At 44.5% G+C, this 555227-nt stretch overlaps 30 protein-coding genes, 3 long non-coding RNA genes and 2 other non-coding genes across 66 annotated transcripts; 18 read left to right on the forward strand and 17 right to left on the reverse strand.

The window, feature by feature from the left end:
- Positions 1-10933: 10933 nt before the first annotated feature.
- Positions 10934-16376, forward strand: rpia (ribose 5-phosphate isomerase A (ribose 5-phosphate epimerase)). The gene is made up of 9 exons (XM_048996474.1): positions 10934-11273; positions 11890-11950; positions 12549-12604; positions 12717-12776; positions 13256-13320; positions 13658-13726; positions 13868-14009; positions 14559-14658; positions 15008-16376. The coding sequence occupies exons 1-9, from the start codon at positions 11076-11078 to the stop codon at positions 15103-15105; spliced, it is 849 nt and encodes a 282-aa protein (XP_048852431.1). The 5' UTR covers positions 10934-11075; the 3' UTR covers positions 15106-16376.
- Positions 16377-20166: 3790 nt separating this feature from the next.
- Positions 20167-23927, forward strand: exoc1l (exocyst complex component 1 like). 2 transcript variants are annotated; one of them, XR_007385572.1, is made up of 4 exons: positions 20167-21015; positions 21696-21826; positions 22020-22790; positions 23109-23927. XR_007385572.1 is itself a non-coding variant. In XM_048996652.1 (3 exons), exons 1-3 carry the CDS (start codon positions 20895-20897, stop codon positions 22278-22280), a joined length of 513 nt encoding a protein of 170 aa, XP_048852609.1. In that variant the 5' UTR covers positions 20167-20894; the 3' UTR covers positions 22281-23927. The 2 variants fall into 2 exon arrangements, 1 of the variants encoding a protein (XP_048852609.1); XM_048996652.1 differs by having other exon boundaries at positions 22020-23927.
- A 3046-nt stretch (positions 23928-26973) lies between these two features.
- Positions 26974-37581, reverse strand: stra6l (STRA6-like). Of its 3 annotated transcripts, none has more exons than XM_048996538.1 (18): positions 37443-37581; positions 36983-37055; positions 35784-35884; positions 35234-35364; positions 34475-34595; positions 34121-34166; positions 33373-33501; positions 32709-32779; positions 32454-32565; positions 32164-32320; positions 31862-31937; positions 31647-31728; positions 31423-31471; positions 30972-31089; positions 30752-30871; positions 29233-29396; positions 28815-28964; positions 26974-28381 (listed from the first exon to the last, which is right to left on the reverse strand). In XM_048996538.1, exons 1-18 carry the CDS (start codon positions 37463-37465, stop codon positions 28128-28130), a joined length of 1977 nt encoding a protein of 658 aa, XP_048852495.1. In that variant the 5' UTR covers positions 37466-37581; the 3' UTR covers positions 26974-28127. The 3 variants fall into 3 exon arrangements, with proteins under 3 accessions (XP_048852495.1, XP_048852496.1, XP_048852497.1); XM_048996539.1 differs by having other exon boundaries at positions 30752-30816; positions 30950-31089; XM_048996540.1 differs by lacking the exon at positions 34475-34595 and having other exon boundaries at positions 34105-34166.
- Positions 37582-38448: 867 nt separating this feature from the next.
- LOC125720525 (probable pancreatic secretory proteinase inhibitor) lies at positions 38449-41136 on the reverse strand. 2 transcript variants are annotated; one of them, XM_048996033.1, is made up of 6 exons: positions 41000-41136; positions 40756-40825; positions 39399-39465; positions 39268-39299; positions 38906-39018; positions 38449-38763 (listed from the first exon to the last, which is right to left on the reverse strand). In XM_048996033.1, exons 3-6 carry the CDS (start codon positions 39445-39447, stop codon positions 38718-38720), a joined length of 240 nt encoding a protein of 79 aa, XP_048851990.1. In that variant the 5' UTR covers positions 39448-39465; positions 40756-40825; positions 41000-41136; the 3' UTR covers positions 38449-38717. The 2 variants fall into 2 exon arrangements, with proteins under 2 accessions (XP_048851990.1, XP_048851991.1); XM_048996034.1 differs by lacking the exon at positions 41000-41136 and having other exon boundaries at positions 39399-39503; positions 40756-40988.
- A 3435-nt stretch (positions 41137-44571) lies between these two features.
- Positions 44572-46157, reverse strand: LOC125720528 (trypsin inhibitor ClTI-1-like). The gene is made up of 5 exons (XM_048996037.1): positions 46007-46157; positions 45252-45343; positions 45146-45162; positions 44856-44968; positions 44572-44715 (listed from the first exon to the last, which is right to left on the reverse strand). Exons 2-5 carry the CDS (start codon positions 45298-45300, stop codon positions 44670-44672), a joined length of 225 nt encoding a protein of 74 aa, XP_048851994.1. The 5' UTR covers positions 45301-45343; positions 46007-46157; the 3' UTR covers positions 44572-44669.
- A 2705-nt stretch (positions 46158-48862) lies between these two features.
- On the reverse strand, positions 48863-52409 carry LOC125720527 (probable pancreatic secretory proteinase inhibitor). 2 transcript variants are annotated; one of them, XM_048996036.1, is made up of 5 exons: positions 51796-52409; positions 49813-49879; positions 49682-49713; positions 49320-49432; positions 48863-49177 (listed from the first exon to the last, which is right to left on the reverse strand). In XM_048996036.1, exons 2-5 carry the CDS (start codon positions 49859-49861, stop codon positions 49132-49134), a joined length of 240 nt encoding a protein of 79 aa, XP_048851993.1. In that variant the 5' UTR covers positions 49862-49879; positions 51796-52409; the 3' UTR covers positions 48863-49131. The 2 variants fall into 2 exon arrangements, with proteins under 2 accessions (XP_048851993.1, XP_048851992.1); XM_048996035.1 differs by having other exon boundaries at positions 49813-49917; positions 51796-52404.
- A 183-nt stretch (positions 52410-52592) lies between these two features.
- LOC125720520 (phospholipid-transporting ATPase ABCA1-like) lies at positions 52593-95794 on the reverse strand. Of its 4 annotated transcripts, none has more exons than XM_048996021.1 (50): positions 95662-95794; positions 79855-79954; positions 78861-78954; positions 77238-77379; positions 76780-76898; positions 75955-76076; positions 75512-75703; positions 74281-74370; positions 71458-71698; positions 70717-70856; positions 70032-70148; positions 68552-68746; positions 67875-68080; positions 67617-67793; positions 66921-67143; positions 66557-66778; positions 65419-65623; positions 65224-65328; positions 64596-64770; positions 64379-64510; positions 64126-64265; positions 63893-64030; positions 63590-63804; positions 63348-63414; positions 63004-63206; positions 62825-62876; positions 62603-62713; positions 61851-61990; positions 61632-61756; positions 61364-61462; positions 60956-61145; positions 60199-60293; positions 60081-60113; positions 59835-59937; positions 59662-59736; positions 58907-59076; positions 58632-58809; positions 58408-58523; positions 58155-58299; positions 57930-58053; positions 57652-57781; positions 57135-57255; positions 56963-57025; positions 56773-56879; positions 56382-56523; positions 56126-56260; positions 55085-55188; positions 54693-54785; positions 54265-54508; positions 52593-53764 (listed from the first exon to the last, which is right to left on the reverse strand). In XM_048996021.1, the coding sequence occupies exons 2-50, from the start codon at positions 79918-79920 to the stop codon at positions 53711-53713; spliced, it is 6675 nt and encodes a 2224-aa protein (XP_048851978.1). In that variant the 5' UTR covers positions 79921-79954; positions 95662-95794; the 3' UTR covers positions 52593-53710. The 4 variants fall into 4 exon arrangements, with proteins under 4 accessions (XP_048851978.1, XP_048851976.1, XP_048851975.1 ...); XM_048996019.1 differs by lacking the exon at positions 95662-95794 and adding an exon at positions 92811-92833; XM_048996018.1 differs by lacking the exon at positions 95662-95794 and adding an exon at positions 92607-92676.
- On the forward strand, positions 95648-133114 carry LOC125720524 (choline transporter-like protein 1). 4 transcript variants are annotated; one of them, XM_048996031.1, is made up of 17 exons: positions 95648-95785; positions 95950-95991; positions 96952-97041; positions 99526-99668; positions 103688-103824; positions 103989-104082; positions 104411-104580; positions 106569-106658; positions 107194-107333; positions 108009-108195; positions 108916-109084; positions 109929-110085; positions 110543-110626; positions 111571-111708; positions 112277-112513; positions 113587-113667; positions 114401-115501. In XM_048996031.1, the coding sequence occupies exons 2-17, from the start codon at positions 95968-95970 to the stop codon at positions 114422-114424; spliced, it is 1965 nt and encodes a 654-aa protein (XP_048851988.1). In that variant the 5' UTR covers positions 95648-95785; positions 95950-95967; the 3' UTR covers positions 114425-115501. The 4 variants fall into 4 exon arrangements, with proteins under 4 accessions (XP_048851988.1, XP_048851987.1, XP_048851989.1 ...); XM_048996030.1 differs by having other exon boundaries at positions 95661-95785; positions 95947-95991; XM_048996032.1 differs by lacking the exons at positions 95648-95785; positions 114401-115501 and adding an exon at positions 130839-133114 and having other exon boundaries at positions 95853-95991.
- Positions 95958-133114, forward strand: LOC125720523 (choline transporter-like protein 1). 2 transcript variants are annotated; one of them, XM_048996027.1, is made up of 17 exons: positions 119559-119813; positions 119983-120024; positions 120579-120668; positions 121286-121428; positions 121905-122041; positions 122206-122299; positions 122640-122809; positions 124020-124109; positions 124589-124728; positions 125407-125593; positions 126346-126514; positions 127365-127521; positions 128071-128154; positions 128254-128391; positions 128735-128971; positions 129354-129434; positions 130839-133114. In XM_048996027.1, the coding sequence occupies exons 1-17, from the start codon at positions 119574-119576 to the stop codon at positions 130860-130862; spliced, it is 2223 nt and encodes a 740-aa protein (XP_048851984.1). In that variant the 5' UTR covers positions 119559-119573; the 3' UTR covers positions 130863-133114. The 2 variants fall into 2 exon arrangements, with proteins under 2 accessions (XP_048851985.1, XP_048851984.1); XM_048996028.1 differs by lacking the exons at positions 119559-119813; positions 119983-120024 and adding an exon at positions 95958-95991.
- LOC125720522 (TBC1 domain family member 2A-like) lies at positions 129495-150186 on the reverse strand. 5 transcript variants are annotated; one of them, XM_048996024.1, is made up of 16 exons: positions 150040-150184; positions 149689-149944; positions 148650-149079; positions 147786-147924; positions 144179-144305; positions 142222-142334; positions 141609-141754; positions 140222-140590; positions 139043-139153; positions 138297-138466; positions 137487-137999; positions 136110-136230; positions 135777-135962; positions 134614-134735; positions 133768-133971; positions 129495-130632 (listed from the first exon to the last, which is right to left on the reverse strand). In XM_048996024.1, the coding sequence occupies exons 3-15, from the start codon at positions 149073-149075 to the stop codon at positions 133770-133772; spliced, it is 2745 nt and encodes a 914-aa protein (XP_048851981.1). In that variant the 5' UTR covers positions 149076-149079; positions 149689-149944; positions 150040-150184; the 3' UTR covers positions 129495-130632; positions 133768-133769. The 5 variants fall into 5 exon arrangements, with proteins under 5 accessions (XP_048851981.1, XP_048851979.1, XP_048851980.1 ...); XM_048996022.1 differs by lacking the exon at positions 129495-130632 and having other exon boundaries at positions 133419-133971; positions 150040-150183; XM_048996023.1 differs by lacking the exons at positions 129495-130632; positions 150040-150184 and having other exon boundaries at positions 133419-133971; positions 149689-149985.
- Positions 150187-154403: 4217 nt separating this feature from the next.
- On the reverse strand, positions 154404-159273 carry aptx (aprataxin). 7 transcript variants are annotated; one of them, XR_007385434.1, is made up of 9 exons: positions 159019-159272; positions 158500-158635; positions 158268-158314; positions 156730-157053; positions 156158-156217; positions 155845-156071; positions 155296-155399; positions 154825-155071; positions 154404-154664 (listed from the first exon to the last, which is right to left on the reverse strand). XR_007385434.1 is itself a non-coding variant. In XM_048995708.1 (9 exons), the coding sequence occupies exons 1-8, from the start codon at positions 159058-159060 to the stop codon at positions 154917-154919; spliced, it is 1095 nt and encodes a 364-aa protein (XP_048851665.1). In that variant the 5' UTR covers positions 159061-159273; the 3' UTR covers positions 154404-154800; positions 154897-154916. The 7 variants fall into 7 exon arrangements, 3 of the variants coding, with proteins under 3 accessions (XP_048851665.1, XP_048851667.1, XP_048851666.1); XR_007385433.1 differs by having other exon boundaries at positions 154404-154696; XR_007385432.1 differs by having other exon boundaries at positions 154404-154728.
- Positions 159274-159297: 24 nt separating this feature from the next.
- On the forward strand, positions 159298-168279 carry dnaja1 (DnaJ heat shock protein family (Hsp40) member A1). The gene is made up of 9 exons (XM_048995707.1): positions 159298-159436; positions 160438-160589; positions 161398-161578; positions 162505-162609; positions 163013-163240; positions 164803-164917; positions 165406-165521; positions 165899-165999; positions 166481-168279. Exons 2-9 carry the CDS (start codon positions 160458-160460, stop codon positions 166700-166702), a joined length of 1200 nt encoding a protein of 399 aa, XP_048851664.1. The 5' UTR covers positions 159298-159436; positions 160438-160457; the 3' UTR covers positions 166703-168279.
- Positions 168280-168725: 446 nt separating this feature from the next.
- LOC125720377 (WD40 repeat-containing protein SMU1) lies at positions 168726-176054 on the reverse strand. The gene is made up of 12 exons (XM_048995706.1): positions 175895-176054; positions 174978-175188; positions 174104-174256; positions 173248-173358; positions 172667-172795; positions 172404-172523; positions 172114-172230; positions 170772-170899; positions 170139-170265; positions 169860-170027; positions 169542-169694; positions 168726-169087 (listed from the first exon to the last, which is right to left on the reverse strand). The coding sequence occupies exons 1-12, from the start codon at positions 175918-175920 to the stop codon at positions 168989-168991; spliced, it is 1542 nt and encodes a 513-aa protein (XP_048851663.1). The 5' UTR covers positions 175921-176054; the 3' UTR covers positions 168726-168988.
- Positions 176055-184561: 8507 nt separating this feature from the next.
- LOC125720302 (apoptosis-associated speck-like protein containing a CARD) lies at positions 184562-187125 on the forward strand. Its single transcript, XM_048995520.1, has 3 exons — positions 184562-184995; positions 185998-186078; positions 186188-187125. Exons 1-3 carry the CDS (start codon positions 184746-184748, stop codon positions 186448-186450), a joined length of 594 nt encoding a protein of 197 aa, XP_048851477.1. The 5' UTR covers positions 184562-184745; the 3' UTR covers positions 186451-187125.
- A 402-nt stretch (positions 187126-187527) lies between these two features.
- On the reverse strand, positions 187528-188175 carry LOC125720304 (uncharacterized). The gene is made up of 3 exons (XR_007385412.1): positions 188037-188175; positions 187883-187955; positions 187528-187789 (listed from the first exon to the last, which is right to left on the reverse strand). It is a non-coding gene; the product is annotated as an uncharacterized LOC125720304 (long non-coding RNA).
- A 1740-nt stretch (positions 188176-189915) lies between these two features.
- On the forward strand, positions 189916-219398 carry LOC125720299 (uncharacterized). The gene is made up of 24 exons (XM_048995517.1): positions 189916-190065; positions 193854-194233; positions 196062-196281; positions 199979-200014; positions 202049-202084; positions 202865-202897; positions 204439-204474; positions 205398-205823; positions 206990-207436; positions 207574-208014; positions 208152-208449; positions 210109-210251; positions 210389-210829; positions 211155-211424; positions 211591-211674; positions 211884-211959; positions 212526-212587; positions 212703-212914; positions 213422-213675; positions 214337-214456; positions 214766-214940; positions 216417-216503; positions 216671-216953; positions 217787-219398. The coding sequence occupies exons 2-23, from the start codon at positions 193888-193890 to the stop codon at positions 216931-216933; spliced, it is 4506 nt and encodes a 1501-aa protein (XP_048851474.1). The 5' UTR covers positions 189916-190065; positions 193854-193887; the 3' UTR covers positions 216934-216953; positions 217787-219398.
- Positions 219399-225437: 6039 nt separating this feature from the next.
- LOC125720305 (uncharacterized) lies at positions 225438-227466 on the forward strand. Its single transcript, XR_007385413.1, has 3 exons — positions 225438-225647; positions 226799-227224; positions 227427-227466. It is a non-coding gene; the product is annotated as an uncharacterized LOC125720305 (long non-coding RNA).
- A 1660-nt stretch (positions 227467-229126) lies between these two features.
- On the forward strand, positions 229127-240989 carry LOC125720271 (NACHT, LRR and PYD domains-containing protein 1a-like). Its single transcript, XM_048995479.1, has 12 exons — positions 229127-229131; positions 229272-229541; positions 229708-229791; positions 230001-230076; positions 231309-231370; positions 231486-231697; positions 232487-232740; positions 233402-233521; positions 233832-234006; positions 235462-235548; positions 235716-235998; positions 240590-240989. The coding sequence occupies exons 1-11, from the start codon at positions 229127-229129 to the stop codon at positions 235976-235978; spliced, it is 1608 nt and encodes a 535-aa protein (XP_048851436.1). The 3' UTR covers positions 235979-235998; positions 240590-240989.
- Positions 240990-241500: 511 nt separating this feature from the next.
- On the forward strand, positions 241501-244609 carry LOC125720301 (apoptosis-associated speck-like protein containing a CARD). Its single transcript, XM_048995519.1, has 3 exons — positions 241501-241981; positions 243777-243863; positions 244027-244609. The coding sequence occupies exons 1-3, from the start codon at positions 241666-241668 to the stop codon at positions 244287-244289; spliced, it is 666 nt and encodes a 221-aa protein (XP_048851476.1). The 5' UTR covers positions 241501-241665; the 3' UTR covers positions 244290-244609.
- A 706-nt stretch (positions 244610-245315) lies between these two features.
- On the reverse strand, positions 245316-248623 carry grhprb (glyoxylate reductase/hydroxypyruvate reductase b). The gene is made up of 9 exons (XM_048995518.1): positions 248400-248623; positions 247849-247979; positions 247695-247767; positions 247485-247601; positions 247229-247317; positions 246388-246492; positions 246134-246269; positions 245748-245878; positions 245316-245648 (listed from the first exon to the last, which is right to left on the reverse strand). The coding sequence occupies exons 1-9, from the start codon at positions 248558-248560 to the stop codon at positions 245527-245529; spliced, it is 1065 nt and encodes a 354-aa protein (XP_048851475.1). The 5' UTR covers positions 248561-248623; the 3' UTR covers positions 245316-245526.
- Positions 248624-249596: 973 nt separating this feature from the next.
- Positions 249597-273890, forward strand: uba6 (ubiquitin like modifier activating enzyme 6). Of its 3 annotated transcripts, none has more exons than XM_048995585.1 (33): positions 249597-249664; positions 250625-250691; positions 251866-251960; positions 252254-252282; positions 253031-253125; positions 253802-253913; positions 255277-255357; positions 255662-255784; positions 256733-256856; positions 257854-257957; positions 258622-258684; positions 259296-259372; positions 260341-260407; positions 260490-260633; positions 260719-260786; positions 261063-261141; positions 261281-261361; positions 261611-261688; positions 262577-262758; positions 263331-263436; positions 263890-263979; positions 264500-264580; positions 264721-264849; positions 266252-266303; positions 266615-266678; positions 266770-266839; positions 267624-267695; positions 268127-268250; positions 271349-271542; positions 271649-271776; positions 271934-272021; positions 272550-272644; positions 272747-273890. In XM_048995585.1, exons 1-33 carry the CDS (start codon positions 249655-249657, stop codon positions 272892-272894), a joined length of 3120 nt encoding a protein of 1039 aa, XP_048851542.1. In that variant the 5' UTR covers positions 249597-249654; the 3' UTR covers positions 272895-273890. The 3 variants fall into 3 exon arrangements, with proteins under 3 accessions (XP_048851542.1, XP_048851541.1, XP_048851544.1); XM_048995584.1 differs by having other exon boundaries at positions 249616-249664; positions 250607-250691; XM_048995587.1 differs by lacking the exon at positions 249597-249664 and adding an exon at positions 249686-249803.
- Positions 273891-274049: 159 nt separating this feature from the next.
- On the reverse strand, positions 274050-279454 carry LOC125720331 (signal-transducing adaptor protein 1-like). Its single transcript, XM_048995589.1, has 9 exons — positions 278660-279454; positions 278224-278295; positions 277865-277975; positions 277536-277589; positions 276669-276829; positions 276260-276391; positions 275924-275993; positions 275702-275798; positions 274050-275506 (listed from the first exon to the last, which is right to left on the reverse strand). Exons 1-9 carry the CDS (start codon positions 278768-278770, stop codon positions 275343-275345), a joined length of 972 nt encoding a protein of 323 aa, XP_048851546.1. The 5' UTR covers positions 278771-279454; the 3' UTR covers positions 274050-275342.
- On the forward strand, positions 277919-296955 carry LOC125720330 (tyrosine-protein phosphatase non-receptor type 9-like). The gene is given in 15 exon segments (XM_048995588.1): positions 277919-277993; positions 280526-280902; positions 284500-284640; positions 287014-287103; positions 287328-287452; positions 287809-287914; positions 288801-288911; positions 289693-290308; positions 290311-290548; positions 291580-291670; positions 292054-292123; positions 293084-293162; positions 293988-294138; positions 294797-295004; positions 295091-296955. Coding segments are annotated over 14 exon segments (2283 nt in total). The 5' UTR covers positions 277919-277993; positions 280526-280869; the 3' UTR covers positions 295315-296955.
- Positions 296956-297072: 117 nt separating this feature from the next.
- Positions 297073-312595, reverse strand: adamtsl7 (ADAMTS-like 7). Its single transcript, XM_048996632.1, is given in 13 exon segments — positions 297073-297485; positions 297600-297744; positions 297836-297892; positions 297894-298016; positions 298372-298545; positions 302560-302733; positions 304220-304427; positions 304782-304911; positions 306394-306597; positions 307600-307708; positions 307895-308070; positions 308339-308528; positions 312368-312595. Coding segments are annotated over 13 exon segments (1935 nt in total). The 5' UTR covers positions 312479-312595; the 3' UTR covers positions 297073-297351.
- On the forward strand, positions 302950-303957 carry LOC125720768 (uncharacterized). Its single transcript, XR_007385570.1, has 3 exons — positions 302950-302984; positions 303422-303490; positions 303852-303957. It is a non-coding gene; the product is annotated as an uncharacterized LOC125720768 (long non-coding RNA).
- Positions 312596-319938: 7343 nt separating the features above from the next.
- zcchc7 (zinc finger, CCHC domain containing 7) lies at positions 319939-353547 on the reverse strand. Of its 3 annotated transcripts, none has more exons than XM_048996010.1 (9): positions 353483-353547; positions 351307-351941; positions 333545-333597; positions 333297-333422; positions 333012-333179; positions 329582-329617; positions 322384-322479; positions 322136-322253; positions 319939-320958 (listed from the first exon to the last, which is right to left on the reverse strand). In XM_048996010.1, exons 2-9 carry the CDS (start codon positions 351917-351919, stop codon positions 320447-320449), a joined length of 1722 nt encoding a protein of 573 aa, XP_048851967.1. In that variant the 5' UTR covers positions 351920-351941; positions 353483-353547; the 3' UTR covers positions 319939-320446. The 3 variants fall into 3 exon arrangements, with proteins under 3 accessions (XP_048851967.1, XP_048851968.1, XP_048851966.1); XM_048996011.1 differs by lacking the exon at positions 353483-353547 and adding an exon at positions 353333-353462; XM_048996009.1 differs by lacking the exon at positions 353483-353547 and adding an exon at positions 353062-353311.
- pax5 (paired box 5) lies at positions 342966-404284 on the forward strand. 2 transcript variants are annotated; one of them, XM_048996012.1, is made up of 11 exons: positions 342966-343458; positions 361526-361573; positions 372651-372816; positions 373901-374098; positions 374521-374576; positions 376169-376288; positions 381903-382078; positions 387271-387400; positions 392557-392658; positions 396417-396503; positions 399007-404284. In XM_048996012.1, exons 1-11 carry the CDS (start codon positions 343257-343259, stop codon positions 399081-399083), a joined length of 1362 nt encoding a protein of 453 aa, XP_048851969.1. In that variant the 5' UTR covers positions 342966-343256; the 3' UTR covers positions 399084-404284. The 2 variants fall into 2 exon arrangements, with proteins under 2 accessions (XP_048851969.1, XP_048851970.1); XM_048996013.1 differs by lacking the exons at positions 342966-343458; positions 361526-361573 and adding exons at positions 366492-366659; positions 367388-367483.
- Positions 404285-409188: 4904 nt separating this feature from the next.
- On the reverse strand, positions 409189-420061 carry melk (maternal embryonic leucine zipper kinase). Of its 3 annotated transcripts, none has more exons than XM_048996548.1 (18): positions 419915-420061; positions 418707-418797; positions 418531-418616; positions 418063-418179; positions 417780-417923; positions 417631-417699; positions 417206-417298; positions 416320-416418; positions 416166-416234; positions 415678-415776; positions 415318-415404; positions 414938-415066; positions 414598-414738; positions 413534-413783; positions 411926-412016; positions 411289-411448; positions 410461-410564; positions 409189-409582 (listed from the first exon to the last, which is right to left on the reverse strand). In XM_048996548.1, exons 2-18 carry the CDS (start codon positions 418768-418770, stop codon positions 409405-409407), a joined length of 1980 nt encoding a protein of 659 aa, XP_048852505.1. In that variant the 5' UTR covers positions 418771-418797; positions 419915-420061; the 3' UTR covers positions 409189-409404. The 3 variants fall into 3 exon arrangements, with proteins under 3 accessions (XP_048852505.1, XP_048852503.1, XP_048852504.1); XM_048996546.1 differs by lacking the exon at positions 419915-420061 and adding an exon at positions 419123-419375; XM_048996547.1 differs by lacking the exon at positions 419915-420061 and adding an exon at positions 419060-419119.
- A 20058-nt stretch (positions 420062-440119) lies between these two features.
- On the forward strand, positions 440120-467200 carry LOC125720477 (E3 ubiquitin-protein ligase RNF38-like). Its single transcript, XM_048995945.1, has 13 exons — positions 440120-440305; positions 441125-441699; positions 457034-457092; positions 460666-460844; positions 460938-461211; positions 461284-461460; positions 462660-462827; positions 462941-463102; positions 463460-463563; positions 463826-463910; positions 464101-464222; positions 464338-464437; positions 464939-467200. The coding sequence occupies exons 2-13, from the start codon at positions 441159-441161 to the stop codon at positions 464999-465001; spliced, it is 2034 nt and encodes a 677-aa protein (XP_048851902.1). The 5' UTR covers positions 440120-440305; positions 441125-441158; the 3' UTR covers positions 465002-467200.
- A 2671-nt stretch (positions 467201-469871) lies between these two features.
- Positions 469872-488810, forward strand: chrnb5a (cholinergic receptor, nicotinic, beta 5a). The gene is made up of 7 exons (XM_048996653.1): positions 469872-470316; positions 482406-482551; positions 483189-483233; positions 483796-483905; positions 486831-487785; positions 488162-488304; positions 488581-488810. Exons 1-7 carry the CDS (start codon positions 470280-470282, stop codon positions 488594-488596), a joined length of 1452 nt encoding a protein of 483 aa, XP_048852610.1. The 5' UTR covers positions 469872-470279; the 3' UTR covers positions 488597-488810.
- A 2912-nt stretch (positions 488811-491722) lies between these two features.
- On the reverse strand, positions 491723-491794 carry trnaq-uug (transfer RNA glutamine (anticodon UUG)). Its single transcript has one exon. It is a non-coding gene; the product is annotated as a tRNA-Gln (tRNA).
- A 1289-nt stretch (positions 491795-493083) lies between these two features.
- On the reverse strand, positions 493084-493155 carry trnaq-cug (transfer RNA glutamine (anticodon CUG)). Its single transcript has one exon. It is a non-coding gene; the product is annotated as a tRNA-Gln (tRNA).
- Positions 493156-500824: 7669 nt separating this feature from the next.
- On the forward strand, positions 500825-518410 carry chrna6 (cholinergic receptor, nicotinic, alpha 6). 2 transcript variants are annotated; one of them, XM_048996651.1, is made up of 6 exons: positions 500825-500975; positions 509676-509815; positions 511422-511466; positions 514320-514429; positions 514898-515903; positions 517360-518410. In XM_048996651.1, the coding sequence occupies exons 1-6, from the start codon at positions 500918-500920 to the stop codon at positions 517483-517485; spliced, it is 1485 nt and encodes a 494-aa protein (XP_048852608.1). In that variant the 5' UTR covers positions 500825-500917; the 3' UTR covers positions 517486-518410. The 2 variants fall into 2 exon arrangements, with proteins under 2 accessions (XP_048852608.1, XP_048852607.1); XM_048996650.1 differs by lacking the exon at positions 500825-500975 and adding an exon at positions 501056-501169.
- A 14857-nt stretch (positions 518411-533267) lies between these two features.
- chrnb3a (cholinergic receptor nicotinic beta 3 subunit a) lies at positions 533268-545256 on the forward strand. 2 transcript variants are annotated; one of them, XM_048996565.1, is made up of 7 exons: positions 533268-533380; positions 533558-533916; positions 539199-539350; positions 541385-541429; positions 541996-542105; positions 542300-543185; positions 544183-545256. In XM_048996565.1, exons 2-7 carry the CDS (start codon positions 533856-533858, stop codon positions 544315-544317), a joined length of 1389 nt encoding a protein of 462 aa, XP_048852522.1. In that variant the 5' UTR covers positions 533268-533380; positions 533558-533855; the 3' UTR covers positions 544318-545256. The 2 variants fall into 2 exon arrangements, with proteins under 2 accessions (XP_048852522.1, XP_048852521.1); XM_048996564.1 differs by lacking the exon at positions 533268-533380 and having other exon boundaries at positions 533481-533916.
- Positions 545257-546990: 1734 nt separating this feature from the next.
- Positions 546991-553759, reverse strand: LOC125720747 (uncharacterized). The gene is made up of 2 exons (XM_048996553.1): positions 547207-553759; positions 546991-547061 (listed from the first exon to the last, which is right to left on the reverse strand). The coding sequence occupies exon 1, from the start codon at positions 553677-553679 to the stop codon at positions 547683-547685; it is 5997 nt and encodes a 1998-aa protein (XP_048852510.1). The 5' UTR covers positions 553680-553759; the 3' UTR covers positions 546991-547061; positions 547207-547682.
- Between the last annotated feature and the right edge of the window lie 1468 nt (positions 553760-555227).

The raw sequence follows: 555227 nt of genomic DNA on the forward strand, positions 1-555227 counted from the left end.
CTGCGATTGTGCCGCTGACATTCAACTGCACGGGCTGATACACTTTTACAAGAGCGCCGTGTGATCTCTTACATTTCTGCTGTGACCCCCGTAACAGTCACTGATGTGCTGATAACATCCCCGTAACCTGCGCTGTTTGAAAGTGCATTTGTAGCACAAAGACGCCGACCGGTGAAAACGTAAATGGGCTTTCTGAGCGGCCAGATGTCTGCAGGCGGCTCAGATCACAGCCTGACAGGAGATCGCTCTTCGTGTTCTGCCTGGAAGATGCTCGTCTTGTATCCGTGCACCACTTTTGTGAGGTCTGGAGGGGATCCAGTCACGGGTCGGAGAAGCCTGTTTTTGGCACTGCCTTCGGTGCCTTGCACCAGAAATGTGGTTTGTTTGGTCAGACATCTGTAACACGTCACTCCTGCTACATTCACCCCCACAGTTGGGACCTGTGTTAAACAATGCAGTGACAGATGGGTGCAGCACATGGGTATGCGAAGAGAGCCTGAATTTGAATATTACTGGATAAACTTCTTTTTCTCCGGATTCTTCACACCTGTGGGTGTCTGAGAAGCTGAAAGCCCTCGGTGGTCATTAGTCGTCTTGTTCCTCTAAAGGCCAATTAGGCCACAGCAGGGAGAGCGTCCATCCCCTGCTTTATCAGGATCCCTATTGATTAAAGCACTTCAGGTCCGACCTTGGAGTAGAGCCACTAAACTCCCCCACTTCCTTGTCTTTTCGAAGACATTTCCGGTATTGAATTTGCGAGAATGTGAAGGTGGGAGGTACAATCGGGCGGCTGTGGCTTTAGGGAGGAAGAAAGCTCTGGGTGGGGACATCCCATGCAACAGACACCCCCACTGGGACATAGCAGATGCAATAAAGATGTGTGCAAATGATGGATACCGTTTCAGGGGGGCGCCATTTACACCACAACTGGGGGGTGCGGGGTTGCACACCCAAAGACCGTCATCTTGGGCAAGACACGTGTCACACTTCGGTGCCCTGCAACTCGACCACTTGTGATGCGTCTCTGGACATTTTTACCTTCTGTGTTAATGATTTATAACTGACACAGCTATCCAGCGAGAGAAGCCCACGTTCAGAACCGACAGAAAGTATTTGCCCCCCCTCTAAATTCCCTCTATATTTCTTATCCATAACACTTAATTGTTTCTGATCTCCAAACAAATTTAGGATAATACAAAGGACAATAAACACAGCTAAACGATCATTTGATTGATTAAAGGGAGATAATTCACCGACACCCATGCGACAAAGTAATTGCTCCATTATTCATTAAATCAACTAATGAACTGAATCTAAATGATAAGGGGTTCAATTAATCTAGACACACTGATGCTTGATTGCTTCCAGGCTTGGTGAACCTACACAACACTTAAATAGAACCATTGCAGTAATATGTGTTGGATAAAGGATCTCAAGAAGAAGCAGATCATGCCTCAATCAAAAGAACTTAGACCTGAGAAAACGTTATTAAAATATGAGTCAAGAAAGGTGTACAAAGCACTCTCTAAATGCCTTGGTCTCCATTGATCCATTGTGAGGGCCATCGTCTCCAGGTGAGCAAATCTGCCCAGGAGTGGTTGGCCTAGCATGCGAGCATAAGAGCACAATCCAAGGGCACATAGAAAACTAATCAGGGAAGTCACAGCAGACCCCAGACAAACATCTAAAGAACTGCAGGGCTTTCTCAGGTCAGTTAATATCCGTGTTCCTGATTCAATGGTTAGAAAGACACTGGATAAAAATGGTGTCCAGGGGAGAATCGCAAGGCAGAAACCACTGCTAAAGTGGGCGTGAAGCCTGATCTGATATGCGGCAAAAGGCACTTTGATTATCGCCGATCCTTTTGGGAGAAGGTCAATCTCAACTTATGGAATATTTTCTGATGGGTCAGCTTGATAATGGTGCTATTTTCAATGAGTCAGGGAGCATGTCATACCTGCTGAGAGAATAGAAGAAAATTGCGAAAGGAAGATTTAAAAATTATATATTTAATTTAATTGAGAAGAATCAAGTCCACAAAGATATGCACACTTGACCGTACTCATCTGCCTGTTTCCACTGTCAAAGACCAGTTCCGATACCAAGAACAAAAGTACAGAGGATGGTAAAAATCCCTGATGTTGGTAGATTCACTCATGATCTGTTGGTTTTTGGGTGTAAAACGATGCCCTGGACAATGCAGCTGTCAACGCTGACAAGAGCCAGACCCTGCCAGATCAAGGATCCATTCACTCTTTGGCCAGTGCAATCATGACTAACAGTCATAAAGGCTCCCAGCAAACGTCTGGCCTAATGGTCAGAAGCTCGCATCCAGCACTGTAATCGACAATCAAAAGTGTAACGCCGTCCTGTCCAATCAGGGGGAGGCTGTGCCAGTCCCGGCGATGTGACTTCCAATCATTTGTCATTCAACATTAAATGTGCAGACTGTGGATGTGTGGGTTCTTTCTCTAGCTGCCAAGCTGAAGCTCGCTGGATGTGACGCATCCTTTCTGTGCCAACGGGCCACACAGATTCTCCAGCGGTGTATGTCAGACACTCAGACCGCCACCAGTGGTAGGCAATAAAACAGAGAATTCTGGGAAAATTGATCCAAACAGGTGATGCTTTTTTTTTTTTTGCATGTGAGAAATATTTGGTGGTAAGAGACACTGGAGGGGAAGCCTTCGGCCCCGTTTAAGCTGCAGCAATCCGACGATCACCACATGTTTCTCCTCCTGTAAGAGACCTTCTGTCCTTGTTGCCAGGCTCCCTCCTTGGGAATCCCTCAGCCCCTCCCTGTCGTTCATCTGCTGCGTCTCGCAAAAAGTGCCACACACCACTGCTATTGTTAGCCACTATATAAAATAAAACCTGATCAACCAAACTGCCCGTATGAGAAACGTGAGCCGCGAGGAACACGCTGCCCGCACTCAAGACGGGCAGTAAATATAAACCTTAGTGTGTCCGTACGAACAGCTGACTCTCTGAGCTCATCCCTTAGGCAGGAATGGTGCCAAGGCTTAGCGCTTTCGGATTGTGCCAGCTGTGGTTCCCATGGCCTCTGGCCGTCCAGTCGTCCCAGTGCTCAGTAGAGGGCTGTGCCCTGCCCATGCCAACCTACCCCACCCCACAGGGCAAGCTGTCAGTCAATGGGAGCGCGCCAACTCGGGGGATACGCATCAGGCCCTCCCAGGGTCCGACACAATGTCCCCATGAAAGGCGCATAAAGGCAGGAAATGGAGCGAAAGAGAATCCAGCAGGGACCCCCCCCCCCCCCTCTTGAAGCCAGTTAAACCAGTCCATCCAGCAGTCGGAACTGGCGCTACTTCCACATTTGTCGCTCGACAATTGTTTATTTGATTTCCATTTTTAATTTTCGGCCTCCAGCGCTTTCTATTCATCCTGTGCCGTGTCTTCTGCCATTGTAACTTACAAGAAAACAAAAGAACAGGAGTGGGGAGAAAAAAAATCACATTTTCTTTTTTGTGCAGAAATACGCTATAATGAGATTAAAACTAATTCTGCGGTGGTTGGCTTTCAGGTCTTAGTTGCAAAATATACTTTTATAAGTCTTCACATAAGTATCATATCTTCAGGTAGATTTTAATGTCTGTTAGGTCTCATTTGACGGCGTTTGGGTGTCAGGCTGATTGCTCCAGAAAACCAATTATAATAACAAAGTGGACAAATGTATTGATTATCAGCAGACAGACCAGTAAGAGATAAAACTAATTCTATGATCTTAGCTGGGAACTTTTACATCAAAGGCAGTCCTTGTAGTGCTTTTCTCCCACTAGAAATATTTGTCCTTCTGCTGCCCTAACACAAAGACCACGTTCAATCTGAAAAGATATTTAAATCTGCCAACCAATCTAATGAGTCGCATGTGGCCGATATGAATAGTATTTGATTGGTGAAAGCAAAATTTAACCAATATAAGCAACATTCAGATAATATGAATAACATGAAGTGCAAGTAACTGTCACGTTATGCAAGTGACAGTAACGTTTGGCCAATACGAGCAGGCTTGGAAAAGTAGCATTGAGCAGTTAGCGTTTAGCGAATAGCATTTAACAAATTTTGCAGCCCAGGGTTGGGCAGGACGGTGGGCTAATTTCAGTGCTAGTCACTCGTATTAAATTATAGGTATTCGAATTTTCACAACACTGTGAGCACTTTACTGCGTTATTTCTTGTGTCCACTGTTTAGCTCAACAATAACATGATATTGAATGCTAGGAGGATATGGTTTCCTTATGGACCATTGCATACTGTACAGTGTCTTCATCAGCTTCTAGCCATGAGAAACAGGAGTTTTCGTCTTGTTCAGTGCTCGTCTCTTTCATTGTTATTTTTCTAGCCGTTACACTATATATTTAGGCACAAAATGCAGTGTTATTGCTCTGACTGTATATCACCTTCTGTTTCAAAGCTGTTTGGCAGTCATAACCCAGAAGAGGAAGATGAAGGTAAGGGACAGATGCTTCCTCGCTTCCCCATCTGTGCCTGGATGTGACCATTCACGGTGTGTCAAACACATGCATGGACCCACAGATTAGCACATCAAAGATGAGAGTTTGACTGGGGCCAAACCCAGCCCCACAGAAGGCCACGATCAGGCGGCACAAACAGTGGGAGAGAGAGTATGCAGCTGTGCGTTCGATAATTCACCTGGACGGCATCCTGTATATTCTCCCTTCGGTTTTTTTTGGAAATTAGGATTCTGTGTTTTGTCTCCGGTTGGAGTAAGCAGTAAAGCGGACACATAGAGCTTAATGCTAAGAGGGAGTGAGAGTTCAGGCCGTCAGGCCAATGAAAACGCTTGGGAGTCGTGAGCGGCTGATAAGGAGCATCATCAATCAGCTTCATATCTGTGAGTGGAGGCCAGCCGGCCGGCGTTTGTGCTGCCTTAATGAGCTCCTGCAGGAAGCGGCTCCCACCACAGGGTCTCATCCAAAGTGGCTGTTCTCACTGCAGACATGTACGGCGCGTTGCTGAGTCACTAAAACATCGGGGTGCTGAGTATTACTAAAGAACTGCAATTTGTCAGCTTTGGTGCAGAATGTTGAATTATTTTGTCAGTAGGTGATTCCACTTTTGAGCCCAGGTTTGCGTTTTCCATTGATTTCTGAAGTGTGAAATCACACGTTTCGTGTCGTTCCTTTATTACCGACGTCGCGCCCCCTTGCTACGCTTAGGGTCAGGGTCAGGGGTAGGTGAGGCGCATATACACAATGGGTACATTGTTTTCTTCTCCTTAGAAAATAAAAGATAATGCTGATGTTGTGGAAACAGACTTTTGTGGAGCGTGCAGTACATGCAGCCTGCACAGCGGTGGTGGGTAACTGGCTCCAGGAGAGCTCTGTGCATCGATCCTTAGCGGCACCCGGAACAATGAGCTACAGTGACGGGCGGGGGGGGGGGAGGGCACACATTCTAAGCGAGAAGAGGGCGTTCTCTGTTGGTGGCGGATGTGTCGATCATAGCTATGGGCTTTAAAGGATTAGGCTGTCCCCAAAGAATGTTAAAAAGGAGCATAAACTGGGTTCCTCAGTGTGGTGGGAGCTGCTGGGGTTGTAAATCAGGGCCGTGGAGCTTTTTGAGGCCTTCCACTAAACAGCCGTCCACTGCGAGGGCCTCACTAACACAGCTCCGTCCCTGAGGAAATCAGCAGATCCCGCTTAAGCCCACAGCCACTGACATGTGCTCTGCAGTGATGGTTATTACAGCAGGTCTGCAGCATCCAGAGCGTCCCGTCTGATGTCGGCGGCGAGTGCATGCAGTGGGATGAGTGTGCGCACTGCGCTTATTATCGCTCGCAGTACAACTGCAGCAGAGATATTATTGTTCACGGCAGAACAACCTGCTGGGTCTTTGAAAAGCCCAGTAGCCAAAGAAGTGTGATTGCGAGGGACTGGCTTTAGGCAAATGTTGTAGAAGTTCTTCACTGGAAACTAAATACAGGTGCATGAACATCCTTAAGGATTTAACAAAGGTGTTTTGAAGCATGATAAAACAATTAGTGTAGTATTTGACTGGTACGGGGTTGTGTTCTAGAGTCACAGTAACATGATCCAGTGCGTGCAGTGGTGCAGGAATGCCTTCCAGTGTCTAGAGAAGTCAAGTGATATTCCAGTGTTTTGAGCAATACAACAATGCTTTCCAGAATTTGGACTATTGCAGTTACATGGCGCAGTGTCTGAAATGGTGCAGGGTTGTCTTCCAGTGACAGCTACAAACGTGAATTCTATCGATTTTGAGAAATTCTGTGAGGTATTCCACTGATTAGAGTGGTCGTCTGGTGTATTCCAAGGTTTGCAGCATTGCAGTGAAATTTAGCAGATTTGAATATTTACAGTGGTGTTTCCCACAGTTTGGCATGTTGAAGTGGTGCGTTCCACTTATTTGATTGGCAACAGTAAAGTCTTCCAGTGTTTTGAGTGATTCCATTTCCTTCCCTACGTAAGATTCAAAGCAATGCTCTAGTCAGTCTTGTGACATAACTTAATAAGCTGCCATACACCTGCACTGGTGCAAACCCTGCAAGGCAGAGGACTATGCTTATTTCTGTCCAAGGGGTTTAGACTTGTTTTAAAAATTATATGAATATTTCACAAATAGTGACCATTTCAAAAGAAAGCTCATTATCAAATCAGTATATGCAGTAGTTTAACGCGACGGCCGTCTATCAGTTAAGACATATAGCGCCATCTAGTGGTACACATTGACTCCAAAAAAATCCATAGAAATTAATAGCAGAAGAAAACTTATGACGTGATTAGACTGGTTATCTAATATATTTATACATGAATTTTTACCTTTAATGAAATTAATTAAATATTTATAATACTTTATCTAAATTGTATTATATAAACCCTAATACCGTCATACATCATAAACATGCAGAAACTCTGTTAGTTACACTTGCGTTCAATCTTTTGTAGTAAAACTAACAGCATTTGTTAGGGGAAAAATTTCCCCAGCAGATTTTAGATTGTAGACTGAAGGATGATCCCTGTTTTCTATTAATACAACAAGACGTAAGGGTACAACCCTTGATACAGATTTTATTCAACAAAGATCACACGCAGGAAGTGGCTACAAAAAGACAACACAGAAAGACTATAGAAAGTCATTAAAAGATTATCTTACATTTATAAGGCTAAGAACCCAATGCAGTGTGGGAACAGAGGACGAGAGGGAAAGTCAGATGGATGGATTCCCTAAGACAAAAAGTCACAGAAAGAGTTCACCTGGGAGGGCCATACTAATCTTGGGCAGCGCAGCCCCCACGCTGGCGTTCCGTAACACGACAGTGCTGCTGAAGAGCGAGGAGCAGCCTGTCTCTGTCGCCTCTCAGCGAGATGCCTTCCACAGGGCGTCGAGCTCTTCCCTCTCCCTCCCTGTCTCGCCTGGGTCATTTCCGGCATTCTTAAATCCATTATTTGGATGTTTTCTGTCTGAAATGCTGAGAGACAGAGGAGTGCAGCTAAAATCTCGTTCCCTGCAATGTGTTTAAGAGCCTGGCCTGGCAGGGAGCACGGGGAGGTGGGAGGGGGCCCTCACGGCTAGATGGCTGATTCCTGTCCCTGGCTTTGCACGTGAGGCGTCCCGCACGTTCTCACCATCATTGCGCAGGTTTGTTCCTGCACCTCTTGGGCTGAACTTCAGCGACCCTGCGTCCCTGGGCTGGGTAAGTGCTCACGGGTCACAGGAGATGGATGGATGCGATTCGCATATTTCGGATGAACGTGCCAGGAAGCTCGGCGTGTCTCTGGCTGCGGGGGGCTGTCTTGGTGGACGGTCTGCATCTGCCAACCGCGGCTGTGACACACCCAGGTGGTCAGGTGGAGGCGGAGATGGGGGGGCCGCTAATGATGTGCAGCACACAGCAGACATCTTTCACACCTCTGTTCCATAAATAATGCATCGGAATGGCAGCCGCCCTCATCCCACAGCGAAGGGGGGGGCACAAGAGGAACAATAGCCCCCTCAGCCTCTTGGCTATAATTTATGGCACTTTGTTTTTCATTGGTGATTAAAGCCTCCATTAATTATAATCAATGATATCATGATGACATGATAACATCACATGCACATACGTAACCAATGGTATCACATCATCAAACTTTAAGAAGAAAACAGGCTGGATTTGTGAATCTACAATTCAATTAAAGATCTCAAGTGGATCCAAGCAATTCAAACCTACAGAAAATAATACTGAAAGGTAAACAATTAGGCTCCACTATGTCCATAAAGGCAACAGGTGCAGCATTTTCACAAACACAAGCCACCGTTTCTCTGTCATCACAGCTTAGATTTGTTTACGTCCTACATTTCATTTTTAAGCGTATAAGTGCTTCACTAAACACATGAGGGGGCGCAGCTGGCTACAAATGAAGACGGGTAATTTTAACTCTCTCCAAATAAACTGAGGCTGAATTTGCATCTTGGGAGGGCCCTAGTGGCTGTAGGCACCCAATGCATCTGCATAGTCCACACGTAGCAAGAAATAGCTCTGAATCGGAGGAACATTAAGAACAGTGGGAGAGTGAGGGGACCGGGAGGGAGAGCAGGGATGGAGGAGGTCACAGACATAACTGGGAGCGAGATTATGAAGGGCTTTAAAAGTAAGTAAAGGTATGCTGAACTCGATCCTGTAGGGAGGAAAATGAAGCTGAATGAATATCGGGGTGATGATAGGGAGGCAGAGATTGGAATGACTTGTAGTCTGTTTAGATTATTTTTAGGATTAGCAGATAGATTAGAATTGCAGTCGTCAATCCGGGAGCTAATCAAAGAATTTACAAGGACTTCAGTGTGATGTTTTGAAAGGGCAGGACGAATCCTGGCAATCTTACGTAAATGGAAAAAAAAGCAGTTTGACAGATATTACTGATGCAAGAACGAAAGGAAAGTGAACTGTCCAAAATCACACCAGGACTTTTGACCTGAAGGGATATAAAGACCGATTTTAATGTGTCTTTTAAATGGGCTGTTCTCTTCGCATTCGCACTTCAATTTTCAAGCTTTGATAACTTCTCTAGTTGGAACACCCTTGAATTGAACTTGGATCAGTGCAAATTAGATAAACAGTCCCCTTAATTTTCATCAGTCTCAATTTCCATCAGCCTTAATGTTTCCAAAATGTGTGCGTGTGTGTCTCAGGTTACAGATGAACAGGTGGCCGAGTGGAGCATCAGAACCCCCCCCCCAAAATCATTTGTGGACCCAGCTGGGGAGGCTCTTTGGAGGGGCAGAAGAACAGAACTGCAAATGATCCACCGGCACATTGTGGAAAAGTCCAAGGTGATGTACTGCTGCTTGGTGGAACCCAAGCTGCTCTGTCCTGGCCGGGCTCAGCCCTATTCCCTCGATTCGGGGTGGAAGATTAAGCAGCGCCTGTAGGTGGCAGTATGATGCCCAAAAACTGACGGAATTGGCCGGACCGAAAAATATGACTGGAAAAGCGGAGACCTTTGCCACCACAGGGCTGAAGAGCTACACACCCTGATCGTGGTGGATGTCAGGGACAAGCCCCCAGCCAAAGAGCCTCCAATGAAGAGAGCGAGGCATTAGTAATAAATGCACGTGTACCTTTTAAAGTTTAAATTGGTGTTCTGCAATGTTCATAAGCCTATCTATAAGACCGGAGCCGGAAAATTGCTCATTTCACTCATTCCTGCACATATATCAATAAATGTTATCGCTGCTCATCGACTCGTTTGTAAAACGTCACATTTAACAGATGCAATCTTTCCAGGACCAGCACGAGGCACGCTTGGGTAGAGTTGGGGCAAAACAAGTTTCTTGGCTAAACCTAAAACTTTATCTTAAAGATTTGACGACAAATGCCATGGATGCGTTTGGTGCCGAGGAGCGCTCAGCCCATACTGGAAAAAAACAGTACAGACCAGCATGGAATCATCAATGATGCCTTTCCACCAGCAGTAAAACATAACATATGCTGCTTTAACCAGCATGCATTGCGTTGGTCATACTGGTAACCAGCTATGCTGGTTTTTGCTGGCTTTTTTCAGCGGGGGTTGGGACAATCCAGTACACCCGGTAAAATTTTATTTTAGCATTTGAAAACTTGACCAATATTGCCATCTGCTGGTTAAAAATAACACTTGGAACTGCTTCTATGGTTCCCATTGGAATAACCAGCATACCACTTATTAAAAATCGGACTTCTTGTATTTGGCATATGACTCGGCGATAAACGCCTTGCTGCTGCAGACTTAAGGTCCACCATCAGCCCCGACTGATTATTTACTCTCACTGTAAATAAGGTAGGCTACGATCAACCACATCATCACAGAAGCAACTAAGATCTATGGACCGGAGAGGACTTTAATATACATATTTATGACCCCGGCACTTCTTTACTACAGCGTTGCTTAAATCTCCTGACAGTACCTGCATCTATTCTACTGACCGATGGAGGGTCAGAGATATGTTGTGTATCTAGGGTGACCATCTGATCAATGTCAGAAAGGACACTTTGAGTTACGTCAGGTTTTACTAACTGCTTAAAACCTGAAAGGCTCTTGTATTTGGCTAAGTAGTTCAGTTCCTCTTGAGCTTTGACTGGTTTGTTTTCTTGATTGAAAGATTCATCCAACTGTTTCACATCAACATTAGTGACACATGCATGATTATAGGAGACTGACCAATCGGCTCGCAGCAAGAACTCGGTGCTAAAGTGAAATCCGGGTCTATTTGATTGATTTGCTAGTTTATAAATCCAGTCGTATCTGATAGTGTCCTTTCTGACATGGATTAGATGGTAATCCTGTGTGTATCGATCATAGACAATTATAATGTCAGATTTCCAAATTCAAATATACAATTATAAATATGTGATTGAACAATACATTTTTATAAAAAAAACAAAAAACAAACAACAAAAAAAAAACAGTTTAATATAGTTGCAATAAGATAACTGCATTTCGGGAAATATAGGCTGCGGTAGAAGAATTTAAAAACTACACTTCCCATGATCCAGTCTCGTAGTAGCGCGAGGCTACTTTATTTTTGAACGACTTCCTGAAGTGGAGGAGCTCGGTCATGAGGGGCAGGGTTATGCGGCTCCTTTGGGCTGTTCCGAGCGGGGTTTTGGCGGCGTCGGGCTTCAGGTTGCACACTCCGGTCATTTTGGGGAACTGCAGCTCGGCACACGTGTGTTTCAGACGGAGCTGCAGCGACGCCATGGCCGAGGAGGCGAAGAAACGTGCCGGTTACGCGGCTGTAGATAACCATGTTCAGGTAGCTAAACGGCCAACTGTCTAAGGCTGCGGCTTTATTTTACGGCGGGTTAGAACTGAAGTTCATTGACAGACGTTTGTGCAGAACATTAGCCTCTGTTGGCCGTTTAGATGGAGCACGTGACAGGGGCTCGATCGTTGTAAACACAGGAATACCACTGCTAGCTTAATTCTTAATGCTTTAATACTTTTTTTCTGGTTTACGAAGAGTTTAAACCCATGATTAGTTACCTAGGTACCTATGACTCGCTTTCATAACAGAGCTTAAATCTTCATCCGTTTGTTACTCTTGTAACTGTACGGCGATCCAGGTGATTTCTGCTGTTTGCACACAGAAATGTAGGTTTCTGTCTGCCCCAATGCGACATCACATATGTACGTGTGATACCGTTAAGGGTTCTGTGCACGTTGTCTTCGCGCGAATGGACTGATGCCTCATTTGCACGGTCGTCCGTAATGCAGGTCACAAGTCGTCGTGATAGATTTTTTCCATCCTAAAATGTTCAGTGCAAGATAGGTCCAGATTAGTAACTTGAGGTAATGGATTACTAATTCTAATAAGTCTTCAGATGCAGGCCTGATGAAGTGGCAAGTAATGGATTTCTTTCCCCCCGCAGGACAACCACGTCGTTGGAGTGGGTAGCGGCTCCACCATTGTTTATGCGGTCGACAGACTGGGTAGGAAGCGGCGACTTATACAAATAAATGCATTTCTTTCTGTGTTTTATCAGAAAGTCTGTGAGCGGTGATTTCAGTATATTCCCTCGAATAAGCTATTATGATCTTTTAATATCGAAGGTGCAAAGAAATGGCTTTTAAATTAACATTTATTAGGAAGTATCTGGCAATTAATAGCATATTATTAACAATGGCCTATAGAGCGAAATTTGACTGCTGTTTAACTCAAGGGTGAAAGTTTGGTTACGGCATTAGTATGACATAAATCGGTCCCAAACTGCAGGCCCCCCTAAACACACAGTATTCACACAATGTTGGTACAGATGTGTCCTTACCGTCCACACCCAAAATTATGCACTTTATTTAACTGAGGATTTAATAATAAATATCAATTTGCAAGATACTTCGCTATATTCTGTTCATGCTATGATAATAAATGTATAACTTCACCTTGCTTTATATTTTCTTGTGGTTCATAACAATGTTGAAGTTATAATTTTGATTTATTCTGAGAATTTGATATGGGAATTAAAAAGTGTCTTTGGGATGGAGGGTGTGATGCAACCGGCCTGTAATAATGGACCTGACTGTGTTTCAGCGGAGAGGGTCCGGCAGGAGAAGCTGAAGATCGTGTGTGTCCCCACGTCCTTTCAGGTCGGTCCCTGTCTTGGCTGCTTTGTCAGGCCATATCAGTCCCTGCATTCCGTGTGAGCCTTCTTAAAGCGACGCATATCACTTCAGTCATGCTGCTTTCCTCGCTCTTTAGGCACGTCAGCTGATTCTAAAGCATGGACTCCCCTTGTCTGACCTGGATCGACACCCAGAGGTAGGCTGATTGATCTGGGGTTAAGTTTTACTCGGGGTTGCTGCTCATAATTCCTGGTGTAAGGGCAAAATAACCCCCCCCCCTCCTCAGTGGTACCTACAGGCTATGTGGTGTCGCTCTGCAGTGTTGGGCATGTCATGGCGTTTTGGTGTGGTTTGACAAAAAGCCATTCAGCAAATGCATTGATTTTAGTCAGCGCTTTTGTCCAGGGTGTGGGGACCTGTGGACTGCTTCAGTGTTGTATGTTTTGATGTAGATGGCTTCCAGAGTTGGGTAATTCAGGTCCAGAGAGTAAAAGTCCAGACCAAGATTTTGTGCCAGCCAACCAGCTGAGTATAAAGAGTTAGTGACAGAGTTCTTACCCGGTTGGTTGAAACAAAATCCCAGTCTGGACTTTTACTCTCTGCACCTGAACTACCCAACTCTAATGGCTTTGAGTATGGTCAGGCCCACTCTGTCCTCACTTCCCGCCTCCACAGTTGGACGTGGCGATCGATGGCGCAGATGAAGTAGACTCTTCACTCACTCTCATCAAGGGAGGCGGGTAAGTCGGACTTTTTCATGCCCCCCTTCCTGCACCCAAGCTAAAAAAAAACCCTGTATCATAAGCTACTGCTGTGATCCCAGTGAATGTGATGTTTGCAAAGTTAGATTAGTGGCATTGCTGGGATAGGGTGACAGGCAGTAATAATTGGCCACATCCTAATATGGGGTTTCTACTTAAACTTGAGTTAAGGGAACAGTTCTTTAAGCTGTTCGTAGGAAGACATAAATTGAAACTCATCCTTATCAACAGGCTAGTAAGTAACAGAGGAACTTGTTGGGGGGGAAATGTGGAAATCTGTGGTACTGCTTTAATTTAAAGTACTCATCTATTTTAGTGGCTGTTTGGCTCAAGAGAAAATTGTGGCGGATTGTGCCAGACACTTCATTGTCATTGCTGACTACAGGTGAGTGTGGGAATCTTCTCTAAGTGAAACGAATAACTTTTTTCAAACCCAGTATTTGCTTTGCTTTGGCGGAAGTACAGTGGAAATCAGTGATTGGAACAGCGGGAATGACTTTGACTAGTTCCTCATGTTCCTGGGCAGGAAGGACTCAAAGTGTTTAGGACAGCAGTGGAAAAAGGGCGTGCCCATTGAGGTCATCCCCATGGCCTATGTCCCAGTTTCCAGGGCAATCACTCGCCGCTTTGGCGGGGAGGTCGTGCTGCGGATGGGTGTCAACAAAGCCGTGAGTATGAGGGTCGTTCATGAGGGCTGGAGCAGTCTACGTTCCATCCATTAGTGTGAGGGCCGTCCATGAGGGCTGGAACAGTCCCCGTCTACGTCCCATCCATGAGTATGAGGGTCGTTCATGAGAGCCCCAGCAGTCTACGTCCCATCCATGAGTGTGAGGGTCGTTCATGAGAGCCCCAGCAGTCTACGTCCCGTCCATGAGTATGAGGGTCGTTCATGAGGGCTGGAGCAGTCTACGTCCCATCCATTAGTGTGAGGGCCGTCCATGAGGGCTGGAACAGTCCCTGTCTACGTCCCATCCATTAGTGTGAGGGCCGTCCATGAGGGCTGGAACAGTCCCCGTCTACGTCCCATCCATTAGTGTGAGGGCTGTCCATGAGGGCTGGAACAGTCCCCGTCTACGTCCTGTCCATGAGTATGAGGGTCGTTCATGAGAGCCCCAGCAGTCTACGTCCTGTCCATGAGTATGAGGGTTGTTCATGAGGGCTGCTGCAGTCTACGTCCCATCCACTTAAAGCTGTCATGATCACCCCCCACCCCATAGGGTCCTGTGGTGACTGACAACAGCAACTTCATCTTGGACTGGAAGTTTGAGAGTGCGTGCGACTGGAAGGAGGTTAATATGGCCATCAAGATGATTCCAGGTAAGCTGGCTTGTCATTTTTTCTGTTACCTTTGAGCGAAGGTGGATAATTCAGATCTAGAAAGTAAAAATCCAGACCAGGATTTTGTTTCAACCATCCAGGGGACTGCTCTGTGATCGCGGCTCTTTATGCTCAACTGGTTGGTTGAAACAAAATCCTGGTCTGGATTTGTACTTTATGGACTTAAACTGTCTACCTCTGCCTTTGAGTTGTCTCTGGTGTCGTCCACCACAAAAGCTCCTGTGAAGGTTATTTAGATGCCCATTCTTAGCGTTCAAGGTATCAGAATAAGGAGAGATTGCGGCATGGTGACGGCGTAATGACCGGCAGCCTTTACACCTCCTTCCAGGTGTGGTGGAGACGGGGCTCTTCGTCGGCATGGCAGAGCGGGTCTACTTCGGGATGCAGGATGGCACCGTGACCTTTCGAGACCCTCCGCTTCATTGAGGAGCTGAATAGGCCACGCCCACACTTGGCATCGCAAGGCCGATTGGCTGATGCAGGCTACGACTGTATCTGACTCTTGGATAGACAGATGGTCTGTCTGGGGAAGGGGGTGGGGCAGACCCAGAGCCCATGAGCTTCCCGCAGGTGACTCCTGTGCTGCCGTCTGACTTTCTCATGATCCCTCCTGTTCTAGTGAGCCACACGCCGTCCTGACCTTTGTCCCCCTAGTGAATGGCGCCGTACTCTGGGCGGCTGTCTTTCCATAACGGAACCAGCATGCTTAGTACTTCTGAACATGGCCGACCATAACAAGAACAAACTTTTTATGTCCTCCGTTTGTTCAGACATCTTTGGCAAAATTAACAGTTTATTCCCCTCTGTAAGCAGACGGAGTCAAGTGACTGATATTTTTTTCTATTTGTAAAATGGCAAGCTGATTTTAATTCCAGCTTTCCATATGTATGTTTTATGATGCCAGCATATTACAGTCTCAGGCTGTTTATACTTTATCACCAAAGTCTCTGAAGCCAAACATCTTTTAAGTTGTTTTAATTTTGAATAATTTAAAGGCCAGTACCGAAATATATTCATCTGATCGCACTGCTTGGAAAAACTTACCTTTTAAGGCCCAATTGAAGTGTAATGCATCACTTCTATTCCCTTTACAGTAACTGTGATATTATCTACATTTGATTTTGTCACACGGGTCAATGGGCCACTTTAAAGTGTCAACCTGCTAAGTCACAGTGTTCTGTGAGGTTTATGGTTTTGTCATGCAGCTGAATGCTGTGTGTTTCGTATTGCCTTTGCTAAAAATACTGAAATTCCTGCTGGACTATCAGTATCTTAACATAGGAACTGTGAGTCAGTCATTCAGCTCATCATATAGCTGTAAGTTGGAGTGCAGCAGCGCCAAAACAGACCTTGATATGCTGAAGTTTTTCTTGCCTTAGTTTAATACCTTGTTCACCCGATAAGTTACTTCCCTCAACAGCGACGACCTCTAAATTACACACAGTGTAACTAAGCATTTCACTTTAACGTTTTTTTCCCCTTTTTCTTTCCTTACGTGGTCACCTTTCGTGCCTCTTTTTTTCCCACTTAATTTGTCCGGTTAAAATGTCATTGTTGGACCGAAATACCAAGCAGGCCTTAATGTGGGCATTTTTAAATTTAATTTTTTTAATCTGAAAATCTGGACGTACTTCTAACATGTCTGATTAATTTTGAAAGTTGTCTTTGGTTTTTCATTAAAGATTTAGTTTTTTGCACTTGAGCTTACTCAATTTTTTTCTAACCACATGAGTAAGTCCTTTTATTTACAGAGTACAACGAAAATGAGTCGCAGTCCTTGCGGTGCCTCAGCGCATAACGAATATCAATTAAAAATGGGAAAATATAAAGCTACTAAAGTACAAAAAATTATACAAAATCAGCAAGTATAGTATTGCGGTTATGTACATCAGCTGAGATATTGCAGTCCAGGATATTGCACAATGAGACCCAGGTTACTGTTAGTGCAACAGGTAATATATGCAAACAAGGCAAATAAAATGTAAACATAGATATAAATATGGGAGTGAAAGTCGGTGTGGTCTGTAGACATATCTAAGTGTTGTGGTGTTGATGGTGACATCGATCCCAAAAAAATACGTCAGAGCCATAAGAGAACTGAACAAACTTTATTTCTGTCTGTGATATGACAGACAGTGGGCTTGGTCAGGGTAACCTGCAGAGAGCCCAACTGAAATGCTTGGCGTTTACAGCAACAGCTGGTACTGAACTCAAGCATAGTGTAATAACTAAAAAAAACCTGTCAACTGGGGTGAACTGCCATTTAATGGTCACTAGAGGGCAATGTTACGTTTTATTTCATGATGGAATGAGTGGCTTCAGAAAATGGATGGATGTTTGTACTGATGACCAGTGATACATTGAAACATCACTCTATTCTGGAAAGCTGTTTAAATCTACATAATAGTACACACCTCTATAACTATATAACAATTTTTTTATTTTCTGACACTTACAAAATGAATATGCATACCAACCAATAAAAACGGAAAGAAAATGCTTGAACAACAAGTAAGCAGCATGCGCTGATGACAGCATGTTCCTGCACCCACCACATGATGGACCACCTCAGGGATGAGAGCCAAGTGTGGCTGTGTGATACCTCAGCACCACACTAGTCTGGATGGAACACTGATGTTTTTTGATGCACTCAGACAGTGTTATTGTTCATTCCTCAGACAATATTATGGTACCCTCATGGTGTTATTGTACACTCGTACGGTGTTATTGTACACTCCTCAGACAGTGTAATGGTACACTCAGAGAGTGTTATAAGTTTGCCAAAGGGTACCCAGTTAAACACAATTATTTGCAGCAAGTATTATAAATTCAGGCAAACTACTCTTGACCATAAATCTTCCATCACCACTTATCCAGTGCAGGGTCACAACAAACCTTGTATCTCAGGAAGCACGGGGTGATATTGAGTAAATTCCCTGTCCATTTAATTGTCTTTTCTGCCTTTTAAGTACATTTTCTTTTATTACGCATCTTCGTATCAGACTCTCTTCCAGCTGGGTTTGCTCCATACACCTGGGATTCTACCAACAGTGTGTTGTTGGGAGGGGCTCTCTCTTGAGTTAATGGAGTGGAAAATTTGTCTTCATAAACACAGAATGACAAGGGCGCAAAGCATGGAGGGACAACCCTGATCTTGGAGTGCCAGAATCCAGCAGGTTTTCCATCCTACCTGGTCTCTGATGAAGCACACCTGATCTTAGACAGATAGTAACTCATCAGGTAGGATGGAAAACATGCTGGATACCGGCACTGCAGGATCAGGGTTGTGTACCCTAGCTGTAAAGTAGCAGACCGATTTAATCCAATTTTATTTGTATAGCACATTTTCACAACATGTGAGCAAGCTAGAGGTGACAGTGGCAAGGAAATACTCCCTAGAAGGAAGAAACCTTGAGAGGAACCAGACTCAAAGGAAGAGCCCATCCTCCAGAGGGCAGCAGAGGAAGCCATACCCCTAACCAGACCCAAAGGGGGAGCCCGTCCTCCAGGGGGCAGCAGGGAGTCAAATGAGCAAGATGGCAAAGTCCCAATTCACAAGTAATACTAAATCTCATACAGATCAAATAGATCTGAAGCAGTGAGGGAAAGTATGGACTGTAATGTGATGTTCATGTGAGGCAGTTTGTGCCACTGCAAGGCATCCGAGGAGAACAGCAGGACTTACTGTCTTCTGGGACCAGCACATCAAAGCCTTTCAAAACTAGTGCAGCGGATGGATTGTTAACATTTGAACGCAGGATTCCACTAATGCACGCCTTAATTGTTGTGGTTTGGGGTTTTAGTGTGCAAGGTGTATCAGGGCTGATGTGAGAATGCAGTGGTGGGGAGAGGATGTCATGTGAGAGCTGTGTATGAGTGAACTGTATGAAAGAGGGAGACGGCAATCCAGAGAGTCTGCAAAGTGCATGGAGATGGCTTTACAGATGATGTCTTAAGAGAACTGTACAGTGACGTGGGGGGGTACAGTTTATCAAACAGAATATGGAGAGGTATGCGGCAGGACCATCAAACATTCGCAGAAACAGGGTGTAGCAGCCCCCCCCCCCCAAATATGTAATCTGGCTTCTCTCATCAATAAGTAGACCCCAATAAATAGACCTTTGTATTTAATTGATTAAGATTAATTAATTATCTGATTAGGTGCAATGAGAATCGACATTAAACTCCATGCTCTTGTGCTCTTATCACAATGTAGGGGTGTCAATAATTGTGGCAATAATTTTGTGTTTTTTTTACCCAAGAGTAACCACAGCATGCAAGATATTCAACATTAATGCATCATGACGCATCTTTTGTCTCAAGTAGCAACTGTGTTTGTTCATGATTTGTACCCCCTCAGGTAGAGTTGTCAGTAATTCTGTATAATCTTTGTTTATGTGAATGGTAAAAGTAAGCACTTGATATTATGGAATGTTTTTTATTGTACTCTGATAATGAATTATTCATTGGATTTGTGGGAAATTGTTCCATGAATGATAGATTAAAAAGGCATTGAGATGTTGAGATGCTGGCATCTTAGGGATATATATATATATATATATGTACATATATTACATGTAAATGTAATGTAAATAAGTAATTAACACAGATATATCAGTACTGAGTGTTTCGATAAGAGTAAGATCGCTATGGGAAATGTAGACGCAAGTTAGCCTCACTGCATGTCTTTGACCTGTGGGAGTAAAGTAAAAAAAAAACCTTCATTCCATGGTAATTACACAACTTCACATATGCAGAGAGCTGGAGTACCTCGTATATGTGCAACACCCCGAGCCGTCATGTCACCCTCAAAGGTGCACTGAAACATTAAAAGGAGAGTAAGCCATAATTCTGCGCTCTGACAGGCTGACAAATAGCTTACAACTAGCAAGGTGTCCACTTTCAGTATAAAGACTGAGGCTAAACTGACTAAGGCCCAGTGTTCTTACCTCAGACGACCGCTAGTTTCCATGGTTCCATCCCTGTCGCTTATATTTCGATAGAGTACATTTCTGGCTTTGAAGCACCACAATGAAACAATCATGCTACACTGAGCCATTAAGGGAGAGAGTGTAATCAGATCTAAGAGCTACAGAAATCACTATTGTAACATACGTCCATCCATTTTCCATGAAAGATAGGCCAGTGGTAATAAAAATTTATCAGAGCACATCAAAATAAATAACTTGGGTTTGTTCAGTATGAAAGAAATTTACTGTGAATAAAGAAACAGTTTGAGTTTTTTTTTTTTTTTTTTTAAAGAAAAAAACATGTTGACTATCATAGGCTCTCAAATTTCATCAAAACTTCGGACTGAGATTACACTGGGGGGGGGGGGGGGGGGGGGAAGTGTGTCTCACGGTCGATGGTCAACGCGTGAGTCTTCAGGTTCCTGCCTATACTGCCTTCATCGGATCTTGCTCTTCCACATCCACCTTCTCTGCACGCCAGCTATGGGCGCATCCATGTAATAACGTGCTCGCTGCGGGATCACATGCAACATATTTCGGAATTTACCCCGAAACAACAAATGCTATTTTCAGATTGGCTGGTAGGTGGGCTATTAACTCTTTAGTATAACTTTGCACAGTTGAACTTGGCGGAAAGCTGCGCTCCGTACGCCTGCGCCTCGTCCATTAATTGTGTATAAGGGGACACCTCGGTGGGCGTTTCTCAGCGTGAGAAACACGAAGTGTGGCGTGTGAGCTGGTGAAAACGCGTGTGTCTCACGGTCAATGCGTAAGGCTCGAGAGCCCTGCTATCATCAGGAAAGTGTAACATCATTGTGACTTTTGGTTTTACACAGATGATTTCTCATTAGATATGAAACCTTCAGGGATACCTACAATTTTAATGATAATCAATGTCAGTTTTTAAGTTACTTCTAATGGAGCTGTCCTTAATGGAAATAACCACAAATCAATACTAAGCTTTCAGTTATTATAACCGCATCTGACTGCTACTTTAATCAAATCAGTTTGGGAAAAATCCTGTTAAATTGCTCCAGCTGCCCCGTTCCCTTGGGACACGGGATACTTACCAGAATTTACGTCGGAAATAACAGAGCAGCCCCGCAGTTTAAAGTCCGCTCTACGTCACTCGCACTACGACCACCTGTAATCTCATTGACGGAGGAATGTTGCGGCATCGCTGAGAATCCGCACTCCGTACTGGTGTCGCTGCCCTGCTTGCGTTCGCGGAGTCATCGGTGGTCAATGTCGTCATTAATAAAAGAGGAGATGCAGAGACTGTTATTCCGACCAAAAGGACAACACCTGAAGGAACTGATAGAAATAGTGGAATCAGCAGAGAGGAGACATTTTCTTTGCGTGTCAGGTAAATTACCTTTCATTGTTCCATTGCATGCGTTGAAGAAGTGAACAGTGATTAAAAAGGTCCTTTATTTTAAAGTGTTGTCAATAAAAGAATATATATGCGGTATATAAGTGAAAACAACATTGTATGCTGTGTCTAGAACGTGAAGAATAACAAACATTATTTACTATTTTAGCAGTTTTACCAACTATATGAAGAATACTATAAATGAGGAAGGAAAATATACTATGAGAGCCAAGTAATAATTTTTAATGTCATGTATATATGGGTATATGTGTTTGAGTGTGTGTGGTTATTTATATATTACATTACCAAATGTCCCCTACATGGTGATAAAAACCTGTAATTTTGTCGTTGTGGGAACATTGTACCAATCCAAATAGTCATATATCCATCCATCCATCCATCCATCCATTTTCCAAACCGCTTATCCTACTGAGTCGCGGGGGGTCTGGAGCCTATCTCGGAAGCAATGGGCGCGAGGCAATAGTCATATATATATATATTCATTTATGGTTAAGGTTATGGCTGGGTAGGGGTTAAGGTCGTCATGTTGGGATTAGGGTTTTGCACATGGAAATTAATGGAGAGTCCCCACAAAGACATGAATAGGAACCTGTGTGTGTGCAGTATATTCAAAATGAATTTCTTCACCATTGCCTACATGTTGTTGATTTCAGTGGCTAAGCGCGATACGGTGAGGATAACTGTGATCAAATGCGTAAGATCAGGTACGGAGGAGAAATATGAGCGGCTGGAAGAATGGTTTCTTAAAGACCTTGTTTTACTGGATGGGAAAGATTCCGAAACGGTAAGCTTTGTGGCAACTGGATAGCTGCATTATTTGAAAAAAAAAAAAAATCTTTTATAAGTTAAAATTATAAGTCGATATTTTAGCTAGTTGCTAAATATCTGGTGTTTGGATTTCATAAGATGTATTTTATATATATATATATATATATATATATATATATATAAAAATATTTAATCTTTTTTCAACACAGGACGAACCCCGGTTTTTGATGCACTTCGAGGCGGTTCGCTCATTCACGGCCGTGAGCTGCGCGTCCAAGTACACGCTGGCTCGTGCGCTCGTGAGTCTCAGCTCCAAGCACCATAAGAGGAGCCTGCAGCTTGCCAACTTCGACAGGACGTACGTCCAGCCCACGTCCATGTACTCCAACCGCGGCGACTGCATGGTGCTCATGCAGATTTGCGTCTACGCCTTCAATCTGTTGTGCTTGTCGTTGTGCCCCGTGCCCTGATGCATGGAGCCGCCAATGTGTGACAGTCTGATATGATATGTCTTTAAGGACATGATGGTCACTGCGTAAAGCCTTATGTGGATAAAAAGCTGCAATTCACAGTGCACAATGAATGTAAACACTTTTGCATCAAACACCTTTATTTATGCTGTGCACAAGATGTGAAGTACTACAATATTCCGTTAATAATCTGGTACTTACAAACTGAAATTGGTCTTTCTAGAACATTCGCTCACTGCATTTCAGTTATAACTGATATTCCTACAGGTCCTACAATTGCTGAACATGTAAAATTTGTTGTAACAAACTAAATGAAATACAATTATGCCAGTCACTGTAACAGGACAGTATTGACATTTTCCTTCAGGTTGAGTCGCGGGTTGTGTACGTTTTCTCACAATGTCCAGCGTGGGACTCAAGCACCTTGACTAAGAGTTATTTAACCCACTAGCTCAGTGGAGTGAGGCAGAAGAATCACCATTGGCTGCTGTTAAGAAAAGCCCAGCTACTGTAAGTAACAGCCTGGTCCTCGAGTTTGACTTGTGGCATTTTGATCGGTACCATAAATACCACAGCGGCTGTCGGAGGGGCATGGATTTCCTGGAAGATTCTGGGGGCCTGGAATCCGGAATACATAAAATTATACATAAAATTGGCTGGGGGGGGGGGGGGGGGGGCAGGAATTTCCAGGTAGGCCCCTGGAATATATGTGGTAATGCCACATGCAGCTGTCAAGTTATGCTTAGCAGAAACGTAGAAGGAAAATGATTGAGAAGCACAGCAGCTTTCTCTGAATTAACATGACTATCCTTTGTGTCTCCCAAACAGGCCACTTATGTACTAAGGAACTGAATTAATGTACAATGGACATATCTATACTGACGACCCTCAGAATGTACGATTCACATGCTCACTACTGTATGTGCATCACTCAGGAGAAAAGTGTCTCTGCCAATCAGAGAGTTTCCTGAGTCAAGTGAAGACATTATCTATGAGATTGAAAGATTGTTATTCATTTTAATATTACTAATAATATTAATATTAAGTTGGATTTTTCTTTATTGTGACTTAAATCTGCACATGTTGAATTAAATAAAAATCTATTATTGAGGTCATATAATTTGCATGCTTATTAGTATTCATGCGGGAATATTTCAGCAAATCTATTTTATTAAATCACATGACAGATCGGGAATGTGCTGTAAGTGTGATGGAATGTAAAATGTCGAATGTGATGAAATGTTAATTGTTGTCCACAAAAGCACAATGACAGCTGTAAACCTTACAGTTAGCAAGCGAGGTGCTGTTCTGATGTCCCAGAGCATCACTAGGCTGTAACTGGATTCATGGACAGCAAGTTATTATTAAACGACACCAATGAAAGATGTTTTGCATATTTTTTTAAGGTCATGAACATGTCCGTATTTATTATTCAAAGCCATGTAATTAGCTTTGTGTTTAATAAGTGACCCGTCCATCTATTTTCCATAACCACCTAACCAGAGTGTCTGTAGGAAACTCAGATAAACACAGAATGTTTCACACGTAAACAAACCATTAAGAAGCAAGACGTTTCTTTGTGAACTGATCCCACTGTGATCTGTGTGAAACTCAGCATACCCAGGGATAAATAAAGTTTTAAATTACTTACTTGCACTAAGGTGGCCTTTGTATCTTCCTACAATAAATTTGGTACTTAAATGGCTCTTTTTGTAGTACTTCACATGTAACCACACAGCATTTCTAAGCTGGTGGAAAATCGGCATAACTTCACAGTGATGTGGGGGGGAGCTGATCCACCCAATAGAATTCTGTTCATTAACATTAAATAAAATAATTATTCACCTTTGCTCCATAACAGGAACACAATGCATTTGAAAGCAATGCAGAAGACTCCAGCTGTATAGAGGAAAAGGAGACAATGGATGTTGGCAGTTTTATAACCTGAAATATATGGAATCAGTTGATGCTTTTTTTTTTGTTTTTTGTTTTGTTCTGTTGATTTTTGGTCGTCCCACTACTGAGCACTGGGTAGAATGGGAGCCCAGTTTAATGCAGGATGTAAAATGACTGGCCACTTCAGAAAAATGTGAAATGTGAGGATAGCATCAAAAATAAGTTTTGCAAGAAGGTTGTTTAAATCAAATATAAATCAAATTTCAGACAATAGCAAACATCCTATGTAAGTATATGCACAATATACAGAGTGTGTCTGACAATACATTATTTATTGATGTGGATCCTTGGATTTTCGTGCGTTAAGAGCCATAGTGGTCTTTCCGGACATTACAGCCTGCAGCCGACCCACAGCCGCCTTGTGGTCTATCCCAGGCTGTGTAACATTCTGTGTAGCTTTTGTTCCTATTGTCATGTTCGCATTTAAGAGCTGAGAAAGACCTTCAGAAGCCTCGTTCATCTCGGAAATATCTATTTGATACAGTGTGACACTCTCTTTGACTTTGTAGAAATCACTTGTAGTTACTGACATTTTATAGTTTTATGGTTAATTGTTGTATCATTTTTGGGGGGGAGGAAGAAGTGGGGGCTGCAGAAAGTGTAGCCTAGGGGGCCCCTGATATGGTTTAATCACATGTTCAACTGCTAATCACAATGTCAGTGCAGTTCATTGCCCCGATTGCATTAGGAAAACTGAACAATCCTGCACATTCAATGTTTCTGTTTGCCTGCTCACCCACAGCGTAGAGAAACAGACCTCAATGAGAAACAGATAAAGTGCAAAGATGTTACACGTAGTGCAAATGATAAACAAATGATTAAAAATATTCTTTGTGTTCCATGATAACTCGTCCCTTCGTAACTTTTCCATTTATGTACGCTATCAGCAAAAAGGGTACAGCTCTGGTATAATTTTGCTCCAACTTTAGAAACAACATTAATGTTTCCCCAACGGCACAAAGACGTTCCTCAGAGTCCATTTCTATACCTTAAAAGGTATATTTACCTCCAGCTATGGTACGATTGGCAGACCCTTGAGGGTACAAAGTGGTACATTTTTTTCTGACAGTGTAGGCAGTACGAAAACTCCATATTGCCATATCAAATTCTTTTGACTGAATGCTCTTTCCATACATGGATCCATCTATCATCTATGCCCTGGAATGTACAGCAAGGCACTGAACGCAAGGGCCCAAGTAGCAACCAAGAGGAAGACTACAAAACTCAGGATCTGTGTGGCCTGGAATTTCTCCCAGAAATTTTTAACACTGGCATCTCAAACGACCCGTGTTGAATTCTCTCCTGCCCCTTCACTACCCTCGCTGCAGTGCGGTGAGTGCAGTGGTGCAGAATGGCTGCCGGCCATTCAGGTGGGGGGGCTACACAGTGGCTGGTGGTTCAAGTGGCTGTGAAGCGCTCTGGGTGGCTTGAAAAGTGCTATATAAATGCTACTTTCATTCATAATTCATTTCCAGCATTATCAGCATTTATATTACAGTTTACCAGCGACCTAACTATAATAAGTGATTTGAAGATAGATAGATAGATAGATAGATAGATAGATAGATAGATAGATAGATAGATAGATAGATATGCAGCAGAAATAGAAGCAATCAATTATTACTACGCCCAAAGTGTCTGAACGTTACTAACTTGTTAATACCTAATGTTCTGCAAAGCATTTAAATGTCTGCCAGTCGTTTGAAGATGTCAATATTGATTTAACTTATCGAGTACAATGTAATTATTGTACTGATGACTCGTCAGATGGATGCATTTTTCCATCGCTCTCTTCTTCCTTACACACATGGAAGTAAAATTGGACATTGGTAGCCAAGTGCCAGAGTGTGACAGGAACGCTTTGTTGAATTGCTAGAATAAAAGCGAAGTGACTCTCTGTGTTATCAGAGAGGTTGATTTATATTTTTTCTACCACACACACAGTACTTGAAATGAGCTAAAACTCTGCAGGCACTAAACAATGTTTTGCACTCTGTAGACAACATAAATGTGTGCTGAACAGCTTTTGACCCATGATGTTTATAGGTAAAGATGACGTCCTTCAGTTAGATGCCACCGACAGTAAGAAGTAGACTAATCATATGCGGTTTGGGTTGCGTGTGCTTTCCTGTTACCATGACCTTTGATCACCAGCCTTGCATTTATAGATCCCGCAGGTGGTGAGGTTCAGCTGATCCTGACGGACAGATGATCTTGTTAGTGTTAGAGAAAGAGAGTTTTACAGTTTTAGGATCACTAGTTTTTTAAAGGAATATCAGCCCTATTTTATGATATGTTAAGTGAATAAAATCTGCTTCCTGATACCTGTTTCCCACCCATGTGCAAAACCTGAAACTCATCCCTCCATATTGCGTACCGGTTTGTCCTATGCATGGTCATAGGAGTCTTTCCTGGAAGCTACAGGTGTAAGGCAGAGAATAACCCAGGATGGGGTGCCAACCGCCCACAGTGCAAACCTCAAATCAGCACGTTATTTGCATGTAACCATACCTCACCAATGAATATATATAAAGAGGTTCAGAATTTCACATTTCACATTAAGTAATGACGTACATTGAACAGATATAAAGGGCTTGGCTGTGGGAAAGACTGGTGTCGTGATATTTCTGCTGTTGATGCATCATCTGAACAAGCTCATGAAATGAAATTTAGAGGGAGTGAGAGTCTGTGGTCTTGTGGAGAAAGTTCTGGATTAGGGAGAAGCATTTTGACAATGTTTTGATGGGTAGAACCTTTTTAATTGACATAAAATAGCCTTGGATTTTTCCGATAGCCTGAGATCTGAGAATTATACAGTTGGTATGGTTTGGAAGAAGCCTGCCGGTGCGTCATGGGATGTGTCATGTTTTGTCATATATACAGACAACATGATTGTGATGTGGTGAATGTAATACTGATCTGCAACTATTATCTAATTTTTCAAGAGATGCCAGACAATAACAATCAATTAACAGGATTTCAGTGTGTCAGTACCGTATCGCACGTATTCATATACGTAGTACAGCATATACTCATACAGCAAAACCTCAAAGCAGAAGACCGCTAGATGCACAAAGCTTCTTAGCTAGAAGCATATTGATGAGGAATTTATATGATGCTGTTTTGTATCCATCCATTTTTAATAACCACTTACCTATTTACCATTGAAGTGGCTGCCTGAAATAATGTGACAATGCAGGATTTTATTTTACACACTCATAAGAATGTAGAATTACGTCTATTTGCGTCATACTATATCTGTCGAATGAAACACCCTTGTCTGTCTCTTTGGAAGAATTTTTTAAACAAAATATAATATATGAAATGTTGAAAGTATGCAGGAAAAATCCAATTGAGACAGAAATGGTTTTTGTCTTGGAGCAGGAAAGACAGAATGACATGGATTTTCTTTTTCAAAGCTCGACTTTCTTACTGTTAATTCCAGTCACTAATTCTGGGCTGAAAAGTTCTTGTTTTTGCAGTTCTTGACTTACAGATGATGCAAAAGAATTTAAAAAAAGCTGCTACTAAGCAAATGTAGGCTTCATCGCAGATAAACCTTCAGAGCTTTGGTCCAGCGTTGCCTCCGCACAGGCTTGTATGCGGATCTTCACAGCTGCTCCACTGGAGGGCATTCCCAGACCCATGACAAATCATGACAAATCAAATTTGTAAACAATAAACCAACCATTCTTTTCTACTCCAGGCCGCGTCCAATTATGTCTTCATATCCCAAAAGTCGAAAAACATAATCCAGAAGCAGGACTTTAAAAATAAAATAACGGTGGTTCATTTTTTGTGCTGATGTTCTGTAGAGGAAGTCGAAGCCACTTCCTCTATTTTGTCAGTGAATCGACAGGAAGTGACATCAAGTGAGCACATCTACGGAGCCTATGTCATCTCTTCGTCCACGTTGGCCCCTTCCACATCACAGTGACAGGGCTCCTCCACTGACCGTCGGTCCGGCGTGCTGCTGGCAGTCGTGGGATTCTCCTCTGATGCACGGATTCGGGAGGCCAGCATCCAGGCCCGTGCGACCGTGTCCTGACACGAGGACAGCTGGTGTTTGCGGTGCAGGATCAGTTTGGGGTTTTTCACGAGGGTGTAAAGCAGCAGCCAGCGCCTCCGGGCCCTGCTGCTCGACTCTGGGACGCAAAGCAAGGCAGCTATTAAGTGTAGGAACCAAATAAGTATTGTTGGGCATTCGTGAAAGGCTTCCCCCCTAGTGTTTTAAATAAAGCAGTTAAGTGTAATGGTGTTACGCATTGTAACAGGCCCTACACAAAGACTCCAGACAGAGAAGCCTTTATTTGCATAATGAAAAGCAACATCTATCAATTTCTGAGCTCTGTTTTTATATTCCAGAGCTTAACCTTAGAAATCAACACCAATTATAACTGTCAAAACCCATGCAGGGTAAAAAAACTGAAGTATAAAAAGTGTCAAATTCTCTATAACTTCAGATCTTCTATTATTTCAGCGAGTAACTACAATCCACACAAATATAAATGATTAAGATCCCTTAGGAATCCGTCCCAGGGTCTATTTTCATGCTACGCCAGTGAAGCCGGTACTGACCGAACACAGAGTTGTTGAATGGAGGGTACGGCGACAGCGCTCTCTTCTGCTTTTCCAGCCTCTCAGCCAATAGGAGATGGCAAAAGCAGATCATGACTGGGTTGCTATGGTAATGGTCAGCAAATATCATCCCAATCCAAGTATTATATCCTAAAAGCAAAGCAATGTACAGTTACTCCTGACTGTTTTTTTTTTCCAAATACTCCAAAAAATTTTCAAATATTGTTTAAAATGTTAACGTACATCTACATCCGGTGCTGAATAAATTTCACATATTGTGATAATTTCTCTGTGCATGCATGTAGTTGAGTATCTCAGGAGGCCCTGACACATTTTAAAATGTGCAACTCCAAAGTTTGCACCTGCTCCCTCGTGGAGGGGGAGGTCCAGTGTGCAGTATGTCCCTCCCCCATCTCACCTGGGTCTAAGGCCTCGTAGCCCCTCGGCATGACGGTGCGGTCGATGCGGGACACCAGCCAGGTGCCCACGATGGTGCTCATCAGCAAACGGGCCACGCAGTTACTCAGGCCCATAATCACGTTGTAGAAGAAGAAGAAGTAGCTAAAATTGTGGAAGCCCTTTCTGACAAGGAAATGAAACACATGGTGTGGTTAAGCACTGGACTGTTCTCCGCGTCTTCTGTACGGACAATCACTTACCGGGTTGTGTCTGTTTCATAGTACAATAAGTATGCACATCCATAAACATTTTGATTGCATTTTTAAGGGTACGATAGCTCAGAGTTTACAGTCTCAGTACATTCTGCAAAGCTAACTGTCCAACGATGAGAAATGAGTTAATAAAGCACAGCATTAATTGTTTGACTAAAGGACACTGGCCAAACTATTACCTAAACCAAGGCAAACACCAATGAAGTCATTAGTAAAAGCAGGTCAAATATCTTCCACCAATGATATGTGCTGCACTTGTGGAAACTCACGCCAACATTCAGTTTGAAGGACTGTGATAGAATCACATTGAAACACTCTCCTTTTCTGGAGAAAACGAGGCACATGTCAGTTTTCCGCAGCCGGCGCCAAGGGCCCCCCGAAACTCCACGTTTTCACTCCCTCCCTGGGAGTGTTTCTCTAACCAGTCCTCAGTGACTCCCAGACGGGGGGGAGGGAGCAAAAACGTGGACTGCGGGGGGCCCTGAGAAGGAGAAACGCTTAAATGTGCTTTTATAAAGAGCTGGGGAGACAGGGGGGTGTTGGCTAGTGGAGGGTGTCGTGATGAAATGCAGCGCCAGTCAAAAGTTTGGACATACCTACCTATACAAACGTTTGTTTTTACTATTCTCTTCATTTTAGAACATTTATGAAGACATCAAACCATATATGGTAACATATATTATAAAGTAACATATATGGAATTATGTATGTATTTGTTGGGGGGCAGCCATGTGGGTTGTGACTCATAAGGTTGCCAGTTCAAATCCCATGGTTGACAGAGTGACCCCACCTTTGGGCCCTTGAGCGAGGCCCTTAACCCCAATTGCCCCAGGGATTGGCTGACCCTACTATCCCCTCCACATCGGTTCCATGAGGTGGCCTCCTGGGATGATTTTCCAGCTGAAGGAAGTCCCACATATGCTGAGCTCTCATTGGCCGCTTTTCCGTTACTCCCATGTAAATGCTGAGCCCTCATTGGCTGCTTTTCCATCACTCCCACGCAAATGATGAGCCCTCATTGGCCGGTGTTCCATCACTCTCTGGTCAAACTCCTTCTAAACTCCTCCAAAACTATGTTTGCGTTAGCTGGCCGGGTCATGTGATACGACGCTACCATTTTCCTTTGTAGGAAGCTTGACGTGTCCAAACTAGTGACTTGTAATGTATTTAACATTAAAAATAACTCTGATAGTAAAAACTGTAGCTCATGGTGTATTAATTGCACAATAAAAGACCCATTGGATATTATAGCGGCTGAAAGCTTACCTGTTGTTTATTGCTAAGGGCTTCTGGCTGTCTGTGGGGGAAATCTTGTCTTGAAGGAAAAAGATCTGCACCAGTATAATCTGAATTATCACCAGGCCTATAATCAATACAATGGCTCCTCTGAAACAGTCAGGGGAAAAAAAGAGTCTGATAAGTTTATTATCGCATCATGCACCTTTAGCTGCATCCCAAACGTACGTGATCATTCCCCATCACCCACAGGACGATGCCGAAGTTTATGAGCACTTTCAGGCCGTGACCGTGTTGAATGGGCAGGACCACTCCATACACGAAGAGCAGCGCAAACAGGAACTGCACGAAGTGGACGATGATGTAGCCTGAACAACAGAAATACGCAATCATCAAAGACTGACCTTTTTTAAGGTGGGGCCTCACATCCTACATGTGTACAGCTGCAAATGCTTATAACCACAATAACAATAATGGGTTAATGCACGCTTCCTGGAGTACTGTTCCCGGTGTAAAACGCCTTTATAGTCTTTGTTGTGTCAGCAGATCCTGCTCTTTGATAGAGACAAATCTAATGGAAAGTTTCAATAGGACTCGTTGTCCAAGCAGAGTTGAAGTTGAAGCTGAATGACCTTTTTGTTAATTATTAACAATAATATGTCAACAAGGGAGGAGGAGATTTCAACCAGCGCTGTACTTACCCCATAAAGTGAAGGCGATCTGCCAGCCGGAATACCGGGTAATGGCTGCCTAGGATACATATTGCATTGTTTTATTACAGATGTAACCTACATCTGCTTTGTGTCACAGCTGATACCGTTTGGGTGCAATTATCTGCTATTGATTTCCTTTTTCTCCAAAGAGTTATGGTTAATTTTAATCAACACTAGCGCATTTTCCACATCATCAAAGAATCTCCGCTCACAACACTGATTGCAGAGCTAGGACTGTGGAACCTCTCAGGAAGGAAGCCTTTCTGTCCTGCCCAAAGCCTCTTGAGGTGCTTTCTGTAATGAAGGAGAAGGACAGGCAGCTTCAAATTACACAAGCCAGGCCTGGTAAACAGATCCCCTCTGAAGCCTAATTGGTCAACAGGGGGGAGATAATGGAAAAAGGCCTAAAATTTCAAATTGCACCAACCTGTAGCAGGACAATATGTGAAATATGTATGTCACAGAGGTCATGGCAGCGAAAAAGGTCGTAACAAACCAGGTCTCTAGATGAGGAAAATTGGAATAAATAGATGATTGTTCATTAGTCTAAAGAAGAAAAGCATAAATTTATCATTAAGATAAAAAAGATTTTATTTAGTACTGTATTTAATACTATACTATACTATAATAGTAATAATACTGTTACTGTTACTGTATATGTACTATGCTACTGCTGGTCTGTTCTATCAGGCTGGGCTGCAAATAATTGAGAATAATGGGCTGTGTTACTTCTGGCAACATGACTGAACTCCACCAGCTGAGGGCTCAGAGCGGCAAACTGGTTCTCCAACTGGCTGCAGGAGCTGACCAGTTCGGCCAGGGAGTCCCTCAGCTTGTCCAGCTCGTCAAACACGTAGCTGCTGAGGCTGTGGTCGGCTAGAGTGATCTAAAGAGAGTTCCGTCGCAACGGAAATCACACTTCGCGTCAGTGACACATCACAGCATGCGATGATATTGCCAACACTTAAAGGAAATGGTGCAAGACATGCTTGTCACTTTTTATATAGGTAGGTGCTCACCATGTACAGGCCAATCAGAGAGATGATAGAGGTGCCAATCATTCTGTTGGGAAACCTGAAATAAGGGTCCCAGTCGTAAATGTTCCTCTGAATCCAGTTCTTCTTTATTTCCCTATAAAAAAACAACAACAAAAATAAGCGCATCTGAGTTAAATACTCTGAACTGTAATGGCAGGTGTCTCATCGCATTAATGATCGCATCATTTGCTGCGGCAGGTATGGAGATTCATGGTCTGCTCTGAGTTTGAGCTTTACCTTTGTGGGGGTCTCTGCAGCAAAGTCTGCACGTATTTGGCCTGATACGTCTGAAACAGCTGCTCTGTTTCCTACAGAGAGTCAGATTAGAGCTCATGACAGCCTGATCTGCTTCATCAGTAACCCCATTTACTTCAGAACATCTACTTACAGTATCAGTGACTAAGCCAATGGGAGGGGTAGGGGTGGCGCTGCCTCCCTCCTCCAAAATCAGATTGGCTGCCCAGTGTACCTCAATTTCCATTGGGCCTCAGTGATGTCAATCACAGGACACAAAACATGGTGCTCAGAAACCCATGCAAGGGTGGCCCTATAATTTTAGTCCCAGAAATATACATGAACCATAAGCATAATTTTTGCATAATTTAAAGGGGCTCCACACACCAATCGTATCACTACGCAGAAGATGCGAGCACAGGCATCTTCTGTGCAGTGAAACAACTGGTGTGTGTAGTTTGCTAGAAGAAAATAGTTCCTACATTACACTGCTTACTACTAAGTCTGTGGATTATCACGAGGAACTGGGTCTTGAGGTGAACTGCCCCTTTAAGAAAAGGTGGTGTTTTTCATTTAGCTCACAGCATCCACTGCTACAACCACCATAAGATGAGTCGCACTATGGCCTTATGAATAGCGAAACCATTTAGGCGTGACACACAGTCACCTCACGGTCGTCCAGCCCCATGCGGATGCGAATGGCTTTGACCAGCATGTGTACGAAACGGCCCAGCAGGAACGTCAGGCAGAAAATGCTTGGCCACTGCAGGATGGGTTTCTGGAAGCTGCCCAGCACCTAGAGTCCAAAAGACAAAGGACAAAAACATCTATATATCAAGCTGCTACACATGAAAAATTATATACAAACGCTGCAAGCAATAATATATACAGCTCTGGAAGAAATTAAGAGGCCGATCAATATTTTTTTTAAATCTGCATTTTTAAATCCTGGTTTAATCCTGGTTCTGCTGGCAGAAGGCTATGCTGAGCAGCAGGCTGCTTCCAGGTTGAAAATTTCTAAGACAGCAGCACACAAGAATAAGGTGAAGCAGGAGACACTGGGAATGACTAGAAACCAGCCAGGCAGAGGGTAGATGTAACTTTCTAATCCCAGAGATGACTGCTAACTTATTTGACAGTTCCTCATGAATCGTAGGATGACATCAAGTGACTTTCAAAAGGACAGCGAAACATTAAGTGCAGGTGTGAAGTGCACTGCTAGGACAGTTTGTATCCTAGAAGCAGGACTGAAATCCCATAAAGCAGGGAAGAAGCCCTTCATCAATGAGGAACAGTGAAGAATCAGGTTGCTGTTTACAAAATATCTATATTTATATAATATCTCTTAATTCCAGAGCTGTATATACAAATTTAGGCACACAGTGGCGTGCAGTAATACCACAGCAAATACCCACGTGACCAGCTGGACAGCTGATTGCGTTCCATGCCGACACGATAAGCCTGCAAAGGAGGTTATATTGCACAGTTTCAATGGCCACAACATCATAAACCTAAATAAACACAACATGTAGCAATCAGTGAGAAGATCATCTATTAAACCAGAGAATCAGAAGAAAGGAATATGGCTGCAATTTTAAACTCTAACATCCCAAGATCTGTAACGTTACCTTTCAAAGCTACTCATTGCAAAATTGTTTATAGCACAGAATTAATTAATTAATTATAAAGTCAAATGTTGCAAAAGTAGATTTTAGGAAAGATTATACAATAGACACAGGAATGGTTTATATGCACAAATGTCTGCAGACCATGTCAGGCTGTAGATGAAGCCCAGCACAGCCCCAGCCTCTCGAACTGGGGAAGACAAGCAGGCGAAGAAAGGGTAGTAGGCAAGGCCAACCTCCAGGGCTCCGACAAGGTGCACGACAGCTGCACGGCAGAACAAATGCCTTATGCTTTCAGCACCTTTATTTTATAATACTCCACTGGAAATGACCAAGTAAATATACAGTCACTACACTAACAACATGTCATTTATCGGTGCCTTATAGTGTCTTGTACTGTTTGACATTTCCTGAAGATTGTACTGCACTTTGGTCAACAATTGTTGTTTTAAATGTGCTTTTTAAATAAGTGAAATGAAATGGACAAGAATGAGAGGACCAGTGGAGATGGTGCGAAATGAATGATGCATTTTCAGTGTTACAATAAGCTCGATACTGAAGAGCAGATTTCCAAAACTCACTCGGTCCACTGGGAACGTTTTCAAGAACTTAGTGAGTTTTGGAAATTTAACGAAAGTCCTTCATTGGATTACATGAGGACTGAGTGAGCTTTGGCTGTAACACGTGACGAGTCTGAATTTAGTCTCATCTCAAAAACAGCCACAAAAAAATAGAGGGAGTTTTGGAAAATTTGCTTTTCAGTTACAGTATGACCCTGGAGATTTGCTAGCTCTGGGATTAACAGATACATGAATAGAATAATTAGTGACAAAGTATTTCACAGTCTGTCACAGCGTGAAAGTATGTGCGGGTTATTCATGCGGTTACTGAGAAGAGGTCTACCTCTCGCCCACGTCGGGACGTTAAACGGTAAGTACTCTCTGGAGAAGAGCAGCATGATGCTGGTGGACACGGCACCAAAGGCGAAGCCGTATGACCATCGGTTACTAAGGCTCCCAATGAAGTCCAAGGGGCTGCCAAGGAGAAAGGAATAGAACACTGCCCCCTACAGTTTGTCTCAACGTTTGCGTGTGACTGTCTAACACAGTCAGGTGTTACTTTAAATGCTGCATTTTCTATAGTGTTGAAATATATATGCAGGGATGCACATAACTGATACGCAAGTACGCATTTGGCATGCAAAGGAATACATGCAGCAATTTCTTGCCGTAGCAACGCAAATACACACCATCCCTGGATATATATAACTGTTTGGTGACTTAATGATCTCAGATACATGAATTATTCTCTTTGGCAATTAAAAGCATGCATTTCTTCTTGTGAATAAGGTAGTCAGTTTGCCTGTGTTCTGTGGACCGCATTTGATTTCAACTGGCATCGTTTACTCTTCATAAACGGACATAAGAGGACGGGTGCGGGGGAAGCGTCTCACACTACGATGCCGAAACGGCCCTTCAGGATGGAGATCTTCTCATCGATAGCTAAGTGATTGACTCTTCTCTGTAGATACGACAGCACGGCAAAAATGAAGAACTGGAACGAATCAGACGCGTGGATTACTGTTCACATCACTGCAGACATCAATCGACATGCAAATAACGAACAACAAAAGGTTCCAGAATTTTCCCAGTCGGATGCCACCTTCCACACCATCCGTTCTCAAATGTCCCTCACAATGTAATAAAAACTTGTTATTTTGACATCATGGTCCCCACAAAGATCTGTGAATGCAATCATCCATCCATTTTCTAAACCGCTTATCCTACTGGGTCGTGGGGGGTCCAGAGCCTATCCCGGAAGCAATGGGCACGAGGCAGGGAACAATCCAGGATGGGGGGCCAGCCCATCGCAGGGCACACTCACACACCATTCACTCACACATGCACACCTACAGGCAATTTAGCAAGTCCAATTAGCCTCAGCATGTTTTTGGACTGTGGGGGGAAACCGGAGTACCCGGAGGAAAACCCACGACGACATGGGGAGAACATGCAAACCCCATACACATGTGACCCAGGTGGAGATTCGAACCTGGGTCCCCGAGGTGTGAGGCAACAGTGCTAACCACTGCACCACCATGCCGCCCCCATGAATGCAATCAAAAAACTAAAAGTGCCAAAAGCCTCATATGCTGTCTGGTTAGGGCTTGGTAGGGTTAAGGTCATCATGTTGGGATTAGAGTTTTCTACATAGAAATGAATGGAGAGTCCCCACAAAGATATAATTACAAACCTGAGTGTGTGTATGTGTGTGTCCTGTAATGAAATGACATCCTATGTAAGGTGTCCCCAGCCCTCTGTTTCCTGGAGGGTCCAGACTTACTGGAGCAGTGGACTTAGTAAGTGGTTCTCAAACTCTGATACCCCCAGAATCTTTGGGCTGCAGCACTTGAACGATATTTTTTGGAGGGAAAACTGCACCAAGTCAGTGGGAATGGAAAACGGATTGATGAAAATTGTTTAAATAAAACCACATTTGCTACGTATACGTGTTTAATAAATAGCTGTAAATTAAGGAGGATCTTTTGTAAAGGGACCAGACGCCCATCCTTCTATCCCTCTAACTGATCAAAGCTGCAGGGATACTGAATGATTTTATTTACCAACGACTAGACAACGGCTAGACACTTACAGCTGGAACAAGAGAGCAGTGCAGGAAGAGGTGCATGGAAATGCCATTGTCACACGTTTTGTTCCCCAAGGTTCTTCACGTAAAAAGAGGATGAAAAACATCTTAAGAACATTTCACATCTATACTTTACTAGCACAAAGATCTATAGATCAGGCACTATGATTTGTTCATTAAGATCATTAACGCACATTATATGACCGAGAAAGACGTTAAACGATTCCTTAATGTTATCTCCTGTTCCCTCTCCTTATCTGCTCCTCCCGTAACGTGAGTTGAAGCAGGTTCCTCTTTCCGAAACCGGATATATTTGTCTAACATTCATGCTGTTTGTAGGTATATTAGTTCTCAATGTACAAAACAGGTGTCTGAAAAGCATGGAATCCTGATTAAAGAATCTGACATCTGTACTGCTCTTAAACATAATTCTTCATTTAGCATGATTTACAAATGTTCTACTTACCCGTTGTCTCCCAGCCTGATCATCTTAGTAAAATGCGATATTCTGAAATTTTTGTACGATTTCGAAATGCTTTACAATCGAGCTGTAAATCCCTGAGCATGTGAAAAAGCATATGGCCGCATTCACGGTCATTTACTGATTGTTGTAGCAGAGAACTATGAACTGAACCAGCTAGTGGTTTCTCTTCCTTTATTAATCATTGACTGGCATTCCCTTCTCACTGCATCAAACTGCCATACTACTGTTCTTTGTGCTGAAAAAATTCCCTGATATGGGTTTATTTGCGATAACTTGATTTTTCTTATCTAGCTCACCTACTCTGTGAATGTGAGCTTAAAAGAAAATGTTTTGGCGACAGGAGCGTAACCCAGCTAAGGACAGTTTTCCCACCCCTGGGCCAGCACATGCATACCAAGCAGGCCCAGCTCCACAGGGGGGCCAGGGTAGGCTTGGTCCTCCCAATCATAACCTTAGCCCACCCAATCATAAGTTTAGCCCACCCAATCATAAGGCCCACGGTGAGACAAGAGTATGACTCTCCAGATCTCAGCAAACTGGTTTCCAGTGAGTTTTAACACCCCTTAATACCCAGCTGGTCTCCGGGACAGTTTTAAAAGTCTTATATTAAATAGCTCTAGTGCATGTTGCAACATGCAGATGATGAATGTAGGTGATGTATGCAAAGGAAAAATGACATTGCATTTTGGACACTATAGGCCAGTGTTTCCTCACCCGGACCTCAGGGCCTTCAGACGGTCCACGTCTTTGCTCCCTCCCAGCTCCCTGCCAGACAGTCCACATTTTTGCACCCTCCCATCTTCCTACCCATAGCTGGGGGGGAGCAAAAACGTGGACCGTCTGGGAGTCCCTGAGGACTGGATTGAGAAACACTCCCATGGCCTTATGTCTGAGATGGCAGGGAAAAGGCTGTGCTTCTTATTTGGTTTTAATATATTCCCTAATAACTTATTTTCTGATGTGGATTCATAACAGAAACGACACACAATTTTTATTGAATGCATTTATTAATTATGACAGCACAGTGTTTAATATGAGGTAATGGATTCAAGTTAATGGTGAGCAAGAATGAAAAGAATGATGTATAAAAGATCAAATTTACCACTGGTTAATAAAACTAAGGTACACAGATTTTCTACTAGTAATCCCAGTTATAATACGCCAAAGAAAAAAGTAATTAGCAGAAAGGATGAGGAGGGATAGAGGATCATGTCATTCAAATGTCAAGAGTCTGATCATGTGAGTCAGTGTCGTCCTTCAACAGCTGTTGTCTTTCACAATCAAGATGTTTTCTTTGGTTATCCTAGAGAAAGAAACCAACGTCTCTTTGAGCGAAATATCAGTTCAATTTCTGAAGGTAACAATGGATGAATTTATACTGGAACATGTGAAATATTGTGATGGAACTGGCACCCTGCCAGTAAGATATGGGTGGCAGTACTTACAGCCTCTGGACACAGAGGGCACACTCGTTGGGGTAGGTGATCCCATCAGTGCCACACACAGGGAGAAAGTTCATGGGACAAGCGCCGATTGGGTCCATTTTCCCACAAGCAGGCTGTGAATACAGGGGGGGACAGTGACTGGCATTGTGAGTCTGCTGCAGCTACTCTGTCATTAACTGCATGGTCATCACACTCCTTGGTAACTGTAGGTCTTTTGAGAGGTAAACCAGTGAACTGAGTAACAGCCAGTTCAATCGTATAAAGAAAACTCTCAATATAAGACAGAAATATTGGCTTGTTGTATTGTAGGTAGGATGTATAGGACATTCATTTAATCATGCAAATAAAAGTCACCATCTTACCTCCCTGGGTCTGCTGGTTTTCCCAATTGACTCTAAAACAAGAAGCACATACATGGAAAAGGTTGTTATCATAACAGCTTGTAGCTGGTAAGTTGAGTTTGCTGGTGTGTGGGAATGAAGGGAGATCTTACCTGCAGTGCAGATGGCAAAGAAGAACAGCAGGAACCATTTGTTGGCCATGCTGGATATTGGTGACTTCTGACGGGTGTGGGAACAGTAACAGCCGGCAGGAGAGACTTTAGCCACAAAACAGGTCACTCACACTACAACGCTGTGCTTAAGGTCAACTTTCTCACCATTGGTTTATAATTTACCCCCTGTGAATTACCAGCTGACACCAGATGTGCATGAATATCAAAAGTTAATGCTTGCAATAAGGAATAGTTTTACTTTTTTCCTGATGTCGGACTCTTGTGGCTTTTCAGGAGCGCATTGATTGCCTCTATCCTACCTGAATGCAGCTAATGACTGATTAGCATATGGAAGCTGCATCATCAACTATATCATCGAGGTCAAACCCTCAACACTTAACATTAGTATATGGACTTTAGGCATGTTAAATTAGGGTAAATCCTAAGTGCATTATGGTCTATGAACAATATCACTTAAGTCATAAATAAGTAGTATGATTTATTACCACTATACAAACATGAAATGTATCAACAGTGATGTTATAACAGGAAAACTAAGTATAGCTTATGTTTGTTATGCTTTCAATTCAAAAATGCCCAAGATATTTATTAATCAAAAAGATTGCTGTAACTACCGCTCTAATGACGATAGATTCCTGAACACAAAAACAGTACGTGTGTTTGGTGCTGACTCGCCATGTTGACAAACTAGTGACTTGATCTGTGGTTTTCTTTAACAGATAAATCAAAGACAATGCGATTTGTGCTTTCAGCCGTGACTTTCCTGCATGACTGATCCAAATTCTGCTGATCTGAATATATGCTGCATAATAGTGACCACATGTGTAACTGAAACGTTGTAATGAAAATTCCAGGGAACAGTTACATTTATTAAGCAGTTACGTTCTCTATTAGCTCAATGGAAAAATGTAACATATTGCTGTAAAATAACATTCCATCCTAAGATGAGTAATATAAATGTCAACTGAAGAGAGAAGTATTAATATTCTATTGTTCCGCGCAGATTGTTTTTAAGATTAAGATATACATGCAGTAATTAATTACAAAATAACAACTGAGATAATGAATAGATTAAAAGAAACCATATCTTTGTTGATTTTGCAATTTCGTTAAGTACGAAAACAGGCACCGTTTGCTTTTATCGTTGCGCCGTTTGCTATTATGGTTATTTTGTTTCGATTAAAGGTTAATTCGCTTTTAACTGCAATTTGCTCTGAACAAATAAAGTATCTTATTCCTTGAATCTTATGAAAATAAGATAAACTGATTTAAATATGCACAGCTTCACATAGATTAAGTTTTCTTTGGAGTTAGAAGTAAAGTCATCGTTACTCACGCAGTAAATCCACAGCTGAAGACCCCCGGTCTGCTTTTTCGGCACACAAGCACAGTTAATGTCGCTGGTTCTGTCACAGAAATCAGGTATCAGAGCTGTGTGTTTGTCCAGTGAATCACCTCCTTAGAGCAGAGCGTATATGAGCAGTCTGTTCCGTATCTCAGTTACGCAGAATCGACTACTTCCGTAGACTGTTTTTGAAACCACAACTCAGGTGTGTACATTAGCTTTAACATTCCATCACCTTTCTTCAAACACTCGAGTTATTGTGTTGACAAGGAATGACACGTAGCATTACTGTCACAAGAGGCCCAGGTGTTGAGGGGGCAGGATGCCAGTGCAAGTCCAGGAGGTTTATTGGGTAATGCATGGAGTAGACTATAACAACTGAGGTTACATGGGAGACATAACAACTGAGGTTACATGGGAGACATAACAACTGCCATTAGCAATGGCAACACAATCACCAAAGTAACAGTGACCACTACAACAGAACAAATGCTCGACTTGCCAGCCAGGGACTAAGCCCTAGATATACAGGGTGAAACAGATGCAACACACAATGGTAATCTAGGGAGGATATAATTGGTAATTATGAGGCAGGGGTTTATTATTATGATAATAGGGTAGGGGTGGCCAATCGTATCCGCAAAGGGCCGGTGTGTATGTGGGTTTTCACTGCAACTCCATAATTAGATTACTAATTAGAGAACTGATTGGCTGAAGAGTCCTCACACCTCAGTTTCAACAGCTGACCTACAGGTTATCCAAAAAACCTGCATGCACACCGGCCCTTTGCGGGTAAGAATGCCCACCCCTGTAACAGGGTAACACAAGAGGTAAGTCAGACAGTACTCCCCCTCCCGAGGTGTGACACATGCTGTAGAACAGCACCACCTGCTGGGCGACCCCTTCATGACTGATCAAGTCAAGTGTCTGCCTGGGTTCCCCCGGATCACCGGCTTCCAAAGGCCTCAGAATGGGGACAAACACAGACATTTGGGGTGGAGATGGGACTGGACTGGACTGGCGACTTGGGCCAGGGCTGAGACTGAACACAGGATGTGGGAGCAGAAGGATTTAGGATTCTGCTAGCTCGTAGGCACCCTTTTCGGGTCAGTGCCTGCTTAGCTCCTGCCTCAGGTCCCCGGATTACCACCTCAGAGAAGCTTCAATACTCCACAGTTTAACTGGGTGGGCAGAACTGGAGACAGGATGCAAATTGCAGGCAAGAAGACCGGAGAGGGGCCACGAGTGATGGCAAGATTAGGCACTGGACTGGAGATGGGATTTGGGGTGTAGGACTGTGGGGCTGGGAGGGGACTTAACGACCGGGCTTCCAGCCTGGGAGGGCACCCCTCTCCGAACGCCATGAGCCAGTCAGCACATGGAGGGCATCGGCCTGGGGTCCCTGGATTACCAACCCCCCAGAGGTCCGAGGATTCCAGAACAGAGAGGAACCAGGAACCCCAAACGAGAGAAAACCAGCAGAAAAAGTCACCCAGCAACCAGCCCTCCCCAGTCCTGGCACAGATGGACCGGCCTTGCAGGCTAACCTGATTGGGCAGATCTCAAACAGCATAACCTCCACAAGAAAGGAGCCCATCTCGGCTGCCCGGCAGACCACCCACTCTAACGTGGGACCTTGTAAACAGTGGACATTCAGCTCACATACGTTTTCTAAATGCAAGTTTAAACATTTTCTTGTGCATGAAGTTTTTTTAGACTAATGACTCATGAGGCCGGGGCGGCATGGTAGTGCAGTGGTTAGCACTGTATGGGGCGGCATGGTGGTGCAGTGGTTAGCACTATTGCCTCACACCGCTGGGACCCGGGTTAGAGTCTTCGCCTGGGTCACATGTGTGTGGAGTTCTCCCCATGTCATCGTAGGGTTTCCTCCAGGTACTCTGGTTTCCCCCCACAGTCCAAAAACACGCTGAGGCTAATTGGACTTGCTAAATTGCCTGTAGTAGTGCATGTGAGAGTGAATGGTGTGTGAGTGTGCCCTGCGATGAGCTGGCCCCCCATCCTGGGTTGTTCCCTGCCTCATGCCCATTGCTTCTGGGATAGGCTCCGGACCCCCCGCGACCCAGTAGGATAAGCGGTTTGGAAAATGGATGGATGGATGGATGGATGGATGGACTCGTGAGGCCAGCACTGGCACTCTTTGGGAGACCATTAAAGTTCATCTTATCTTGTTTCTCTCCCATTTAAAAAAGGCTGAATATACTAGATTAACTGTAATATCAGATGAACTGTTTAAACTAGATAGGCAGTACTCCACTGCTCCCTCTCCTGAGCGTTATAAGAAACTGCACTATGAATATGATTTGCTCTCAACGATTAAAGTATAGCAGCAGTCGTCACGTAGCAGGCAGCTCTTGGTTGATTTCGGTGATGAAGCAGACAAGCTCTTCGCAAAACCAGACACACACAACTGACACTTCAAGATTAACCCACAAAATTAAATCATCGACAGTTGACTCTGTCTCCGACCTTCATGAAGGTACTAGCGTCTTTTCACCGTACCACTCCAAACGTTTCTCCTTGGATTATTCACCTCACGCCTGTATAGACCCCAAACCTCTCATCCAGCTGTCTTATTCCAGAGTTGACAAAGAACTTGCCGCCAAACTAAGTGCATCATGCTTAAAAGTGCAGAAAGCGATTTAATCTTTATAAACTGACATGCCTTCAGTTCCCTTTCGTTTCACGGCTGGTTTCCTCTCTATCAGCCCCAGTCGTACACAGATGCTTTTCCCAAAGGTCTCCCGCCACCATCCCTCTCAGATGCAACAATTTCTCTGCTACTTAAAAGAGACAAAGATCCCCTCCTCTGCTACAGCTACAGGTCAGTGTCCCCTCAGTCTCCCCTTAAATGCAGACCTGAAGGTCTCAGCCATGGTCGTCTCTTTTTGCCTTCAGGAGACGGTGCTTGTTTGATCTCCACAGACCGATCAGGCTTCATATTGGGGAGACAGTCCTTCCATAACTCCGGCAGGCTACTTAATGAGCCCCCCCCCCCCCAATTCTGACTCTCTTGAAGTTGTTGTTTCTTTTCCGAAAAAAAATTGATGAATGGAAATTATTTGTTCTAGAAAAAGGTCACTTTAACTCCAACTCATTATCACGGATTTCATTACTTTACACCTCCGCAGTAGTGTCAGTTCACACCTATGGCGTCCATTGTCCCCCTTTCCAGCATCACCGTGGCACATGCCAAGCCAGTCCGCTTTGCCCCCTACTACCTCCCCATGCTTTTCAGCCCCTCGCTGTTTGGCTTCTCAGTAGGGAAGGTTTCAAAGGCATCAGCCGAACTCTTAAATCCTGACTTAATGCAGTCCACCTGTTTATATCCAATCCTACCACCTTCTCTCCTGGCCGTTCTGCAGGGTGCAAATAAAATTTTCATAAAAGTGAGCTTTTCCCTATTAATTTCAGTAATGATGCCTTTAATTGCTGCAAGGCTCCCATAAAACACAAAACTTGGAACCCCTTCTCAGAACACATCAATACACTGACTTATCTCCTGGAAACCTAAATAGGCCCAGTCACGCTATCCATACTACTTAACGCATTAATATTTGTTTATTTGTTGCAAATTGATTTGTATACGGCAATATTTTTGTTAATCAGTTTTCCTTGTGGTCATTACACATTCACTGTCCCATTTAATCTGTGAGGGTGTGGCAAGGGTGGGGGTGCGTGTAGGACTGAGTCGGTGTGGGTGTGGCTTGGACTGAGCTGCTACATTGTGTGTTTATTCTATTATATTAATGCGACAGCATAAGAATCAACAACAAATAATGACAGTAATCAAATGCAAAAGAAGTTTTTAATTAGTAGATAGAATGGGGAGGGTTAGAGGATCATGTTATGCAAACGAGAGTCTTGACATGAGTCATTTCTGTCGTTCAGCACTCCCCTCTTTTTGTAACGGAGATTTTTTGTTGGGTTCGCCTAGACAAAGAAACCAAAGTCTCAGTGAAATGTCAGTTCAACATCTGTACCTAACAATGAGTGAATTTCTGCTGGAACTGGAGTGAAGCATTGTGATGGAACTGCACCCTGCCTGTAAGAAAGGGATGGGAGTTACTCACGCCATGTAGCTACAGAGATCACATATGTTGTTATAGGTTTTCCCATCAGCGCCACAGACCGGCATCTCACGTGTAGGACAATTGTTGAGGTCTGTGAACTTTTCACAAGGAGGCTGTAAATGCAGGTAGACAGTGATTGGCTACATGTGTCTGCTAGAGGTACGCTGATGGAGTAACATGATCTTCAATTATAAAGATAAAATGCTCAATAAGAAATAATTGTTTGTTTTGTTGTGGATAGGATGTATAAAACATTCATGCAGGTTAGATCAAAGAAGTTACTGTCTTACCTTCCAGTTAAATGCATCTGAGGCAAGAAGCAAAAACATGGAAAAGGTTACCATACTACCTTGTGGAGAACGTTTAGTTTGTGGTGGGAATGAAGGGAGATCTTACCTGCAGTGCAGATGGCAAAGAAGAACAGCAGGAACCATTTGTTGGCCATGCTGGCTGTCGGTGGCTTCTGACGGGTGTGGGAACCGTAACAACTATTGGGAGAGAATTTAGCCACAAAACAGATCACACACATTCTTTATAACCCTGTACTCTAAGGTTAACTTTCTCACCATTGGTTTATAATTTACCCCCTGTGAGTTACCAGCTGACACCCGATGTGCATGAATATCAAAAGTTAATGCTTGCAATAAGGAATAGTTTTACTTTTTTCCCGATGTCGAACTCTTGTGGCTTTTCAGGAGCGCATTGATTGCCTCTATCCTACCTGAATGCAGCTAATGACTGATTAGCATATGGAAGTTGCATCATCAACTATATCATCGAGGTCAAACCCTCAACACTTAACATTAGTATGCAAAATTTAGGCATGTTAAATTAGGGTAAATAGTAAGTGGACCATGGTCTATGAAAGATATCACTTAAGTCATAAATAAGTAATATGATTTATTACTATACAAACATGAAATGTATCAACAGTGATAAGTTACAATAATAAAACTAAGCATAGTGGCTTTATGATGGTTCCTAAGACACTTCCAATGCGAAAATGGTCTGAGCAATTTAATAAGCAAAACGGTCAATAAGTGCTGTTTTGATGATGATGAATTCCTGAATGCTACTGGATGTTACAAATATGCACTGCTTCATATATGGAGAGTTGTCTCTGTAGTTACAGGTAAAGAATTTGTACTCATGCAGTAAATCCGCAGCGGAAGTTCCTTAGGCACAGTCGCGCAGTTAAGGTCACTGTTTTCTGCTCCCGCGTTCGATGCCGGTTTATAAATAGCGATAGTGCCAAGGATTTTTTATTTATTTTTTGAAAATCACGTATCAGAATTGTGTGTTTTTCTGAAGTCACCTCCTACAAAAAAGGGCAGGTGAGCAGAAAACTCCCCATTCCGGTTAATGTCGCCTATTGGCATGTTTGTGAAAACACCTCGGGCGTGTACAGCGGCCGTGTTTACCAACGCTGTTTTGGGGCCCCGAGAGAGTGGTGGGGGGAGCCTTAGGGCGGGCCCCAGAATCAACAAATATGGGTTTGTGCGTTAGTGTGCGTTAGTGTTTGTGTTCCATCTTGCTTGTTCATGACAAGCCACGACATGTAGTGCTACTTCATGAGCAACAATGTGAAAATCAGCCAGTGATACTCGTTCTTCAGTTTGGCTACAAAGGTCATTGACAGGGAGATTTTTGATTAAACTGCAGGCATGTTTTGGAACCTTTATTGATAGTTTTATTTTTATGCAGTGAAAGCCACACCTGCAGCTACAGCACGATGCACATACTTAGTGGAGACATTAATCAGGTCTGTTAAGGATGACATAACTTGTATATTTTTGTGTCCGATTCCATTACATTTAAAAAAAAATCTTTCAATAAATACATAACATGATTATTGTATGTAACCTCTTTGATGTGAATATATTTTCAATGCATTCAAGTAATATGCAGTTTCCGCATCTTTATATCTTTATATCAGGTGCACCTGTCCAATCCAAAGACAAGAGTAAGAAAATCAGTAAAGAATTTAAGAGATTAAAAGAATTTAATTAGTTAGGCATAACTCAATGCTGGAAACGTTTCAAATCGATACAGATCTAAACCAGGTAACCTTTATATTACACACAGTCATAAAAGTAACTAAAAGCATAACATCTCTGTTACAAGGCTGTTTCTAAAAATGTTTTAAATGGGGTGGTGCAGGGCAGACCAAACACCATTTGGGGGGGGGGGGGGGGAATGGGAAGTCAGAAAATAAATGCAGTGTTGAAAATTGACTTCCAATTCAATAATAATAATGATGATAAGTATAATAATAAATGACTGTGATTATTATTTGCTGTTGTTATTGTTGTTGTTGTTGGTGATGATGATGTTGACCGACGTGCCCATAGAGCATAAAGAGACCTTGTTACATGTTTCGATTTGCATAATTCAGTGTGTGTGTGTGAGTGTGTGTGTGTGTGGGGGGGTAATTCTTCAGTTCATCGTGTCTCTTCTCCTGTTTTAAAAATTCAGCATCTCAAATCTAGCGGCTAAAGGCAGCTCTCTCATCCAGCGGTGCCGAGCATTGTGAAATTTACAGGCAGTCAGTCAGGCAGTGATTGACAGCACTCTGATTCGATGCCATTGGACATTGCCAGTACCCTAGGCCAATGGTGTTACCTGGGGGGGGGGGGGGACCAATCATATTTCAGGGGGGCCCTGTGCCAACTTGCCCCTGCTCTGTTAATCCCACATGCTTCTACACTGAGGTCACAATTCAAAGTATTAACTATAAAAGTAAATAAATAACTAGCATATTACAGGCACACCTCAGATCATGAAACCAATAAGCATTTTAAGATGGGTGGGGGCAAAAACACGATTTAATTACACTTGTATTCTCTCTCTGCACATTAATCACTCAGAAGTTAAAGCCCTTCTAGTCGACATTTGCTTCTCCCTCTCTCTGTTTTCGGATAAGCTTCAGCTACGTCCTTCAACGCCTCTCGTCTTTCACGACCCAGATGAGTTCTTTGAATCTCCTGCAGAAAAGGGGCTACAGTCCCTTTCAGTGAAATAACAAATAACCCTTTAGGCTGCAGCGAATGACAAATTAAACAAAAAAAAATGTTGCTACAGTGACTGATGCCATTTTTTTTTTTGACTGAAAGTACTTGGTAATGCTTAATATCTGAATGTAACAAGGGATGAATTTATACTGGAACATGTGAAATATTGTGATAGAACTGGCACCCTGCCAGTAAGACATGGGTGGCAGTACTTACAGCCTTTGGACACAGAGGGCACACTCATTGGGGTAGGTGTTCCCATCAGTGCCACACACAGGGAGAAAGTTCATGGGACAAGCGCCGATTGGGTTCATTTTCCCACAAGCAGGCTATGAATACAGGGGGGGCAGTGACTGGCATTGTGGGTTTGCTGCAGCTACTCTGTCATTAACAGCTACGTCTGTTAATTAACGGAAATATTGATCTCATGTTCGCAGTTGTGACACATCGTTTATCCCAAGCTGTTACTGTATTTGTTACTATATCTGTGATCATCACACTCCTTTGTAACTGTAGGTCTTTTGGGAGTTAAACCCCTGAACTGAGTAACAATCACTTGAATTATATAACGATACTGTAATCTCCCGTGTTACATAGATGAATCCACCATCCCAGCTGAAGCACCATGTAAATGTTCCAACATGCAGATGATGAATGTAGGTGATGTATGCAAAGGAAAAATGACATTGCATTTTGGACACTATAGGCCAGTGTTTCCTCACCCGGTCCTCAGGGTCTCCAGACGGTCCACGTCTTTGCTCCCTCCCAGCTCCCTGCCAGACAGTCCACATTTTTGCACCCTCCCAACTTCCTACCCATAGCTGGGGGGGAGCAAAAACGTGGACCGTCTGGGAGTCCCTGAGGACTGGATTGAGAAACACTCACATGGCCTTATGTCTGAGATAGCAGGGAAAAGGCTGTGCTTCTTATTTGGTTTTAATATATTCCCTAATAACTTATTTTCTGATGTGGATTCATAACAGAAACGACACACAATTTTTATTGAATGCATTTATTAATTATGACAGCACAGTGTTTAATATGAGGTAAATGATTCAAGTTAATGGTGAGCAAGAATGAAAAGAATGATGTATAAAAGATCAACTTTACCACTGGTTAATAAAACTAAGATACACAGATTTTCTACTAGTAATCCCAGTTATAATATGCCAAAGAAAAAAGTAATTAGCAGAAAGAATGAGGAGGGATAGAGGATCATGTCAATCAAATGTCAAGAGTCTGATCATGTGAGTCAGTGTCGTCCTTCAACAGCTGTTGTCTTTCACAATCAAGATGTTTTCTTTGGTTATCCTAGAGAAAGAAACCAACGTCTCTTTGAGCGAAATATCAGTTCAATTTCTGAAGGTAACAATGGATGAATTTATACTGGAACATGTGAAATATTGTGATGGAACTGGCACCCTGCCAGTAAGATATGGGTGGCAGTACTTACAGCCTCTGGACACAGAGGGCACACTCGTTGGGGTAGGTGTTCCCATCAGTGCCACACACAGGGAGAAAGTTCATGGGACAAGCGCCGATTGGGTCCATTTTCCCACAAGCAGGCTGTGAATACAGGGGGGGACAGTGACTGGCATTGTGAGTCTGCTGCAGCTACTCTGTCATTAACTGCATGGTCATCACACTCCTTGGTAACTGTAGGTCTTTTGAGAGGTAAACCAGTGAACTGAGTAACAGCCAGTTCAATCGTATAAAGAAAACTCTCAATATAAGACAGAAATATTTGCTTGTTGTATTGTAGGTAGGATGTATAGGACATTCATTTAATCATGCAAATAAAAGTCACCATCTTACCTCCCTGGGTCTGCTGGTTTTCCCAATTGACTCTAAAACAAGAAGCACATACATGGAAAAGGTTGTTATCATAACAGTTTGTAGCTGGTAAGTTGAGTTTGCTGGTATGTGGGAATGAAGGGAGGTCTTACCTGCAGTGCAGATGGCAAAGAAGAACAGCAGGAACCATTTGTTGGCCATGCTGGATGTCGGTGACTTCTGACGGGTGTGGGAACCGTAACAGCCGGCAGGAGAGACTTTAGCCACAAAACAGGTCACTCACACTACACTCTCACTCCAGCCAGCTCACCATAGGAAACCATGGAACTAACCACAAAGCCTTAGCTGCATAATGATCTTATGTTCGTTCATCATTAATGAACCAGAATCTTTTATCTCAAGCAGTTACTATTTTTGTTACTATATCTGTTAATTAAACTCTTGTGAGCAACCGAAGGAACAATTAATGAATAACACGCTAACTGAAATACTGATCTCACGTTTGCAGTTGTGACACATCTTTTATCTCAAGGTGTTACTATATTTGTTACTATATCTGTTAATTCTGTAAACCTTTTTGAACAACTGAAGAAACTACTGAAGGAACAAGTAATGAACAACACAAATACTCATGTTTGTTCATCATTAATGAATCGTAACACATCTTTCATCTCAAGAAGCTACTATATTTGTTCATGATTTGTACTTCAGTAGTAACTGAGTAATTACTAAGTATTTGTGCCACAAATGGGTTTAACTCCCATTTTGCCAGTTCACAACAGTGACTAGCATAGGCTGCACATTGCGTAACTAATCACAAAATAATAATGGAGCGTTAAGGAATACATTAAAATAAACCATATCTTTATGTTAAATCTGTAATTTCATAAAGTGTGAAAACAGGCGCATTTTTTGTCGCATTGTTATTTTGATTAAAGGTTATGTGCTTTTGACAGCCATTTGTTCTAAATGATCGTCAAAGCTAACACTCGTTATGAAAAAAACAATTACATGTGTACAATTCCATATAACTTCTCTAGTCACAAGTTAAATATATTTGCTCATGCAGTGAATCCACAATGAGTGTTTTATTTGTGCACAATTGTGCAGTTAATACCACTATTTTCTTAGTCAACTGCTGCAGTCTGTCCAGGATAATAATATTGTACAATGGCCATTGTTGTTTTACTTAAATCACTTACTTTTCCAGTGACTCACTGAGAACATGAGCTGTCAGTTCAATATTTAGGTTAAAAAGTATGAACAATTGCATCGAGATGGTTCTGAAACCGCACCTCAAGTGCGTACATTAGCTTTTTTGTCTATCACCTTTCAATCACCTAAGTTTCAGTGCCGACATGTAATGACATGAAGCGTTACGTCATCAGCTTTAATGCAAAAAATAAGCCAGTTGAATATATAAAGGTCATTCGCACTGGGATTTTCGATGGCATTGTAAGTCTCAAAGGGAAGAGAGTTATTTTTGTTTGTCAAAAGATCTGTTTATAAAGCTGCATTTATAGGTTTATCGATAGCCATGCAATGAAATAATCCTTGCTTAGTGAATTCATTAGTCAGGTCCTCTAGATACCTAGAACTCATGAAGACATTTATAGCTTTAAACCTATATTTCAAAGACGTACCCTAACAGGAAGCGCATAGCGGGTGAGGTGTGCTAATGTACCTCCTCATAAACCCTATGAACTCCTTCCAAAAAAGCCAGTGACTTTGGGGACGTGGAGTAGACCTAACTGGCAAACTGCAGGTATCTGGGACTTCGGTAAAACCTCTTAAAAACCGTGTACAGCCAGTCCCTGGGTTAAGAACATCCAACTTACCCAAACTCGTACTTATACGCTGACTACCTTAAAGTATGCTGCATGAAAAATTCGCGTTAAATAAAAAGGTTCATAATAACGAACGGACGTACTAATACTGTGATGCTACTGAAAACATCATGCAGCTTCAGTGGTTTGTAAACTCAAGGTACAGTACAGCACCGTATGTAGTCACTTTTATTGGTGCTGTATAATGACAAAAACAATAAAATCAACAATAATAAGAAGAGCAATAACAATTAATAATATCAATAACATTATTATTATTTATGCACTGTATATATTGTCCCAACTTACCTACAAAGCACACTAAAAGACAGACTAAGACATCAGATCTGGTCCGTAACCTGGAGACTGCCTTGCTGTGCTAATTTCCAGATTGTTCAGCGCATTTCAAACATGATTTACACATTTCTCCCATTAGCTATGTGCCGTAGGTTTCCCAGGGCAGGGCTCGGGTTTCGCCCCCGCCCCGACTCCAGGATCCCGTCCACGCCGCTCCTCACTTCCCGGCCCCAGACTCGGAACGGACGCCGTCCGGCATCCCGACAGCTCTGTCACCGATTCCCTGATTGCGTGCTTTTCTAACCTGTGTATTGCTTGTATATGACGTTGGATTGTTTTCCGATTTTTGATTCTCGCCTCGCTCTTTTTTTTATACCTTTGCTGTGTTTCATTTGCTATTTTGTTCTCGGTTTTCTTTGGTTTACGGCTTGTGCGCCTTTCTGCCCGGGACGGAGTCCCTGACATTTCGGTTAGCGAGGCCGGTGGAGCGTTTGTCTTTTGGTTTACTTTTCTTTAGCATTTAGGTGAGATTAGCTGTGGGTCGCGTTGAAGTTGGGGATTTCTGATCACTACCAAAGTCTTTGGCAAAGGGTTACTTGTTCAGTGTCAGTATCGTGTGTGAATAAAATATAAAAATACAAAAAATATCCCTTTGCCTACTGGTGTTCCCTTCTTCCCCTTACCCTGTCCCTTTACCCCATTCTCCTTCCCGTCTAATACCGTTACACTTCAACCCTAGACTGGAGGTCGTAACACATTACACTGCGACATTCATGAGGGCTTCAAGACAGGTAGCTGTGAATCTATAATTATTCAAATTTTGAAATTTTATTGTATTCTGTAAATAAATGTAGTATAATACACATAACAGACTTTCATAGCCTCTCGTTACACTTCAAATGTAAACATGCCAATGCAGCCCAGTGATCACCTGGATCTTTTAGCCACCTCAAGAGGACCTGATCATAAATACACACGGGGAACGGAAAATTATCATACCAGGAGTACTTAATACTAATGCTCAGCTCTTCCATTGAGGTGCTTCATGAACTTCAAAATTACAGAAAAACAAAGCAGGGATAGAAGGTCCCACTGGATCTAACCAGGCGTCACGTCATTTTTGTGGAAATTTGCAGAAATTTATCAGAAAACCATACAGACCTGATGACAACATTGATCTGTTCACGCGTTCCACAAAATAAACATCCAACATATGTCTGAACTAACTTCCTGAGGTATTCAGAGAGACGAGGCATGAGCTCCTCAGCAAACAAAAAGATCTTAAAATTATACGTTATATTTTCTGGCCAAATTTGTCCTTTCTGTTCATCTTCTTCCGAACTGATTCAAATAAAAACAAAATGTACCACGATGCGGGGGAGAGTACCACATCACACAGTAAAAGGGAATGATACATAAATTCTGGTCTTAACTCAAAATAATAAACACCTTGCTAATATATTGTAATAAGTAACAAAACTTTCAATGGTTTTACTCTTCGGTAAGAAATATAAGGCTTAACGACTATTCTGTGCTCTGTGTTCCAAAGAGTCAACCCTGAACTGTGTTCACAGTTGTCTGCAGTGTCTTGCTGGAATCATCGTAATCACATTGTATAGAGTTCTACTGTACTGGCTAAACACCCTCAGTGGAGGACAAAAATGGAGTATATCCCAGGTTCAGCATCACTAGACGAGGGGCTTTCGGTGCATTGTTGATGACACGAAGGGGAGGTTTTGCATTGACGTTTTCTGTAGCGTGCTGGAGTTTTCGCGTTCTCCATTTTCACTCAGATCTACTGGAAAAGAAAGCGTACGTTCATCTTCAAGAGTCGGAAGAAGGACGACGCGGCTGAAGGAAGCTTCCGTTTGACTCGTCGGCCTTGAGGAGTCCAGCGCTGTAGTTCCAACGCCCGTGCTGCTCTGCTTTATCTGTTGCCATGGTTCTCATCACTTTGGTCTTTAGCGAAATTAACGAACACCTAGAAGAGAGGAAGGTGGTTTGGATATGAGAGGACGTGAGAGAGCATTAATTGAAGAGCTTTCAATTATAATTCCAGATTGTGATGAAGATGGAGCCATTAGCTAGTTTTGACCATTTCAGGGGATTTGAGCCTCATTGTCCTTTAACATAATTTAGTCCAAGGAAAACATATAAAGATCTAGGATGTTCCAATATATTGTGAACCACCATTAAAGCTGCACTTATTATGGGTTGTGTGCCAATATAGCCCTATTAAAAATAAGGGGGTACACATCCCCCACCCCCCCTGGTTCCTTGCTCTTAACCCCAATTGCTCCAGGGACCACCTGACCCTGGTCACTCAGATAAAAAATGTCTGCTAATGAAGTAAATGAAGCTTAGCTTGTGCAATGACCCCACTGAAGTTACCTTTCTTGGTCGTTACTGAAATTGGCAACGCAGGAATTTGGCTACTTTTCCTGACGGAGGTGTCGGTGTTGTGTGACAGGCCAGGCTTACTTGGTCGAGTGTGGTCTGCGACACTGAGTAGTCCTCTATCTGCAGACGCTGCTTGTTCCTGCACAGAACGTCGAAGATGCGTGCCAGCGAGGCGAGCGAGGAGGGCAGCTGGTACTGCAGCATGCTCCGGTGGGTCTCCTTCAGCACGCTGCCCGGGAGTTCCTTCTCGACAAATTCCATCACAGGCTGCAGGTCCGGCTCAGGTCCCGATACCCGCAGGACGATGGTGTACCCATCCCCGAATCTGTAGGGAGGACCAGGCACACGCACAAGTAAATGTTACAGCTACACTGGAGAAAATATGGACAGCTTCAGTTGTCACTGTGTTTAACCATTTATGCAAATATGTTCAGAAACAACCAGTGGATGGAAAAAATGTAAAGAAGTTCAGGCTGTAGCTCTGTGGTCACAGAGGCTCCGGCTCTCACCTGTTCTTCAGGTGCTGAACGCTTCCCAGACAGCGGAACCTGCCGTTGACCATGATGGCAATTCTGGTGCAGAGAGCCTCACACTCTTCCATGCTGCGGACCAAAGCAAAGCTGTTAATGTTACAGCCTTAAGCAATTTCCTCTGGCATTTAATAGTTTTCTGATTTTCAGATTTTTTCCAGGAATCCTTCAGGTGATTAAATCACAGACTCATAAGGACACACCTACTACGATGTTTGCCAGTGCTGGTCAAAACCCACGTGGTGCCCTGGGCAAGCTTGATCAGTACCCCCCACTCGGTACACTTCAACACCCAACTGCAAGCAGTCTGCTAAGTTGGTGGCCCCTTAGAAGATGGTCCACGGTGGTTACAGTATCCATCTTTTCCTTACCTGTGTGAGGTGAGGACCACAGAGCGGCCCTGTTTGAGGATGCTGAGGATGCAGTTCCAGAGCGCTCGGCGAGCCTTGGGGTCCATGCCGGTGGTGGGCTCGTCCTGTTACAAGCAGCACGTCAGGTACAGGTCAGGTACAGGTCATGTACAGCTCAGGTGCAGGTCATATACAAGTAATGTACAGGTCATGTACAGCTCATGTACAGCTCAGGTGCAGGTCATGTACAGGTAATGTACAGGTCAGGTACAGCTCAGGTACAGGTCAGGTACAGGTCAGATACAGCTCAGGTGCAGGTCATGTACAGCTCAGGTACAGGTCATATACAGCTCAGGTACAGGTCATGTACAGGTAATATACAGGTCAGGTACAGGTCATATACAGCTCAGGTACAGGTCATGTACAGGTCATATACAGCTCAGGTACAGGTCATATACAGCTCAGGTACAGGTCAGATACAGGTCAGATACAGCTCAGGTACAGGTCATGTACAGCTCAGGTACAGGTCATGTACAGCTCAGGTGCAGGTCATGTACAGGTCATGTACAGATCATGTACAGGTCAGGTACAGGTCGGCAACAAACAGCCAGAATATCAATGGTAGCAATAACATTTTTGCATCCTAGCATTTTATGCTACAGGTGTCCTACAAATTCTGGAGTTGTTTTTGAACATTAAGCAAAATTAACCCACTGTTAAAATGAAAAGTAATGCACATCAGACACAAAATACTGCCCACAAATATTTCCCTGTATAGGATGGAAACCTGCCAGGAATTTTACTCTCTGTATTGTTGCACAACATCAGTGAAATCCTACAGGGAAAGCTATGCTTCTGGATCGCGTGACTATGATCACTTTGACGTTGTAGCTAAAAAAAAAGCTAAGGTGTGTTATGAGGGAACGAAACACTCCAGCTACAACCTGGACACTGACCACTTTAGATTACTTAGATTAATTCAAATAAGATTAATGATTGGAGTGGAAGGTTAATTATTGTGCAGAGAATGACAGCTCATGCTTTGTCCCTCTCAGAACTTACCAAGAACACAACACGTGGTCCTCCAATCAGAGCAATGGCAGTGGACAGCTTCCTCATGTTCCCTCCGCTGTAACTTCCAGCCATCTTGTCTATGCACTTCTGCAGGCCCAGTTTGCAGACTCCCCACTCAGCGACCTGGAACAGAAATCTGATCTTCAGAAACCCTTTAACGATTCAGCCCAATATCTGGGATCACAACTCAGTTTGTACCTTAACTTCGTTTGCCACAAAAAAAAAGAAAGAAATGGTCACTCACTTTGCAAACTTCTTTCGCTGGCACCCCACGCAAGACGGCGTAGAACTCTAGATGCTCACGGCCAGTCAGGAGATCGTTGATCGCATCAAACTGAGGGCAGTATCCCATGTTCTGATGCACTTCATCAATCTCTGTCAGCACGCTGTCAAAAAGCCACCAATGACATCGACTTACTAGGTGAAAGTCCAAATTAAGTCTCTAGTTGGTTCAAGCCAAATCCCAGAATATAGTTAGTCCACTAAAAGTTACTAAAGACAGCACAAACAACAAGAGAAGGGTGAAAATCACAGATGGCATATGGCCTTATAAAAGATTAACATATTGCCGTAATGTTCTTCAGGCATAATCTGAGGCATGGTTAACCTCTTAAGGAAATACATGTGTCACTTACCTCTTTCCATCCAAGTAAGCTTCTCCACATGTAATTACTGCGTCTCCAGTCAACATTTTGAAGGTACTTGTTTTCCCGGCTCCATTCACACCAAGCAGGCCAAAGCACTACATAGGTGCAAGCAGGTTGTATATATTCAGTCCATGGAGCTTAAAACTTCAACAGAATGCTCTGTAAAGGAAGCACCTACCTCCCCAGGTGGGACACCCACGCACAAGCGATCAACGGCCGGCTTCTGATTCCTCTTGTATACCTACAAAAGCAGCGACATGCACAGTCCCTGGATATTTCCAAAGGTCTTTCATGCCATATCATGCAGTTATTAATTCAAGAAGTCAATAACCAAAGGAGTCCATCCTCACCTTAGTTAGCTGTCTGAGTTCCAGAATATCAGCCTGTCCTCCTCCATTCAGTATCCTCTGCCTTTCCCTTGCCACATCCTCATCTTCTTCAGCAACAGGATTTAGCTTGGTGTGGAATGATCTGTAGAGAGTCAGGTGACACAGTCAGTGGTTAAACGTGGCAGATGGGGAACAAGGGGACACACGGCAGGAACATACATGATTTTATGGATCTATTATAACAATACGTATAATAAATAAAATGCAGGAATTTGGTCGCACATGGAAGAATTAGGTTTCCGTGACCCATGCAAACACTGTTCTGGCATTGAACTCCGTGATGTTCACTTCAGGTAGAGTTACCAGCTCTATGACATTTACTTGAGACTGTTATGAGTTTCACCTCCAAACTGTAAGCTGCACTATAGACACTAAACCACAACGGGCACTATATCCACCATCAAAATCATGTGTATGAGACTCAAGTTAACATGCAACATAACAACAGACAAGCGGCCTTTCTTTAAGCTGCACTTACCGGGCCTTAAAGCAGAAACTGTACTGCATGAGTACAGTGATACAGAAGAAGATTACGCCCTCCACAGCCATGGCGAAGAGGTTCTTACCCACCATGTCCCAGGCCAGTGGGGAATAGAAATGGATTTCACCTACAAGCAGAGCGCCTTACTGTCAGACCCTCTAAACCACATAACTCTTACACGCTCCTACAATAACTGTGTCACTATGAGAAAAGCCTGACATGTGCCTTCGGGGGCAATTTGATCCTCAGGGTCACGTGAAAATCACATAACTCACCAAACCTCTCAAGAGCATCGGCCATGGCTTGATTCTTCACCATGTCAATTAGACCTCGGCCCAGGCAAAAGTGCGGGAAAACTAGTAGAACGTTCTTGAGGACGTCAATAATATTCCCAATTTCCTGCAAGAGGAAGAATAGTCGGGCAGTTTGAGGTCAACAGTACTTTAGCAAAGGCATTTCTTAAGCTTTTTTTATAGGGATTATTAATTTAAGTTACTCACTTTGTTGCCAAAGAGTTCTAGGATAAAGGTAGAGACACTACTGTTGATTCCAATTAGGATGTTGACGCTGGTGAGGACCACATATGCTGTACTGGGGATCTTGAAGAAGAACGATGCTGGATACATCAGCGGCGTGATGGACCACCTGTTACACAATGACTGAAAAATTTCCACCTGAACCCGAAAGTCCCAGTCGATTCGAGCTCGTCCATTTTGAAACTATTACAGCGTAACTTGGGCCAGATTCACTCACCCATAGAGCAGCAGCAGAAGTGTCAGCACTGGCAGATTAGTTGAGGAGACATAGGACTTTTGTTGGAAGCAGATAAAGATAACGATGACAAGGGTTGCAGGAACTATGTAGTTACACTGGAACACAGACAAACACAGAAGCCCTTCATAAGTTCTCAATAGTGCAATTGGGCCCTCAGCTCAAGATGCCTGAAGCACTGATTCCCGGGACTCCTAGAGACTCACCATATCCCAAACAAAGTTAGCAAGCCAGTAAAGGACGGGTGGCACACCACTGATGAACTGCATGTGCTTAGCTTTGCTGACACGCTCCTGGATTAGGAAAACCACAAAGCTGGCCGGCACGAAAGACATGGCAAAGATCACGCAGATGGACACCAGCACGTCCACTGACGTCGTCATCCTGAAGACCAAGAAAAAGAGCAGAGGGTTATGCTGCCTGACAGTAAATATCGGTGGTTTGTTAGACTTGGTTCTCGTATGGTTTGAGGTGCACTCACAGGGCCACCTGGGAGAGCTGCTCCTTGGTGAGGTTGAGTGGGTGGTTGAAGGCCGTGATGCCCAGCTTTCTTGGGTCTTCGCCTTTGGGCAAGTTGGCGCGCAGGATGCCGTTGTTCATCACGTTAATGAAAGCTCCGATGCTGTGCCAGCCTTTATTGTTGAACCAGATCTTTATAAGGAGAATCGTTAAATTTAACAGGGAACGACGGTTTGGCAGGAATATTGTCAGTGCAAACTATAGGAAACATCACTAGGTGCACAAAAGAGTTTTTTGACATAAACTGTAAGAAATTAAGTTTCTGTCTTCGTAGATTATTATATTCGGCAAAAAAGGAAGTACCGATGATTTTAACTAGGTAATTTACATTTAATTTACATTACATTCATTACATCTATCAAACCAAGGGTCTATTCATCTGTTTCATCCATCCATCCATCCGTCTAATTTCTGTTCCCGCTTGTTGAATGCAGGGTGTCATGGATCTGGAGTCTATACCGCAAGCTACAGCACAAGGTTTGGAATAATGCAGGACAGGGCACCAACCCTTCACAGCAAAGCAATTCACGTGTTTATTTTCATATGTTTATCTTGCTTGTAGTACTTTAATGGGATATCCATTTCTGTTTGTTTGTTTGATTGTCTATCTAGCGCACAAACCACCAGGAATAGGAATTTAATTTCCAGGAGGTATTGGGAAACAGGCTGAATTACAGAAAGCCCTACAGAGACAGTGATAAATCCTGATCGACTTACCTTGACATTATTTTTTGTATCCAGTCCCTCGATGAAGCTGGATAAGCTCCCGAGGAAGCGGTCGGTCGCAGTGCCCTGGTGACGACAGTGACAGTGAAGCACAGTGACGACAGTGAAGCACAAGGCAGAAGGAGGGGATGAAGGGATCTCACCCGGTCTTAGAGCAGACATACCTGCTCCAGGTGAAGGCGGCTCCTGATCTTTGAGATAGCCTCTTTGACTTTACTGCCCGGAAGCCCATGAGAGCCTTTGGCACCCAAAGAAAAGCCGCCATATCTGAGTCAAAACATTATAAGAAGAATTCAGAGGAACAGATATATCACTATAAAAACACCAAAGCTTTCAGGCAGCATTGTCATATTTAACTTTAGAATCCAAAATGCCTTTCATTTTATGAAACAAATGCTCTTCAGCCATACCTGAATTCATTGACCCAGATCTTGTTTTTCAGGCTGAAAAAAAAAGATCAATAAACTTTGTAATTTCATAACTTCTCCAATATTATAAAATGCTACGAAGACAGGTGAACCAACAAACCTTTTTCCGATGATTTGAGAATATGTTTTCACCAGGTAATCTGAGATGTTTCTGCCTGTCAGATTCTGCAGGATGTCTGATGTGGTGAGTTTCATCTACACAAAGACACAAATCCCCAAAAGGTGGGCGATGGTGTTTGTAATGTGGAATTCTCCAGAAGGCAATCGTCACAGATTAAATTCTAGGTCAGGGGTAAGCAATCTTATCCAGAAAGGGCCGGTGTGTATGCAGGTGCTTGGGATAACCTTTTGGTCATCTGTTCAAACCCAGGTGTCAGGACTCTTCAGCCAATCAGTCCTCTAATTAACAATCTAATTAGGGAGTTACAGCAAAAACCCACATACACACCGGCCCTTTGCGGATAAGACATGTAAGTAAGTAAGACATGACTTGATTTTTACTGAAAGAGCAATTTCATGGTAAAACTGAAAATAAAAACAATTTACTGAAAGTAATATGACTGTTGACGAAAACATAGATTTACGTATTATTTAGGTATAACTCATTTACATTGCATGTAACGCTAACTGAAAAGTCTAGATATGCTGGGAACATCTTAACATCCTGTACCCGTCGGCACCCTCCTCCCCCCAAGGCAAAACCCCCTGAAGTTGAGTTCCCCATGTTAAATTATCATTAGAAACCCACTGCATTTCGAAAGGAAAAAATTATTCCTACGTAGACCGGAGACAGCATGGAATCGGTTATGGCTCGAACCCAGGAGCCGTGCGAGAGAGCCTTGCGGGGGTCCTCATACCTGGGGGGGTGGCAGGCCTCCAGCTCCGGCAGGACACTCCGGCAGCATCTTCTTGCGTCCGCCGTAGCTGCACTCGCACGCGGGGGATGGGTTATCCATACTCCAGTTTCCCCTTAAGAAGAGGTCCAGCACATTGTCCGGCACACTGGGAATGATCCAGTCATCCTCCACCGTCGGGCAGGGAGCATCTCTGTTAGAGACAAACACATGGTCAGGACAATGGCTCATAGCTGACCTCAATTCACTAGAATTGAGAAGCTTCAATACACTAACCTTAATCAGCCACATGCTGTTCCTAAAACCACATACACTAATCTGGATCAACCAATCTACAGACTGTTGGGTACATGGATCAACCTATAAGAATTTCTATTGAAAGCCACCGTGGTTGGGGAGGGCCACACTTACAGAGCAGGGTCACCATCCATACACCGCGTTCCAAAGCCAGGACGGTCAGTCAAGGCATCTAATAATTTCTGAGTTACGGAATCTTCAGGGGCATCATTGCTGCAAGAAAAACCACCGATTAGCGTGGGAGCTAAGATATGCATGAGTGACTGACTTACAGAGGGTTAAGCATCTGTTGTAACATACTAGTTCCTAAGTTGTTGAAACTGCTCTGGGCTTAACGTTCATTCATTCATTCATGATGACATTAATGAAGCTCTGCTCAGACCTGATGAAGGTGAACTGCTCGTCATACATCCAGGGATGTAGAGCCAGGCTGGGATACTTTCCAAAAGGAGGGACGATGAGGCTGAAGATCAGGGCGATGCACACAAAAACCGCAGGCAGCACGATCTGCCAGCGACAGGTTCAGGTTGCATACAGGTACCTACTGAACACTCTTAAGGGCCAAACTTAGCGGTCATGCAGTGTGTTTTTTCTCTCTTACCTGAGCGAAAAAGCCTTTCCTGGAGCGGCGAGCGTATAGGAACCTTTTCCACAGCAGGGCAACAAACTGCTGCTTCTTCAGACTCCAGCCCTTGACCTGGTGTGACCCTTTGCCCTCTATTCCACTTAAGCAGTCTGACTCTGGACAGAGAAAATGACTTAAATCACGGACATGGCTTTAGAAACTCCTGTTCCAAGGACTCACACAGAACGGGGGGGGGGGGGGGGGGGGGCTCCCTTTGTACTCTCGATGGGTGACTTGAGTGCTACTTACTCAACCACCCCGAAAAGTCTGCATATTTGAAATATTTCATAAATAAATTTAGGGCTGGGCGATTAAATGAATTTTAATTTCAGTTACGAATTTGGCTTCCAATGATTATCAAAACAAAAATAATCACGAGAAAACGATTATCGCCCCTCATTTTGTTTTGCAGCGATGCTCCCGTTTTGTCGCGTTATAAGTACAAAACGCCTCTTTCAGGCACCTTTTTGTTTCTCAACTGAATTATATTTTGAATTCAAGGAAATTCACTGATGAAGAGACAAGTTTTTTTTTTTTAAGTTCAATAAATGCGTGAAATTTCCGAAATCAATGAGATGCTAAATAATCATGATCTCGATAATGACCAAAATAATCATGATTATGATTTTGGCCAGTCGAGCAGCCCTACCCAAACTTCTGGAGAAAGACTAATTCCAAAAATACTTTGTCTGAAATCACTGAAGTGATGCCGTATTAAACGTTTTTACCTGGGTATGTTTCAGACTCCTCAGAGTTGACGGTGGAGTCGCTGGTGAACAGTCTGAGACAGCTCGGGCGATCTCCAAACGCACGCCTCCTATGGGTCGGAATGGTGCCATCTGTGCAAGTGCGCGGCCCCAAATATCGCGTTCATTCAATGCATGAAAGGGCACAACACAGCCACAAGCCTGGGTTCTTCAATAAGTACTCAGTTACTGTAAGCATCGAACCTGAAATTATCTCCATGTCGGCTCCATTCTCCTTAGCAACCCTGAGAAAGATCTAAAGAAAAGACACAATGGAGATATTAAGGAATGGTTTACACGCCTGGTACACCAAAAACTATTATAATCGTTTGAACTGCTTACGGTCTAAAGTCTCTGGTGACCGCGGGACACTGTCCGTATACCTCTTCTAGAGTGGTGTCGGAGATACCATAACTGGAGAATCCCAGGTCAGACATGCAGTTGTCGATCTCATGGAAGAGCTCCCCAAAAGAACCGTCTTTGGCTGACTTGTAGGGAAGCACATAAGTGATCTCATGGGCTAGATCTTCTACCAAGCGTGCAGCAGGCACATGCTTGAAGATCACATCAGAGATGAGCGATACATCTGATTGGACAAGACGAAAAGGGACAAAATAAAAGTAAATGTCAGTCACGTGCTTTTTTGATTAGGCGCATCTAAAAATCCCGGAATAAACATAAATTTACTGTATACCTGAGCTGTGTAAATGTATTCTCACCAACTTACTAATGCTTGCAGATTCACACTTCTCATCAATCCCAGCATCTGAGCACCTTCCCGAATCACTGTTCTCCTGGACCAGGAACATTCAGAATTCCCTTCATCATTTCATAAAGCTCATGCAAAAAAACATTAACACCCTCAAAAAATGCTACGATTGACAAATGTTCAATGTTAATAACGAATACAGGTGCATCTTTACTTCTTTACTCAATAACCAAGAATAATCCCTGTCCAACCTCTCACACCTTTTTGATGTAGGGGACCGTGCCGTTGGAGCAGGAGCTGGTGCACAGATCCAGGTCCTTCTTGACTAGGGTCAGATAGTAACCTGTACCTAGATGAGTCTTCAGGTAAAGAGAGGAGCCCACACAGCAGAGCTTCCCGCAGGCGATGATTGCGATGCGGTCTCCCAGGATGTCAGCTTCGTCCATATGGTGAGTAGAGAGGATGATGGTGCGGCCTAGTAGGACCATAACAAGGGCGCCATCTTAATTTTTATAGTCCTCTAGCCCTGTAATATAGGCAACATGCACAAGCAATTGGGTTACCGTGACGATATTTCAAGAGGAGGTCCCAAATGCCTCGACGGGCACAGGGGTCCACACCGGCAGTCGGTTCGTCGAGGATGACGACTTTTGAACCTCCAACGAATGCTAACGCCACTGACAACTTCCGCTGCATTCCACCTGCGAAAGGATAAAACAGCCGCTGGATCTGCATCGATGGCAGGCGCTGAGACGTCCATCATCATTTTACTCTCAAGCAGAGACATGCATTTTACCAGACAACTGGCTGACTCTAGCCTGGCGTTTGTGTGGCAAACCAACGTTGGCGATGATCTGCTCTATCTCAGCCTTCACTTTGTCTTCAGGGAGACCTTTCAGACGGGCGAAAAACCAGATATGCTCCTCCACAGTGAGCCTGGACAAAAATAAGAACCATTTACAGTCAAAAATTACAGGACAGATGCTGTGTGTCGTTTGTAAAGTTCATGTGCACTTAAGTTTACGACGGTAACAACAGCGGCTATTTACATGCTGAAGAGGACATTGTGTTGTGGGCAGACTCCTAGGTTTTGTCGGATGGTGCTGAAATCTGAGCGGATATCCTTGCCCATGATGTATGCGGTGCCCGATGTGGGGGGAATCAGCCCCGTCAGGATGGACCTGACCACAGAAACACATCACGTCAAATCATTCACCTCCTACATTTTCGCTTTATTCCACAGCCAATTTGGTTTTCAACACCTACATGGTTGTGGTTTTGCCTGCACCATTGTGGCCCAGAAAAGAGGTGATCTGACCCTCGTAGAAGCTTAATGTCAACCCATCCACGGCCACCTTGTTTCCATGGCGATACACCTTTACCAGGTTCTTGATGTAAACTCCCAGTCCCAGGTGGGTTGGCTCTTCTTCCATGCATATAGCTAAGAGATGAAGATATTTTTTATTCGCCATGCACACAAGCACACCGACCAGTACAGCTGACCTTTCTGCATCGCAGTTTTCCCCGTCTCCAGTAATATATATATTGTGGGGTTGGAATAAGAAATTAAACTGGAATTTTTAGGATATTTTGCGAAAGCCACACAGGACATATAAAGGGCAGACGACACACAGAAAGTTAAGTGACTTATAAATGCATAAAATATATGTATAGTACTGGTTTGGAGGAGACCAAGCGTGTTCATGGCAGCCTAACACGGGACGTCTCGATCCTGCAGATCTTTGTATCTTGTTTTCGCTTCGCTTGTCTACCCACCCCAAGGGGACCGACAATATTCACACTCTTTGTCCAGGTCGGGCCTGCGCCTCTAACCCCCACCTTGTGAAAAGATTGACTATACAGGTACCCAGGAAGCCGGTAAAAATCACTGCACCTTCTGAATTCACTTTTTTATTCGGAGTCCATGTTTTTCCACTTTCTCCAAACCAGTAACTCATGGTGCACGGAAAGTACCAGGGCCTCGGGATCCCATACTGGCCTGAGAGAGACAGTCAGTGGGTTAATAATAAGCTGCATCTCTGCTAGACGGCAGCATCGTCATGCGGAAATACACCCCCTTCCTCATTACCTGGGAAAACCGCCTCAATGTACCAGGTCATGAGCCCATACAGGAAAGAGTCGAAGTACATAAGAATGATGGAGGTGATGAGGTTATAGTTGTCCCCCTCCAGGGGGCTAGACAGTAAATTGCTCCACTGAACGCCCAGTCCCTGCTCCTCGAAAAGAGCCAGGTACTCACAGCCGAATCCGAAAGCCACTGGAGACAACAGACTCTGTGAACAGGTATAAGCACAGCATGCAGTCTGCTTACTCTCTATGTCAACGTAACAACTTACCATGGTTAATACAGCACCGATGTGCCGTTAACTGAAACAAGCTGCCACACTGACATGCACGCAGTGACCTGGGACCTGCTGGTCTGTACAGCCAACAGGGCAGAGAGTATGATTGAGTGGATGGACAGAGGCGGCACTGTGCCCAGAGACTGGCAGGCCTGATTGGGTGGGGTTAGAGCTGGGCGGATGGACAGAGGAGGCTCTATGCCCACAGACTGCCAGGCCTGATTGGGTGGGGTTAGAGCTGGGCGGATGGACAGAGGCGGCACTGTGCCCACAGACTGGCAGGCCTGATTGGGTGGGGTTAGAGCTGGGCGGATGGACAGAGGAGGCTCTGTGCCCACAGACTGGCAGGCCTGATTGGGTGGGGTTACAGTTGAGTGGTACGACTGTGCTTCTGCCATCATTTGTGTTTCAGATTAAAGCTCTGATGATCGGGCGCCTCCCTGCATCATCGTGGGGTTCTCTGGTTTCCCACCCACAATCCAAAAACATACTGAGATTAATTTCAGTTGCTAAATTCCCCATATCTCTGAATGGTGTGTGTGCCCTGCGATAGGTTGGCACCCCACCCTGGGTTATTCCCATACAATTTTTATCAATCCATCAGGTCCTAAATCAGGACCCAAGGAGAATTAATGTGACTGTGATGTCCGTCTTGACTATGGTCAGTTTATCTGCATATAGCCATGGCAAATGGCTTCAATGAATTTGCACAATGGTGTATATATATTATCAGGGGTGTAGATGTCGGAGGACAGTGTGTATTTAGGGGGTGGGGGGTTTGGGGCTGATTTGGTCCCTCCTAGTGTTGAAACCAAACCTAAGCCTTGTAAATCATATTCGGGATTGTTCTCAGACTTTACTTACAGCCAGGACTTTGCCGCCAAAACCCACATAGTCCTGCCAAGCCACACAGAGCACATAGGGCAGGTAGAGAGTGAAGTAGATAATTCCTCCGCAGGCTGCTGCCAGGTTGGCCCGGGAAAAGATGGTGCTCAGCAGGAAGCACTGCATTATGGTCACCACAGCGAAAGAGCCAAGAAAAACCAGCAAAACCCCTGGGTCACTGTAAGGCAGTAGGTTCCCCATCTGTGAAGACAATAATAATGGAGTAGCCAAATGCTTCTTCACAAAAAGAGAAGTCAAATCAATCTAATGGCAAAAACCAATCTACTCAGAAACTATCATCTTGTACTTATCGTCTGATGAATACACAACGACGATAACTAACCTTTAGAGCGAGAACCAAGATGGCGGCGCTGAGGAGCAGAGGGATCAGACTGCTGATGAACCAGCTGACCCACAGGATGCTGCTGTTCAACCCCATTATCCTCATGGTCTCCTTCAGCCGAGCCTCCTTCTCGTACACCACGCCCTTGATGATGACGGCCACGGAATACATCCACGCCAGAGTCATGAAGAGAGGCATGCAGCGGCTCGTCACGCGCAAGAAGCTGAAGGTCGGCGGAGGAGCGAATACCGAACACGTTACCCAGGCAAGCAAATAGTCCCATCTGGCCAACTAGTCTGTGCATTTATTTTCTGAGAACCACACAGGCTGGTCTGACATTAAATAACCAAAATCTAGGTCAAACTGTCTTATCTTCACCAATTTACTTAGTCAGTTTATCAGTATGTTCTCCAAATTAGAGATGGTAAGATTCACCGATTCAGCTGACGATGTCACTGCCCCGGTTAAAAAAGGGTGCACCAGATAAAATTTGGAACGCTTGGGGCACGTTCTTTCTAACGCCATTTTATCGGTAAAATCGAATTTATTAAATCGGAATTAATAGTAGCTTAGTCGTTTAAACTGAAACAGATGCAAATTAAAAAATAAAAAAAACACAACTGCACTGCAATGTAACTTCATCAGACAACAGTGAAGAAGATCAACCTACTAACGGAACCCTATAGTGTCACTTACACATCATCCACGTAACAGGGGTACGGCATCTGTTGGATGTATATGCCAACCCTCTCCTTAGTGCCGGTGACTGCTCGGATGATGCCCTGTTCAACGACATCCTGGAGGTAGGAGAAGCCGCCCCAGATATAGCGTAAGTCTTCAAAGGGGTCGGCCCGTGGACCAGGATCCCAATAACTGCCAGGAGAGAAAAGTCAAACATCAGCCACAGTCTAGAAGGCCTCAAACAACAAAGGCTCTAAGAACAGGTCCGCATACCCGTCTTTGATCTTATTGGTCCGTTCAACATTGTCGATATCCATGCGAATCTTGTAATTCACATTGGGCGGGAGTTCGGAACTGTTGGACTCTACGTCCGGGAAGACGATTCCAGCCCAAAATTTCCTGTCGTCCAGTAGCCGCATGGATTTGTTCACCAGGATCTCTTCATTATCCACCGGCTCCAGCTTATCTAAATTGACACACTTTTGGAGAAGGAATCATCGGTAATGTGAGCGACCTTAAATGTCACTGATGGCCGCTGAAAGTGAAAGTTCACATGTGGAATCTTAATGGTAAACTGTGTTACAGCCATTTCATTGTGCAGCTGGGATCCAGTTACAAGGTTCAGATGCAGATTCTGGGGTTTCAAGCCAATATAATCTATCAAATAAATCCAAGCACTGTGGTGCTGCCATTAATAAATTACTCAAAATTAGAGTAATGAGGTTATTTTTTATATTTCATTTGCTACACCATGTTCGCATTAAAGATCATTTCATATTTAATATTATCTTCCTGTGTAGATCATATCTAGACCTTAACATCTTGATTTCCTTCTTGAGGAGACCCAGAAGGCACGAACCGAACCGCCATCTCAGACGAACGACGAAAAAGCACAAGAGACTCCACAACGAATTTGGGGACACAAGTGGAAAATGTTAAAAGAGACGCACATCCATAAAGTGGGAGATGGTCTGCAGGGCGCGGTCAGTCTCATTAAAGACGTCTCTCCATGTGAAGACTGTCCCCGTGGGCCGTGTGTCCTCTGAGAGCTTGGACAGGAAAGTGGACACGTCCTTCGCTCTCCACTCTGTCCCAGTGAGCTGAGTGTTCAGGAAGTGGGCACTGGCGTTGTTCTTCAGTAAGGTCTGCAGCACACAGGGGGGCAGCACAGCACAGATCATCCATCACGCATCATACATTAAGTAAGATTCTCCACATATTTCACAGTGGTACTCGACGATAATCAATAATCCCCCTCAACCTATAATCTATGGCGTGAACATGACAATCAGATAGTTTGTAGTGGATAATCAGTTCGTCGGTTGTGCACTCGTGGTATGAACGAGAAGTTAGAGTGAGATAGTGCCCTACGGTGTGTTTCCCACTAGGTGGCAGTATCGTGTCCTGGTACAGTGCAATATCGCAGACTATTAACTGGAAATTTTATGACCTGCTAGGATTTTATGTAAATCACTGCAGATGCTCTACTGTCACTGGAAGAAACAACTGACAAACTGTGCTACTTTGTTTCTCATAATAAATTATACTTTATTATGTATTGAAACTGTGGACATCTCTAATTATAGCAACACGCATCTGAATCTGTCTCCCTTTCCTAACTTGCATGAACACTCTTCTACACACAGTAGTGTTCCTCTCCTGGGCTTTGCTCCGTGAAATGAATGGAACGTCACAGTTACCTAAAGCTTCTGTCCATGTAGGTTACCTTCACTATTATTTGCAGCCTAGTTATCTAGCATCACTTCCAGTCTGGTTACCTGGATACACAACATCTTAGGAGACTGTTAGCTGGTTACCATATCGCAATACTGCAATGCTTCATTGCCACAGTAACATTGTATTATCTTGGTGTTAGTTTCAGCTATTTGAATATGTTTTTTTTTGCTATAACATATGAGACAGGAGAGTGGCATGGCGGCGCAGTGGTTAGCGCTGCTGCCTCACAGCAAGAACGTCCTGGATTCGGTCCTGGGTCCTTTCTGTGTGGAGTTGGCACGCCACGTTTCCACCGGGGGCTCTGGTTTCCTCCCATGGTCCAAAAAGAATGCAGGGCAGGTTGATTGGCGAGTGTGCGTGTGTGTGTGCGTGTGTGTGTGCGTGTGTGTGTGCGTGTGTGTGTGGGTGTGTGCGTGTGTGTGTGCGTGTGTGTGTGCGTGTGTGTGGGTGTGTGCGTGTGTGTGTGTGTGTGTGTGCGTGTGTGTGTGCGTGTTGGTGACTGCCCAGGGTTGGTTCCTGCCCAGGGTTGGTTCCTGCCCGTGCCCGTTGTTTCTGGGACAGACTCTGGTTCCGCCCTGTGACTCCAGCCGGGACTAAGTGCGGACGGATAGCAGACTGACAGAAATGACCGTCAAGGGACTCTTTCTGGGTACATCTGTTCAGTCACTTGTAGAGCAGAAGTACTATACCCACCCGGACTATATCCATCTCCTCACTGTTCTCCATGAAGTTCCAGATCTTGGGCTTCAGTTCCTCCCAGACATCGCCCAAATCCCGCAGGACGCCAAACTCCTGAAACGTCTTGTTCATCTGGCAGAGCGAGAGGGGGGGCATCTTACTTAACTGTTCTGGGGTTTTATAACGTTACTCCCCTTTACGACACCCCCCCCTCCCCCCCCCCCCCCAAACAACTAACTTCCTAGAAATGCTTCCACAGTGCAAGCCAGGTTGAGACATTCCGTTCTAGTACTTTGTATTACTCATTCAGGCGGTGTCTCGCTTATGCATAGTTATTCACTTCTGTACATTAACAAACGTCAAGGAACAGGTTAGGGCGGCCATGTCTTGCTGGTCAAAAAAAGAGGACACTGGGTGCGGGATACAAGGAGAGGCATCAAAGGGAAGCGAACATGCACACAGAAAGTATTTTGACTGTAGAAAGCAAACGTCAACATGACATAAAGCAAAATCCTGGATATTTCAGGCATTTTTTGGTCTCAAAAAAAGAGGACAAGTCTGGGAAATACAGGACGGACGATCACGCTAAAACAGATACATCAGTCACATTTATTATAAGCCTTTAAAAAAAAACGCGGAGAAGCACACAAGGACTTGAAGAGGACAGGACGCAAGACGCCGTTTCGGAGGCTCCGCCCACCTCCTTAATGACCCTCTGTGTGGCGGCAGTGTCCGGAGTGTAGAGGACCTTCCCCACCAGCAGGGGCTTCAGTGCCCTCCAGATCATGCGTGACATGGGGCTGGACTCCAGGTTCATCATCAGCTTGTTGCAGAAGGGGCCTGGGGAGATGAGTGGGGGGCCAAAATTGACCAGTGACCGGAATGTACCAGCTTCCTTCCCAGCCGTACTCACTGTCTAATGAGCTATCAGACCTTGTGCCATAACAGCCCCCATCTGAGGAAGGTGCAACACGCTCAGATGCATCTGAGATACCAGCAGATCATCTCCAGTCCTCGTTCCCACCAACGGTTGAAGCACGGGGCTCTGACTTTTCCCCACTGTCTTTACAACTCAATCTCAATTGTAACTGTAACTCAATTGTAACTCAAAACAATTGAGTTACATGTCCTGTTAAGGTTCTGATTTACTTATAGAATGAAACCTTCTACTAGGCATGGAGAGATGGATGGGTGTTTAATTTGGAAGATGGGCAATAAAATACTTAACTGTGGACATGTATTTCCATCCATTAACAATTATCCAGTACATTTCCAATACAATAAAAATCATGTAGGTAAAAATAATTGAGCAATGAATTATCTGTATGCAAACCTGCCTATAATTAGCCCACAGATGTGATTTCCTTGTAATTAATACCTTTTCAGCAGTTGTTTGTCAGTCACAGCACAAAATAAATGTACATTGATTTTGGCGACTTACTGGTGGAGTTATCGTAGACGAAAACTGGCTCGCTCTCACTGCCGTTCTGACTGCCAAAAAGCGCCTTGTAGTTATGGTCCTCGTACCAGTTGAGGGACTTGATTTTAAGGCCACCCCCCTCGGGGTGCCCACAGACGATGCGGGAGATGGCCTGGTACACCAGCATGGGGGAGCCGCTGGCGTTGTGCATCAAGTACAGGACCTCGTGGCGGAGGTCGCGCCAGCTCCTCATGCCGGCGAGCTAAGGGCGGGGGTTCGAGTGGGGGGGGGGGGGGGGTTCAGGAGCACAGGTGATAGCTGTTAATAGAGGTTCTTGGTAGGGTTATGCACAAATCCCAATCGTGTAATCGCACTGGGTCAGCTAAACGGTGCTAAATGCTTCACGACTGGTACAGGCAGTCAAGGAAAGTCTTTTGGCATGTTTTTTAATCTTTGAAACGGCATTAAAAAGCTATCGATTAAGCCCTCAAAAGGCTTTTTCTAATCTGTCTGCCATACTTTTAATATTTGATCTTGCAACACACACGCATAGCTGAGATGCTTAAATAATTTGTTCGAAACCATTTGCCTTTAGCCGGCTGTCAGATTAATCAGATTGGACAGCTTATCCCGCACACAGAGTTTTGTTCGGGGGGATTATCGTCCAGAGCAGGAGACAGAAATGGTTTCCCATAGCAGTGGGGGACATGCTCTTCTCAGGGCTTCCAGACAGCGTTAAGTTATTTTGCATACAGTGTTCGTTGGCTGTAAGGGGAGTGGGCACACTTGATGCAGTATTGTTTCATTTCAATAGCCATGTAAGTCCTGAAACCATGGTAACTAAATATTTTACTATAATCCCACATTCTGTACGCTTATAACCTTTGTCCTACTGTTCTTTATTAAAACTACTGTATAATATACAGTAATAGGGGACCAAAGTAATGAGTGTTGAATATTTAGCAATCCAGAAACGATTAAGGCTGAGAAATTTGTCCCGATAATTACAACCCCTCCTGTGACACAATGAGAATTAAAAAAAAGAAAAATAATATATAAACTGGGTTCAGACAGAAAGCACATTCAGAAGAGCTGCATGTTGGTGGCCAGATTCTCGTTTGCCCCCCCACCGCCTGCGACGTTTGGCTAGCGAAGCCTGGCACCAACAGCAGCACCAAACAAAGGCCAGGAACACAAATTTTAAAAGCAAAGTCGCCGCTAGTGATTAAAGACAAAACGGAAACTAAAATGCAGCTCATGTACAGCAAAAGACGTCCCAGAGTCACTGACCAAGGAAACTCAAACTCAAAGCCCTCTCTCTTGCGGGTTTTACCCTGTGGAATGCTGGGTAAACATGCCTTTTTTCACTCAAAGGTAAATTTTCATAGGTAGGGTAGTCTTTTTCATTCCTTATCCCGCCACATCAGCAGTAATATGCTGCCAACCTTGGCTGATGTTGCAGAAATGACGCAGCTGAGCAGAGTAAGAAGATTTTCTCTGAGACACTTCCAGTGAGGCTCCACATACTACAGACCAGTGGCTCATTGACCTATACATCTGATCACCTTCAGAGTGGGTGGCCCCAGGAGAATGGCAGCATTGTCCACATTAAAGGCTGGGCCATCTGAGTAAGAGGCAGTAGTCTCCGGTGCCAACACTCAAGCTGGGCTAAAGAGGTTTTCTTAGCCAACTGTAACCCACTAATGCCGTGTCTCCTAACCCAGTTCTAGGGGACTCACAGTCAGTCCACGTTTTTGCTCCCTCTGAGCTCCATGCCAGACAGTCCACATTTTTGCTCCCTCTGAGCTCCCTGACAGTCAGTCCACGTTTTTGCTCCCTCTGAGCTCCATGCCAGACAGTCCACATTTTTGCTCCCTCTGAGCTCCCTGACAGTCAGTCCACGTTTTTGCTCCCTCTGAGCTCCATGCCAGACAGTCCACATTTTTGCTCCTTCCCAGCTCCTGGAAAAACGTGGACTGTGGGTCTCGCAGGACTGGACTGGGTTTGCTCAACCCTACATTACTGGTGAGTCGTCGAATTCCATTGTGCTACTTGTTCTGTTATGCCATACAAAGGGTGTCTATCAATACCGAGAATGCAAAGAACATATCTGTGTTCTTGGGAAGAGCGCTTTTGCTAATTTGCCTCCCAAGAACAAACTTGGCACACGATGAATTCATGGGATTGATCTCATTGGTGAGGATACGACTGATGCATCCTTAATAATTGGATCGGGGGCAAAGGCACCGGGGAATTTTCCACTAGTACTGCCGTTCTTGAGTACTGGAACTGTCCTTTGGCAATGGAAGATGATGTCGAGCAGGTACACGAAAACAGAATGGTCAGCTACACATACTGACAAACAACCATAGACCATTATCCTCACCCAAAGAATAATACAGTTTACTGGCTTTATAACACTCTAGTCCTCCCTGGTGTCTCACTTAATTCTCCACCTGCTTCTCCTTCTGCTTTGCTTCCCCTCAAAGCCCAAGTTTCCAACGGATGTCCTTCTAAGCAGGTCCTAGTCTGAGGAACTGTCTCCCACATCCGGAGCTCGGCATTCCCAGCTGTTCCAGCCACCGTGGACACTCCCACGGAGCCCATAGAAGGTGCATGACGGACAACACGTAAGCTCCCCCAATATCAGCAGGAGATAATGAAAAGTGACTAAGTATGGATGATTATTGCAAAACAGGCAGGATACGAGAGATTGATCAAAGTAACCTTTGGAACAGCCATACTGTCTTGCAAGCATTTTACCTACGATTAAATCCCTGACGTTCTGCAGCTGTTTTCACAAACGCAAGAAGCCTCCTATGACTGATCTCCACAGCTCCCTACCTGAACCACCAGCGACCCCAAGCTCTTCAGAAAGCTTTCCGTTGCCTCTGACAGCTCCTGGATGACTTGAGTGTCAGACTTCACATCTCCCTGTGGACAAAATTGCTCGATTAAGTGGAAGTTAATGGTGTTTAGATTAAAGCATGATTATGAGAAACAAACAAGAGTTTAGAAAATAGATGGATTTATGTAAGAATACATTTACTTGTTTTTATTTTGGCATAAGAGATCTAATTTAATCGGCATTGAGCCACTATTCTTTAAGACCATTCAATTAACTTTCCTTCAGAATAGGGTGGTGAGTGTCTTGGTGGGTTAAGTCCGTGTTTTTGATCAGATGATGCCTGGTTTGAACTCCAACCTTGACAGAATAGTCACATGACTGTAGGCCCTTGAGTAAGACCCTTGACCCCAAGCTCCATGGGCAACACCACACTGGCTGACCCCAAGCTTTCTCTCATCTCTGTCCCATGGAAAGTAAGACGGATTAAGCAAAGAGAAGCATTCCAATGTACCTGAATTCATGCTTGTGTAAAGCAACTAAATACTGAATGTCGCTATAAGTGATTTGTTGGTTTTTTTCCAGAATCGTTTATCCAGTGTAAGGTCACAGTGAGCCTGGAGCTTATCACAGGACACACAAGTCATGAGGTCCATTGCATCCTCAATGGGTGGGTTAAATCAATAAAAGTTAAAGTGTCGTCGTATCATATTTTCAGGCTCGATCCCATTGACTTTTAACCACCTCTTGCTATCTTGGCGATACGCAAGAAAACACAAGCGACCAATAAAAAGGACAGTCTGAAAGAGACAGAGCTCCGTGACTTCATTTTCTGGACAATGGACTGTCATGCTGGGTAAACAGTCAAGAACCAGCTGAGGTTGGTCAAAGCCAGGATGAGTAAACAGTCAAGAACCAGCTGAGGTTGGTCAAAGCCAGGATGACCCAAACCTCTGTTATAAGTTGAGGACGCATGTTATACGGGTTGATTTTTTTTTTACTTCAAATAACAAGTCTTTTGAATTCCTATTAATCTGCAAAGTGCAATTGTAACAGAAACAGGAGTGTAGTTACAGTACTGCAACGGTGGCTAATCTAACGAGGTGATTTATGTTAGAGCGGAGGTTGATGTCTCTAGTATTAAAAGGCGATATGGGATAAAGTATTAGATTATGTGGACTCTGGGACTGGAGATGCTGAAACTTGATTTGTCGTGTAGCATATGCTCACCTGTATGGGCTTCAGAAAGTCAAGACTGGATAGGAAGTGGGTGTCAGGCCTGCTGGGCCACTGATCCGAGGACTTGCAGATGAGGCCTCGGGCCAGCAGAAGCACGTTGCTGTCCGACGCGTTCGCAAACTCTTCCAGGGAGGTGCCATTGCACAGATCGCTGAGGCGCAACCCGAACCCCCTCATCAGCACCTGGGCAGGAACATCGCAGGAGAGAGGAACATGAGCCCAGAAGAAGCCCCACAGACTGATTTTGCGTATAATATTCAAGTCAAATTAACTAAAATAAATATTTTATCGGATTTATCGACCCCTTGTGCAGCTGAACATGAAGTGTAACAACCGCAAACATAATAACCATGCATGTGTGAAACGGAAAAAAACTAAACTAATGCATATTCAGTGTTATTTCATTTGCATGCAAGTTCATCTTCCCCAATTACCCTTTCCAAACTGATGTCTGCCTCCACGATCTCCTTAACGGCGTGCGGTGGGAATGACGCGTTGTTCTCCAGGAACGCCGACGACAGCTCATTGTCACGGAGAAAGTCCTGCAGTTTGACGCCTGCACACAATGATCATGTCGCATGTCTAGGATGCGTCCACTTCACACATATACTCTGTTTCTTTTCTGTTAGCGTATCGGGCAGTATAGTTCAAGTGTACTTAAATACAGATGTCTGATAATAGTATATAATGATCAAAGTATATAATGCTCAAAATGCAGCATTTATCCAACTCTAGAGAAATCTGACATATTGCTTTCAGTTTTTAATTAATGCTGCGGCTGACATCCGGCAGCAGAATTTAATGATGCATGGTTTAGTCTGCAGTTAGGGTTCCATGACATAATCAGTATTTGATTTTCATTTCAAGCCATCTGCCTTGCTAGTAACCTGATCAGGCATATAAACAAACAAACAATTCAACAAACAAACAAACAGGCAAATAAATAAACAAACAAACAGGCAAATAAACAAACAAACGTTTTTTGCTTTCCTTAAGCCAGAGACCACCAAATTAAAATTGGAACCACTTACTATTTACAAATGAGTAACACACATACGTGCCTAAGTACTGAGGGGGGCCCTCAATATTTCTTGGACCCCCGGTTGATGGGCCCCTGCTATACTACATCAACAAATGGGTTTTGCCCATGGTACTGGAGGCGGCTCACTGATTGGACGACAGCTGCGATGGGCCCACCCTACCTGAGCACATCAGCCTTCTGATTGGCTGTCTCTACGTGAGTCGTGCGGCTGCCCTACCTAGAGCGTGGCTCTGCACGGTTCTCAAGGCCTGAGCCAGGGCCCTCAGACCCTCCATGCTCCTGTCGCTCTGGCTGTACAGCAGGATCCTTTTCAAGTCGATGAACAGGCGTGAAATGCTGCAGCGCGAAAGAAAGACCTTGTAAGAGACAATATGCTGCCTGAAGGCGGCCAAAATGCTTCTCCACTTAATCTACTTACAATCATTTCTTGGCCATTTTTTTGCCTACGATCTACTGAGCTAAGGTCAGAAAAATGCAAGGAATGCAATGCTTCGACATGTGAATGCTTTACATATCGCTACTATATAATCAAGAATTGCGTATAACACACCTCTTCAACAATAACATTTGCAGTATTAAATGTTTCCACAAGCAAACCCCAAGCCCGAAGATAAAATGCATGTTTAATAATAACAGATCATTACACTGACTGGCAAAGCATGTCCACAATCTTACATAGAATTGTTGAAGTTGCCCACAACTCCAGGTGACTCTCCAGGAGTAGGGTAGCGGAAGCAGGGGTTGTTTGCGTTGCAGAAGATCCCCTGGATCCAGGGCAGGGTGCCCGCAGATGGCATGGCTTTGTTTGGAAAGTGGCCTGGCAGGAACAGACCCTTTCCTCAGTATCATGTTGCAGCAGTAACATTTCACGTGGGCTGTTGGATGCAGACTACGTGACTAGCGAACGTATCTCGACAAGGAGCACCGTGCTAATAAGGCAAAGGTTGTGAGTCTGAATCCCTGGAAGCGAACGTGCCGACCTTTTCCTCTACTGCATCCTAAAGGTGTCCAGTAAACCAAAACTCTCCAAGACAAACAGTTCGACTTACACAAGTGCTACACGATTAGTGAACGTTCCGTGCATAACGCACCAGAGATCAGACACCGAGGTCCGTTTGTACACTTAACCTACAGGCCCGCGGCCAGAAATACATTTCATGATGGTCTGGCAACCCTCGGTAAATACCAGTCCTCTAACAGTACATTTTGCTGGCCAGGGTTCCATGCATTTCATTGACCAGGGAGTTGAAGCTAATTTTGGGAATCAAACCCATTATTTTACTGTGGTTATATGCAAAGCTACACCAATGGCTGTAGCCCTTTGTTAATTTGTTAATGTTGACTGCACATGACATTTCTGAATGAGTATATTTTCCAGTGCACTCATCTGAATGTTTATCGTACTCCATTTTCATTTTGGCGTTATAAATACTGTTAAAATTCCACATGGTGTATCGTATTGTATGACCGAAATTTCTTTCGTCCGTATATGTTTTGTGAGAGGTGAGGAGTTTAATGGGCAATAGCAGCAGGGCCAAGCAGAACTTTTCTCAGAAAAGATATTTTTTCAAGAACTGGTTTATTTAAAAATTCATGATTTTCATAACACAATTACTCTTATTTGAGTAGCTATTCGTCAATGCACCACAGAGCCAAGCTGTTCCGGCATCTTCCCGGAAAGTGAGCCAGTTTAATTTTCAGTGGAAGGCAAACATTTCCAGCTTGTTGTTTCAAGGTACATGACCTTGGGATCACAGGCTGACAGAAATATATACCTCTTTAAACTGATGTTTCACAAGTCTTCAGGGAGATATACGGGCTTCCCCGACCAAATCAGCTCCTACCCCGCCGTGCAATGATCAATCAGTGATGTTTTGACAGTTCAGCATATTGCTATTCAAATCTCATTTTGAAGATTCCCAAAATATCATGCTATGTATCACGTCATTATGATATGATGCTATGTAATTTTACTCATGCGAATTTCATGCAGAATTAAGCAAACATGAATTTTCAATGTCAAAAATCTACTTCTGTGGTCACTGTATACATTAATTTATTACCTAGCATTTCCAAGACATGCAAATCATATTAGCACACAGTGTTATAATGCATACTTTTGACTGTGTGCAAAAAAACACAAGGTAGTGTGCTGGATTCTTTGCTGAGACAGCTGGGGATGCGGAAACAAAATAACAGTCTGAAGGGTGTCCTATTCTGACAGTGATTCGACTATAAAAAGAGTCAGAAGACACCTCCATAGATTCACCCCCCCCACCTCTAGAGACAGACACTTACATTCATGTTGCTCATATGGGGGGTAGCTGAGCCTCACAGATATCAGGACGGAGAAAATGAAGAGCGGCCAAACGATCTCGATCAGGAGCTGGAGCTGCAAAATCAGCATGTCGGATCAGAGCAAAAGAGAACCTGCCTGATTCTCAAAAGCCCGATTCAGCATCAGGACGTCTGTACGGCTCGGCCCAACGTCACAGCGGTCTTCATGACGTACCTTCATGAGGATAATTCCCCTCAACAATACCAGTAAACATACTTCCGTCGAAATAACAAAATAAAACACTGTACCTATGATTACTGTCCTGCAGATGAGAGACAGACAGATTGCATTCCCTCAAGAGTCTTTGCAATGTAACAGGCTACTTCCCGTTTAATGTCATCAGCTCATTCATCTCCCAGATATTAATGGGGCAAATATATTCATTAACTACATAATGCTCTCCATCCATCCATCCATCCATCACCCAACTGCCGATCCAGTGCAGGATCATGGGGTATATACACTGCCAGAAAAATGGTTACAGCCCTTTTTGTTCCCCAAGGTACAAACAATATTGATGTCCCCCCCCCCATTTTGGTATCATAATTAGACAAAAATGTACATTTGCCTACAACTATGGTACAAGTGGCAGACCCTCGAGATTACAGCCCCAGTGACAAGTAATTGTACCCTCCTGATGGTGTATTATATACAAATAGCGATAGCATCAAATCCAAATACTTGAAGCAATTTTAACACTTAAATCTATCCTCTATACAGATGAGCCGTCATTGTTTGGAAGAATGTCTCACAGCAGCTCCTTTCCGACCAGAATGCACGTGTATATTTCTGCTGATCGTTTCATTTTACATGCTGCACTTTTTCCACCCTGTTATCTTTTCCTAGGGGCAGGAGAACATACCAGAAAATAACGGCATCTCTCATTCTTTCGCTGCCACGTTCCTGCTTTGCTCCCCTTCGGCCCAAAACCAAGAATGAAAAATGAGAACTCACCGTGTGCCGCCTTCTGCAGGTAAAGTTCTTCCACAGCAGCAGGCCCAGCTGGGTAGAGATGGGCATCTTGCCTCTAAAACTTTCCCCAGTGGGCTCTCAGCTGAAACAGCAGGTTATTTATGACAAAGGAACAAGGGTCAGTATCCCCAAACACGGCATGCTGGTCTAAGATTTCATTCAAAGTACGCTGGTGCTATCTCTGAACCAGAAAACGGCCACTGATAGTGTGGTTTTAAGCAATGTGCCCTGTCTAACCAAGGACACACATTTGCACAATGACACACAGCTTTCAAATCCGTAAACATTTAACAGACCACCTACGCTTTTGAATCAGTCAGTCTTTATCAGATCATTGATTTAAAACAGACAGGATATCATTTTAATACTAAACCTCTGCATGTAATGAAATTTAAAAGCAACATATTAACTAAAACAACCATTGTGTACAGTAAACATAAGAAGAGTTGCTATTTATAAGGCAGAGAAAACAATATCTTTCAGTTAATCCTTAGTCTTTAATATTTTTGTGATGATCCCACTTCCCTTTTACAATATCTGACAGACTGTAAGGAATAATGTTCTTTTCGTTATGGTGTGTGTTCACCTCAATGTACAAAACCTTACAGCCACTCTTCTGATTTGACCTAAGAAAAAAATATTGTTTAAACATTAAAGTGTGCAATCACGCTAAGCATCACGGCCTCGTTTATTATAAATGATGGTTTGTGTTTTAACCAAGCGCGCTAGTCTTTCTTTTGGTGTGAATAGCACATCAATACATCCATCCAACTTCCAAATTCATACTCCGTGAAAAAGTATTTGCGCCATGTCCTATTTTAGTAAAACTTCAACTAAATATTTGATTATCGCGAACAAATACCATTGATACCTTGTGTTATTTATTCATTAAAGAGAAAGTTATGCAACACCAAGTCATGTTTGTTGTATTTACTGATCACATCAGGTCTTCCTTGCAGAGCTGCTTGAACTCAACAGGCAGTCATGGATACAAAGGCATAAACTGTTTTAAGTCAATGCAGTTTAATCCTGGACTTTGTGGAGTCAGGCTCTACAACCCAGAAGCACTTCAGCCTCAACTCATGGACAATCCATTCATCCATCCATCCATCCATCAATCCATCCATCCATCCATCCATGTATCCATCCATGCATCCATCCATCCATCCATCAATCATTCATCCATCCATCCATACATCCATGCATGCATCCATCCATCAATCCATCATGGAGCCTTGCCCAAGAAATGTGGGTCACCAGACAGAACATCAATCCAGACAGCCTGATATTCTCCTGTCAGATTCTCTGTAACACGGCAGATTTCGTGGATCCTCCAACAATGGCATGCCGTCCAGATCCCGATTGGGAAAGCAGCCTTAATCCGTGACACTGCTGCCACTGTGCTTGACCAATGATGTCATATTCATAATGTGAAATGTAGAGATTGGTCTTCACCTCATATAACATATATTGCGCAGGACAAACATTCTACTTTTGACATTTATGCTCCATAAAAACCTATTCCAGGACGAAGAACAAATTAGAAATGAGTATTCATGTTCACCTCAGTGAGCTGAGCTTTGTGACATCCTACTCTAACATATAATCCATGAATGTTTCTGTCTAATGTCTTCCTGGTGCTAAAGTCTCATTACTGACCATGGCTGGGGCCCCTGGATGTCCCTGCGTGTTGTTCCTCCATGATTTCGCAACATGGCCCCTCCTGAGAACATTCATGACACTCCCAAACATTTTCCAAACACTCTGAATCTGACTGTGGTCCAGTAAAGGCCCAGAGCCTGAGATACTTTGTAATCCTCTCCGTGCTGATAAACAAAAACAGCTCCCCACCCGCACCCCCCCCTCCACCAAGGTCTTCAAGAATTTCTTTTGATTGTTGCAAAATGTATGTTCTCAGCTCGATTGCTGCAAATAGGGTCTAACCTTAATAGTTCCTTTATTTGTGCTGTGTTAGTGTAGTAAGCCACAAATCTCCACGAGATAACAAGGGCACTTTGCATATCTAAGAAACGTAAGCTTGGTGTCGTTTTATCGCTGTGTTTGTACAACTACAATACACAAAACAATGTGATAAAGTATAGCTTGGAGAATCAGACTGGAGAATGACGCTGCAAATGATTTTCCTTAACGTGTACACCATAAGAGTGACAGTACATCTTTATTGCGCTGCCAGAGATCAATCCTTTGTGAATAGCCACTGTCGGGTTTACCGCTTCAGTTTGCGATGCCTGGCAACGCAATTAGTCATTCGTTTACTAAAGCGAAAAAATATGCAAATATGATAAAATATGCGCGAATTTAAAAATGTAGTTAATAACAAAATGCAATAATAATGTGGTGCTAAAATATTATTAACCAATGTGTGATATCGTAACAATCAGGTGTCGCAATCAACACACAGTTCTGTTGATTTCAACAGACAACTTGCTTATTCGAGGCGCAACTTCAGACAACGTCTACCTCTTTAGATCTTGTTCTCAACTTATTACTACGACTGCCCACTAATTTACATCTTAATTTACAATAAGGAATCTTGTAGGGACCAACGTTATAAACATCCTTACACCATGGGTACAAAGCAGTAACAGTTATCCCAACGTGAAACAGTTAACTTTTTTGGGGGGTGCTGTCGGACATGCAGCGCAGTTTCTCAATATAATGAAGTACAGATGCTTGGCAGATGGATCCGACAGTGGTCGCTCAGAAACTGTCTTCGTTATAGTTTACACGGCACACTTATAAAAACATATATTTACACCCGTTTATAATATTCTTTGGAATAATCTTTGATGTTTAAAAAGGGAAGCAAGACGACGATGCGGTGGGACAACTTATTCCAATTACTGCAATTTACTTAAATATATTAAAACAGTAACGCAAATGCTCAGATAAGGCGAAGGACATTTTAACGCGTGCATATTAATGTTTTGCAGTCATTATATTGAGTCAGTGAAGTCAGAACTCGAAAACAACCAAACAAAAAGTGCATACCTTTACAAGAGTACGAAGAGTGATTTGACAAGAGCATGAATAATCATCCTTTTGGGTAGAAAGTTATATTAAAGCATTTCTTGGCTATGTTTTCTCCGGCATTGTCCACACCGAACCACGGCACTATAACAGCGCTTTTCCTCTCTTCGGATCTTTTATACGACCTCCCAAACTGGCGCTTTAAGACTGCGGGTTACTCCCGGTCAAACCATCCTGTGCCGTTAATTTGCTCCGGTCCCTCCGAGGGGCGCGCGCGTGGGGCCACACGGCCCCTTAAAGGGAGACGCTTATTCTTAAAACGTCACTTTTTTTCTAACCAATTTTTTTCTAGCCACATTCATACAGCTACTGACAAAAGACAGGATTTGCCATGACTTTAAAAAGTGTATTAACTCAGGATGGGGTGGGGGACGAGTCTATATCAATCAATGGCAAACAGTATAATCTTAGAGGTGTTTACATGTGCCTCCGATGTGCAGTTCAGGCAAGTTGTCAAAAAACAAGAGCAGACATCCAGCAGCAGTATGTGGGACTGCAAACACAGCCATTTTAGTCTGTTATTTGCTGAAATACAGGTACACTGGAGCGCTTCTTTGCTTGTATCCCATCATGCCCTCCATTGAGACACACATGCTTACAGGTGAGAGTGAAGCTTGCGGTCTGAGCCCTCCGGAGCACTTTAGAGACATAAGGACTTCACTCAAAGGCCCAACAGACTAGGGCTGCCAACCATCCAGGATATTCCCAGACCACCCCAGATTTTGGTCAGCTGTCCAGGGAAATGGCCAATGACTGTGTGTCCAGGAATTTACAGGACTGAGGTGGCAAGCCTACAACAGACATGTGACTATTGCACAGAGAACGGGACTCAAACCTGCAACCTTCTGGTCACAGACACAGAAGCCTAATCGGCTGAGGTCAGTATGTGTATAAGGCTGTAGCGCTAGAGGTTACCCATCAGGCAGAGTGGTGGCATGCCAGGCCAATGGCAAATGTAGATAGTATAGGTAGCATGTTTTGAGTTATACTTGTGTTGTATGTTAATGTCATGTGTACTGTTAAATTTTAATTGTTGTAAGAAATGGTGTGTGTGTGTGTGTGTGTGTGTGCGAGCGGGTATACACAATGCCCCCATAATGTGATAATTCCTGATCCCCATAAGGGAAAACTCTATTTTATAAATATCGGTGACTGCTATGAAAAAGCTAAAAATGTAAAAATTTTGCTTGGTTACCTATGGTTATGGTTAGGGCAGGGTGGGGGTTAAGGTTGTCTTAGTTAGCATTAGCATTTTTCCCATAGAAGTGAATAAGCAGGCCCCATAAGGATAGGTATCCCCTACACGTGCGTGTATGTGTGTGTTTATGTGTGTGTGTCCAAAAGTAGTGGGACACACTTCTCAGTCATTCACTTTAGGTGTTTCATTCAGACCCATTGCCACAGGTGTATAAAATTAAGCACTTTGTCATGCAGTCGGGTTTACAAACGTTTGAGGATGAATGGGTCATTCTGAAGAGATCAGTGCAGTCAGGAGTAGTGCTGTCACATGATGCCACCTTTGCAAAGTCAACTGTAATTCCAGTCAACTAAAATTTCGTCCCTGCTAGATATTCCACAGTCAACAGCAAGTGGTATTATTATAAAAGAGGACGTCTTTAGAGAACGACAGAAACTCGGCCATAAAGCGGCAGACCACATAGAGTAACAGAGCATAGTGTGTGAAAGGCACCAACGGTCTGTAGACACCAAACCTCTTCTGGCATTAACTCCAGCACAAAACCTGTGCACCGGAAGCTTCATGGAATGGGCTTCCATGGCTGAGCAGCTGTATACAAGCCTCACATCACCAAGCACAATGACAAGTGTCAGATGGAGTGGAGTAAAGCACCCTGTCACTGGACTCTGGAGTTTACCTCTATTCACTCCAGATGTCTGATGAATCGTAGGCTATTTACTGTGTGAACGTCGTACATATTCGATTTGAGTAAAATATGCAGTACAACTGGTCTGTTAAGGGGTCTAAATTAATTCATGGTTTATTTGTTAATTTCCGTAACCCTCTCTCTAGCTCGAATTCAGTAGCATATATATATGCTAATTGATAGGATTTGCCTGATAATATCTGTCCATGATAATGACGTATCACATTAAAATGAATTGTATATGGACACAGTGGGAATTTCGAATCATAGTCGTATCTATAAAGAATTTATTTAGGACGAGTTACAAAGTTGTTTAGTATTGCTATACGTGAATCATTCTTGAAAGGATAAAACATATTTTCGCTTATTTCATGCGAATGTTGAAAATCTTGCTAAAGAGTGAATAGACATAAGATCAAATTAATTTCTTAACAAGCAAACTATTGGATGTAAAACATTTATTTTAAAGAGTGAAAATATTTAATTGCATCCAGTTCCAAGTTTCCAGGTACTGGGAAAACTCCAAGCCAAGTTTAAAAAAAAAAAAGCGGATTTTCAATCGTAATGTTTGTGAAATGTGCCCACAATCACCGCAGATTGAGCGCCCCTCCCACCAGCGATAGTGACGTAGCTGCCTGTAAGTCACAGAAAGTGGGTGAAAGGCGACATGACGTCTTATGGGGTCTCCGGCTGTAAGGGTGCAGCGTCTCACGCCAGGGAAGCGTTCCACTGCACACTCTCCAAAAGCTGCCGTCAACATATTTGGTGGAAAATAGATACCAAATAGGATTCTAGTATGAGAACTGACACATATATTGCTAAAATCAAATCACATTGAACGTGAAATGAACATTTTTTATTATAAAGAATATGTGCGACTATAGAAGACCAACGAGATACCTTTGTTGATTTTAAAAATGTTTGTCCACTCTCTTCCTACTCTGCAGAGTCCGGAGACACACGGTTAAGGGGAACCAGTCACTCTAAATAGCCTTTAAAGCGTACAGTGTGTAATGAAACTTGGGTTTTTATAATAAACTTGGAAAATGGTCGTTCTTTGAAAGCCACCAGGCCACGTTCACACTGGTGACAGTCCACCTCAGTTGTTGCCCTGATTCGGCTCAGACTCTGCACCTTCATCTCTGCTTCTCTTATGTGGGAAATTTTGTTACATTAAATTTCTATGAAGGAAATCAGTGTTTCCTTTACGTGGGATTTTAGATGTAAATACTTTTCCTTAAATTACTGTATAGAGCTCAGGATCATGGTGCAATCGTCTTCTGTCCGTGACTCGCTGGCTTCTGGAACATGCTGGAACGCTGATCTTCTTATGACTGTGAGTTGAACGGCTCGGAACCAAATCTGGACATAACACTACATACCTCAATACAATTGGTTGCTTATTAAACAGTATTTATGTTGTTGTTTTGGGACAATGACCAATCCCACCAAGCCGCCCATATTTCTCAGGATAGCTGCTGCTCCTAGAGCAATGAGTTTCTCTTGACAGTGATTTGAGCTCTACATCCTGGAACAATGACTTAGTCACATCTGTCAATCGACTTCTTGGCTTTTTAACATTAACCTATTAGGACCCTCTTTATCCTGGGACAGTGATTTCTGAAGCTTCCGATTAGTTTTCGTCACTGTCATTGTAGCAGTCCAGCATTTCTGAAGCATTGTTCTCTTCCTCTCCATCACTTGTGCTTCTTTAGCTTCATTTAGGAGGACTAACACTCGAAAATGACCCATTTCTGCTACAACACAGATGAATCAGAGACCGATATGAAAGACAAGGCAGAGGTCATGTTATGGTTCGGAAAATACTTCATGAGTATTGCTTGAGTGATGTTAGCTACTTGTCCGGTATCTGTGGCAATCGACATTGAAGAAATACTCATCCATCCATCCAATCATCCATCCATCTTCCAACTGCCTATGGTGCTCAGGGCTGTGAGTGAACCTGGGCTTATGCCAGGCAGGAGCAACAGGGCACAAGGCAGAGGAACAACCCAGACTGGATCCCAATCTATCACAGGTGATGGAAAAAAAGCATTACATTTACAATAATTTAGGGCAAATCTCCAGCAGAAGGCTTGGCCTTTTCTCAAACCCAAAAAGCACACGCCACCCTCCTGTACTGACAAGGGCTGCTTAGGGCTGCCCCCAAACGCCCCCTTTCCAAAACTGCCATAGCCGGTCTACTGTCCATTCAGGAATAATAAAATGCTTTGCATAGAGCAACGTTTTCTCTCAAAATGCATCCCAACTCCCATCCTTGCGGTTAAAGTTTCCATTACAAAAAATAATGGCTGATCCCTTGCAGTATAATTGCATTCAGTAGTCAGCCCAAGGACCAAAATGAGATAGGACTTCCTGCGAGGAACTATACTGTCCAGGAGATAATGAGAAAACCCTGACAGACGTATGAGCCTCGGGCCAATTGTGGCTGGATACCGCAGGGGTAGCTGGGTACTGTCAGACCAATAACGGCCTAAACCCAGAAAAGCATTTCCAGGGTTGTTTTATTTAATGACCATGGATGTTAAATTCTTGGTCTTCAGCACACAGCTGTTAGTCTACAGCATTCCATAACATCAGCATACAATTTCCATGCTGCCTAAAGGCAACATTCAAATACATTCACAGATTTCCCTCACAAGATAGATACACTGTTAACAAATGCTATAAAAAAGTTAGCTAAATATGTATAATTACTTATAAACGTATTTTATCAATAATGTAAACGGGCAAGGCTACTTTCTACACATTACAGTCGAGCTAAATATTTTCTTTATTGCTTCAAGACCAGGTGCTTTATCCACATATATAAAATCACAAATTTTATTTTAGGTTGCTTCTACTCATTGGAACCAGATGGTGGTTTTTTTTTTAGAAAAAAATCAATTTTGTTTAAATATATCAATTTCAGTTCATATTAACCATATCATTCTAAGACTACAACCATGCTGACCGATCGATTGCTGGAACGGAACCAAAATTTAGGCCCAAAGTGTTAATGAAAACAAAGAACATCGTCTGTGCGACTTTGGCTCTCATGTGCGAATGGGATTCCTGGCCCAAGCAGGGTACATGCATGCAAACACATTCATTCATGGGGGGGGGGGGGGGGGGGGTTGGAGCTTATTCAATAAGGACAGGAGACAAGGTAGGGGTGCAGATGGGGGGTGTCAGTCAAACAGGGTCAACACAGGGTACATGTACAGAGACATGCGAGTGATCCACCATGCCAGCCAACAAATGCCTTTTTATAAATTGTTTGTCCACATAGTAATAAAACTTATAGTCATTGGTTATGTACATTATTTTACTTGTTAAATTACTGTTTGTAAAATATGGCATGGTGGAAATTCTGGTGATCGCGTTCCATCAAGAGAATTCAATAAATAAGTCCAACACTCTAATGTTTGTGAGCTGCAGTACTGTGTGCCAAACTACACAAAATGCTAGGAAGAGATAAGGAATGTATGTGAAATGGCAGGGGGGGTCAGACACCACGCTGTGTTTTATTCGACTTTGGACCAACAAAGAACAGGAGCGCGTGTTAGTCCTGCAGAACAGAATCCGGACCCTTTATTAATCCCATGGGGAAATTCTCTCTGCCCCCAGCTTGCTCTCCATACAGGTGAGAGCAGGCTGCTTTGAGGTTATGGGGAAGGGGCAGCCACCCTGCAGCAACCAGGGAGCTGGGGGTTAAATTAGGGGTCTTGCTCAAGAGCCCATGGACATCAGACTATTCTGTAATGGCCAGGCTCAGACCGGCACCTGCTCACAGGCAGAGAGGCTTCCCGGGCTGAGCCACACTGCCCCCTGTCACCTGGGATGACTCATTTTCTTCTGAAGTAGGTAATACCAGCAAAAAGTGTTGTATTCTTCTGTTAAATATAATTATGCATTTTGCCATGTTACATTTCTTTTTAGGACACAGTTGTTGATCAGCATCAAAATATAGGAAACACATAGAAGCTCATTCTGTAACACTTCAAATGTCTAGCAAAGAATGAATGAACTCAGAAATTGATAAATAAACTGCACAATTGCAAGATTTATTGTCCAGCCTCATGAAATGTAAAACAATGTAGGTTACTACATTTACATTTACAGCATTTGGCAGACGCCCTTAGCCAGAGTGACTTACATAAGTGCTTCAAGACGCTGCGATGAATTTTCCCGATACTAGCTCAGTAAGGACCCAGGCTATGAATACCATCCATCCATCCATCCATTTTCCAAACCGCTTATCCTATTGGGTCGCGGGGGGTCCGGAGCCTATCCCGGAATCAATGGGCACGAGGCAGGGAACAACCCAGGATGGGGGGCCAGCCCATCGCAGGGCACACTCACACACCATTCACCCACACATGCACACCCACGGGCAATTCAGCAACTCCAATTAGCCTCAGCATGTTTTTGGACTGTGGGGGGAAACCGGAGTACCCGGAGGAAACCCCACGACGACACGGGGAGAACATGCAAACTCCGCACACATGTGACCCAGGCGGAGACTCGAACCCGGGTCCCAGAGGTGTGAGGCGACAGTGCTAACCACTGCACCACCATGCCGCCCCGCTATGAATACCATCTATCTAAATACCATCTATCTGAATACTCTGTTGAGAAAGTGCAACAATTTTTTTTTTTGTACACACACACACACACGGAATAGAGCTGGGTAAGAATACAGAAGTACTACTTCAGGTATTTCTGAAAAAGGAATGTTTTGAGTTGTCGCTTGAAGACAGCCAAGGTTTCTGCTGTTCGGACAACAAGGGGGAGTTCATTCCACCAACTAGGCGCCAGGACAGAGAAGAGCCGAGATGTGTGTCGTCCTTTTGTCTTGAGGGGTGGAGGGACCAGTCAAGCAGTGCTGGAGGATCGGAGAGATCGGGGTGCAGTACGGGGTGTGATGAGGTCCTTTAGGTAGGATGGTGCCAGACAATTTTTGGCTTTGTATGCGAGCATCAGTGTTTTGAATTTGATGCGGGCAGCTACAGGAATCCAGTGGAGAGAGCGTAGCAAGGGAGTGGTGTGGGAGAACTTGGGAAGGTTGAAAACAAGTCGAGCAGCTGCATTCTGAATCAGTTGGAAGGGACAGATGGCGCGCAGTGGTAAACCCGCTAGAAGCGAGTTGCAGTAGTCCAGGCGTGAGATGACAAGGGACTGGACGAGTATCTGGGTAGCCCAAGTGGAAAGAAATGGACATATCCTCCTGATGTTAAAGAGGAGAAACCGACAAGAGCGGGAAAAACTGGTGATATGTGAGGAAAAGGACAACCGATCATCTATGGTAACTCCAAGGTTGCGAGCAGAACCCGAAGGACGGATCAGGGAGTTGTCAAAGGAGATCGCAAGGTCCTGGAGGGGGGATGAGTCAGCCGGGATGTAAAGCAGTTCGGTTTTACTAGTGTTGAGTTTTAGCTTGTGAGCGGTCATCCCAGATGAGATGTCTGCCAAGCATGTAGAGATCTTAGTGGAGACATGAGTGTCTGAGGGAGGGAAGGAGAGGATGAGTTGAGTGTCATCGGCATAGCAGTGGTAGGAGAAGCCATGTGAGGATATAACTTCGCCAAGAGATTTAGTGTAGAGGGAGAATAGGAGAGGGCCAAGAACCGAGCCCTGAGAGACACCGGTGAAAAGACAACGTGGGGTAGATGTGGATCCATTCCATGTCACTTGGTATGTTCAGCCTTCTAGGTAGGAAGCAAGCCAGCGCCATGCCAAGCCACCAATGCCAAGACTCCTAAGGATGGACAGGAGAGTCTTGTGGTTGACTGTGTCAAACGCAGCTGATAGGTCAAGAAGAATGAGGACAGATGACAGTTTGGCTGATCTGGTAGCATGTAGCTTCTCAGTGACTGCTAAGAGGGCAGTCTTGTAGAGTGAGCTGCTTTGAAGCCAGACTGATTAGGATCCTGGAGGTTGTTCTGAGAGAGACAGAGAGAAAGCTGGTTGTAGACTGTACGTTCGAGGATTTTTGAAAAGGAAGGAAAGAAGCGATACTGGTCGGTAGTTGCAAGTGTCCGAGGGATTTAGAGTGGGTTTTTTTAAGATGGGAATGACCCTGGCTATTTTGAATGCTGTTGGTACATGACCGGAAATTATGGAGCCATTAATGATAGTGGCGATGAAGGGGAGAAGGTCTAGAGAGATTTTCTGAAGCAATGTGGAAGGGATTGGATCAAGTGAGCAGGTGGTAGGATTGGAAGATGAGATGACTTTCATGATCTCATCTGCCGTAAGACCAGAAAACTGGGCCAGTGAGGGGGGAGGGAAATCCTTAGTGTGTAGTGTAGTGGATGAGGGAGAGAATGTCTGACAGATTCTGTCAATCTTCTCGGCCAAGAAATTGGCAAAATCTTCAGCAGTCAGGGAGGAGGGAGCAGAAGGTGGTGGAGGGTTGAGTAGTGATGAAAAGATGTTATGGAGTTTGCAAGGATCTTGTGAGGATAATTCTAGTTTTTCTTTGTAAAAGGTAGTTTTAGCTGCAGTCACGTCCATAGAGAATTTGGATAGCAGAGTACGGTAGGAAGACAGATCTGCATCAAGCTTAGATTTCTTCCACGTCCTCTCTGCTACCCGCAATTCTCTTCGGTTGGTGTGTAATGCAGCTGAAAGCCAAGGAGCAGGGCGAGTTTTCCTGGGTTTGGAAGATAGCCGGCAGAGTTCGTCCAAGGATGTGGAAAGTGAGGCGATGAGAGTATCAGTTGCAGACTCCAGTGCCAGGGAGGAAAAGGAGTCAAGGTCAGGAAGGTAAGACAGGGTGCAGGAAGCAACAGAAGAAGGGGAGACAGAGTGGAGGTTTGGTCGAGTGGGCAGGAAATGTTGAAAACCGGGATTGGCCAAGACGGGTAGGGCAATGGTAAAGGATACAAAGTGGTGATCAGAAATGTGTAGAGGAGTAGAAGTGATGTCAGTAGCTGGAGAGGGGCGGCTGAAAACCAGGTCGAGGACGTTACCTCCTTTGTGTGTGGGAGAGCAGTTGTTGGATGTTAGAGAGAAGGAGTCGAGAAATGGGAGGAGACCAGAAGAAAGGAACTTGTCATGGGGGAAGTTGAAGTCACCAAGGAGAATGAGAGAGGTGTCGTCAGTGGGGAAGAGACTGAGGAGAGTATCGAGTTCCTCTAGAAAGTAGCCTAGGGGGCCAGGAGGGCGGTAGACAACAATGATTAGAATATTGAACGGAGAGGAAACAGCAACTCCATGGAATTCAAAGGAAGAAATGTTGAGATAGGGCAGAGAGAGGGGTGACTAGCACCAGTTCCGAGATAGCAACAGACCTGTGCCACCGCCCCTGCCAGTCTGGCGAGGAGAGTGAGAGAAAGCATAAGCAGAGGAGAGAGCTGCCGGGGTAGCCGAGTTCTCAGGCAATATCCAGGTCTCCGTCAGAACCAGAAAGTCAAGAGAGTGGTGTGAAGCAAGGGCAGAAATGAAATCAGCCTTCTTTACAGCAGACTGGCAATTCCAGAGGCCACCCAGCACGCTTCGCTGGGACTGGGGTGTTATGGGAGGGTACACAAGATTACTGGGTGTGCGGCACCTGGATGTTGGGTGAGATATCCTAGATCTAAAAGATAAGTGGACTGGGATAGGTCTAAGGCACATGTCTACAGTGACGGTGTGAGAGAAATAGAGGATTGGATAGAGTACGAGAGAAAGGATTAGAAGTAGTAGCAACAACTACACTGTTTGCCTTTACAGACACACTACACTTGATTGCCAGAAACTACACACAACAACAGTTCCAACCGAGTCTGAGACAGAAAGTAAACAGAGTCCTACCTTACTAGCAGAGAAGAAATCCACAAACAGAGCTTGAAGCACACTGAGTATTGAGCTGGAGTCACCTTCAATTTAACTCAGTAAGGCCTGCCCCCTAATTAACACCTTCAGGGAGACCGAAACTGCACTTGATTGCCAGAAACTACACACCACAACAACAACAGTTCCAACCCAGTCTGAGACAGAAAGTAAACGGAGTCCTACCTTACTAGCAGAGAAGAAATCCAAAAACAGAGCTTGAAGCACACTGAGTATTGAGCTACTCACTTCTTCTCATTGAGCTACTTACTACTTCTGCTGCGGTACATCTTAAGGCAGAAATACCTTATTTTCAAACCTTTTTAATGCCAGCATCTAACAACAGTGATCTAACAGTGACGACAGCGGAAGTGACAGGGCTGGTTCCCTCCTTGTTATACTTGAGCAGAAAATAGCATCTTAAGTTTTACAGGAGAAAATGTGCCTCAGATGTACAGTATGCAACTAGGTGGTAATGAGCAGATACCTACCAGATCCTCAGTCTTAGTCATATGATCATCTGGAAATATTTCCTGATATTAGGTTCCACTTGGGACTAATTCGGAGATTCTTAGAATTAGGCTTCGCGTGAGTGACCATCGCTCTGGCCCTGGCAGACAATAACACAATCCCAGCATACGCCAAGGTTCAGTGATGGATGGTGACTCCCTCTTTGTTCATTACACTATTTGTAACCTTGTTTATGTGACAGAATTCTTAAAAAACCCCTTTCTCACATAAGTATTTCATTAGCATTTTCACTTTCCGCAATAAAAACATTTCACAGCTCACAAAGGACTGTGAAATGGATATTTCAACTTCCACCGGTTTCTTACCGGTAAGTGAGCTGATTGCAAAGGTCTGCAATTAGGCCTGTTGGTTTTGTGAAAATATTTGTACACACACGTGACCTAGAGGGAGACTTGATCCTGGGTTTCAGACGTGTGAGGCAACAGTGCTAACCACTGCAGCACCATGCCACCCAACTTAGGCTACGTGAAGGCACCAAATTAAAAACATTTTATTTTCAAAAAAATTATATTCTAGTACAAATAACGTGATTAAGAATAAATTGCACAATAATGTAATTATATTAAGAAATCTGCAGAATCATTTTACCATTTATTATTTTATTAAATATTTTAAACATCTTCCGTTCCTCAGAGACCTAGTAAAGCAGTTCAACATGTTCATGTTCTTGGTTGATCGCGTGTATCATCAGAAGTTTTGTAAAGTTTGCTGCGGCATTTTGAAACACATGCCCCGCCCACACCTACAAACAGCGTCCTCCGTCATCTTGGCAGAAACGGAATGAGCTGATTCGTGCGCCATCTAGGGGACAGTGAGTGGCTTGCCCGTAATTCATAATAACTCCACTCATTGTATTATATATAAATGTATTATATGTTTAACTGTATCATGTATTATATATTAACAAGAACCAAATGGTTATTTATATACCACCCTTATTTAATCATTTACCTTTAAAATTAGAATTTAAAATTCTACATTCTTATCAAAAACAGCTATAGGCAGTATACCTGTGGCCAACAGTTTTGATTTAGGAAAAACGTGTATGTTTCGTTTTTAAATACTATGTCCACCTAAAAAAAAATACATTCTAATCAAAATGTCCGTCAGATTTCGCCATGGCGTTGACCCCTATCACGAACAAATGCAGTTCGGATATGCTTCCGTTATTACGAATGGTATAAACCTATTGTCACGGGATCCCCCAAGGGAAACACGGACCCAGAATTGCGGGTTAGAACGATCTTTATTAGATCGACCAAGCTGGAAGGTTTAAAGGGGCGAGACGTAAATCGTGGTCGTGGGCGATAGCTGGGGTCGGTAGCCGGGGTGGTCAGTCCTACAAACAGGCACGGGACACGGAGACACAAGGAAGGGGAAACGCGAAGTCCAGGGGGGCAGGCAGGACGGGAAACTCAGGAGCGGGATTGGGTCTGGGGAAGGAAAGCAGAAAGGGTGAGGAGCACACAACAAGCAGACGGACCAGGCAAGGAATCAGGGGATTTCACAAGACAAGAAAACGCTCGGTATCGCTGTGTGTCATAAGCAAATACTTCGCGATTATGGATCGCGCACTCTCCGCTTATATAGCGCTCCCTTGCGGAGCCTAACTGGCTGTTCCTCCCTTAACCACGCCCGGGAGGTGTGACACCTATAGATGTAGTGTAATCGGGGCGATTAAACCGAGAGCTCATCCAAACTCAACTAGGCATATTAGATGAACTAAGGCCTAAATTACTAATATTTGGATGGGGACTCCGAAAACCACGAAAATCAGGAGTATCCATAGCAAAGCAAAACTAGTGACTGATTCTAGCTAATAAAGTGGAAAAAACGTGCATGTGATAGATACATATAACACAGGGCAAAAGGCCATATGAACCGAAGTGAAATTATCTTACTTCCTCGGCCCAAAGGCACCAGGCTACGCTTGAATATAAAATGTTAAATAAATTCGGCAATGAACTGAACAGTTAATTACAAGGAGTAGGATATTTGAAAGGTGGATTTGATAACATAGTTCTTTCAGTTTTTTCCCCAAACTTAACTTTGCATTTTGTAATTTCTGTTTTTAAGTGAATTAATTCTTTAAGTGATCTATTTGTTTTTTCGTTTGGGTAAGCTAATAATTAATATCAATTATTAATAGCTTGTTCAAATACACAACAAAAACGAGTATAGGCTACTCCACAATCTGGTTGCATTTTTATTATCATTTTACTTTTTTCTCCCTTACATTGTATATACAGTGATGCACATAACTGGTACGCAAGTACGTATTCACCTCTGAAAGTGATATTTGTGGCAATCAATTGTTATAACAGAGTTAAAGCACAAAAAATAGCATATAAAGGATAAATCATGTAGCAAAATTTCCTGTCATATCCGCGCAAAGTACGCATTTGCGCTGTTACAGCGCACAAACAGTTTATACTCCATGTAAGCGCATAGCATCCCGCCACTTTATGCGCGCACCGGTAAGCCGCTGATCTCATAAAAGTCTCACCAAGTGAGAAGCGTTTTTCCGGATACACCTGCCGAAACCGCGAAGAAGCTGCTAGGCACTGCGATCTGTTACTGGATCGAGTCGCCGCTCCAGTCTTCGCTACCCTGCTTTCCGCTTCGTACAGGTCCGTTAGGTTCGGCTCAGTTCAGTTCGGCTGGGACTTTTTTTGTTTGGTTTTGCGAGGCGTCGCCGTGACTTATATGTACATGCAGGGCGGTCGGTCGTTTTCAACTTCGCTCAAGTTTTTTTTTTTTTTGTCTTATGTTGAAAGTTTTTGTTTTTTAGCAGATTAAAAGACCAACTGCGATGGAATGCTGTGGCAGCGCCGAGGTAATAAATGGGGATCCCGAACCCACTACGGAAAACCTTGTATGCATTATTATACCTGATTTGGAAAATAAATATAGCGTTGCAATGTATTTCATCCAATGGACGTTGAATGACGGATGCGGTACAGAAGTTTAGTGTTGTTATTTCCGACTTGATGAAAGAATATGCAACGTCTGCATGTGTTACATGTTAAAGGTAATGACAGAATGTAATAATAATAGGTATATGTCAAATTCAAATTTATTTGTCACATACACAGTACGATATGCAGTGAAATGCTTAGACAACTGCTCGTGACCTAAAAATAAAAGACTATGAATAGGAAAAGGAAATAAATATGAAAATTAAAATAAAGGGTAAATTTAACTAGGGAAAAAAAGTTAAAATAAAATAAGTGTACAACAAAACACACAATATAGAAAATATATGAAGAATATATGAAGAAATATAGAACAATAAGAGTAGCTGTGCGAGTAGGTATATATTTATGTAATTTTTGTGTGGAATGGAGTTAGAATAAATGGTAATAAAAGAATGGTAATGTCCAGGGTTGTGCAATCCACATATTTAAAGTGTCTTGTGCAGTGCAAATATGCTTAAAAGTGATTTATTTAAAGTGACTTGTGATAGAGTGATTTACGTGTACGTTAAACGTATATATTAGTCTGTTTGCGAAGAACTTGGTTTCGCAAAAATAATGACCTGGTTTCTGTATGATGTTGTTCGGTTTGCCGCACATCCCGAAGAATATTCCGTGGTATGCTCCTAAATAATTTAATGATTTCGAAAAATAGATCCCCGAATACAGGCTGTTCACTTGAGTTGTTTTCTAGCAGATATCTTGCATTATATAGCCGATCAGTACCGTCAGCGCGTCGCCTGAGCGTGGTCAGGTGGTTGTGTTCCTTATTTTTTTGGGAAGGCGTCGAACCTCTCGCATGTATGTATTTATGTCCACAGAAGCCAGAACGAGAATGGAGACCTTTAGAGGAAAGGTGCTGCACGGATATCCTCTGGCTCATTATATTCCTGCTGTTCTGCTTCGGCATGGTGAGTCTCAGGCGTGGTATCTACTGTCGGACTCATAACTGCATGACATGGCCGGATCCTGCTGTGACACTCCTGCGCCGGACCTGATACTTACTTAGTGCTTCCATCGTGCTTGGATTATAAATAATAACTTTTACATTTACATTTAAATCCTGCAGTCACTGATACGTTTTCCATATGTATTATGCATTAAAGGTAATTTATATTCTACTTTCAACTCTTTCCACCTCTCTGCCGCTTCTTTGAATATAGGAGCGTGTTTGCCCGCCTTACTCCAATCTCATCCTGTACTGGGAGCCTCGTAGATGAGTATCGAGGTGCTGTTAACGTGGTAAAGCAAAAACAGGCCCGTGTTTTGTACAGTGAAAATCCTCCCAGATTTGCGTGGAGAGTAAGAGGAGAATCTGCTGGCATTAAAATAAGCATTTAAAGCTGCTTGACTGCGCACCTATTAGCCGCATCTGTTTTTTTTTATCCCTTTGATTTTGCAAGTCACCTCTTTTTAAAGATGAATGGTCGATATCTCCTGTCCTGTTAGTCCTACAATCGAAATTCTTTTTTCGGCAGATACAGACAGCCTTGCCCTACCAACTTGCCATTTGGACTATGAAGCTCCGCCTACTTAGATTTTTTGCTAATATGCATAATTTGCAAAACTGACTTCTGCCTGTAAATCCGACCCTGACCAAATCAGACAAATGAGGTGTCCAGACGATCAGTGCCCCGAGCTGATCACAATAAAAAAAACAATCTGACATTTCTGTACCATACGGTCATCAGCCACGCCCAAACTCCACCCAAATTTGGCCAGTATCGGTCTGACAGTTGTAACTTCGCCCTGACTTAGCCTACCTTCACCAAATTTGAAATTCTACCTCCCTACCCCATTCTGGGTACACGATAAAAGGCGGGCCGCATTTCGTCAATAGGGGGCGCTACAAATAAAAACTGCCAGTATCTCCTCACTGCCTTGACCAATCTGACTGAAATTTTGCAGATATGTAGCCTCAGACCAGACATGTATCATGGCAGTCATTAGTCATAAAATCCTGACCACCATCAGCCAATCAACACCAAGCAGCATTCTGACAGGCCTTTGACAGGCTTAACAATAGCCAGTCTCAACCAAAACAGGGTGGTACATTTGTCTCCCAACCCTTAGCATACCCTGCTAAGGACACCCCAATCGGCCACATGGGGGCGCTACAGCGACAGGTTTTGCATTTCTGCTTATTCCTCCTGAACTGTTAAGGATAAAATTAAGATTTGTTACAGATCCAATGTGCTGGCTCATGCAAACTCAATGCCGTATAGAACTTCATCCTACCTCTTTCGCCTTTGGCCTATTTTGTAGGAGTCTTAAAACAATACTTTTCGCTAACCTCCTTGGATTTTCGACCAACCTACATAAATCTGGTATCATTCAAATCAGGAGACAGTCATGGTAAATAATTATTCAAAAAAATCCTATTTTATATAGGATCCTATAGGTACGGCCACCAGCCACACCCAGACCATACAGGTGCCACGCCCACTTCAATCAGACAGGCTGTATCTCAGGCCTGCCTCAGCCAATCATCACCAAACTTGAATATGTCCTGTAGGGCGGTATTGGGAAAGGGCCCTCCAAATTTGGTGCCGATCGGTCAAACGGGGGCGCTACAGAAATGTAACATGTGTCTCTAAACCTGCAAAACCAGTGAAACTGACATTTATCTCATTTCTGTTCAAGTGACATAATACTGGTCAAAATCCTTTGTATTGCAAGTTCTGTGATTCATGCCAAGTCAAAATATATGTATTGCCTAATGACAGTCATTTGCATTCCCTTGTGATATTTAAAAACTGAATAAATGACATATTCCTATAACTCTATAATTACTGCTGACTTATGCGGTAGTCCCCCAAATAAGCAGTTGTTATGAATATTTAAGAATATTTATTTATACTCGCACAGGTATTATATACTAAGCTTAACCTACAAGATCTAGACTTACCACGTTAGGTAGGCAGGTGCCAATTTCTACATAGTACTACATCTGACAGAAACCACACATTCATTTGGGCTCATGCAGTCCATCAGAGGCTTCTGCATTCTGTCCGACATCTACTGACCTGTTAAGCCTACACTAAAACCATCTCCATCCTAATTTCTACCTACTACTCAGACTATCTCACCCAAACCAGTCCTGTTCTGTCCTACATCTACTGACCTGTCAGACCTACAATTAACAATCTCCATCCTGTTACGAGACTATGCAGTTCTGTCTGACTCTTTACTGTCCTTGCTGCTGGTGTCAGTCAGTCCTCCTGCTCTCTGCCGTTCTTCCTCTATTACTTGTCCTACCTGTCTGACCGTCCTACGCTTTGGACTCTTCAGTCACTGCCTGCAATTACTAGTTATTATTATAATAATTATTATTATTATTATGGGATGCCCCTGCTCTGCCTGAGTGACTGACTGGCAGCGTTGGACTCCCGCAGATGTTCATCTGCGGGTTTGCCATCGCCTCGGGGGCTGCTTCCAGGCTGGTGTCGGGCTATGACAGCTTCGGGAACACCTGCGGCCAGAGGAACTCGCCCATAGCCGGCATCCCACTCAGCGGCAGGGATCAAACCCAATACAAGTGAGTCCTCCGCACGTACTTACCTTTCAGTGATCTGTTCTCTTACTGCGTTGGCATGGCAGGTGGCCCGTTGCCTCCCACCTCCCGGGCCAACCCATCGCAGGGCACAAGGTGGGGAACAACCCAGGATGGGGCGCCAACCCATCACAGGGCACAAGGCAGGGAACAACCAAGGATGGGGCGCCAACTCATCACAGGGCACAAGGCAGGGAACAACCCAGGATGGGGCGCCAACCCATCACAGGGCACAAGGCAGGGAACAACCCAGGATGGGGCACCAACCCATTACAGGACACTATGGACACAAGGCAGGGAACGACCCAGGATGGGGCGCCAACCTATCGCAGGGCACAAGGCAGGGAATAACCAAGGATGGTGCGCCAACCCATCACAGGGCACAAGGCAGGGTACAACCCAGGATGGGGCGCCAACCCATAGCAGGGCACAAGGCAGGGAACAACCAAGGATGGTGCGCCAACCCGTCACAGGGCACAAGGCAGGGTACAACCCAGGATGGGGCGCCAACCCATAGCAGGGCGCAAGGCAGGGAACAACCAAGGATGGTGCGCCAACCTATCGCAGGGCACAAGGCAGGGAACAACCCAGGATGGGGCGCCAACCTATCGCAGGGCACAAGGCAGGGAATAACCCAGGATGGGGCGCCAACCCGTCACAGGGCACAAGGCAGGGTACAACCCAGGATGGGGCGCCAACCCATAGCAGGGCGCAAGGCAGGGAACAACCAAGGATGGTGCGCCAACCTATCGCAGGGCACAAGGCAGGGAACAACCCAGGATGGGGCGCCAACCTATCGCAGGGCACAAGGCAGGGAATAACCCAGGATGGGGCGCCAACCCGTCACAGGGCACAAGGCAGGGTACAACCCAGGATGGGGCGCCAACCCATAGCAGGGCACAAGGCAGGGAACAACCCAGGATGGGGCGCCAACCTATCGCAGGGCACAAGGCAGGGAATAACCCAGGATGGGGCGCCAACCCATCACAGGGCACAAGGCAGGGAACAACCCAGGATGGGGCACCAACCCATCGCAGGACACTACGGACACAAGGCAGGGAACAACCCAGGATGGGGCACCAACCCATCGCAGGACACTATGGACACAAGGCAGGGAACAACCCAGGATGGGGCACCAACCCATCGCAGGACACTATGGACACAAGGCAGGGAACAACCCAGGATGGGGCACCAACCCATCGCAGGACACTATGGACACAAGGCAGGGAACAACCCAGGATGGGGCACCAACCCATCGCAGGACACTATGGACACAAGGCAGGGAACAACCCAGGATGGGGCACCAACCCATCGCAGGACACTATGGACACAAGGCAGGGAACAACCCAGGATGGGGCACCAACCCATCGCAGGACACTATGGACACAAGGCAGGGAACAACCCAGGATGGGGCACCAACCCATCGCAGGACACTATGGACACAAGGCAGGGAACAACCCAGGATGGGGCACCAACCCATCGCAGGACACTATGGACACAAGGCAGGGAACAACCCAGGATGGGGCACCAACCCATCGCAGGACACTATGGACACAAGGCAGGGAACAACCCAGGATGGGGCACCAACCCATCGCAGGACACTATGGACACAAGGCAGGGAACAACCCAGGATGGGGCACCAACCCATCGCAGGACACTATGGACACAAGGCAGGGAACAACCCAGGATGGGGCACCAACCCATCGCAGGACACTATGGACACAAGGCAGGGAACAACCCAGGATGGGGCACCAACCCATCGCAGGACATACTCGCAGACTATCCTTTTTTTTTCCCCCACCACCCCCCCCCCTCTGCGGAGGACTGCTTTATTTCTATTCATTTATTTATTTTTATTTATTTCCTCAAGAGAAGGGGAGGAAGAGAGAGGGGGAAAGAAGGAAGAAAATGGAGAAGAGGGGAGATAGAGAGAGAGGGAGGGAAAAGAAAAACCTGCTGAAGAAAGAAAACAATAACCAGCATCTATGCGAATCACAATGAACATGTTTACAAGCAACAGCCGATGAAGACAGTGTGTGTTCATAAGGTTTCTCCATGTAAATGTCTAGTAGTGTGCGTGGGGAGCCCCAGCCCCATCCCTCAGGACATGAAGCAGACACGGAGGAGGCCCGGACCCCAGACATCCAGAGGCCCCCCAGGGCATAGGAGCCCCTGGAGGACCACCGAAGGGAGTATTGCAGCCCCCACCCAGAAAAGGGCAGAGGAGAGCTCCGGAGTGAGGTCATCCGGCAGCCACAGTTAATGAGCCCCAGGGGGCCGGGGTGGCGAGCCCGCAGGCTCCGGCGGCGGCCAGCCATACCAGGGCAGACCAGACCCCAGGCCCATAGATCCAAGGCCCCCCCACCCCCCAGCAGGGGTCCAACAGAGCCAGGAGGGCCAGACCCCGGCAAGCGACCACCGAGGGTGAGCCAGCACCCACCCGAGCATCCAGCCCCGGACATCGAGAACCACCAACGCACCAGCGGTCGGGGGCCCCATCCACTGGCAGGGAGTGTGGTGGGGGGGAATAGAGCCCGAGATGTTATTTCAGGTGGAGTCTAGGACCCAACCATGTACGGGGGCTGAGCCCCCGTACATCCACCGACCCACATCCCGGCGGCACACCCACCAGGACCCAAGCCCCCCCAGCCCAGCCGGAACCCCGGCCCAGAGGCAGAGCGCCCCTAGAACCCCAAGCCCGCCCCGGATCTACCCAGGAGCAGCACGGCCACCAGGCCGGGAACCTACGTCCGCCGGCACAGGCTCCCCCAGCAGCGCCGCCTGCAGCCGGCAGAAGGACCCCACCCAAGAGCCACCAAAGCCCCATCCAGGCCAGGACCGCAGTCCCAGCGCCGAACCCCCCCAGCAACCCACCCCCAGGGAACCCCCAGACGCCCCAAGCCAATATGCCCCCCCCATGCCAACGACAATGACCAAAGCGGGACAAAACCGTGACCCCCACCCCTACTAGGTGATGGAGCTGATCAAAGGAGCCCAGAGAGATTGATCTAGTGTGGCGGCAGAAGCTGTATCAAGACTAATATGGTTCAACAAACTGTCTCAATATTGGTTGATATTAAGATTATTCTTATTCTTCCAGTTCATAAGGACAGTCTTCTTAGCAATGCATAAGGCGGTGAAAGCCATGTGGGTTGTGTTAAAATCTGTAGTGACACCATATAGGTCGCCCAACAAGCAGACTGAAGGGGATGTTGGAATGGTACATTTCAGACACTTTGATAAGTCTTCACAGATCCTGAGCCAGAACATCTGAGTAGGTGGACAGAAAGCATGGATGTAACTGTCAGGTGTGTCTCCTTGACAGTGTGAGCAGATGTTAGAAGACGTAAAACCCATCCTGAACATCCGATGCCCTGTATAGTGCACTTTATGCAGGATTTTATATTGTATTAACTGTAAACTGGGATTTCTAATCAGTTCAAAGGTTTTTAAACATATCTTAGACCAGAAATTGTGGTCCCAGCTGACTGATAGATCTGCCTCCCATTTTGCAATGATTCATCCATTTTAGAAAGTGTCTAAATACTGTAAAGTATTTTACACAGTAATTTGGGGGTTTTGAGATTAAGGAATTCTGCCACACTTGGTGATATTTGTAATTTGATTTGATTAGACCTTAATTTCTTTTTTACTATAGATTTAACTTGTTGATATTCTAAAAATTTATTCTTAGACCATCCTAGTGACATGAATAATAATGATTTTTAGAAATCGTACATATTTAGTTTAATGTCGTAGTACAGGGGTAGGCAACCCTAATCCTGGGGTGTTGGTCTCCAGCAGGTTTTCCATCCTACCTGATCTCTGATGAACCACACCTGATCTCAGATAGTATCTCATCAGGTCGGATGGAAAACATGTTGGATACCGGCACTGCAGGATCAGGGCTGCCTGCTCCTGCCAAAGCACAATCCATTCACGTATTTTAGAACCTTTGTATTCTGTCTTCACAGCATTAAGTTTTGTGCCATCTCCTTGTTTAGGTACGTCTTCGTCCTCGAACCCTGCAACATCGACACTGAGTACAGGAAGATCAAATCCATGGTACTGTGCGTGTCCAAGTGTCCCGATGTTCCACTCGTGTCATACGGCAGCCTCCAGAATTTTGCTCTTCAGAACGGTGAGGTGTTCACACTGACCTAATACGCAGCCAAAGTGTTCTGGAACTGAAATGAATGTGTTTCTACTTTGGGGTAGCGTAGTTGAAAGGTTCATGAATGTTTAGTCTTTTAACAAGTTGTGGTTAAACTGCAGTGTCAGTGAATGTTTGTATAATTTTTGTAGGTTCCTTACTTTGCTCCTACGACTTGTTGCCTGACCAATACACCACAAGTCCAGAAAAAGCCACAAAATGTCCCAAGCTTCCTGTACCGAAAAGGTGAGGCCGGCTTTGTTGTGTCCTCTATAGCCAAAGCTGTCTTTTGGCTTCGCTCATGGGAGTTTTTACTTACACAAAATGTTCTGAGGGCAGAAGGAAAAATGGTTGGTTCAGGGAGAAAACCAATCAAAATGGGGAGGAGGTGCGTCCAAGCAACTAATCAGATGTCTTGGTCCTGCCTCCTCTAGTCGCTTTTTGATTGGTTATCTCCTTGAGCCAGTCATTTTCTTTTTGCCCTCAGAACATTTTGTGTAAGTAACATTCCGACAAGCTTTGTCTTTGTCTTTTATGACGTCATAATGATGCTGAGCGTCTCACCCGAACACAGCTCGTCTCTGCCCATCTTCCATCGCTGCGCCCCCATACACATCGCCTGCCACTTAAAATTCTCGGAGGCCCTCATCACCTTCATCGGCCATGACAGCACACAGCACGGACTCCTCGCCGGAGTGATGACCAGCAAGGAGATCATCGTGGGCCTCTGCTTGCTGGCTTTAGGTACAGTACCCTGGATACAACGTTTTCACCTTTTCAACGTACATATTTCTAATTCCCGTTCTTAGCCTATGTATTATTCCAATAGCAGTCATTATTTACAGCGTACACCCTTACAACGTATACTTCGATACAACATCCAAATTTCTAGAGAAAATACGAAAACTAACCATCATTACAACGTACCGCCTGTCTCCCCGCCCACCACAACTTGTGTCGCTACATCTACCTGTATCTACCTGATCTTCACCCGACAATGCACATTTGTCTATTGCGTTGTAACGTCCCGTGTTAAATGAGTTGCCTTGACCGATCGTTACTGGACTGCGTAGTAATGGCTTGTTAAGTGTTGTGTGCGTATTCTTTGTTTATTAAACCTTGTGAAATACCGGTCATGCCGGTAATTGTGAATTCAGAATAATAATGGAAGTAAAGGATTTTATGATTTAATTTGACCAATATTTCATTAATATTTTAAGGCCAAATGCCAATTTGGATGTGAATGTTTATTTTAAAAATCCATTTTGACCAGCCGTTGTGTATTTTCGTTGCCGTTTATCGCCGGCCGGCACTAAGTAACTGTGAGTAATTTAAGGAAAATTTCAAGTATCCAATTGAGCTTTGTCGAATTATTTAACAAGTAATAATGTGTTCGTTTGTTTTGTAGTCAATTTAAGGGTCTGTTCTATTAAAGTTTTATCATTTACATGGATATTTCGTGAGTTCTTTCATCCATCTTGCACTAAGTGGTTACAACGTTCTATGCATATAACGAACATGTTTTTGATATCCCGTCTTGTACGTAGTAACGAGGTTCGACTGTAGCTTCCTGCACGCTATCAGCCTGCTTGCGGTTTATTCGGTTTTCATGCTGAGTCTCTGTACACTGCAGTTCAGTGCTGGTCAACTCGTCAGGCGACGTGCACAGTACCAGCCAAAAGTTTGGATACGCCTACCCACAGAAAGGGTTATTTGTGTTACATTCTCTGCATTTTAGAATAAAGACATCAAGACTATAACATATATGCAATCATGCACTGACCAAAATAAGTATAAAACAATTATTTTTTTGCGGCGGGGGGGCAGGCAGCTCTCTGGGTTGGGACTCAGAAGGTTGCCAGTTCAGATCGCTGATTCAGCAGATTGATCCCACCTTTGGGCCCTTGAGCGAGGCCCTTAACCCCCGTTGTCCCAGGGACTGGCTGACCCTGCTTTCTCCTCCTTTCATGAGGTGGCCTCCTGGGATGCTTCTCCAGCTGTCCTGAAGGAGGTCCCACATGTATGCTGAGCCCTCATTGGCCGCTTTTCCGTTACGCCCATGTAAATGCTGAGCCCTCATTGGCTGCTTTTCTGTCACTCTCTGGTTAAGCTCTTCCAAAACCCTTTCTGCAGTGTTTAGTTCAGGTGACCAGGTCATGTGATGCGACACTGTCACTCTCCTGTGTTGGCGGCTTGGTGTGTCCAAAGTTTTGACTGATACTGTAGGCAGCCGCTTAGGGCACCATCCTGTGTGAGGGGCACCACCTTCGCCAGTCGGTTTCACTTTCTCTAAAACTTGCCTAGGGCGCCCCCCATGGGCTCGGACCGGCGCTGCTGCAGTCGCACGTATCTTTTCTTCCACTCTGAACTGAGTAGTTATCTGTCTGGAGTAAGTCAAGGTGTGACTGAACAGCACATTTCAACACCTGTTTGCCAGGATGACTGACCCAACGGGATTGTAAAATGGTCACAGAGTGAAGAAAAGACACATCATAAGTCAGGCCTGTCCAGACATAGCTGATCGATTTAGTGAAGCACTATCAAACTTAAGTGTGTTGTGTTAAATTATTACAGTTGATGGCCAGTGAAGAGAAAGATGTAGACATCCAAGCTGCGTTATAGCTGAGAGCTTTGCTAATGCTCTATTCCCTAGGGCATCTTTTGTGTTATCGGCGCTAGAGTGAGGGCTGATGGCCCATAATGAAATGCCTCGTCTCTCTCCTGTCATGCAGTGCTGTCGTTTATCCTGATGTTTGTCATCCGCTACATCTCTGCTGTGTTGGCCTGGATCTTCACCGGAGTTGTGATCCTCGGCTCGTTGGGTGAGCTAAGATAGCCCTCTGTACCCTTGATTAGACTGCCGAACATCCACCAATTCTGCATTTACACCAGAATGGATTTCAAGAACAGTGTTTCCTAATCCAGTCCTCGGGGACCCACAGACAGTCCACATTTTTGCTCCCACTAAGACAGTCCACGTTTTTGCTCCCTGCCAGACAGTCCACATTTTTGGGAGCAGAAACACGAAGCGTCTGTGGGTCCCACGAAGACCGTGTTGGGAAATGCTCTTCTAGAGTATTGCTCTGAATTACAGAGTAGTATGTTACCAATCACCACCAAAAAATGAAAGCTAGCTTGGTGCCCCATCGTTTAATTTTTTTTCACCAAAAAGCTGTGATTTTTGTCAATGAATATCAAATATTATAATTCAGATTTCTAGAAAATTATAATAGGCTTTTTCACTGCGCATTTTGTTTGTATTGATAATTGCTAAATAGCTCGAAGCCACAAACCCAGGTCTATATGTATTAAGCGTAGCTGATGTGGGACAAGATGATCCGCTTTGTTTGTCTCCAGGAGGAACCGGTGGGCTCTGGTGGCTCTATGCAGATCACCGGAAGGCTTTGAGTACAACCATGGCTTCAAATGAGCTGCAGGTGGCCCAAGACAATGTCCATGCCTTGCTAATATATGCCATCATCGCTACTGTTTTCACAGTAAGTACTTGAGTTTTGATTTATTTTCGTTTTGCTGTGTAAAACGTTAATATCACAGAGCTGTCGCAGAGTTTTACAGGTAGGGTTTTACAGAGTTTTACCATCAAGCCTCACATTGCTGGAAACTCAATCCTGTCTGGTTGATTTTTTTTTATGGGGGGTGTCTTTGTGTAAATGGTGACATAGACTGTCAGCAAAGTACCAATTTGTACCTTTGAGGGTAAAACTATCTGTCACTGATGTTGTGCCCTTGAGGGTCTGCTAATTGTATCTCAGCTGTAAGCAAATGTACCTTTGTGAGGTATAGAAATAGACACAGAGGAACGCTGTTGTGCTATTGGAGGGACGTCAATGTTGTTTGTATGAAACTGCAAGACGGTACCCCCTTTTTCTGACTCTGTATGTGCAAGAAGATGCTTTATAAATGTTTTCATATGAAGTAAATTACTGGAAAAGCAAGAGTTTGCTCGAAGATCCTTCCTCTTTGGCAGTTTTATGTTTTTCTATTTTTGATGGTTGACCACAACCATATAGACACTAATTAAACTGCCTTGTGATCTGTCTCTCTGACCTTGCATTTTCACTCACACTTAATATATTTATGACATGGCTGGTTACTGGGTGTTCCTGGGGAGTTTAATGTGTGGTTGTTGATGGTGGCCTTCTCCCGTGCAGGTGGTCCTACCCCTCCTGGTGTTCATCATGAGGAAGCGTGTGGCTCTCACCATCGCTCTCTTCCACGTGGCTGGGAAGGTTTTCATACGCTTGCCTCTGCTCGCCATCCAGCCAGTTTGGACCTTCCTGGCCCTCATGTGCTTCTGGGTCTACTGGGTCATGGTTCTGCTCTTCCTTGGCACTGCGGGTGAGGACGAAGTGGGTCCTTGCGCTCGCGGTCGGATTATTTGGGGGCCCTAGCATGTTGTCGGCACGAGCATTTGGGTGTTGCCGATTTTTTAACGAACTGTTGCATTTTCCCAGAGTCGGGGAGGAGCCCTGACTTGCGGGGGCCTCAGGCTAATGTCTACATAAATCCGCCCCTGCTCACACTCACTCTGCAGATATAGGACCTTAGACATGTGAAGCCAAAGTTGAAACTGTGGCACAATATGGTGATGTGTTGCTCTGCAGTTTTGAGATCTGTGCCTACGTCCAGACGGTTATGGATTCAAATCCCATGGCAAGCAGATTAATCATATCACAGTTGGGGCCTTGAGCAAGGCCCTTCAGTTGCTGTATTTTTGACCCCATTAGCTGGTGCTCTTGGTTAGATTTGGGGCATACTTTCAGCCCTTTTATGAACAGAGAGCACCATCTAGTGGGGGTCAGTAAATACAGCAAATGGTTCATGAAGCTTCGTTTTGCCATCACTACTTAACCCTAGTTGCTCCAGGAACTCTCACTGACCTTGATCTCTGATCCACACTTGTACATGTCATGTCAGTATCTGCTAAATAAATGTAAATGTGAAGGATCAACACAAAACCGCTGGTACTCTATTGGTGAGGGTACTTTAGTTCTGTTTTATTGTGTCCTGAATTGTGTGTGTGTGTGTGTGTGTGTGTGTGTGTGTCTCTGTCCTCAGGTAACCCAGTCAAAAACAACCAGACGGGTTTTGTGGAGTTTCACATGTCCGGCCCCCTGATGATTACAACATTCTACCACTTCGTGGGGGTGATCTGGATCAGTAGGTTCATCTTGGCCTGCCAGCAGATGACGGTGGCTGGGGCAGTGGTCACCTACTACTTCACAAGGTTGGCGTGCGTCATACTAAGCACCAGTGATGGCCGAATGAAGCTTGAGGAATTGCTTGCTGTATTTTCTGACCCCACTAGATGGTGTCCTCTGTTCAAAAATAGGGTTCAAAGCATGACCAAGTAAACCAAGAGCACCATCTAGTGGGGTAACAAAAAACAGCAAATGGTTCATGATGCATCATTTGGCCATCACTACTAAGCACCTACATTCTTTAATTAATCATAAGTAGCCCCCTCACCCAGTGGCCTAAAGTAGCATTGTGAACATAGAGAAAACAATTGTGGGTTTTTAATTGACTTATTTGTTTGTTTTACTCTATTTTGCACTTGGAGACCACTGCGCTTAGTTCCTCTTGCAACCCAGCAGAAAAAAGGTTTTCGTATTAATGGTGGCCATTTAAAAAATGTATTAAAATCAAAATGCCCAGGATGTCCCCTGCGTTGTACAACAGGTTTCAACATGATTGAATATATGGTTTGTAAGACCAGAGTCTCATGTCCCCTGCAGGACAGAAACGAACTGCTGAATCTTAGGAGAATGGTTTAGATAACTACTAAGGGTGAATCTTAATATTCATACTCAACCATGCTTGTGTTCTTGTGTACCCATTTTACGCCATCTTCCATTGACCAGGCCCAATACTTAGAACACAAGTACAGAAGACTGTAAAATTCCCTGGATGTTGGTCTTGCTCCGCCCTAAATATCAAGGATACACTGGTTTCAACCTCGCTATGCTATGTAAACATCCATCCCTAAAGGCTGGATGAGCAAGCTCTGTAGCACCCCCTAGTGGTCTTCTCCTTTACAGTGTGACAGTCCCTTTGTTTCGCCATCACAGGGACAAGTCCAAAATGCACGGGACCCCGATCCTCACGTCCGTCTTCCGCCTGGTACGGTACCACCTGGGCACGGTGGCCAAGGGCTCCTTCACTATCACGCAGGTCAAGATCCCTCACCTCATCGCCATGTACATCCACAACCGACTCAAAGGAAAGGTACGGTCACAGCTGGCCCCGTCTCGCACGGCTGGGCGGCCGGATCGATGAAGGCTGTAGGCATCTTAAGCTAGTGTGCAGACAGACGTTGTCCCTGAACATTCTGAGGAACGTGCTCCTGCTGATTGTTGCAGGTAATCATTGCTCCTGGTACGTTCTGGGATAAGTGGACTCGTCTGGACTTATCCGATGATCCTAGTGGCACTTCAGTACATTCGTTCTGTGTAAAAATGGTTTTAGTGATCGCAGTGGTGAAATGAGCTTAAAAGAAAATCATGCAGAATTATAACCTGCTTGCAAGGTGGCGTATTTCCAAAATATCGAATGGTATTTGTATAAAGTGAGGTGAAATACTGTAGGGAGTTCAGTATTAGTGTGGTAAAATTCCTCTGAGGAATATATATAGTTACATTGATTAAATATGTTAAATGCATAATCTGATTTTTGCTGGTTTCAGGAAAATGCCGTCGCTCGCTGTTTGCAAAAAATTTGCATTTTCTGCCTGTGGTGTTTGGAAAAGTGCCTCAGCTATGTGAATCAGGTAGGTCTTATTTCCATTTATACTACGGGACTGTTGAATGCTTGAATGTTATTGGCTGACGAACGTTCTGAGGTGTGCAATTATTTTCAGATAACCGCACGGCGAACGTAGTTCCAGGTAGCTCTCTTGACCGCATTAAAGTTCCGTATCACTTCGCATAGTTAACTGTAATAACGGAAATTAGCATACAGTACCTATACAGCACACAGGACTAACAAAAACAACAACATGACAGACGATTTTCCGAAAGTAAATTTTAATATTTACGGTGAATATGAAACTTTCAACAGCTGGGCTGCAGCAGTATTAGTTAGCCTAGTGTACCAACTTAAAGGCTACACATGACATTTCTCACTAGCGAGGTAATAACAGCGCTGCATCTTAAAGCAGACTTACAGTTTAGAGACGGTGCTTCAGAACACTGCTGAGGGACACACAGAGGTAGCCTAATTCATACAAGCTCTCTCTCTCTCTGTTTCTCTTTCTCTCTCGCTCTCTTTCTAATAACTTCATTATTAACTGTATTATTCTGCTATCAACGGCTCAAGCCTCCATTGCCAGCTTTAAAATGACGTTTTGGAACTAGCAAAAGAGTCGTTGGATGAGATGCGGAAGAAATAATCCTACTCACAATAGCGATTTAAGTAGGAAAACCGGACGAATCCCTTGAAATATATCATCTGATCGATGTCTTGAGGTGTGGCAACCGTAGTATAAGCGGAATAATTGACTCCGGACCGTTGAATTATTAGAAAATAATGCACACCCGAGGTGTAACGGCCACTCCGCTTCGCGTCGTGGCCGCATTACCACCTCGGGTGTGCATTATTTTCTAATAATTCAACGGCCCGTCGTCAATTATTCCTTACTTAAGCCATGTCTTGTGCATACACCACTAACTGTCTCCTGTGACTGAAACGTACTTGACCCCCCCCCCCTTGCAGAACGCGTACACCGCCACCGCCATCAACAGCACCAGCTACTCTACGTCGGCGCGCGACGCCTTACTGATCCTGGTGGACAACGCCCTGAGGGTGGCCGCCATCAGCACCGTGGGCGAGTTCATCCTGTTCATGGGGAAGGTGCGGCCTGGCGACGCGGCCGGTCGTTGCGGGAGGAGGCCGTCGACCTGGCTTCGCTCGTTTTCATTCGTTATGCTCAAGCATGCACATGTCGACAAAGAGCGCTGGCCAGGAGTGCTTACTGTCAGACACGTGACCGCCTAAATGCTGCAGGCGCACTACCTGGAAATGTACTCTCCTCTCCTAAATCGCAACACACCAGTAGTAGCCTGTCAGTACAATTGCATAATTGCCTCATTTCAATATAAAATGATTCATATTCCAGTATATATCAGTACACACACACATAGTGTGTGTGTGTGTGTGTGCGCGCCCCCCCCAAAACAGTCAGTACCAAACTCTCTCTCTCTCTCTCTCTCTCTCTCTATATATATATATATATATATATATATATGGAGAACATTTTTTCTCGATCTTTATGATCATCTAATATGCTGACTGTTTCGTGGCTGGAAAAACGCTGGTTAAATTTTGAGCATCCTGGATGACGTCATGAAGACAGTAGCTGCACAGTTGGTTTGTTGGTGTGCGTGTTAATCTTTGTGTCCCTGCTTCTGTCTGGCCTCAGATCTTGGTCGTGTCCTGCACGGCCTTTGTGGGGGTGCTGACGCTGAACTACCAGCGCGAGTACACCGTGTGGGTGGTACCGCTGATCATCGTCTGCGGCTTGGCCTTCCTCGTGGCCGACTGCATCCTCTCCATCTTCGAGAATGTGGTGGACGTCCTGTTCCTCTGCTTTGCCATCGACACCAAGCACAACGACGGCAGCCCGGGCAGGGAGTTCTACATGGACAAAGCTCTCATGGTGAGTTCAGTCCCCATATGGGTCAGTGAAAGGTGTTTAATATTCTTCGTGTGTGTGTGTAGTGTGTGTATTTATTTATTTATTCAAAATAAGAGATTGGGTCCGAACGCTGATGGTGCTTGCTATTATATTAGAGTCGCACAGTGGTTTCCACACATACTTCTGTATTATGTTTTCATCCGAGTGTATTTCCAAAAGTACTGTAAATGGGGATGCACATAACTGGTACACAAGTACCCATTTGCCGATTGAACAATACGCACGGTAATTTTTTTCGTGGAAATGCAGATGCATGCTTAATTTTTTGTGCCTTTGCGCTGCTATGACACAAAATTACCGTGCATCCAGTTAATACGTATTTCATTTGCGGTATACAGGTTAAAATGTAGGGTGATTTCTTGTCATAGCCGCTTTGTACTGGGAATGCGTACTTGCATACAAATTATGTGCATCCGAGTTTATAAAGACAAAGCAATCACACTCACATAATTAGCTAATAGGTCCAGGATGGATCGTCGAGGTAGTACCCAGTCAGGGAGGCGTCGTCGAGGTAGTACCCAATCAGCGTCATTTGTTGTTTGACGACAACACGACCACCACAACTGTCACCCATACCAGTCTGCATGATCTTCAGAAAATGATATACGGTCTTTTGCCTCACATCTCCAGGGTTGGGGTTTGTGGCTCTATGTGTGTATGACTTTGCATGTTTTCTTGTGGCACAAGCTTTTGTTTCCTCTAGGTACGTTGCCTTCCTACTGCAATCTGCAGCCTAATTGACATCCTCTATATTGCACATAGTCAATGATTTTGTGTGCATGTACCCTGCGACAGACTGGAATCTAGGATGTAACCCTACTTAGGGCTGTATGCTGCCTAGGGTAGGCTCCAGCCCCCCCCCCACCCCAACAACCCTGACCAGGATTGGTTAGAAGACAGATAGATGTGTTTTATTGGCATCCTCTGGTTACGGGATATCAGATACAAGGTCTAAGCTAGCAGTGGCACCCAGGTGCTGCATGAGCCCCTCGGACGTTGAGGTGGGCCTGACTCTCCTGCTTCCACTCCGGCAGGAGTTTGTGAAAAGCAGCCGGAAGGCGCAGGCTGTCCCCAGCCGGTCCGACGGCACCGACGGCAGGGAGATGAGGCCCATGGTAAGTGAGGAGACCGCCGGACCCCCTGCACCGGGTTTTTGGCCCACGGGTCTGTAAATCCGGCCAACTGGGAGGGCACTGAGCCGAGCAGCACGTGTCCATCGCCGCTAAAGGGCATCGTTTCTAACAAATCCAGATTCTGCCCTTCATGGCATGCTTTCAGAAAAGAATGTTCTCCCTTTTACCTGCTGCTTCTTATTTCCTTTAATTTTTTATTTTTAAGTGGCTTTGGTGGTTTACGAGGTATGTTATTTTTAGAGCCCAACTTTTACTGCCCAAGTAAAAAATGTAAAACACAAGTACTGTTGCATCCTGAGCTGTTGTGTGACTGAAGGTGTGACCATACAGCTGGGGTATTTATAAGTGTATATATCATAAATCTCCATTAATTGTGTGGCTGTTAGCATGGGCTCACTGTAAATGCCTTTCATCCTCAGTTTTAATACTTTAAGAGTAAACAGGCTCCCGTTTTCTATCAGTATTTGGTTTGATTATTTTTGCGACAATTATTGCAATATTTATAAGACAGAAAAGGAGTTGAAAATTCACCCAAAATAAACTACAGCCAAACAGAACTTGCAGTAGATAAGTTAGTGGTGGTGTCCTGAGTTGTAGTGACATCACTAGCTTCTCCTTTTACTTTGAACAGAAGGAGCTGTGATTTTGCCCTGTTTTTTGATAATTTGTAGAAATTTGATGTAAAATAATATTCGACTCCTCTTCCCTCTCCCAGGCCGGTGGACAAAGCTCAGCTTGACCAAAATCATCCACCAACTTTTTATGTTTTTGTTTGCAAATTTACTGTGTTACATTCCAGATGTTTTTATTTGTTTAACAATGTGTAATATGTTTACTAGGATTTCACCCCAGGGAACAGAAGATCTTAAGATGTACATTCGCTTGACGTAACGGAGAACTTCTTACTTGAGCTCCACGTATTTTAGCACCTGGTGCGATTTCCAAGCGTGACAATTGTGATCCACAGTAGCACGACTGTCAAACATACAGAATCACTTTTGGATCAGTCTTTCAATAAGTTCCATTGCGGGTTTTAGTTTTAATATCCACCCCTCCCTACAATTTTTGTTTTTAATATGTTTTACGTATCTGATTTATTATACATATTCTTTATGGTGGCAGTGTTTTGTTTTATTGTTTAATTTTTAATATTCATATATGTTTTATACTCCGAATCCAAGCAAATTTGCTTGACTGTCGATAGCGTAGCTATAGAGCTCTGTAACTGACCAATGAGAAGGAGGCATTCTGACACTGCACTCTGATTGGACATTTTCTCAGGGTAATTGTGGACAGCGGAATTGTAAATTGGCTGAGAACGTCATTGTTGGCCTTATAGCTGCAACGCTACTGACAGGAAGTCGGTTATAAATCACTGTGCTTGACCCTGTTTGTTCACCAACAAAAATAAATCTTTAGTTCATTTGAGCACTGACACAGAATTTCTGTTTGACACTAATATGGTTTTCAAATATACTACTTTTTAAACTATGTTATTATTTACATTAGATTACATGTTATTATTTTGGCTTTACGTTTACAGTTTGCTTTCACTACAAGAACTGGGTATATCTGGTTGTATTATTTTAGCTATTTAATTTGTGGGGATTCCGGGATGGAAATGGGGGGGCATTGATGCCGTAAGCCTGGATGTTTCCTTGTTCTTGCTATCTTGTCGTATACCTTTTATTTAGGTCACTGGGGGGTTTATCATATGCTTTAACAATTTGCACGTCTTAATGGCAATAAGTTTGTAAACTTGCTTCCTTTATGATTCTTTATGTCCATAATTTTAATAAAATAACGAAAAGGACAATTTGTATTGCTTTCTAAATTCTGTGTACCAAATGTTTTATTAACGGGGGGGAGGGGCTTCCCTGTGTCACCATGGCAATCAGCGATGGTGTCATTCTGAGGAGGTAGGATCCCTGCTTCCTGTGCATTTAGTACTATGCTGCCATCTTTCCTCCCCGATCCACCCCGAACTGTCTGAAACTGGTGACAATCTGGCAAAACCTAATGTCCTAAAATGGCTGAATACACAAACTTTTGGGGAAAAGAAATCAACAACAATGCTTCAATACTACAGAGTTGCCCTACTTGCGTGTGCCCGTATTTACAAATACACCGCTGCATTAACTTTCAAAACTTTTTTTTTTTTTTTGGGTACAGCTTGCAGTTTGACCAATACAGAGTGTGCAATAGAGTAATGTGAGACGCAGTATAAAATAACCAACCCAAGAAAATATGTTTAAATATTTTCATCCTCCTTCCATGTTTAGGAGAGTCTGAAGTAGTGCTTAGCTGAATAACTCTATGATTTCCCAGACACATTTGTGCTATATCAGTCCGCAGGGCTATTTCATTATTCCATTTACTGTTGACACCTACATGCGACAGTGTGGAGCAAAATCGACCCCATGAATCATTTTATCTCACTGAGGATACTACACCTGGGACACCCCACACCCTTTACCACATTCTCCAAAAACCACACACCCTTTATACTCCCGTGGGACCGAGAGTGGACCAAACCCTGAACAGTCCCTCAGCCTGGTGTCGGGGGTCTACGACAGCGCCTCTCTTAGGTTGTCCCTGTCCACACACAGGAATCTTACCCATCCTTGGCCTGTTACGCAGTGCTATGCTACTGCATGCAATGCATTCACTGTCCAGCCTCCACCATACAATGCCGTGCCACGCAGTGCGCACACCACCCTGCCCTCTGCCCCTGATGTACCAAGCCTTCACTGTCGTGTCTGGTCCCCGCGGGTGACAGCTTCCCTGCTGTCTGACGGCTTCCCTGCTGTCTGACGGCTTCCCTGCTGTCTGACGGCTTCCCTACCGTCTTGTGCCCTGTCGCACAATATACTGTGGCACCACTCAAAATCACGGACTTTCCCAAGGTCTCGTGCATCCACCTAACCCACGTAATAGGTCACTCAGGTCTCCACTCGGACCGCACCCTTTCCCTATCACAGGTGGATGAGCACTCTCCCTATGGCCTTCCTAACCGTGTTCAGCGATTCCCACAATCATTGTGGACTCTCAAACGCTACCAGTCACATAACCTTCAGCAACAAGCAAAGCAGCAGCAAAAATAAACAGAGAAGCCTTTACCTCACCAACACAGGTCCGGCCAAATCGGTCTCAGGAATGTTCATCTCTGGGACAGCGTGATCTCCGTTGTTCCTTGACGAGGGACTGGGCCAATCCTCAATCTCATCTGGATCTGGTCCCATCAGGCTCTACGCCTTACTTACTTCTATCGCAGGACCCCATCGTCAGGAACAAAGAACTCAGCTGCCCCACGTTGGGTGCCAACTGTGGTAGAAAAATTTTTAATCGACCTCTCTGATAACACAGAGAGTCACTTAGAATAAAAGTCTGGACCTCTCAGTTTGGTGAGTAAAGGAAATCTGTTTTATTCCAGCAATCCAGCAAAACACTCCCATCACACTCTGGCACTCGGTACCAAGTCACCTGGAGCACAGAGAGCAACCAGTTGATAAACCATAACTCCCAATTCCCAATAAGGACTTCTAAGTCCTGATTGGTCACGAAACATCAACAAACCGAGCTCAAATGTGTAACAAACACAATTCTCCTGCTCTATTGGTTCACCTTGGTAGCAAGGTAAAATCCACACATCTTGCTCAATTTACCGGAATCTGTCTCAGCTTCTAGACTCTACTTGAGATATGTATATAGATATTGATCATATGACGTCGAATCACTATTAATGTTTGGGTGTTCCATTGATTAATGATTAACACATTGACGTATTGTCATTGATTCACTGCAAATACATGGTTAACATATGATTAGTATGATTAACATCATTACTTATACATTTGCACTACCGCATAACATACTATATATTGTCTGTTGCAACTATTTTATAAAGCTATAACTCATTGTGCACCAGTTGGGGCAGCTTCCAATCTCTTCCTGCAGGTGGTTTCTCCCCCCCTTTTGTTCCTCTGTCTGCCTCTCCAAGGTCTGAGCTTTCGTCAGGGTCTGCGGAACTTACTGCAGGCAGCTATCACGAAGCGAGGTCACACAGTATTCAAAACAATCTCTTCTTGCCTAAGGCCTAAGACATGACAGACCCAATTCCCTCTTTGTTCATTACACTATTTGTAACCTTCTTTATGTAACAGAATCCTTGAAAACCCCTTTCTCACATAAGTATTTCATTAACATTTTCACTTTCTGTAATAAAAACATTTCAGAGCTCACAAAGGACTGTGAAATGGATATTTCAACTTCCACCGGTTTCTTACCATTAAGTGAGCTGATTGCAAAGGTCTGTAATTAGGCCTGTTGGTTTTGTGAAAATATTTGTGCACACATGTGACCTAGGCAGAGACTCGAACCCGGGTCTCAGAGGTGTGAGACAAGAGTGCTAACCAGTGCACCACCATACCAAATTAAAAACATTCTATTTTCAAAAAATAATATTCTAGTACAGATAATGTCATTAAGGATAAATTGCACAATAATGTAATTATATTAAGAAATCTGCAGAATCATTTTACCATTCAATATTTTATTATATATTTTAAACATCTTCCGTTCCTCAGAGACCTAGTAAAGCAGTTCAACATGTTCACGTTCTTGGTTGATCGCGTGTATCATCAGAAGTTTTGTAAAGTTTGCTGCGTCATTTTTAACCACATGCCCCGCCCACACCTACAAACAGCGTTCTCAGTCATCTTGGGGGGAACGGAATGAGCTGATTCGTGCACCATCTAGGGGACAGTGAGTGGCTTGCACGTAATTTATAATAACTCCACTCACTGTAATATATATAAATGTATTATATGTTTAACTGTATCATGTATTATATATTAACAAGAACCAAATGGTTATTTATATACCACCCATATTTAATCATTTACCCGGAAATAATGGAAATTCTACATTCTTGTCAAAAACAGCTTCAGTACGAACCAGTTATAGTCAGTATACCTGTGGCCAAGAGTTTTGATTAAGGAAAAAACGTGTATGTTTCGTTTTTTTACTATGTCCACGATTTTAAAAAAAATACATTCGAATTAAAATGTCCGTCAGATTTCGCCATGGCGTTGACCCCTAGCACGAACAAATATGCAGTTCGGATATGCTTCCGTTATTACGAATGGTATAAACCTATAGATGTAGTGTAATCGTGGTGATTAAACCGAGAGGTCATCCATACTCAACTAGGCATATTAGTTAAACTAAGGCCTAAGTTACTAATAATAGGATGTGGACTCCGAAAACCCAGAAAATCCATAGAGTATCCATAGTAAAGCAAAACTAGTGACTGATTCCAGCTAATAAAGTGGAAAAAAACGTGCATGTGACATATAAAACATGGCTGAACCGAAGTGAAATTATCTCGGCCCAAAAGGCACCAGGCTACGCTTGAATATAAAATGTAAAATAAATTCGGCAATGAACTGAACAGTTAATTACAAGGAGTAGGATATTTGAAAGGTGGATTTGATAACATAGTTCTTTCAGTTTTTTCCCCAAACTTAACTTTGCGTTTTGTGATTTCTATTTTTATGTGAATTAATTCTTTAAGTCGGCTATTTGTTTTTTCGTTTGAGTAAGCTAATAATTTCAATTATTAATAGCTTGTTCAAATACACAGCAAACACGAGTATAGGCACAATCTGGTTGCATTTTTATTATCATTTTACTTGTTTCTCTCTTACATTGTATATACAGTGATGCACATAACTGGTACGCAGTGATATTTTCGGCAATCGATTGTTATAACAGAGTTAAAGCACAAAAAATAGCATATAAAGGATAAATCATGTAGCTAAATTTCCTGTCATATCCGCGCAAAGTACGCATTTGCGCTGTTACAGCGCACAAACAGTTTATACGCCATGCAAGCGCCTAGCATACCCTCACTTTATGCGCGCAGCCCTGCGGGCGTCGCCGCTCTGAATGCGCGCGGTCCGCCGGTATCCCGGCAAGCCGCTGATCGCTTAAAGTCCCACCAAGTGAGAAGCGTTTTTCCGGATACACCTGCGGAAACCGCGAAGAAGCAGCTCGGCACTGCGATCTGTTACCGGATCGAGTCTCCGCTCCCGTCTTCGCTGGACCCTGCTTTCGGCTTCGTGCAGGTCCGCTCGGTTCGGCTCGGCTCAATTCGGCTGGGAGTGGACTTTTTTTTTGTTTGGTTTTGCGAGCCGTCGACGTGATTTATTGTACATGCAGGGCGATCGGGCGTTTTCAACTTCGCTCAAGTTTGTTTTTTTTCGTCTTGTGTTTAAAGTTTTTGTTTTTTAGCAGATTAAAAGACCAACTGCGATGGGATGCTGTGGCAGCGCCGAGGTAATAAATCGGGATCCCGAACCCACTATGGAAAACCTTGTATGCATTAATATACCTGATTTGGAAAATAAATATAGCATTGCAATGTATTTTATCCAATGGACGTTGAATGACGGGTGCGATGCAGGTTTTGCAGAAGTTTAGTGTTGTTATTTCCGACTTGATGAAAGAATATGCAACGTCTGCATGTGTTGCATGTTAAAGGTAATGACAGAATGTAATAATAATAGGTATCTGTACGTTACACGTATATATTAGTCTGTTTGCGAGGAGCTTGGTTTCGCAAAAATAATGACCTGGTTTCTGTATGATGTTGATCGGTTTGCCGCAAAGCCCGAAGAATATTGCGTGGTATGCTCCTAAATAATTTAATGATTTCGAAAAATAGATCCCCGAATACAGGCTGTTCACTTGAGTTGTTTTCTAGCAGATATCTTGCATTATATTGCCGATTAGTACCGTCAGCGCGTCGCCTGAGCGTGGTCAGGTGGTTGTGTTCCTTATTTTTTTGGGAAGGCGTCGGACCTCTCGCATGTATGTATTTATGTCCACAGAGGCCAAAACGAGAATGGAGACCTTTAGAGGAAAGGTGCTGCACGGATATCCCCTGGCTCATTGTATTCCTGCTGTTCTGCTTCGGCATGGTGAGTCTCAGACGTGGTATCTGCTGTCGGACTCTTCACTAGCCGGATTCTGTTGTGACACTCCTGCGCCGGACCTGATACTTACTTAGTGCTTCCATCATGCTTGGATTATAAATGAGAACTTTTACATTTTCATTTAAATCCTGTAGTATCTGATACGTTTTCCATGTGTATTGTGCATTATAGGACATTTATACTCTACTTTCCAACTCTTTCCACCTCTCTGCCGCTTCTTTGAATAGGAGCGTGTTTGCCCTCCTTACGCCAATCTCATCCTGTATTGGGAGCCTCGTAGATGAGTATCGAGGTGCCGTTAACGTGGTAAAGCAAAAATAGGCCCGTGTTTTGTACAGTGAAAATCCTCCTCGTGATGTTTCCGAACATCGCTGACCCAGATTTGCGAGGAGAGTAAGAGGAGAATCTGCTGGCATTAAAATAAGCATTTAAAGCTGCTTGACCGCGCACCTATTAGCCGTGTCTTTTTTTTTATGCCTTTGACTTTGCAAGTCACCTCTTTTAAAGATGAATGTGTATTATTATTATTATTATTATTATTATTATTATGGGATGCCCCTGCTCTACCTGAGTGACTGACTGGCAGCGTTGGACTCCCACAGATGTTCATCTGCGGGTTTGCCATCGCCACGGGGGCTGCTTCCAGGCTGGTGTCGGGCTATGACAGCTTCGGGAACACCTGCGGCCAGAGGAACTCGCCCATAGCCGGCATCCCACTCAGCGGCAAGGATCAAACCCAATACAAGTGAGTCCTCCGCACGTACTTACCTTTCAGTGATCTGTTCTCTTACTGGGTTGGCATGGCAGGTGGCCCGTTGCCTCCCACCTCCCGGGTTAGGGGTTCGAATGCAGCCTCTGTTCTGGCTGTGGGGAATTTGCTTGTTGTTTTTGGGGTACAGCCTATTTTCTGGGTTCTTCAGTCCAAAAATGTAACGTACGGTAACTCTTACTGCTGTGTCTAAATTGTCCATATAGTGTGAGTGTGTGTGGCATCCCATACAGGGTATAAGCCTGGTTGTACCCTCTGCTTGCCCTCTGTGATCTCATAGCTGATGCCTGAAATGGCGATGAACCAGGATGGAAAACATGTTGGATACCAGGATCCAGGATCAGGGCTGCCTGCTCCTGCCAAAGCACAATCCATTCACGTATTTTAGAACCTTTGTATTCTGTTAAGATCTTTCTTCACAGCATTAAGTTTTGTGCCATCTCCTTGTTTAGGTACGTCTTCTTCCTCGATCCCTGCAACATCGACATTGTGCACAGGAAGATCAAATCCATGGCACTGTGCGTGTCCAAGTGTCCCGATGTTCCACTCGTGTCATACGCCAGCCTCCAGAATTTTGCTCTTCAGAACGGTGAGGTGTTCACACTGACCTAATATGCAGCCAAAGTGTTCTGGAACTGAAATGAATGTGTTTCTGCTTTGGGGTAGCGTAGTAGAAAGGTTCATGAATGTTTAGTCTTTTAACAAGTTGTGGTTAAACTGCAGTGTCAGTGAATGTTTGTATAATTTTTGTAGGTTCCTTGCTCTGCTCCTACGACTTGAAACCTGACCAATACACCACAAGTCCGGATACAGCCACAAAATGTCCCAAGCTTCCTGTACCGAAAAGGTGAGGCCGGCTTTGTTGTGTCCTCTATAGCCAAAGCTGTCTTTTGGCTTCGCTTGTGGGAGTTTTACTTACACAAAGTGTTCTGAGGGCAGAAGATAAAATGGTTGGTTCAGGGAGAAAACCAATCAAAATGGGGAGGAGATGCGTCCAAGCAACTAGAGAAGGCAGGACCAACCAATCAGATGTCTTGGTCCCACCTCCTCTAGTCACTTTTTGATTGGTTATCTCCTTGAGCCAGTCATTTTCTTTCTGCCCTCCAGAACATTTTGTGTAAGTAACATTCCGACAAGCTTTGTCTTCATGACGTCATAATGATGCTGAGCGTCTCACCCGAACACAGCTCGTCTCTGCCCATCTTCCATCGCTGCGCCCCCATGGACGTCGCCTGCTACTCCAAATTTGCGGAGGCCCTCATCACCTTCGTCAGCGATGACAGCGCACTGCACAGGCTCATCGCCGGAGTGATGACCAGCAAGGAGATCATCGTGGGCCTCTGCTTGCTGGCTTTAGGTAGCTTCCTGCACGCTATCAGCCTGCTCTGTGCTTAATTCGGTTTTTATGCTGAGTCTCTGTACACTGCAGTTCAGTGCTGGTCAACTCGACGTGCACAGTACCAGCCAAAAGTTTAGATACGCCTACCCACAGAAAGGGTTATTTGTGTTACATTCTCTGCATTTTAGAATAAAGACATCAAGACTATAACATGTATGTAATCATGCACTGACCAAAAAAAAAGTATATAAAACAATTATTTGTTTGTGGCTGGGGGGGCAGGCAGCTCTCTGGGTTGGGATTCAGAAGGTTGCCAGTTCAGATCGCTGATTCAGCAGTGATCCCACCTTTGGGCCCTTGAGCGAGGCCCTTAACCCCCATTGTCCCAGGGACTGGCTGACCCTGCTTTCTCCTCCTTTCATGAGGTGGCCTCCTGGGATGCTTCTCCAGCTGTCCTGAAGGAGGTCCCACATGTATGCTGAGCCCTCATTGGCTGCTTTTCCATTATGCCCACGCAAATGCTGAGCCCTCATTGGCCGCTTTTCCGTTATGCCCACGCAAATGCTGAGCCCTCATTGGCCGCTTTTCTGTCACTCTCTGGTCAAACTCCTCCGAAACCTTTTCTGCAGTGTTTAGTTCAGGTGACCAGGTCATGTGATGCGACACTGTCACTCTCCTGTGTTGGCGGCTTGGTGTGTCCAAAGTTTTGACTGATACTGTAGGCAGCCGCTTAGGGCACCATCCTGTGTGAGGGGCACCACCTTCGCCAGTCGGTTTCACTTTCTCTAAAACTTGCCTAGGGCGCCCCCCATGGGCTCGGACCGGTGAAGCTGCAGTCGCACATATCTTTTCTTCCACTCTGAACTGAGTACTTATCTGTCTGGAGTAAGTCAAGGTGTGACTGAACAGCACATTTCAACACCTGTTTGCCAGGATGACTGACCCAACGGGATTGTTAAATGGTCACTGAGGGAAGAAAAGACACATCATAAGTCAGGCCTGTCCAGACATAGCTGATCGATTTAGTGAAGCACTATCAAACTTAAGTGTGTTGTGTTAAATTATTGCAGTTGATGCCCAGTGAAGAGAAAGATGTAGACATCCAAGCTGCGTTATGGCTGAGAGCTTTGCTAATGCTCTATTCCCTAGGGCATCTTTTGTGTTATCGGCGCTAGAGTGAGGGCTGATGGCCCATAATGAAATGCCTCGTCTCTCTCCTGTCATGCAGTGCTGTCGTTTATCCTGATGCTTGTCATCCGCTACATCTCTGCTGTGCTGGTCTGGATCCTCACCGGAGTTGTGATCCTCGGCTCGTTGGGTGAGCTAAGATAACCCTCTGTACCCTTGATTAGACTGCCGAACATCCACCAATTCTGCATTTACACCAGAATGGATTTCAAGAACAGTGTTTCCCAATCCAGTCCTCGGGGACCCACAGACAGTCCACATTTTTGGGACCAGAAACACGAAGCGTCTGTGGGTCCCACGAAGACCGGGTTGGGAAATGCTCTTCTAGAGTATTGCTCTGAATTACAGAGTAGTATGTCACCAATCACCACCAAAAACTGAATGCTAGCTTGGTGCCCCATCGTTTAATTTTTTTTCACCAAAAAGCTGTGATTTGTGGTCTAATGAATATCAAATTTTATCATTCAGATTTCTAGAAAAGTATAATAGGCTTTTTCTCTGCGCATTTTGTTTGTATTGATAATTGCTAAATAGCTCTAAGCCTCGAACCCAGGTCTATATGTGTTAAGCGTAGCTGATGTGGGAAAAGATGAACCTCTTTGTCTCCAGGAGGAACCGGTGGGCTCTGGTGGCTCTATGCAGATCACCGGAAGGCTTTGAATACAACCATGGCTTCAAATGACCTGCAGGTGGCCCAAGACAATGTCCATGCCTTGCTAATATATGCCATCATCGCAACTGTTTTCACAGTAAGTGCTTGAGTTTTGATTTATTTTCGTTTTGCTGTGTAAAACATTAATATCACAGAGCTGTCGCAGAGTTTTACAGGTAGTGTTTTACAGAGTTTTACCATCAAGTCTCACATTGCTGAAAACTCAATCCTGTCTGGTTGATTTTTTTTTTTTCTGGGCGGGTCTTTGTGTAAATGGTGACATAGACTGTCAGCAAAGTACCAATTTGTACCTTTGAGGGTACAACTATCTGTCACTGATGCTGTACCCTTGAGGGTCTGCTAATTGTGTCTCAGTTGTAGGCAAATTTACCTTTGTGAGGTATAGAAATGGACACAGAGGAACGTTGTTGTGCTATTGGAGGGACGTCAATGTTGTTTGTATGAAACTGCAAGACGGTACCCCCCTTTTTCTGACTCTGCATGTGCAAGAAGATGCTTTATAAATGTTTTCATATGAAGTAAATTACTGGAAAAGCAAGAGTTTGCTTGAAGATCCTTCCTCTTTGGCAGTTTTATGCTTTTCTATTTTTGATGGTTGACCACAACCGTATAGACACTAATTAAACTGCCTTGTGATCTGTCTCTCTGACCTTGCATTTTCACTCACACTTAATGTATTTATGATATGGCTGGTTACTGGATGTTCCTGGGGAGTTTAATGTGTGGTTGTTGATGGTGGCCGTCTCCCATCCAGGTGGTCCTGCTCCTCCTGGTGTTCATCATGAGGAAGCGTGTGGCTCTCACCATCGCTCTCTTCCATGTGGCTGGGAAGGTTTTCATACACCTGCCTCTGCTCGCCGTCCAGCCAGTTTGGACCTTCCTGGCCCTCATGTGCTTCTGGGTCTACTGGGTCATGGTTCTGCTCTTCCTTGGCACTGCAGGTGAGGACAAAGTGGGTCCTTGCGCTCGCGGTCGGATTATCTGGGGGCCCTAGCATGTTGTCGGCACGAGCATTTGGGTGTTGCCGATTTTTTTTAAACGAACTGTTGCATTTTCCCAGAGTCGGGGAGGAGCCCTGATTTGGGGGGGCCTCAGGCTAATGTCTACATAAATCCGCCCCTGCTCACACTCACTCTGGCTTCACATGTCTAAGGCCCTATATCTGCAAAGTTGAAACTGTTTCACAATATGGTGATGTGTTACTCTGCAGTTTCGAAATCTGTGCCCACGATCCGAAGGTTATGGGTTCAAATCCCACGTCAAGCAGAATAATCATATCACCGTTGGGGCCTTGAGCAAGGCCCTTCAGTTGCTGTAGTTTTGACCCCATTAGCTGGTGCTCTTCGTTAGATTTGGGGCTTTCAGCCCTTTTATGAACAGAGAGCACCATCTAGTGGGGGTCAGTAAATACAGCAAATGGTTCATGAAGCTTCGTTTTGCCATCATTACTTAACCCCAGTTGCTCCAGGAACTCTTGCTGACCCTGATCTCTAATCCACACTTGTACATGTCAATTTGTACAAATGCATCTGCTAAATAAATGTAAATGTGAAGGATCAACACAAAACCGCTGGTACTCTATTGGTTTGGGTACTTTAGTTCTGCTTTATTGTGTCCTGAATTGTGTGTGTGTGTGTGTGTGTGTGTGTGTGTGTGTGTGTGTGTGTGTGTGTGTGTGTGTCTCTGTCCTCAGGTAACCCAGTCAAAAACAACCAGACGGGTTTTGTGGAGTTTCACATGTCCGGCCCCCTGCAGTATACAACATTGTACCACATCGTGGGGCTGATCTGGATCAGTGAGTTCATCTTGGCCTGCCAGCAGATGACGGTGGCTGGGGCAGTGGTCACCTACTACTTCACAAGGTTGGCGTGCGTCATACTAAGCACCAGTGATGGCCGAATGAAGCTTGAGGAATTGCTTGCTGTATTTTCTGACCCCACTAGATGGTGTCCTCTGTTCAAAAATAGGGTTCAAAGCATGACCAAGTAAACCAAGAGCGCCATCTAGTGGGGTAACAAAAAACAGCAAATGGTTCATGAAGCATCATTTGGCCATCACTACTAAGCACCTACATTCTTTAATTAACCATAAGTAGCCCCCTCACCCAGTGGCCTAAAGTAGCATTGTAAACATAGAGAAAACAATTGTGGGTTTTTAATTGACTTATTTGTTTGTTTTACTCTATTTTGCACTTGGAGACCACTGCCCTTGGTTCCTCTTGCAACCCAGCAGAAAAAAGGTTTTCGTATTAATGGTGGCTATTTTAAAAATGTATTATAACCAAAATGCCCAGGATGTCCCCTGCGTTGTACAACAGGTTTCACCATGATTGAATATATGGTTTGTAAGACCAGTCTCATGTCCCCTGCAGGACAGAAACGAACTGCTGAATCTTAGGAGAACAGTTTAGATAAATGGTTAGGCGGTGGGGTGCAACTACTAAGGGTGAATCTTAATATTCATACTTGTGTTCTTGTGAACCCATTTTACGCCATCTTCCATTGACCAGGCCCAATACTTAGAACACAAGTACAGAAGACTGTAAAAATCCCTGGATGTTGGTCTTGCTTCGCCCTAAATATCAAGGATACGCTGGTTTCAACCTCGCTATGCTATGTAAACATCCATCCCTAAAAGCTGGATGAGCAAGCTCTGTAGCACTAGTGGTCTTCTCCTTGACAGTTTGACAGTTCCTTTGTTTCGCCATCTCAGGGACAAGTCCAAAATGCACGCGACGCCGATCCTCACGTCCGTCTTCCGCCTGGTACGGTACCACCTGGGCACGGTGGCCAAGGGCTCCTTCATTATCACGCTGGTCAAGATCCCTCGCCTCATCCTCATGTACATCCACAACCAGCTCAAAGGAAAGGTACGGCCACAGCTGGCCCCGTCTCGCACGGCTGGGCGGCCGGATCGATGAAGGCTGTAGGCATCTTAAGCTAGTGTGCAGACAGACGTTATCCCTGAACATTCTGAGGAACGTGCTCCTGCTGATTGTTGCAGGTAATCATTGCTCCTGGTACGTTCTGGGATAAGTGGACTCGTCTGGACTTATCCGATGATCCAAGTGGCACTTCAGTACATTCGTTCTGTGTGAAAATGGTTTTAGTGATCGCAGTGGTGAAATGAGCTTAAAAGAAAATCATGCAGAATTATAACCTGCATCTGGCAGTTTCCAAAATATCGAATGGTATTTGTATAAAGTGAGGTGAATTACTGTAGGGAGTTCAGTATGTGGTAAAATTCCTCTGAGATATATATATGTATATATGTGTGTATATATGTGTATGTGTGTATATATATATATATATGTGTGTGTGTATATATGTGTATGTATATATATGTGTATGTGTATATGTATGTTATATTGATGAAATATGTTAAATGCATGATCTGATTTTTGCTGGCTTCCTTTCAGGAAAATGCCATCGCTCGCTGTTTGCTAAAAGCTTGCATTTGCTGCCTGTGGTGTTTGGAAAAGTGCCTCAGCTATTTGAATCAGGTAGGTTTTATTTCCATTTCCATCACGTCTTGTGCATACCGCTGTCTCCTGTGACTGAAACGTACTTGACCCCCCCCCCCCCCCCCCCCCCCCTTGCAGAACGCGTACACCGCCACCGCCATCAACAGCACCAGTTTCTGCACATCGGCGCGCGACGCCTTCCTGATCCTGGTGGAGAACGCCCTGAGGGTGGCCGCCATCAACACCGTGGGCGACTTCATCCTGTTCATGGGGAAGGTGCGGCCTGGTGACGCAGCCGGTCGTTGCGGGAGGAGGCCGTCGACCTGGCTTCGCTCGTTTTTATTCGTTATGCTCAAGCATGCACATGTCGACAAAGAGCGCTGGCCAGGAGTGCTTACTGTCAGACACGTGACCGCCTAAATGCTGCAGGCATTTATATATAAAGAGAACATTTTGTCTCTCGATCTTCATGATCATCTAATATGCTGACTGTTTCGTGGCTGGAAAAATGCTGGTTAAATTTTGAGCATCCTGGATGACGTCATGAAGACAGTAGCTGCACAGTTGGTTTGTTGGTGTGCGTGTTAATCTTTGTGTTCCTGCTTCTGTCTGGCCTCAGATCTTGGTCGTGTCCTGCACGGCCTTTGTGGGGGTGCTGACGCTGAACTACCAGCGCGAGTACACCGTATGGGTGGTACCGCTGATCATCGTCTGCGTCTTCGCCTTCCTCGTGGCCCACTGCTTCCTCTCCATCTTCGAGAATGTGGTGGACGTCCTGTTCCTCTGCTTTGCCATCGACACCAAGCACAACGACGGCAGCCCGGGCAGGGAGTTCTACATGGACAAAGCTCTCATGGTGAGTTCAGTCCCCATATGGGTCAGTGAAAGGTGTTTAATATTCTTCATTTCTTTCGTCTAGGTACTATGGCTTCCTCCTGCAATCGGTAGCCTAATTGACACCCTCTACATTGCACATACTCTATGATTTTGTGTGCATGTACCCTGCGACAGACTGGAATCCAGGATGTAACCCTACTTAGGGCTGTATGCTGCCTAGGATGGGCTCCCACCCCCCAACAACCCTGACCAGGATTGGTTAGACAGATAGATGTGTTTTACTAGCATGCTCTGGTTACGGGATATCAGATACAAGGTCTAAGCTAGCAGTGGCACCCAGGTGCTGCATGAGCCCCTCGGACGTTGAGTTGGGCCTGACTCTCCTGCTCCCACTCCGGCAGGAGTTCGTGGAAAGCAGCCGGAAGGCGCAGGCTGTCCCCAGCCGGTCCGACGGCACCGACGGCAGGGAGATGAGGCCCATGGTAAGTGAGGAGACCGCCGGACCCCCTGCACCGGGTTTTTGGCCTATGGGTCTGTAAATCCGGCCGACTGGGAGAGCACTGGGCCGAGCAGCACGTGTCCATCGCCGCTAACAGGCATCGTTTATAACAAATCCAGATTCTGCCCTTCATGGCATGCTTTCAGAAAAGGATGTTCTCCCTTTTACCTGCTGCATCTTATTTCCTTTAATTATTTATTTTTAAGTGGCTTTGGTGGTTTACGAGGTATGTTATTTTTAGAGTCCAACTTTTACTGCCCAAGTAACAAATGTAAAACACGAGTACTGTTGCATCCTGAGCTGTTGTGTGACCATACAGCTGGGGTATTTATAAGTGTATATATCATAAATCTCCATTAATTGTGTAGCTGTTGGAAAGGGCTCACTGTAAATGCCTTTCATCCTCAGTTTTAATACTTTAAGAGTAAACAGGCTCCCGTTTTCTATCAGTATTTGGTTTTGATTATTTTTGCGACAATTATTGCAATATTTATAAGACGGAAAAGGAGTTGAAAATTCACCCAAAATAAACTACAGCCAAACAGAACTTGCAGTAGATAAGTTAGTGGTGGTGTCCTGAGTTGTGGTGACACATCACTAGCTTCTCCTTCGGTATTGTCTGGAATCCAAAACGTTTTCATGCAGTGGAAGACAAATGTCTTTCAGTGATCAGTTCTCACTAATTCTCACTAATGTGCAACACGGACAATTAGTGAGTCCTACAACGTAGATGGAAATGATCGTGATTGGTTCCAAGAGTGCATTTTATTCGTTTTTTTTTTTTTTCTTCTTCTTATTTATTTGTGTGTGTGTATAGATAATCTCAAAGGAACACTCACTGAAAAGCGAAGCTTGCTAAGTTTGATTCCTATGACAGAGTAAAATGTTTTAGCATAACTTCTGGATGGTCAACCCAGACTATCGCTGTCTTTGGCGATATTGATATTAATGCGCATCATGCAGGCCTCGTTTCCACCTATCCCTTCTGTACTGCTCATCCAGTCCAGGTTGTGGGGTCAGTAGTCTGAGCAGAGATGCCAGCTCCTCTAGAGCGATACCAATGTGTTCCCAGGCCAGCTGAGAGAGAGAATCTCTCCAGCATGTCCTCGGTCTGGCCCAGGGTCTCCTCCCAGTAGGACACGCCTGAAGCACCTCCCCAGGGAGGCGAAGCCTAGGTTCAGCTGGGGTGGAAAAAAGTGACACATCAGATTTCTAATGTCTCATAGATGGCTGCAGAGAACATCATACTTGTTTATTAAACAGGCTAAAGTGGATTTTAGGCTTTTACTTTGAACAGAAAGAGCTGTGATCTAGATTGCCCTGTTTCTTGTGATAATTTGTAGAAATTTGATGTAAAATAATACTCGACTCCTCTTCCCTCTCCCAGGCCAGTGGACAAAGCTCAGCTTGACCAAAATCATCCACCAACTTTTTATGTTTTTGTTTGCAAATTTACTGTGTTTACATTCCAGATGTTTTTTTTGTTTAACAATGTGTAATATGTTTACTAGGGTTTCACTCCAGGGAACAGAAGATCTTAAGATGTACATTCGCTTGACGTAACGGAGAACTTCGTACTTGAGCTCCACGTATTTTAGCACCTGGTGCGATTTCCAAGCGTGACAATTGTGATCCACAGTAGCACGACTGTCAAACATACAGAATCACTTTTGGATCAGTCTTTCAATAAGTTCCATTGCCAGTTTTAGTTTTTTAGATTTTAATATCCACCCCCCCTACAATTTTTGTTTTTAATATGTTTTACGTATCTGATTTATTATATTCTTTATGGTGGCAGTTTTTTGTTTTATTGTTTAATTTTTAATATTCATATATGTTTTATACTCGAATCCAAGCAAATTTGCTTGACTGTCGATAGCGTAGCTATAGAGCTCTGTAACTGACCAATGAGAAGGAGGCATTCTGAGACTGCACTCTGATTGGACACACTGGGGGGGTGGTAGCCAATGCAGCTGGGCAGTTCAGTAAACCCTAATGTCTGGGTCTGCACATGCTCAGTGTGGTATTTCAGGTCCAATAGCACCAACACCCCAGAACATTCTGTAAAGAAGACAAAGCAATAAGTGGCCAAAGTGGTCTTCCTTCTCGCCCGGGGCGTCATCCGGCCCGCACCGCGACTGGACCTTACCGTCATGTGACTTCTTACGAATTGCCTTAAGCGGTTCAGTAGGCTGTGTGCCCTGTCAGTTCTTCCCATAGCAGCCGTGTCCGTGGGATCCCTGCATGACACGCGTCACCAGGGGAACTGAGTTTGCCTTACAAAGTTCAATTTTTCTTAACCGGGTGGAAAGGTGGAGGACTTGTAATAAGTGATGTAATTTGCATGCATGATTCATTTCTTTTTCTTTTTTTTGGAGCAGGTCGGCCAAACACTCTTGTGGGTGATTTACGGAGGTAAATCATATTTCTGCAGTTCAGGGCTGGGTGGCTAGACTCTGATCAGATTTTGGATTGTTGAGAATCAGTGCTTGTCAATCGGTACTGGAACACCTGAAGTCATACTTACGGTGGCCTGATAGCCAAAAATCACGTTTACGTTCTGTGTTTCAGTTCCAGGATCATTTTGAACATTTCCTTAACGGTCCAAATAAGCAACTCTTATGCTATAATGTGATACGATGTAGTTCCAGCATCAAACAGTAGGGTTTTAAGGTTCTGAAATGTGTGTTTGTGTTGTTCTTTCAATTGCACTGCGTGATCTGTTCTTACAATAGGAATTCTTTTTATTATGTGACCAAAGAGAGTGTTTTTGTGGAATTACACTCTTTAGAGACAATCTAGCTTAGAAATTCGGTTATGTGATCATATGGATTGTATGAAGCAGACCAGGAATTGTATAAAGTCTGACTTTATATTTAAGGTTAATTTGCTCCATTTTCTCTGAATCATTTGCTGATAAAAGGCACAGACTAATTTAGACAAATGCTGAGATAATCATCTGACTTTAGTGTCATCTTAAACATTTTTAAGCTATTTGATTACTGATTTAGGAATAAAGTTAACAGGTGGAACACAGAACTATTTTGGTCATTAAGTTTCGGAGTGGCCGAATTTTCTCAGGGTAATTGTGGACAGTGGAATTGTAAACTGGCTGAGAACGTCATTGTTGGCCTTAAAGCTGCAGCGCTACTGACAGGAAGTCGGTTATAAATCATTGTGCTTGACCCTGTTTGTTCACCAACAAAAATAAATCTTTAGTTCGAGCACTGACACAGAATTCCTGTTTGACACTAATATGGTTTGACTATACTACTACTTTTTAAACTAATTGCATTTTTTTTCTTGTTTTGCTTGTACATGTTACTGTTTTGGCTTTATGTTTACAGTTTGCTTTCACTACAAGAACTGGGTATATCTGGTTGTATCTCCACGTGCCCTTTCACCTCTATGCATTATTTGAGCTATTTAATTTGTGGGGATTCCGGGATGGAAATGGGGGGGCATTGATGCCGTAAGCCTGGATGTTTCCTTGTTCTTGCTATCTTGTCGTATACCTTTTATTTAGGTCACTGGGGGGTTTATCATATGCTTTAACAATTGCACGTCTTAATGGCAATAAGTTTGTAAACTTGCTTCCTTTATGATTCTTTATGTCCATATTTTTAATAAAATGTCAAAGGACAATTTGTATTGCTTTCTAAATTCTGTGTACCAAATGTTTTATTAATGGAAGGGAGGGGCTTCCCTGTGTCACCATGGCAACCAGCGATGGTGTCATTCTGAGGAGGTAGGATCCCTGCTTCCTGTGCATTTAGTACTATGCTGCCATCTTTCCTCCCCGATCCACCCCGAACTGTCTGAAACTGGTGACAATCTGGCAAAATCTAATGTCCTAAAATGGCTGAATACACAAACTTTTGGGGAAAAAAAAAAATCTACAAAAATGCTTTAATACTACAGAGTTGCCCGACTGGCATCTGCCCATATTTACAAACACACCGATGCATTAACTTTCAAAACCTTTATTTTTTTGGGGGTACAGCTTGCAGTTTGACCAATATAGAGTGTGCAATAGAGTAATATGAGATGCAGTATAAAATAACCCCAAGAAAATAAGGCATATTTAAATATTTACACCCTCCTTCCATGGTTAGGAGAGTCTGTAGTGTTTAGCTGAACAGCATCTCAATCCCCCAACTGGGGGTGGAGTTTGGCTGCCCTCTGCTGTTTTTCTCCCTGGGGTTAATGCAGGGGGAGGGGGGTGGGGAGGGCCCACTCAGACGGACATGTGGCACCGATGCACTCCTGGTTGCCATCCCTGAGATCCTCTGTCCTTCCCAGGCTGGGTCACATACCCTCACAGGTCCTCCTCGTCCTCGCCGACAGCAGGGTCCAGGTCCCGGTCCTTGTGCTCCGTGCTCTCGGTGAGGAACTCTCTCTGAATGCGCTCCAGCTCCCCGAGCTCGGCCTTCAGCCGCTCCAAATGATAGGCGCGTCGATTCCGGAGCAGCTTCATGGGAAACGGGTTCATCTCCACGAACGCGATGTTGTTCAGCTTCCTGTGCGCGGGGGCAGAAACTCGTGTGGATGCTCGCAAGTCTGATACTTGGGGTTTGTTCAATCTGCTTTTCAAATTTTGCATCATCTAGCAGAACCGCCATATTTGAAACTCGGCCAATTATTTTGTACAAATCCAGTCTTGATATGAAAAAACAAGTGCAGGTACACAAAAGATCCCTGGGGCTTAAAGAGTACAACCCCAGTCCATTTTTGTTACAGCTAAATCCATCCGTGTTTTAAGGATACTCTTCCACCGCCTGCTGTGAATTATTAATCTTCGTGTCAAATCGCTTCTCCACCCAAGAAGCTTACTTGAAATAGGGCATCCCACAGTGGTAAGCTCAGGTGTGTGTGTGTTCAAACAATGCAAAATGTCTAGTTAAAACATTTATCCAAAGTGAGGGAGGCCTGGGGCCAGTATTTAGCACAACCCTAGAGAAATCTGGGGTAAGGCCATGTCAAGAGTCTATGTGTAACACGGTTACTCTGCCAGCCCTAGGATTTGTACCCATGACCTTCCAGACAAAGGCACAGCTTCCAAAGCCGCTGAGCTGCACACCACCCCACAGAAAGAAGAATGAATTGGTGTGGTTTGAAGGGGTCTATCAGGTAAAGTGATCCACGTCCTTCACCTCACTTACCTGCCATCAGAGATGGTTTTGGTGAAGAACTGGAGATACTGATAGATTTGTGCGGAGTTACAGATCTTTAGGATCTCCTCCTCTTTATACCTGAAGATGGCCAGCGCGTACCGAAATATCACCTAGAGAACAGCATGAAGGGGGAGAAGGGGAACGTCACTGTTATTAAACAAGGAGTTGACAGTGATGAACCGTAATTTCATAATTAACCAAAAATGTTGAGCGGTATTACATGTTGCCCTCGATTCCTTGATGCAGATGCATAAAGATTGCTTTCGGTCCAGCTAATCATCGGGGGTGCATTTAGCAAAAGCAAAGTTGCTAACTACATTAACAACTTGGTGGGAACCATCCAACTAGAGTACCAGTCAAAAGTTTGGACACGCATACTCATAGAAAGGTTCTCTCGCACTGTTCTCTACATTTTAGTATAATTATTATTCATCATAACTATAAAATATCATAAATATTATGTACCGACCAAAAACGTATTAAACAAAAATCTGGGGGGCAGCTCTGTGGGTTGGGAAGGTTGTCAAATCCCTGGTCGGCAGAGTGATCCCAGCATTGGGCGCTTGAGCAAGACCCTTAACCCCCGTTGTCCCAGGGACTGGCTGACCCTGCTCTCTCCTCCTTTCATGAGGCGGCCTCCTGGGATGATATTCCAGCTGTCTTGAAGGAGGTCCCACATATGATCTCATCGGCCATTTTTCCTTCACTCTCTGGACTCCTCCAAACCATTTCTACTGTGTCTATGTCAGGTGACCAGATCCTGTGATGTGACGATATCACTCTTCTTTGTAGGCGGCTTGGCATGTCCAAACTTTTGACTGGTGCTGTATTTAGTTGTTAACAGAAGCTTTTGGGAAATTGGTTGGCTTGAAAGATGGGATTGAGCGCACCGTGTTGTTCCCACAGGAGAGAATGTAGTGAGACAACATATTCAGCACTCAGTAATGCAATGTTTTGTAGTGATGGCCAAACGAAGCGCCATGAAGCTGTATTTTCTGAGCCCACTAGATGGTGCTCTCTGTTCGAACATGCCCCTAAGTGAAGCGAGAGCACCATCTAGTGGTGGCAAATAATACAGCAGATGGTTCATGAAGCTTCATGGCCATCACTAATGTTTTTTTTCCTGAGGGAAGAGCTTTATCTCACCCCACCTTGGTGCTCTCGTACAGGAAGGCATCCCAGATGCGCAACAATATTTTGCTGGTTAAACTCTCCACGAAGACCACCAGGAACCAGTTGAAGGTGATACATGTCAAGTCCACACTGTGCTCTTCCAGGTGGGCCATAAGCCGGGGCATCTTCTCCATCATGATATCCTTCAGAACCCGCTGGTCTGCCTTCGAGAGAAGAACCAGTAAGTGTACCATCAACAGAAGTAACAGGTTAATCCTGTGAATTGTGGCACTTTTGCTTGTAATCACAAGCTTTGACTTATAGACCTATACATTTATGCATCTGTAAGGAAGGTATTTTGGCTCACATACCTGGGAGGCAATGAGGGCTTTACTGTAGTAATCCTGCGGCATGATGTTCTCCACCACGGCCACCAGGCACCAGAAGGCATTTTCCTCATCCTTTAGCACCAGAAGAGCGATGGCTGCCAGTCTAGATGGAGGGGGAACCAGGTTAATTACATACAGGGCTTGGCAGATGAAAAACATCTTATCATGCAAATCAAAATGCAAAAATCATCACACATGTCTGACTATATTGGGAGGTTAAATGACTGAGCCAAACACAGCAGGACCCCTAATCCTACAGGTCTGGCTGGTTTGGATTCAATGCATCGGCTGGATGTTGACAAGTGTCCAGTTACAAAGCAACATAAAGGTCCCTGGTGGCCTCAGGGTAGGAAAACGCCAGCAAAGTACGAAATGAGATTGAATCGGCTCGATTGAATCGGACCGTGACAGGCGGCCCAGTGTAGCGAGCGCGCCGATCACGTGCATCTCAGAGGGAGGTAAAACAAACCTTATCAGATTCAACTTCCCCCCGCCAGCCTCTTCCTGATCCTCAGGTAGAGTGGCAGAGAAGCAGTGTATATATATTTTTTTTTTCTTTTTTTTTTTAAAAAGGCTTTTTATGTGGATAAACAGCTGCTGTGTTCTGGCTTGGAGTAATTCCTGGACGATTCTCTAGAATCGGAGATTAAATCTTAAATTTTCATTTAATTTATGACTGATACTGATCTTATTCCCTGAAATCTGCTACAGACTTGTTATATAACTGTTCTGAAAGACGCCAGTAGCACCTTTATGTCACTTCAAATACATCATAGTTGCATTATTGCTGGAAAATGATTAAGACATAACGGGATTATGACATTTCTATTAAAATATTATGAAGCCTCATCTAGCCAAAATTGCAGCTCTATAATTCTGAGCTTTATACTAAACTCAGCACCTACATTCATACTGAGCTGTGAATCAGGCAGAATCTCCTCTCTGCTACAAGCTTCTTAATTTAAGATGGGTTTCGCCCCCCCCCCACCCCACAAAAGGTACTGGGAGTGAGCAAAACCATGGCATCTGGGGGTCCCTGAGGACCAGACCGAGAAACACTGGTTTAAAGCAATGATACTAAAAGTGTTCTCTACTCTCCATCCATTTTCTACAACCAATATTTCATTGTTATATAACAGAGTATTACAACACAAACTTTGCTTGCTATTTTGTTGTTCTGCTACTGTACATTTACAACCTTGTCTCCGATTTCCTTGCCACAATGAAGAACTTCTGTACAGTAGTAAAGTAAAACAGTTCAAAACAATCTATCAAGTCCCATAAATTTTTACATCCAGCCTAAACACTCTTGCTGCAGCCCCGAGTGTCCCCCCCCCCCCCCCCCCCCCAACACTTTACCTGTTGAGTCCCTGGCAGTAGCCAATGCTGGGGTTATACCAGGAGAAAGCGAGCAGAATGCGGTGAAGCTGCTGCACGCAGGAGCTGGAGGGCGAGGAGAAGTGCTGGTTGCTGGTGAGCGTGCGGGGCAGGTCCAGCTGGATCTGCCGGGAGGCTGGGTGCTGCAACGTCTGGCTCTTGCTACACAGCTCCTGGTACTTCTGCGGGTGCCGTTCCCGGACCTGGCACGTGCGGGTCCACACTATCCAGCGCCACACGTTCGCTCGATGCTTGCTAGGAACGCCTCCTCTCAGAAGGGTCTTGAGTTCCATGGAGGCCACAAGTTCGTCAGAAGGACGTCCACCCAGGAACTGGGCCCATTGGCTCAGCCGGTGCTTATCCATGGCTTCCTGCTGAAGAGGGTTGAGCGAGCGAATGTCCTGGGACTGGATCTTGATCAGGAGATTCACATCTTCTGTGCCAAGATCTGGGGGGAGCTTGAAGCCGTATTCATCGTACTGGCTCGTACTCGTACTGGAGTAAAGATGAAGCACAAGTTATGTTGTTAACTTCCCATTACGCAATAAAAGCTGAAAAAGCACACTGGCTGGCCAGTTTCTCACTGCACGACATAACGTGTTGTTGCTGCCTGTTAAAACCCGCACAAAACTGAAACAGACTTCAAATCACGTGTTGGGTGATTGACCTCTCTGGTACGACACATTTTGGCTAAAATTCAGAAGCTCTCTTTTTACTTCTGGGTCTCTTAAAAACCGATGTAGCAACTGAGGAAGCAGGGTTTGAGTAGTTGCCGCGGCAATGTGACCTCACCGGACAGGGGTGAATTTGGGAGTGTCCTTCATGTCCTTCAGCGCCTCCTTGATCAGCCGGTTCATCACTTCCGTCTGTACGCTACCAAACCCCTTGTTCTCCTGTAGCTTGTGCAGCAAGTTCAGGTAGCGGCTTTCCGTCTGACAGCTCTTTCCCTCTAGATAGGCACACTATCGTACAAGGATGGCGTGAGTCTCACCTACGGGTCCTCAAGAGATGTTGGTGCTGCCATCATATCTGAAGTACATTCATCCACCCACCCATCGTCATAACGACTTATCCTGTACAGGCAACATAGGGCACAAAAACAGGGGACACCACAAGCGGGAAGCCAGTACATCACAGGGCACACGCTCGCACGCGTAAACGTGCCCTATGGACAACCGAGGTACACCAATATGGCTGACTGCAGGTCTCTGGACTACATGCGTAAATCCATGCAAACCTGAAGAGGGCAGGGGACACCGAAACCCAAAGACTACATCACTGCCCACATGCATCCATGACTATTTGTTACTGCAGCAACATGGCTGCATTGGATTACAATGCAATAACCGATTACAGAAGTGCATTTTTATTTACAGCAGTAACTATGCTGAGGTTCTCCTTGATTGTAGAAAGTTTAGACCCACTAGACACACCAAGGTCTCCGTTATGTCTGTCGGGTCACCGCTTCCCCCTGTCAAGGCCTACGGAGGCTTTCATACTCGTCGTACAGACTCAGCCCACAGCACAAGTCAGCTCACCCTCTTCATCAGGATCTTCTGTTGCTCCGAGCTGTTCTGCCACAATCTGGTCAGCTGGTGAATCTCAGAGTTCAGGAACTTGTTCTGCATTTTATAAGCCTCTACATCATCCTGGCAGGAGATACAAGCGAGACTTCAAATCTATTTCCATGTGTGACCTACAGGCTACGTTTTGCCATCAAGCAGCTGGGTACAGTATGACATTGCATACTAGAGGTGAGAGTGAGTCTTCTCTGCATTTTGGATTTGATGATGCTGAGGACACTGCCTGACATCCCATAATCTCAACATGTAGTACCATGATGTGGACTGTGCCTTTTAACAAATATTGTTATAACGTAAAATAAGTCTTATCCAAATCAATAAGGAAAGCTAATGTCACTTGGAGATTCCTCCACCACATGAGAAGTGTCACTCCCCGACGGTGGAATGAGCTGCTGAACCACATCCAGTCATCAGATTCCCTCTGCACCTTCAAGACACGCCCCCCCCGTTCCAGGAACTCCTCTACCAGCCCGGCGCCTCTTTACATTCCCTGAATGCGCTTATGGTTGCACTTCTGCTCCTTGAATAGTCTCATTCGGTTCTTCCTTTGTTAGAGGTTGTTGTGTAGGTCCTTCTCCAATCTTGCTTACACTTGTACCTGGACATGCACTGGAAACTCAGTCTAGCCTCATTGAAACCAGGTCCGTTTTGAGGGATCTCCCTAGTTAATTTGTAGTTATCTAATTTCCATTTAGCTGTTTTTCTTAATTTTAGATTTCTTTCTATCCTTGCTATTTGATCATCATGTTCTTTGCCTCTCATACAACTCACTCTCACCAAGGCGGTCTAACCCCCCTGGCTCCAGGAGTCTGTAGGAAGACCATAGATAAAGGGCCCGTTTCCCTCAGAGGGGGGCAGAGACAGACACAGACTGAACTGGCCGTGTGTGAACATCTTTCTGTAACATCTTCATTCTGTCTTAATAAACCGCTTAAGCTTAAGGAACCGGCCCCATCATTCAGCTCTGAAAGAACCTGAGGATTCACTGAAGAAATCTGTCAGTTTGTGATGGGCTTTCTGTCTCCCTTGTATGTCGCTTTGAACAAAAGCATCTACTAAATACGTAAACGTAAAAGAATATGCTGTGCCTTTGACCTGTCTTCTTGGAGAATTGCATTATGGTCCTGCTCTTACCCGGAGATGCTCCATCTCCGCCTGGAGCCGAAGGAAGCCCTGAGTGCAAAAGCTGTTAGTTATGGTGCGCTGGGGATCCGCCATGCACTCGGCCACCTGCTCGGACAGCTTGAGCACCACCTCCTGCTTGGCCTGGTTCTTCTCCACCATCAGCTTCAGGTGCTCCTGCAGCTCGGCCACGTGGGTGTCGCGCTGGGCTAGCCGCAGCTGGAGAAGGGTCAGCTCGTCACGCATGCCCAGCAGCTGGCTGCCCAACTCCGGGCCGTCACACTTCAGGGGACATGACACATCGGGCTGCTCCTCTGTGCCGCTTGGTGCTGAGCCCGCTGTGCGCTCACAATCTTCTGGTGGCTCCTTTGGATGTTTCTCCTGGGAGACAAAAGAAGCCTGATGACATTGAAGGTCAAAGAACCTATCAGATGACCTCCAACCTGATTGCAAAACCACAGTGACCGGACAAAGCTCAGTCAATCTTTTACCACCCCGGCTGCGGATTAGATTTTGTATTTTCAAATAGCTATTTCCACGTTGCGTTGTGAATCTGGCAACTTGACCCAAACATTCCGGCTTGTTTTTGTCACACATAAAATTTCCTATTGCCTCTCAGAACACATACATGCGAGGACAAGATAAACAGGTTCTCAACCCGCCTGGGAAGCACCCAATATCCTCAGATATTCATCTGACGGATACAACCAAACCTGGCCTCTCACAATTTCTTTCAATCAGTAAACAACTGCAGCCTTTGTAAAACAGGAAGTCCATCTTCTCAACATTGCAGCGTACGTCAAACACTGGCTACGTGACATTTAAAGGATTGGCTGGAAGCTGGAATTTCTGTTAGGCGAACATTTAAAAGGCAGCTGGAACGTCTGTGGTGGCCTCATGATCAACGGAAAGTGCGTGTCATCAAATCAGGGTAGTAGAGGCACCAAAGTAACAGATTAGATTGCTTGAATCAGTCAGACAGGAAGGTTAATAGCTTCTCTACTGTGACAGACAGATTAATTTGTGTCAGATCCTGCAGAACATGTTCCGGAACCTCTGTGTATCTGACTGTCTGCTTTTTGGCACCTATTTGCACAGGTCTGGTAGCTCTCTGGTTAAAAAACAAAAATGATATAAAAAAAAAAATTAAATAAGTATGCATTTTAATTTAGACCAATTTTCATGCAAGCCCAGGTCCCTATTAGTTTAGATTTATTCTTGAAAACACATAGGGTGTTTTCTGCACCGTGTTTTATACGCCTTCCGGGACCTGCACCCACCTTGTCACCCCTCTGCTCTCATATGCCCTTCGAATTCTGCCATTTTCCAATTTACAGATTAAGCACTGGTGACAAGGGAGCCGCCAATTTCATGCATCGCAGAGGGAGACGATTCAAACCTTATCTGAGTGGACCTCCTGGTTGTGGGCCTCCTTATCTTCGGGCAGAGCGCCAGAGATGCTTTTCTTTCTGCTGGGTGGGGTGGGGGCTGGGGAGGAGGACGGGGAGGAGTGGGAAGGAGATTCTCCTGGATGCTCGTCTTGGCCTGTGCAGTCAATCACAAGAGGTTGGCTGAACTTATGGAGAGGAGGCTGGTGGGTCCTGCAGGAGATAATTAGGTGGCCAAAGGCTGCCTGGCCTAAATTCCGCCCTGGTTGCCAATGTACCATCAGGGCTGTACCCAGGGGCATCAGAAATAGATAGAGGGACGAGTGTCCCCCCCCTGTACCAGCAGATATTGAAAACCTCACATCACAACCTTTCACGATATAACTATTGCATGTGACCATTGTGCCCATGTTTTTGTGGTCTTCAAAATTTTCACAATGGAGATTGAACTTCTTGACAGTTAAAGATCTGACTGCAGACCTCATAAATGACCGCAGATCTCTTACATGTATTAAGTATCCTTCTAGGTATTATACAGCCACGGAAATAATTAAGAGAGCACAGCACATTTTTTTTTTGTTTCACTCATTTCTCATATACAAATGAATTATGATGCTAATGTACCAGAAAGGTCCTGATTCTCCTGCACAGGAGACCTGGAATCGGAGGGACTGTAAAAGATGCTCTTGTTCGTTTCCGGGGAATGGCGTTTCTGCAGAATGCAGTGCATGGAATTCCTGCGAGAGATAGAGGTGGTGAGTAACCACAGAGCTGCCCCCACTATCTGCACAGGAACACGAAGGAGCTCAGTGCCGGGACAGACATCGTCAGACCGGCTTAAAACCGTTTAGGGGGGACATTGTGCTCTGGCAGGTTCGGCTTTAAGAGTCTTCTAGCTGCCATCATACAAAAGACAAAAGTGTCCATTGCATCCATATCAGCTTACATATATAAACTATTCTGAACATGAGTTTACATAAATATCACAAAAAAAAGTCTCTTGGTAAACCTATGACTCGCATACATGGCACAGGCATCAAATCTAGTGCTCAAGATACACAAGGAAACAATGACTGCGAAGAACTGATTTCAACAGATTATCTCTTCTCTCTAATTTCTTAAGCAATTCAAAGACAGGTAATTCACACCCGACAGCATACAGGACCCACTAAATACGCAAACTGGTCGCTTCACTTCCGTTCCGAAACACAATATTAAAGGGCTGAAATTACAGGACATGCAGACAGTAGAATCTTCCGCAATCTAATCATACATATTAATTAACTTTAATTAATACCAGTAATTTAATTTCTCTCCAGGGATTAATAATTAATAAAAAATAAATTACATTTCTATCATCCGTTTCAAACAATCAATAAATCTAATGGTGTTTTTCCACTGTTATACAGGAACCGAGTCACACCCGACCTGTACCACAAACTAAGCTCAGTTCCAGCACGGTTCCAGTTCGCGGCGGCTTTCCACTGCATAAGGTTCCGCTCAGTAAAGGCAATGCTGAGTTTGAGCGACAGTGATGTAAAACTAGAGAGACACTTATTTACTGTACACACAGTTCATGTCAGGATTTACCATGTGCTACGTTCCATTAGCACGTCTGTGAGACTCGCCGTGATAAGTTACTCTCAGAAGCTAGTGGAATTAGCATTCGCTTGTGTAAATTTGTGTTACAAATCCATTCCATTCAGCTGGTCTATGGTACTACAATTAGGTGATTGGAAATGTGCACGTTCCGAGTTTCGGGAATGCATCGGAATGTGCAATACTCCTAATAATGAATAATATATAGACTGTGTGTGAGTGAATGGTGTGTGAGTGTGCCCTGCAATGGGCTGGCCCCTCATCCTGGGTTGTTCCCTGCCTCGTGCCCATTGCTTCCAGGATAGGCTCCGGACCCCCCCGCGATCCAGTAGGATAAGCGGTTTGGAAAATGGATGGATGGATGGATGGATGGATATAGACAGTGTAGCAAACTTTGGTCAGCTAGCTCACATGAGATTTTCATCCCGAGACAAATCTGCACATTCACCAACAGGTATGTAACAGTTTTATTAATTGTTAAATCTGTACGATTTGCAAACTACCCCAACGCTTTTAATTTAGCTAATTTTAGGTTTATAATGAAATAATACAGATTTGCCGTAAGGTTTCTTGTGTGAGCGTGAGTCAGAAAGCACGAGTGTCACGCTTCGACGCGTGAGAGTTGGTGACCCTGTACAGAACGCTTCTTCCTTCAGATAATCCATGTGAAGAACATCAGCACCTCACGTGCATTTCAACCAATCAGATGGTGCTGATGCAGCCGGCTTGGCTGGGTCACGCTTTCTGCCCTGTTAATAAGCACGGTTGTGTCAGCACAGGTACGGGTCAGTTGCAGTTCGCATACTTTGCTATAGAAAAGCACCATTCCGCGGTACGGGTCGGGTCGGCTCGGTTCCTAGTGGCAATGGAAAAGCACTCAGTACTATTTTCATGTGACAATGCATGTAAATTTATTTGTTAGCATGGAGATACAGCATGGTGCTCATTAAGGACTGCTGGATGACACGTGAATCTGACTCACTGAATCTGAGTCAGCGGGTGCTTGAAGGAAATGACACTCAAGTTCGACTGTTGCCGTGGTGCAGGGAAACAGGCGGCTTCCTGTCCCACCAATCCGGGAGGGGTCTTCACGATGGGCAGGAAGTCATCTGCGTGAGCAGGGCAGAAGACAGTTAAGACGTCAGGCAGGAGGTGAACAGGAGAAAGTGGAAGTCAAGCAGAACAATCGAAGGCAATGAATGGCTCATACATGACCTTACCATGTTCATACCATCTAGCAGATGTTCTCACCCGAAATGACGCACAATTGACAAAGAAAGTTCAGGTAGCGACTGGAGTTGAGGGCTTCGCTTAAAGGCCCAGCGGTGAACACACTATGCTGACCACAGAACTGGAACCGACAACATTCCGATTATAGACGCCTGTGGGATGTGAGGTGATCGAGCGCAAGGCTGGTCCTACAGCACACCCAGCCATTCAGCCGTGCGCCTTCCTCACCTATAATGCAGGATAGCCTCAACACTCATCACTTTATTAAATTATAAAAATATTAAATATGAGGATTGTACAAATCGGTTCATGGACAGCACTGTCTATTACTTTGCCCTATGAAATCACAGCTCTTCAACATTTTCATCATTGTCTGAGTTCCGTAGCCTGTAATAACCTTTTAGTGAAAGTTTGTTCCAGCAATAAATAGCAAAATATGAAGAAATCTTGAATTATGAAGTAGCAGGATTATACGATAACCGGTAATAACTTCTGTAAGGCTGCTGTGATTTGAAGTAACATCAACACACCTAAGAAGCATCCCATTTATCTCGCACCACAACTCGCATTGTCTGAACCATATTTCTGCTCTGAGACCTTGAGTAACATTCGGCGTGTTATTCAGCTAAGCAGGGTGTGGCAAATCAAAGCAGAAAAGCACTCATTATATTCTCAGAAGCTGATGTCTTACTTTGTCTTTAGCAATATTTAGTATTGGGTTTCCTCTTGAACTGAAGACCCGAGGTTGACATCCACTTCAATTTCAGAGTCATATAATCACAGCTTATTAAATGGTTAATTGTATACAAATTGGTTTTATTGCGTATATCCCCAAGACACGTTATCACGTGACCCCCCCCCCCCCCCCCCACCGTAGGGCTTGGCTATGTTGACGCAGTCAAGAAATACTTCACAAATGAGTCACTCCCGCTAGGCAGGAGAAAGACAGTAAGAATATATGCCTTTAACAGAGTTTCTCAGGAGAAAAATCACACTTAAAACCCTGCAGTGTTGGTTACTTTACGCTGTACTTCTACATGCCTTCTTAAGTATATTTGCCAGATATTTTGCACCAATTCTTATATCAATCTTAATAAATGGATGGTTTGTCTTTCCCAACACTGAATCTTTCAATATACACTTAGTGTACATCTAGTTGGTGTTTCACCCAAAGCAAATTCATGTTTCCTCCATTTAAACAAGTGGATAATTAGCTGATTTTACTGGACATTGTGCCTCGACTCCGCCTCAGATCTTACATTCTGCATGTTTACTCAGCTGTTTCCTGTTTGATTGAAGATGCACATCATCACTTCCTGAAACCATCGCGGGAACTTTTACGGTAAATGCCCCAGTTGTTGAGTTAAGAAAGGTTGAGTCACAAGGACCATCAAACAGAGATCCAGGCTATAATCACTCACAAGAGTGTGCTGCCTCATTGCACATTGCTGCCTGATGGTACATGAACCCATCATTTATGCTCTACAGCCACCGATCCAAATCTCACCCCAGAAAAGGCTATGAGATTGAAAACCTCAGGGAGAACACTCAAACCCTGAACGTCGAAGGTGAGACACTGCAGTGCCCTCCACTGATCAATGAGCTATACTTAATCATCTCATTATATTGTTATCCAAATATTTAATAAAATATTTGCCGAGAATCGCCTGCTAATTCTCTACAGCTTGTTGTCCACTACTCACTGCACAAAATACTGTCATACACCATTTTGCGCAGATGTGAGTGAACCTCCAGTGCAGTAAGTTCTGGCACATTGCGACATGCGTTTCCTGGCAATTTTTCCCATTTTTGGTTAAGGATCATGTCAGTTGCTCCCCAATAGATTGAAATAATTTAAGGTTCCTTTTCCTCACAATTTTATTAGAAAATAATGACTGGTTTTACTTAAGCTACAATTTCATGGCAAAAATCTCCAAAACAACATTGTGCGTCCCCAAATGAAGCTATCCCCACATAACAGAAATGCGTAGAATGCTAATCTTATGATCATTTTAACTGAAATTCACTGAACGGAGTTTCAGTAGCGTTCAAAAGAAGCTGGTTATTAGAGCTGAAATTTCTACTGTCCTGATCAAAAACGGAGAAAAGCTTTCATCCTCCATAATTTTGGAGGATTAAAATGTGAAAAACCTCCATCTATTTCCTGTATCTGTTTGTCCTATGCGGGGTCATGGATCTTATCCTGGAATCTATAGGAGCAAGACAGGAAATAGCCCTGGATGAGGTAATTCAGACAACTATGCTAATCACAGCACTAACACGCCACTCCTATAGAAAAAAATCTAAGAGAATATAATTGTTAAACATTAGTGTGACATTTGAAACACTGTTCCTCTTATTATCCTGTACAGGGTTAGTGATTGTTGATGGATGAATCTAATAACTTAATTAATAGGTCAACATATCATTAGCTTCTATTCTCATCCTTTCTGAGAAAATAAGCAGATCTCCCCACTCATCAAGCACAGATATGTCAGGCCTGCAGCCCCCACTAGAAAAGAAAAGAAGATAAAGATAATGAACTGAAATATGGCAGGAACGCTGCTGGGAGAGCAGTGATGTGAGAGATTAGTCTGCTTTCGAGTCTCTCGGCTTTACTGCAGACCCAGTGGAGTTACCCGCTGGGAGGGAGCAGGACTCCCCAGGACTGAGCACAGGTTATGGTCATGTGACTGACCCGGACCTGCACGCTAACATTCACCACCGTGCATGACGAGGTGCTATGCGTTTCCCTGAGCATGTTCCGCTGAATGGGCATAACGGTTCCAGCACGCGGTGACAACCAGAGGTGCAGCTAGAGATTTCGGACCCCATGAAAAAGCATGTCCCCTTGGGCCCCTGATCCATCCATCCAATTTCTGTACCTGCTTGTCCTACTCAGCGTTGCCTGGGGTCTGGGGTCTATCCCAGAAACTATGGGCACAAGGCAGGGACCAATTCTGGACAGGGTGCCAACCCATTGTGTATCTGTGGGCAATTTGGTAACTCTGATCCATGCTTCCTTTTGGGCCGGGGGGGCAGAGTACCCCTAGGAAGACCCACAACAGCATGGGGAGAAGAGGCAAACTCCACACACAGGGAAACATAGCAGAGATTTTAACCTCAGTCCCTGAGGTGAGAAAAAAATTTTTTGGGCCACTGAGCCTCGAATCATCCTACCCCCCCCCTTTTTATGGCACCCCTGTGATTGTTATGTATTTCTGGGAGATCTTCCAGAAGTTTCTACTCATAGGTACACAACATGCCGCAGCATCATCAAAGTTCCAAGTCAATCACTCGTCACCTCCAGAACAGCATCCTCTGGTTACAGCATCTCGGGGCTGCTTGGCGTGTCTTACCATCGCCGCTCCAGTACTCCTGCCCGCCTCTCATGTTGGTGCCCCCGCCAGCCTGCGCAGACTCTGCCACATGCCCATGATGCCATCGCCTCAGCTGCAGCTGTTGCAGCCAGTAAATCATGGCATCCCTGTTGAAGGCCTACGAGACAAACACCAAAAGTTCCCAGGTGCACCAAAGGTTTCATGCAACGTTTCTGTATATGTGTGTGTAATTTTTGTATTTATTTATTTATATATATATATTTATATATTTGTGAGCACAGATTTATGCAACGCTGCATATTACTATTTAATGAACATTTCTCCGGTTCCCCCACAGCCAAGGACAAGCTCAAGATTCTTCAAAAACCAGACGTCTCTAACATCTGTCACACATCACTCCACCCAGATAACCAGAAACCTTCCCATAACTCTAAGATCGGTGCTTCTTTGCTCACTATTTCCTAATCGCTCAGTTCATCACAGGGGGCCTGCAGCTTATCCAAGGAAGAATGGGGCACAAAGCAAGGTGGGGGGGGGGGGGGGCACACGGGGTAGGACACCAGTTTATTTAAGACTGACACACTGCGGGCAATTTAGAGAAACCAATTAACCTTAAAGTACACGAGAGGAAACCTGATTACCTGCAGGAAGCCAGTACAAATGACAACGCTGCTGTCCACCACGTCCCAATATACAATACTTACTGACAACCACGTCACTCATAAACATAAAGAGTACGTATCTTATTAAAATGTAGAAGTGCATCACTTTGCTTACAAACAGCCCTTTCCTCATGTCATGTTTACATGTCGCAAGCGAAATACATTCGGACAAATGTTTGTACCCCCAGCCCAGTGGTAGAGCAGGAACCGTGGCTGGTACCTTGAGGACGACAGTGCGTTCCGGAGTCTGGACGTGGAAGGCAGCCTCCTCAGCATGGGCTGGGTATCCAAACACTGCATTTGCCAGCTCGATCTTTCCCAGAGGGGCGACATCCTGTGCAGTGGTGTAGTACAGCAGCTGGCACTGCTTCTCGTCGTAACAGAACCAGCGGCTCTTCCAGCTCTTCAGGGGGCCACCTTGCTTGTCCAAGTATCCGCACAGTTTGGTGGTAGACAGTTCTGGGACCTTTTGGGGGCCACACGTGGGGGAATGCCCCCCTGCGGGCTGACATTGGGGGGGCGGATTACAGCCGTTCACAGCCACCCTGGTCGGGGTCTGTGTTGCAGTGCAAGACTTCAGTGCAGAGAGGTCAGGATGAAGAGGCAGTGAGCTCGGATCTGCCGTACCGGGACCGTCAGTCTCCATCACACTGAACGAAGAATCAGGCAAACTTTGGGTAACGCAGTTCGCTGCGGGAGCCGAATATAATGCAGCATAACGCCGTTATCTGCCCACGTCCGAAACTTAAATCCAAACAAATGCTTCTACGAAATGTCAACTTAAACTAGCATTAAGCGTTTCCCTTTTGCGCGAAATTTGGTTGTCAGCACCACCCGTAATACTTCTGAGACACTGGTCTTCTCACTGCCTGCCAGGAGTCCTTTTTCACGTTTAACTTCACAATCCATCAATCACTATTGCACTGACAAATCTACTGTCACTAGGAACTAAATAAGATTAACTTGAGTCAACAAAATGCTGACCAGAACTCTATAAAACACAGACGTAATATACACTATTCGAGTTCAGTTAACAATACTGTTTGAAGCTGGAGGCTATTTTTAGTATCTGCTAAATGTTGCCCTTTTTGCTTCTGCTATAACCCGACCAATTTTAATTTTGTAACAGTGTTAAATCACGTTTAACTAGCCGGCATACTGTAATATTCTGAATCTGGTTAAAACTATATCTAAATGTTACATCTAGATGCAAAGCTTACTGACATGCCTTGGAACCATTTAATTCATATCGCGTTTACCTCTCAAAAAATGACCAGCTCCTAACTCAGATGGCTTTCCAGGATTTACACAGGACGCCTCTTGACCGTGGGCTTCATTTCTTGGCTGTATGTCAGTGTCAGTAACGAATCATTCCGTAGGTGCGTCTTGCTCGGACGCGTTTCGGCAGCCGGGGCTCAGCCCGAGCTCCCGCACACCGCTCGCTCTAAGCAGCAATGGACTCTCCAAGCCTGCGCCGCTTCTCGGCAGAAACTTCCTGCAATCCTTTCCGGCAGTCTTTTGGAGAGAGGACAACAGGGGTGTTATTGCATACGGGTGTGCGAGAACCTTATTACCACATTGTGTCGGGCGGTGCAGATCTCGACAAGTACCTGCAAGACTTGAAAAATCCCCAGACTCACGTAAAACCTGTTGCCAAGTAAAATAATATGACGCTTATTTCCCGAACGGTCCCAAGGGCTAGTGGAGTTTACCCTAGGCTCGTGTAATACTGCACTTCAGGGGGCGTTTAAGTTAAGGGGCGTACAGCAGGCTGTAATTGTGAGTTTACTGTGAGTCAGAGCTACTTAAAGAGTGGGACGGATTTTGAAAGTGAGATTCCATCAGCGATTTTTTACCTCGGCTGCTCTGTCAGTATGCAAACAATTCCTGTTTCTAGGTATGCTGAGGGGATGGAAGTCCCGTGCTGTTCTTTAGAACTAACCCAGTTTCATAGATGTTTACTTCAATGCTACCTCAAGATATACTTCACAAAACAACATTTTCCTACCGAGTTGTAACTGATGAGTGAAAACCGATTATAATGTCATTGCCAAGAATGTTCACCTAAATAGTAGCGGTATTAGGGTTACTGCATTTATTAATTATACTTAGTTGTAATGCAGCATTTTAATTTGTTATTTCATAACTACTGATTTAGCAACTTTATCAGAAAGGAATGATTTGATGATTTGTTATATCGTTAGATTTACTAGATACTATTGGTTTCATTGTTTTTGTTTTTTTATATAGTGTGGTGACAGGTTATACAAACCGGTTTCCTGCAGTTCTTTCCAGTTTGATTGGTATATCAACCCCTTCTCATTCTTTCTAGGATATTTAAGTCACTGTCACATCAGTGTGACCTCCATCCATCCATCCATCCATCCATTCTCCAAACCGCTTATCCTACTGGGTCGCGGGGGGTCCGGAGCCTATCCCGGAAGCAATGGGCACGAGGTAGGGAACAACCCAGGATGGGGTGCCAGCCTATTGCAGGGCACACTCACACACCATTCACCCACACATGCACACCTACGGGCAATTTAGCAACTCCAGTTAGCCTCAGCATGTTTTTGGACTGTGGGGGGAAACCGGAGTACCTGGAGGAAACCCCACGACGACATGGGGAGAACATGCAAAGTCCGCACACATGTGACCCAGGCGGAGACTCGAACCCGGGTCCCAGAGGTGTGAGGCAACAGTGCTAACCACTGCACCACCATTCCGCCCCTATCAGTGTGACCTATCTTGGAAAAAAAAATTCCCTACACATTACATGATTATATTGCATAGAATTATTCGGATTAAGGTTTCTCTGTGTGACTGGCTAAGTTTAGCCACAACGCAATGCTACTCATTCATATCTACTGACACAAGGTAAATTATCATACATGATGATTAACTTGAAAAACTGAAACCATCCCAACCCTCACTCTGCTGCAGACGTCTGAGTGAGGAAGAGTAGAATATCTGGTCACTAGGTCAAGAAAGCGGCTTATTGGAAAAAGAAATGGCACCATAATATTAATATAAAATTGAAAACATGTTTACTAGACTATATAATTTGTGATATTTATTGAATCTTGTGATTTTTTTACTGGTAAACGTACCTAAAAAATGTTTCATAGATTTGCCCAACGTCAATATTTTTTTTAATTTTAGGCCAGAAAATTAAATCTTTGCATAGTGGTTCCCTGTACAAAGAGAAATCTGAGCCAACTGGTGTCATTGTTTTTATCGGGAATTTCCAGGATCACCTTCAGCTTCCAGAGGATGTGTTTACAGAGCTTCTGGGCTGGTAAAACAATCCCCATGGCAGATTATCTAACCGTTTCAGCCTGTTCATTCTAACTGAAGACAATGCCTGTTGACGGTGTCCTTTTAGCTGAGGTCTGGGTGAGGATTTCCGGATTTCGTTGATGTCATCTGGGAGTTTTTCATGGATTTTCACAAAATGCAGAAGCACATTTCGGCAGCTTCGCCTGACAGCTTCTTTTTGTGGATGGTGATGTGAAGTGTCACATGTCTCTGCTGGGCCAGGGCAGGACTGGGATTCTCTGCTGGGCCAGGGCCGCACTGGGATTCTCTGCTGGCCCAGGGCAGGACTGGGATTCTCTGCTGGGCCAGGGCCGCACTGGGATTCTCTGCTGGCCCAGGGCCGCACTGGGATTCTCTGCTGGCCCAGGGCCGCACTGGGATTCTCTGCTGGCCCAGGGCCGCACTGGGATTCTCTGCTGGGCCAGGGCCGCACTGGGATTCTCTGCTGGGCCAGGGCCGCACTGGGATTCTCTGCTGGGCCAGGGCAGGACTGGGATTCTCTGCTGGGCCAGGGCAGGACTGGCATTCTCTGCTGGGCCAGGGCAGGACTGGGATTCTCTGCTGGGCCAGGGCCGCACTGGGATTCTCTGCTGGGCCAGGGCCGCACTGGGATTCTCTGCTGGGCCAGGGCAGGACTGGGATTCTCTGCTGGGCCTGGGCCGCACTGGCATTCTCTGCTGGGCCAGGGCAGGACTGGGATTCTCTGCTGGCCCAGGGCCGCACTGGGATTCTCTGCTGGGCCAGGGCTGCACTGGGATCCCTCATGGTAAATTTTTTTGAGCACATAACTGACGGGACAGGAGTTTCCCTTACCTTTTCCTGAGTGGCCTACTGAGGTTGGCTATACAGATCTTTCAAGGTTTTCTATTCCAGTGGCATTGCTAGGAATCAGTGTTACAGGGTCATGGACGTAAAAGCTTTCACCATAATAGTCTAAAAGCATTGCATAGCTTGTAAAATCACTTCCCTGTTTATGAACTACAATATCCTCTTCCTAAGCACTATCCCCCTCCCCATATCCTGATTTCTCTGCCTCATTTAATGACTCGCCTCTCTTCCCTCGCTGTAAGCAATCCACTGGCAGAGTCTTGTTTCAACAAAACGATGGCTTACGAAGCGGCAGAATAATGCAGTGCGCTGCAGGGTTCTCATACGCTGGGTATTGAAAGGCGACTCGAGTAGAAAATAAGGGACGTGGCCAGACGGGACAGAGTCTTCCCACAAGGCCATATGCTAATTTAATCACTTCTCTAGCCCCTGTTAATTCAATCCCTTCCCTGTCGCCATAGTGATGCCAAACGGAATGTCCATCGGCTTCCTGACTTTCCCATGATTTCCTGTCTGCATTCAGATCACCCACCATGAATGCTGGCGACTCCTTAGCATTTTTCCTTACACCTCATTATGCCGTGAGTTTATCTCCCCTCCCCAGGCTCGCCCATCCCATGTTCCCGCTTCCCGTGATTCATTTCAAGAAGAAAAGTTTAAAAACATCATGTTTTATTCATACATGTGTGAACTCCTGGGTCCCTCTACATTGACTTCAGTGTGTGAGTTTGTGCCCTGCGATGGACTGGCATCCTGTCTGGGGTACCCCACCCTTTCCCCATGTCCTGTGCTTCTTTATGGGCTAGGAGTTGAGGCTTCTTCCAACATAACCCACCTTGATGGTCTTGCCAGGCATGGGAACAGCAACATTTTCAGGAATGGTGTGGAAGAATCCATGGTCCTGGTAAGATGTAGGTACACCCAGACAGGACCGACTGACTGCTAACATGCATGGCAGGGATGCAGAAAGTGTCAATCATCAGTATGTCCCGAGATCAAGTGCTACGTTTTTACAGTATTCTTTGGTATTTTGGGGGACAATAATTCAAAAGCTGCTGCATCTACAACTTTACCCGCATTAATCCTCAATAATTTAGTCCTCCCTTTACTTGGAATAAGTAGAGTTGTCTAGATAGTGGACTGGACAGCGTTTGTCCATGTTCAATGGGATTACACCTCAAATAGCCTTATAGCAGGGCTCCGCAATCCGGTCCTCCAGGACCCACAAGACAGTCCATGTTTTTCATCCATCTCAGCTTGCAAACGTGTGGACAGTCTGAGAGGGAGCAAAAGCCTGGGAGATTGTGGGTCCCTGAGGACCGGACTGCGAAACACTGCCTTACAGAAATGCTTGTGCTCCTTCAGCATTGATGGTGTGTGTTCATGGTTATAAGTCTTAGATAAAAATCTTTAGGTATGATCTGTCCCGCAGTATTCTGACAAACCGCTGCTGTCGTAAGGCTCCTGGGTGTCCTTTAATGTTTTCCTAGTAGCTTTTGCGTGTAAATGAGAAGGCAGCTCTGGAATGTTCCAGTAAATGTCCGGAGACATGCCATAAAAGGGCTGAGGTTTAGCGGGGGTCACCATGATGCCATATCTAAAGGTAAACTCCCAGTCAGCAGATTGTGGCTATGGGAAGAGATGAAGAGGCAGATGTATTAACCTCCGAGAGAAATTACGTACAATTCGCACCACTGCCTTTGTGGTCTCTATCTTCGTTTTTAATGGTGTGGATGAAATGCATGCTAGTTTCTTTAATGCAAAGTAAATTATGATACCCGTGTTCATTATCCTTTTGTTGCATGCGATAACAGGTTTAATTATGAACCCAAGTAATAAGGCTGTTTATTTGGAAATACAGAAATTGACAAGACAAATTCAAAGCAGCATAAGTTAAATCTGGTTCTGGACAAAGTAAGCATGGACAACGTTTCTTGGGTTTCTAAACCAATTACATTAGTGGTATGACAATGAACTGTGTCTATACTTATCCCTGAAAGCCTCTGTCAGCTGGGGGGGACTGCAGGTAGGATAAGCGAAACGTGTCCCGGCCCGCTGTTTTCTCTTGTAAGAATCTACACTCTTTCACCTGGGCAGGTGAGATTTCAGGTGCTCTTTCAGCTGGGCAAGTGAGATTTCAGGTGCTCTTTCAGCTGGGCAGGTGAGATTTCAGGTGCTCTTTCACCTGGGCAGGTGAGATTTCAGGTGCTCTTTCACCTGGGCAAGTGAGATTTCAGGTGCTCTTTCACCTGGGCAGGTGAGATTTCAGGTGCTCTTTCACCTGGGCAGGTGAGATTTCAGGTGCTCTTTCACCTGGGCAGGTGAGATTTCAGGTGCTCTTTCACCTGGGCAGGTGAGATTTCAGGTGCTCTTTCAGCTGTGGGATGGTCGACATCTCCTTATCACACTGGTGACACCGCAGCGGTAGCTTCAGTAACTCACCAGCACCATCCTTCACCGATATATGTCCGTCTTTTTGCAGCATTTCTATGACAGCTGTTTCAGAAAATCGTTTGCAAATCATATACATACTTTGGCTGGCAAAAATCGTGTTGTTATAAGTATTACAGTAATCTGTACTCAAATGTATTCTCCATTAAATTCCAGTTTATATAATTACTACTAGCCATATCAGCACAGACAAATGGAAATACTGAAGTGATTCATTACCTTATTATACATTTGTCTGTCAGTAAATACCGGATGGAATCACACCCTACCTTGTGATTCAATGAAGTAGTCTGTTGTGAAGGAATTCCAGTGCTTCTTATTTTTCAGGCATGGGGAGTCAAAATCTTGACTAATGACATGAAGGTGAACATGACTGAGGAGAGGAAAACACGTCAAACACGTCAAACACGGGCTGTACGCTGAAATCCGGACTTCAGTTAGATTTGATCGGGGTGGGAAATCTTATCCGCAGAGGGTCAGTGTGCATGCAGGTTTTCGGGGTAACCTGTAGGTCAGCTCTTCAGACCCAGGTGTGAGGACTCTTCAGCCAATCAGTCCTCTAATTAGTAATCTAATTAGGGAGTTGCAGCAGAAACCTGCACACACAGCGGCCCTTTCTGGATAAAACTGCCCCCCCTGTATTAGATAAACCCAGAGTTGCCTGAAATACGCGTTGATAACTTTTCTTAAGCATGCAATGTTTTCAGATAAATCAGAACGAAATACAGCAATGAAGAGAGAGATAGTCTCTGAAAGCTGCCCCCCCCACCCTTGTGGCCCAGTTAACCCCACCTGTCACCGTCTCCAATCCCCCTCACCTCATACTGGGAATGGCATGGTATCCCATGCGGAAATGCAGCTTGCCAGCATCGGCGCATTGCTGCACTAGCCTCTCCGCCACTCGGTGCATGTGCTGCAGTAGCGTGCAGTGCTCTGCCCGCACGGCCTTCAGGCTGGTAATGGACTCCCACGGTAAAACCAGCCAATGGTACCGGGCCTTGGGGTACTTGTCCTTGATGACGACCACCTTCTCATCTTTGTACACCTAGAGTGGCAATGAAAGGTATGAATTTCATAATTTAACAAACGGGAAACCACCATGCAATGCTGGACGTATATAAATGCTTATACCTGCATTTTGGGATCTTGCATTGAAGTCTTCAGTCCTTGACTCCAATGACCTTTGGCCTCCTGATAAATAAAAAAAACATGAATCACTAAATATCCATTAGAAAAAGCAAACTTAACATCTCAAATGGTTCTGCCAAATCTTAGCCCAAAACCCAGTTGGGTTGGCGGTTAAATAAGCATCATTTCATTTCAGGGCAGGCCGCACGATACGGCTGCTCTAGGGACACTGCAGGTACCTGTTGGTTTCTGGTGACTTGCAATGAAAGATATAACCTATGGCAGCGTTTCCCAACCCAGCCCTCGGGGACCCCCAGAAAGTCCATATTTTTGCTCCCTCCCAGCTCCTTACCAGCAGCTGGGAGGGAGCAAAAACCTGAACTGTCTGGAGGTCCCTGACCTGCACACCTGCACAGTACCTAAAATGTTTATTATTATTATTATTATTATTATTATTATTATTATTATTATTATTGGTGTGGAAAAAGTAAAAATCCACTGTAAACAAATCATGGCCATTAGGTGCTACAGCTTCGGTTTAGGAAAGTCACCAAATTTTCCCTGCTCTCGCATACCGTCTTCGCAGTGTCGCCAGGCTGCTTTTTCAGGGGACTTCCAGTGGCGGCTCCTCCGCTTCTGCCCTTATCAGTTGCCTTCACTTCATTTTCAGGTCTAGACATCTTGTGGCTCAGGGTTTCCGCAGCCACGTCCTCCTCGGCAGGCCTTTTGGAGCCTCGCCGTCTCTCGGGGGTGCAGCTGGAGCTGGCCGTGCCCTCCGAGAACTCCACTGCGTAGGCGTACAGCTGATTGACGATGTGAAGCAGCTGTCCCGGCTTCAGCTTCGTTTCCTTGCCCTTGCCCACAACCACAGAGTCCACGCTGGTGGGGTTCACGCCCAGCTGTGCATAACCAGGACGGGGAGAAGGACGCCTACTGACTCTGAGGCTCATGCACAAGTTACAAATTATTTGTAATGTATTAGTAAATTTGTCAATGCCTTATATTAACTGTGGCTTCATAATGCCTTTATGATACTTTTGTAAAACATTCAGTGCACCTTCATAAAGCATTAATAGATCATAAACAACATGTAAGTATACCGTAACATCCCAACATACCTTAAGTTTTAAAATACATTAATAACAAAAATATGATTATTCGAGTATAATATTTTCAATTTATGTATATTAAAGCTATTAAGGTATACTTACATGCTGCTTATCAATGTTCTATGAATGCAAAACAAATGCATTATGAAGGCGCAATCAATGTAAAGCGTCACCATAAATTTACAACCATCTGTCCATCTTACAACCTCGTATTCCGAGCAGCGTCACAGGTAGAAGGCAAAACAGGAGACTGTTATTGACACTGTACAACGGTGCAGACTGGCCATCGGGAATTCTGGGAAATTTCCCAGTGGCCCGATCTAATGTGGGCCTATCCACATAAGAAAAGTACCGGGGGAGGAGGGAGGAGCGTTTGACAACAAATTTCAGTTCTGTTTTTTTTTGCCAGTCCGCCCTGCTGTTGAACGTCTGTCACCCCACCCCACACCCTATGAGTGTTTACCATGCATCCATCCATTAACCTCCCCCAGCCCAAGTCAACGGACTTTCCCTTATACCACAGAATTTCACTGTGCACCATCAATGGACATATTCTATACTAAGGCAGAGTTATGCTCTGGATGGTCTGCAAGCCTGTCAAAGAATGCCATGCTTAGTTTAAGCGCATGTACTGCAGAAGGAAACTAGAGTACCTGCAGGAAACACACACAATAAAAGCAGTGCATGTGGGATTTGACCTCCCAAGAATTATTAAGCTGCCAAATTATCCACACTAGTGGCAAAAATTGTGGAAACACCTAGCATTTTCGACATTAACATCTAAAATTGACTGCACATTGACAGTGATGTTTATAAATAAAGAATGTTACAAATATCATACACTGGACAATAAGTAACTGAAGTAACTGGAATAAAGTTCTGTGATCTCTAAAAATTGGATGTGTTTCCACGATTTTGGCCACTAGTGTATATCACTGGCACTCATTACAAACTCTTATAAATGGTGTAAAGAATCCCACCTGACCTTTTGTCAGTATTCATACCTGTTTCACATTTATGTAGCCCTTGTTGTAATCTGCTTTCAGCTCAACTGTTGGGACCCAAGTGAAGAGATTACTTTTGTTACTGCAAAGAAGGTTAAACAAATCACATGCAAACAGGCATCCATGTGTAATGCAATAATCTGCATGTCGGTACAGCAATCGTTTACATAATAATAATATTCTGGGATAAACTTAAGTGAAATTCACAGTTACGGAATATCATGCACTTTACCTTGTTCCCTAGAACATTTTTTGTCCGCTATTTTAGTTTCCGGACCTCGTCCTAAAACCACTGCTTGGAGATGGGGTAATCCAATTGGTTTGTGACTTCCATCTTTCCTAATGAGCCAACAAACTGGCATTTTCGTCTAGGAAAAAAAAAATACAGTTTGTGATAAGGGGCATCATGTGTAATAAAATACATCTTATGTCATTGTTCTTCTAGATCACACTAATCTCGAGGGAAGAAACCAGACGCAGACGCTTAATTCAAAAATAGTTTTGCTAGATGCGGGCAGAACTACCCCTCAGACTATGCTTTACAGTTTATAACAGTTTACACGTAACAAATTGTAACAAATTATGACAAATTAAGACGTTCAGTAAACATAAGCTCCCTGGTGTCTAACATCGTTGGAAATATATATTTAGTAAATCCCAATACACCAGACAAATTGATATATTTATATGCAAAATATAATCATAAGCATTTGCACGGCTAAACAATAAATGAAATCGGTTTACGACTCACTTTAGCAATTAAAAGAAAGCTACAGCGAGTTAGAGTGGACATACAGTACGAACCGTGCAACTGAAAAACGATACTTCTCAACGTGCTTTTCCACCTAAGGCTAAATAATAACAGATTACGTTACAAAATACAGTAGATATATATTAACAACTAGCGTACATTATACAGTATGAAGCATTATGTTTTAAAACAAAACTGTTACGCTATGGGTTATAATCTTAGTTGAGTAACAAGCTGTGGATGAGCGTGACCCTGACGTCATTATCGAGCGACGGTCTGAAAGCTCGTTACGTCACCACTTTGTGTTGGGTGGATAGAAAATCTGGATTCGACGAAAAGGATTGAAAGGAAGATTCTGGAAGCCGGGTTCGACGAAGAGGCGGCAAGTTATCGCGGGTATCACATTCTTCTTTGTCAGGTAAATTGCAGATCTCTCACTCTTGGGTTTCTTGTTTTCTTTAAAAATGTTAAACTTATACTGAACGTTGACTTAAGTAGCTGTCAGGAAGAACCTACCTCGTTACGCAGAATTGCTGCTGTTTATCGAGCTAGCTATATATTGAAGTCATTATATTTATGTCATCTTTATAAAAAAATATAAAAAGTAGCGTTAGAAATACCCGGATAAGGCAAACAAATGTTTTACATTTGCTGTAAAGTAAAATATTGCATATTGACTGAATATTTTAAACCAGGAAGCAATTTAACTGTGGTTAAAAGGCCTTGTTATATACATTTTTAGTGAATACTACAGGCTGATTTTTCGCTACTAGACTGGTCAATTTCCTTTTTTCACCTGTGGTTATATTTGTGGATTCTTAAGTCTGGTTCCTCTGTTACTCTCGGTAAACAGTCTCAGTCCACAGTCTGCCTTGTTTTCGGTGGATCATTTTATTATTTAGAGGAAGACCGCCCACGTTAACCTAATTTGTTAGTTATTCCTTTCCTAACAAACTTTTTCTCGAGTAAGTTTTCCCGGTTTCGTTTCGCTCTAAACAAACGTGTTCACTTCCCGGATTAGTACACCCTAACCGGATAGGTGATTTCGGCCTCTCTGCTTTGTTTTGGTTTTTCAGAGTGAACGCTGTGATCACTAAAATAATGCGTGTTAACATTGAATTGTTTCGAAACATTTGTGTGATATTTCCTTTTATATTCGCCAGGATGGATGAAAGAATCCAATTCAAGAATCCTTGAATTCCTTGAATGTTTAGGTGTTACTTTGTCCGCTATTCCGGATGTAGAGTTAATTGGGAGGGGTGAAAGGTAAAACGGTGATTATGGATCCGAAGGTTACCAGTGTAGCTCACAGGAGGGGTCAGGCTGTCTTGTCCTTCAACATGTAAATAACATGTGAGGCACGATATTATAGTCGAGGTTATGGACTGTGGTTGACAGAATTGCTCTCTGCTCATCCAGCTGTGGTTGCGGAGGGGACAATGGTGAAGGAAACAGGGTTTTATGATAGGCTTGGGGTGAAGCCCAGTGCGAGCGCAGAAGAGCTGAAGAAGGCCTACAGAAAACTGGCACTGAAGTACCATCCAGACAAAAATCCAGCAGAAGGGGAGAAGGTGAGTAGATGCTACAGGAAAACTGTGATCAGTGGAAGGAAGGGTGACCAATCACATTTGGTTGCTCTTTGTTCTGGATTCTGATTGGAGGAACATACATATGATTCCTTTATTGTAGTTACCAAGCTGGAGTCCACAGGTGAATCTCAGTATGCATACTTGACCGTACTTGTGTTCTCATGTACCGGTTTTACATCATCCATTGCTGAAGCCCAGTTCCAATACTAAGAACATAAGGAGAGAGGACTGTAAAAATCCCCCTATGTTGGTCTTGCGGCTCTCAAATATCAAGGATATATTGGTTGTATTCTCGCTGAACGAGACCAATCCCATGATGCATTGCGCCTCAAAATTGTTCTTGGAAGGCATGTTAGCAAGGCCAGTCTTGCCAAGACCACAAGTACGGTCAGTGCTTTCTTGGTATTGAGAGTTGCCCCACGTCACAACTCCAGAGCGGTTTGTCCCCAGCCACTGAGAATATAATAATCACTGTTGCTGTGTGTGCACTGTCTTTGTTACTTATTTGTGTGGTTTATTGCTTGACGCTAAATGATGGTCACAGTTGTACTAGTAATTTGAACTGTTACTTATGTTCCTTCTGTAACATTTAAAATGCGGATAGATCAATCGCGCGTTTACTCAAAATAACCGTTATTGTCCTTGCAGACTTTGCACATCGGTCACAGCTTCACTGTTGTATAGGGCAGCATCTTTTAGTCATTGTTAGAAGTGCACTGTGAAATGTCATGTGATTTTTTTAAAAAAAATATTTTTTTAGAAAACCTGAAATCAAATGTACTGTCTGCAGTTCAAACAGATCTCTCAAGCTTATGAGGTGCTGTCAGATAAACAGAAGAGAGAAGTGTATGACCGTGGGGGGGAGAAAGCCATCAAAGAGGGCGGCACGGGAGGATGTGGGGCTTTTGGCTCCCCAATGGACATTTTTGACATGTTCTTTGGCGGAGGTGGAAGAGTGCACCGGGAGAGAGGTGAGTAGTGCGTCACGGAACATTCAGGAACTGTCACTCTTACGCAATGTACTAATAAAGCATCCCAGTAAAGATTTAGATTTATCTTGGGTGAATGGCAAAATTGTTGCCAAAAATTGATACAGTTTAATATATATATATGTGTGTGTGTGTTGGAGGGGAGAACATTGTCCAAAATATGGACAATACTGGACTTTCCTTCACACCCACTCCACTATATGCTGAGCAGCTACAGGAGTTCGTTCGGCCACAGGCTAAAACTTCCACGCTGCACAACTGAGAAACGCAGGAAATCATTCCTGCCGGTCACAATAAAACGTTTAACTCGCATATCTGATCACTCAAACCACAAAACACAATCACCTTAAATAACCATGTATACGTTTGCTGTAATAACCCAGGGTTAGGCTTTTATTTATACCACTGTTAATATTATTGCTGCTACAGGTTTTATTTTTATTGGTTATTTTATTACTTTTATTATTTTTATTTGAATTACTTTATCGTTTTATAGTTCTATCGATATATATATATATATATATATATATATACATATATGCCATTCAGTCAGATAGTTACTTCAGTATTAGTTCAAATACTTATGGCTTTAGGTGGAAATTAGCGGGAGAACAATTTTAAACTGGATTTGAGAAAGCATTTCTTTACAAGTTAAAACCTTGGGTTCCTTTAAATCAGAGTTAGCACAGAGTTTTTTAAATCTTATCTATCAGTTAAGGTCTCCCCCGGCGCGCTTGATGGGCCGAATGGCCTTCTGCTGTTTTGTTTTGTAAATTTCTTATGTTCTTTAAAAGCTGCACTTGTGCTGCTGAGTGTGTGAATCCTGAGGTTTGCCATCGCGGGCTGTTTGTGATTAGCTTGGCGTTCTGGCGCTTTTCGTGTGTTGCTGACTCTATACTAACCTTTAGGGAAGAACATCGTCAATCAGCTGACGGTGTCTCTTGAGGACCTTTACAACGGAGCCACCAAGAAGCTGATCCTGCAGAGGAGCGTCATCTGTGACCGGTGTGAAGGTGGGGGCCCTGGGGCCGACGGGCGCGGCAGAAGGTCTCAATGCCTTCCTGCTTTAGGGTTTGAAAATGGGTACAATCTTTATACCTTCTAAAAATTAGCTACTCGATACATTATATCTAGGTTAGTTATCATCTTGCCTTGCCACTCACCCATAATATTAAAAATAAATGTTTGGCAAATATTTTAGAATTTAGAATTTGGTGATCAGTGGCCATTGACACAGCACAGCACACAGTGCACGACAATGAAATGCATCCTCTGCATTTAACCCATATGTGACACCGTGACATAGCAGGGGGCAGCTAATTCAGTGCCCGGGATTATTATTCAGGATATGTGTGTCGTTTTCTGGCAAATGAATATGAGAAGTAAAGAATGTGGTGGTGCTGCCCCTGTGGTCAGGGCGTGGGGGCCGGAAAGGCGCTCTGGAGACGTGTCCGTCCTGCTGCGGCTCGGGGCTGCAGGTGCGGCTCCACCAGCTCGGGCTGGGCATCGTGCAGCAGATCTCCACCATCTGCTCCAGCTGCCAGGGCCAGGGCCAGCGCATCAGCCACAAGGACAAGTGCAAGGCCTGCGGGGCCCGGAAGATCCTGCGGCAGAAGAAGATCCTGGAGGTGCACGTCGACAAAGGTTAGACGGCCGACGCGTCTTCGCTGCGAGCCATTACCCAGAATGCAGTGTGAGTTAGCGTGAGGTTAAAGCTGCAGACCAAGCTACCTTAAAGTCATACACTTTGTGTGTGTGTGTGTGTGTGTGTGTGTGTGTGTGTGTGTGTGTGTGTGTGTGTGGAGATGCAGGGGGCCTTGTGTTGCTTGCGTTTCTGTAAGGAAGGTTTGATTAACGTGTTGACAATGGACGCCCTGTGACCCTGTTGACGTCGCTGGTAGAGCAGCTGCCTGTGATTGGATATGCCAGCACCCACAAATGCCGGTTTCGAATGCCCAGGTAATGCTGAACTGTCGGGTTTCCTCCGTCACATAAGCAGGAAAGACGCCATATTCTCCATGTGACGAGTTTGTTTGCCCATCAACACTAAATCGTTTTCACCAAATCAGAGGCAGACGAAACTGTTGCTCATGTTGGCTGGCGTTTGTCTGTGAATCACCGTATCACAGTTGATAGCAGGAAAAGGAGCTTGTGTACAAACACAATGTCTGGCAAAAAAAACAGGTTGTAGGTTTTTTTTTTTTTTTTTTTTTTTTCATTTATTTTATTTTTTTTTGTGATCCTGTCGTCCGTGAGTTTTCTGTTTTCTGAAAGAGGTTTCGTCTTTCTGTCGGCTATAGTTGAGTATTTACTCTTGAATGAGGAATAAGACATTAAAACAGATGGTCACAAGCATTTATGCACACTTAAAAACACGGCAGTTTATTTGTGTATTTTAGGCTTGGATTCCTTTTTGTAATTCAGTGTTTCTGTGTTTTTTTGAAGTCTTTAGACTTTGCTACTTCTGTGCACAAGGTTTCCCTTACAATTCAGTTTTCTTTTCATATTTTCATAATTGTATATGAGGTTGTATACTGGCAGTACTGTCCACACATTCAACCTCCGATTGAACACTTTTGAGGGCGTGACTGATATTAATTAGTGATGTCTGTTCTAGTTGGCAAATAGGAAATGTTTTGTCAGGGAAACTGCTTGGAGGTGGCCCTTGGGCTTTAGGTGCACTTCACACAGTCGGCAGGTGGTGGAAACTAACAGAGCGCAGACTCGATCACTCCTGTTGTACAATCATACAGCATGGAGGGGAACACAGTCTGCTACAGTACGGGGGAGTGGGAACTCTCAGGACCAGCCAGATAAATCCGCAGGGCCTGAGCCAATCACCCATTCCTAACATGGGGGGGTCAGCACATAAAATAAGATTAGGGTTAGGATTAGAATTAGTGAAATGTATCGCCAAAAAGCAGCTTCTGTAGTTCAGGATCAATATACAGTCACGTTACTAACATTTTCAGAATAGAACCTAGTATGGATCTGGTGATGCGTTAATGCGAATTGACACTTAATCCTTTCAACTTGCTGCATCTGGGATAGAGGACTGGGATAGAGGAAATCGCTCTGTGAACTTCGTGACGATCTGTGTGTTTCCTCCGGATTCTCTGCTGGTGTGGGGCGTGTGTTTCGCGGCAGTCGGTAACAGTGAGTATTTCGGGCCCTTGCATGATTCTGCCTTCGCACTCGGGGTATAGGAATGAAGGACGGCCAGAAGATTGTCTTTCACGGGGAGGGGGATCAGGAGCCAGGCTTGGAACCAGGCGACATCATTATTGTGCTCGATCAGAAGGCGCATCCCGTCTACACAAGGTAAAGAGAGGCAGCGTTTTCCGATTGATCTGTATATCTATGTACAGTATACAACAAAACCGAGTACACTCCTGGCCAGCTTCACAAAGACTGTGAATGATTTTAAATTGTATCATCTTTTGATTAGTGTAAGATATTTCATTTCATGCATACTTAAAAACAAGCATCGTATCAGTCATCAAAAATAAAGGCGGACATACAACATATTTTATTTAAAAAAAGAGAGACTCCAATGTCACTGATTAAGGGTGTCCTGATTGTGTTGTGGTTGGTTTTTAAAAATACACCTTTATTGTTTAATTGGTCGAGTATTTCTGTTTGTCAAATTGATTGATTTCATTCTTGTTGAGGTTTAGCTACAAGTAAAATGTAATAAACCTGTGCATTTTTCTTAGTGATATCGGGCTGGGGTGTACTCACTTTGGTTGTATACTCTATGTCTTATGATAGCAGCTTACATTAATGGTTGATCTGTATGTTTTTGACAGAGAGGGAGAGAATCTGGTGATGGCTATGGAACTTCAGCTGGTAGAGGCGCTGTGTGGCTTTAAGAAGCCGGTTTGTACTTTGGATAATAGAACACTTCTTCTAACCTCCCATCCTGGTAAGCCTGCCTTCTCTCTGATGTGACTTGAGTCACATTATTACCAGAGTAACTTGTGATTTTGTATTTTGGAATATGGAATTAACGTCACTTGTTTACCTTTTAAGTTCAGTTTGACCTGTTACAATGTATATCCAGGACACACAGGGCCGTGTTCGTTTTGTGGAAATGAATGCTCTGTAACATGATTTGTAACATTAAACCAGAATTCCAATGACTGAAATAAATGAAAGTTCCCACTCTGTCATACAAAATAAACGAGCGGCGGACAATTTTGATCGACTGATATTTTAAAGCAAAGTAATTTGCATTTGTTTAAATGAAGGTAATCCAATTACTTTTGCCGCCTTGTTTATTGCTGTTAATTGTGCCCACAGGAGAACTGATCAGACCAGGTGACAGGAAGTGCGTCCTTAACGAGGGAATGCCGCTGTACCGACGGCCGTTTGAGAAGGGCCGCCTCGTCGTCCTCTTCTCGGTACGTGCGTCTCAGCCCGAGGGGGTGGAATGAGGTGTATTGGGGTTCCTGCTGCATTCGTGGCAGCCGAACCGCAGTGAGGACAGGGAGCCAAGTGACGGAAGATTGTGCTGAAAACTGAGCCATAGAGAGACTCCCTGTGCTCGTATCTTGTTGTTTTTGTTGTTAATAAATGTTGTAAATAATGCTTACAGCTAAACAGACACTGGAAAAGAAAAATCTGATCAGTAATGTCCAATCAAAAATCTAATGAATGCAGGGAGGCTACAGAGGCTAGCATAGAATTTTTTTTATGTGAATTCAGATAAGCATTCATAGGAGATTTCTTATGCTGAAATACTTTGTTTGGTTTAAGCGCATCGCAGTCCGTGAAATTTATACATCACGACCGTGAGATAGCAGCTAAGACAAATAAAAAACCACAAGGCTCGTGGGTAAAAGGTGAGACTCGTTTAACAGCCATGTGCGCCCGGTGTTCCAGGTTGTCTTTCCACCCGAAAACTTCCTGCCGGCCAACAAGCTCAAGGAACTGGAATGTAATCTCCGCGGCAAGGAGGAACCAGATGACGGCAAGAACATGGAGGATGACCTTTACATCTGCGCTAACCTGGAGGACTGTGAACCGCCGAGGACGCGGCATCGCTTCCGTGACCTTGACGAGGACCTCCATTATGGTGGAGGCGTCCAGTGTCAGACATCATAGAGGCCTTTTTTTCAGACGGCTAGATTCCTTTCGTAAAGACAGTATTACTAAACCCTTATATGATACTGACGAATTCAAGCAACTTTTGAAGGAGAGTCAGCCTAGCCTGTCGTGCTGGTATGTAGAGAATGACGGTATCATCGGCTTCTAAAGCCGATTGATTTTCAGCACTGAGATGTTAATCTTGTTTGCCAAACCAAGGAAACATCTGGTGTAGCTTTGTTGTATCCAGCAGGGAAGCTTCGATTGACTTGGATGCCGCTTGTCAAACTCAACAATGGCGGGCTTTTTATTTTTAAACTGACCAAACTGGCAACTATTCTAAAACACTTAAGTAGATTTAAATCCCTTTTGTTTCTTCAGTCCGATTATAGTCGATTATGTGAGAGGCAGTCAAGTTGCAAATGTACTTCATTTGCTAAAGGGTCATTCCCGTGATTTTTTTATTTTTTTTTGAAGGGGGGGGGGAACAAAGTTGGTTTTCCTCTGTAGAGCTTTTGACATCACCTTACCTTTAAATTATTAAAATTGTCATTGCTCAGACTGAATATTTAACCACTCCCCAAAATTCTCAATACCAGATGTTTTAAGATAATATAAAACCTGAAACTAAATCTTTAAACTTTATTGTACGTAACCCACAATAAACACTTTGTGTGGTGATGCATATACTTTATTTTTTTCTTATCTTTATAACTCTTGCCCTGAGTTTTATGACTTATTACAGAAATAAATGGTAATATAATAAAACTGATTAAGGGCCATGGAGCCAAAATCGACTGTTTAGACGATTAGGTTGTATAGTTTGCAAAGTAATTTAAAAAATTTGAGGAAATGGATATACTGCCGTAGTGAGTTCATGAGAATGGCCCTAAAGCGACGAAATGTCATTTAAAACCATTGAAAAGGTGGTGAAGTTGTAAACACTTGTGCCATGTACTGGGAAAGGTTACCAGCTGTGGTCTTGGTCTTCAGACTGGGCCGATCAGTGGCCTGTAGTACGAGGAGGGGTTACTGGCTTATCGGGGTAACTTGTCGGATTTAAGGTGCCACAGTTTAAATGGACTTCATATTCGTTCACTTTTCCCAGACTACCTTAAATCCGACAAGTTACCCCGATAAGCCTGTAACCCCACTTCGCAATACAGGCCACAGGAAGTGAGCATTAAATGAATGCAATGTTTTTAACTCCAACTGTGCGAAGCCATACTTTTATATTTAGTGAAGTCTGGCTTGGTCTTTTTTTTGTCGTCACCGGTCTAGAGACTTCTAGTAAGTCTGTGATATGAAGCAGACCTTGCAGTTCCAGTACGTTGTGTGTCAATGACAGATCTGTGTACTCTTGTACCGTTCACTCATTTTAATATTGGAATATTCTGGCTGTGCGATATTAGCACATTAGTAAGCACTGTGGGTCACATGGTGTGACGTCTGGCCGAGCCGCAGCGGGACCTACTCTTTTCCCTTGCTATTTCTACATTAAGCACAATGATTCGCTTTGGATTTGAGGTGTCTTGTAACACCAAATGCCTTTGGGGAAAAAAATAAATAAATCAGTCCCTCAAGAGTATATAACACATGTGACTAGCATGATTTTGTAACCAAAAATAAGGAATTTTCTCTTTTACCCTCGTAATAGTCTTACTTGGAATGCAGTCACTGTGAATTTAAGTAGTTCTGCTGCTGCCACACTGTGAACAAATCAGCATCCTGAAGGTTGGCTTTCAGTAATATTTCACATCGCTCACTAGTTGTGGTTTTTTGGGTTTTTTTTTTTTAAGTGCATTTGCAATTCAAAGGATTGTAAATCGGAATTCAGTGAACTGCACAGTCAAACGCTGATTCATACCCTCTGGGTTGCACAGGAGAAGGCACCCAGCATTTCATCGTTTCCTGTACAGTGTTGCATTTCCTGTTTGCTGGCTATTTGTTTAGCAGACAATTTGGTGGCCTGATATGTCAATCATTTTCAGTCAAGTGTTTCTGCTTAAGAAATACCAGATTAGAGGGTCGACACAACAAATCGCGATTAAAAAGGAAACGATTTAATCAAATCGATAAATGGAAATACATGTTTGAGAACAAAAAACCTTCTTCTGTGAGAAACAGAAAACCAACTGTAAGAAATTCAGTCCAATAAGAAACAAGTATGACTAACCCTGTACATTTTCCTTTTAAAAAACCCATGATGCTACAATTTAACTTGTCTTATCCCCCCCACTACAAATTTCGCCCTGTCCAAAAAAAATATATATGGAAAAAAAAAGACTCAAAATTAGCAGAAAGTTACGGCTTCCAGAGCTTGAGAAGTCCATCCTCACTGTAGGTGCCGATCAGATTCTGATGTGGGTGGTGGGCGATGCCGATCACATCCTTCTCGTGAATCTACGGGCGTGCAAACAACATTCACAACAGGACGTGCACTGTTGTCACGCAGCACGTTACCAAGCGTGTACGGTTACAAACAGCCTCAACCGGCACCACCGGCGTGGTACGGCAACAACCGGGGTATGCACAGTCCCCAACCCAGTGGTGGACACAAAAATCAAACAAACATGATACACACCAAAACGTGTATATCAATCTGTCGTATCAGAGCCAGCCACTTTGGTTTGTTTTGCTACTGGTGTTAAATCTCTACTAGCAAACATCTTCGAAAAACACATTACTACTAATAGGGAATAATATTTCACTTAGCTGATGATGTGAGATAGTCATTAACCAGCTGAAACATTAAGCAATCAATGCAATAAAGTGATGAGCTCAAAATGGAAATCGATTTTAAAAAGGCTTATTGCTAATCAGGACCCATTAAGGTAAAAACCAAAGGCTTACTTACGGTCAGGGTTCTCTCCAGTTTTCCAGTGACTGTACTGAAGCAGTAGAGCACAAAATCCTCTCCCACGCAGTAGATCCACTCCCCCCGGGGTGAGAGTGTGCAGCAGACAAAGTCTCCGCCCTCCCTCTTACCGGAGCTGAAGCTCCTTACGATCTGGAACGGTGAATCAGGATGCCACCAAGTCACCACTGCAGCACTGCACCGCCACTGCGTTCCGGTTTTTACGGCAGCAGGATCAAGGCAGCCTTATCTGCACACTGCGGTGCCCAAAAAACGTTTGCGATCCACCTCAGTGGATTCCGTTCCATTGGTGCTCACCTGCCCCTGCATGTTCATGATGACCACAGTGTTGGACCGGTTGCACACCACGAAGTGCTCAGGGTTCTTGGGCAGGAGGATCACGTTGTTGACCGTGATGTCAACGCCAGCCGCAGTTCCCAAGGACTTGAAGGTGTTGCTGCATTCCGTGGTCTTCATGTTCCAGATCTGGGGGGGGCAGAACAAGCCTTTAAGTCACACTATTCATGCTTCATCTCAACTGGACTTCCATTACAGCAGAGACGTCCTTTCAGCACGGAATCGGGACGAGGGTGACACCTTCACTGTGCCGTCAGAGGAAGCGCTGACGACGTAATGTCCGTCCTGCGTGAACGCGGCCTCGTTCACGAACGAAGAATGGCCGCGGAACTCCTTCAGAGTCTTTCCCGACTTCAGCCCGTGGATCCTGGACGTTCCGACAGAAGGACGTTACCACCCAAATCAACGTTACGCTTAAGAACATGTAAAGTACTCAGATCTCTGCAAGACTAGCAGATCCATAACTTTCGCATCAAAAGCATTTCAGGCATACCTACAGATAATATCTTTGTACTGTGGGAGGTTAAGATAAGTAGTTTGTGATCGTGTGTGTGGCCAGTAAAAGTATGTGCTTTGTGATTAACTGGCATTCTATCCATTACTCTACCCCCTGGCTAGTGCCTGATGTTCCTTGGAATAGGCTCCAGGCACCCCCTGATGGTTAGCTCAGTGAACAGCAGTTGACAAATGAAAAGATAAAAGCACTATGGGCAATATACGACACAAAATATACCGTCCCAAAAGCATTTTCCTGAAAACTAAGGCACTCAACCATGACGTAAACGTCAAGCGCACCCTCTCGATTTCGAGGTTCAGGCTCACATTCCACATCACGGGTGCCTGTGAAGGGTCTGAGATCCGCAAAGATCACACCTGATGGTTTGGTCGAAGGAGGCACTGAGGATCTGACCGCTGTCCTTGCAGAAGTTGATGCAGGTGACGCCCTTGCTGTGTGCGCGCTCGAACCTGCGCAGGCACTGGCCGCTCTGGATCTTCCACACCTGTCAGAGAGCACTGAGCGTAAGACGCCTTCATCGGGTCCCAGGGACCCATGTAACGGAGAGCATGTCAACAAAGTAGGTCAACACAAAACCATACAAGCATACGATCAATTACAGTCTTCCAACAGCAAAATAAAACTTCAGACTGGAGTCAGACTCAAGGGAACTGCTAACAAAAAAAATTATTAAAATTAAAAAAATGTATGCAGTCAGGGTGAGCTAACTAATCTGCTCCTCACGCAGGAACAAGATTTGGCCGATAAACAGAGTGTTAAACTCGCTTATCAGGAAGCAGTTTATCGTTAAAGACCACACCCACCTACAACCGTTTGTTTACTCTCTTGCCATCCAGCAGACAGTGCAGAGCTGTGCAGGCCCATCACTCAAGAATGACCGGCAGAATGACCGAATATCGGCCTTGTATTGTCCGGATCACACGGCCACGTCAAACTGGCCCCGTTTACACTCGGGATTATGATGCGTCTCGGGTGATCAGACCACAAGTCAACAGTGCAAAATGCAAGTGTGAAAGACCATCTGATCAGCCAAACCACTCGCCAAGCTTGGTCTGGGACGCATATGACCACATCTCACTTAGCGTAAACGTAAAGCGTCTCCAATAGGATAATACGCTCGAAAAAACGAGAAGAAGCATTGCAGGTTAACGTGGAAGTGAAGCCAGACGCTTGTCTTTGTTTTCTTAGCTAGCGCCGCTTCTCTGGTGAGCGACGCTGACTTAAAAAGATGTCTGAAGGCCATTTGACCTTCTAGTGAAAGTAACCAACAGTAATGAAATCTGAACATTAATGAAATCTGAAGTGGTCAGCTGGACATGCCAGAGAGACATGAGACAGGTATAAACGTGACACGTCTCAGCTGTCCACTTTTAAAAGAAAAAAAAATAAATCACATTTAAAAGTGTAAACCAGCCATTGTGCCGCTCGCGTTTGCAGTTTCATGTTCTCGCACCTGCTGTTACTGTTGACTGAACGGCATATTACCTCAAGGTCTCGTCTCCTTGCATTTTACTCCTCATTCAGTCTTTTAGCCTTGTAAAATTCTCAATGCATACGTATGTCTTTGTATGTCTCATCCTTCTGCATTGTCATTGGGGGAGCTCACCAAATTCCACTGTATACCCTACGATGATAGTATTCCATCCCATTTCATCCCACTCCATTGCACAAGACGCCCCGCGGAATGATGAGACAGACCTTTATCTTGCCATCCTGAGCCCCCGTGGCCAACATCTCCGTGTCGCGGCTGAACGCCATGCACAGCACTGCGTCATCCATCATCATGAAGTTGTCTTGCGCCTGGTACTTCAGATCCTGCCACACACATGAGGGAGCTCTTTTCACGGGGCCACTAACTACAGTGAGCATTAGAGAAAGAATTCTGACAAGACGCCAGAAAGCACCACCTAGTGCATATATCCGCAAAACGGTATCCGGCTGGCAGAGTCCCAAACAAGGTAGGCTTTCAATGGAGGGCGCTGACATACCTTTCGGATTTTGCCGGTGGTAAAGTTCCAGACCTCGATGAAGCCATCCACAGAGCCGGTGACTAGGTACTGACCGTCGGGGGAGAATCTTGCGCATTCCACATGCGACTTCTGTCCAAACTGTCCGAAGAGCAAGATCGAACTCAAACTACATCACGTGATCAGACATCACGCGACGGGCCAATCACGCGATTCACAAACCACGCACAGAGAAACGAATCGTGGGACTGATTGGTTGGGGACTGAGCAGGGGGGAGGCACACCTTTATGTGACGGCTGAGCTGGGTAGGGAAGCGCTCCTCCTCCACATCCTTCACAGCAGCCTTGCCCCTGAATAAGTCGATGGTCGTCCCCGGGGGGAGGAGGCCCTGGTGTTGCTGCCACTTCAGCGACTGTCATTGTAAAAATGATTCTACATTAGCTAATAGCAGTACATTCTGCCATCCTGTAGGGGGCAGCAGATACCTCACTGAAATTAGACATGTCAACACTTTAGCTGCAATTAGGGCAAGATTCTACAGAATACAGAACCAAAGTGATTTTATGTCTACTGTATTACCAGAGAAAAACAAACATTAACGCCAATCCCTTCAACTTTATTCTTAAAACTGTAAAAATTCATTTTAGCTTAAACTTTGGGGATTTTTTTTTTTTAATTCAACATGAAAATTCACAACACAAAAGTTATTTAAAAAAAATCCACTATAAAAACCAAGTTTTTAAATGAAAGGAAGACAAATTATACTTAGTTTGAAGTTACTTTACAGTTATAATTATTAATCATTTCAGGGATTAAACAAAAGAGCGTAATTAACCTAGAATGAAGAAATAAGAAGCTGCTCACCTGGCCAAGCAGCGCCATGAGACGGGAAGGCGGGACCACGCTGACCTCACCCGCCAAGGCCTGGGCAATGGCGGCCCGCCGCTTCTCTTTGCTGCTCCCATCTGGGTACGCCTGTGGGATTGCAAAGGGAGCGTGAGACCACGGCAGGGCCAAAGGGCCGCGGGGCTAACGAGATCACAAAACCCATGTTGTTCAGGACTCCATACACCAAATGATATACAGACGCTCCTCTACTTACGAATGAGAGACATTCTGAACAGCCGTTCGTAACTTTGAAATGTTCTTAAGTTGTTGCTCAACATCATTTTAAGGGTATACGCAAGTACAAAGAACTAGGATGCTGGGAGTACGCACGCTATGCTGCTGCGCGGCGGGAGTAGCGGGCAGAAGTCGTACTGGGCGAAATTGGCATGCAGAAAAAAAAATTATGTTGCAGACAGGAAACGGGAGCCCAAGGAACACAATTTGGACTTACGGTCCTCTTCGTTCATATGTCTGAAAGTTCACAAGTTGAAAGTTTGTACGTACAGCTTCTGCATTCAGCAAAACTCCCCCTCTATGTTTTATTATCTACTGTAATCCAGGTACCGATGACAAACCATCCCGCCCCAGCTCTCATCACAATACTAAATGGTATAGTTATGGTAGACAGACTGTGTGGGACACCAGCATTCAACTGCATAGTCAGCTTAGGGGCTCCTAATTTGGTTAATCAAATAAAGCAGCAATCCTAGATCAGCACACGCATGACATTACCGCACGCAAAGGTCAACACATGCACGACATTTCCGGACGCACACGTCAACACAAGCATGACTTTTACACACGCATGGATCAGCATCTGCAGGACACCCACCTCCCGTGGGTCGAAGTAGGACCGGGCCAGCAGGTTCTCAAGGTGGATGTAGCGCTCCGGCTGGGTCTGTTTCAGCATGATCATGGGGTCCGTCTGCCGTAGGAGGGAACGTGCAGCCCCCAGCTCACGCAGCTCAATCAACTCAAGTACCACCTGCAGGGGGCGATTGGACAGGCTTGACAGAGCAGGAGGGGGTACTACAGCAGGGACACCCCACAGGGATTCCCCAAGGGCACTGGGCACCCTCAATGCTCAGGGAAAAAAACACTCCTGTCCTGAGCAGGCAGCAAACTCAACACCACAAGAGGAAAAACATTCATTGTTAACACCCACAATGGACACGTGTGTGTGTGTGTGTATATGTATGTGTATATATATGTTAAGGGTCTTGAATTTTTAATTTAGTGGTCAATGGTAATTGTTGACATATCACAGCACACAACAACGAAATGCATCCTCTGCATTTAACCCATACGTGGCTTTCGTGACATAGCAGGGGGCAGCTAATTCAGCGCCCGGGGAGCAGCACCTTGCTCAGGGTACCTCATTGGTGCCTTGCTGGTCGGAGATTTGAACCTGCAATCTTTCAATTACAAGTGCACTTCTCTAACCATTGAACCACCACTGCCCTGTCTTGCTCAAGGGCTCATGGATATGTGACTATTCTGCCGAAGCCAGGCTCGAAACAGCAACCTTTTGATAACAGTACTTAAATATTTTTACATATACATTTCTTTAATTTAGCAGACACTTTTGTCCAAAGCGACAGAATAAGAATGTGCAGTATGCACAGAATGTACAGTATGAATTTCAATATAAGTTTAATTGAGTTCCAATCACTGAACGTTTGACACCAGAAATGCCTAGGGGTCACCTGCTCATAGAGGTCGATGAGGGTCTTGTCAGGAAGTTTCAGGGACTGGATGGCCTGCAGGACCGTGTCCCAATGGCCGCTGTTGATGTCAGCTACGAAGCTCTCAATGCTGTCCACCGTGTTCAGGGAGATGGTGGTCTCCTCTTGCAGCGTGGCCAGTGTACGCTGCAGATTGTTCTCCTTCAGGTATTGCATGATCAACCGGATCACGCTGCAACATCAATCATGTACGTTAAAATGCGTCTCGACAGCCACAAAGTGGTGCGGGGCTTTGGGTGCATACATCCCCGATCATCATAAACAGTTCAATAAGCCATTACAAAAAACACATACTAAACAGATGCAGTTTTTAAGGTTAAAGCCGGAAGCCTACATTTCAGTCTGAGCAAGATAGTCCCCGTTAAGCTTAACGGTAACAGGGGTGGTGGATCAAGTCAGAGCTGCTACAGTCTCTCCTACCACTAAAAGGTAACACGTTTTTACAATGTTGGGATCGTAACGCGACCGCGTAAAGGACATTTGAGGAAACGACTCAATCACATGCAAAGGTTTGTTTAACCTTGCCTTTTTAATGAGCCTTTTTTCGAATACGATCGTAACTAGTTTAGCTTACTTCACCTGTTTGTAAACATCGACCTAGCTGTTTGTAAATTCCCTGCAAATTATCATTCCAATAAAACAACCTCAATAACACAGAAAAGCTTAAATGAATCTCGTTCAGTGCAGATATGTTGCATAACCGTTGAAATTTGTAATTAGTAACATTCTGGGTAACCGGCTGGTGAATATAGTCAGGATGCCTAACAGGCCTCAGTTGTACTAACCAGCTAAACGTAATGCAGAGAGGCAAGTGTGCTGAAGACACCATTTAAATGCTCGTACTCGAAAAATAAATAAAAAGAGCCCGTTTAGCTTACTCTGCTGATTCCACTTCCAGAGACATGATCAATTCCTAAAAAAACAGGGCGACCCGGCGAAGCAAAACTGTTATTTCCACGTTTACAAGCTGGCAAACCGATGATCCTCCCGACAAACCAGTGTCACGTGACCCTAACTCCGGCCCCAGAAATTTGCGTCATTCTGTCATCATTTCCGTAGATATTGCGTGTGCGGCTGAACGTGCGTATGCATGGTCGCCATGTTGGGGAGGTCAAGAGTCACAAGCCATGGACCGTAGAAGATTTGGAACATGAAATATCGCTTCAGACTATCCTGAAAATGACTTGACACCGTCGTGATGATGACTACCTAACGAAAACATACCGTTACTGAATAATAAAGGCAGGTGTACGGGTACACGTCATATTTACTTAACAAGCACCTCATTCTTTGTATAATTTACATATTAGAAAATTATCAGCTGGAATGCGTTTATGCTCATGAGAGGCATTCTAGGCCCAATTATCTAGATATAGTAATCCGAAACTGCTGCTAGCTTGATGCACTGGCTTTACCATTCTGCTAGATGTCAGAAGTAATTTTGAGAAGACCTTGTTTTTGTCAAAAGTTCTCCAAAGATTCCGATTAACGAAAGCTTGGCCCTTAGCTATCAGACGGAAGGATTTTGAACCTAATGATACCACAGCTCTCTATAGCTCTCATTTCAAGGCATATGATTTTCACATAACTGGGCAAATTGTGCCTCTGAAGGAATGTGTGGTCTCCTGTTTATGCATCCTTTCCAGACCTTCTGAACAAAGTTAGTGTATTTTCAAAGCAAAAGATTGTAGTGTTCTTTGCAGTTAACAGTGTTTATGATAGATAGATAGATAGATAGATAGATGGATGGATGGATAGATAGATAGATAGATAGATAGATAGATAGATAGATAGATAGATAGATAGATGGATGGATGGATGGATGGATGGATGGATGGATGGATAGATAGATAGATAGATAGATAGATAGATAGATAGATAGATAGATAGATAGATAGATAGATAGATAGATATCAACAATGTTGATAGATAGACAGACAGACAGTGTTAGTAACCACAGGTTTGTCATGGGCAGGTGAGTTTGTTGTATCATTCCTTAATGCAGCAGGGCTGAATGAGTGTTGCTTGAAGCTACTCTTGATCTTCCCAAATGTTTTTTGAAGGGTGAGAGGCATTGTCTACAACCGTCAGCAGTTTCACTAGGGGTTCTGTCCCTGGCCACCTCCTCCAGAGTGACAAGCTTGGAGCCAACAACAGACTCGGCCTTCCTAATGACAGTCAAAACATTAAAATGAGAATATGAGGAAGCAGTGGGACTGATGATGCCAATTTCGCTGACGGCATCAGTAGTAGAGTGGATGCCAAAGATAAACGTGGAAGCTTCTAAGGGCTGATTTATATGACGTGTATGCATCATGGCCGCATCATGGCCGCATCATGACCGCATCATGACCGCATCATGGCCGCATCATGACCGCATCATGATCGCATCATGGCCGCATCATGGCCGCATCATGACCGCATCATGGCCGCATCATGGCCGCATCATGACCGCATCATGGCCGCATCATGACCGCATCATGGCCGCATCATGACCGCATCATGGCCGCATCATGGCCGCATCATGACCGCATCATGACCGCATCATGGCCGCATCATGACCGCATCATGGCCGCATCATGACCGCATCATGGCCGCATCATGGCCGCATCATGACCGCATCATGACCGCATCATGGCCGCATCATGGCCGCTGTGTGTTTTCTGCGTTCATTCAGGTCACTCAATCATTTATTATGAGTTGATGAAAATGAATGGCATACAGTAAATTAGTTAGGACTGAAGCAGTGTCAAACAGTCCCTCTCTACTTTGTGTACAAATTCTTTGTAAAAGAATAAAATCTTTAAATGTTATTTGTAATATTGACAAAGCATGTCTATCGTATCTTTGAAATGTCGCCATTAAATCACGTCCACTGTGATATATATTTTCAAGTCTGTAGTATATATAGTTAATCATATCAATAGATATGCATTTCTTAACATAATGCCAAATACTGTACATGACCTGCAGCGATCAAATGGACACCTGAAATGACTCCGAAAGGGGTGAGAGAAGCATTTGCCAGTTAAAATTAATAAATAATGCATAATGACTGATGGCTGTTTACACTTTGCGAGTTCTTGTCAACTAAGTTCAAAAGTAATGTGTTACGAACAACGGGCAAGAAAAAGTGGAAAAGAAAGGTGGATACTGACTGGGGTGACTGAGTAAAGACTCAGCCCTCCCATCCATTCATCTCTAACTACACCACTGGTATGAGTTACAACAGCGGATAAATGACAATAAGTAATGGGAATATGGATACTTCAACAGTCATGATTGTTGTCGTTGCATAGTTTGTCCACCAGAGAGCGCCGCACTATTACAGTAGTTTATAATGGATCTGGCGTATTTATGTATGTATGTATATATTCAGTGCCTAAAGAAAGTCATCATACCCTGTAAAAATCTGTACCTTTGGTCACATTACACCCTGGAAAATAAAATAAATTTGGCCCATTTTTTAGCTGTATGTACACATTATAGCGCTTATTGTCAATGTGAAAATAACGTTTTAAAACATTTTGTACTGTTATTAAAAATCAATTAGTGAATTGTCCGCTTTGGTAAAGCGATCAGCCCTTAGCGTGTACCATCCTAACTGGTTCAGATGCGTCCCTCTGCCAGACAGCTGAGGATGTCACCTTCCAAAATCACAACGATCCCAAGCCTACCGCCAAAAACAATGCAGTGGCTAAAGGACAGGAGGGTGAATGTCCTTGAGTGGCCAAGTCAGAGCCCTGACTTAAATCCAAAAGAAAATCTGTGGATGGATTTAAAGACAGCAGTCCATTGGTGTTCACCGCGGAATTTGACTCTATGTTTATTCCTCAATCTAGGTGTGCAAAGCTAGTAAATACATAAGTAATGAGATTGACGGCTGTAATTACAGCAAGGGTTGGTTTGATTTCAGGCTGTATGTATGACAAAGTAACTATTTCAAAAGGGAGTGATGACTTTCTATAGGCACTGTACATATATACATACGTGTGTGTGCGTGCGTATAAGATATGTAACAAAATATACTAAAGTGGGTCCAATGTGTATTATATAATAATTACAGGTCGATCTATTTACATGATACATTCAAAGTGAAATCGGGCAATCAGCCAGGTATTGGGCAAAAAGGGGGTTGTGTCACGTACTCGCGATCCCACCCACTAATTAACTTCTCCCGAGCCTCAGGCAATACAAACAGGACAAGCAGAACTTTTATTAACACACAAAACAACATCGTTTAATATACGGGGGAAGCAGAACGTTAACCGCCGCAACGGAGGGGGAGGACATGCCCTACAGGCACACCCCTCCCACTGGGTACACCCCTCACATATTTAACACCCCCAAATTACCATGGGAGTGATCGCGCTACACAGCAAGTGAATACAAAGAGCACATCACGGCAATCTGACATACACATGCAAATATACCACAACTCCCAAACCTTGCAGATTAGTATCAAACCACGCACTCAGTTACAGACGGGCGACATTAGCTACTGCAGCCTCACACGCCCCCTTTACGGAAGCTTCCCCCGCCTCTTTCCCCCACACAAAATAAATGAGTAAAATGTAGTACTGGTTGGCAGGCCCCTCCGACCAGTGCATAAAAACACAGAACTGGATCCGCCCCTAAGCCAACCTCAATCCATGTGACCGCATGTCCAGCTGCTGGCAAACCGGCGAAAGTTAGTACCCCGCCAGCTTAAGTCCCTCGATATCAATAAATCAACACGACACTTGTACAGGGAATATTTACAGCATGGGCAGTTTTCTTTATGATTTGATTTATTTCAGTTATTAAATGTACTTTCCCACGACAAGCGGTCGCAGACAAGCGGTCAATGGGGAAAGAGTAGAGGAAGAATGACTGTTGTGTTTGTTGCTGTGATAGTTATGGTGAGCTGCTATATAAGGAGGGTCGGAGGTACCAGAATCTTTAATTTTTGATACTGTCTAAACATTATACCGCGGTATCCTGTATACTCGAAAGTGACATTATGTCTATGGTTCCCCCAGAAACATTCTCTTTTCGGACCCCTGTCCGGGCGTCCTGGTGGTTTTTCAAAAATGGGTTTACAGCACAGGAAATGTCTGGGTTTAGCGCTAAAACCCATATGTCCAAGGCTGCAGATTACAGTGGAGGAAAAGGCACCGATTTTCAATAGCTGTCACCCTTACAAACACCTGACCTGCAACATCAACCCTCACCTGTTTCTCTGACTGCTACACCCTGCTCCGCTCATAACACACCACTGAATTGAATGTAAGACATCCACTTTATGTACATTGTTCTGTCTGTAAATAAGATATCTTTTGTATTGTATTTAATCTGTTCTGTTTTGTTCTATTGTATTGTAATGTACCGGAGAGACACTAACTGCCGGAAACAAATTCCTTGTGTGCGCCAGACACACACTTGGCCAATGGACCCGATTCTGATCCTGATATATGGCGGCGTATCATCACACACTGCAGCGTTTGCAAAGCTCACGCACACATTTACTTAAAAAATTAGATGACTTGCACATCCCGACGTGTCGCGCTGCTCACGAGTACCATCAGTTTTCGGAAACCATTGTCACATCGACACTTTATTTTTGTTTTAATTCTGTTACAAAAAATCATCCAGATGTTTATTTTTTTCTTTTTCCAAGTGATTTAATATTGCATCTTTAGCATTCTATAATTCTTGCACTTTTACTTTAATATTTTGTTGTTATTGTCCATTTTTATAATACATTTGGTTTGGGAACCAACTAAAAGTAACCAAAGTGTTGATGGCACTTTAACAAGGAAGAACAAATAAATACTGACCCAAATGATATGACCAGAGCCGCATATAACTGCTACGCAAGTACGCATGCACCTTTGAAAGCGATACGTGCAGCAATCGATTGCTGTAACAGGCAAATGCGTACGTATTTTGCGCTGATATGACAAGAAATTGTCGTGCATTTTAATCTGTACATATTAATTCGTACGTCATTTGCGGTATAGGGGTCAAAATGCACGATAATATCAGCAGCCCTGGATATGACTCACTCTTGCACACATGCTCTAAAAACAAAGTGTTATTCTACCATACAGCTGGATATTTAATGGTTATCATTGTAAAATTGTAAGATTTTGCAGTGTAGGATTTAATAAAGTCAGAATTTTAAATAAATCACGTGCACGACATTTATCGATCTATCCTTAATGTGACAATGCATCCAAAAATAGGAATAGCAATTTATCTAAATGAAACATTAATAATAAAATAAAAAAAGTGTCATGCACATTGAGGGGTTTACATTCGGAATCACTCTTTTTGAGTAAATAAAGAAACGGCGGAATTTCCCTTCAGGACCCAGGCCATTATAACTATGGAATTGTCTTAAAAGGGCTGCGTGTTATTCATGAAAATTTGAAGGAGCAGAGATTTGAACAAAGATGGTTAAACCTGCAAAGTTGACAGATCTGTGATGCTATATTGTTAACTGAGTATAGGTTTCCATGGAATGTTCTTTGGGCAGAGATTAACCAGTAACCTGCATGTTTATTTTCTTGAAATGTTTTTATATTTATGCATCTGTTTGTTTACTTAATGCTTGTTACCTGGAAGGTCACAATAGGGTTAAAAAAATCCATTTAAAAAGTGCACACACTCCTCACTGTCTATATATGTACGGAGCGAATCTTGCTTATTTTCCTTCATCCGTAATGAATTCTAACCTAATGTCTTAGACGACGCATTAAAATCTATAGCATTAAACCGCTTTATTCTTTGTGTAGGAAAAATGCCGCCCAGACAAAACAGGCAAAGAATAGGTGCTGTCAGAATAGAATTCAAGCTGTTGAGACTCATCTGATAACATCGATTTTATAATCCGGACAAGTACCCGGGAAAGAGCGCGATAAATGTCTGAAGAAAGAACCAGAAGCTCTTAAAGCCAGAGATTGGCTGAGTGTCAAATATTTTCTTCATAACCGAGTCGTTTCCAGTGGAAGAAAAATACAGACAAGCCATCAGCTGCACTTTTCGGTTTTTTACGTTGATTTGTTTTAAACAGACGATGCAGCTGACGCAGATGTACGTTTTTTGTTCCGCCACATTTTTAAGTTGACTTTAAGGTGTAATTTTTTTTCTAGCAGCTGCAAAAGAATATTGGGGGTGTATTTGTTTTTTTTTTATGGGAAAAACTGACTTATGTTTAGGGGGGAAATGTTTGCATTATTATTTTCGAAAAAAGTAAACATGAAAATTTTCAGAAACTTTAAATATACTCATACTGAATTTAAGTACCTGTTCTTCATGGTTACTTAAATGAACCCAGGGGAACTTTGTGTGCAGATACTTGTTGTGTACAGTGTTAATTCTGACAGCAAATTTTTATTTAGTTTTAGTCATAGTCTTTTGACTAAAATGTAATTTAATTTCAGTCATAATTTCGTCATCTAAATTATTTTAGTATTAGTCTCGTTTTATTCGACTAAATATCAAGATTACAGTCGATTAAAACTACAGTTGATTTAGTCGACTAAAATTAAAAGTGCAAAGTATAATGTTTAAAGATTTCCTTCGAATTCTGAAATTCATCATGTTCAACAAGATGAAATGAAACCAATGTTAAGGGATGGTGTTAAGGTCTGACTGTGCAGGACACAAATACACAGATTTCACTCTTATTTGAAACACAAACATGTGTTTATTTACCCGGAAACTGAGTACTGTAAACATAAAATCACTTCAGAGAAAAAGTGCATAGGCTATAATGCCATCAGGTCTGCTCTCTCTGAATATTAAAATAAAAATATAAAAACAAGTATTAGTAATATTTTTATTTGCTATTGTTCGCTGTTAAATGTTTCACCTGAAATTCTCAAATATGTTCAAAGAAAAAGACCAATATTGGTATGAGGGATTTATGCCCATTGTCAAGAAAAAAAAATCCAAACATTGAAAACATACTTCTCAACGATTATCAGTAGCAGGAAGTGGCGCCATTCTATTTTAGCATTTTCAACATCAAAATAATTACCTACCCTACAATTCTATGAGTGTATATAGCCAAACTTCCTCTCTTTCAGGTCAGTTCATGTTGGTTGAAGTTTCCGCTTTATACACAACTGTATGAAGTAATGTTATTTGTTATATAAATCAACTCGGGTAAAACAAAAAAAATACGTTTTCAGGATTGACAAACTCAAGCATCTGGCATGAAGCGCTTTCAGACTCACGCAGGAAATCTTACGGCAAATGTATATTATTCCATTATAAACCTAAAACTAGCTACGTGAAAATTGTATTTACAAGGTTAAATACAAAAGCAGACTATTTACAAGGTAAGAATTGTTACATTTGTGCGCAGATAACTCGAACTGAAAATCTCACTCCAGCCAGCTGGCCGAAGATTGGGAACCCCGCAGCTTATTTGAAATGAAAAGTAAAATGCGCAGTTTTCGCCTGAAACGGCCCGTCATTCCGTTTGCGTTGTTACTCCGACAAATATAAACCTAATATGAGAAAAACATGTCACGTTTTATAATATGTTTCGAAATAATATAACCGCCCATATCCGAGTCTAACAGTGATCGAAGTGATAAGTTCGTTTCTATTTATATTAAAACTATAGACTTTGGTTTTATTACTGGTGTGGAATTATCGAAACCAATATCTAAATCTATGAACACTAAAATATAAGGCATAAACACAATTGTATTAGGGTTTTATGGTTTAAGATAAGCACTTTATTCAAACATGCTCAATTTCCACATTTTATTTTATCCCATTTAGAAATGCAGCACTACTTTAAAAATGTCATTTTAAAACTAGTAAATGAGAAAACAGGAGGAGACAGATCCAAGTTGGGAACATTTTATTTTTCAATACAGCAAAACTGAATTTTTTATTTCAATATCCCCTAATATGCTTGTCAGGTGGCCAATCTTTTCCCGCTTCAGTTTTATACGCTCAGTACCGTTTTGGACCAGTCAGATTGAAAAACAAGCAAAGCCCAGTTCAAGACCCAGTGCATATGTTTTCAATTCCGAGACAAGTACAGTCATGCCTCTTCACTGCCATTGCACAGCGTGAAGCGAAACTGAAATTCCATGTAACATCAACATTATGCAACGATACAGAACAACAAGCTGACAAACCAGATTGGATCAAATGTTCCAGACAAGACTAAGATGTGGGAAAATGGTCTTGAAAATCAAGTAATACAACACTGATGTTGCCAGTGGACTTAAAAATATATTACTGTGACTGACGGTATAATGTAATTTTGCAGCAGCAGGGAACGGTGACATAGACTCAACAGTGTCAGTAGATCAACAATAAATAGCGTGTCCAGTACCAGTCCGGCAATTTTTCTGCATAGGTGGGTGATAATGGAGGCGCCATGAAAAAGCTAGTGATTAAAATAACATCAAGGGGAACATGCAGGATCTGTTGGGGGGGGGGGGGGCAGGACATGTAGCTCCAGTATATATTTTGGCAATTTATTCATCCCCAATAAATAGACCGTTGTATTTAAAAGATTAAGATGTGACACCCCCTCCCAATATAATACTTTCATACGCTGCAGACTAACCTGTATGTTTTGTTTCTATAGCTGATTAGCATATTTATGCGGTTGTGATGACTCTGATGATGTAGGGGCGTTTCCTTTCCTATCTTTCTTTGCGGGAAGCACTGAGTCTCCCACTTTCCATACATCTGCATCGGTCGTAGCCCACGATGGAGAGGACAGTTCTTGACTGCGTTGTCGAGGCTCTAGATAATCTCAGCGCAGACGATTTCACGCGATTTAAGCGGAAATTGTGCGAAACGAAAAAAATCAGGTATGGGCAAATTGAGAATGCGAATAAAATAGACGTCGCACAAAAAATAGTCAGTGTATTTACCAAAGCTGCAGCCGTGAGCCGGACTGCGGACGTGCTGAGAGCCATTGGCCTGAACGAAGATGCAGAGGCGCTGGAGGAGGAAGGTAATGACTGTAAATGGAAGAGAAGTGTGTGAAAAGATTAACCGAGTTTTAAAGTAAGACCACTTAAAGAAAAAAAATCAATCATTGTAAGACGTGGTTATTAATATGTTTAAGGAAAACGTCGTATTTGTCTAATATCGAACGCTGTTATAGTTTAGAGTGCAGGTTATATACGCAGGTATAAGCAGGCTGCGGATGACGTGCAGGTGTAAGTGCAGAGACAGTTCTAAGGCAAAAATACTCCGTGGGGGTCTCCAGCTCCTCTCCCCCGGCACGGCAACATTTATTACCATTATTTTAGCGCGAAGTCTATACATTATTTACATCAACTAAGTGTATTTAATAAACACAAGTGTCTTAATTTCACTTTCGTGAAAAACAGAATACAGCAATGAAGCAACACAATTAATTCAAGATTTGTGAGTAAAACTAGAAAAAGAATAATGGAGTAAAATTTAAAAATGCAAATAAAAAAATGCAAATATGTAAATAAGAAACTGAAAATGCATTATAAGTGTAAGGAGCGCGTGGTAATAAAACTCTGCCTAGAAAGTGGAATATTAAAATGACATCTCTAAGGCCACTTAAAAAAAAACTGGTTCTCGTCCTTTTTTTTGGAGAGGGTAGGTAGGGCGGGCGGGATTTATATATATATATATATATATATATATATATATATATATATATATATTACAAATTTTGATTGACTGTTTGGACTTTCCAACGACTAGGATCACACAATGTGGATCAATCGTCGATGTGGAATGCGCGGGAAATTCAAATTTCGTCATTCTTGGGCATTTTCCATGCGATTTTAACGAAATAAAAAATAAATCGGGTCGGAGGCATTTCGGCGGGTCGGGAGGGGACGAAAACCATTTTTTTTAAGTGGCCTAATACTGGACCTCAAGCTGCATCAAGTGTTGATGTCTCTGATTAGCTGTCTTGGTCTGTAAGGAAACCTATTTGGCATTGGATTAAAGCGACATTATTGTGTTTTAGGTACCGAAGTATCTAAAGTAGGGAAAGACAGTTCAGGAGATACGCGAGGGAAGGGCGGGACTTCAAGGAACATAGTAAATGGTAAGTTCTTAATTTTACTTAATTGTACTTTTAAAAACATATAATACTTGAATACTTTATAACACTGGTGACGTTATTAATTTCCAGGTTCTGTCTTTTTCCATACTAGAGCAACATTTTGTTGACAGGAAAATGAGCGACCTGATCAACAGGGTCAGCCCGGTGGCACCGATTTTAGACCAACTTTTTCAGAGCGGATTCATAAAGCATGAAATGTACTCCAGCATCTATAATGAGAGAAACTCCTGTGACCAAATGAGGAGCCTGATGCTCAAAGTCATCATGCCTGGTGGCAACCGAGCCAAAGACGAGCTCTGCAAGATATTAGAGAATCAACAGAAATATCTAATGGAGGATCTGAAAGGACAGTGAAGCGGGTGTATATGTGCAAGGTAACCTTGTCTTAAACCAGGCTTTCTTGTACTGCTTATAAGCATCTTATTTTTGACACACTGTGCCTTAATCTGTGTATTATAACAGTCACTGAGACTGTTAATTCCTTTAATTTGCCAAATTACTTAACCTAAATGCCAGCTTTCTGTACTGAAAAAGTTGGCCCATAAAATGTGGTAAAATCTCCTTCAGGTGAAATTCTGCTGGGAAAATACTGGCATCAACATTGAAACATTGTTTACAAAAGGAAAGTCTTAAGTGATTAATGCATCAATCTTAATTTGATACCGTCTATATGGGTTAATCTGTGTCGGCTCAACAAATAAAGTGTGACATTATAGATAGATATTGGTTATTATGGAGGTCTGTTACACATACAATGTACAGCAGAGATGCGTATGTAACTGCATTGAAACTTTCAGACCCCAAAATGAGATTTATCTGTAACTGAAGACCCAAACGGCATGTAAAAAAAATCAGAACAGAATTCCACCCTCTAATTTGGGATTTCATTGTGAAAGTGAGCTACACTCAGTATGCAAATTACTGTTAATAATACTACGCTAAATTTGTGTTTATAGAGTAAAACTGTTTGGACCACCTCTTTCTCAACTGATCCTTTCTGTTTCTGAATAAAGAAATTCACGTATTCGATGAATGCCTGGTGGATTTTACTGCCCTCTATCTGTCATCGCGGTTTCATCAAAGTGCTTTTCATGTGTCCTGATAGTGTTGTCAAATTGCCCATATCTTTGGCTACATCATGATCGAATTTTACCATATAATCACTTTACTTTAGCCTACTCTGCCCTGCCATAGTGTAAGGTGCCTTCAATTACTGTACTAAATAGTTTGGATACTTTCCGAATAGTGCTGTATTTTATTATGGATCATTAAAGCACAATAGGAAAACATTTATTACAGTATTATTTATTTTTTATTGTCATTTTTTAGGCAAATGTTGTTAATGCAAATGGCCAGGTAAGCAAGTTCAGGTTTATTCAGTGTCAAAATAACAGCTTTGCTACAATAAGCTGAGGTTCCAACTCATCTTGCCCAATGAATGACTTTGAGATCCAGCCTGGGATCATCAATACAACTAGAAACACGGGCCCAGTATGACAACACGCCGTCCTTACTGGGATTACCGGTTGTGTTACTTAAGAAAGGGCAGGGAAGGAGTACAGGCAGTGTCACCCACGTTTTGGCCTCATGGGTCGCCTCTATAAGACGCCGGGAGGTGGTCAGCAGCAGGGCTATGGTGAGTTCTGCCACCGCATCAGTCAGGACATCCGGCGTGTGACCCAGACGGATTCCCCTGCAGGGATATGAGCATTAAGTGAAACCTTCCGGCATCTAACCCGAAACTTCACTGACGCAGGCTGGGATACGAAGCAGCGGCTCCACAGACCTCCTCTTTATCTCGTCCAGAGAGATGTGATCGAATCCCACAGACATTGTGCTCAGGACTTTAAGGTTGGGCCCTGTAAAGAAACACATCAGGTTCGGACTGTCTGTCTCCCATCTGTGTGTCCTTAGGGGAGGCCAGAGCCCAGCTCTGATACCTGCAGTGTCCAGCAATTCAGCATCAATCTATCTCAGCAGATGGTAACAATCACATTAAAAGCATTTTAGGCATATCTACAGATAACATCTTTGTATTGTGGGAAGTTACGATTACCGGAGTCTATAAATTGTCCATAATTTGTGACTCTGTGTGTGGCCAGTACAAGTATGTGCCTTGTGATTAACTGGCATTCTATCCATTACTCTACCCATGGCTTGTGCCTGATGTTGCCTAGAATAGGCTCCAGGCGCCCCCTGGTGGTTTCGTCTAGTGAACGGCAGTTGAAAAATGAAACGGCACTGGAGAAATGGAAATGTGTTCTGTGGCTTAACAAATCACGCTTCTCTATCTGGCAGTCTGTTGGATGAGTCTGGGTTTGGTGGATGCGAGGAGAATATTACCTGCCTGACCTGCCCCTCTTGTTATGTCAGTTCCCCTATTAGCCAGCAGATGTCGCCGGTCATCTCAGTGTCTTTGGCTCCCAGTGTGTCCCCCTGCTCACCACGCTGCTGTGTGGCCTAATAATATGAGTGGGCAGCTGCCATTCACACTCCCCTTTATGGTCACGAGCTTGAGGCTGGCCAGTGTCACCCATATTAGAATTAATGTTTTATTTCTTGTATAACCTATGTTAGTTATTATTTGGTGTAGTTTTGTACCATTCATTGCTTTGTTCCCTGTTTGTCATGTGTTTGGTTTCTGAGTTTTAGTTTCCCTTGCTGTTTGAACCTCTCTGTATCTGTTACTTAACCTCTGTTGTGCTCCGCGGGTGAAGACAGGCAGGTAGGCAGGCTGGAGGTAGGGAAGGACGACGCAGGCAGGCAAAGGACAGGGAAAACTGGGGATTTATTGGGGAGACGACGAGGGAACATGGTAACAGGAGTACAACTTCAATGACTGACAGGGAACTGAGGTAAGACACGGACTGAAATAGACAAGACTGGGCGAAAATAATAGGACACAGCTGGGCAAGATCAGGAAAGCACACGTGGATAGTCAGGGGGCATGGCACACACGAGGATCGGACGAGCTGGGTGTGACAACCTCATCTGTTCCTCATTGTCTCTTACCTTTTGTCTGCCGTTTGCTAGCCCTTATTATCCGTCTATATGTGCGCCTGTCCTCGCCCTGTTTTCTCAGTGATTGCGGTTGTTACTGCGTGTTTACACAGACACACTCCAAAATCTTGTGGAAAGCCCTCCCAGAAGAGCATCTACTGCATTGCATTTGCCAGACACCCTCAGCCCGAGGGACTTACAGTAGCTGTTATAGCTGCAAAGGGGGGACCAACTCCATGCTGATGCCGTATCGACGTCCATATAGAGTATCTCCCATTTCTTTGTGTTTCAGGTCCTCCAGGTCAAAACGACTGTATTGCGTGAATCACAGCGTCATTTTGTAGCCTCATTTAGGGATTATAAAACTAGACTTGGAAGAATATGGCACAGCGGCCAGCATGATTGCCTCACACCTCTGCAAAGCAGAGCTTGAGTAGCTGCTCTGGCCCTATGTATGAGTTAGAATGTTTCACCCATATTTAATTGTGGTTATTGGAGTTGCAGGAAAAATATTCAGGACTTGACCTCGGTGTCCTCCGTCTTAGGTCCGGGCATGCAAGTGCTACAGCAGTTTGGTTTTCGCACAAATTTTAGTCATATGGTCAGAACTATGGGCATGAACAGTTGTAGCTGACGCTGAAATGCGGTTGTATGGGTTGCCATGACAACAAAGGATGCCAGCATGTGGGACTGTAACATTAATTTCTGTTTGTTTCCTTTTCCTTATTTTGTTTGGGTATTCTTATAGTAAGCACTACAAGATAAGTTGAAAGTATTTTTTTATATAAATTTATTGTTTGAGGAAAATGTTTACCTTAAAATAGTGGTGAGTAGCTACCTCCTCCATGAGTCATATGGACCGGAACTTGTTAATCGAAAAAAGTTGTGCAGTTCAGTGGGAGAGACGAGAGAACTGTACCACTGCCGGTCGTCATACCGATCTACTGCTGGTTTTCCAAGGCGTACACGGTAAATTTATGCAGGTTAACTTTGTTAACTCTTGTTAACCACTTGTGTAAATAGGTGTCTGAAATGGATGTCATATGTACTAGCGAAACTATTTTATTTGTTTATTCTTTTTTTCACGGTGCTCCATGATTGTGAGGGAGAGGAAAATAAACGAAACTGTGGACATCAGTGCGAAACCTGGAATTTTTGACCAGGGTAGAAACAACAGTAGTGTGGATTTTGCTGAGGGATTCATACTTAACCCTTAACTATATACTTATAGATGTCTTAAAAATTTGTAAATCATTAACTACATGCTACTAAATGTATTATTGAGATTTTGTGAATGATTAATGTTTAACTAAAGGCGTATATATGTGGTATAACTAAACATTGGTCACCGTTGTTTGCTATTCTCTTCTCTTGTCTATTTTCTCATGTTAAGCCCTCATGATTATAAAGGTAGATTTAGCCATTCTTGCGTACATCTTAATTTTTGCATACTTTTGAAAACAAAGTCTGGGCACACTAAACTTAATACGGGGCTCTTAAGTTTCATCAAAAGTTTGGATTGAGATCTGTAGGGACGCAGCGTGTGTCTCATGGTCAATACGTGACACTTGCCTGCCTTCCGCATTCATTTGATATTGCTTAGAATATTAATATCAATACAATATTGTTCACTTTCTCTACACTACGTGTGTGCACTTCCGTGTTATAACGTGCTCGCAGGGAGATTACACGTGATTTATTTTGGATTCTATCCGGAAACCTAAAATGCTCTTTTCTGATTGGCTGGTCGGTGGTTAATTACGTGCCCGCAGTGGGATGATGCATGACATATTGCGGATACTACCTAGAAACAGCAAATGCTATTTTATGATTGGCTGATAGGTGTCCATTAATTCTGTATAACTGGACATTTCGGTGGGCGTTACCTGTTATTTCCCGGCATGAGAAATACAAGGTGTGGCGTATGAGCTGGTGGAAATGCGTGTGTCTCAGAGTCTTAACAGCCTTAATTGTTAAGCTGGACGTTGCTTCTAAGGGCTAATATGGGCTCTGTTATCGAATAGGTGCATATTAACTACCATTTATTAATGTAATGTGATATGTAGCGTTTATTAATGTTAAAGGGGCAGTTCACCCCAAAACTGCTTTAGTGCTATTCATACGTCTAGGTCGTTCTGATGGGAGTTGCCTAGTTTTGGAGATATATGGATAACATTCCTGGACGCCCAGTCATTGAGCAAAATATTGTACATAGCAACACCATTCCAAAGTTTTGTTCAGATAGGGAACTTATAATCCTATATGGTAGCGTCATCTCTAGCATTTTAATACATTGGTATTAATTTACTCTGTAATGCAATTGTGCATAATTATCCCATACCTTTTACATCAAATACAGCTTTGTATTGTAACGATTAACCTGTACTGGTGTATTTAAACCACCCTACTAGGACAGCTGACCTTTGTTTGGGGTTAATGAGTCACATTAATTGATTGCGGGTGTGTACCCCAAAAGAGTGATGATGAAAACCCTTTATTGCTGTTGCGATATACCATGTCACTAGTCATGGTCATGAATGCTGTAATCAAACAAAAATGTGCTTTTTATATTTCCCCCCTAACGAATTTTTTTATTTTTCAATGAAATTGTACAGGATATGGGTCACATTAAAAGTGGGAAACGTTTTGAAATGATTTACTGTGGTCTCTCTCTTTTTTGCATAAAAGCCTGGAATTCTAGCAGGGGTTTGTACACTTTTATATCCACTATAAATAAGGTTTAGTTTGTCTATTGTTTTTTTCTTTTACGCAAACCTTTTTTCTACAAGAAGTGTTTGAGGGCCTTTTGTGGTCTTACTTCGTATTCTGGGTGCACGTTTACGACCAGGTCGGTCTTTTGAAATGGTTTGAAAATGGAAAATATTAAGGATACAAAAGTTTTTATCAGTATGATACACAGGCTCTCCTGTTACTCTAATAGAGCCGGTATTGTTTTACTTAAGACCTTTAAGTGAAGCGTGTGCAAAAATACAGTCACGTACCATTAATGGACGAGGGAATCCCGATCAAGAGGAAACAAATATTAATGTATTAGTGTATCAAACAAATATTAATGTATTTTAAGCATAAGCAGCCTGATATTGTTTTTATCTAGGAGATGCACATGAAACATGAAGATGCACAGAAATTTACAAGGGACTGTATGGGGCAAACTTATTAAACCTCTTTTTGGAATGTGTTGCGGGAATTGGGTGTATATTAACAAATGAAATGAAGCTGATCAGACGAAACATGAAGTATCTTGGGTTCATACTGTCTGAAGTATGAATGATGAAGTAAAAGTCAGTTTCAGAATTACTGCAAATTTATTTATTTATTGGTTTGTTTGTTTATTTGGCATTTCCCATACCGTCCCACCTTTTCTGATTTGGGGATGTATCTGTGCTGGTACAAATAGCTAATAAAAGGATTTATCTCTATACTATACCAGTTATCCTAAAATAAAAAAAATCGCAATATATCATCCTGTTTACAGTATCACAGTCTATCGTAATATACCCCTATATGTTTACAGTATCACAGTCTATCGTAATATACCCCTATATGTTTACAGTATCAGTCTATCGTAATATACCCCTATATGTTTACAGTATCACAGTCTATCGTAATATACCCCTATATGTTTACAGTATCAGTCTATCGTAATATACCCCTATATGTTTACAGTATCACAGTCTATCGTAATATTCCCCTATATGTTTACAGTATCACAGTTTATCGTAATATACCCCTATATGTTTACAGTATCACAGTCTATCGTAATATACCCCTATATGTTTACAGTATCACTGTTTATCGTAATATACCCCTATATGTTTACAGTATCACAGTCTATCGTAATATACCCCTATATGTTTACAGTATCACAGTCTATCGTAATATACCCCTATATGTTTACAGTATCAGTCTATCGTAATATACCCCTATATGTTTACAGTATCAGTCTATCGTAATATACCCCTATATGTTTACAGTATCACAGTCTATCGTAATATACCCCTGTAAGATGATATTTATCGTATTGTTAGATTGTTGCCAGTGCACAGCCCTGTGTAATGGGATGGTCTTGGTGTTGATGAAACCGGAATACAGTATGAAACTCTTAATGTTGCACGATGTGTTGAGCTGTAGTTTTGGCCACTGCAAAAGCTTTATTCCCAAGCTTGTATATGTATATTTGTATAATAACTGAGAATGTATATTCAGCAACCAGTAATTCAGATTACTTTTATGTAAATGCATGTCGCTGTTAATTGTTTTTAATTCCTTTCACAGCTTGGACTTTACGGTTGACATTTAATAATTAGCAGGGTGGTAAAACACAATTTACAAAATACATAAGTATTTTTAAAGGTGTTTTATTAAGACATTTTTTTTCCAGGTTTCAAGTCTTTTACTCTTGTCAGTATCTCTTCATCTGTATCAGTGTCTGGAGCTGATGTATGAAAACAGCTTATCTGAAATGTGTAATATTTTCAAAATATACAGTTTGCTCAAGTTTTAAATGGAATAATAGTTTGGAGATTAAGATGTTATAGTGTTAACAGTGAAAGTTTTGTAACATTAGTAATGTAATGTAAGTTCAACAGGCCACAAACTGCAGAAGTCTCTGTACTGTAGTTGTATAATATCTATGCACCTTATGTTCTCAATGCAGAGAATGCACTGCAAAAGAATTCCTGATCAGTTTTTACAATGTAAACGCTAATATTTTGTAATACTGTCTCGCCTTTCAGGTGTTCTGGTCTGCTTTCTAACTACACCAGTCAGATGGACGACACACCACTCTCCGCTCTTGAATATGTCAGAAATGGCCGGAAGGCTCTTGTTGAAGGACTCAGGTTCCCCTTGTCGACTGCCAAAGAGCTTAACAAGCGTGGTATTCTCAGTGAGGAGGAACTCTGTACTATTAGAGGGCTGTCTGGGGGGGCTGACACAACTAGCAAACTGCTGGACATGGTCATTGCTAAGGGGGAGCGGGCCTGCTGCGTGTTACTTGAAATAGAGGGGAAGGAGAAAGAGTCATTGCAATTCCAGAATTTCTCTGCCCCTCGGCACAGTCTGGAAGAGGATTTTTATCCGAGGATGACTCGCTTAACACTCAAGGGGAGCCAAGGTAGGAGACCTGTTTTTTAATCCCGATGGTGACCTTTTGGGTTGCTGACTAATGCCATTACATATCTGTCTTTGAATCGGTTATTAGAAAAGGTTTCATTGTAATCCCTGGACTTCAGGGAATGCGTAGGGTTTTACCAATGGTCAGCTGCTGCTGCAGATGCTTTGCTTGTTGTTGGTTTCATTTTAAGACAAACTGCCCCAAAAAGGAAGCAGCAGTGTTGTGTGGCAGCAAACGAAGGAAACGGCAGCTGTACAAGACAGTTGGCTTGTGAACACAGTAGCTCTAAATGACAATTCACACTTTTCTCTGTGCGCTGTCAGTTGTGCACAGAGGGTAGTGATGTAAACTTTGTCATCAGGGGTTTGTTGCAGGCGGCTGCTGTCGATACAAATGCGGCCCAGATGTTTTTTCATCCAGCAGGGAATGTTCGTGTTCGTACACGTCAACTGTGCGTGTGCAAGATAACTGACGTGGTATTTCCTGTAGGTGGCAGCACTGACTTTCACGGATTAGCAGTCAACGATGAAAGAGTAGAGGAAGAATGTTGAAAATGTAACACAATAAAATGTGTGTGTCATCCATCCATCCATCCATTTTCCAAACCACTTATCCTATTGGGTCGCGGGGGGTCCGGAGCCTATCCCGGAAGCAATGGGCACGAGGCAGGGAACAACCCAGGATGGGGGGCCAGCCCATCACAGGGCACACTCACACACCATTCACTCACACATGCACACCTATGGGCAATTTAGCGACTCCAATTAGCCTCAGCATGTTTTTGGATTGGGGGGGGAAACCGGAGTACCCGGAGGAAACCCCACGACAACATGGGGAGAACGTGCAAACTCCACCCACATGTGACCCAGGCGGAGACTCGAACCCGGGTCCCAGAGGTGTGAGGCAACAGTGCTTACCACTGCACCACCATGCCGCCCCCGTGTGTGTGTGTGTGTCATTGAAACAGATTTATGTATGTGCTACCCAGTGTGGGAGCGTGAAAGCTGGTAGAGCACATGGTAGAGTATCTTTACAGTGAATGTGTATCTTACATGGAGCAGGACATCATAATAGAGAGAAAAGGGAAGACTTTGAGGGACAGAGACATTTAGGAACTAATGACATATTGGCACATTCCTGCACATTCCACTCACTTGCACATGTGCTCACAGAGAGAGGTCTCTCTCTGTGCATCATTGTACACTGCCCACCACCCAGAGTGTTTCAGCTCAGTATCCCTCATAGTTTTGTGTCCCACAAAAACACAAAGTGAGGGTAGTGAGGGTAGAGAATTGTCTTTTTTCTTTTTGGGTTTTCTTTTCCGAGGGAAGCTAGGTGTTAACAAACCAGTGCTTTCTGGTCATTGTTTTGGCCTGAGTCCAGCCTGAAGCTAAGACCGGTTGACTTGTGTGTAGTATGTAGATTTTATGTGATATTGTGTATAGACAATGATATTAATAACCTTCATCATCATACCTTCTGCATGCACGCGTTTCCCTCATTGATCCACACTCCTCCACCACTTTACCCAGTTACAAGAGAGCTGTGCAGCCCAACCCTAGACTGGGTCGTAACACGGTTCTCTCATGACTGTCGCTGCCCCCCCCACTGTGCTCGGTGCTGTTCCAGAGTGGCAGGCTGTTTGATTCACCCCTGGCGATCACTCTGCTACAGTAATGTGTCTGTAATATAACACTTGTTTAACCTAAAATGTAAAGAATGAGCTTATTGTTCCATAGTATAATGCAATGGGAATCTGATAAAAAGCTTCTGAAATACATTTTGATCCTTATCCACTGCTATACTGTTTGTCTTTTTTGTGAATGAGGGACCACAGAGACATCGTCACCCAGACTCACTGGAAATGATCTGCACTTTAATGTGAAGGAGGACGAAGATGTGACTGTGATTGAAGAAGCTGAGGCGATCATAAAGCGGCATCCAAAGAACATACAGCTGTATTTGCATGTGGATCAGAACTTTCAACATCTCAGTGAAGCCCTCAAGGATATGATATTCAAATGTTTGCCACATATCAGCAGAATCAGGTCTGTTTTTGTGTAATTAAAATATGTTTTATGCATACAAGTTGGGTCATTCCATTTTAATTCAAGTGAGATTTTGATGAAATATGGCATGTGAATTACACCAGATCTCAGAAATGTTTTTTTTTTTTTTTTTTTTTTTGTATTATCCTTTGATATGAAACACCTTGCACCCAGTCCTGGTCCCAGCCAATGTGCCCCCCCCCCTACTGAGGCAAAGTGAAGCTGGCTGGCAAGTCGTTGCCTCTTCAGAAGTTGGTGCCCTAGGCAGCCGTCTGTGTTGCCCGTAGGACTGACCGGCTTTTATTTACTGTTACGGCCCCATGGCTCAGTTGAAGCTCGTTGTGAATTAAAATTGAATTGAAATGGAATGACCCAGTGTCATGGATCAGTCAGGGGAAGCCCCCCCCTTCACCAACAGAGGGTTAGTCCAAGCTGATCTGTGCCACTGTCCTTTCTTTTGTGTCCCTCACTCTTAGGGGTTGATTTTCCCAAGTATTTTTGTCAAAAAAGCCTGTAGCTGTGGGCTTTTTTCCCGTAAGCATATTCTCCCATTGACTTAAGTGTGGAGTTTAAGTGCACTTAGGGTAGGTACACGCTTTGGGCAGAGAAACGCCAAATTATGGGTGTGTATGTAAATGACCATTAAGCACATTCTCCCACTGAAATAAGTGCATTTTTCACTATATGTGCTCTGAAGGGCTGCATTAAGTCAGATTCCCCTACATGGCCTAACGCAATATTGCAGTTTTCAAAAAGTCAAACATGTAACAAAACCAAAGCTTTCTAACATGTATCATGCATTTACAAACAAATTTTCACAATCCAAAATGCATGTGAATAGCTCATATAATTACAGTGGTACCTTGAACACAAACTTAACTTGTTACACATGGCTGGTTCGTTGCGATTTGGTCGAGGTCCAAGTCAAATTTCCAAGTCAAATTTCACAATGCATCTCAGGTTTCCAGGTGGATCGTGACTTGCTCAACTTTGAATTCCGATTCGTTCCCTATTTTCGTACACATAAATACACGTAATACAGACACTAGGTCAGGGTTCCCCGATGAGACTACCTGACCGGAACACTCGCCTGATTGGTAACCGTTCTATGCTTCTATGGTTTGGATTAATACATCACAGACTATGAGGTGGCTTATTGACTTGTTTGGACTGTGGAAGAAAAATCACTTGTGGCAAAGAGACGTTCGAATCACTTATCCTATATTAAGGGCGTCCAGGAGCCTTTTAGAAGTGGTTTCAAAGAAGATTTCCAAGTGGAGACAATAAGTACAACTCAGATCAAAAGTACAAAGGATCAGGGGCCAGGAGATGTCATTTTGTCAGCTGTCTAGTCGCACCTCCCTTCCTGGGGGGCCAGATGGGGGTGAAACACATTGGATCCCATTTGGACCCTATGAGCTAGGTGGGCCGCTTACATAGCGAAGGGAAGGGGTACATGGTCAATGGGAGATGAGGCAGTTCTCATGGTTGAGAGAACCTAAAAAACATGCATCTTAGTTCTTCACAGGACTATGCAGTTGATCATTTTTTATCAGCAGTGCATTGTGAACGTTCAGTCCATGCTATTAATAATACTAACACTTACACCATATCGGTTTATTGGGATATTTTCTTGTTTCCAAAACTTTTCCGAATGAAGAGGGAAAAAGCCGAAGTAGCCTATATGGATTCCTTCTTAAACACAACCTGGGTCATTCTCACAAACTTCATTACCGTAACATATCAATGTTCGGTAACGCTTTACATTAACTGCACCTTCATGATGCTTTTATATTGCATTCATAAAACGTTCAGTACACCTTCATAACGTATCCATTAAGTATTCATAAATCATTCATAAACATCATGCATGTATACCTTTACATCCCAACATCCCTTAACAGCTGTAATATCCATCCATCCATTTTCCAAACCGCTTATCCTAATGGGTCGCGGGGGGGTCCGGAGCCTATCCCGGAAGCAATGGGCACAAGACAGGGAACAACCCAGGATGGGGGGCCAGCCCATCCTGGGTTGTTCCCTGCCTCGTGCCCATTGCTTCCTGGATAGGCTCTGTGATTTACATCACTTATATATTTAATATTAATATTGCTAATTAAATTTCACAAAAAAACCTGCAATAATATGTTTGTTATTAATGTATATTAAAGCTGTCAAGGGATGTTAGGATGTTAAGATGTACTTGCATGCTGCTTATGAATGTTCTTTGAATGCATTATGGAAGTGCATTGAATGTTCTATGAATGCATTATGGAAGTGCACTGAATGTTCTATAAATGCATTATGGACGTGCACTGAATGTTCTATGAATGCATTATGAAGGTGCACTGAATGTTCTATGAATGCATTATAGAAGTACACTGAATGTTCTATGAATGCATTATGGAAGTGCACTGAATGTTCTATGAATGCATTATTAAGGTGCACTGAATGTTCTATGAATGCATTATGGAAGTGCACTGAATGTTCTATGAATGCATTATGAATGTGCACTGAATGTTCTATGAATGCATTATGGAAGTGCACTAAATGTTCTATGAATGCATTATGGAAGTGCACTGAATGTTCTATGAATGCATTATGGAAGTGCACTGAATGTTCTATGAATGCATTATGGAAGTGCACTGAATGTTCTATGAATGCATTATGAAGGTGCACTGAATGTTCTATGAATGCATTATGGAAGTGCACTAAATGTTCTATGAATGCATTATGGAAGTGCACTGAATGTTCTATGAATGCATTATGGAAGTGCACTGAATGTTCTATGAATGCATTATGAAGGTGCACTGAATGTTCTATGAATGCATTATTAAGGTGCACTGAATGTTCTATGAATGCATTATTAAGGTGCACTGAATGTTCTATGAATGCATTATGAAGGTGCACTGAATGTTCTATGAATGCATTATGAAGGTGCCCTGAATGTTCTATGAATGCATTATGGAAGTGCACTGAATGTTCTATGAATGCATTATGAATGTGCACAGAATGTTCTATGAATGCATTATGAAGGTGCACTGAATGTTCTATGAATGCATTATGGAAGTGCACTGAATGTTCTATGAATGCGTTATGAAGGTGCACTGAATGTTCTATGAATGCGTTATGAAGGTGCACTGAATGTAAAGTGTTACGCAGTGTTCTCCAATAATTATACTTCCGCACGATGGCGCCTTTTTCGGTTTGATTGCAGTGTGCGGATCCGTGCTGATGAAGGAATAATATGCTGAACTCAAACGCGACTAACTTTTTAAAAACTTTTTTTTATCTTTTGTGCTTCATGGGATCAACTCAGTTTTTAAAGGGTTAAATAAATGATAAAAAATCTATATGGGAAAACCAACCAGAATTGAATGATTCTTTATAAACATGAAAATATATGAAAGCTTTGTTACTTAAAAATGTTCCAAAATGTAATGAGCAAATGTTTGCTCATTACATTTCAGTATGGGGAGTTGACAGATGTCTAGGGAAAAAAAATAAGATTTTGGCAGGAATTATTCCATGAAAATACATTACACAAGAGAATTGGTTTTACAATAATTCAGATTTAAAGTGCCACATTTGTAAGGCAGGTAAAATTGACTGATCTTTGGATATATTGAGACTACAATGATATTTATGAGCTAATTCTTTTAAGTATATTTTTCATTTTATTATTTCCTCTTTGCAGTGTACCTATGTCTACAGTCTTTATAATGCATTCAAGGTATGTGCACATCACTTCTTTGTTTTGATAATATAGTTAAAATTCATGAACCCTCTAGTACCTCTTTATATCCACACAAATGAAATTTGACTCCAATTTATATACACTACTCAAAAAAAATTAAAGGAACACTTTTTAATCAGAGTATAGCATCAAGTCAGTTAAACTTCTGGGATATTGATCTGGTCAGTTAAGTAGCAGAGGGGGTCATTAATTAGATTGATGTTAATGAAATTAACAGGCGCACCAGAGGGGCAACAATGAGACGACCCCCAAAACCGGAATGGTTTAACAAGGGGATTCCACTGACATTTTCCCCTCCTCATCTTTTCTGATGGATTTTTCACTAGTTCTGCATTTGGCTGCGGTCAGTGTCACTACTGTTAGCATGAGGCGATACCTGGACCCTACAGAGGTCGCACAGGTAGTCCAGCTCCTCCAGGATGGCGCATCAATACGTGCCAGAAGGTTTGCTGTGTCTCCCAGCACAGTCTCAAGGGCATGGAGGAGATTCCAGGAGACAGGCAGTTACACTAGGAGAGCTGGACAAGGCCGTAGAAGGTCCTTAACCCCTCAGCAGGACCGGCATCTGCAGGAACAGGATGACCCCCACGCTCTCCTGACCTAAAGCCAATAGAACAATAGATGTTTTGGTCCATCCGATGCCACCAGGTTGCACCTCAGACTCTCCAGGAGCTCAGTGATTCCCTGGTCCAGATCTGGGAGGAGATCCCCCAGGACACCATCCATCATCTCATTAGGACCACACCCTGACGTTGTCAAGCATGCATACGAGCATGTGGGGGCCATACAAGCTACTGAGTACGATTTCTGTTTCTGAAATAAAATTTCACCAAAATAGACTAGCTTGCCACATCATTTTTCACTTTGATTTTCAGGGTGTCTTTGAATTCAGCCCTCTGTTGGTCGATCATTTTCATTTCCATCAAACGATGTGGCATCTTTTATTCCCCAGTCCATATCAGTATAGATATTCAGCATGATTTTTTTCTCATTGAGATCTGTTTTCAAAGTGTTCCTTTAATTTTTTTGAGCAGTGTAGTTTGTTAATTGTTTTACAATATTTTGCTTATGATCTATTACTTATATGCTTTTCCTATGTTCAACTAAATTCATTATTTCCAGTTTGCAATCTCATACAGGATTCACTTTTGACTAATAAAGCCACACCCACAAACACAATGCATGTGTAACCAGTTTGGTCTCGATCAGACAGTACTGGGTGGATACAGATTAGCACAATGCCAGCTTGAGTGATCAATCTACACCACTCCCTTAGCGTTTACTACAGTTAGTGATTTCAGACAACCAGGAAGTAATCAAAACATTTTTATTTGCTAGCATGATTCAATCATAGGTCAAAATAAGAATTTTATAGTAATTAGTTGTTCCAAGGGGTGGCATGGTGGTGCAGTGGTTAGCACTGTTGCCTCACACCTCTGGGACCCGGGTTCGAGTGTCCGCCTGGGTCACATGTGTGTGGAGTTTGCATGTTCTCCCCATGTCGTCGTGAGGGTTACTCCGGGTACTCCGGTTTTCCCCCCACAGTCCAAAAACATGCTGAGGCTAATTGGAGTTACTAAATTGCCTGTAGGAGTGTATGTGTGAGTGACTGGTGTGTGAGTGTGCCCTGCGATGGGCTGGCCCCCCATCCTGGGTTGTGCCCTGCCTTGTGCCCATTGCTTCCGAGATAGGCTCCGGACCCCCCCCCCCCCCCCCCCGATCCAGTAGGATAAGCTGTTTGGAAAATGGATGGATAGTTGTTCCAAAAATGGTTCTTCATTACATGTCAATCTGGGGAATTGGAAGACTGTTATCTAGGTAATAATAAATGTAGTTTATGTCAGGAAGTTTTCAGCGAAAAATCAAAACTGACTGATATATAAAATAATACAAAAGAAATACAAGAAAGACATTTTACAAAGAAACCTAACTAATCAATGAAGTTATGTTATTGTCTTTGGCTAATTCCTTTAAATTAAGTATATTTTAAATCTTATTTTCTCCTTCTAGTAGTGAAAGATCTACAGATTCTGGAATCAGTTTAAGGTATGTGCACATCACTTCTTTGTATTGAAAATATGATTCATTGCAAGGCCTTTGTGTTTGTACTTAGTGTAAGAGCTGTTTTCAATGTCCAGTTACAGAAATGCCTCCCAAAATGTAACAAATTATGTAAATGCTGTGCACATTACAGCACACAAACAATAGCACAAGCATTACTGAGCCCTGCCTCGTGCCCATTGCTTCCGGGATAGGGTCCGGACCCCCCCGACCCAGTAGGATAAGCTGTTTGGAAAATGGATGGATGGATGGATGGATTCACTTTTGACTAATAAAGCCACATCCACAAACACAATGCATGTGTAACCAGTTTGGTCTCGATCAGACAGTACTGGGTGGATACAGATTAGCACAATGTCAGCTTGAGTGATCAATCTACACCACTCCCTTAGCGTTTACTACAGTTAGCGATTTCAGACAACCAGGAAGTAATCAAAGTATTTTTATTTGCTAGCATGATTCAATCATAGTTCATATGAGAAACTAATTAATATAAAAATGTTTCTTCATTACATGAACATTACATGAGTTGCCAGACAGTTATTTAGGTAAAAATAAATGTAGTTTTTGTCAGGAAGTTTTCACCGGAAAATCAAAACTGACTGATATATAAAATAATACAAAGAAATACAAGAAAGTTTACCTGACCAATACAAGAAAGACATTTTACAAAGAAACTTAACTAATCAATGAAGTTATGTTATTGTCTTTGGCTAATTCCTTTAAATTAAGTATATTTTAAATCTTATTTTCTCCTTTTCGTAGTGAAAGATCTACAGATTCTGGAATCGGATCAAGGTATGTGCACATCACTTCTTTATATTGATAATATGGTTAAAATTTCTGGCCACTTCATACTTGTTTGCAGACCGGCCCAGTGCATGCTGGAGGTCACAACCCGATGAAGGCAGGAGAACCACATCATCTGCAAAAAGCAAAGATTGTTTTACAGTATTTTTTGCACGTATCTCTGATTATTTGTATGCTTTTTCTATGTTCAACTAAATTCATTATTTCCAGTTTGCAATCTCATACAGGATTCACCTTTGATCAATAAAGCGATTTCCACAAACACAATGCATATGCAACCAGTTTGGTCTCAATCAGACGGTACTGGGTGGATACAGATTAGCACAATGTAAGCTTGAGTGATCAATCTACGCCACTCCCTTAGCGTTTACTACAATTGGTGATTTCAGACAACCAGGAAGTAATCGAAACATTTTTATTTGCTGGCTTGATTCAATCATAGTTCAAAATAAGAATTTTATAGTAATTAGTTGTTCCAAGGGGCAGCATGGTGGTGCAGTGGTTATCACTGTTGCCTCACACCTCTGGGACCCGGGTTCGAGTCCCCGCCTGGGTTACATGTGTGCAGAGTTTGCATGTTCTCCCCTTGTCATCGTGGGGTTTCCTCTGGGTACTCCGGTTTCCCCCCACAGTCCAAAAACATGCTGAGGCTAATTGGAGTTGCTAAATTGCCCGTAGGTGTGTGTGTGTGAGTGAATGGTGTGTCCATCTCATACAGGATTCACTTTTGACTGATAAAGCCACACCCAGGGACGGATTATGGGTTGTGTGGCCCCTGGGCAAAACGTTTGCGAGCCCCCCCCCCCCCCCCCCCCACCACCACCACAGCCACCACAATTCAAGGGCCCTTGGCAGCCAAACGCCCTCCCTATAGGGTCAGGGGCCCTTGTAGGCAGAGGATCAAAGAATGTAGGCCCTCTAAAATAGACAAACGAAAATACATTGTTGATAAGTGTTGCAAATTGTTTTGGGCTAGGGGCCCCATGGGCCCCCTGCACCCCAAGGGCCCCTGGGCAGCAGCCCTGCTGGCCCGGTCCGTAATCCGTCCCTGGCCACACCCACAAACACAATGCATGTGTAACCAGTTTGGTCTCGATCAGACAGTACTGGATGGATACAGATTAGCACAATGTCAGCTTGAGTGATCAATCTACACCACTCCCTTAGCGTTTACTACAGTTAGCGATTTCAGACAACCAGGAAGTAATCAAAGTATTTTTATTTGCTAGCATGATTCAATCATAGTTCATATGAGAAACTAATTAATACAAAATGTTTCTTCATTACATGAACATTACATGAGTTGCCAGACAGTTTAGGTAAAAATAAATGTAGTTTTTGCCAGGAAGTTTTCACCGGAAAATCAAAACTGACTGATATATAAAATAAGACAAAGAAATACAAGAAAGTTTACCTGACCAATACAAGAAATTTTACAAAGAAACTTAACTAATCAATGAAGTTATGTTATTGTCTTTGGCTAATTCCTTTAACTGAATTATATTTTTAATTTTATTTTCTCCTTCTAGTAGTGAAAGATCCACAGGTTCTGGAATCGGATCAAGGTATGTGCACATCACTTCTTTGTATTGAAAATATGATTCATTGCAAGGCCTTTGTGTTTGTACTTAGTGTAAGAGCTGTTTTCAATGTCCAGTTACAGAAATGCCTCCCAAAATGTAACAAATTATGTAAGATGGATGGATGGTCCCAGCAGTGATTGAAAACCTGTTAGCAGTAGTTAACTCCTCAATAGGAGAAAGAACATTTTTTGTTCTTGTTTTGTTGCGCAAAAGAACTGTCGTATTCTTGCAAGTTTTTTGGGAAATTTAATTAGCAATATTAATATTAAATATAGAAGTGACGTAAATCACCTACACAGCTACTGGGATTAAGCGACTGGGCTGTGAAGATGGATGCATTGCATTGCCATTTCTGTGTCTGTCTGTGTACATGCTAATTTGCAAGCCATTGTAGTTTGCTGTGTACTGCACTATTAGGTTAATCATATAAATCCATCCATCCATTTTCCAAACCGCCCCAATCATATACATTTATATTTAAATTTATATATGCATGTATTGGGCGGCATGGTGGTGCAGTGGTTATCACTGTTGCCTCACACCTCTGGGACCCGGGTTCGAGTCCCCGCCTGGGTTACATGTGTGCAGAGTTTGCATGTTCTCCCCATGTCATCGTGGGGTTTCCTCCGGGTACTCCGGTTTCCCCCCCACAGTCCAAAAACATGCTGAGGCTAATTGGAGTTACTAAATTGCCCATAGGAGTGCATGCGTGAGTGAATGGTGTGTGAGTGTGACCTGCGATGGACTGCCCCCCCATCCTGGGTTGTTCCCTGCCTCGTGCCCATTGCTTCCGGGATAGGCTCTGGACCCCCCGCGACCCAGTAGGATAAGCGGTTTGGAAAATGGATGGATAATATATAATGCTAATGTTTTGTTAATGCTAATGTTTTGTCCTTTTCTCTTAGACCCTCCAGTCCCACAAACACCTTTTTACTACAACTTTTTCTTCAAGCAGCACTAAACGAAGTGCGAACAGGACAGAAGACAGTGATGCTGCTGTCAAAAGTCATTAATTTTAATGCCATTTTTCATGAAAATGTTTTTCTTGGAAAAACCTCACAGAGTCGCACTGAATTTCTGCTGGATCTGTTTTCCCATATTAAAGTCTTTGAAGCAGAAACAGGCCAGAGTGTTCAGCCGTTATTAAGTCCAGTCTATCAGTCAGCTCCTGCAGGCTGGGATATAGACCTCTCTAAGCGGAAGGCATCCATCTTCCTTGAAGTGCTGAAATTCCAGACAGACAAAAAGCCAGTGAACATTATAAGCTGGTCAGACGAAGAGAATGAACGATGGAGTCTTCTTCAGTGTCTGCCCTATATTTCCCAGCTGGGGTAAGTTTTTTATTTTTTTTTTTGTTCAGATGGGACCAGGTTAAGTCCTTACCTGACCTAATCTGAGGAAGTACTATGTTACCAGTATGAATAACAATGTCAGCCAACTCATTACATTTCCTGGACACTATGAACTAAACACCACATCCATATAATGTTTTTCTGAAGTGGTAATAAGATCCATGAGATGCTTCTGACTTTCACATTCATGCACCCATCCACATTCCCTCTGCTGCCACTATTTGGTGCTGCTTCGATTTTGGGGCGAACTGTCTGATTTGTTTAGATAAAAGGGATCAACGAACCAAACACGACATCTACATCACGATCTTCATCAGTCAGTGCAGAATGTCTCCAAGCAGGAACCAGAGGCAGAATCTTCATGTGCACTCTGGAATTAGGTAGAAGATTAAAATAAAGTGTCCTTCACATTAATCCATCCATCCATCCATTTTCCAAACCGCTTATCCTATCGGGTCGCGGGGGGTCCGGAGCCTATCCCGGAAGCAATGGGCACGAGGCAGGGAACAACCCAGGATGGGGGGCCAGCCCATCGCAGGGCACACTCACACACCAGGCACTCACACATGCACACCTATGGGCAATTTAGCGACTCCAATTAGCCTCAGCATGTTTTTGGACTGTGGGGGGAAACCGGAGTACCCGGAGGAAACCCCACGACGACATGGGGAGAACATGCAAACTCCACACACATGTGACCCAGGCGGAGACTCGAACCTGGGTCCCAGAGGTGTGAGGCAACAGTGCTAACCACTGCACCACCATGCCGCCCCCCTTCACATTAATAAAAACTGAAAAAGTCAGGTGTCCGCTAAATATTTATTTTCTATGGGATAATGAATGTGGTCAGTCTGTTAGGAGATTAAGAAGGTGAGCTCTGTACAGTGAGTTTGTGGAGATTGTATAGGGTTTGTTTAATTGGAAGTTATATTAGTAAATTTATAAATTATAACCTGAGGTTTAAGAATGAGAACGATTTTATCTTCTGTTGCAATTATATTATCACTCTAATGTTCTGACCACTTCTTACATTGACATACAGAGTTTTGAAGTTTTGAAGAACAAACAGCATTTAAGGAGTTTTCAGTTTGTGTGTTAAGTACGTGGTATAATTTTCCTTACCCTTTCTCTTTACTGTGTTACAGATTGGCTAATTGGTGGTCATCCTCAGAAGAAGCCATCAGATTCATTGCCAATCTCTTCATTCAGGCAGCAGAGTGTGACAGACAGACAGGAGAGAAGAACCTGCAGCTCCTCTCATCAGTCTGCAGTTATTCCTCTTTCCCTACTTTGGATGATGGAACAATAGCAATATTTTTAACAGAACAGAGTGACTTTCTGTTGGATCTGTACTTATTTTTAAAGGACTGTGAGAATCCATCACGTAAGCATGTTCTGCAGGCATTACAGCCAGTTTATCAGTCAGCTCCTGCAAACTGGGTTATAGACCTCTCTAAGAGGAAGGCGTCCATCCTCCTTGGAGTTCTGGAACTCCAGACAGTGAAGAAAACAGTCGAGCTCTTTGGGTGGTCAGATAAAAAGACTGAGATAAAGAGTTTTCTCCAGTGTCTGCCCTATATTTCCCAGCTGGGGTAAGTTTCTACTTTTATAATGGGAGCAGTTTTAGTAGCTGTTTGCGTTTTGCAGTCATTTATATGTGTGTATGTTGGGGGGTGGGGGGGGGCGAGTGTTAAAATTTTCCTAACCCTTCCTCCTTGTTGTGTTACAGATTGGCTAATCGGTGTTCATCCTTAGAAGAAGCCATCAGATTCATTGCCAATCTCTTCATTCAGGCAGCAGAGTGTGACAGAGAGACAGGAGAGAAGAACCTGCAGCTCCTCTCATCAGTCTGCAGTTATTCCTCTTTCCCTGCTTTGGATGACGGAACAATATCTTTAATAGAACAGAGTGACTTTCTGCTGGATCTGTACTCACTTCTGACAGACTGTAAGAATCCATCACGTAAGCATGTTCTGCAGGCATTGCAGCAAGTCTATCAGTCAGCTCCTGCAGGCTGGGTTATAGACCTCTCTGAGTGGAAGGTGTCCATCCTCCTTGGAGTTCTGTTACTCCAGACAGTGAAGAAAACAGTAGAAGTTGTTGGTTGGTCAGATGAAGAGACTGAGATAAAGAGTTTTCTCCAGTGTCTGCCCTATATTTCCAAGCTGGGGTAAGTTTCTACTTTTGTAATGGGAGCAGTTTTAGTAGCTGTTTGCGTTTTGCAGTCATTTATTAGTCTGTATGTGGGGGGGGGGGGGGGGGTGAGTGTTAAAATTTTCCTAACCCTTCCTCCTTGTTGTGTTACAGATTGGCTAATCGGTGTTCATCCTTAGAAGAAGCCATCAGATTCATTGCCAATCTCTTCATTCAGGCAGCAGAGTGTGACAGAGAGACAGGAGAGAAGAACCTGCAGCTCCTCTCATCAGTCTGCAGTTATTCCTCTTTCCCTGTTTTGGATGACGGAACATTATCTTTAATAGAACAGAGTGACTTTCTCTTGGATCTGTACTCACTTTTGACAGACTGTGAGAATCCATCATGTAAGCATGTTCTGCAGGCATTGCAGGCAGTCTATCAGTCAGCTCCTGCAGGCTGGGTTATAGACCTCTCTAAGAGGAAGGTGTCCATCCTCCTTGGAGTTCTGGAACTCCAGACAGTGAAGAAACCAGTAGAAGTTGTTGGTTGGTCAGATGAAGAGACTGAGATAAAGAGTTTTCTCCAGTGTCTGCCCTATATTTCCCAGCTGGGGTAAGTTTCTACTTTTATAATGGGAGCAGTTTTAGTAGCTGTTTGCACTTTGCACTCGTGTGTGTGTCTGTATGTGTGTCTGCGTGTATGAGTGAGTGATTGTGTACCTCATCAGTCCCTTAGAGAGAAATTCTTGTTACAGTGGCATTAACAACAAAATGTATCACCTAGTGATAGTTAAAATGATGGTGCCCTCTGTTCAAAAAGGAGGACAAAGTATGTAATGTACAGGATGCAGTGGTAACTTGCCTGACCATGATGTGATCTTAGAATTTTCAGAAAATAATCTCACGTCCCACAGCTTGAGAACCGCTGTCCTATACACTGTTCCTGGGAAGTTTGACAAAGATGCGTACTTTGAGATTGGAGATAGGAAAAGACCGAATCTTCATATGCACTGTTGCATTAAATAAAAGATTACAACAAAGCGTAGTTATTTACGTTAATAAACCTGAAAAGTCACGTTTCCCCTAAATATTTAATTTCTGTGGGATAATTAATGTGGTCAGTCTGTTCAGACAGCTCAGTACTGTGAGTGTGTGGAGATTGTTTAGGGTTTGTTCATTTGGAAATTATATTACTAAATTCACAAATTGTAGCCTGACGTTTAAGAATGAGACCACAGTTTTATCTTCAGTCACGATTTCTCAGATCACTTCAATGTCCTGAATTTTCATATTTTGACATGCAGTTTTGAAGTATAAATGAAAATAAAACTGGATCACAGCTGAATGTATATTTTATCATGCTTTTGGATTTGTTTAAAGCCAGTTATTCTTACACCATTTTCATCACCTTATCAGATGAGAGGAGCAGGTAGAACAGAGAGCATTTATTGTGTTTTCATTGTCTATTTTAAAGAAACGAGTGATATGATTTGCCTAAATCTTTCCCCTTACTGTGTTACAGATTGTGCGATAGATCTTTTTTCTCAATGGAAGTCATCCATCAGTGCTTTAGCTCAACTGGGGTTGTGGGGGAGGCAGAGCCTATGTTGCCTATGTGGGGGGGCACAGGTGGGAACCAACCCTGGTCAGCCACGCACCTACAATTACAGGGCCCATTTAGTCCTGCTATTCAACCTACCTTGCACGCTTTTGGACCAGAGGAGGAAACCAGAGTCCCTGGTAGAGAGCCATACAAACATGAGAAGATCATGCAAATTCCATACATGGGATCGAATGCAGGACCTTTTTATCACAAGGCAGCAGCACTAACCACCACACCACCATGCTGCCCCTCAGAGGAAGCCATTAGATTCATTGCCAATCTCTTCATTCAGGCAGCAGAGTGTGACAGACCGACAGGAGAGAAGAACCTGCAGCTCCTCTCATCAGTCTGCAGTTATTCCTCTTTCCCTGTTTTGGATGACAGAACAATATTTTTCACAAAACAGAGTGACTTTCTGTTGGATCTGTACTCACTTTTGACAGACTGTGAGAATCCATCATGTAAGCATGTTCTGCAGGCATTGCAGCCAGTCTATCAGTCAGCTCCTGCAAACTGGGTTATAAACCTCTCTAAGAGGAAGGCGTCCATCTTCCTTGGAGTTCTGGAACTCCAGACAGTGAAGAAAACAGTCGAGCTCTTTGGGTGGTCAGATAAAAAGACTGAGATAAAGAGTTTTCTCCAGTGTCTGCCCTATATTTCCCAGCTGGGGTAAGTTTCTACTTTTATAATGGGAGCAGTTTTAGTAGCTGTTTGCGTTTTGCAGTCATTTATATGTGTGTATGTTGGGGGGTGGGGGGGGGCGAGTGTTAAAATTTTCCTAACCCTTCCTCCTTGTTGTGTTACAGATTGGCTAATCGGTGTTCATCCTTAGAAGAAGCCATCAGATTCATTGCCAATCTCTTCATTCAGGCAGCAGAGTGTGACAGAGAGACAGGAGAGAAGAACCTGCAGCTCCTCTCATCAGTCTGCAGTTATTCCTCTTTCCCTGCTTTGGATGACGGAACAATATCTTTAATAGAACAGAGTGACTTTCTGCTGGATCTGTACTCACTTCTGACAGACTGTAAGAATCCATCACGTAAGCATGTTCTGCAGGCATTGCAGTCAGTCTATCAGTCTGCTCCTGCAGGCTGGGTTATAGACCTCTCTGAGAGGAAGGCGTCCATCCTCCTTGGAGTTCTGTTACTCCAGACAGTGAAGAAAACAGTAAAGCTCGTTGGCTGGTCAGATGAAGAGAATGAGCAAAGGAGTTTGCTGCAGTGTCTGCCTTATGTTTCAGAACTGAAGTAAGTGTGTTTTTGTAAGGAATGCGTCTATCAAAAGGCAAAGGTCACCCAGTGTTCATATTACAAAGTTATTTTAAACATATATTTTGTGGAACGATGTACTAACAAAGTTAGTTGTTTCCCTGCTTTCCACTGTGAATTATTAATAGTTTATTTGGTGTGTGGAGGGCTGTAGAGCCAATGTTGTAGCTGTTCCTGGATTTTCTCCCCCCTCTCATGATATTCGCAGCCTGCTATTCCTTTCGGAACTGCACTGCATTCAGAAAGCACTTGACCATGTCCTGTGATGCCGGCTAAGGTCACCTGTCTGTTTGTCACCTCCTAGTATCAGCAAACAACTTCTGCAGCAGCTCCTCTGTCTGACCTCAGTGGGGGGTGAAGTCCAGGTCACCAGGCAGGCTGCCTCCCTCTCCAGGGTCTTGGGCAGGACAGTGGATCTCAGCCACATCCAGATTGACCCCCAAACTTGCATGTCACTGGCCGCGGTGCTGGAGCAGGCCGAGGGGCTGTCGGAGCTGGATCTCAGTCACTGTCAGCTGGACGACCACAGCGTGGATCTTCTGCTCCCACATCTGCACAAAGCGAGAGTCCTGGAGTGAGTGTCCACAGCAGATCCTACCATCAGCCGAGATGGAGAATGTGTGCAGTGAACAGCATGCGGCAAACCAGCTTCACATCAGTCAGATTTATATTTATAAATGTTTCACTGATGTGTCACGCAAATATTCTCAGCAATTCTCTGACTATTCCTTCTATCTTAGTCTAAGCAACAATGAGATCTCTGACCTCGGAGCTCTGAGAATCCACAGCATCGTGTCTGCAAGCAGCTATATCCAAACAGTGAGGTAGGTTTGAATTAGCAGAATGTGTTTTGTGTGCAGAGTTCTGTGGCTGAAAGTCCTCATGGCATCTAACATATAGAAACAGAAGAAACTTTCTCAGTCCATCAAAATGCCTTCAGAGGAAACTGTAACCTTAATACTTTATAACAAAGTTTATGGTTCATATCAATCTATGATGAAACAAAGTGTAAGAGAAGTGAGTTTGTTTCCAGGTTGTTTAACAACAGAATTACGGACATGATGACCTTCCTGACAGACCCACGCTATCATTTATGGGACCAGTCAAAGGTACTAATCAGACCATTGTGACATTGCTTACTCCGAATCAGATGTACGTTCATACATTTTATCAGTTGCTACTTAAAGGTGATGACTAGTACGCAGTCATATTTTAGTCATATTTTAGTCATATTTTTATTTAGTAAGATTTTCAATGGAATTACTACAGAAGCATTTAAGGAGCCTTTACATATTAAATTCAAAGTCTATGACACTACCTTTGAAGTGTCAACTATTACAGAGTTGTTATTGTTATCTTTTAAAAATGATATTAGTATGGAAGTAAATTAATGTCAAAAGATGCAAAAAATACACTAATTGAATAAAGATACATTGCATTTAATAAGCATTGCATCCCATTCAGTTATTTTACAATATAATATGCAATAAGTAATCAGCTGCCACCCATCACGTTAAATATTTTACATGACAGATGGCAGCTATATTTTAAAGAGTTTTCAAAGCACCGGCCCCGCGAGGCACTTTGATATGACTGGTGACACCGTTTGCTATCAGTGTACAAGGATAAATGCTTTTCTGACTTTATTCCAACCTCTTCTTTTTCTTCTTCGTAGGACCAAAACTCAGTGGAGTTCAAACCAGATTTAAATCTGCATAACGGTGAACTTTCCTACAGGTACCCTGAGCTTCATCTTTCCTGTCTCATGCCTCTGCTGATTTTTAATACGCTGGACAGCTTAATATAACTTTATCAGTATTGATTTGCTCTCTGCTCTCTTCCCATTGTGTAGCTTCAGCTGTGAATCGGGAGGCCGCTTTCAGTGCAGTGAGACGGGGCTGGTGTTTCTGATGAAGGCTGCAGGCAAGGTGGAGTACAGCCCAGCTTACTGGGATGAGGCTGCTTTGAGAACTACTGGTTATGAACCTGCGGGGCCCCTGTTCAACATCGAGAATCCTGACAGAGGGCTGTGTGCACTGCGGCTTCCACACTGCGAGGCGGATGGTGAGTTTGTAACGAGGCATTGTATAACAGGAGGGTTTTTTATTTTATAGAGGATGCTGAATCTCCAATGAAATATACAGCAGAGCAGACCCAGCCCCACAGGCCCCCTCAGTGAAGATTAAAGCCAGATTTTATTTATAGAAGTGAATGAGCGGACCCCATAAGTTCAGGTTTACCCGACATGTGCGTACGCCCATGTGTGTATGGTGTACTGACGCACTCGTTAAACAATGGCAAAGCTGTACACATCATGTGTAATTTTTTTGGGTTAAGTCACCAGGCCTTCTCTGCATTTCAATTGTCCCTCTTCAATTGGTCCCTCTGAGGAAATGTCAGGTTTTCATTTGTATTACAATTAGCTTTATTGTTTATACTTTTGCAGTCCTTCTTATTTACTTTTTATGAAGCCAAACCATACTGTCATGATCAAATTACAATACGAAATAATCACCATTAATATTGACTAGTAGCATTCCTTGTGACTGGTTTCCATCTGTCTTTTCCCAGTGGAAGGACGAGAGCACCTGTCTGTGGCCCATTTCTGTGGTGGAAATATGCAGGTGCTGAAGCCTTTGGCAGTAACAGACACTCATGTGACGATCCATGTCCAGAATCTCTCACTTTTTGGTCTTCTTAGGAATATACTTTCATTAATTACGTCTAGCGTCCGGGGGCAGGTGTTACTTTTCCAGCCACCTGGAAGCCCTCCTCAGAAACAGATATACGTGTTCCTGTTACCCTCCAATGTGCCAGTTTCCCAGGTAATCAGCCTTATTGTTAATCAGGTTCTTATACCTGTCAGTTTAAGCACATCACCTGATTTTACTGTTGTTATAGTGGCAAGATATTCACAGCAAATTTGAGATTATGAAACATTTACTATGTCAGGCTCATACTTTTCCATTTCTATACTGTCTCCTAATCCAGCTGCAATTTCACAGTTGTCAGAAAATAGTCCCTTTTTGAATCACCAATACTCTGCTGTGATCCTTCGAGTAAAGCTTGGCTTGATTTAAATTGTTACTGAAGGTGAGGGCTTACGAGGTGTCGCTGAATTTTACAAAAGCTTTAGCGTCAGATTTACTGTAGACAATGTTAGAGCCCTGATTTAAAGTTCACATGCGATTTTTTACACAGTGAATGGCATCCATTTCTCCCAGATCTTAAGAATACTTTTACTTGATTGAGTTTCTGGTTTTTGAGTTAGAGATATTGACATAATCAGCTGGTAAAGCAGTTTAACTAAAGGTACTGGTGACTGTTTAAGTTTTGACCAAGTAAAATAATATCAGCCAATATCATTGGGAATTGGATGTTTTATTTCTTTGAAATCTGTAACAGAACCACAGACAAAATCACTGTGTTGCCATAACTGGACTCTGCGTGGACCTGACTTTTGTATATTTCTGTGTTTCTCTATAGGTGAAACATCAGCACCTTCAATGCAGATACGTAACCACTACTGCAGACTGCACGTTTACTGCAAACCGAAAGTACAGTGTTACCTCTGACCTCAAAGGAGTTCATAAAATCCAGCCTGAGGTAATGATCATCATATGTGAACTGCTATTCTGTAAATAAATCCTGATAATGTAATAAAGAATCTACTTCATGTAGTTCAAGGAATACTGACTCCACACGTCTATAATAGTTAGTACCAAAGAGAAAAATGTCTTGCTTTTTACAAACCAAAATGTTTGAACCACATCGTATGTCCTCACTCAGGCCTGGTCAAGAGCCTTGGCTTCCAGCAGTGGTTATGTGCTCTTCAAACCTTCACAACCCTCGTACATCTGAAGGACATTCCTTTTCTGGTTTTTACTGTATTCAAAGTATTTTTTTCTCTTTCAGTCGTGGGTTTTTTTCTGTAACTATGGTCCAAACTTCCACCCGGCCTTTGAGGTTTTCTTCAACCATGACATCACAGAAATGAGATTGGCCGTTTTGGACGACAGACAGCATGAACTGTGGGTTCGCGGAATACCTTTGACAACAGAAGCAGCTCCAGATTCGAACCAGGCAGGAGGTATTTTTTTTATGTTTTTACTCACTGGTTTGCAAAAATACAGTTACTTCTGTAACTATACTCCGTCCTTTTTACATTCTTACCCCCCCACCCCCACCACCTCAAGGGATCACTTGTGACCTTAATCTACAACCTGCTTCCTCAGCTATCACAAGGTCGTCCCTAATAATACATTGACATTTATTTAGCAGACACGCTTGTGTAAACAATGTAGGAGACTAAGGGTTGACATGATCCAGGTATATAAGATTCTAACAGGTCTGGATGCTGTTCAGCCAAATGGCTATTTCAGTATAAGTTTAAATACTAGAACTTGTGGCCATAAGTGGAAATTAGCGGGAGAACATTAAAAAACGAATTTGAATAAGCACTTCTTTACACAGCGTGTAGTTAGAGTATGGAATAGTCTTCCTGTAAGTGTAGCACAAGCTAAAACCCTGGGTTCCTTTAAATCAGAGCTCGATAAGATTTTTTGAGCCATTAGTTAAGTTCTCCCCAAACGAGCTTGATGGGCCGAATGCAAGGGTGTAACTTTGGCTGGAACATTGCAGGGGTTGAGGTCTCTACCCATTACGGGAGAAACATGATTATTGTGGGGGGTTGTATTAGCTGCTTTTGATTTACTGGGGGGGCTACAAACCCCCCCCCCACCCCCCCTCCAATTTACGCCCATGGGAGATTGGCTTTCTCTCATTTGTAAATTTCTTGTGTTCTTAGTGAGTGTCACAGAGTGTCGCCCGAGTAAGTAGGCTTAAGGGCCCAGTGGTGACATCACTGTCCCAGCCTCAGGATTTAACACGGAAACTTCTGAGTCCTGAGTCCACGGAGACACACATCCTTGAGCCTGAGTTCTTTGGATTTGACGTGTTTCAGATGGGTGAACATCTTCTCAGCATGTGGTCTGTTTTGTTATTACCCAGAAGTTGCCTATGTTCCCCACCTTTTTGAGAGGTATAACTAGATTTGGTTCCGTCACAGTGACAATGTTGTATTGCCTGAGCAGCCCTGTCATTTGGCCTTTCCATCTAATCCGTACTCGTCCCACACTCACCACATTGAGTGAGTTTCCAGAAATACTGGATGGACCTGGAAATGTTAAAGTTAAGTACGAGGATAGATCATTTGGGAAAGTAAAAGTTAACAGATGTGTTCTTACCTGAATGCTATTAGTCCGTCTTGTGACATGTTGATCTTAAAATACACTTATTCATTTATTGCAGATTCCATTTATATGATGATTTGCAGAATCTTTCCCCACCAATTAAGTGGTTACTTGCATTCCTTTGCCCATGTTATAATGGCCATGTCTGAAAATGTCACTTATTACTTATATTACACTTAGATTCTGTTCTTATGCCTGGTTTCGGTGGGGGGGGGGGGGGGTGTTGGGAAATACATTGCTGTTGCTCTGACAGCGTCCAGTTACACAGATCCATATGGCATGTGGATTAACGAGACAATATTATTGTGTTTCAGATGCTGCAGTCGGCGGTGCTGTAGGAGGGGAAGTGAATCCTGGGGAGGCGGGAGAGATGGACGGGGCTTCAGGCTACATGAAAGATGGTGAGATTTTTACAATAAATACAGTCTTTAACTGTGATTAATTGTGCTTTTAAAAACATAATTAATACTTGAGTCATGTAAAACTTAGCTTTACAATGTAGTACATAGGAAATTTATTTTAACATTGGCAATGTTATTAATTGCATGTTATGTCTTTTCCATACTAGGGAAACATTTTGTTGACAGGCACTGGGGAGATCTGATCAACAGGGTCGGCTTGGTGGCTCCAGTTTTAGATTATCTCTTTGAGAGTGGATTCATGGAGCTTGAAATGTACTCCAGCATTTTAAATGAGAGAAACTCCTGTGACCAAATGAGGAGCCTGATGCTCAAAGTCATCATGCCTGGTGGCAAACGAGCCAAAGACGAGCTCTGCAAGATATTAGAGACTCAACAGAAATGTCTGATGGAGGATCTGAAAGGACAGTGAGACAGGTGTATGCATGTGAGGTAACCCTTTTTAAACACGGTCATCTTGTAGTGGTTATAAGCATTTTATTTTTGCCACACTGTGCCTTAATCTGTTTATTGTCACAGTTGCTGAAACTGTGTTCAGGCCTTTTATTTGCTGAATTACTTAATTCAAATGTCAGCTAATGTCTCTGTGCTGGGAAACAGTGGTCTATAAAATATATTAAAAGTCTTTTTGGGAAATGGCTGCTTGAAAACTCGCTCCACACTGAAAGCCACAGTAAAGTTGGTTATTCTCCCCAAAAACTTTTCTGATATATTGTGGTCTTATTATTGAGTTAAATATGTCTGAATCACAAACCGAGAAAGATTTTCCAGTTTATTTCTAAATCGTATGTCAGTCAGTATTCAGGAACAAAATGTCATGCTTTTTCAGGGAATGTACTGAACCCCCAGCCCCTTTACATAAGATCTGCCCAAACATGTCTGCACTGTGTGCTAAGTGTAACTGGCACTGCCCAAACATGTCTGCACTGTGTGCTAAGTGTAACTGGCACTGCCCAAACATGTCTGCACTGTGTGCTAAGTGTAACTGGCACTGCCCAAACATGTCTGCACTGTGTGCTAAGTGTAACTGGCACTGCCCAAACATGTCTGTACTGTGTGCTAAGTGTAACTGGCACTGCCCAAACTTTTTTCAGTGTTTCTGGAAGTGTCTGATTCTCACTTACGTAGAATAATGGATGGAAACCTCAAGCTGTCCCTCAGTTTTCTTCTATTTTCAGATGTGGGCTTTTAAATAGTAAATATGAAGACATGTTGGCCATATTGCTTTACTTGACCAAAAAATTGTGCTTTTTTTTTACTTTTAGGGACAATCCCAGAGGCTCCAGATGTGAAAACGTAGATGGTGAAAATTTCTGCTCTTCTCCAGCATGAAAAACTTACATTTGAAATTGAACCTGAGGTTGATACATTTTGAGAAATTCTCTATGGGCTTTATTAAATCTGGAGTAACTTTACTTTGGGAATAAGTTTTTACCATATTTAGTCAATGAAAAAGTATGTGCACATATATATGAGCTGATGTTTACAGTATGTATGTGCGTATATGTATGTGCTGATGATTACAGTATGTCTGTGCGTATATGTATGTGCTGATGATTACAGTATGTATGTACGTATATGTATGTGCTAATGTTTACAGTATGTATGTGCGCTATATGAGCTGATTACAGTATGTATGTGCGTATATGTATGTGCTGATGATTACAGTATGTCTGTGCGTATATGAGCTGATGATTACAGTATGTATGTGCGTATATGTATGTGCTGATGTTTACAGTATGTATCTGCGTATATGTATGTGCTGATGATTACAGTATGTCTGTGCATATATGTATGTGCTGATGTTTACAGTATATATGTACGTATATGTATGTGCTGATGATTACAGTATGTATGTGCGTATATGTATGTGCTGATGTTTACAGTATGTATGTGCGTATATGTATGTGCTGATTATTACAGTATGTATGTGCGTATATGTATGTGCTAATGATTACAGTATGTATGTGCGTATATGTATGTGCTGATGTTTACAGTATGTATGTGCGTATATGTATGTGCTGATGATTACAGTATGTCTGTGCGTATATGTATGTGCTGATTATTACAGTATGTCTGTGCGTATATGTATGAGCTGATGTTTATAGTATGTATGTGCGTATATGTATGTGCTGATGTTTACAGTATGTATGTGCGTATATGTATGTGCTGATGATTACAGTATGTATGTGCGTATATGTATGTGCTGATTATTACAGTATGTCTGTGCGTATATGTATGAGCTGATGTTTATAGTATGTATGTGCGTATATGTATGTGCTGATGTTTACAGTATGTATGTGCGTATATGTATGTGCTGATGATTACAGTATGTATGTGCGTATATGTATGTGCTGATGTTTACAGTATGTATGTGCGTATATGTATGTGCTGATGATTACAGTATGTCTGTGCGTATATGTATGTGCTGATTATTACAGTATGTCTGTGCGTATATGTATGAGCTGATATTTATAGTATGTGTCTTTTCCTTTTGTTGTATTTCCATTTTTTGCTCTATTTTTTATGGACATGTGACGATGTTATAATGTCTGTTTGACACAGAAAAATTCTATTTTTTTATTTTTTATTCTCAATGCCTGAATTTATATTTGTAACAAAGTCTATGAAAATAATCATTTTAGGTGACAATCTCCGGGGAATATTGTGGCATTACTACTGAAACATTGTGAATAAAAGGAAAGTTTGTCATATGTGAACAAATCATAGGTGATTAATGCCCACTAGTGCTATTAGTGCTATTTGCAGTTGCATTTACAACTCAAAATTTATCCTGAGAAGCGACATGTTGGTCAGTTTGCAGAGTGGGGAGGGGAGATAGAACGCACAGGTCTGGGAAATAAATACTTTCTCGTCCAGGTTGTCTGGGTCTCATTGCCCTGTAGTGCTTGCTGGATGGTAATTGTGCAAACAGATAATGGCCTGGGTGTGCAGTGTCCATACTGATGGCTCTAGCCTTCTTCCGCAGTCGGGCGGAGTAGACACTGTCTAAGTTCGGGAGGTCAGCCCCAGTGGTCTGTCAAGCAGCCTTTACCATGTACAGTCGCTTGTTACATTCTGCAGCTGTGCAGCTTGTATACCACTCAGTTGGGCTAAAGGTCAGAATGTTTTCTATGGTACTGCAGTAAACGTAAGTTAGAAGCTGTTGGAGAGGATGGGTCTGTCTCAGGTTCCTGAAGAAATGCTGACACTGTTGGACTTTCCCCATCAGCTGGATGGTGTTTAGAGACCATGTGAGAACATTCGTTATATAGACCCTCAAGAACTTCACTCTTTCCACACGCTGTACTTCCTTACCATGAATTCGGTCGAGCAGAGCTTGAGTAGCTGCCCCGGCCCTATGTATGAGTTAGAATGTTTCACCCATATTTAATTGTGGTTATTGGAGTTGCAGGAAAAATATTCAGGACTTGACCTCTGTGTCCTCCGTCTTAGGTCAGGGCATGCAAGTGCTACAGCAGTTTGGTTTTCGCACAAATTTTAGTCATATGGTCAAAACTATGGGCATGAACAGTTGTAGCTGACGCTGAAATGCGTTTGTATGGGTTGCCATGACAACAAAGGATGCCAGCATGTGGGACTGTCACATTCATTTCTGTTTGTTTCCTTTTCCTTATTTTGTTTGGGTATTCTTATAGTAAACACTACAAGATAAGTTGAAAGTATTTTTTATATACATTTATTGTTTGAGGAAAATGTTTACATTAAAATAGTAGTAAACCTCTTCCATGAGTCATATGGACCGCAACTTGTTAATCGAAAAAAGTTGTGCGGTTCAGTGGGAGAGACTAGAGAACTGTACCACTGCCGGTCGTCATACCGATCTACTGCTGGTTTTCCAAGGCGTACACGGTAAATTTATGCAGGTTAACTTTGTTAACTCGTGTTAACCACTTGTGTAAATAGGTGTCTGAAATGGATGTCATATATACTAGCGAAACTATTTTATTTGTTTATTCTTTTTTTCACGGTGCTCCATGATTGTGAGGGAGAGGAATATAAACGAAATTGTGGACATCAGTGCGAAACCTGGAATTTTTGACCAGGGTAGAAACAACAGTAGTGTAGATTTTGCTGAGGGATTCATACTTATCCCTTAACTATATACTTATAGATGTCTTAAAAATTTGTAAATCATTAACTACATGCTACTAAATGTATTATTGAGATTTTGTGAATGATTAATGTTTAACTAAAGGCGGATATATGTGGTATAACTAAACATTAGTCACCGTTGTTTGCTTATAGCGTGTCTATTTTCTCATGTTAAGCCCTCATGTTTATTTAAGGTAGATTTAGCCATTATTGCGTACATCTTAATTTTTGCATACTTTTGAAAACAAAGTCTGGGCACACTAAACTTAATACGGGGCTCTTAAGTTTCATCAAAAGTTTGGATTGAGATCTGTAGGGACGCAGCATGGTCAATACGTGACACTTGCCTGCCTACCGCATTCATTTGATATTGCTTAGAATATCAATATCAATACAATATTGTTCACTTTCTCTACACTACGTGTGTGCACTTCCGTGTTATAACGTGCTCGCAGGGAGATTACACGTGATTTATTTTGGATTCTATCCGCAAACCTAAAATGCTCTTTTCTGATTGGCTGGTCGGTGGTTAATTACGTGCTCGTGGCGGGATGATGCATGACATATTGCGGAAATCTACCCAGAAACAGTAAATGCTATTTTCTGATTGGCTGATAGGTGTCCATTAATTCTGTATAACGGAACATTTCGGTGGGCGTTACCTTTTATTTCCCGGCATGAGAAATACAAGGTGTGGCGTATGAGCTGGTGGAAATGCGTGTGTCTCAGAGTCTTGACAGCCTTAATTGTTAAGCTGGACGTTGCTTCTAAGGGCTAATATGGGCTCTATTATCGAATAGGTGCGTATTAACTACCATTTTTTAATGTAATGTGATATGTAACGTTTATTTAATGTTAAAGGGGCAGTTCACCCCAAAACTGCTTCAGTGCTATCCATCCGTCTAGGTCGTTCTGATAGCAGTTGCCAAGTTTTGGAGATATTGGGCGTAGAAAAGTCGGTCTTCTCTCGGATATAAAAGGAGCGAATTTCATTCTTTCGGTGGTGGCTAAGCCGCCAAAAATACATTTGAGAAGTTCAACAGCAATGTCTCTTTCCAGAAATTATAACATTTGTTCAAGATAATCCACAGACTTTGTAGTAAGCAGTTTAATGCAGGGACTGTTGAATTCGGAATGAGACTTCTGCTTTCTAACGGAAACGCGGCTTGTTTACTGGGCCACTGTGGGATTAGGGCCGCAGTCCTGTAACATTACTGGACGCCCAGTCATTGAGCAAAATATTGTACATAGCAACACCATTCCAAAGTTTTGTTCAGATAGGGAATTTATAATCCTACATGGCAGCGTTATCTCCGGCATTTTAATACATTAGTATTAATTTACTCTGTAATGCAATTGTGCATAATTATCCCATACCTTTTACATCAAATACAGCTTTGTATTGTAACGAGTAACCTGTACTGGTGTATTTAAACCACCCTACTAGGACAGCTGACCTTTGTTTGAGGTTAATGAGTCACATTAATTGACTGCTGGTGTGTACCCCAAAAGACTGAATTCTGTAATCAAACGAAAATGTGCTTTTTATATTTCCTCCCTTACAAATTTGTTTGTTTTTCAATTAAATTGTACAGAATATGGGTCAGATTGAAGGTGGGAACGTTTTGAAATGATTTACTGTGGTCTCTCTTTTTTTTTGCATGAAAACCTGGAATTTTAGCAGGGGTTTGTACACGTTTTATATTCACTATAAATGAGGTTTATTTTAGTTTTTTTTTTTCCTTTTACGCAAACCTTTTTTCTACAAGAAGTTCTGAGAACATGGGCCTTTTGTGTTCTTCGTATTCTGGGTGCACGTTTACGACCAGTTCGTAACCAGGCTGTCCTGTTACTCTAATAGAGCCGGTATTGTTTTACTTAAGACCTTTACTTACAAGTGAAGCGTGTGCAAAAATACAGTCATGTACCATTAAGGGACGAGGGAATCCCGATCAAGAGGAAACAAATATTAATGTATTAGTGTATCAAACAAATATTAATGTATTAGTGTATCAAACAAATATTAATGTATTAGTGTATCAAACAAATATTAATGTATTAGTGTATCAAACAAATATTAATGTATTTTAAGCATAAGCAGCCTGATATTGCTTTTATCTAGGAGATGCACATGAAACATGAAGATGCACAGAAATTTACAAGGAACTGGACGAGGCAAACTTATGAAACCTTTTTTTGGAATCTGTTGCGGGAATTGGGTGTATATTAACAAATGAAATGAAGCTGATCAGACGAAAATGTAAACGCTAATGTTTTGTAATACTGTTTCGCTTTACAGGTGTTCTGATCTGCTTTCTAACTACAACAGTCAGATGGACGACACTCCATTCTCTGCTCTTGAATATGTCAGAAATGGCCGGAAGGTTCTTGTTGAAGGACTCAGGTCCCCCTTGTCGACTGCCAAAGAGCTTAACAAGCATGGTATTCTCAGTGAGGAGGAACTCTGTACTATTAGAGGGCTGTCTGGGGGGGCTGACGCAGCTAGCAAACTGCTGGACATGGTCTTTGCTAAGGGGGAGCGGGCCTGCAGCGTGTTAGTTCACATAGAGAAGAAGGAGAAAGAGTTATTGCCATTCCTGAGTTTGTATGACTCTCGGCACAGTCTGGAAGAGGATATTTATCAGAAGATCAGTCGCTTAACAATCGAGTGGACCCAAGGTAGGAGATCTGTTTTTTAATCCCGATGGTGACCGTTTGGGTTGCTGACTAATGCCATTACATATCTGTCTTTGAATCGGTTATTAGAAAAGGTTTCATTGTAATCCCTGGACTTCAGGGAATGCGTAGGGTTTTACCAATGGTCAGCTGCTGCTGCAGATGCTTTGCTTGTTGTTGGTTTTATTTTAAGACAAACTGCCCCAAAAAGGAAGCTGCAGTGTTGTGTGGCAGCAAACGAAGGAAACGGCAGCTGTACAAGACAGTTGGCTTGTGAACACAGTAGCTCTAAATGACAATTCACACTTTTCTCTGTGCGCTGTCAGTTGTGCACAGAGGGTAGTGATGTAAACTTCGTCATCAGGGGTTTGTTGCAGGCGGCTGCTGTCGATACAAATGCAGCCCAGATGTTTTCTCATCCAGCAGCGAATGTTCGTGTTCGTACACGTCAACTGTGCGTGTGCAAGATAACTGACGTGGTATTTCCAGTAGGTGGCAGCACTGACTTTCACAGATTAGCGGTCAACGATGAAAGAGTAGAGGAAGAATGTTGAAAATGTAACACAATAAAATGTGTGTGTCATTGAAACAGATTTATGTATGTGCTACCCAGTGTGGGAGCGTGAAAGCTGGTAGAGCACATGGTAGAGTATCTTTACAGTGAATGTGTATCTTACACGGAGCAGGACATCATAATAGAGAGAAAAGGGAAGACTTTGAGGGACTGAGACATTAAGGAACTAATGACATATTGGCACATTCCTGCACATTCCACTCACTTGCACATGTGCTCACAGAGAGAGGTCTCTCTTTGTGCATCAAATGTTGTACATTGCCCACCACCCGGAGTGTTTCAGCTCAGTATCCCTCATAGTTTTGTGTCCCACCCAAGGCAATTTGGCCGATGATTGTTGATTTTCTTCAGTGGTGTGGTGTTCGCATTTCTTCCAGGGGTTTTCCTCCTGTAACGGTTGTTACAAACTGCTATCGGCAGTGTATGTGTGTGGTCCCAGATGTGCAGGTCGGTTGGTCCCTGACTCCAGTCCAGGCCTTCCTCCAGGCCTTCCTACTCTACTGCACCTCTTCCCCAGCCTGTGGACTGTCTCCATCCTGATGATGTCATCAGTGGGCGACGGCATATAGCCACTCAGGGAGCGAGTGTCGGGGGCTTCGAATTTTCAATGTTCCTGCTTTTGCCCTTGCTGTGTGTGTTGTTACTCCTGGTGGTTTCAGTATTGGTTTTGATCTGTCATTCGAATGATGAGTTTGGTCTATCCTCTTTGGCTTCAACCCTCTGTGTTGACGTGTTCACTGGCCTAGGTATTTAATCTCACCTGCTGTAGTGGTGTGGCTGCCATTTTCATGTTCTTGTTGGTTGTGGGTGCCCTGCGATGGGCTGGCCCCCCATCCTGGGTTGTTCCCTGCCTCGTGCCCATTGATTCCGGGATAGGCTCCGGACCCCCTGCGACCCAGTAGGATAAGTGGTTTGGAAAATGGATGGATGGATGTTGGTTGTGAGAGGGTTTTTCTTTGCTGTTTATGGGTAGTGAGTGAGGGTAGAGAATTGTCTTTTTTCTTTTTGGGTTTTCTTTTCCGAGGGAAGCTAGGTGTTAACAAACCAGTGCTTTCTGGTTATTGTTTTGGCCTGAGTCCAGCCTGAAGCTAAGACCTGTTGCCTTGTGTATAGTATGTAGATTTTATGTGATATTGTCTATAGACAATGATATTAATAACCTTCATCATCATACCTTCTGCGTGCACGCGTGTCCCTCATTGATCCACACTCCTCCACCACTTTACCCAGTTGCAAGAGAGCTCTGTAGCCCAACCCTAGACTGGGTCGTAACACGGTTCTCTCATGACTGTCGCGTCCCCCCCCCCTCCTGTGCTCGGTGCTGTTCCAGAGTGTCAGGCTGTTTGATTCACCCCTGGCGATCACTCTGCTACAGTAACGTGTCTGTAATATAACACTTGTTTAACCTAAAATGTAAAGAATGAGCTTATTGTTCCATAGTATAATGCAAAGGGAATCTGATAAATGCTTATGAATTTTTTCATAAAAAACATTTTGATCCTTAACCACAGCTAAACTGTTTGTCTTTTTTGTGAATGAGGAACCACAGAGACATCGTCACCCAGACTCATTGGAAATGATCTACACTTTAATGTGAAGGAGGACGAAGATGTGACTGTGATTGAAGAAGTTGGGGCGATCATAAAGCGACATCCAGAGAAGATACAGCTGTATTTGCATGTGGATCAGAACTTTCAACATCTCAGTGAAGCCCTCAAGGATATGATATGCAAATGTTTGCCACATATCAGCAGAATCAGGTCTGTTTTTGTGTAATAAAAATATGTTTTATGCATATAAGTTGGGTCAATCTATTGTTATTCATGTGACCTTTGAACCATCCTTTTTTTATTTTGATTAAATTTGGTATGTGAATTACCCCTGCCTTCCAAATCTCAGTCTTTTTTTGGTTAAAATTTACCCTTTAGTACCTTGCACCTAGTACCGGTCCCAGCCAATGTAGCGTCCCTTAGGCAAAGTGAAGTTGGCTGGCAAGTCGTCTCTTCAGAAGTTGTCGCCCTAAGCAGCTACCTGTGTTGCCTATAGAACTGACCAGACCCTGGACACACCTTTTTTACTGTTACAGCTACATGGCTCACTTGTAGCTCATTGTGAATTAAAATTAAAATTGAATTAAACTTGAATGACCCAGTGACATGGAGCAGCTTAGGGCAGCCCCATTCACTCGACAGAGCGGCCCTTGTGCTCTCTGGGGTCCAGATGATTTCCCTCAATGGGATGTCGCTCACCTCGGTCGGAGCATATACTGATATAACGGACAAGACCCCCGAAAAGTGCCATAGCCTGAGTCTCATCATACGCTCATTGTAAGGAGTGATATTGGGCACCATCGGGAGGAGCTGCTCTACACAGCTACTCCCTGAGTAAGGCAGCCATCAGAGTGACCAGACCAGAAGTAGGTGTACCTACCTACAGAGATCTGGCCACTCCCTGGTCTGCATACCTCAGACGATGCTGTCACCGAAACGCAGAGTTTACAAAGCTTCCCCGGCAGCAGAGGAAGATGGTCATCTTGCCGGAGAGAGAAGACGTTCCACACGCCTACCCAGATGGGCCGCCTCAAACTGGGACCCTAGTGCAGCCGTGCAGCATGCAACACCTCAACACCACACCAGCCCCAGTCCCCTAAGCGATTTTCCTTCAGTGTTACTGGTATTATGCAATTGGGCTGTTCAAGGTGGATGCATTGTCATTTCTGTGTCTGTCTGTGTGCAGGATAATTTGCCAGCCATTGTACAGTTTATTGTATAGTGCACTAGTAAGTTAAATAAAAGCTAAAAATAAAATGTCAGTCACTGCATTACATAAAACTACAGAATGTGGCACAAAACTTGCTTATTCTGCTTAAAACTTACTTACGTAATGCTAATGTTTTGTTCTTTTCTCTTAGGCTTCCCAGTCACAAGAACAACCTTTTGCTACAACTTTTTCTTCAAGCAGCACTAAACGAAGTGCGAACAGGACAGAAGACAGTGATGCTGCTGTCAAAAGTCATTGATTTTAATACCGTTTTTCATAAAAACCTTTACGATGGAAAAATGTCACAGAGTCACACTGAATTTCTGCTGGATCTGTTTTCCCATATTAAAGTCCTTGAAGCAGAAACAGGCCAGAGTGTTCAGCCGTTATTAAGTCCAGTCTATCAGTCAGCTCCTGCAGTCTGGAATATAGACCTCTCTAAGCGGAAGGCATCCATCTTCCTTGAAGTGCTGAAATTCCAGACAGACAAAAAGCCAGTGAACATTATAAGCTGGTCAGACGAAGAGAATGAACGATGGAGTCTTCTTCAGTGTCTGCCCTATATTTCCCAGCTGGGGTAAGTTTCTACTTTTATAATGGGAGCAGTTTTAGTAGCTGTTTGCATTTTGCACTCATTTAAATATATGTGTGTGTGTGTGTGGGGGGGGGCTGAGTGTTATAATTTTCCTAACCCTTCCTCCTTGTTGTGCTACAGATTGGGTAATCGGTGTTCATCCTTAGAAGAAGCCATCAGATTCATTGCCAATCTCTTCATTCAGGCAGCAGAGTGTGACAGAGAGACAGGAGAGAAGAACCTGCAGCTCCTCTCATCAGTCTGCAGTTATTCCTCTTTCCCTGCTTTGGATTACAGATTATTTTTCACAAAACAGAGTAACTTTCTGTTGGATCTGTACTTATTTTTGACAGACTGTGAGAATCCATCATATAAGGATGTTCTGCAGGAATTGCAGCCAGTCTATCAGTCAGCTCCTGCAGGCTGGGTTATAGACCTCTCTGAGAGGAAGGCGTCCATCCTCCTTGGAGTTCTGGAACTCCAGACAGTGAAGAAAACAGTAAAACTTGTTGGTTGGTCAGATGAAGAGACTGAGATAAAGAGTTTTCTCCAGTGTCTGCCCTATATTTCCCAGCTGGGGTAAGTTTCTACTTTTATAATGGGAGCAGTTTTAGTAGCTGTTTGCATTTTGCACTCATTTAAATATATGTGTGTGTGGGGGGGGGGGGGGCTGAGTGTTATAATTTTCCTGACCCTTCCTCCTTGTTGTGTTACAGATTGGATAAATGGGATTTAAACTCAGAGGAAGCCATCAGATTCATTGCCAATCTCTTCATTCAGGCAGCAGAGTGTGACAGACAGACAGGAGAGAAGAACCTGCAGCTCCTCTCATCAGTCTGCAGTTATTCCTCTTTCCCTGCTTTGGATTACAGATTATTTTTCACAAAACAGAGTAACTTTCTGTTGGATCTGTACTTATTTTTGACAGACTGTGAGAATCCATCATGTAAGCATGTTCTGCAGGCATTGCAGCCAGTCTATCAGTCAGCTCCTGCAGGCTGGGTTATAGACCTCTCTGAGAGGAAGGCGTCCATCCTCCTTGGAGTTCTGGAACTCCAGACAGTGAAGAAAACAGTAAAACTTGTTGGTTGGTCAGATGAAGAGACTGAGATAAAGAGTTTTCTCCAGTGTCTGCCCTATATTTCCCAGCTGGGGTAAGTTTCTACTTTTATAATGGGAGCAGTTTTAGTAGTTGTTTGCATTTTGCAGTCATTTATATGTCTGTATGTGGGGGGGGGGGTGAGTGTTATAATCTTCCTAACCCTTCCTCCTTGTTGTGTTACAGATTGACTAAATGGGATTTCAACTCAAAGGAAGCCATCAGATTCACTGCCAATCTCTTCATTCAGGCAGCAGAGTGTGACAGAGAGACAGGAGAGAAGAACCTGCAGCTCCTCTCATCAGTCTGCAGTTATTCCTCTTTCCCTGCTTTGGATGACAGAACATTATTTTTCACAAAACAGAGTGACTTTCTGTTGGATCTGTACTCACTTTTGACAGACTGTGAGAGTCCATCATGTAAGCATGTTCTGCAGGCATTGCAGCCAGTCTATCAGTCAGCTCCTGCAAACTGGGTTATAAACCTCTCTAAGAGGAAGGCGTCCATCCTCCTTGGAGTTCTGGAACTCCAGACAGTGAAGAAACCAGTAAAACTTGTTGGTTGGTCAGATGAAGAGAATGAACAAAGGAGTTTGCTGCAGTGTCTGCCTTATGTTTCAGAACTGGAGTAAGTGTGTTTTTGTAAGGAATGTGTCTATCAAAAGTCAAAGGTTACCCAGTGTTCATATTACAAAGATATTTTAAACATATATTTTGTGGAACGATGTACAACAAAGTTAGTTGTTTCCCTGCTTTCCACTGTGAATTATTAATAGTTTATTTGGTGTGTGGAGGGCTGTAGAGCCAATGTTGTAGCTGTTCCTGGATTTTCTCCCCCCTCTCATGATATTCGCAGCCTGCTATTCCTTTTGGAACCGCACTGCATTCAGAAAGCACATGACCATGTCCTGTGATGCCTGCTAAGGTCACCTGTCTGTTTGTCACCTCCTAGTATCAGCAAACAGCTTCTGCAGCAGCTCCTCTGTCTGACGTCAGTGGGGGATGAAGTCCAGGTCACCAGGCAGGCTGCCTTCCTCTCCAGGGTCTTGGGCAGGACAGTGGATCTCAGCCACATCCAGATTGACCCCCAAACTTGCATGTCACTGGCCGCGGTGCTGGAGCAGGCCGAGGGGCTGTCGGAGCTGGATCTCAGTCACTGTCAGCTGGACGACCACAGCGTGGATCTGCTGCTCCCACATCTGCACAAAGCGAGAGTCCTGGAGTGAGTGTCCACAGCAGATCCTACCGTCAGCCGAGATGGAGAATGTGTGCAGTGAACAGCATGCGGCATACCAACTTCACATCAGTCAGATTTATATTTATAAATGTTTCACTGACGTGTCAAGCAAATATTCTCAGCAATTCTCTGACTATTCCTTCTATCTTAGTCTGAGCAACAATGAGATCTCTGACCTCGGAGCTCTGAGAATCCACAGCATCGTGTCCGCAAGCAGCTATATCCAAACAGTGAGGTAGGTTTGAATGAACAGAATGTGTTTTGTGTGCAGAGTTCTGTGGCTGAAAGTCCTCATGGCATCTAACATATAGAAACAGAAGAAACTTTCTCAGTCCATCAAAATGCCTTCAGAGGAAACTGTAACCTTAATACTTTATAACAAAGTTTATGGTTCATATCAGTCTATGATGAAACAAAGTGTAAGAGAAGTGGGTTTGTTTCCAGGCTGTTTAACAACAGAATCACGGACACGATGACCTTCCTGACAGACCCACGCTATCATTTATGGGACCAGTCAAAGGTACTAATCAGACCATTGTAACATTGCTTACTCTGAATCAGATGTACGTTCATACATTTTATCAATGATAAATGGTGATGACTAGTAAGCAGTCATATTTTAGTCATAGTTTAATTTTGCAAGGTTTTCAATGGAATTATTAATAGAGAAACATTTAAGAAATGTTCATTTCCATCATCGTTATCGTTACACTCACTCCAGGACTCTCGCATTGTGCAGTTGTTAAAAAGCGAAAACTTCAACGAACATGAAATCACCTGAAAGAGGGGAGAGTTGATTTTTGGCTCTACACACTAATGGAATTGTAGCCTTGAGGTGATTATTTTGATGCTGAAAATGCTAAAAATAGAATGGTGGCAATTCCTGCTCCTGATAACCGTTGAGAAGTAAATGTTTGGATTTTTTTTTCTTGACAATGGGTATAAATCCGTGAAACCATTATTGGTCTTTTGCTTTGAACATATTTGAGAATTTCGGGTAAAACATTTAACAGCGAACAATAGCAAATACAAATAGTACTGATGGCATTATAACCTATGCACTTTTTCTCTGAAGTGATTTTATTTTTACAGTACTCAGTTTCCGGGTAAATAAACTCTTTCAAATAAGAGTGAAATCTGTGTATTTGTGTCCTGCACAGTCAGACCTTAACACCACCCCTTAACATTGGTTTCATTTCATGATGACTTTCAGAAATCGAAGGGAATCTTTAAACATTATACTTTGCACTTTTAATTTTAGTTGACTAAATCAACTGTAGTTTTAGTCGACTAAAACTAGACTAATACTAAAATAATTTAGATGACTAAATTATGACTGAAACTAAATTACATTTTAGTCAAAAGACTATGACTAAAACTAAATAAAAATTTGCTGTCAAAATTAACACTGCATTTAAGGAGCCTTTACTTATCAAATTCAAAGCATTTGAAGTGTAAATATTAGACTTGTTAGGTGTTATTACTATTAAATAGTCTTTTAAAAATTATATTTGTCCAGAAGTCATTGCTCAAATCAGCTTCTTCTTTAATCTCATCAGATTGGCAAGTAACATTAAGAGGCATTAAAACAGACTGAAGTACAGAAAACATTCCTGCTCGTTATACATCACGACTTACCCACGGAGTAAAGCCAGCGGCAGAGAATGATTTGGAAAGAAATGCAGTTTGCAAGTGTACAAGGATAAATGCTTTTCTGACTTTATTCCAAGCTCTTCTTTTTCTTCTTCGTAGGACCAAAACTCAGTGGAGTTCAAACCAGATTTAAATCTGCACAACGGTGAACTTTCCTACAGGTACCCTGAGCTTCATCTTTCCTGTCTCATGCCTCTGCTAATTTTTAGTACGCTGGACAGCTTAATATAACTTTATCAGTATTGATTTGGTCTCTGCTCTCTTCCCATTGTGTAGCTTCAGCTGTGAATCGGGAGGCCGCTTTCAGTGCAGTGAGACGGGGCTGGTGTTTCTGATGAAGGCAGCAGGCAAGGTGGAGTACAGCCCAGCTTACTGGGATGAGGCTGCTTTGAGAACTGCTGGTTATGAACCTGCGGGGCCCCTGTTCAACATCGAGAATCCTGACAGAGGGTTGTGTGCACTGCAGCTTCCACACTGCGAGGCGGATGGTGAGTTTGTAACGAGGCATTATATAACAGGAGGCTTTTATTTTATAGAGGATGCTGATTCTCCAATTAAATATACAGCATAGCAGAAGATTAAAGCCAGATATTATTTGTTTGCTTATTTGTTTATTAATGAAGTAAAATACATAATTCAGCCCACCATAATTTGCAAAAACCAAAGGCAATTTTCTCACATTATTTCAAGAAGATTGCCAGCTTAGTTTGTTATTTAGTTTTTAACAAGCAAAATGGAAATCTGAAAATGGACTTAAAAAAACACGACAGAAGACTGGTACGAGTGTATCAGTCAGCACTGACCAACTAGCACTGATCAACCAGCACTGACCAACCAGCCCCGACCAACCAGCCCCTCAGTACTCATAGGGTTGTTATCATTTGATTATGTGTTGATGGTACGTGTTTCCTGGGGTTTGTTGATCTGTATGAGTGTGTGTGTGTGCGTGTGTGATTGCACACGTGTGTGTATGGTGTACTGACACACTCGTTAAACAATGGCAAAGCTGTGCGCATCACGTGTAATTTTTTTGGGTTAAGTCACCAGGCCTTCTCTGCATTTCAATTGTCCCTCTTCAATTGGCACCAGTTCTGAGGAAATGTCAGGGCTTAATTTGTATTACAATTAGCTTTATTGTTTATACTTTTGCAGTCCTTCTTATTTACTTTTTATGAAGCCAAACCATACTGTCATGATCAAATTACAATACGAAATAATCACCATTAATATTAACTAGTAGCGTTCCTTGTGACTGGTTTCCATCTGTCTTTTCCCAGTGGAAGGAAGAGAGCACCTGTCTGTGGCCCATTTCTGTGGTGGAAATATGCAGGTGCTGAAGCCCTTGGGAGTAACAGACGCTCATGTGACGATCCATGTCCAGAATCTCTCGCTTTTTGGTCTTCTTAGGAATATACTTTCATTAATTATGTCTAGCGTTCGGGGGCAGGTGTTACTTTTCCAGCCCCCTGGACGCCCTCCTCAGAAACAGATATACGTGTTCCTGTTACCCTCCAATGTGCCAGTTTCCCAGGTAATCAGCCTTATTGTTAATCAGGTTCTTATACCTGTCAGTTTAAGCACATCACCTGATTTTACTGTTGTTATAGTGGCAAGATATTCACAGCAAATTTGAGATTATGAAACATTTCCTATGTCAGGCTTATACTTTTCCATTTCTATACTGTCTCCTAATCCAGCTGCAGTTTCACAGTTGTCAGAAAATAGTCCCTCTTTGAATCACCAATACTCTGCTGTGATCCTTTGAGTAAAGCTTGGCTTGATTTAAATTGTTACTGAAGGTGAGGGCTTACGAGGTGTCGCAGAATTTTACAAAAGCTTTAGCGTCAGATTTATTGTAGACAATGTTAGAGCCCTGATTTAAAGTTCACATGCGATTTTTTACACGGTGAATGGCATCCATTTCTCCCAGATCTTAAGAATACTTTTACTTGATTGAGTTTCTGGTTTTTGAGTTAGAGATATTGACATAATCAACTGGTAAAGCAGTTTAACTAAAGGTATTGGTGACTGTTTACGTTTTGACCATATATATTTATATCAGCCAATATTATCGGGAATTGGATGTTTTATTTCTTTGAAATCTGTAACAGAACCACAGACAAAATCACCGCGTTGCCATAACCGGACTCTGTGTGGACCTGACTTTTGTATATTTCTGTGTTTCTCTATAGGTGAAACATCAGCACCTTCAATGCAGATACGTAACCACTACTGCAGACTGCACGTTTATTGTAAACCAAAAATACAGTGTTACCGATTACCTCAAAGGAGTTCATGAAATCCAACCTGCGGTAATGACCGTCATATGTGAACTGCTATTCTGTAAATCAATCCTGATGATGTAATAAAGAATCTACTTCATGTAGTTCAAGGAATACTGACTCCACACGTCTATAATAGTTAGTACCAAAGAGAAAAATGTCTTGCTTTTTACAAACCAAAATGTTTGAACCGCATCGTATGTCCTCACTCAGGCCTGGTCAAGAGCCTTGGCTTCCAGCAGTGGTTATGTGCTCTTCAAACCTTCACAACCCTCGTACATCTGAAGGACATTCCTTTTCTGGTTTTTACCGCTATTCAAAGTATTTTTTTCTCTTTCAGTCATGGGAATTTTTCCGTAACTATGGTCCAAACTTCCACCCGGCCTTTGAGGTTTTCTTCGGCCATGACATCACAGAAATGAGATTGGCCGTTTTGGACGACAGACAGCATGAAGTGTGGGTTTGCAGAATACCTTTGACAGCAGAAGCAGCTCAACATTCGAACCAGGCAGGAGGTATTTTTTTTATGTTACTGGTTTGCCAAAATAAATGACTTCTGTAACTATACTCCGTCCTTTTTTCATTCTTACCCACCCACCACCACCTCAAGGGATCACTTGTGACCTTAATCTACAACCTGCTTCCTCAGCTGTCACAAGGTCGTCCCTAATAATACATTGACAATTATTTAGCAGACACGCTTGTGTAAACAATGTAGGAGACTAAGGGGGGACATGATCCAGGTATATTAGATTCTAACAGGTCTGGATGCTGTTCAGCCAAATGGCTATTTCAATATAAGTTTAAATACGAGAACTCGTGGCCATAAGTGGAAATTAGCGGGAGAACATTAAAAAACGAACATGAAGAAGCACTTCTTTACACAGCGTGTAGTTAGAGTATGGAATAATCTTCCTGTAAGTGTAGCACAAGCTAAAACCCTGGGTTCCTTTAAATCAGAGCCCGATAAGATTTCTTGAGCTATTAGTTAAGTTCTCCCCAAACGAGCTTGATAGGCTGAATGCAAGGGTGTAACTTTGGCTGGAACATTGCGGGGGTTGAGGTCTCTACCCATTACGGAAGAAACATGATTATTGTGGGGGTTGTATTAGCTGGTTTTGATTTACTGGGGGGGGGCTACAACCACCCCCATCGCCCCTCCAATTTACACCCATGGCCGAATGGCTTTCTCTCATTTGTAAATTTCTTGTGTTCTTAGTGAGTGTCACAGAGTGTCCCCCGAGTAAATAGGCTTAAGGGCCTAGTGGTGACATCACTCTCCCAGCCTCAGGATTTAACCCGGAAACTTCTGAGTCCTGATTCCATGGAGACATCAGATGGGTGAACATCTCAGCATGTGGTCTGTTTTGTTATTACCCAGAAGTTGCCTATGTTCCCCACCTTTTTGAGAGGTATAACTAGATTTGGTTCCGTCACAGTGACAATGTTGTATTGCCTGAGCAGCCCTGTCATTTGGCCTTTCCATCTAATCCGTACTCGTCCCACACTCACCACATTGAGTGAGTTTTCAGAAATACTGGATGGACCTGGAAATGTCAAAGTTAAGTACGAGGATAGATCATTTGGGAAAGTAAAAGTTAACAGATGTGTTCTTACCTGAATGCTATTAGTCCGTCTTGTGACATGTCGATCTTAAAATACACTTATTCATTTATTGCAGATTCCATTTATATGACGATTTGCAGAATCTTTCCCCACTAATTAGGTGGTTACTTGCATTCCTTTGCCCATGTTATAATGGCCATGTCTGAACATGTCACTCATTCTGTTTATATTTTTACATGTTTATATACTTAGATTCTGTTCTTATGCCTGGTTTCGGTGGGGGGGGGGGGGGGCGGGGGGGGGGGGGGGGGGGTTGGGAAATACATTGCCATTGCTCTGACAGCGTCCAGTTACAGCGATCCATATGGCATGTGGATTAAAGAGACAATATTATTGTGTTTCAGATTCTGCAGTCTGCGGTGCTGTAGGAGGGGAAGTGAATCCTGGGGAGGCGGGAGAGATGGGCGGGGCTTCAGGTTACATGAAAGATGGTGAGATTTTTACAATAAATACAGTCTTTAACTGTGATTAATTGTGCTTTTAAAAACATAATTAATACTTGAGTCATGTAAAACTTAGCTTTACAATGTAGTACATAGGAAATTTATTTTAACATTGGCAATGTTATTAATTGCATGTTATGTCTTTTCCATACTAGGGAAACATTTTGTTGACAGGCACTGGGGAGATCTGATCAACAGGGTCGGCTTGGTGGCTCCAGTTTTAGATTATCTTTTTGAGAGTGGATTCATGGAGCTTGAAATGTACTCCAGCATTTTAAATGAGAGAAACTCCTGTGACCAAATGAGGAGCCTGATGCTCAAAGTCATCATGCCTGGTGGCAAACGAGCCAAAGACGAGCTCTGCAAGATATTAGAGACTCAACAGAAATGTCTGATGGAGGATCTGAAAGGACAGTGAGACAGGTGTATGCATGTGAGGTAACCCTTTTTAAACACGGTCATCTTGTAGTGGTTATAAGCATTTTATTTTTGCCACACTGTGCCTTAATCTGTTTATTGTCACAGTTGCTGAAACTGTGTTCAGGCCTTTTATTTGCTGAATTACTTAATTGAAATGTCAGCTAATGTCTCTGTGCTGGGAAACAGTGGTCTATAAAATATATTAAAAGTCTTTTTGGGAAATGGCTGCTTGAAAACTCGCTCCACACTGAAAGCCACAGTAAAGTTGGTTATTCTCCCCAAAAACTTTTCTGATATATTGTGGTCTTATTCAGACATATTTAACTCAATAATCACAAACCGAGAAAGATTTTCCAGTTTATTTCTAAATTGTATGTTTACACCAGCCTGTTTACACAAGATCTGTCCGAACGTGTGCTAAGTGTAACTGGCACTTTAATGCCTGTGTTGGCACTGCCCAAACATGTCTACACTGTGTGCTAAGTGTAACTGGCACTTTAATGCCTGTGTTGCCACTGCCCAAACATGTCTACACTGTGTGCTAAGTGTAACTGGCACTTTAATGCCTGTGTTGCCACTGCCCAAACATGTCTGCACTGTGTGCTATGTGTAACAGGCACTTTAATGCCTGTTTTGGCACTGCCCAACCATGTCTGCACTGTGTGCTAAGTGTAACTGGCACTTTAATGCCTGTGTTGGCACTGCCCAAACATGTTTACACTGTGCTAAGTGTAACTGGCACTTTAATGCCTGTTTTGGCACTGCCCAACCATGTTTACACTGTGCTAAGTGTAACTGGCACTTTAATGCCTGTTTTGGCACTGCCCAACCATGTTTACACTGTGTGCTAAGTGTAACTGGCACTTTAATGCCTGTGTTGCCACTGCCCAAACATGTCTGCACTGTGTGCTATGTGTAACTGGCACTTTAATGCCTGTTTTGGCACTGCCCAACCATGTTTACACTGTGTGCTAAGTGTAACTGGCACTTTAATGCCTGTGTTGCCACTGCCCAACCATGTTTACACTGTGCTAAGTGTAACTGGCACTTTAATGCCTGTTTTGGCACTGCCCGAACATGTCTGCACTGTGTGCTATGTGTAACTGGCACTTTAATGCTTGTTTTGGCACTGCCCAACCATGTCTGCACTGTGTCCTAAGTGTAACTGGCACTTTAATGCCTGTGTTGCCACTGCCAAAACATGTCTGCACTGTGTGCTATGTGTAACTGGCACTTTAATGCCTGTTTTGGCACTGCCCAACCATGTCTGCACTGTGTGCTAAGTGTAACTGGCACTTTAATGCCTGTGTTGCCACTGCCCAAACATGTCTGCACTGTGTGCTATGTGTAACTGGCACTTTAATGCCTGTGTTGCCACTGCCCAAACATGTCTGCACTGTGTGCTATGTGTAACTGGCACTTTAATGCCTGTGTTGGCACTGCCCAACTATGTCTGCACTGTGTGCTATGTGTAACTGGCACTTTAATGCCTGTTTTGGCACTGCCTAACCATGTCTGCACTGTGTGCTAAGTGTAACTGGCACTTTAATGCCTGTGTTGCCACTGCCCAAACATGTCTGCACTGTGTGCTATGTGTAACTGGCACTTTAATGCCTGTGTTGGCACTGCCCAACCATGTCTGCACTGTGTGCTAAGTGTAACTGGCACTTTAATGCCTGTTTTGGCACTGCCCAACCATGTCTGCACTGTGTGCTAAGTGTAACTGGCACTTTAATGCCTGTGTTGCCACTGCCCAAACATGTCTGCACTGTGTGCTATGTGTAACTGGCACTTTAATGCCTGTGTTGGCACTGCCCAAACATGTCTGCGCCATGTGCTAAGTGTAACTGGCACTTTAATGCCTGTTTTGGCACTGCCCAACTATGTCTGCACTGTGTGCTAAGTGTAACTGGCACTTTAATGCCTGTGTTGGCACTGCCCAAACATGTCTGCGCCATGTGCTAAGTGTAACTGGCACTTTAATGCCTGTTTTGGCACTGCCCAACCATGTTTACACTGTGCTAAGTGTAACTGGCACTTTAATGCCTGTGTTGGCACTGCCCAAACATGTCTGCACTGTGTGCTAAGTGTAACTGGCACTTTAATGCCTGTGTTGGCACTGCCCAAACATGTCTGCACTGTGTGCTAAGTGTAACTGGCACTTTAATGCCTGTGTTGGCACTGACCAAACATGTCTGCACTGTGTGCTAAGTGTAACTGGCACTTTAATGCAAATGTTGGCACTGCCCAAACATGTCTGCACTGTGTGCTAAGTTTAACTGACACTTTAATGCCTGTATTGGCACTGTCCTAACATGTCTGCACTGTGTGCTAAGTGTAACTGGCACTTAAATGCCTGTGGTGGCACTGCCCAAACATGTCTGCACTGTGTGCTAAGTGTAACTGGTATTTTAATGCTTGTGTTGGCACTGCCCAAACATGTCTGCACTGTGTGCTAAGTGTAACTGGCACTTTAATACCTGTGTTGGCACTGCCCAAAAATGTCTGCACTGTGCTGTGTAACTGGCACTTTAATGCCTGTGTTGGCACTGCCCAAACATGTCTGCGCTGTGTGCTAAGTGTAACTGGCACTTTAATGCCTGTGTTGGCACTGACCAAACATGTCTGCACTGTGTGCTATGTGTAACTGGCACTTTAATGCCTGTGTTTGCACTGCCCAAAAATGTCTGCTCTGTGCTGTGTAACTGGCACTTTAATGCCTGTGTTGGCACTGCCCAAAAATGTCTGCTCTGTGCTGTGTAACTGGCACTTTAATGCCTGTGTTGGAACTGCCCAAACATGTCTGCACTGTGTGCTAAGTGTAACTGGCACTTTAATGCCTGTGTTGGAACTGCCCAAACATGTCTGCACTGTGTGCTAAGTGTAACTGGCACTTTAATTCCTGTGTTGGCACTGCCCGAACATGTCTGCACTGTGTGCTAAGTGTAACTGGCACTTTAATGCCTGTTTTGGCACTGCCCAACCATGTCTGCACTGTGTGCTAAGTGTAACTGGCACTTTAATGCCTGTGTTGGCACTGCCCAAACATGTCTGCACTGTGTGCTAAGTGTAACTGGCACTTTAATGCCTGTGTTGGCACTGCCCTAACATGTCTGCACTGTGTGCTAAGTGTAACTGGCACTTAAATGCCTGTGTTGGCACTGCCCAAACATGTCTGCACTGTGTGCTAAGTGTAACTGGTATTTTAATGCTTGTGTTGGCACTGCCCAAACATGTCTGCACTGTGTGCTAAGTGTCACTGGCACTTTAATACCTGTGTTGGCACTGCCCAAAAATGTCTGCACTGTGCTGTGTAACTGGCACTTTAATGCCTGTGTTGGCACTGCCCTAACATGTCTGCACTGTGTGCTAAGTGTAACTGGCACTTTAATGCCTGTGTTGGCACTGACCAAACATGTCTGCACTGTGTGCTAAGTGTAACTGGCACTTTAATGCAAGTGTTGGCACTGCCCAAACATGTCTGCACTGTGTGCTAAGTGTAACTGACACTTTAATGCCTGTATTGGCACTGCCCTAACATGTCTGCACTGTGTGCTAAGTGTAACTGGCACTTAAATGCCTGTGGTGGCACTGCCCAAACATGTCTGCACTGTGTGCTAAGTGTAACTGGTATTTTAATACTTGTGTTGGCACTGCCCAAACATGTCTGCACTATGTGCTAAGTGTAACTGGCACTTTAATGCCTGTTTTGGCACTGCCTAACCATGTCTGCACTGTGTGCTAAGTGTAACTGGCACTTTAATGCCTGTGTTGGCACTGACCAAACATGTCTGCACTGTGTGCTAAGTGTAACTGGCACTTTAATGCAAGTGTTGGCACTGCCCAAACATGTCTGCACTGTGTGCTAAGTGTAACTGACACTTTAATGCCTGTATTGGCACTGCCCTAACATGTCTGCACTGTGTGCTAAGTGTAACTGGCACTTAAATGCCTGTGGTGGCACTGCCCAAACATGTCTGCACTGTGTGCTAAGTGTAACTGGTATTTTAATACTTGTGTTGGCACTGCCCAAACATGTCTGCACTGTGTGCTAAGTGTAACTGGCACTTTAATACCTGTGTTGGCACTGCCCAAAAATGTCTGCACTGTGCTGTGTAACTGGCACTTTAATGCCTGTGTTGGCACTGCCCAAACATGTCTGCGCTGTGTGCTAAGTGTAACTGGCACTTTAATGCCTGTGTTGGCACTGCCCAAAAATGTCTGCTCTGTGCTGTGTAACTGGCACTTTAATGCCTGTGTTTGCACTGCCCAAAAAGGTCTGCTCTGTGCTGTGTAACTGGCACTTTAATGCCTGTGTTGGCACTGCCCAAAAATGTCTGCTCTGTGCTGTGTAACTGGCACTTTAATGCCTGTGTTTGCACTGCCCAACCATGTCTGCACTGTGTGCTAAGTGTAACTGGCACTGCCCAAATATTCAGTGTTTCTGGAAGTGTCTGATCCTCTCTTACGTAGAATAATGGATGGAAACCTCAAGCTGTCCTTCAGTTTTCTTCTATTTTCAGATATGGACTTTTAAATAGTAAATATGAAGACATGTTGGCCATATTGCTTTACTTGACCAAGAAATTGTGCTTCTTTTTACTTTTAGGGACAATCCCAGAGGCTCCAGATGTGAAAACGTAGATGGTGAACATTTCTGTTCTTCTCCAGCATGAAAAACTTACATTCGAAATTGAACCTGAGGTTGATGCATTTTGAGAAACTCTCTATGGGCTTTATTAAATCTGGAGTAACTTTACTTTGTGAATAAGTTTTTACCATATTTAGTCAATGAAAAAGTATGTGCACATATATATGAGCTGATGTTTACAGTATGTCTGTGCGTATATGTCTGAGCTGATGATTACAGTATGTCTGTGCGTATATGTATGTGCTGATGATTACAGTATGTCTGTGCCTATATGAGCTGATGATTACAGTATGTCTGTGCATATATGAGCTGATGATTACAGTATGTCTGTGCATATATGTATCAGCTGATGATTACATTATGTTTCTTTTCCTTTTTTGTTGTATTTCCATTTTTTTGCTCTCTATTTTTTATGGACATGTGACGATATTATAATGTCTCAGTCTGACACAGAAAAATTCTATTTTTTTTTTCTTTTTTATTCTCAATGCCTGAATTTATATTTGTAACAAAGTCTATGAAAATAATCATTTTAAGTGACAATCTCTGGGGAATATTGTGGCATTACTACTGAAACATTGTGAATAAAAGGAAAGTTTGTCATATGTGAACAAATCATAGGTGATTAATGCCCAGTAGTGCTATTAGTGCTATTTGCAGTTGCATTTACAACTCAAAATTTATCCTGAGAAGCGACATGTTGGTCAGTTTGCAGAGCGGGGAGGGGAGATAGAAAGCACAGGTCTGGGAAATAAAGACTTTCCTGTCCAGCGCATGCGCGTTTGAGTTACGGTATTCCGCTTCAAAATAAAAGTGACACCGGTGGCTGATCCGTTGTGGGTTGTTAAAAAACAGGCACAGATCATGTGTTCCTGAATGGAATGGGCACGGCCTTCCCAAATGTGCTTTATTGTCACTACAATTTTACAAGGGTATAATGTTCCCTCAGTCTAAAGGTGAAAGTGACAGTCATTGTTGACAGACCACAGCACACCAAACTGAAACCAAATTAAACACTGACGGGTACACGTCCCATGAGCAAATCCCCGTTTCTTCTCGTTTCGTTCTTGCCAGATGTTACACATCTGTTGCAGCCCGTCATGGAGAAGTCTGTTCTCGACCGCGTTATCGATGCTCTAGATGGCCTCAGCGCAGACAATTTCAAGCGATTTAAGGTGAAACTGTGCGAACCGAGAATAATCAGGTATGGGCAAATTGAGGAGGGGTCTACAGTGGATGTGGCACAAAGAATAGTCAGTGTATTTACCAAAGCTGCAGCCGTGAGTCGGACTGCGGACGTGCTGAGAGCCATTGGCCTGAACGAAGATGCAGAGGCGCTGGAGGAGGAAGGTAATGACTGTATATGGAGGAGAAGTGTGTGAAAAGATTAACCGAGTTTTAAAGTAAGTTCACTTGGATGAAAGGAGAAATATGTCTGTCAGTCATCTAAATCAGTACACTGTCGCTGTGCGGCGCTTAGAAGCGCCCCGTAAAGTTATATATCTGCATTACTAAAGCTGTGGACATACTGTGGCGCCCGGGTCTCGGGTAGGGGGGGCATTTTCTTATTGTGTCCCGGTTTTGTGGAGCTCTCCCCGGGGCGGCGGAATCCAAAGTAGGACTATGGGGGTTAGCGCCACCGAGGGATGCTGTTTAATGTAAGTTATTTGGGTAGTTCTTTAGTGGACGGGTTTGCATGACGTGGCCGACTACGGTCGGTAATGTGTTTAAATAAGGAAAACATCTCGTTCATTAAGTAGAGAACGAAGCATTGTATACATTATTTATGCAGGTATAAATGTATAACGTGCTGGTATAAACGTATAAGGTTACTGCGATATCCACAAGTATTTCCAGTTAAGTTTCTCTAATCCTGTAGTTCCGGGAAATCCGGTCCCCCCATGTTGCCGCTGATCGTACCGTTTCTCTATAATTTTAATGTCTTTCTGAGAGAGTGAGATGAACAACACAAGTATGCAAAACCATCGTTGTCTTTTCGATGTTACTGTATGTTTTAGCTGGTAATCGACGTAAGCTCGTCGCTTGCAGGACTTCATCTGTGGTATGAGTGACGATCAGTGTGATTTTCCTTATTCTAATTACAACTTACTCCTTTCGTTTATGGTTTACTGCTGACGACGATGTCTTCGTACAAATTCAGAGATAATTCAGTTTTTTAAAATTCAACATTTATTACTTTTCAGCCATCTCACATACTTCTTTGCCCAAATGTGAGGTGGAAATATTATTTCCTGAGATCTAGAATATTTGGTCCCCCCCCCTGCTAAAACAGACATGCGGCAACTCTGGACCCAATACTTAAAATATTCATGTTTGGCCAAAGGACCGTGTGACAGGGCTGAAAGTCATTCAAATACAGAATCACATGTGCATAAAGTAGTATTGGGGTACAGAGTTGCTGCTTGTCTGTTTCAGCAGGGGAACCTATATTCTGGCCTTTAGGTAATTATGTCCCCCCCTTCATATTTCATGCACAAACGCATGATTGATGCCTGAAAAGTGATTCAGCTACGGATTTCCATGTAAAGAGATTTGTATCACCTATTTGGCGTCCTGTAATTTCTGTATCTATGTTACCATAGCAAAATATGCTTCACGATATTTTAACAGAACTGAATTATGTTTGAATGGTTTCAAAGATGTTGTCAGCAGTAGTTGATAAATGTAAGGAGTAAGTTGCTTGCAATTAAGTTAGAATAAATGATATCAGATCGATCGTCACGCATAATATAAGTAAAGTCGTACAAGCAGTACTACTGTTTTCTGTATTTTCCTAGCAATCATCTTATAACCAGGGACTTAAATCATTTCATCAGAGGTGGAAAATTCAGGTTTAGAAAGTATAACTCCAGCCCAAGATTTTGTTTCAACCAACCAGTTGCATATAAAGTGTCACGGTCACAGAGTACAGCTGGTTAGTTGAAGCAAAATCTTGGTCTGGACTTTGCTATCTGGACCTGAACTTTCCACCTCTGCATTTCACTAATCTTTCAAAAAATACACAAGTATCATACAGACATCCAAAGCCCAAAATTCAGTTTCTTCATAATCCCAGGTAGTGAAATGTTTTTTATTAAAAGAAATCCATTGGCATGTGGACTAAAGGGACAATATTGTGTTTCAGATGCTGCAGTCTGCAGTGCTGTAGGAGGGGAAGTGAATCCTGGGGAGGCGGGAAAGATGGGCGGGGCTTCAGGCCACGTGGTAAATGGTGAGATTTTTACAATAAATACAGTTCTTAATTGTCATTAATTGTACTTTTAAAAAAAGTAATTAAAACTTGAGTCATGTAAAACTTTACAATGTAGTACATGGGAAATTTATTTTAACATTGGCAATGTTATTAATTGTATGTTGTGTTTTTTCCACACTAGGGAAACATTTTGTTGACAGGAACATGACTGCCCTGATCAACAGGGTCTCCTTGGTGCCTCCGATTTTAGACCAGCTTTATGAAAGTGGATTCATGCAGCATGAACTGTACATGGAAATTTGTGATGAGAAATCCTCCTTCAAGCAAATGAGGAGCCTGATGCTCAAAGTCATCATGCCTGGTGGCAGCCGAGCCAAAGACGAGCTCTGCAGGATATTAGAGAATCAACAGAAATATCTAATGGAGGAGCTGAAAGGACAGTGAAACTGTCTGGATCGACTCAAGAAATAAAAGGTGGCATTGTAGACAGATATAGGTTATTATGGGGGTCTGGTAGATGTATGACATGCAGCAGAGGAGAGCCTGTAACTGGCTGAAATACCAAACTTTCAGACCCCCAATAAAGGATGTGTTTCCTAAACTAAAGATCCAGGTGGTCTTTAAAAAACCCAACAAAACTCTATATTTTACTATTATGTTAATAAAGCCAAACCAAATTAGAGCATTTGGAGTAGAACATGGTATGGAACACTTCTTTCTCAATTGATCTTTTCTGTTGCTGAATAATGAAATTTTTGAATGGATGCCTGGTGGATTTTATTGCTCTATATGTGTAATCCGTTTCATCACAATGCTTTAATGCTTCATGATAGTCTTGCCAAATTGCCCATATGTTTGACTATGTGAGTGAATGATGAGTGAGTGTATGACTGATAGAGAGGGGTTGGTGCCCCATTTTGGGTTATTCCCTGCCTTGTGCCTGTAGCTGTGAGTTTGCCCTGTGAGGGGTTGGTGCCTCATCCTGGGTTATTCCCTGCCTGTAGCTGTGAGTTTGCCTTGTGAGGGGTTGGTGCCTCATCCTGGGTTATTCCCTGCCTTGTGCCTGTAGCTGTGAGTTTGCCCTGTGAGGGGTTGGTGCCCCATCCTGGGTTATTCCCTGCCTGTAGCTGTGAGTTTGCCTTGTGAGGGGTTGGTGCCTCATCCTGGGTTATTCCCTGCCTTGTGCCTGTAGCTGTGAGTTTTCCCTGTGAGGGGTTGGTGCCCCATCCTGGGTTATTCCCTGCTTGTAACTGTGAGTTTGCCCTGTGAGGGGTTGGTGCCCCTTCCTGGGTTATTCCCTGCCTTGTGCCTGTAGCTGTGAGTTTGCCCTATGAGGGGTTGGTGCCTCATTTTGGGTTATTCCCTGCCTTCACCTGTAGCTTCTGGGATAGACTCCAGAGCCCTGCAGCACTGTGTAGGAGCAGTGGGTACTGTATGAAACATGGATGGATGGATAAATCACACTGGGCATTTTATACAGTTCCCATTGTCTATTAATCCAAGTGAACTAAATATGTGTTGATGATAAAACACATTAAAATCACACGATATATTTCATAATAAAAACTTCATGCACATATATCAGCACAAGGCATTTCTCTTCCCTCAAAAAATGACATTATAAAGCCACACAAGTCACCAGGTTGGCAGCCAGGGGGCGCTGTGGCTCACGGCGGAGGCCCTACAGCTTCAGCTCCTTCGGCATAGGCTCTCCCCTCAGCCCGGCCAGCAGGTTGTTGGCTGCCAGAGCGGACATGGCGTTACGTGTGGCGTAGGACGCGCTGGCGACGTGGGGAAGGATCACTGCGAAGGCAAGGCAAGCGTGTAAGGGGTGCAAGGAGCACATGGAGAACACGTTAAACTACACAGACAGGAAAATGGGGGCAAAGATTCATCTCTCACCGCAGTTTTTCAGCTTGAAGAGGGGGTGGTCCGTGGGAAGTGGTTCTGGTGTGGTGACATCCAATCCGGCTGCTGCGATCTGACCGGTGGACAGAGCCTCCACCAGGTCCTCCTGATTCACCACCCCTCCTCTGGAAAAAGGGGTAAAGGGGAACAGGTGTTTCATAAATCAAGACAGGTTTTCTGGTTATTTGAACTGCCAATGAGGATGCCTTGATCTGGAGCCTCTGTGAAATCAAACTCGATACTTATCACTATTTACAGGAAAAAAAAACAATGGAATGAACGACCCTTTGCCTTTAAGGCACTTAAGACAGGTCTATGCTACTCTGTCTAAGAACATACTGTATGTGACTGTATTTTTATAATTTTATGCTCATGATTACCGGCTGGTGTTGATGAAGATGGCATTGCTCTTCATCTGAGAAAACAGCTTCCTGTTGCAGATACCCTGTGTCTCCGGGGTGAGCGCGCAGCAAATTGTCAAGAAGTCTGACTCTTTAGCTAGCTGCTCCAGCGATACTGCGGTCAAGAAATGCAGTCAGAGGAAGTATTAACATTGTGGGAAAAAAAAGACATCCAAGCATTAAACTCTCAAAATAAGACTGCATGGATGAATGAGTATGAATGATGGGCTCACCATACTCAGCGTTTATCTGACTGGCCAATTCCGGTCTTGGTGTAACATCCGTGTAAATGAACTTCTTCACTTTGAAGGGCTTCAGTCGCTCAGCGATAGCCAGCCCTAATATATGTCAGTAACAAAAGCAACTGTTTTATGCTTCTGTAGACCAACAGTTGTTTCTCCTGTGAGTCGAACACAAATATAAAGTGCTGTGTAGTAGTCTTAGGCAGTAAAGGAAAATTATGCTTAAATAATCTTAGTTTTGCCAACTTCTATTGCCACCTCATCCAGGGATTCAGCTCTGTAGCCACAGCACTGGTACAGTAAAACCCTAAGACTGCTGTGTGGACCCCATCTGTCAGAATGTGCTAAGTACTTTCCGTAGCCACTTGGAAACTCCCTCAGCCACCAAGTTACGAAAATGACACCATTTCAGCATGTTCTGCGGTATCAACTTCTGCTGTTTCCTGAGGGTTTGCAGCTGAGCAACGTCCCCATGATTGAGGACTGGTATTGTCAGAGCAAGGTAATATGGAAGCAATCCCATCACTGATGCCCAGCGTCCTTCTTCCAAATGGGCCAGTGAATGTGGTTAGGGTTAGGTTAGGGTTAGGATAGGGTTAGGTTAGGGTTAGGTTGTTCACTTGGAACCTCAAGCTCTCTAAGTTCTGCAAACTCGCTGCGCTTCATCTAACCGTTCCAAGTCATTCACTAGCTGGGGCCTGTTACCTATCAACTGTAAATACTGAGTGTTTATCGCATCTCACCTACCTTCCATGCACCCCTTCTTACGTTCAGTACAGTGTAGCATATAAATTTAATAAAAATTGCTTTCCAATGAGTAGGGGTTACTTACCGATCCTGCCCAGTCCCAGGATTCCCACAGTGCTGTTGGCCAGCTCATAACCACACAGCCACATGGTCCGCCAAGTACCCCAGCCACCACTGAGGAGAGGTGGACAAAAAGTTAACAAATGACTCTGACATCCAGCCTGGGATCATCAATACAACTAGAAACACGGGCCCAGTATGACAACACGCCATCCCTACCGGGATTACCGATTGTGTTACTTAAGAAAGGGCAGGGAAGGAGTACAGGCAGTGTCACCCACGTTTTGGCCTCATGGGTCGCCTCTATAAGACGCCGGGAGGTGGTCAGCAGCAGGGCTATGGTGAGTTCTGCCACCGCATCAGTCAGGACATCCGGCGTGTGACCCAGACGGATTCCCCTGCAGGGATATGAGCATTAAGTGAAACCTTCCGGCATCTAACCCGACACTTCACTGACGCAGGCTGGGATACGAAGCAGCGGCTCCACAGACCTCCTCTTTATCTCGTCCAGAGAGATGTGATCGAATCCCACAGACATTGTGCTCAGGACTTTAAGGTTGGGCCCTGTAAAGAAACACATCAGGTTCGGACTGTCTGTCTCCCATCTGTGTGTCCTTAGGGGAGGCCAGAGCCCAGCTCTGATACCTGCAGTGTCCAGCAATTCAGCATCAATCTGCTCTGTCAGCATGCAGAGCAGGCCGTTCACCCCCTTCACCTTTTCCAGCAGCTCGGAGCGAGGAACGGGGTCATCAGAATCCCAGAGTTCAAATTCCACTCTGAGACAGGTGCAAAAAACTTAGATATCTATCAGGCATAACAAGGACAAAGAACAACAAATAGCTATAGTTTATAGATATACAAGTGAGATCGACTGAGGAAACATTGGTTTACAGTATTAATTATATTCAATTAATATTTTTTAAATAAATAACATGCATACTTACTATTCAAAGCAAATTGCATATATTAGGCAGAATTAGGCCTATAATTTTAGGGGTCTACGATTAAAGACAATTAAAGAATTTGTCTGAATGCAAAACAACCTTATTTTTCAATTCAAAGGTAATTCCAATAATTACCTTTAAACAATTTCATTTCATGCCACCCAAAATACGCAAAATTACAAACATGACATTAACAGCACATGAAAAATCTAAAAATGTTTTAATTATGGCTGTGATCGCTATGATACGAACTGTCCAGACTGGCGAAGTATCTTCAGTCCCTCTGGTGGCACCTTGCGGGTAACATAAACCCGGGGTAAGGTGGACATCGCACGCTGCATAGCGTCCAGTCTGCCGTGGGCGCCGACTGCGATCTGCTGGAGTCTACGGAGCGATATGCGGCTACTCCACATCGCCGGGGTTGAGGCGCTACTGAGCGGGGGGACGGAGTGAAAATGCCGTTTAACAGGGACCTCAGAAAGTTAATGGATGTCATCCAAAGCGGGGGGCGGCACAGGTGCTTGACCAATATCAGGAAAGGAGGAAAGGGAGGGAGTGAGGCTTGTTGATTAACGTGAAATATAAACTTACGCCAAACGTTTACAAACTCAACGACACAGTTTTAAACTGCTCATGGCGTAACATTTTAGGGCTAATAGGATAATAGATAGATAGATAGATAGATAGATAGATAGATAGATAGATAGATAGATAGATAGATAGATAGATAGACATTTACAAATATATAAATCCGTTGATGTTCCTATTGACATAGCCTACTTTTATATAGCTTTATCTCAGTAGAAACCCCTGTATGTCTGAACTGTTTAGCATATAATTTGTGGGATATTTCATGAACTGAACCTTCCCTCAGTTCATACTCGATAGACAGTTTTTATATTGTTTACACAGGCCGGACAAATGTTAGGTTCTGCTGTCTATGATAAAGGGCTCATCTGCAGAAGGCTAGATATGAAATTTACTATATTTGTTTAAACTATATTATAGTTTCATAAAGCGTACACGTGTCGCAGGACGGGTCCCTAAATATAAGTAACATTGTTCTAAAGCTTTGCCGACAGGAAACGAAGAAGCAGTTTTAAGATGCAACCCATTTGAGCCTTAATAGTGTTGTTAATGTTTAAAAGCTTCGAAGACCTTTGCACGGAAACCTTGCCGAACTATTTGAAAAGCCCCAGTTAGACGCTCAACTTTGTAAAAGTTGTTGCTTCAGTCTTTTAACTGAATGATATTTAGGTTTCACTCGCGGGCTTTTTATAACCTATTATTAACAGCAGTTCACAATAAATACGGTCAACTGCAGTTGGGGGGGGGAGTATACAGCAGAAATAAGGCGATCGCAACAAAAAACGGGAGCGACAGGGGGCGGGACCAGGGGCGGGGCGAGGACGGGGCGGAACGGGTTTGGTCACGTGACCGCCGGATTTGTAACCCGGAAGCAGTCGCCTTCGCGAGCCATTCATTAGCCGTACATGGGACCTCGCGTATGCTGACAGGTAGCCGTATCTGTTTAACTTTTCTTTTCATATATATATATATATAAAACAAAATAGCACAGTATGTCACCGATATACACGAATGCTTCTGCGAGGCGCAGGTGGAATGGCGGAACGGCGTCTTTGAAATATGACTGAGGTGGCTGTAAATCTAGATATTCTATTTACTGTCTGAGTGGAGCTGCCTCACAGGCCCGCGGTGTGAGAGTGAGTAAGCACTATGACAGGCTGTAGCTGGGTGCGTCTCAGGCGACCTGAAATATAAAGATTCAGTGAGCAGATCAGAACACGTTCCTAAATAAGCAGTGTAACAGTCTAAAAAGGAACATGTAACTGCACCGCTGTTTTCCTATAGCTGTCAGTACTGGTATTGGAGAAAAATAAATGTAGCCAAACTACTTCGTGCCAAGTTAGTTTCATTAGAAGAGTTTAAAAGTTGTTTTTGGGTAAGCTGATGGAAAGACTGCCTTTCTGCCTCGGACCGATGACTAGCTTCAGTTGCCATTTAATAGTTAACTATATAGCTAGTTAGCTGAAACGTCAACTGGAGACAATCTGGTGTGTAGTCATTATGTACACGTGTTATTGCTAAATATCTAACCCTAAATTTTACGCAAACTAAAGAGAATTTTTTATGCCACAGATGCAATTCTGCGGTACGTTGATTTTATATTTTTCTGATTACAAAGCATCGTAGCACGCCTGCCAGGTTTGTGATGTCGTGATCTTTAGTTAAGTCGTGCTTGAGCTTTGATCAGCAGTACTTGAAACGCGTGTCTCATCTGTAAAACGGCTTAGAGTCACTGATATTGTTTAAGTGTCACACCTTCATCTAAAGCATTTGTTATAGGTCTCCCTTGCGGAGCTCTTTGCTAATGACGTTTGCTTATTGCAGTCACTGCTCCGACTTCATGTTAAGTTACCGCTGCTCTCTTGTTTAAGATATTTTTCCCAAAACAGTGACCCTTCCTCTTCCTGACTCCAACATGGCAGCAGACTCAATGGAGATTGACGATTCACTCTACAGGTCAGTGTTGTGATTTTTATTATAATAAGGTGTCACAGCAAGTACCTCCACACTGTAAGGCAGCTTATCTCAGGAACGTGGTGGTATTGTGTATATTAACGCATTGCCAAAAATTAGAGGAGTCTTTGTGTAAAATGCGATTAGTGGAAGACAAAAACTGTGTGCAGAAAATTATAAGCAGCTTAGCGACTTTAATTTCTTAGCTTTTCCCATAATTCTCTCCACTACGCCTCAGTATGAAGTGTTTCATATTAGAGAAGTTCCGTTAAAGTCACACAAATGCCTTTTCCATTATATTAATTACAATGAAGATCGATTAAAGAAAACTCATCAGGGTTAAATAAACAAATTGAGCAGTTCAAACTGAAACAGCCAAGAGTTCCATGCGTATAGAGCATAAAGCCTTGTGATGGCCATCGTCTTTGGCCTAATGTGGCCTGTGCTTCCTATGATGAGCTGCTGAGACCATACACTGGATTAGCGGTAATGGGGGATGCCTGGAATTCAGCATCCTGTACATGAAGGAGAAGGAAGAGCTGGGCTTATTAAGGGACACTGATCCGATATTTGTATCAGTATCGGCACCAATCCATACCTATTAGACAGATTGGGTATCAGCCATATGTGAGCCATCCACGCCTGATACTTATTTAGCTTTCGGCAGTCTGTAAAAAGGTAGCTCCAATTTCTTGTTAAATTTATATGTACAATGACTCACACGTCAGCTTTTTCCCATTTTAAATATGTTTTTGTAACACTTAAGGCCATATCGTTAGTACTTTATAAACACATTCATAACAAATAATAATGGATTCATAAAGCATTATAAACATGGCCGTAACTACTTATAAAAAGGCATAACACATTATAGTCATTCTCATCATGCGTTTTAAATGCTTTATGAAGCTCTCATCTATAATGCACTATAGATACCTTACAATGCATTATAATGGTGAGTAAAAGCATTAAAGATGCTTTGTATTGCTTTATGAAAGTGAAGCTTGACAAATTACAATCGCAATATTTGTCAGAAAAATCACAATTAGATATTATTCCCCAAATCATTTAGCCCTATTATTGGCCGTTGTTTATCGGAACTGAAAAAAATGTAGATCGGTCCATGTTCCATCCCTACCGCTTATAACAGAGAGCTGTCTCTCCTCGCCCCATGCAGCCGTCAGCGCTATGTGCTGGGTGACAGCGCCATGCACCAGATGGCCCAGTCCTATGTGTTTCTCAGCGGACTGGGAGGAGTGGGAGTGGAAATTGGTTTGTATAGACATCATTGTGCAAAACTCTTTGCTAGAATTCCAGCTAAACTTTAATATAACATATTATATAATATAAGCTGGGGAAATGTTTTCGTATGACTTGAATAAATAATAATAACAGTAATAAATAATTGATGGCTTTGTCCCAGTCGTTTTCCGTTCTTGAAATTCTCTGCTATACCTTTGTATCTGTGCACTTTATGTACCTTGATGCTTTATGCAAAAAGATTTCCTCCTGGCCTCAGTGAAACGTATCTTATTATTATTTGATTATTATTTTCTTTTTCACAGCAAAGAACATAGTACTTGCTGGAGTAAAGGTATGATTTTTGTTACATTTTCAGGTGTTTCTGGGTAATGTAATAGCTGGTATTAGTGGTGGGCGATATGCGATATCTTTCCGTGGCTGGGTCCGACTGTATCCACGATACACATTTCATACCTTTATATCGTGATACAGAACTATGTTTACTTTTCTTTAGCGATGTACAAGTAAGACAGACGGTGCATTACACACATTCGTGCTGTCAGGGTCTCGACTAGACATCAGTGTGCCTTGAACTTCCAATCAGTACCCAGTTACACTATTATTATAATGCTAGCAGAAATTGGCACCTATCATTCAATGCCTGTGTGTTTGGAGGCTGAAACAGTAGTACAACAGAAACAGACTGGTGTGAAACATATTAATATTAGTAATATCAAAAAAAATTTTAAAGCCCTTTTTGAGACAGTTTCTTTTATATGTAAAATATTGTATTTACCTTAATAATGAAATTAATTGTTATAATGCTTCAAGTAGTGATTATTGAATGATAGACTTGCTGGCTAAATGGTATTAATAGTATTAACGTTACTACTTAAAATAAAAAAAACATTATCTGTATTGTGGATTGTGATATATATTTGGATAATGACATTTCGGCCATATCGCCCACCTCAACCTGGTACTGGAAGTATCTAGATATGGTCTCGTATTGCATTATGGCAGCTTTAGTAGAAAGGCAGCGATAGGGGTGGTGTCCATGGCAACGCACCGGAAACAGTTGATTGGTGGACTTGTTGCAGGCCGTGACTGTCCACGACACGAAGCTGTGCGAGACGTGGGATCTGGGCACCAACTTCTTCATTCGGGAGGAGGATGTGTTGAGCCAGAAGAAGAGGTACTGAGTTTCTGGGCGGAGGTGCCGCCTCGCACCTCGCGGATCACGTCACGCGTGCGACCCGGTAACCGCGGCGTGTCCATGACGACGCTCATGGGTGGTATGACTGGGAGTCATACATCCTGAATAAGATCCCCCCCATAGTATTAGGACTTGGCAAAAAAGAGACCTCAAGCAGTGTTCCCGTTATGTCTTGGGGAGACCCATGTTGGGGGGGCTGACCAAGGGCGTACTCACACTTGGCCTGGTTGCCCTGTACCGTACCTGAGCACGATTGCCCCCCACTCTTCACTGCCCCTCTGGTCTGCGCTCACATTGCACTTAACGTTCCAAGCCTGAGCACGCTTTCATCATCACCGTGCAACTTATTTGTGCTGGAGAAAACATAGGAAGGAAGGTGCTATCGCACAGCAGAATGGAGTTTACGATTAACGTCTTTATTTTGTCATTTTGGGCACAGTGACAATCGGTATTGAACCTGTATTGCGTTTCCAACACAGTGATTTTCATTTAATGTTGTTGCACATATAAGATGATAGTCCTGTGTTTTACCAAATATCTCACAGTTCACACGCAGTTTCATTTCCTGTTTGCGGCCATCTAGCTGTTGAGTTAGATGGTGACGCTGTGCAGTAATTACCACAGTAAATGACTCCGTTGCGACGCTCTCCCGCAGAGTGGAGGCAGTGCACTCGCGCATTGCTGCACTGAACCCTTACGTTCAAGTCAGCAAGTCCAGCTGTGTCCTGGACGAGGGAACGGACCTCAGCTTCCTGAAGAAGTACCAGGTTGGTTCCGTTTCCTTCTGCTGCACGCTTTAAGCCGGCTCATTAGCATGCTGGACATCTGACATGTATGGTTTTATTAGTGGTCATATATAGCTGTGATTAAATTGCTCTCGCATAAATGCTTTGGCACTGTGGTAACTAATTTTGGCAGCTCATGGGTGGCACTGTTACCTCACACCTCCAGGGTTGGTGGCTCAAATCCCACCCTTGCTCTGCGTGTGGAAGTTGCATGTTCTCCCCAATGTATTACAGGTTTCCTGTTAGCACTCCAGCTTCCTCTTGCAGTGAAAGGGGGCGTGCAGTGAAAGGGGGCGTGCAGTGAAAGGGGGCGTGCAGTGAAAGGGGGCGTGCAGTGAAAGGGGGCGTGCAGTGAAAGGGGGCGTGCAGTGAGGCTAATTGGTGTCTGTGAACTATCCCGAGGTGCTTCCAGCATCTCACAAACAGCTGCCCACCCGGGATTTCCACACGCTACAGTGTGTAAAGTTTAGACGTGGCAAACAAAAACAGTCATTGTCATTTCTGTGGCCAAAGACACCGTGTTCCTGAGATCAGAGTAGGATGGCCAAACACATTAGAGCTAAAAAGAAGGGCAAAGGTGCAGAAATAACTGCTCAGTACGACAGTGCTCCTACCCGGCATTAGCAGGTCTACCTAATGCAGATGCCCGTTTGTGTGCAATGGGGCTATGTGTTCTGATGAATCCATTGTTGGTAGAAGATATCGTAAATTGAATGTGAACATGACATAAGTTTATAAATAACTGCTGTCACTGAATAAGTAAATATTTGCTGTATTTAAATTAAATTCAAGAAGTAAATGTATGAATACAAGTTTACTTATCAGTAAATTCCCAGAACTGTTTGAAAAAAAGAGACTGCTTGTCTCATTGTCAAACACTGTATGAGTTGTTCACACTGGAGGTCACTGCAGAAGCGGGAAGTGTGGCAGTGCCGTCACACGACAGTGAAAAGCAGCATATGGCATATCGGCAGCCTGGGGAACAGATTAAAATTCACAGTTTGATGACTGTTGTATTGAATATGCATCACTATTGAACCATATTAAAGTCAAACCATCGTAAACTAAGGAGCATCTGTAGAATGGTCATTGGGTGTATATCCTCGCATATATTTTTTTCTTTAACTGACATCAAAATAACATTAATCGCAATATATTTTTCAGTGATTACATTTTTATTTTATTTTTTGAGATGTGTACATTTGCAGATTGTGCATACTGGCACTGGTCAGTATAAATGACCTTTTCTAAAGTTTCCCCTCTCAGTAAAGTAAGCTTATTGCAGATGTCATTGAACCTGAACTGCTTGGTCTTGATTGTCCAGTAAATCGGATTTATTTTTTAGTGTGTGATTCTCACAGAGGCCAGCCTCGCTTTACAGAAGAAGGTCAATAACTTCTGCCACTCGCAGGAGCCTCCCGTTAAAGTAAGTCCCCAGGACACCTTAATTCACCATTATCTATTAATTTACAAACTTTTTTTGGCAGCGGAAAATATCTAGAACAGTGTTTCCCAACCTGGACTTCAGGGATCCCCATGTTTTTTTGCTCCCTCCCAGCTCCCTGTCAGATGGTCAACATTTTTGCTTCCTGCTGGGGGGTAGCTAAGACATGGACTGTCTCCAGGTCCCTCAGGACTCTCTTGGGAAACGCTGTTCTCGAACATCTCCAATGACGCACCTCAGCTAACAGTGGCCCGACCCTCTTCTCTCGCCGCCATTCCTTCCGCAGTTTATATCCTGTGACGTGTTCGGCATCTGCACGCGGGTTTTCTGTGATTTCGGCGAGGCCTTTGAAGTGTCTGACCCAACTGGAGAGGAACCCAAGCAGGTCTTCGTGCAGAACATCACACAGGTGTTGCGGGGCCTCTTTGTCTTAATAAACGCATTAAGCAGTTTCACTTCTCTGTTCTACCAGTAATTTTAGCTGTACTTGAAACGACATGGACTCTGAATTCTGTAAGAAATATTAAGGAAGGTTTTAGTGTAAATTTTTTTTTCCTATTTTTTTGGTAGGGTGAAGGGGGACAGTTGAACTGGCATGAATGAAATTGCCTCAATTATTATAAGGCATTTTTTAACATTTGGATAAAATACAAACCTCAAATTTTTGTGCTAGCATAATTAAATGTTATACATCTTATTTTCGCATGTTTGTTATATGTAACAAATGTTATATTTATAAAGCTACCCAAAACAAATCAATGGGGAGCCACTTCAACCAATACCACTGTGCAGCCCCCACCTGAATGATGCCATTCTGCGTCAGTATGGTCACCTCACAATAGCTATGGTGATGATGGGGCAGGAGAGGATTCACCAGTTAGACACAGGGAATGATTAGGGGGCCAGATTTGATAGGGCCACAGTGGCCAGTTTAGCCAGATCATCAGCGTACCTCCCCTACTTTGTCCCAATGTTCTGTTATGACGTCAAAGGCAGAATCTCGGTTTCGCGTCCCCCTCACTGCACTGGGGCATTGGGATCCACACAGACCACAGGATGGGCTAACCTGTTATGAGTTATGCAGAGTGGGGCTTTTAATAAAGATATTTCTTTGGAGATCTGGAGTGTGTGTGGTGGGGGTGGGAGGAGTCAGGTTTTAATGGGGGGGGGGGGGGGGGGGGTTACAGGGCCATATGCGGAATACACTGTTGTTCTGACAGCATTTAGATTTCAGTCGAAAGGTGATATTGGCTTCTGGTCCTTGCTTAAAGCTCTGGTAGAGCCCACTACTGTTCCCGCTTACCCTGCCCCTGGTGTATCGGGTGCGCTGTGGTGATGCCTAGTGTCCCCCACTCAGGATGCCCCGGGCGTGGTGACCTGCTTGGACAACCAAGCACATGGTCTGCAGACGGGGCAGAGCGTGGTCTTCCGGGAAGTTTACGGCATGACCGAGCTGAATGGGGCGTGCCGACAGATCACAGGTAGGGCTTCTGATCTTCCTCTTGTCCCTCGTTGGTCTTTTTAAAAGCTTTATTGGCTGTTATTTCTCCCGTATTTAACGTCCGCAGTACATTGATCCATCAGGGCAGCTTCGGGAAGTGGCTGACCCTGCTCTCTGATCAAAGTACGGATGAAGGCCTCTGCTAAATTAGTTGGGATGTAACGATACGAAAAACTCACGGTATGGTAGTATCGCAATAAGAAGTCCACAGTGCCTTATTAATCACGATATTAAAAATTAAGAAAAAATTATGACTGGGGGGGGATATCCGTTAAATACTTATTTTATTCATATAATTTTTCTTTACTTTCACCTTAGTGTTTCTGCAATCCTTCTTTAAAAAATAAAATCAGCACAGCCAATCATGACCTAAGCGTTAGCATAAATTGGTGTGAATTATCTTTGGCAATGAATGACTGAACTATGCATATGCAACTGCAAAACGAAAAACAATGTAGCAGTCAGTAGTAGCAGCCCTTTTATAAAATAAAATGGAAAAAAATTATGTATTATTGCAGCAGCTGGATCTTGTTAAAATAAGTCACACTCATAGTGGAACGTCAGTAGTTTTAGAATAATTGCGCCTACCTGGACAATAAATGTACTTACCTGGCTAATGTGCCTATGATCCATTCATCTACCCTTAATCCCTCACCCAGTACAGGGCAGAGGTAAGAAGTTCAGGTTCAGAAAGTACAAATCCAGACCATGATTTTGTTTCAACCAACCACTTGAGTAGCCTGTGAATGTGACTCTTTTTTGCTCAGCTGGTTGGTTCAAACAAAATCGTGGCCTGGATTTGTACTTCCTGAACCTGAACTTTCCACCTCTGGTACAGAGAGACCCAGTGCACAAGGCAGAGGTCCCCTGGTTGGGATGGTAGTCTGTCACAGGTCACACACTCTTATCTGTCTGTCTGTCTGTTGTAGTCAATCTGATCCGGCTAATGACTGTATGTGTTTCTCCCTCGTTGTCAGTGCTGACTCCCTACAGCTTCGCTATCGGGGACACGTCGAGGCTGCAGTCCTATGCCCATGGAGGATTCTTCGTGCAAGTGAAGACACCCCGGACGTACAGCTTCGTAAGCGAACACCTTTTAACGTCTCCGGAACGTGGGATCAGTTGCAACTAATTAGTCAGCTTGACATTCATGTGATTTTTGTGTTATACTTTTTTGATTTTTCAAATTTATTTTTATTTTATTTTACGTTTTCATTTGAAATCCAGTTTCATTTGAATTAGTTTTGGTTTTATTAGTTCTTATTTTGAAGATATAGCTCCCTTTTAGTTTTTATATAATTTAGTTTCACATTTAGTTTTAGTAATTTTATTTATAGGGATAGACTAAAATTTGTAGAGCTCTGTTATGTCTGCTCTGTAGCGAGTCCTATATGAATACACCGTTCACATTAAGTACTAATGTGCTAAAAATGGGCAAAATGTATTCCAAGGTATTATTAATGGTCATCTACGGCAGTGTTCTTGATTATGAATGATTTCCCTCAAGGAGGAGGGAGAAATAATTACTTTGGCTAAATAGTATCGCAAAACGGAAACATAAATTACGCTTGTCTTTATTTCATTTGTTAGTTTCGGAAGTGATGTTTATATTATGTTTATATATGATGTTTATATATTCATTTAGTTGTAATTTTTCAAATTCTATTTTCATATCGTAACATTTACATAATACCGAAATAATATTAGTATTTGTTATCATTAAAGATAGCCTTGGTCTGTTTTAGGAAAGGATGGAGAAGCAGATCTTGGACCCTACGGTGCTCATACCCGATTTCAGCAAATCAGAAGTAAGACCTCATCTTAAGTAGGCTCCACAGACTCACACATGCATTCGGTCGGAAGCTTGACGGACAAGCTAGCCGAGCAGTTGTCATGTTGCCATATCAAGCAAGCAGCAAACATGTCAACCATCTCCATCGTCTTCATCATTCAAGATTCAAGACTCTGTCATCTCGCCATGTTTGGGTACCAGGTACCACATGGTCACCATGAAAGGTCATTTCTCTGGGACCATCATGCAATTTGGGAAGAAGTAAAGAGAAATTAACTTGTAAAACTAGAAAAAAAATCTGTAGACCTCTACTTCTTGTGGCAGCATGCTAAGCGGGTCAGACTGGACCTTTATTTCCAAGGCCACAGGTTCTGGCTGGTCCCAGGGGATCTGCAGAGGTTCCCATGCCAGCTGGGAGTCGTACCCCTCCAGCACATCCCGTCCTCCACCCAGGGAAACGTTCCCAGAACAACTTGAAAAGCTTGGCTCTAATTTCTATATAGCAGTGGCTGATTGTGCTTAGATCATGTGATTCATTCCACACGAGCAGGTACCCTTGGAGGTATGAGTGACGACTCCTCTCAACATGAGGCACCGTGACAGAAATCTTCCCGTCTCGTTCCTCAGGCCCCGCTGCAAATTCACGCGGCCCTCCTGGCTCTCGACTCCTTCCAGCAGCAGCACGGCAGGCTTCCCGCCACCGGGTAACGTCTCCTTCCATACGTTCGTCTTTTGACTCTCAGTCGCGTCTGTCACTGAAACTAGTGAGATTGCATCAAATCATTTTGAAATATGTGCTCCCAGGTGATCTCTGCACTACATAGTTCTGGGCAGAGCTGCACAATATCACGTCGCGATATAATCCCGATTATGCTTGGCACTATTTTTCACTGTTTCTGTAATAGTGACAATAAAGATCTATCATGGTGCCCAAAACTTAGTAATCTGTATAAATTAAACGAATACTTATGTTTAATAAATGTGTCGGACTTTAAACTGAAAAGTACCACCGACATCTTTCATCTTATTTGCAATATCTCCTCTTCCAAAAGGTGTGGCTGCTGAGCTGTCCCTTTCTTCACCGCCATTTCAGTGCTCACTGCTTTGTTTTTTTTTTGTCCGCAGTTGCCTTTGTTTTGTCCGCAGTTCCCTTTGTTTTGTCCGCTAACCAAATTTAACAAACATAAGGATTTTCTGCAAATTACTAACTTTTGGGGATCAGGATACGCACCTCATTAATATTTTAGGCATGCAACTAATCTGCTTGCCAAATTCCGGCCATAAGTAAATACCCAAATGGTACCGAAAAGTTGGCGTCCGGACAAATGTTTACGGCCATCATCTAAAGCCGCGGTGACCACTGCACGTGCACCATATAATCATGGTTATAATACGATGTGATATTTATTGTGCCTCCCCAGTTTTGTGTAGAATCAATATTTTGAATCGTGCTCCAAACCCAACTTTGTCATTGTTTTTTGTTTGTTTTTATTTGGCGATCAATGTGCTGGAGAGATTCTGGAGTGACCAGCATTAAGAGAAATGTACCCTATTGGGACAGAAGTGATTGTACTCATCAGCTTCTGAGTCGTTGCCTCCCTTCTAGTTCTTATTATCTAGAAAGAACGGTTTGTGTGTTGATAGCAAAACTGTTGATCATCTGCTCGGCTAGGTGCCTGCAGGACGCTGAGGTCTTGGTGCGGTTGGCTGACGAGGTGAACCAGACTCTGAAGAACAAGGTGAGTGTGTTTTTAGGGTCTCCTGCCTTCTCTCCTGTAGAGCACCTGGTATCCACCACTCCATTCTCCTTTTGTTCTCCAGGCACCTGTGAACCGGGATCTGGTGCACTGGCTTTCTCGCACGGCCCGGGGTTGCCTGCCCCCCCTCTGCGCAGCCATTGGAGGCACCGCTAGCCAGGAGGCACTTAAAGCTCTCACCGGGAAGTTTGCCCCCCTCCAGCAGTGGGTGGGTCTCGTCACGGCCTCCTGGGGAGCGTTTCTGCAGCCGTGCCTCCCTTGACTGTTGATTCATCTCCTCTCTGTGCCCTCAGTTGTACCTGGATACCATTGAGGTGGTCAGACCTCTGCAGTCCCTCCCTGCAGATGAATTTGCCCCAAAGTAAGTCTGTTATAAACGAAAGCCTTGAAATGCTGAACGCAAACAAGGGACTATAGCATAGGAAAGAAAGACGACGGGAAGAACAATATTCCTTACCAGTAATATGTCAATGTCGGTATGCCAAGAAAGTCATGCATTCGCGTAAGAGATTGACCTGGTTCTTGAAATAATGCTCATTCAAGATGGTTAGGACCTGGAAGTTTTGATATTGTGGAGTGTGAATGCAAGATTGATGAGACCGACCATGATGGCGATGCTGATGTTTTCGACTTGCAGAGGGGATCGCTACGATCCATTGCGAGCATGTATTGGGGAGACCATGTGTCGAAAGCTGCATGGCCTCAGGGTGTTCATGGTAAGAGATTGGTATTGAGGTGTAATGAGGTGTCCGTCCTGCATGGGCTGCCAGTTTCTGATTGGCCAGCAAAAGTTTTATGATGACTTGTCGGCCAGTAGCATCTATTCTTAGCCGCACTTGCCTTCCACGCCCTCAGGTGGGATGTGGTGCCATTGGGTGTGAGATGCTGAAGAACTTCGCTCTGCTTGGAGTGGGACTGGCTGACAGCTCTGGAGAGGTAGGTCTGAGGATCTTCTGCAGATCTTACCTTTATGTGGACCGTTCTGTCGCTATTGTCAGCGCGCTTGACAGCAGTATGCAGATCAGTTGTGGTTGACGTATAAACAGTGGCTCGTACGTTGACCATTAATTTACGACATTTTGTGCTACCTACACCCAGTAATATGGGTTTCTGACCATGGCCAATTGCGTTACTGCTCTGGGTACCGACTTCCTTCCCCTATGCCTGCCCCTTTTCTATCTGTAGATCTGCGTCACTGATCCAGATTTGATTGAGAAGTCCAATCTGAACCGGCAGTTCCTCTTTAGACCTCGTCACATACAGGTGAGGAAGATCGTCCTGCATCTCCTTTCTCAACAAAGCGATCCATCTTAATCAAATAGAAATGTATGAAGTATGGCTGCTTGGCACTATTACCTCACACTTCTGGGATCAGGGTTCGAGTTTGCACTGTGGCTCCATGTGTGTGGAGTTTGTATGTTCTCCTCGTGTCCTTGTGGGGTTTCCTCCGGGTCCTCTGCTTTCCCCCTACAGTCCAGAGACATGCTGAGGCTGACTGGAGTTACCAAATTGCCTGTAGGGGTGTGTGTGTGTTTATGGTGAGTGTGCGTGGTTGTGGGTGTGCTTGTATATGGTGTGCAGTCCATAGATGGGTTTTTGGGGCTGATCACCAATTATTAATAACTGGAATCAGAATTGACCGACACTGATGGCTGATCACTAGGTAAAATGTAAGCATCTCTGAATTTTTTGGAGTCTGATCTTCTCATCCAGAATATGTGCAGCTGTACTGATGAGGTAATAGGAAAATAACCCACAACAAGACTAAAACGACAAACCACACACAAAGCACTGACTATAAAGGCAAAACAGTGCACTGCAACTTAAGTCAAAAATCTTGTCAACACTTCCACAAAGCCAACCGAAGAGAAACCCTCAAGATGTAAGGCGTAACGGTCAACATCGCAGCACCAATAACACGTGATATATCTTGAGGCTACGTTGTCTGATTTCTGCTGATAAGGACAGATTTGGACTTGGGTTTTCAACATCAGTGAAATTTTATTTGGTGAGGAGGGCTGTGTAACAGGATTTATTGCAGTGACTGACAAAGATGGTTAATGGTACGAATAGCTTAAGTCTGAGTTACTATGAATGCATTGGTCAGCTGTAGTTGTCAGCTGTACGGGTCTCTCCCCTGTTCTCCCGCAGAAACCTAAGAGCATCACGGCCGCTGAAGCTACGCTGGAGATCAATCCCCGGCTACAGATCGACGCCCACCTGAACAAGGTCTGCCCGGCCACCGAGAGCATCTACAGCGACGCCTTCTACTCCCGACTGCACGTGGTGGTCACGGCTCTGGACAACGTGGAGGCCAGGAGATACGTGGACAGGTTAGGAGGCACCAGCGTGGTGGACGGAAATAACCCACAAGCCCTGAGACTCGGTGCTCAGTTCTCCACCTGGGTTTTATGGAAAAACCTTCTTTTTTGTTATTGAGTAATTTGGCACATATTAAAAATATCTGTGTCAGGGGACGTTTTCGAACTGACATTTCTCATACATATTAGGGGCTGCAAGAAATTGTTCGAACAGTGTAAATGCAAAATACATGCTAGGATTTCTGTGAAACTCAAAATAACCCCTGTGCCAAGGAAATTGTCTCATTTTGATATATATTTAGCCATTGCTGTTTGATGCATTTCTATTTCAAATCTGCATGCATGTAGATCAGAGATCCTAATGCTGTACATCAGTGGTTTCCAGCCCCTTCCTTGGGGACACACAGATGGTCCACATTTTTGCTCCCTCCCAGTAAACGTGAACTTTCAGCAGGTCCCCAAGGACCGGATTGGGGAACACTGTTGTAGATGCTTTGGAGCGTAAGCCTGGATTCACAGCTAACCCACAGATTACCTGGGGGGGGGGGGTGCCATGGATAACCGGTCTCTTGTGTGTCGTCCAGCCGCGCTGTATCGAACCAGAAGCCACTCCTGGACTCGGGGACGATGGGGACGAAGGGTCACACTGAGATCATAGTGCCAAACTTGACAGAGTCCTACAACAGCCATGTGAGTGCTGAAGCAGTACGAATCAAAAGTTTGGACACTCCTACCCACGGAAGGGTTTATTTGTAGTATTCTCTAAAATGTAGAATACACATAAAGCGATAAAAACTATGAAACGAAATATATGGAATTGTGCAGCGACCAAAAAAAAAGTATTAAACAAAAAGAATAGTCCCACACATGCTGAGCTCTCATTGGCCGCTTTTCCTTCACTCTCTGCTCCATAACCATCCCTACTGTGTTTCGGTAAGGTGGCCGAGTCATGCGATGCGACGCTATCACTGTCCTTTGTAGGTGGTTTGGGGTGTGCAAACTTTTGTCTGGTACCGTATTAAATATGAACTTTAATTCTCCTGTGTTTGCTCTATTTGTGTTTATCGTTGAGGCGGAGGGTGACCGTATTCGTTGGCAGCTTATCGTTCGTCCGCGGATTTTCCACCGTGTTCTGTCTTGCAGAGAGACCCTCCTGAAGAGGAGATACCTTTCTGCACACTGAAGTCCTTCCCTGCCGTCATCGAGCACACGATACAGTGGGCCAGGGATAAGGTCTGTAGCCCGACTCGCGGTCTTCCACCTGCTCACGGTGTACCCCCCTCTTTCCGACACGGAAATGGAGGGTACCTGCCAGGGTCCTCACTGGAGCATGGATGCTTCCCTTGTGTTGATTTTGAGGTCTGAAACTTTGCCGAAGATGCCTCATTCGCATCACTTTGACTTGTTAAAAGCGAAATGAAAGCTATTTTTCGTTGAGAGATGTGCAAACTCTACAGCGGGTTCCCTTTCGCAGTCCGAAGACCTGCATTTAGGTGAATTGGCATCGTTAAATTACATATATGACATAATAAATAGTGTGAGTATGCCCCCTGTGATGGACTGACCACTGTCTTTTCCTGTTCTGTTGCCTGTGTGACCCTCTACTGAATGGGTGGGTGGAAGAAGAATGGGCATTAGTGCTCTAAGATATCGTGCAGTATGTTGATGTTGGTGGGGAAAATGGCAGTTAGTTGAGTTTTTACTGATTTAGCTTTGGGAGGCCTGGTAATTTATTGGTACTTTTCTTTCCCAGTTTGAGAGTGCGTTCTCCCACAAGCCTTCTGTCTACAACATGTTCTGGCAGACTCATTCCTCCGCGGAGCAGGTTTTACAGGTGAGCAGTTTTTCTTTTCTCCAAAGGCCATATTGAAACGTGGCCTCGACGCGTTTTTCTTGGTCACCCTTATCCTGCAGTTCCGCCTGCTTGCGTGTGTGCTGTTTTGCGGGAGATGTTGACTGCTCCCTACCTTGCAGAGAATGAGGGCTCAGGAAAGCTTGGAGGGGTCGTTTCAAGTCATCAAACTGCTGAGCCGGAGGCCAAACACCTGGGATCAGTGTGTCACCCTCGCTCGTCTCAAGTTCGACAAGTATTTTAAGAGGAAGGTAAGGGCCAAGCCAAGAGGATCAGCTCATTTTGCTAAATTGGGAATTCTAGTTCCTTGACCATGGGTAGTAGAGATCTGAAGTGTAGTGCTATATCTGCTAGGCAATTTTGATGTTTATTGAAGGCCGTTTACGTTTATGCCAAGAGGGATCTGTGGGGAGTACAATGAGGCGGTCTTAATGGCTTAGCTAGGTTTCTTGAGGTTTACTTCGGATTTTTGCGTAGTACTCAGTTAAAAGGAGTATATTGTCATGGTAATTTTTCTGCACGCAATGCCAGTATGACCACTTGTATGCAAATGCACGCAGCCAAACTCTGAATTAACTTACCTAGTTCATAACTACCATCATTGTACCGTTTAAAACTACTTGCAAAATTGTGTGCTTTCACACTGAAGTTCCTGGTTCCAAGTTCCTGAGCTGTCTTGGCTGACCTTTTGTAGCTCCTGGCCACTTGTGTGCTGGTTTCAAACCGCACAAGAGCACTTGGGACCTTTATGCTAAATATGTATGGGAGACACAAAAAGCTCGTAGGATAAGCTACACATGCAATTTCATACAAAAACTACACTGCCACCCCAAAACAATGGCGGATGAAGTCGTCTTGTTAGTTATTTGTTAGATATTGGTGGGATTATCATAATCAAAATAGGATTTATTATTTATTTATAAGAACCATGACGTTTATAATTACATTATTACATCTTTCATTGTCCACAGAATAAAAAATGATGTAATGTTATTCCGCCAATAGGCATTGGCAAGTTTCACTGCCACCACTGGTGATATTACAGAAAAGTATTTTGGTTATTGATCAAATTTTCTGATGCAGAAATCGATGCATTAAATGTAACTGAGGTACAAAAATAACTCCCTCTGCTCGATCTTTGCTGTGCTACCTCTGCCTCTCTTCCTCACATTTCCGTGTAGCTTCCAAATTAGCGCCAGCGCTTATGGTCACCCAATGAGCAACTCATTGCTGTGATTCCCTCCTCAGTAATTTGTGTTCGAACAAAAAGTACCTAGTCTGGAGTAGGGCCTAAAAACAGTAGTTCCAGCACTTCCTGCGGTGTGAACATGAAAATGTTCCTGGTTCCAGAAAAAAGTTCCTATAGTGTGAAAGTTCCCAGTCAGGGTTAGTTGACCCAGCACTATCAAAGTAACTCTGGGGCTGTAATACATAATTCTTAGAACAGATTAAACAGCAACTTTTTGTCATTCGCAGGCCAAGTAACATTGACTTGATGTTCAGAATGTACTTTGTCTAATGGACCAAGCTGAGAGGCAGTTCTTCATTTTGACTGAAATGAACTAGCACCTAGTGGAAATGTGTTTATTTTCTGGTGGAAAAGTCATTATGCTGTTAGTTTCTGTCTATGGTGTTACTGTCTCTCCTTTACAGGCTCTGCAATTGCTACACTCCTTTCCCTTGGACACCAGGCTGAAGGATGGCAGTAAGTCCACACCTTCACTGCCTGCATTTGTTTGCTTATTTGTTTGCTGGCTTGCTCATGTTTGTTTGCTTGCAGACTTGTTCATTTACCGTTTTGCTTTCTTGTTTGTTCGCTCGCTTGCTTGTTTGTTCACTTTCTTGTTTGTTCGTTCATTCACTTGTTTTTCACAAGCTGAATTGCTAGTTGGTGTCTTTCACTACTTCTAATAATTCTGTTTTAGAAAAGAATACCGATCATAAAGTGATAAGAACATGACTGATGTACACTATATTTTTGGTTGAATTTTTCGTTTAAATACCTCTTTGAAACAGGTTTGTTTTGGCAGTCTCCGAAACGGCCTCCTGCCCCAATAGAATTTGACTTGCAGGACCCTTTGTGAGTACAGCTTTGTTGTGAGGTTTAGTGGAATCTCATGAGCTCTGTTTTGGGTTCTTTGCCTCATGCTTATTGCCTTCAATCCCACAAGGCATTTCAGTTTCGTCGTAAGTGCTGCCAGGCTCTACGCAGGAATTTACAACATCTCTTACTCAGGAAAGGTAAGTCACCACACTTGATCTTCACCTTTCGTTACATTTGTGTCGCTAGGTGTTTTGCCTCCATGACAGTGACTCCAGCTATAAATTGCTAATGGTATAAAAATATTGTGCATTTGTTTTAAAAAGTCAAAATGAGTCACTAAATGAGGAAGATGGAGCCAGACAGGTTCGAATATGTAGGGTGACACCCTCAGATATGATTTACTTACTTAATTCCTTTTTCTTTGCCATCCATTAAAATTTATGTGCTAGTGTCCTTACCGCCCTGTCGACTCATCTTGCTAAATGATTGGTTGTGCGTTCTCAGTGTGAACGATGTACATCAGTGTTTCCCAGCCTGGTCCTCAGCACCCACAGATAGTCCACTGTCTGGCAGGGAGCATGGAAGGACCGGTTGTGGGTCCTCGGGGACCGGGCTGGGAAACGCTGATGTATACAGTCTCCACCAGATGATGCATGAGCTCTTGGGAACACCCAGATTTTTTGTTTATTCATTGATACATTCGGTAATCCAGTCCGTCATTAATCAAACTATTTGTAAATACGCTTCACATTTGGTATTAAGTCTGTCGCCATGTGTTTACTCTTCTGAAGGTGCATGTTGCCATTTTAATGAGAGTCGGAGATGAGGTCAATTTCAATTATTTCTGTCTGTGTGTGTGTCTGTGTGTGTGTGTGTGTGTCTGTCTGTCTGTGTGTGTGTGTGTGCACGGCTGTGTGTGTGTGCGTGTGTGTGTGCGTGTGTGCACGGCTGTGTCACTGCGTGTCTGACCTCTCCCTGTAGGATCTGTCACCGGAAGCCGTAGCTCAGATCCTCTCGGACATGAAGATCCCGGAGTACACGCCGATACAGAAGGCAAGCGCTTGGCTTTGTGCGATCTTCTCACTTAGCTGGGGTAGCCGTGAAGGGTATCTCCATAATTCTCTTGTCTTAACGCACACGCTGTATTACAAGAAGTTATACAAGAAGTGTGGTAAGGTATAGAGAGAGCTTTCCCGGTTGATCCTGGGGAAAATACACCCACAGCAACATGTGCGCAGATGCAAGGCAGGACAAAATTCAAGACAAGTAAACACAAAACAAATAACAATTCATAATGCACGAACAGAACAGAGTGTTGGTAGCTAGAAAGGCCTTTGCGAGAAATGGATGGCATATTAGCATTGAAATAAGGCCATACTAGTCTCTGTTTTCAGGTGTGGAAGACATTTCTTAGTTTTACAGTTGTGGGTGTGAATCCGTTTGACGACCCCGAGTGATTTTCCCCGAACCTGACTGTGCGACAGCGCATCGAGACGGACGAGACGGCCAAGAAGCCCGACCAGATGAAGCTGATGGTGAGCAGCGAGGAGGAACGAGAGGCCATCGGGCAGCTGGAGGAGGTGGTCGCGTCCCGGGCCGCCACCCCAGGTACCATGTCACCCAGGGGCATCGTGTCATGCTTCATGTGGAACACAGAGCTCCGGTGCTGTGTGATGGACCGCACTCTATATGTGTATTAGCTCTTCACCTTCTTAATCGCGTGTTTTATTTAGGGGTAGCACGGTGGCTAGCAGTATTACCTCACACCCCCCACGGTTCAGGGTTCGAATCCAGGCCCCACATGTTCAGAGTTGGCATGTTCTCTCCATGTCTGCTGTGTTTTCCACCCACAATCCAAGGTTATGCCGTTAGGAGAACTGGCATCTTTACATCGCTGATGGTGTATGATCATGTGTGTAGCCTCTGACGCACTGGCATCCTGCCCTGTGCCCTTTGGCCTGGCGCCTATCCCAAGCACATTCTGTGGCCCTGGCTAGGAAATGTGAGTAGAAGATGGATGGATTGTCCTTAAATATGCTATGAATCACTTGTGTCTTTGCTATTCAAGTTGAGACTGACTTCTCAGGTAATCCATTCATTATCACATGCTTGTTGAAGTTACAGAACTCCGTCAAGGCTGACTAAGAAATCTGCCGTAACAGACATCGGCACAGGCACTGTCGACCGCCAGGACCACTGGGCCGGGTCACGAGTTTCCACTCTGTGGTCCAGTTTAGGAGCTATTCATTATTAAGGTGCTATTTAGTTGTATATTTAGAAGTATGTTACATTATATGGTACCTATTCCAACAATTACATGAATGGGCAAATTGATCATAATTACTTCAAGCTTATGGTTTACCAGAGAAATGTAGTAAAGTTTTTTTTTTTTTTTTTTCATCTTTGGCTAAAAGTGCAGAATTCAGCTTAATCGTGACTAATTCATTTCAAGCGAACAGCATTACCCAGAAGTCTTCTGGGACGGGGGCTGAAAGCCAGGATACCAATGCTGTTCAAATTCAAGATGTAGGCGCGTGCGATGCACGGTCGCCGGCGGCGGCGAGCGGCTTGATGGCTCGCGGACGCAGAGTTAGTGTCATTTGGCAGAGTTTTCTGCAGTGTTACACGGGAATGAGACGCAGGCGTCCCGAATTCACCGACATGCCGCCCACTTTTACTTTCCTGCAGTGGTTGTTGAAACACCCAGTTTGTCTTGGTGAGATTTATTTTCGCTGGTTTCGGTCTTGGATGCCTGTAACGTCTTAATACAGAGCAGCAGCTTTTTTTTAACTGACGTTTTTTTGCGTTTTTGCTTTATTCATCGCATAACAAACTTATAATCATTTGTTGGGGGGGCGGGGGGGGGGGGGGGGGAAGAGACTTTGCATTAATAACATTTAATTAAATATCTGCTCATTTTATCGTTTTTGTGGGTCTGGATCCCGTTCAGGGACAGAATACAAGGCCTCCAGGATACAGAACACTGTGCAAGACTATAGGTAGAAACCAGGGTAACCTGTGTGATGCCATGTGAGCATGAGGAGAGCATTAAACACACACACACAGACACACACACACACACACACACACACACACACACACACACACACACACACACACACACACACACACACACACACACACACACACACACACACAGACACACACACAAGCACATGTTTGCATTCATATCTTTATGGGGACTCTCCATTCTTTATGCATAATCTCAGCAATGACAACCCTAACTATACCCAACCTTAACCATAAGTAACCAAGCAAAATACAAGACTTTTGACATTTTTAGTTTTTTTGTTTGCAGTCTCAGATTTTGACAAAATAGATTTCCCATTGTGTGTACCAAAACAGGTTTTTATCACATGGTCCCCACAATGTAATATATACATCTCTCTCTCTCTCTCTCTCACACACACTCACACACACACACACACACACACACACACACACAGAGCAGTGGGATTTGAACAAATAGCCCTGCGGATGTGAAGCAGCAGTACTACCTACTGAGACAAAGCACCGACCTTTTAATGGGCGTCTTGAATAAATTTGACCTAAATCTCCGACATCTTTAGGTCAGGCTGAAAGGGCGTAGGAGTTACACCAACCATCCAATAGTGGAAATTGCAAATAGAGGACAATGGACAAGAATCTCAGGGTCAGAGCTGGAGAAGAGTTCATATGATGAGTGCATTACCATGGTAATGGCGGTGGGTGTTACAGAAGACAGGCTGAATAAGTACAGAGCATCTGCGTTTGAGTGGACGTGCTCTGATTCAGCCCATCTGCTACTTTCTGGAACATTCTCAGTTCGACTTCTCAGGAAACCTTTCTTGCATGTTTTTTTTTTTTTTTCTCCTGACCTTCCCGTTTGAGAAGTACAAGTAGGAAATGTGTGCTCATGTTTGTGATTTAATCCTTTGTCCTTTTCCATGATTTTTGAGGCACTATGTATGTTCTCGATTCAGCTGTCATCACTGTGGTGTCCGTGGGAATTACCATGTGACACGTCTTGGTCATGTAACACGCATGTTTTTCAAGTAGACTGACCCGTGCATTAATTTTTTTTTTTAATTCATCCAACAGTGTATCTGGGAACAGAATGCATGTTTAAAGAAATTGATTACAATAACCCCTAATGTCACTTATAATTATGAAGACGGCTAAATTGTTTCCGAGAGCTTAGTCATACTCTGTTTTGAATCGCTTCGCTTTTCCACACCATCTCTGAACAGCTGGAACACTCACTGCAAGCTGTCAAGCCGCACGAATCGGCAGCCAGTCAGATTTGCCTCGACTAAACGATAGATTTTCGGGAAACTCAAACAGAAGTACGGCGCTGACCCGGCATGTTTAGGACGAATAGGCTTCACCAGAATCTCCTTCGCGGGAAAAGGGGAATGGATTTTTGACACATGTTGCTGCTGCTGTGGCAGCTTGGTCCGTTGCAACATATTGTTTCAGATCTTTTGATTCCGTCTTCTTGATGGTTCTGGTCCTGGCTGAACTCGTTCCACGTGGGTTTCGCTCCCTGTATCTACAGCTGCAGCGCTGAATAGAACCATCTCATCAGAAATGTTAAAGATGGGTTCTGCAGGAGTGGGAGGAATATTGGTTCCTGGCGCCCCCCCCTTCTTCATCATCCCTCGTCCTCCTCTTCACCCTCGCTGCTCTCTCTCCCTCTTCCGCAGACCGCCTGCAGATGAGCCCCGTCTTGTTTGAGAAGGACGATGACACCAATGGTCACATGGACTTCGTGGTGTCCGCTTCCACCCTGCGGGCGCGCATGTACTCCATCGAGGCGGCCGATAGGCTTCAGACCAAGCGCATCGCTGGCAAAATAATACCCGCCATCGCCACGGCAACCGCCGCAGTCGCAGGCCTGGTAAAGAGGGGGCGGGGGGTGGGAACTCGCTTGGAGTGTAACCCCGCGCTTATATTCTGCTTGTATATTAATATTCTGTGTGGTTGTTTCATGTTTTCACCACAAGGTGGCGGTAGAGCTGATCAAAGTTGTCGGAGGCTATGACTTCGAGTCCTTCAAGAACTGCTTCTTCAACTTGGCCATTCCTGTCATAGTGTTTACGGAGACTGCCCAAGTCAAGAAAACCCAAATCAGGTGAAATCCTTACGCTCCCCTTGTATTTTACTTTATTCTTTATTCCTTGTTTGTGTGAGAACAGGCTCAAAGTTGGGCTTGCTGCCATGGAATAAACACTGCATTAGAAATGAATTATTACTATAGACCAAGCCATAAGCATGTGGTCTCTCCACAGAGATAATATCTCCTTCTCCATCTGGGACCGCTGGAGCGTCTACGGTCACGAGGACTTCACCCTGTCTGACTTCATGAATGGAGTAAGGGTAAGAACCGGGCCTTCGGTTCTCTGGAAGGGTCTTCTGTTGGGGTGGTGTGTCTGGGGATAGACTGTGTCCTGTGGTGTCTGGGGATAGACTGTGTCCTGTGGTGTCTGGGGATAGACTGTGTCCTGTGGTGTCTGGGGATAGACTGTGTCCTGTGGTGTCTGGGGATAGACTGTGTCCTGTGGTGTCTGTGGATAGACTGTGTCCTGTGGTGTCTGGGGATAGACTGTGTCCTGTGGTGTCTGGGGATAGACTGTGTCCTGTGGTGTCTGGGGATAGACTGTGTCCTGTGGTGTCTGGGGATAGACTGTGTCCTGTGGTGTCTGGGGATAGACTCCACCCCCCCCATTACCCTTCGTAGAACAAGCAGTTGATTGGATGGATTATTTATTTCACAGACGCCGAGTCTAAAACTGGCCTGACTCAGTTTCATCCAATGCATTTTACACTGATTTCCAGGACAGGGATGGGAATTTGCACCTTGTTTACTTATTTGTCACCATCTCTGTTTCTCCCTCTCTGTCTCAGGAAAAATATGGCATCGAACCAACAATGGTGGTCCACGGGGTGAAGATGCTTTACGTGCCCGTGATGCCCGGACACAACAAGAGGCTGAAACTCACGTAAGCGCCGGGTCCCCTCGTCTCTGCCCGTGGCGTCCCTGAGCTCCGCTGCGGACTCGCGCCGCATGATGGGCTCACCTGAAGGTTCACTTCTGTTCCCAGCATGCAGAAGCTGGTGAAGCCGTCGCCCGACCGGAGGTACGTGGACCTGACCGTGTCCTTCGCCCCGGAGCAGGACGGAGATGAAGATCTTCCAGGTCCTCCGGTTAGATATTACTTCAGTCGGGACACACAGGATGGGAGGGACTGATGAGGGGGACTGTGGCCCCCCGCCCACCCCACCCCGCAGTCTGACCCCTCCCTCTCTAAGGACCAGTAGAAGAGTAGCACTTGACATACCTGTGTACATAATTTTTTTTTCTACTGGTTTTATTTTATTGCATAGCTTTGCCTGTGCTGATGCCTTAAACAATACTGTGTTTCGTGTCTTATTGAAGATATTAATAATAATAATAATACAAATAATAAAAAAAGTGTGCGTACTCTGGTGTTCCTGGCAGCGATGGACTGGGTGGTGGGGATGTGAAGAGGGTGGTTGGGCTGCCTTGGGTCTCTCTCTCCTTTTTTTTTGTCGTTCGTTTGCACATCGCTGGGGCATTAGCTAAGCAGGCGAGCCAGAGCACCAGCCAGAACCACCGACGCGAACTAAGCTGGGCCGCGAGTCGTGGGGGAAACGTCCCGCGGCAGTAAAACACAGGGTTGCCGTATAACGTGATTCCTAATCGTGAACAGACGGGGGGGGGGGGGGTTCATTGCTCAGATAGTTTTTGGCTGGCTCACAAAGCCTTCTTCGATAATGAACTTCACAGGTAGAAAGAATTTAGACTAAAAGTTACATTTTATTTATTACTTAAGCGAACCAAAAAAGACCCAGTTTTTTTTTTTTTTTTTTTTTTTTTTTTTTTTAACCAAAAACAGATTCTCTGAAAAACGCCTTCTGCCCCACACTGAACAGCGGAAAACCATGTGACATACGGAGGGGCACCTCTGTTCAAATTATTTAAATTGGATAATTACCCAGTAGGGGGCTTTACGGGAGCTGCTCGACACGAGCAGGCATTCGGTTAGACGACTAGCACTAATCCTTAGCCGTTAGGTTTGCCCGTCTTCGGAAAGAGTGCTTCCTTCTCGGAAGGGTGGCTGGCGATGCTGGGTGTTTGTAACTCGTGGTTGTGAGTTTATTCCGTATCACTGTATCGCCTCTTAACAGTGAACGCAACTACAAATAAAACAAGTCCTACTGAAATCCTGCGTTTTTACTCTGAAGTTTTTAATGTATGGTAAGTGTGATTGTTTCCAGAAAGGTATCCTGCTATTTTTGATAGAATTTCATCCTTCCAGTCATGTTGAGGTCAAGACCTTTGCATCTGTGATGCTGCAGAGAGACACGGTCTAGTCTGTAAAAGGCTGTTCAAATCTGGACCTTTATTTCATATCAGAGAGAGAGAGACACACACCGAGACCTGTCATGGACTGGTATCCTATCCCTTCCTAATGTCCTGTGCTTCCTATGACAGGCTTGCCACAACTGTTTGCAGAATGAGGTTCAGATGGACCATACCTGTGGCCTGTACTATGAAGTGGGGTTACTGGCTTATCGGGGTAACTTGTCAGATTTAAAGTAGTCTGGGCGAAATCTAAGTGAACGAGCATGAAGTCCATTTAAACTGTGGTACCTTAAATCCGACAAGCTACCCTGATAAGCCAGTAACCCCACTAAGTAGTACAGGCCACATGTTTTCTAAAAACATTAAGTCCAGCTAAATGTCGGTCATCAAGAACACCATGGACGACTTTCACCAAAGCGTTCAGCGCTCTCGTTAAAGTGAATCCCCGCCACACAGCGTAGTCCCACACGTTTTTAATGTCCTCTAGAATCTTCTATTTTAACTGTTAAAGTGTATCAGCCATTAAACGCTGGAAGGGAGAAAATAACCATCCATCCATCTACCACAAGGTTGCTATTATTATTTTACTATTATGTTCACTTGCATATCCTGCAGTTTTGGATTTTTTTTTAAATCACTTAAGGTTGCCAGCTCTCACGCATCTGGCATGACACTCATGCAAAAAATCTTATGGAAAATCTGTATTATTCCATTATAAATCTAAAATTAGCTACATTAAAAGTGTTGGGGTAGCTTGAAAGCCCTAAAGACTATTTACAAGGTAATAAAACTCTTAAATACATATAAATCTGTGTGCAGACTCAAATTGAAAATCTCATGCCAGTCAGCTGATGGTAGCTGGCAATCCTGACTTAAGTTGTTCAATGTTGGTAATTATTTTGTCATACAGTAGAAATACAATTTTAAGGCCAGTGTGTTCACTGTCTTCAGAAGAAAACTTAACAATAAATGGTAAAAAAAAAAAAATTCCCCGCCATGGAAGATCTGCGATTCCTTTTAAAATATCCTGTACCTTGCCACAGGAACTGCAGTAGTTTCGGATAGCTTGAACACCTTTACCACAATACGGGTGAAATATCGCAATATCAGATGTGTGTTTCGTAAACTACACAATTCGTTTTAGCTGTGCCTAATTATCATTAATTACAATTTCAGAGTGTTCGCTATGGTAGATAGGCCTAAACTGTGTGTACAGTCAATGGCAAGTCAATATGATTCAATAAGTGCCGGTTTAAATTAATGTTGTGGTGTTTTATGTTTTGCAGTTTTCCCTTAATTTGCTCCTTTTATCACGTGTTGGCTTCCGAATCTGTGACTCCATGCAGGTTCATACGCGGCGCTCGCCCAGACCTGGCCGGCGGGGTGTTCTGCCAAGACGCTGCCCCGGGAGGCACTGACCACTTCTGGAGTCGCACCGATTCCGCCGTGACGTCGGGTTTCGTCCCGCAAACCTCTGACATGGAGACAAAACACAAAGACCGGACTTAAACTTTATAAAGCCAGATGACCAAATTTCAGACATTAATGAGTCGATCGGTATATGTATTATAAACGATCTTCGGAGAAAATGTTAATGCGTGTTTACAGCCTGCCTTTTTGGGGATCGAATTGTGTTTCTTTTTTTTTTTTACAAGATGCTTAAACTTACTTATGCGGGTATCGTTGTGCTGGGGCTTGACAAAGGGCTGGAGTCCGGTTTGCTTAACGAAGTGAAGCACAACTTCATTGAGGCTGGGCGCCGTCACCTGGGCCGGCAGAAGATCGAGACCTAAGCAGGATTTTCCTAACAAGCCAAGGAAGGACTGAGCTATCAGGATGTGACAAGATTGTCTGCCAGGTGTAAGCGGAGGAACTGGCACTTAACACTCACACTGGCCTGCAGCTGGATGACAAACCCAGAGGAACTTGGCTGAATCTTGTAATGTTTTATTACAGCATCTCTTTTTTTTTTTTTTTTTTTTTGGGTGGGGGGGAGAAGAAGCGCATTACAACACAGGATGATGCGCAAAGAACGTGATTCAGCATCGCATAACAAATCATGAGTGAGCAACGATGTACGGTTTTGGTCTGTATGCAACAATACACGGAGCAGACTGTCTGTCTGTGGGATGCAGTGCGTGTCACTCTTTAATGTGCAAAGTTGTAAAAGAATGGAGACGTAAAACTACACATCTAAAGAAATCTGGAGGATGTGTCACATGCTCACCCGGAGATTATCCTTCTCGTGGAAACGGCATAACCGCCGCAGTCAGCAGATGGTCGCAAAATGAGGTTGCCCCACTCTGGGTCGGCCTCCAGCATCTGCACTGCTTCCTGACGGGTGACGTTGTAGAAACATCTGGGGAGAGGGATGCGAGCAGCATTAGCGTAGCCAGGGCTTAGCAATTAGTGCGGAAGTCTGTAAAAGTCTTTATGTGAACTAGTGTCTCTAAATCTCCCATCCAGCATTTCCCGTTATGTACCCTGTACTTCCTGGGTCAGTTTCCAAGGTCAATGTCAGCTTACACTGAACCACCATTATGGACTTATAGTTTAGTGCTACGATCATGTGCATTAGTAGTAGACGTTGCACCAAGCAGATCCCAGATTTGCTGAACAAGAGCTATTAAACTCACGAGGGAAGGTCAGCTGTGATGTGACTGTTGGTCCTGCATGGAGCCCCGAGAGAGTCGCCCTCCTTGAGAGGAAGGCTGGTCCTTCTACGCTCCTCCTTGCTGACTTCTTCCAGTCTCATCATTTGACCCGGGAGCAGACCCAGATCGTTTGGTATCTCCATCTGTAAAATCATTGCCATTGAGGAGACGGCAGCAAAGGCTAAATTACGTGGTTTCATGCTTTCGACTATTTCGACAAGATTTCTGAAGGCTCCTGTGCATCTCCAACGAAAATGAACATGAATATTAGAATTACTGAATACTTTGGTTGTTTTGGGAAATATTTCTTACTATGCCTATCATTACATTAACGGTCTCATTTCAATGGCTATATTTATGAATCCATCGTCAGGTACTAGCAAGGACAAGCTGGGCAATTGCCCAGAGTGGCGGCATCTAACAGGGAACTGACTCAGTAAACCAGAGGTGCACTTCATGCAAAACTGGGCAGTGAAGTTTGCCAGAAGGGGTTAGGAAACCACATGGGCATTGAGCATTAATGCCTAAATCTTAGCCTGAGATTTGTTTTAAGATTTAGCGTTTGATTTTTTTGGAATGCGCTGCAACCCAATAAGGAAATATTACATCCTCATATGCAAATATATATTATGCAGAATAACACGATCTCAGAATAACTTCTTTTAGCTTAAAAGCATTTCTGTTCTTTTGAGGGTGTTTTGGGAGTTAAAGTACTCTAATCCCTGGCGCTTTTTATGTAAGGCATGGGGCATAAACGCCATGACAGGAGACAAACGGTGCATTTGGTTAAAAGCCAAGTTATAAAATGTGTGGAGTAAGAAAGAGCAGAATTAAGTAGATCGAGCTCACCGAGGTCGCTGCCGCGATGTAACCTCTCCACTCCTCGGCATCTGGACTGCTGGCCTGCAGAGGAATTACTTTTTAGTTTGTTTTATATCTGGATGTTTGATTTGACGTACGGTTAAAGACTTTGAACTTGTCACATCAGATAATTCACATTGTCCCATTTCGGTTATGGAGGGATACAAGTATTGTAGTATTTTATATAGTTATGTAACTTATGTTAGAATGTTTGTCATTTCAGGGAAGTTTAGAAGAACGGAGGGTGATCACTCCACTACGGAGCTTTTTTCGGAATCCGGCTTGTTGCTTCTTTCCAGAAAAGCCCCACCCCTAACCTTCAGATGAACCTCCTCTTTGGGCAGGATTAGCGAGTAGACAGATGAGCCGAACTCGGATGCCACCTTCTGCATAGCCTTCAGGTCTCGCAGCTCCAGCCGCTCGGTGCACTGGGGAGCCAAAGCACAGTGAGTGTGCACTTTTGAGACGGTCTGTCATGTCTTTGCACAAACTGTCTATTAAGGCCAAATGAAATCCATGATTTCATTCCTGCATTTCTGTAGTAAATAAGCACAAATATGTATAAGACAGAACCTTATGGTAACGTGAAGAAAAAATTGTACATAAAGTAATTCATATTTACCTATTAACCATAGGAATAGTGCTATGAATACGGCGGCTGAACAGACACTATTACCGTGTCTTCTTTGTTATCCGTGTACAGGAAAATCGTACATCCTCTCAGCTCTGCGTAATACTTCTTAAAATCCTGAAATAAACGATTATTTCGAAAAGTCGTGGGAAAAGTTTTCGGTTTTGCCGGCACAGCCCTTCATCCATCAAACCCTAACAGAACTGCAATTAGCAAAACTAGTCAATTGAGTTTTGCATGGAGTGTAAGCAGTATGTTTGGGAATAAGCACAGGGATTTGCCACCTGATGGAGGGAGAGAGGCAACAATAAGTGTGAATCGCCAAAAGGCTCCCTGCGGTTTAAATACACTTAGTGGATAATTATGGTCATTGCATGCAAACTCCACCATCAGTGAAAGGAAATTCAGATAATTGGTGGGGAATTTTGATATTTACATGCCTAGGCCCGGTTTCTGACTCCCGAATACAGAATTATCCTACCTTTTCTGCGGGGTGTTTCATAAACAGGACACCCGAGTGGTACAGGGGCAGCTCGGTGATTTTCTCCCTTATCCTGCTGATCCCCCGCGGGGTGTAGGAGGCGAATGTCATGGTACTCTGCTCAAGTTTATTTCACTTGATGACACGCAAATGGAGAGAAACGATCTCATTTACTGTATATGCCTCTGTCCTCTGTGACTGGGATTTTGAAGAGACGGTACTTCTTTTCAGACTATTGTACTTCGGACCTTTGAACCACAAAACAAGCACTCTTTTGATTGCGGCACATATGCAGTAAAAACATCGACTTCTGCTAACTTGCATACCGAGCTACAATTTAGAACCCGTGCAATATAACTTTGAGGAAATCGGCTTGGTAAATAACAAAACACACGTCAACAAAATATTGCTGATGTTCTTGTTGGATTTAATTGATCTGCGCTGCATTTTGTTCGAATGGCATCGTGTTCCTCCAAAAATGTACAATTGTTTTGACTGGCCAAAAAGAAAGAGACTAAAACCGTATCGACTTGCACGTGTTTTGCGTAGAACCACAAACAAAATTTGTCTGATTAAAAAAAAAAAGTCTAAAGAGATTAACTGGATCAGTTCCCAGCCAATTCAATTAATAGAGATTGATCTCAGCCTTCTGTCTCCCCTGGGACGCGGCTTCTCCGGGTCTACTAGCACTTTATGTATTTTTTTAATGAATAAATCATGAAATGTCTGGTAAGAAAAAAAATGCTGACGACCAGTCGAGCATTTAGAAACTAATGTGGTGTATCTTCATCCATATCAGCAGCTGTTTGCCCTTACGAAAAAGAAGTATATTTAAGTGTACTATAAGTAAACTAAATATTTAGTAAGTATACTCTGTCTAACTTAAGTATACCTGGCTTAAACTGTATTGAGAAAAGTCTAGCTTATATGTAAAATGTATTTTATGTTTAATTTTTACATTCGAAACAATATTTGTTCATTTTGAGTGACTAAGAGAAAAAAGCATGTTTTGCAAATTTTTATTAGTGTAATCTACATGTAGCCATATCACTACTGTGCTGTTTGTAGAAATTTCAGGTATAAAAATACAAATAATTAATATTACTAAATAAATACACTTAAAGTATACATTTTAATAAACTAAAAGTGGGCCAATTTAGTCCCAAAAAGTATAGGCCTACTTAACAAAATGAACTTTAAGTATACTTTTTTTGGTAAGGGTAAACAACTGAAGTGGTACTATACACAGACCTTTTAAGAACAGTACACACATTTTTTTTTATGAATTTTGTTAGTATCAGAATACTTCTAACTGGCAGCTTAGTTGCGCCAACCCATAATACCCGCTCTGTCCAGCTTTCCGGAAAAGGAAGTGTCGCGTAAAGTTACGAAAGAATAATAGACCGCTATATACTGTGCTTCAGTCATATTTCTTTTAACCTCATGATAACAGGTCGATTTTCAGATTAACAAAAGTTTATAAAATAAGCATACAACCAAGAAATACAGAAAGCTAATAAAATTAGTAGTAGTAGTGGTAGTAGTAGTAGTAGTAATAATAATAATAATAATAATAATAATAATAATAGTAGCCTACACGTTCTTATGAGCCGTCTGGTTAAACAATAAACGAACTAAATCTATCCATCAATTCCCCCCGGCATAACTGTATTGTACTACTGTAATTGTATTACAATTGGCCTGTAATTACCTCACTGTAAACATTGCACTACAACCGTAACTTTGTACAACGTGAACCATTTCATGAACCGTTTGCACTATATGCATATGTACATTGCACTTATGTTTCTCATATTGTTTTTTATTTTTATTGTTTTTATCGTATTATTTTGCGTCATTTTACAGGAATAGCGCTGTATGGAGAAGTTGCATAATAAAGGACGATAAAGGAATCCAATTGAAGTCATAGCGAATTGAATCAACACGGTGGCATTAAGGTAATTAAGTGCCGCTGCCGGGAACAGCTGGACGCCCCTCAGCCGCGTGGGCGGGTCTTCCTGACGCTCGGCCACTCTTATGGGCGGGACCTGGTGACGCTCGCCCAACCATGTGGGCGGGATTTTCCGCACGCTCGTCCAGACGCGTGGGCGGGTCCAAGTGACGCTCGCCCAGCCATGTGGGCGGGACCTGGTGACGCGCGCCCAGCCAAGTGGGCGGACCCGCAGCAACGCTGTTGCTGAGGCTTCAAGATGGCGGAAGCCCTGACAACTCAAGAAGTGCTGGTAAGACGTAACGCTGGATATCGGTATTTCTTTTTCTGCGTATAACGTTCGATACTTGGCTTCGCGTCTTTGCTGCTTCCTTTTCCTTCTGTTACACTAATTGCTTTTCCCGTTGGGTCGTTTCTTGCTGGCTCGGCCCTGGCGCCGAGGAATGCTGCTTTTTGGGGACGGGGCCCGTGCTTTTGGCTTCCCCTCCGTATCTGCTGGATCTGACAGACCGTGTAACTGCCTGACGAGTCCGAGATTGCTGCATGTCGGGCGGCTGCTTATATTTACCCTGCAGTTTTGCAGGATGGGTCCCGGTTACTGCTGGGGCAGGAGGTTCGGTGGCCTAAAGTCGGTATTTTACTGTTGCTCTGCTGCGAGGTGGCGGTGGGTAGCGTTAATAGCGGACTTTGAGGCGCGTTTAACTGTCTGAACTGTCTGTAACGGATCGTGATTCCCGACAGCCAGATGTCTCAAAGCGATGGCTGTTTATCTACCATTTATTAAAAGCATTACAATTTCCGATGCCATAATAATAGACAAGGTAGTGCATCCCTGTACCTATAGACTAATCATCTATACTGTTCTTAATCGTAATTTTTATAATTATAGACATTTTACGGCTTGATTTTTTTTCTCCCCTTGAAATTTGTTCGCATGCGTACTTCTGAAGACCTGCATTTTTGAATTTGAGCAGCTTTTTAAACCCCGCTTTAGTTTTCTGAGGGATGGGGGTGCAAATCAGCCCTCCTGACATCTCGGCGAGATGCCTTGTCGGGGGCCATAAGGCTGCCGAACGCCGGCTGCTAATGATCGAGAACATGAACGCGCCTTGTTACTATTTCCTTCATCTATGCCGGCTTTTAAAATGACCGTCCATTGCCATCATTAACCCTGGGCCGGTATTTCGTTTCCGACACGTTGCATTCAAACGCAAGGTCTGCTTTCTCTCTCACTTGTCCCTTACCTTCTTTCATCATCTGCTTTTATCTGCGATCCATCCATTTGCTGTAGAGTGCAGCCCTCGCACAGGCCCATCGCACAGCAAGGTCGGTTAATTAACCAGGATGAAATAGACTTGCAGAAGCTGGATAGCTCTCGTCGGTTATAGGACCCATCTTGACAAAAGGACCTTAACCTCGGTGTGCATTCATTTATTCAATAATAACCCCCCTGATTCCAAATTTCTTTTGAAGTCTGTAACTCTACACCCCCGACCAGTCACCCCCCCCCCCCCCAAGTCTCGATTTACTTGTGGAGCATAAATGCTTTTCAGTGCTTGTCTTGTAAATGTCTGTGGACAAAAATGGAATACAGAAACCCAACCGGTCTAACACATCCAGCTCCTTCACAGGAACCACTCAGGAAGTCCACCTCCTCTTTGTGGTTGTGGTGTGAAATTTTGGTCTGCTTTAAAGGGATTTGGTTTCCTCTCTACAGAGTCCTCCCTGCATCCTAAAGAAGCAAGCTTTTGCAGGGGAAATAATTCATGAAACTGTAGCAAGTATACAATGTCCATCTGCAGTTTTTCCATTGACTGTGCTGGTGATGAGCAACATCAGTCCTGCTGCAGCCTCAGTGGGACTGCCAGGCTTTGAGGGATCATTCTAGCACATTCCTTGTCGTTAACTCTGTCTAGTGTTGCTTCCCCCCCCCCAAGTTCTTGTTTTGCTGTAAGGTGAATCGTAATTTCAGCTTTAATCTTCTGCTGCATGGAGTTTCTCAGCTTACTAGTATCTATCTCCATTGTTTACTCTCTCATGCTGAAAAGCTTTTCTGAAGATGCAAGGGCCGCTAATTTGTGTCCTGACAAGGTTTGCAGTATGGCTGGTGTTACCCAGTACTGTGGGGAGTGGGGGGGTTTCCTTCTGTTGTAGTCTCCCAGGATCATCACCAGCTAGTGTGGTTCCCTGCACTGCTGCCCTGTTTGGCGAGGATTTATATTCTAAGAATATTCTTGGTGGCGTTGCATTCTTGCCACGTTTTGACAAACGATTTAATGGGGGGGGGGGGGTGCGCGCCGCGCCGTACTCTACTGTAATTCCTCTGGTGCCTTTCTTGCAGTCATTTCTTACCCAGTACACTCAAGTGGCATCACCTAATCTGTTTTGGATTTTTGTTTTTGAGATCCCAGTGCTGATTTTTATGGCCTTTGTGATTTTTATGGACTTAAATCCTGCACCTGTGTAGATGGGGTAAAGTGATTGAATTCCTGAATCTGGAACGACCAGGTACTGCCCTGACAGCCTTCCCTTCTGCATGCAGCGGAGACCAGCAAGCCATGCTGCTACCCAGCCGACAAGACGTCACTGTAGGGTAGTAAGAGGATGAGAGTAACTGAAAAGTGTGCAAGCCTGTAAACGTGTTTGTGCAGCGTGACTTTCAGAGGACCCCTTGTTTGCATTTGTGCTTCTTCACTGGAGTCTCTCTGCTGATATCCTTTCCCCGTACTTCCAGAATATATTCCTGCTTCCTGGTAAAACAGCCTTTTATTAAATCGCAAATAACTGAGCTCCGCAGGGATGCTATATTCGGCACTGCGGGCAGCGTGTGTCTCACACTTGTGGCCACCAAAGTGGTGAATGCCTTGTGTAAGGCCCTTAACCCCAACTGTGAGAGCCAGCTTTGTTAAAGAAACAGTGCACGTTGTTCTGGTTAAAACGTCTTAAAACAATAAAATGAAAATGAAATGAATGCTGTTGGAATGGATCTTCCTTTTCTTTTCATTCTTAGGTTGGGTGTGTAAGCATTTCATCATTCATTCAGTGCATTTTTCTGCTATTTATTTCATTAAATTATTACTGTTTTATTACTTTTTACTACGTCATATCTGCCCTTCATGACCTGTAGTACATCTTAGGCTTTTTGAGAATTTGATGCTTTAATTTCATCCAGAAACACTTCAGTAGTTTATTAATACTTTCATGTAGGAATGAGTCATTTTTCACTCTTTAGAGTTAGAGTTTAGAATTTAATGATCAACTGACATTGTTGAAACACCACAGCACACAAAAATGAAAGATGTTCTTTGCATTTAACATGTGTGACAATGGGACATGCAGCTGGAGAGCAATTCAGGGCTTGGGGACGGTACCTTCTTCAGAGTACCTTAGTGGTGCCTTGCTGGTCAGGGATTCGAACCTGCAGTCTCTCGATTACGAGTGTGCTGCCCTAACCATTAAGCCACCACTGTTTCACATGAAATATGCTTCAATTTGAAGGTTTTGGATGCTTTGAACAGTATTTGAATTTGGGTTTATTCACATATCAACAAACGCAAAGTCATTGACTAAATATGCAGTTAAACCCCAAATGAGACCCCGGTCACAGACCTTTGAAAGACATCAGTGGCTTGTGCTACGAATCGGGGTTACTGGCTTATCAGGGTAACTTGTTGGATTTAAGGTACCACAGTTTAAATGGACTTCATATTCGTTCACTTGCATTTCGCCCAGGCTACCTTAAATCCGACAAGTTACCCCGATAACCCAGTAACCCCACTTCGTAGTACAGGCCACTGAGCTGAAGTAGTCTCAAGGACTACAGCTAGTTCGCTAACTGTCATCTTTGGTCTCATGTGGTGCGCTTCTGTGTATGGTGCTTGTCTGGCAGGTCGTGGAGGAGTTCCTGAGGGAACTTCGGAACCAGGAGCAACACACTCAGGTCCTGGTCTCCCAGAGTACTGCTGTTAAGTTCCTGATGGCCCGCAAATTTGACGTCTCCAGAGCCATCGAACTCTTCCAGGCTTACAAGGTAAGACGGCGGCTTCAGTGCTGCTCCTTTCAGAGGGCGGTTCTCCTTGATCATACCGGTCTAGGTCCCATTTGTTCGAGTCCTTTTAACGCTTTCTGTGGCTAACTGTTAACATTTAATTCCAAATGCTGAAGACTGGCTTCTTGTCATAGCCTGTTTTGAATTATTTGATTGATTGTACTTGAACTCGGAACTTGGAATTTGTTGCTGGAAATAGACTGTTGCCAGGCATTTTGGGATTTTCCAGAAATGCTTCATTCATATGGTTTTAAAACAGTAATAGTGTTGCACAACTTCCTGTAACTTTGAGATATTGGGTGCCAGTACATAGTCGTGTTATGTTGCACGAAAGAAGAGAAAATCATTTCTTCTTGACTTAATACAAACGTTCTCAATTTTTGCTTCAGAAGATTCCTGACAGCCGCACCTGCAGTTTAATCTGTGATGTTTTGACATACATACCTCTATAATCTGTAACTCTAGCTTTAGTCAGGGTGTTTTTCCCCCCAAGCATTTTCATATTTTTTGTGTCCGGAGAATCATGTCGACATTGTCCGTCCCGCTCGTGTCTTTGCCAAACTAATTATTAAAAATGGGGTTTAAGATTCACAGCACATACTGGCTTGTTCAACATCTTAGATGTAAATTGACCCGTTTTCCTTAATTGCACTGTTGCATCAATGAATTCCAAGTACTCAGCTCCTAGTAAATGTAATTAATCATCAGCACACATAGGCAAATTATAATAGAACGTAATTTGAATTAAATTCTTTAGCTTTCAGTTTAATTTCGATGAAAATTGGCTAACTATTTTGCTTGTTCGTGCAGGTGAAATCCTCCGACTCGGGTGAATAGCACCGCCCTGCATTGCAGGCGCGTCTGTAGACACGTCGCTAGTTATTGTTTCAGTTGAGCTTTTCCATTCTGAAATGTTAAGTGGGGTCCGCTTGACTGAAACCCAGTGAAGCCCAGGGTCTGGGAGACAACCGCCCCCCCCAGCACATGCCCCAGCCAATCCCGAGTTAGCAGCGCTGTCTGTGACAGGTTAAATGCCTGGAGTCGGTGAAAAGCAACGATCCTCTTTGGAAGGTTCTGTGACTTTTAATGACAGTGACAAAAAAAAAAACCACAATGATGACAGTTAGAATCGAAACACATGATTTCAGAATTGAATTTCAAGGACGAGTACGAACAGAAGGAATTCGCCATTTAAAATGGAGAAGCAGCAGAGAATACGAACAAGCTCACGTATGATGTTTAAAAAACAAACGTTTGGGACATACTGTATTCTCTTGCATGGTTGCTGTGCATCTGACTGAAACCAATTAAAAATTGCTGTTTTAAAAACAACAATAAATGTTGCATGAGATTAAAACTAGATTTAGTTGAAGCTTCACTAATCTTGAAAGTAACTATTAAAATATGGTAATAATGATGCATTTCAAAAATAAACTCTTAAGTTTAGTATCTTGAGTACAAGATATGGGGGTCGGGATATCCAGATCGTCCTTTGGGTTACTCTTAGCCAAAAGTGTTTGTTAATTGTTAATAATAGTGTCACTGTTTGAACAGGAGCACAGCAGACCACAAGCATACAACGTTCTTGATGTTAACCTGATAGCTGCAAGAATGTTTAGGCGTCGCACCCAACCCTTGGTTTTTGAGTCCCGTTGAACTTGAACTCTCCAAAACCGCATAACTTGGGGGGGGTGGGTATGCATTACTACTTCGCAAAACATTCTCCTGAAATTCTGTCATTGACAGCACCGCCGCTAACAGTCGACTGGGGGTCACAACAGTGGCAGCGTCGAAACCGGTCTCGCCAGTATAGATATTGAGTAAAGCCAATAGGTTAACAGGTCAGCTTGCATCCGACATGGAAGAACATGAGGTCCCTATCTTGTTCAGACTTAGCATGCCGGAAAAGCATAACAAAGCATTTCTGTCTATCGTCTCATCTGGGCTATGCTTCCCTGATTGCTTTCCATCTGTGGAGAAGCTTCCAGAGTTCCTTTTGTTCCCGTGGTAACCCCGCGCGACCACCCGTGGCTTCAGAATTTGAATGCGAGCCGAACCGACCGATAGGGCGATGCGGGGAACTTCCTGTCTGAGCGACGAGCCATTTGGTTGGAGCGTTATCGGGGTGACCTTTCACTTCTGATCTCATCTGGCCATATTTGCCGACTGTTAAGCACGATCTGATGAGAGAAATCCAGTTAAACGTTTCGCATGCTTATTTTGGTGAAATTCCTTGATGACTCGGATTAGAAGAACTGCCAAGACCTCGTTGGTGGAGTCATGAACCCAACCACAGACTTTGACGAACTGTGCCTTGTTGAGTTTCGCTTTCACGGTGGTCTCTCTCGCCATCAGAACACCCGGATAAAAGAGGGCATCTATAACATCAACCCCGATGAGGAACCTCTTCGGTCAGAGTTACTAAATGGGAAGTTCACAGTCTTGGTAAGCTCTTTCTATTGGGTATTGGTGCATGTTGTGTTCAACTGCAAATATGTGTCCCATGCACATTATACACTCTGGATGTGAGTAACTGAGGCAGTAATCTTGCCTCGTAGGGTTTGGACCATCTGCTGGTTCACAATCTGGGGTTCAGGCTCCACCCACTTGGTACCCTAGTCTTAACAATGACCCCTTTAGCCTAGTGTGTGTGTGTGGTTCTCACGCAGCCCGGCCGGGACGCTAAGGGTGCAGCGCTTGCCTTGTTCACGGCCCGTCTACACAGACCCGACAGCACGTCCCACAAGGTCGTGCTGCAAGCCATCATCTACCAGCTGGACAAGGCCATCGAGAGGTAACCATAAGACGCATGTTAAAATGGATAAATACCATACATGGGAAAACCATGTCTCTTAAAGGTACATGCACCTTGTAATCGGCTCATTGCACAGCATACGAGCGCGAACACGCTAACTGCTCTCATCACATGGGCATATTTTATCAAGTTCTCAGCGAAGTGGAACAGCCGTTCCCAGTTAACTGTGTTGTACAGGCAAGTCGTCACACAGCACTTTGTGAATAATTGCCTCCTGTAGCTGTCAGACACCCTAATTTCCTCGCGATTTATCATGCTGCTTATGCCGTGTTGGGCAGGTCGGTCTGCAGGCATCGCGCAGCTGTGCACACGGTTTTCTCCTCGATTGATTTCAGCATCCAGACGCAGCGGGACGGCCTTGTGTTCATCTACGACATGACCAACTCCACCTACGGCAACTTCGACTATGAGCTGTGCGTGAAAATACTCAACCTGCTCAAGGTATGAACCTCGCAGGCCCCTCGTAGCTTATCGCCAGTGTTTGTTAGCCTTTATCTCTTATTTCTGGTGGAAGTTCCTCACTTGTATAAATGTGTATTGATTATGAAATACTACCAGTTTTGCACATTTTTTGGGATGTTTGGGGACCCAGGATGCTCCTAGTTGGGATGATATTGATGTTTAGGATGGAATCCAGGTAGTGTTCCTTTGACGGCTCACTGTAACACCTTCTAGATGTCCTGAAAACTCAACCCGCCGTATCTTTACGCTATGATTTTGCCTTCAGAACCAAAGTTCTGCTGTGCTACTTTGTGTTAGTTCTGCTAGCTGTCAATTCGGTGTAATCTGGTCAATTGGAGTGTATCCCCTCCTTTCAACAACTTCTGCAGGCATCACATGTGAGAGGTTCCCGTCCTCTAGGGCGTAATTAATTGTGGAAGGGCCCTAAAAGGCCACAGGGAACTTCTTCAGGAAGTTCCTGTTCCAGGAAGGGCACAGAAGCCTTGCAGATAAATCTATCGTGCCTGTACATAAAAACGTTTAGAGCTAATGCTTTGAAAATTGTCAATGCAGCCTTTAGACATCTTGTGCTATGACTTTCTCGGGAGGTCAGTTCATATATAACAATACCTCACGTGATGTTCACAAATAAAATAGTGCCCTGAGTCACTTTTTGAGCCGTGAGCTTGTATTCTGATGAGTATTGTTTTACGCCAGGTCCTTACCTTTCTGATGAGCAGTGTACCAAAATGATCTTTGACAGCAGGCCTGCTCTTCCAGTCACAAGGTAGATCTGGCGGCTGTAGCCCCGCCGCAGTGCCGCTGCGTGACGGAACGTGACGATCTGACGTCTTGCTGTTTTGTCCTGTTTGTCCTCATTGGCCAGGGTGCATTTCCTGCACGCCTCAAGTATGTCTTCATCGTGTCGTCACCGCTGTGGTTCCGGGCGCCTTTCGCTGTGCTCCGCCTCTTTGTCCGGGAGAAGCTGAGGGAAAGGGTATCGTCTGACTGTTACTCATTATCTCTCTCTCACCCTGTCCGCCTTCATATCTCACCCTCCCTCTCTTCTGTGGCCGTCTGTGTTTTGGTGCAGTCTTTGTTGGATAGATGCATCGTCCAAGTGTTAAATCAACTCGTTGGGTGAATCTTTATGTTTCCTAGCCTTTTTCTGTAAATTTAGTGGATTTCTTTTGGATTTTGTTATTTTCATTTTTTTTTTTGTTTTTTTTTTGCATTATCACCGTAATTCTCCAACCAGATGATGCCATTGTTCTCTCCATATCATTCTCCCTCTGCTGTGTCTCTTTGCACCAAGACTGGGTAAGAATCGGCTGAAGAGACTTGCTTTACCGTTTCAACACTGTAGTGGTAGAGAAGCGTGTCTTTGCTCCTGCTGTGCACACGACTGTCACTTTCACCATAGAAACCACTGTATCTTAAGACTTGGGGGAGGGGGAGGGTTTATGGGACAAATGAGATCATACTTGTTCCCCAAGTTCCCCCCAGGAGGGACAGTCGGTTCTTAGCAGGATCAAGTTTTTGAGATATAAAACCTCCTGCATTTTTTAAATTTCTTTTTTTTTTTTGTCCTATGTCAGAATGATCTGTGGAAGTTAGTTCTCCTGTTGCCAGCTGGGTGTGAGATTTCTGTTTTGTGTGTGTTAGGTTTCTTGTGTTCTCGGAGCTTTCATGACTTCCAGGATTGTGTGCGTCTGCGTGTGCCTGTCGGCAGCTGGCCGCCGAGCTTCTGATGGTGTTTTTCTGCGGTGCCCAACCAGGTTTGCACGGTGAAAGCGACCGAGTTGGCTGGCTACATCCCCATGGAGTCTCTGCCGGAGCACCTGGGAGGTTCTTCTCAGTACAGCCACATCGCCTGGATCCAGGCCTGCGTCAATTCGGGCCAAGCCGGGCTGGAGAGCGGGGACGGGGACTGCGTGGGGAACCTGCTCCGCTCCTACTCCGTGAAGCAGCCCGCTTCTGTGGTCAACCCGACCACCGGGGACGCCCTCAATTCCAATCTGGGGGATGACAACAGCTGCAACGCCAACGTGCATAATCACTACCACAGGCCAAGCAGGACTAGCCGGTCGCCCGAGTCGCCACGGGGCCACTGTCAGCACTGGAACGGCTCTGCGCTCACTCAGGGGTCAGGGGTCATGGGGGCTGGCGTGGCAGTTTTGGGGCTGGCGGACGGTCTTAAGGAGAAGAGGGACTCCGTCCACGGCAGCCCCAACGCGAATGAGCGAGGCCGCCACCCACTGCCTCCGCCACAGTCGGAAACGCCGCCCGACACGCCCCTGTACCGCAAGTGCGGAGGGGGCCTGGCCGGGATGGATGAGATCGTGGCTTCGGGCCAGCGAGATGAGGACGGCGGGGGGCTCGGGGGAGGAGGAGCTTGGGCCAGGCGTGCCCCCCACTGCCGCAGAAGTCCTCACGGCCCGCGCCGGCCCAAAACCTGGGCCTGTTATCCGAACCCGGGCCGGACGCGGAGCAGTCAGTGCACATGCCCGAGAGCGGCGGCATGGACGTCACTCAGCTGGTGCAGTATGTCAAGAAAAAGAAGAAGAAGGGCATCTACCAGGAGTACGAGGAGATCCGCAAGGAGCAGCCGTTGGGCTCCTTCGACTACTCTAAGTGAGTCCCCAAGCTGAACCGTGGCAGGCCGGGGCTGGATCGCGGGGGGTGATTAGCAGGCCGGGCTGGATCGCGGGGGGTGATTAGCAGGCCAGGGGGAACCATTAGCTCTTTGCTTAGACTGAAGTCCGTGTCCGGTCCAGGAATCATTCCTCCATGGTAAGGAAGGTCCAGATCGGCTTTGGTGATCCAAACCGATCTACTGTCCCAACTTCTGCGAAATCAGAGCAACACGCTCCCTCTTGGGAGGAGATTGATGGGGTTAGGAACTGTGAGATGGAGCTGAAGATCGAGAACACTGGAACTTGCCACCTAAGGTAGACCGAGAGTGTTTAAGTATAAATGTCTGAAAGGTAGGTTTAGAATAGTGTTTTTCAGCCCTTTGGAGATGTTCTTCCATCCTTACAGGAATCCAGATAATTTAGTGATGTTGTCATGTTACGTAGCGCCCATGTGATCCTACTAGGGACAGTTGTTTCTATCCTGTGTAAGGACAGCGAGCCTCAGGGTGTTGGTGTGGTTTTTTCTGTGTGGTTTGCACTATAAAAAGAGTTCCAGTTGATCGTCGAGAAAGAGGAAGTAACACAGTTACTGTAAACGACGACTCCACTCTCTCTCTCCATCAGCCTGGGAACATCAGTGCTGTTTTATGATGGGAACCTCGTGTGTGTGTGTGTGTGTGTGTGTGTGTGTGTGTGTGTGTGTGTGTGTGTGTGTGTGTGTGTTGTGTGTGTGTGTGTGTGTGTGTGTGTGTGTGTGTGTGTGTGTGTGTGTGTTTGAAAAGTACCTCCTGTTGTTTGTTTGGATTGTGGAGGCTCCCTGATGGGAAAACACTGTGGGGTTTATCTGGAGAAATGGCAGATAACGAGTTCTGACATTGCAGATGCAGGTGCGTGAATGTCCCCCATCAAACCCCCCCCCCCCCCCCCCCCCCCCCCCCCCCCCCCCCCCGCTACGGACGACAGCATCGATACTCTTACTGCGATTTGAGATCGCTGGTTATATAGTGTTCCCTGTGCATCCGATCGCAGGAAACCATGCAATCAGGTGAAGAACAGGTACAGCGACGTCCTGTGTCTTGATCATTCGAGAGTCAAGCTCGCCCCGCTGGACGATGACGAGGTATTTCTCGCCTTATGGGAAGTAACCTGCTGATCTTTCGTTTGATTTATGTTTTTGTTTTTTTTTGGCTATCGATGTTGAATGTGTGAATCCAAAATTAACCTGTTTGTAGAATTTTCTGAATTGAACTTAATGTATATAATTCTCGAACACATGCACATGCGTGCGCAAACACATTTCTCATACTTCATGCCAGTGAAGTTTGGTTTGAGTTGCAAACAGCCTCAGTGTAGTACCACAGAATACCACTAGAGGGGCAGTATGGTCTGGGGTAAAAGTCAGATTTTAATGGGACTTTTGGTTCCCGTTAATTTTCTGTGAATTCATTGTCCTGAGGTTTCCTGACAAAACCGCTTTTGTTTTCTGTTCTCATTCTGTTGCAGACCTCAGATTACATCAACGCAAGTTTTATGGATGGGTACAAGAGGAGCAGTGCTTACATCGCCACTCAGGGTGAGCTGCCGGTGTCCAGTGTGCGAGCCATGTAAACCTCGGGCTGCTTCCGCCGGCCTCTCACGCATCCCCACACCCCACGGCTCCGTCACTGGACGGCTGCTCTCACGCATCCCCACGCGCCACTGCGCCGTCACTGGACGGCTGCTCTCACGCATCCCCCACGCGCCACGGCGCCGTCACTGGACGGCTGCTCTCACGCATCCCCACGCGCCACAGCTCCGTCACTGGACGGCTGCTCTCACGCATCCCCACGCCCACGGCTCCGTCACTGGACGGCTGCTCTCACGCATCCCCACGCGCCACAGCTCCGTCACTGGACGGCTGCTCTCACGCATCCCCACGCCCCCACGGCTCCGTCACTGGACGGCTGCTCTCACGCATCCCCACGCGCCACAGCTCTGTCACTGGACGGCTGCTCTCACGCATCCCCACGCGCCACAGCTCCGTCACTGGACGGCTGCTCTCACGCACCCCCACGCGCCACAGCTCTGTCACTGGACGGCTGCTCTCACGCATCCCCACGCGCCACAGCTCCGTCACCGGACGGCTGCTCTCACGCATCCCCACGCACCACGGCTCCGTCACTGGACGGCTGCTCTCACGCATCCCCACGCGCCACAGCTCCGTCACTGGACGGCTGCTCTCACGCATCCCCACGCACCACAGCTCCATCACTGGACGGCTGCTCTCACGCATCCCCACGGGCCACGGCGCCGTCACTGGACGGCTGCTCTCACGCACCCCCACGCCCCACGGCTCCGTCACTGGACGGCTGCTCCTTCCGTTTCCAGGAAGCACAGAATCGTGTGACGCGAGCTATTTTTGCATCGGCTCGTCCAACAGCGTCTTCCATTCCGCCTGTTTACCGTCCGACGGGAAGCGGGCGTTGCCGTGTCCTGAACAGGCTGTGCGCGTTCTATCACGTGACCCAGGGCCCCCCCCCCCTTCCCGTTACAGGGCCTCTGCCAAAGACGTACGCTGACTTCTGGAGAATGGTGTGGGAACAAATGGTCCTAATCATCGTAATGACAACAAGGTAAAATAACAAGGCTCATCCGAGGGACTCCCTGCTTCCTGGCCCACAGTTAGCCAGCGTGGGCAGCTTGCGGCACAGGTTACGCTGCTGTATGTCATGTCTGCCCGGTCATTCTCATTGGCTGGCTCTCTCACAGCCTGAAAGCAGCCTAATTCAAAGGATTCAGAACATTAGATCCTGTTTTAACACTTTTTACGCACTGTCTTCATGCTCTATTAGATACAACTTAGCGTGAAGGGATTTTAGTGGCAAATGTAACTGAATCTAGTATTTTTTTATTGCTGCCGTATTACTTCTGATTTTCTCTTATGTTCATGTTATAAATATTAATCTGATTTTCTGTAAATTAACTGACTAGCATTCAGTGTCAGTTTTCACATTTGCATCAAATACCGGGCAGAAAAAGGCTTATTTTACTAAAGAAATGAGGAACGTCCCCTAATGTTGCATTCATGCGAAATTCCACTTTAAATGGGCAATTCCTTCCATTTCCTGCACTCCTGGGGGTTGGTGTAGCCACTGTAAGTGTGTAAACAAGCTGCATAACACTGCCATCCTGCAGTTAATGCAGTGAGTTTTCAAATAGTGGTGAATAGTTACCAGTCGCATTATTAATCGTGAATTTGGTAAAAGACACACACATGTCATTCAGATCGCTAAATTTGCTCTGAAAATAATGTGTTGTCCTGGCCTACTAGATAAACATAGTAAGTTCAGTGTAAATGTAAGAATGGCCAGATGGGGGCGTTTCGCAGTGGGATGGAGGAACTGGCATGCTTTTGTTGTGGGATGTTGATTGGCGGGGGGCGGTGTTGCTGCCTTCAGAGTGGTGGAGCGAGGCCGCGTGAAGTGCGGTCAGTACTGGCCCCTGGACGTGGGCCGATCTGAGGAGCACGGGCACTTCGTGGTCAGGAACGTCCACATCGAGATGTTCCAGGACTTCAAGCTCTCGCACCTGGAGCTTTGTGACAGCCGGGTGAGCTCAAGGCGTGCGTTTGTGCCGAAATGTGATTGGACCTCACTGGTCAGCTGGGCATCTGTCTGTGTGAGGGGGCGGGGCCTGTCATGCTCATAGTAGTCATGAATCAAACTTGGTTATAAATACAGCTCATAGAAAACATTAATAACATTTTAACGATGTTTAACACGCTGTTTGATTGTAATCTGTTTCTGATGGAATATCTTGATGGCGGAGTATTTATCTTGGCACTCGCTGTCTGTGGTGAGATACCATTCAGGGCCTGTAGCCTGCCAGTTGCCCTCCAACTAACCCCCCCATCTCTCCCAGGTATATGTGGGGGGGATATGGCAGAGTTTTGGCTATATGTTGAAGCCCATTTAATACATATGGCACATTTTATATTGTTATACCAAAGTTTTAAACATGTTAAGCAAACGTTTGAGTGAACTGGAAGTGCTGTCCTCGGCAACTTCTATGGTGACATTTATTCCAAAATCTAATCTGAAAGGGGCGTGTAACTATTTCTTTGTGATTTTGATTTTTTTCCTCAAATTCCAGTAGAAGGATAATCCGGAATGCAGCTCCATAGCTGTATCATGGGTTTGTTTCGCTTGTTTATTGCCACTGGGGGGCGCTAACGTCAGCTCCGTGTGACTCTCTCCCGGCCCGTAAGACAGGGGAGAGCCGGGACGTCGCTCACTACCTGTACATGAGCTGGCCGGATTTCGGCGTCCCAAAGTCTGCCTCCGCCATGCTGGACTTCAGGGGCCAGGTCAAGCAGCACCAGGAGGCAGCATTCAGGGCCATGCGTACTGACTGGACGGGTGCTCCAGGGGGCCCCCCGGTGGTGGTGCACTGTAGTGCAGGCATTGGAAGGACAGGTAGTAAACTTCCCCGGTTTATCCATGTGGCTGTATTTGTGTGTGTGTAAGGTTTTTAAGCAAGCCACGCCCCCCCCCTCCCCCAGGCACTTTCTGCACGCTGGACATCTGCCTGTCCCGGCTGGAGGACATCGGCACAGTGGACATCAAGCAGACGGTGAGGAGGATGCGCTCACAGCGAGCGTTCAGCATTCAGACCTGGGACCAGTATTACTTCTGTTACATGGCCGTGCTGGAGTATGCTCAGCGGCGCCGCCTGCTGGCTCCCGTCGAGTGGTCCGACACCGACCCGGAGACGGACAGCGAGTGAGGGGAACAGGGGGCCTCAAACCGGCCCCTGCTTGCCAGAAGGTGGGTCCCAGTGGATTGGGCGGGGGGGCAAGTGTGTCTGGACTGTAAGAACAACCTGATAGGTTGGTCTGTGGTCCCCCCCCCCCCCCTTCCCAGACGTGGTATGTTTTTCAGTTGTAGCAATTTACATTTACTTGCACAAGTGTAACGGACAACTTGCCCTTTTTACATCCACTGTTTCTTGCTCCTCTTGTCCCGTGGGGGGGTTTTTCGTTTTTGTTTTTTTTTTTGAGAAAGATGAAACTTGAATTTCTTTTTTTGAGGAAAACCTGTTAGTGTGAACTACGTCTGGTTTTTGTATTTGTTCATATGTAAACTAATCTGAAAGCCAAAGCTGTTGCCTTGAATGCTTGGATGTAATATTGGTCATAATTGTGAAAAGCCCTTGTATATTCTTGTAACATACATTTATATATTGTGTATAACAACCTTTGACAAAGCCTTGTGTTAATATAAAGTACTTAACAGTAACAAAAATCTATAGTTAACATACTCATGAGAAGTTACTACGCTCTTGTAAACCTGTGTGAGTGGTCAGGTCGCTTCGTATCATTAGTGTATTTTTAGTTTTTTTGTTTTGTTTGTCGCTTCTCAACAAACGTGTGTAAACGGGCCTCAAACGACTGACTTCAGTGTCTTACACTGCCTCGCTGCGGCAGAGATGCTCGCCGGCCCTGCCGGACATCTCCAGCGCCCTCTTGTGGACGGCCGCGTCCCGAGGCTCGCCTCACCTCCCTGATCCGTGCCTTGTCCCCCCCGCAGCGTAGCACGTCCGGGGCCCGGGGCCCCTGCTCCTGGCGCTCGCGACGATCCGACTAACCTGCGATCTCAGGGCTCAGTGTTGCTGGTGTCAAAGTCATTGCTCTCGGTTAACCTCTGGCAATCATTTTACAAACTTTTGTTTTCTGTTTTATACGGTATTTTATCTTGTTTGTCTTTGTAAAACATTGACAGTATTGATAATGAATGTTGGTACGATTCATAAGAAAAAAATTTACTTGGATAAGCTAAACGAAACAGGCGAAAGAATGAGAAATATTTTTGGAGTTGCTTTGTTTCCCGGATAATGTCACTTGCCATTGCATTATGGGAAATGGAGGCCTATAAACCATGATTGTAGTTTCCCGACAATGTAAAATCAACCACGGTGGTGTTCTTACTATTATATATTTTTTTCCCTCTGAAAGTCCAACTGGTAGCATTGTGAAACGGGCAGTCAAGCCTGACACTTAAGTGGTCATGGGAGAGGGATGCCATTGGCCACGGTTTAGCCTCCCTATCGCCATGACAACATGGTGCCTCCCTGACCCACACAGGAGGACTGAATGTAAGCCATGGTACGGCCTGTGACGTACAGTGGGAGCACAGGAACCGGGAAGGAGGGAATACCTCTCTTCCCATCGGACCCCCTGTGCTTCCGGAATGTGACGAGTTGCTGTTTGGGAGCTGGGGGTGGTGGTGAATACTATCCCCCCCCCCTCCATGTTTAGCATGGTGGGATTTAGGGGTTTTCTGCTTGAGATCACATGTTTGTTTTTCGAGAATGGCCTTTTTACTATTCTGCGTGTAGTGTCATAGTAAAAACATGGATATTCTGAAATGTCTGAGTGTGTCTGTTTTTCAATTTTCAAAGTTCAAATTTCAAAGTTGATGTATTTTAAACCTCTTTTTAATATAAATCTTAATTTGCATAGAACCTTTCACTCAATGGTTATAATTTGGTTTGGCAATATTTTTAATGCTTAAAATTTTCATGGTTCCTTGTAAAATATACATAACCAAGTATGTGCATTAAACAGTCTCAAAAGCAATATTACTGACAGTTAAATGTCACTCTGGATTGAGAAAAAGGAAATTTAAAAATCTCTGGAGGAAAATAATGTTCAGGGTCTTACTTATCGCCGTGCTCGAACGTGATAGCTGTAGAAAAACAGCCTGCCTTAGGAAGTGATGCTCTCTGACTTCTGATTGGTTGGCAGCAGCAGTGTGGGTGGGATCACCTCCCCGTTCTCTGGGATTCGCGGAGGCGCCTGCAGGACGCGCAGCAGGCCGTGCGGTAGTAGGCGTAGACGCACAAGCGGGCCTGCACCACCACGTTGCAGTTGTAGTATAGATCCTGGCAGTTCATGTCTGTGATGGAGGGGAAAGGGAGGACCGTTAGCTGGGGTGTTGATAGCCCCGCCCATTTATCAGGTAACACTAAAAATGAACGTATAACTGCAGCTCGTTAACAGGGAGCCATACCGATCTCGGGGGTGCAGGGCTGCTCGTTGCATTGTTCCCGGTCCTCCGGCATGATGAAGGGGTCGCACCCCTCGCTTGGATTCATGTCGTCGCCAAGGCAACGGACCTCCCGCACGCGGTAGCCCCCCTCACAGGAGCGGGAGCACTGCAAATAGGGATTGGCCGGCATCGTTCCTGCTGTGACTTATGGGTGGTGGGGAGAGGTGGGATGGCGCGGAGGGGTCGAGGGTACGTACCGCGCTCCACTCGGTGACGTACCACGCCGGGCCGCACTGTTTGAGCCGGCAGGGCTGGCTGGCGGGGGGGGCGGGGAAGATGGCTGCAGTTGGAGGAGGCGGTGACCTCAAGGCCGCTGTCGCCGTGCAACAGGCAGATCACGTGACGGCTCTGCATCCCGTCGCCACATTCGGAAGAGCACTACTGACAAACAACACGTGGTCAGGAGCTGGGAACGCCGGCTACTGTGGGATCACATCAGCGGGTAAAAAGGTAGCAACAGTAAAGTTAGTAGCAAAGCGAGTTGCTGATAAAATTTTCGAGGATGGAGAAGCAATCATCCAGTCGGCAGTCATGCATCCATGCTATATTTCTTCCCAGAATGGCTTATCCAGTAGGGGCTTCCCTAACTGGGACACCTGACTGTTGCAGGACACTGACATACTAGGGGTGGCTAATTGGCCGAAACCACATGGAGGTGTGAGGTCATCTTACTGTCCAATGAGCCTCCGGGACACGCGATTCCCCTCCCGCCACTGGAGGGCGCCGCGCTCACCTGCCCCCAGGGTCCGGTGTACCACTCTGGCTTATTCTGACATGGCCCCATATGGCAGGAGGTGCGCTCCTCCGGCCTCTCGTCCCCGCAGCTGTCCAGGGGCAGGCTGCTGATGTGATTGGTCAGGCACACCACCGAGCGACTTCGGCTGCCCTCGCCACACTCCGTTGAGCACTGGTCCCGCCCAAAAACAAAGATGGCAGTCAGCAGGCAGCCCCCATCCGCCAAATGCATCTACATCCTCAAGACCAGGAGCTAACGACTCCCACCCTGCATTTCTTAGAATCTGTGTAAAATAGTCCCTGAAACACCAGGGGAAATTAATTAAGACCAAGACGATAATATAAAGCATAATTAAAAACAGAGTTGCCCACCCCGGTATGTAGAGAGAGAACATAACATCTCTCTCCATCGTATATGCTTTGCCTTGCAGCGAAAATATCTAGCATCAGGCAGAATGTCACTCAATCAATAACAAATGTAACAGCTAGGATGCGGCATCATTTGCACTTAGACCCATAAAAATGAGGATCAGCCATTCAGCCCATCTGGGTCATTCTTGTCAGGTAGTGATTTCAAAGAATGTCACAACTAGGTGACTAAAACTGCTAGAAAATTAGCAGATCTGATACAAACCAGTTTGCTTCCATCCGTGATGGCAGCAAACTAGGGCTGTATTCATGGCAATAAGAAAACAGAAAATCAAATAGGCAAAAACTTCATAAATTATTATAAAACGCTACAAACAAAACAATGTAAATATGATGCTTAAGATTAGCTTTTGATAAAAAGTCTAAAAACAAAAGCCTCCGGTTTCCGAGTAAAAACTCTGTTATAGAGTAAAATGTTAACTCCCATCTAAGGGAATTAAAAGAAGGAATTCCTAGTTCGGTCTTCAGGGACCTTCAGACTATCCATGTTTTTGGAGCAAAAATGTGGACTGTCTGGCAGGGAGCAAAAATGTGGACTGTCTGGCAGGGAGCTAGGTGGGAGCAAAAATGTGGACTATCTGACAGGGAGCTGGGAGGGAGCAAAAATGTGGACTATCTGACAGGGAGCTGGGAGGGAGCAAAAATGTGGACCGTCTGGCAGGGAGCTGTGAGGGAGCAAAAATGTGGACTGTCTGTCAGGGAGCGGGGAGGGAGCAAAAATGTGGACTGTCTGGCAGGGAGCAAAGAAATGCACTGTCTAGGGGTCCCCGAGGACCGGGTTGGGAAGCACTGCCCAGTAAGACACCTTGCATAGACGACCTGGTCCCAGCACTCTTTAAAACAGACTTTCCATCTGCTGCTTATCAGGACCAGCACTTTTGCCTTCCAGATACTTTTCCTCAAAACTGAAGGATAGTGGTTCCTTCCTTTCCCAGGAAGTCACTAAAGACTGTTGTCGCTCCTCCCAAACCCCCCATGGCGCCCCCACTTCTCTACCAAGCATCCCCCGCCCCAGCAATTCCTGTCATTTTCTTTACATTTTCTGCCCATTCTCTGTCTGTTCCAGCCCCTATTTCCCAATTTAGTATAATACTGAAGATCTAAAATACTAGAATCAAAGCAATTTTTATTCATAGATGTGAAAAACAGCCAATATATCTGCTGATTATCTGAGTTGCCTTTAGGTCCGACCATCGTAAATTACTAGAGAAATTAACATGAACTCTGTGCGTCCGTGGGTTTGGGACAAGGGAGGAGTTAACATCATCAGGGAACAGGAGGATGACAACACTGCCCCCTAGCGGGGCGTATGTTGAAGACACACAGCTGCTAGCCATATTAGAAGGAAACAAGCAGGGTGTGATTAATCACCGCTGGCACTCATGACATTTGGGGTTTAGCCTAATGTGGCCGACGGATCTCAAACTGAGATCATGGTTCTCAGAACAGCTAGGCTAAGCAAATCTTCCAGGGCTCATTCTGCCCCCGGCTCGCAACAAATTACCACGTTGGTCCACATCTGACTGTGGACCTGCCTGTTATGCTTAATTCTGTTTTACCGTCATTTCTGTGCTCAGGTCACAGGGAGGCCTGAAGCCCATCAAAAAACAGAGCAGGGCACAGGGCTGCACGGAAATATGCAACAGCCCAGGACACAAGACTTTCTTCCTGCATTAACTGCATAGCCCAGGACACAGGACCTTCTTCCTGTATTTACTGCATAGCCCAGGACACAGGACCTTCTTCCTGTATTTACTCCATAGCCCAGGACACAGGACCTTCTTCCTATACTTACTTTCTTGCTCTCGCCAGGGACACATCTGACCAATAAGCAGAACGAACGTTATCACGTGGTTAGTAGTGGTACATTGTTGCTTCGCTGGGATTTTTCTCTTTGTGAAAGCAAACCCAACCGAGAGGAAAATGCTCCAAGATTACAAACTCATCACCTGACTTAGACCAGAGATACCAAACTATAGGTGGGAAAATGCCCTTAGAAATGTTGATTATCCCAAATGACTGGAGGTGTGAGGTGACGGTCCACTGAGACACTCTGCTATCGATTCACAGAAATAACAAACCAAAGTCATGCAGATGGCCTCCGATTCAGTAGTTTTACAACAGCTAAGTTACAGGAAAACACAAATGTTCAGAAGATACAGGGATGTCTTTACTAAGTCTTATGATCCTGTTTTAAAAGTCATTCAGCTTTTCTGCCTGTATATCTACTGCACTAGTTACAAATTACAGGTCAGACTAGTAAAATCATTTCAGAGGGTTCACACTGGGCAGATACCAGCCAGCACACCTGTATCACCTAAGCTGATTTCCTCTGATGTCGCTACATAAAACACGGATAAATTTAATTCCTGGGATTTAGCCCTTAGGGAGTTTATCCTTCAACTACCCAGCCCAGTAGAATTTGTCCTTCATGAATAAATTCTCTAAGCTATGAAATTTTTATATGCAGCACAATCCCACCCCGGGTCTATCTGAGCTTTACGACATAAGTGCGTCCATCGACATTCAGCCCCATCTCAGCTTCCAGCCAGAATCCAGCTTCTGCTGCCTATATTAACACTTTGGCCACAATATCAAGCATTTTATTCGCTCCTAAAATGTAGACACTCGTCAAAACGACCACAGCCAACCACTTTCTTTGGCTTACAGCGCCCCCTTCAGTTCTTATATCTAAATACACTGGTGAACCTCTGGTTTTGGAATATCGTTCCAGTTCGCTTTCCCATCGGCCCATAAAACCTAGATTTTAGTTGTGTCTCCCCACAGTGATCCTGGTAAATCTATTCTGGCCATTGTGAGTTTAAGCTTCCAGGCTAAGATTCTCAGTGCTTATGGAAACCATGACGACAACTCCGGTGCCTATGGAAACCACGACGACAACTCCGGTGCCTATGGAAACCACGACGACAACTCCGGTGCCTATGGAAACCACGACGATAACTCCGGTGCCTATGGAAACCACGACGACAACTCCGGTGCCTATGGAAACCACGACGACAACTCTGCTGCTTATGGAAACCATGACGACAACTCTGCTGCTTATGGAAACCATGACGACAACTCCGCTGCCTATGGAAACCATGACGATTCCGTGTCCCTCCCCCTGTGCCTAACGGGCTGCCCCCTGCACTCAGGAAATTAAATTCTCTCTCTCTAATACTGTAATCCCATTGTACCATTACATTAGGGTGACCAGATACTCCATGTCAGGAAAGACACTTTGAGCTGGGACAGGATTTATAAACTAGCGACTCAATCAAATAGACCCGGATTTCACTTTAGCACCGAGTTCTTGCTGCGTGCCGATTGGTCAGTCTCCTATAATCATGCATGTGTCACTAATGTTGATGTGAAACAGCTGGATGAATCTTTCAATCAAGGAAACAAACCAGTCAAAGCTCAAGAGGAACTGAACTACTTAGCCAAACACAAGAGCCTTTCAATTTTAAAGCAGTTTGTAAAACCTGAAGTAGCTCAAAGTATCCGTCCTGACACGGATTACCTGCTCACCCTAATTACATACATTTAATTGGAGCGAGTAGCTGCCCATCAGAGGATCCAGGTTCTTGTTAAGGATCTGTGAAGCCTGGACAGGCTGTGCCTCTATAGTGTTCACAGCGTCACCGGCAGCTCCAGCCTACTGGCATTTCGGCGTCCAGCCTCGTCCCCAAGCAGGAAGCCATGTACCGTCTGACAGAGCTCATCACACTGGGCCGGCAGGCGCCTTCCGCCTCACCCTCTCACTCCAGGGACTGAAGAACCAGCTGCGGGTGCAGGGCCCCGTGTCGCAGTTCTGCACGTCATCGGGCCGCAGGTTCATGTTACACTCCTCGTCCACCACCACGTCCCCCAGGTTGTCCACGCAGCGGACGTCCCGGGTGCGCTGGCCGACCCCGCATGGCACGGAGCACTGGGAGGGGGAGGAGCCAGTGCAGTGAAACAAAATACAGCAAACAAATGTAATTCACGCATGGGGTGTACTAGGGGTTTGGATACACTGGCAGATTCAGGGGGTCCAGCAATTTCCAGGGGCTCTTGAATATGTAAATTTATATGTAAAAGTGGATGGGGGGGGGGGGGGGGCGCAGAAGGGGCCCAGAATCTGTAACTATCGCCCTGAATACAGGCTATAAAAAAACGATGGCAGCTTCGTTCAGACAGGTACAGCACGCACATACATACAGGTACAGCACGCACGTACATACAGGTACAGCACGCACGTACATACAGGTACAGCACGCACGTAAATACAGGTACAGCACGCACGTAAATACAGGTACAGCACGCACGTACATACAGGTACAGCACGCACGTACATACAGGTACAGCACGCACGTACATACAGGTACAGCACGCACGTAAATACAGGTACAGCACACACGTACATACAGGTACAGCACGCACGTACATACAGGTACAGCATGCACGTACATACAGGTACAGCACGCACGTACATACAGGTACAGCACGCACGTACATACAGGTACAGCACACACGTAAATACAGGTACAGCACACACGTAAATACAGGTACAGCACACACATACATACAGGTACAGCACACACGTACATACAGGTACAGCACACACGTACATACAGGTACAGCACACACATACATACAGGTACAGCACGCACGTACATACAGGTACAGCACGCACATACATACAGGTACAGCACACACGTAAATACAGGTACATCACACACGTACATACAGGTACAGCACGCACGTACATACAGGTACAGCACGCACGTACATACAGGTACAGCACACACATACATACAGGTACAGCACGCACGTACATACAGGTACAGCACGCACGTACATACAGGTACAGCACGCACGTACATACAGGTACAGCACGCACGTACATACAGGTACAGCACGCACGTACATACAGGTACAGCACGCACGTACGTAACTACAGGTACAGCACGCACGTACGTAACTACAGGTACAGCACGCACGTACGTAACTACAGGTACAGCACGCACGTACGTAACTACAGGTACAGCACGCACGTACATACAGGTACAGCACGCACGTACATACAGGTACAGCACGCACGTACATACAGGTACAGCACGCACGTACATACAGGTACAGCACGCACGTAAATACAGGTACAGCACGCACGTACATACAGGTACAGCACGCACGTACATACAGGTACAGCACGCACGTACATACAGGTACAGCACACACGTAAATACAGGTTCAGCACACACGTAAATACAGGTACAGCACACACGTAAACTGGGGACACATGATTTGTGAGGCTTCAGCTGGATCCAGCTTAACATAAGCCGGCCTGGGGAGGGACCAGCAGGGACAGACAGCAAGGATGATGTGGGGAGGGGCGTGCTTATAGTGTCTGAGGTTCCCTGGCGAATACAAACCGAAGTCCACTCAGAGCGGACTTGCCACTCACTGCAGATCTTCAGCTGGCAGGAGACGACGGTCTCGGGCTGGTCCAGGTGGCCGCAGTGGCGCAGTGCCACAGAGGCGGCACTGAGGTTCCCGAGCGGCTGCCGGCACAGGACCTGCCGGTGCTGCAGTCCGGGGCCGCACGTCTTGCTGCACTCGGACCACTCGCCCACGTCCCAGCTGCCCGGGGGTGGGGGGGCAGGGATGCGTCACAGATGCACATTACAGCTACAATAAAATGCTAACGGATTAAAGAAAACGTAGCCCTGAAGCAGTGAAACGACAAAAAATGTTTGTCTAGATCAGTGTTTCTTAACCCGGTCCTCGGGGACCCCCAGCAGTCCACATTTTTGCTCCCTCCCAGCTCCCAGTGTGCAATGATTAACAAACCAACCAATCAAGAACACCGAAAGCCTGATGCAGCTGTGTTGGGAGCTGGGAGGGAACAAAAATGTGGACTGTCTGGGGATCCCCAAGGACCGGGTTGAGAAACACTGTTCTAGATGGAGTGACTGAGCTATAACACCCACTTACAAGGCGGGGCAGGGCTGTGCGTTACACTCTTCCTCCTGGGGCATGGGATCCTGGGCGCTTTCGCAGAAGTCCGCCGGAACCGTCGTTTGGGTCGGATGCTCTACACAGCCGAATACAACCTGCCGGCGGCCTGGTGGGGGGAGGGAGACAGAGAGACCATGGTGCTTTCAAGGCCCATCTCGGCCCAGCTAGTCAGGAGCTTGGCCCACGCCAAGGCTGGGCAACCATGAACCAATCACAGTATTATATTATATACCTCCAGCTCCTCCCCCACCACCAGGAACATCTCAATATCTCGTAACATTTTATTTTTCCCGCTTAGTTTTAATGCCGCTACCAACATTTTTTCCCAATTTGACCAACATTTGACTTCCAGCGTAGCCATAGCACAGCTCGTCTTATCCCGCTTGCTTTGCTCTCGGAGGTTCTGCTTTCCTGAAATCGAACGGTCTTACATGTCCATCGGGGCAATAACTGGAGATTTACGGAGAGCCTGCAGTAACACAGCGTCCCGCATCGCTCCAGCGCAGCGCAACGTCTAAAAAAAAGCATGTCCATCCGTATGCAGCAACAGCGCCTCCTACTGGTCGGGAAGGAGCCATCCACGCGATGCGGTATCCCATCCAGCCTATCACTCTGGTGATTCAGTGGTTCCAAATTCATGTGTAAGAGATGAATCGTCTACTAACTCATCTTACTAATAACTATGTCAGAGTAAAAGTGGTTTTGGATTTTGGCCCTGGGATTCAGGCTGGATTTTTGGAGACTGAGTAGTTTCCAACTGTGAGTGTCACTGAGCTTTCGCAGCGCCTGGCAGACGTTTAAATGATACCCGTATAAACTGCTTACCCTGTTCATATGTTACTGACTGCATAGCGCCTTGCAGGGAAGCACATTGCAGATTATATAAACTAACTGCTGTTCGACGGTGACTGAAGTGTCAGGTGTCACTAAACTAACTAAATTGTGGTTTAACACCTCACAGATCCCAGATCAGGTAAACGCACGAGCAGATGCCTGACAAGTCAGAAAAGATAAGCTGTTGCTCCTTATTCACTAATACATGAATCATCCTCTGTGGCACAAAACACATGATGTGAGCTGACAGTTGGCTCCCTTGGTAATATAATACATAGACTTTACATATAATCTATAAACTTGAAGCATAAAATAGCTTTATGAGAAGGGGATTCGCTGGGCGAGTCGTGATGCCACTCTTTAAAATGAGGGGTTTCCCACTCTTTAAAATGAGGGGTTTTCCCACTTTTTAAAATGAGGGGTTTTAGTCTACAAGTTTCCGTGGGAACACCCCTGTCAGCACGAGAGGGTGGACATCTGGGTGAAGACTTTGCGCGGGTGGGGGGCACACTGTCATGCTGCTGGGGGCAGGCCTGTTTGCTCTGTTACCGCCCAAAGGGGAAGCATCATGGAAAGTATTACAAAACGATGACTGACACCAATGTAGCTGTAGCATTGATGCTAACGTAGCTGTAGTATTGATGCTAACGTAGCTGTAACTTTAAATTGGCAGTAGCTGGGGATATAGCGCACTATAGCATGCATCGGGAAACCGGACGCCTAGGGCTCCACGTCGTTCGGGACAAAGTCTTACCCGTCCCGCAGGTGGCGCTGCAAGTTGTGGTTCCGATGGGTCTCCATCCATATGGGGGGAGCGGGTCAGGGTGGAGCTGGCCGTTACTGCCATCGCTGGTAGGAGAGGCGGCTTCGGAGGGAACCTGATTGGGGTGGATTTCTTTCTCATTGGCGTCAGGAGGAACAAGGCTTTGCTCGTCTACTGGGTTCAGGCCTGGAGGCTCTGATGGGGGAGGAAGAGAGAGTCCAATGACAGACACGGCGATAATGACTTCATGGTTATTTTTATGTATAGTTTCACCAAGAGACATTTATATTCAAACTTCTTTTGACTGTCTAGTGAGTTCCGCCGTATAAAATGACGGTTGATCACAGATCTGTGACCACCCTACAGGACTGAAGGCCTTTTCTACAGGGACCATGCAAGAACATTCCAGAACATATGTATATCATCTGACATTCTGCCCCACGGCAAAATGTCTCCAATAGCACTCAGAATGACCTTGTCTATATGTGGTGAAATTTTCACACATGGCGGTTTACCCCTAGGAGTCTCAGGTCTGGTCTTTGCTCACTGCAGATTTCACGTACGCTCACATATCCGCCCTGATAAATACATGTGTTGCATACAGCAGAAGAAGCAGCAAGGTCGCGAAAGCGTGGCGTGTTTTAAACTGGGACGCTGGCCTGTCAGGGAACACAAGCTGCAGTAAAATGTGGGAGGTCTGGGATCTGAACCGAGCACCACCGTGGCCGCGTGCCAATCCGCCGAGATGGTCCCTTCCCGCACTAAATCCATCGGGTTTTTAAATGAAAGCGAATGAATGAAAGATGCCTACTAACAAGTTTATCTGGTAATTATGTGCACACTTTCAGAAAATAATGAAGCTGCAATTTACACGTAATAACATTTGAAAATACTTTTTCTTTATCACATTTTTTTTTAAAAAGATCCATCCATCCATCCACCCATAAGTGTTTGTCCAGTGGATCTATTCATCCACCCACCCACCCACCCATCCACCCACAGGTGCTTGTCCAGTGCAGGACTGTGCCAAACCAGGAGCGTACTCCCAGAATGCACAGGGTACACTGCAAGGCAAACTGAACTGGAATTAATTCAGTGTAACAGCTATAACACAAAGCTCCTGTTAGCCGAAACATTTGGCTGATTTCCTGGTTTGAATGAAAAAAAGAAAAAAAAATACATGAGACCTAAACACACCGACAGGCAGGTTGCCAGAGAGTGGGACCTCCTGCGTGCCGAGGACGCCATCTTCTCTTGGGAGGAGATACTCGTAATGAATGCTGGGGTTCGGCTGCTGGTAGATTATCTGGTGTGACAGAACAGAGGGTCAGTTTCTCCTTGGTGATACTCAGATCTTACACACTCCTACAATAATTATGTTACTATGAGAAATGCCACCTGACATGTACCTTTGGGGTCAATTTGACCCCAGGGTACGGGTGCGATACACACGCATAAACAGGCCAATGACCGAATGAATAAATGCACTCACAAATACATGCAGGTCTTCGGAAATGGGTCCCGGCGCCGTGATCAGCTCTCCCAGTTTGCTGCGTATCTCGTTGGGTCGCCGATATGCCAGCTGGGTCCCCGCAGCAAAGAACACGCCCGGTCTGTCGATGGCCCACTTCCCGTTAATCACGGAGTCACCCGTGCTGGTGCGTATTGCTGAAGTACACAGGAAAACGGCGGTACCTTTATTAAAGCTCATAAACCAGGTCCCAGCGAGGACGTCGTTTATATTTCACGGAGTTAGAGGTTTGGCTTTAAATTAGAAAAGACTGCACTGGCAAACATTTCATACTATATAAATAACAGGTTGTTTTTGTAGCGTTAGGCTGAATTCCTAATTAAGCTAAAAGGCTTTTCATTACTAAGAGGCAAAAGGTATATGGAAGTGAGGAGGACCTGGAGAGCAGGTGAGAAGATGACTTACCCAGGTAGTTCCTGCTCTTGGGGGTCTCTTCCACCTTAATGCGCTGGGCTCCGGCTGGAATCTCCAGGAACTTGTGATAGCCGATGGAGAGGAAGGAGTGGGAGAAGGTGCCGCTGATGACAGTGCAGGACGAGCCGTTACCCGCACACACCCCACAGACGTCCCTTTGGTACGCCTCACAGCCCGGGTCCTAACGGGAGACGAGCGGGTGAGGACAGCAGGCCACCGGAGGGACAACACAGCATCGCACAAACCTTTACGTTTACTATGATTTTAAAAACATGCATTTATTGCAGCTTTGGCAAAACACGTTTCATTGGTGTTTTTTTTTTTTTTTACCTTTCAAAAGATCTAGCAAATATACCTGGATGTGGGATCAGGGCGGAAACTGAGGAATCAGTTAGAGCAAATGACCGGAGGCGTACATGTGACCCCTCACCCCTACCCCCGAGCTGGGACATGGAGCCAGGGCAGCCCCACCCTACAGGGCACCAGCTGGGTAGGGGGCGCTAAAGAGCGAGTGGAAAAAATATCAGAAGAAATACCTCTAGTTGCATTCTGTGATATTAGTTATTTACATTAATTTTAATATTTTAATTCCTTTCTTGTTAAACAGAATCATCACTCATGCAGACCAGACATACCTCCGGGTACTCCGGTTTCCCCCCACAGTCCAAAAACATGCTGAGGCTAATTGGAGTTGCTAAATTGCACCTAGGTATGCATGTGTGAGTGAATGGTGTGTGAGTGTGCCCTGTGATGGGCTGGCCCCCCATCCTGGGTTGTTCCCTGCCTCGTGCCCGCGACCCAGTAGGAAAAGCGGTTTGGAAAATGGATGGATGGATGGAAATCGACAACATTTATTTCTAAGCTGGGAAATAAATTGTATTTTATGGTGACGACTTCCAGTGCATATAGAATTCTGGTCCCAGCAGACTTTTGGGTGTTCTTGTTTTTCCTTCCTGATAATTTACCCTCCAGTGTGGGAATCAGATGGACTGTGGACTTGCAGTAAATGTAGACTTATACGTCATATTTTTAAAATACACACTGCAACCTTTACAAATGGGTCTGCCTCTTGATTTGAATTTTATATATAAAATGTAGGTGCATAAAAAAAGAGAATTAGTAGTTAAATACATTTCTATGTATTGATCAAGTTCAGGGTCATGAGTGAGTCCGGAGTTTTTCCTGAAGCAGCCTACAACCAGGACTAGGGTACACCCCAGATGGGAAGCCAGTCTAGTCTTAGGGACAAAACCAATAATCACACACTATTGGAAATTTAGTGATACGATTTATCTAACTGCATGTCTTAGGACTGTGGGAAATAATGGAAGTGTGTGAAAAACATGCAAACTCATGTACACATATTATTTATCATGTGCTTTTATACAAAACAACAGACATCTGAGAAAGCAGAGTCATCTGGGGGATTTGGGCCTTGCTTAAGGGCACAACGGTGTACTTACTCTACAGACCACAGGATTTGAACCAGCAACCTTCTGGTCACAGACAGAGTCTAACCCACCAAGCCACACACTGCCCCTAAACGCCATTCATACAGGGCGAAGGTGGGATTTGAAACCTCAATTGCAAAACCAAAATAAGCGCCTCACGAAAAGGAATTTCATCTAGCATCAGCGGCTGCCGCAGTCCAGAGGCAGACTGTCTGCCCTCAGTAAACCAAGTCCGGCCACTTTCCTCTGTGGCTGCGAGACGCGCATCTCTGACGGTAAAGGAAGCGTCATACCAGTGCGGGGAAAAGAAACCGCGGTGACCAGAATATCCCTAACTGTTTATTGGCTAGATGCCCCACATTTTTTCCCAGTTTGTCGGTCATCCTGTTATTCACTGATGCTAACGCAAACACAACCCTGGCTTAGCAAAGCAACGGCAGCGAAATCCGAACTTATAACTCACAACCTGCACATGTACTCTGCCCCAAGTCACAGTATGTGCAGAAAAGCACATTTTAATAAAACAAGGAAACAGTTGGTTCACTGTTGTCTTTACTTTGGCTGAGAACCACTAGGGAAAGCTTAACAGCCCAATTCCATTTTTAAACCGAACTACAATTTTCTTTTATACATTTTTTTGCCATTTCAAACATTAGCCAATATAAAATTAGTGCGATTAAAGTACCTGTCGGACCTGAAGCTACAATGCGATACAAACTCATTTAATACGTTCTGATTATATGTCCCCAAGACACTTTAATCACAAGTTTCCACACAGTTCACCTCTTTGGTCCATGGTGGTTCCGGTCGTTATTTTTTTATTATTCATTTACCATCATTTGCTGTATTTGTCTTCTATTTGGCACAAAGCGGGATCCAAGGAAGAACCTGTTACACTTTGAACATACGACAAAAAAAGGCTTAAACTTTTTATATTTATGTTATAAATATTTATGTTGCCCTTCTGGTCGTTTTACGGTTAACCCACCACCCTCCTATCGCCATCACCCGCACGGCGGGGTGTCCCGGCGGATCGATCCTTCCATTTGCCTGGTCACTACTGTAAATATAGGCCGCTTAAAGTCTTTCCCTTTCTCATCCCTTATGGGCGGCACTCAGTTCATATTTCATGTCCTGCTCCCTATAGCAAGACAATCGTTCAAATAACCAAGTGGGAAAAAGAAATCATATTTTAACGTTAGGATCGATTCTACAAATTAAATCATTCAGATCGAAAGAATCGATACTTCAGTATCGATCCGCACATCCCTATTACACACCTGACTGGCAGCGTTTCAGTCTCCCGGCGCTCGAAGCATAGGGAGGCTTCGAAACAGCCCCTCGCTAATCCCTCACTTTGCTGCATGCTGCATTTTATTCCAGCCTGGGGCTTAATTAATTAGCTCTGATTATGGAAGAGATTGAATAAAATGCACAATTTAAATCGCGTTCAGAGTAACCCGGGAAATACTGCTTCATAATTTGTGAAACTGTGTCAAACTGAATGCGTTTCAGGCAAAGTAATAGTGGGAAAAGTGTCAAATAAATATATAGGGGGGAGAGTTGAACTTGATTCGAATAGCAGAGTTTGTTAAATCAGCAATTCGGTCACAGATAATTAAGCGTTTGGCTGGGAAAAAAGCCAATCGTATGGGACGCGGAAGATGCGGAATTAAGCGACGAAAAACACCCAATAAGAAACCCGCAGTACAAGCTTACATTCACAAAGGGTTTGCTACACATCACGCGTCACACACAATGAAAACGTTAAAATGTGCACATATAGTAAGCGAATCCCGTGCAGGGCGTGCGGCCCCATTTACACTCTGCAGTCATAAAAGCCTGATCCCTCAGAATGCCGGGGAGGTTAGATTCCCAGCGCAAAATTCACCTTATATTTCAGCTAAGCCCCCTTAAATCCCTGCAGCTCACCAAAGGATCGCCTGGCTCCTCTGCTGCCTCTACATCACTCTTCATTCTCCCCGGCGGTATTAACGGGCTTTAGAACGGTAACCGCAATTTCCCTTAATAAACAGAAACATGGTGGGATTTTCTTCACCTCTTCCTTACGTTCCTCCTGCTTGCTGTGCATTATTAGCCTTTAAAAACCTCACCATGAAAGTCAAAGCCTAAATCATATCCATTTGCTATGGGGAAAAGAAGAGCATAGTCATGGAACAGCCCGGAACAAACTTGCAAATGCCCAGGGCGTCAAAACTCTATAACCTCAAGTCTTGTTCATCTAACACCCGTCTCCAATTTACAGAGATACTAGATGCAGTGACCGCTGCCCCCACCCGCCTTTTGTTGAACCACCAAAAATAAACCCTTTACCAATCTAACCATGCAATTGAAACACACTAACATGAGCCTATAACAACAGAACTTCGATAAAATTACTTTCAAATCTAACCAATCCTGTAACCATTTCTTCTCCATTCCTGGCTGGAAGAACTTCAGAAGACGATGGCGTTGAGCGAGAAAGCCTTGTCCCGTTCCCCGAAGATAACTGTCACCTGTGGCCGCTTGCGTACGACAGCGGTGACCCCCGCTAACTCACCGAGCCTACCTCTCTGGGGGGGCTTGGTCCTTCGGGCTTGTGTGGCAGGGCTGAAGGGGTCAGGCTGGACACGCTGAGAAGCAGGACCAGCCAAAGGGGCCACAGCTGCTGGGAACCCATCTGGGAGACCAGGGAAGGGCGTTGTGCCGTCTGTCCTTCTGGAGAAGAACAGCCCTCCACTCAGGTCTGGAGATGTTTTCATCCAGCAATGTTGGAAGCGTGTCAGTAGTGCCCCGCCCCCCTGCTTATGAGTCTGATAACCACCTCCTTCTCCGCCCCCTCCCATGCACCCCCATTCCTACAGCCCTGACCTGGGTCTTGCATAGATCCTCTCTGCCCCGTCTCACACATCCATGTACACACACACACCCTTTCCCCCCTCCACACCAGGCAGTTATTTCTTTCTGTTTTAATCCCTTTTGTTTGGCTCCCCCTCTCGTCCCCTGCCTGTATAATTTTTCTTTTATTAGCGTTTAAATTCCTGTACCCCCCCCCCACCCCGACAGTTGGCAGAGAAAATTGTTACACTCTTCCCGAAAGTACTTATTTAAAAATGACTGCTCAATCTACTGCAAACGAAATGGAAAGCGGTACCACTTGGTTTCCCACTCCTGAGATCCGCGCTCGTTTCGTCTCGCTCTCCGTAGTCTCCTGCGTGCAGGAGGAGGAAGAGGGACGGACGAAGAGGAAGGGGCCAGACGCACAGGTGCCCCAACTGCCCCAGAGCTTCCGCACCCAAATCGTCATCCACCTAATAAGTGCCTGCCCAGGGCTGAGACCTGAGCCCACGAATAACCAAAGAGCTGCACACCAGCCTCAAACCGAACATTCCCAGTTTCATTAAAAAGAGTCAGCAGTGATTAACCTCTAAGGCCGGAAGGTGGATAGGGAGTAACTATGCAGTGGTGTTAAATTGTAGGTCTCTGTAAACTCCAAGGTGCCTGAGGATTCAATACGAACAGAGGAGAGGTTCCCAGCCCCGTCAACCACCCAGATACCCCCCCCCCACTCAAACACACCTGGAAACATCTGTAGAGGCAACACCCCTTAAATAGCTGGAGTTTTGGGGAGGTGTTGAAAACTACAGGCCCTAGTGAGTCCAGGTGGTACCGATTATTATTACAGGCCTGTTGTGTGTGACACGCACACTGCCACCTGCTCTACGGAGTTCTGTGGAACGGCGCGCTGACTTACCTGAGAGGGACATCTGTAGTCCTGCCTGATTTCTCCACATACCACAGCATTCCAAAGTCCTTTAATTAACGGCGGAAAGAAACAGGAGATTATCCTCCTATCATCACAATTAATATATCAGTACCGGGTTGGCAAGGGGAACAGAATCAAACCACAATGCATTAGCTGAAAACCACACATACGAGGCGAGTTATGAAAAACACTAACGGAATGAGAGATTTATTTTCTTTTTTAACTTTGTTTCATTTTGGATAATTGCCCATCCGTGAGGATAATGTGGAGTAGCTATTTTTGAGAATAGCGGGAAATAGGAGAAAAGGGTCTGCAGCATTTAGAACATGAGAGTAGACATTTACAGAAAGTTTTGTGTAGGTAATACGAACCAATTTGTGCTTGGAGAAGGAGATGCATTCTGGGAAAACAGCCAGGTAAGAAACAGAGGTCCCAGATATTCCAAACAATCAAGATAGTCAAATACGCAAATGTGCAGAGATAGATACAGGGAGGACACACCTTTTCTTCATAATGTTTATGGATAATTTTACACTGAAGAATAAAATTATGAATTTGGTGTTGATGTACTGAGACCCTATTGTGCTTTTTAATACATGGCAAACTACCAACATACTCAAACTTTCCTCTACAGTTATTTGCTCTATTCTTAGGACAGAACAAGAGCCAGATTGAAAACGCGTCGGACTGAAAAGCCAGATCAATCATTTTCCTCCAACGAAAAACCGTTTTATCGCTCTTGGTATTATTCTGGATGTTTATTGTTATACTGCTGCAAAGGAGGCTTCACCCAGCTGTTACAGCCGCGCTAAATCCCAGGAGGAGGGAACATTTGAAACGCTGGTGCCTAGACAGTTGTGCTGGGAAACATGACAGACCTTTCTTTAGCAGAATCAGGAGAAAGAAATAATTCCTGTAAACAGCATCAAAATACTCCCAGTGGCTGCAGTCACACTTTCTTGGCTACACTAGTGGCCAAAATTGTGGAAGCACTTTTAAATCTTAGAGACTTTATTTAACTGTTGCTCCAGTTACGTATTTAATCGTCCAATGTGTATTTGCAACATCGTAAATAATATATAAATAATCACGAATAAAGTTCTGCAGTCTCTGAAAATTGGAAGTGCTTCCACAATTTTGGCCACTAGTATAGACGCATCAACATTGGACCATCTTGGCAAAGCGACAAAACCACTACGCGAGAAAAACCATGAAAACAAAACACCAAGATTGATGGACTTCGGAAATAATCAGAGCCAAATTAAAGGCATTCAGCAGCAAGTAGTAAATATCTTAAGCGGATAAGCCACAGGAAAAACAACATAACAACCAGAAATCACAGCCAAGTTAAGAAATATATCATCAGACTGAAAATTCCTGTAGAATCTTCCCTAATGTGCCACTGTGCCAGAATGAGATATCAGTTTACAATCTGAGGACTCGTACTAACTGCAGATACCAAAGAGACTGTAGTACTCTATGGGGAAATGGGCATAGAGGCACAATGGCTGCCAATGGTGTCAATTGCAGGAAATTAACCACAGGGGGCAGTATGTGGCTCAATAGATCATAGATCTGTGCTTCTGTTTGGAAGGTTGTGGGTTCAAACCCCATGGCTAGTAGGGTAATCATAACACTGTTGGGCTAATGAGTCAGGCCCTTAACCCCAACTGATCCCAGGGTGCTGGATGCTGGCTGTCTGACCCAAAGCTTTTCTCGCTCATAAGTTGCTTTGGACTGAAGCATCTGAAAACACAACCTTCACTCATCTAGCCCCTGACAGGGACCAAAGCCACAAATAATTTTCTCACTTTCATAAGGACGTTTCGGCACTAATGACCAAGAGACTCGCTCACATACCAAAGTGTCTCATGACCGGTAGTGCAGCTTGGGGAGGGTTTGCTGTGTTTGGGGCTCCACTTAAAAGGTTAAAGGTCACTGCGCCCCCCCCCCCCCCAACACATGGCCCCCAAACCTAGGTGGGCCCAAGGAAATGTGTGATTCCAGTGGTGGCAGACACTGCTGCTGTCTATGGCATGATTTATACATTTTGAGAACATGGATTTTCAGTATATCATACGCTAATCGCCATACATATTATGGCCGCTATCAAATGAATTACAGCTCGCACTACCCCTGCAGGTGCTCAGGAAAAGATCCCCAGCCACCCAGGAGGCTTTCCAGATGTTAGACAGCACTTTGAGTGAGATATCTGTACTGAAAAGCCAACAGGACGTTCAAGTGACCAAAAAGGCTTCTCGGTGTTTCGCATACAATTATCCTGTTTCCCCTGCATCCAGAATCCATTTCCAAGGAGCAGAAAGACAGGAGGTGACATCAAGTCTGTTCATGTACCATGATGCATTGTCACTTCAAATACTTGGCATCACATTTTTATTAAAAAGAGCCAATTCGCTAAATCCAAATACATTTCTCACATCTTATCCAGAATGATTTTTAACCTACATAATGTGGAAAGTCTGAACTACAGTCTCACCAGACCGGAAACATTTTAAATGAATAATTCAACAAAATGATTAGTGCTAACCCAATTCAAGAGAGTAAGGGCAGTATGAAGGAACTCAAAACGACCATTTGCTTACATTTGACAGTTGGCTATTAGGCTGAAACAGTTCAGTTGTTTTCAATTAATTTCTAAGTGGAAATTAGAAACAGCTCCAAAGCCGTGCTTTGCACTAGTTTAGTACTGAATGAGAGTAAAGGCTCTTAAAAACACAAAATGCCGATTTAACCCTTGGAAGGTGAGGACAACAGATTAAATGTGTGGTTGTCGTAGTCAAAGGTATAATCAATGGAACTGATAGTCCTCCAGGTGGTCTTGTTAGATAACTCATTTAAATCTTTGCATGCAGAAATAGCAGCCAAACTTCCACAACTTTCCCACGAAGAGGCCAAGTCGATTTAGACGCCATTGGAACAAACAGCACATTTGGATGGTTATGGCTCAATCGAGGACAGTCAGCTACCCATGTGAGGTTATATACAGAGAAGAGAGGAGTGATGTGCAGTTTTCCAGTCCCACTGACGAGCTGGATAAGCAGAAAGCTTGGGAACTTTAGCCAAGGTTGGAGTAGAAAAGTGGGAGCTACACAAAGGCTCTTTCTTCATGTGGACCAATCCCCAACACCTGGATCCCACAACCTCTCTCTGGTAGGTCCTGCTGACACCCCGGAGCAAAGACAACTCTACTTCAAGGTCTAAGTGCAGCTGAATGTGTTGCTTCTCCAATGGGCTCCAAAGGGAGCGCTTAGTCCATGGTCTCTCAAACTTGTTATTGACCTCATCATGTTCATCATGTGTGATCTGCCAGATACATGAATATACAACTCAACTTGTACCAAAGCCCTCAATCTTGCCTTTCGCTAGATAGATACCACTTTGCAGGAAAGAGCAAAACCAGAGATTGCAAGCACAAGAGGTTCATGTACACATATATATAATATATATATATATATATAAAAGCCATATTCCATCACAAGTCAGATACATTAGCTCCATTGATTGCCAATGTTGCATGTCATCAACACCCCAACCAAAGTGATGGACGCAAAACGAAGCACCTCATCATGGTCATGAACTGCATTGGTTTTCACACTTTTGAACAAGGTAATCACATGGTATACTCAATTCGTCAATCGGCGAAGATATCATGCGCATATTATCTTTCAGCCGGCTGTCATTGGGATTTTGGAGACGGGCAGGTAGGTCTCTCCTCCTCCAGGTCTTTTTCGGGATGACTAACACCTAATAGCTCCACCTATGCCTCAGAACATCCCATTCCTTTAGTGTTGTTCTTCACAGGGTGTTAGTCCAAACATGCTTGTCATTTCTGGATTACTTGCGCTTCAGCCGCAGTTACCCCCACCAAGCCCTGCTCGAGCGGCGAGGAAGCCAAATGCAGTGTTTGTACACTGAAGTCATTGGTCTGTATTTTGACAGGATCTGGGCAACAGGAGATCAGCTCTGGTAATCCATCAGTCTATGGCATGATCTAAAATAGCAATAAATTCTGTTCAACGCCTGGGAGACTGACGTTTCCATCTATCTCCTACCCTTTCATCAGTCATTGCTCAAGATTGGGTCTGGCCACTGAGGTCATCAAGCCTTAACCGCTGTTAAGAGAAAAGGAGGATACTAACAGAGGAATACAGCAATACAGGAGATTTTCAGTGGAAATCGAAATGCAAAGATTGCAAATGCCGCCGCGGTGACAGTATACATGAAGTGACATATCAGTTGGTATGAAATGCTTTACCGTCAGGTTTATAGGGTTCAAAAGAATTAGGAAAAGACAGGTCACTGCTAGCATGGTGCGCAGCAACACACACAGGGAAAGCTACGAGGCGTTCGTGAGCGCAAACCATGCTGGACGCTCTGCTAGGACAATTTGTACAGCTGCCTTTTGGGAAGCCCGTGTCCAAACCAAATGAAAACTCTGAGCCGGCTCCGCAGTCACACATTACAGCATGCTGTCGCCCACAGGCAGTCTCAGGCACTGCTTTCTTTGACAGGTATTTAGTGTTCGCTCCCAAGGAATGCATTCGCAAAACACAGGACGCTCATTGACAAGTGTCCTCTCACGGCACGTTCAATGAGCACGTTTCCATAGTGTGAAAAGAAAACTGCAATCTTAAAAATGTAAAAAAAGTACTGCTAAATTTTATGGTGTTTGGTAAACGAGAAGTTTATGGTGGACAAAATTTCAATTTGAGATGTGATAGACTGGTATTGTACCATTACATAAAAGATGGGGGGGGGGGAATTTTGCTCTAATCAGAGAAATAGCATATGCTGGAGATGAGATTGATATCATCTGTACTATTATGAGATTGCTTGCCAGTGCTGTCATAAATGATAGCAAAAAAAAAAAACATAATGAAAAGCAGACCAATTCTTATCATGCTTCTGGAGCCGTTATAGACCTAGACTGCTGCTCTCGACTAGGGTTCTGCCATTGTGTGCAGGTCATTCTAGTTTTTCAGGGGTTTGTTACAACACAGCCTGTTTTCCTCACTGTTAATGAAGCCGTGACCCCCTTCGTGTAACGTGTTATTGTCAGACGAGAAGAGGGAAGGGGAAATAAATCCCAAACTGTGAACGAAGGCGCGCTAGCGAGCGACGACGGCATTGACAAATGACCGCTCAACTCCCACTGCTCGTAGATCGGTGCACCCCTTCAGAAAGTGCTCTTCAGGGACATTTCAGAGGAGCAGCCTCAGAGGCTGCATTTTACACACCTTATACGTGACAAGTTGTGTGTGAGGGACAGCAAATGATTGTGGGTCACACATGGTCCTGTCAGGAACCTTTACAACCTTGAGACGACGATGTAGTGGCAGTATACAATACTTTCATTCAAGAGGAACGAAAGCACTGCCAAAGAAGCCTGTCAGTCAAAACCCACAAAAGCAACATTTTGAGGTCTTCTTGCTACCTTCTCCCCTCCCCCCCAAAAACGAGCGTCGTAACTGCCTTCTCTCTCAGCCAGCTGTTCATGGCCTTTGATGTGATCGGTCGGTAGCAGACCATGGTTTGCCAGCTGTCAACTCTCGAAGTGAACACTCAGAAAAACACCTGGAATGGCCGCGACTATAACAAAAAATGGGATCCCAATTAAGCTTTGAACAAGTTACTGTGCCAAACGTATCATTTTGGCAACAACAAAGACAATTTAGTGGTTCCACCATCCATAACAGACACGTTCAAATGACAAATGTTGCTTAGGCAACACAGGAGTCAAACATACCGACAAAACGTTAATCGACATCGGACTCACCTTTTCCGGACAACTAAGACTTCTGCTCATTTTTAGGTTTTGTTTAGATGCGGATATTTGCATTACTACAGACACTATACTGTATATACTACCTTAAAGCAAACAGCATATGAATCCTTATAGTAGTGACTGTTTTCTATACATGTGCATCATATTTCTCGCTCGTCCCCTTCTTTTTTCCATGTGTAGCATGTATGGACTGGTGAAATGATATGTGAATACCATGACCCGGGTAAATAAGTGTGTTATAACCACACAATGTTATAATACAATGGACAACAATGGATCGATGACATGACTTCAGCTGAAAAACAATGACAATTACCCAACGTAAGTCAACCCTAAGCACCTTCGCTAGCTCATAACAGTGAACTAATGAGAACCAGTGAGAAATGATATTTTTTGGAACCGTTTTCCCGAGTGAGACTACAAGACAAATATTTAACGTTGTGGAGTTTAACCCTTCAGGTAGAACAAACAGCATGCTGTATTTTGACAGAAAAGAGATTGAAAAAAAAGTGTCAGTTTTTTCCTTGCTGAAAAATTATTAAAGTTTAATGACTCATGCACATACATGTTTTCAAAATGGTGTTTTAATTAAAGGAGTTAAATATGCCTTTTTTTTTTCTTTTCAAAATAGGTCGCGTCAAGCCTCAATTCCAACATGAACCTCAAAATTTTAGATCTCCTGGTTGATCCACAGGTGATCATTTGGCCATCAGGCAATTTTCTATATTACCAAGGGGTATGGGGTGTAAAAACCCAACTCCCTCCCACTTTTCGATCAAAATCAGGGTCTTTTCTTCCGCCTCAAACATCACCTTCTCCGCATTGTGGGAACACAGACACACAGCGCACGTCCTTTGACGACAGTGCCAAAACCGAGAAACAAACAGTTTGTACATAAATCTGACGATTTCAAGCCGAAGTCAGCAGTCAGCTATAGAGTGCTTACGGTCGATGTTAGCTCGGTGGTGAGCACTAGGGATGCTAGGGCGCTCAGAAACCACAGAATGCCCTGTAAAAACCAGAAGTGGCTGCATGGAACAAGACCAAGCTTCCTCATCGGCATTCCACTGATGATGCTACTTCTTGCGCCTCTGCTTGATAAGGAAGAGGTTCTCGTCGGTGGGATACAGGTTTTCCGGCTTCCTGTCCCTCCCTCTTGGCCTTCGCTGCCTGCCCTTCAGCCCTTTGTCGGCATGGTTAAATAAGCCCGGGGTGCCTTTGCCCTTGTGAGCTGACATGGGGGTCCCTGTCCTCTTCTTGGGGCCCCGTGGGAAGTCCTCGGGGTCACGCGGTGCAGCCGGCTGCTGGGCCGCCCACCCTCTCCGCTGCTTCTTCTGCTGCCGGCGCTCCTTGCGCTTCTGCTGCCACGGCTTAGACAGCAGGTGGTGCCGCTTCCCGGCCTTCTTCTCCTGACCTGCCTCCTTCTGCTCACTCTTACCCTGGGTAGATGCCTTCTTGTCCTTGTGTTGTTTCCTCACCAATCCTTTGGTGAGTTTCCTCTTCTTCCTCGGTTGGTCCTCTTCTTCCCCGCCCACAGTCAAAGTCTGGTCGGGTTGGCTTTGTACCAATAATCCAGTTTCCTGCAAGTCTGGAAACACACCGATGGTAAATTACTATACAGGGGCTGAGAGGAAGTAAGACCTCTAGATTTGTCTTATGCCAAATATTGAATAAAAATAATTTTTATATTTGCGAACACTTCAAATTTCCAGACTTGCTCCTATATCCCAGTGAGGGACTTGGTCTCTAACATTATCATCTTCACATTCTTGAAGAACACCACAGTCTTTGAAAGAATGTTAGATATCAATAAAACCTTATCAATGTTACATATAAAGCATATTATTTTGGTGATGTAATAATACTGAAGTTGTGCGCTCTACAATAACCTCATTTTCAGTTTGAAAAGCACAATGAAATGAATAAATACATTTCTCGATACAGGCGGAACCTAAGTTTACAAGTAAAAAGTTCAACATGGAAAACATTACGCTAATTGTGGCTGTGAGCTGGTCATGGTTAATGCTGGTCACAGTCAATCATAATAAGCAGTTATGGGAGCATTTTGGTTTCCCAAAAAGTCACACCAACACTGTGAGAAAGGAGTTGATAAGACCAAGACTCTTGACTCTGTTATACAGAACTCAGACATTCTGCTGGAAGCATATCCCACATGCTAACTCAACTGAGATGGCATCACCTGAGTGAACATAAGTGGAGAAAGGCAGAAGCAACCTTGGCAAGTTAGTTTCCCCGTGATATTTAAGGCGCTTTTGTCAGGAAATTCATGCCGGTGTAAAAAAAAAAAAAATTCAAAATAAACATAATTACAGCTCTAAGGTCTTTACCACTACAGAAATGTAACCATAATAATCAGAAGAGAACACAAGATTTAATTCATCATGACTTATGATGTGGTGAATTTTTTACTTTATAATATGCAAATAAGCGTCTCATGCTTTGTTATTCAGACATTTCGACAGACTGATTGCCTTTGGTTTACAACCGTTTGTAATTGTGTTTGTGGTATCAAAAACAAAGTCTGTTTTCCCTGTCGCACCGAAACTGCACAGAACCATGAACCCAAAATTGAGGTTGGTACCGAACCGTGAATTTTGTATACCGTTACACCCCTAATAAATATGAATGAGATCATTATTTCAGGGTATGATGGTTTGCCAATAGCAGTCTATCAACATACTACAAATCATACTCATCCCTGGCTTGGGACTGTTAGCACGTTCCAGGCGGTTACCATGACGCACCTTGCACCTTCTTTGCCATTCGCTTGTTACGACAACAGATATCTTTCTCCGTGTCGTAGTAGTAGATGCAGGGGGCCGTGGGGTAGGTTCCATTAAACATTCTCCGCTCCTTGCATTCCTGCCAGAAACAAAATGTTAACAGAAACACAGCCAAGAACTGACGTGTGGAAAAACGATGTCATCTGGAGGAGCTGCACAGGAAACCAGCAGGTAGGCCTGATAGGGCTTCGTACTGGAGTGACACTCACGAAGCCGAAATGGCCTTTGCGGGAGCAGTTGTAACAGTATGCTGGGCTCCGAGGGGGAGCTTCTCTGTCTGGCTTTACTGGAGGGCCTGTCTTCGTCTGGGGAAGGAAGCGGGTGGCCAATGTTAGTATACGGGGGGCTCAACCAATCTGACTGAGGTCATGTGATGTCTGATATGATAATCATTGTTGCATAAAATGTTTTGAGCATCTTAAAATGTTCTTCCTATCCACCAGAAATTGTAAGAACTTGCGTGATTTCCCCCTCATTTTAGAGCAACCGCCTATTCCTAAATGCATAGCCCCAAAACCCAACAAAAGAAACCCATGTTTGATAAGTAAACCGAAAAAGAAAGAGAGAAAAAAAAGAATTTCTCAAAATGTGTCCCTACAGTGAGGGCAAAACGCCACAGATGCACAAAGAGACGGAGCGCGAGGAAACCCTGAGGCATCATCTTTAAATCCACTTCAGCTCACAGTGATGGACTGCAGCCAGGGTCTGGCAAACAGTCCTTGTGTACAAGGAGATTTGAGGGCTGGTTTGCACGTGTTACTGGGCCCAGGAGACACGCCTCCCAATCACACCGCTTAGACAAATTCCCAAAAATGATGCATGAGAAAACATAGCGGAAAGCTCATAAATCAGGCCTTGACCTCAGGAGTCTGAGTACAGAGAACGGGAATGAGCTGTAAACAAACACGTTCCAAAACTTAGAATTTTATACAAACATGTCAGCCTTCTAATACATATAATCAACCACAACCGAAACTGATGTGCGTATAACCAGACTGGCAAGAGTGTTAACAGGAGTTGGGAGACTCTGACCTCGCAGGTGTCAAACCTCATTGCCGCAGACACAATCTGACAGGTAGCTTTCATTGTGCCTCATGATTATATCTATCCCTTCTAGCACTTGCACTTTCGCTCAGTGGGAAAAAAAGACCATCTCGCTATGGCGTGGGATTACACGGCAGGTCACACGCATCTTAAAGAGGGACCCCGCGACAGCGTCCACAGGGCAGGGCAGTCCCCTGGAAGCAGCGGAAGCACCGTGCTGCGTAAGAGGAGGAAAGCGCTTGTCTGGGATGCTGCACCTTCAGGGAGGAGAGAAACTGGTGCTGTCGCCGCGGAGATGGAATACAGTCAGCTACCACACACAGACACACTGAACACCCCAAAACTCAGATCCCCACTCATACACATGAACACCCCCCCCCTCCCCCGACCACCAGCGGAGTCCACAATCCCCACAGCTGGCTGATTCCCCCTGAAAGAGGCCTGAGATTTCTGAAAAACTTCAATTAAAAGCACAAATGGAACCAAATGACGGTATTATAACAGATAAACACAGACACAAAAAAAATCTCCAATCTTCCAACCACCTTGTTCTATTTTTGGGATCCATCTTTTTTTAATCTTGATGTATTTGTAGGATGGCAGACGGGAAGCGGGGGGGGGGGGGGGGGGGGGGCTGCCTAAATAGGCCAAGAGGCTTGGGAGGGGGCTCTGACAAGCTGATAAAACCTTTCAGATTTCATGACCGTTTCCTCGTCTTTTGTCATTCAAATTCGGATGGAAAACCGTCGGCTCAGAGGAGTGAAAGCAGTGTGGCCACAAATACCTTGTAATGCGACCTCATCCGGCCGAGGGGGCCAGGAGAGCCTGCTCCCGCGCTGATAACACCATGCAGAGCGTGCAGGGAGGGGGGCCTGTGTCTGTGTGAGCATGTACAGGATCCCCGTCTCTCTCACACGCGCACACGCACAGACACACACCCCTTCCGGACGAGCGAATCATCACCACAGGCAAACGAGGCAGAGGTGAAGGGGAAAAAAAAAAGCTGAATTTCGGATTTCACGCATTTGTCCGACAACCGCAAACTGTGAAACACTGCAGTTTGCCATCAAAGGACAGATTTAAATACTGCTGAACGGACATAAGTCGACGGTGCTCCCGTTAAACGCCAGCGAACAGGACTGCCTGTGTCCAGATCCAGCACGGTATGCTGGAGCCATCTGGTCAAGCTGGTGGCTTTGTCACACAGGTGACCCCATATCTGCCCCCCCCCCCCAGTTACAGCACCTCCTACCCACCCTACGCCCTCCCTCCCCATACCACACAATCCCTTAAAAATGGCTTCAAAGTCAACGCTATGCAAAGAAAAAGACCATCACTAACCTACTTAATGGTTGACATTACTTACAATGTCATTTTCTTTGCAAAGGTCTGGAATGGTCTATTGACACAGTCTTGTAGCAGCAAGCATACAGATCGGGGAAGATGGAAAAGCAACAAGATTAATGAAGGATTAGAGCAAAGTGGGAAACAAATCTAGGAAATGTCGTCGCAACAGGAATGTTTATTCTCAGCACTAAGCGTAATCCAAGATAAACTAAATGAATTTCACATTAAAACGGCAATTTACATTGTCAAACTCCTAGTATTCTATAATAGATTTATAGCATAGTGATTTGACTGGATTTTAAACAAATCAATTCAGTGGCCTTGCATGTTTCTTGCCAAAGTAGAGATAAACACTTCATTTTTTCTTTTATCATACTGGCAAGAAAAAGCTTGATACATGCATTTGCTACATTTTTACGAGATGGAAGGAAAATACATTAGCGAGGCAAAAGAAAGTGCATTTAAACTGAATGAGGCCCCTCTTTTCAGGAAACAAGAGAGCAAATATTTAGCTTGTAGGTACCAGTTACAGGAAGCATGCTGGTACCTCACCAAACCCAGCAGCCCACAGGAGATGAAAAGCAATGTTCTGGGTGTAAGCAGGCAGGACGACTCCTGAGCTGAGCCTGGGCCGTCAGCTAAACGCACTCCAAAATGGAAATGCATTAGAATGCGAGGTGAGGAGGAGGGCAGCGGGTGCTGCGTGGCCATGTTCACAAGCATGCGATCTAAGGACACGTTAGCGCGCAGAGCCCTAAGTCAACGTATATGAAGAGTCCGAATGAAGTCCAGTTCTCCAAAATCTACTGCAAAAGTACAAGTGAGGGTTTTAGCTGAACACTCACGGCTGCCGAGTTCTGTAACCTCTGAGCTACAGAGCTTACAAAAAATCTCACCCATCAATCACAATAGGAAATTCATTTTTATAGTAATTCAGGGTTTGTTGAATACACAGCAGCTAAAATGAATTGACTGTAATTCAATGTATTAATAATATGCTTTTGTATGCCATGGCTGTCTTGCTATGAAATCATTAAAGCTGTCAGTTTGCTAATTCACAAATAACAATATGGGAATATCAGTGCCTCAGCTGCAGATTGCAGCAAACAACAAAAGGACAAAGAGGAATCGGCTCTGCGCTGGGAAGCGAACGTCTGCGGCGTGGGATGTTCACCACAAGGGGGAGTGCCAGCCCAACCCAGCGGGTGAGAGAACGTGACGGATGAGAGCCTGGCGGAGAGCAGAGCGGGCCCACACACAGGCAGAGGACCGTGCGACAGACACGCATTGTTCAGTTTTAACGCAACACACACTCGGGGGGGTAGGGGGGTGTATTCAGCCCTGCTCTGCTCAGAGATCAGCAGAGCGAGAGAGAGAAGCGAAGAGGTCAGCAGAGCCCCCTCTCAGAAAACAGCGTCTGCTCTTGGTGGAGTGCTGCTCTCCAGTCAGTGTCCATTGGGGGAGAGGTCTTACGGTCTTACCCAGCTTGGAGGCCTCCTCAGGGCCGGGATTTAGGGGTGCGTGCATCTTATGTCTTGTATATTAATAATACAAATAAATTATTTTTTATTTGTGTATTGCCTTGAGTTTGGGCGACTTTTCCTGAGTATTCCAGATTTACAAAAACATAATAAAATTAAATACAACAAGGCCAATGACTACGGTGATCATCCACTTTGGCCAGGAACTTGACCAACAAACCTACACTGGGAAAAAAAAAAAAATCACAAACTAATTAAAGCTTCAAGCACAGAACTCATGCAAATATTTTTTCCCCTACATAAAAATACAATAATGTAAATATAATCATTTAAATAATGGAAATTTGAAGAGCGTCTACTTCTGTTTTCCGAAATAATTACATTTTGTCTGAATATTTTTAGAAATATTTAATTCGGTTTTTTCATAGGATTAAAACTTACTTTATATGAATTTAAGGTCTAATTCGATTTAATAAATCACATACTAATTATATCTAAATTTAACTTCAAATTCAAAATTTAAATACTCAAAATAAATAATGGCAAAGAGTGCTTGTGAGGGGCTATTTTACTACCCATGCTGACATTTTAATCATTTCAATGTTTTATTTTATTTTGGTTTAGGTGCATTTTATTTCTAATTTAGTTCTGATCTATTATTAACCATTTGTTAATACTAAATACTGAAATAGGAAGCAATGGGTTTATGGATTATTTTTTTGAATTTTGAGACTAATTTAGTTTCAGTTTTTGTTATAGTATTTTTTATATATAACAGCACGTCTTTCATTGAAAACCATGGATGTTTCTCATATTTGGATTGATTCATTTAATCAAAATACCACACAAAAATCAAACTCAGTGAAACGTACATTTACAAAACTTGTTCATTCACGCAATTGAAATTAATATAAATCGTTACAAAGTCTGACATTACGTTGCACCAGTCAGAGATTCGGTGACAATGCCCAGGTACTGTGGTCAAAATGAACGTTTCATTAACCCTCTGGAGTCTGAAGCCTCTCAGCCACTGTCAGGGAATTCTGACATGCCGCGACATCTTAAAAATATTTCACCTATCTAAAAACCGTTTATTTAACAGCGAGGTGGTTTCCTGATCCAGCAAAAAAGATTAGGAAAGCGGCTGCACCTCACGGAAGAGGTACGAGACGACAGGGTAGTACACTGCTATCCTTCAGTACAAACCCAAATTCAACAAAACACACAACCTGATCGAACCAAGTGTTGAGTGGAGTGGAACAGCACAAAAAAAGAATGGAATTGGCTGGGGATGATCAAAGTACACAGTCAAACCACCAAAAATCAACCCACGTCCCTTCAAATGAATAGCTTACAACTGAGACAGGTCTATCCACACCAACCTCATGCTCAGAGAAGCCTGCAAACCACTAGGTGGCACTGTGACCCTTAAGCAGTCAAAATAAGGCAAGGAACAGTGCTGCATTCAGATGAAATCTTTAACCAAATGTGTTTCCAAAACTTTGAAAGTCAGGCCAACTGTATTTTACCAAAAGGACATAAGAGCAAACAACACAATCTTATGCAGCATAGTCTCGGTCGTCACTGTGTGATGACAGGAAAACTGCAGTGGTCTTCAGTGACTACAGAAAACCTACATTTGCTGTAGAAAATCTGGTAAGAAAAATGCTGACAGATATGGGATTGCCTGGGTTTTGTGTGTAGCTAGAAAGTTTAAATGTAACAATATAACCACTCCATCGGCGACTCCTTCATCGGATTAACCAGGACTTACTGGTAAACCACACTGATATTCACATAAATCATTCACAAGTAAGGAGTTTAAAAGAAAATCAAATGAAATATGGGATAGAAAAAAGTTCAGATAGAATCATCCCACAAAAAAAGGCTTTAAAATACAGGAGGACGCCAATTTGCAATTAATTATTGCCTGTTATAGGGTCCGGTTGTGTTTGAATTAAAGAGTCAGACTTCAGCGTATGTGTTACGAGAGAGAGAAGACAGGGCATTAGTAGAGGCCTGGATTCCTGAACAGAGCCCTGAACCTCAAGGCTTCAGTAAAATTACTAGCTTGACATAAATAACCCAAAGGGAAAACCGGAAAAAAGTCACTGCAAACGAAAGTGTTACACAGAACTGAACGAAAGTATGGTAACTAGCGCAGACAGACCGGGAGTGTCACAAATACACAGGGAGACTATTTGAGTTAAATATCGTTTGCATAAAAAGGATGTGAGTAATAAGGGTTTTCACTGAACTGAAACACCTTCTGCTCACAATTACGGTGTCTGACTGCCAAGACTGAACTCGAATCAGCTTCCAGAGCAACCTCACACCTGGGGGGGACCCGGTTAATGGGGACGGGTGACACTCCAGCCAGATGTTTCAGGCAGGTCTGTATAACCAATGCTGGCAAATGGCGAAACACACCAACACCAGAGTGATTTAAAAGGCAGAGATCGCAATCCACATCACTGGGGCATTGCTCAAACAAACATGCAGACTCACAAACACACCCATGTCTGGCAAGCTGAACCTTCTCTGAGACCTGACTGCCAATCACCACTCACATCTTAGTGCCCATAAAGAACAGTAAGCCTAAAGGGCACTGACAGGCTGGTGTTCACCACTGTTGCTGGGAGACTGAGTGGTTGGGCAGTGACATCTGCCAATGGACAGCCAGAATAAGTAGCCTCTGAAGACCCAAACCTGACCCAATTTAAACAGACCTCTTACATGTCCTGCACAACTAAATGGTCCAAGTGACCATGCACCGTCCATACATGGGGGGGGGGGGGATGTCCCTACATTGACTCAGGACTAGATGTTACACCTCAGCCCAGGTACTAAATAGCCTACTGGGCAGAAGAGAGGTGCTTTGGGAGGCAGGTTTTACCCATAAAGACTCCCATGTCAGTCCAGAACAAGAGGCCTCTGCACCCAGTGAGGTCACCAGCGCCCCCTATGCATGGTGACGACCCAGCTTTGTTTTCTGACGGGCTCCCTAATTAAACTGCAAACGGCGAAGCGTTGCACCGACGCTTCCGGCGCCGATCCGTTTCGTGCTCTATCACCTCTGTTAATTGACAAACAGCCTGCTGCTCCCCTCTTAGATGGCAGGTCTACATTTCACCCATAGGAAGGGGGGGGGGGAAATATGCCAGTTAGTCCTGCAGATGTTAACCCCCCACCCCTCACAGGAGCTTCCCCACGTAACCGTCACACGCTGCCACGCCTCCATTCCGGCGGGCCACCCCCGCGGGACGCAAACCGCTTGCTGCTGTTTATAATTACCCACAATGCAAACTGCGGGGCGCTAACGGCTCCTTGCGTGCTCTGAAGGACTCTGGGGGGTGGGGTATAGACAAGAAGAAGCAACAAACCAGCCCAGAACCCTCAAACAATGAAGCTGGAACAGCTAGTGACACGACCTGCCTTACTATACCCTCGGAAGTGCAAATGGTCATGGAATCATTTCTGCGCCACTGTATATGCGACCCACCGCGTCTCCCGAACGGCGAATCTTCCCACTTACCGTGAGGTGATACTGCCTCCAGATCTCTGGACACTCCTAAGAAAAGTTGAAGAATAGAAAGGAAACCAAAATCAACAATACTGTCCAAGGGGGTGGAAGGTTCAACGATTAGAGTTTTGAGCCTCTGTGATTAGAACTGGCTCTCTATTGACGGACCGGTCCAGCAGACGGGCAGACACTTCCTGAAGTGTGTGCCAACACAGGACGAGCCAAAATGAATGATCGCAATAAATAAAAGCGAAGGTGAATGTGATGTAAAGTAACAGAAAGAAAAGAGGAGGAGGAGAACATAAGGGTCCTTGTCGGAACCCACCCATCCTGCTTTAACGGGACCTTTTTAAATGTGATCAGATAGCAGGGGGCCTAAAGCACCAGAGAGTGAATCCTAATCTGAGCCAACACATCAAGTGTACTTAAAGTGGGTCCTGCCCGGTACTAGCTAGGTATGTCCTACCTGGTACTAGTTAGGTGTACCTACCACATTGGGTCCTACCTTTACTACCTAGGGGTTGTAATGGTACAAAAAATAAATTAAATTAAATTTTTTTTTAATTTAATTACGGTTCGGTACATACCTTTAAGTCATGGTTCGGTACATACCTTTAAGTCATGGTTCAGTTACAGTGGAAGTAAAAGAAAATAAATAAATAGCTTCTTTTTTTCTTTATTAACAAAGTGGGTCCTGCCCGGTACTAGCTAGGTGTACCTAACAAAGGCGGTCCTACCCGGTACTAGCTAGGCGTACCTAACAAAGGGGGTCCTACCCGGTACTAGCTAGGCGTACCTAACAAAGGGGGTCCTACCCAGTACTAGCTAGGCGTACCTAACAAAGTGGGTCCTACCCGGTACTAGCTAGGCGTACCTAACAAAGTGGGTCCTACCCGGTACTAGCTAGGCGTACCTAACAAAGTGGGTCCTACCCGGTACTAGCTAGGCGTACCTAACAAAGTGGGTCCTACCCGGTACTAGCTAGGCGTACTCAATAAAACGGTTACTGGGTGTCTTATCAGGGAGGGGTGTTTTACCACCTGCAGACAGACATTACTGCAATAAACATTCATGTGCAGAGGTACCTCACAGTCTTAATACACCCCCAGAATTACAGGTGGTGGGGTGGGGAAGCACAGGTGAGGGAGAAAAAGAAGAACTGTTGGGGGTTTAGGTGGGAGCTAACCAACTGCAGCTTTTCAAAATGTTAAGAATGAACATACTATATGATCGCCATAAAGAAAAGCACAGGTGAATGTGATAGAGTAAAGCCAACAGAAAGAAAGGAGAGGAAGAGAACAAATGGTCCTTGTCGGAACCCACCGGTCACATTATATGACACAAATTAGACTAAATAAAATAATTAGTGTGAGGTCAGTTTTTGTGCTTGTGCAGGGATTTTGACAAATATCTGCTCTGGGGGGGCTGTCAAAAAATTTGAATACCACTGATCTATATCATCTCTATTTTATCTAATCAAAATAAAGACCACTTTTAAATAAAGCATAAAGTAAATCAATCCCAATAAACAACAGCAAAGTCACAGCAGCCTTTACTCTCCCCCATAATTACCACTCCTAGCAAAGGTAGTGATAACGTCAAGCAGACATTTGCGCCGAAATCTGCGCCCGCATGTTATAAATCTACATGTCAGGCCTGTGTGAAGTCTGTTGTTTTGGCAGAATTAATGCAAATTCAGATACAACTCAAAAACGGATCTCACTGACTAGGTCCTAAGTTTTGCATGTGGCAAAAAAGGAAGAAAAAAAAGCTTAAATAAACAAGATAATCCATGCAGAAAATAATGCACAATCAACACATTAAACAAACAAAAAACTTGTAAGAAGAATGTGTGGGAAAACATTTTGTTTTAAAAGCTTACAAATATTCTCCATATTTCACAGATAATATCTGCATTCGAAGGGAGCAGATGAATATTGATGCTTGTTTTAATTTCAATAGCACAGGTCTCATCGTGTCCATTTTAAGCACCCCTTAACTAATCCCCTGCATATTTTGTTTTACCGTGTGCGTAACTTCACCGGTATTTAAATTGCCATCGTATGTTATTGCTAAGGCCAACATTAATATATTAAAATGATTCTACAGCTGCACCGCTACAAAAAAAATATACACACACACACACACACACACACACACTTTAAATGGCGGTTTAGAAATGTGTTTTATGGTGTTTGTTGCATCATATTAATACACAGATACTGTACTGGCAGTTTAGCATGGTGGAGAAGAATATAAAGCGTTTGTCTGGATTTCAGCTTTATGACTTTTTTGAGCTTCTATAATAACATAAATTTCGGCAAAGGTTGAAGTAAACCTGATGTGTTCGTTTACAGCCAAAAACACGAGCAGTAATGCAAATTTAGTTAGCCATTCTGCTAGCCAAACAAATGACATTAATGACAAGGGGCAGTGAGACTGTCACTGCGCATCCCTGCCAGGGCAGAGCAGAGGGAGCCAGATAGGAAAAAAGCAGAGGGCCCCTCCCACAGCACGGCAGTGTCAGGGCTAAACACACTTCTGGTCTGCGGCTGCCGGGAGTACAATGTGGCTGCAGGATTAAGCAGGCTAATTCTGCAGAGGGAGGGGGGAAGGGGGCTGAGACAGGCTGATGGGACAGGCACAAAATGCAGGGTAAGGGGACAAAAAGACAAAGGGCAGGACCGCTCCGGCCGGATGTGAAAGACGGAAGATTTGGAAAGTGGCCCATGGTGGAATGCGCCCTCAAACGGCTCACACCCCACCCCCAACACACCGACACCCATGGCATGAGAGGCACGGAAGACAGTCAGAGAGGCAGAGAGGAGAGCACATCACACACAGAGCTGGAGAAAATGGGAGAGGAGACTGCTGCAGAAAAGCCTCATGCGGGATGGAGACTGTACATGACTGCAGACGAGTGTGGAGAGAGACAGTACATACGTACATAGAAGTGATGAGAGAGAAAGAGACTGCAGCATGTACATAGAAGTGAGGAGAGAGAGACTGTACACATGTACATACATGTGAGGGAGAGACTCTACATATGCACACGTGAGGAGAGAGAGGGAGGGGGAGAGAGCAGCGCGAATCTTGATATTTGTGGCAGACAGCGTCCCGTGTACTGAGCTAGTTTTCACACAGGCCTTACACTGTTAAAACAAGAAGCTAGTTAGCGAGAGTTGGATTCTCAGCTTGAATAATATTTATGCACAAAGACATTATAGGGAGAGTGAGGCAAAAGCCAAACAAGCTCTATAATTGTCATTGACAGTCATTAAAACCACCCTCTGGCAAATCATGCGCTCATTTGTTTGGAAAATCTCAGGTGCAGCAGGGACATAACTAGGCAGTAGTCGATCTTTTAGATGAATTATGCTTTACAGTATTGTAAATTGACCAGGTGGGCTGCCGCAGCCAATCAGACGCTGAGGGTACTCACGTCGTGGAAATGCCCGGGCATTGCACAGCGGTAGCACTGCTTGGTCCAGGAGGCGCGCTCCACGCAGTCTTTGTAGCCGTGACCAGGCCGGCCGCAGTTGGCACAATGTCGGCGCGGACATTTTTGCTGGAAGTGGCCCTGATTGCCACACAGCAAGCAGGATGGGAGCTTAAACAGAGAAGAAAGGTGTGTTGGCTCGGGAAAGGGTGCAGGCCTGCCTGCGTGCCTGCGTGCCTGCCGGCCTGCAGCCCCGCCACCCTTTCCTCACCTCCCGGCTGGTCTCACCTTGGGCTGTCGACAGTTTTTTGACAGGTGTCCCAACTTGTTGCAGCTGCGGCAGGTAACAGTTTTGTCATTATAATAGCGGTTGGTCGTGTACCGTGCCCCCGGCCTCCGGTTACTGATCTGAGCCTTGGTGATGGAGGAGGGGGGGGACAGGAAGTGACCTCAGCACAGACATACACAGAGTTCAAGGAGCTTTTCATATGTAGGATTATAGCAGCAAATGCAGACCATTTACAAGTAAATATTACCATTATGTCTCTCTTTGAAATGGTCCAGATCTGGCTGGTATCATCACCATCCTCTGCAAAGGAAGGAAACACGGTGAACGCAGACTGCTTCAGAAGTGTAACAAAATATGCCCAGATACCACCACCACTTTCCCCGGAAAAGCAATCATGAAGAGCAACAATAAAAGAACCACAAAGAAAATCAGTCAGTCAGTCTGGACGGACGGATAGTTGGGGAAATTTGTTTGCGTACAGCAGCAAAGGACAAAGTTCACAGTTACAAAACTTTTTTGTACTTAAATTTGATTGATTAAATTTAATTTGTACTTAAATTTCCTTCACCAAAAACTTGCACTGTGTGATTAGGGTGAAATGATATATTAGCAGACCTTGACCCTGAGAAAAACATTGGGTGATGTGTCCCACAGGAAGACCGAGTCACTGTCTGGGGTTTATTTGTACTCTCCAGAGACGGCGCACTACTGGTGAGGAAGACACAGCTGCAGGAACGTAACTGATGACAACGTGGTCACCCGATACACTGAGACGAGCTCAGTAAGACGCTCAGCAACAGCAAAGCCCACTACTGCAGTCAGTACAGCCAATAGCAGCCTGCGGAGGAAATAAGCTTTAAGACAAACTCCTCCTTCCCGCAAGCGACACCGTGATTAACCTGAAGGTTAACAGCTCTGTTGACAGTCAAACAGATTAACCCAGCAGCAGTTTAACTTCCAGCGACCTTTGGTGCCTCAGCGTGTCGCTACCAAGGAAGGGGAGGCAACCTAACTGGGTGCTGATAGACGTGTGTGGCGAGATCGCGCAACACGCATTTATACGCTGCTTGAAGCGCACCGTAAACGCCGGACCACATCCCAGGCTTCATGCTGGGGGGAAGCGATGGTGCTCTGGGGATTAAGGCGAGATCCAAATTTGCTGAGGTGATGGAGGGCAAAAATCCTCCATCACAAACCCATTACTGACACGGGATCAAACCCCGTCACAGTGCTAAGGCCATGGTGGCAGCAGCGAGTACGGAGACAAGGCCCTGATTCGCATAGACCGCAGTAGAACCAGGTCACAGGAAAGACCCTGGCTTCGCAGAATTAGAGGCCAGACTCAACCGCTGTGTGAAGGAGCTGCCCAGGCTGGGCCCATGTGTGCCCCACAAAGACCATTCAGGGTCCGCCTCTGCGCACCCAATCCAGAGAGCCTCGCCACAAAGGATAGGAAACTTTCATTTAATCAGCTCTTCCCCACAAAAGAAAGGGGGGAGGAGAGAAGGGGGGAAGAATTGCAAGAGAGGATGGACTCTGTCACGGGCCAGGAGGCAAGAACATGGGAATTCCAGGGCAGAAAGGGGGGCAAAATATTACAGCAAGGCATAGATGAGGCCATTTCAAATGCAATAAAGAAAAAGTAGTGGAATCACATTTTTAGTAAACAACTTGGGATTTTTAAGTGAAAGCTGGTCTTTACGCTCCCTTTCACTTTTCCACCCCTGCTGCAGTCCCCTTTGCTGCAGACAGGAGGCACTGTAGACCCCTGTCCGCCAGCCGTTGGCAAGGGCACAGAATTCTGTGCACGACCTCTTGTCGAGGGGCCCAAAAATGCACGACGCCCAACGCGCCTGCTATCCTGGAGCGTGGAGAGCGAGGAAAGCGGAGGGATGGCGACAGATGCTACCTGTCTCCGAGGGACACTAATTAATAGGACGTGAAAAAGAGCAAAACAACGAGTCGTGGTGGAGTGTGGGGGGGGGGGGGCACCCGGTGGATCCCAGTTGACAGGCAACAAACGGGGGGTGATTTCCGGGAGGCTGCTGCCCCGATCCCGGGTGGGAACAGCCCGGCACTGCACGATTGACTAATTAACCATAAACACCAGCTCTCCTGAGAGAGATGGCGAGGCAGGGGGAAGAAGACCTCAAATGCAGCCGGAGCGAATCAAAAAGGTGGCAATGTTAGAAAAGTGTTAGCATCAGTCAGAGGGAAGCAGAGAAGAGGTAGGAAGAGGGAATGTTTCAGAGCACATAGCCAGGTTACATTCTTGGGGGCAGCCAACACACACGCGTGCGCGTGCACACACACTCACACAGAAAAAAATCCACAACACAAAATGTACAGAAACAGGCGCGCGCGCGCACACACACACACGCACGCACGCACACACACGCCCACCCAGCTTTCTGGAGCCCCCCCCAGCTGTCTCCCCTAACAACCCCCCTCAAGTGTAACCATGCAGCCGCATAATGCCCCAGCCAGATGACTTCACCGGGGTGGGGTAGGGTGGAGGGAGTCTGCATCTGTGCACGAAAATGCTTCAAAGGTCGCCCACCCCCAACCCCACATGCTCCTCCCCACTGACCCCGATTAAACGGCCACGCTCACTCCCCCTTTGTGCAGCCCTGTTGACTTCTCCCATTAAGGCGACGCCCCCTACAAAGAAAGCGGAAGGGGACCCGGCTGCCCTGAGGAGAGGCCATGTTTGATATAGCGCCGACATGGCGGGATTAGCCGGCCTGCGGATCACAATGGGATCCCGGGAGGTCAGGGCTGGGGGGGGGGGTTGGGTGCTGTACGCTCGTGTTTGCGTGTGTGTGTGGGGGGGCTTGTCACATAATCTGCCAGGATGCCGGAATAGGAAGGGCAGGTAGGGGAATGCTTAAGACTCGTAATCAGAATATCATTGGATCAAATAACATCCCTTTCAGGCAAGTGCCTAGCCTGGGCAGTCTCTGAATGTAAGAGGCTTTGGATGAAAGTGTCACCCAAGCAACCAAAGAGAGGTACCGATACCACACAGGAAATCAGGCAGCTTTGCTATTATGAGGAAACGATAAAAGTGGCAGAATAAAACACCACCACTAATGTTCGGGTCAGACCATTTTCAATACTGACCACTCGATTAGGCATTTGTTTTAGAGTACTGCCCCCTACTGGAGGGGGAGCGAGATGGAAAAAGGTACCCATCACGCACTCCCAAAATACAAATTGCATGTGCCAGTTTGCCCCAAAGAAAGAAAGGATGGTCCTGATAGGGGCCACTAAAAACAAAGATGGAGAGGGGAACAGGGTGGAGAGAGTGCTACAATGCCAAAGTAGGCTGAGACACAGGACTGCAGGCTGCTCCACCAAAAAGATGAGCCCACCTCCCTTCCAGAGGATTTTCAGCCAAAGCCCCCCTCACACCAACTGCAGCTCAGGATATACACCTCCCTACACCTTTCAAAAAGGACCTGAACTTGCCACACGGCCTAGAATCCGCAAAGCGGAGCTACGAGCTTGCTGGAGATGAAACCATCGCATTAAAACAAAGGCCTCCCCCCCCCCCCCCACAATCCCAGTGCACTAGTGCAGTTCTCCGCAGATGTTTTGCATGTTAATGTGGGAGGGAAAGTACTGATTAAACTGCAGACATGGGTCTGGGCTGGAGCAAGGAGGGGGCCAACATTTACCGGAGGGTTACAAGGTGCCAAACTGTGTTGCGATATGGTCCAATTATGTGCCCTGGGGGGGGGAGGGGGGGGACATAAAACCTCATATGAAGTATGGTCTGCATAGTGGAGGAACACAACGGGGACGGATTGAGGCCGTCCCACTTCCAGTCCTCTTGGCCTGCCCATGAAAGCATGTGGATGGCCGGGGAAAGTTCTGGATTCTTTCAAATGCGATTTATGGGCCATAGACCAATGGGATCCGGGATTTTTGGGCCAATGGCGTCTCCCATCCAGTTTCCAAGGAGGGGTTACAGTGATATCTCTGCTGAGGGAATGGATTCTCAGCACCCGGCTCCCCCGCCCTTCTTGGATGCGGGGCATTAGGCCAAAAATGCCCGTCAAGCCGCAGAGGGCAATTAACGCCCAGCGGGACGTGGCACGGTGGCCGCATGGCAACGGCATACTCCAATCGGCATGCGCGTGGCAGACACATGGGGGGGGATGCCTCTCACAGAACCGACTGGCTCTGCAGGGGAATAACACCCTATTGCTGCCTGTTTAATGGCCCTGGGCCCTCTGAATTACAGCCTGGTGGTAATGAAGTATCCAGATTCCGCCACACCCCATCCCACCCTCCTGTTGCCACCCTGCTCAGCCAACATGTGGCGCCCCAGGAGCTGGGGGTTTAGGGCCTTGCCCACAGATGCGTGACTGTTCTGCTGAGGCCGGGGCTCAAACCGGAGATCTTCTGATCACAGGCATAGAGACTTAGAGTCCAGGCGGCAAGTGACTCACAGGGATAACGGCACAAGGCAAGGGACACCCTGGATGGGGATGTCCAATGCAGGACACATACTGTCATGACCCACAAGAAAATGACTTGTAAAAAGTAAATCCATTCAGCAGACAAGACATTTTGAGCTCGTAACTGGGCCCCAAAACTGCCTAAATTATCTATTATGATCCCTCGCCATTTTCATGATGATCTACTCCATATCACACCTTTTTAACTGCACAGAAATATACACAAAAGAAAGAAAGAGGCAACAGAACAATCCACCCAAAAACAAGCCCGTATGAAATACTGCCTCACCTCTAGTGTCTCTTGCCAACGCTTCTCATTCTGTTTGCCACACAACCCGTGCTACTCCAGATGACATTTTCAATTTCCAACATTAAATGATTTCCTTTCTCGGGCTACTTCTGTTGTATACTTTTGGAAGGGGGTGGGGAGGGGGGAACCGGGGGGGCGTCAGCAGCATGTCCGTGTCGATTTCGCGAGCTGTTTGGCTGATTGGCTGGAATATAACAGTTGATTCAAATTCTTGTCAGGACCAGATTGCCCACAGATCCGAGCAGAAAACAATCAGAGCCCCAGAATCACACCATCAGTTCAGACTGCCTGCCTGGGATACACTGCTGACCCGTTAGACTGCCTTGTGGCAGGGACTGAAACAAGCCAGTGCAGTTCATGCACCTGTGGACAGTCTGGGGAATACCCACAGCCAGGCTTGGTCCACCTCCTTGGCCCTCTATCTTTAATACGCAAGTCTAATACATAGTATGAGTTAGCAAAACAAGACAAAACGTAAAAACCTTCCAGTCAAGCTTTGCGTAATGCATTTACATGCATCCGGTAGAAAAAGTAACAAATCTAGAAATTAACTAGAAATAAAAAATCACAACTACCAAAACAAAAGTGACTAACTACACACATCATAAGCCAGTGTAACAGTTCTACATCAATTGGCATTATCATAATATTAACATTTTAGCTTAAACCTCAGGGGTCTATTATTGTGACATATTCTAAATAATACCTAAATGATGATTATAATACTACTATCTTGCCCTGTGTTGTCTGTCACGTCAATCTGCACGTTCTTACAATGTCAAGTCCTGCCTGTGTTACCTGCCATGTCTTATTTGTCCATCTGTGTAACGTTATGTCATAATGGGGGACGGGCAGGGGTGAGCAAGGGTGGGTTGGTTCGGAGTGACTTCACTTAATGTACTGACCTGTTGTTCAGCCAATTAAAAACAAAACTTGTCCTCCGAGGAGGTGATGGTTGGGTATTTGAAAAAAAAAAAAAAATTATATTTGGTAACGTATTATTGAATACAAACAGTATTGTTTGCACATCTGTATCATTTCTATTTTTTTTTATTTTCATTACCAATTTATATTTTTATTTTCTAATTGGCTAAAATATACTACAGAGCCTGGCAAGAATATACTAATGACTGTCCCTTTGTATTCGCTGATGTGATGTCCAAAATTCCCTCTGGAGACTGCCTGACTTACTGATGGAGCGCGAGTATTTATGTATCTAAAGTTCATAAGTGCATTTAAATCTCATCCTTATATGACTCTCCGATAGAGTCTAGCCAGATGTGCCAGTCAGTGCTGAAATGTCCCGGGGTAAAGGACAGGTGACAAAATGGCGACAAAAAGACTCCTATAGACCTAAGCAGAAACTTTTCTGGATTCCCTATTTCTAAAATAACGGATGCAGACACTACCCATCACACAAATTTTAAATATTTTTTTTTTAATGGCAACGTCCCCCCACTCAGCACGCTGCAGGGCAGGTGGATGCTCCTGAAACGAAAAGTGTGTCATTAAGTGTGTCGTGTGCCACAATGGCGTTTATCAGCGAGAGGGGGAAAAGGCCTAGGGGGAGCCGCAGCGGGAAAGGAGCCGAGCAGGAAAATTGGAAACACAATAATCCCGCCATTCGGTGCCAGGCAAACGGCCCGCCAGCAGGGTAATTAAATAACACCACTTTTAAGTTTTAATTTTGATTTCCCACTGAATTCCCACGTCACCTATTCGTGACAGAGAGTTAATACACGCTAGAAATGAAACAGGTGGGAAAGCTGGACAGGGTTTCGATAAGGGATTCCTCACCCCCACCCCGAGCCACACGTCGGTCACTGAAGAGTGAGCACCTCACACGAGTTGGGGGGGCTGACTGATGAAAGCAGCTTCCTAGTTTAAAATATATGATGCTGCTTTTCATTTCTTGACTGAGGCACTACAACTGGATTTTAGGTGTGACTTTGGCTGATCTTAAAGCCTGATTTCACTAAATAAGAAAACGGGAAATGGAGAGAAACTGATTAAGCTCACTGACCAATGGCTTCCTGAAATCTTAAGGGGTTTTAAATCTAAGGGGGATTCAAATTTGTTAAGAAAAAAAAAATCAAGACCACAGAACAAGAATCTAATGGGTTTAAACACAATACCGCAAACCCCTGAAACAATGTAGCACACTTTCCTCTTGATGGTTGCCAATGTGTGCTCGAAATGATACAAAATCCTTAAAGAAAGAGCCAATTATTGGGCAGAAATTAAAAAAGGCATTAAAACTGAACATCTGGTTTACAATCTAGAGTTGTGCAAAATAAGATTCTAAACATATTAAAGGAAAGGAGGAGCATATCACAGAAAGCTTGGAATTTTTCAATGATTGTTTTATGGACTTCTTCCATATTCTATCCATCCCATCTTTTTCTGACAGGCAACAGAAAGCAGCTGTAAAACGGCTTCCTTCCAACGTAATTTGTGAATTTCATTTTTAAAAATATATCTGTGGATTAAAGAATAGCACCTGCCCCCTCCTTGGCTCCTGCCCCCAAAAGCCTTCAACTGCTTCCCTCCTCTTCATTTTTGAATGGATCTAGTCCTATTTTCGTCACACTATACCAGTACTTTCTGCACCAATACGAACAAAAGCACAATAGCATAACGGATACCAAGGGGAGCCTGCGATAACGCAGCCAGAAAACACTGCAGTGACCAAAAAGCCCACATTCCCGATCACCTACATGCCTGACCTCGCTTCAGTATGCTAATAAACAGTGTTGTTTTAGCTAATAACATTACAACATGAGGGGTTAAGCTAATTGGCTAACGTGCTATAACAAAAGGTCAGTTCCTTCTCAGACAGCACATCAGTTAAGTGGCAGGCCCTCCAAGTGGCCCTTACTACTCATAGTTTGATTTAAAATTTTGCCAATTTAACACCAATAGAAGCATTTACGTCCCCTTATAAAACTTTTAAAATTAAAAAAATACTAGTAGTAGTAATCCCACCACTCATTGCAGTAAACATTCTGGCATATTATTTTTCTTCATACCTAAAATTCTAATAATTACTAAATTTTGGAACTATTGAACAACTTAAAATATTCCAATATTTGTATATTGATACATGATCATATCTTTAAGAACAAGAGTACTATCCTGACCTCCATCTTTAAAAGAGAAGTTTAACAGCAAACCCCACAACTCCCTCCTTCCTGCATCAAAAAATCCCATCACAGGAGTCAGCCTGCAAATTGATTCCAGGCCAACACAGACAAGACATTTTAATATACCTTTGAGTCAGCTTAAGGCTGCTTAATGCTGATTATTATAAGACTTTTCTACGGTGACGCTTAATGAAAAAAATCTATTACGGATCTCATAATTCATCTTTGCCATTTCATTTCTTCATTTTTCCATCTCAAAAATGTATTCACATCACGGCCCACAGGTGTTTTGGAAAAGTGGAAAAAGAAAGACTACGGATTAGCTCTAATCTGAATAATACCAGGAGATCTGCCTCGGAGGTCTTGTCACGCTTATTGCTTTGGAAACAACATCCATTTCCTCTCGGCTGTAAATGGGCAGGCCAAGCAAAACTGCCTGGCATCACTTAAACCGGTTACTAACTGATTGGTACTAGACGCTGTTCTAACAGTAATCTCGAAACACTGAGGTCAGAGATGGGCACTTCTCACCATACCTGTGTCTGCACCTTTCACTGTGTCAGATTTACACCCTGCAAGCACCACTACGATCAATCAGACCCGAGTGACTGTGGGCCGCCATAAGGAAATCCTAGGCCCTCAGCAAATCTCAGGCGTCTTCTCATCAAGCAGGGACTTAATCAGAGAGAAAAAAAAACAGCTTTCCAATGAATAAGCAAAGGAAAAATAAAGGAAATCATTAAATTAAAAGAATTACACTTGTGATTTTAGTTGAGGGAGCCCAGTTTTTCCATTGTATTATCACTGATTGTGAAGTTGGCTCATTACTAACAGCTGCTGATTTGTGTGGCTAAAGTGAGGAACTGCAGAAGCATGGCACCCATGTAAGTAATATTTTCAATCAGCCAAACTGTTAAGTTCATTTCCCATTACCATATTAAACACATCAACCCATCCATCCAGGCCAGAGTTGTCAGTGGGGGGGGGGGGGGGGGGGGCAAGAGCCTGGCAAGACAGGGCCCGTTGTAGACCTACACCCACAACATCAATATAGGGAGACCACTTAGCCTATACGCATGTCTTTGGACAGAGGGAGGAAACGCAGGAAAAACCTGACTCGATTTACAGTACGTTTCTCACTTCTGAAGCATCTTACAGTAAATTTTAACTGTACATACTAATGGAAAAAATACCAAAATAGACCACAATAAAGCACTTTTACATTACATCATTTCAGCCAAAACTCAGCTCCAAACGAATCATCAGTCGTCACCATAAACATGTTTACACGCAATGTGTTGCCATGCAAATCTAACGAGGAAAGTTGGCACGCAGATCCGCGCTCCGCTCGTATCGTCATGCCCACAGTTTCACAGTCCGACGTGAAATATACATACAAAGCGTTTAACGAGTTAGCTTTTTACAAATAAAATACCGCACAACTCGTCTAAATAAACTAATCGAATGTCAATGGGCGTGAGACTAGTTAACGAGTTTGGGAGTCATTAGACGCTGAACTTATACAGCAGCAGCACAAACGCTACTCAGACGCCGCATCTGCATAACGCACCTGCTCGCCGACATCTGTGTTACCGAAATTAGCTGCGAGTGGGACGGGGAGAAGAATGACTCACTGTCGGTGTTTTAATAAGTTCTCATTTACATCCTAATAATTATTTGACGAGTGCTTCTGCCCTCCAGCTCCGATGAGGGCCTCAAGTTACCGGAGTTGGGGGGTCCGACAATTAAAAAAAAAAAAAAGAAGAAGAACTTTAGCCAATGGCGCGAGGGGAGCTCGTGCGCCGCGGATGTTCAAACGGCCGCCTGATAAACGGGCAGACTGGAAAGGGGACAAAAAAATGTACTGTATCAGTCACTGATATATAAATAAAACATATTCGCCAGTATTCCGAAGAAAAACGTGCACTATATCAGTGACTGATACATAAATAAAACACATTCGCCAGTATTCCGCAGAAAAAAGTGCACTATATCAGTGACTGATACATGAAACATATTCGTCAGTATTTCCCGTAATTAATGTCTCGCGTCAGCTTGAACAATTACGGGCGCACCTTGGTCCGTCCGGAGCCCCCCCATCGCGGAATTTCATCTCCAGTAATCCCGGACGGAGAGCGCGACGAAAACGGCGAGGCGCCCGCTCGGCAAGCTTCGTTTGTTCGGCGGGATGCGGGAACAAGGAGTCTGAGTGCGGAGGAAACAGGAGCGAAAGGGGCAAAAGGTGGGTAAATTAACGGCACATCGATTATAACCGGGACGGTAAGGTGACAGGATCTCACACCAAAGTGGGGAATATGGGTAAAGGCGTTCATATATATAAAAAGGTACATAAAATCACCTGTTACTACAAGTCGCTTAAACTGCTTTTAACTCAATGTGAGCAGGTCAATATTTATTCGAGCGTGGTATAAAGCTTAGGTCTGTGCCCCCCCCATTAGCGGGACCGAATTCGGGGGGGGGGGGCGTTGGAATTGCTCTCAAGCTGACAAAACCGGGAGGCTAAGCAAGAAAGACTGGGCATATTAACACGTGGTATGAAGCCGTTTCTTCAAAAAATAAAAATACATGGGCGAAAATAAAACAAACATTATAACGCAACACTGTTTTTTCAGAAAAATAAATCAGTAGGGGCTCCCATTACAGTAGGAGTCATTAAAAAAGACAAAGAGACCCCCTAACTTACTCACTTGCATTTATAATAGCGTTGTGCATTCAATAATAATTCACTGGAGTGGCTATTCTAGACTATTGTAGCTGCATGTATGAAATAATTCTGATTTGCTGATTTTCCACGTGACATATCGCAATTAAGAAAGCGCTTATTTTGATATCTAATTTGATGTCTAATTACATAAGAAAATGCCCGTGTCAGTATTTATTTGTTCGTACAAAACCGATGACCACCTTTGTTAAACTTAGGCATTGCAAAAATAAGAAACATGCTTTTTAAACTGTAGTGTCAAAGCACCAATGGAGATGGACTATATTACTTCTTCATTCAGTCGAAAAGCTAACATCTTGAGGGCCTTGTACACCGTACTGCTGAGCAGCCCCCCACGTAAAAATGAACCACTTCTGATGCAACACTGAGAACAAAGCAGGGTACAGAATAAATTCAGGTGTAGCAGGAAGTGGATGGCCAGCCATGGGTTCTGTTTGGTGCTGTGAGCTAAGTAGCCTTGTCTGTTTGTTTTATCACACTCACAGTTTATTGGTTAAACCTCAGGCTTCCAGCATTACTGACCCCGCATCCATAAACCTGACCACGCTATGTGCTGTGTGGAGATACGGGGAATTCCAGGTGTGACTGGAATAATCATTCCCCGACTCCCAAGCAGTCCTGGCCACAACACTCAGGAATCCTCCACCGGCATCATCTTGTGGATAGTCTGACTGGTGGAGAAGATTATGGGAGCCCTGCTGCCTTGATGGGAGCAGAATGGGTCTGACAGACACTCCTCGGCAAGCCCTCTGTGTCCCAAACACGTTGACTGATAATGCCGCTCATGCACACTGAAAATACCCCCAAGAATAGCCAGCTGCAGATGTATTTAAAAAAAATAATATAAAAAGATTTTTTGAGAACAGGGTCCCAGGAGACCTAGCCGGACCTCAGAGACCGCTGACAGTTCCTGCCACACGGAGCAACCCACAGACGCTACAGGACACCAATAACGACACAGGAAGTTACTGTGTTCAGAAGGCAGAGAAACTTCTCAGATACAAGGTCACAGGGATGACGGCTAAGTGTCTTTCCACTGGACTCCATTCACATGAATGCTATATATTTCACATTTTTAATTTCCACTACCTAAAACAGTTATATACCTACTGTAGCGTGTAGCTACATCAAAGTACAGTAAATAAAATCCCATCACTGTGGTTTTTTAAAAAAGAAACCCTGTCATTAACGAACCCCAGATGGCGACGGATTTTTTTTTCCTCTTTTTTTTTTTTAAACAATCAATCTACATTTTAAAGAGGTGGGGGCTGGTTCAGAAGTGAGCCTTGAGGAAGAGCATAAGTGTGCCTTCATCTTTAAACATCCCCAAATGATGCAGGATCGAGGGGCCGTCCAACAATCAGCACTCATCCAGCCCTGAAACCAGGCACCTGGAAGATCTAGGTCTCTACCCCACCTTAATATATAGCCTGAAATCAGCACCCTGAGAAAACAGCTAGAGCCCCAAGACCAAGAAACTGACTAATCTTATTTTCTTTTTTTTAAAAAAAAGAGAAAAAACCTAAATTAATAATGTCACACAAGGATGCTTCCTTCCCTCTGTCACAGCTACAATAATTTGATTCAATATTAACGCATTGCTTAATTAAAATGATTAATATAGCTAATTGTAATTGACGTCTCCTGCTCTCTTCACTGAACTTGAATTCGAAACACCGGGGCAGAGCAGGGAGGGGGGAACCGGGCCAGAAGTGGGGTGCCACAGCAATGTTTTGTTCCACTGTCAGAATCTATCAGCGGGGCATCTGAAGAAGAGCAGGGCCTGCAAGAAGAGCCGGGCCGGGCAGCTATCAGGACACGGCATGAACCGCCTTAGACAACACTAATTGTTTCTTTAGTTCCTTACTCAAACCTGCCATGTCCTTTGTGCTGGAAAACAATTGAAAACAGTTTACTGAATTTGATGTTGTGCCGTCCGAGAAGAAACTGGCCTTTGTTAGCTGATTAGCTTAACCCAGCGATGGACTAGCCTCCCATCCAGGGCGTCCCCAGCCTTGAGTCCTGTGCAGCCTGCGATAGGCTCCAGTCTCAGAGACCTTGTACTGGATGAGGTCATGGAGGATGGATGCATGGAAGTTCCGAACCACAGAATAAAGGGAGACAATATTTATACTCTGCATAAAACCTTTTTCCAGCAGGCAAAGCTTCCTCTTCTCACCGTTTAGTGTTTAATAAAAGGTATACTTGCTATAGGTAATTAGCTTATTAATTGAGTACTCTTCGTAATTAAATGCTGCCTGCCGTATATGCAATTTCATTTTTCCTAGTTTAATTTTTTTCCACAGACATCGTCTAAAATCAAAACGAGAAAGTGCAGTCTAGGTATTTTAACTTCACACATAAAGACCGTAATAACAAAACCTGCATTTCTTACATTTATATAAACAGAACATATCTGCTTTGCCCACAAAAGCACAGGTGGAAATTAAATATCTATTTCAAATTCACTGCTGTCTCTACTTTGTAGTTTCAAATATACAAGGGGAGGGGGGCTGTTATGATGATCAGAAACACGTTAAGGAACACCACATTGTCGAAAGTGACCTGGAAGTCCGTCGCTGCGTGGACCACGAATGAACGCTGAGATAAGCTAATAGATTAAAAAACGTTCTTCCTGCAGGCGGAGGAACAACCTTGACTGGTTTTAATTTCACGAACAGAAAATGATTAAAAAAAACATGAATAAGAATGAAGTGATTAATGAATAATACTCTTTTATTAACAAGCCATTTACAGAATGAACGGCTGGTATCAAACATCATAAAGGGATTAATGGCATCAAAAATCTGTTTGAAATTATGGCGACTGACATACTTAACCTATATACACAGAATGGATTTTAGCAAAATGTAAAAATTGCCATGTTTGGATTCAGCTATTTTAACCAAAACTGAATGCACTGAAAACACTAAATAAATACAGATCCCACCCCCTTCAAAAAACAAAGGCCTAATTTACAGAATGCATCAGGCATATCGACTAGCATCTCATTCAGAGTGTGCCCCCGCCTTTTGCCTGGCGCTGCCTGGGATAGGCTCCTGGCATTCCCTCCCGTGACCCTGTTCAAGTTAAGCAGTTTGAAGGAGGATATTTCCAGGCAGAGGGGTGCTTGGGGTGGTGGGAGGGGCCTAAATTAGGGTAGTGGAGCACACACCACGTTATGGGCCTCCACTAAGATCCCCCCAGCCTAAAGCACAAACATGGCCTTTTCCTTCTCTATCATCACATCATCAATGCAGCAGTAATCCCGGTTTTGGTTCTGCATCCCGGCCCACTTGCTAACGGGTGCTGATCACACTGCTCCCAGAAAGCTAGCATGGACCCAGTAATCCATGGCTCACTGACAATCACTGACCCAGTTCTCCTTCTCAAATGTCAAGACCATAGCAAAGAGGCTTAATCACGTTGTTTGGTGTCAACTCTACTGGCCTTAATTTTCATATTATTGCATTTATTTAGTGGACACCTCTTTCCAAAACAACTTGGTCTGTCAGTCCCTAGAGCATTTTGTTTTTCAAAGAAACTGCCCCCCCCAGTAACCATCCAAACTTTTATATCTATTCACAAAAAAGACCTTCATTTAAAAGTCATAGGGTATCGTTTAGAAACACATCATAACATGTTTTACAAACCCCTGAGGAATAGCAAGCAGCTTTCAGAGCAACGCCAGGGGTGTCAGACACAGGTCACGATGCACCGCGGCTTTCAAGAGCGTGATGTAGACAGCCCCGGGAAATTCCAGCGCTGGCACACCCAGAGAAATTCGTGGTGCAGGAAATGGCTGTCAGTGACATCCCCACTATTGCATTTAATGTGGGTGCATTTCAAACATACGTAAATTTTGAGAAATCATAGTTTTTTTATTTATATCATAAGATGAACATAATCGACATACTTCCCGATAGCTGCAAATAATTCACAGAGAAATCTTGTTACTCTTTGACAAACACAATTGAAAGAGAGATCATAATTTCCTTCAAACACACTTTTTAACTTTAGCAGTTAAAAATGTGGCACACAAGAACAGCCGTTCAGTGCTAATTAATGAGGCTAATTAGGAAGCTGTGTAAACAGCAAGCCCATCTGTACTGTATAACTGAATGAAATCACTGGCAGCGTAGCATGAGAATGGTACAGTCACCACATCCAGAAACACAATATCAACATTGAGTTAATTCAGGTGAAAAGCTGGATCAGCTAAAAGAATTTTATTAAAAAGCAGGAGACCAATGCAAGGAAAACATACCGCGTTAATACCTCAACGACCCAAAAACCTCCTCAAACACACACATTGCATGTAGTGATGCACAGAAACGTTAACTTTTCAGAATAGCTGATGGAAGATGCATGAGGCTAAAGTGTAAGAAAAGAACACAGAAAATGGGAGATGTTTCAGTGACAGAAATGGGAGCTAATTCAGGATCATCAGCCCCCCTGAATCAGGATGGAACAGAAGCTGGAGGATGTGGAGGCAGATGGAAGACCCCCAGCACCTCCTACGCCCGGGAACGGGCTACCGACTGACCGACCGGCCAAGATTTTCCTGCAAGAGTTTGACAAAAAGGGTGGAGTGTGGACTTACCTGGCCACCGTAGATCCCTGGCCTACAGGTCTCACATGTAGAGACACACCATCAGATCCCCTTTCTGCTGCTGCCCTAAGACTGGAGGGCCTAATTCCAAGACTCTCCACAAAGTCAGTTGTACACCCACCAAGACATAGAAAAGAAGGGAACCAAAAAAAAGGAGAGGAGTGGCAGGTTGAGGCCAGAGCTTGGGTTAAGCCCGGAATTCCAACAGCTGCCTCCCCCCCCCCCCCCCAAAAAAAAAAAAAAAAACACATTAAAAAGCCAGTGAGGCTTACACTGGAAGCCCATTTTTCTCCCTGGTTCCAGCTGACTGGGAACCGGGCAGGGGGGACCACAACTACCACCCACAACCCATGAAGAGTGTCCAGACCTGGGGGCCTCGGCTGGGGTGGGGGTGATATGGCAGATGCAAGAAGGATTGCAATTTCTTTTGGCCCCGCCCCAACTTTGCCCCTGTCCTACCAGGCCACCTGCATCTACCGTTGCTTTGGGAAGACCAGCACGACCGACTACAAAATCAAGGGGGTGAAAACTTCCAGAAACACACCATTCCATAGGAAGTTAAGCTGGGGAATTTTGTAAATAACATTCCAAGTTGGAAACTTTCCATAGGAATTAAGCTTAATGTATGGGAATTAACAGGAAAATTCCTAGGATTTTGCAACCCTAAGGTCAACAATCTGTAGCTTCCCTGCTCACTGCCTCCATGGGGCAGACAAGGAGGAGAAGGAACAAAACACAGGTATTACCACACAGGAAGCTTTCACAGAACAACAACAAAGCTCTCCACGTACAGAACCGCTGACACAAAAATAACTCCTGAATGAACCCCAGCAGGCAATCTGTGAAAACTCATTGGAACATCAAAATAACGAAGTCACCACGGGTGTAACACGGGATACCATGCCGATCACTGTCTTCAGCATTGTACAACAGCCTGTCCACAGAGCAGACCCCACAAAGCAATTTCTGTAAGCGTTTTCTTATTTATCTTACATCACCACACACTTTCTCCTATTTAATCGAAATTCTGTCCTCTGTAAAATTCCACTGCAGAACCCTTGGTAAATTTAATCCACGTAATCTCACGTCGTTTCATCTGTTAACGTCCATCATACACAGCAGAAACCTTAAGATACTGATCCTGGGAGTTATAAAAAAAAACACAATGCATGTATGTCTTCTAAACAAGCGAAAATGAGACGAGAAGCCACAGTGGATGTGTATAGATTGGAAGACGAATCTCAATTTCCTATTGTAAAAAAAGTTAGGGGTTGGTCATAAAAGATTTGGGTGGTAGAAGGGGGTCAGCAAAGTAGTCGTCAGATTTTTGTCTACTGCCTTCTGATTAGCTTCAAGCTTCAATTAATCTTATTTAGTTCAAGGGTATCAGCTGAATACTGTAGTTAAGTGCTATACTGTAGAATGAACAGAATAAAAGTATGTGTGATGAATGCCGAGTTAGACATGTGAGCAGTCACTGAGCAGCTTATCTTGTTTCAGCCAATCCTGTAAAAGCTAAAGGATAAAGTGTCCACTAAGGTCTGGTTCTGGGATGGCATAGTAGCAATCTCTGCTATTGTGGATGAGTGCCTTAGTTCCTTTAACGACCACAAGCAGGACATGAACCAAAAAGTCTATACATCAGTAGAAACAAGCCCCAATATTGTACTGAATGGCTCACTCGAAGCTGTCAGCAAAGGCTATTGGCTGTTTTCCTTGGTAGCATCCTGTCTTAGCTCTAGCTAGGCTGAGCAATACCAGGCTTTGGAGATCCACCCTGCATGATCCATGCCTAACCCTCCTCCTCTAATTAAACCACTTCTCACTCCCTCTAGCCCAGTTAAACTGCCTTTTTCCACTCACCCGGTCTCTCCCAGTTTGGCCTGATTAGCTTGCTTAGCCTAAACCCCCCCCCCCCCTCCACCACTCTACCCCAACTGCCGGCAGCAGGGCGTGAAGGCAGGCTCCAGAGATCACACGGGGGCCAGACAAGGGAGCAACTGCAGCCAGCACACCCCCCCCTCCACCTCCCCCACGACACAAAGGCAGGTCGAGAGAATCCCCGAAACACAGCCGGCCGACCATAGATGACCATGTAAGCATGGCCACTCTTGCAGAAATCCCAGCCTGGAGACCCAAAATTTAAATCAGAACACAAAGTGAATGCACAAAGGAAAAGTGAGGAGGGTTTGGGGGGGGGTGGTGGGGTGGTCTGGAGAAAAAGCTGAATGGATGAAGCATTCTCCATGACTGAAAGTTACCCTAATGTCTAGATCTACTGAGATTGGGCTGGTGTAGGGGGGGGACATTTTATATTCATTCCTGTGATATGTCTGCTGCCTCATTAACATTTCAAGGGAGGTGCAGATTATCCATCATCCCACTGTTGACGTGTTTACGCCACACATGTCTGTGGACGAAATTCCAAACGAATTGGACGAGGGGGAGGGGACACGTATATCCAGAGATCAAAAAGCAGGGAGAGGTGGCCCCAAGACACCCAGAGCTGCAGCACAGCCTGTCCAGCCCCACACCAAAGTTAACCAAACTACCCCAACAAGTCTTTTAAAAAGGAGTCTCCCTCAGTTCAGCGAACTCTCGTATCATATTCATCATCCATTTGACTGACTCGTAGTGCTTCTTCCTTTAAGTGAAACATTCTTTGCTAGCATTCTAATGAGTGAAATATAATACCATGTGATGTTGCAGTGTTGGGATGAGTGTTAGGGCCATACCTGTGGGGCTACTGTTCCCCATGCCTTCCAGGTTGAGCTGTATCCTACAGTCTCCTTCCCGTTTATTCTGGCCCAGGATCATCCAGTTCTCCAGGTCGTCAGAATCCGAGTCCAGGGTCAAATCAGAATCTGACCCCAATGTGATGATGGAGTTCACCCAGGAAGTCCCACCCGGGGCTTTGTCTACTGAAAGGTCCCGGGGGGTGGACTGCGGGGGCAGACGCCTGGCATAAGCAAAGCCTGGAGGCTGTGACTTCAAGCCCTTAGACATACAAACCCCCTCTTCATCTTCAGTGCTGTCTGAGAGAGTGACAACCTCTGGGCCTGAATCAATGACAATGACCGCCTGCTGCTGCCGATTCTCCTGCTGTCCCTTCCGGTTCCCCTCTAGTCCCTTCCGGTTCTCCTGCTGTTCCTTCCGGTTCTCCTGCTGTTCCTTCCGGTTCTCCTGCTGTCCCTTCCGGTTCTCCTGCTGTCCCGAGCTGCTGCAATAGTGCAGCTGGCTGTAAAGTCTGAATTCCAGCTCACTATCCACTTCTGAGCTGCTGGAGCCATCTTCGTCCTTGTACAGCTCGTCCTCGTACTCCTCTCTCTCCTGGTACTCCGAGTACATGCTGAAGGACTAAATCGATCTTCTGTGGACAGAGTTTGACACGGCCATAAATTCAGACTGAGACAAGCAGTAATTAAAGCAATGTTTAGAACAGTAGAATAATATCAGAATCGGTTTTGCTGGCCAACTACGTTTGCGCACAGGAAATGTGACTATGGTGTCGCATATGTATGACACAGCACAGAAATGCTAATGCTTGCTTTCTGAATCCATTATAATGTAGTGGTGTTTTACATAGTTAAATATTTATTTGTTATATTCTGATACTCGAGAATTCAGCATGAAGAGGGGCTGCTGCTTATCTACCTGCTCAGAGGCCACAATCAGACCACAAGGCCAGGTTACAGTGCAAAACAAACCGTACTAATCCACCAGGCACCATATCCTGCCTCTCAGGTACAGCTCCCCCCACCCCTCCCAAAAACATTAGATCTTGAGGGAACAGACCATTGCCCCGGTCAGTCCGGCGTGTCTCCGCCATGATGGTAGGTGACGAATGACACCCAGACCGGCCGGGGGAATCAGTAACAGGGCTGTCACAAGCCAGCGACCGGGGAATGGGAAGAAGCAGCAGGGGAAACATGGATAATGAGCAGAACGCCTAGGTTTTCATTGCCGTTCGTGGCTGTAAAGGGATTATGTTTAGATGAAACTCGGTATGACATTACCATGTTCATAAACTTAAAGTCGGAGCCTGGGATTCTACATCAAAACGTTATGCAACTGGCGCCCAAAGGGACAGAGTGTTCAGGTTCACAAGGTCCAAATATATAGCCCAACCCGGAACACCTTAAACACACCGCACAAGTGCACTTAAAATGTAATACATAAGGAATGCCTATCCGATATATTTAAGGTGTACTCAGCCCTCAACCATACCCTCTGTATAAATACATAACTCTAAGTTAAGTTACAGAGGCGACCTTCACATTTATCAACAAATCTTATTTAAATACTAAATGTAGGCCAGTTATTAAAAACGTATTTTTGTCTGAAAACCAGCTGGATCCGGGGTTTTGCTCCGGTGAAAATGACCGTCTAAGTTTGTGTGATATGTATACTCAAAAACAATTTCGCAAATTAATAAATGCCATCACATGAATCTGAAACTTCGTCGGGAAAAAAACAACCTTTCTACTTACCGCACTGAAAAAACCCAACTGTATTACATTTTTAGATACAAACTTTTTAAATGCAAACTGTGCACAGCACTCGACATTCAAAACAACTTTATCGCATTACGACATCCGTTTAAGTTCACACAAGATGTCAACTATCCAGATTTCATTATAGCCTGTGTAGTAAACAGACGTGTAAAACACATCCAAACGAACTAGGACATTTGGTAATATTACTATGATAGCAACGTTAGCCAGTAGCATGCGTGGTGCCGGATGGAAACAGACTACACACGTGTTACTGCGAATACATAGCGGTCGGCAGGATGTAAATTAAATATCTAAAACAGCTCATAACACGCCACAAAATGACGTATATCGGTTGTTCAAACATCTGTAGTGATATGATACAACGTGTCCCTTCTACACTGATAAATCTACTCACCTAAATTTCCCACTTTTCCGAGCTACAAGACGGACTTTGTTGAAACGCTTGGCTGACCGACTAAATATTCCCGGAGTTTCACGATCCGGGCTGTGTTCTAATTGAATGAACGACCATAACATCGATATTTCTTTCCCTGCGTTTCGAGAGCGAGGCGATTATCTTATCGCATCTGGCGAGAGGTTTCTTAGCATAGAATGGTATTATATGAAAAATTCTTAGATATATTTCACAGAATTATATATTATGTTTTGTAATACAAGTAATTAGAAATAGATTTGTCATAAACGTATTGGGTTATTTTATAAACAGGCATAGAGTGCTGCAAAATATTTCATGCAGTCAGATTTCCTTTATGCCTATTTTTTAAAACTCACAATGGGCATTACGAATTTAATTATTAATACAAGTATTGATTTTCTAGCACAACACAGGCGAGCACCCTAGATGGGTTGCCAGTCTATCACGGAACATTTGTACACACGATTATATGGGCAATTTAGAGACATCAAATAGACTACGTGCATTTCTTTGGGGGAATCTGTAATACCTAGAGGAAACCCATGTAAGCTCCACACAAAGAGAAGAGAGAAGTAGGGAGCACGGGCTGATAGCATGTTGCTGCACCCACCAAACCACGAATCACCTCAGAGATGAGAACCGGAGTGAAGGCCATGAAGCGGGTGATACCTCAGCACCACACTAGTCTCGATGTTGGCACCAATCCTGCAGCCAACCCCCAAATTTCCCTGTAAGTCAGAGGACCTGCGTGCAGGGCTGGATATAGATTAACGTCATACCCAGGACACAAAGAGAGCAGAGACGGAATTTGGGAACCCCACCACTACAGTTGAAAGGCTACTGTGTTACCCACTGAGCCACCAAGCTCTGAATGTCTTGTTCTTCAAGCATGGATGTAAATTACAGGGGGGGAGGGGGGTTGTTACCCCCCCCCCACCCAAAAAAATAAATAAAATCAAAACCAGCTAATATATCACCCCCAATGATCATGTCTCCCCCCTAATTGGGTGTTGAGTTCAACCCCCCCCCCCCCCCAATGTTCAATCCAAAGCAAAGTTGTGCCTTGCCCTTTAAGTGTCCTGCTGTGGACTTCTTCGTATTTTCGTCATCTTGCACGCCTCAGCCGTCCATTAGCTTCAGCTCCTATATATACGTGCTGCCATTGTCTTCTGGAATCCTCTGGATCTCTGTCAGAATTCTTCAGTATTGCTGAGCCCTTGAAGCGTCAAACGGTCAGCGTGGCCACTACTGTTCTTCCCCAGTGCTATGCAGTTTTTACCATGACAGAGGTAATCTTGATTTAAATATTGATAGGAACATTTCCTAGGTTTTTAAAATTATTTTTTGTTAGTTAGTCAAAGTTAGTCGGAACAAGCTTGGCCCGAATCATGATTCGTTAAGATGACCGAACTCTAGTCGCGACAGTTTTTTTAACATGACAGACCAATATCTTTCCTTTTCACATCACATTTAATGCAAAATAATGAAATAATAATCAAACAAGCATAATCATTCTTTCCAAATGTAGGGCCTACCACAATTTGCAGAGGGAGACAAATTTAATGTGGAAAATCTAATTAGCCAAAAATCTTGTTTTTTTTAAAATGTTATTTGTTCTGTATGTGGGAATCCTTGAATGACTTGAACAATGCAAGGTTGTAAATTTGGTCAGCTGAGTGGCGTGAGATTTTCAATTCAAGACATGCCTGCGCACGCATTTACATGTAACAGTTTTATGACCATGTAAGTGGTGTAGGGTTTTGCAAACTATCCCAACGCTTTCGATGTAGGTACTTTTAGGTTTGGAGTAATATAAATTTGCCATAAGATTTCTTGCGTGAGCGTGAAAGTCAGACAACGTGTGTGTCACGCCAAATGCGTGTGAGTTGGCCACCCTGACGATGTGTTTGACCCTGGCAGTGTGTCTTGGTAGCAAAGAGCTGTTTAAGGGATGTTACTTCACCGATATCACGATGTTTAGAGACCGTACCGCTTAGAAAATAACAGAAAAATCGAAACGTGAACGTGGGCTTCTGAAGACGATCCCATGCGTGTCATTGCTTACAAAGTCCATTAAAAGTGATGAATAGTTTTATTCTATAGATGACATTCTCATCAGCGCAACCGAGGCTGCATTTGAGTTTTGTTTGCGAAATTGGATGCACCTGGGAGTGTTTTGTTTCTTCACAGAAACTGAGACCTGAGCTTTGATTCCTTTCCATTTTATTTGTTATTGTAAAAGGTGATCAAATCTATTGCTGTTCGTGATGAAAGAAGCAAGTCCCCTTTTCGATAATCTCCTCGAAAGCAACCGCACGAGTTTTGACGGGTCATGCGGTTTTTTCAAGCTACATCCTGACCTGTATATGATAAGTACACAAAGATCCTTCTAACATTGTAAAAAATAATATTTAATAATATTTTTCAGATTGTAACGCTTTTCTATCTGAAAATATACAGAAATCAGCATACATAAATGTTTAAACTTTAGTCCTGTAGATGATCAAGGTTACTCTGAAGTACCTAATTATTTTGTTTGACATTTAATTCGATTTAATTAAATTGGAAAGCCTTGTCTTTCACTGAGGATCTAACTTGGTTTCGTTTGTAAAATACCTGTGCCTTGCAGCTAGACTACAGTCTACAGTAGCTGCAGTGTACAGTATGGTGAGCGCAAGTATGGAAACGTCATATGCATGCGAATGAGCCGTCGGTTCAGGCTTATGGTACCATATACTGCCGACCGCACAAGTAGTGACCTATCACAGCTTAGGTGGATCTCGTTATCATTTGAAGGATCAGGAATAAAAATTTATTTAATTGTAATAGTTAATAGGTAAAATATCTTACAAAACGAACGTTACATTTTAGGACTTAGGTACATTTCATTTGCTAAGTTAATTGATAAGATTCAGCTGGAATATTTGAGATTCTTCAGTAATTTACAAGCTATATCATAGTATTTTTTTATATCGGATCACAAGAGCCGAATGTAAATGACAGAACAAGTATAGCAACACAGTGGAGCTTGTGACACAGTGTAGCACAATATATTAGGTATTTTAGCTGGACTGGGTATCATGTCATTATCCAGAAAAATGGCTCTTACTGTTAACTCATTAATTTACTGTAACACTTTATATCATTATATTTTCCTTCATATGTTGATCAGTGGAGCAGGGGCGGCAGAAGCATTTTGAATGTGTGTGTGGGGGGGGAGGGACACACTGGCATAAAACTATTATTTTATGTTAAATGTGGGGGGGTCCAAACGAATAATTATGAAATGTGAGGGGGACACGTACCCCTCAGATTTAATGGCGGCGACGCCCACGCAGTGGAGGCTAATGGAATTCGTATAGCTTAAAAGAACCTGTCCAAAGCACAACTTAGGCCTAAGTGTATTAGTCCACTTAGTGGATTTATATTAAATTTTAATGTGTTATATTAAATTGAGCAAACATGCATAGGTTACTTGAATAATTTCCAGTGTTGTTAATAAAAATACCTACATGTAAATAGGGGCGAATGCTTTACACTGAGTACCATGGGAATGCCGGAATTTAGACGTAAATCAACCGAAAATGATCAAGACCACGAGATGTTACTGCGCTGAGAAAAATCACGTGGTCACAATATTAATCAGCTTTTATCATTAAAATATACAGTACTGTGCAAAAGCCTTGAAAAAAAGAAAGTGATGTTTAGATTATCCTCGTGTTGGTGTAAAACTATGATATTATGCCTGTCAAAGTGTGTCAGCTTGACCATTTCAGAACTTCTGCTAAAATCATCCTAGTATTTGCAGCGACCGTCCAGTGCAGCCATGTATTTTTTGACTTGGCCACTAGCACACCTCATACAGCTAGTCAGTCTGTTACTGACTTTTTAAACCAATATATTTCATTATTTAATTGACCTGTTAGTGAAATTGAACAAAATCGTGGAACGGCTGAGGTGCCCCTGGGGAGAAGTTTGGGAACTGAAGCGGTGTTCATCTAGCCATCCAACTAGATATCAGTAACTTTTTAGAAAACAGAAGAAATTATTACTAGTTTTTATTGTGTTACTCTTAATTTGCAATTTGCACATGTTCTAATGTTAAATTGTGTGTTTTGTTCTAAGCCAAAGTACACTTGCTAACCAGATGCACAGCTTTAAACATTTCTTTGGACTGCCTTAGACTTTTGCACAGTACTGTATCTCGTTGCAGTTCTCAGTTAATAGTCTATAATTATGATTCAATATATAATTATGTATATTTCCATTGATATAACTGAGTCACACGTTTTTTTTTTGTTTTTTTTTTTATAAGGTGCGTTTATTTTACTCCGCGACTTCGAGATATGCAGTTAGCAAAGATGGACAAAAGGGAGTTTTTATTTTGACTGTGGCATACACAAATATTTATTTTTCGACATTATCGATGAAGGGAAAGCCACTTGCATTAAAACATTTATTGCAGTCAAGAGATATTTGTCTTAAAAGGTGGAGGAATGTGTGGTATTAGAATTTAATATCTGGGAAAAAAAGGTGTACCTTTTACAATCAAAAGGTATCTTGGTCGTCTCATTTAGTTGGTTGAAAGTGGGAGAGGTACTTTAAGGAAATGACGGCGATTTCCGTTTGTTTGTTTGATTGTGGGCGTAATTGCTAGCTTTCATTGTGGAGTCTCGGTCTCTTATGCCATTATTTCCAGTTCCACTTGGCCAGCGAGGGCCACAGAACTAATTTAGCAGGACCTCGTCAACTTTCCAAAAATTAATTGCTGGACTGTTATTTGCCTCATCGTGAAGAGAACAACATGCGGTGGTATTGTAATATGCTTAGAGGAGACAAAAAGATGAACTACAAAACCACTGTAAAAATATTTGGGATAAAACGCCATAAATGATTTGATCTTGCTATGAAAGTATCGTGTCATGACATTGGCCAATTCGTTAGGCTATATTGTTCTGATTTACATATTTGGTTGTTATATCGAAACAAAACTAAATGAACAATGATCCACATTTCACATTGTTTGTAATAATACTACGCCTAATTTATTCACGTGTCTTGCTGAAAAGCTCATTAAACTATAAATAAATGAACTTCAATTAGTATTCTGGGTTTAATTAAAATGGATATTTCAGATAGTTGTACTGTGCCTAATAAATCTGAATATTTTGGCTTAGCAATGTGGACTTTTTAAAATATAAAGCATATAACTGAGAAATAGTTTAATGGTCAGACGAGAGAATTAATTGTTAAAGCAAAATACAGGGATGGATCAGTCATTACAACTAAATTGCTTACCATGTTAAATTAAAGATCTGTAGGGATCATAGACGCGTCTAAACGCATTACTACAAAATCTGTTCTGAATCTTAGGTAAACTCAAATCGTATATCCCCAGAATTGTGAGGATTTTTTCACTAACAATTAAGCTGAGTATTAAAATATTGGGGGGAAAAGCCGAGACAAACGTTATGGTGTATATACAACTGGTCTATTAGTACAGAATGTTAATATATACCCTAAACATAAAGTACGGCTCAGTAAAGTGAGATTATGCCTAATTTAAAGTAAAACTAAAAATAGGTCTTTCTGGGAGTACTATGTAGCATAAACGGGTGCACAGCCATATGTGTAAATGTATATAGAAAATATTTCAGAATGATATATGTCATAAAAGTTGTTAGTCGCACTATTGTCTAAGGTTGCGTTCTACGCTTGAAATAAGTAACCTTCGTGAATTTGAAAGTTAACAAAGCGCACGTGTCAGAATTCGCTAACAATTGAATAAAATAGTGAAGCATAATTGACAGGGATGGTCTGTACCTATACAGACATACGCGCCCTGGGTTAGTGCTACCCTGCACTGGATGAGAAGTTCAAAAAGACAAAGGCTCCAATGACAGGAATGAAATCAAATAATCAGTAGAAAAATAATAAGGATCCAGCACCGCCGGTGCTTGGACTCAGGATAACAAGTGGCACAGATTCCCTACAGGTAAAATAACGTGGGCGCGCATCTGTAATAGAGACCTCCCAGGAAGTAGGCCTAATAGAACGGTTTACATACCTTGATTTCAGCAACAGCTTTTCAACACAGAGCGAAATTCATAAAAGTAAACCGAAAACATTCTTCTTCTGAGGTTTTTTCTTACTTGGATGAGAATAGTAGTTATCAATACGCCCAAACATTCTTAATATTATACCAAAACATAAAATTCTGATAATCTTAAATTCACGTTAAATCTATTAAATTTAGGTTAATTGCTAATGCAGAAATGTTTTGTAGAACCCATTGAAAAAACGGGTTGTTGACCTACAGGTAGGTCTATAGTATTTTGCAAGGCTTAACGCCTAAGCGTGACCATTAGCCAATATTGCATGTTTGTGTTATAATGAGCTGTTACTGAATTACAGGAATATAGTCTTACTGGATATGAGAAACAATGAAAGAGGCTTCGCATTAAACTTTGCCGTACACGAGGAAACGGCCCACGATCTTAATGTAACCTAAAAACTGTTAAGTCAAGGTAACATTTAACTTGGGATTAAAACGAGACAAGAGCTCTGGAGCTCATCGGAACATAATGCAACATGGCCAGCTTTGTCACTGCAACACGCCTGAAACAGCAGAACATCCTTATGCTTCCTGCTCGTCTCAGGGTCAGGTCGGGTGCAGGACACAACAGCAAAATGAAGAGAATCATTTGTCTCGGTCTATTGTTCCCAGCACCATTGTGAGCACGTACTCTATAAAGTCTGCATCTCAAATTGTCTGTTATGTTTGTTTCCATTGACGATTTTCCACTTTTTTTTGTCAAAGTGTAGATTGCTATTGTGGCCAGATCAATAAGTAGATCATCTAATGATACGATTTCAGTTCCACTTTTAGCCATTTTCAACTAAGGAACAACGGAGGTAACCATTAAACGTGAATGCCGTCTTACTCCTTTTGGTGATATGTATTATACAATGCGGAAGAACCTTATACAGAACCTAATCTTATAATTTAATATACGCAAAGCCGACTATGATATGGCAAAAGAATTTTTCCATTGAATATTATACTCACTTGATTGACTAATAACACTTTTTGTTACTTTTCTAGATATTAAAAGGAAAAAAATGTCTAGTAGTACTTACTTAAGCACTTAATTCATACATCCTTTGCCGTCCTGAATACTTATACCTTAAAGCGACAAAATTAAAACCGAAAGAACTGTCAGTCCTCAGCAGCCGTGGGTGTATAGTTGTAATAGTCGGTTTCTCTGTAATTAGAGTTTAAATTTTGTGATAAATGTAATCTTTCAATGCATTTGTCCCATTTACAGTGGAGAGGCTCTTTTTGTGCCATGAAACAAGTTTAGAAAAAAACTATAATTAAAACTCCCCCGTTCGTTTATTTGGGAGTATGCTCAGTTTGTCAATAAGTCATTGAATTACACACTTTTCATTTAAACGTTACCACGTGCTACATAAATAATCTAATAAAGTCAGATCACAAAAAAAGTTAGTTCAGTATAATTTTTTATTCAGTAAACTGAACGAGCAAGTTGTGTATCGTGTTATTTTTACCGCACTTATTTGTTTCTTACCACGCATACGAGAAAACCTCAACACATGTGGACCATTAGCGCATGTGAGTATGGGAAATAGGCCTAAAGAAAAAAAACAAAAAACAGAAAGTAAGTTTAGTAAATGAAGTTTAGTTCGGTGACAGATGTCAGACCGCGGGTACAGCTTCCGTGTCTGATGTGAAGCTCGTAGCTTCTGATACAGAAGCGGGGCACGGGCGCACGTCGGTAGCGGTCCTTCACTTTCCTAATCATTTCACGCTTCTTTCAGAGCTTTTTTTCCACCTAAAACGTTTAGTTTCAGCTCACTGAACACTTGCAACGGCGCGACAGGGAGCGGAAGATTCGAATTATTTCAATCCATAACTTGCCAAAAGCCACTGTTAAAAAAAGAGAGGAAAAATTGTTCTTTTTTATTTTTTTTACTTATCCATACTAAGTCCTCTCACAGGCATGGAAACAGAGCAAAGGGGCACGTCGGACAGACAAGGCAGATCAGGTAGGAAAATCCTTATACTTTATAAGTACAAAAGGCTCAAGGTGGCGTGAAAAATAACAGTAGTTCCTGCATAAACAATGCGCTAAAAACACTGTCGATATTATTCATGCTAGATTTAAATATCAGAAATGGCGAATATGCAAATAAAATATTTTAAAACAAAACTCAAAGACTTTATTACCGTTAGGTAATATTTCCAGAAATATTTAATATTAGTACATTGTCCATAGCTTTCATTGAAATTGCATTAGGCTAGCCTATGTATTTTGCTAATGCGTTAAGTATACGCTAATCTTAGTCCGATGCGCAGATATTGCGATATCATTGCAAAGAAACGATGTAGTAAAAGGGGCTTCACCTATAATTTGTATTTTTCCGTTGCCTTTTCATTTTCCGCTGTCAACAGTACCGATGGTTTTCGACATATAAACTCCAGTTTGAGGTCCTGATAAATGTTCAGATTTTTTTATTTTTTTCCGAGTTCTGTTCTTTAGTTTTCAAACGCTTGTCAAAGTTTTGCTGTGTTTTGTTAAATCATTATCGAACTCTATATAATTTTCCTGCGATCGGACAGTAAGCAATGATGGATCGGTAGGTTTTAGCAACTAAAGTGACGAAAGGAATAATACCACTGCAATGCACCTTAAAATGGGAAATTGTGACGAATGTCGTAGTGCGCTATAATGTTATAAGGCAAGATAGACTGTGGTCTATTTTATGTCCAAAACGTCCGTGATCAGGCCTGCTCAAAAACCGGCGGGAAATTTCGAAACCTTTCCTTTCCGGTATACATTAGCTACACCTAAATACTTGTTACTCATTCAGTATACAGTAATAATAATAACAATAATAATAATAATAATGTTTATTTATTTATTTTCCTGCACAAATATTGATTCGTCTTCACGTTACTCTTAGCAGGCCTAACTTCCATGTTAGGCCAATCAATATATGCATGTATTCTCTCTCTTAATTCATCATTGTCAAAGTTGTAAAGTGGGTGTCTGGTCCTCGGGGTGTAGTTCCATGCAACAGGTTTCTCAGCATGACTGCATGCGGCCAGGGATCCCTTCGCTTTAACGGCAGGGCTTATAATTAGGGGACATTAAAACGCGCCATTGAGTCACACAATGGGGTAACATACAGTTTCCTTTTTTTCATCTCTCTCAAGGTCGGCATTGATAAAATGTCGGGCCCTGGAAGAAAATTACACCTATGTGACTTAGGTTTCGGTGTGAGGCACGGTGATGTTTTTGTCCAGAACTCACACCTTAAATTACAGTAAACCATCAGTAGACTTTAAAGTATGTAAACCATACATTGCTTTGCTTAATAACTAAATTGTTTATTACTATATGGGGAAAGTATGCGTTACGTTTTGGACACCAAATAACCCGCTTTATCTTCAATCATACCTAAAATTTTACAATAGGTAGGCCTACATATTTTGTCAAATTTCCTTGACCTCTTATACTCTTTGACCTGCTGAATTTAAGGAAGTGCCCTATCTCCATTTTCTTCTCATCCTTTGGACACTTTCTCACAAGACAGAAAATCGTATGTGAGCTTTATTTACAGTGAGACTGCATCTAAATGCAAGTAATGCTTAACATTCATTAACCTGCATGTTATGCTTACACAGAAACAAAATAGGGATGATATAAATAATTCTGCAATATCATTAAAAACAAACCAATAAAACACAAATCGATTAAAAGTAACAATCGTGGCTTCCGACTGCGAATTCCTTAGTACCGCGGTTCCCGAGGTGCTGGTCCAGCACGTGCGCGGATCGGCCTTACCAAGACTCATCAGTAATGGACAGGAACCCTTTGCTACCGGTGCGAGATTTCGAGTCATCGCCCTTATAGCATTCTCTGACCCGTGAAATAATTCATAGAATTGTATACTTACAGACCTTGTTCTGAATGTCGGACCCACTCCATTTTACAACGAACGATTATACCTATACTCTCCAGCGACTGTCGGTGTGGTTTATAAGCTTCAGGCGCCGCGGTGAAAGCACAGAAGGAAAATTAACTGTGGACGCCAGGGATTTGGCCAAATAACAAATATTACACCTTCTGCAAACAAATTACTTATTTTGTAGCCGTCTTAATTAAAACGGGCCTCATGCATACGAAGTAAACATGATTTCTGAACGTTTTGCAAATTAATAGGGAAATCGATATGTTTATAGATTTCATTTTTTTTTTTTAATTATGCGGCTGTGTTAATTTTAATAATAATAATTTTATTGTTTTAAAATTGTAACTTTGGCCTTCATTAACCTGAAATGTAGTATATTTAAAAAAAAAACTGAGGAAATAAGGAATTTCCGAATAATAAACATGTGTATTTCAATTTCTATGTGTATAATAAAAGCTGGATACATGGTTTATTGATATGTTTCTTGCTTTCAGTAAGGATTTTACAACAACCAGGCGTTGCAAGTTAATTTATATTTCGTTTTGTCGTTCAAATTCTGAAAATCGAAAAACTGCAACTTGCAGATAATAACATAAACGGGCGAGTTTAATGTACACGTTAACGCAGAGCCCCATCTTACAGGATGTATTTAAGTGGGCCTAGTCTCTCAGTTTTATGACCGTGTTTACTAGCGATTTACCAGCGATTTCTCAATCTAATCTGAATATAAAATTATAATACTAAAGATTTTTTTTTCAATTAAAATTTAGAAATATCGGCATTGTTAATACTTTACAGGCTAAAGTTACGATTTAATTAGCCTTTATTTCGGTTTATGTGTGCATTATGTACAAATGTATTTTACTTGTTTTAATATTCATCAATTTGATTTTATGATCTCAATGCAAAGAACACTAATGGTAGATTAGGCCTACCTTGCAAGGTGTATTTTCATGAAAAATGTTCACTTTGGTTATAATGAATCCATCTGCGAATTAAAATGATTAGGCCTATGTGTATTATCCAGCCATACGTTTACTTATTTTAAGTTAATATCAAAGCAAATTGACTTATCTATACAGTTCAAATCCATCAATGTATCTTTCTTGTTATACAGTCTTTCGTTGCCCAGGACTATATAGTTACCATTTTCTTGACATCGCATGCCTCATACGTGTACAGAAAATGATTATTGTTATTATATGGATTATAATAATGATGATATCATTGCGTTTTATGAAGTCGTCTTCGTGCATTTTGGAAAAGATGTAACGATTTGGAGTTGTTGTGTCACGGTGGCGTGAGGCTACACCAACTGTTTTTTTTGACAGATGACGGGCGCGATACGGTGGTTGTAGTGTGGGATTTGATCTGGAAGATCTGGAAACGCTTGCAAAAATGTTTTCGTTTATTTTACTGGAAAAAATAAACCAAATATGTGTTTTTTTCCACGTCCGTTCGTTCAGTCCTGGCAATGACAGCACTTTTAAATCGTACGCGTGTTCAGTAACTGTAGAGCAGCCGTGTTCGCCCCCTAGTGGTGTCCGCAGTTGCTCTTCGTATGGCCTGTATATATTTCTGAACAGGCGAACCCAAGAAGATGGAAAGAAACAAATGTTAATTCAATCCCTTGTTTACATATGTATTTACATGTGGCCACAATGAAATGCCATCTCTGCTGCTGTAAAAAAGCAAATGTTAAATTGTATCACCCGAAAACAGCAGAGAAAAACTAACCTGTTCCTCGTGTTACTACCTTAGAACTTAGAAATAGAACATGTATGAAGTGTTTTCTGCATTTGTGTCGGTTGTTTCAATGTTCAATTAAGTTGTCAATGTGGGAAAAACGCAAATTGCAAGAATTTTATTCTGAAATCGGCAGTAGATCGAAGTGTTTCTATTAGGCCTATATATATATATATATATATATCGAAGGATAACATTTGCATGGGTGATAGAAATAGTGTTCGTGATATTTTAAATTATAGCGCAGCAGGAAATATCTTGCTCGTTTAAAGTTACGTAAAAATGTGGTAAAATTTCTTTTTTAAGGGCTAAATATTATGGGCGTTTGGGCACGAAAGACACAATATTAAGCAATGTACGGTAAGAGCATGATTATTCTTTGTCCCCGGTATTCTTATCTTGTAAGTTATTACTACTACTACTACGACCAATAATAATAATAATAATAATAATAATAATAATAATAATAATAATAATAATAATAATAATAATAATAATAATAATGATGATGATGATGATGATGATGATACTGAATTATGTTACTATCTTATCACTATTATAATATTGATGTTTTATATAGTATTTTTATTGTTACCTTTTTACATATTTAGGCTTATATATTTTTAGCAGTTTACACAGAGAGAAAATATAATACAAACAAAATATAAGTAATTATATTTTTGAAAATAGAAATTTAACGTGCTTAATCAAAATTTCTTTCGGTAGGCTAAGTAGCTCGTAACACATGCTTATTTTCACGTTATTTATATGCGTATTTACTAAAATGTTCATTCTATCTCTTGCTTTCTGATTGAGTTTTATTTATAAATTTTCAGTTGTATTTAATATGTGGTTGTTTGTGTGTGCAAATCCGCAAATATGTATTCCAAAAACTGGATATTCGGTACTTCATAACTTTTTTGTTTCTCGCGAAGCCATTGATACTTTCATCACCCAGCAATATTGCAAGATGTTTTTGAGGTTTACTAGATTTAGAAATATGATGTTAGCTTAAAAATACATAAAGCAGACCGGTGTGGGTTTTTCTCTTTCGACTGAAAGCAGATAATTTGCCCCAAACCCGCCACCATACCAGACCCTCGTTTATCAATGAATAATTTATACTACACGCAACTCACTCACGAGACTTGCGCTGACCAATCAGCTTTGGCCCCGCCTTTATCTATTAGTGCTTATTTCGCGTTGGCTCTCACGATCGCGCTTCTTCCTGATTGGCAGCAGCGGGATATTACAGGCTCAGGACGGCGCTGGAAGGCTGAGCCAGTGGCGCTGTCCACATCAGGTCCTGAAATATGCAGTGTTCGCTATGGCTCCGGCTCTACCTTGAGGCGCAGCCACGCAAACTGCATTGCTATTGTACTTCACCGCGGGAATACCTTCATGAGGAATGGTAAACCCTGAATTTTACGGGTGTTCACGACAGCTGAGCATTCCTCCGCAGAGCATGAGCCACGCAATTTGGGGGGTCTGATGTTAGAAAACTGGAAACAATTTTCAAGTTTGATCTGCACAGTTCCTCCGGACTGAATGCCGGTTTTACAGTTTACCTGAGAAAAAGTGCTTCGAATTGATTTTTAAATTATTATTAAATATTGATTTTATTTCACTATTTCTTGACAGTTTAAATTTTTTCTTTTTTTCCGATCAAAGTGTATCTATTTATTTTCTTTGTCTTCCACTCTAAAATGCTTAAAACCATGTAAAAGTGCCAGAATGAGAGAGGAAGAGCAGCCATTTGGCCCGGCGTACTGATGTTTTTTTGTTGTTGTTTTGTTTTTGGGCAGTCGGTCACCTTTGGCTGCCTGCCTCTACCCGTTCGGGGTGGGCATAGACAACACCAGAGGAGAAAAGAGCCACCACATTACAAATATTACCTTTATTTTTAAAATTGAAATCACAGGAAAAATCTTTACATTTTTTTTCTTTTGATGCCTTCAGCAAACAGGCGAAATTTTCAAAGGAGTTTACACTTCCCAGAGTGAAATGTCGATACGTTTTGCATTATTTTTGGAAAATATTTAACATTTTTTTTTTTTTGCAAATTTCACTTTAAGTATATAAGTATAAATATATTTATAAATTCTCACTTGTTTGGCTATTTGTTGCATTTTGAAACAGCCTCGCTTAGCTGAACTGGGCTTGTGCTTTCTGCACACGAATCGGGAGCACCAATGGAAATACACTGTAAACACGACCCGTTCGCAGCCATGCACAGTAAGTGACGTCTTTGATTCATATAGCGGTTCTGCTTTCGGTTTGCAGTTTTGGGGTGTTAGGTCTGTGTGATACAACTATGTCTCGCTTTAAAATTATATCTGCAGCTGCCCTCGACGGTTTCCACGTAACACTAAGGGCGCTTTGAAACTTTCTACTTAAGGACAGTATATTTCCGATGCCTTTGCGTCGCGTGTGAAAAGCGACCGATGTATGAGTTTGAATCCCGATCGGAAACAGGTCTTCTCGTTTTTTGTTTTTCATGAAGGTGGGGGCCAGCTGACTAAAAAAGAGAGCAGGTGCAACAAAGCATAAAATAAAATGAACCTGGCGTACTGTTGACGTGACACAAACATTAGCTACTATCCTAAATCGCATTACTCTTACTAACAATACTGATCGATAGATTACTGTTATTAGCAGCACCTCGCTTATTGCGGCGAAGGACGGCGGCGGTACGCTCTCATTAAACCCGTAACGCTTTTGCGGCTGAGAGCCGGATCGGTTCGGCGCCGGGCCCCTTGCGTCTGGCGGTTAACCTCAGCTTTAAGTCGCAAAGGCCTCTCCGGTTTCGTGATGCTGTCATCGGCAGTCACACTTGTCTCGCAGCCGCTTACTGTGTGGTGTTCAGTGTATTTCTCACCACTTGTGCTAGTTACGTTGCAATGGATCGTTAGTTTAACCAGTATTTTTCCACACAAATCCAGGACCCCGATTTAGAGATAGAATGAAAAATTGTCAAGTGTTTTTTGTAATGTATTGTGATGATACTGGTGAGATTAAGCATTATTATTATTATTATTATTATTATTATTATTATTATTATTATTAGTAGTAGTAGTAGTAGTAGTAGTAGTAATAGTTGTTGTAGTATAGTAGCAGCAATAAACCTAACCCTGATCATTATTAATGGTTTAAAGTAAACAAGATATATTACACAATACAGATTGCGGATCCATATTTTTTTTACTTGTCAATATGCATTTGTGAGCTTTTTATAACTGTTTTATTATTATTATTTTACCCGAATATGAGGGACGATTCGCGGTTACACTTTTAAGGACAGAAGTATCCCCGGCAAAGTAACCGCTGCGCGAGTTAAACGCTGAATTGGACATGGAGTTTTTTTTAAATGCTGTCAATAATCCCATTCCTTCCTGCGCTCTCAGGTCGGCTGTGGTAAAGCTGGAAAGAGCAAAACAACGAATAGTGATAACAGGCCTTTTGAAACAGTAAATTTATCAACAGATTGGAAAGACCTGTCACTCTTATCCAATGTGACGCAAAACTACACGCTTGATTTGTGCTGGAAACCGAGCGACGTGCCTGGGTCTCTTATATGTGGTGAATGTTTTACTTTCACGTAAGGAACATTAAATGTCTATAATTTAAAATAAATCAATATTATAACGGATAATTCCTGTGTAATTTATAACCTGGATCGAAGAAGGTTTATATTCTTACTGGATCTACGGCAGATTAATTTATCGTTTAGAGGTTAATCTTAGTGGCTAATTTAAAATTAGTTCCGGAACCGGACAGTAGATTTTTTACGTCTTACTATGTTAATAGACTATTGAAACATAAATAAAAAATAAAAAATTATAAATTGCATGGGTGAAAAATAATTTCTTCCGGAAAAATTCCATATAAAACACTTAAAATTTATTTCCACTTTATTAATGAAAGTTCTGGAATATCAAGTTTTGTTACTGATTATAAAATTGTTTATATAGCGAGCATCCAATAACGTAGGCCTAATTCAGACAATTTCCCCCGCTTTTTCAAAGCAAGAGTGAATGACTCCCGCTTGCTTAGTGCGACGTATTTTTAACCAGTACGTCGATACTGGTATTTGGAAAATGATGTTAATTTTCCCATGTTTTTCCAGACAGCAAACGCAAGCCCTACTTTACAGTCACGCGGGATCTGGTTATACGGCGAGGCTGATCGACCCCCGTCTGAATGAAACTCCAACTTTTTTCGTGTGTTCAAGCATTATTTTGTGCCAATATTTGTTATTTGGTTATTTGCTTGCAGAGGAAGGAAAAAACGACTGATTTTTATATGACGGGATATGTTATTATCTGTCCTTTCATCCATCCAACCATCCATCTTCTAAATGCTTATCACGCTCCCGATTGTATTACGGCCGTATCTCTGGCATCCCTAAGTTACATTATTCTTATTCTTTATGTTGTTGTTGTGGCTGTAATATTTATACTTAGGATGTAAAAATGAAAATGTAAAGTTTTTGTACATTTTGTTTTTTATTTCAGTTTTACGTCAAAACATGGCTTATTCGTCGCGCGTGTTCTTTAGATAAAAGGTGCAACCTCGCCTGGCACGAACATGGGCCTTTTTATGTCGACATGGTTATGAAGTGGAAGAAAGTTGTAGAAAAAGTTTTCATTGGTTGCTTGGCGCTGGTTATTCATGTTGAGTTTTGACAGCACTGGCGCAAACCCGTCGTCCTTCCCTTTACTTTGCGGTACTTAATTCCCTTAATTATCCTGCTCTTGCTGTTATTTTCGCCACCCGGCGTAACGTTAACGATTTGCTATACGATGCACTGACTCTGCAGACATTGAGCATCGTAATATCGTGTCAGGCGTACTTAAGTAAAATATGAAACACTGAAATCAATTTAATCTGATTTCCTCCCTCTGACCCGCATTTTCCACACTCGATCGGAATTAAAAACCAAAAAGGGGAAACGATATATGGAAATGGAATATAGATGGAAATGTTGATCTGGCGTGAATCTTCCGAGGACACCACCAAACGTAGGGTTTTGTTAATTCAAAATAAAACGGCTAATAAAACGCTTTATAACCGCGCGAAGGGTCATTTTAGCCAAGTAAGTGACTGCCGTGGGTTATAATTCCGGATACCATATTTTTAATTATACGTAGTAGTCTCTGAGTATTAAAGAAAACGTATAACAGATACCTAACAGATGAGATGAAGCATAGACTAGCATCTGAGAGGGAAAATTCACAAATGTTTTTTCTTTTAAGCTTTGCATTTATGAATAACCGTGTTTTATTGTATAATAAGGAAATGTCATGGACCGCAGATCAGCTTTACAACCAATGGGGCAAAACTTGTGCGTCCATCCAGATGTTCTGGCACTTTCTGTCTTCCACTCACGACATAAGACTATAGCCTCCAACATCATTCTTCAAGTGAAGCGTCTGTACAAAATGCTTCTCTTTCTTAAAACATTTAACACACCAAATGACAGCCAATTTATTTACTTAACCGTAATTCTCCGTGATGACCTAAGTAGGTCTAAGTAGCTTTATTTATACAAATTTATATTAAACGTCTGCTTTATTAACCTAGTAGCTGAATAACTGTAATGGTCAGACTCGCGCAAAATGTTTTAAAACTTTGAAACGAGCTCTGCCGGAAACGCAATGAAACCGTTTAAAAATCCAGTTTGTACTCTGATTTGCTCACAAGTACGTAATAGACAGTTATTGGGGGGGGGGGGGGGATATACTGAATGAATTAGAGTTTTCTAAGCGCTTTAGCAAGTTCATCAAAGATGCCCGCTCACCTCTGCAGAACATCAAACAAAAGATGCTTTTGCCGTTCTCTAAATAGCCACGTTTTGCAAACTTGTTTCTATAAGGAATCGGATTAAATACTGCATGTAAATGCATGTAAATGCAATAAAGGTTAATTCTGGGGTTTATCCTTTTGGGGTCTTGAATATCACTGTGCTGAAGGTCTGTGGTCCAGGGGGGCCAGGCGTATTCCTCTTCCATTGCCCCCCCCCCCGAGCATGCCTATGTCATCAGGCCTGAAGGCCTTAACAGCTGCACCCTCCTAAGTCTCTTAAGTGGTTGTTTCTGCTGGAGAAATTGATGTCTGCCTGTGCCCTCCCCACGGCGTGCGCGCGAGCCCAGAATGTGTGACCTCCTCACTTCTCCTTACGGAGAAGTAGCTCTCGAGCTAAGAGGAGCTCAGCTTTCTTCCAGTCCCACATCACCATATAAAACCACGGTAAAAGCACTATAAGGCTTAAGTATTTACATGATAAGAGAACGACTGAGTATTATTTTATTTTTTATTTGTGCATTTTAGTGTCTATTATTCTTTATTCTATGCAGGATTACTATTATCCTCATTGGTGTACAAATGTGTAAAGTGTAAAATTGGTGTAGATATGGTACAATCATATTTCACAGTTGCATTTTGTGTTTACGGGAATACTTGGCACGTTATGTTGATTTTGCATTGCACTGTATCATAACCGTTTGCATATTTATTGTCTTTGAGGCTCCTTAATTTGTATTTGTGTTTTGGGTTTAATTTGTGTTTGCTGGAGGCAAGAATGACCTGCAGAGTAAGAATTCCATTGCATAGTAAAGCTGATTGTTTACTGTGTCTATGACTAAACTCTGGAATCTACTGTTTGACTCAGTGCTATGAATGCACCTTTTCTTCAATGAATTCTGCTAGGATGTCAGTGTTGTAGGTAATCTGGGTGCCGACAAACATTTGCATAGGCCTAAATTAATGGAGGACGAACAATGTGAACCTTTTTATCGAGTCTCATAATCTACATGCGAGTCATTTTAGCACATCTGAATTTTAAAGTATTTGAATTTAGCTATTAAAAAGTGCTTTTTAAGTGTGTTTGTTGATATCACTGTAATCATCCTGTGTTAGGTCATAATCTACAATTGCCAGGCGAGACAATGGCTATGTCAGATATGACCACTAGGGGCAGTACTTATCCACATGAAACTCAATCAATAGCACCGGAGACTGAGGTGGAAGTGGAGTGAAATGGTTTGATCTCCAGGGACAGCAATGTTCGATTGTTATTCCGTGCGATGTCTTGAGCGGGAGAAAAAAAAAAGGTGTCCCTCCGCTCCTTTATATATCTCTGATCAGTTAACAAAAGGCGCGTTATTAATTGCAAAGCAATTATTGGCATATTTGCATAATGCAATACCATAGTTGGGGTTTATCAAATTAATTGTCACAAAAAAAAGCATTGTTGATAGCCTTGCTAAGTACTTTTGAATAATCATGAATTGTATTGTTTTAACAGGGGGTTTCGTTATTACTTTATTAAAAGTTAGCGTGCAAAAGCACAAGGATGCTGGTTTTAATGGGGTACTCATATCATGCCTCTGCTTTCCCGCAGGACACGGCGGGGTGAACCAGCTGGGCGGGGTCTTTGTGAATGGGCGCCCCCTGCCAGATGTGGTGCGCCAGCGCATCGTGGAGCTGGCGCACCAGGGCGTGCGGCCCTGCGACATCTCGCGGCAGCTCCGCGTCAGCCACGGCTGCGTCAGCAAGATCCTGGGCAGGTGACACCTCCCTCGCCTCCGCGCCGCTGGCAGGATATACCCCCATATCTACGCTGAACACCCTCACAATTGCCCCGGGCGGGAGTGCGGAGCAGGCTGGCCGCTTGAATCCGTCACCGGGCCGATCAGACGGCATAAAAGCAAAGCCTGGCCGGCGAGCCCCAGTTACGATAAATCGCTGAACGCAAAATTAAATATTTCCGCTGCGGGGCACAGTTTAGCATAAGGTCATCACTTTTTTATTACTGGGAACGTGGACACTTTTAAAACCTGAAAAGGGGAAAAAAAACTCCCCATTCTGACTTTATGCTCCATATCTAGATCTCTGGCTTAGAATCTACAGAATCACTTCCGATGTTGACTGGACTGTCCTTCTCAGATCTGGGAGCAGCAAGTAATGGCTTTCTGCGGGTTCATTTTTAGTTGCTCTTGGACATTGGCGCAAATCCGGAACACTGGGCCTTTCAGAGGCAATGCTGAAATTCGTATTGGCTCAGCTGGTTAAATGTGCTTTTGTGTCAAGGGATGTGAACGAGAATGTTTGCTTGTCTCAGGAAGCCAGCGTGTGTAACTGTCCTGATATTGACCCCGATTGTGTGTATCGGTGAGTTTGGTTTGCCAGGGCTTGTACATGTGCTTGCTAGGTGGTTTATGTGGCCGCTGACGTGTGCAGGGTTCGGTTGGGCTTGCAGCCAGGGAGTCAGCAGTGCGACAGGCACTGAGGTGGGGCTGGTGGGGGAGGGCCGTCGTACGCTGAGCCCTGGCATCCTTGTCCAGAGTTCGGCCCCCACTGAGTAACCATCTGCTGCTTTCGTTCCTTCCTGGCCCTCGCAGATGCTGGGACCGGGAAACCCCCTCAGTCCTGGCAGTTGTTTCAGTTTTATTTTGCTTCAGGAGTATTTTATAAGTAATTACACTCACTTCACCACCTGGCCAGGATGTGATCTCCAGATGAGGACAGAAAGTCACAGTATCCCAAGTTCTAGAATACGACCATGTGTATCCAGCACGTCATGAGAACGAGTCCTGCGGAACCAGGTTCTCTAGCCAGTCTTATCCCAATCTTCCCATCGCACCACTACAGATACTATGAGACTGGCAGCATCCGTCCAGGGGTCATCGGCGGGTCCAAACCGAAGGTGGCCACACCCAAAGTCGTGGACAAAATCGCGGACTACAAGCGGCAGAACCCCACCATGTTTGCATGGGAGATCAGGGACAGGCTGCTGGCCGAGAGAGTGTGCGACAACGACACAGTGCCCAGCGTCAGCTCCATCAACAGGTTTGCGCCGCGCGTTTCAGTCCCAGCATCCAACACAATTCTAGCTGTACTTTTTTGTTCTGTTGAATTTATTTGTGTTCTCCTGTATTATCTACAGACACAGACCCACACATACATCCCATACACACCATCATTACAACATTACATTTAATTATTGAGCAGATTCTTTTATCCAAAGTAACATGCGATTGAGAAAGCAGGCTCAGCCGGTCGCTGGAGCAGTTGGGTTTCATGGTTTTAGTGAAGGACCAAACGCGGGATTTGAACTGGCAACATTCATTTCTTTAGTTCTGAACCAACATACTCACTGCAGGTGTAATTGCAGAATGAATAGAGATGGTTGTCAACAACAAGTATTTCCACATCTCCTGCCTCCTTGAGGCACAGTGAGGTCACCAGTTTCCTTCTGTCTCACCCTGTAGGATCATCCGGACTAAAGTGCAACAACCTCCCAACCAGCCTGGCTCTCACAACATAGGTAAGGGACAGTACACAGGGAATATTCTGTGTCCTCAAAGCAGAGGCAATAAACCATGCACAGTCCTTCTCGGTGTTCTCAAAACACAAACAAAAGATAACACACAGTCCATCTCTTTGTCCTCAAAGCACAGACAAAAGACAACACACAGTCCATCTCTCTGCGCCCTCAAAGAACAGATGATAAATAGGACACAGTCCATCTATATGTCTACAAAGCACAGATCATAGACAACACACAGTCCATCTCTGTGCCTTTAAAGCACAGATAATAAACAGCACACAATCCATCTCTGTGCCATCAGAGCACAGACAATGGAAAACACACAGTCATCTCGGTGCCTCAGACCACAGACAATAGACAACACACAGTCCATCTCTGTGTCCTCAGAGCACAGACAATAGACAACATGCAGTTCATCTCTGTGCCCTCAGAGTACAGACAATAGACAGCACACAGTCCATCTCTGTGCCCTCAGAGCACAGACAATAGACAGCACACAGTCCATCTATGTGCCATCAGAGCACAGACAATAGAGAACATGCAGTCCATCTCTGTGCCCTCAGAGCACAGACAACAGACAACACACAGTCCATCTCTGTGCCCTCATAGCACAGACAATAGACAACATGCAGTCCATCTCTGTGCCCTCAGAGCACAGACAATAGACAGCACACAGTCCATCTCTGTGCCCTCAGGGCACAGACAACGGACAACACACAGTTAAGCACATGTGTTTGCAGTATAGTTGAATCAAATAAAACATCAATGACACTGGCAGGGAACTGGCACTGGAGCTGCGTCCCATGAAGATAGTTTAGGAATACACAAAGAGAACTGGATCTACTGATGCTGCTATATGTATGTGTAGCATTACTGATGCATTTCCGGATGATTCTGTAGAGATGGCATTATGCATGCGTGATGCGGAGAGCTGGAGGGGAACGGGGCTGTAATGGACTCCCTTTCGAGCGGCATGAGTTTTCCCGCAGCGATCTCCATCATCGCAAATCAGCCCTTAATCTAAATTAATTTCACACGTGCAGCTTAGTGAGTTTCGTACTTTTTGGGATTATAAAGATAGATGGCTTTCAGGGTGATATGGAAAATTGAAATTTAAAATTCTAGACAAAGCGGCGGTGTCAGGAGAATGGACGCATCGGGGGAGGCGGGGGGCGGGGGGGGGGGAGGCTGCTACCTCGTTAACGGAGAATTCGCTTCTCAAATCAGATAATTGAGGTAATAAATCAGGGGAGGAAAGGACATCCGTTTATTCTGTTTTCCACGTCATTAGTCAGGAAGCCGGGATGAATGTGTTTTATCCGTCACAAAGTGACTTGCGGTTCCCCATTTGATCCAGTGAGTTGTGAGGAGGTTCCAGGCACACAGAGGCGATTTGACAAATGGGATGTGGTGCCCCAGTAGCCGTATTACTGTCATGTGACTTCAAATGACCAATAAAAACACTTCCTTGGCGTTGACTGCTTGTTACTGTAGAGGTTTGTCAGGGAACATGTCCGATTCTGAGTTCTGTTAAAGCCGCTGACCTGGACTTTGCCAGCGTGTACAAGCACTTCTCTGTGTCCTCCCAGCGTCAACGGCGACGGTGACTCAGGTGCCCAGCGACGCGGCCGGCTCCTCCTACTCCATCAGTGGCATTCTGGGAATCAGCTCCGCCGCCGGAGACGCCGGCAAGCGTAAACGGGAAGAAGGTATGGTCCCTTTTTTTATAGGCATCCCTTGCTGGCTGGCAAGTTGCAGACAGTTGTTTGTTTATGGCGTGATGACAGTGGGCTCTCCGTGACCCGGGAGTTGAGGAGCCTTCGGTTGAGTCATGCCAACAAGCTGTTTCACACCCTGGTCCCCCGGGGGGCAGACTGAAGTATCAGTTCCTGTGTAGTCCTGCGTTTCTGAGCCCGCCGCCCTCACTCTGGGGCAGACTCGCTGCGGTAAACAGGAAACAGATCCTCCCTTGGTGTCGGCGTATGTAAAGTGGGCATGGCGGTCAGCGATATGGAGCTGTGGGGGCAGATGATGTGGCAGACGTGGCGGACACCTGTGCTGCTGTGATCGTCTAAGCCCCCCCCCCCCAGCCCCAGCCTCACCCCCACCTCAAGCCCTTAGTGTTTTATGTATCTTAACTCCCAATAATTAAATGCATATTTTACATTGTTTGTGGTTGTGAAGAACAGTAACATCTGTCCAGGGCTGTGAGTATATTGACAGGGTTCTGTCCTGGGCTATTAGTATAGTAGTAGGGTTCTGTCCTGGGCTTAGCTTGTGAGTATACTGACAGGGTTCTGTCCAGGCTTCTGAGTATACTGACAGGGTTCTGTCCAGGCTTCTGAGTATGCTGACAGGGTTCTGTCCAGGCTTCTGAGTATACTGACAGGGTTCTGTCCAGGCTTCTGAGTATACTGACAGTATATCCTGTTCTATCTTGTCCAGCCACCACCCTCCATGTTCCACACCATCACTAGAGACCATCAGTTTAATCAAGCACATTGTTAATCAGAAATAATTAACCGCCTGCCACTTTAATTGATGTTACACACGGCTGGTAGCAGTGCTGGGAAAAAGCGCTCTGACCCTAAATGGATTTTGATCTTTAATTGACTCTGTCACGCTGGGAGGTACTTGATCTAAATGCTTTAGATGCTCCACAGACCAATGATACCATACATGATTATAAAAAATGTAAATCTTTTAGTAAAGCTACTTACTGTTAGCAGGCAGCTAATATCAGCTTTGGAACTAGAAAGGAAGCATATCATGGAGGTTATGCTGATCAAGACCAAGCGGAGATCTGCTAACAAAGCATCCAGAGTGACAGGAGCTCCTGGGTCGCGTGTGAGATGGAGAGCACGGGTCTCCACAGATCCGATCTTCCATGAAAGAGATAAAGGTGTGACGAGGTCAGATGCTGGAGGGAATCATTGGTCTTATCAGCCCAGTATGGCAGTCAGCTCCCTTATTATCCGCGAACTGTTTGAGGGTATAGCAGCAGTGAGCGGGCAGTGATTGTCCCGGGATTTTCCTGCTAATTCACCTTATCAATGTTTCCCAATCCGGTCCTCAGGAACCCACAGTCAGTCCATGTTTTTGCTTCCTCCCACCTCCCTACTGGGAGCAAAAATGTGGACTGTCTGGTAGAGAGTTTGGAGGGAGCAAAAACACGGGCCGACTGTGGGCCCCGAGGATCGGATGGGGAAACACTGGCGTATATAATAAGACCATTAAAGAGTGAAGCTGTGGGTTTTGGGCCTTATGGCCTTAAAATTCCCAAGGAGAAAATGTTACGCATAACAATCAAGATCAGAGTCAGCATGCACATGGCAGAAACATTACAGGCTGTATGAACTTAACAGATAAAAATAGTTCAAAAAACACTGAGAGATCATTGTGGGATTTTGACGTAAATGGAGTAACTTTATGCCGAAGAATTTCCCACTGGGATCATTAAAGTTTATCTTATCTTTATCTTAAAAGGCAATATTTATCCGTTGATCCATCCATCTCCTGGCCACTTATCCCTGTTGCAGAGGCCTGGAGCCTGTCTGGGCTGCGGTGCACCCTGGACTGGGATGCCAGTCCATTACTCAGAATCATCCACCTGGGTCAATTTAGAGACGCCGGTCAGGCTCACTGCACGCTTTTGACTGGGGGATGAAACCCAAGTGACACGGGAGGACATGCAAACTCCACACATGCAAGATAGGGGGCGCAATCTGAACCCCAACCCTCGAGGGACTGGGGCACAGTAGCCCTAAAAGTCAACTCCATACTGGGAATTTAAAATCTGTCTTGTCGCCCCCCCACCCCCCATGCCCCTGAATTGCATAAGAGAGCAGCTTAAAGGCAGTGAAAAGGGCAGCGGAAGGGAGAGGATGGTGGGGCCGGAGGTCTTGGAAGGGGGGTCAAATGCTCAATGAGGCCCTGATCCTTGCTGAGCCCCTGGCCTTTGATCACCCGCGGGGGTGGGGGGTCAGCGACGACGTCGAGGCGTCGGACCGTGAGGCCTGCTCGCTATGCTAATGCTAATCTGCGTGGACTGCAAAGAGGCTCAGCGCCCCCCCCTGCCCCTCACCCGCCTCCTGCAGCACCACCCCACCCACCCAAATCGCTGGACCCTGTTTGTTTTCCCAAAAGCCCCTCGTTTCCGCACAATGGCGTGGAGAGAAAGCGGTGGAGCTCGGCGGGGACTTTGCGCCGCCATTGTCGTGTTGTTTCAGGCTCAGATGCAGAAAAGGCGAGACATTTCTGCGCTTCCTTTCAAGGCCCCGGGGGCCTGGGGCCCGGCGCTCCGGGGGCCCCACGAAGGCTGGCCCATGCCGGCCACGTAGGATTCAAAGTCGCTCTTGGATGTTCAAACCGTGTTTCTTCTGTCTCTGGAGCGTCGGGAATGAACCATGTCATCGCTTCAGTGTGGATAGAATTCCAGAATCATCTCTGTGCTTCTCAGAGGTGCAGTGTGTGTTTTTTGAAGCATTTTTATATGCATTTCATATGGCCTGTGACGTTTCCACATGTTGATCTTGATAGTGAAGTAGCTTTCCCTCAATCTGGATTTTACACTTCTTACATTAACAATTATTTAGAAGAAGTTCTTATCCAACATGATGTTCATTTTTCGATAAAGCATTTGGGGGTTAAGGACCTTCTACAAGGACACGCTGATGAAATTCCTAGGTCGATCATGGGATTTGAACTGGTGATTGCAGGCATCACCACACACTACACACATATCACCCCGACGTACAAGTGAGCAAAGGGATCAGAGAGCAGGGTCACTCAGCACCCCAGGAGCTTTCAGGGTTAAGGCCCTTGCTCTGAGGCCCAACGGTGGTATCATTCTGTCGGTGACCATGGGGACGTGGGCACAGAGCCCTAATGCACCCAGCCACACCGTCCCCACAGTATGTGAAAATATACACTCAACTCACCACGGACCAAGCAAAACTGACGTCGAGTGCAGCCCACCAGTGTTTGAATTTTGTCAGAAGTGTCGTGGAGTCCCCTAGTGGGCAGGTTGACCAAAAAATAAATAATTGTGGACTGGGGGGGTGGGGGGGCAGGAGGTTGACAGTAGAGGTTGACAGTCAAGGGCAGGAGGTGCCACTGAATCATGTAAGATGGTAATTTTGTGCCCCCCGCCCCCAGGCACATATTTTCCCTGAGCTCTTGTGAGGTGGTCCTGAGTCTCCCCTGACCCCCCTCAACTGGAACACTGCAGCAGAGAAATCGAGCCCCCGAGAGAGAGCACCTTCGCACCAGACCGTTGCTAGGACCCTGGGGGAAGGACACTGGCAGGGGTTACAGAAAGCAATACACCTGGAGAAATAGCACCATCGGCGTAACATGATTGATCAATTGAATTCCATCAAGTCGGAGTGGGCAGTAGGATTAACTGGGTGGCGACGAGTTCAACCAGTTAATGTTTGCGAGCCCCCGCTGGCTCTATCTTAGGGCTGGGGATTGTGAAATTGGTCCATCATACGGGCATCATGTGGCTGGGGATCACATAGTCACACACATGCACTCACACACATGCATGCGGCTCCTGTTAATCTCTGCCGGGGGGTGTTATCACCGAGATCAGCGTCCTGCTCCTCTTATTTACCGACCCGTTTTCAACCGAGGTCTAGGCCTGGCTCAAACGTGCGTGTGTGTAATTTTAATGGAAAGTATTTTTAGTCTGGCGCTGGCTAACGTCAGATGGATAAGGTCTAGAGCCTGGGATGCCGGAATGATCTTTTGAGAGTGGTTTGGGGCAATGAATTGCTTCTTTGTGGGGAAGTTTGTTTCAATCCTTTTCTCTGGCTGATGTGTCTGCTTGTGCCTCTTGTGGGTTTCAGTCGCTGCACATTGAAGCGATAATGTTTTAACCCTTTAGCGGTCAGTCTTATCCTCTGGGAGATTTCTGCGACCTTTAAATAAAGTGTGTGATCGTCTAAATTGCAAACCGCACAGCCGCGCATGTACAGTAGGAATATTCTTTCAGCCTGTGTACTGCTGAAGGAGGATTTATATGATTTTCAAAACAGGATTTTTTTTGCAAACACAAACACTTTTTAAATTCTACATACTCTTTCAATAATATGCATTTACCTTTTAACAAAAAAAATATATACAATGATTTCCTAATATCAGTCTTATTTCAGTCTTATTTGATAAAGTGGTAAGGACACATAGCTAACTCATTTCTGAGACACATAGACACTCCTCACTTAACGACCCAGTTCTGTTCGTTAAGTGAATTGGTCGTTAAGCCAGGAGCTGCCCATTACTGATATTTCAAGCCCACTGTTAGTGGATTTGTGTCAATCCCAATCTTTTGATATTGGTTCAATGTTACATTTAAACTTTTTTAGTATATTTATAAATGTTTATACACTAGTGTACTGTATACTGTAATAAACAGAATGGAGAAAATCAGCTCTCAGAAAATCAGTATTATTTTGGTTTGCATACTGTACAGTGCTCAGTGCTGACCTGTCGGAGAGCTGGTCGTGCGTCCTGTGCTCGTTAAACACGCAGGTCGTTAAGTGAGGAGTGTCTGTACTAGAATTAATTCCAGAATTTTTAATGGATTTTTCTAAATGCATTGATTACGCTTTATGATCCTTTGTGATCCTTTGTGATCATTTGACCAGTTGCACTCAAATGCATTGTCAGTTGATCTAAATAGCAGTAACTTCTATAGAAGCAGGTAATAAGATAAAATCCATCCATCCATCCATCCATCCATTTTCCAAACCACTTATCCTTACTGGGTTGCGGGGGGTCCGGAGCCTATCCTGGAAGCAATGGGCACGAGGCAGGGAACAACCCAGGATAGGGGGCCGGCCCATTGCAGGGCACACTCACACACCAGTCACTCTCACATGCACTCCTACAAGTTTAGCAATTCCAATTAGCCTCAGCATGTTTTTGGACTGTGGGGGGAAACCCGAGTACCTGGAGGAAACCCCACGACGACATGGGGAGAACATGCAAACTCCACACACGTGACCCAGGCGGAGACTCGAACCCGGGTCCCAGAGGTGTGAGGCAACAGTGCTAACCACTGCACCACCATGCCACCCCTTAAGACAAAATCTTCGTGTACTATTTTAATATATGCAGCATTCTTTGGAAAATGAATGGCATCAACACAGCATTAGCTAAATAAAGACCAACACATATATTAAGTCAGAAACATGTAGTAGTTACCATTTATCTGTCTGCTAACGACTGTGCATTAATCTAGTCTCTTTCCTTCTGACCTGTTCTTCCAGGTTTGTTTCCATCTTTGTCCCGCTGATCTCTGCCTCTTTCCTGCCTCAGTGCTGCAGGAGTCGACACTGGCCAATGGCAATTCGCACCCGGGGCGAGACTTCCTGAGGAAGCAGATGAGAGGAGAGCTTTTCGCGCCGCAGCAGTTAGAGGTACTGGACCCGCTGTTTGACAGGCAGCTTTTCCCCGACCTCATCCCCCACCTAGAGCCCCGAAAGCACCAGGAGGTAAGAGGAGGTTTGCCCGCCTCTGTTTGCTCGCCTGCTTCCTGTTCTGCCCTGTGCGATGCCTCTCCCAGACCTAAATGCACTCTGCTCAGCCTCGCACATCCTTCTCCCAGGCCTGAATACACACCCAACTCTGAACTGACCACATCCACTTCTACCCAGAATCTTTCCCCGGAACCTTGCAGAGTCCCCAACTGATGTTAAACCTGAACAGATCCTCTTAGCGACAATAATGCCCCAATTGGACCTGACTGATGCCGTCTCTTGCCTAGACAATGTGCGTGCCCCCTCAGAGCCCAAGCAGACTAGCAGACTAGAAGCTTCCCAAAATCTGCTTTCTTTTTCAGGTCATCTGACATCTAGGGCCCCCGAAACACTTGCATTGCGTAGAAAGTGAAATGATCATCAGTTTTCTTGGTAGCTGTTCAACCGTAAACACGCAATACGCATGGTCACACACCGGACGGAGATTTCGCTTCGGTAGGCAATACATGCTTGTACTGGCAATCGCAACATTCCCCCTGTTCAGTGCCCCGCCGCTGTCCTGCTACTTCCCAGGGGGGTGAGCTGGGGGGGCTACTAAGCCACGTCAGGTCGTTAATTAGTCTTTTCGACTCTCCGGGAGTCCCCATGAAACAGTGGCCAGTTGTCAAGCTGTTTATTGAAATTTCCCTTTCAATGGCAGTAAATTATGCATGTGATACATCACCCCCCCCTTACCCGCCGTGTTTGACTTTCCTGGCTATAATGGAAGGTCTAATTGTTAGCTAATTAACCACTGAACGTCTGCCAGGCTGGTGGCATGACTGTGGGGAGATAGACAGGTCAGTGAGTGTGTGTATGTGTTTGTGCAGGTGTATCTATCTCTGTGTGTGTTGTGTTTGTGTCTGCGTGTGTTTGTTTGTGCGGGTGTATCTATCTCTGTGTGTGTTGTGTTTATGTCTGTGTGTGTCTGTTTGTGCGGGTGTATCTATCTCTGTGTGTGTTGTGTTTATGTCTGTGTGTGTTTGTTTGTGCGGGTGTATCCATCTTTGTGTGTGTTGTGTTTATGTCTGTGTGTGTCTGTTTGTGCGGGTGTATCTATCTCTGTGTGTGTTGTGTTTATGTCTGTTTGTGCGGGTGTATCTATCTCTGTGTGTGTTGTGTTTATGTCTGTGTGTGTCTGTTTGTGCGGGTGTATCTATCTCTGTGTGTGTTGTTTATGTCTGTGTGTGTCTGTTTGTGTGGGTGTATCTATCTTTGTGTGTGTTGTGTTTATGTCTGTGTGTGTCTGTTTGTGCGGGTGTATCTATCTCTGTGTGTGTTGTTTATGTCTGTGTGTGTCTGTTTGTGTGGGTGTATCTATCTTTGTGTGTGTTGTGTGTGTTTGTTTGTGCATGTGCCTGTTTGTGTCTGTCAGTCTGTCCGTCTGTGTGTGTCTATCAGTGTGCATGTGTATGTTTGTGTGTCTGTGTATATTTGTGTGTGTCTGTCAGTGTGTGTTTTTGTGTATGTGTGTGTGTGGTGTGTGTGTGCCTGTGTATGTGTGTGTATGTGTATGTGTGTGTATGCCTGTGTATGTGTGTGTGGTGTGTGTGTGTGTGGTGTGTGTGTGTATGTGTGTGTATGCGTTTGTGTGTGTGTGGTGTGTATGTGTGTGTGTGTGGTGTGTGTGTATGCCTGTGTATGTGTGTGTGTGGTGTGTATGTGTGTGTGGTGTGTGTGTGTGTGGTGTGTATGTGTGTGTGTGGTGTGTGTGGTGTGTGTGTATGCTTGTGTATGCCTGTGTATGTGTGTGTGTGTGTGGTGTGTATGTGTGTGGTGTGTGTGTATGCCTGTGTGTGTGTGTGGTGTGTGTGTGTGGTGTGTGTGTATGCCTGTGTGTGTGTGTGGTGTGTGTGTGTGTATGCCTGTGTGTGTGTGTGGTGTGTGTGTGTGGTGTGTGTGTGTGGTGTGTGTGTATGCCTGTGTGTGTGTGTGGTGTGTGTGTATGCCTGTGTGTGTGTGTGGTGTGTGTGTGTGGTGTGTATGTGTGTGGTGTGTGTGTGTGGTGTGTGTGTGTGGTGTGTGTGTATGCCTGTGTGTGTGTGTGGTGTGTGTGTGTGGTGTGTGTGTGTGGTGTGTATGTGTGTGGTGTGTGTGTGTGGTGTGTGTGTGTGTGGTGTGTGTGTGTGTGTGGTGTGTGTGTGTGGTGTGTGTGTGTGTGGTGTGTGTGTATGCCTGTGTGTGTGTGTGGTGTGTATGTGTGTGGTGTGTATGTGTGTGGTGTGTGTGTGTGGTGTGTGTGTGTGTGGTGTGTGTGTGTGTGGTGTGTGTGTGTGGTGTGTGTGTGTGTGTGTGTGGTGTGTGTGGTGTGTGTGTGTGTGTGTGTGTGGTGTGTGTGTGTGGTGTGTGTGTGGTGTGTGTGTGTGTGGTGTGTGTGTGTGGTGTGTGTATGCCTGTGTGTGTGTGTGGTGTGTGTGTGTGGTGTGTGTGTGTGTGTGTGTATGCCTGTGTGTGTGTGTGGTGTGTGTGTGTGTGGTGTGTGTGTGTGGTGTGTGTGTGGTGTGTGTGTGTGGTGTGTGTGTGTGGTGTGTGTGTGTGGTGTGTGTGTGTGGTGTGTTTGTGGTGTGTGTGTGTGGTGTGTGTGTGTGTGGTGTGTGTGTGGTGTGTGTGTGTGGTGTGTGTGTGGTGTGTGTGTGGTGTGTGTGTGTGGTGTGTGTGTGTGGTGTGTTTGTGGTGTGTGTGTGTGGTGTGTGTGTGTGTGGTGTGTGTGTGGTGTGTGTGTGTGGTGTGTGTGTGGTGTGTGTGTGTGGTGTGTGTGGTGTGTGTGTGTGGTGTGTGTGTGTGGTGTGTGTGTGGTGTGTGTGGTGTGTGTGTGGTGTGTGTGTGTGGTGTGTGTGTGGTGTGTGTGTGTGGTGTGTGTGTGTGTGTGGTGTGTGTGTGGTGTGTGTGGTGTGTGTGTGTGGTGTGTGTGTGTGGTGTGTGTGTGTGTGTGTATGCCTGTGTGTGTGTGTGGTGTGTGTGGTGTGTGTGTGTGGTGTGGTGTGTGTGTGTGGTGTGTGTGGTGTGTGTGGTGTGTGTGTGTGTGTGGTGTGTGTGTGTGTGGTGTGTGTGTGGTGTGTGTGTGGTGTGTGTGTGTGTGTGTGTGTGTGTGGTGTGTGTGTGTGGTGTGTGTGTGTGTGTGTGGTGTGTATGTGTGTGGTATGTATGTGTGTGTGTGTGTGGTGTGTGTGTGTGGTGTGTGTGTGTGGTGTGTGTGTGTGTGTGTGTGTGGTGTGTGTGTGGTGTGTGTGTGTGTGTGTGGTGTGTGTGTGTGTGTGTGTGTGTGTGGTGGTGTGTGTGTGGTGTGTGTGTGTGTGTGTGTGTGGTGTGTGTGTGGTGTGTGTGTGTGTGTGGTGTGTGTGTGTGTGTGTGTGTGTGTGTGTGTGTGGTGTGTGTGTGGTGTGTGTGTGGTGTGTGTGTGTGTGTGTGTGGTGTGTGTGTGTGTGTGTGTGGTGTGTGTGTGGTGTGTGTGTGTGTGTGTGTGTGTGTGTGGTGTGTGTGGTGTGTGTGTGTGTGTGTGTGTGTGTGGTGTGTGTGTGGTGTGTGTGTGGTGTGTGTGTGTGTGTGTGTGGTGTGTGTGTGTGTGTGCGCACGGTCATGGGGGCAGGGCACCCAGGGGGAAGGAGATGGCAGCTGGGCTGGGAGGGACCCCATCCTCTGCCTTTCTGCTTCATCTCCCCTCCTTTTCTCTGGGGTCAAAGGTTAAATGGGACACCTTTCGATTGGGGGGGGGGCATTTGCGTGAGGAGCCCACTGATGATACGGCCTTTTGTCTAGACAATGCGCCCCCTCAGAGCCCATGCCGACTGGGCGCTTTCCAAAGTCTGCTGCATCTGACCTCTTATCCCCCCTCCACCCCCCCAAAAAATGCTCTATGACAAAGTCCATAAACCCCACTGGTTGGAAATTGGTCCCTGTGACCTAGACGGGGTTTGGGTTTATGGGGCGCATGTGTGTTCACCCTGCTGATGATGTCAGCGATGGTCCCCCCCCATGTAGCGACATAGGAGTATATACTGCCCTGGCTCCCAGCTTCATGAGAGACAGCATTCCTGGGGGGTGGGGGCTGGTCAGGCTTTGGGGGTGGAAATATTGTCATGTAAATTGTTCAGAGTGTCTTTGTCGAGCCAAAACCATTCTGGTGTCGGACAATTAAAGCCTCATCTGTGCCGGAAGTGGCACTGGGGAGCGCTGCTCCAGCAAGTCACCATTAGGGGCCACTTCTGCCCCCAGTAACGCCCACCGTCTGCTAAAAGGGGGAAGTATGGACGTACAAATCTGTGAATCACTACTCGGGGAAGCAGGGAAACCTCTGTGCTCCCCATTCACGCCCCCTCTCTGCCGTTCCCCGTCCTCCTGCTTCCCTCCTTCCGGACCCTCCTTCTCCCCGCCCTCCCCACTGCCACAGCTGTGCCCCCGTGCCGTCCTGATCGAGGCTGACGCTTTATGAATCCCAGAATTGACAGCGCTTACTGGGAAAAATGAAAGCAATCCGTCTTGCTTAAGGAGCTGTCAGGGTGTTGGCTAAACTTCGTGATGTTCAATTAGGGCGTCATTTGCATACCGATGTGAAAATGAGGGCCGGGGGGGGGGGGGGGTGGGAGTTAGGGGCAGTGTAGAGAGGTAAGGGGGAGGCACTGTATAGCTGAGTGCTGGTCTTCCTCACAAGCCATCGAGCGGGGGGGTCCATTCACACGCATGGGGTACGACCCCAACTAACATTAACAGGAGAAAGAGAACCACACAGTCAAACTGTCTGTACCTGTGATCAGAAGCTTGTCGGTTCAAATCCTGGGATTGGGAGAGTGACTCAGTCCCTGAGCCAGACCCTTGACCTCTCTGATTGCTTCAATGATCCCTCATTCTGTTGACACTGTATAATTCTCCATCATTTCTGAATCAAAACCACATATGAATACATGTCAGCTCTCACTTTCACTCTGGTTTCTCTGAGGACTGACGGCCATTTAGAGAATATCTGTACAATTTCATGTGTAAATAGAATGAACTAATAGTTTCTCTCAGCCGCACTATGGCTGCAGTGAACTCTGCTTGCTTCTTCTCCTCTCCTCCATGCTCTCGCTTGCTGCGGCCACCTTCTGAGGGACATGAAAGGATGGATGTGGACAGTGTCCCGCTGGCTTTCCCTGACCCTGACGCGCTCTTCCTCTTCCTCCTCCTCCTTGCAGACAGCAGACTACTCCACCATGGCCACCCTGGCAGGAGGTCTGGCTGACATGAAGAGTGGACTGGCCAGCGCTGGACAGTCGGAGCTGGGCGCCAGCGTGCCGGGACCTCAGCCATACCCACTGGTGCCAGGTGAGTGGAGCAGCGGCATCTGGCATCGTCACTGAGCCCCACTGCTGACTTCTGCTCTATTCTGGTGTGATGTTCTGAGGCCGGTAGTGACACAGCTACTCTGGTTTGGTGCTCCCAGGTTACATTTCACTTCCTCGTTCTGATCCACACACCTTCCTCATCCAGATCCATGCTTCCTTCCTCATCCTGATCCATGCTTCCTTCCTCATCCAGATCCACGCTTCCTTCCTCATCCTGATCCACGCTTCCTTCCTCATCCTGATCCATGCTTCCTTCCTCATCCAGATCCACGCTTCCTTCCTCATCCTGATCCACGCTTCCTTCCTCATCCTGATCCACGCTTCCTTCCTCATCCAGATCCACGCTTCCTTCCTCATCCAGATCCACGCTTCCTTCCTCATCCTGATCCACGCTTCCTTCCTCATCCAGATCCACGCATCCTTCCTCATCCTGATCCACGCTTCCTTCCTCATCCTGATCCACGCTCCTTCTAGATCTATCTATCTATCTATCTATCTATCTATCTATCTATCTATCTACCTACCTACCTACCTACCTACCTACCTGCCTGCCTGCCTGCCTGCCTGCCTGCCTGCCTGCCCGTCCTTCTGTCTGTTTGCATGTGTGTTTGCCTGTCTGCCTACCTACCTGTCTGTCTGCCTCTCTGTCTGTTAGTGCCTGGGTGTACCTCATTAGGGTAGGACTCTGTGCCGGTAATCAGAAAGAGCACCAGTTTGAAACCTCTGACTGCCAGACTTGTGCCGCCATTGGGCCCTTGAGGCCAGATAGGTGCAGGGACGCTGCACACAAGCCGACCCAGTACTGTGACCCCCAAGCTCGATCTCACCTCTGTATGTGTCTGTGAGTCTCCTGGAGAGCAAGATGGGGCAGGTGATTAGAATAACAGACTGGGGGCTGGACAACTTAACAAGATCACGTCAGGCCTCCTTATATTTTGTGTTATATATTTAACGCCTCCATTTAAGTCCAGCTTTATGACCAGAGATAGATACTTCAGTTTCAGAAAGTAAAAGTCCAGACCAAGATTTTGTTTCAACCTACTAACACAGAGACCCTTCGACTGTGACTCTATCCTCACCTGGTTCATTGAAACAAAATCTTGGTCTGGATTTTAACTTTCTGGACCTGAACTATCCACTTCTGCATATGACTGATATAAAACAGCCTGGGGAGAGAAATTGTATTAAAAATAACAAGTGAAGTAAATGAGAATTGATCCATGTTTTACATATTTATCAGGAACAAACTGCAAGTAAATATGGGTTGTGAGCTGTTGAATATTGTTGGAAGTATAGAAAATAACTTTTTAAGAAAGCGAGTTTTGACTTTTTCTGTACCGTTTTTTCCTGATTGCTTTGGCATGTTTCTCAAATAACAGTTTGCAAAACCGCGAGTCTGAGCCCCACACTACAGTGTCACTTCTGTGCAGCAGAACAACGTTTCTTATTGCAGATTTCTAAACATTTTAGTCTCAAACACTTTTGTACAGTTGTCATCATTCAGCATACTTTTCAGTTCATTGCAGAAACTTTGTCAAAATGTATTGTGTAGTTTCCCAAAGTAATAATTTATACCCAAAATTGTGTAAAACTTGCAAAACAGGTCATTAAACTTTCAGAATGACTGAAGAACATATTCCATAAATTGCTGTTTTTTTTGGTTCACACAGTATATGCTTTTGTTGTCATTTTGTCGTTCTCGTATTGCCCTTTTGCTGTTATTGTGTTATATTGCTATTGTACAGTGTCTTGATCTGAGTTACACGTGCGAGTGCTTTCTCATGCCAGTGAACTTTGCATATCGTAATGCAGACACTTGCAATGTTGCAACTGGTGTCTTTGACATGAATAAGCATCATTTTGCTAAAGAAAAATAATCAGTTAGTGACAATGAGAAAGTGGGAACTGACTATCATTGGGAATTCTGAAGCTCAGCAGCGTACCTGCATTGACACTTTGGATCTCATGGCTAAAACGACGCACTACTCATTTTGGCGGTATTGACTAATTCATTGGTGGAATTATCTGCTTTTGAGACATGAGCTAATTGTTTTGGTTATGTTACAGGCTTTTGCAGCTTAAGCATAGTGTTGTGTTACATGCATGAATTGTTTTGAGAAATGCTCTTATAGCTGTGAGAATGCTAAGTATGTTTCATGAAATGTTATGACACAGTCGAGAGAAATTAAGCCCTTGGCTTGGTCTGATGACTCAGCAGCATCCTCTAGTGGCAAAGGTTTGCCATGCAGGATTACCACAGGGAGTACCTGTCGTTTTTATTCGTCTGATGCCAGCATTAAGAGGAATAATCTGGGTAACACAGGCCCTTCCAGAGGTTCTCCCACCAGACTGCAGAACTCCGGTCAATGGACCCTGTCACCCTATCTGTACTCATTTTCATATGGCCATCTAATGCATTTATTTATTTATTTGTCTCTAAGATGCCCAATATTTATGTATTTATTTATTGGTTGGTTTGTTTGTTTGTTTGTCTGTATGTCTATGGATTCATCCATTTATTTGTTTTTGTTTGTTCGCCTATTGTTTTGTTCGTTTTGTTTGTTTAATTCGCAATTGCGATATTCGTTTTATTGCACTTTTTGTGGCTGCTGTTTGGGACTTTGCACACAGGCATTTCGCTGACTTGCACTCTACCAAGTGCCATGTGATGTGACAAATAAAGTGATTTGATTTGGTTTGGTCCTGAAACTCAGGAAATCTTTGCCAAGATGTGCGGCGTGGGGCAACAGTCACCATAAACACAAGCAGAAAAACGTGCTTGTCGGAGCCACAACCTCTGTGACCACGCCAGCTCTTTCTTCCTCCTCCCTTCATCTTCCCTGTGCCCCCACTTATTTACTCTGCTCTGCCCCCTATCTGACCCCTTTTCCAGTTCCCACTTCTGTGCATTTTCCTACACACCAAGCAGCTAGCTTCTATCTTCTTTGATACTGCCAAATTCCCTCAAAGCATTCATGTGCCTCTTATTATCCGAATCTGACTTATATCGTTGTGCTTTACTGCCACCTCCTGGTGGCGGAACAAATTGGCTTGTTGTCTGTGAGAGAGGCTGGGACTAATCAGCAAGGGTAATCTGACTGGCTGATACAAAATGACTTCACTGGCTCATTGGATGATTGAGTTACTTGTTAAAAGCAGCCAGCACCGTCTCCTCTATTGAACTGTAACCTGCTGACTTGCTAAATCGAGGGGTGGGTACAGATGACAGGCGATCCAATCAGAAGAAAATGCACTGTCCCACTTCCTGGTGGGCGGAGATTTGCCATCTGCAAACAATGAACAGCGGGGAGAAAAACCGAGCAAAAATATTAAATATGATTATGATCATAAATAATGCTCCGAGTGCCTGGGACCTTTTGCTCATTGCAGATAAACATTTTCATTTGCAACCATGATGAACATCTGGATAGATTTACAAACGGGTTGTACTTCTAGATACACTATTATGTATGACTTGTAACATTTACATGGTATTATTTAAGTACTGTTTGTTTAGGCTATTGAATTACTTGCTAAACTATTACCATGTCATATTTAAAAAAATATAGGTTAAAGAGATAAAAATGAATTTGTTGTTGAGTAGATGGTAAGCTTAGTTATGGAATTAAGTAAATTCAATAAATTAATATTCTCTACATTATATATCCCGAGGTCTGGTAGTCTTGAACGTTATGTAATTTGCTGCATTTGACCAGGTAAACATGGACCAGTAGTAAACATCAGAGTCACCCCATCTCTGGCCTGAAGTGATCCCATTTCCCAGGCACTCTCTTCCTCCCTGGTCCTGCTCCATTCCCCCGCCTCCTTGATCCTTCTCAAGCGGTGACTCCGCCCCCTTTGGGCGTGGCTGAGCAGTCTGCTCTCTCTGAGATGCAGCCTGCTCTACCAACACTCGGTCGCTCTGCGATGATAACTGTCCTTCCCTGATGCTCCCACTGCCCCACGTCTAGAGAAGCTTATGACGTACCGTGACAGGCCTGGTGCAGCTGTAATTCCAGAGGGCCAGCAAGACCAGACAGGCAGCCAGCAAAATCAGCTTGGGGGGGGGGGAAGTTAGAGTATAGAGGGAGGGGTTGCTGACAAGCAGCCAGCAAAACCAGCTGGGGGTGGTTGGGGGTATGGGCAGGGCGGTGGCTGATGGACGGCCAACAAAACCAGCTGGGGAGGTTCAAGATATGGAGGGGGGTGGTAGCTGGTGGTCCCCGGGGGTTGGTGGGTGCATAGCACATACCAGATACAGCATGCAGAGGACTGAGTGAGTATGATCAGGGTGGAGAAAGGGGGGCCGGGCTCTAATGAGCCATCGGCAGTGCGGAGCAGCAGCCCCTGGGCTCATTTCGCAGGAGTCCGGCAGACACACTAATACTTAATGCAAGTGTAAGTGCTGAGATTCCAAGCCCCCGTTTACAATCGCCAGCCGCCCGGCTGTGTCTCTGCTCCCGTCCTTCCCTACCCTTCCCCCAGGCTACTCCGCTTTTGGCTCGTGCCCTGTGAGCCTGGATAGCCAATCACCTCACCTTGGCTTTCAGGTGTAAATCAGCAGCTGATTCTAATGTGTCCTCAGTGTGGTGCTACAGAGCTGCTGCTGACCCCTCGTTTAATCCCTTGAGATGCAATAAGTGGGAAGAAATGTATTTTATAAGTGTGATCAGGGTGTCTGCAGTTCAGTGTATAAATGCATCTTCTTAGCAGGCGTATACAGGGGCGGGAACACGGGATACTGGCCCCAGCTGTAAGCTGATTGGCCTCCCCACCACCTTCTCCCCTGTCACTCAAAGATTTAAAAACATATCATTGGCTAATGATAAAGTTGGCCCCTCTGTATGAATTAAGGTCCCTTGTACAGCCCTCACCTGAAAAAAAAAAGGTTGTAGAATCACCCCTTTTCAAAAGTTCAGTTTTTTTCAATTAAATCGATCCCTTTTTGTTTTGCTTTTTTTATCAAGGGTTAAGGGACATTCACTAAAGCTGACCGTTTCATGTTTGCTTGCTGATATGAATTTTATCAGGAATTTCATGCCATTTTAAAATGTCTTCGGCCACAGACACCGAGACGGCAGCCCTGCGCCTTGTTTATCGGAGCCCAGCGTTCATCAACGTACCATGTGTCCACAGGTCGAGACCTGGCGAGTACCACCCTGCCAGGGTATCCCCCTCATGTGCCCCCTGCTGGACAGGGCAGTTACAGCACCCCATCCCTGCCCGGAATGGTGTCAGGTCAGTGCACAGGATTCCGTGTCAGTACCGAAGGAATGTGAAGCAAAAGTATTATTAATCCCCATAGTTGTTATACATGACGTTGGTTTAATATTTATATATTCGAAAAAGTAAGTTCTGTGAAATTCACACAGAGATATTTTCTAAAATGTGTGATGCTCACGAACACAATAGCCTGCCTTACGATGCGGATATTACGCAGTCATAAACCGTCGCTGTTCACAGTTCTTCAGTTCTCTGTCACATATTCATTCATACTGTCCCCCACTCACTTAAATTGACCTCACTGTGACCAATATAGAAATATATGTGTAGGTATGACGCTACATTTTTCAGAGAAATAGAGACGGCATCTGATGATTAGCATTTAATAGACAGAAAAAACTAGTGAGCAACATGAATTTGATTATAAAGGCAAAACCTGGCTGTAATCAAATGTACTAAACTTAACTTCTACTTGTCAGTGCTGCTTGGCTGTTTTTAGTCACGATTAAATAAATGGTATTTTTAAATAGTTTTTCAAGAAAAAAATAAAGCAGGCTAAACCCTGGATAAAAACACTGATAGCCACTTGACATGACTTGACATGAAAACGAGCGGAATCTCTGAAAATGCTCTTTCGTTTAATCAGGTATAAACATCCATTATTCCAGTGCTTCCCAGTCCGGTCCTCAGGGACCCACGGACAATGCATGTTTTTGCTCCCTCTCAGCTTCCTGTCTGGCAGGGACCGTCTCTGGGTTCCCGAGGACCGGGTTGGGAATTACTGGATTTCATCCATTCATTCAGGAGGTTCATCTATCCATCCAACTCTGTAATCAGTCCAGGGAGATCTTGAAGTCCATCCCTGGAAGCTCAGGGCAAAGGCTAGAGTCCGTGATTAGCTGCATGGGTTTTCACCATTGTTCCAGTTAATTTTCACGTAGGGTAGCGTTAATTCACGTCTAAGTTCAGCCTATTTTACAGTTTTACTTATTGGTCTGTAACTGTGAAGATCTGTGAACTTCCATTTCGCCGCAGTTGATATTTATGTATTGATTCAGAAACGACTCATCATTATTTTCAAAGAGCTCACAGCTCAGTGTATTCGACATGTCAGGTGGAGATACGATATCAGAGGGAGCTGTCAAGTGCCTATTGAAGGACCGGGATGCATTCAGCCTGCTGCACGTTTAAGAACCATATATTAATATCAAGCAGGCTGCTAGACGTCTGCCTTTTAGCCGCAAGGCAGGGATGTTTGAATATATCGCAGTCTTCCTCGGCGCAGACCAGTACGTGTGCACACTGCTGATATAATCTGTAAAAACTACACATTCTCTTTGCCTGTTGTAAAAAGCTATAATCCGACCATCCATCCATCCATCCATCCATCAATCCATCCATCCATCCATCCATCCATCTATCCATCCATCCATCCATCCATCCATCCATCCATCCATCCATCCATCCCTCTGTTTATGCATTCCTACATCAGTTCATGCATCAATCCTTCCATCTTACGCGTATCCTAAAAGAAAAACACTTATCCAGTGCCGGGTTGTTAATAAACTTGATAATGTTGATGACAGTATGAGTGGAGGCTTACACTTAAAGCACCGTACAGCAATTCATGCCTGTCAGTTATCCTCTGTTATTTGTCTCATGTACAGTATATGTTGTGTATGGTGTATATGTGCAGCTAGAAAGTTCTGTATTCAGTTTTTATAGGCAGGGTTGTGTGGTTTCGTGGTGTGTGACCTTGACATGGCAGGAGGTGGATGTGCCCTCCCGCGCCTCCTCACTCCTCTCCCCAAAATGCCCCCCCTCTCCGTATGGTCCGAATTGCTGCCACTCAGTGGAGCAGTGACCAGTGGCGAATAATGACGGCTCCGGGACATTAAAAGATTGGTTCCCTTGCCCGTCTTGCTTGTGCTCTGCGGGCCTCTTGCGCAGGGCCAGGATGTACTGCCACGGATCAGGGCTCTGTGGGGAAATGCGCTTTGTGTTTCCAGGACTACACTGCTCTAAGACTGGGCTCGCATTTCAGGGAGGCGCCCATGCTGAACCTCCTGAAGTTCTCCTTATACGCTTTAGCAGCTGCCTTGCAGTGATATATAGGGCGACCTGCTTTTGGGGACTTACAGTCAGGGCAGCTGCTGTTCCGTCCCCCCAGTGCCTGGGCCCGAGTCAGGTGGACCCGCCTGCTCGTGAGGAAGCCAGTGCGGGGTGGAGGCTGTTCTGGGCCATGGACAGGGAGCGTTCGGGACGGGGCCAGGAGCATTACCTGGGCTGTTTTGGTGGTGGGGGGGGGGCTTTGGCTTTAGCCCCCTAAAACAATCTTTAGCCCGCCCAAGTAAATGCACGCTAATTAAGCCAAGTAATGAAGTGTTTTCCTTCATTTTCATAAAAATCAGACCCCCCCATAAAGGGTTAGGCCCTCTTTATAAACCTCTACTATCACTCCTGGTGGAGGCTTTGCATCATAACCCATCATCTACTTAGCAAGTGCAACAGACACACTACACACACACTACACACACACTACACGCGACTGACCTGCTTTACCAAAGCTCTTCTGCTGCTGCAGTTCTTACATATCTTCAGGTATGTCCCTTGGCTTGCTTTCCTCCTTTGGAGATCATCTCAGCTTCTCCACATTTCCTCGCCTTTTTCTCACTATGTTTGAGCAGCGTCCTCCCCCGACTCGTCGTCTCAGTGTTTCTCTCTCTTCTTGGGTCACTGAGGCACAGCGAGCTGGTGGGCCGGGGCAGAACAGGAGGCCGGTACTTGTATCTGTCTACAGGGGGAGACAGAACAGCACCAGGGGGGTAAATGAAGCGGATCTTTGTTAGAATCTGAGAGGAGGGGGAATGTATCCTGTCTGAAAATGCAAAGCAGGAACGAGCTGGCGAGTTTTCCATAGACTGACATATGAGGATTGCTGAAGGAATGCTGTGGACAGAGGAAGCATTAGGTGGTGACCATAATGATATCCCTGTTGGGGACAGGTCTGAGCATTAGGTGGTGACCATAATGATATCCCTGTTGGGGACAGGTCTGAGCATTAGGCGATGACCATAATGATATCCCTGTTTGGGACAGGTCTGAGCATTAGACAGTGACCATAATGATATCCCTGTTTGGGACAGGTCTGAGCATTAGGCGGTGACCATAATGATATCCCTGTTTGGGACAGGTCTGAGCATTAGGCGGTGACCATAATGATATCCCTGTTTGGGACAGGTATGAGCATTAGGCGATGACCATAATGATATCCCTGTTTGGGACAGGTCTGAGCATTAGGCGGTGACCATAATGATATCCCTGTTTGGGACAGGTCTGAGCATTAGGCGGTGGCCATAATGATATCCCTGTTTGGGACAGGTCTGAGCATTAGGCGGTGACCATAATGATATCCCTGTTTGGGACAGGTATGAGCATTAGGCGGTGACCATAATGATATCCCTGTTTGGGACAGGTATGAGTATTAGGCGGTGACCATAATGATATCCCTGTTTGGGACAGGTCTGAGCATTAGGTGGTGACCATAATGATATCCCTGTTTGGGACAGGTCTGAGCATTAGGCGATGACCATAATGATATCCCTGTTTGGGACAGGTATGAGCATTAGGCGGTGACCATAATGATATCCCTGAGCATCAGACTAGGAGTGCAAGACTTAGCGAGGACATGAGGCACTCGTAGCTGCTTAGCAATCCACGTTTCAGGTGGGATTCACCAGTAACTTGTAATTTTGCTATATGATCTCTTCTAGGTGGAGACTTCTCCAATGGCCCATACTCCCACGCTCAATACCCCACGTACAACGAGTCCTGGAGGTTCCCCAACCCCGGCCTATTAGGTAAGTGCCATAACGGGACCGCTGCTCTCACTGGGCAAATTGTCAACATAAAAGTAACCCGTTCCACAAATGCTTACGTAAGTCAAATTGACCTTCCCCCATACCATCCATACCAAAAATACATAACCCCAAAAAAACACTAGTAATAACGAACATATATTAATAAGTGGAACGTGTAAGTATAAACTTCGTTAGCACTTCCACTTCCATGCAACTTTGCGCAAGTCCAGATTTACTAAGTCGTTATAACATCATTTGAGATCTGTCTGCACAAAACAAACACAGCCCGTTACAGGTAGGGGTCCCAGGTGCAGTAATGTAATATGGGTACCTCAAGACCTATTTCTAAAAATCTGTTTCGCTTTCCATATATATGAATGTGAGCCGATAAATTATTAAGGTGTGTGATGCATCACCTTTGAATAAAAAGTGTAAGAGTTTGGACCACAGTCACTGACTGCTGTCATTTGCCCTCTGTCGCTGTGGCAGATTGAAAATATGAACGGTGTCTAGACGGCATTTGATTTTCCAATAGCTGCTCCTCTGGGTTGGTTAATCCTGTGTTGGGATACTGGCAGCCATGTTCAGGATGGATATCTGTAAAGCACCGCCTCACATGTATGAAAGGTAGCAAGTACTTCTTGTAGAACCAGACAGACATATTCCCCGTAAGCACTGAATGCTCCCTCTACGAGGGGAGTGTTCAGGTGACCTACATTCTCACATTCAAACTTTCATGAAAAGAACGCATTAACCACAAAAGCTGGGCTCTTTGCTAGTTCGGTAGGATTTTCGCTCTCTCATTAAGCCTTTTGTATGTTTTTCTAGATTGACAACTCTGATAATTCATGGATTTAAAATCAAGCTCTTAGGACATTTTCAGAAAATGATAGAAGTTCAGAGTCTGGTTTTGTGAAAAACTCCTGCGTTTCCCTGAGGACTGTTTCCTCCACGTCGTCTCTTGGCCCCATGTCTGTTTTCCTCTCCTTTTCCTCTCCCCTGTCCACCATGTCCGCTCCACTGGTCTCTTTTTTATGGCTCCCACCGTTCGCTCTCCCTCCCCCCATCTCAGACATGAGGGGAACGATCCATGCGCTGACAGACGGGGGTGGGGGGATGGCACCCGGGCTTATGATTGCTAATGCGTCGCGGTGGACACTCTCAGTTTCCCCCCAGTTGTTTTTATTGATTCCCGTGCCTCTTGCCCATCTTCTACTCGGCAAACAAGCCTTCACATTTTCTCAGCTTCTTCTGTCTGTCACGATCCCTTGTGGAGCCTTATTGTCACACCTTGCATAATCTGTAACACAGCATGCAATCACGTGGCGTATTCCACAGACTGCGGTGCACGTGCAAATAGGAGAAGTTAAAACACGATGTAAACATAAACAGTGTTGGAATATTTTCAGTATAGGTGATGATGAGAGCAATAGGGCTGAATATAAAAAGGAAGAATGAGTGAATAATGAATAATGGTAAATAATGGGTATTAATATGGAAATTAGACAATGCAGATGGATGGTACAGTTGATGTCACTAATCTAATGAAGAAACGTGATTTGTTCACTATGTCAGTGTGTTTTTATTGCGTGAATTTCTCCGGCGTTGGTTTGTCAGGCTTCTGATTGTAAACCCCCCCGAATCGGTGGTCCTGAACGGTCCGCCCTCCCTCCACCAGCCAGACTGACACCCGAGCCTGGTTCTGCGCCTCACACCCATTTCCGTTCTCGGTGTTCGAGGACCGCTACCTCCCTGATAGCCGGTAGCATTTCAGCCATTCCCAAAAGGCCTGCGTGAGCCGCAGAGACGGTTCCTGGTGTTACAGGGGGATTCCACACAATGAACAACCGAACCTGCTACCTCCCGCCTCTGGGGGGCACTGCGTTGACTTTCTGCAGCAGTAATTCACACACCTCTGTGCTGCTTAAAGCAGAAGCTGTGAGGAGGACGGAAACCTTCCGGCAAATATATTGGCAATGATATATTTATAATTATTGTTTTTATTATTGCTCCTCACTGACAGTGTTTTACATTTGGCAATATTTCAGAAATTACTTTAAAAAAAAAAAAAAAAAAAGACAGGCTTTTTGGTAGTATAACTCTACAGCATCCTTTTATAAATATTTTATTTGCTATCTTTACTGGCTTGATGTAGATAGATAGATTTTACAAGCAACTTTTATGGTTTTCCCATGTTTGGAGTAACACCTCTTGGTGTTGCATGTAGCTCTGGAGTCAGGTATATATTTTTATTATAGGTTTATATATATATATATATATATATATATATATATATATATATATATATATATATATATATATGAGGGACATGCAGTCGCAGTTAGTTATTATGGCAATATGAAGGAAGTGTAAATAGTGAAGTGTCAAGCTGGTGCTGGTGCTATTTAATGTCCTACATTAGCTTGTCCTGGTTTGGATCGGCTTGGCTCACTTTGGCCTGACCTGCCACTGGACTGAAAACTGTGTCTCCTTTCTTCCCCAGGCTCTCCATACTACTACAGTGCAGCCGCTAGGGGGCCTAGTCCAGCGACCACCGCTGCTGCCTATGACCGCCACTGACCCCCCTACACCCAAAGAGATAAAGCCAGAGAGAGAGAGAGAGAGAGAGCGAGGAGGAGGATAGTGTCACCTACAGGAAAGGGGGAGGTGAAGGCTGTGATGAGGCCAGGAGCCCAATCGTTTAACCCTCACCACCCACAACACCTGACGCAGTCCACTGTCATGGTGCTGAGCTGAGACAGGAAAGCATGCGCAGGGAGACGGCGATGCATAAGATAACAGGCAAGGGGCAGCATGCGAAACGTCTTATCAAGGATGCTCCACAATGTGTGCGGATCCAACGCAAAACGCAGCCGTTAAGTACAAGACATATTTTTGATCAGTCCATTTATTTATTGATTATTTTTGAGGATGTGTATGAAAGCCCGTACTTCTGGAAGTATTCATCAACCTTTATGATATCGGGAGAAATATGTGCGTCAGTGACCGTTTCAGACAAATCAGTTTTTTTCAGAGCGTGAGATTCGTAATCTGACTTCACAAATGCCTTACTCCTTTGTCCCAGACAAATGAAATGCCACATAACCGTCAATGCCAATGCTCCAATCAGAGCAGCCGATAGCTGGAGGTCAGGTGCAGCGATCTGGTTGGTGACGGCCCTTTTTAAACTTGTGCTAGATGGGACCCAATAAACCCTCATAGAATTCGGACGCTGTTGCCGGGTTCCTGTCCTACAGCTGGGATTACCGTCAGCTGGACCTGTGCTGGATCTCACGTGCAGCTGGATCTCACGTGCAGCTGCATGTCACGTGCAGCTGGATCTCATGCGCAGCTGCATCTCATGCGCAGCTGGATCTCATGCACAACTGCATCTCACGCGCAGCTGGATCTCACGCAATGCTGCGCCTCGCTCTCCACAGCTCTCCTTGTCTGATTGGTCCACAGCATTTCACACCGAGGCTAGAGATTTCCTTAATATTTTAATTTCACCCTTTTTTACCAGCTTTGGAATCCCTGAATTTAATTAGAAAAAAGTAAAAAATTTAATTTAAAAAAGCAATCTGAAGTCATGAAATGTACTTCATCATTTGAATAATAATAATAATCTAAATCACAAAATCCATGGAGCACATTGAAAAGTTAGGAAGAAAACAATCATATATACGACTCCCTGTCAGCTGAGGCCTCTGAGGTCTGATGCAGGGCAAGTCCAAACATTTTGTTCTGAAATTGCATTTCCGTTCGAAAGGAGAAAACCTATAAGCCTTGTGGGAGGATAATATGATCTGTTCAATGTTCTGGACAACATCAGTTTGACACTAAGGACACTAGCTTGAGCCTGCAGTGGAACTGGTGGTGTTGCAGTGACAGACAGCCCCTCGCCTGACTGTTATTCTGCACTGCGAATAATCTGAGGAAGGGTCATACCACTTATACACAGTGGAAAATCTAGACTTTAGTTAATTCCAATGATTCCATTATGGATTAAAGGGACTGAAGATGAGTCTCGCTCATAGCAAAATGCAGAGAAATCGTCCTTTTCCCATATGGTGTTTTCCAAGCCTCAAATTCAGGTCAGAGTCCCGCCGTTGTCCAAGGGAACGAGACACAGGAGCAGAAGCCGGTCACCATCTCTGTTCGACAGACACGCCTGCCCAACATCCCAAAGTGCAACGCCAGCGGACTGCGATACGAGCCGAGGAGAGACACGCTAACACGCTAAATGGAGGAACAAAAACAGCTGCGTGCCAAGAGAGTCGTGTCAGTGAACGTGTTCTTTTTCAAAATCTAGTTAGCGGACAATATAAAGTCTATATGTACAGTAATGTATTTAAATGTGTACAGTCAGTATGGACAAATTATGGGATGTAGTCTGACTACACAGACGGCACTGACGTACCCCAAATAGGGCAAAGCCACGAAAGCTGTACATTGTCTGCTTCCATACACAGACACACATGGTGAACAGTTGTAAAATAATCCATACACGGTTCTGGTCGTAACAAAATTATTTATGGAAAAAGAGGTTAATATATTTAAACGTTTAATAAACAGTGATTAATGTGGTGAGCTGATTAAACATTTGTTTATAGATTACTGTCTGATTTTTATGCCAGGTGGTAGATAATCTCAGTCACAGGATTAGGCCTGTTGATTGTTTGGTTCCGGAAGTGTGTTACGTACTCAAAGAGTTGCTCAGAGATGCTAAGATCGCTGGCAGGTTGAATCCTCCAGTCATATAAAGCACAGAGATGCAAAGGGCTTGTCCTACCAGTTGGACCAAAAAAATATAGTTTGGGCCACTGGTTTGGTACTTAGTTTGGGGTTAATAGGCTAAATAAGATTAATTTCTTGGTTAAAATGAAAGATTCCCGCTGTTGTACAGAATTAGGCTGAGAGCGTTTTTGAGACGATGCCTCCTGTTAGGCGCCATCTTGGAGTTTAAAATATCTCTCTCTCATTTTCCTGAAACCTTTGGTAATGTGACGCTGTTTGAATCGGCCAACGTCAATATGACACAGATCAGTCTTTTCCTTCAAGGAGAATGAGCAAAGTTTTATGTATACTTCTATTTTAGGGATTTCTGTATGGGATGGAATGCAAAAGTGGTATTTTTTTCCCTACCTGTTTTGTGTAAAGTCTTAACTTGTTTTTATTAACCCAAAGTTGCTTGGATGCAACTCTAAAAAAAAAAACAGACCTTAGAGTTCTCTGCGGTGTTGTGGTGAACTTACCCTTATACCTTTATTATACCTTTACCCAGAGGCATTATTAACCTGAGGTACACCAGCTACAATCAAGGACAGTGCCTTTTCCAACTGCTTCTTCATGGTCGCCGAAACATCCGTAGACCGCTTATCGTCTGCAGCATCCTGTAGACTCGGTGAGATTCGCTCGGATTCGGGAGTCAGCAAATTGGTGACAGATCCTACTACCCAGCGAACAGGCCTGAAGCCTCAGTAGGCATGCGGCAGCTGATTTGCTGATAGTGACACCATATTTTGGAGAGTCCACAACACTTGATGTTGCAGATTATGCAACATGTTGAATCAGTGAATTGGATCTCCCAGACCTCTCTTTGGATTCTTCCGACATGAATTGTTTGTGGTTTGTGTGTTTATGGAGAGCGACACACAATCGATCTGAACAAAAATTATTTATTTTTACGCACGCTCCTTTGCCGTGACGGACTGAGGGTACACGGCCACCCACTGAGACGTGCCCCACCCCCCCATTAAAATCCATTGGTTATATTTTGGGTATTACCAGTAGAACCCGGAACCCGGCTCACCAGAGAATAAGCAGAACCTTTGCCGATGTCCTCCTTGGGACATTGACCCCTCCACCCTCCCCGGGAAGCATAACTACCCCGTCAAGCCCCCTCCACCCCCACCATAATCCTATCAGATATGCCCTCCCCCCTGCCCCCTACACGTCCGCATCCCAGGGATGCCCCCTCCCACCCAGTGGGATTACGACTATTACGACCACCCCGCCGATCGGATTCCCTGACCTTTCCTAAAGTGCTCCTTTCCCTGTGAAATATGATTACATTGTTGGATATGGGGCATTAGACATATTTAAATTCAGAGTCCTGAAGGCTGCATAGGGATTCATAGAATATGAAAATGCCTATCGGTTGAATTATTGAACAGGCAGTACGTTCAAATGCATGCAGAGACCAGGATTTCGGTCAGCTTAGTCAGTATCCTAGGGTAAATAGCAAAATAAAAAATGGATGAAACCATTAACAAATGAGATGGTTCCACTTTGACGGGTCAGGCAGTGATTTGAGCTCCATTGTCATTCACGCTCTCTCTCTCTCACACACACACACACACACACACACACAACCAGGCTTGATCAGAATTCAGACATGGTTGATCCTGTTGAAAACATCACTAGCGTGCTAAGCTAACTCGACCGAGTGATATCATTTCCGGGAATTGTTTCGTTCGAGTTTATATCTCAATGATGGTGTTTTGGTTGAATATCCAGCTATCCATTAATCCATTAAAGAGCTAACTTCCAAAACTTGCTCGGGTGATTTTTTGTTGTTTTTGTGATGAGACAGACAGTGAGCTAAAATCAGGCCTCCTCATCATATGTAACAGTATTGGGAACCAAATCTCACTCAGTCGTTATCCAATGATAAACTCTTTAAATTTCCAAAACTCAATAATTGCAGAGAAACTTTCTTGAAAATGTATCCCGTGGACTGAGTTGTAAAAATTTGCTCTTCAGTTGTATTTGGAGTTATTGCTGCAGTATCACTCAAGATGTTTACCGTTTATGAGAAATTTTTCGGAGTTTGAAATCAGAAACTACGCTATTAGTGAAACTGCATCATTGCTCCTCACTCGCTGTCACCCTCACCGCGCGCACTGGGATCAGCTCAAGACTAAACGTTAGCTAAGTAATGTCAGATACCACCTTCTGGCTGTCGTTTCTGCAGCCCCCGAGTCCCACAGCCCTCCTCTCTGCCTTCAGTAGTGAAATTTTCATCTCCATCCCCACAATGAGAAGCAAAGATGGTCATGTGATGGGTACGGAAGTGTCGCTAACTGCCTGACATGTTCTATTAAGGGAAACAGAAATCCGACCACATATCTGTAGGATCCACCAAAGTCGAAAATATTTTGAGCATCACGTTGTTTCAAAGTCAAAAGACGAACAGGAGAAAATATTAAAATGCCTTCAAATGAGTGACAACAATGAAAAAATGAATATTGAATGAAACAAATGCTTCCTTAAGAAAATTGTATGTTTTTCTTACATTTTCTAGTATTTCTAGTATTCTAGTGTTCTTTCATTGTGTCATGTGCTGTCTGAATATTTGAATGTATTTACAGGAGTGCCAGTTTGCCAAAGATATCAAATCACTGGATTTTCCTTTAATTTTCGTTTGATTTTGGAATTGTCCAGACTGCATATAGTGACTTCAATATTAGGGTTATTTTTCAGGTTTATATAGTCATTGTTAATATCATTGCATATCCAGTTTGTAATGGTTTCTTGCTGGTTCCTTTTCTGGGTTTTATATGTCAGATCTGAGTGGTTCTGTTTGCTGGGGCTTGCTGGCCCCTTATACCTGCAAGGGAAGGGGGCGGCAGCTCAGATACGTGACTCTTCACCTAAGCGGGTGTCATTTGTGAATCCTCGTTTTATGTACCTGTACTGTGAGACAAGATTTAATTATTTGTAAATACTTGCCATGATTTTATCGGTTCTTGAAAATAAAAGTAATTTTTTAAAGTTGACAGATTCTGTGACTTTCGGTGTGAGACGTACAGAGTACATGTATGTGTGTGTCATCCATCCATCCATCCATCCGTCCATCTTCTGTAACCACATATCCTATTCAGGGTTGTGTATATATGCTTCTGCTTACATTCATTGAAATGGGCAGTGAAGGAGCCCTTTACTGTTTTGATATTTGAGTGATTCAGTGAGCAGAGCAAGTACTGCATAATGTCACCACCGCATTAATCCACGCAGTGTAAATTCACTGGCTGCTCACACCCCCGCTGGCCATTTAACGCCAGCCATGACCACGTGGCACGAATATACATTAGCAGCGTATCTGGACGCCTGCCGTATCAGGCTTAGGCGGCGGCGTAGGATACCGGGTCTTCCTTTTTGGGAGGGGAGCCACATTCCGGGATCAGCTCCATGGCCGTCACTCGACACCGCGGCGCCCAGCTGGACGGGGCACTTGGCTGGGTGACCGCGGAGCCTTGGCAGAGTCGAGCGCCCCAATGGCTCATGGGATGCCAAGGAGCCGGCCAACATCTGGCAGGCCCTTGGGCTCCAGCTGCTTTGGATCCACAGGCTGCGGTCAGCATCGCCGGAGTGTACTGACCCGTGACCGGGACTTCAGTCTGTAAGCAGCCTCCCTTTCTGGAACGTCATTCCGCACCCTGATATACATCCAGTAGAATTCCTTTTTAACGTGAACATAAGCATCACGATTTTCCTGGCTTGGTACAGTCAGCCAGGGATAAAACGCTTATGATACAATGAGTGAATGTACTGCCTTGCAGCCCTGACCAGGATCAGAGCGTAGCAGACTGACACATGGAAGAAGGTGCTGATGCAGCCATACACTGACGTTACCGTCACCACCAGTGCGGGGCTGCTCACTGGATGGGAAATCATCAGGAATAAATTCTCCACCATCATCACGCTCGGGTCCATATGCATTGTATAACCATGAATTTCATCACATTATTTTCAATGCCTATGTATCGGGTGAAACACACATATGAACAAAAATGTGCTTATGTGCATGTGATTATTAAAAAAAGGAAAATCCACCCGTCAAAATCCAAATGCTTATATAACCCAACGTGAGACACACACATGCATATACACAACAAATGAAAGAAAATTTTTTTTAGTGGTTGAGGAATACCCACATGTATGTGAAATGTGTAAATGTAAAATTAAATAAAGGTTTTATGCTGTGCAAGATTTGGATAATTGATTTTGATCAGGCTGCATGCTATAAAAACTGATGCTAGATTATCTGACTGACTTGTTAAGCTGGGGAAAATCAAGAACGAATTAAAAAAAAAATTTAACATCAGATTAAAATATATATATATATATATTAAATAGAGGAGTGTACTTAACTCAAACCGATCTGAGAAAAATGCTTATAATTCTAGCAGATCGTTGCCCTGTGTGGACTCTCTCCTCAGATGAAAAGCTGTTACAGGCTGGGAATGACACACCACTCGTCCCAGCAAAAAAAAAGACGACAAAAAGCTTTAGAGACATTGTGGCATTGTGGCCCCCCCCAGTGCCGGGGCCGTGTCCGGCTTGTTAGACTAATAGCTTCATTAACGGCTCGCCGTGTTGCGCGTGTCCGTGGGCCCAGTCCGCTCCTTCATCCGCCCACCTGCATCTGACATGTATAAGCGGCACAAATGCCCCACCCCCATCACCACGGCGACTCCCTTCCTCCCCCTGTGGGATTATCTAGCTGTACAGGCCTGTGATGAATGAGCCTGTCTACAGAGAGCCATCTGAGGACCAATTAAAGGAAGGATAAGAGACCTCGAGCTGTCAGCAGGGAAAGCGGAACCTGCCTCACACACAGAGAGATCTACGCGCTAAGCTGCCGCTTAGCTGTGCGTTCAGCTTGTGTCAGGCTGAACCTCCTGACACCCTATGCCAGTGTCTCCCAGTCCGGTCCTCGGCGACCTACAGACGGTCCATGTTTTTGCTCCCTCCGTTCTCCCTGCCCCACAGTCCACATTTCAGCAAAAACCGCAATGTCTGCGCATCCCTGAGGACCAGATTCGCAAACACCACCCTACACATGTGGACTGGCACTAGCTACAGAAATGTTCATTGGTCAGTCAGGGCGGGGCCACCTAATAGCTCCCTGGGTGTCTTCCGAGTCCGTTACGAGGCAAGGAGGCTTGACAAGTTCGCGAGGACAGAACACCCCCTGCAGGGAGCTGAGTTACCTCCGGCCGGCCGTGTTAGACATGATAGAAACAGAGGGCGGCCGAGAAACGGAGAGAGTTGTCCGTGCGTATAGAAAGCGAGCTTTAAGTGCGAAGGAGGTTATGTAGGTCGTATGAGAAAAGCCAAGTAAAGCAAAAGACTGCTCTGGGTTTGCAAGGACTGGCGGTAAGACTGAACACTGAATGGACGCAGCACTGGTGGGCCAAGGAAGATGGGGGTGTATGGGGGGGTCGCCGAAGGGATCAGACGTTAAAAACGAGGTTCTAAATCAGCGCCATTAAAGATGCTATTCTCACTGAATTCACTTTGGCTCTTTCAACCGCCATCTGATCAGCACCAACCTTAATAGCTTATGCAAGTATCCTGCCTCCCCCTCCATGGCCGTAAAGTCGCCCCTCCCCCACTGCAGCGCCCCACAAAAGCTTTCAATCGCATACATAAAAACGCCATTAAGCACAGCACAAAACTATCCATATTTATATTAGAATCGCAGTGAACGATGGGCTGGAACTGTAACCTGACAGCCCTCCGTGTTCATTCCTCCTATTGTTTATTTTCTACGTCGAATAATTTCTTTGCTTTATAATGCAAACAAACATACGTTGTGCTTCTCCGTAACATAATACACTTTGCTTCATTCGCATATTTTGATTGGCTGGCTGGAGCTCAAATCCTTCTGAGCTCATACCAGACAAAGAGAGACGACATAAAACGGTCAATGATAACTGGACACGGTCTTTTATTTTTACTCGTCCTTCGGTGATTTTTAATGAACGGGTCTATTGGCCCACAGTGCATTGCAGGAGTCTGGGGTAAAAGCTGAAGGCGGCCCAGTTTACAGCCGGCTCTCTCCTACCTCATGCCTTTTTGTCTGCAGACCCCAGAACTTGGCACTTTCTCCGCATTACTCCTGATGTTTATTAGCGTTCATCTCTACAAAACCATGTGCAAGCAGCACTTTTTTCCCAGCTCCAGTTTCTCAACGACGACTAGAACATATGGGTGGGATGGTTGGCGGCAGAGAGCAGGAAGATACTATGACAACATAATTAAGGTTTTTAATTCTATGCCTGAGTGCGTCAGTCCAGTCTTTATGCTAATCAAGTCCCGCCTAATGAAATAAATCTTTATAAATTCTACCAACTATCCACAGCACATTACAGTTCCTAGCGTCTATGCAGATGGGGAATAGGAACCATTTAGATATAAAAAGTACTCCTTCTCCAGGTTTTGCAAGTTAAAAATAGATCATTAGTTGTTCATAGGCAAGTTCATTCAACGACATCAACTTTTTGCAAGTAATTATGAAAAAAAAATAAGGACATCTTAATAGGTTTTTAAGGCAGAGTAATGTTCGAGGGAACGAATCGAGTATCATCCCAGATGGAATACTGGATGTGGAATATTTCGTAAAATTGCTTTTACGAAATAAATAGCTCGTCAAGTGACGTTTAGCTTCTTCGATTCCTCGGGTTCTTTACTAAGAAACTGCATATAAATTTAACTAAAATCCTTGCCTGATAGCATCTCATATAAGCTTTAGAGTTAAGGACTCAAAACCAAACCTGCTGCACCGATGAATGATACTAATGTAAGAGGATATTTCATTTTCATTAAGATTAATTACTTTATAATTTCATGTTTATTTTAGTTTTGATTCTTTTTAGAGTACCTAAAGATAAGGGAACTATATGACGCTTTGGGAGCGGAGCAATAGTGTTCTTGTGGTTAGGAGCCGGTACTATTTGTATATATGGGCGCGAAAAAAAGGGGGGAAGTCAGTCTTCCATGTTCAGCACAATACGTTGTCTCCGCGTCGTCTCTGTACCCACGGCCTGAAATAAAGATAACGCTGAAGTACCCCAAAGTCAGCGTTACACTAGGATTAAAAAAAAAAAGTGGACCAACTGAAGAGAGACTCCAAAGAGCCACCAAGAGTGAGAAGCTCTCACACCATGAACCATTAACCCATCACCTGAATCCACACAAATAAGATCACTTGGGTGCAATGCAAAGTTTCAAGACCAAATTCCGGCACGACGAACTTCACCCACTTATTTCCAGCTTTTGCAGTGCAACTTGGGTACGATCTACGCCTCTTCAGAAGAGTCGCTCACCCCGGGCACCTTGTAATGCCACTGACAAGATGCTAAGCTAACAGCTAGCTCAACTCCAGCCGCCTCACCAAGACACCATCACCGGAAACCCATTCAACCCCCCACTGCCCCCACCACCACTACCTCAAAACACCCATTTACAAAGCATTACACATCATATGAAAATAAAATACAGAACCGGCTCTAAATTCCCCACAGCTGCTCTTAGCTTTGTATGTCACTGGCAGGATTAAAGTCAGGCCCCCCCCCCCGACAGCAGCAGCTCCGACGTGACTGAGGCTGGAAGGATGGGACAGTAATTTACCACGAAGCCCATATCATCCGACGTGAAGTTTAACTGCAGGAGGCAAGGCTGAGGTTCCCATTAACGACCCTCATAAATCCCACTTAAGAACAGGCAGACAGAGGCTGCCTCATGCAAATGAAGGAGTCACCTGATACGGGGGGAGGGGAGGGGGGGGGGCACAAATGATCCCGGGGAGCATCAAAGGAACATGAATCAACCCAGGCAGCAATCAAACGGCGGCTATAAACCGCCCAAGAGGACGAATCTGGAACAAAACACCGGCTTCCATTCGAGAGCTGAAATTTATTCTTTATATTACAATATTAGTGGATATTTTAAAAAGACAAAAAACAGGAAAGGAGAAGCCAAAGGTTACAGGAAATGGCAGCATCACATGACGAGGGAAGAAGCGTCGCGACCGAAAACACTGATGTGCGGCTTAGAATTCGTAACATCTGACCACAGATAATGCGTGACGGGACGGTAAATTAGCGAACCCTCACACTCTGCAGGTGGACAGCAGGTCCTCCACCAGGTGCTTGTACACCCAGGCGTCCCCTTTCAGCCGCTGCCGCCGGATTCCCACCACCTCTGGCTTTATCAGCAGACACACCTCCAGCTCGAACTGCATGGTCACCTTACCGAAGTCCGAGCGCGTGCTGCATTTCAGGGTGTACCTGCGCAACGGGGACATCACATCGCATCGCCGTGCTTAGGAACATCCGAGCGAGACCTTGACTCAGGCCAAGACAACACCCGAGTCACCTGTAACGCTATGACAATCCTAACATCATCCCTGTATGAATTGCGTACACAAGTAAACACTCATTCACCCATTCGCTTGTTCATCCCACACTGCTTCTGACTGCAGGTAAACGGTGCTGTGCATAAAAAAAATCACTTTTGTACTTGTACATCATATGCTATTTGCGCTGCTATGACAAGAAAATACCTTGCATTTTAACCTGTATACCGCAAATGAAGTCCAGGTAGCATATGAAGATAAAAACACATTATTTTCATAGCAGTACAAATGCACATAAAATAAAATCTGCGCTTTTGCAAACAATCGATTGTCACACGTATCGTTCTGAAGGTGATTGCGGACCAGTTATGTGCAGCCCCGTTTATGAACTTTACCGCCAGTATTCCGGTAGTAATTTTTAAAGCATGAGGCCAAAAATGCTACAATTTTGGCCAGTAGTGCATGTATTATATCGTATGATGTACACTGCATCGTATGATGTAGGACTGCATGATACCACATCGCGGCAGGCGAAATTTGTGAGTAGTACCACGATATTTATAAAACGGTAAAGATGAAAATTACCCAAAATAATCTTTAGTCAGAACAGAACTCGATACCTGCATGTCAAAAAAGTTTGGGGTGTTGCTGCAAGTGTCAAAGCTGTGCTAACAAATGCGACGTGATTATTGCAAATGCATAGACCGCAATGATGCGGGAGTGATATATCGTGCAACCCTGCTTATAATAATGTTCTAGCACAGCTGCAGGGGGCGCTGTGGTCAAAGCACATCACACAGAGATGCTCACCCTTTCTGTACAAAGTCCACGTTCTTATCTGGCAGGACGCTGAGGATCTGGTTGAGGACCTGCTCTGCGTTCACCTGGCTGGTCAGAGTGACGTTGTACTGGGCCTGGACGGGGAGCACGGTATACCTCAGACTTGTAGCTGGCCTGAAATCATCTCAGGTCCAGATCGATAAGCATTACGATCACAGTAGCTTGTTGTACACACAGCAGCCTCCTGTTAAAGCTTATAACTGCAGACTGCAAGAGGATTAGATCTGTTATTTAAGGTCCCAATGTATGACTAACAGGAGGTTCTCCGCATCACATCGTCATCTGCTCCATCTGACCACTTCCAACAACTTATCAAGTGCAGGTTCGTCAGCAGCCCGAGTAGGAAGCTCAGAATGCAAGGCTGGAAACACCCCAGACTGGGTGTCAGTCTGCGATAAGGCACATTCACACTGAGAAACTTAGAAATGCCAGTTGATACCCCATGTCTATAGAGCAGCGTTTCCCAATCCAGTCCACATGAACCCACAGACAGCCAAAGTTTCTGCTCCCTCCCAGGTCCCAGTAGGCAGCAAAAACATGGACCGACTGTGGGTCCCCGGGGAGCGGATTGGGAAACACTGCTCTGGATTGAAGGAAGAAAGCCAAGGTGGGGAAAACACAAAGAGCCAAGAGGCCAAGCCTAACTTGCGAGGATGAGGTGCTGCTTATCGCGCCACCATATTCGGCACAGTAACATCAAACAAATATCTGCAATACCTGAAACAAATGACAAACTCCATCTAGGCCGCGATTCTGGGGATTTGGGTCTGATGGACGACCACGCCACTCGGGCCTCACCTTGATCCTCCGGGGGCCGTCCCGCAGAGCCCTCTTCTTGTTGGGGGTCAGCATGGTGATAACCTTGTCCAGCCCCCGCTCCAGGCTGCCGAACACCTTGGCTCCCTTCCGCTTCTGGGCACTGTCAGTTTGGGGGGTAGCCATGTCTAGGGACCGAGACCTGTAAGGGTGTGGGGGTCCTGAATATCAGCTCCAAAAGGAACATTAGTCACACCCAAAACTGGAAAGCTACATCTGTGTCTACCCAACAGTCTGAAATGGCACTTTACAGATCATCTAAATTGGTGGTGGTGGTGGGAGAAGACAAGGAAAGCCGTGTTTCCCAAACCCAGTCCTATGGGACCCCCAGACAATCCATGTTTTTGCTCCCTCCAGCGAGCAAAATTGCAGGAACGCCTTGGGGCCCCTGAAAATCAGGTTGGGAAACACGGCTTCAGAGAACCTTTTCTCTCTCTACTTGGATATTTTTGAACAAAAGCCAGATATTCCGTGTTCTTCTGCATTTGGCTCCGGTGTTGTGAGGGAGCAGAAATGTGGGGCCTGAGGACTGGGCTGAGAAACTGAACTAGAGCATCACAAAGGCTAAACAGTGGAACTATTTGCCAGAGCTAGCAAAGAGCTTGAGTGGGCTCATTACCTCCTCTCTGGGCTCAGGGCTACCACCTCCAGGAGCCCCTGGGTCCTCTGGTCTAGACATTGAGGCTCTTTGGAGACACTGCCCCGGTTGGCTGTGGAGACACGGATGGGTGCATGAGGATTACCGAGTGGTATTAGATGCGTGGTAAGAGGGTCGGGCTGCTGTGACTGAGCGACGGAAAACCACGCCGTAAGAGATGGGGGTGGGGCCCGGCTAGCCTGCGTTTTCCCGTGCCCCCCCCCCCCAAAGCTCCTTATTGATCTAAGAATCTTATTAAGTCATCACTCAGCTTAAGGGCCTGGATCTGGCTTCCGGGGGGGTGGATTTCACAGCCCATTTGCTCAACAGTAGGTGTGAAGATTCCATAAGAAGCCCCCCCGTTCAGTATGGAAAACGTCAACGCGGCAAGCAGAGGACGTCCAGAAGAACAGGAAAAGCCAGGCCGACATGCTCAGAGATCCTACTTTCTGCAATAAATGGAGCCGGTTCCAAAATGTCAAACCACTAAATCCGGCGGAGACATAAATGTAGACCCACTTCATTCGAATCTTAACCGGGAGGTCACACCCTCCTCGACGCTGAGCCACGCGTGCCAGCATTAGCGCACATCCTCATCCTGCGTACTGCGCAATAAAAGAGCAGGTACTTCTGCTGATGCGCCAGCAATTAAGCATTTCCTGTACACAACAGAAAAGACTGTGTCGGCCTTCATATGGCTGCTTTTGCCAAACCTTAATCAAAATCACACTAACCAAGATTTATTTATTTTTTGAGTTTACAAACCAGCAGACCGCAGGGACCCTCGGACACCCGAGGCACGCTGCATGCGCACTGAACCCCCCCCCAGCGCTCAAAGGAGCCCGTTCCTCATGGAGCAGAGGGACAATTTGCAAGGAGAAAATTGAAAAGAGCATTTACTCAGTTAAATACAGCCACAAGCTAAGGACGCTACCCTTATAAAACATTTTATCTAAGCCAATATTAGAAAAGCCGGTGGTTTTAAAAACAGAAAATTAATGACTAACAACATACTTTAGCCTTACGCTGTTTTTAATGGGAAACTCTTTATCTTTGATTAAATTGATAATTACAAACCCTAGCATAACAAATACTAATTTGTAAAACACGAATTAGTTTAAATGGAAGTGGCAGGCTAAATGAGTTTATTATAACTACAATTTATTCGCAAATGTAATCCAAAATACTACTTACAGTAACCGCAACAACTCAAAAAGCTAATTGGCCTTCATTTAGCAGTCGGGCGCCACCCACAGGGCAACGCAGAGGCCAATCGGATTGAGCGAATAAGCTGGAGACGTACTACTGGCTCACATGAGCAGTCAGCATTGGCTATTAAGCTACAACACTTTACGATGCTTCCGACTTCGTATGAATGAACGTGCATATCGTCGCTGTCCGATGAACACCACGCATTTCCACCTTTTAATGACTGACTTTTTACCCTAGAACACATACTTACGTTCTCTTCAGTCTACTGACAGCTTTTGGCATCTCTTTGACCGATGAAAAGATGTTTTACAGAGTCAAATATTTAACTAGAATGGGGTTGCAGTTTGGATGTACTAAAAGCCCCAGGGATAAGCTCACCATTCGGACTGTAGGCGGGGGGCCCACAGCCGGTGGGCGTGGCGAGGACGGCCTTGTTGGATCGCGTGCTCTTCCTACAGGAAGCTGGGGTGCGAGGGGCGGGAAGCACAAACGTGTCCCCGTCCTTCTGGCTAGATCCCAGGATGGTCAGGTTCTCCTTGTTCTGCTCGTGCTTCTCGGTGTGGGTCCGATCCCGGCCGGGGCTGGGGTGCACCTTGGCCCTCTGCTGCTCGGAGACGCCGACCTGCCTCTTCCGGGTTGTGAGAGGGTGGCGGTGGTGATCACAGGGGAACAAAAACAACCGTCACGGTTAACCAACTAGAATACAAGCTAACAGAAGTCTGAAGGAAACACAAAGCAACTCCATTATCCAAGCTTTTATAACCTGCCAATCGGAACACTGAAGAATAAAACCCAGGAGATAAAACTTTTCATGCAGTATGTATATCCATCCATCCATTTTCCAAACCGCTTATCCTACTGGGTTGCGGGGGGTCCGGAGCCTATCCCGGAAGCAATGGGCACGAGGCAGGACACAACCCTGGATGGGGGGCCAGCCCATCGCAGGGCACACTCACACACCATTCAGTCACACGGACACCTTTAGGCAATTAGCAACTACAATCAGCCTCAGCATGTTTTTGGACTGTGGGGGGAAACTGGAGGAAACCCCACGACAACATGGGGAGAACATGCAAACTCCACACATATGTGACCCAGGCGGAGACTCGAACCCGGGTCCCAGAGGCGTGAGGCAACAGTGCTAACCACTGCACCACCATGCAACTTACAGTGCTAACCACTTACAGTGCTAACCACTGCACCACCATGCCGCCCCTTACAGTGCTAACCACTGCACCACCATGCAGCCCCCGTATGTATATTAATATTATTATTTTCTTGCATTGACACATTTCTTTCGCTTCCTGATACAGATCTGAGAATGAACTGAGAACCCAATAACGTACGTGGTACTAAAACCCAGACACGATTAGCACCCTGAAAAGAGTTAAGCGCGACAGGCAGGCAGTGATGCAGACCAACAAGACAACACGGACACTGACTGGGTTTTCCGTCAGGGGCTTGGGTGAGAATACAGCCGAGGGGGTGTCCTTCTCCTGCCGGTCGGTGGGAGGCTCCAAGGACAACAGGAAACGGGGGCTGGGCGACGGTGCCTCCTCACCAAACTTCAGGGTCTTCTTGGACTGGGGACACAAGACCTTGACTTTGAAGGTGACCTGGGCTGGGTCAACGTCACCGTCATTAACCATATACGGTTATAATTTACATAGAACTATATATTAATAACAGGGTGTAACGTCCAGATGCAACACTAAGGATGACATCACATAGCAAGGACCAATCACAGACAGAGGGTGGGGCCAGGGCAGGTGTGACCTTCACCTTCAGCTCCTGCGGAGGAGAGATGGGGATGTCTACCACGGGCACGTCTGGGCGGAGTCTCACGGGCTTCCCTCGCTGCTTTTTCGCCAGGAGCAACAGGTAAGTCGCCGTCGTGTGGTCATATTTCCACTAGTCACACAAAGTCAAAGAATATTAATTAAATCACCCATCATCCATATCTAAAACTATGTTCAAAACTGCTGTAATTTAAACAGTAATACCCCAAAGAGCAATAAATCCTAACCAATTATGAAAGGACGCATTACTCATAATTAAAAGCTACACAAGACACATCTAGCCTCTCGCAAATGAACCGGTACATTTTCTGTGCTCTGCTGACACCCAGTGGTGAGACGTGGAAGGAGGGGCCGCTCACAAACCTCAGACACCAGCTGGATGGTGCTTTTCCTGGAGCGCTTGAGCCTCACCGCCATCTCAGTGATGCAGTCCTCGTCGATGTGGCCCAGCTGAAACGCACGGGGAGAAGGCTGTAAGCCTCGGGGATCTCCGACAGCGTGGACACGAGGCTGACCCCGGCCCCCAACTCCGCGCTGACCCCGATTCCGTCATAGCAAAACCCCACCCTCTCTCACTACGCGTCTTTCCTGTACAGATAATGCTATTTTATTTGATTACCTTCACACAGTAAATTGGACTTTGGACTACAGTCCACAATCGACACTGGGGAACACTGAATGATCTCCACTGTCAGACACCTGGGGGAAAGTAGAGACACTCACAGGGTGTTTGCTGTGCCACTCCACAGGGCTGCTGTAGCCCTTCATGACCCAGGGGTGATCCAGCAACTGACGCACCGTTATACGACGCTTTGGCTCCACCTGCAGGATGAACCCAGGAACTTCATTTACATAAAAAAAAACCCTGCAGACAATGCAATTATAAACTTAACCGGAATCAGTGACACACAAGCTAAAGCGCAACACCAAATAATTGACAGGTGGACATTTAAATATTGCAATGTGGTTCGTTTAAGTAGATGGTACATCGGAGGGTGGTGTTAGGTTGCTGTGTCTGTGACCGGAAGGTCGGCAGTTCAAATCCCAGGGTCGGCACTGAGATTTCACTCTTGGACCCTTGAGCAAGGTCCTTAACCCCAATTGGACCTCGTTTCCTCAAAAAATTGGACGCTGCTTTGGATCAAAGCGTCTGGTAAATCTGCTGTCGTCTGAAGACAAATGTGAGGGTGAGAGGAACAAGGATCCCTTACCTGCATCATCTGGCTGAGGAGGACAACGCTGCCGGTGGACAGCCAGGATGGACTGCTGTATTTGCCCCTCTGAAAGACACACAGGAAGGGCATGCAGATGCATAAGCCATCGCACCACGACGGACCGCAGGGTGGTCCAGCACGGGTCCCGTACCATGATCTTCCGGTAGAGGACCATGCAGTTGTCGTCGTCGAACGGCAGGAACCCGCAGAGTAGGGCGAACAGCAGGACCCCCATACTCCAAACGTCAGCCTGAGGGAACAGGGGTTAGCAGCAGGCTGGTGTGGGGCGTCACCACGGCGACCACATCCAACATCTCTCTGCTGCATTCACCGTATGTTTAGCCGACTCTTTAATCCAAAACAACATATAGTGCCACTCAAGAGTTTGGACACGCAAACAAAGTAGAGTGAGTGCCACGTCACATGACCTAGTCACATGAAATGCTGTGGCAGGTGTTTCACTAGAGTGCAAAGGATGTGCAATTTGTTTTCAAATACTTAAATGTCTATCGGTCAGTGCGTAATTCCACACATGTTATTTTACAATGTTGCCATCTTCATAATTATTATAAATGCGACGAATAGCACAAATAATCATTTCGATAGGTGTGTCCAAACTTTTGACTGGTACTGCTTTTTTTTTTGTTGTTGAGACAATAGGGTCAGCCAGTCCCTGGAGCTATTGGGTTTAAGGATCTTGCTCAAGGGCCCAATGGTGACTCTGGGATTCAAACTGATGACCTTCCGGTTACAAAGCCATTACTATCCATGTAGGACTCCTGTGAACTGTAATGTATGCAACGTTCATGGCACAATTGCAATTATTATAATGCTTATACTGCGACTGTTTGAACTGGGTGCGGCTGGATGAGTGAGCTTTGCACACACCCAGTAAAACATTCAGACCGATCTTAACCCCGGATGTGGACTGGCCACCTATTAACACCGTTAATACTAACCTGAGAAGATCACGGCACCAAAAAATAGGGTGGGAGCCAACACCCCCGTGAGCTCAGCGGAGACAGAGCACCCCTCACCTCAGAACCGATGTACGCCTTGCCCTGGATGAGCTCTGGGGCTGCGTAGGCGGGGCTGCCACAGCATGTCTTCAGCTCGTACCCGAGTCCTCCCTGTGAACAATACAGTCATCCGTACTAAAGAACCACACAAAAAGACAAATATAGACAATATACAGTATCACATAGAATAATTTCCATAATAATAAATAAGCATAGCATTCGGGATGGTAAGAAATAGGTGGTGAATATGATAAGTACAAAAATTGTGCAGCAGAAAGATAAATAAATAGATATTGATTAGAAAGTGGGCTGGTAGATGGGAATCTGCATTAAGGAGGAAAGCAACAGATGGAGTCTGTTTTTAGCCAGTATATTAACCATCGGGACCAGAGAGAAAACGTGACTGCAGTGGAAAACACAGGCGATTCCATTGGTTAACATACTTTAGGTTTAGCGCATAGCCCAAAGTCGATCAGCTTTAAGTTGTGGTCCTCGTCAATCAGCAGGTTCTCCTGGAGGATAACGGGACGTCAAAACGCTGCAGACGTGCTGAATATAGACTGACACGCCCCATGGGGGATGGTGCTCCCACCGGTTTGAGATCCCTGTGGGCGAATCCTTGGCTGTGGACGTAGGCCAGCGCCGAGACAATCTGTCTGAAGAACACGCGGGTCTCGTCCTCCGAAAGGCGGTCTTTGGCGATGATGTAGTCGAATAGCTCTCCGCCGGGACAGTACTGCACCAAGAATGGAGGGGACAAGACTCAAGACAAGTCATGGAGTTAGAGAAAAGCGTCCGGTTTGAAAACGACCACCCGTGACTGTCTGCGGTCAAGCGACACAGGGCTTCCCTACCGGTTATGCAGGGAGCATTACCTCCAGCACCATAAAGATCTTGGTGGACGTCTCGATGACCTGGTAGAGACGACACACGTGCTGGTGGCTCAAATTCTTCATGGCTTCAATCTCTGTCTTCACTCGTGGCAGGTCCGCCTGGAGGTGAAGAAAGGCTGGGCATTCATGATGACAGCTAGCAGTAATGCACCTCAATAATTGCTGGACAACCATTACTTAAAAAAATGGAGGAAGTCTGGAACATACATATGTAAAAAATCTCTATAACACGGATTTTTTGTGCAGAAATATTGGTGTGAACTGTTTCTCATCGTGCGTGCATGTATTAGCGCATATGCACCCGGCAGTGGGAAGACATCTCTCCCAAGGGTGCCTACTGTTGAGTTCTAATTTACTCCAGGCTAACAGTGACCTGGTATTGAAAAAAGCAATTACGGATAGCTATCATTACATCCAAAGAATATACAAGTACTAATCAGAAATATATACCCCAAGGTCCTTCTTTTCCATTATTTTTATTGCAACCTTTTCTCCAGTAAGAATATGCCTGCCGAGCTTCACTTTCGCAAAACCACCTGAAAAAAATATATACAGAGGCAGGAAAACAAGTTAGTCTCCTAAATGTAGCTGGAGACGCGGTGCGGCGATGAGATGCGGCATCATACCTGCGCCGATGGTCTCGTACACCTCATAGTATTTGAGGAGCTCCGCGTTACTGTCCGCAGGCATCGTCCCGAACTCGCGTCAATGTCCAGCCTGAAACAAGACATAATGTAGATCAATTCAGCGCATCTGGAAAATGATTATTATTGTTATTACCGTCAAAGTCGGCGTAACCACAATGCAACTCCTGATAATTTCCCCGTCACTTATTTGCACGCACTGAGTTTGTGGTCGTTTAAAATTCTACTAAAGACAATATATACAAGCTACCTCACCGCGAACGTGCATGTACAGCCGACTACACACCCATCGTTAACAAAATATCAACAATGTAAGCTACCTTATGTACTATTACCTGCTTTTCGCCATTTATTTAAAAAGGGAAAAATGAAAAGGAGTTTTAAAAAAACACACCTACCGGTTTATCCACAGACTCAGTTTCAAGGCCAAGATCTGGAAAAGTTTGAATTTCCCACTAAGTGACGCACTTCCTGTTTCCGGCTTCCGGACTCAGTGGGACGCCGCGCGCCCCCCGGCTTTAATGCAAACGCGATCGGCCAGCTGTTTATCAATATTAACTATTAAAATATTGCCCGATTATAAACATTTTAAAATACTACAAACTGTGCCCGGATATGTCTCAATAATCGGTATAAGAAAGGAGTGAACAGTCTAACGCGACTCATAAGTTTATATTCATAAACTGTAACGTTATGAGCATGGCTGGGATATGGTTGTTTTGCTTCGCTTTTTTTATGGAAATGCCCCTTATGCGATTGAAGGATGTCTATTTCGAAAAGGACTGAGGATTACGTTAAGATAACTGTCGTGACACTTTTGAGGATAAAGCTGAACATTAAGTTTTTTTGTGTGTTTTACAATGTGCAATCTTGCTCATTTTAGGAGGCTTACAGTCATTAAAAAAACTTCAATCCAAATGCTACTGATATTTGATTAATAAATTATTCGTACGTTTATTTGACCTGCCAGTGATATTTATCGGAATGTATAATATAGAGATAATAAAGCAAACTCTAGAAACATAAAAGCAGCGAAACAGCATTCCTGTTTCATGTCATGTTCCATATTATGAAAATAACGGTTTTATGGGGTGCACATGTAAAGTTATTTTTTGCTTCTAAAATAGGACTTCTTTTTGTTTTATTTGTATTGTTTTGTCTTGAATACTAAATGCAAAACGAGGTCCTACCTTTTCCAGTCTACATAATTAATTAAAGTTCCGTGGGCGTACATTGCTTTCTTCGCATTTCCGCACACTTGTGTAACACGGCGCTGCGTCTGAGCGGCGACCCGTCACCATGAGCCCCCGGGGGGAGCGTTACAGGATCGGAGCTGGATGATCCTCCCCACTCCGATTTAGACCCGATATGTCATCGGGCCGGCTGTAACGCGTGGTTTTAACCACTTGCGCCGCTCTCTATCTCTCTCCTTTTAATTCTGAATCCCTGTGATGCTTCAAACACATGCAAATGTGACGGCTCCACCGGCATCACAGGGTTTACTTGACACATTTCGCTGGGGTGGGGTTGTATTCCAAGGCCTCTGTTCTTCATTTTTCAAGTCATCCTTTCATTTTTTTGTTCCTTTTTTTCCTGGTCCTCCCTCTGTTTATACCCCAATGGATAATGGGAAGCGTAAGCAGGGCGTAGAGCTGTTTTTGTGCTTTATTGTAATTGCGCCCGCCCCCCCCCCTCCCCACACGTTTGCCCAACAGTGGGCTGCCTGGCCTCAGCAGGTACCCAGCGGTAAGTCAGAAAGGGGCTGCCAGGTCTGTTCCGCTCTGATCCAGATTCAAATTCCATCAAGCTTTATTGGCAGGCGAGGGTCGCAGGGCTGCCAGAGCACTCCCTCATTCCCGCTGGCTCGGAGCAAGGAGGGAGAGGCCTGGATTGCCAGGCTGCCAGCCCCCCATGCGTGTCCATGCGTGTGTGTGGATCACTGTCCACTTAAAGGCAGTATGAGGATTTGTGGGTTTATGTGTGTATGAAAGAAAGAGCTACAACACATTTTTACACATTTACAGCTTTCTTATGATACTGCATAAAACACATAAAACCTTGTGTGTGTGTGTGTGTGTGTGTGTGTGTGTGTGTACAGGAGACCCTTGAAACTGGCATTTTTTGATGAGGAATCTTACTTCTCATTTGGGGACTGGGGGCATTTTAACAAGCTGTGGTTTGATTTTTTTTCTTCTCACCCTCTGAATGGTCCCCCCCCCCCCAGTCACAGCACGTGGTCCCATCAAAGAGCCCATTAACATACAGTTCTCATTATCCCCCCGCTTCATGGGGAGCGAGTGTGGTGCTCTGGCAAAGTCACCTGCAGCCAGACGAGGCCAGGCGTACTGCAGATCCTGGACGAGGAGTGTGGGCCTGCTTCTGCTCGGTGACAAAGCCCTACTCAGCAGAAATCAAAGCCGTTTCTACAACCAGGGGCAGCACCTTAAATTATATTGCATATAAGATCAAATAACTCATTTCTTTGTAACTTCGAAGGAATATTTTTTTTACAGGACTACATCTTACATTACTGACGTTTCCCATTCCACATCAACATACGCAGCTGCCTCTGTCACGTTGAATTGTTTGAGGATTTAAATAGGTTCTTTACCTTTAAGTCCTTTAATGGCTTTGATCAATCCTTTATAGCACTACCTCTGCCCATATTTCCATGTTTATAACACCTACAAGCTGATATTCAAGAAAAAAGTACTTTAATGCAACTCATATTGTGTTACTGGCTAATTCAAACGGATAAAAAAGAAATCAAACACACTGGATAACAGACTTGAGAAATGGCACATCTTCTAGTGAAATTAATCAGGCAATGAAGTTGTTTATTATCCTAGAAATGAAAGTGTTGTTTTTAATTAGATTGGTGAAATGATTAATTGCTGTCATCTTCCTAGACTTTTTTCCACCTTAATTTGGTTTTGCAGTTAACCCTTTCTTTCTCAGTCTCCCCCCCCATCTGCTTATTGCTCTGAACACTGGGAAATCCTGCTCTACTCAAGGAACAGAACCACAGGACACAGCGACGGCCGGGAATTCAGTAGGGAATTTCCCTTTCGGAGTGAATGGGATTGGAGAGGATGCAAAAAGAGATAAGGGTCTTTTTAATAAACAAATGAAAAAAAATGCTGCTTTGGTGGGAGAGAGACAAACGCATGAGTACTTACCTATTTTACCCTTTGTTGTATTTATTTATATTTCATCCAATTTCTCTTTTTTTGCTGCTGAACAAAGAACCAACCCCCCCCCAACAAAATCTTATCTTTTATCTTATCTAATCCTTCGTCTTGTCTTATCTATCTTGTGTAGGTGGATGCCTGTTATCACTGATGTGCAGGTCCAACATAAAGATCTCTCCAGTCCACGGATGCTGTCCAAACAATAGCTACATTAATATACAGAGGGGATAAATAATTGGTGGAATAAATTAGCACAAAGACAGTCACATGACTCATCATCCCAAAAAGCATGGCAGACCTGCCTACCTTCATTCTTACAGTAACTATAATAGATGCATTTGTGTGCATGAAATGGTTCATGCCGCAGGATACTGGGATAGAGTGTTAATCTATAGTGCTGTCCTATACTGGTAACTGCTTTTAAAATTTCCAAGGAAATCCAAGAGAGAATGTTAGTACTGAGGATTATTATCCCAAACATCTTAACAACTTAAGACTATAGTTGGGCTGTACATAGCTGCAGCTCCTGGCTGCTGGGAACTTTCACACGTAATCACTGCCGCATGCGTAGGGTCGAAGATCTCTTAGGAGGTTATATTATGAAGGCAATTTGACGCCGGTCTCCTGTTACCTGAGGGACAAAGATAGCATTAAATATATGGCACTGGGATAACTTAGAGCACAAAATAGGCTGCTTTAAACTTAAAAAAAACAGGGGTTTAGAGATACAAATTCAACTCGTTTTTCATCTCGCACTCTTGCTAGAATGTAAATTTCAGGGAAAGACCAGTCTGTAGTTAGTCCTTGCTTGGAGAAAGTTTTTTTTTTCTTCTTGTGAGGGACCAAGGTCTGGCAAGCAGTGAGGAATTCTAACCTTGGATCACCCTCAGAACCAAAGGCTTCTGTTCGTGCCACGATCCTTTGGGAATCCGACAGAGACGATCGGAGTGGTTTTTTAATGGATTTATCTTAGCTCCTTCAGAACGCTGCGTTCCCCAAGCAGATCCTTCTCAAGTTCATTTTTTTCAATACTGAAGATTTTACAATAGACTTCAAATCGAATATAAAAATGCAATGTATCCAGTCTGCTATTGGGGAAGAAAAGAAGAAAAAACGGTAATGTGCTTTTTCCAAATAGCTACAGCCCAATTTGAAACATGTCACAATGGACAATCAGCGGTACTGCTAATTCCACAGTCTCTACTGGGTCTCTCCCAGCCATGCCAGTGTCCATAGCAACAGAGAAGCGGCTGGCAGATGGCTGCTGGTGCAGTGAGGAAGGCGCGGTCACAGTCCAATAGGGCCTCAGGGTTTCCTGCTGCACCAAACTGCCCCCAGCGGGGAGACGTGCCCTCAACCCTTAGCTAATGTTACTGCTACTGCAACTGTATACGGATCTGTTCTTCTGTTATTGGTTATCTCCTCTCCTATGCCTCATGTTGCAGGGGTGTATATGGGGGGAGGAGCCACAGGGGCGCTGACCCCTGCTGAAAGCTGATTGGCCCCCAGAGTACCCCTCGCCCCGTCACTCACCGTTTTACGACACATGATTGGCTAGTGATGAGGTATGGCCCCTCTGATGCCCCCGACCCTAAAAAAAATCCCGGAATCGCCCCCCTGTCACTTTGACTGTGGCTTTACACAATACACTGGAATAGGAGCCTATACATGAGAATACTATGTAAGCTGTCACCTAAGAGGTGATTTTGAGAAATCAGAGAAAATTCTAGGCGCAAACATTCCGTACGTCCTGCTCTCGTGAGGGGTGGGGCCGGGCTCAGACGAGAGGAGGTGTCCTGCCCTATATTTAGGCCGGCACAGATATAGTGCTGCCTAAAGCAGCCCCCCATCAGGCCTCACCTCTGGGGCCAAAATGCTTCATGTAACAGTTTGTGCAGGACAAATGTCTGTCATGCTGGAGCACAGAAAACTCCCGCCTGTCCCACAAACTCCTGACATTCTTACTCCAAACACACATGCTGCAAACATACAAGGACTAAACATGCACACTTTAAACAAACTTGTTTTTCCAGCGATATCATGATACTAAGAAATCATGACGGTTACTTTATCTAAGACGCTGACTTTCATCCGCTTACATCCAGTTTGCTTGAAATTCTTCCCACCTTTGTTTCGACTGTGTTTTTGGCAGATTTTCTTCCATTCCACAATTAAAGTTTATATCTCACGTTCGTTCCTTCTCTCACACCTCAGAGAGAAACTCATACCTCCACTCCAAAGGATGAGCTTCGAATTTAAATCCGTGAGAATCCGTGGCGCAATTGTACCATTGCCTCCATGCAATTAGAAAACGTGTTAATTGGACATCTGCGAAGTTCGTATTTTTAGTGCCCGCGATGTGGAGTGACTCAGGATTTCACACGGTGTTTCATTTCTAGCTCCCCTGCTCGCGGCCTCCAGCCCTGGATCAACGGCGACACCTGACCTGCCATGGTAATGCTATGTACCTCCATATGTAACTCAGCTTGTACCGCTGAAACTTATTCGGCAGTAGCCTGCTAGACTGATTCTTCTCAAGGAGGTTTTTTCTCTGAGGTTCTCACACACCAGGAGCACAAAGGGATCTAGATAAACAACCACCAGTTACAGGTTTTATTATACGTGAGTCTGTAAACTGCGGCGGGGTATTGCTTTGTGGGATAGGTACCTGTGATCAGAAGGTTATCAGTTCACAACTAGTTACACTTAACAGCTTTATGTAATTAAATTACAAAATAAATGTAGTTGCAATATGTTACAGTTACTGAGGAACAATATATGATTAAATCACAGTTACTATTCAAAATGTTGGTAATTACAAATGGGTTACATACATACATACATGTCTTTTGCTGTGCAGAAATGGCTTCCACTGGCATATCTTCAGACAATGTGGATCCGCAAAGCCGTGGCGAAAAAACTCGACTTTTCTGACATTTGTTAGATAAGTAATCAAATGTAATAAGTCACATCACTTTGACAAAGTAATCAAATTAGTCACATTATTTGTTGCATTTTTAACTGGGTAACTAGTAATCGGTAACCGATTACATTGCAAAAGTCACCTTCCCATACTGCCTGGGCCTGCAGTATGTCTTGATTGTTCAGTTTTTAGTATTTGGGGGGTTGTTTTTTTTTGTGGGGGGGGGGGGGGCAGGTGATTACCTCAGGAAGCAGCTGATCCTAAATTGACAAGAGCAGCAGCTTCTGATTTTGTTAAGATGCGCCGTCAGTTTCATACTCAATATTATGTAGTCACAGTAGGACAAACGGCTCCTGCCGTTACCAGGCCAAAGAGCTACACCGTGGGACACCCCCCAGTGATGTCACCCCCCAGTGATATCACCCCCCAGTGATATCACCCCCCAGTGATGTCACCCCCCAGTGATGTCACCTGGCCTTTGCCAAGGGTTATTTCGGAGGCTACAGTATGGGTTAGGCTGGTGGTTGGTGGTTTAAGTCGTTTGTAGATTTGGAAACTATTAGACTGCAGTGAAGTGCTATACATGTATTTACCGTATTATGTAAATACAGATAGAATAAGTGCCTTTAAGTTATTTAAGCAGTAGAAATCGGCGACCCTCCCTTCATCCGGGCTGCGTAAACAGACTGTAACTCTTGCCTTAGTCACTTCCTGTTTTTCAGTGGCCTGCTTCAAATTCTGACAGTGGCCGAGGGCAAAGCGTCTCACGCTCTCTCTCTCTCTCTCTCCCTCCCCCCACTCCCCCCTCGTCCCACACCGCAGAGCCCTTCAGCCTGAGCCTGGGTGCCGGCAATGCTGACGCAGAGAAACGGCCCACACTGGGCGTCTGAGAGCGGAGGGAGACGGCGAGTCCGACCTTCAGCCAACGAGGGCCCCGACGTTTAAGTTACAGTCGTGCTCCCAAACAGACTTTAAAATCCGGCCCGAGACACAACATCATCAGGTGTGATATCGATGGAATACGGGAAATAATAAACAGCGTAGAGACTATTATTAACTGGCGACAAAATCAGCCAGGACCCCTTTCAGACCCGACCCCAATAGCAGTATCAACCTTAACACTGCCAAATAATTGTCTGTCTCCTGATAATAAGTGCCTGATTGGGAAATATTTGTTGATTACTGCTGCGAGAATCCAAACTTCTCCAGAATCACTTGTTTGTTTGCTCGAGGGTGAAAGAGCTGTTTGGGATGTCAGCCTGCCGGTGTGCTTTGTAATGACCTAATTTATAAACATTTACTTTTTATTTTTCTGAAACTGTTATTTTTAGCCCGGATCCTGCTCCTTGACTGACATGCAATTCTGAATTAAATTTTCGTTTTTGCACTGGAAAATGTTTTTGCTTTACTTTAAAATCAATATATTTATTAAAATCCAATGGTGTTTATGTGTAGTCTTAAATATAGCACAATAATTGGCCTGTATATCGACAAATAACAAATAATTTTGCATCATTAGTGTAATCGATTACACTATCCATCCATCCATCCATCCATCCATCCATCCATTTTCCAAACCGCTTATCCTACTGGGTCGCTGGAGGTCCGGAACCTGTCCCGGAATCAATGGGCACGAGGCACGGAACAACCCAGGATTGGGGGCCAGCCCATCGCAGGGCACACTCACACATCATCCACTCACACATGCACACCTATGGGCAATTTAGCAACACTATTAATGGTAATTTTCTAGTTTGTTCCAAGGAACAATGGGGACTTTTTTATTTGTTATTTAAGAATTTTTATTAAAAAAAAAAAATAATCAGCAATAAACATGGGATCTGACTCAGTATGCCGCTGATTACGGCCATGCACACCGCACTATTATTAAAACCACATTTAAGGTGAAATCATTTGAAGAATATGTCGTGAAATATGCACATCAGTAGTTCATTAAGATTGCGGCTTGAGGAAGTGGTGCCGCAGAGCAGGACAGAAGGCCTACCTGAGTACTACATGGTGACTTAGCGAAGGAGACGGTTTTCCTCGACATGGACAACAGCCCACCGGGATCAGCGTTAATTCTGGGGCTTTGCTCAGTGAGTGACAGCGGTCAGACCAACAGGAGGATCATCACTGTGTCGTCAAGATGGTCACCAGTGGTGGGGCTCGACCCAACCAACAGGCGGCGCTTGACCTGAAAATGGAGGGGAAAGAGCAGGAAAATAATCTCAATTAAGATGGATTTCGGGTTGTTTGGGAGGACAGAATGACAACGCAGCGGATGACGTGGAACAACTGTACGTCTCTCAGTGACTGGATTTATAAAAGACTGATGTGCGAGAGAGCAGAGGGAACATGACTGTTTATGGAGTCCTGACAAAATGTGCAACACGTTTAAACATCTGTGTTGTGCTTTATTGACATCCAGCATGTGGTGCTTCGCTGGGTTAGAAACAGCGCAGCGAATGGAAGTTGCATGTCTGAATATACCTTCAGATGACTTTATCGGGTAGAATCGCATTGGGGGGGGGGATATTGCGGGGAAACCAAGGGATATGGAGAAAGAGAGAGGGAGAGAGAAAAGGTAAAGATGGAGAATAAGCAAAGCCAACAGCTGGGTCTGTCTCGCATTTCAAATCTTTCTCCCCTTTTCTGTTCCATTCTTACCTCTTTTTTCCAGTAGATAAGAAAACTCTGTTTGAGAGTATACAGGCGTTGAATGACGGAAACCCAATACTGACAATGCCCCCCCCCCTCCACCAGCAGCTCTCTCTCCTTACTGACATCATTCAGCTCCCCACCCCGGTGTCAGGTGCGGTGCTCCCTAGAACACACCGTCGGTCTGTTTAGGGGGACAAAGCTCCACGGCCCTCACTCACAGATCAGCCCGGGGCTCAGATGAGTCTCCCTGGACCCGTCCCTGGTGGCGCTGGGAGAGACGCCCCCCCTCGGCAGAGCTCCCGGGGATGGAACCCCGTCTTTCCCCATCAGGGCTCCCACCTCGTCCCGGAGCTGTACGTCACCCACGGCACCTTCCGTACTGGCACCTGTCCCCTTGGCTTTGTGACCCTGCCTTCTGAGTGACGTGAGAGTGTCACGGACCCACGAACTCCAAAAGGCTCTTCCCCCGTGGTGAGGTCATGCCTAATACCTGATTCGGGCACAAGTGTGTATGTTCAACCTTATTCCTTATACGCCTTCTGTTTCTGGCTTACACTGCAGTGTAAGGCACAGTAACTGTGGACTGGAAATATTTCCCGCTGTTCCCTGGCTTGTGGGTTTCCTCCGTGTGCTCCAGTTTCCTCCCGCGGTCCAGAGAAATGCGGCTCGGCTAATAGGCTTCCCTGAATCGCCCCTGTGACTCTGTGTGTGTGGCAGGCAAAGGCCTGGCATCCTGCCCAGGATGTACCCTTGCCCTGTGCCACCTGGGACAGTCTCCAGGTCCTCGGTGACCCTGACTGGGATGAGTGGTTTGAAGTTGGATGGATGGATGTCCTCAGACTTATTTAAAGGGGCAACACATGCAAACACAATCACAGTTTGAGTCAGCATCCATTCTGGGGGTCGTCTGCCAAAGATTGACACGCTGGTGGATTGGGCTCTCCGGGCACCAAGATGAAGGGGCGGCAAGCTTCAGAAGGCACCGGAACCGGCTGTAAGAGCCCCCCTGCGTCGCCCCGCGGCGTTCACCGTGAGCGAGCGTGCCTGTGTGGTCCCAGCATGCCGATTCTACATCTGGCCATAATTCCCAGCGCTCAGACAATTAAAGCCCGTTTATTTAAGGCAGAGCCGGTGTGGTAACTGCCGTGCGCGGCGCACCCCCCCTTTGGCGCCCCGCCTCTGTGTGTCCGCGACTTACTTAAGCGCCAAAAAATGTCTCACTGCTGCAGATTGTTAGCCAGGCGCTGCCATCACTCGCCCCCCTGGCCGGACCCTCCTCCTCCACTTCCTCCTCTCACTTAATAAGTGCCCGGTGACTCTCTGGCTCCCAGCTGCCGGTGATTTTGCCCCCCTCCCCCAGGCCAGTTTCCCACACCCCCCTGAAGGAATATTAAGCCTGCATGCGCGTCGTCAGGGCAATAGTGCTCAGTCCACGAATTGCCACTTATTAGCAGGACACCACAGTGGCCTTCCTGTGTGTTCCAGCCTGTGTGGGGTGGGAGTACCTCCCTGACAGCTTCCTGCTCTGCCCCTAAGGCTCTCCCCCCCATCAGCATGGTGATTCATTCCACACCCCCCCCCCCCGACACAAGCTGACTGGCACGTTTGTGAACACAGCCCTGGAAAGCTAAAACCACGGCTCCCAGCGGCCTGAGCTGGGAGGCTTCACCAGCAACGCTGCCAAACTCTTAACACGCACAGCTTTTCAGCAGCTAAGCCACCAGAGAGTGGGGGCTGTTGGGGCGGGAGGGGGGGGGGAGGGGGGTGCTTTTTGTCTGTGTTCTGGATGTCGCTAAATCCTTTCTCAACACAGGAGATTGCAAAACGAGAATACAAAACAGATCCTGGACAAAGCTGAGTGAAATTTTAAACCTGCTCATCGCATTGACCCCTTATCTCCCTCTGATGTTCAGAGCTTAAACTGACCGGACCGCTCTGACTTCATGTCCGGACTGCCGTTCCCACAGCGCCGGGACCCGAGGCGTCCAGGGGAACAGTCACTGACTGCGCGCTGATTCCCCGGCAAAGCTAGCTGACGACTGCAGGAAAAAATAAACCTTTAAATTTGTCCAAAAATAAACCCAAAGCAGAAGTAAACATCTCCTTCCCTTGGTGTCAGTTTAAGCACCGTCGTCATGTGACGTCAGAAGTCTCGAAGTGTTAAAGTTTCTGAGCTACTAATGAACTGGAGTCATGAACAGGAAGTTCAAGCCCAATTAGGGCATCGGTGATTATGACCCTAAGCAAGTCAATTCATTTAAATAACTTCAATAAGATGCTTAGCTGTATAAATTGAACTTGTAAACCCTTTCTTCTCGTTTAATTAAAATGTCTTTTAATCGGTTTAAAATAATGAATGAAAAAGATGTCGACAGTTCACGGAAACGCTGTGCTCTGATGCTTAAGGATATTGAATTATATCCAGAAGGTTGTAAGTTCAACCCCCCCTGAGGGCAAATATTAGTGTGACATCAGTCAAAGAACAAAATCTGAATCAGCTCAGTAAATATCTCGCTGTGTTGAGGAATCAAACGGTGAGGAACACTGTGAATCCTTCCCTTGCACTCTTGAACTCTCAGGGCTCCTTAACCTTCTGCCGAGTTCTTGTTGGAGAGTCTGTGCCGTCTTGGCAACGGGGAACCCCCCTCAACGCCAGCGCTGGTGTAGAATGGCCCTTCATCATGCCGGGCGGGACAGCTGAACAACACCGAAGCCTTATTACACCAAACATAAATCTCATCGGCCGGGCACAGCGCTGCCTGCCTGACATAAGGCTGTCGCCTCGTAATGGGTAATAATTACGGCTGCTGACGCTAATTGACGGCAATATGGCAGAACTCTCGGCTTATTCGTTATTTGTTCCCACTAGAGCTATTAATGGCAGTGACACCAAAAGTAGCAAGGAGAATGGCTGACAGAACTCAGGAGAACGTGACCACAGCGACGCTTTGCCTTAGATTCCGCCGTTGCCATGTAACAAAGGATAGAGGATGTGACTATGGAAGACAAAGGCAGGGCTGGAGAGATAGGGAGCGTCAGGGGCAGGAACAGAGATCAGATGTGGGAGAGCAGAACGTGGGGGTTGAGAAGGCAGCTGATAATTAAAACTCTCTCAGGGAAGCTATGTGTCTAATCAAAATAATTTGCAGGGAAGCGCTCAGCTTCAAAGCTACCCCCCCCACGCCGACCATATCCATGTTCGCTCACTAGAGGGGAGGGAACGTGGAGCCAGGCTTGGCTGGAGACCGCAGTCTGCCCCTGGGTGTGATCTTCGCTCAAAGGCCTCTTCTGTAGTCGTCACGTCTTGGTGGGGTTTCGCTTTTTTCGTCCGAGTCGAAGTCCACGCCCAGACCTTTGCTGCCTCACGCCATGGAAGCTCTGCGCTCTCACATCTGAATACCTCCCCCCCATTCCTGGAGTTTCCATGTTCTTCCCACGTCCATGTGGGTTTCCTCTCGTCTGCTCCAGGTTCCTCCCACGTTCTGTAGACATGCTATCTAGGTTATTCTAAACTGCCCCTATATATATATATATCCCATATATATATGTGAGAGTTCTGCAGTGGGCTGTGGTCCAGTCCAGGGTGTATCCAACCTCAGCCTCACGCCCTTGTATTCCCCCAAGAGATCCAGTATTGTTGTGACACTAGCATAAAAAGCATGTATTTGAAACGGCTTATGAATACATACGAGCGTATGAGCCGATAAAAAGACAAGCCGGCTATGTTCTTGCATTATCACGGGTCATAAATATGCACAAATTAAAATTCAATGACCTTGCAAGAGAAGATATTTGTAAACTGCTACCAGCACAAAGTTTTGTAAGTTATGGACCAAAGAAACAGCACTTCAATTTTTAATAAATTAAAAAAAAAAAACATATAGAAAATATTAATTGTGTAGTAGTGATTGTCCGTTGCGGTTCACTCAAGGGATTCTCTATAACCATTTTCCACAGCTCTGATAAATAGAGGACAAAAAAGGGATTAGGCTCTCCTGAGAAAAACATCAGTGCGTTTCGGAAATTAAATAATAAAGCGTGAGAATAAGAATCTGAAAATAATTAGCGAAAGCTAGTTGGTGACAAAAGAACACGTTTCTGCGGAACAATGTGTTCAAAAGCGAATTGAAAATGACAAGAAAGTCGTGTAAAAACGCTGGAAAGGAGGCAGCTGGAGCGGAGGAGGGGCCGTGGCGTCGCTGTGCCATGCGAGAGGGGCAACAGTTTGCTGGCGTGTGATGGGAAACCCCGCAGGGGCTTGGGAGAAACGTCATCATTAGCACCTGCTTAATTGTTCACTTGGCTCGCCTGCCTGTCCTCCGCTGCCCGAACGCCGGCCACCGCGTCGCCCCGTTGGCAGGATGAGTGGGGACGAGGTCTTCCTCGTGCCATCCACGCCCAGGATCACAGTTTCACCACGTATGATCTTTAAACAAAGAGGAATTTTTAAATAAATAAATGGATTGAAAAATAACTGGCAGAGCAAAATCCGCAGCTCGGATTTTGCAACGCAGAGCTGCTGCGTGAGTCACGGAGATTTGTCATAATTTCATAAACTTTATGGTGCACTGTTTCACGGACGGACACTACCTCCTCCAAGGTAGCTGAGATAGAAGATTGCACTTTTTGTGCCTTCGTCTTAAAGAAGATACGAAGATCTGCCTTGTGCATTAAACAGTTAATGTAAATAAATAACCAGTGATGAACTCGCTGAGCCCTTGGGGGAGACACGTTGGGGGGAGGTGGGGGGGCACTTCCATTATACTGATGACACCAGGTCAGCCTCTCCTCCACACATAGCCGGAAAACTCATTCTGTCGGCTCCAGGGCGACGTCGCTGAAAACCTTCCCATTCCCGAAACGTCCCAGTCTATCCCCCAGTAAAGCTCGGCCACAGCCGTGTATTCCTGTGTAATACCCTTTCCTCCCCAGTCTCCCCTTTATTTCTGAAATCGCTTTTCTTTCCGGAAACAAAGAAACCCGCCCGTGACAGAGGAGAGCCAAAATGTGTTGGTTCTTGTCATTGCATTCTTGGCATATTTCTCCCCCTTTTCATTATGTTAACTCCTCATTTTTCATTTTCTTTTTTAAATTTTTTTTTTCATCCATTTCAGGCCAATGTTCCCCTGCCAATTCCCTCTGCTTTGGTTTGGCTGGAGGAGATGGAAGATGCCTGAAGAGCTCTCTCTCTCTCTCTCTCTCTCTCTCCTTCTGTTCCTCTCTAGCTCTCCCTGGCCTTCCCAGAGGATCCCTGCGCTCTAATAATGTGGGACCGGTCCCTTCATAGAGCTGAGCCTGGATCGGCCTGTCCTCCATGGGCTGGGAGCCACATCCACTGATGCTCACTTGCTCCCATGTTTGCCCCCTCCAGGACAGTGCGTGTGGCCTGCGGGAGGTGGGGACGCGTCCGACGGGGCCCGCCGCAAATCACCTCGTCTGCATTCATTTGGCTTGCGACTCCGGGCACTAGCGGCTAAATATTCATGAGGCGAGCTGTGCAGTTGTGTAATTAAATTAGCAAAAGGGTTCTTACCATAAAAGCATTCACCGCGACAATGAAATGTAAAGATTTTTCAGGACGCTGGCGTGTGCCTGTACAAGACGAGTTCGCTAGTTCAATGTCATGTGCAGATTCGTTTTGCGTTTAGAACGTTTAGAAACAAAAACTGTGTTTCAGTCAGAATACCCAGAAATGGCATAATTAACGGATAAATGTTATGAGTTGCGTTAACAGAGTAAATGTGTTCCAGTCACATACCTTATCCTAAGTATGATGGAGAAGAATTTAAATCGAGTTTTCAGATCACATAGTTTTCTTGGTTTTGTGTCATTTTGAGAATGGACCATAATACACCTAGAAAATAGGTCCTAGATCACTGGCAACGTGCTAAAAGAATCGTCGTGCAGGATTTCATGAACTGACAGACACTGACTGTATTGGTCCCTATTCAGCTTTACTGGAGATGGTAAATATACATTTAGGTTTAATATCCTGCACTGTCATTAATATGTACATTGTCCCCATTGCGCAGCCAGAAACTTCTGCTTACGGTCAAAAAAAAGGGGGTCAAAGACCAGAAAAGCCCCATATGGCTGGGGATTATTAAAAGCAGGGGGGTTATTAAAAATGTATCTCATTAACAAAAACAATTGTCTTCAATACAGATCAAATGGCATATGTGGCTGTGAATGTAATCCGGATTGCTTTGTCTACTTTGAAATCCCCCACCTCCGATATTCGCCTCCCTTTCCATATTGTTATTTTTTTTTGACAGCTTGCGGTTTAGAGTGACGCTGAAGAACATTCCTTGTGGGCTGAGATCTCTGTTCCCCCCGGGTCAACCTCAAACCCTCCATATTGAACTCAGAGTGAAACACAATAGCGACATACGGGTGTGCAGACTGACTCCGGCCTCCGAATTATGTAAACACTAATGTACTCTACAGCACTCATAAACATACTTCCATTCCACAAAGGAACGTCCAGATATCGTGCGATATTATTCACAAGAGAAATAAATATCCATAATCACACGCGGAACACATGCTAAATTTGGATGGGGGCATTAATAAGAGACCAATAGGCCAACTAATTCAACACAAACATATGACTGCAAACATATAAATACATATCTTACGGTAAAAATAAAGTATCCTGTAACACTACCTGCATCCCAAGCACGTGGCTAAGTTCATATAGCACATGACTATCCATCCATCCATTTTCCAAAGCACTTATCCTACTGGGTCGCGGGGGGTCCGGAGCCTATCCCGGAAGCAATGGGCACGAGGCAGGGAACAACCCAGGACGGGGGGCCAGCCCATCTCAGGGCACACTCACACACCAGTGACTCACACATGCATTCCTATGGGCAATTGAGCAAGTCCAATCAGCCACAACATGTTTTTGGACTGTGGGGGGGAAACCGGAGTACCAGGAAGAAACCCCACGACGACATGGGGAGAACATGCAAACTCCTCTTCACATGTGACCCAGGCGGAGACTCGAACCAGGGTCCCAGAGGTGACCACTGCACCATCATGCCGCCCTAGCACATGACTAGTTACTGTAAATATAATGATTGTAATCCGATTGAAAATGACAAACTGGACTGCGAGGATTTATCTTGTATTCAGAATTACATATTAGTCTTACAACTTTGGCCATTTATAATCCTTAATGTCTCCTTGTTACCGATGGATTAACCAATAAATCCATTTAATGTGTTTTTTTCTTTCTAACTACAAAGTGTTTGAAAGGACAGCTGAATTTATTGAAAAACCAAAAAAGAATGTGGAATGAGCAGTCTCTTCAAAGCAAGGGAAAAAAAATCTCTTTTGTGGTATTTGTCAACAGGATTTTTAGGACCGTAAATCCTGCAGGTGTCGGTGTAATGCATTTGTCACTAATTGTTGGCTTAATATTGTTGGCATTCATTGGGTTTCCATTGTGGATAAACCAGTCGGCCAGCTAGATATCTGGTACTGCATGCTATAGACCACTTATACCCATGTGTAACCTTTCTCTGAGAAGACAACTAAGGAAGCAAACCCCAAGAACATGAATGGACCCCGAAAGGAAAAAGACAGTTTGTTAAGGTCCACATCTATCATATAATGGCTGTGAGTGAGTTTAGCTAGAGAACGCAAGATTGGCCCACGTTTCTCTGTGCGGACTGAATGATTGGGTTTGTCTCCATTTCATTGCTGTACAGCAAGGCTATTTAAATCATGGTCCTCAAGGGCCAAGATCTGCTGATTTTCCAGCCTTCCTTTATCTGTGAGCCAGGTGTGAAGCCTCTGTGCCCAATCAGAATCAATGATTATTAAATTAACTACCTGGGAAAAATGAAAACAAGCCCCGGATTTGGAACTGAGGTGCAGAATTGAAGAGCCTGATCTACAACAGTATTTCCGGAGCCCTGATTATAAAAGTGAAACTAAAGGTATTGTGTTTATTACATTTTCTTAGTTGATATTATAAATTTACACTCCACAGTAAAATAAAGGTAACAAATGTTACTATGCCTGGGGAGGGGGAGTCGATGGGCCCCATGGAGTTTTTTGCCTCAGGCCCCCAGATTCCCTACAATCGCCTCTGCACCTACTGACCATTAGCTGCATTGCTGCATTCAGCGCTGCAGCCCATGACTGCGGCCACTACATTAACACCAAAATCCAGCATATTTAATAAACTTGAAAGATCTGCAGATAACGGGAGAAAAACCTCACGCAGCAAACGAAGACAGAGCAGTGAAAATGTGTAGAGAATTTAAGGCAAAAAGAGTTTGGTCTTCGCAGTCGAAGAGGTATATTGCTGCATTGGAAGTTAGCGGTTTGAAGTTTTACAGGAAATTAGAAGAATATTGACAAGTTTTAACAGCTTAAACGACAATAAAAGTCACAAAATTGGGATGTCGCCCGGGGATGCAAAATCCTAACAGAACCTAGAAAAAATGAATCCTTTGGAATATTGTAATGCAAGAAAACAAAACCACAAATGGAAACAAGGAGGAGACCAGTTTAAAGGTCTTCTTTCCAGTGTGACAGAAGTACATCCTCAGGAATTGTCAGAGGCAGATATCCAAATATGCGAGCTAAGCAGTTTCTCTCATACTATACATACAGCACATATATACTAAACAACCCGTGAGCCACCTGCAGCCAAAAACAACAAACAGTAACTGATCCGGCTGAGTCAGATATAAGAACTGGCTTCTTTTTAAACCTAGGATGCTCAGAATTTTTATCCTCTATGTCTAAAATCTAGCATGTTGTAGTGGGTTCCATCTCAGCCCTGAAAAATATTTTAATATGAAGCATGCAAATAATACCGCAGCCACTCATATTTGTTAGGGGAACGGGGAAGGGGGGGTGGGTGGGGGGCTTGAATCTCCTCTGAAATGCGTCAATCTCTTCTTGCTGCAAAACAATACAGACAGCACTGCCAGCTATACCACAAGAAAACTCATCAGAGAGAAGGAAAAATAAAGATCATTTTGAAAAAACAGCTCACCGGGGAAAAGCATAATAGGGAAAGTGAATGTGCACTGTGCTGAACAGCAGCAGGAAAAGTGCAAAATAAAATAGAAATATGTATGTTTCTCTATCCACGTGCCATTCACCGGATTAACCGTTTCGTGGAAAGAACGGGAAGTTAAACACCTTGGCACGTCAGATAAAGGACCAGATGTTCATGTGTGTGAGATTAAAATACAATAAATTATTAATAAATAGATGTCCGTCAAAATGAACTCGATTTGGAAAACTTCTTTTGAGACTTGTCATCCTGACAGGTAATCTTCTTAAAAAGGATTGCTCTTCCAAAGGCAGAGGAAAGATGAACGAACATAGAACTCTTAACAAAACCACAGATTTCGACTCTGATTACATTCGTTTCCATACAGATAGATGACACGCAAACCATACAAACCTACGATCAGAATGCTACCCCGGCAGACTCCGTTTGTTTACTAGCGGTGAACATTCCTAGCTCTTCATGTCAATACTGTTCGGAGAGGAAACATCTGCGCAGGAGATCACACTGCATGTCATGGTTCCCATCCAGATCGCCTCCTGACACTGGGTAGGTAGGGCACGGCGCATCCACATTGTCACACGTGGATCTGCCCGATGGAACCTCGAGTCGGTAATAAGCAACTGATCAGGCATGAAGGGGTAGATCATTACTGGACATTTACAGTCTGTTTTATGAAACATTTATGAACCATATTTTAATAATGAAAGAGATGGTTTATAGAGGGTTTATAGAGAATAATAGCATCATCTTCATATGCCATGATTTATGTAATATGCACTAAAATGCTACCCAGTCCCAAGTGAGGGTTATGAAATTAGTGGCTGCCTGTTTAGATGTCTGCTTTTAATGTAGCTACTTACGAACCTGGGTAGAGCCTTACATTAGTCCCCTGCTGTTATTTCATAGCCTTCGGGTTTTACGTCCGTCTCAGGTATGTCTGGAGCATTGCCTTTGTTTCTTTCTCTCTCTCTCTCTCTCTCTCTCTCTCTCTCATTCTCTCAGTACAGCTGGTGTGTGCGTCTGTATGGCGCCCCTCCCCCACTATTTAAACAAACCAATAAGGGTCCATGCCAGCAGAACCCCCCCCAACTCCTTTTCCTCAAAGCCTTCTGACTTTCTCACCATCCCCCACCCTAACCCGCTCACACCCCTCGGCTCCCCCTCCCCGAATCTCTACCCTTATCTTATGAATATCAGCGGCACACTGGGTGAAAAATTGATCTTCCTCGCCTGCCCATATTAATTCGCTGGGTGCCACTGCATGAGTGTGAGTGTGAAGGCTTGGAAAGAGAGAGAAAGGGGGGGGGGGCTGTTATTTGCATACCATCAAAGTGTGTGTGTCTGGGAGGGTGGGGGGTATGTGTGGAAGAACAAGAGGAAGATAAGTGGGAATAAGAGGGAAGAAAAGGGCAGGTTTGTGTCTGAGTCAACCAATCTGGAAATTCTCTTTATTATAATTGCCAGCTCTGGAAAAAACATATATAAACGTATGCAGCACCTGGATCATCTGATGCGATAGTGGAGCTGTAGGCAGTAACCGTTCCTTCATTCATCTCTCACAAAATGCTGTGCTCTGCTTAAATGGAAAATTGTATTTACATATTATTCACTGCAAACATATTACTGCTACACCATTTTATTCAACGCAATGGGTGTTTCTTTCTTCAGTGGATGACCCAGCGAACGTGATCTCATATCAATGGTCCTCCTTCGGAGGCCCTCAAAGAAATTGTCTGAAATACTCTAAAAATAGCACGTTTCACAATAATATTAAATCAAGCGAAATCATAAAAGAAAGCGTTGTCCTGCGTAAAAGCACTTTATAAAACTTGTCAGAACAAACAGCGACGGCAGTAAATGTTTACACAAACAAAACATTTCCAACGCGAAAGATTACTTACTGACGAGTGATTTATTTTGTCTGTTTTTTTTTTTTACCGAAACCTGTTCTGTGGCTGTATTGAGCCGTCGTAGAAATTGTCCGCCTCTGTTATAACATTTACCACAAGGCGTGACTCCTAAAAATATACGATTTACAATAAAATTTCAAGCAAAATCAGTGCAACCAACAATGACGTAGATAGCTTTGCTTACATTTGTGTTTCTCGAAACTGCCTTTCCTGTTCATATGGATATATGGTGCTGCAGAAAGACAGTCGGCTCCATTTAATATGGAGTAAGCAGAATCTGCGCATTTCTACCATCAATCGGTGATTACGCACCACTTACTCTAGATGTAACCTGGAGGATAGACATTTAGCTACAGACTGTAGCAGGACGACCCAACGTTGAGTGAATCAAGGCACAAGTCAACATGCTCAGTAAATTAATTTTGGTCCAGTTTATTCTCCTCGTAAACATCATGCAAACCATGTAACCTTTTAATAATGATCTTAAGTGTCCAGACAGGAAAATACGGGAGCTGTTTGGTCTATATGATCGCAAATCGTGACTTTTTTTGTTTTTGTCATCATAATAAACAAATTACTATTCACGGAGTTGATATTGACATGAACATATAATTGAATGTATAGGCAAAATTGGTGACTAAGGTTGTACAAAAAAGTAGTTATGCAAGGGCTTTAACAGACAATTATTTAGTTAAGGATGTGTTAAATCAGAAACATTTATGAAAACATCTATTTGGTATTTGATGTAACAGTACATTCGTGTCACACTTTATTCAAATACCACTTTGTGTTAATTCGTGTCATATTTTAGAAATGAACATCTTATTAGATCATAAAAATAGATTTAAACACAATTTGTGAGAAATATGCATAGTTTTCGGGTGTTTTAAGGCTATGTAGTACTCTGCCTATTCTGGCATATGTGGATATTGCACCATAAACGCTTACAATACATTGTTGCCCACTCTTCTGAACACTATTTAGTTGTTCAAAATCAAATAAACACAGCTCGATTTTATATATATATATATATATATATATATATATATATATATATATATATATATATATATATATATATATATATATATATACACACACACACACACACACACACACGCAGCCGTAGCCTTTTAGCCTTGCTAAAATTACACAATGGCACATACAACGAATGTCACGGATACCAAAGCTAGGACGGTAGTATTCCGGATGATTAAATAATTTACAACTCTCTCTCTCTCTCTCTCTCTCTCTCTCTCTTCCACTGTTCAGTGCGGAAAGATATTCAGACATAACTAATCAACTCACCAACACAAGTTCAAAACTCACCCTGAAATAAAAGAGTGGAAACAGCAAATCAAATGTTTCTTGTGTTTTTCACGTTTACAGAAGCAAATCAATGGCAACGGTTTAAGCATCGCAAATAAACGTGTGTACGTAACATAAGCGTCCGCTGTTTTCCCTAGTATTTGGCATTTATCTCATCATGAGTTATATTATTCTGTGTGGGTGCATGAAATCGGTTGAAATACATTTTAGATATGTTGTGTTATTCAGTCAGTCATATTTTGGCACAATGGCCGACGAGTTATTGGGGGTAAAACGGGCTAAGGGTGACTGTAAGTGAACTTTCCCCGCTCGGTTTCGATGCGTCTGGCCTGGCCTTGGTGGGGACGCGAAGCCTCATTGATGTTCAGTCACATTTCAGCGAGACGCCGAGCGGCGCAACGCACGGCCGGGTCGCCCCGTCTCTGCCAGGGATTTAAATCGAGAAGAAAGGCGACGCGAATCCGCCCGGGACACCCGGGAGTCTCGTCGGAACTCGCTTTCTTGCCTTTTCATGCGCTTTAAAGGTTAGCCACTTCTCTCCGGACCCTTTGCCAGGCTTCCTCGCCCTGGGTATACGGAGCGCTAGCTGCTAACCAGATAGCGACGAGTCAGGACTCAGCTAGTGCGTCCGCTAAACGGCATTAAACCTTAAACGCCCCGGCTTATCGGCCACGTTTGTTTTAGGCTGTTTTTTTCCTCCCTTAGACGGATTTCTAGACTGAAACGGAGTAAAGTGGGTGAAATCAATGGTCTAAAACGACGGAAAGTGGCTTAGAAACTTTAAGTGCGGCATAGCTAAAGCGCTAATATCTCATTTGTGCGCCGTGTGGTTCGGATTACAAGCGTTTTCCTCAGCTGGTGACTAACCTATGTAATTATATAGCTTGTTTTTATACCACGCCAGTTAGTACCGAGGGTAACTAGTCGCCTAGTAGGATACGCGAGATGCCGAGCCGCGGATGGGCTTCTTTTTTTTACGGAAGTAATGGGGCTAACCAGCTAGCAGCGTTGGATTTTACCACTGGCCGGGACCCCGTATAAAATACCGAAATTATACAAAAGGGCGACCGTTTATAAAGTTAAACTTTTAGAGGAAGTCGGTCCCGGTAGTAAGACGACATAGCGGAGACCGAGACTGGGTTCGGCCCGAGCGCAGCTGGGCTTTTTCTGGGAGAGGAGGGGGAGGCACCAAAACAAAAGGGGATAAAGTACGGCGTCGGCTTCTTTTGGGGGCTTATTTCTCTGTACAGCTCCACTAAAGCTGGGAGCTGCGTTTAACTAACTACTTTGGTTTTGTTTCGTTTGTTATTTTTTTAAATCCCCTTTTCTCGGACTGTCTCAAGTGCGGGAAGAGGAGCGGACAAACCCCGAAAGGAAATGCCAATCGCTGCCGTGGGTCAGCCGACGACACAGGAGCCCCGCGTTTACTCCCAGCTGCCCGCCACCCCCGAGCCCGTCCCGAAGCGGAGCAGCGCATGTGAAGGCGTCGGGGTCCGGCCTCAGGAGCGCGGTGATCGCGGAGGAGCGGAGGGGGCCAGGGCGGCGGGGAGTCTCAGCCACGGCAGGCTTCCCCTAACGGCCGGGTCTTCCTCTCAGTCGCAGTCCCCTCCTACCACCTCCCCCCTTGCCACCTCCGTTCCCCACCCCCACCTCCCGGCCATGGAGCCCCCGAGGACTCGGTCGAGGTCGCGGTCCGGATTCTACCAGTGCGTCGCAAACGGGGCCGGGCACGGCGGTGCCAACGCGACCGGCGGCTTCAGCGGTGCCCAGCAACAGCAACAACAGCAGCAGCACGGCGTCGGCTGCGTGTCGCTCGGAGCGCAGAGTCCCACTGAAAGCCAACGCAATCCGGGAGGCAGCCTTCCAGTCGGCACGCCGAGACACCCCGGCTCCGGGGCTCATCGGAATACCGGTGCAGGTGAGCAGCTTCCTTCACACCTTCGGTCACCTTAAACCGGCCGACTGTCCGGGACCACATGGGGGCTGGAGAAAGGGTTAAAGGGCTCATTAGGTCATTTACTGTTTGAGGTGATTGTGGGGGTAAATCGACCGGGTTGGCATGGCGATGTTGCTGTGTGGATGGATGTACGCTGCTGTTAAACTTTTAGCTTTTACTTAACCGTTTATCAGCCTTAACGCAAACACAGCGGACACAGGAATGAGCGTCCCGCTGTTTTGTCAACTATGAGCCGATTGATCCGCACTTTAATCCTAAAGGGATGTGGACAGATTGTTTCATCTCTAGAAAGGAAAGGAGGCTGCATGGAAACCCTTCCTTATAAAGGATGTGGATCGTGAAAATATTTACTTGGTTACATTTCCCCTCTCTTCCTACCTCGGTTGCTGAAGCCAGGGACGCCATCCCGGCTGTAAAATGTACTTGTTTGAGTGGGATCGGGTTGGAGATCTCCTTTTTGAGTGTGAGGTCTATTTTTGATGCACTTAAGATCAGTCTTTTTTGGTTTGCCGCATATTAGAGCAGTTATCAGCTGTTATGTTGCGTGAAGATCTTATTAGTATTAGGGACATATGAGCACGATATGTATTTTGATTTCTATCTTATACCTGTTGCCCGTGATTTTTATTTTTTTTTTTTTTAGCGTCTGTATATACTGTAATGGAAAAGAGTCATCTGTCAAAGATGCGAACATAAATTGTAGGTTTTGTCAACAGATGAAAATAGTTTCACATCGGTGTAAGAGGCGAGCCAAGTTGAGGCATGTGCCTAACTGGCTGTATGACTAAACGGGAACCTGCGTGGAAAGTACGCACTGAAAGGCGGCATCTCCCGAGGCGCTGCGGACTGCGCGACACGCTGCGCTATGGCGTAAATCCGCAAATGTCTTTCTCTAAAATCGCCTCTGAGCCTTTTAATGACTGCCGACGAGTGGGTATCCGGTTATTTTCATGAGGGGTTGTGGAAATCGGTCAGCTGCCATTTATAGGGGAGAGGGGTCCTCAGTGATGTGTATTCGCTTGTCAGTAAGCAGGTATTATCTAAAGTAAGGTTTGAGATCGGTTGCTTTTTTTATTTTGATTCTTGTGAATGATTCTGACTCTTGGCGTTCGTTTGTTTGACGTGAATTCCCAGCAAAATGTAATGCGATGTTTATCATGGCATAGTGGATTTTCTATATGAAATTTCGGGTTGAGATGAAATTACTGGTTAGGTTTCCAGTGCACACATCGGGGGAGCTGGCAGTAGCTTTCACATCGTTGTCGGGTCTCGGTTGTCGCTTCCCTCTCACCTGTCCTCACTCCTAATTCAAAGCTAAATGATTAGTCCTGGGTACTTTGTAGCGTCCGCGTGGAGGAACTGGAACGACATTGCGTCTTTTTTTATTTTTTTATTTTATTTTTATTTTTTTTACCTTTTCTTATGCGTATGCTGATGACTTCACGCAACTTTCTAGAGATCATTGATAGGGATTTTTGTTTCCATATTTGTGTGTGATCTTATGCAATATTGAGATTTAACTTCTGGTGCTGGCCAAAGACTTTCCCGAGCCTGTCAATCTGTACAGTTGGAATTGCGTTTCCAATTTGAGCAATTTAGAATTTGTAAGTAGATGGACCGATTTAGTATGTGTGCATTTGCCAAAAGAATTATAGGCATTACCTATTAAATGAGTGTGAGAATGCACACTTTCAGAAATGTATTCTATAATGATTTTGAATTGGGATTGTGTTAGGCAGCAGTTTCTTTGGAGTCAAAGTAGTATACACTTGCAGGGGTGATCTTGTATTTTGTGACTGTGTTGCGTAAATGGTATTAGGTCCAGTTGACGGAAGATGGTAGCTGACTAGCAGTGGTGATGCTGACTGAGCTCAGGGATTGTTTGTTGCTTTGTAAAACGTGTAATTCTTGGTCTTCCAGTAAAAGTGTAAAATGTCAAATTTAAATAGGGTACTGCTATTCTAAAAGAGAAATTTGGTTGTGAAACAGTGGGTAAGAGTGGTTGAATTTTCTGAAACGCCAGCACTCTTTCAGGCTGTCCTGTGGCTCGTGACGATCTCGTTCTGTAAGATTAAGCAGCACAGGGGCGAGGAATTGTACATCCAAATGCAGTGTTCACAATTCGTGTTGTTCATTTACTGCACTGGAGTCAAATTGCAGTTTTCATTTCATGTGCCTTGGGTTTTCCTACTGTGCATTTCTTCAGTAATGAATAGTTCTATTTATTTTCTTATCAGACATTCTGAACAAAAACCGGCCTGTGTGAAGACGCCACCGGAATACACACAAGGACGCTGGTTTTGTTCACCCGACACGCAAACGCGTGTTCCCGATTTGCAACAGACAACTGAACTGTCAGTCTCTGAGGTGTATAATATACTGTGGCTGTGTGAAAGCGTGCTGCAGGAAGACAGACTGAAGTGTTTAACACTGTCCATACTTCTGGCTGGTGGTGGCAAGTTCATAAGGTTATCCGTGGTAACTTCTCAGGTACAGGAAATGTAGTCTGCCTCAATGTTGAATTAGGTACAGTGGAGTCATGCTTTTCTGGTGGTGCTTGCTTAGTGACTCGCACTATTCTAAGAAAGCTTATGGGATTGACTAGTAGCAAACAAAGACTTAAAGTGATAACTGGAATTACCTGTCTGGAAGTGCCTGACAGGTGGGACTGCCACCTCAATTTTAGTGAGGGCTCGCTCTGCCGTGGAGTATGCAGTTGCTATGGCTTCTGGATTCCTGTCCATAAAACATGGTTGACCCTTGTCCAGCCCATCACCTTTGATAGCTGTTCTGTACGGCTGTGTTTCTTTATCCAACTCTCTCGCATCTCTGTCCAAGATGCTTGCTGGTATATAAGAGCTGCACACTCGGCCTGGCTGTGAGGTCATTTGATTGTTACTAGGGACTCTCAGTTCGTTGTCCCGGGAAGTACCCCAGTCAGTCTTTTTTTTTTTTTTTTTTTTTTTTTGCGGTATCTGAAAGATTAGCGCACACTACGTCTTTTCTCCACTGTTCCTGACTAAAGGTGGGCAGCACACATGGAACAGCAGGCTGAGGCAAGCGGGGAGTGGAGAGGAACCGGCGACCCTTGTGTGAAAATTAGACCCCATTCTGAGCACTTGAGATGTCAGGAGGGGCCTGCTGTTTGGGACGGTGGGGGAGGCTTGTCCTTTTGGCCATTGGCACATTTGCTGCTGGCTTTATTGCGGTTTGTAGGTTTATGTTCTTGTCGTTTTTATTGTTTTTAAAGGTGAGAAGGAGGTGCACCAGTGTCCTCCAATGAACGGTTCTGCTCCATACAATATAATTGAAGACGTTGAAATTTTCTTATGGTGTCCCCCCCAGCCTAAAGAGTTGCCTATAAAGCAAATTCACTATTTTTACAGTGAGCTTTATGTGCTTCAGGTAAGAATTGATAGGTCTGTTCTAATTTTAACAACAGGGTATTAACCTGGACGTGCAGGCTGGAGGTCTTCCATGGTAGCTGCTTTTTTCCTAGGACTTAAACTTGCATTGCTCATGTATAAACTGTAAGCAGGCTTTGAATATTTCATGCTTGTTGGCTGTTTATGTGTGTGTGTGTGTGTGTGTTGTGTGTGTTTTTTTTTTTTTTTTTTTTTTTTTTTTTTTTATATATATCTCATTTCTGGAAGTGCAGTCAAGATGGATCAGAAGCCTGTAGGTACTGGTTCTTGTGCAACAGCTCCAAGTGAATATCACTCAGAGCTGTACATGATTAATGACTATGGTGTCTGCTCTTTGGTGGTGGAAGGTGTGGGGACCAGCACTTGAAATGCACTGACTTTATGTAGAGACGATTTTATACATTAAGGCTTGGCTTGGAACAGGATGGTGGTAAAAGCCACATTTGTGTGACCCTGACTGCTGTCCCAGGGTGATTTTAATATTGGGGGGAGTGTTTGTCAGGTGCTTTAGGCTCTTGACCTGGAAGCTTCTCTCACTGTAAGATTGAAGCTGAAGTGAGAATCCTTTAAACAGACCTACTTTATCCAGATATTCTGAGGCCACTCTGAGGTTTATTCTTTGGTGTTTGGGGGCAGCCACCATTTTTGTGATGTCTGTGCCAAGGCATCAGGGCGGCATGGATGCTTGTGGAGGTGGCCTCTTGGTTTTGCTGCCATCTGGAGGTGAGCCTGTCCGCTACCACATGCCTGGACATGAAAGGCTAGACGCAGCGGCCGTGTGCTAAAGTGACCTGATTCACATTCGTGCGTCGTCAGCCTTGGTGGCTCAGTGTAAACATGAGACCTCAGAAGCAGTGAGTGGCAATACGCGTTAGCATCGCACATGGGCTGTTTACAGCTGTGGTTGGAATCCGTCAACCGAAGAGGGGTATTTTTTTGGCATGCAGCCTGGTTTTTTTGCACTTTAGTTTCATATTAGCATTTCTTGGCCTTGTGTCCAAGCAGAAGCTCACTTCCTGGTCCTTTTCGTGGCAGCTTCTGTCACAATGGTGTCTGCTGTTGGCTGTAGGGTTTTATGTTTCAACGTTAGTGATACTTCGTTGGGGCATGCTGGTTCTACCCATTTAGATGATGGGCAGATTCAACCTTGAACCTGTGCTATTTTTTTTTAAGCTAGTATCAAATGGTAGTGATTTTACATGGTAATAAAGTGTAAAATTAGAAATGTCTCATTTGAATGCTGTGAAGCAGCTTTTCTGGTATGATGCATGTTACTGTCGGAGTAAATGTGAAACCAACAGCACTGGTTTAAATATGTATGGTCTGTAGTCTTGGCCTTAACATCTGTCACCTGTACTCTTGTGTGGACGTCTGCGTCCTGTATTCGGTTTGAGAGCTTTACTGGACGTTTGAGAGGCTGGGGAACAGCGAGGTTCCTTTCTTTTCATTCTTCACCTATTAGCCATAAGAAAAATGTAATTTGATGAGGCAGGTTAATGGTTGGTGTGCTAGCTCTGTTGGGGGAGCTTCTCCAGACAGGGGTTTTAAAGACCAACGGGCAATTAATAGAGGGTTGGGAACAATGCGGTTCGGTCCCCCCGCTGGGCGGAGGGGTGTTCTGTGCGTGGCGCGCCACACTTGGTATTGTGTGGCCTCGCCTTTGCGTCCCCCCCCCCCCCCGCTGCCCCTCCTCTGGTCAAGGTCCAGGTGGAGGCACAAGAGTCCTTGGAGAGGGACTGAGGAGAATGGCCAGCCTGAAAGGAGTAAGCGATGCTGGAGCGGCCGGTGGCTGTGAGCTCGGCTTCTCGCGGGGGATGTTTCGATTCGGCCGCGCGCCGCTGAGCTCAATGGAAGCCCGTCCTTATTTAGCTTCCAAATGAGCGAAAGCCCTAGTATTTGTTTGAGTCACCTGAGTGTGACCTGAAAATGCACTAATCCTGTAGCTGTTCCTTCATACCCATTGTCAAGTAGAAATTCAGTTGAGCTTGGGCAATAGTGAGCGCGTGCACTTGGGTATGAATACCCTGAGTGGGGTCTTTCACCCATACTATTGTTTGCTTCCGGTCTTGAGCAGCATGCACCTACCTATTCGCAGCAAATTGGCATAATGTCTGAAGAGCATCTGTCCTTGGGCAGCCTTTGATGCGTCTGAATAACAGTCAGGATAAGCCCAGTTTTGGGTGATGGCCAGTGCCCCCAGGAGTTGGGGGCGAGGCTACCCGGAGACAGAGAGGCTCGGCCTTGAAGAGGCGGCAGCTGCCACGCACACTCCGAGGCGGTGGCAGGCGAAACGTTGGTCTGCAGGGGTGAAATGAAACCGGTTGAAACGAACGGGGAAAACCCGCTGTTTTGAATGCCGCTGAGGTGGGGGCAGGGTGTTTATCGCGGTAACCACCTCCGCGAGGCGCTGCACGGCCCTGCATGTGCGGCAGCATGTTTATGGAGGCAGAGGTTGTGGCTCGGGGAGGGAGAAATAGAGGAGAGGGCTTGGCGAGCAGAATGAAATGTGTTTGCCTCGAGGCAGGGGGGGGAGAGGATGGAACAAGGGGGAAAAGGAACTGGATGGGGACGAAAAGGAGAGAGGAAACGTGGGTGGGAGGAAGGGGGCCCAGACCTCTGAAGTTCCTGCCGACCCTCTGTTAGCTGTGTTTGTGCTCTGGTGAGAGAGGAGCTTGACTGGGCGGCCATGAGAGCCAGCCAGTCTGGCCGTCGGCTCCTCTCCCCTCTGAGGTCTTCTCTTCCTCAGTCCATCCACTGTGCTCCCTCCCCCTTTCATTCTTTGTTACTTTCAGGGTTCAGCATATTTAGTTGCCGACCTATTTCTTTCTCCCTCCCCCCGCCACCCCCCCCCCCGTCTGTTAGCTCATCCGCTCGGCTTTGGCGACGCTTTTGGAAGAGAGCACCTGGCGGCAGGGCGGGGCGGGGCGTGTTCACATGTGAGAGAGCGAGCGTACGCGGGTGTTCCCTCGGAGCCCGGCGGGACCAGGTTGTATGTGTCCTGTGTGGCTTTCTGAACGTTCTTCAGCCAAGGCAGGCTGCCCAGCGCCCAGTGGTCACATCTCCAAAGGTTTTGCACCTCCTCATATTAAATGTCGGAGAAGGATTTTCTGACGTCTTTCCTGCTACTGGGTGTTGCGTTCTTTCATTAATCGTCATGTTAATGGACCGTCTACTGTGCTAAAGTTAACTTGTCAGTTTAGCCACCAGAACAGAACTTGCCATTTTCTTTCTATACCATATCATTTGATTTGCTGTGGAAAACACGTAAAATCACAGTCCTATAAGCTCAGCTCTTTGCTTTGTGGCACAATGCAAGCGATGTAATGATGTGATGTCATGCGAAAGGGACGAAACTGCAGCCTTTTGTGATGAAGCATCCTAGCGAGCTGTGATTTCAGTTTCCCCCCCATCTGCAAAATGTTCTTCCTAATTTCTCAAAGTGAAAGATGCAGACCGGTGTATTAGCATCTCTTCGTCACTGGCAGTGCAGGGTGAGTCCAAGGCACACTTGCAGTTCCAAATATGATTGCAAACACCCGTGTAACGTTAGTTGTGGTGGTTTTTGTTTTGTGCAAATAAAATCCACATTTGTAGGTTTTGTCCAAGATCTGAGTGCTAACCCTTTGGTGATCTTAAGCAAATGCCAGCGTTGGCTAATTAATTAATGGATGAATCCATCTTGTGGGAATGGATAATTCTGGGTGATTTGTGTAGGACCACATGGCTTCTCTGCGACAGTCTGGGCTAGCGACAGGGTGTGTAGTTTGAATCCACTGCAGAACGTAGCTACTTGAAGCTAATTATTATGGTAATTGAACTAATGCTTCTGTCTGACTCTGTATTTGAATTTAGCAGTTGGAGGGCTGGAAAGCCTGGATGCTCGTGGGGGGGGGGGGGTTCTGCTTGGACCTGGGTTCAGGACCACTGATGGGTTGTTCATGAGCAGGGCCTCTCAATTGTATGGTGTTCCAGGTTAACTCTAAGGGTGTTAATGATGGAACGGACTTGCACCTGTGCTGTGCCACGAGTACAGCATGGTTCCAGCTCGCTTCGGTTTTCCACTGCATAAGGCTTGTTAAAGGGTTTGGAGAGCATCACTCACAAACTCTATATATGCTGGTTCATGTATACGGTCCCCACAGTGTACATCATGATTTACTATGTGCAGTTATTTTTTTTCCCCACTGTGTGCTAATCTTTGCTGGCACGTCTGAGAACTGCTGTGTTATGCAAGTATCAAGCACTAGTGGAATTAGCATTCACTTGTGTAAATTTGCGTTGTGAATCTATTCCGTTCAGCTGTTCTATAGTACTTTAAGTAGGAGGTTGGAGATGTTCAAGTTCTGAGGTTTTGGGAATGCGTCGTTATGTGTGACACTACTGATGACGAATAATATATAGAGTATACGCATTTTCCTTCAGATAATCCCTGTGCAGGAGACTGGCATCTCCTTGAATTTTGACCAATCGGATGGCGGTGATTATTCCAGCTGTGTGTGGTCATGCTCGCAGTGCCATGTCGGTATAGGTCAGGTACGGGTCACATACTTTGCAGTGGAAAATCGCCAGTTCGCAGTGTGGGTTGGGTACAGCCTGGTTCTTGGTGGTAGTGGAAAAGCACCATAAGCTGCTGGGACATGTTTAAGCGTTGAATCCAGTGGCGATGCTGTTAAGGTGTGTGTGTGTGTGTGTGTGTGTGTGTGTGTGTGTGTGTGTGTGTGTGTGTGTGTGTGTGTGTGTGTGAGAGCTTAACTGGGAGGAAGGGGCACTTTGTGGGCAGTGGCTTGGGTCTCCACAGAGTTGTCCTACAGAGGGAGGAAAAAAAGCTTGTGAATATGTGGAGAAATCTGGGATGTTCTTTGGGGACCTCGAGCTAGACAGGATTATCTCAAGGTCCAGACCTATTTCAGCTGGTAAATCTTTTGGATAAAGCCCTTTAGACCACAGACGTCCCGCTGTATTTTCATGCAGTATCTTTGTCGTGGCTTTGTAAGGAAGCTGAGGATTACTTTGTGCCTTCGCATTTGTCTAAAAGTAGTTCAGCGTCATTGAATGTATTTATGTCACGTCCATCCTTGGCCTTGTTCATCCAATCCTTGCACGATTCAACATCAAGAATTCGACACTGCCGGCGAAAGTTTAAACCCAGCTTGCCAAATGGCCACAGGTGATGCTCCTCACCGGCGTAAATGGGACGGCGCTTGCGCGTGCGAGAACACGGCTGGAGCCGGACAGGGCAGATGTGTTTCTAGAGCTCGCTGAGGCAGCACCGAAAGTTTGTGGCCTTTTCCCCTCCCGTGGTCCATACCAAAGTGCAGTAAAAGCGGGGGAGTGAGCGAGTTCTGACCTTCTTGTTCCATGATGGAAGTTGCTGGGAGGCAGGGGGGCTGTGGTGGTCTGTGTTTTTGGGAACTGCGGGGTTAGTGTTTTTCTGCTTGAGTGGAGCGGAGCTGTATGTTTAGCCTCTGGGTGGCCTGTGAAGGCCGCCCCACCCCCGCCTCCCGGACACAGGCTCCATGGCCGTGTGCAGCGCTGGCCAGCTGTTCCTAACAACAGCAGCTTTTGTGCTTGCTGCTTCGAGCACACTGCTGAAGTACGTGCGACCCCCAATGACCCCTGGGGACCCAATGATCCCTCTCCCCCCCCCGGCTCCACAAAGGGCAAATGGTGACCTCCACCACCTCCTTTTCTGCTCTCCCCCTTCAAGGTGAACAACTGTTCCATGCTCGGCCGGAGACGGGGCAGCACCCTGCCCACAGGAAACGGTCGCTTCGTCACTTCCTTCCTCCGCACCCAGGCACCATCCCTGGGGCCCAGCTGGCCCCGTTGTCCCGGTTACCGTGGCTCCGTACGGTGGGGGGCGGGGAGTGTTCTGCGGGCAGCGGGGCGGCAGGGACGACATGACAGATGTGGTAGAATGCGGGGGGAGCGTGAGGGGTGTGGGGGTGAGCTGGGGGTGGGCTGGCTGGAGAGGAAATGGATAGAAATAGCTGATGTGCTCACAGCTCCCAGAAAATCAATACGAGCCACGGAGTCCCCCCCCCCCAGCTCTGCCTGGTGCCGAGACACACGGCAGCCTATCGCCCCCCACCCCCTGTGGCAACCCGGCACCACTCCCCACCCTCCGCTACCCCATTAGCACAACCGTATAATAAATACCCCTGTACCCGGGCTGTGTCTTATAATGGGGGTGACTGCATTCTCAGAACATTGAGGGCTGCCGTGAATGAGGAGGAAAAAAAATATATATATAATTTTTTTTGGTTTATGCAGGATAGATAGGCATCAGGTCTCCATGCTACTGGGTGTGTCCACTTGAGTGATTTCCCCCTAGGTTCCTGCGTCTGAAACACATTAATCAGCACCCTAACCCCCCGCCTGTGCTCTGCTCTGACACACAGAGTTAATTTGTGCATGTTAAATGAGACACTGGATGTGAGATCCCGCCCCCCATGGGCACCAAGACCAACGTAGAGACCACCTCCATGCATTAAGGGCAAGGTTGCATGCCCGGGTGGGGGGTCGGCCGCTGATAGGATGGGGGTGGCGCTGAGCGTTCTGTACTCATGTGTCTTGCACATACATTTTTGCTCCAGTTTTAAAACAAAAGGCTTTGAACAACAGTCTCGCTATAAAAGGTTAATTTTCCTCTCTGGTCCCCAGCCTGGCCCTGCTCCCCCCCCCCCCCCCCCCCCCCCCTTTTCTCTCTCCCTCGACTCCCTTCCCCTCATGACAGGCTGATCAGGGAAAGGAGGGGTGTGATTGCACGGCCCTTGGCCACGTGGTGTTGGGGGCTGGTCCGCTGTTTTAGTGAGACTGTGTATGTGGTCGGCCACTTTTGCGTTTAGTGAACCCCAACGAAATATGCAGTCATGTCCGAGGTGATCTGCTCGCAGGGACGTAGTACGTCTTGACCATAGTGTCCGGTGGTTGGTCTCACGACAGATCGCCGCCCCGCAGATATGACTGTCGCCGCTGCCTTGCGCTGACTCACTCCTCCCACCCCCCTTCGCTGTTTTTCCCTGGACCTCCGGTACCCGAGGGGGTGGGGAGAATTGAGCGATTTGGGACGGCTCCCTCACTCGCACCCCGTTCTCTGAGCTGTACAGTCCGGAAATTGCATGTTTTTTAAATGTTGGGCGGCCCCATTTTTGCACACCTCTTCCATGTCGCAGTAGATGCATGCACTCCTGTCGGTGTGCATTCCTGCATCTTCGTGAATTCGTGTCGTCTCGGGGTGCTGCACCTGAGTTTTTAACCCTCACGCAGGCCAACCTTGGTGGGGCAGCGTGGTTTCTAAACAGCCGCGCATGTTGTGTGTCTGCTTGCTCTTGTGCCGCCTTCCCCTTCCCTCCGCCCCCGAACCTTGTATCGCTGTTCAGCTTATCAAATGCGGGCCTGATAAAACGGTTTTAAATTAAATAGGTAGTGAGAGAAGCGGAGGCGCCACTATCGCTGAAAGGGGGAAGCCGCATTCGCATCGCGCATGAAGCGAATGTCGCCACGGGGATGTCAGGCAGCTGCCGGTTCCGGCGCGTCCCTCAAATGAAGAAGCGTGTCCCTCGTGCCGATCCCGCTTTGGTTCTGCGGGTCTCTGAGCAGGCCGCGCGTGTGGACCAGATGGCAAGCGGCAGCCTGCTTTAGTCAGCCTTTATGCTCTTATCGTGTCTGTATCTGTGTATAAATGGACGTGGCGTGCATAGCAACGGGCCGCTTTTTTATGGGCGCTGTCCGTCAGACCGCATGGCTTTGTCCCGTCTGTCGCTTGATGTCTCGATCGCGATGAGAGACGTGGGGGAGAAATTACCCATCATGGCAACCTAGTGGGGGAAAAGTTTAGTGGGTTTGTTTTTTATTTGTACCCATCTGTGTCTTGACTTTGAGTGGGGTTCAGCATGGAGAAGGCATTCGGATGCTCTTTAAAGCGCATTACTCCAAGCGTGACCCATCTGTGATGTTCCGACAAGGAGAAACATCTGAAGGCAGATGCACAAGACGCCGGTGTTGTCGACGGGAGCTGCCTTAATCCAGGATTAAACGGCTCAGCTCTCGTTTTATAAACCTTAAGTCTGCAGTTCTATTTTATGGTAGCAACAATCTATGTCATTATCTTAGTGAAGCTGGTGCTGTTCTGCTGTTGAGTTTGAGTCGGTTTTCGAGGAGCGGAGCTGGAGAGAAGCGGCGCACATTTTCGCCACGTGCCGCCGCCGACTCGGCATCGGGGAAATGGGAAGCTACGTGAGACCAGCACCTAATCAGCGTTAACGGAGGCTGACAGTCCTGAGCTAATAAGCTGCTGCTCCGCAGATGTTCTGTATCTGCCGAGGGGAAGTGGCGAGTCACGTGGGGCCCCATGGTTTTTCCACGGCGCGTGGAAAAACATGGAGCAGATTCAGACGTTTGACTGAAAATGTTAATTGCATCATTGAAGGGTAGCCGTCAGAAAGCTGATGTGTAAAGTGTAGCAGCAGGAATAGTAGCGGTAAAAAAACAAGTAATGCTGGGGGCCAAAACTAAACCTGAATTTGTATTGTTACACGCTATTACATTCATAGAGTACCATGAATGGCAAGTTGCTTGCTGTTTAAAAAAATAATTCTGTACCTTATGGATCTATGCAATCTCAAACAATGGGGACAGTTTATAATGCAGGTGCTGAAGCTTTGTTTCGGCTACGTTCGAACAGAGAACTCCCAATTTTGTCGCGCAGACTTCTGGCCGGCCTGGTCGACCTGTGGTCTGCTGTTTTAGTTCTGAAGCAGCTTATACAAGTTCATACAGTGTGTAGCTGTTACAGAGGAGTTTGAGTTTGTGCCCAAGCCTTTGGTGGCCTTTGAGGTCGTCGGTTTTATAGGAGCAGTGTGCCGGAGTTGGTTGGTTTTTGCAACCGCTCCCGATTCTCCTGCTATACCCTGATCAGCTATAACATTGAAACCACTGACAGGTGAAGTGAATGTGAATATGATCTCATTACAATGTCACCTGTCTAGGGTGCCACCATGTATTAGGCAAGTAAACCGTCAGTTCTTGAAGTCGTGTTGGAAGCAGGAAGAATGTGCAGGCGTGAGGATCTGTGTGATTTTGACAAGGGCCAAACTGATGGTTTGATGACTGGGTCACAGCATCTCCAAAATGGCAGGTCTTGTGGTGTGTTCCCAGTATACAGTGGTCACTACTTACCTAAAGTGGTCCAAGGAAGGCCAACTGGTGAATGCCTAAGGCTCATTGATGAACGTTGGGAGTGAAGAGTAGCCTGTCCGGTCTGATCCTACAGGAGACTCACTATATGACACATTGTTGGAAAAAGTTCATGCTGGCTATGATAGAAAGGTGTCAGAACGCAGTGCATTGCAGCTTGCAGCATATGGGGCCGCCGACTGGTCAGTGTCCATGCTGACGCCAGTCCACCCCCAAAAACGCCTGCAATGGGCGCACGAGCGTCGGATCGGCACCATTGAAGAAGGTGGCCTTGTCTGAGTCACGGTTTCTGTTACATCATCTGGACAGCTGGGGATGTGTGCATCATTTACCTGGGGAAGAGATGGCACTAGGATTCACTATGGGAAGAAGGCAAGTTGGCGGAGGCAGCGTGATGCTCTGGGCGATGTCTTGGGGAAACCTTTAGGTCTTGGAATTCATGCTTGACAAGAACCACCTACCTAAACATTGTTGCAGACCAAGTACACCCCTTCATGGCAAAGGAATTCCCCGACGGCAGTAACCTCTTTCAACAAGATAATGTGCCCTGAACATGAGAAAGAGTTCAAGGTGTTGACTTGGCCTCCAAATTCCAGTCGAGCATGTGTGGGATGTGCTGGATGAACAAGTTTAATCCATGGAGGTCCCACCTTGCGACGGGCAGAACTTAAAGGGTCTGCTGGTAACATTTTGGTGCCAGATAACCCCTGAAGGTGTCAGATGGTTTGTGGAGTATAGATCTGTTTTGGTGGTGTGAAGCGGACCCGCACGGTATTTAGCAGACGCGTTTGAATGTTACGGATGATCGGTGTATTGATGTTCACCGTAATGTTTTTACATTGAGAGAGCAGGATGGTGGAAATGAGTGGAGTTGTTGGTTTCTTTATGAAGGTCTCTTGTAAAGTGTTTGATGGGGCGGGTCTTGAGTAGACCCTCAGAAAAGGGCTCGTTCATTAAGGTTGCTCTATCATTTGCTGCTGTCTCGGCCTGCCCCCCCTCATGCATTTGCTCCAATTTTTTCTGTGTTCAATTCTGTGCCCCCCCTCCCCCTTCCTGTGCTGGGAAGAAATTGCATAAATCTATCGGGCCGAATCTGAGCTCAGGCACAGTGATGAGTCTGAATGGTAACCCAACAAGCTAGCTTCTCTGTTCTGACAGCGCGGGGGGTGGTGCTTGAAATGATGAGCTGCATGGGTCAGTCACCCCCTCCGTGCGCTTAGGGATGTCCATGTGTCTGTGGGGGCAGCCTCCGCCTCAGGAGAAGCAGGATGGGATGAGCACGCACTCGGCCCCAACCTATTCTCTGAAACTCGACAAGAGCCTCCACGGCCGTTGAAATAAATAGTTCTATTTAGGGTGATGATTAGAGCATCCATTATAATTACATAGGGTGGTTATCACACCGCTATGGGAGATCTGTTATTGCAATATTAAAAAAGGACAAGTGCTCTTGGGCCTAAAGAGTGTGGCTTTTTTCATTGGTTAGTAAGGAGACATTTCTTGTTAACACATTTACAAATGCATGATTCCTGAAATTTATTTATTTATTTTCTCCCCTCACTGGGGGGGGGGGGGGGTTCCCTGTCCTAACACAAAACCCAGCGTTTCCATATCCAGCCCACACCAGGATGGCAATCGGATGCGGTGTCGTCCCCTCTCTGCTCCCTCGCCTCTGAGGGACCATGGAGACACGGAGACCAGCGTGCTCTGCTCGTTCAGCCTAATGGCGTGCTTTGCTGGGGTATGGGGGGCGGGGCTGCCGGGTCTGGCTGGGGTTATGAGAGCCAGCTTGCCATCTCTGAGCTGCCCGCTACAGACAGCTGATCTCGCCCAGCTGGGGCGCAGCCCATCGCCAGACAAGCATCTGAAGTCATTATTGAATATTGTGTCATTTAGCATTCCGGCTCCTGCTTTTTACAATAACCTAAGCACGCTTCCAGCTGACTGTTAATAAATGAATTGGTAGCCGCGACACCCGGAGTTGCGTGTGGACTTTAAGGCTGGTGAGGTATGTGGGCAGGCGGTGATGTTAGTGGTTAGAGCGTCTTTGCAGCTTCGCAGGTTGTGGGTGGGATCTGCCGTTGTAGTCGAGCAAATAGCCTGTAAAATGCAGGAAGACATTTAACTGTAAAGGGAAAAACTGCCGCTTTAGGTAATTTTGTAATGGAATGAAATACCGAAGCAGCTTGAAGTTATTTAAACAAAGCTGGATGTTAACTTTAAAGAATACTCCTCGCAGTGAAGTTTTTGTCCAGCTGCTTACATGTTTTTTTTTTCCTCATTTAAGTGCGAACGGTTATTCATACGCCTGAAATTCTGACATTCTAAAGCTCTCACCCACTACTATAGGCAGACGTTCGTCTGACTCTGGATTCTATAATGCGGAGATTGCGAGCTGCGGCGTTTCGAAGCCTAGCTGTGTCCGGCCGTGTGTCTGCATCCTCGGGGGGGGGGGGGGGGGTGTCTGCCTTCCCGTTTTTGTTGCGTCGTGGGAAGCGGGTGACCTTGAGTGTGGTAATGGGCCGGCCCGCTACATGCACCGACCTCGCCTCCATTCTGCGTGGCCGTGTCTTAAGGAGCCTGTAGCCCTATTAGCCTGTACGTGTCTTGCATCACACTCAGGCAGTAGGCGCAGAAGCAACATGAAGTCATAATTGTTGTCTGTCCTGCAGGGGGCGTAGCGGCTGTGCACTGCCATCCTGACCATGCCTACAGCGAGGAGAGCGATAAGGTAAGGTTTCAGCTCCTGCAGGTGCTGTTTAAATACTCTCCATTTCTTATTCTGTGTGTTTTATTTACAGTATTTTTTAAATCTTTTATAGCTCACTATAATGGTGGAAGTTTCTCAGCTGGCAATGACTGGAACTGAATTTCAAGCTTCAGATTGGCCAACGTTTAGGTTTTGCGTAGAATTTCACAAGCATGAGGATCGATCTGTAAATGTACATTTGAAGCCGAGTTCGTGAACATTCTTGTGAGGATGTTCTCATCTTAATAAATGCTGTTAGACGATAACCAGACCGAATAAAGGCTGCCTTCGGTGGCTGTGGGTGATGTCGGTTAAACATTCTTTACTCCAGCATGCCGTGGGTAAGGTGACCGTCCCCTTGATAGTCCGAAGTGTGAGCTGCCGCTTGGCTGAAGACCTGCCGTCGGCTGTAGGCACTTTTGAATGCGGCTGAGTTCAGGTGACGTGTGCTGGAGAATGTAGCCGGTTACCTGCGGCTGCACCACCCCCCACCCCCATCTAGAACGTTCTGTCTCGCAGTGCTGTGTCCCTATCAGGCAGGATTCCGACAAATGGAAATGTGTTCATTTGAATTCACACGTAACTTTTTGAAAGTTTTTTCCCTTTCTTACCGCTGATCAATATGAATCATCGGTGTGGAATTCTTCTCCTTGCCGGAGTTCGGAGGGAGCGGGGTGCCTCGCGATGACCCACGCGACGGGCGTCTCGTTCCGTGACTCATGTGGCGTCTCACACGCTCAAACCGTGCAGCTGAGAGCGAGCGAATGCTGTGCGAAGGCAGCTGTTTGGACGGCAAAGGCGGGGGGGAGATCAGGGGACCGTGCTCTCCCCTTTTATAAAACAAAAGGAGGATTTCATCACTGCTCCCAGAACCTTGTTTACGGCCAGGAAGCCCGTGGGTGGGGTGGTCGATTCTCTTGTGTTTCCATTGGCTGCAGAGGGGCCTGGAGAATTGGCAGGGAGGGGGTTGCAAACCCCTCTGTATTGATTGAATTCATTGAAGGGGGAGGGAAGGAATGCGGATGGGGACCGGGGGGAGGGTGGGCGTGCAGCCACGATGACCTCGCCTCCAGCCTCGGGGCTCTCGGTGATTGGCGTGATAGACGGGCCCCATGGCGAGGGGCTCCCAGAGGCCCGGGGGAAGGGAGTGGCCCAGGCACGCGGGCCCTGCTCCCCAAGCAGACCGGTAATGCATCAAATGCTCCTGCAGCCACGGGGAGGTGATGGCCGCAGGGACTGAGCTTAGGATCAGGGGCCTGGGCGCATGCGATTACAGCATGCTGGGATACGGCTGATCTGGGTGAAATCTGGCCGGTGCAGATACTCCACCCTTACTGGATTCCCATCGCTCTCTCCAGTAAATTGTTTGAGATCTTCAAACAGAAGCATCTCCGAGACGTCGTAATATATAACTTTATAATATATAATCTGTTCTTTAATTGTAAAAGAGAAGCTGAAATGCATAGCCTTTAAATAACCTTTACTGATCCTTGCTTCTAGGGCTGCAACTATTGAATATTCTCGCATTCAAATATTAGATTCTTTGCACAACCCTTCTGCCACGATGCTCCTACACCCCAGGTGCTCAGGAGCAGTGCGAGCAGGACTGTCTCGACTCGTTCATGTCATTTTTTTTGTGTTCTCACCTATGTGTTTTACTTGCGAGAAGTCATACTGTTGCGGTGGAGTTGAATCAATATTGAAATTTTCTTTTTGACTGCCTCTGTATCAATACCAAATTCATCCTGTAAAACATGACAGCTTGAATGTCTTTGAAATAAACAGGCCTATTTGTGAATTAAGCTGACAGCGATAGCAATAGTTCCATACTTCTGTCTGGTATCTAGTGTGGCAATGTAATACACACACACGTGTTCTTGGTCCTCGCGGGTCTTCGAACACAGTCCCCCCTCCCTATGTGTGTACCCCCGACATTCAGAGGAGGTCCTCTGGGATTAGCGTCCCATTGGACACTGACAAGCCACCCAGCTGGTTCTGCGCTGTGGGATGGACCAGCCCCCTTTGGGCAGCAGCACAGCAGGCTGACAGACAGTTGCTTTTGGGCCGCGGTCTCAAATTTCAAGCAGTTTGCTCAGTCATATTTTTCGTGAAATATTAAACCCCCAACCCCCAATTTCCTTTGTTGTCGTCCAGCAAACGCTTTTGTCTCAGGAAACGCTAATTGAACGGCGTGGCCCCCAGTCGTTATCCTGGCAGAGGGTGACCGGGCTGCCCAACCCCGCCCTGCCTGCTTTCCCCGGCCGGGACGCTGTCCACGTGCTAATTGAGCCCGAAAGAGCTTGTAACCCCTGGTGGCAGATCGCTTCTCTCTGAGACCACAGCAGCACCTCCTTGGGCTCGGCCCGTCTGTACGGCCACTTTCATCAGCGCAGCCCCTGAGTGCCACGCGGTACAGACTTTCTCATAGGTAAATCATAAAGTGATTTACTGCACATTGGTTTGGTGATCCTCAGGAAGAGAGCGGGACCGCTGCTCTTCTCAATCGACAGCGGCAGTGCAAGTCATAACCATCCAGTAGGTGGCGCTATGAGGCAGAGCGGTGACCCATCCCCGAGTTGGCGGATGGTCGTGTGTTTGTGACTCGCTGCCTATTTAGCCTGCACGCTGGGTGTGACGTCTGCAGAGGATCTCCCGCCTCGATTGGCCGGCGGGGGTTTGGCCCCTGCTCGAGTTTTCGGTGTGATGCCATACAGCCGGCTGGGTGAAGCCCCTCTCTGAGGCACTGGAGATGCCTTTGTGGAACAAGCTTGATGATAATGCTTTGGTGCCCTTTGCTCGATGCGGTTCCTGGCTCTGTGTGTGTGTCTGTGTGTGTCTGTGTGTGTGTCGGCAGCCCTTCCTCCGCAGCCATGCGGCCGCATCAATGTTTCATGCTAATGGGCTACGCCTGTCTCCATGTGCCGCGAGCTGGTGGGGGAGGGGGCAGCCAGTCGATTCCTGTGATCAGAGCAAGCGCATCTCTGCGCCTGGGGGAGGCTGTGCAGCCAGCTGAAGGAATAATTTGGATAAGGGGGTGCGGTCTGCGGGGCGTGTGAGTTTTTCTGGCCGGAAGGTGTATTGGGATGGCCAACCCCCCATGCCCCGCTGTGGACGCGGTTCGGGGTTTGGCGTCTCTGCTGCGCCTCACGGTCTGCGGCGGCTGTGTCCGCGCCCTGAGCCGCCCTGTACTGGGCCCCTCCCCGTGTGACTAAGCGTCTGCACAGCCTGTGTGACTCAGGGCCGATGTTGCTGTGACTGTACAGCCAAGCGTCTGACTATACACTTTCACCCCGGGCAAGCGATTCAGCCGGCTGCGTAACAGCTCACGTGTGTGTGTGTGTGTGTGTGTGTGTGTGTGTGTGTGTGTGTGTGTGTGTGTTTATGCCCTCATAAGCAGCTGGCTCTGTCTGAATGAGAAGTATGAGCCTTGGGCTGAACCCCACCCCTTGGCCCCATGGGGGGGCCTTACTGCTATGGCTGCTGGAGCCTTTGCTCTCTCACGCCCTTTACTGCAGCCCTGCCTGCTCACGGCCATGTTTTATGCCCCCCCCACAGAGTGAAGATAGCCCAAGCCCCAAGCGGCAGCGGCTATCACAGCAGTCGGTGCTGGAGCGCACATCGGCCCCGCCCACTACACCGCCGCCCATGCGGCCCTGGGAGCTGCCCCCCAGCCGGCGTGCGCTCCCCTACCCCCACCCGCATCCGCACTACCCCCCCGAGCGCTGCCGCCGCAGGTGAGTGTTCCCGGTGCAGCTGATTGCTGATTATGCCGCCGCCGCTGCCCACGGCCTGACTGACTTCCCCTTTCCGCCTCCCACCCCTGCCAGCCCCCCAGCCAGACGCCAGCGCGGCCGCCGTGAGCGCCTCTCCCGCCACCACCCCCCCTACCATGCCACTGCGGGGGGCGGCCAGGACGAGAATTACCGGCACCCGCACCACCCGCCTGCCCCCCACCAGAGCTACACGTATGGCCAGCCGGGGGCGCCGGCGGGCATGGAGGAGCCGCGGGCATTCCACCCGCCCACACTGTCACCGCGCCTGCTGCACCCAGCTGCCCACCCCCAGCAGCAGAGCGCCGTGGTGGTCGACCTGCACGAGCAGGTAGGGCCCGTCGACTGATCGCATGTTAGCGGAACTCCATGTTGGATTACTGACTCCGCCTCCCCTCCGCAGCTGCAGCAGGGCACAGTGCCGGTCTCCTACACCGTGTCTCCCGTGCCCCACCACGGCCTCCCCTCTCCCCTCTGCAATGGGCAGCACCTCCCCACATGCTCCTCCCAGCAACAGGTTGCCTGTGGCTCTGTGGTCTTCAGCGGCCAGCACTACCCTGTCTGCAGCGTCCCCCCGCCCGTGAGTTACACGCCGCCCCCGTCTTGGCCTCCGAGCCAGCCATCTCATTGGACTCTGCCGCCCCCTGGTGGTTCCTGCCGCGCTGTCGGCCAGCATGCTGGAAAAACAGGGCGTGTGGGTGGTATGAGTGGGAAATGAGTTCAGGAACTGGACAAAGAGAGGATCTGTTTCGCGATTTAAGCCGCAGGTTCATCCCTGATGCCTGTGCAGTCAGTCAGCGCAGAGAGATCAACCTCCAGGGATCATTTAAATAAGTAGACATTTAAGTTGGCTGTTAATAAATGTTAAATCAATGCTAAAAGTCATATTTAACTAGCAGCTGACCTTTTAACACGTTTTTACGGGAAACTTTCAGCTGAATACTCTGAGATGCGCGTCTCCCCGGGCTCTGCGAGCGGTGAAATAAAACCAAGGACTATTTGTGTACTTTTCTGGCGCGAGTTTAAAAATGTAGCCGCGATCGTGCCGGGTGCCACACGACTCACCGCGCTCGCGCTCGTCTGACAGGGCGGCATCTTTAGTGACCTCCTCACACCTCGTGATCCACACCAAAGGTGTCTCGCTCTCCTCTGGTTCCCCTTCAACATCCTGCTTTTTTTTTTTTTTTTACATACTTCCACCCAAAAAAACGCCCGTCGAGCACCGTTGATATTTGATAGTGTGTCAGTCAGAAAAGCTCTGTTTTACAAGGAAGGATTTGGAACAAACGGTCCAGATTTTGCTGCTAATTGGGCTGGTCACACCAGGGAAATGGACTGGGATGGAGACCAGGAGGCGCACAGCCTACTTAAAGCTCTCTGAGACGGGCACGTGTAGCGGGTCTGAACCACCCCCGTCCCCCATGGCCACGACCCCAGCCTGGTGCTGGGAGTGTGTGGGGGCTCATCTGTGCAGTCTGTCTGACCCCTAGACTGTGGCGGGTGGCCTGAGGCTCAGTGGGTTAAGCCTCTGTGATCAGAAGGCTGCTGGTTTGAGTCCCATTCTTGGCAGAATATTCACACTGGGCACTTGAGCAAGGCCCTCTGAAGTGCTCCCGGGGGAGCTTCTCTGTCGTGTGTGTGTGTGTGTGTGTGTGTGTGTGTGTGTGTGAGTGATCAAGGGATTCAAGGGAGAGCACGATGGGACATTGGAACAGAAGCACTCTGGTGTACCTGCACTCCAGCATGAGCAAATAAAGCATCTCTCCATTTCCCTTTCAGATGCTGCAGGCTTGCTCGGTCCAGCACCTCCCACTTCCCTACCCCTTCCCCTCTCTCCTGTCCAGCGAGCCCCCCTTCCTGCTGCATCCGCCCCACCTGTCTCACCACCCGCCCCACCTGCCCCCGCCTGGGCAGTTTGTGCCCTTCCAGGCCCAGCAGTCACGCTCGGTGAGTTGGGGGGGTTTTATTTCAGTGGCTTTCCTTTTCAGTATGGGTGACCAGCCCGCCGCGTTCCTGACGGCGTTCCGAGATGCTAACCGCATTCCGCCATCCCCCCCCAGCCTCTGCAGAGAATCGAGAATGAAGTGGAACTTCTGGGCGAGCATCTCTCGGTGGGCGGCGGCTTCAGCTATCCTCACTCTGCCCTCCCCAGCACCATGCCTCCCTCCACCCCGTTGCAGTTTCTCCCCCACGAGCCCCTCCCGCAGGAGCTCTTTGGAGTGGTAAGCCCCTGGCTCCTTACCCACAATCCTCTGTGCTGGGAGGTGACTCTTAATCAGTAATGGTCGGCAGTTTGCTCAGTGCTGCCCTCCTCTGTTCAGGCTGGGCATCTCCTTAGGGGTCTCTTTCCACGTTGGCTGGGGGATCGTGGCTCCTTTGAGCATTCCGATAGTTTACTTAGTGGAACTAAAGGAGACGGTGAGAAGGTCTCTCCTCTAGGTGGCGCTGGTTTTGCTGTGTGTTTACTGGGTCCTGGGGGGGGCGCTGCTTTGGAGCAGTACTCCAATTTCGCTCCCCGCCGTGTGACATTTCACTGTAAGCATCGTCTCTCCAAACTAATGAATCCTCCCACCCCACAGCCGTACCCCCACTTCATGCCCCGACGGATCACCAGCCGCCGCTTCCGCTCCCAGCAGCCCATACCGCCCCCGCCGTACCATCCCAGCTTCCTGCCGTACTTCCTGTAAGTAGCGCGCGCTCTGTCCGCCATCAGCCCGACAGTGACGCGGTGTAGCCTCTAATGCTAAGACCGACTGATCGCCTTTAGTGGTGGGGGCCTTTCCTCCTCCTGACACGGATGGATGGACCGTTTCCCCCATCGGTTTCAGTCGACGTCTCTAATATTGGGGGTTGGATACTTTAAAAATGTCCGGCTCCGTTTTAAGGTTTGGAGTCGTCTTTAATCCCTGTTCCGCCTGTAACATGGGATTCTCTGCTGTGCACAGGTCCATGCTTCCTGTGCAGCCCACCGTGGGCCCCACCATCAGCCTGGACCTGGATGTGGATGACGGGGAGGTGGAGAACTACGAGGTAGGCTCCTGCCCCCCTTCCCACGCCCCTCACCCCATGCTTATCTGAGCAGCACTTTGGGCAAGGAGGTCTCCGTCAGATGGACATAATTTGGTGATGTTACACTCGCGACCAGCACCGAAGGCCCCGGTTGTCCTGTTTCGGAGGGAAGCACCATTCAGGGAGCTGCTGTCCTGTCCCCCTCCTCCAGGCCCTTCTGAACCTAGCGGAGCGGCTGGGGGAGGCCAAGCCCCGGGGTCTGACTAAGGCCGACATCGAACAGCTGCCCTCCTATCGCTTCAACCCCAACAACCACCAGTCGGAGCAGACTCTGTGAGTGTGGGGGAGGGTCAGGGCTGTTTGGGGGGGCTGCAAGGGTGAGTGCGAGGTGGCTCTAGAAGGGAGGGGGCGGGGGTCCGTGGTACTGAGTCACTGTTGCTCCCCGCAGGTGCGTCGTCTGCATGTGCGACTTCGAGTCGCGGCAGCTGCTGCGTGTCCTGCCCTGCAATCACGAGTTCCACGCCAAGTGCGTCGACAAGTGGCTCAAGGTGAGCGCCGTGCCAGGAGTGAGCCTGATGAAGGGGCCCAGAGCCACCGCCTGCCCAGCAGTTATCGCTTCCTGTCTGTCTCTCTTGACTGGTGAAACTGCTTTGTCCTTTGGCCGACTCGATCTGGGATGCATCTCTAGCACGTTGGATCTGTTTCCCGCAACATATCTGAATTTGCCTTGAGCCGAAAGACCGTCTCGGTCCTATCTACTGTTCTGTCTTTTGACGTTGGTGTAACTTATTGGAAACCAAAAAGTCCAAACTGCTTAGCACTAGCGGTGACCAATTCATGGCCACAGTCGGCATAATTCACAGCTACTTGTGAATTTAGGTTCCGCCTGTTCGATAAATATTTAGTTTCATTGTGCACTCTGATTCGAAACTGTCATGAAGTGGCACACGACTGTGCGTCGGTGTGGCTGTGCAGGGCTGTGGTTTCACAGCCACCAGGACGTGATGTTCTCTGTCGTTTGACCAGCTCTTGTGCTGTCGTCCCCCCAGGCTAACAGAACGTGTCCCATCTGCCGGGCAGATGCGTCTGAGGTCCAGAGGGACTCGGAGTGATCAGAAGGAGCAGCAAGCTCAGCACCAACCTGCTCCAGCATCCATGTGTATATAAATTCCCACACCCCTCGTCACCCCTAACCTTCATGGACACAACCCCCCTGGTTCCCCCCCCCCCTCAATTCCACTGACTTACACACATAAGCGTCCAGTGGGTAGATTTTCTTTGCACTGAGGGTGTATTTGTTTTTGATTTTCACATATAATATTCAGTTGACCTGCAGACAACTAACCAAGCGAGAATCTTCAGATTTCTTTGCATAAACTGTGTGTTCAGATCTTGAGCGTTTGGGTCATTTTTGCATTTGCTACGGACTAGATCTCTGCCGTCTTGCTGTGTGCCCACTGACGATCCGGCACCCGTGGCTATGTTCGCCTCTCGATCTGCTTTCCATAGCCTGAGCGTCGTACACTCTTACGGGAGAATGTGATCCCGCATTTTAAGGAAGAGCGGAGCCCTAACGAAAGCAGCCGTCTATCTTGTCATGACGCAGCGGCAAGATGAGCACCCCCTGTAGTTCCCGTGTAGTGTGACGTGCTGCGCAGAGTTATCAGGAATACTGTGTAATGTTTTGTTTGTGACGCGGGCACATGCGACATGGTGATTGTACTGCAGTCCACTGGTTCCTGCTTCCCGTTAAGATGGAGGCTTTGGGCCGGACTTGGGAGCCTGTGAACGTGTGTCTCCGCCACACTGCTTCGATCTCTAATCCATTTTTGTCCCGCTGCCTTGGCCCAGTCCACCCGGGAGAGCTTTTGTCAAGCTCTCCCCCAGTTTTGAGTTTTTGTTTCCTGTCATTTTGAGTCTGCTGTTTTGACTCTCATCTGCACAGTGGTTTTTTGATTTCGTCAGCTGAGGCTAAGCTAGAGTGCTGGATGCCCGCTTGGGGAGGACGATCAGTTCTCGGAAAACCTTGTCGATCTTGGTCCTGCGGAGCTGTGACCCACCCGCCCCAGTTGGGGCCTGTGTTTTCACATGCGTTTGAGGGAGTCCCAAGTAAGACGCTCACAGTATCACGGAAACAAGATGGTCGCCGCCTCTCGTCACTGCCAAAGTCAAACGGGAATCATGAAGAAGTCATTCACGGTTGAGTTGGTATCGTGTATCTCCGGTCATGTTTAGACAGAGGCACATAACGGTTGAGGCTCAGCCTTGTCAACACGTACAACAAACGTTTGCCGTGCAAAAGGGAAGTTCACCTTCTAATGTCAGTCAGACACCCCGGGCCTGAACCGTGAGCTCCTGCCTGTTGTGACTCGCCCTCCAGAGTGTGATTCGAACTTGGAGCACACCACATCTCGAGCACGGGTAAAGCGTTTGCTGTCGAAAGACCGAACGTCTGCCGTTCCCAACATCCCAATCGTTTGTTTAACTGTTTATTCGTTTTGTCACGAGTGACATGAAATGAACTCTGCTTCCAACTTAGACCACCGTTTCTGAACCTGATTCTCTGCTACCCGCAGACAGTCCGCCAGTTTGCTGCAAGACAGTCCACATTTTTGCTCCTTAGCATGAGCTGGGAGGGAACAAAAACGTGGACTATCTGTAGGTCCCTGAGGACTGGGTTGAGGAACTCTGACCCATAACCCCTTAACTACCCCCCACTTTTTCTCTCTCCCCTATTTTTCATTCCGTTAGTCCCTTTTCACCTGCCATGGATCCGTCTTCTCCTTCAGTGTCTTTAGTTTAAACTAATCTCCAATAGCAGCCTGCAGTGTCTTATTACGGACGCCTTTTTGAGCTCACGTCAGCATAGGTTACTGTGGTAATAGGAAATATACCATTCCTATCCCGACACTGATCCTTTAGGTGCCCTGGGTGTTACCTTGTCGTATGTTTTGTTTTTATTTTGAAATTTTTTTTCCCTGCTTGGTACACTTGCAGTTACCTCATTTTTACTATTTATATTTTCAGAATTTGCTACCAGTATCAGCTTATTTTTCTTTTCTGGTTTCGTCCCTTAAAATACATGACTGTATCATTTAACATGCTGTTGTAGTTTCATATATGTATTATATCTGTAACCAAAATAATTTGAAGGCTTGATATAAATCTTTTTAACAAACATTTGTACATTTTTTATGAGAGTTATTACTAGTAATGCTTTACTAAGTAGTGCAATGAATTTTTATTTTTAATCCCTGTGCCCAATTTTTTGGATTTGAGAGGATGGTTCAATAAATGTATAATGTACACTTCGAATGACTCTTTCCTGTCTCTTCCTCTCCCTGGCGTTCGGAGGCAGGTCATAGGCATGTTCTGAACTGTCAGGGGTGGAAACGCTTATTAGCATTGAGGCAATTTGGTCCTCAGTGCTTCTCTTGGAACACCAGGATGGCATTTATTTAACAGGATCTTTTAAATAGCTTTTCAGTGTATTCACCGACCCTCCGCTGCTCTGCGGCCTGCTTGACGTTAACGTTCTCTGCTGCCTTCCCCGCTAAAGGTCATGGGATGTTTGCCAAGGAAGTTGCCCCGATCTGTCATTGAAAAATAATTTCCATCCACGATGTGGACTGACGTCAGCTGCTTGTCGGTAGTTCCCGATGTTTGTTCTGCTTTTCGGGTTCTAGCCTAGTTTTTATCTTTTGGACAAAGCGATATCTGATACGCCAGGAGACTAAAGGAGCCCGAATTTAAGTGACACGTCCTGGAAATGCTAAAGTGAAAGTCACTGCTTTGTTAATGTGTAAGGAAAAGCCAAACTATATGCTGATGTATAAACTACTTTGTGTGTACTCTGGCTCTAGCGGAATATACTGCCATGAATGAATATGGATTCCTTCGGGCACATGCCAACTTTGGCAAGCTGGGTGCTTAAGAGGCTAAATTGATGTTGAGGAAAAGCTGAATGCTTTTGAATTGCTCCTGTATCTGTAGTGTCCTTCAATTCTCCTCATTATTACAAAAAAGCCCTTTTTCTTCCAGTCTGAGGCACTTGAACGACGACTGATTCGAATGCTTCTGTTGCTTCTGCCATCCCTAGTTTTCCTCCAGGCGTAACCATGAACTAGGTCCTAGCCCTGGATCGAGTGCACATGTCGGAGCAGCACTTGCTTTGTTCCGAGCTGCTTCATAGGGAGTCAACCTGGACAGAAATGGCCTGGTACGCTGGCTGAATGGATCGGTACAGCTTCAATACATTTGCAGAATGTGCAGCTGCTTATAGCTTATAGTCACGGTCAAAATGAGTGCGTTCACTCCAAAAGGAAGGCAGACAGGGTCCATCTATCTCAAAGCATCTCATTAGGAAGCATGCTTGAATATATTAATGCATGTTGCAATCTGTTGTTTTTTTTTCCAAATACGCCGCTAGAAGACTGCATTTTGTGAAAATCGTTCCTACCTCCTACACAAGGAATGACTTCCTAAAAAGTAAAAGCATGCACAACCCAGATAAAAAAAAAAAGACTGCAGATTGCATTATACGTTATGTAATAGGTACAAAACTATGGACGTGTCGCAATAGTAACATTGCGTTCAGCTGAGATCATCTGCAAACCTTTGACGACAGTCGTCATCTGAAGAGGCAGACGTCAGCTGTGAGCATTGAGGCCTCCTCATTCTGTCTGTCGTTTGTACTTCCTGCAGTTTCTGAACCCTTGCCCTGGGCATTTGATGTCTCCCTCGGAATTTAATCCTCTCCCGCCTCCTCTACAGTCTACACCTTCATCATCTGTGGTCATTGCGCTGAAGCTGTTCCGACAAGGTGCACTGAATTGACCCCCACCGTCTCCAAACGGTTATTCTCCAAATCCGTGGCCATGACGCCCCCCCCCACTACCGCCATCCGGATGGCAAAACTGGTTCTCCCTGTCACCCCACCTCCCATCGTAAGTGTTCTGCTTAATGTGTATCTTGAACATTCAGTAGAGCCTACAGCAGCCCGTCGGTGACTGACTGCTGCGTCAGAGTCCAAATCGCCCAAGTTTGCAGCCGATCTGCTCAGCTATTGGCAGCTGGTATTGGCTTGAGGGCTGGGATGACATTTTGTCACGCTTTTGTTTTCTACATCAAACAGCTCAAGTAGCTCCATCCTTATGTTGCTGGCTCATGGCTAAGTTCTCTTAATGGCAATCCCACTTTGACACGATCACGTTTTATGTACCTTCTGAAAACACGAGTCTCTAACGGAGTACGCATTCAGTTCCGCTTCACTGATGTTTCTTCTGCCGATAGACACAAGTCTATCCACATAGAATCTGCCCCGTTTCTGATTTATAATCCTCTGCTGATCTGTGAGCTTGTGTTTGGTGCCTGCGTGGGCTTCTTGCCTGCAACCGCCCCCCCGGCCAAACGAACTGCTTAAGGGATGGATCAGATCCCGTGGCTACAACAATACTGATCGTTTTTTCGTGGGTCAAGTCACGGCACAGATCACTCAGCGTCCCCAGACATTCCCAACATGTTATTGAAAGGGAACTACAAACATTATATAATACAAATAGAAGTTTAAAAATCGGGGCTTATCGACGGGGAAATTCCGACGTGTTGCGGTGTGACGTGATGTAGCGCCCACCTGCGCAGGCGGCCCTAGGAAAACCACTCGCTCACGAGGGTGCAGGTATTTTTCTTACTACCTGCAGATGTCAGCAGCGATGCATGAATTCCCTATAATTAAAGCTCGCGGCTTGGGATGGAGGGACTTGCCGCAGGTACCATGGTGATTGGATCGTAAACATATTCATCAGCAGGGCATTTATGAATCATGCATGTATTCTTCAGGGATGTGTTGCCCGGCAATAATAATACTGGCATATTATTTATTATGCGCGCAAGATTGCAAGGAATCGTTTTGGATTAAGACTCATAACAGGGGACCAAGAGCTTTAGTAAAACCTGGAGTGTATTTCCATCGAACGCCGCTTCACCTATTGAAACGTAGCGCCACCCTGTGGAGGATGATAGGAATCCAAAACGCATTCGTTATATATTTTTTTCTTAGATATATTCAAAGGTACGGTATAATGGTTCCGTTAGTAACACTGTCACGTAACAACTGAGGATTTCGCCGAAATGTCCTGGTATGCGTTAGTCTCCATAGCTCGGGAAAAGAATATGTAGGTCAGATTGTATTCAGATTTCCGTAATCCCGAGTTAGTGACAGCGTTCCCAAAAAATAAAATAACTTTGGGAGTAATTTCATTTTGTCAAAAAGATATAAATAGCGCCCAGCCTCGTGCCCTATAATTTCTGGATAAATACATAAATGTGGTATTTAATCCAATTGCTACGGTGGAATCAGGCCTCACGAGACAGCGTTGGAGTCGCTGGTTCATGTCTTGCTTCCAGGAACTCGTGACAAACACTACATGTGAGTATGGGTCCAGATTTCGATGTTGAGGGCTTTAAGGACCCTGGCGTATGAGCTCAGTTAAAACAAGCATCTTGCATTAAACAAATGAGAATGAGTAACGTACCGCCGTGCGCCAAGCACAAGGGAGAAAGAGCCAATTATAGAACAAGAGAATACTATGAATTAAAAATCACTGGCGGTGTGACAGTGTTAATGTCATTTGTGTTTTCTGTTTGTGCTTATCAGGCTTTATCAGGCGTTATCAGGCGTTCGACATATGAAAGAGCACTGAGAACGCGGGGGTGGAATTCATGCCGATCTTGCTGATGACGATCAATGTGGGGAGGAGATCTGTAGGCAGGGCTGCAGATGTGCACTCTTGGGAGGGGGGGGGGGCGGTAAGCTACAGCAAGGCCTCTGCACTGAGCAGCTAGAGGCAGGGCCTGAGTTGTATTGTGCTCTGGGAGCTTGTGGTGACATTTTAATTGGGGTCATATTGGATTTAAGTCAAGCGGGTTAGAGATGCAGATCGGTGAGTTTGCGCGGTAATTAAGAGGCACTCGTCTCTGAAGGCGCTTGTCTTCCAAGCCCTGCTGAAAAGCACAGCCTTTGTCATCGTCTGGAATTCATAGAGAAGCCTGACAGTTACAGACAATTACTGACAAACAAGAAATCATTTGGTACTGGCAGCGATTCAAGGATGCACACAAAAGTGACTGAGCGCACTCTGAAGTTTAATTACCTTTGTAAACATTTTTTCCCGTCTTTCACCAAACTCCCCCCCACCCCTGGAACTAAGCTTAATTTGTCTGTGATGCTTTTATTATGATGTCTAATAAACACCTTCGTAAATGGCCGCTGCTGTCAGACAGCGTCCTGGATGAAGGTGTCCATGTTCGTATATCTACATTTGGGAGGGAGTCATTTCTCCTGGGATGGGGTGTGTTAAGGTAGCGCGTTCGTGTTGCCCCCTGCTGACTAATAAGGGCAGTGCTCAGGGACACCAGTGGCTGCTTGTCCCACTCGGTCTCTCTGTAGCATAAGCACTTGTGATTGGACAGTGCCCCATAGGCTTCTTGGCCCTGATTGGCCGCACATGACTGAGTTTGGCTGTAGAGACATGGAAACATTTACAGCGGCAAACACAGACTTTTTAAAATCCATTTTTGGTCTAACGGAATGTATTTAATCGGGAAACCTCTTAAGTGTTAAATGTCCTAGCAACTAATGAAACGGTTTTTATATTCATATGAGACGCCAGCTCTTTATCAGATTTCAGTCTTATTTTAATGGTCTACAATTGTATGTCAGTTTCACTTAGATCCCAAAATAAGATCCAGACCCTGTTATTATCTGTGGGACCTCGGTGTTGACATCCTAACCACCAGTGAGGGGGAGATGGTGCAGAAAGCATTGCTGGAATAATGAAATGTCAACTCTAGCTTCCCACACTGGGTAGATTTCAAAAGTTCATCCGGTGAAGATGGGGTGTAAAGGCAATGCATCTTTTCTGTATGTCTGAATGAACAATAGCAAATAAATAAAGTAACAGTTTATTAAAACTCCACCATATTTCTATTTTGACGCAAATTGTATACCGATGGTTCTCAAATTATGTGGTACGCAGGGTGCCCTTTACGTAGTTAAACCTCGGTTATAGCTGTGGTACATGCCATCGGTTGGTTTGTACCATTGCAACCCACTACCCACCCCGGTCCACAACTTTCGCCGTAGCAGCTCCCAAGATCAAGAGCGCAATACTTTCCGAGGCGATTAGAAAAGTTTGAAACCTCCCGACATAAACGAAGGACATCAGATGGCTGCTTAAACATGTCAGATCTGGCTCTGCAATTGATCTTCCTTTCTGCAGCAAAAGCGCATGTATGAAATATTGACTTGATCTTAACCCGGCCCTTTGATGTGATAATTGGATGACAGACATGGCTGCAACTGCACCAGACTTTGTTCTCGCTCTTGCTTTGTTGAGTCCTTTTGCTGTCTTTCTTTTTGTGGAGCTATCGGAGATAAAGGGAGATTAAGAATGGCCAGGCATCACAGTCGGTGTCTCAAAACGCCAACAAGGATTGAATATTAATAATATACCAGGCTGAAGTGCAGAGAGGGACGTGTAACATGCATTAAGGTCTAATGGAAAAAGAAATGGCCGCCTGCAACCTCAAATCAAATCACACGGAAGATCATTTGCGACAACAAAGCCGCTAGCCTGACCTTCCCGGAGCACGTTACAGCACTGTGCAGTAACAAATGCACCATGACCTGCTCGTGCTAACAGAGGCAAGTGTTGGAAATATAAGAATGCTATTATGCTCAGGCCAATAGATGGATATTGTTCCAATATGGAGTTTATAAATGGGCCAGTAAGGGTGGTATTTCCCCTGTAACGCTGCCATGAATCTGATACACATCTATAATATATTATATGCCTCCCTGTCTTTAAGTGAATTGTTCCCTGATATTTACATTTATTTAACCAAAATGAAAACCAAAATAGGGTCGGCCGTGCTTCGGCAACTGGGGAGTTTGGTTTGCTGACCAAACATGGAGATCCTGTCCGTTAACGGCTGTGAAAGCCACGACCTTCATTTGAGCTGGAGAGAATTTAAGCTGATTGAATATCAGACCTGCTGCCACATTTTGAATCAGCTAGTAAACCTGACAACACAGCTGCAGCAGTCTATTCGTGAGATAGCAGGTTCCACTAATCACTCCAATCACTGGATTCAGAGTGCTAGCCATTACACTGGGGAACCAGTGCTGTACACTGCTGGAACCAAACACCAAACCAGGGGCCTTAAATCTTCACCCTAACGCCCTCCCAACTGAGCTATTCCAGCACAAGTGAATTACAGCCTGAAGGGGAACTTGAATCCTAGACGTCCAGATTAAAAACACAATGCTTTACCAACCGAGTTCAGGCTTTTATATTCACTGTACAGTTGTATCACAATCATTGTAATGCACGAGTGGTACAGAAGACGATCCGATGGATGAAAATATAAATAGCACGCTAATTAAATCAAAGGAGTACAAAAGTCGTAGTTATTTCACCAAGATGATTGATTCCAATATTTTTTTTTTTACTTTATTTTTATTAATTTTAACAATGCACCACATTTAATAAAAAAGAATTTGTAAGCAGTACAAGAGACGAGGAATCATTATGCTTGGACAGAGTCAGTATACTGGCATTCACAATCTGTCTGATTAAATTAATACACTCAATGAATGTGTGAAAGTGAAAATTGTATTTGCGTGTGATATTGATTTAGGCGTCTTAAGAAAAAACACACAAAAAAAATCTACGTCAAGGCTTTGAAACATCATTTCTGTTTTGTATATGTCTAAACGTGGGTAAATAAAACTATGAAATCCTCTTGGGTTGTTTATGTAAACTGTAATCTTGTGGAAATCGCTCTGTTATGTACCTTTCGGGCAGAAACACTTAATTAAAATTTAACGAGATGCCAGCCCGCACTTTCCAAATGCTGTTTCTTGACCTGGCCACCAGAGGGAGCCAGAGAACAACATCAGGGTTTCATGTTAAAGTTCCACCTCTTGTGAGTGGATTATCAAATCATTATTGAGAGGCTGCACCTGTGTCTAATTGAGTTTCCTATTAGGTTCTGGCATTGGTCGACACTTGCTGCTTACCCTTAATGGCTCCTCTCTTTTGGTGGACCTTGACTTTGTGCCTCGTTAGGATTCTGTTCTGTTACTGTGTTCTCTGGGAACATGGACGGAGATCTATCTGCAGTTTTTGTGACATGTTCATCACCATTTAGGTCTGTAACCCCCCTCCACATCCATCCAGAAAAATCCAAGTGTCCTGCCATCTGCGCCTATGAAGGTCGCATGGCTGAACATACAAACACACATTGCACCCGGCTACTGTCCTGTTTCTTCACGAATACACGATCGGAGCCGCAGAAGCAGGCTGTCGCATCGTTAAAGCCATTCGCTGTCTGCCGAGTTTCTTCCACAGCATACATCCCTCAGCATAAATTTAGTGGCCGAAAGCTTCGGAGATTCTTTCAGCCTGTTCATTAATCACCTGCAGCAATCCAGCTGTCATTGTCTTTAAGCAAGCAGTCCGACACCATCCACTGCAATTTATGCGACCGAGATCCTAAGGCTGAAGCAGGTTTATCGCATTTATCGCAATTTTATGTGTGTTACTCAGAATGGGAATGGAGCGTGATAGATGGACAGTACCATTACCCACAAAGGAAATGCAGGCACTAGTCCTGGAAGCTGGAGTGACAGGCTTAGGGGGAACACATTTCATCCCAATCAATCATTCAATTAACAAATCAATAAACTCATCAATCAATCAGTCAGATAAAATAACGCAATCGCTGTTTAAAAACACCTGTGATCTGTTGGTATAGCAAAGGCCAATTAGATTTACAAAGCGACCTTGACAGAATCCCTCAAGAAACCCGTAAGAGTGAAAACTCCACACGGGCTGAATTGCAGTCCTGCAGCTGTGAGACGACCTCACTAAGTGACTCATTCTGTTTAATTCTTGGGTTCCAGCAGATCACGCTACACTCTCTCTTGCCAGTGCCCTACTCAGTGCCTAAACCCAGGTCAGATTCAAGTACAACCACGGTTTTTTAATATATTATCCATGGAAACATGAATACAGTGGGTGACCTCTTTGATTATGTCTTTCCAAAAAGAATCTCAAGTCTGAGACACAAACCAGAACAGGTGCGTCAGGAGATGGTCAAGAAATACCTGTATGGATTCACAGTGAGCTGAAAATATATCCCCGGGAGCACTAAGACACGGTGTAGAAATGCGCTGAATGCGATGGACGCTCATTACGGGGCAAACACCTGCATGGTGACACACTATAACACCAATTTGTTGTGTAAAAATGCCAGGAGGAAACTCGTTTTGCTCCGAGAGGATGTTCAGAATTTCAGCCCTGGAAATTCGAGTCTACTGTTCCCTCCAAACAAAGGTCCTTCTTGCTCAGTTAATGGATAACAGAGGTCTGGTGAAGCAGGATGTAGGACACCTGCATTCAGCGGCCATTCTTCAGCAGACCTGCTCTGCAAAGCCACTGTGGTGCAGATAAGCGTCTGGTTCTCGAACAGAAGCAAACTGAATAAGTGAATAAGTGTGTAGTGTAGGTCTACTGTCATTCACAGACTCGTTTAAGAAGGTCAGGGTGCGTCTCAGATCGTGGTGTGGGACATTATTTATATCGTGACCAGCCTAGAAGCAACAGACGGATGAGCGAGAACTAGTTCAAAATAATGCTGATTTATTTTCGTGTTTTGTGGTTTTCCTAGTCAGGCCCCGACACAGTGTAGAACAGCCCTCTTTTTTTCCCATTCATCTCAGGCTAATTGCACCAATGATAGAGAATAGTTTGACGGTAGCGATCATTTACGGAGCTGCTCTGCAGTCAATTCAAATGCAAGCAGAACTGCACTTGTGTCTAATGCAATGCTATGCGCTTTCTTTAAATGTCCCCTTTTAATATTAACAGCTTAATAATTAACAACTTTAATGTAATAGAAAGCACAATGATCAGGTCAGAAGGGAATGAAAATTTCATATTAAATATGCAAAAAAACACCTCTCCCTTAAGGGGAGAATTACTACATAGACTACTAACTAGATACATATTTGTATGCAAGTGTTCATTTATATTCATATAAAATGACTATGAGCTCAGAGGTCAGACTGTTTTAATATGTGTGTTTGAGAGCAAACTCTGTGTGCTTGTAACTCCTGACAGGATTCTCCTCTTTCGCTCTGAGTAGGTGCATAGATACAAGTACATCTGCTTATAGTAAATTAGACGGCCTTTTCTCATTCAAGTGTTTTTCTTTTAATCATCCCCACTGAGGTTTTATTCAGGGTGACTGCAGTATGTGGGCTCCACATTTACACCCCCTCCAGAGCACAGAGACTGTAGGCCAAGCAGATTTAAGTGAGTCATCACCATGTGTCAAGATCAGCTGTCGTAAATAATCCTCACGGCTGGACCCATTTAATCGTACGTCAGAGGAGGGGCAGTGAGAGTGGCGTGTGTGTGTGTGTGTGTGTGTGTGTGTGTGGGGGGGGGGGGGGTCCTGAAAGACAGGAAACCAAAGACGTTCTGTTGGTACTTCTAGTGTCAGAGACATACATTCAGCCCCGATCCTCCTCCTCCAGTTCCACGCTTCATTGTCGCTGCATAAATAAGCCTTCAGCAAGTGTGTGGTCAGCTTCCATCGCTAGTATGCAAATCATGCCTTTAAAAGGCTCCGTTTGACAATTACATCAACTGAAATTGGAGAATATGCAGGTAGAATCGGGGGAAATCCTTCTCCTCCAAAAGCCCGATATTTAGTCATGTGACCTTTCCAGTGACATCACTTCACAGATGCGGATAGAGGGAATAACTCATTGTGATCCGGAGGGTTTGAGGGCATTGTTTCCCAATCCGATCCTCAGGCACCCACAGACAGGAGCTGGGAGGCGGCAAAAATGTGGACTGTCTAGCAGGGAGCTGAAAGGGAGCAAAAATGTGGACTGTCTAGCAGGGAGCTGAAAGGGAGCAAAAATGTGGACTGTCTAGCAGGGAGCTGAAAGGGAGCAAAAATGTGGCTGTATGTCAGTTTCCGAGGACCGGGTTAGGAAGCACTGTTTTAGAGGATGAGTAGAAGCGGAACCTCAGCACTAACACACGGCATAATGGATCTTTAGAGTGCCTGCAGCGTCTGTGACTGTTATGACAAGGATGCCGGTGTATTTCAGTACACTTCAGTAGGAGTATGAATTGGATGACTGTACTCTAACTGTCCTTAAAGTATGGCAGAAAACTGAAGAGAAGTAAACATGCACCAGTAATCACATAGACCTGGGATCTCCTTTCTTCTGTGATGTGTGAGTGGAGTATCGAGCTGGACTGGCCATCTGGCATACTGGGCGTTTTCCTGGTGGGCTATTGGGTAAGTGGGATACCCCCCCCCCCCCCCCCCAAATCAGAATTCACTATGGGGGACTCCAAAGTCCAGGGCTGATAGGGTGTGTCACGTAAAAATGGAAATGATAAATTTGTATATTTATTTAGTTGACTGATTTCCACCCTAGACACAGAATCTTGTGACCCTACACAGGACAAGTGGGTATAAAAGATGGATGGATGGATGGATGGATTGATTTCCACCCCTGACTCTATGACAATAGATTTTGCATTCCACCCAGTGCTTATAAAAAATTAGTAGCAGTCTGTACCTTTGCTTGCCGCTGGGGCTATATACCCTCAAGGGTCTGCCAATTGTACCCTATGGACTCAGAGTAGCATTTTTGTACCATTGGGGTTACATTAATGTCGTTTCTATACCTTAAATTAGACTATAAGCTACAATTACGAACAGCTAAGGGTACAACTGGCAGACCCTCGAGGGTACCGGCCCACAGACAAGCGTAGGTACAGATTGGTACTCCCTTCTTTTCTGGCAGTGCAATTTCTACACTCAGAATATCTGGTAGAAAACTTAAATTAAAGGTGAACATGACAAAACTGAATTAATTGGTTACTTTAGACTTTAAATGTCTTTCCCTCCTACGTGGAAAAAGATAATGGATTTTAATGTTTTTCCTGTGCTATATTCAGCAGGTGTAGGAATTGGGGAGGGGGGAGCAAATATTTAATTTGGCTTCATTCATCCCCCCATATAAATAGATCTTTGAATTTAAATAATTAATTCGTGTCCCCCAAATGTCCCGCCCCAGCCACGTGGTTCGAGGGCCACAAAGGCGACGGCGTTTGAATCGTATTAATAAATCATGTACGACTCTATCCGCATATTAACAATTATGTCAGAAATCCACCCTTGCATTAATTTACGTCTCTCTTGCTATGACCTTAACGCGACCGATAAGTGACATATTCTCCAAGGTAAATGGACATCTGATACCTCTAACATTTGTCACCTGATAGGCGCCAGGATGGGATTAAACCATGAATCTTATCTGATCCTGCAAACGTGCTCCGGGCGGCAGCCGCACCGCGATCATAACCCAAGACCCGCACGTCAACTTGCAATATTTATTGCGGTATTATTTTTGCCGGTGACACCCTCGCCACGGCCACGGTGCTTGATTCTGGGAGTATGACACAGAAGTTGGAAAAGTGCACAGATGCAACTTTGTATAAAATGGTCAGAGGATCAAAAGGCAGTTGAGTTGCTCGTATTTTTTTATATAGCGTATACTTTGCAAATGAAAACAAATACTCTAAAAAACAGTAACTTGTGAACGTCAGCTCTCTGTAGGGACTTAGCAGACATGGTGACGCTCACCCCCGGGACTCTTTCATTCTGTCTCCTGGTTTCCATTGTGGGAGGTAAGCAAAGAACTTCAGCGATCGTTACAAAAACCAATAATCTAATTTAATTGATATACAGAATTACTCACTTACTGAAACGCTTTAGCGCATGTATAACTGATCTCTAAACATAAATGACATTGCATAATAAAATGAGCTTTTTTGGTCTGTTTTTAATCTTGTGATGCATTTATTGTGATACACATAATTTCATTTATTTTTTAAACTGCGGCCATATAACTGTATTGTGGAGTATAATAGCCTTTGCATGAGAAACGCGTGCTTTGGAACGTTTGAACTTAAATATTGGAATTGAATAATGACTTGAATTAGTAATTAGCATTGCATAATTCAAGACTTACACATAATTTAGTGTACATCTTCACAGCATGTAGTGGATTTTGCATACCAGCCATATGGATGTGTAAGAATATTTCAGAGGTGTGACGTGTAGCATAATTATTGCTTGGAGCCGAACAATAATTGCTTGTACTGTTTGAAAAATGTCACATTCATTAATCGCCTTCTTCAAATATATGTATTTAAAACGCCAGCAAAACAAATAATTAATAGAATCATGAATGCAGCGTGAATGTTTAGTTCGATAATTCTGTTCTTTATTATCGGAGTATAGACAATATTTGGTCATCTGTATTGTTTGTAGGTAATGACAGATGTGTAGGACTCTCTATCTAGCACGCGCAGTCAAATGAATGTCGCTGAGTGAGTTTTCTTATAACGTGGTTCAGTGCACGAAATTCAATGTAAGAATTTGTCCCGATGTTTTTTCGGGGACCGCGCAATAATATTTAAGTAGACCTACTAAAAGATATTGAAGGTAACTATTTTGCTGTGATGACGAAAATATTGGTTAATTAAATTAAATCAAATTATTTAATTAAAGCAGTCATTATAATGTATTATAGATACATTCATAATGCATTATAATGGTCAGTATAAGGTATTATAATGCATTATGAAGGTATCTATGGTGCATTATAGATGAGAGCTTCATAGAGCATTCATAATGTATAATAAACATGGCTATACTATGCTATGCTTTTTTATTAACAGTTATAGCTGTGTGTATGATACTTGAATATAATACATGTATGATACCTGAGTAGGGGTCCCTGGGGGTCAGTCTGAGAAACTGGGCTCTCAAGAAGGATGGTGATTTGTGAAGCTTTCAGAAAATTGCTCGTAACACTTTAAGAACTGATATTTTTAGAGGAAATGCATTATTAAATGGCTTATTTTACGTTTGAAGGGCAGTAAGACTGTGATTTGTCTGGTGTGGGGGGAGGGGTGATTTCTTTGGTTTTAGGGAGGGGCTGGCTGATGTGTTGCGAGGGTCTTCACTGCTGAGCAGACCAGTCCATTCTGAATAGATCTTTTAGGTAGCAGTGATGGCAACAGTCTCCATGGGGGAAGGTCGCGTTTATCAGCCGAACTCAGTCCTCACCTCACGTCGGCTCACTGGCCCCCCTTTATCCTGAAGTGGTGGGTGTGGCTCATTGTCAGCCAAATGTCTTCATTGGATGTCATCTGTGGGTGTGGCCCAGTGTTGGCTGAGTTTCTTCATTGGATGTCATCTGTGGGTGTGGCCCAGTGTTGGCTGAGTTTCTTCATTGGATGTCATCTGTGGGTGTGGCCCAGTCGCAGCCAAGTCTCTTCATTGGATGTCATCTGTGGGTGTGGCCCAGTGTTGGCTGAGTTTCTTCATTGGATGTCATCTGTGGGTGTGGCCCAGTCGCAGCCAAGTCTCTTCATTGGATGTCATCTGTGGGTGTGCCCTGATGTCTGCCGGGACTCCCCATTGGTTGTCATCTGTGTTTTTAATCTTCCCTCCCATATTTTTGCATGGCAGTGAATTAACAGCACATCCCGTGGGTGTAGTGTTGGCTGCAAGGCCCCCGGGTGGTTAAATATGAATCCTCAGGCAGCGTGGTGCATAAGTGAGTGACACTGTTGTCTCACACCTCCAGGGTTAGGGATTTGCACTCCACTCCAGATTTGCGTGTTTGGAGCCTGGATGTTCTCCTTGTTACATGAGCTTCCTCCTGCAGTTTAACACTGCATGTCAGTAGTGTGTGTGTGAGATACAATGAGCTAACATCCCATCCAGGGTGTCCTGTGCTGCTAGAGATATGCTTCAGGCTCCCCTAGAGCCTGGACTGGAGTGGCTGGAAGACGGATGGATAAAATTAAGCCAAAAGAGGATCGAGCCATTTATGGACATATTACTGGGTCTTCCAGCATTAGCGGTTGCCAGCCATGTGACGGCGGAGACGAGCTCCGAAACTGAGCCCAGCTTGAACCTAAAAGTGACTGACAGGGCTCTGCGTGATGGCTGATGAGGAGAAGGAAAGCGGAACGGATCTGACGGATCGAGACCGACGGCACGCGGATCACGGCAGAGCCAGGGGAGTCTGTCAGGCCAGCGGGAGATGGGGGGGCAGCAGCTGGGGCCTGTCCCACCCCCTGACTCACTGGAAGGGGTCTCTAGAGTCATGGCTCCTACTCGTCCTGACATTTCTGTTGAACCTGAACAAACACGCACACATTTGTTCCGGACGTGGCCGCGGCCCCGACAGGCAGCTGAAATAACTCATTTTTGTCTGGTCATATGAAATGCCAACCTTTGTACTGAAGTGAATATTAAATATGATTAAAACAACACATTGCTTTTTAAACTATAACTACTCGGGTGTGGGGTGTATTCTGTGTTTTCTGAGATTTCTGAGGCAGTTATGAAAGATGGCTGATGGATGAATGGGTGGGTAGATATAATTCTGTGTGTTTTTTCCCACACACTATGGGCTAGTAGGCCAGACAGGCAGGCTTATGCGTCTCTGTTTTCACTGAAACGTCCAAGTACCGCCACATAGATTCCGATACACAGACACGCAGAGGTCTGGCGAACCCATACACTTCTGTCAGCAGACAGCCTGTGTCCATGAGCGCGACTGCAATTGAAATATCAGCTACTACAGCAAGCTGTCTTGCTGCGAAAGTGGTGAATCCCAAATTGTCTCGGCTGCCGGGACACAATGTCGGATCCATACATTAACCACTGAAGGGTGCTGAGTTTCGTCTTTTTCAAGCCTGACAGGTTCAGTGGACTTAAAAGACGAAGCCCTTCCTCACATGCTTGCCGTCCCCATCTGACATTTCCTCTGGATGTTGTGGGTCTGCTGTTTTTATTTTTAGCTCCATCCTTCTGGACTTTGACAGGCTTTAGGGTTAATCCCCTGTACTATATAAGACAGATGCATGGATATTATCTTGCTGTATAATATAGTACATTGAGCTGCTGTGATGATGTAATGTAACAGTAATGGTTATATGCCCTTCATGCTTTTGTAAGGTAAGTAAGGTATCGTCCCGAAGGAAACTTGTCTTGGGCTCCAAGCTGCAGCACAACAGGCTCCTCAGTAACTTCTCAATGAACACGAAACCAAATACATAGATCATACATTCAAAATCATAGATTCACATTGAGAGTAGTTTCTAGATGAAGAGAACTATAGTCAAATCAGAATATAAGGTAGTAAAATGACTATTTAAAATGAGGAAGATTGCATAGATAGACAGAGGGAGTACCCTGGCTTGCTCCTTGATTGCTCTGACAATGTCTGGTTTTCGGAAGAAATGACGGAACTAGTTCCTTCAGCGACAGATGAAGGTCAGCCATCTCATCAGCAGGTCCGCCATGGGTCTCAGTCCAGTTTGCCGTGCTTCTCCCCAGTTAGCCTGGCCTCCGACGCAGAGGAGCGGCTGCTCAGCCACCTGTTGGGTCCGGAGCACTACAACAAGCTCATCCGACCCGCAGTGAACAGGAGCCAGCTGCTCACCGTTGCCATCCAGGTCTCCTTGTCCCAGCTCATCAGTGTGGTCAGTTCTTCGTCTTCGTCACGGGATTCTGGTTCTGACGGAAATCCCCGCCTTTCCATAAATAAAAGCCCCCATTGCTTTCTTAAAGGGACACATTATTTTGTTATTCAGCCATTTTTACCACCTTGCTGAAACCAATCAGCTGCAGTTAGCTCACTCTGATTCCTGCTCTTTTCTGTCAGTGTCAGAAAACACTTGTCAAACAGTACGGTCTCTTTAAATGTAAAAATCAGTGCTGGACCATGAATGTCCAGGCCCAGAGTAGAAGTTTGGTCATCGTCTAATAGCCCTGAAAGAACAAATTAGAACTTTAGTTGGATGTGTTTGTGGTGTGTTTGGTTGAGTCTTGATTTCGTGTAATTAGCATCTAAACAACCAGCAAAGCAGTGATGGTAGCCTGGTGTGAACGGGTGACAAGTTATTACTATACATGTCATAAATTAATCATGCATCTCGGTTAGATATGGGTTTGATTTGCATTTTCAAATGTAGAATTGGTATGCAAATGGGATGCAAATAAAACTGCATTTATGATGTTAATCAGAAGCATATTGTCTGTGTCATAATCTGTCAGGCATGCGTGTGATGATTGTGATCAGCAGGTGGCACTTGACGCTGTCTGCCTTGTCTGTTGCAGAATGAAAGGGAGCAGATCATGACCACGAATGTGTGGCTGAACCAGGCCAGTGCTGCGTGTGGAATCCACTCACCCCATTCTCTTTATACCCTGCCATGAATGACACGATAACATGAGGGCTAACATAATAACATAATGGCTACCGTGGTAGCATAAGGGCTAGCATGATAGCATAAGGGTCAACAGGATAACATGAGGGCTAACATGATAGCATAATGGTTAGCATGATAACATACGGGCTAGCATGATAGCATAACGGCTAACATGATAGCATATGGGCTAACATGATAAAATTCATACTAACATGATCACATATGGGCTAACATGAGAGCATAAAGGCTAATATGACAGTATAAGGGCTAACATGATAACATAAGGGCTAGTCTTTCCACACAGCTACTGCTGTACTGAGCCATTACTCTAACGCTTGAGGCCTTCCTGTTAGCTTTAATGCGTCCTCTGACCTCTCCTTAATAAGGTACTGCTGGCCACATGGCTCAGCATACAGAGGAGGCCGCTGCCTGCATTAACCAGATAATAAAGTGGCCGCTGAGTTTGCCTCTATGGTGACTGTGTGGCCTTGGTTTGCTGTCCTTTACCCCCTCAGGAATGGAATGACTACCGTCTGACGTGGGACCCCCGAGAATATGACGGCATCGAGAAGCTCCGTGTCCCCTCTCAGGACATATGGCTGCCCGACATCGTCCTCTACAACAAGTAAGATGGCCGCCGAGACGGTCCACTTGGCTGGACCCCAGCGTGAATAATTAGCAGAAAGCTCAAAAGGCTTTGTTAAGGCATCAGTTAAGCACAGGTAGTTCTCGACTTCGAATTCATTCCCGACTATCGCTCGTTAGTCGAAAACCTGTAAAGCGGGACGCATTTTCGCATCTAAATGTTATAAAAATGATTACTTTGGTTCCAGTCAAAACATTTGCGTCGCAAATTTGCGCCGCACTTTGTTGCTAAAACTGTAACATTCTGAGTGAGTCTTGGTCACATTGATGTTCAGCAGATGGGCTGTATTTCTCCTCACGTAGCCCATTCTGAGCTGGTGTTGTGGCTCACAAACAGTGTGTAAAAGGAACCTGGTGTATAAATGGGATCAGGTTAGGTTGTGAAGCGAAGTGGGACAAATCGGGCACCGCTGTAAAATATGCCGTAAAATTTCACACAGCACATGTGCAGATATGCCAGGTACAAATCAGGGATGAACAGTCAGATATTTCACAAAGCAAAGTTATCTGAAATCTTTGTTGGGCCACGGACGGCGTTTTTGAGTTATATGTAACTTTTCAGAAATTTATTATTGCTGCAGACAGTTCTCATAAAGATATAAGCCAGGAGCTCAGAAAGTGAGATCTACCTGTATTGAGGCATCACATACTGTTTCAGTAAGGGAACCTGCAGTAATTTACTGGGTAAAAGAATGCTGGATGTAGATACTGGGTGATTTGAATTTAATGGAGACCAAGGAGACTTAGTTAAATAAAACAGCGACTGCGTTTGTGCAAGAAGGCAACAGATAACATGCAGTGCATCGATAGTCTGAGGAAAACGATTAGACATAAACGATTGCTAAGCTACCGGCCAATGTAGACGGAGGAGACTCCTAGTTACCCAGCAATGACTGGATGTGTGAAAGAAATGTAGGGTGGGATAAATGTTCAACCAAAACGCCCATCTCTCCTGCTACGACCGGCCTCTAGCGGAAGGAAAATGATTAGCACATGGAGAAGACAATGTGTGCTCAATCTCTGAAGAATACTAATCTATTAATGCTGTTTTGACGATAGACTGTCCATTGTGTTTTTTAAAATGAATAACTCCTTTATTGTAACACATTATTTTAATGAGTATGTTTGTGTCCACTAGTTTTGGGCCTTGATTTGGGTCATGAATTAATTCTCTTTCTTCCTCACCCCCTTGACCTGAATATCCTTGACAGCGATCCCGAGAGCCTGTACTCCTGATGCAACCCCGCTCGGTTATTTTTAGACGCTCCCTCACGCCTGCCGAAACACCCCCTTTATGATTTCTGTCATCCTGGCCCCTTTCCTGCTCGGTGCCTGTTAATTCTGCAGAGGGAATCCCAGTTAGCTTTTTCACATTTTTGCCATCATAACCGAAGGGCGTCTGATGTAGACATACAGAATTAGTATTTAGTTCTGGGCACAGATATAAGAGCAAATGTAAAATGTAGGATGCGTGTCCTTAAATGTAGAAAAGCATATTTACTAGATTAAGTATAATAATTCAGCTACGTCTTAAAAATTCAATGTGTGTGGGGTGCGGATGCCATTCTGAGATTTTTGTCAAGGTGGTGATGTAAGAGGGGCTTTATTTCATGTAGTGGGGCCGGCCTTATCATTAGCCAATGATATATTTTGAATCAGTGAGTGACAGGACTGGGGACACTCCGTGGGCCAATCAGATTTCAGCTGGCACCAGTCCCTATCTAGCCCCGCCCCAGTATGCATCTCTGGGAAGCTGCCTTTGGGAGACATTATTATCTGTGTCTCATGTCACAACAAACTTAAGGCTGACATATGGTAATTCGTCCCCTTGTCATTATCATGAAAAAAATGTTACAGCGAAAGGGCGGTAATTGCAGGCCTTTGAATGTAATTATTTTGCATAAATAGTGATCATTTGGTCATTTGTTATTACATAATCCAATATAAAGGGTAAATCTGATCAGAGGGACATCCAGGCATATATTATGAATTGTACCGAAGCTGATTTAATATGCTACATACGCTGTTTTTGAAATACACCGAATTTTTACTTTACTCTGATTTTTTATAATCACAGTTATAAAATCAGTTTTATATACAGACTGCACTGTATGAGTGATATCAGCGCAATGAAAAGTTACTTATGTATTCAGGTTGCTGTTCCATTGTGAACTGAATGGCTTTATGAAGCTACATTTTGTTAAGGTGCTTCCTGCATAGACGGTATGTTGGATTCAGTGCATGGAAATGAGGCTCAGCTTCACCTGGAGGAAACGACGTTAAAAAGGATAGAAGCCAGGTCACGTGATCACGTGGACAATTCCTTTATTCTGTTGAGTGTAGCTCGGATGCGAGGGAGTCAGCTCGCTTTGGGAAATGATGACTGTTCTCTGCGACGGGCCGGACTCTGCCGGTCGTGCTCGTGACTGCTCGCGGATGATAAGTGAACGGATGTCGGGATGGGAATTTAAACAGCGGTGTTCTGCAGGTTGTGTCCTTGGGAGCACATTTTTTTTAATCCTCTCTGTACTGTGCCAGCGAATCATTGGGAATAGCAGAATCCATCCATCCATCCATCCATCCATCCATCCATCCATCCATCCATCCATCCATCCATGACTGTTTAATTTTTTCCAGCTCAATCAAGTGTTTTCTCACCTGTACCTTTGAATGTAGTAGAGATAGAATAGAAATTATTTGCATTTTTGACAGAAAGAAATGCTTCTTTTTAATATATAAATAGTTAATTAGAATAATGCACCTTTTAGTAATATTTATTCCAATGTAATAATAATAATACTAATAATAACACGCCTTTCAGTGCTATTTATCTATATATAACGGGAAGGAAACGAACGGCAGAAAAACAAGCTGAATTGTCTTTTTCTGTGCCTCCTCCTGTCAGTGCTGATGGGACATATGAAGTGTCTTTTTACTGCAATGCTGTGGTGTCCAACACGGGCGATATCGTCTGGCTTCCCCCGGCGATCTACAAAAGTGCCTGCAAGATCGAGGTGAAGAACTTCCCGTTTGACCAGCAGAACTGCACTCTTAAGTTCCGCTCTTGGACCTACGACCGCACGGAGATCGATATCGTCCTCACTAGCGACTTCGCCGGCCAGGACGACTTCACGCCCAGCGGCGAGTGGGATATCGTGTCTCTGCCGGGCAGGAAGAACGAAGACCCAGATGATGCGGCTTACCTTGACGTCACTTACGATTTCATCATCAAAAGGAAGCCTCTCTTCTATACCATTAACCTCATCATACCTTGTGTCCTCATCACCTCACTGGCTATCCTGGTCTTCTACCTACCCTCCGACTGCGGTGAGAAAATGACCTTGTGCATCTCCGTCCTCTTGGCCCTCACTGTCTTCCTCCTCTTGATCTCCAAAATCGTCCCACCGACCTCATTGGCTGTGCCACTGATTGGAAAATACTTGATGTTTACAATGGTCCTGGTGACCTTCTCCATCGTCACCAGCGTGTGTGTGCTTAACGTGCACCACCGCTCTCCAAACACCCACCGAATGCCAGACTGGGTCAAAAAGCTCTTCCTGGAAATGCTTCCCACCTTCCTCTTCATGCACAGACCCAGAAGCCCCAAACGATGGGGCAGGTTTCACCAGAAGCAGCGGCAGGTGTCCTACGATGACCTCCAGCTTGTCCAGACCAACGTAGACTCCTCCTACGTGAATGAGGAGTCGGCCAGGAAGTATGAGTGGAAGATCAGCGACTATCCTGAGAATGTGGAGTTCAGGAGGAGGTTGACCCTTAGCTGTGACTCTGATACGGAGGAGGTGGTGGAGGGCGTTCGCTTCATTGCGGAGCACCTAAGGAACGAGGATGATGATGAGAGTGTGAGTAGACCAAGGAGTGGAGGATCTGCTCTGTGAGCCTGCCTGTTCATTTAGTGTAAACCATTTAGTGTAAACCAGTGTTTCCCAATCCGATCCTTGGGGGCCCACACACAGTCCACGTTTTTGCTCCCTCCCAACACCTGGCAAGAAGCAAAAATGTGGACTGTCTGGTAGGGAGTTCAAAGGGAGCAAAAACACGGACTGACTGTGGGTCCCTGAGGAACGTGAAGCAAAACACTGCTGTAAATGGAGAAATTAACTAAATCTCTTAATTTAGGACTTTGGAAAATGTAGGTGGACGTAGCGTGGTATGTAACAAAGAAAACTGACCACTGTAAAGGATACCTGACGTGGACGAGATCATCTGCTTATTCAGGTAATCAAAGACTGGAAGTACTTGGCCATGGTGATCGACCGACTCTTCCTGTGGATATTCATCCTGGTCTGCGTGGTGGGAACACTGGGGATGTTCACACAACCCTTGTTCCAAAGCTACAACAGGCCGACTGCAGATGAGGGGTAAATAGTCAAAAACACCTCCAGCAACTGCCAGTAATCTAATATCAGACGCAGTGTATGGCTATGATAAGGTCAAAATATGCATTTTTATAAACAGGCTGTATGTTATAGGTTCTTCGTGGGTTATTGCAATGTTGTTTGACATTTTAAGATACAATTTACTGTTTTATAATAATAAAAACAACCAACACAAGATTTCATGACTGAAGTCTATTCTTGATGTGTTTACTGACAAAACAGGTCTACGAAAAAAAATCAGTTTATTTATCTTTTTAGGTTTGCCGATGTCTAGACAAACCAAGCTGGGTGTGATGGCATGAGCTGCTGCAGGCGGCGAACCAGCGAACACGTGCAGCAGGTCGGACAGCACAGAAACCCGTGCACCAACATGGCTGCCATCAGCCTCTAGCTGAGGTCATATGACGGAAGTGGGATGATCCCACTGAGATCATATAACCAAAGTGGGGCACTGAGCCTGTTTAATTCTCAGGGGCTCAATACACTCAATATGCATGCCTATGTGATTGTTTTAAGGTAAAATAAACTTGTTGCTGTTATGTTAAAATTACAGTGAAGTGTCTCTCATTTAACATCAAGTTATCATAACTATTTTCCCGGAAAAATACCTTACCATTGGTTTTATTTTTAATTCAATATGTGATGATAGAGGGATTTATACAAAAATCAATAAACATTAATGAGATTAATATATATAAAAAATAAATGATGCAACATGAAACATTAAGAGAATTGAGGGATTGACATCAAACGTTGAACTTGTGATTTTCTACTACATGTTAAATTATTACATGTGAACAATTTATACTTAATGATAATAAATATGGTCGTTCCATGGATGCCCTTCACTTTATTTGAAAAATAATACACAAAGGATTAATAAATAAGAGATATTTGAAAATTATGTTGAATATTATTATGGCTCGAATTTGAATGAATAAATAAGATCTCTTACAGACGCTAACCTTCAAACGTTTTACTAAACTTTCACAATGTGTGCTCGTTCGTAGTGAGCAGTGCGGTGGATTTATGAAGTAAGCATGCGTTTATCCAGATGGCTATCATTTAAGATTTGAGCTAATATCATTTTAATTGGTAGTCCACTACAGTTCAGTATTACTCTCTACAAGTATACAGAGCCAGATTGGGGCATGATTGTCACAGAAGTTTCCAGCGAATACTAATGGATTTCATCAAGAATGTAACGCTCTGACTGTGGGTTGATCTGTGTTTACTTTTGGATTAAAGGTGTGTTGCATCAGTGTGTTTGGATGACATTCCTGACTTCCCCCCCCCCACACACACTAACTGGGACACCAGAGTACATCAGGGATGAAGGTGGAGTGTTGATTCCCTGAATCATTGACAGCAAGAGGAAAGAGTATGTGGGTGTTTCTGAAAATAGTTTATTGCCTTTTTTTTTGCGTGTTTGAGAAGGGAATTTCTAAAAATCATTTCACAATTCAACAGGGGAAACTCTCAACAATAACTGCACGAGAAACGTTTTAACCAGAATTCTCAAAAATCATGTTAGGATGTTTTATTTCATTGGGATCAAAGCGTCTGCTTCCGCGGTTTCAGATACTTTGTAGCAGTTTTGCCTTTGATTCGGCCCCCGCAGGAATGCTGTCTCAGAGCTGTCTCCAGCTTTTTGAAAGGGGGGGCGTTGGGGGGGGAATAAGAGAGGCTAACACACTGTAGTTACTGCTTAAGTATATAAGAGTATATGACATTATATGCCTTTCTTGGATACATTACACTGGTCATAAATTCTGCTCCTAACATTTCTTGCAGACGGATCATTTAATGTAAATGTAAACGACGGTCAGCTATTAACTATGGAGTTGGAATATTTGAAAATGTATAAGTAAAACATATCTAGATAACTGCTTTTGGGACAAATATTTTACCTAATCCCCACATGCCCTCTGAAACATATGGTAGCGAAGTCTGCGTCGCCATGACGACTTGTAATCGCTTGGCTGTAAGCAGCTGCGTGTCGCTAATCTACGTGTATTCGCGCCGGCCAAAAGGATAAGGTCGTGCGTCCAGATCCGGCGGACGTCGGATGGGCCTCTGTGCCGTATGTGTTCTATGTCAAAAATGATTTTCTCCTACTGGGTTTTGTGCGCACAGCACGCTCAGCTAGAGCACCAGGCATCCACCCAGTTTCCATATCCAATACTGGGAAATAGGGAGCCTGTAGCCTGTTCGAGGAAACACAGGGATGGAGAGATGCCCAAGACTCAAGACTCAAGAGTTCTTTTGTCAACACATCCATGCACAAGTACCCAGTGCATTGAAATGGGGTTTTCCCCGAGCTCCCCTGTGCTGCTCCCCATAAACACAATTACAATAAATAAATGTAATACGTCCGGTAACTGAACGTACCTGAACATATGATATGTGTGACCATGAACATCAGGAGCTTCTGCATCCTTTGTTATCCGTGGAGGTAGCGGATGAGACGGACTAACAGCGAGATCTTCTGGGGTTTCCAGGCGTGTCAGATGGCACCGTGTTGGAATGAGTTTTTCCCAAAGATGGGAAGCTGAGATGGCATGAGGAAGTGTCTCCTGGAAGAGAAATAATATATATATATATATATATATAATGCAGAGCATGAGAGATGTTCCTGTGAGGCAAATAAGCGCTTTATAAATGTACGTGCTGTCAAGGAGCTGACTAGGCGTAAGTAAAACCGGGAGTTTTTAACCAATGGATGCCTAGTTGACGTTAAGGACTGTAGGAGCAAAGCAAGAGCCTAAGATGACTATTGAAATTGGCAGCCAAAGCAGCACTCAGGGAAGGTAAAGACGCGTCAAGACAGGGGGGTCTTTAGGCTTTTTCTGAATGTGTGGAGGGAATATAACTATGGGATGTAGCTTGGCAGTTCATGTCACCATCGGGGGGAGGGGAGGAGAGCACCCGAGAAATGTGGCATCTCCAAGTGGCATTGGTTTGCTGACTGAAGAGGCCGAGATGGAATATATGTCGATGAATGGTTTGGAAAGTCATCAGCAGGGACTTGATCTAGACACAACAAAGAGAGACAAGGAGGGGTGTAACATGAAAGAATTCAGGCGGATTATCCCTGCCGGCCCCTGGAGGATGGGCTCCCCCTTTGAGTCTGGTCCCTCCCAAGGTTTCTTCCTACTTGGGAGTTTTTCCTTGCCACTGTCACCTTTGGCTGCTCACTGGGGGCTCTGGGTGCGGATGCTGTAAAGCGCTTTGAGACGATGTAATGTTGCGATAATGCGCTATACAAAAATAAATGTGTTTGTTGGACTGAATTCCAGACGTGCTGCCACATTTTGAATCATCTGCAGCGGTTTCACAGCACAAGCCGGTAACCTTCATGGAAAAGGACTGCAGTAGTCATTAGATAAAATCCGAATGAAGGTTCCACCGAGATTTGAACTCAGATCACTGGATTCAAAGTCCAGAGTGCTAACCATTACACCATGGAACCTGTAGGTAGGTTTTGCTGCACGCCAGAACCAGTGGGACCCGGCCTCAGTGTCTTTGCTACACACTGTCAGAACTATCGTAGTGAAGGCCAGCTCTCACTCTAAGCGACCATCCCACATGCGGTTCAGACCAGGTAATCCGAAGCTAAGCAGGTTTGGCCCTGGCCAGTACTTGGATAGGAGACCCAGTAGGAAAGCTGTCTTCCTGCTGGAAGAGGTGTTGGTGTGGATGGCAGGTTAGCCCATCCTGTGGTCTGTGTGGATGCCAATGACCCAGTGCAGTGACGGGGACACTGTGCTGTGAAAATGGTGCCGTCCTCTGGATGAGAAGTAAAACCAAGGTTCTGCCTTTGATGTCATAACAGAACACTGGAACATAGTAGGGGAGGTACGCTGATGTTCTGCCTAAATTTCCCACTCCGGCCCTTTCAGATCTGGCCTCCTCATCATTCCCTGTGTCTAACTGATGAATCCTCTCCTGCTCCATCATCACCTTAGCTACTGTGTTGAGAGGGGACTGGCGCAGAATGGCTGCTGTGGCGTTATCCAGGTGGGGGCTGCACAGTGGTGGGGGTGGCTCCCCATTGTTTCTGTAAAGCACTTTGGATGTCTTGAAAAAAAGCACGATATCAATGTACTATTCATTCAGATAAGAAAGCTTTCATGTTTGTCGTATTTTAATGCAATTAAATCAATTAATGGGAGTCAGGTGAGTCAACGTGTGACTTTGCTCAACCAAGATGGTCAGCCTGACCAAAGAGCAGGAGTGAGACAGAACTTTACATGTGACTTTTCGAGGCATTCCTGCGGGTGCATGCAGTTTAGGCAACTCAATGGATTTAACAAACACAAAATCAGAACAGAACAGAGATTGCCAAGCCCTATTCCTAAGATTCTACAGAACACTTATGCTGGATTGACAAACTGAGATCCAGGGTATTCTGCCTGCTGAAACAAGTGCATGAATTGTGTTCTGGTGATGAGGAAGGAGAGAGCGATGACAATGTATGTTCATAACACAGGAGGAGGGACGGCCTTTCTATTAAAAACGCCAAGTGTTGTGCATTGACGACATTTAGAGATTTTTGGTCGCCTGAGAGAACTTTGAGAGAAATGTGGCCAACAGGGATCATTAGCACCGTGCTCTAGCAACCTGAGTTAACCAGCTAAACGGTGGAAGTTGTCAACTACACCATGCAGTATAGAAGCGGCGTTTTTAAGCAAGACGACATCTTTGCAGGAGAAAAGCGAAGGTAACATTCGAGGGCGATAAGCCTTAAAAGCAGGGGGAAGGTTCCACTGAGATTCGAACTCAGATCGCTGGATTCAGAGTCCAGAGTGCTAACCATTACACCATGGAACCGAAAGATGCATTAGTGGGCGAACTTATGACCTTTAACTGTTGAGTCCACTCTCCCAATTGATAGATTCTGGTACAGACATGGACACCTGTACGTCTATATATCTGCGTAAACTGTAGTGAAGATTTCACAAAAAAGTCAATACCTGGTAAAAGTTTTTGGGTATGGATGATGGGGAGGAGAATTTCCTGAAGACATCGAACTTAAATACATCATCTCATTCGGACCATAAAATGAGTATAGACTCCAAGCACACATCCCATAAGGAGATGCTGCTCTCTGATAGGGTGGTGCGTGCATGCCCACACCATCACCCATGCTAAGGTCTTACCTCCTTAACATTCATCCGTAAGCCGTCTAATAAGCAAAATGTCGACAATCGATGGAATACTGTGCCCTTGTGAATGAAGCACATCATTTGGAACGACTGTGAAGAAAGTCACACCAACAGCACAGAAGCTACGTGTATCTGTCAACAAGCAGGGTGTCATGGCGGGTTGTGAGGCTGAAAGACATCACATGGACAGTAGAACTTGCATACAAACACAAAACAGAAAAAAAGGAAAGACAATTCCTGTGAAATGGGCAACCCAATATACTACAGATATCTAAATCTGAAGTACTCAATCGGCTTTCCTGACGTGCTACACTGCAAAAAACAAAGCATAAATAAACCGGAGGAACCTTCCAACTTATCTGGCCAATGACGAATCTAAAGATGGATGAGAGGAAAGTTAACTGAGAATTGAGTCAGCATATCTTAGTGCTTGAGGGAGGAAAAGCAGGAAGAAGATTGATCTTTGGGTTTGAAAAACTCTGTGCTTCTAGCTGCACCAAGAGCGATCAGTGAGGATGGGGGGAGGGTGTCACGACTGCATAATTCCGCCTGCAGTTGCATGTTATTCTCGTTTTGTCATTTTCATCCCGAGGGAACGAAGGACCATATATGGAATATGTGCTTATTACTCATCTTCTGTAATGTGAATCAGGTTGCATCTGTAGTGGAAATGATCAGAATTCTGATTCGTCTGCCGCATCACCGACCCGCCTACTTCTTTAAGCAGAAGTTGTGATGCTCTGATTGGCTTAGGATCCAGTCACCAATTGCGGCCCAGCACTGCATTAGTGATTGGACGATTGGACGGATGGCTTTTTTTTTTGACACGACCAGACTAAATAGTAACTTGCCATAAAGATTCTAAGCACTTGTGTGCCCCTTAACATTACTGCCGAATATGAGCCTGTCGCCCATCCATCCTCCAAAACAGGATCACGATGCGGCTGTAAAAAGCATATTTATGCAAAACATTATTTGAAATAAAACCAGTTATTATGGGTGACCTCACTGAAATCTGCCCCCATTTCTAATGTGAAGATGCGATCTGCTCGAGGAGCATATGCGTCATTTACTAAACATAGCAAAAAAGTCGAAAAGGATTTTTTCGTATTCATTGCAAACATCAGTCCTGCCTCGCATACATATGCAAATACCGACATGCATATGAATTTGACAGTTGGGCGTTCGCACAAAAAGAGATTTCCCTGAAGTTTACTAACAAGCTACTATTGCTATTAAAACATCTTCCGCCTGCAGCAGTAATTGCAGGGGATGTCCCACTCAAGCATATCGAAAAGACCTTACAAAAACATTTTCAAGCAGAGGCTGACTTCTTCCCAGATAAACCGCAATCTGTGTCTGGTTCAACCAGTAATCAAGATATTTGCAATATCATCCCAGTTCTGGGTCTCTTGAAACAGCTGTCCTACCCTTTCACATTTCCTAGTCCACATTTGGTAATATTCTGAGTACTGAACGCACCGATAAGAAGGACATTTAAACACATACAGCCACAATTAAGGTATTTCCTGCAAGCAAACACTAAATATAACTGTCCACATATCAACAAAAATGAATTTAGCTTTTTTCTTGTTTAAAAGATCTCCTGTGTGGAGACCTGCCTGGTGCACCCTGTGACCGACAGGAACTGGGAAAATCGCAGAGGGCCGTGTAATGCAGATTATTGCCCAAATATACTGCCTCCTGTTCAGATTCCTGACTGTCCAGTCTGTACACTGCAGCAGACTCGTAGAGTTTTGGGGACTGACTACTGGATGTCAGCCAATTAAGGGAAAAAAGAAAACCGGATGAGAAAATAGAGAACTGACAGAGATTAAGTGGAAAACTATAGCTTCTCTGTCATGCCACCCTCCCGTGCTTTGATTACTTATTAAAGGTTAACTTAAGGTCAGGCTTCAACGAAGCAGTTCCTCACAATTAAAGCTGGTTTAAGAGATTAAATGGAATTCATTGCATTACTGGTGGTATGAATTAAAGGTTAGGCTTTGGTTTAGGGGATTGATGCTTGTCAACCAATCCTGTTTTTTCGACAATTAGAAAAGGCTCTTAGGGTCGTTCTGTCTGAATGGTCTTCTTTTAATTAATTTTCCAGACTGTGTCTATCCACCTGTGAAAGACTGGCATCCCATCCAGGGTGTACTTCAGCTCGGTGCCTAGTGCATTCTGGGACAGGCATCAGACCTCCACAACCCTGAGTAGGATAAGCGGTCGGAGGATAGATGGATTTGTCCAGTTTTTTTTTTTTTTTTTTTTTGACAAAATAGACTAATGAAGGTATTTGTAGATGAAGAGAAGCAATCTAAGTGACTTCAAACAACACCTTATTGGCGCACAAGAACCACATGATCAGGTACAGTAATGCCTAAAATATCTCTCTTTCCAATGTTGTTGAATGCAGCCTTCACAAAATGGAAAGGAGGAGCGGTCCTTGCAGCCAAAGCAATTATCTCCAGTTAAAAGGGGTTCATTCATTCTGCACCATCCAATTATGCATTTCTGAACTTGCCGTGTTGCACCAGAGATATCCAGGGCATGTTGGCAAAAACACTCATTTCTATACCCTGCAGGTCTTCCGTCCTAAAAAGACGCTCCGTGAAGTTAATTCGCCCTTTCTCTACTTCTCACCCCCCAACACGGAACAGCTGTTGAAGTTCCCCTAAGTCAGGATCAGCCATTCTATCGTTGTTTAACAGCATCTGCAACGCTATTAACTGTGTGTAAATAAAATGAAAAGACATACATGGGAATATTATGGCTTCTTTTTATATTCCATTATAAATCCAGGATATTTAAACTATGATTCCGATCGGTCTGTGTTAAGGAGCCAAAAATCTTTAGCATCGCCCCTGCCTGAGGCACCAGAACACCTGCCCCAGATCAATTGGAAGTACCTTTGTTTTGAAATTCTGAATGCCCCTTTTTGACTACAAACCAGTCGGTCAATTTGGTGAATTTTACCGAGGGGCATCCCCCCCCCCCAGTCGAGCACCTGCCCCTTAAAAAATCTCTTCTTACAAAGTACCTACTGTATATTACGGCTGCAGTCATTATGGGGTGTGCATTGTACAGTCATCACCCTCTCAATCTTATTCTTGCAAATAAAATGCATCAAGTGTATCTTTTTCTAAATCTGGATAACATTTGTTTTTCCAGGTTATCTGTTCAGCTCAAACACTCAGTGACTTAAAGCCCCCAGCAACAGTGGAGGGGGTGGGGGGCATGTTCGTTTGGAGATGGAGGAAAAGGGTAACAAGGAATAAAGAAAAAGCTTTAAAATCTGAGGGAAAGGTACGGAGCGACGAGGCGCGTTTAATGGTTTGATTCATGGGAGCAGAGTTTCAAGGATGCGTCGATAAAACACGGATGAGAGGGGACCCGGCAAAGCGTAAAATGCCATTCGCTGGACTTTCGAGACAAAAACGGAACGTTCCACTTTATTTTAGTGGAGAAGCAGAAACCCTACATGCACCTGCTGAGCTTCCACGTACCGGTCACCATGAGGCACCTACAAACAGTCGCTTCTAAATCTTTGCAGACTGTTTTCTATTTCACCAGCCTGTGTTTTAACCTGCTACACACACAGAGATAGATTAAATCACTATGAAAAGAGGGTTGTGTCGATCGATTTAGCATACCTGGAGTCCTAATACCAGTGGTCTGGCGAATTGGCACATCTCGCTAGTATGAAAAGCCCACCGAAGGGGATAATTGCATCTGCCCGTTCGAACAAAAGTCTGAAAAGAATTAAAATATCTTTTTCCAAAAGATTCATACCGTGTAATTTCCTGGAAGGCAACTGAGCAACTAAACCTTTTTCACAACGGAAATGCTTTCTTCTGTCTCATTTGATCAGTATGACTTTGTGCTGAAACAACTGTAGACCCATAACAATGCTGCAGGTTAAGAAGGTTTTCTCCCCATTTTTTTCTTCGACATATATATCTGTATCCACGTTTGTGTAAAATCTCATCGTTTATATGAAGAGAACATCATTTTAATGTAGGTTATGCTATTTTCATCAACTCCTCTGCACAAACAGTTCGGTACCTTTTTTGCTGTTGACAGTTGTTTTGCAGCCAGAATCCATACGAGTCGGTTTGTTTACAACTTCTTGAATATTGTACAATGCCAGATTATTATTAAGCGTTATGAAACCAGCCTGAAATATAGATCACCGCGATTTGCCATTTTGCAGAGATTGTTATATTGATATCGAACACTAAAGCAATAAAACAAGAGCATCGCTCTCCAGTGATGAATTACATCATAAATTAAATGTCAGTGTTGCATATAATCACAAAGGGAACAACCTTTGGGATACTGGGCTGCCGTGAAGGGCAGTACAGGAGGGCATGGGGCACATTGTGCAAAGAAAAACGACGTAGCTTAATTCGGGAGCGGGTGAGGTGGTGATGACTCAGCTCACCCCCAGTTTAATGTCCCTTTACATCCGAGAGTATAAAACCTTTTCTCTGCATTTTATGCGCATTGTGGTGTGTCCGCTGTTTTCCAACTGCTATTACATGTTAGATATATCTAACAGTCTTATCTAATTATATACTGTTGTTTTTTGCACTGGGTGTAGTTGAATAAGTTAGCATTCCAACGTCACAAATGGGCAATAAAACATCTTGAATCTTCGCACAAACATGTTGCTGTTGGCACCGTTGTAGGGAATAGCAGTGTTGCTTATTATAGATTAACCTCACCAATAAGCAGATGTATAATGGCATGTATTTCAGTACAATTTATTCCTGCTCTTAGCGTCACGAGTGGAGCAGACTCTCTGGTAGGTGACACATTCCCCTGTCTGGGGCTCGTATCTTCCTTAGCCGGATAACTTGTCAGATTTAAGGTAGTCTGGGCTAAAAGTAAGTGAAGAAATATATGGTCCATTTAAATTGGGGCACCATAAATCCGACAACTTATCCTGCTAAGCAAGAAATCCTGCTTGGTGATACAGGCCCCAGGAGTATTCATGCCTTTGTCACACCCTATACTTGTTTCTGAGATGGATGAGTATTTTAATCAGAGAATGATCATTACATAGCATTGGCACAGTAATTAAGGGCAATAATTACACTGTTAGGAAATACAGTACCAATTTATACCTTTGCTTGTCACTGGGGTCATACCCCGAAGAGTCTGCCAATTGTACTATATAGCTGTAAGTAAATTTACCCAAATGTACAAACAGCATTAATGTACCTCCAATGGTACAAAAATGTTCCTCATAGACCATTTCTGTACCTTAAAAGGTACAATTACCTACAGCTGTAGGGTACAGTTACCCCTTGAGGGTACAGACCCAGTGACAAGCAAAGGTACAAACTGATGCTCTTTTTTTCTTACATTGTACGTAGTAGAGCAGAGATACTGGTCCTGATACAGGGGCTTCGACATTTATACTTCATGTAGCAATTGAGTACTTCTAGATCACCCAGTTATGTTTTGGCAGCTAACAAGATGAACAACTATCATTCAGACCAGCGAGAATAAATTTTTGTCTTTTCTTGCTCTGGTTATGTTCATCCAGGACCCCCACATGCTCTCAGCTGACCTGCTCCCACCCCCCTGGGAACACATGGTCCTACCCGAACAGCGTGAGCCCCATTGCGGCCATAGTGCTACGTACACCTACCATCCTGAGGGCATGCTGCCCAGCACCTGCCGCCAATAGTGCACGTCGTCCTGCTCCTGCCGCCTCTAGTGCATGCCGCCCCACACCTGCCGCCCCAAGTGCACGCCGCCCAGCACCTGCTGCCCCTAGTGCATGCCATCCCGTACCTGCCGCCCCGAGGGCATGCCGGCCCACACCTGCCGCCCCAAGTGCATGCCGCCCAGCACCTGCTGCCCCTAGTGCACGCCATCCCGTACCTGCCGCCCCGAGGGCATGCCGGCCAGCACCTGCCACCATGAGGGCATGCCACTCTGCACCTGCCGCCCCGAGGGCATGCCACTCCGCACCTGGCGCCCCGCGGGCACGGCACCCAGCACCTGGTGCCCCAAGGGCACGCCGTCCAGCACCTGCCGCCCTGAGAGCACGCCGCCCAGCACCTGCCGCCCCGAGGGCATGCCACTCTGCACCTGCCGCCCCGAGGGCACGGCACCCAGCACCTGGTGCCCCAAGGGCACGCCGTCCAGCACCTGCCGCCCTGAGAGCACGCCGCCCAGCACCTGCCACCACGAGGGCATGCTACTCCGCACCTGCTGCTCCGAGGGCACGCTTCCCAGCACCTGCCGCCCTGAGGGCATGCCACTCCGCACCTGGCGCCCCGAGGGCACGCCGCCTAGCACCAGCCGCCCTGAGGGAAAGTCCCCCCGCCCCTGCTGCACCAAGGACACACCGTTCTGCACCTGCCACTCCTAGTGCACGCCACCCCGTACCTGCCACCCTGAGGGAATGCTATACCACACCTGCTCCTGGTTTGCGGGGCAATGTTCCCAATGAAAAATAAGCAGTCCAAACCGCTGCATCGGCCAGCCCAAGAAGAATATTAGAAACCGCTGACAATTTATTTTAGGCTGATTTATTATTTTTATTATATCGAATTTAGTGCAGTTTCAAAATACACAGTCATCTATTCGTTACGGTTTCACACCGATGAAAGCCGTATTTTCACCGTACTTCCATTCTTTTTGAGGTTAATCACCCCTGACCACAAAAAGAAACTTGCACGTGAAAAAGACCCCTTTCTTCCGTCAAGCCCAAAAAATATATAGGCTACACAAACACCAGAATAGTTCGTTAAGCAACTTATTTGCTGAAATGTCCTTAACTGTTCTTTCTCACTTTATGTCTTAATTGAGCTTTCATAGATCCAAGACCTCTCGGTGCGAGGGACCACTGGTGATTTCATACGGAAAGGACTTTAAGCTTGTGTAATCTTGGCAATTATTGTGCATATCCTAATAATAACAACTCTATTAACGGAATTTAACTCTTCGATCACAAAGGACGCGTCTTGTATGGGTTAGTCAGGCGCCCCGAAAGGACCTTGAAATATATTTTCATCAATGGATTTGATTATTACCCCGAAATATAAAAAATCCAAGATTTTGCGCTTTATGGTAAAAAAACAAGAGAACATCATCCATTCACGCACAGCATTGATTCGCATAGCCTGAAAGAAAGCCGACTTGGTGTTTGTCGAAGGTTAAAAAAAACATTCTGATTTTCAGTGCTTCAGCTTTTAATTGCTGAAGCTCATCTTCATCGGGGGAGCCTATTGCCGCGAGACAGCGAGATTGCGGCTGGGGGGGAGGTGGGACAATATGAACTTCTGACTGTCAGAAAGCGTGCTGCAAACCTAAGGAGAAGCCGCATATTTATAATACACCGGCCATTATTTTGCATAAAGTGGTCTGATCTCCTCCAACTTCCAACCCCAACGCCGAAACGCCAGATGAATCCATCGGGGGGAAAGACATTGCTTCTTCTTTTAGTGGTTTTAATAGCGCAAGGTAAGGCATGCTTTCGTAATGGAGTTTCCTTTGTGCATCGCAGCAATTCTCCAGGCTGATTGGTAATTAAAGGTGAGACGCAGAGTCAATGGGAAACACGCGTCTCTTGGGTCTCCTGACGGTCGGAGGATCTGCGCTGTTTTGCCGAGCCGCGGGACTCGCTGAGCTGCAGCACGGTTCAGCTTCATCACCAGGTATCGGGGGGAAATAAAGATGCAATTTTCCTCTCCTTCTTTGAAAGTCCAAAATATCTGACGCGATGTGTCGTTAGATTTGGTAGTCAACTCCCAAATAGCTTTACCATATAGTTGGATGAAGTGCTTGTTTGTGAACGAAGGGAGCGAACGGTTCATCGTATTCGGTTTTGAATTTTATTTCCCAGCGTTATTATTGAAGTATTACAGTGGACGATGAATTAAGCAGAGATCTCCTTTGTTGCTTTTATATTAAAACTTTTTGGGAAATGGGGTAGACAGTCATGGCAAGGCTGGCCAGCAACCACTAGAACTAAATGAAAGATCTGAAATAGCAGTTAGTTATACAGGCTTAATGTATTTTCCTGGTTTTTATTGTCATTAATCCTCACGAAGGAGCGTATACAGTTACATGAAGCCCTACGGATCTGGATTATTTCCCCCCAGATTAATGAAGGTATTTGAGCGCGTTTTGGAAGTGGATGAAATAAATGACAGATTAGATTTTAATGCGTTTCCTTGACCAAACTAAAAACAACGTTGCTTGTTTACGAATATTTTTCCCCATTGTTACAGAGAAACCAGATTAACTATAACATTTATAATCAAATGATTAGTCTTCATTAATATTATTATCCATAATGGCGATATCCCTAACTATCAATTCACACCTCGTAAAGGTTTTTCCTTCCTGGATCTTGCTTGTCTGGAAACTTGCCATCTGTGTTTTCTAAGCAAATAGTTGACTTGGTTGCAGATGTGCCATCCGTCAAGTGCCAGGCACACATAATATTGGTGGCATCGATGGACAAATTAATATTACCACACTGAAAGATGGCAATTTTACATGCTGGAGCTCATCAGCGTTGTATGTGTGTGACTGTGCAGGTATTGAAAAGATCAAGACGTGCCCTAGATATGAGAAGTTTGGCATACTGTGCTGTATTTGCATCTGTCCTTCAGCAAGTGTCTGATGGATTCCTTGGTGAATGTGTGACAGAAAGGGCATCAGCCTGCTTACGAGCGGCCTGGAGCCATAGAGACGGGTCTTATGTTCCACTGCGTAGTTTCTTGGCTTCCGCTGGACTTTGTCTGCAGTCTGTATCTTTTCGAAGGTTGTGGATGTGATGAAATGACGATGTATGTCAGGTAAGAAAGCCGCTCCATGTGTTACACTGGTCTTACAATGTAGTAGAAGCAGAGATTAATCTTTTCTGAGTTTTAATGATAAGTACAGGCAAGTAAAAGACACCTGACTGATTTGACAGAGGACAGGAATGTCTGCTATGGACTTTTTCACGGAATGTGTTTTGTAGCTGAGTGACGCATCTAGCTGTCATTCGGCAAGGATGCTCTGTGTTTTGGAATTTCGCCCCGTGCAGCTTGGAGCGTCACATCCCACTTCCAGCCTCCCGTTTGCAGCTGATTCTCCCTGAAATAGCTGAAGTATGTTGCTGGAGGCATGTAAGTGAGTCATCCTGAGGATTAAGGAGGAGGAAGTGACCTGGATGGGAGCCCTGAAGTCAAATGATTAAGGGGAGACGGCGGCTGCAAGTGTCCCTGCTGCCCCCCCCCCCGCCGGTGCCTCTGCTGCCCCCCCCCCCCCGTTTGATAGCCCCCCCCCCCCCCCGATCGCTTGATTCCATTTCTGTTGACATTTTCCTGTGAACTGATTGGCTGACCTATGACTTAATAGAGATGGAGACCCAGGTGACCAGATTCGCTCATCGATTCACTCCTCGCGCCCTTGTTCATAACTGACTGTATAAATTGATTCCTTCTGTCTGGCCCAGTAAACATTCCCTGATCCCAGTCCCTGACCTGACTTCTACTGAATGTAGAACTTCCAGGCACTCATATCAAAGTCTATCTTTTGTTTTTCTTGTGTTCATTCTGACTTCTCCGTGGACAGATAAAATTATCCCTAAGAAAAATATGACTCCACTCTCAATCCCCAAGCCACATAGATCTGTCTGCTATCCATGCTAGAGGAATTCTCACTCAACATTAATGTTTAATCTCCCCTTTAGTCATCATTGCACATACAGCATAGCATTCTTTTAGAAGTAACTAGGTTGTGTTCCACTTCCCGTGCACTTCATTTGCGTAGACAGATCAGCTGACCGGTGAGCATGATGGGAAATGCGGTACAATTTTCCATGTCTGGCAATGTTATGGTCCTTCAACATGAGTGCCATCCCTTTGATGGGATTTCAGTGGCTGTTGAGCTTCTGGATTTATTTCAGGACCTGTCTCCCAGTCGGGAAATCTGGCTGTATCTTCAGTCTTTATTTTTAATGTTAAAAGTGTGAACACATGTCAGCTCCTCTGCCCACAATGCTATAAAACCCTTTTGACAACCACAATCCAGTATCTCGCTTTCTCTTTGGGAGAAGGTTTACCTGAGGTTACGGAGGGTAGTTTTTAGAAATATGTTATGCAACAATGAAACCTGGCTGGAGAGCATAACCATACCTAACAAAGCAGTTCAGTCTTATATTGGCTGTTTACATCCTGCCACCAGTCTTTCTCCTCCTCTGTTCTCCAGCATATGATCTCCTAAAACAGGGATCAGCAGCTTTACACTGACAGCCAGCTGCAGACTGGATTTCATGCAGTAAAATGTACTAGATAATTCTGGAATAAGCATTCTGTTTTTTTCCAGCATCTAGAAGTTTAAAATACTTCTGCATGTTCTGATGTGTCTTATATAAGTCTTTCTGGAGCATAGAATTAATTTAGCTTATGCAAAGCTCGTTTTGATTACTGAATGAATTAGTATTATTATTATTCTGATGCCTTGTAAATGTCGCCTGCAGACTGGGAAGGATTCAAACGCGTCATTTGAGAATTTGGTTGTGTCTTTCCCTTGGTAACCTTGATGAAATCCTCTCATTCATATTTATATGTTATATAGTGTACTCTCCGAGAGGGATTTGTGATAATCCGGCAAACAGCTTCTGTCACATACGTCTACTTAAGGAGATTTATGTCCAAGTGACATGCAAGTATTACCTGTCTGTGCCTGTAATACGTCCTCTGCTGCGTGACACGTGCCCCCGCATGAGAATGCATGCCTGTCTCTGCAGGGAATGATGTATATAGTGACCAGCAGGGCAACAAGGAATGCACTTACAAACGCATCATCTGCCTGATCATGTTAAGCTGCCTGTTTCTGCCCCACACAGCTAGTGGATTCCAGGCATTTCTCTGGGAACGTTGCTATCAGACTTCCTTTTCCGCAAGACCAGCTGTGAACCGAGATCCCCGACTCCCAATTGGCGCATCTTCTCCGCTTCCCGCAGGCTAACCAAGCGTAGGATTCCGGACTGGAGTTGTGTGCGATTCCGCTTCGGAATAGCCCCGGCTCATCCTCTCGGAGACAGCTGATAGCACATTAGTCACTGACATCGATTCCACCGCAGCAGACCTGTAATTGCGATGAGCAGCCCAGATATTCACAGTTCACCAGTCAGGAGAGGGTCTTCGTGTTTTAAGGATACCCTCACAGCCGTCGCAAGACCAGAATCAATTGTCATTTTATATAGTTTAAGGCCTCTGGTCAGCATGATCTACGGATTTTTAGTTTATGATTATTGATAGGGTAAAGAATCATATTCAACCACAATGAGTCTGGGGAATGAGCTTGGGAAAATTTAGCGTGGTGGTAAATATCAGATCCGTAACACTTTACTTGATGGGGCACAAATACTTAGTAATAATTCAGTTTCTACTGAACTGCAAATTATGAACAAATCATGAATTAACACAGTCGCTACTTGAGATAAAAGATACATCATGATTCATTAATGCTGAACAAACACGAGATCAGTATTAAACTTGTGTTATTCATGACTTGTTCCGTTAGTAGTTCACGAGGGTTTATAGAATTAACAGATATAGATAGTAAGAAATATGGTAAGTGCTCGAGGTAAAAGATGTCACGATTCATTAATGATGAATTAACATAAAATCAGTATGCAACTAAGACTTAGTTTATGGTTAATTAATACACAATTAATAGTATATTACTGTAATGCTACATTGTGCCGTGTCAAGCAAAGTGTCACTATTACTTGTTTGGATTCTTTGTCTCGTCAGATTCCATTGAAATGCCTTGTTGTAAGTAAACAAGAAGCAGTTATAGATCCGGGCTTGAAAGCCAGGAGCATAAGATGCTAAGCACAGCCTGGATGGGATGCCAGTCCATCAGTGTATATGCATATGTAAATGTATATGTAAATGTATTACATTACTGCCGTATTGAAATCCTTGTTTGACAGAAGGGCTCCCTGTTAAATATTTCTGTGCTCATTTTCAAATTTCACGTGTTTCATTTTATAAGAGCTGAACATTAAAATGAGTAGAGTTACCTATTGTCATTAGACCCAGATAATCCAAGCATGTCTAACGGCCGGCATTTACAAGCCCTATGGCCTCATTTCGAAGTCCAATCGAAACCTGTGATTTATTTCCACACGGATCTGGACCGGTTGTTAAAAAAAAAAAAAAAAAAAACGTTGGCGCGTCTGTTGTGTTGTGGACATGAAACTCGGTCACATTAATAAGTCTGGCATGTCACAGGCGTGGAGATCAAAGGGTAGAATTAGTTGCCGGTGAACAAAGCTAGCGGAGGAACCTCTTTAATTGACGGATTCGCGCTTGTTTGTAAGCAGATGCTTTAACAATTGAGCGGCACATAGATGATAATCGCTAAAATTCCTTAGCTTAGCTAAGCTTAGCATAGGACGTCCCAACGATCCCAATCGATTCCGATGGATGGATTTTGTTTGATGTTGTTTCGGTTTTATTGACGTTCATGTTTATTTATACATGTAGAGGCAGAAAATGGGCCAAATCCAACATAGCAAAATATTCTGCTTTTAATTGTCTTAACAAATCATCGGTCGAATAATCAGCAAGAATTAATAAAATGTAATCCCGGGTCCTGCGCTGCCATTTGCGCGTCACTGGTGGGACAGAACGTGCTGAACGGGGAAATTCACTTATATAGTCTTCTTGTACACAGATAAAATCATGAAAAGATTGAAATGTTTGATACAAAATTGAAACTAATGCATGTGTGGGAGTTTAAAAATTTCCAAAATATCTTCTGGCTATTGGCTGTTTGAGACTGTTTGAAAGCTTAATGGTTTGGCCGATTTTTTTCCTCTTATTTTTGCCCATGGGGTGACTCAGTGAGTATCTTATCTCCAGGGTTGCTGGTTTCGAATCCAGCCTCTGCTCTGCGTGTGTGGAGGTGAGGAGCACACGTTGACACACTCGCCACCTCGGGGATGGGAACCCAAGTGCAGCTACGTCGTACCTCAGCACCACACTAATTTGAATGGAATGCGACAGTTGGGAGGCTTTTCTCTGGCTGCTAGATTGCCAGTCCTGCCACTAACCCCCTAAATATTCCCCCGAAACTCAGAGGACCTGCTTGCTCGACTAGATGTAGATTAACGTCATACCCAAGATGAAGTGATTGTAGGGTTAGGGCCCAACGGAGTAGGGTCTCTCCTGGCATTCATGAGATTTGAACCAGCAACTTCTTGATTGCTGGTACAGCTCCTTAGTATCAGATCCACCACTTCACTCTGGAAGTTATTTTTGTGGTACAAGGTTTCCTCTGGATACTCCTGGTTTATACCTGCATTCCACAGACATTTAGTTGGGCTAGTTTGCTCACAGTGTTCGATTGCATGTATCTATGGACTGGCGTCCCATCCAGGGTGTCCCCTTACCTTGTGCCCTAGGCTCCAGGGCCCCCCTCGCCCTGACTGGGATAAGAGGTTAGAGGGATGGACGTGTATACGTGTCTGTATCACAGTCAGCATCCGTTCATCCGTGTCTCAGGTTCCCCGTGAAACAGAAAGTACGTCTGGAATGTTCCCAGGTTTAAGCTAAGTTTAAATGCCATGTAGTCACCTTTTGTGAGGTAAAGCGAGCGCCAAGGCTCCAGACTGACAGACTGGGTGTCTCTTTGTCTAGTTCTCATGAGGGCCTGAGGTTTTGACGCATCATTGAAATCCTACACTTTTCCAACCCGTCGCGACTTAAAAGGCACCAAATGTCAGACTTGTATAATTGCGTCCTGGAAACAGTAGCACCATTCCGTTCGGTGTGTCTGCTATCACTCAAGACTGGTTCAGCAGGCCGTGATGATTAGCTGTAAATTAACTTTGTGTCATGTCCGTTTCCAAAGGTTATCGCTCAGCTCTGCGGGGGAAGGATGCCAAAGAAGGTCCAGTTAATTAACAGCTTGCAAATTCTTTAATTTCCTGATGCAGAATTGAGTCAGTGTATCATACAGTAGGTTTCCCATAAGTTGACATTTTTATACAAAGCAGATTGTACCCTGGATATTTTTGCCGCTTATATTCTGAGCAGCTCATATTGTGTGCCTTGCTTAAGGAAGCTGAAGCAGCAGCCCAAGTGGGATTTAGGCAGGAAGTCCTTGGGTTATGAGGACTTATGTGCTTCCCAGACTTGCTGCACTTAAACTTTAGGACTGGGAGGTGGACGACAGGAAGGAAAAATGCGACTTGCGTGAAAGTGACCCTATCTGAAACTCGCCTGGGGCAAGAGTTCCTCACACCTTCAGCTGACCGGTGAGGGATTTCTGGGAGCCCGTAAGGATATGTGTGATGTCAGAAAGGGGAGGCATTGTCAATATCGCCGCTCACCGACGGTTATGATGCCGTCGATCTGCCGCACTCCTGGTGGTTCTGTAGCGGACGTGGTTCATACGTCACTGTTCTGTCTTTCGAACACATGAGCACCAGAAAACTGATATCTGGGGCAAAATAAAAATAAAAAACATATATTTAATAAAACAACATATAATTTTTGAAACGTAGGTTTCACAGCAAATGGCGAATCCACTGGAGAGAAGATCAAACAGGGGGCCGTTTCTTCACTGAGGCGGAATGAATTAAGTTTCCCTTTAGCCCAGTGGCAAGCTAAGAAAAGCACATCTGCCAAGGAGATGCCCGTGGCTGACCTTCATCTGACGCCCTGCCGGGGGGCCCTGCAATATATGCGCGACTGAAAGCCATGACGCTGGTGGGGGTGCTAACCGCTTCACGTTAACATCGCTTCCGCTACATTCTCCCTGTCCTCGGGACGCTCAGATCCTCTCACGTAGAGCTGACTGTTATCAGAGGTCTGGTCCGCGGGGGCGTCGTGTGGACGAGACATTGTCGACGTGTGTGTAAATGGAGAACGGCTGAAAATAACATATCTGCCGGAACTTCGTGTGGTTTCTCTGGACAGTTTCAGCAGAGCCTCCCATTTTTGCCCCCACCCCTTACTTCCATTGAGGCTTCTAGACACTGATGACACCAGATGTAATTTGGGCCGTGCGATTTATAACGAGACTACCTCGAATCCACAAACACGACGGCTTGTCGCTCTACTTTATTAAAGGACAGGGTTTCTCAGCCTCTCTAAAAGAAACCCCCCCAAATGAGAACAGACCCCCTATTAGTGATGCGTGATCACATAAGTAATGAGGACTGGTGGTGCTTTGATATTTCTTTCTCGGGGGGGGGGGGGGGGTTGAATATTTTTTGTTTGCTTTAGAAAGGGTCGTGAATTTTTTTTAGCTACAAATGGAGGGTTTCTCGTGTCGCATAAGGCGGATAACAATAGTAACAGTTCTTTGATTTAAGATGCGTCTCTGCGGACTCCTTCTTGAACACTCCGGCTGGAAGACGCTCAGGCTTTCTTTCTCTTTGCTCTGTGCGTCAGTGCTGTTGGAGAGCATGACTAACTGAAGTCTCTCTGGCATCGTGTGCTGCTGTTTCTTGAAGATGTGGGGCGACACGCCCGGCCCGATCGTCCCCACGCTGGCATTTATCCGTCGGGCAGAGACCCACGCCACAGAGACTCCAGGAAGAGCTGGAGCTGAGCAATGATGCACTAGTAATACCAGAAGATGATTTTAAGTAGTGCAAGATGTTGCAGTCCTGTTGGTTGCTGGGGTGTGGCACAGTGTATTAGAATACTGTGTCTGTAATCAGAAGGTTGTTGGTTCAAATCTTAGGATCAGCATGATGATGTCATCATTGGGGCCCCAAACCAAGGCCCTTAACTCTAATAGCCCCAGAGACTGTCTCACTCTGCTTTTTTTGTTAAAGAAAGAAATTGCTTTGGATGTGAGCATCTTCTAAATAAAAGTCATTCGAGACTGTAGTAGCATATTTAGCTGCACAAATAGCAGTAAAAATTATTTATGTGGTTCTTGAATTAAATTTTTTTTTTCATTTAATCTTTATCTTTTTTATTGTCATTCTGTTTGCATTCGTAGGGGTATTTACTAACAGCTTTGGTAAAGCATTGCTCAAAAGTTTGGTGTGACAGTCTGAGATTAGCTATTTTAGTGTCGCTCTTCTGGAGAGTGTCTCGTGTTTATGTAAATAGACTGTGAACTCGCTGTGGCGGTAAGTGGTCTGACAGACATTTCCGGTGACCCCCCCCCCTTCCTCTACCATCTGCCCAGACGGCCTCTCATCCAAAGGGGAAGATCGACTCTTCCGGAGGCTCTTCCGGCGATACAACCAGTACATCCGGCCAGTGGAAAACGTGTCCGATCCAGTCACCGTGCAGTTCGAAGTCTCAATATCGCAGCTGGTCAAAGTCGTAAGCCTGGAAATACTCATTTGTTCGTTAAAGCAGAGTGGACAAACTGTAGACCATTTATTGTTCATTCTTGTTTATTCGCTAAAATACTTTAGACATATATTATGCTTTGTATAACATAGGTTGGGACATGTATAAGGTACGATTTACAGCAAAGGACATTCAATAAACCATCCTAAGCCAATGATCTGGTAAAGAATCACATGTCAGGTAATCATATCTTTTTGGGGACCGCTCATTCATTCCTGTGGGAAAAATGCTAACGCTAACTATGACAACCGTAACCCCTACCCAGCCGTAACCGTGACCATAAGTAACCAAGCACACACATGCACACGCCACAGATCTCTCAGACCTCCAAGGCTTTGGACTGTGGGAACACGGGGAGAACACGCAAAGGTGATGCCTTTGACTCACGGTGATCCGGCTTCCCACCTGACCATTCATAGCTTCAGCACTGCTCACATTGCAGCCCTGGTACTGCCCTGCAAAATGCCTCGCAGCAGGGTGCACTCAGGCTCTGCGTCTGCCTCTGAATGCACTTGCATTTTCAATTTAATGCATTACACTAGATAGTAGCTCAGATGATTGCTCCCGTCGCTAAAAGCTAATTATTATTCACGTGTGTGTGTGTAATGGCAATAGTCTGAGAATGTCATACTAAAAACACTTTTAAATTGCGTATGGAAGATGGGCACTTCCTTTTAGATATTGCCTTTAAATGTAGGTGTGCTGTGAAGTGTTCCTGGTGGGGTGGGGCTCAGTCGGTTAGGCTCCTACGCCTGTAATCTGATGGTTCCTGGTTCAAATCCTGGGTTCGATAGGGTGGTTTCACTGCTGGGCCCTTCATCAAGACCTGTAACTATCACCTGGAGTCGTTTTCTCAAAGAAAATGCATGTTAATTTCAATAAAAGTTCGTACTGATTTAAATGTAAATACCAGTAAAATTGCTGTTGCGCAGTCAGCAGTTAAAAATAGTACGTTTTATGTCGGTACCCTGAAATACATACATTTTTCTTCACAGTTTACTTAATATGCATCCTGCCGATAAGTTAGATAACAGTGTTGACAATAGAAGTATGAATGGCCTGTTACATCACAGAATTTTAGTTAATCCAAAGCTGCAGAACTAAATACTTTGCAAGTTATTTTTAGCTGACGCTTTTACCTGAAGCGACATACATTTTTGAGAAAGCAAGACCAGCCAGTCCCAGGAGTAACTGGGGTTAAGGACCTTGCTCAAGGGCCCAACAGTGAAATAACTCCGCTAACCCTGGGATTGGAACCAGCAACCCTGGGATTTGATCACAGTCATAGTGCCCTAACCCACTGAATCACACACCCAGTACACTGATAGTTATTAGCTATGTTACAATTTAATAATAAACTGCCACAATGGGAGCAAAAGCATTTTATTAAAATAAACTTTTTATTCCCCATTCCTGAAGTTGTTCAGTAAAAAGCCACAAATAAAACTGAATGAATAAGAGGTTCCCATTACTAACAAACGGGAACTGGGCTCCCCACATTTCCTCCACGTTACCTTTGCTGATTCAGCGGTGTGATCCTTAATGGTGCATAATGTGTTTGGTTTCCACACTGCAGGATGAAGTGAATCAGATTATGGAGACTAATCTCTGGCTAAGACACGTAAGTTGAAATGAAGTGAATCTTAAATTACGCTTTATTTGTCATTTTTGCAATAATAGCTATGTTGGGACGCGTTCTTCTGCGTATCCCGACTTGCTCTCTTTTTTTTAAGATATATGCATATATAGAGGTGAAGGTGAAGATCAGGGTTTGAGCGCAAGGTAGGAAGCACAGTCAGCACCCATGGAGAATCTCTCTGAGGGTTAACGACCTCGCTCAAGGGCTGCTCCGCCGAGTATGAGATTAAAACCTTCCGATCGCAGACACTCTGACCCTGATGTACAGCCTCCGTCTGTTTCTTTGCATGGAAACCCAGAGATTCGGTGTCCATATCGCAATAGATGACTGTTAATATGAAGAGAGCAGAGCCAAATTTCTGTGGCTCCTGACAGAGGATGGCATCTCCGTCCAGTCAGAGTGTAGAATAAACAGCATCACCGCTCTGTTATGTATGTACACTGCTAAAGGGAGACTGTTTACCTTCATTTTGCATTTTTTAATGTGTGTGGAGAGACTGGGATCAAATATTTGGAAAGCTGTGTTAGCATCTGCTGGTGATAATCGCAGGTTTAATTTGTCCTCTTTTTGCTTTCACCTGTTTTTTTTCTCTCCTCTATTCTTGTACTGCGCCATGCACTGATGCATTTAATGCGCAGCGTTGGCGAGCTCTCTTAAAAAGGCTCTTTACTGACAAGAGAGATCATCTGGTTGCCTTTGATTGCTAGTGAAGCCAGCCTTCCCTTTATAGGATGATCACTATAAGCCAGTATTATAGTATTGTGTAGTATGGTATAGTATAGAATTGTATAGTGTTATGGTATGACTATGTCTTTATAATACAAAAACAATCCCAAAACTAGCTGGGGCTAAGACAGCAGTATAGTATAGTATAGTATAGTATAGTATAGTATAGTATAGTATAGAATATTATAGTACAAAAACTGTCAGAAAGCTAGCTGGGGCTAAGACAGCAGTATAGTACAGTACAGTACAGTATAGTATAGTATAGTATAGTATAGAATATAATAGCACAAAAACTATGAGAAGACTAGTTGGGGTTCAGCCGGCATCCAGCCGCTCCCAAAAAGGCCAACGCTAACACCCACACAGCTTTCTCAGCGTCAGCGTGCCGCCTGTCATTTGAGTAGTAATGTCACCTCCATCCATGCTCTCTGCCCTTCGCTGGCACGACCCGTTAATGGAGTGGTTCACGACACCCGGCAGGAGTTTAATCAAACGGAGCACAGCACCTAAGAGCCCAGCTTGCGTTATCACCAAGAGCTCAGGCGGTGCCCTCAGAGATACGCTGCGTTAGATAGACAGGGCCGTGCAGAAAACAGCAGGGCAGCGTGAGAAAGCTGTTCAAAAGAGAGCCAATGTTTAAGGTGCCTGTTAACGCTGCATGTAATACGGGTCTGACCACCAGACGCCACAACGGAGCCCCTCCTGAAACTAAAGCTAACTTTAGTTTGCAAATGCATGCATCTAAGCCCAACCCATCCTGCTACAGTGCTGAATGAAGCACCCCCTTCCTCCTCGTGAATGCTATTCCGTTCTTTAGGAGACCAGCACGCTTCCAGCAAATATGGAACCAAGTCTGTATTGGCCAGTAGCTAGTGCATAAGCATCAAATTAAATATTTACAATGTGCACTGGGGCAGTTTCAGGGAATGGAAGCCTTACGTGATGCACGTCCCGAGCTGAGAGCTCTCGCTGCTCTTAGAAGCTTAATGAGAGCACTGCTCTAGTGCATCATTAGGACCGAGTGAGACCTCGTTAACAAAACATGCTGGGGATTAGTGTACTGAGGTGAGATCACATGTCAATACTGTGCATTTTGCATGTGCAAAGAATTTCTTTTAATAGCTTTAGCACACAGTACTTTGAACTAACAAGAAATAATGAAAAATTATATATAGCCATTGACAACAATGAATTGCGTTAAATGAGTCAGAAACATTCGAGTAAAATGTGTAAATACAACCCAGTAATCAAAAAACTCATATGAAAGCAACACATACTGGGATTTCCCCAATATAATTCCACACTGATAATCCGTTTCCATATACAGCCATGGAAAAAATTAAGAGACCCCTTTATATATTTTTTTTTTTAAATCTGCATTTTAAAATTCTGGTTTAATCGTGGTTTTGCTGGCAGACGGCTACATGGCTGGTTACTTCCAGGTTGAAAATTTCTAACACAGTAGTACAAAAAAATTAGGTGAAGCAGGAGACACTGGGAACGACCAGAAACCAGCCAGGTGGAGGGAGGAAGTGACTTTCTAATACCAGAGACCGTTAACTTATCTAACAGTGTCTCATGAATCGGAGGATGACATCAAGTGACCTTCAAAAGGACAGGGAGACATTAAGTGCAGGTGTGAAGTGCACGGCTAGGACAGTTCATATCAGGCTCCTAGAAGCAGGACTGAAGTCCCATAAAGCAGGGAAGAAGCCCTTCATCAATGAGGAACAGAGAGGAACCAAGCTGCAGTTTGCCGAAAAATATATATTATTCACAGACGCACACCCATACATTGAGAAGTGAGTGAAACAAAAAATGATGCTGTGGTCTCTTAATTTTTTCCCATGGCTGTATTTAAGATTCTAATGGTGACTTCATAGTCTACTGGTCTACGTTAATGGTTTTGAACAGAGAATCTTAGTGCAGAGAACTTTCTCCCTTTTAGCTGCATGCTAAAAAATGTCCTTAATTCAGACCTTTTGATTCAGGCCATAAAAGCCTCTAGCTTGTCCTTCACTCCTGTCTCAGAACTAAACATATACAAGAAGATCAAGAAGAAAAATTAAAGAAGCTCCATCCATGTAACTTTAAAAGTTTTCCTTCCAGATTTGGAATGACTACAAATTGAGGTGGATCCCGGCAGAATTCGATGGCATTGAATATATCCGTGTGCCCTCAAATAAAATATGGAGGCCGGATATTGTGCTGTACAACAAGTAAGTTGTATTATATTACGTTGTAGGTATTTTGCAGTTCTGTTATTGGTATATCTGGATAATCTCTAAAGCAGTTCAAGATGGCCAGACACCTGAGGTGTGAAACTTCTGTGGGATTTTATCTGACAACATTTAGGTGGTTAAACTACACAGTGACCATGAACCTACCTACCCCTTTTTTATTCTCAAAGTCATAATTATAACATTTTTAGGGAAGGCTAGACCAGGGTTATTCAGATCATGGTCCTCAAGGTCTGAGCCCTGCTGATTTTCCAGCCTTCATTTACCTGTGAGCCAGGTGTGAAGCCTCTAGCCAATCAGAATTAGAAATGATTAAACTAAATACCTGGGAGGACTGAAAACTTGGCCTGGATTTGGAATCGAGGGCCAGATTTGAAGAGCCCTGAGCGAGATCTTGAAATTGAATGATAATGTTCATTTAGAGGTGACACCCTTCTTGTTTGTCAGTGCTGTGGGTGATTTTCTGGTGGAAGATAAAACCAAAGCGCTACTAAAGTTTGACGGGACGGTGACCTGGGTTCCCCCGGCCATCTTTAAAAGCTCCTGCCCCATGGACATCACCTACTTCCCCTTTGACTACCAGAATTGCTCCATGAAGTTTGGATCTTGGACATATGACAAGGCCAAGATTGACCTGGTCCTGATCGGGTCCAAGGTCAACCTCAAGGACTTTTGGGAGAGTGGCGAGTGGGAGATCATTGATGCTCCTGGGTACAAGCATGACATTAAGTATAACTGCTGTGAAGAGATCTACCCTGACATCACCTACTCCTTCTACATCCGCCGACTCCCGCTCTTCTACACCGTCAACCTCATCATCCCTTGCCTGCTCATCTCCTTCCTGACTGTGCTGGTCTTCTACCTGCCTTCAGACTGTGGGGAGAAGGTCACCCTGTGCATCTCGGTGCTACTGTCCCTCACCGTCTTCCTGCTGGTCATCACTGAGACCATCCCCTCTACCTCGCTGGTCATCCCGCTCATCGGCGAGTACCTGCTCTTCACCATGATCTTCGTCACGCTCTCCATCGTCATCACCGTCTTCGTCCTTAACGTGCACTACCGCACGCCAACAACCCACACCATGCCTGGGTGGGTACGCTCCGTCTTTCTGCTGGTTCTGCCCCGCGTCATGCTCATGCGTAGGCCAATGGACTATCGGCTAGCTAAAGGCATAGCCAGCGTTGACAAGAGCAGGAATAGCTCCACGGAGCAAGATGCCACAAACTGTCTGGAGTACAGTGAGAGCACGTTGCCCGCGGACTCCAACAAGTGCTCGTGTCGGCATACCAACAATGACTCGGATGCGGACTCTGGCAAACTGGTCCAACAGCTGAGCTCCCAGCCCATCAACAAAGTGGTGGCTTTCTCCGTGGTCTCGCCCGAGATCAAACAGGCCATCGAGAGCGTCAAGTACATTGCGGAGAACATGCGGAGTCGCAACAAAGCCAAAGAGGTACCATATTTTTTTTACTACGCATGTCGAACTACTAATTAGCATCTAGCGCCGGGTTCCTCAATTTTGGTCCTGTAGGGCCAGAATCCAACACAGTTTGCAGATTCCCTGCATCTTAATTAATCAGCTAATTACCAGGTTTAGTAAGTGTGTCTGAGCAGAGAAATCTGCGAACTGTGTTGCAAACTGGCCCCCCAGGACCGGAACTGGGGAACCTTGATTTGGTGTCTAGTCTTACCAAAGAAGTGTGGTATAGGTCAGATAAAAACTAGACTCAAGAAAGGTCGAACTTAACACCAGTGAAGGAAAAGAGGGAAAAAAATACTTTTAACTTCCTTTTGAAGCTGCAGACATACATAAAATTCAGAATGAAATAAAACACCAACCCCATACATTCTGCAATCCGTACCCCACGGCCAACCATGACTTTGATCACGAAAAAATATGCATAAAAGATGTGAGTCTGCTCAACATCTCGCAAGCAGGATTTCTTACTGTTGGATTTGCTTCCTTTCAAGACCCCAGTATAAGATATAACAAGGAAGGACATGCAGCTAGTCAGGAAATGATGTACAGCTACATTTTTACTGAGTCAATGTGTAGGAACGCGTTGGCTTAGTGGATTACTTTTCAGTAGAATTGGTGTAAAAACCTAAAAAAATGACAGTTAACCTCACAAGGGGGGGGGGGGGCAGGAATAATACTATCAAAAGTTGTGTTAGCAGGTGGTGGACATTTCTCCTGTGGCCAAAAGCTCACTGGTGTTTAGTGAGGCCCATCCTATGCTTCAGGCACCTCTAAAAACAGAGAGATGTGCAATTTCTCCTCCAGAAATATGGACGTTAGGTCTGATCCCCCTGAATAATTTGCTCATTGAGTGGCACACGCAAGACAGAGCAAGCTACACCCTCGAGCACGGAAATGAGTGGATATGGACAGTATTTTGTTGGGAGTTTTTCTTAAAACTGGCCGTCCGAAAGACCAGATATGAAATTAACAAAGATAGTGCTGTAATGTGCTTTTAATGAACTCTGACATGTAGAAAGTTTCTTGGAATAGATGGAGAAATTGGAGAGTTTCTTAGTTTATTTAGTATAGAATGAAAGACAGGGAGGTTTTTCCTGTAGCGGTGATGAGTATTTGCTAGGAATATAACCAGCTGTCATTCAGAAGATCTCCTACTGTAATGAGGAGCTGAAGTACCGCAGCTATTCCTTTTTCTTATTTATTCTCTCCTTTCCTCTTTTCCTCCTTTCTTCTCCACTTATCCATATTCAATTCCCATCCTGAATATTTACCCTCCGTTACGTAACTACGATTTCTATGCTTCTTACCCTTTCGTCACGCATCTTCGGTCAATTTTATTTTGCCGCGCTTCTGCTTTGGTCCTCATTCTTCTCCAATTCGCCTGCCTTCTGAACCGCTGACCCCCCCTGGACGGCCTTTTATCTCGCAGGTGGAAGACGACTGGAAGTACGTTGCCATGGTCATCGACCGGATCTTCCTCTGGGTCTTTGTGCTGGTCTGTGTCTCGGGGACCCTTGGCTTGTTCCTCCAGCCTCTCATTGGCTTCTTTGCATAAATCCCACGCCTCCTCTTATTGTCACACTTTTTTTTTTTTTTTTAGTCAGGAAACAGTGACAATGCATATGCTGTTGTAAATGACTTCTATATTTTTGAAGGCCACCGGATGTTTTTGTTCATGCTGACGAATAACATTTTTGCAGACTTTGCTGTCGAATCTAAAAAGCACCCGGTTCCCCAGGGAAGCCCTGCTGAATGAAGATGAATTCCTATTATTTAAGGAGAGACATTTTCAATGGAAAAACCTTACTTAACAACGAAAATGTGGATAATTGTTTCCAGATTTCCGCCATAAAAATGATGAATAATCATCCATTTGTTAAATAATTTTTGAAAAGCACATGAATTGAATATTGCTTTGAGTATATTTTAAGCTTCAAAAACCTACATATAGTGAACATACGACTATTTCCTGTTTCTCCTTTCCTCATATTTAATTAACATTAGTATTAATTAAAAAGCACAGCACAGGGAAGCAGGGGGGTGGGGGGGTGGTGATCTTATTTCCCTCTCGAGCACATTTCAATGTTTTCGTTTGGATTTTTTTGACGTGCTCAGTGCACATTACAGCCAAGGCGCATATGTGCTAGAATACATTTCCCTACTTACTGAATAATTTCTGCAATATGTTCACTCTGGGACAGACTTCCAATGTAGTGTGTTAAATGTCTGGATTATCTCCTGTAAACAAGACTGAGAAGCATGTGGTGCCCATGGATTACAGATGTCACGCCTGTGATGTAGCATGGAATTTATGTTCATTTACGTTATTAGCATTGTTGAAGGGAATGGAATTATGCATTCATGTATATTCATATGTACTGCGGGACTGTTGGATGTAACAGATTCTTCAGTGCGATTCATTACACGTATTCCATGGTAGTTTGTGAATCTCCAGATTGTTTTGTTTGCTTGTTTGTTTATTAGAGACAATAAATTAAATAAATTATTTGAAAGATTCTATATACTCTTGGACAAATATAAGACAGATATATAATATGGAAATTAAAAAAGGATTCAGCTACATATTATATGCAAAACAATATTATATAGCTGTTAACTGACTAAATGTTTAAGGCCTTTGAGTCACAATTACGATACACATTTAAAATGATAATTTTACTTTAAAGTGTTTCTTTTTCGCTACCTTTTGGGCATATACTGAAGTGGAACCACTAAATCTCTTTTTAAGTGTATTGTAGGCCTGTGTAGATCCGTACATTATTACCATGCCGCGTGTAATCAGTGTTCTCATCCGCTAATGTGCTTTTAAAGGCACAGTAGCGTAGCATTAATGGTGGGGACTGCGTGAGGGTTTTACCGTGACTCTCGGTGTGGCTGATCTAAGTGATCTAGGCTCATGCGCCACACTTCCAATCAGCACGGGACCTCACAGGACACCACATGGCCAGACGGACCTTAAGCGCCGGCAAGGGAGGGCATTAAAAATCGAGACCGAAGCCAGGATTTCCAGATGACCAGATGTTACTGCAGCTGGATAATTCCAGTGGCGTAGGGCATCAGGAGCTATATATACAGGAGTATAACAGGAACACCTTCTGCTTACCATCAGTCATCAACCCCCCCCCCCCCCCCCCCCCCCCCCCGGTGGCTGAAAATGAGTAAATTTATAGTAATTAAGTTATGCACACATTTGTAGCATATATTTCTGCTCCTTTTTTGAGTTTGAATGGGCATGAACATGCTGGTTCAGTGAGGGTCTCCAGGCGTCAAATCCCTCCCCCCTCTCCCAGCTGTGTGCGTGCAGTTTGCATTTTCTCCCAGTGTCACGTGGGTTTCCCCCCTCAGTCCAAAAGCAGGCAGTTAACTGATTTGGCATCTCTAATTTGCCCGTAGCGTGCCCTGTGATGAACTGGCATTGTGCCCCGTGCTGCCTGGCATAAGCTGTCAGCTTCTCTGAAACCCAACACTGCAGTGCTTCTCGGGGTCATCAGGGAGCCGCAGACAGTCCACCAATTTCGGGAGCAAAAATGTGGACTGTCTAGCAGGGAGCTGGGAGGGAGCAAAAACATGAACCGTCTGGGGGTCCCCGAGGACCAGGTCGAGAAACTCTGCTGTACAGGTTAAGCAGTTGGGTGATGAATGGAGTCCTGTGCTCCTCTGGCTCTGTAGGTTAAACCTTATTGAAGAGTCACTTCCCACCCATCTATCTTCTGGCTACTTATCTTGGCCGGGATCACAGGCCTCACAGGACGCGGTAGGGCTTAGGCGGGATGCCAGTTCATTGCAGGGTGCAGCCGCACACAATCAGGGTTATTTAAATATGTCGATTAACTCTACTGTGGGTCTTTCAACTACGGCAGGAAATTGGAGCAGCCGGAGGAAACTCGTGCAGCATGAGAAGAAACATGCAACCTCAACTATCTGGGCAGGGGCAGGATTAACGCGCAGAAGAAGCAGCAGTATCATCCAATGAGCCACCCAGGGTCATTTTTGTTTGTACAGAAAAATATACTAATTTCTCACAGGGCATATTTGGTATTAGAGTTGTTTACTTCAAGTCACAAAAGTCAAGTTATGGGCAAAAAAACAATTTCATTTCTACTTAGCCTGTAGGCGTAAGTATGTTTCTACTTAAGGTGCCTGGAAATAGAGATTATGGGGAAACTGTTTGAAATACGTTGGAAATATCACGGAAATGTCGCTTGTATCTTCAGTTTGTGTGTTTGTCACCAGGGGGGATTCTTCTTTTTGAGGATGGAGCATAAGTCATTCAAAGGGGCCATTAACCAATGATTTGCTTTGAAGCAGTGAGTGACAGGGGAGGGGGTACTCTGGGGGCCAATCAGCTTTCAGCTGGGGCCAGCGCCCCTGCGACTCCGCACCCCCGTTTGCACCCCAGTTTGTCACAGCCCAATGTAAGTTTTTCCCTTGTCACCATTTGTTCCCGAAAGAGGATAACACAGGGGGGGGGGGGGGATTTATACCTGTGCAGTGGTGCTTGGTTTTAACAGGCCCTCGACGGAACCCAGACTCCCCAGGGAGAGTGAGGGGGCTTTGAGGCAGAGGAAACAGCCCCAAGAGAGTATTTATTCTTAACAGAATGTCATCACACATGTGGCTGCCGCACACTGAGCATGCCCAGTGTAAGCAGGGCTTATATTTCAATGTAAACAACAGCAGGCTAACTCGTTATCATTAACGACAGGCTCACGGTCCGGACTCTCTCCCATTTGCGTATCTGTGCCTTTAAGAGATGTCTCACACCATACACCAAAAGGGCACCACGCTTTACCTGCGCGTCCAGGGACACCAAAGAGGCATCACTCTGTAACGTCACACAGGCACGGCTAAAATCAGCCGAGCGACAAAATCAGCATGACCGCCGATTAATCTCTCTAAATGTAATAATGAGAGAGATGCCTACCTGCCCACCTGTGCGTTTTTATGTGGATTCGTGGGCGTGCACACTCTTTGCTTTTGGCCCGTGTTTACCGCCACTAATACCTAAGCGTCTCCGTGGACACGGGAGCCAGTTTGTGATTGGTGGGGAGACATCAGCAATGCAAGGCAGGGATGAATAGCAGCGAATAAATGCTCCGAAGTGGCTGTGTGGCCTTCCATTGACTTGAAAGATACAAATCCTCTTGGTTTATTTAAATCTCAAATTTAAGCCTCATATATAAATAGTGTAAAGAGAATGAATGAATTTTTATTAAAAAAAAGCAGACTATAGGCCCGATGTGTGATCGGTTCTAAAATAGTGTTATGAGACATTTTACCACAGAATCAATATTTTAAACTAAGATATAATCCAGAGACCCATGTGCCGTCCTAGTCTTTGAGCTAACAGATTAATGCTGAAAGAGTAATGAGTTCTTTTAATGAAGGACATCCAAGGCTGATGCAGACTAAAATCTTTTTGCATAATCCAAATGGACTCATTATGGGCTCATTACAGCCGGTTCTGTAGAATCGTGGACAGTACATTCCCAGGACACAGGATTAGATTCCCATTCGCCCCAGTACCCTCCCTTATAAAAGGACAGCCGTGACCAACATATGTCCAGTTTCCCAGCCCAGTTTGTCGTTCCCCATTATCTTATTCCCTTTCCCTCCCCTCCCCCGAGTGCAGATAAGGAGACCAACTCTCGGTGCCTGGACTCTAGGCGGTTGGAATGTCATGCATCTCTGACGCGAGGACAGTTTGAAGGGGATGCGATTCTGCATGCATATAGAAAATGCGTAGGACAAAAGGTAGATCGGCTAGCATCCGGTTCATGGTGTATTGCAGCCCTGTGCATTTTGTTGCCTGTGATAAGATACAGCCCACCCAGTGACCCTGAGCAGGGTATGCTATCAGAAAATGGAAAGGTTACATCAGGAGATATATAAATGGGCTCTCAATTATCATCTTCCATTAGCTGGAATGGTTTGGCGGGGGCATTAAAGAGGTACTGTAACATTTCAGCCACTCACCTCTGCTCCAGGACCCCTGCTCCAATACAGAGTTGCAATACTTTAAAATATCCATCTGCACAAACTGGTAAACAGCTTAGAAATCTACAAGTAAATAATATCAGTGCTGTGTTTTTTTTTTTGTTAAGTCCGGATGAATTAATATATCGTAGGTGTCCAATGCAAAACATGTATCTCCGAAATTCCATTACTTTGAGAGGAACGAAAACACGTTTTCTCATAAACTACTTTACAATGTAATGGGAGACCCTTAGCACTACATATAAAAACCTGTCTTTACACAGCTCGTTTTAAAAGGATGTAAGTGGATTGTTGTCAGCCAGGCAAATATGTCAGTGTTAACAAGATACAAACGAATCTAGCTTTATATTCACAATTAACAATGATGTTAGTTAACTAGCTATCTAGCTATCAGCGTTAAGTTGGCGATATAAAGTCATCTGTACTTATTACCGTCATGAATAAAAATATTAACCAGTACAAACATAAATACTAGTTAAACAGATGACTTCCCAAACAAGGGTGTAGATTTGGGTGTTGAAGGTACGAATATGTCCCTACGAATACTGTGGGAGCACCGTATGTGTTTGAGGGTGGAGGATTTGGGGCTGATTTGGTCCCTACCAATGCTGAAATTAAACTTACACTCTTGTCACTTGTTCTTTTCATTGGTTATTTAGATGTAAACACTATCAGCAGACAGAGGACAGTGGGCGTATTACATGTATAGTAAACAGTCGCAATCTTCAAAAAGTGGACAAACATGGTCTATGTCAGACAGTAATGATACGTTCCATTTCCTGCATATAGATTCTCTCAAAAGCCTAATCTGACTGGGAAATTAGAAGCATGAGTCAACATTTCTGTGACTCATCTCAGAATATAGGAGCTGTACTTTTGCAGTGACTCTTAGTCACTCAGCTCAAGTCATTTCTAAGGTCTTATGGAGGCAGTCCAAATGGGAACATGCATTATTCAAACTGTCCCTAAATTTTTAAACATGTTTCACTCTCGGACTGGCCGCAGGATGCACATTTCATGACTGGCAGCTTCACAGAGGCAGCTTCACAGATGTTGCTTTTGGGGTGAGAAAAATATAATTTTCCTAGAATCTATCACCTGCTGACTCCATCCTTCAACCAAGTGCTGGTGCTGCTCACAAACCTTCTGCGACATCACCTGAAACATGCCAAATGGTTTGGTGCGATACCATCTAATACTGAATTTCTTGGGCCTGAACCTTTAATTACTTGGAATTGGAACCAAGAGTTTGTTGGTTCAAATCCCATAACAAAAAGAATGGTAGAATGGTAAAGTATATTGCCAATTGATTTTGAAATAACCAGCTCTATGTAAAAAGTCGTACAGTTTTTCTGTATTAGGTGTGTGCCTGTTAGATAATGATGTAAGTGTATGATTATTGGTGTGTGAATGCATGTGTGTGTTTATATAAGTGTGTGGTCAACAATGAACAGACATCCCAATCCGGAGTCTTCCTAAACTGGTCCCAGCGCCTCCCAGGACAGCGTCTAGGTGGATGGATGGTTCGTAACGCATCAACTTGATCTTATTTGTTGAACGAGCTCGTGCAGAGCGTGCATGCATCCAAAGCAAGCCTGGCGGGAGGAAGTGGGAGGAGCCTGATCATTAAAATCACGTCAATGCTGAGAACAAACAAGCTCTGCAATGATATCATTTTAGGAAGCAAGACGTTGGTTGTGACAAGCAGAATAATGGCACTTTAATGGGAATTGTGATATCTTTCTGTCGGAAGCAGCCTCAGAAAACTGCATTTATTGAACAAAGGCTGATTTTACAAAGGGCTGCATGACCATGGGTTGCATTGTGAGGGAGCTGCACTGTATTCAGTGGGAAGAACAAAGCACAGAGATGCCACGAAGTGGTTTGTAAAGCCAGTGTTTATCTATTTGATTCAAATTGAATTGAAGTGTTTTCCCTGGACAAAGCTGTGTCATTTTTTTGTAATAAGACCAGATCAAAAGAATTAACTCTAATAACAGGTGTGTCATTAGCATGCAGAAATTTTTACAGCTAACAACAATTAGCCCTGTGTTGTAATAACACCCTTGGAAAATTGTTCGTTTTTATCTCCGGTTTTATTTTGCTTTATTTGCCACCGAGAAGTTGGAAATATAGATCTAAATAAAGAAAAACATGTTTAAAGGTTAAAAATAATTACGGCTGTATTTCTCAGTATTAGTTCAACAGTATTTTCTCAGTATTACTTCAATAGTATTTTCTCAGTATTAGTTCAATAGTATTTTCTCAGTATTATTTTCTCAGTATTAGTTCAATAGTATTTTCTCAGTATTAGTTTCTGACTGCACTGGCATTAAAAATGCATATTGAAGTCAAGTTCATTTATCTGACATCAATAAAACATTCATTTGCGCTTCCTAATGATGAGTCATTAACACCTTTGAAAGCACTTTGACACGACGAGGGCCTTTTAACAGCCAAATTGTTGAAAGTGCCTCAGAGACATACGGAGATGATTAGACACAATTAGATTTGTTGACTTGGCGGGAGTTTGGCTCTGACCTTTTCTCAGAGTGTCAATTGCATCCTTTCACCTAAAAGTGTCACAATGCCACCTACCTCACATGCCTACACACTCTTCGTAGGACTGTGGACACACCCAGCGTGACATTAAAATCACTACAATGGAAAATAATTACGATAAACTTTGGATGTCTTCTCTCGAGGCTGCATCTGGAAGCATCTGTGTAGGTCCTATGGTACTACATCATGCTGCTCACTGGCCATCGTGCTGCTCACTGGCCATCGTGCTGCTCACTGGCCATCGTGCTGCTCACTGGCCATCGTGCTGCTCATTGGCTGTTTTCCATTATACTTGAGCCTCTCCATCAGTTTGATGTTCTTCTGGGCTCGTGGGAGTTTTACTCACACAAAAATACTCCGAGGGCAGATCAAAAAATGATTGGCTCAGAGAGATAACCAATCAGATTTTCCAAGCAACTAGAGGAGGTGGGATCAACACATCTGATTAAAACTCCCACGAGCTTGTTCCAGACCTACAGTGCTGTGCAAATGTCTTAGGCAGTTTGATATTTGCACTTGGGGGGCAAAAAAAACAAAAAGCCCATCTTGCTTGCCTTATGTGTTACGTAATGCACACATAACCTGTCATTTTGTCTACCTATAGGGTACCAACAAACCGCTTATGTGCCAGTGCAGAACATGTGCAGTGCTGGTCTTGCCGATTAAATGCAATTTCAACTCAGGTGACCTGGGGGGGGGCAGCGCACTCCCCCCATGTATGCAGGTAAAGAAAATTATGTTTGAATGATCTTACTGTAGGTGTAAAACCATGTTTATTATGTCTGTCAAAGTGTGTTAGCCGTTTCGAAACCTCTCCTGAAGTCACCCCAGTGTTTCCAGTAACCGTCTACTCTTCCCATGAATATTTTGATTTGATCTCCAGCATATTGTGCTGGGCTAAGCAATACCACATCAAGGTAATTAACTAGGCAAACAAAAGAAAAAATTTAGCCGGTTGGTCAAAGTGAACAAAATCATGGAATGGCTGAGGTGCCCCTGAGGGGAGGTTTGGGAACCAAAACAATGTTCTTCAGTCATCCAGCAAGATACCAGTCATGTTTTGGAGAACAAATATATTCCTCGTAGTTTTTCTCGGTCACTATTAATTTGCACATGTTCTAATGTTAAATTTTTATTTTTTTTTCTGAGCAAATGTACATTTGCTACCCAAAGTGTTAAACGTTTCCTTTCCCTACCTAAAACACACACACAGCACTTGGAATTATTTTTATTTGCCAATTTAGTCTGTGTGTTTCTTGCCTAAAAATGGTCTTAGACCCAGCTGTAGAGTCTGCATCGTTCATGAATCTTGCTGATACCCACCCTTGGTATGCACACCTCTGCTGTTTATTTTGGTTCCAGTAACAAACATTGCGGGTTTCGGCTTAAAAACATCTTTCCCTCATCCACTGCCGTCATCTTCGGACAGCCTGTCCTTGACACATTTCACGCACCATCTCAGCAATCCAGCTACGCCCAAACGCCTCATGAGTTTCTCTTCTGGTCACTTACTTTCCTTCCTAGTTTTCTAGGATTTCTGTTGTTTTTTTCATTTTCTTGTCAGATTCAAGCCAAAAACATCAAAAGATGCTTCACAGGACTTCTACACGTTCAGGCTTGTGACGGATCAGTGCAGCCATGTGTGGAATTAAAAACTCCTGTTACGTTCGAAGTTAATCTAATATTTATATTTTACACTATTTTCTCATCTTTAATTAGTCCCCATTTCAGAAGTAAAGCCTGATATCGCAGTACCTCCTAACAACCATCTGTTTTAGCACCATTGAAAAGTTAATTGATTCATATTCACATGTTTATAGCTCAAATGTGTAATAAATTAAAAGCTTAGCTGGATCCCACACAAGGATAAGGGTCAGCAAATGCTGACTGAGGCAGTTGGGCCTGTTTATGTGAGTCTCTGCACTTGGCTGGACAGCTCCCTGACAGCGCTGACACTGCGCCCTCGCAGAGGACCATGATGCATCGAGCAACCAGGGCCGCCTGCGATTGGCTGGATGTCGGGGTGTAAATGGAAGCACAGCTGAGGCAGCCTCAGGTGGCAGAAGGAGAGGAATCGGTGCGAGACGAATCAGTCGTCCCTTATCTCATTTTAATTTTAGATTCGCACGGAAAATTAATAAACAGTGATGTCGGGGAGTTTGTGAGCGATATAGGGGTGGCCGTATTTTCATATATCGTAGAAAAAGATAAGATAAGATGAATTTTATTGATCCGAAGGGCAAATTGTTTTGCATACAGCAGCAAGGTAAGTAAAGTGTAGGAAACGACTTTATGGGCCAGAGCATTTATGGTAGAAACTTTAAATAACTGCACAAACAGCTTAGATGACTTTTACGCATCATGGACAGATGCGCCATTAAATTACACTGATCACATCTGTAATGCTGTGCTCCCTGAGACCGGATCTTGGTTCTATTTTAGCTTTTTATTATATTAATAATAAAACTTAGAATGTTTTCTGCCTTTGGGGCAAATCATAATATATGCAAGAACCTGAATACAACAAATCGTTCGCTTACTTATTCGTGGCATTTTCTTCGTATAATATCTAAGATTCTAACTGTATTTCATTAAAAAAACACTTATCCTCTCAGCTGTATAGCGGTTAAGATGTTTTATGCGTATTTTTTTTTCTTAAAAATAGGAAGCGAACAAGCTGGGTTGATGTGTTATTGCACTTAATAAAATATTCACAGTCGCTTGGAAGAGAGAGGAGTCGATCTGCATGAATCATCTTGCACAGTATGAGTGTAAACACTTCCTTTATGGGAAATTGCATGGGAGCACAGTCTTGCAGCTGTTGTTGATACTGCTTGCGCAGGGCTCTGTCTGAAAGCGATTTCTCCTTCCAGTTCATTACTAATTGACCAGCTCCTGAGCAGCACCTAGCCTACAACTGCAGTTGTTGCCAGCACAACTGGAGCAGAAAATTGAAAGAACTTAATTGTGATTAACAGGCTCTTGGTCACAAATGATTTTTTTTTCCGGGGGCGAAAAACGTGCCCTTAAGAGCTACACTCCCATTTGAGTTTTCCAGTAAGCTACAGCTATTTATGTGATATGCTGGTGTCATCACTGTTCTGAACTCGAATCTGAAGTTCACAGGAGTTGAGAATTATAAAGTTATTTTGAATTTTTTAGTTCAACTATACTTCATACACACAGCAGAATGATTCTGAACGTCCTAATAGAAATTACAGTGGAGCCTAACCCATGGTTAGCTAAACACAACTGGCCACCGTCTCTCACTGCCAGACAAACAGAGAGAGTGTGGAGATACAGTCACATGCCGAGTCTATCTGACAGGTGTTGGGATTCTCCTGTACTTGTTGAAGCATTTGGGCTCAAACACTAGGAGGTGCTCTTTGTGAAATGTACGAGCTCCACAGCCACAAATAGTATCTTATATAAGGAGTTTTATTTGCGCTCTGGGAAAACTCGGCTCTGTGGTACATTTTCGACTCAATAGATGGTTCTTCGCTAGCAGAGAGAAATGCATGTTCTTTGTCCATCCCGCTCTTCATTCCTCGACTTGCGTCAGCTTGGGAAGAATCGGCGACACAAGTCTGACTCCTGGTTTCTTTGTCAGCCTTAAACCCCAAGGAGCCCTGACCAAACTCGCAAACAAGTCAATAGCTGTAAGTAGGCAAAAGAGAGGGGAATGTTCACATTTTTCAAGTGGCGCTGGCATTCATTGGTAAACTGGTACCTTTTTTCTGTGATTCTGAACTTTTTCCACGCGTTTCCATTTTTTTTGTCTCACAATCCCTTGCTAAAATGTGAAGCCGATGTTGACGGAGCCGACGAGCCCAAGTCGCTTGTGCACATTCTGTAACTTCACGGGGTTCTCGTGTTTGGTTCCTGCACCTGACCACCGAAGTAAATCAGGTCAGGCACATAAGCTTATGAGAACATAAGCTGGGGTGTAGCCCCCCCACCCCCCCGCCATCAGCGGCCTCCTGCAATATGGCTGCGCATGTGGGCGGGGGCAGTTGTAGGATTTTTTTAAATGGAGCGGCACCAGAGGCGGACAGCTGAGGTCCAGAAAGTGCAAACCCAAACCAGGATTTTGTTTAATCAAATCAGCTGAGTTCTCTGTGACTGTGACTCTTTATGCTCAACTGGTTGATTGAAACAAAATCCTGGTTTGGATTCGTACTTTCTGGACCTGAAATGTCTACCTCTGGGTGGCACAGGGGGGGACCAATTGCCAGTCTGGGGGACTCAGGGAGGAACCAATTGCCAGTCTAGGGGACTCAGGGAGGAACCAATTGCCAGTTAGTGGGAATCTGGGAGGAACCAATTGCCAGTCAGGGGGGACTCTGGAAGGAACCAATCGCCAGTCTGGGGGACTCAGGGAGGAACCAATCGCCAGTCAAGGGGACTCAGGGAGAAACCAATCTCCAGTCAAGGGAACCTAGGGAGGAAACAATTGCCAGCCAGTGGGACTCAGGGGAAATCAGAAAATTCCATCTGAAATAAATACAGTATTGAGAGTGGGCTTAGAAAACATTGAACTTATCATTATTATTATTATTATTATTATTATTATTTACCTAAATGCCCATAGAACATAAAGAGGCCCTCCGACATGCATGTTTTGATTTGTATGATTCACGTCGTGTCTCTTTTCCTGTTTGAAAAATGCGGCACCATGTTTCTGCATCCCAAATCACGCAGCTAAAGGCAGTACTCTGATCCAGTGCCGCTGAACATTGTCAAATTTACTGGCAGTGAATGGCAGAGAATCAGGGAGCATTTGACAGCGATCTGATCCAGTGGTGTTGGGCATCGTCAGATTGACAGTTCTCTAGGCCACTGGAAATGGGGGAGGGGCACCAGGTGGCCAATGATATTTCAGGAGGGGTTGCTGCGGGTTTCTGACTGATGCAGCCTCACTGTGATTGGTTATATACCCATTCAGCTAGAGGAGCCAAAAATCCCGGCTGAGTGAACTTTTAAAGCTATACGCAAACTTCAAAATTTGACAGGTTTGCTGAAGTTCATGTTTGTTTGTGGACTGTCGCTGAAGTTTTATATAATATATCTAAATAAACCTTTTTTAGGTGAGGCATATAATGTACAGTAAGCTGCATTGTTGCCTTCTTAACTCTACATATATGAAACTCTCTGAGTGAATAGATGATATTCTGTAATGGTGTACATATTTACTTCATTGACAGCAGGAAAATTGCAGCATGCAACCGTATAATGCTCCTGTCAGAGGTCCATCCATCCATCCATCCATCCATCCATCCATCCATCCATCCATCCATCCATCCATCCATCCATCCATCCATCCATCCAACGATCTTCCAGCTGCTTATCCAGGTCAGGGCTGTGAGATGATACAGTACATATACCCATATCACATATTTTCCTTAAGCACTCCCGTTAAACGCTGTGTCAGCGCTGTTCTGCGAAGCACATTTCCAGTCTGCAAGCTCAGCACCACTTAACACACACCCCCCTCCCCCCATGGTCTTTAACACGAACAATAAAACAACATTATCTCCACGAATGTGTCTGCTAAACATAGCAGCCTTCATGACAGAGTAACCCCTCTGAGATGTAACAGAAGGTCATCGTGTCAGCGGGAAAAGGGCAGCGTGGCAAGAAAATGACAGTATGATGTAGCATCAGCTGGGCGGTAAATCACGGAGGCAGTGTGTGACACGTCGCTCGACTTTGGATTTTGTTACGCTTTCCATGCGAGAACCATGGACTGAGTCTTGGCTCAAATGTGGGCAATTCTGGGAAATGTACTCATGTAAACGTCGTAGAGAGTCCGAAATAAATCAGCCTCCTTAATATCATCATTAAGCTATTCGGCTACTTACAGGGGAATTTTGACTAAATATATTTCATACCATAAACAGTATGCGTTGGCTTAAGACGACTTGTGTTCAAAACAGAGCAAGAGGACTCTTCAACACAACTGCCTGAGGCGCAATATCGTGGGAAGGTGTGAAAGTTAAGAATTTTTGCTCTTAGCCACCTGAGCTAGTTCAGTAAAAATTCTAGTCCCACATGCATTTTTTTTTTTTTTGCTAGCCAGCGGGCTAATGTTGGGCTTCTTGTACTTTCCCTTTGTCTAAATTACTTGCCTCGGGTGAGTGGATGAGTTTAATTCCTATCCCCGGTCGTGGGTAGACTGCGTCAGATTCTCAGAGTATTGCTTCACCAATACAGCTTTTTGTTTCCCGTCCTTGACTTGCCGTTTTATGATGTCGCTTGATATAAGCTTCCTGGGGAACTCGTTATGGAGGAAAAGGGTCCTGGGTGATGACATTTTAATGAGGGAAAGTGTTTGTTTTTTTTTCCCTTCCTGTGTTTGAGTGTGTTTACACCGTGGTGGTAAATGACATGCAGGAGGCAGGAGGCGCAGCAAAGCGAGGTGGGAAGAGAAGAGATGGAGGAGTGAGAGTGGAGCCGAGCAAAGCTGTAAGGGGAAGGGGCTCCCTGTGTGATGTAAGCGGGAGGATGAAGCCGGAGGCTCGCGGGCCTCAGACTGGCTGCTGCCTCGGGCACCTTAATTAGCCTGGGATTGGGGAGGGACTGGAGAGCAGCCTGTCTCTGATGATGCGTCCGCCCTGCCGCCGTGGCTCCCGCTGCATAAACGTGAACCTCAGGGCTTTCTACTCCACCCCGGACCCCTCCTCCTGCTGACAGCTACAACTGTGCATTTCACAAAAAGCTCTAAACCACTGTCTTCCAAATCTGGTCCTCGCGGACCCACAGACTGTCTGCAGCTCCCCAGGGACTGCACTGGGAAACACTGCTTTGGGGCAGCGTGTGGCTCTGTGGGCTGAGCCTGTGTGCCTGTAATCAGGAAGTCACTGGTTCCAGCCCAGCCTCAGCCTGCAGGTCCCCCAGGGACTGGACTGGGAAACAACTGCTTTAAATCATTGGAAGTCTACCTGTAAAGTGGAGGAAGATCGGTGTCAGTTCCCAAGACAAGGGATAAAGATAGATATAATGGGCCATTAAGCCATAATCAACCACAGAACTCTCGAATACCACAGCTATACATCCCACATAGCAAAGATTCACCATCTCGCTCCAGAAACCAAGACCTGCCTCCTAAACTGATTTTAACTGCTTGTGTGGAAGTTATCATCTGCATATACTGTAGCTTTTACCATGTGTGGTCCTGAAGGCCTTTGGCTCAGCCAGAAACACTGGCCACCCCTTAAACCCCCCCCCCCACCTCTTTTACCCAGTGCTGATAAACCTCATGTGGAGCCCAAGCTAAGCTCTATCGCCGGGAAGCTTCACCGCCAATCGGCTCGCTAAGGCAGTGCCCCCTCAGAAGATGCTGCCCTAGGCAATCGCCTATGTCACTTAATGCATTGACCAGCACTGCCTTCCCCCGATGTGGAAACTGCTTCAGTGATATTATTAGGGGAACGGTCTGTTCAAACTGGATGGCTTGTCTCCTTCTAAACCTAAGATTATTACTTATTAGTCTAAGAGATATTTGTAGCAGTTCTATCCATCCATTCTCTGAAACTGCCTGTCCTATTCAGGGTTGTGGGGGTTCAGAGTTTATTCTGGAGGGTACGGTCGCAAGGCAGGGAGCAGCCTAGGATGGGACCCCAACCCATAACAGGGCACAAGGCGGGGAACAACCCAGGATGGGGCACCAACCCATCGCAGGGCACAAGGCAGGGAACAACCCAGGATGGGGCACCAACCTATTGCAGGGCACAAGGCAGGGAACAACCAATGATGGGGCACCAACCCATCACAGGGCACAAGGCAGGGAACAACCCAGGATGGGGCACCAACCTATCGCAGGGCACAAGGCAGGGAACAACCAATGATGGGGCACCAACCCATCACAGGGCACAAGGCAGGGAACAACCAATGATGGGGCACCAACCCATCACAGGGCACAAGGCAGGGAACAACCAATGATGGGGCACCAACCCATCACAGGGCACAAGGCAGGGAACAACCAATGATGGGGCACCAACCCATCACAGGGCACTCACATACCATTCACACACACAGGCACACCAAGAGCCAGTTCAATAACCTCAATCAGCCTCAGCATGTATTTGGACTGTGGGGGGAAACCGGAGTACCAGGAGGAAACCCCACGACGACATGAGGGTATCATACCCAGAGGTGTGAGGGGACAGTGCTGACCACTTCCCCGTCCTGCAGCTGTAGCAGTTTTATCATCGCATTAATTTATATGATGATTTCCAAAAATAAAACCGTCAATTATTTTTGTTTAGTTTCCACCCACATTTAGGAGTGTATGCATGACAGGGTGGCGCTGAATGAATGTCTGCGAGTCCCTTCCGATGGACTGGTGTCCCGTGCGTCGTGTCCCACACCTTGTGCTCCATGACTCCTGCTGCGTAAGTGGTCACTGAAAATGGACGGATACAATTGATACAGTTCCAAGTTTACATGAACTTAAATAATGCATGATTTCATAAGAGCACCGGCTGCCGATAGCTAATGCCTGTGCCTTTTGACTTGCACTAGAATGATGAACAAAACCTACACAATAAACACATGCGACTGGATGGCACTGCCACCTGCAGTATGATGTATGGTGACGAAAGCAGAGACTTACTTCGGCAGTTTCTTCATGTGCAGCCCGACGTCGGCCGTATGCGCTAACGCTATATCGCAGCAGTGTTTTGTGAAATTCGTTTTATTATGTAAAAAAAACTCATTACCTGTATTGTGCTGAAAATCTGCCTTTAAATGCAATAAGTAAAATTTTAATCTTTGCAATCTGGACCAATACAACATACAGTATTTTAAAAACATTTTTTTCCTGAAAGAACTGATAAATAGATACACAAAATATCTGATTACACTCGCAGGTAAGTAGTCTTAGACATTTGCAGGACTCCTGCCTGTTGGCCACGCGATTTCACATCCATCCTGGTGCTGAGCCTCACTCATCGCGCACCCATCCGTCACTCTTCCCTTCTGCCTTCTCCCTTCATTCTTCCTTCATCTTCCCCGCGATGCTGTTACCATTGGCTGGCCGTTAAAAGCGCCGTACCCTCCCATCCGGATCTCCTCTCCCCCTAATCCGCCGTGCAGCTTTTCTCCGCCCCTCCCGGCTTTTCACCGTCAGCCGGATCTCAGCGAGCGCCGGCGGCCGGGACACGCAGCCGCTTCTCGGTCACATCGATGGGACATCAGTGTGGAAGAGGCAGCGTTCATAAGCAGAATAACGGCTCGTATCTCACGGTTGCACTGGATGTCCAGGGCTGCCTTTCTCCCTTTGAGTCCCGTCCGATCAGAATGAAGTAGCCCGGGCTGGGAGGTGCCGGTGTGCGGCAGGGTGCCATGAAGTTGGCCGCTGCCCTCCTCTGCGCGACGCTCTCGCTGGCCGCCGCCACGGTCCAAGGTAAGCCGAGAGGAAATGTCACTCCATCCCATCGCATCCACATCGCACACTTTGCCGTGTCCCTCAATACGGCTCCATGATGAGCTGTGTTCAGTCATTTAAAAGTAGCTTTTAGTGATGATGGGAGGTGATCGGGTAAATAGAAATGACTGTGATGGAACAGCGCCTGCTTATTACTATTATTATTCAATAAATGCACGAATGCACCACATACTCAGCACTTATTTCAAAGGAACGAGAAGTGTACATTCTCCTGAAACCGTCCAGAATTGCGAGAAATTATTTATTATTAATCGATAGATGTGTAGCGCCCTCATCTGGGATGAACTGTTGATCTCAGTATTTTTTTTTTCCTTGTGGATAATAGGTTAGAATAAGGATAGATAGACGGATGCCATAATCTTCGCTTGTGATGTTTTATTATTTGTTCAGGTATAATGTTTTAAATGCCATTGGTTACCTGTTTACAAATAGCATGAAGTTAAGAGAAAATAGGAAATGACGCATTAATATAGATTCGGACAGCTGGAGCACTTGAGTTTGTTCTTTTACCTTCTGTTCCAGCATCGTGATTTATGAGCTTAAACCGGAAAGTATTCCCATTTCTCATTTTATTGGGGTGTTATAGGTACGTTTTAGGAATGCTGTGATTATACGAATTTCACAAATGTATATGTGTTTTTTCGTTTTTATTAAATAAAGTGTCAAATATACATAAAAACTGAGATTTCGTGATTAAACGTCATGTTAGAGTGACGTCTTTCTGAACAGAGCAGTGAGATTACACGCCTGTTGGTGCTCAGTAACTTTTATTAAGCTGTTTGGAGGAGATGACCTGAGGATGCGTGAATACTAAATGCCCTTTGCAAACGCTAAAGGTTCAAATTAATGTTCAAGCAAAAAAATATATAGGTGTGTTTAGGGAACTTATCTGCAGTTCCTGTATTATCTGCTGGATATTCATTGTTGAGGACTTAACGAGGATTTTCAGCCAAACTCTGCGATTTTCCTCGGCCTTTGAGAGGCTTGTCTGAGCCTGCATTCCGCATTCAGCAGCTGGATCGTGCGGGACGTCCTGCTCCGAAGCCATTCTGTACGCCGCTTTTCATCTTCCTCTACTTAATCACCGCCTTAACTGAGCTCCAAGACTTGTCACAGCCTTTTTCTAAAGATCTTTTAAAAGCCCATCAGCCCTTCAAAGGATATTCATGCTGACTCCGTCACACCACTGTGTCACCTCGCAGCTGGGGGGTACTTGGGCCCCCGGAGCTTATTTATGATTCACGAGAACTGGGGTCTTACCTAATAAATGATTTCTAGGTCACCTGCCCATTTTACTTACATCAGATGTTTACAGCGCCTTGAGTAATTTAGAAGGGGAAGAAAAGTGAATATCACAGCTGAAATGACAGTGTGTAGCTCTGCCAGTTAAGCCTCTTGCCTTTCATCGGAAGGTTGTAGGTTCAAGCCTTGGCTGAATAGTTCTGAAGAACCTTTGTTGGGCCTTCAACCCCTCCCCCCCCAAATGCTCCCTGGGCATCAGATAAATAGATGATCCTGCGCTCAGATCCAAGGCTTCAGTCGTCACTGTCTATGTCTGTGTGTGACTTAAACGAGAGCCAGATGGGGTATGTGAAAAGAAGCATTTCGGTGTACCAGTACTTGTGCAAATGGGAAAAAAAGCATTGTTTTATTTTAATGGGAAAAACGCAGAAAACAATGCTAGACAAGATGCAAACGAGACATTCTTCCTAGGACAGGTTAGTAACTGCAGGTCTCTTGGCGCAGTGGGCACCTGTTCAGTGGAACTGTCCGCAGAATCGGCACTCCTGCACATTTAGTGGGGAATCGTAAAGGCACGCTTTCATTACCAGGAGGTCCTCTCTGAGGTGTCACACAGTGAGTATATGCGTGGTGCATCCTCTGAAGGGCCTTACCGCACTCCTCCTGTGGATGGCGCCCTCACAGCGCCCCCTTACAGCGCCCCTCACAGCGCACCCTCACAGCGCCCCCTGTTGGCTGCTTCCCCGCCTGACGTCCTGAGGAATTTCTCGTAATTGATCGGAGGTTGTGTTGGCCAGCCCACTGTGCTTAACTCCCAGTTCTGGCACAAAATGTCTTTAACCGGATCCCATGACACACATTCCCTCCCACCTGCCCCCCCCCTAGATCTGGACCAACTGGGCGGCTGGCATGTGTGTCCACAGTGGAAAAAAATAGGTCAGCTGATTATTCTCAAAGAATATTCTAGAGGTCATCTATCATGTCCTTATAAGTTTCACATAAAATTTATTATTACCTGCACTGTAATAAAATCGGCTTTTAATTGTTTTTTTTTTCACTTAACCTTGATGGTGACAATATCAGTGGAAGGATTTCTAAATGAACTGTAGGGAATTGATAGGCCACATTGAAGTCCTTATTGTGTTTGCCGAAAAGGCTGCAATCACAGTGTCAGCCATCGTTCACATGCATCACAGCGGTGATTCAGATGCTGATTGTCCTGAAGAACAGCTTCTCCTTCCAGCCTCACGACCCAAACACGTGCCCATATGCACACAGGCAGTAAACAGCCCTCCTTGCTGGTAAACATGCCCATAACTAAGGTCTTTGCTGCTGCGGTTCACAGCATAACTGCATTCTCGCTACGTCCCCTTGTGAATTCTAGCAGAGCATGTCCAGTGTTATCCTGCTTATTTGTTTGGACTGTTCCTGCTCGGGGCTTGATAAGCACCGTGCACCATCGCATGAAGATGCCTTCAGAGTAGCTCATCCCCGCGAGATGCTCCAAGGCTTCACGTCCATCTCCGGGGCTCATTTACTCGCTGAAATTTCGGCCGTCTAAATAAGTCGTTGCCTGCTTGCCCTGCCAACCCCTGTCAGAATAACCAGACTGTAATTAAATGAGGAATCACAACAAATCATAACAAATGTCGAACCAAGGACTCATTAGCGAACTGCGTTTTCACTCGCTGTGCATTAGAAAGTGTCCTTCTGTGACTCATTTGACACTTGGACCTTTGGCTGCTCTGAAGCATAGTTACACTGCTGGTTTGAAGCTGGGTGGCAATGTGGCTTGAAAGCACTAAGGTTGAGGGTTCGATTCCTGTCCTGGATCTGCGGGGACATTCCATGGGTTTTCTGTGGGAGCTTCGGTGTTCTCCAACGATCCACGTGTGGTTACCATGTGGCTCAGCAGACTCAGATCAGAAGGTTGCTGGTTCAAGCCCCAGCCTCATCAGAAAGGTCACATGGGCCCTTGAGCAAGACCCTTAACCTCCCAGCTCCCCTGCCTGCTGATGAACTGGAATTCCATCCCGTGTATCTCCTGCGATGTACCCTATCGCTCCATACATAGGGTTCTATTCTAGTCATGATCCTGTACTGGATAAATAGATTTCAAACAGTGTTTCTCAATCCAGTCCTCTGGGACCCGCAGATGGTCTATATTTTTGCTTCATCCGAGCTTATTGCCACATTCTTGCAAAAACTTGGACTGTCCATGGGTTGGTCGCTGCATGGGGACCAGATTGGGAAACACAGATTTAGAAGCTGGACTCTCATCTCTACCACTGTGTGCTGGTAGAATGTTCCCACTTTAAATGATACACCTCACCCTTTACTGTCTTACAGACTGGAATGCCTAGCATTGAGTATATATAATAATCGACCTCAGGAGGAGAAGTAATTGTGACAGGCCATTGACTTTCTTGATGCAATCGCTGAACTACTTGTGGAAAACGGTCATAACATTTTTGCTGATACAGGAATATTCAAGAGCAGTTCGACGGCTTGGTGCTGGAGTGGGACAGAATTGTAGGGCACCTGTAGGGGTTCAGGGCCGGACAGAGAGAAGCTGGTAGAGGAGCAGAGTTAGATGGGTGTGAAGATGCATCAAAAGAGAGATTCTGTCAGGCCCAGTTAGTGACAGTCAGTCTCAATGAGCTGGTTATGGAGAGTGAGAGACCTGGAACAGTACTGGGCATCAGCTAGGGGTGAACCTGTATTTAACCAGGCCTGAATGGATGCAGTGGGACAGCACACTATTCACACCTACAGTCTTTGTAGCGTAAACCAGTGTCTCCCAATCCGGTCCTTGGGGACCCACAGCTGCTCTTTGTTTTTGCTCCCTCCCAGCTCCCTGCCAGACAGTCTGTATTTCTTCTGGGAGCTGGGAGGGAGCAAAAATGTGGACTGTCTGGCAGGGAGCTGGGAGGGAGCAAAAATGTGGACTGTCTGGCAGGGAGCTGGGAGGGAGCAAAAATGTGGACTGTCTGGCAGGGAGCTGGGAGGGAGCAATAATGTGGACTGTCTGGCAGGGAGCTGGGAGGGAGCAAAAATGTGGACTGTCTGGCAGGGAGCTGGGAGGGAGCAAAAATGTGGACTGTCTGAAAGGGAGCTGGGAGGGAGCAAAAATGTGGACTGTCTGGCAGGGAGCTGGGAGGGAGCAAAAATGTGGACTGTCTGGCAGGGAGCTGGGAGGGAGCAAAAATGTGGACTGTCTGACAGGGAGCTGGGAGGGAGCAAAAATGTGGACTGTCTGGCAGGGAGCTGGGAGGGAGCAAAAATGTGGACTGTCTGGCAGGGAGCTGGGAGGGAGCAAAAATGTGGACTGTCTGGCAGGGAGCTGGGAGGGAGCAAAAATGTGGACTGTCTGGCAGGGAGCTGGGAGGGAGCAAAAATGTGGACTGTCTGGCAGGGAGCTGGGAGGGAGCAATAATGTGGACTGTCGCTAGTCTTGTCGTTTCTGACAAGAGGGGAAATTATAAACGTCCTTAAACCTGGTGCAGAAGAAAATGACCGGATTGGTGGTTGTTGTGGTTTTGCTGTCGGAGGGAAATTCTGGCGGCGCGACAGGGAGGTGGCAGGTGCAGCTGTACGGCATGTGACATCCTCGCTGGCCGGGATCCACTTCATTATGGAGATGAGGAGATGCGGAGCCTTTGCCCCCCTCCCCCCGCCAGTTTGAGCAAGTCCACGCCTGTTCTGCAATCCCTGAATGTTTTTGCTACATTAAGATGTATTAACTTTAAGCCGGAACACGCCGTGCACCGAGTTCCAGAGATAACTAATGGCTGGAATATGATTTTCTTTGTCTCTTATCTTGGCAGGGCTGAAATGGGATTAAAAATCGTCCTTGGTCTTTGGGGTCCCTCACAGTCCCATGGGAAATTTTGAGGAATAAAACATCCAATATGCCAGATGTCCAGTCTAGCCACGTACTTTAGTAAGTGTTTTTTAGCACATTATTGCTGATATCTATCACTCTTTACCCCCTGCAGCCCTGGACGATTTCGTTTCCCTGGCTGAGATGGAGGATGCCCTCCTGAGGAACCTCTTCCATGGTTACCAGAAATGGGTCCGGCCTGTCCTACACGCGAACGACACCATCACCGTCCGATTTGGCCTCAAGATCTCCCAGCTGGTGGACGTGGTGAGGACATATTCCCTCCTCCAGATAGAGCAGCAGATGGAGTCTGATTGTCCTCCAGGAGGCAGATGGGAAGCTACATTGTCTTTTTCAATTAATATCACTTAAACTAGAGGCTCACCTTTTAGGAAATGCATTAGACACTGATGTACTGTATGTGAATAGCTATGTACAGTAGGTGTCAAAACTATGGCCACACCTACTCATAGAAAGGTTCATTTTTACTTTTTTCTACATCATTTAAAAAGAATTATAAAGACATCAAAATTACCAAAAGAACTTATGTAAAATTATGCACGGATCAAAAAAGTGTTAAACAAACGTTTTATTGGGGGCAGCTCTGTAGGTCGTGACTCAGAAGGTAGCTGGTTCAAATCCCTGGTTCGGCAGAGTGATCAGACCATTATAGCGGTATTGTACACAGACTCGTAATATTGCTCATTACAAGGATCTTCAAGAATGGAACCGACGCAGCACGACAGTGCTTACTGAAGAACAACAGACCATGATAGTAAGACAGGCTTACAACCCAGCGCGTGACTCACAGGCATGGAGGCGGGCATGGGGAGCATTCATATCATAACATTATTACGTGATTATAAACCTGACTGAAGACTAAGATTAAATGTAAATCCAACCAATCGTGTGTTGCATTCATCCATACATATTCCAGAAACTCTTATCCCAAAATACATTGCTGTTGCAGCAAATGTAATTTTCTTATGGTGCATTGAAGGAAGAAGGGAAATCGGAATTAATTATAAAAAATTAAAATGCTAATTAGACATACTGTAAAGAGAAAGGATCGCAAGTATACCGCGATTTTCAGGAGGACCGCCAGTGCAGGGCTGTTGATAAGGAAAGCTCTGGGGGTAATTTTAAGAAATTGGCTATTTACTTTTTGCCAGGAGGGGAATCAATCCTGCGACTGCATACGTCTGTGCGTGGTAAGCGATGAGGACGGGTTTAAAGGGCGGCGTAAATCCATCCGGAGCTGTCCGCGGTGCTGAAATATGCGGGCCGGCAAGGCGCTATAACTCAGCCGCGGAAACGACAGCCGCCGCGGGGACGGAATGGCAATGAGTTGCCCGGTGGGCCCCGAGCAGCAGGAACGGCCCACATTTACTCAGCCATTTATTTACACGTGTTTTCATCTGGGACTAAACACTATTATTTAAATTCACATTATTTAAACACATTTAATACGCGTATTAGTCATTGGAGAATTCTGCTCTTTTTTCTTACTACATTTATTCCCGTCTCGTTTAAATGGCATATAATATTATATTTAAACCATTAAATCGTGTCGCCCGCCCAATACCAAGCTGTCTCCTACACCCCGAGTAACTATAAAATACAGCTGATTCCATGAGAGACTCTTTCCCGTTGACTTCATTTAATTCAGCACAAATAATTTCATTCGTCTTCTTCTGTTGTGTCTGTTTTGATGAGAAAAAACCTCGAATCAATATGATGCACTTTCTTTTATGTCTAATTTCTCAACACATTGCTGGTAATAAATTCTTCAGTTTGCAGATCCCTGTTTGGGGTTTTGTTGTGAGGATTAAGGTGTATTTAGAAACTTTTTCCGGATATAAATCACAGATTGGACGTGAACTGTTTTGCTTTTATTTTTATCAAACACTGTCCCTCATTTATTACATCAGTGTCTGTCCATGGTAAAATCTGACGTAAAAGTTAAGATTCAACTCACAGAATTGTTATGTTACATGTAACAGGACACGAGACACCACATTTCATCAGTGGCACAAATAAACAAAAAATTATATTACGGAAGCATTGAGCCACTGATGAAACGAGGTGACTTGTGTCCTGTTACATATAACAGCACATTTCTGAGTGTTCTGGCCTCACCGGTTCAGTACCCAGAAGTGTCTACCATTTCTTCCGAAGTGCAGCTTTTTGCGCGGCTGCTGGCGCGGAATCTCCCTGGTTGCGGTGCTGAGATACCAAACGGGCGGCTAGTGTAGTCGAGGGGCAGCACGCTGACTCTGTTTCACTCTTCTGTTTACACAGGATGAGAAAAACCAGCTTATGACCACCAACGTCTGGCTGTGGCAGGTCGGTTTGAAGTGCGACACCTACACTCCGCTGCTGAGTCCTCTCTACCCTTTCGGTTATACCCGTTTGCTCATTATCTCAGTTCCTTAGTCAGTCTCCTTTTATAATCCCTCTGCTGCCATTTACACCTTTTTTGTGCTGTACGTTCCTTCTTTTAATGCCTGACATGTGCTGTTTTTTAAACCTGTCAGCTTGATTAAAAACAAAATCTTATAGGATGTCACTTATTTTTAACCTCCCTCGTCATATTATTTATGTCCTATACCTCGAATGTGAATATGTCGCTTACTTGAAAGATTACGTAATGTGTTTGGCGTCTTTGATGCTGGTTTGATGGTGAAGGTCACTGGTCTGAAATGGTCCCCGGGGCAGTTCACACTTTGGGCTAAAAATTCACGTCTTCCAGAATATTCCCCCATATTCTGTTGTAGTTCTGGCAATGAGCCAGTGTGTTACTGTGTGTGAGTGGAATATAAATTCCAACAAACAAAGAAACAAACAAAAAAAGTGGCAGTCTGTTTGCGATGTGAGGGTATCCTTCCTTTTCTGCCCATTTGTCCATCCAGGAGTGGATCGATTATAAGATGCGGTGGAACCCAGAAGATTACGGTGGGATCACATCCATCCGAGTTCCTTCAGAGACCATCTGGCTGCCTGACATCGTGCTGTATGAGAAGTGAGCGCCGTGTGCCTTTAAGTGCGGACCTGACAGGGTGATCCATCGATCTGCTGTCTTAGCGACAAAGCTATCTGTAGGGTGTAGATGTATCTATTCAGTGGAGGTTCTCTGACCACTTGCGAACAGTTAATTCTCCTCCATTTCCTCAGAGTATCTCTTGTTTTCACACCTCTCTGTTTTCCCACCCTTAGCGCTGATGGACGCTTTGAGGGCTCCCTGATGACGAAAGCAATCGTCAAGTTTAACGGCACTGTTACCTGGACGCCCCCAGCCAGCTATAAATCCTCCTGCACTATGGACGTCACCTTCTTCCCCTTCGATCAGCAAAACTGCTCCATGAAGTTCGGCTCGTGGACCTATGACGGCCACATGGTGGACCTGGTCTTGGTGGATGACCATGTGGACCGCAAAGACTTTTTTGACAACGGGGAGTGGGAGATCCTCAATGCTACTGGGGCCAGAGGCAGTCGTCAGGATGGGGTGTATTCTTACCCCTATGTCACCTACTCCTTTATCCTCAAGAGGCTCCCGCTCTTCTACACGCTGTTCCTCATCATCCCATGCCTGGGTCTGTCATTCCTCACCGTGCTGGTCTTCTACCTTCCCTCCGATGAGGGTGAGAAGCTCTCGTTGTCCACCTCCGTCCTAGTTTCCCTCACCGTCTTCTTATTGGTCATCGAGGAGATCATCCCTTCCTCGTCCAAGGTCATCCCACTCATCGGCGAGTACCTCCTCTTCATCATGATCTTCGTCACCTTCTCCATCATCGTAACTGTCTTCGTCATCAATGTTCATCACCGCTCGTCCGCCACCTACCACCCCATGGCGCCCTGGGTGAAGAGCCTCTTCTTGCAGAAGTTGCCCAGGCTGCTGTGCATGCGGGGTCACACCGACCGCTACCGCTATCCAGACATTCAGCTGCGCAGCCCTGAGCTCAAGCCCCGGGGCAAGAAGCAGCCCAGGCCCCAGGCTGGCAAGGAGGAGGAGAACATCGCTTGGCTGGCCTTGCTGGAGAGGGCCACCGATTCTGTGCGTTACATCTCCCGGCACATCAAGAAAGAGCATTTCATCCGTGAGGTGAGAGACAAATTAAACCACATCACTGCACGACTGGAGTCCCTTTTTAGAAGGATGCTTTTCTGAAATGAAGTTCTAAATCTCACGCCCTTCGTAAAAGGTTCTTTTTATTGACTTTGCTAAAGTGTCTCAGAGCGCCAAACATTTAATCGGTCAATTCATATACTGATACAGCTGTACAGCTGTTTCATTGTAATTTTTCAAAGGGTGACAATTAGTAACCACACCTACTTACTAGAATTACATGTTTCTCACAGAGACGAATGCACAAATCAGTCCATTTCTCTGTCATCTAATATGTTAGTGTACTAGTTTCAGCACTTTAAATAATTTTTCTGGGCTTTATTTTTAAATCCTTTCCTGAATCAATCAGTAATCGAAAAAGGGCCATAGAATTAGTGTGTTTTAGGTAATGGTGTAATGGTCTTGAAACAGACCAAATCCATGATACAAATGTTCGGGTTCTTGTGTTGCTGTTCCGGAAGTCATTTCACAATTAACACTATAACATATGTGAGTCACAGATTGTTATTCTATTTAAAGTTAGTGTAAGTTGTATATTATGTAAATATTACACATTACACGTATTTTATCGTTTTCCAACTGCGGGTCACGTGACTATTTCAGCCCAATCATGGTCGAGTGATCTCACCCACGGTAAAAGGCTAGGCTAGTTTCATTAGCTCAAGATGGATAATAATCCTCGGCGGTTTTCCAAATTGTTGTGACATCTTCCTTGATTTTTATTACCCCCCTCCCCTACAAATGAGGTCTGAACCAAACCTTTGATCTGGAGAATCGTTACACTCCTAGTTTTAGCATTTAGCTCATTTTGTCATTGAATGTCTGTCTCTACAAGCGTAAAATGAATGTGTGTGCTAGAGGTTTAGCTGGCAGACTCGGCTATTTATTTCTGCAATCATCACGTCAGCTGTGACTGCTGCACACTGATTCTCTCGTTTCCCCCTTTCTTGTCCGTGCGTCTCCCGTCTTCTAGGTGGTCCAGGACTGGAAGTTTGTGGCCCAGGTGTTGGACCGTATCTTTCTGTGGGCCTTCCTCACCGTGTCTATCCTGGGTACCATTTTTATCTTTACCCCAGCTCTGCAGATGTACCTCAGCACACCTTCCTGAGTCCTTGTGGAGGCCGAACATCGTCGTCATCGTCGTCATCGTCGTTATCACTGTAACTCCGTCGTCACGTAGAGGCTGACTTTGGCTCCAAGGTGAGCTGTGAGATTTGGGCCTAATAACCGTAAAACCCTACAGGTGCCATCCTTGTATCAGTTTCCCAACCTAAATTGACTGTATATTCCCAAAATCTGTATATACTTTAAATCTAAGGGCATGGTCGGTACAAAAAATGTAAAATGTAATATATACTGTTACTGTTACAGTTACTGTAGAGAATCTACACCTTCTGGGTGCTCGTCAGCTGTGCTACACACAGTAAGCGCCTGTCAGGAAAGGGTCGGCGGAATGTGCCAGACTGGCTCACAACCACACATCCATGGGACTTTGAAATAACCCACCTTTTCCTCCCCTGCACACCGAAAAGGACCCTTCAGTCACGTCATCCATAGTTCCTGCTCCCTTCCACGCGTTTGATTGTGTTCCAGAGGAACAGCAGCATGATTTGTCGAGTAAAAAATCCTACTCTTTTGTGTCAATGCCTAGATTCCAAGGAGGATGAAATTTATATACATGTACTATGTGTGACATTTATGGCATTTGGGTAAGCTAAATTAAACTCATGATTAGTTGATTTTAGGATAATTAACTCAAGAAGTTCAAGCATTTCCCTTTGGGATCATTAAACTTTAAGTAATGTAATTTAGCACAACTTTTGTATGGATTGTTACAATTTGACCACTAGATGGCAGCAAATGTTCATTGACGTTTGAAGCCATATTAAAATTTTCATTGACATAGGTAAGAGCTGTCAAACTATAACCCATATTTCCTGACTTATGTCATCACTTGTCTGCGTTTTTAACACATGGGTTTCATTCACTTGGTTCTGTATTTAACCTATAGCTGTCATTTCACATTATTAAATATAAAAGCCCCCGTTCCATTCTGACTGCCTCTTTTGTCAATTCCCGTGAAATCATCTGCTTTATAGTATCCGGAGCTGGAGCGAGCGATGCCAAGAAAACACCGGCCATGCAGCTGAGACTCACGGGAAGAGATTAGGGCTGAGATACAGTAACATAAAGGTGGCTGTCAGGGCAGCAGGTGCCCGTGAGACCAATAGTGACAGTTATGGGGGGGGGGATTAATATTATGTCCCCCTCCCACAACACGTTCAATAGTGACAGTGACCACAGTAAAATTCCGCATTGATTAAGCTATAACTATAGGTAGTGTGCAGAAAGGATAATCAGGATTACGTACATTTCGAATTATATTATTCATTTTATTCATGATTTTCGTACATTATAGGTTGGCTTGAATTGCTGTAGTAAAACATGTAGTTGAAATGTATTAAAATATTAAGCTACATCATATAAAATACATACATAAGTGTCCGGTAAGTAGATTAAATGAAGGTTTATGCAACATAACCAATGTGAAAGATTGGCTTTACATCTAAAGTGAGGAAGTTTACAGGCATGTGTCTGTTTATCAGTTTCATAAAAAAAATAATTGTAATCAGTCTCAGTGGCGCAGTTGTACAACATCAGATCCACAATGTCAGGGATATGAGGTAAAATTCCACAAGCTGGTAAGTAGAAATTACTAGCAGTAAAAGAGATACTGATGAGTGAATCCAGAGAACTGGCTGTCATGTTGCTGTCACTGTGTAGGCTACTCACGCAGTACACATTAACGATTAATTGTCCCACAAGGATATAATAATCGCAATAAAAGAACACAAATACGTTGTCATTATGAAAACAAAAAATGAATTTGAATGCTCTTTGCGGCAATTTTTCTAAATCACCAGCTGTGAAATTACTTCACTTAGTCACCCCTAATTTGAAACATTTTTAACTGTCTTACCATTTATTCCTAACATGAGCGTTAACATAAAACGGTAAATATGAGTATAAGCGGGTGCTACTGTATTAGCGCACATGGTTGAGACAACAGTTGCAGAACATTTGTTTTCAAGCTATTATGACGTTTCATGCTCGTCTTTTGGCAGAACCTGCTTTGGAGTCACTGCTGGGGAAATCAGTACTTTATCCCCATATTCTCACGGGTCTCACCTGGCAGTTATGAAGTTACATTATTGGTGTTGCAATCAGGGCATTACAAAGTACAGATAATTAAGGAAGCATATTAAAGGCGTGTGAATGAATGAAAATTCAAATATGTAACATCAATTTGATTAACATCATCTGTGAACCTAAGCAATAGAAAAAATATTAATTTTAATATAACACGGATAAATTAGAAATCAATTCAAATTTTCATGACTTGGAAACTATTCAATAATCTGCTTAATAAAATAATTACTGGCCATAATATGCACTGCATAATTATATTAATGGACATATTAAGGCCTAGACATTTTTAACAGGGGGGCAAGGTAAGGAATGTGAATACTGGGTTATGATTGGAATTTAATCAGACGCAATCAGCAACAAATCCAGCAAAGGCAACTGTCGCCCATCAGCGCTTGATTGAAAGTGTTTCTTGTGACATATGATTTGGACGCATCGAGTAGGATATGATAATTAGTCCTTCCGCTACTGTCCAGCCCTCATCGTATTCTTCTAATACCAAGACAGAGCATGGCGGATGTAATTACTCCTAATGTTTTCTTCTGTCAGAAATCAGATCACGAATCAACTGATGTTCAGCACGATAATTTTAATTTTTTCTTCCATCGACGTGGTAATTCAAATACCGTGAAACACCGTGAAAAACTGAAATAAAGAAAATTACTATTACTAACTCAATTTTTACAAAACTCTTTTCGCCATTAAGCAAACGGTCTACTGCGTTTACAAGACAGCGCAAATCACGAACATACATATAACAAAAACAAGAAAAGGCAAAACAGTAACATACCGTGTGCTCCTTCTGATCAGAATTAGGAGACGTTACTACATTATAACCTCTTCCTTTCAGTCTTTTTTGAGTTTCTTTTCTTAGCTCCTTTTCGTTCTACTTGCTAGCCTTGTCTTTTTTATTGCTCATTACGTTAGGTCACATGATCACGTAAACGTAGCTCTTTCCGCTGAACAGTAGGAGGCACTGTTACCAGAAAACTCTAAATTAAACCTTTTACAATTAATATTTCAAACAATAACATGTTTGCAACAAAAATAAACAAAATACAGTCGCTGGACAAAATACAAATAAACATTAAACAAATACATAAGCGACTAATTTCCTGGCAACAGCTACACTGCCACCAAATTACAAAGATTTATATTAGCAACACAAATTAAATAAATCTTGTAATTTTCACAATTTTCAACTCCCATATACATACTATGTTACATAACAAGCTAACCAGGTTCTGGGAGGATTTCCAAGCGGATTTAAGAATTATTCTCTACAAGTACCACTATTTTTTGAACTGGACGTTCAAGAAATGACGGTTGTATCAAGCGTTCACCTTTCTTTCCTAAATTACTTTGTCCTATTTGAACTTTAACCTTTCGAACTAAACCATCATCATCTGCACTTGCTTCAACAACTCTGGCTATCTTCCACTCATTTCTGGGAATGTTGTCCTCCTTAACAATCACGACATCTCCAACTTGCACATTCCTTCTGGGCACATGCCATTGTTGTCGGAGGCTTATATTAGCCAGATACTCCTTACGCCATCTGCTCCAAAACTGTTCTGATAAGTATTGCACCCTTCGCCACCTTTTCCTGGCATACAAATCTTCTCTAACAAACGTGCCTGGAGGGGGAAGGGGCACAGAGGACTTCATCGTGAGTAAATGGTTTGGTGTCAGTGGTTCCATACTTCTTGGATCGTTGAGTGTGTTCGTTGTGAGTGGACGGCTGTTGACAATAGCCATGGCCTCATAGAAGAAAGTTCTCAATGAAGTGTCATCAAGTCTTCCTTTAGCTTGCGCAAGAACAGTAATCATCACACTCCTGACTGTTCTTATCTGGCGTTCCCAAACACCTCCTGTATGACTGGCCTCGGGAACATTCATTAGGAAATCACATTGTTTTCTTGCAAGATATATAGAGATCCTTTCTTTGTCCAATTCCATCAAACCCCTTTCCAATTCATTTTTTGCCCCCACAAAATTTGTACCTTGGTCGGATCTAATCTGTCTTACTGTTCCTCGTATTGCAATGAAACATCTTAGAGCATTCAGAAATGCATCAGTTGTGAGATCCTCTAACATCTCTAAGTGAATGGCTCTTAAACTCAGACACGTGAACAGCAACCCATACCTCTTAAATTCTTTCCGGCCTTGTTTTGTATAGAATGGACCAAAGCAGTCCATTCCTGTATAAGTAAATGGGGGTGATGGCTCAACACGGTCCACAGGTAAGTCTGCCATACGTTGTTCTTCAGTTTGACCACGTGCCTTTCTGCATGTGACACAATGTTTGATGTGCTTGGCAACCACTTTGCTCGCACTTATTGTCCAGTATCCACAGGCCCTGAGTTGATTCAGTGTTTGACCTCGGCCTTGATGCTGAGTGTTCTTATGACAGTTGTCAAGTATAAGTTGGGTGACAAAGCCTTCCTTAGGAAGGATTATTGGGTGTTTAGAATCAAACGATGCAGAAGACTTTCTCAGTCGTCCTCCAACCCTGAGCAACCCATTTTCTATGATAGGATCTAGTTGGTATAGCTTGTGAGTCTTTGGCAAATTTGCAGACCTTTGACTAAACAATTTGAACACTTCTTCAAAATTTTCCCTTTGTGTTGCTCTGATAAGTGCATGAGCAGCCTTCTCTCTTTCCTCTACAGTGATAGGACCTGTCCTATCTTTCTTAGGCCATCTTTGGATGCGGGCTATGACGTTGAGTGCTGTGTTCCAGTCTGAAATTCTCGAAAGCCTTCCAAAGAAGCTGTCCTTCATAAAGGCATCAGTTTTCAGGACCTTTACCTCTGGGTCTCCTACAAGAAGCTCTGGGGAAGCCTCACGTATTGCTAGCTCTCGTTCCCATAAGAATGTAGGTCCTGTTAGCCAAATTGAGTTTAGCAGACCTGCCACCGTGAGACCCCTAGATGCATGATCTGCAGGATTTTGACTTGTGTCCACATAGAACCATTGACCTGGGTCTGTAGAATCTCTTATTCTTTGGACACGATTGGCAACAAATACATGAAAGCGCTTGGCTTCATTCTTGATATATCCAAGCACCACTTTAGAATCTGTCCAGAAGAATTCCTGATCTATTTTCAGAGTTAGCTCTTCTCTGAGGATGCTACTTACTGCGGCAGAGACTGTAGCTGCAGTGAGCTCAAGCCGTGGTATGCTGACAACCTTAGAGGGTACTACCCTAGCCTTTCCCATGATCAGTGCACAATGAACCTGCTCATCAGTGACAATTCTAATATACGAGCATTGCCCATAGCCTTCAGTACTGGCATCTGAAAAATGATGCAGTTCAATTTTTTGGATTATGCCAATGTTCTTAGGAATGACACATCTTGGTATTTGAATTTGCTGCAGATTTTCCAAGTCTTGAAGCCAATTCTCCCATTTGGGCTTCAGTTCAGGTGGAAGAGGTTCATCCCATCCCACACCACGTTTGCACATTTCTTGAAGGATTCTCTTTCCAGTCAATATAAAAGGAGATAAAAATCCCAATGGGTCAAATATACTTGCAACTGCAGATAAGATTCCTCGTCGAGTGGCTGACCTTCCACTGAGAACGACATTGAACGAGAATGTGTCCGTTTCTACGTTCCACTTTACCCCCAATACACTCTGCATTGGAAGCTCATTGTAATTCAAATCAACATCCCTTACTATGCTAGCACGTTCACTCTCAGGAATAGAACCCAAGACTTCTCTGCTATTGGACACAAATTTGTGTAGATGTAATTTTCCTTTGACAAAGACCTTTTGTACATCATGGACCAATTGGATGGCTTGCTCAGCTGTATCAATGCTGATTAAACCGTCATCCACATAGAAATTTTGCCGAATGAAACTTGCTGCCAGTGGGTATTCTTTCTCATATTTAGTGGCTAGATGTTTCATAGCAAAATTAGCACATCCTGGCGATGATGCTGCCCCGAAAATATGCACTCGCATCCGGTACTCTTTAAGCTCTCCTTCAATGTTCCCATTCTCCCACCACAGGAACCTCAAGAAATCTCTGTCTTGTGGGCTGACATGAAAGCGGTGAAACATTTTTTCGATATCGCAAACAATTGCGATTTGGTGCTCACGAAACCTACAAAGTACTCCAGTCAAAGCATTGTTTAAATCTGGCCCTGTGAGTAGATGCTCATTTAAAGAGGTGCCCTCAAATTTAGCAGAGCAATCAAATACTACTCTAATTTTTTCAGGCTTCCTAGGATGATACACTCCATGGTGAGGAATGTACCACGTGATGGCCTCCTCTGGGGCATCACCTACCTCTTCAGCATCACCATCATGAAACATACTATTCATAAATTTTAAGTAATCCTCCTTGTACTTTGAACTTTTCATCATCTTTCTTTTTAGATGTTTTAGTCTTACCATAGCAAGCTGCCTATTATTTGGAAGCTGTGGACGCACTCGAAAGGGTAAAGGCATTTCCAGATGTCCCTCTTTATTATGTTGAATTTTCTCACTCAGCAGGTGTAAAAACTGCATGTCTTCTTGAGATACTGTCTTTTCTCTGGAAGTTGTGTCTAAAAAATCCATTTCTAAGGCCTTAATGATGGAGGTAGGAGCAACAGATGGAAGTTCCTTTACAGAAATGCGGTGGCTCAACCCTGTCACATCCCTTGAGCTATTGTGAGATGTTTTGGATCCCACTATACTCCAGCCCAAATCAGTCTTGACTGCATATGGTTCAAACTCTTCCCCTGATATCACCTGCCTTGGTTTCAGAGCCCTGCTGCAGTCATAGCCTATTAGAAGACCTACCGGACAATTCAATAGATCTGGTATCTCTGATGATATGCAGAGTAAGTGATTCCACCTTTTTGCTGTTTCACAGGTGGGAATACTGTTTTGTTCCAATGGGATGTACTCTCGGGTATATGCAGGCGGCAATTCAATGTATTCTTGTGAATAGTATCCTCTTACTCTAAGTCCAGTTGCTCGTTGACAATTCACTCTGGAACCTCTGTTAGTCATTGTCGACAATTTCAATACGATGGGCTCTGTGTCTGCTTGGATGTTGTGACAAACCTCTTGATCAATAAAGGTATTACTGCTTTGCGTGTCCAGTAATGCATACACCAATGTTTCTGTACAGTTTTTTCCAACACACGAGATCCAAACAGGAACAGTCATTGAAGTACGATCACAGGCATCGCCTTTTACATTGCACAAGGCAACAGAATTTTCTTGCTCTTGTTCTGATGCCTCTGGCTTTCTTCCTTGAGGACGTTCTTCGTGAAGTGGAGTAGGATGGCACTGCCGACAAATATTGCAAGTGGCCTTCTTCTTACAGTTTTTTGAGACATGACCAACTCTGAGGCAAGCAAAGCACATTTTGTTGTCAATGACAAACCTTTTCTTTTCATCTCGAGGCATTGTTGCAAATTTGTCACATTTGTAAATAAAGTGATTTTTCTGACAACAGACACACTTTATTTGCCCCTTGTTCTGAATGCCAGAAGGGTTGTCCTGGGCACTATTTCCTAATGCATTTAAGTTATGAGGGTTGGGTTGTGCCTTTTGAGACTTGTTCAATGCTGTCATCAAAGTGTTGGACTGGAAACGCTTCTGTTCTTTTGCAGGTTTTTGATCCGTACCCTTTAAAGCATGGAGAGAGGAAATTGGATTGCATGCAATACGCGCCTCTTCTGCTACAAAATCTGAAAATTCTGTAAAACCTGGGTATGGCTTCCCTTCATCCAGTACTTTAGTGACAAACCGATTCCAACGCGTTGTTACCCAATCAGGAAGTTTCTGCAACAATTTTTGATTTTCTTCACAGTCATCTAAGACCTGAAGTCCCTGCACATGGGGCATTGCGTTCTTGCAGGCTATAAGGAAATCACTGAACTCTCTTAATTTCACTGATTCTCTAGGTCCAATCCTTTGCCAGGTGCTCAGTTTCATACGGAATGCTCTTTGGACTATGAAAGGATGACCATAGCGTTTGTTCAGGGAAACCCAAGCCTGTGTATATGCTTCTTCATCACTTCTGTAAAATGTTCCTTCTAACACACGGAGCGCTTCCCCACTTATGTATTTTTTCAAATAGAAAAGCCTATGAGCTGAGTTTGTGCAGGACGTTTCAATTAATGCCTTAAAGCAGGTGCGCCATTCAATAAACTTAAGTGGGTCTCCTGTGAACGTGAATGGTTCAGGGTTTGGGAGTCTAGATGTTGCTAAGGATTCCTTTAGGGCTTGAACCATTGAGATGTCATTTGCTCCCATCTCTTGCTTATCTTCCTTGCAAGGAGGTACTGAGATGTCTTGTAGATCCTGGGAACATGGTGAGCTATTGTGCTGTGTTGAAGGCTGTTTTGAAGGCAAGATGCTTATTATTCCTGTATCTCCTAGGTCAGAATTCAGTCTTAATTCCTCTTCGGCGTATACCTTATATTCAGCCTCCATGACTTCAAGGTCCCTTTGATCCTCAAGCCTCTTTAGCCTCTCTTGCTGGGCTAATATTTCCATTCTTTGAGCAGAGATTTCCTTTTCTCTGTTGATTTCAGCCCGTTTTGATGCCAAACGTGCAGCTGCTTCTGCTTTCTTTACTGACACCTGACTTCCTTGCTGACTACTGACTCCAGCTCTTGAAACTGTTGATCCATAAATAGACCTCGCATCTTCTCTTTGGAGTAAATGAAAGAGTGCTGCTTTAGCAGCCTCTGCATCAAACTCCTTTGTGCCGACTTCTGCATGACGACCTTTCAAGAGTGCTATTAGTTCGGTAGTAGCAGAAGTGCAGCTATCCATTCTCCTTCTTATATCTTGAGAAGGGGTGGTCAACGCACGTAACCTCTCGTATTCTTGTTTTAACCTTGACTCATAGTTTTCTATAGGTACTATCATGTCGCTTAATTCAACTTTAGAGCATTTTTGCTTAAGCTTAGTTCTAATTAACTGAGCCTCTGCCTTGAAGTTTACATATATAAACATAAACCTTCTTTCCCTTTTTATAATCTCAGCCTTTCTGAGTTCAAGCATTTTTTCTGTTGGGCGTTTTTCTCTTTCAGAACGTCTAACCTCTTGTTCATTTTGAGAAGATGACTTTAGAATCCCAACCCTTTGTATTTCGATATCGGCATGAATCTCACCTATGCGTTCCTCAATTTTTTGTCTTTCGGAAGTTTCAAATTCAGTCTCTAATTTTTCTTCTAACTCTGCCCTTTCATCTTCTAGAGCCTGAACTACTGACTCTAGCACACAGAGGTCTGAGGCACCTTGATCCATTTTTAAACTACTATGACATCACAGTTGAAAATTTAACCAATTTTAACAATTAACTTTAAATTTGAGAAACTACAGAATCACTATTAATATGTACAATATTCAATAGAAAACTTAAAGTTTTTTTTTTTTTTTTTTTTGCAAGGTTAGTAAAGAAATTAAATACAAAACTGTAAATACAGTCTGACCTGAGAGCGATGATTAGAGTCCGTTACGACTACAGCACTGTCCGTCTGTGCGCTAGTCTGATGTTCGCGATATTTCCTCGGATAAGCACTTGCTAGCATTCTTGCTAGTTAAAGTTGTGGCGCCTTGAAGAAACGCTGGGGAAGTCGGCCCACTCTTCGGTCCGTGAATCTGCTCCCTCGAGTGGCACGTTTTTACTCCCGTCGTGCCGTAGATTAGAGACGTTTTTCACTGTAATTACTCCTAATGTTTTCTTCTGTCAGAAATCAGATCACGAATCAACTGATGTTCAGCACGATAATTTTAATTTTTTCTTCCATCGACGTGGTAATTCAAATACCGTGAAACACCGTGAAAAACTGAAATAAAGAAAATTACTATTACTAACTCAATTTTTACAAAACTCTTTTCGCCATTAAGCAAACGGTCTACTGCGTTTACAAGACAGCGCAAATCACGAACATACATATAACAAAAACAAGAAAAGGCAAAACAGTAACATACCGTGTGCTCCTTCTGATCAGAATTAGGAGACGTTACTACATTATAACCTCTTCCTTTCAGTCTTTTTTGAGTTTCTTTTCTTAGCTCCTTTTCGTTCTACTTGCTAGCCTTGTCTTTTTTATTGCTCATTACGTTAGGTCACATGATCACGTAAACGTAGCTCTTTCCGCTGAACAGTAGGAGGCACTGTTACCAGAAAACTCTAAATTAAACCTTTTACAATTAATATTTCAAACAATAACATGTTTGCAACAAAAATAAACAAAATACAGTCGCTGGACAAAATACAAATAAACATTAAACAAATACATAAGCGACTAATTTCCTGGCAACAGCTACAGCGGATTTTCCATCTATTCCCCATTCTCACTTGGCCTATTCAGGGTTGCGGTGGTCTGGAGTCCATTCCGGAAGGTACAGGTGTAAGGCAGGGAACAGCCCATTAGGGGGCGCCAACCCACCGCAGGACGCTCTCACACACCATTTGGTCACTCGTGCACATCTATAGTCAATGTTGATGACTCAAATTAATCTCAGCATGTTTTTGGATTGTGGGGGGGGGGGGGGAATCTGGAAAACCCAGAGGAAACACGCCAAAACCAGCAGGCAGGCTTGGGAACCTAAAGAAAGATAACGCCTTAGCACCAAAGCTCTGCTGCTGTAAACACTGTTAAGGAAAACTCTAAAGACGCTTTATGGCCCGATATAAACCACTCCGATGATAGAGAGTGAGGTAGTGACCAAAAGCAGCCACTAGAGGGAGCCTCAGGGGCCTGGCTTCATTCATACTGACTCTCTCCATTTACTCCTCCTTTCTCTATATCGGCGTGTTCGGGTTCACCTCGGCTGAACCCCCGGGGC

This window comes from Brienomyrus brachyistius, chromosome 25 (genome assembly GCF_023856365.1).
Source record: "Brienomyrus brachyistius isolate T26 chromosome 25, BBRACH_0.4, whole genome shotgun sequence".
Taxonomy (NCBI): Eukaryota; Metazoa; Chordata; class Actinopteri; order Osteoglossiformes; family Mormyridae; genus Brienomyrus; species Brienomyrus brachyistius.

What these genes read in the sequence shown, in the direction of transcription:
- LOC125720524 (XM_048996031.1), top strand. Translation starts at nt 95,968, where the DNA reads ATGGAATGCTGTGGCAGCGCCGAG. An exon ending in TGTGATCCTCGGCTCGTTGG is followed by an intron (nt 106,659 to 107,193) that starts GTGAGCTAAGAT and finishes GTTTGTCTCCAG; the next exon opens with GAGGAACCGGTGGGCTCTGG. An exon ending in ACATGGACAAAGCTCTCATG is followed by an intron (nt 112,514 to 113,586) that starts GTGAGTTCAGTC and finishes CCACTCCGGCAG; the next exon opens with GAGTTTGTGAAAAGCAGCCG.
- LOC125720302 (XM_048995520.1), top strand. Translation starts at nt 184,746, where the DNA reads ATGGAGAGGACAGTTCTTGACTGCGTTGTCGAGGCTCTAGATAATCTC. An exon ending in AGAGGCGCTGGAGGAGGAAG is followed by an intron (nt 184,996 to 185,997) that starts GTAATGACTGTA and finishes ATTGTGTTTTAG; the next exon opens with GTACCGAAGTATCTAAAGTA. An exon ending in TTCAAGGAACATAGTAAATG is followed by an intron (nt 186,079 to 186,187) that starts GTAAGTTCTTAA and finishes TTTCCATACTAG; the next exon opens with AGCAACATTTTGTTGACAGG.
- pax5 (XM_048996012.1), top strand. Translation starts at nt 343,257, where the DNA reads ATGTCTCGCGTCAGCTTGAACAATTACGGGCGCACCTTGGTCCGTCCG. An exon ending in CAAGCGTAAACGGGAAGAAG is followed by an intron (nt 376,289 to 381,902) that starts GTATGGTCCCTT and finishes TTCCTGCCTCAG; the next exon opens with TGCTGCAGGAGTCGACACTG. An exon ending in GCCATACCCACTGGTGCCAG is followed by an intron (nt 387,401 to 392,556) that starts GTGAGTGGAGCA and finishes ATGTGTCCACAG; the next exon opens with GTCGAGACCTGGCGAGTACC.
- LOC125720520 (XM_048996021.1), bottom strand. Translation starts at nt 79,920, where the DNA reads ATGCCCATCTCTACCCAGCTGGGCCTGCTGCTGTGGAAGAACTTTACC. An exon ending in TTGGCGGCAAAGTCCTGGCT is followed by an intron (nt 65,624 to 66,556) that starts GTAAGTAAAGTC and finishes ACCTGTTCACAG; the next exon opens with AGTCTGTTGTCTCCAGTGGC. An exon ending in GCCGCCTTCACCTGGAGCAG is followed by an intron (nt 59,737 to 59,834) that starts GTATGTCTGCTC and finishes TGTCGTCACCAG; the next exon opens with GGCACTGCGACCGACCGCTT.
- LOC125720271 (XM_048995479.1), top strand. An exon ending in CACAAAGCGAGAGTCCTGGA is followed by an intron (nt 229,542 to 229,707) that starts GTGAGTGTCCAC and finishes CTTCTATCTTAG; the next exon opens with TCTGAGCAACAATGAGATCT. An exon ending in AGCTATATCCAAACAGTGAG is followed by an intron (nt 229,792 to 230,000) that starts GTAGGTTTGAAT and finishes GTTTGTTTCCAG; the next exon opens with GCTGTTTAACAACAGAATCA.
- LOC125720301 (XM_048995519.1), top strand. Translation starts at nt 241,666, where the DNA reads ATGAGCAAATCCCCGTTTCTTCTCGTTTCGTTCTTGCCAGATGTTACA. An exon ending in AGAGGCGCTGGAGGAGGAAG is followed by an intron (nt 241,982 to 243,776) that starts GTAATGACTGTA and finishes ATTGTGTTTCAG; the next exon opens with ATGCTGCAGTCTGCAGTGCT. An exon ending in TTCAGGCCACGTGGTAAATG is followed by an intron (nt 243,864 to 244,026) that starts GTGAGATTTTTA and finishes TTTCCACACTAG; the next exon opens with GGAAACATTTTGTTGACAGG.
- LOC125720331 (XM_048995589.1), bottom strand. Translation starts at nt 278,770, where the DNA reads ATGACATTCGCCTCCTACACCCCGCGGGGGATCAGCAGGATAAGGGAG. An exon ending in TGAAACACCCCGCAGAAAAG is followed by an intron (nt 278,296 to 278,659) that starts GTAGGATAATTC and finishes CGTTTATTTCAG; the next exon opens with GATTTTAAGAAGTATTACGC. An exon ending in ACATCGCGGCAGCGACCTCG is followed by an intron (nt 276,830 to 277,535) that starts GTGAGCTCGATC and finishes ATGATTTTACAG; the next exon opens with ATGGAGATACCAAACGATCT.
- uba6 (XM_048995584.1), top strand. An exon ending in AGGAGTGGGAGTGGAAATTG is followed by an intron (nt 251,961 to 252,253) that starts GTTTGTATAGAC and finishes TCTTTTTCACAG; the next exon opens with CAAAGAACATAGTACTTGCT. An exon ending in TTGCCCCCCTCCAGCAGTGG is followed by an intron (nt 260,634 to 260,718) that starts GTGGGTCTCGTC and finishes CTGTGCCCTCAG; the next exon opens with TTGTACCTGGATACCATTGA.
- grhprb (XM_048995518.1), bottom strand. Translation starts at nt 248,560, where the DNA reads ATGTGGAGTAGCCGCATATCGCTCCGTAGACTCCAGCAGATCGCAGTC. An exon ending in CTGGACGAGATAAAGAGGAG is followed by an intron (nt 247,602 to 247,694) that starts GTCTGTGGAGCC and finishes ATATCCCTGCAG; the next exon opens with GGGAATCCGTCTGGGTCACA. An exon ending in TCAGATAAACGCTGAGTATG is followed by an intron (nt 246,270 to 246,387) that starts GTGAGCCCATCA and finishes TCTTGACCGCAG; the next exon opens with TATCGCTGGAGCAGCTAGCT.
- LOC125720527 (XM_048996036.1), bottom strand. Translation starts at nt 49,861, where the DNA reads ATGGCCAACAAATGGTTCCTGCTGTTCTTCTTTGCCATCTGCACTGCA. An exon ending in CTTTGCCATCTGCACTGCAG is followed by an intron (nt 49,714 to 49,812) that starts GTAAGACCTCCC and finishes TTCTTGTTTTAG; the next exon opens with AGTCAATTGGGAAAACCAGC. An exon ending in AAACCAGCAGACCCAGGGAG is followed by an intron (nt 49,433 to 49,681) that starts GTAAGATGGTGA and finishes CTGTATTCACAG; the next exon opens with CCTGCTTGTGGGAAAATGGA.
- dnaja1 (XM_048995707.1), top strand. Translation starts at nt 160,458, where the DNA reads ATGGTGAAGGAAACAGGGTTTTATGATAGGCTTGGGGTGAAGCCCAGT. An exon ending in GGAGGTGCACGTCGACAAAG is followed by an intron (nt 163,241 to 164,802) that starts GTTAGACGGCCG and finishes CTCGGGGTATAG; the next exon opens with GAATGAAGGACGGCCAGAAG. An exon ending in GCCTCGTCGTCCTCTTCTCG is followed by an intron (nt 166,000 to 166,480) that starts GTACGTGCGTCT and finishes CCGGTGTTCCAG; the next exon opens with GTTGTCTTTCCACCCGAAAA.
- LOC125720377 (XM_048995706.1), bottom strand. Translation starts at nt 175,920, where the DNA reads ATGTCTCTGGAAGTGGAATCAGCAGA. An exon ending in TCATGAACATGCAGGGGCAG is followed by an intron (nt 169,695 to 169,859) that starts GTGAGCACCAAT and finishes TCACCGTTCCAG; the next exon opens with ATCGTAAGGAGCTTCAGCTC. An exon ending in AACTGGAGAGAACCCTGACC is followed by an intron (nt 169,088 to 169,541) that starts GTAAGTAAGCCT and finishes GCACGCCCGTAG; the next exon opens with ATTCACGAGAAGGATGTGAT.
- LOC125720523 (XM_048996027.1), top strand. Translation starts at nt 119,574, where the DNA reads ATGCAAGCGCCTAGCATACCCTCACTTTATGCGCGCAGCCCTGCGGGC. An exon ending in CCTCTGCTTGCTGGCTTTAG is followed by an intron (nt 122,810 to 124,019) that starts GTAGCTTCCTGC and finishes CCTGTCATGCAG; the next exon opens with TGCTGTCGTTTATCCTGATG. An exon ending in ACAACCAGCTCAAAGGAAAG is followed by an intron (nt 127,522 to 128,070) that starts GTACGGCCACAG and finishes GCTTCCTTTCAG; the next exon opens with GAAAATGCCATCGCTCGCTG.
- aptx (XM_048995708.1), bottom strand. Translation starts at nt 159,060, where the DNA reads ATGTCCACTCTAACTCGCTGTAGCTTTCTTTTAATTGCTAAA. An exon ending in GCTTTCTTTTAATTGCTAAA is followed by an intron (nt 158,636 to 159,018) that starts GTGAGTCGTAAA and finishes TTTTTTTCCTAG; the next exon opens with ACGAAAATGCCAGTTTGTTG. An exon ending in CATGCCATTCCCAGTATGAG is followed by an intron (nt 155,400 to 155,844) that starts GTGAGGGGGATT and finishes TCCTCTCCTCAG; the next exon opens with TCATGTTCACCTTCATGTCA.
- LOC125720747 (XM_048996553.1), bottom strand. Translation starts at nt 553,679, where the DNA reads ATGGATCAAGGTGCCTCAGACCTCTGTGTGCTAGAGTCAGTAGTTCAG.
- rpia (XM_048996474.1), top strand. Translation starts at nt 11,076, where the DNA reads ATGAGGGGCAGGGTTATGCGGCTCCTTTGGGCTGTTCCGAGCGGGGTT. An exon ending in GTGTCCCCACGTCCTTTCAG is followed by an intron (nt 12,605 to 12,716) that starts GTCGGTCCCTGT and finishes CTCGCTCTTTAG; the next exon opens with GCACGTCAGCTGATTCTAAA. An exon ending in ACTCTCATCAAGGGAGGCGG is followed by an intron (nt 13,321 to 13,657) that starts GTAAGTCGGACT and finishes CATCTATTTTAG; the next exon opens with TGGCTGTTTGGCTCAAGAGA.
- exoc1l (XM_048996652.1), top strand. Translation starts at nt 20,895, where the DNA reads ATGTCGTCATTAATAAAAGAGGAGATGCAGAGACTGTTATTCCGACCA. An exon ending in ACATTTTCTTTGCGTGTCAG is followed by an intron (nt 21,016 to 21,695) that starts GTAAATTACCTT and finishes TGTTGATTTCAG; the next exon opens with TGGCTAAGCGCGATACGGTG. An exon ending in ATGGGAAAGATTCCGAAACG is followed by an intron (nt 21,827 to 22,019) that starts GTAAGCTTTGTG and finishes TTTTCAACACAG; the next exon opens with GACGAACCCCGGTTTTTGAT.
- stra6l (XM_048996538.1), bottom strand. Translation starts at nt 37,465, where the DNA reads ATGATCAGGCTGGGAGACAACGG. An exon ending in CTCTGATTGGCCTGTACATG is followed by an intron (nt 32,321 to 32,453) that starts GTGAGCACCTAC and finishes AACTCTCTTTAG; the next exon opens with ATCACTCTAGCCGACCACAG. An exon ending in CTACGAGGCCTTAGACCCAG is followed by an intron (nt 28,965 to 29,232) that starts GTGAGATGGGGG and finishes CTTTGCTTTTAG; the next exon opens with GATATAATACTTGGATTGGG.
- zcchc7 (XM_048996010.1), bottom strand. Translation starts at nt 351,919, where the DNA reads ATGTACTCGGAGTACCAGGAGAGAGAGGAGTACGAGGACGAGCTGTAC. An exon ending in TTTCAAAGAGAGACATAATG is followed by an intron (nt 333,423 to 333,544) that starts GTAATATTTACT and finishes TCCATCACCAAG; the next exon opens with GCTCAGATCAGTAACCGGAG. An exon ending in GCAAAGGCCATTTCGGCTTC is followed by an intron (nt 322,254 to 322,383) that starts GTGAGTGTCACT and finishes TGTTTCTGGCAG; the next exon opens with GAATGCAAGGAGCGGAGAAT.
- LOC125720522 (XM_048996024.1), bottom strand. Translation starts at nt 149,075, where the DNA reads ATGGAGACTGACGGTCCCGGTACGGCAGATCCGAGCTCACTGCCTCTT. An exon ending in AACGCACTGTCGTCCTCAAG is followed by an intron (nt 147,925 to 148,649) that starts GTACCAGCCACG and finishes TTTGTCTCGTAG; the next exon opens with GCCTTCAACAGGGATGCCAT. An exon ending in TCCTGTACGAGAGCACCAAG is followed by an intron (nt 134,736 to 135,776) that starts GTGGGGTGAGAT and finishes GCTGTTCTCTAG; the next exon opens with GTGATATTTCGGTACGCGCT.
- chrnb5a (XM_048996653.1), top strand. Translation starts at nt 470,280, where the DNA reads ATGTCTTGCTTCCAGGAACTCGTGACAAACACTACAT. An exon ending in GACATCGTCCTCTACAACAA is followed by an intron (nt 483,906 to 486,830) that starts GTAAGATGGCCG and finishes TCCTCCTGTCAG; the next exon opens with TGCTGATGGGACATATGAAG. An exon ending in ACGAGGATGATGATGAGAGT is followed by an intron (nt 487,786 to 488,161) that starts GTGAGTAGACCA and finishes CTGCTTATTCAG; the next exon opens with GTAATCAAAGACTGGAAGTA.
- LOC125720477 (XM_048995945.1), top strand. Translation starts at nt 441,159, where the DNA reads ATGCCAATCGCTGCCGTGGGTCAGCCGACGACACAGGAGCCCCGCGTT. An exon ending in CCCGAGCGCTGCCGCCGCAG is followed by an intron (nt 460,845 to 460,937) that starts GTGAGTGTTCCC and finishes CACCCCTGCCAG; the next exon opens with CCCCCCAGCCAGACGCCAGC. An exon ending in GCGTCGACAAGTGGCTCAAG is followed by an intron (nt 464,438 to 464,938) that starts GTGAGCGCCGTG and finishes TCGTCCCCCCAG; the next exon opens with GCTAACAGAACGTGTCCCAT.
- LOC125720525 (XM_048996033.1), bottom strand. Translation starts at nt 39,447, where the DNA reads ATGGCCAACAAATGGTTCCTGCTGTTCTTCTTTGCCATCTGCACTGCA. An exon ending in AAACCAGCAGACCCAGGGAG is followed by an intron (nt 39,019 to 39,267) that starts GTAAGATGGTGA and finishes CTGTATTCACAG; the next exon opens with CCTGCTTGTGGGAAAATGGA. An exon ending in GCCCTCTGTGTCCAGAGGCT is followed by an intron (nt 38,764 to 38,905) that starts GTAAGTACTGCC and finishes TTCTTTCTCTAG; the next exon opens with GATAACCAAAGAAAACATCT.
- melk (XM_048996548.1), bottom strand. Translation starts at nt 418,770, where the DNA reads ATGCCTGCGGACAGTAACGCGGAGCTCCTCAAATACTATGAGGTGTAC. An exon ending in AGATCTTTATGGTGCTGGAG is followed by an intron (nt 417,924 to 418,062) that starts GTAATGCTCCCT and finishes TTCTTGGTGCAG; the next exon opens with TACTGTCCCGGCGGAGAGCT. An exon ending in AGGCGTACATCGGTTCTGAG is followed by an intron (nt 416,419 to 417,205) that starts GTGAGGGGTGCT and finishes CTGTTCCCTCAG; the next exon opens with GCTGACGTTTGGAGTATGGG.
- LOC125720528 (XM_048996037.1), bottom strand. Translation starts at nt 45,300, where the DNA reads ATGGCCAACAAATGGTTCCTGCTGTTCTTCTTTGCCATCTGCACTGCA. An exon ending in GATCTCTGTAGCTACATGGC is followed by an intron (nt 44,716 to 44,855) that starts GTGAGTAACTCC and finishes TTCTTTGTCTAG; the next exon opens with GCGAACCCAACAAAAAATCT.
- chrnb3a (XM_048996565.1), top strand. Translation starts at nt 533,856, where the DNA reads ATGAAGTTGGCCGCTGCCCTCCTCTGCGCGACGCTCTCGCTGGCCGCC. An exon ending in GGCCGCCGCCACGGTCCAAG is followed by an intron (nt 533,917 to 539,198) that starts GTAAGCCGAGAG and finishes TACCCCCTGCAG; the next exon opens with CCCTGGACGATTTCGTTTCC. An exon ending in CCAACGTCTGGCTGTGGCAG is followed by an intron (nt 541,430 to 541,995) that starts GTCGGTTTGAAG and finishes TTGTCCATCCAG; the next exon opens with GAGTGGATCGATTATAAGAT.
- LOC125720299 (XM_048995517.1), top strand. Translation starts at nt 193,888, where the DNA reads ATGGACGACACACCACTCTCCGCTCTTGAATATGTCAGAAATGGCCGG. An exon ending in GATTCTGGAATCGGATCAAG is followed by an intron (nt 202,898 to 204,438) that starts GTATGTGCACAT and finishes TTCTCCTTCTAG; the next exon opens with TAGTGAAAGATCCACAGGTT. An exon ending in CTGCAGGCTGGGTTATAGAC is followed by an intron (nt 208,450 to 210,108) that starts CTCTCTAAGAGG and finishes TGGGTTATAAAC; the next exon opens with CTCTCTAAGAGGAAGGCGTC.
- chrna6 (XM_048996650.1), top strand. Translation starts at nt 501,064, where the DNA reads ATGGGAAACACGCGTCTCTTGGGTCTCCTGACGGTCGGAGGATCTGCG. An exon ending in TATCGCAGCTGGTCAAAGTC is followed by an intron (nt 509,816 to 511,421) that starts GTAAGCCTGGAA and finishes TCCACACTGCAG; the next exon opens with GATGAAGTGAATCAGATTAT. An exon ending in CTAATCTCTGGCTAAGACAC is followed by an intron (nt 511,467 to 514,319) that starts GTAAGTTGAAAT and finishes TTTTCCTTCCAG; the next exon opens with ATTTGGAATGACTACAAATT.